At 43.4% G+C, this 567,320-nt stretch overlaps 16 protein-coding genes, 8 long non-coding RNA genes, 4 other non-coding genes and 7 pseudogenes across 121 annotated transcripts in view, besides 45 other annotated features; 15 read left to right on the top strand and 20 right to left on the bottom strand.

Annotated features, from left to right (window-relative positions):
• The first annotated feature begins 7,552 nt into the window (after nt 1-7,552).
• On the top strand, nt 7,553-38,010 carry SPACA6 (sperm acrosome associated 6). 6 transcript variants are annotated; one of them, XM_017026299.3, is made up of 10 exons: nt 18,197-18,607; nt 19,345-19,422; nt 26,525-26,593; nt 27,496-27,519; nt 27,888-27,965; nt 28,095-28,204; nt 28,897-29,053; nt 29,137-29,347; nt 29,957-29,995; nt 36,900-38,010. In XM_017026299.3, the coding sequence occupies exons 1-9, from the start codon at nt 18,394-18,396 to the stop codon at nt 29,988-29,990; spliced, it is 975 nt and encodes a 324-aa protein (XP_016881788.1). In that variant the 5' UTR covers nt 18,197-18,393; the 3' UTR covers nt 29,991-29,995; nt 36,900-38,010. The 6 variants fall into 6 exon arrangements, 4 of the variants coding, with proteins under 4 accessions (XP_016881789.1, NP_001303923.1, XP_016881788.1 ...); XM_017026300.3 differs by lacking the exons at nt 18,197-18,607; nt 36,900-38,010 and adding an exon at nt 7,553-13,357 and having other exon boundaries at nt 29,957-30,057; NM_001316994.2 differs by lacking the exons at nt 18,197-18,607; nt 36,900-38,010 and adding an exon at nt 14,249-14,449 and having other exon boundaries at nt 29,957-30,057.
• SPACA6-AS1 (SPACA6 antisense RNA 1) lies at nt 10,230-18,323 on the bottom strand. The gene is made up of 2 exons (NR_108100.1): nt 17,501-18,323; nt 10,230-13,368 (listed from the first exon to the last, which is right to left on the bottom strand). It is a non-coding gene; the product is annotated as an SPACA6 antisense RNA 1 (long non-coding RNA).
• Nucleotides 12,859-13,077: a silencer, noted in NCBI's record as "fragment chr19:52191245-52191463 (GRCh37/hg19 assembly coordinates)". NCBI's record gives its function as "represses an EF-1alpha promoter that drives an FKBP-Casp9 reporter gene in an ReSE screen in HepG2 liver carcinoma cells {active_cell/tissue: HepG2}" and the evidence as "EXISTENCE:reporter gene assay evidence [ECO:0000049][PMID:32094911]".
• Nucleotides 14,855-15,662: an enhancer, noted in NCBI's record as "H3K27ac-H3K4me1 hESC enhancer chr19:52193241-52194048 (GRCh37/hg19 assembly coordinates)". NCBI's record gives its function as "activates a minimal SCP1, AML or CMV promoter by ChIP-STARR-seq in naive H9 embryonic stem cells {active_cell/tissue: H9 hESC(naive)}" and the evidence as "EXISTENCE:reporter gene assay evidence [ECO:0000049][PMID:30033119]".
• Nucleotides 15,199-15,298: an enhancer, noted in NCBI's record as "active region_15028". NCBI's record gives its function as "activates an Ori minimal core promoter by ATAC-STARR-seq in GM12878 lymphoblastoid cells {active_cell/tissue: GM12878}" and the evidence as "EXISTENCE:reporter gene assay evidence [ECO:0000049][PMID:35858748]".
• Nucleotides 15,663-16,472: an enhancer, noted in NCBI's record as "H3K27ac-H3K4me1 hESC enhancer chr19:52194049-52194858 (GRCh37/hg19 assembly coordinates)". NCBI's record gives its function as "activates a minimal SCP1, AML or CMV promoter by ChIP-STARR-seq in naive H9 embryonic stem cells {active_cell/tissue: H9 hESC(naive)}" and the evidence as "EXISTENCE:reporter gene assay evidence [ECO:0000049][PMID:30033119]".
• Nucleotides 17,479-17,548, top strand: MIR99B (microRNA 99b). Its single transcript, NR_029843.1, has one exon. It is a non-coding gene; the product is annotated as a microRNA 99b (primary transcript).
• MIRLET7E (microRNA let-7e) lies at nt 17,653-17,731 on the top strand. The gene has a single exon (NR_029482.1). It is a non-coding gene; the product is annotated as a microRNA let-7e (primary transcript).
• MIR125A (microRNA 125a) lies at nt 18,121-18,206 on the top strand. The gene has a single exon (NR_029693.1). It is a non-coding gene; the product is annotated as a microRNA 125a (primary transcript).
• Nucleotides 29,034-29,233: a silencer, noted in NCBI's record as "silent region_10990". NCBI's record gives its function as "represses an Ori minimal core promoter by ATAC-STARR-seq in GM12878 lymphoblastoid cells {active_cell/tissue: GM12878}" and the evidence as "EXISTENCE:reporter gene assay evidence [ECO:0000049][PMID:35858748]".
• HAS1 (hyaluronan synthase 1) lies at nt 37,979-48,858 on the bottom strand. 4 transcript variants are annotated; one of them, NM_001297436.2, is made up of 5 exons: nt 48,792-48,858; nt 44,073-44,762; nt 41,835-42,060; nt 41,123-41,255; nt 37,979-38,969 (listed from the first exon to the last, which is right to left on the bottom strand). In NM_001297436.2, the coding sequence occupies exons 1-5, from the start codon at nt 48,798-48,800 to the stop codon at nt 38,294-38,296; spliced, it is 1,734 nt and encodes a 577-aa protein (NP_001284365.1). In that variant the 5' UTR covers nt 48,801-48,858; the 3' UTR covers nt 37,979-38,293. The 4 variants fall into 4 exon arrangements, with proteins under 4 accessions (NP_001284365.1, NP_001514.2, XP_047294675.1 ...); NM_001523.4 differs by having other exon boundaries at nt 44,073-44,765; XM_047438719.1 differs by lacking the exon at nt 41,123-41,255.
• Nucleotides 48,859-58,328: 9,470 nt separating this feature from the next.
• On the bottom strand, nt 58,329-61,036 carry LOC124904754 (uncharacterized). 7 transcript variants are annotated; one of them, XR_007067317.1, is made up of 4 exons: nt 60,930-61,036; nt 60,157-60,295; nt 59,356-59,396; nt 58,329-58,958 (listed from the first exon to the last, which is right to left on the bottom strand). It is a non-coding gene; the product is annotated as an uncharacterized LOC124904754 (long non-coding RNA). The 7 variants fall into 7 exon arrangements; XR_007067314.1 differs by lacking the exon at nt 59,356-59,396 and adding an exon at nt 60,442-60,544 and having other exon boundaries at nt 58,329-58,780; XR_007067315.1 differs by lacking the exon at nt 60,930-61,036 and having other exon boundaries at nt 60,157-60,900.
• Nucleotides 58,703-58,997: a silencer, noted in NCBI's record as "tiled region #4853; HepG2 Repressive non-DNase unmatched - State 22:ReprW". NCBI's record gives its function as "represses a minimal TATA promoter and a strong SV40 promoter by Sharpr-MPRA in HepG2 cells {active_cell/tissue: HepG2}" and the evidence as "EXISTENCE:reporter gene assay evidence [ECO:0000049][PMID:27701403]".
• FPR1 (formyl peptide receptor 1) lies at nt 70,039-76,745 on the bottom strand. Of its 2 annotated transcripts, NM_001193306.2 has the most exons (3): nt 76,681-76,745; nt 75,070-75,120; nt 70,039-71,872 (listed from the first exon to the last, which is right to left on the bottom strand). In NM_001193306.2, the coding sequence occupies exon 3, from the start codon at nt 71,859-71,861 to the stop codon at nt 70,809-70,811; it is 1,053 nt and encodes a 350-aa protein (NP_001180235.1). In that variant the 5' UTR covers nt 71,862-71,872; nt 75,070-75,120; nt 76,681-76,745; the 3' UTR covers nt 70,039-70,808. The 2 variants fall into 2 exon arrangements, with proteins under 2 accessions (NP_001180235.1, NP_002020.1); NM_002029.4 differs by lacking the exon at nt 75,070-75,120 and having other exon boundaries at nt 70,640-71,872.
• On the top strand, nt 86,047-95,398 carry FPR2 (formyl peptide receptor 2). Of its 3 annotated transcripts, XM_006723120.4 has the most exons (3): nt 86,047-86,097; nt 88,229-88,384; nt 93,512-95,398. In XM_006723120.4, the coding sequence occupies exon 3, from the start codon at nt 93,526-93,528 to the stop codon at nt 94,579-94,581; it is 1,056 nt and encodes a 351-aa protein (XP_006723183.1). In that variant the 5' UTR covers nt 86,047-86,097; nt 88,229-88,384; nt 93,512-93,525; the 3' UTR covers nt 94,582-95,398. The 3 variants fall into 3 exon arrangements, with proteins under 3 accessions (XP_006723183.1, NP_001005738.1, NP_001453.1); NM_001005738.2 differs by lacking the exon at nt 88,229-88,384; NM_001462.3 differs by lacking the exon at nt 86,047-86,097 and having other exon boundaries at nt 88,256-88,384; nt 93,512-95,393.
• Nucleotides 102,683-102,977: a silencer, noted in NCBI's record as "tiled region #3543; K562 Repressive DNase unmatched - State 5:Enh". NCBI's record gives its function as "represses a minimal TATA promoter and a strong SV40 promoter by Sharpr-MPRA in K562 cells {active_cell/tissue: K562}" and the evidence as "EXISTENCE:reporter gene assay evidence [ECO:0000049][PMID:27701403]".
• On the bottom strand, nt 104,566-108,476 carry LOC105372448 (uncharacterized). Its single transcript, XR_936049.2, has 3 exons — nt 108,287-108,476; nt 106,044-106,213; nt 104,566-104,848 (listed from the first exon to the last, which is right to left on the bottom strand). It is a non-coding gene; the product is annotated as an uncharacterized LOC105372448 (long non-coding RNA).
• An 11,547-nt stretch (nt 108,477-120,023) lies between these two features.
• On the top strand, nt 120,024-151,057 carry FPR3 (formyl peptide receptor 3). 2 transcript variants are annotated; one of them, NM_002030.5, is made up of 2 exons: nt 120,024-120,198; nt 148,606-151,057. In NM_002030.5, exon 2 carries the CDS (start codon nt 148,616-148,618, stop codon nt 149,675-149,677), a length of 1,062 nt encoding a protein of 353 aa, NP_002021.3. In that variant the 5' UTR covers nt 120,024-120,198; nt 148,606-148,615; the 3' UTR covers nt 149,678-151,057. The 2 variants fall into 2 exon arrangements, with proteins under 2 accessions (NP_002021.3, XP_011524989.1); XM_011526687.3 differs by lacking the exon at nt 120,024-120,198 and adding an exon at nt 142,534-142,702.
• ZNF577 (zinc finger protein 577) lies at nt 129,309-212,818 on the bottom strand. Of its 16 annotated transcripts, none has more exons than NR_163433.1 (12): nt 211,688-212,818; nt 205,546-205,744; nt 205,190-205,268; nt 203,256-203,382; nt 202,149-202,244; nt 185,771-185,845; nt 168,056-168,182; nt 167,688-167,780; nt 164,760-164,984; nt 138,650-138,844; nt 136,340-136,541; nt 129,309-130,121 (listed from the first exon to the last, which is right to left on the bottom strand). NR_163433.1 is itself a non-coding variant. In NM_001370452.1 (8 exons), the coding sequence occupies exons 4-7, from the start codon at nt 205,247-205,249 to the stop codon at nt 185,793-185,795; spliced, it is 336 nt and encodes a 111-aa protein (NP_001357381.1). In that variant the 5' UTR covers nt 205,250-205,268; nt 205,546-205,744; nt 211,688-211,779; nt 212,699-212,818; the 3' UTR covers nt 178,849-180,834; nt 185,771-185,792. The 16 variants fall into 16 exon arrangements, 12 of the variants coding, with proteins under 12 accessions (NP_001357381.1, NP_001357386.1, NP_001357384.1 ...); XR_007067021.1 differs by lacking the exon at nt 211,688-212,818 and adding an exon at nt 205,824-207,628; XR_007067020.1 differs by lacking the exon at nt 211,688-212,818 and adding an exon at nt 205,824-207,628 and having other exon boundaries at nt 136,324-136,541.
• Nucleotides 172,189-173,388: an enhancer, noted in NCBI's record as "BRD4-independent group 4 enhancer chr19:52350575-52351774 (GRCh37/hg19 assembly coordinates)". NCBI's record gives its function as "activates an origin of replication core promoter dependent on BRD2, P300/CBP, MED14 and CDK7 cofactors, and independent of BRD4, by STARR-seq in HCT116 cells {active_cell/tissue: HCT116}" and the evidence as "EXISTENCE:reporter gene assay evidence [ECO:0000049][PMID:35650434]".
• VN1R98P (vomeronasal 1 receptor 98 pseudogene) lies at nt 181,567-181,878 on the bottom strand (annotated as a pseudogene).
• Nucleotides 186,526-188,270, bottom strand: LOC100419706 (zinc finger protein 84 pseudogene; annotated as a pseudogene).
• Nucleotides 204,571-205,091: an enhancer, noted in NCBI's record as "NANOG hESC enhancer chr19:52382957-52383477 (GRCh37/hg19 assembly coordinates)". NCBI's record gives its function as "activates a minimal SCP1, AML or CMV promoter by ChIP-STARR-seq in naive H9 embryonic stem cells {active_cell/tissue: H9 hESC(naive)}" and the evidence as "EXISTENCE:reporter gene assay evidence [ECO:0000049][PMID:30033119]".
• Nucleotides 212,091-212,942: an enhancer, noted in NCBI's record as "NANOG-H3K27ac hESC enhancer chr19:52390477-52391328 (GRCh37/hg19 assembly coordinates)". NCBI's record gives its function as "activates a minimal SCP1, AML or CMV promoter by ChIP-STARR-seq in primed H9 embryonic stem cells {active_cell/tissue: H9 hESC(primed)}" and the evidence as "EXISTENCE:reporter gene assay evidence [ECO:0000049][PMID:30033119]".
• ZNF649-AS1 (ZNF649 antisense RNA 1) lies at nt 212,892-225,331 on the top strand. Its single transcript, NR_110733.1, has 3 exons — nt 212,892-212,993; nt 221,028-221,163; nt 224,990-225,331. It is a non-coding gene; the product is annotated as a ZNF649 antisense RNA 1 (long non-coding RNA).
• On the bottom strand, nt 214,102-229,884 carry ZNF649 (zinc finger protein 649). 3 transcript variants are annotated; one of them, NM_023074.4, is made up of 5 exons: nt 229,781-229,884; nt 224,960-225,161; nt 221,719-221,845; nt 221,339-221,434; nt 214,102-216,764 (listed from the first exon to the last, which is right to left on the bottom strand). In NM_023074.4, exons 2-5 carry the CDS (start codon nt 224,972-224,974, stop codon nt 215,485-215,487), a joined length of 1,518 nt encoding a protein of 505 aa, NP_075562.2. In that variant the 5' UTR covers nt 224,975-225,161; nt 229,781-229,884; the 3' UTR covers nt 214,102-215,484. The 3 variants fall into 3 exon arrangements, with proteins under 3 accessions (NP_075562.2, XP_047295194.1, XP_047295195.1); XM_047439238.1 differs by having other exon boundaries at nt 224,665-225,161; XM_047439239.1 differs by lacking the exons at nt 224,960-225,161; nt 229,781-229,884 and having other exon boundaries at nt 221,727-221,819.
• Nucleotides 226,420-226,666: a silencer, noted in NCBI's record as "fragment chr19:52404806-52405052 (GRCh37/hg19 assembly coordinates)". NCBI's record gives its function as "represses an EF-1alpha promoter that drives an FKBP-Casp9 reporter gene in an ReSE screen in K562 erythroleukemia cells {active_cell/tissue: K562}" and the evidence as "EXISTENCE:reporter gene assay evidence [ECO:0000049][PMID:32094911]".
• Nucleotides 228,017-228,562: an enhancer, noted in NCBI's record as "H3K4me1 hESC enhancer chr19:52406403-52406948 (GRCh37/hg19 assembly coordinates)". NCBI's record gives its function as "activates a minimal SCP1, AML or CMV promoter by ChIP-STARR-seq in primed H9 embryonic stem cells {active_cell/tissue: H9 hESC(primed)}" and the evidence as "EXISTENCE:reporter gene assay evidence [ECO:0000049][PMID:30033119]".
• Nucleotides 229,653-230,197: an enhancer, noted in NCBI's record as "NANOG-H3K27ac-H3K4me1 hESC enhancer chr19:52408039-52408583 (GRCh37/hg19 assembly coordinates)". NCBI's record gives its function as "activates a minimal SCP1, AML or CMV promoter by ChIP-STARR-seq in naive and primed H9 embryonic stem cells {active_cell/tissue: H9 hESC(naive and primed)}" and the evidence as "EXISTENCE:reporter gene assay evidence [ECO:0000049][PMID:30033119]".
• Nucleotides 229,916-230,035: an enhancer, noted in NCBI's record as "active region_15029". NCBI's record gives its function as "activates an Ori minimal core promoter by ATAC-STARR-seq in GM12878 lymphoblastoid cells {active_cell/tissue: GM12878}" and the evidence as "EXISTENCE:reporter gene assay evidence [ECO:0000049][PMID:35858748]".
• Nucleotides 230,526-231,150: an enhancer, noted in NCBI's record as "OCT4-NANOG-H3K27ac hESC enhancer chr19:52408912-52409536 (GRCh37/hg19 assembly coordinates)". NCBI's record gives its function as "activates a minimal SCP1, AML or CMV promoter by ChIP-STARR-seq in primed H9 embryonic stem cells {active_cell/tissue: H9 hESC(primed)}" and the evidence as "EXISTENCE:reporter gene assay evidence [ECO:0000049][PMID:30033119]".
• Nucleotides 232,034-232,709: an enhancer, noted in NCBI's record as "OCT4-NANOG-H3K27ac hESC enhancer chr19:52410420-52411095 (GRCh37/hg19 assembly coordinates)". NCBI's record gives its function as "activates a minimal SCP1, AML or CMV promoter by ChIP-STARR-seq in naive H9 embryonic stem cells {active_cell/tissue: H9 hESC(naive)}" and the evidence as "EXISTENCE:reporter gene assay evidence [ECO:0000049][PMID:30033119]".
• Nucleotides 232,710-233,384: an enhancer, noted in NCBI's record as "NANOG-H3K27ac hESC enhancer chr19:52411096-52411770 (GRCh37/hg19 assembly coordinates)". NCBI's record gives its function as "activates a minimal SCP1, AML or CMV promoter by ChIP-STARR-seq in primed H9 embryonic stem cells {active_cell/tissue: H9 hESC(primed)}" and the evidence as "EXISTENCE:reporter gene assay evidence [ECO:0000049][PMID:30033119]".
• On the bottom strand, nt 239,534-240,943 carry LOC100419707 (zinc finger protein 41 pseudogene; annotated as a pseudogene).
• Nucleotides 251,359-252,122: an enhancer, noted in NCBI's record as "NANOG-H3K27ac-H3K4me1 hESC enhancer chr19:52429745-52430508 (GRCh37/hg19 assembly coordinates)". NCBI's record gives its function as "activates a minimal SCP1, AML or CMV promoter by ChIP-STARR-seq in naive H9 embryonic stem cells {active_cell/tissue: H9 hESC(naive)}" and the evidence as "EXISTENCE:reporter gene assay evidence [ECO:0000049][PMID:30033119]".
• Nucleotides 251,359-252,277: a biological region, named in NCBI's record as "NANOG-H3K27ac-H3K4me1 hESC enhancer GRCh37_chr19:52429745-52430508".
• Nucleotides 251,978-252,277: an enhancer, noted in NCBI's record as "active region_15030". NCBI's record gives its function as "activates an Ori minimal core promoter by ATAC-STARR-seq in GM12878 lymphoblastoid cells {active_cell/tissue: GM12878}" and the evidence as "EXISTENCE:reporter gene assay evidence [ECO:0000049][PMID:35858748]".
• Nucleotides 252,339-271,488, top strand: ZNF613 (zinc finger protein 613). Of its 2 annotated transcripts, none has more exons than NM_024840.4 (6): nt 252,339-252,407; nt 252,762-252,861; nt 254,599-254,763; nt 265,076-265,202; nt 265,484-265,576; nt 268,986-271,488. In NM_024840.4, exons 4-6 carry the CDS (start codon nt 265,169-265,171, stop codon nt 270,602-270,604), a joined length of 1,746 nt encoding a protein of 581 aa, NP_079116.2. In that variant the 5' UTR covers nt 252,339-252,407; nt 252,762-252,861; nt 254,599-254,763; nt 265,076-265,168; the 3' UTR covers nt 270,605-271,488. The 2 variants fall into 2 exon arrangements, with proteins under 2 accessions (NP_079116.2, NP_001026891.2); NM_001031721.4 differs by lacking the exon at nt 252,762-252,861 and adding an exon at nt 260,895-261,102.
• A 2,512-nt stretch (nt 271,489-274,000) lies between these two features.
• ZNF350-AS1 (ZNF350 antisense RNA 1) lies at nt 274,001-306,234 on the top strand. The gene is made up of 3 exons (NR_103847.1): nt 274,001-274,102; nt 301,258-301,440; nt 305,794-306,234. It is a non-coding gene; the product is annotated as a ZNF350 antisense RNA 1 (long non-coding RNA).
• ZNF350 (zinc finger protein 350) lies at nt 289,207-311,707 on the bottom strand. 13 transcript variants are annotated; one of them, XM_047439183.1, is made up of 8 exons: nt 311,637-311,707; nt 309,573-309,615; nt 299,545-299,792; nt 299,213-299,398; nt 293,872-293,998; nt 293,445-293,540; nt 292,142-292,267; nt 289,207-291,081 (listed from the first exon to the last, which is right to left on the bottom strand). In XM_047439183.1, exons 4-8 carry the CDS (start codon nt 299,225-299,227, stop codon nt 289,721-289,723), a joined length of 1,725 nt encoding a protein of 574 aa, XP_047295139.1. In that variant the 5' UTR covers nt 299,228-299,398; nt 299,545-299,792; nt 309,573-309,615; nt 311,637-311,707; the 3' UTR covers nt 289,207-289,720. The 13 variants fall into 13 exon arrangements, with proteins under 13 accessions (XP_047295139.1, XP_047295141.1, XP_047295140.1 ...); XM_047439185.1 differs by lacking the exon at nt 292,142-292,267 and adding an exon at nt 306,741-306,898; XM_047439184.1 differs by lacking the exon at nt 292,142-292,267 and adding an exon at nt 306,602-306,898.
• Nucleotides 311,172-312,047: an enhancer, noted in NCBI's record as "H3K27ac-H3K4me1 hESC enhancer chr19:52489558-52490433 (GRCh37/hg19 assembly coordinates)". NCBI's record gives its function as "activates a minimal SCP1, AML or CMV promoter by ChIP-STARR-seq in naive H9 embryonic stem cells {active_cell/tissue: H9 hESC(naive)}" and the evidence as "EXISTENCE:reporter gene assay evidence [ECO:0000049][PMID:30033119]".
• Nucleotides 311,634-311,873: an enhancer, noted in NCBI's record as "active region_15031". NCBI's record gives its function as "activates an Ori minimal core promoter by ATAC-STARR-seq in GM12878 lymphoblastoid cells {active_cell/tissue: GM12878}" and the evidence as "EXISTENCE:reporter gene assay evidence [ECO:0000049][PMID:35858748]".
• On the bottom strand, nt 316,199-333,078 carry ZNF615 (zinc finger protein 615). 15 transcript variants are annotated; one of them, XM_047438644.1, is made up of 8 exons: nt 333,008-333,078; nt 332,160-332,197; nt 329,284-329,590; nt 328,564-328,767; nt 327,022-327,148; nt 326,680-326,775; nt 325,213-325,245; nt 316,199-319,704 (listed from the first exon to the last, which is right to left on the bottom strand). In XM_047438644.1, exons 4-8 carry the CDS (start codon nt 328,576-328,578, stop codon nt 317,747-317,749), a joined length of 2,229 nt encoding a protein of 742 aa, XP_047294600.1. In that variant the 5' UTR covers nt 328,579-328,767; nt 329,284-329,590; nt 332,160-332,197; nt 333,008-333,078; the 3' UTR covers nt 316,199-317,746. The 15 variants fall into 15 exon arrangements, with proteins under 15 accessions (XP_047294600.1, XP_047294601.1, XP_047294603.1 ...); XM_047438645.1 differs by having other exon boundaries at nt 329,284-329,716; XM_047438647.1 differs by lacking the exon at nt 332,160-332,197.
• Nucleotides 332,839-333,448: an enhancer, noted in NCBI's record as "active region_15032". NCBI's record gives its function as "activates an Ori minimal core promoter by ATAC-STARR-seq in GM12878 lymphoblastoid cells {active_cell/tissue: GM12878}" and the evidence as "EXISTENCE:reporter gene assay evidence [ECO:0000049][PMID:35858748]".
• On the top strand, nt 333,165-347,436 carry LOC124904755 (uncharacterized). 3 transcript variants are annotated; one of them, XR_007067322.1, is made up of 3 exons: nt 333,165-333,346; nt 346,118-346,192; nt 347,103-347,272. It is a non-coding gene; the product is annotated as an uncharacterized LOC124904755 (long non-coding RNA). The 3 variants fall into 3 exon arrangements; XR_007067321.1 differs by having other exon boundaries at nt 346,118-347,436; XR_007067323.1 differs by lacking the exon at nt 333,165-333,346 and adding an exon at nt 342,965-343,066 and having other exon boundaries at nt 346,118-347,436.
• Nucleotides 333,509-333,588: an enhancer, noted in NCBI's record as "active region_15033". NCBI's record gives its function as "activates an Ori minimal core promoter by ATAC-STARR-seq in GM12878 lymphoblastoid cells {active_cell/tissue: GM12878}" and the evidence as "EXISTENCE:reporter gene assay evidence [ECO:0000049][PMID:35858748]".
• ZNF614 (zinc finger protein 614) lies at nt 338,191-353,246 on the bottom strand. The gene is made up of 5 exons (NM_025040.4): nt 353,109-353,246; nt 350,598-350,828; nt 343,235-343,361; nt 342,875-342,970; nt 338,191-342,226 (listed from the first exon to the last, which is right to left on the bottom strand). Exons 2-5 carry the CDS (start codon nt 350,610-350,612, stop codon nt 340,707-340,709), a joined length of 1,758 nt encoding a protein of 585 aa, NP_079316.2. The 5' UTR covers nt 350,613-350,828; nt 353,109-353,246; the 3' UTR covers nt 338,191-340,706.
• LOC112268244 (uncharacterized) lies at nt 351,266-354,647 on the top strand. Its single transcript, XR_002958414.2, has 2 exons — nt 351,266-351,405; nt 351,979-354,647. It is a non-coding gene; the product is annotated as an uncharacterized LOC112268244 (long non-coding RNA).
• Nucleotides 351,733-352,503: an enhancer, noted in NCBI's record as "H3K27ac hESC enhancer chr19:52530119-52530889 (GRCh37/hg19 assembly coordinates)". NCBI's record gives its function as "activates a minimal SCP1, AML or CMV promoter by ChIP-STARR-seq in primed H9 embryonic stem cells {active_cell/tissue: H9 hESC(primed)}" and the evidence as "EXISTENCE:reporter gene assay evidence [ECO:0000049][PMID:30033119]".
• Nucleotides 352,974-353,733: an enhancer, noted in NCBI's record as "active region_15034". NCBI's record gives its function as "activates an Ori minimal core promoter by ATAC-STARR-seq in GM12878 lymphoblastoid cells {active_cell/tissue: GM12878}" and the evidence as "EXISTENCE:reporter gene assay evidence [ECO:0000049][PMID:35858748]".
• Nucleotides 354,648-356,244: 1,597 nt separating the features above from the next.
• ZNF432 (zinc finger protein 432) lies at nt 356,245-373,705 on the bottom strand. Of its 4 annotated transcripts, none has more exons than NM_014650.4 (5): nt 373,562-373,705; nt 371,721-371,927; nt 366,347-366,473; nt 365,355-365,450; nt 356,245-360,307 (listed from the first exon to the last, which is right to left on the bottom strand). In NM_014650.4, the coding sequence occupies exons 2-5, from the start codon at nt 371,733-371,735 to the stop codon at nt 358,587-358,589; spliced, it is 1,959 nt and encodes a 652-aa protein (NP_055465.1). In that variant the 5' UTR covers nt 371,736-371,927; nt 373,562-373,705; the 3' UTR covers nt 356,245-358,586. The 4 variants fall into 4 exon arrangements, with proteins under 4 accessions (NP_055465.1, NP_001309213.1, XP_024307574.1 ...); NM_001322284.2 differs by lacking the exon at nt 373,562-373,705 and adding an exon at nt 373,476-373,507; NM_001322285.1 differs by lacking the exon at nt 373,562-373,705 and adding an exon at nt 373,408-373,428 and having other exon boundaries at nt 356,246-360,307.
• Nucleotides 373,488-374,077: an enhancer, noted in NCBI's record as "active region_15035". NCBI's record gives its function as "activates an Ori minimal core promoter by ATAC-STARR-seq in GM12878 lymphoblastoid cells {active_cell/tissue: GM12878}" and the evidence as "EXISTENCE:reporter gene assay evidence [ECO:0000049][PMID:35858748]".
• ZNF841 (zinc finger protein 841) lies at nt 383,357-420,632 on the bottom strand. 19 transcript variants are annotated; one of them, NM_001436340.1, is made up of 9 exons: nt 420,442-420,632; nt 418,713-418,838; nt 413,804-413,869; nt 409,654-409,745; nt 401,825-401,951; nt 400,911-401,039; nt 390,340-392,477; nt 389,361-389,418; nt 383,357-384,213 (listed from the first exon to the last, which is right to left on the bottom strand). In NM_001436340.1, exons 4-8 carry the CDS (start codon nt 409,666-409,668, stop codon nt 389,374-389,376), a joined length of 2,454 nt encoding a protein of 817 aa, NP_001423269.1. In that variant the 5' UTR covers nt 409,669-409,745; nt 413,804-413,869; nt 418,713-418,838; nt 420,442-420,632; the 3' UTR covers nt 383,357-384,213; nt 389,361-389,373. The 19 variants fall into 19 exon arrangements, with proteins under 19 accessions (NP_001423269.1, NP_001356758.1, NP_001339228.1 ...); NM_001369829.3 differs by lacking the exon at nt 389,361-389,418; NM_001352299.3 differs by having other exon boundaries at nt 418,713-420,632.
• LOC100419835 (zinc finger protein 160 pseudogene) lies at nt 388,056-388,893 on the bottom strand (annotated as a pseudogene).
• Nucleotides 389,881-391,080: an enhancer, noted in NCBI's record as "CDK7 strongly-dependent group 2 enhancer chr19:52568267-52569466 (GRCh37/hg19 assembly coordinates)". NCBI's record gives its function as "activates an origin of replication core promoter dependent on BRD2, BRD4, P300/CBP, MED14 and CDK7 cofactors, with strong dependence on CDK7, by STARR-seq in HCT116 cells {active_cell/tissue: HCT116}" and the evidence as "EXISTENCE:reporter gene assay evidence [ECO:0000049][PMID:35650434]".
• Nucleotides 394,997-396,196: an enhancer, noted in NCBI's record as "CDK7 strongly-dependent group 2 enhancer chr19:52573383-52574582 (GRCh37/hg19 assembly coordinates)". NCBI's record gives its function as "activates an origin of replication core promoter dependent on BRD2, BRD4, P300/CBP, MED14 and CDK7 cofactors, with strong dependence on CDK7, by STARR-seq in HCT116 cells {active_cell/tissue: HCT116}" and the evidence as "EXISTENCE:reporter gene assay evidence [ECO:0000049][PMID:35650434]".
• Nucleotides 424,652-424,821: an enhancer, noted in NCBI's record as "experimental_51593 CRE fragment used in MPRA reporter constructs". NCBI's record gives its function as "activates a minimal promoter by MPRAs in K562 erythroleukemia cells, with activity observed for both the introgressed and non-introgressed 19:52603123 variant alleles {active_cell/tissue: K562}" and the evidence as "EXISTENCE:reporter gene assay evidence [ECO:0000049][PMID:34662402]".
• On the bottom strand, nt 437,958-464,805 carry ZNF616 (zinc finger protein 616). 3 transcript variants are annotated; one of them, NR_135823.1, is made up of 5 exons: nt 464,599-464,805; nt 455,368-455,455; nt 448,790-448,916; nt 447,227-447,324; nt 437,958-441,891 (listed from the first exon to the last, which is right to left on the bottom strand). NR_135823.1 is itself a non-coding variant. In XM_047439613.1 (5 exons), the coding sequence occupies exons 3-5, from the start codon at nt 455,377-455,379 to the stop codon at nt 439,685-439,687; spliced, it is 2,346 nt and encodes a 781-aa protein (XP_047295569.1). In that variant the 5' UTR covers nt 455,380-455,455; nt 464,322-464,493; nt 464,599-464,805; the 3' UTR covers nt 437,958-439,684. The 3 variants fall into 3 exon arrangements, 2 of the variants coding, with proteins under 2 accessions (XP_047295569.1, NP_848618.2); XM_047439613.1 differs by lacking the exon at nt 447,227-447,324 and adding an exon at nt 464,322-464,493; NM_178523.5 differs by lacking the exon at nt 447,227-447,324.
• LOC124904799 (uncharacterized) lies at nt 459,120-459,207 on the bottom strand (annotated as a pseudogene).
• Nucleotides 464,401-464,640: an enhancer, noted in NCBI's record as "active region_15036". NCBI's record gives its function as "activates an Ori minimal core promoter by ATAC-STARR-seq in GM12878 lymphoblastoid cells {active_cell/tissue: GM12878}" and the evidence as "EXISTENCE:reporter gene assay evidence [ECO:0000049][PMID:35858748]".
• Nucleotides 464,761-465,040: a silencer, noted in NCBI's record as "silent region_10991". NCBI's record gives its function as "represses an Ori minimal core promoter by ATAC-STARR-seq in GM12878 lymphoblastoid cells {active_cell/tissue: GM12878}" and the evidence as "EXISTENCE:reporter gene assay evidence [ECO:0000049][PMID:35858748]".
• Nucleotides 465,051-465,100: a silencer, noted in NCBI's record as "silent region_10992". NCBI's record gives its function as "represses an Ori minimal core promoter by ATAC-STARR-seq in GM12878 lymphoblastoid cells {active_cell/tissue: GM12878}" and the evidence as "EXISTENCE:reporter gene assay evidence [ECO:0000049][PMID:35858748]".
• RPL37P23 (ribosomal protein L37 pseudogene 23) lies at nt 467,873-468,253 on the top strand (annotated as a pseudogene).
• ZNF836 (zinc finger protein 836) lies at nt 478,974-496,488 on the bottom strand. 3 transcript variants are annotated; one of them, NM_001102657.3, is made up of 5 exons: nt 496,203-496,488; nt 494,515-494,648; nt 492,925-493,019; nt 485,332-485,458; nt 478,974-482,407 (listed from the first exon to the last, which is right to left on the bottom strand). In NM_001102657.3, exons 3-5 carry the CDS (start codon nt 492,937-492,939, stop codon nt 479,739-479,741), a joined length of 2,811 nt encoding a protein of 936 aa, NP_001096127.1. In that variant the 5' UTR covers nt 492,940-493,019; nt 494,515-494,648; nt 496,203-496,488; the 3' UTR covers nt 478,974-479,738. The 3 variants fall into 3 exon arrangements, with proteins under 3 accessions (NP_001096127.1, XP_011524860.1, XP_011524861.1); XM_011526558.4 differs by having other exon boundaries at nt 494,515-494,652; XM_011526559.4 differs by lacking the exon at nt 494,515-494,648.
• Nucleotides 495,887-496,026: an enhancer, noted in NCBI's record as "active region_15037". NCBI's record gives its function as "activates an Ori minimal core promoter by ATAC-STARR-seq in GM12878 lymphoblastoid cells {active_cell/tissue: GM12878}" and the evidence as "EXISTENCE:reporter gene assay evidence [ECO:0000049][PMID:35858748]".
• Nucleotides 496,607-496,656: a silencer, noted in NCBI's record as "silent region_10993". NCBI's record gives its function as "represses an Ori minimal core promoter by ATAC-STARR-seq in GM12878 lymphoblastoid cells {active_cell/tissue: GM12878}" and the evidence as "EXISTENCE:reporter gene assay evidence [ECO:0000049][PMID:35858748]".
• Nucleotides 513,509-514,476: an enhancer, noted in NCBI's record as "H3K27ac-H3K4me1 hESC enhancer chr19:52691895-52692862 (GRCh37/hg19 assembly coordinates)". NCBI's record gives its function as "activates a minimal SCP1, AML or CMV promoter by ChIP-STARR-seq in naive H9 embryonic stem cells {active_cell/tissue: H9 hESC(naive)}" and the evidence as "EXISTENCE:reporter gene assay evidence [ECO:0000049][PMID:30033119]".
• Nucleotides 513,509-514,564: a biological region, named in NCBI's record as "H3K27ac-H3K4me1 hESC enhancer GRCh37_chr19:52691895-52692862".
• Nucleotides 514,125-514,254: an enhancer, noted in NCBI's record as "active region_15038". NCBI's record gives its function as "activates an Ori minimal core promoter by ATAC-STARR-seq in GM12878 lymphoblastoid cells {active_cell/tissue: GM12878}" and the evidence as "EXISTENCE:reporter gene assay evidence [ECO:0000049][PMID:35858748]".
• Nucleotides 514,285-514,334: an enhancer, noted in NCBI's record as "active region_15039". NCBI's record gives its function as "activates an Ori minimal core promoter by ATAC-STARR-seq in GM12878 lymphoblastoid cells {active_cell/tissue: GM12878}" and the evidence as "EXISTENCE:reporter gene assay evidence [ECO:0000049][PMID:35858748]".
• Nucleotides 514,345-514,564: an enhancer, noted in NCBI's record as "active region_15040". NCBI's record gives its function as "activates an Ori minimal core promoter by ATAC-STARR-seq in GM12878 lymphoblastoid cells {active_cell/tissue: GM12878}" and the evidence as "EXISTENCE:reporter gene assay evidence [ECO:0000049][PMID:35858748]".
• Nucleotides 514,477-515,444: an enhancer, noted in NCBI's record as "NANOG-H3K27ac-H3K4me1 hESC enhancer chr19:52692863-52693830 (GRCh37/hg19 assembly coordinates)". NCBI's record gives its function as "activates a minimal SCP1, AML or CMV promoter by ChIP-STARR-seq in primed H9 embryonic stem cells {active_cell/tissue: H9 hESC(primed)}" and the evidence as "EXISTENCE:reporter gene assay evidence [ECO:0000049][PMID:30033119]".
• Nucleotides 514,895-515,134: an enhancer, noted in NCBI's record as "active region_15041". NCBI's record gives its function as "activates an Ori minimal core promoter by ATAC-STARR-seq in GM12878 lymphoblastoid cells {active_cell/tissue: GM12878}" and the evidence as "EXISTENCE:reporter gene assay evidence [ECO:0000049][PMID:35858748]".
• PPP2R1A (protein phosphatase 2 scaffold subunit Aalpha) lies at nt 514,919-554,385 on the top strand. Of its 3 annotated transcripts, none has more exons than NM_014225.6 (15): nt 514,919-515,041; nt 526,811-526,901; nt 530,830-530,930; nt 536,127-536,359; nt 537,553-537,700; nt 537,822-537,977; nt 540,646-540,760; nt 540,871-540,941; nt 541,396-541,530; nt 544,558-544,731; nt 545,056-545,116; nt 545,846-546,000; nt 546,966-547,108; nt 550,584-550,675; nt 550,832-554,385. In NM_014225.6, exons 1-15 carry the CDS (start codon nt 514,964-514,966, stop codon nt 550,846-550,848), a joined length of 1,770 nt encoding a protein of 589 aa, NP_055040.2. In that variant the 5' UTR covers nt 514,919-514,963; the 3' UTR covers nt 550,849-554,385. The 3 variants fall into 3 exon arrangements, 2 of the variants coding, with proteins under 2 accessions (NP_055040.2, NP_001350585.1); NM_001363656.2 differs by lacking the exon at nt 514,919-515,041 and adding an exon at nt 526,063-526,561; NR_033500.2 differs by lacking the exon at nt 530,830-530,930.
• Nucleotides 516,886-517,015: an enhancer, noted in NCBI's record as "active region_15042". NCBI's record gives its function as "activates an Ori minimal core promoter by ATAC-STARR-seq in GM12878 lymphoblastoid cells {active_cell/tissue: GM12878}" and the evidence as "EXISTENCE:reporter gene assay evidence [ECO:0000049][PMID:35858748]".
• Nucleotides 517,367-517,867: an enhancer, noted in NCBI's record as "H3K4me1 hESC enhancer chr19:52695753-52696253 (GRCh37/hg19 assembly coordinates)". NCBI's record gives its function as "activates a minimal SCP1, AML or CMV promoter by ChIP-STARR-seq in naive H9 embryonic stem cells {active_cell/tissue: H9 hESC(naive)}" and the evidence as "EXISTENCE:reporter gene assay evidence [ECO:0000049][PMID:30033119]".
• Nucleotides 546,427-547,626: an enhancer, noted in NCBI's record as "BRD4-independent group 4 enhancer chr19:52724813-52726012 (GRCh37/hg19 assembly coordinates)". NCBI's record gives its function as "activates an origin of replication core promoter dependent on BRD2, P300/CBP, MED14 and CDK7 cofactors, and independent of BRD4, by STARR-seq in HCT116 cells {active_cell/tissue: HCT116}" and the evidence as "EXISTENCE:reporter gene assay evidence [ECO:0000049][PMID:35650434]".
• Nucleotides 546,887-546,965, top strand: MIR6801 (microRNA 6801). The gene has a single exon (NR_106859.1). It is a non-coding gene; the product is annotated as a microRNA 6801 (primary transcript).
• Nucleotides 556,294-567,320, top strand: part of LOC105372449 (uncharacterized) — a 19,373-nt gene continuing 8,346 nt past the window's right edge. For all 3 annotated transcript variants that reach the window (XR_001753993.2, XR_007067326.1, XR_936052.3), the window contains exon 1: nt 556,294-556,381. This is a non-coding gene — a long non-coding RNA (uncharacterized LOC105372449). The remainder of the gene's footprint in view (nt 556,382-567,320) is intronic.
• The window catches only part of VN1R99P (vomeronasal 1 receptor 99 pseudogene), a 743-nt pseudogene continuing 18 nt past the window's right edge, over nt 566,596-567,320 (bottom strand).

Genomic DNA, 567,320 nt, shown 5'->3' on the forward strand with positions numbered 1-567,320 from the left:
TCTTAGTTCATTTCTTTCCCACAAGTTTAAAAGTTTTGCACTCTATTGCTAAGTTTATTAGTTATTCTTTAAAAAACATATAATACACAGTTAATAAAGTCTAAAGTTAGTGACCTTTTAAAGCTTCTCCAATATAAGATAGGACATTAGAACCCTTTACTCAGTTTGCACATTCCAATATATTACTATTTTCTTATTTTACATGTGTCTTATACTTAAGCCTCTTACTCATTTTTATTGTTATGATTACTCAAATTATTACTAATGGTGAAATAACAGAGAGTGAAGGTGGAGGGCAAAGCATTGGGAAATTAAGTGGCACTCAGTCACCTTGGTGATAAAGGTTATTATGAAGACTGTGTGGCAGACAGGCTGCCTCTGACCAACTTGAAGACCAAACAAAAAGGAAAAGATAGCTGGGCACGGTGGCTCACGCCTGCAATCACAGCACTTTGGGAGGCCGAGGCGGGTGGATCACGAGGTCAGGAGTTCAAGACCAGCCTGACCTACATGGTGAAACCCCGTCTCTACTAAAAATACAAAATTTAGCCAGGTGTGGTGGCACACACCTGTAATCCCAGCTACTCAGGAGGCTGAGGCAGGAGAATTGCTTGTGAACCAGGAGGCGGAGGTTGCAGTGAGCCAAGATCGCACCACTGCACTCCAGCCTGGGCAACAGAGTGAGACTCCTTCTCAAAAAAAAAAAAAAAAAAAAAAAAACAGATAAATGAGTCCTTGCATGCCCAACTTAAGAGATATGTTAGAAACATCAGAAAGCATCTATGGCTACCTTAAAAGAATCCCTTATCTTTTTTACCATGCCAGCTAAATGCACAACCCCTCCAGTTCCCACACACTAAACAAGAAAATAATTTTAAGGCCAATAAAATACAACTGTGGGCCTCATTACCCAGAAGCAGGTGACTTGATGTATTGATGAAATGACCTACTGAAGGCAAGTTATAGTGCCATCTGGCGGTGAATATTTGGTGAGGTTGGGTGAGGTGCTATCGAACAGTATTTGCCTTAAACCAGCACCAATATACAGTGCCATTTCTCCCAGAGCCAGAATACACAATGTGAAAACCAAGCAGTGGAGGTAGTGAGAGGTGAAGCCAGCTGGGCTTCTGGGTCGGGTGCGGACTTGGAGAACTTTTCTGTCTAGCTAGAGGATTGTAAACACACCAATCACCACTCTGTAAAAACGCACTAATCAGCATTCTGTGTCTAGCTAAAGGTTTGTAAATGCACCAATCAGCACTCTCTAAAAACGCACCAATCAGCATTCTGTGTCTAGCTAAAGGTTTGTAAATGCACCAGTCAGCACTCTGTAAAAAACACACCAATCAGCGCTCTGTGTCTAGCTAAAGGTTTGTAAATGTGCCAATCAGCACTCTGTAAAAATGCACCAATCAGCACTCTGTAAAATGGACCAATCAGTGCTCTGTAAAATGGACCAATCAGCAGGATGAGGGTGGAGCCAAAGAAGGGAATAAAAGCTGGCCACCCGTGGCAACCCGGCAACCAGCTCAGGTACCATTCCAGGCTGTGGTGGGTTTGTTCTTTTGCCTTTCACAGTAAATCTTGCTGCTGCTTTCTCTTTGGTCTGTACTACCTTTATGAGCTGTAACACTCTGTGAAGGTCTGTGGCTTCATTCCTTAAGTCGGTGAGACCACGAACCCACCGGGAGGAACAAAACAACTCCAGACTTGCCACTTTTAAGAGTTGTAACACTCACTGCGAAGGTCTGTGGCTTCACTCCTGAAGTCAAGTGAGACCACAAACCCACCGGAAGCGAGAAACTCTGGACACATCTGAACATCTGAAGGAAGAAACTCTAGACACGCCATTTTTAAGAACTGTAACACTCACTGCAAGAGTTTGCGGCTTCATTCTTGAAGTCAGCAAGCCCAAGAACCCACCGGAAGGAACCAATTCTGGACACAGTAGAACTGGTTCCTCTTCCTTATTCCACCTAATCACACACCTATGCAATTTTTTGCTTCCTAAATTTGCAACTTTGGAGTGGGTGGCTTTGCGAGTCCTAGTGTTTCAAGGAGAAACACTTCCACTAAAGGACCCAGTTATGGTTTCAAGTGGAAGGAGAGGCTGCCTCTTGGCCATTTTGGGCAAGTCATGATGCTAAACCATCAGGCAGAGAAGGAGGTACCTTTACTAAGCTAGTAAAGGTACCAATTGATCCAATTATTAGGAGAAAAATATGTTGTTGCTATACAGTGCAATCAAGGAGAATTAGGAGTGGAACCGAGACTATTCCGTCGGGAGGCTTTTTATACTCTGTCCAGAATAATGGTCAATGGATAACTGCAGCAGTGCAATAAAGACGAAGCATTAATGACTTGGATCCTTTGGGTCACTCTACCAGATAAAAAATTCCAAGGAAACGAAGTGCTAGAGGAAGGTAAGAGAGACACAAAATGGTTATCAATTTAGGCTTTATGACCAGCTATAGAAGCAGGAACTGCAGCTATTATGTTTTATGGTAACTAATTGTTTCTTTCCCACTTCAATTTCACTCTGATATCTTACATGAAGAGCACTTTTCATGGCTGTTGTTACAATTTCAGTTTCAGAAGTATAGCAGGAATGACTTCCCTCTGCAGTAATAGTAGAACTAATACTGGGCATCTCTGTGTTAAGGATGTGAGCTTGTTCATCCAAACAAAAGAACGTAATGGGTGCTCAGTGACAACAGGGATGACCTGTGCCTCTTCAGATCCATCATTCACTTGTCTCTGCTCATTTCTGTGCACTGACAGGCTGACCTCTCAGGACCGCATCATCAGCTTCCCCTTGCCAGTGGGAGGCACTGTCCGGAGATTGAAGGGTGGGAGGAAAGAAGTCAGGGTTTTTATTCCTCCTGTTCTCTCCCTACAGTTCTGGCCGTGGCTGCATTCCTCTGTGCTACAAGTCCTATAAGGCAGCCCATCCTCCAAGGCTACTGCCCTTGCCCCATCAGGTCTAGGCTGGTACCCGTTTCCCACTGCTGCTTGTCCTTGGATGCTGCACCATCTCTTTTTGGACCTCTTAATCCTGCCTACATCTCTATTTAGTCCCTTCATTGGCCTATGTTTATTATTTATTTATTCATTTATTTATTTATTTTGAGACGGAGTCTTGCTCTGTCACCCAGGCTGGAGTGCAGTGACGCGATCTCGACTCACTGCAACCTCCATCTCCCGGGTTCAAGCAATTCTCCTGCCTCAGCCTCCTGAGTAGCTGGGACTACAGGCGTAAGCCACCGCTCCTGGCCACTTTTTGTATTTTTAGTAGAGACAGAGTTTCACCATGTTGGCCAGGCTGGTCTGGAACTCCTGATCTCAAGTGATCCGCCTGCCTTGGCCTCCCAAAGTGCTAGGATTACAGACGTGAGCCACCGTGTCCGGCCAAGTCTATGTTTAATTAAGCTCTTGAATGAGCCATCAGCTTCCTATTCGAATCCTGATGGATACATCCATATATTTACCACCTGTTTCCTCCTCGTACCTCAGACCTTCTACCTGGGATCATTTTCATTCTATGATCAAAGTACATCCATGAAGGAGGGTTTCAGTTTGCTTTTACCATATGCCATAGTACCAGTTTGGTGCCACTTTTACTTTTGTTCCTTTCCTCTCAGGAGACTGTTGAAAACTACAGCTCATTTTTATAATCAGAATAAGCCTATGCTCATCAGTCAAAAGCAGGTTTGAATGCTCTGCTTAGTTCTTGGAGTTCTCACTTTCTAAATTTTAGCTAGGAAATTCCTCACTAGATTGTCTTTCCATTATTTTATAAAGATTGTTTTGAGTATTTTATCCGCCACTTTTAATGACTTTCAGCAGAGGAGTTGATCCATATAGCCTGGACTGCCATTCTCAAAAATGAGAAAGTTCTCCCCTCTCTTAGGTTTTTTTGTTTTCCCATAAGATTTTTGCATTTGCTTGCTATTTCACGTAGGCTGTTGGGAAGAATGTCTCCTGAAATCTTGGATGAGAAATATGACAATAGAGAAAGACAATTCACTTTCAAGATATCAAAATACTATTCATATAACAGAAAAACAAAAAAGTATTAATATTAGCCATCTATTGTTACCTAGGGAATTATTCCAAAACTGAGCATCTTGATACACACTTATCTTACAGTTTCTGTGGTCAGGAATCTGAGCACAGCTTAGCTTGGTCCTTGGCTTACGGTTTCTCACTAGGTTGAAATCAAGATGTTGACTCAGGGTCTTCATCCTCATCTGAAGGCTCTACTGGGGAATGACCCACTTCCAAGTTTATTCATTGGCTTTTGGCAACATGCAGTTCCTCACAGGGTATTGGAATGAGAGCCTCAGTTCCTTTCTAGCTGTTGGCAGGGGCTTCCCTCAGTTCCTTACCTCATGAGTCTTTCAAAAATGGCAGCTCAGAATATAGCCACTTACTTGATTAATACATGAAAATCAGAAAGGCAGTAGAGTTTGCTAGCAAGACAGAAGTCACACAGTTTTTTGTAATCTAATATTGGAAATGACATTCCATCACTTTTGCCATATACCATTAGTTATAAGTAAGTCACTAAGTTCATCCTTTGGGGAGGAGGTTACACAAACACATGAATATCAGGAAGTGGAGATCATTGGGAGATATTTTAGAAGGCTGACAACCCCGCAAAAATAATTTCTGAATTTCCATCTGTATCTCAGCATTCAATAGCTATGCACCTGTTTCAGCACATTGGCAGGAGCAAAACAATAGCAAAGTGTTTACAGCATGTATCGTGTGAAATACATCCACTCTCAAAGCACCTTCGTTTGGCTATTTCTTCAGTAGGTTCATCAAATAAACCACTTTTTTTCAAGCAACTCTCAGTTATCAGTACGTCCTGCTGGGTGGGTATTGTCATCTGCAGAGTACAGTATCGGCTTTTTGTTTAAGTATTGCTTTGAACATGGAAGAGCTGCTTTGTCATCCTGTTTAAAAACCTCATAGGCATGCAATTCCAAGGTCTCTTGTATGTCATGAGTTTGATTTTGACTGAAGAATGATGAAAGTGTGGCCCAACCATCTTTCTGCTTATGGACATTAATTCTATTACCTGATACTGAGCTCTGATTATTCCTGGACACACAATTAAAGGTGTGAAGAAATAATAATATACTTCTAATTTCTAATTCACTCATAGCCTTTGCCATTTTTGTTCCATTATCAACAATTGACTTTTTTCATATGACATACATTCCATAAAGTATATGCACTATGTTGTTAACTACGTGTAAGACCAAGAAATATCTCCACCACCAAGTAGAAATATAGTGAAATTCATCATAAATCAGGAAGAAAACACCTGATTGTTTCTCTATGTCCAAATGTTCAATCTATAAGATACAGAATTAGTACATAAAATAATTTTGTGCACAGCTTAATGTAATTTGGAATAACTTTTCAAAACATGTTTTCTAGAAAGAACTTTTAAGAATCATAATTTTAGCAAATTTTGAAAATCCTTTGTCTTCTACTTCAAAAAATGGTTGACAGTGTTGTGCAATCAATTTTACAGCTTTAAGATTTTAGCTTCACTAACTCAAAACTATAAAGAATTTTTTTAAAGTGTGCTTATAAAATCTGTTGTTTTGAAGTTTGATTAGTGAGAACAAAATGTATTTGGGGAATCTGATTTCCAACACTTTTCTGTTTTTTTTTTTTCATGCTCTTTGCACCCATTATGATGTCTGGATCAAAGACGATTTAGCACAGAAGTTGTTACACATGATTTTAGAGAGTTTCATTTCTACTTCAAGAAATTTAAGTAAGCAAAATTGCCAATCTTTTTGAAATTCATCCTCACAAATGTGAACAATTTTCAGATAACACTTTTTCTAAAAAGATACACAGCCTAAATGTAAATAACTAAAAAACATCAAATACGGTCATCAAAGATTATTTTCGTTAATAATATGAATGATAGAATACCAAAAAATTCTACAAGGGAGGCTGCCTATCACAAAAATGATCTCTGGATTTCCATGGAATCTAATCTTTGCTGTTCTGACTCATGTTATTATTGATATTTTTACAATCACTTTCCAGTTCCAAGAGGAGACAATATTCTTTCTAATGGCATTTAACTAAAGCACTCTTAATCTTCATACCAACACTCAGTCTATTTCCTGAGTTGTATAATTATGCGGAAGTTCTCAGTAATTGTTTTTGGACCTGAAAGGCATGGTGTAATGATAGAGTGCCCCCAGGACTGAAGCACTGGTTCATCCCAGCTGCTGTGAGTGTTGATTGCTGACAGCTGGCAGCACTCCCTTGTAAGGATTGCCTTCAGAGCAAGGAGCTGCCTCACCCAAAGTCACAACCCCTTCCTGGGTCAGCTCACATCCAATGACTGCTCTATTAAATCAGCATTGTTTATGCTGGAGGCCATGAGCCTGTTTATGCTGGAGGCCATGAGCCTGAGGTTTTCTCCATACTTTGAGTTCCTACCTAATAAATAGCAACCTAAGTCAGTAGGTAAACAAACCGAAATGTAACTTAGTAGTATACTTTTTGTAACAAATAGCAAGGTTCCAGCCAATCACAAACAGCCAAGCTTCAACCAATCACAGGCAGCTAACTGATCATATCCGTGCCCAAATAAGGCAAATGTCTTGCTGTAGCCAACCAGATGATTTCTCTACTTTGCTTCTGTGTTCAGCTTATACAAGCTCACTGCTCTTCTGATTCTGAGTGTTGCCCTACTCATGAATTGTTCTCTACTCAAATAAACTGTGTTCAATTTAATTTGTCTGAAGTTCTTCTTTTAATAGGTCAGTGAATGGTATAAAGGCCCAGTCCCCTTTCCCCGATTCAGGACATCTCTGTGGAGCCATCTAGCTGTAGAGTTTCCTGTAGGATTGGCTGGGGCTTCTGTTATGACTGCATAGTAGTTCACCTTCTCCCACTGCCTAATCCTACTTCCTTCGCTCCCCTACGAGTGTGAATCCTGAGAGCAGGAAATTAATAGGGGTGTTCTCAGGATTCACACTTGTAGGGGAGTTCTAACCTCTGCTTCAGAGTCAGTTTCCTGAAGAATCATCTGTAACTTATAGGTTTTCACAATCACCATTATTTATTTCAGCCTCTTACTCCTGTAATTGTATAATTACACACACATTTATACTTTGATAAAAATTTAACTTTGAACACACACACGATGTTCACTCCAAGCTACATTAGAATGCTTAAATTTGAAGGTGACTATTAAGATTTTAAAGTTAGGAACATGATTTGTTCATATTTCTAATGTTATTGTGCTAGTTAGATAGGCTGGTAACCCAATCTGTCATGTATTCATCGTGACCACACAAGTTCAGGGATGCCAGAAATGAACTTCAAATTGGCACTCAGTGGTTCCACCTCCAAAAGACTGAGGTGAGATCAAAGTCAAATAGAAAAAAATGAACAAATATTGAGGCTGAAGCTGAATTTTAATGCAACCCAACTATGTGCATGTTTGTGTGTGTATGTATGTTTACTTAAACATGAAGTAAAGAATGACAAGACACACAGATAAACATGGATACTATATTGGTTTTCTAGGGCTGTTGTAATAAAGTATTATAAACTGAGCAGCTTAAAACAACAGAAATTATCCGGGCACAGTGTATCATGCCTGTAATCCCAGTACTTTGGGAGACTGAGGGCGGGCAGATCACTTGAGGTCAGGCGTTTGAGACCAGCCTAGCCAACATGGTAAGATCCTGTCTCTACTAAAAATACGAAAATTAGCCAGGCATGGTGGCAGGTGACTGTAGTCCCAGCTACTTGGGAGGCTGAGGCAGGAGACTCACTTGAGCCCAGGAGGTGGAGACTGCAGTGAGCCAAGATCATGCCACTGCACTCCAGCCTGGGTGGCAGAGGGAGACTCCACCTCAAAACAAACAAGCAAAAACAGAAATGTATTCTCTCGCAGATGTGGAGGCTAGAAGTTAGAAATGAAGGTATCAGCAGGACCAGCTTCCTCTGTAGGCCCCTTGGTTTCTTGTTCTAGCTTCTGGTGGTTGCCAGTCATCCTTGGTGTTTCTTGGCTTGTAGATGCATCACTTGAATCTCTCTGCCTCCATCATCACATGGCCTTCTTCCCAAGTATTTTATCTGCATCTTCAAATATCTCTCTCCTTATCAGATTACCAGTCATTGGATTTAGGGCCCACTCTAATCCAGTATGCCTTCATTTTAACTTGATTACATCTGTAAAGGCTCTCAAAGAAGGTCACATTCACAGGTACAGGGGATTCAAACTTTAACATATATATTTGGTGGGGTGGGGACACAATTTAACTCACAACAGGTATGACAGATAACTTTGGGAGGAGAAGCACCTGGTGAATGGGTAGGAAGGGAGGGGTCAATCAAGGTAACCAAAGAAAAAAATAAATGAGGATGGGAAAGAATACAGTAAAAATACCTTCATAAGAATAAATTGCCCTGTTAATATAAAATTCTGTGCATGTGTATGAATAAATTAGAATAAAGAGCTAGCTCTGTATTAATTTGTAGGCATAACATTCGATAATTCTTTTATATGGTTTATTGTGTGCCAGGCACTGTTTTAAGCACTTTCCATACATTAACTCCTTTAATCCTTATGTCTCAACCCATGATATAGGTACTATTATTATTACACCCATTTTACTGATGATGAAACTGAGACATAGAGAGACATAGCTAGTAAAATGGCTGAGCCAGGATTCAAACCTGAGCCATCGGGCTTCAGAATCTGTGCTCTTAATCACCTTGGCATATGTAGTATGACTCTGTTCTTCAGAAACTAAAACAATATATATGTGTACAAATGCATATGTATACATTTATATTTTAGAAGACATAAAATTAAAGTATCAAGATCAAAAATAAAATCTTGGATTCTAACCAGCTCTGTCAGGGCTCACAGACAATGAATGATAAATATTCTGGTTGGCCTATTTTGTGTCATATACCCAGATGCCCAGACTAGGTTTTTTTGGGGGGAGAAGGAGGGGCATCAGTGCTTGGACATTCTTGTCAGAGTCATGTGGAGTGGGTTACTTAAAGGAAAGAGATGATCTATTATCAGAGGTAGGAGGAGATGGCAGCTGACGGACTTGCAAAAACTATAACTAGTCTGTCTCCTTGAACCTCAGTGTAACCTTCCCTACCTTTTTCTTAGATGTAAACAGCAGAGCAGCTGAAGGTCCTTCACTCATCAAACAAAAAGAAGGTATGGCCCAAGGTGAAGAGAAAGGCTATAGGGAAACCCTCCCCAAAACATCACACCCATTTTCCCATGCCCTTTGTTCAGAAAATAATTAATTGTGGAAATGAGATCTGTTGCCTCCCCACTTCCCCCAGCCCAGACCCGACAACAATGGGGACCCTGTCTCTACTTCCTACAAGTCCACCAGGGGCAAATTACCATTTGGGGTTATTTAATGGTGTAATAGGAGAATCTGCTGCTTTTAGTTCAGGGGTGTCCAATCTTTCAGCTTCCCTGGGCCAAACTGGAAGAATTGTCTTGGGCTGCACATAAAATACATTAACACTAATGATAGCTGATGAGCTTAAAAAAATTTGCAAAAAAAACCCAAAACCTCAATGTTTTAAGAAAGTTTATGAATGTGTGTTGGGCCACATTCAAAGCCATCCTGGGCCACATGAGGCCCATGGGCTGTGGGTTGGACAAGCTTGATTTAGATCATCTCGTGATTTTAGGCTCTGCCAGTGTGGGGATTATCCCACCTGCAGGGATTATGTGGTGCTCTAGGATTATCTTGGGTTTGGGGTTGATCCCCCCACATGGAAGGATTGTCTGGTGGTGCTATCGGATTATCTTGGTTTTAGGGTTGATCCCTCACATGGAAGGATTCTCTGCTACTTTGATGTTCCTCATGACCCGGTGCCGCCTGTTCTATAGTATCAACGTGTAAGTCCTTGACTCAGACCTAATTCAAGGTAGGTTAAGGTGTCCTCCTGTCTACCAGTTCCTGTTTCAGGAACTTGGGATGACCTTGTGAAGGGTAGGAAGTTTCTATTTTCCTTTGAAGTGCTGTTCCAAGAGGTAATAATAGTGGAACTTGAGTTTCAGCAGTTGATGAGAATGGTGGCCCCTGTGTCTAAGAAGTATGAGAATTACAATATTGGGTAGCAGAGACTGATAAAGATGGTGATATAGGTTGAGCATCCCTTATCCAAAATACTTGAGACAGAAAGTGTTTCAGGTTTGATTTTTTTATTTTGTATTTTGGACTATTTTCATATATATAAAATCAGATATTTGGGGATGAGACCCAAGTCCAAACACAAAATTCATTTGTTTTCATTTCATTTATATATGCCTTCTACACATAGCCTGAAGATAATTTTATACAATATTTTTGTGCATGAAACAAGGTTTTTTGTTTGTTTTAAGACAGGGTCTCACTCTATCAACCAGGCTGGAGTGCAGCCTCAACTTCCTGGGCTTAAGCAATCCTCCCACCTCAGCCTCCCTAGTAGCTGGGAGAAGAAGCATGCATCACCATGCCCTGCTAAGTTTTAAATTTTTTTATTGTAGAGATGGGAATCCCACTATGTTGCCCAGGCTGGTCTCAAATTCCTGGGCTCAAGTGATCCTCCTGCCTTAGCCTCCCAAACAGCTGGATTACAGGCATAAGCCACTGTGCCCAGCCCCATGAAACAAAGTTTTGACTGCAATCTATCACATGAGATCAAGTGATGGAATGAAATTTTTCACTTCTGACGTTACGTCGGTGCTCAAAAAGTTTTTGATTTTGGAGCATTTCAGATTCGAGATTTTTGCATTAAGGATGCTCAACCTGTACTTGTGTGCCAATGTCTGATGGGAATGGTGGCCCCCTGTTTCAGGGAGTGAAGGCAATGATGGATCCTGAGTTCTGGATATTTGTAGGAATTGCAGTAGATGAGTCTTATGTGCTGAGAGATTTGGAGCCCTGTATTTCAGAGAATGAAGGAACCAGTGGTCCCTGTGACTTGCTAACTGATGAGAACAGAACAGAGGCCTTATGTTTCAGAAACTAATGGGAATTATGGTCACTGTTCCTGGGGGGCTTAAGCAAGTCCCAGCCTAATCCACAAGTCATTTATTATTCACTCATCTCCTCATTCATTCACTTAGCAAACATTTTCCTGAGCCCCTGCTCTGAGCCATGCCTGGGTGGAGTGATATTGAGGACACAGAAATGACTCAGACCCAGACTGTGCCCTCAGTAAATTCCCAAAGACAGACCCAGACGTAGAAAATCACAACACAACAGGATCAGGGCCAGGACAAGGACTGTGATGTGGTGCCTGTCCTGATCTGTCTACAGGGCATCCAGGGTGAATGTAGAATGACAGTAACTCTAGATCGTAAGTGAAAGTGAGGGGTCTGACAAAGGGTCCTTCTTAATCATACATGAATTTGTGTGCATGACAAGTTTAAATGTACCCAGTGTCAATCCTTAGAAATAGCATATTTTCCCAGAGCAAGCCCACCCCAAAGAAGGAGCCAGAGAGGCCTGGGTTTGAATCTCTAGCTCCATCACATACTTTGTGAGCTTGGGCAACTCGCTATTCAGAACTGCATCCTATTCAGTATTCCATCCTTACAATTGGGATAATAATAGTTTCTAATAATAAGGTTTCTGTGTAATCAATGATATAATGTATAACAAATACTCATCCCAGGAACTGGCTCCAAGTAGTCATTCAATAAAGGGTATCTGTTGTCATTATTATTATCCCATTGTTAGTAATTATCAACAAATTTTAAAGGATCTAGAAGTAAGCATTTATCGAATATCTGGGTTTAGAGGCTTAAAAGCATTGGACAAAATCACTTTAAAAATCAGCAAATTTGGGCCAGGTGTGGTGGCTCAGCCAAGGTGGGAGGATCACTTGAGGTCAGAAGTTCAAGACCAGTCCAGCAAACGTGGCAAAACCCCATCTCTACAGAATACACAAAAATTAGCCGGGCCTGGTGGCGCAGGCCTGTAGTTCCAACCACGTGGGAGGCTGAGGTGGGAGAATGGCTTGAACCTGGAAGGCAGAGGTTGCAGTGATCTGAGATAATGCCACTGCACTCCAGCCTGGGCAATCCGTCTCAAAAATAAATACATACATACATACATACATACATACATACATACATACATACATAAGCAAATCTGTAAATATCAATATGCATAACCATTAGTTTCTTGACATAAAAAACCTCCCAATCTCCCAATTAACTGAATACACTAGGAATAAATAGATGAATACAATGGAATATTATATCACTATTAAAATGAATGAGGAGGTTCTATAAGCCTAGATATGGGAGGATCTTTGGATATCATGTAAAAAAAAAAAAAAAAACCAAGGTGCAGAATAATGTGATCCTATCAGGGGACAGAAAAGAGGAGGGTGGTATATATGTGCATAGATGTATAAAATTCCTCTGGAAAGATACATAAGAAATTAGTGAATATATGCTGTCCCCAGAGAGGAGAACTGGGTGGCTGGAGGATAGGGAGGGAGGGAGATGCACTGTTGAAAGCCCAGCACCATGCATCCTGAACGTTTTCCCTGGCTCTTAATGTCCACTAAGTTCTCAGATGCCCACAGCATCTCTCTCCTCTACCCTCTTCTTCCTCCTAGTTCCCCATTGAAAGCAACTCCTGCCCCATCCGTTCCTGGGCCAGACTCAGGGAGTTGTAGTTTTCCTACCTGTTTCCCGCCCACAGGTTCCTGTTCTCTGCCCCCAGTGCCCAGCAGTCTCCAGCCATCTCCAGCTCCTCACATTCCTGCCCCACCCCTTCCTCTCTCCCCAGGTCCTAGCCCGCAAACTGCAGGGAGGGGGCCTCCTCCCCAGCCTCCACCCGTCTCTCCCCCTCCACTCCACACAGCCTCAGCGGGGTCTGACATTCAGCTATAACCGTGTCCCCGCCCCTTGCTCACAACCTTCCAGGGCTCCCTGTCACCCTCAGAAGGCTAAGTTCCCAGCCTGGCCTGAAACTCCCTAAGAATCTGACCCCGCCCGCTCGCCCCACCAGCCTCATCTCCTGTGCTCCTTGGCTCCTGGCTTCGGAGGCTCTAGTCAGACTTAAGGGCTTTGTTGTCCTCCCAGCACCTCCTTGGTTTCCTGCCTTGGGCCTTCGCTTCAGCTGTGCCCTCTGCCTGGAAGGGCCTTAGTGGAGGTCATGCCACAACCACGCCTTCTCTGGAGGTCCTCTCTGCCGTCTCCAGCTGCCAGGATTCCTCCCGCCCTGGGCTCTCACAGCCTCTGGCCTCTCCCTGTGTCATACCCAGATCACCCGGGATTGGGACTGTCTGCGGCTGGCTCTGTCTCTTCCATCAGACTGTGAGCTCCATCTGCAAGGGCAGATTCGGGTCTGATTCACCTTTGAGCCCCCAGTGGGTGGGGGTGGGGGGTGGAGATACTAAAGCTGGTGGGGGCGAAGCTGGGAGAGCAGGAAGGGGGAGAGAGAGACGGGCAGACCCTGACTGGTTCGGGGAGAGAGGGGAGGAGAAAGCGAGAGAGAGGAAGAACAGAGACACAGAGACAGGAAGGGAGGGAGAGAAACAGAGAAAAGGGAAGAATAAATGGGAGACACAGATAATGCCCCACAGGCAGAGAAAGAGGATGGAGATAGGGAGAGGGCGAAAGGAAGGACAGATGTGCAGAGACAGAAGGGAGGACAGACGGAAAGAGACACAGAGAGGCAGCAAAAGCAACCAAGAATGACAGGAGCAGAGAGGAGGAGGGAAAGAGGGAGAGAGAGAGAGAGAGAACGAGAGAGAAGGGAGGGAGGGAGAGAGGGAGAGAGAGAGCGAGAGAGCACGCACAGAGCGAGGAGGAGGCGCAGGAGAGAAGAGGGAGGGAGGCCAGCGAGGGACAGGACGGGGCGGAGAGGCGGAGGGGAGCTAGGGAAAGCCGGGGAGGAGCGAGACTGGCCGAGGAGGAGGGCGGGCGAGCGGGAGCGCCGGCCCCGCCGCCTCCCGGCCTCTTTTGTCCCTTCCCTCCTCTGCGTCAGGCTTCTCTGGCCCGGCCTCCCCCTCCCGCTCCCTCCTCCTCCCCGGGGCTGGATGGAATTTTTTCCCCTGGACCTGGGCCAGCTCCGGGGCAGGGGGGAAGCCAGGCCGGACTGGGCTGGGCGGTGGGGAGGGGCCGGGGCGGGGGGCCCCCTGGGGAGGGGGCTGGTCCGACGGCCGCGCAGCCGGCGGGGTCCAGGGAGGGGGAGCCCCGGACCGCAGAGCCGGGGAGGAGGTGACGGCCGGAGGGAGTCGGGGAGAAGGGAAGGAGGATGGCGGGGACGGCGGGAGGAAGGGGAGAGGCCGCCGTGCGGCGAAGGCGGGGAGAGGATGGAGAGCGCTCGGCGGCGGTGGGGCCCGGCCTGCGGGCCCGGGGCGGCGGAGAAGACCCCTTCCCTGCGACGCGGGAGCCGCGGGAGCCGTGAGTCTGCGGAAAGGGAGGGTGGGGGGCTGGGGCCCGCACTCCTGGGTCCCTGAGGGAGGAGCACCCGGGGGCCTGGATTTCAGGGTTCTTGGAGGAGGAGTTGGGGGTGGGGAGGGTGGGGTGGCTGGGAGCCCAGACTCCTGAATCCTTGAAGGAGGGGGCTGGGACCTGGATCCCGGGGTCCAGAATCTGGAGAAGGCTGGGGACACTTCCTGGATTCAAGAGGGAGGACAGAGATGGGGGCTGGGGCTGGTAGGATCGTGGCTGGAAGAGACTAGGGGCGAGCTGCCCGAGCCCTCGGGGGAGGTGGAGGAAGACTGGCTTTGGAGTGCCTGCGGCAGCGGAAGGGTTAACGTCTGGCTGGAGGGGAGGGGGAGGCGCAGGGATGGGGCTGCGGGGCTTTGAGGGGTCAAGGGTGAGCCGTGCCAGTGGGAGGGGGCCGAGGAGGAGGGGGAGGTTGTCTGGGCTGCCAGACAGGCCAGGGTCAGCGGCGGGGGCAGGAGATGTCTGGAGGAGGAGAGGCCCAGCATCCATGCTCCCTCGGGGACCCGGGATTCCAGGTCCCAGACCCCTCCTCCCTCAGATCTGGGAGTACACCACCCAGTCCCCCACCCATTCCAGAATCCGAGCCCCCAGCCCCCTTTTTTCCAGGATCCAGGAGTCTGAGCCCCCAGTCTGTTCTCTCAGACCAGGGAATCCACACTCCAGCCCCTAACTCCTTCAAAACCCCAGAGTTCAGAACCTCAGCCCCTCTTCCCAAGGAGCGCGGCCCCCAACCCTCTGTTCCTCTAGAACCCAAGCGTTCAGGCTCCGGCATCTTTCTCCCTTTGAAGCCTGCAGTTCTGGGGATCCCCAGGCCCCTCCTCCTCCGGAACCCAGGAGTCCCCACCTCCTCTTTAGCCCCAGCTGGAGTCCAGCCCTCCAGGGGTTAAGGGGGCGGGACCAGCTAGTTGCCATGGTGCCAGACTGTTTGGGTCTGCTCTCTGACCCTTGGGGGCTCCCCAGGGTCCGCAGAGAGGGGGAGGGGGACCTAGGCCTGGGGGAAGTCCAGAGCCTACCCCTTCCCCAAAGCGGGGCTATGGGCCCAGGGAGTTCGCGTTTCCACCAACGCCTTGTCCAGTGACCTTGAACAAGTCCTGACCCTTCTCTCTCCGCCTCAGTTTCCCCAAGGAGACACTGGTTGGCGGGTGGGGGAGATGCTTAGGTCCGGGGAATCTCTGAGATTCTCGGCTTCCCCTCTCCCCTCACCCTCCTCCTCAGGCCCCAGGCAGCCCCGGGGCATGCTGGGAACCCAGGCCTGGGCTCCGGGCCAGGTTGGTGTGGGGGGGTGGGGGCGGGGGCAGCCTCCTCCCTTCCCCTTCCTCCCCACCTTGGCCTGACTCTCGCCCCCGCCTGAGGGTCTGGGAGGTTGGGAAGGAGGGAAGGGGGAAGAGAGCTGGCCGTAGACCCGTCTCCGGCCCCCGCCTCCCCCTTTCCTCCTCCGCCCCTTTCCCGCCTCTCCTCCCCCTCCTCAGGTCGCTACCCCAGCCCTGGGCCCCTTCTCAAACCACCCCCACCCCACCCCCAGCTCCAGACCTGGCTCGAGCTGCGAGGGGGAGGGAGAGAGGGAAGGAGAAAAGAGAGAGAGAGAAGGGAGGGAGACCCAAAGAGAGAAGGGGGAGGGGAGGAAAGAGAGAGACCTAAGAGGGAGGGAAGGAGAGAGAGAGGGAGAGAGACAGAGACTGAGAGAGAGCAGGAGACGGAGGTGAGGGATGGAGAGAGGGAAGGGGCGGAGGGAGAGGAAGTGAGGAAAGACATCCGAAAAAAGGGGGTGGAGAAGGGTGAGAAAGAGGAGAGAGACTGAGAGAGGGCCAGAGAGAGAATGAGAGAGACAAAGAGGGGGAAGGGGGAGAAGGGGAGGATGAAAGACAGAAGGTAGAGGAAAAGCAGGAGAAAGAGGGGGAGAGAAGGAAGAAAACAGAAGCGGGGAGAGGAGAGAGGCGATGGGCAGAGAGAGAAGCCAGCGCAGAGCCAGGGAGGGATGTCCTGATGCAGGAGGAGGCTGGGAACCAGGGAAGGTGGAAAGAAAGAGGGAGAGAGAAAAAGGCAGGGCCAGAGAGACCTGGACTGCGAGAAAGGAACCGGAAGGTGCGCCTGGAGCAGGGGCAGCGAGAACCAGACAGTCCAGGAGGAGGGGCTGGGCACGGGAGAGACCCCAGCTGGAGGGGCTCAGAGCCCAGGGGTGGGGAGGGTGGGTGCTGGGTCCCGGGGTCCAGAAGCTGGAGAAGGCTGGGGACACCTCCTGGATTCAAGAGGGAGGACAGAGATGGGGCTGGGCAGACTTTGGGAGCCTCTTCCCCTCTCTGAGGCTCAGCCCCCTCACCTGCCAAATGGGGATGCTGAGGGCACCTCGCTCTCTGGAGTGGGAGGTGTCAGGGAGAGGACTGGTGCTCAGGGCCTGGTATGGGGTCAGCGCTGGGAGATTGTGGCTGTCATAGTTGTAAATGACCCAAAGAAGGGAGGAGAGAGGAAAGAAAGCACCTAGGGAGGCTCTGATGGTTGGCTAGCCCCTGGCCTCCTTAGCCCTGGGCCTGGAGTCTCTGCAGACTGACAGGAGGGTAGGTAGGAAGCAGGTGTGCCCAAAGGGCCAAATTACGAGACAAATGAGGTTCCCTCCCAGCCGGCACCCAGGAAGCCAGGTTTTCTATCAGGCCATGCCTTCCCCAGGAGGCCTGCCTGGCCGGAGGGAGGAGGGGCTGGGGGCAGGGACTCCTGGGTCTCTGGGGAGAAGGAGGCTTTGGATCTGGACTCATGAGTCTGAGGGAGGAAGGGGCTGAGTCCTTGGATTCCAGGAACATTTGGGGAGAAAAGGGCCAGAGGCCTGGATTCCTGGGTCTGTGGTGAGGAAGGGCCTAGACTTCTGGGTTCTTTAGGGAGGAGGGGGATGAGAGCCTTGACTCCAGGGTCCCTGATGAGGAAGGGGCTGAGGGCCTGGACTCCTGGGTTCCTTGGGGAGGAGGGGCCGGGGGCCCGGACTCCTGGGTCCTGGCACCCACCCGTAGAACCGACCTTGCGGGGCCTTCGCCGCACACAAGCTCGTGTCTGTGGGTCCGTGTCGGGGGCTCACCATCGCGGCTGGGGCCTCCCCGGCCCTCCCCCTCATCCCTGGTCCTCCTGGTCCCTGTCTGTCTGTCTGTCGGGTCTGTCCACCTGCCGCGCCCCCCGGGCTGAGGTAGGAGGTTGTATAGTTGAGGAGGACACCCAAGGAGATCACTATACGGCCTCCTAGCTTTCCCCAGGCTGCGCCCTGCACGGGACGGGGCCCGGCGGGGACCCCCAGCCCCACTCAGGGACCCTTAGCCCCACTGGGCTGCCCCAGGGACCCTGGGAGGAAGAGCCGGGCTCTTTTCTGTCCTTGTCCCTGCATCCCCTCCTTCCCCTGAAATCTGTTTTCCTTCCCTGTCTGTCTCCATCTCTGCTGTGTCTCTGTGGCTTCTGTGTCTCTTTCACAGTGGATCCTCTGACTCCCTCTTATTCTGGCTTTCTAGGTCTCTGCCCCTCCCGATATCTCTCTGTGTCTCTATTTCTGTCGTTTTTGGTCTTTCTGTCTCTGGCTCTCAGAATGTCTCTGTGCCTATCTCCATCTCTGACCCCCACCCCAGGGTCTACCGGGCCACCGCACACCATGTTGCCAGTCTCTAGGTCCCTGAGACCCTTTAACCTGTGAGGACATCCAGGGTCACAGGTGAGGTTCTTGGGAGCCTGGCGTCTGGCCCAACCACACACCTGGGGAATTGCTGGCCTGACTTCTGACCCCTGACTCCTCATACCCTTCCTCCAGAGCATGACATTTGACCACCAACTGAAACCTGACCTCTGACCCCAGACCACTGGCCCTTCCCCCGCCCTGTGGTGACTTCATAAAGGTTACTAGCTTCTCCCCTGGCCTTGAGACCCACACGATGGCCCTGCTGGCTCTGGCCAGTGCCGTCCCGTCTGCCCTGCTGGCCCTGGCTGTCTTCAGGGTGCCCGCCTGGGCCTGTCTCCTCTGCTTCACAACCTACTCTGAGCGCCTCCGCATCTGCCAGATGTTTGTTGGGATGCGGAGCCCCAAGCTTGAAGAGTGTGAGGAGGCCTTCACGGCCGCCTTCCAGGGCCTCTCTGACACCGAAATCAGTGAGGAGACCATCCACACTTCATCAGTGTCCTGGGGAAGGTGCAGAGGGAGGGCAGGAGAGGCCCAGAGGGTCAGGCTGAGGGACAGACAGAGAGAAACAGTCAGAGGAGAAAGGCTCAAAGACCATGAGAACAACAGAGACTTAGGGACAGAGAGACACAGACAGGGGAAGACAGCAGGGCAAAGACTCAGAGAGGGGAGGATGGAGAGTCAGAGAGGGGAAGATGGAGACTCAGAGAGGGGGAGGATGGAGACTCAGAGAGAGAGGAAGATGGAGACTCGGAAAGATGGAGACTCAGGAGTATGGAGAGTCAGAGAGGGGAGGATGGACACTCGGGAGGATGGAGAGTCAGGAGGATGGAGACTCATAGAAAGGGGAGGATGGAGAGTCAGGAGAGGTTGGAGACTGGAGAGGGAATAGAGACCCAGAGAGGGGAGGATGGAGACTCAGAGGGTGGAAGATGGAGACTCAAAGAGGATGGAAACCCAGAGAGAGGAGGACAGAGATGAGGCAGAGACTAGGGGAAGCAGGATAGCGACTGGTCGGGGGCAGAGACTCAGGGAGGATAGAGACTTGGGAGGGACTCAGGAAGCATAGCGACTGTGGGGCAAAGAGTCAGAGAGGGGAGGATACAGACTTGGGAGGGCAGAGACTCAGAAACAGAATGTTCGCATTAGGGACATGGTGTTGCGGGGAGCTGCCTCCCCCAGCCCCTGCTCCCTCCCTCACCGCCAGACTATGATGAGAGAAGCCACCTGCATGACACCTTCACCCAGATGACCCATGCCCTGCAGGAGCTGGCTGCTGCCCAGGGTGAGTGTGTGGGGATGGGGAGATGGGAGATGTGGACTTGGAGCCCCTAAGAAATGGGTATGTGGGAGGGCCCAGGGCAGAGGAAGGAGGCCCCCAGAGTTGGGCAGTGATCCGGGAGGGGAAAGCTGGGAAGACATTGAGCTCAGCTACTTGTCCAAACGAAGGCTGAAGGCAGCTCTAAGAGCCAGGGGCTGAAGGTGGTGAGGGGGAAGGGACGCTGCAGAAATTGCCTAGAGCTGGAAGTCCAGATGGGGTCGGGTAGGCATAGGTTCTGCCATGGCTGCATGGCTCACACTCTTACTGGCTATGAAGTTCTGGGTGTGTCACTGCCCCTCTCCTGGCCTCAACTTACCCATCTGTAAAGTGGGACAATCTTCTTGCCTCCTAGGATGGCCATGGAGCTCAGTGCAGGGGTTGGGGCTGCCTGATGAGCCTGATCTTAGGGAAGGCATCTTCCTCTAGGATAGAACACACACACACTCGCACACAGACACGCTCAGAGACATACACTCACACTCACACACACACACAGATTTCTTATAAAGTGATTCCACATTTTTGAGGTGTGAGGCAATTAGAGGGCGGGAAAACAGGAACAGCAGAGTGGATCACTCAGGTGACAGCAGTGAAAAGAGACAAGGTGTGACTGTCCTGGTGAGACAGGCACATGTGACAGCCTTGAGGTGTGTGGCTGTGCGAAGAGACCTCAGGGCTGGGGGCCACGCAATGCCGATGGGCAGCATGGGCGGTAATCATGCCTGATCACCATGGCCATGATCCCCACGAGGTGCCAGACCCTGGAACTGTGGAGGCTCGGAGTTGCAGGAGTTACAGAGCCCTGCGCTATAGAATAAACTGGCTTCCTCTTAGGTCCAGGAGCTCAGGGCTTATTCCCACACCCACAGTCGCTCCTTTTGCTTCCTGCTTTGCCCTCCAAGCGTCCTGTCAACAATCCCGGAAGAGGGAAGGTTCCCATCCACCCAGGGGGCATCCAGGGCCAGCCTGGAGAAGGCCTCAGCTGTGGCTCTCCCCATCTCCACCCTAAAGGGAGACCTGAGGCCCTAAACCTCTCCATGTGGGGGTGTGCAGGATTCCAAGAAATGCCCTTTCTCCCCACATAGGCTGCCTTGTTACAGAAGCTTTTGAAAAGATGAGGAACCTTTGGATCTGGGAATGGAAGCCTTCTGTGGGGCCGCATGGGGGACAAACTTGGAGGGGAGAGAGAAGAGGCTGGGTGAGGGTCCAGGCCAGAGCGGAGGCCCGAGTGGGGGCTGGGGCCGTGAAGGTGGAGAAGGGCCAGGGCCAGAGAGTTAGGTCTGCTGGGCTGTTTTGGGAAGCATAGAGAACAGCATCTGAGACAGGTCCTGCTCTGTGCCTGTTGGGCGGTGGGTCATCACCGAAATAAGGAGCCTGAGAGAAAGAGCCGGGGGCAGATGATAAGCTGGGTTAGAAGGCAGTGACTTTGAGGGGTCCCAGGGACGTTTAGGAGGCAGCTAGATACCTAGGTGCAGAGTTCAGCAGAAAAGTCAGAGAGTGTTGAGTCTCTTTCCTCAGGGCGCTGGGGAGCTGCAGCAGGAGTGTGAGCAGTGAAGAAGTAGGGGCAGCTCTGGGTGTAGAAAGAACCCTCTGGGGTCGTGTCAAAGATGGACCAGAGGGAGAGTCTGGAGGCCGGGAGAAGCTGGTGCAATACGTTCAATTATACTTACTGAATGTGCCAGGAACAACCGCTGTGACCAAAACTGCAAACCACCTGTCCTCGGGTTGCTTATATTGGGGTGGAGTCTGGGGAGATAGACAATAAACATAATCGATAAAATATCTTAGTATCTTAGTATGTCAGTTGGTGATCCCTGCCATGGAGGAAAACAGAGAAGGGGAAGAGAAAGGGGTGATAGTTTTTTTGTTTTTTTGAGATAGGGTCTCACTTTGTCACCCAGGCTGGATTGCAGTGATGTGATTATACCTCACTACAGCTTCAAACTCCTGGGCTCAAGCGATCTTCCTGCCTCAGCCTCCCAAGTAGCTGGGACTATAGGTGTGCGCCACCATCTTTGGCTAATTTTTTAAATAGTTTGTAATGATGGTGTCTTGTTATGTTGCATGGGTTGGTCTTGAACTCCTGGGCTCAAGTGATCTTCCCACCTCAGCCTCCCAAAGTGCTGGGATTACAGGCATGAACTACCGTACCTGGCTGGGTGATAATTTTAAATAGGTTGGTCAGGGCAGGTGGAAATGACAGGGTCCAGTTGAGCAAAGACCTGAGCAAGGTGACAGTGACAGCGACAGCCATGCAGATAATCTGTGGAAAGAGATTTTCAGGCCACAGGGAATAGCCAGTGCAAGACCCTGGGGCCCGTGGGGCTGGAGTAAAGGTGAAATCAGAGAGATAGCAAGGGGCCACCTCCTGTAGATCCTCATAGACAGGGGGTTCTCAAGCCCCAGCATACATCAGAATCCCCTGGGAGCTTATTTAAAATGCAGATTTCTGGGCTTCACCACCTCTGACCAGGAGGTCCAAGGTAGGGCCCAGACATGGACGTTTCTGTCAAGATCCCAGGGAATGCTGATGCTGCTGCTCCGGGAACACTCTTTGAGAATCACTGTTGTAGGCCCTTGGAATGACTTTTGTTTTTTGCTCTTGAAATGGGGGAGCTGTTGGAGGACTTTACACAGAGAGACAGGATCTGACCTGGGATTTAACAAGATCTCTCTGGCAGCTGTATGGGGCCTGGACAAAGGCAGGAAGACTTCCAGTGAGAAGCCGGCCCATGGTGGCTTGGACCAGTCACAGTGGTCCGGGGGCCCAGATGAGGTCTGAGCAGAGTGGGGTGGGCATAAGGATTTGACCGTGTGCCAGGCTTGCCCATGCGTGCAAAAGGCTGTGTTTGCCATACACAGAGTCATTCATATTAAGTATCTTCCTAAAGGATATCCTCTACCGGCCCTGTGAGGCTGGGTTTTATAGCCCCGCTTATCAGAAGGGAACGCTGGGCTCTTCTGGACAAGAACAGTAGGCCCAGGATATATTTGGAGATAGACTGGACCAGATGTAGGTGGGTGAGGGCAATGGGAAGAATCAAGGATGACTTTTGCGTCTCCTCCAGAGGGAGCAGCAGGGAGATGGAGGAGCTGATGTAGGCTGACTGCCTCTTGGTGATCCCAGGTGATCTTATTTGTATATATGTATATATAAACCATGGAGTAGATGACGTGGTACAGACTGGATGCAGTATTAGGTGTGGAGATTATGTATGCAGCGATTAGGTGTGGAGGCTCTGGAGCCTGACCACCAGGGTCAAATGTAGCCATGTGATTTTGGACCACTTCTCTAATCTCCCCATGCCTCCGTTTCCCCACCTCAAACTTGGAGATGGCAATCCTAAGTTTGCCAGCCTTCTCTAACACTCACTACGTGCTAGGAGCCATTCTACACACTTAGTGACACCATCTCATACAATCATTAAACGATGCCATGGAAGAGTGGGGATGAGGATGCTTTCATGGTTGTATGGCGTCTCATCCTCCCGCTAATTCTGTGATACAGACACTGCTGTCATCCTCATTTGATGAATGAGGAAACTGAGGATCAGGAAGGTGAAGTCACTTGGCCAAGGTCGCATGGGGAGGAGGGCTTGTGATTGATACTCAGATCTGAGACAGGTGTGCTCAAGACGGAAGCACCAGGACTCAGACCCAGATGATCTGAACCAGGGTCAGAGCTCCTGACGATATGCAACTCCTCTGGGGGAGACTTTACAACACCCACCCATGCCGCCTTATGGCCCGCTTGCTATAACCCAGGCCACTTGGCCTGTTCGGAACATTTCACTCCACTTATACTCCCCTGGTGGAGTATAAGCCCACCCGGCCACCATGGCTTACTTGGTATATCCCACGCTCACCCTGCCCATGAGTCATTTGATTTGGCACATAGAAATTCTTTGGATGACTCCTCCAACATCCTGGCCTCTCATTTGTGCACCCCAGTCTGACCACATGCTCCTGATCATCCTGCCATCTTGAGACCACACTCCTGCTCTGTGGCCAAGGAGAGACCACTGGGTCCTCATTTGGAACCCACTTCTGGGCATCAGTGCTTCCTCTCTCCAAGTGTATATCCAGTGATCATTGTTTTAGGCACTTTCTTGCCAATATCCTCAGTTCCCTCCCTTTTTGTATGGCTTTAATCACAGAGGACGCTTTCCCCTGTCCCTGCAATGGCTTTAAGCCCGTAGGAAGTTTAGCTCTCCTATATAAAGTAAGTCTTGTGGTAGGCACTTAAGGCTAATATGGCACCTCCATTTCTTGGGGATCCAAGCTCCTTCAAGACTTAATATCCCAGGGAGTAGCCCTTGTCCTCATGGTCCCGTGTGGCTGCTAGAGCTCCAACCATCAAAACAAATTTTCAGGCAGCAGGATGGATGAGGGGAACAATAAGATGGCACCACCTTCTCTGTCTTTGTTTTTTAGAGACAGGGTCTTGCTCTATTGCCCAGGCTGGGTGGAGGGCAGTGGTGCAATCATAGCTCACTACAGCCTTGAACTCCTGGGCTCAACCATCCTCCCACTTCAGCTTCCTGAGTAGCTAAGACTACAAGCACACCATCACACCTGGCTAATTTATAAAAATTTGTTTAGAGATGGTGTCTGGATATGTTGCCCAGGCTTGTCTCGAACTCCTGGCCTCAAGTGATCCTGTCACCTCAGCCTCCCGAGTAGCTGTGATTCCAGGTGCGGTACCACCTCCCTTTTAAGGCCACCTCCTGTGACTCACATAACACATCCATTTGCATCCTATGGCTACAACTTGGTCACATGACCACAACTGCAAGGAAGGCTGGGAGATGAAGCTTTTTATCTGTGTTCTGTGGATATAGGTTATAGATATATAGGTATTTGGAGGCAGTGAACAATTCCTGTGTGTTGGTTTGCTAGGACCACTGTAACAAAGTACCGTAGACTGGGTGACTCGAACAACAGAAGTTTCTGCCTTCTAGAAGTCTGAGACCAAGGTTTTGGTGTCAGCAGGGTTAGTTTCTTCTCACGCCTCTCTCTTTGGCTTGTAGATGCCTTCCTTCATATGTCCCTGTGTGCATCTCTGTGTCCTAATTTCCTCTTCTCATAAGGACACCAATCATACTGCATTACAGCCCACCCTAATGACCTCATTTTAACTTAATCACCTCTTTAAGAACCAAGTACAGTCACATTCTGAGGTACTGGGAGTTAGGACTTCAACATACAAGTTTGGTTGCGGGGGATGGGGGGTGGGCGGCACGATTTAGCCGATAAAACCCTGCCACATTACTGATTTCCACAAATCACCACGAGATCAAGTCAGCTGTCTATTCTTATTCCACTGGAACAAGCCACAAACCCATACAATTTGGAGGCCATTGCAGTGGTCAAAACACAAGGCCAGGCATGGTGGCCCACACCTGTAATCCCAGCACTTTGGGAGGCCGAGGCAGGCGGATCACCTGAGGTTAGGAGTTTGAGACCAGCCTGGCCAACATGGTGAAACCCCATCTCTACTAAAAATATAAAAATTCGCCGAGCATGGTGGTGGGTGCCTGTAATCCTAGCTACTGGGGAGGCTGAGGCAGGAGAATCACTTGAACCTGGGAGGTGGAAGTTGCAGTGAGCCAAGATCACACCACTGTACGCCAGCCTGGGCAACAGAGCGAGACTCTATCTCAAAACAAAACAAACACCTACAAAGACAAGGAACATAAAAGAGTAAAAGATGGGTAAATATAGAAGTGAATAGAGGCTGGGGACTATGGAGAAGTGGCCGGTGTGTGCCCCATTTCAAGGGAGTGACTGCTACCCATCTCCAGCTAATTGCTGCCTTATGGAAATGCGATCTCTGTGTTACAGCTCTTCCAACTTTGTAAAAAAGAGATGCCAAACGTTTTATTTGACATTCCAAATTTTATATGTTGGCAACTGGTTCATTTTCTTTTAAACACTTTCCAGGCCAAATATAACACATCCCAGGGATGGATTTGGGTCATAGGCCACCAGCTGGGGTCTCCAGTTCAAGTTGGATCCTGGAATTCATTGTACAAATACTTACTGAGCACTTCTAAGACTGAGGGCCCTCTCCAGGATCCAGAGGACACAGTGCTACAGAAGAACATGTTTATTTACTTACGAGACAGACATAAGTGATCATCATCTATATATAAATATATGTAATTGCAGACAGATGAGAGCTAGGAATGAAATGATTGCGATGAGAGACAAAAACAGGGAACTTGGTTAGATTTGTGGTGATGGAAGGATGATTAGGAGAAGGAAAAATGTGCTAAAAACAAGCCAGCATGTGCAAAGGCCCTGAGGTGCTAGGGAATGTGGTGGTTTTCATATTAAAGGAAATGAGGCCAGGCACGGTGGCTCATGCCTGTAACCCCAGCACTTTGGGAGGCTGAGGTGGGTGGATCACTTGAGGTCAGGAGTTCGAGACCAGCCTGGCCAACATGGTGAAACCCCATCTCTACTAAAAACACAAAAATTAGCCAGGCGTGGTGGTGCACACCTGCAGTCCCTGCTACTCGGGAGGCTAGGGCAGGAGAATCACTTGAACCCAGGAGGCGGAGGTTGCGGTGAGCCGAGATCGCACCACTGCACTCCAGCCTGGGTGACAGTGAGACACTGTCTGAATAAAATAAAATAAAGGAAATGAAAGGTGGGCAGTAGGGATGGGACAGGGAGGGAGGGGGAACTAGGCCAAACCATGTAAGACCTAATAGGCCTTGGTGAGGAATTTGATCTTTATCCTCCCCTTCTCCCCCCAACAAGCTACATGCAGGTGATGTCCAGGAGGACTTCCATCCTGGAGAGATTCAGGAGGCAGAAGAAAGGAGACTTAGGGACTTGTTAGCCTTCAACTACAGAGGGCGGGTGATGAGAAGAGGAGCAGAGAATATGGTAATGAGAGGGGTGAAGAGGGGCCAGGGAAGGGCAGATACCATGACAGTACGTCCTGTGAGCTAGGGCCAGCCTAGCCCTAGCCAGGCTAGATCAGAATGCAGGACCAAGGACCAAGCCCTGGGGGAAGGGCTTTACTACACAGGCCGTCCTCCCCTCCACTCTCCAGGATCCTTTGAGGTTGCCTTCCCTGATGCTGCGGAGAAAATGAAGAAGGTCATTACACAGCTTAAAGAAGGTAAAATACACTCCATCTCTCCTTCCCCAGACACACACACACACAATTAGAAAACCCCACTTTTGGCCGGGGATGGTGGCTCACGCCTGTAATCCCAGCACTTTGGAAGGCTGAGGCGGGCAGATCACTTGAGATCAGGAGTTCAAAAGCAGTCTGACCAACATGGTGATACCCATATCTACTAAAGATACTAAAATTAGCTGGGCGTGGTAACGCATGCTTGTAATCTCATCTACTCAGGAGGCTGAGGCAGGAAAATTGCTTGAACCCTGGAGGCGGGGTTGCAGTGACCCGAGATCGGCACTCCAGCCTGGGTGACAGAGCAAGACTCCATCTCAAAACGAAACCCACTCCTGAGACCCCCCATCCACTCCCCGTACAATCCCCTGGCCCCATCTCTGAGCCTCAGACCTTGAGGGACGACTATTTCCCCGCGTGGACCATTTTTGATCTGGCCCCGCCCCTTCGATGAAAGGTTTCGTCTCCAACTGAGCCCCTTTCCGGGACTACTACTAACCTGGCCACGCCTCTTCTCTAACTGGGCCACCACCTTAGCCTTGGTCTCCTGCAAGGATCGCCCAGGATCTAGCCCCGCCTCCTCGGTGGAATACACCTGGATTGCCCATCCCCATCAGGGCCTACAGAAAACCAGTGTGTTTCCCTCTAAACCCCAAGTAGAAGGCTGGCAGCAGTCCTGGGCCTGACCTCCTAGTGGAATGCTCAGGCTTGGCCCCGGCCCCAGGTGGAACCCAGCCGGCTTGACCCCGCCCCCAGGTTATGACGAAAGCTTGGCCCCGCCCCCTCGGAGCAATGCTTCGGGCCTTGTAACATTAGCTAGGGGAGCATCGGGCAAGGGTTCTTCCCATGACTGTAAGGTAGTGATGTTTCCTCTTCCTCCACAGCCCAGGCTTGCATCCCTCCCTGCGGTAAGGACTTCATCTAAAACTTGGAAATTGCGGGGTAAGGGAGGCGGTCGGGGACGAAACGTACGACATCAAGTGTGGGAAAGCGGGTGGGCTTCACATCCTTAGGAAGCCAATAAGATCCCTGGAGAAAAGGAAGAAAACCAAGTATTGCTCTAAATCCTCAGAAGGTGTGTGTGAGAGCCGAAGCAAACCAATAGGAATCCTAGAGGGCGGAGAGGAGTGAGAGTCGGCCAAAGACAGCAGGGAGGGCGGGGTCAAGATGCCACCTGGCCGATGGACCCCGGGAAGCTGCATGGATCTCAAATGGGCCAAGGGCCCCGGGCTTGGAAGGGCAGGTGGCGCCTAGACCCAGCGTTCCCGCTCCACAGGTCTCCAGGAGTTCGCCCGGCGTTTCCTCTGCAGCGGGTGCTACTCTAGGGTCTGCGACCTCCCGCTGGACTGCCCAGGTGAGGGGGCGGGGCCTCGGGGTGCAGGAGGCCAACCTGAGAAAAGGGACCAGAGCACCGAGGGGCATAAGCTGGTGGCGAGGCCAGACGTGGTCGGGGCCCAGCGAGTGAACCCTGCTCCGTCTTCAGTTCAGGATGTGACAGTGACTCGGGGCGACCAGGCTATGTTTTCTTGCATCGTAAACTTCCAGCTGCCAAAGGAGGAGATCACCTATTCCTGGAAGTTCGCAGGAGGAGGTGTGAGTCGGGGCGGGGCCGGCGCGAAGAGTTTAGACGGGCGAGTTAGCCTTCACTAGAGGTTGGGGAGTCAGCTTGCGGGGACGGGACTCCGGGAATCTCCGTCTAGACACAAGCATCAGCAAGAGGAGGGTCGCGGGATTTAGGGGAGAGCTCGAAGATCAGAATGCAGGACCAAGGACCTGGGGCGATGGCTCACGCCTGTAATCCCAGCGCTTTTGGAGACCAAGGCGGGAGGATGGCTTGAGCCCAGGAGTTTGAGACCGGCCTCGGCAACAAATTAAGACCCCTCCTCTGCCAAAAAATTTTAAAAACAGCCGGGGCGTGGTGGTGCACGCCTATAGTCCCAGCCACTGGGGAGGCTGAGCGGGAAGACTGCTTAAGTCCAGGAGTTTGAGGCTGCAGTGAGCTATGATCGCGCCACTGCACTGCAGCCTGGGCGCCAGAACGAGACCCTGTCTGGAAGAAAAAAAAAATACATAAATAAAAGCAGTTTCTAGGGGTAGGTTATGCGTAAGGGTTTAAGGAGTGAGGGGAAGGGGTGCGTTTAGGGCAGGGGAGCGAGAAGGCTCGGGGGCGGGCTCAAGGCTCAGGGCCAGGACTCCAGGGGGCGTGGTCTGGCTCGGGGGGCGGGGCTTGTAGGTTACTCAGTGGCAAGCCGGAGTTGAGGCGTTTAAACCCGCGTGTCCCGCAGCTCCGGACTCAGGACTTGTCCTATTTCCGAGATATGCCGCGGGCCGAAGGATACCTGGCGCGGATCCGGCCGGCTCAGCTCACGCACCGCGGGACGTTCTCCTGCGTGATCAAGCAAGACCAGCGCCCCCTGGCCCGGCTCTACTTCTTTCTTAACGGTGGGGCGGGGCGCGGCCGCGTGAGTGAGCGGGGTCGGGAGAGGGGTGGGGCTCGTGCCTGGCTGACGTGCGCGCCCCCGCAGTGACGGGCCCGCCCCCGCGGGCGGAGACAGAGTTGCAGGCCTCGTTCCGGGAAGTGCTGCGCTGGGCGCCGCGGGATGCCGAGCTGATCGAGCCCTGGAGGCCCAGCCTGGGCGAGCTGCTGGCCAGGCCCGAGGCTCTGACGCCCAGCAATCTGTTCCTGCTTGCAGTCCTCGGGGCCCTCGCATCAGCGAGTGCGACAGTGTTGGCGTGGTGAGTTCTGGGGACTCCGGAGCCCCAGCATCTAGCTCCCCGCTGTCTCAGATCCCACCGAGAAGTCTGGGTTCCCAGCAACCTCCAACCCAGGAGGTCAGGCTTTCAGTTCCTCCTCTCTCAGACCCACGAGTCCAGGTCCCAGCCCCTCTTTACTAGCCCAGGAATCCAAGTCCCCAGCCCCCTCCTCCCTTAGATCTAAGAGTCCAGGCCCCCAGCCCCTCCTCCCTCAGACCCAGGAGTCCAGGTCCGCAGCCCCTCCTCCCTCAGACCCAGGATTCCAGGCCCCAAACCCCTACTCCTTCAGACCCAGGAGTCCAAGTCCCCAGTCCCCTCCTCCCGCAGATCCAAGAGTCCAAGCCCCCGGACCCCCTCCTCCCTCAGACCCAGGAGTCCAGGCCCCCAGCCCCTCCTCCCTCAGATCCAAGAGTCCAGACCCCCAAGTTTCTCTTCCTTCAGACCCAAAAGCCCAGGCCCCCTGCCCCCTCCTCCCTCAGAACCAGGAGTCCGGGCCCTGTACACCTTTTTGACCCTGGTGTCCAGGCTCCGGGACCTAAGTTTCTAGTCACCAACCCCTCCTGTAACACACATACCTCTTTGTTTCCCCAGGATGTTCTTTCGATGGTACTGCAGTGGCAACTAACAAAGGTATCTTTCCTCCTTCCCTATCCTATTTCCATCCTGAAAATAAAGAATATATTTCAACTCTAGATTGTTTCATCTCCGAAGGTGGTCACTACTAACTCAGGTAGGAGGAGGTGCAGCAAGCCCACACATGCCCAGATGAATATGGCCCGCATAATGACAGTGATAGGCATAGCTATCCCAGTGCAAGTTAGGTGGGAACCCAGATACCCCCTCAGGTTACTGGCTGTCTCCTTGACATTTCCATCTGCAGAAGGCACCCTCAAATAGAGTCCTCCATGTTGCCCTCAGAGGCTGTTCCTCCCCAAGGCTTTCCTCCTACCAGAAAGAGCAACACCATCCACCTAGCAGTTCAAACCAGAAACCTTGGAATCTAACTTCTCCTCCACTTCCAATTCATTTTCATTTCCAACCCTCAGACTTTTTAACTCCTAAATATCTCATGAAGCTGCCTTCTCTGTGGTCCCAGTCACCCCCACCTCATGTCTGGATCACTGGAGCAGCCCCCCACCACCTCCTTGGCCTCTCTCCACTGTAGCCCATTCTCTACATACCAGCAGGACTTGTTTTATTTTATTTTATTTTTTTGGAGGCACCATCTCACTCCAAGGCCCAGGCTGGAGTGCAGTGATGTGATGTCAGCTCACTGCAACCTCCACCTCCCGGGTTCAAGCGATTCTTCTGCCTCAGCCTCCCAAGTAGCTGGGATTACAGGTGCCCACCACCACACCCGGCTAATTTTTGTATTTTTAGTAGAGACAGGGTTTCACCATGTGGCCAGGCTGTTCTTGAACTCCTAACCTCAAGTGATCCACCTGCCTTGGCCTCCCAAAGTGCTGGGATTACAGGCGTGAGCCACCAAGCCCGGCCAAGGACTTAGGTTTTAAAGTGTGTCAGATTGGGTTACTCCTCTACCCAGAATCCTTTAGTGACTCCCTGTTGCCATTGAGACAAAATCCAATTCCTTGTCAAAGCCTCAGAGGTTCCACAGGTCTGGCCTTTGCTGACCTCACCAGCAGCCTTGTCCCATACCCCTTTCCTCCTTGATCTTGCCACCCTGCGGTTTTTCTCTGGCCTTTCCTCCTTCCTCGCATTCATCATGATACTTCTTGCCCTCTCTAGGGTCTTGGTTCACACTGTTTCCTGCCTAGAATAATATTTTCTCCTTTTTTTTGTCTAGTTAACTCTTATGATTTCCCCTGAGTAGCCATTACATCTATTAACCCCGCTAATCCCCTTGACAAGTCTGCGCGGCTGGCACTGTATTGACTTAACTGACTCTACCTCTCCCTCAGGCCCCTTGCTACTTTCCAGCCCCAGTGGCCTCCTTATTAGGTCCCTGGAACATGCAAGTCTCAGTCCCATTTCCAGGCCTTTGCTGTGCTTCATACTTGAAATGACTTTCCTCTGAGTATCACAAACCCACCTCTCTCATTGCACAGATCCCAGATCAAATGTCTCCTTCTCTAACTACCTCTCTCTCCCTGTTTGACATTGCCCAATTTCACCTTGTTCACTGAGCTCATCTGGACCTAATGTTAACTCTTTTTTTTTTTTGAGTTTCGCTCTTGTTGCCCAGGCTGGAGTGCAATGGTGCGATGTCGGCTCACTGCAACCTCCACCTCCCGGGTTCAAGCGATTCTGCTGCCTCAGCCTCCCGAGTAGCTGGGAACACAGGCATGCGCCACCACACCTGGCTAATTTTGTATTTTTGGAAGAGACAGGGTTTCGCCATTTTGGCCAGGCTGATCTCAAACTCCTCACCTCAGGTGATCCACCTGTCTCAGCCTCCCAAAGTGCTAGGGGATTACAGGCGTGAGCCACCGCTCCCAGCCGTTAACTCATTTTTTAATTTGGTTTTGCCTTTCCTACCTGAAAGGGAAGCTCCTTTTGAGCATGTACTCATTCTTGTTCACTGGTCTATTTCCCTTTATTGATTTGCTCATTCAGCAAATATTTATTGAGTGCTTACTATTTTGTCATGTATTTTCAAGGCACTGTAGAGATCCCAATGAAGAAATCAGAAGAGACAAAAAGTTTGTACAGTACTCACATGGAACTTACATTCTAGTGGACAGTAAAACAAAACTGTTTCTCTCTCTCCCTTTTTTTTTTTTTTTTGTTTTGTTTGAGATGGAGTCCTGGAGTGCAGTGGCACAATCTTGGCTCACTGCAGCCTTTGCCTCCTGGGTTCAAGCAATTCTCGTGCCTCAGTGTCCCGAGTAGCTGGGACTACAAAGGCGTGTGCCACCATGCCCAGCTAATTTTTGTATTTTTAGTAGAGACGGGGTTTCAATATGTTGGCCAGGCTGGTCTCAAACTCCTGACCTCAAGTGATTGCCTGCCTCAGCCTCCCAGAGTGCTGAGATTATAGGCGTGAGCCACCGCGCCTGGCCAGAAAACTGTTTCTCTACTCTCAACATTTCTGACACTACATGTATGGGATTCTACCTCCTGCCCCCATACCAACCAGTTCTCCAACTCTCCCGGACACCAGTTGAGTGTCCTATAATTCATTTAATTCTAAAATCAACAACCCAGGGTTAGCGTCGCACTACACAGGTTTTAAGAGCTCAGGCCCACAAGACTGCCCCCACTTCAGACACCAGTCGCAAGCCAGGGGCTCCTGCAACCTGCAGCCCCCCAGCTCAGTAATTTGCTAGAATAGCTTGAATAACTCAGGGAAACATATTTACTGGTTTATTATAAAGGAGAGTATGAAGGAAATAGCTTAATAGCCAGATGAAGAGGTAGATAGGGTGAGGTCCAGAAGGGTCCCAAGTGCAGAAGTTTCTGTCTCCATGGGAGCTGGGATGCAGCGGCCTGTCAGTGCGTGGATGCACTCACCAGCCTGGAAGCTCTGCAAACCCCATAGTTTAGGGATTGTTCTGGAGGCTGCACCATGTAGGCATGATTGCTTATGAACTTAGTCTCCACCCCTTTTTCCCTCCCCAAGGACTGGAGGGGGCAGCGGGTGAGGCCGAAAGCTCCAAGCTCCTAATCATAGCCTAGTCTTGCTGGTGACCAGCGCTCTTCCAGGAGACCACCAAGAGTCACTTGAATAGAACAAACGATGCTGTTATCACCCAGGAAATTCAAGAGATTAGGAGCTCTATGTAAGACGCTTCTGTTGCCCACATCACTCCAGAAAGTACAAGGGTATAAGACTGTCAGAAACCAGGGACAAACACCAAATATGTATTTCTTACTATGTCACAGACAATAAGAAAACAGTAAAATACGAAATATGGTAATATGTGTGATGGAGAAGATAAGCAGAGAAATGGAATATGGGGCCGAGGGAAGTAGCAGTAGGATCTGTGGAGAAGCCCTCACTGAGAAAGTGACGTTTGAATAAAAACTTGAAGGGGATGACGGTATGAGCCATTATGGATATTTGTGTGAAGAGTGTTCCAGGTGGCCAGGCGAGGTGACTCATGCCTGTAATCCCAACACTTTGGGAGGCCGAGACGGGTGGATTACCTGAGGTCAGGAGTTCAAGACCAGCCTGGCCAACATGGTGAAACCCTGTCTCTACTAAAAATACAAAAATTAGCCTGGCATGGTAGCACATGCCTGTAATCCCAGCTACTCAGGAGGCTGAAGCACGAGAATTGCTTGAACCTGGGAGGCAGAAGTTGCAGTGAGCTGAGATTGTGCCATTGCACTCCAGCCTGGGCAACAGAGTGAGACAATGGCACTCCGGCCTGGGCAACAGAGTGAGACTCTGTCTAAAAAAAAAAAAAACTGTTCCAGGCAAAAATTTAAAAAGGGAAAAGCCCTGAGGCAGGAGTGCCAGGCACATGGGAGGACAGCCGGGAGGACATCCAGGAGGCCAGTGTAGCTGGAACAGGGCCTTAGGAAGTGGATACACAGTGAAGTCAGAGACCATGGGGACCAGATGGTGCTGCTGGCTGCTATAAAGTCTAGACTTACCTCTGTAAGAGATGAGGGTCGGCTGGGTGTGGTGGCTCACACCTGTAATCCCAGCACTTTGGGGGACCGAGGCTTGAGCTTGAGAGGTCAAGGCTGCAGTGAGCCATGATTACATCACTGCAGTCCAACCTGGGCTACAGAGTGAGAACCTGAATCAGAAAAAAAAAAAAAAAGAGCAAGGTGCAGTGGCTCATGCCTGCAATCCCAGCACTTTGGGAAGCCGAGGCAGGCAGATCACCTGAGGTCAGGAGTTCAAGACCAGCCTGGCCAACATGGTGAAACCCCATCTCTCCTAAAAATAAAAAATTAGCCAGGTGTGGTAACAGGTGCCTATAATCCCAGCTACTTTGGAGGTTGAGGCAGGAGAACTGCTTGAACCCGTGAGGCGGAGGTTGCAGTGAGCTGAGATTGCGCCATTGCACTCCAGCCTGGGCAAAAAGAGCGAAACTGCATCTCAGGAAAAAAAAGGCAAAAAAAAAAAAAAAAAAAGATGACATGAGCCATGACTGCACCACTGCAGTCCAGCCTGGGCTACAGAGCAAGACTCTGTCACAAAAAAAAAAAAAAAAAGAAAAGAAATAAAAGATGAGCGTCACGGGTGGCTTTTGAGCCAAGCAAGGGCAGGCAGGTCATGACTTGATTTCCATGGCTACTGTGTGGCTAACAGACTGGGGCAAAGTGGAAGCAGGCATCGCTGTGAGGTGCTGCAGTAATCCAGGGACGAGATGCAGCCCTGGGGAACAAGGTCGTGAGGAGCAGTGGCTCTAGATATGTCTTGAAGGTAGAATCAGTGGGATTTGCTGATGGTTCAGAATGTTGGATGAGAGAAGGAGAGAGGCCAAGAGTAACCACAGTGGCACTGTGCAGTCAAACCCTCTGCCATGTTGGAAATATTCTAGATCTGCACCGTCCAGTAGCGCAGCACCAGCCACGTGTGGCCGTGAAGCATGTGAAAGGTGACCTGTGCGACTGAGGAACTGAATCCATAATCTTAGGTAGCTCTTCAGGCAAGAAAGGGTGTCAAAAAAAATAAAAATAAGAAAAAAATCAACTCAGGTAGCTGTAATAACTTTAACATTACATAGTTCCTGCTCTATGACAACAGCATCATAGAGGCCTATGTGAGTATTCTTACCTGTGGCTCACTCTTAACTCTTTGTTTACTTGACTAAGAGCTCCTTGAAGGCAAGCTTCTTAATTGTTTCTATACTTGCAGACTTGGCAGAGTGTGTGGCATTCAGTAGGTGCTTGGTGAATGTTTTGGTGACTGATGAATCAAAGAATGCATGAATGGGAAAAAAATGTTTTAGACTTCCATGTGGTAGTGGCTAGTGATGGACAGTTACAGCTCTAGCATTTTTTGGCCTGAGCAGCTGGGAGGATGAAGTTCTGTTTACTGAGATAGACTGATGGAGGAGCAGGTTTCACGGGGATTAGCAGGGAGGAAGGCGAGAAGATATTAGGAGTCTGGTTTGAGATGCCTATTAGGCATCCAAGTAGAAATGTCTTGGAGGCAGTTGGATATACAAGCCTGGAATTTAAGGGCGAAGTCTGGTCTGAAGATCTGTTTGGGAGTCCCGTCTCCATACATGGAGCATGAATGAAGTATTCAGAGCCATAACACTGGAGGCACAAGGGAAATGGGTATAGATGGGTAAGAGACGAGGATGAGAGGATCCAGGAAAGAAAACAAGGTGGAGGAAAGCAAGGTAGCTGTGGCTTCCTGAAAGCCAAGTAGCTATGCTTGGTGGCTCACACCTGTAATCCCAGCACTTTGGGAAGCCGAGGCTGGTGGATCACTTGAGGTCACGAGTTTGAGACCAGCCTGGCCAACATGGTGAAACCCTGTCTCTACTAAAAATACAAAAATCAGCTGGGTGTGGTGGCACATGCCTGTAATCCCAGCTACTTGGGAGGCTGAGGCAGGAGAATTGCTTGAACCTGGGACGCAGAGGTTGCAGTGAGCTGAGTTCACACCACTGAACTCCAGCCTGGGCGACAGAGCAAGACCCTATCTCAAAAAAGAAAAAAAGGAAGTCAAGTAAAGAAAGCGTTTCAAGGAAGAGTGATCAACTGTGTCAGACACAGCCAAATCATGAAATAGGGCTGAGAATTGGCTATTGGTTTTAGCAACGTGGATATCATTGATGAACTTGACAAGAGCAGTTTCTATGGAGAGCTAGGGGAAAGCATGACCATCTGATTGGCTTGGGTTTAAGAGTTAATGGAAGTCAACATCATTAGTCATTAGAGAAGGGCAAATCAAAACCACAATGAAAGCCACTTCACACCTGCCAGGAAGGCTGTAATCAAAAAGTCGGGTAATACAAAATGTAGCAAGGGTGTAGAGAAATTAGAACCCTCATACATTGCTGGTGGGAATGTAAAACGGTACAGTCCCTGTGCAAAACAGGCTAGCAGTTCCTCAAAAAAATTAAACATAGAATTAACATAAACCCAGCAATTCAATTTCTAAGTATATACCCAAGAAAATTAAAAAGCTGTGCCCACACCAAAACTTGCACACGAATGTTCATAGTAGCATCATTCATACAGCCAAGAGGTGGAGATATCCCAAATGTCCATCAACTGATAAATACATAAACACAATGCAATATAGCCATACTGTGGACTATTATTTGGCCATAAAAAGGAATGAATCAGTGATACATGCAACAACATGGATGAACCTTGATATGCTAAATGAAGGAAGTCACAAAAAAAAGCACATACTGCAGGATTGCATTGATATGAAATAGCCAGAATAGGTAAATCTATAAAGAGAAAGCAGATGAGCAGCTGCCCAGGTCTTAGGGGGATAAAGGGGTGAGAAAGGAGAAGTGAGCTGCCAATGGATATGGGGTTCCTTTTGTGGGGTGATGAAAATGTTCTAAAATTAGATTATGGTGGTGGCTGTGCAAACCTGTAAACTTAACTAAAAACCATTGACTTGTACACTTCTTTTTTTTAGATGGAGTCTCATTCTGTCACCCAGGCTGGAGTGCAGTGGCACGATCTCAGCTCACTGAAACCTCTGCCTCCCAGGTTCAAGCGATTGTCCTGCCTCAGCCTCCTGAGTAGCTGGGATTACAGGCACATGCCACCATGCCTGGCTAATTTTTTTTGTATTTTTAGTAGAGATGGGGTTTCACCATGTTGGCCACGCTGGTCTCGAACTCGTGACCTCAAGTGGTCTCCCTGCCTCGGCCTCCCAAAGTGCTGGGATTACAGGTGTGAGCCACCGCGCTCAGCCAAATTGTACACTTTGAGTGAGTGAACTCTGTGCGAGATAAATTGGAGACAAATATGGACAACTCTCCCAAGGAAATTTGCTATTAACCGAAATAGAAATGGAACAGTTGTTTACAGGGAAACTGAGGTCAAGAGTGGGGGTCTTAAAAGTGGGAGAGTAACAATATGTTCAGATGCTGATGGGAAAGGCTCCGAAGCGAAAGGAGAACTGACGGAGGATCAGGTGGGAAGAACTGCTGGAGTGAAGTCTTTGAGCAGACAAAGAGGACATAGGGTCTGGTGCCCTGATGGAAGAGGTTGGCACTGGCTTGGAGCACAGACAGGTCACCCTCAGCAACAGGAAGAAGGTGGAGTGTATGGACACAGGGGCAAGTGAGTGGGAAGACGTGGAGATGGGGACTCCAGCAGAAGTTTTCTTTTTTAACCCCTATTTTCTCAGTGAGATAGGAAGCCAGCTAAGAGGGAGGGGAGGAGGTGCTGGAGGTTTGAGGAGAAAAGGGATGTGTTACCCTTCTAAGTAGACGGACCAGAGACAAAAGCACCATCTGCAGTACCTGCCAGTGTGCGGCAGGTGGCAGGTGCTTGGTAAGTACCCGTGAATGAGTTGAGTAATTTAACCCTCACACCAACCCTGCCCCAGGGGATTAATAATCCCTGTTTTCAAAAGAGGGAACCCCAGGTTCCAAGGAAGGAGAGTGTCTTGTCCAGGTTCAAACGGCTAGCACCCAGCACTGAGCCCAGCGTCCCCAATTCTCAATCATCCATTCCCCTTAGTTCTCAAAAAGGTGGAGGCTGGGGGAAAATAAATAAAATTCTTTATTACATCCTGATCACACAGTAGAAATGGAGATTAAATAAGAACGAGGAGAAAGCAGGACCCTTTCCCTCCACTCCTCAGATCCCACACCCTGACCAATAAATACCCTCCCTGGAGACCCAGAAGTCCCAGTCCCAATATAGTCCAGACTGAAGAATCTTGGGCTGACCCCCTCGTTTTGCAGAGGAGGGAAACTGAGGCCCAGAGAACCACCCAGCAAGTTCGTGGCTCGGGGCCCAGCAGCTCTCCTCTGGCCTCCCCTGAAGACCCTTGAGGCGGCATCCGCGTGGCTGGACTCACACCTGGACGCGGTAGCCCCCGGTCCGCCGCCGGCAAAGCCTCCGCACGCCCACCCAGTACAGCGTCAACATGGCCACCCAGTAGCCCACGTAGGCGCCGGCCCCCGCGGCCAAGTGGTAGGCCTCGGCTGCGCGGGAAGGGCCGCTCCAGTCGGCCCTGGCCTCGTGTGCTACGCTGCGGACCAGGCCCCCAAGCAGCAGCAGCGCCCAGAGCGCCAGGGGCAGCAGAGGGACGTAGTTAGCGGCCAGCTTCCGCCGGCCCGAGGTGCCCCAGCCACTCTGGTTCATGGTGACTAGCGCCAGGAACTTGGCAGGCAGGAGGCCACACATGTAGAGGGGCGCGTAGAGCGACAGAAGCACCATGCGCAGGCAGCCCCGCAGCCAGGCCGCGAAGGCCGCCTTGGCCAGTGCCACGCCCTGCACGCACAGCAGCACCCACAGCAGCGCCCAAGGGCGGCCCGCGTAGAACAGACGCAGCACAGTGGCCGCCACGAAGAAGGGGAACAGGCCGGAGACCACCGCCTCGTAGGTCATCCACGCATGGTGCCGGTGCCACCAGAGCGCGTTGTACAGCCACTCACGGAAGTACGACTTGGACCAGCGTGTCTGCTGGCTCAGCCACCGCAGGAAGGACGAGGGCGTCTCTGAGTAGCAGCGGGACCTGGAGGTGTACCTGCACGGGGGCGAGGAATGAGGGCATCATCGCGTGCTCCCTGGGGCCTGGGCAGGATTCTGGAGGCAGAAATGACCACTGTGGACGGCCACTGGGGGCGAGTTTCTTAACCTCTCTAGGCCTCAGTGTTCTCATGTGTAGAATAGGGTGGATAATGGTTCCTAGGCCTGGACGCGGTGGCTCACTCCTGTAATCCCAGCACTTTGGGAGGCTGAGGGATAAGGAGTTCAAGACCAGCCTGGGCAACATAGCAAGACCCCATCTCTACTAAATAAATAAATAAATAAATAAATAAGCACCAATGGGTGGGATGCAATGGCTCATGCCTGTAATCCCAGCACTTTAGGAGGCTGAGGTAGGGGGATCACTTGAGGCTAAGAGTTTGAGATCAGCCTAGGCAACATAGTGAGACCCCATCTCTAAAAAAAAAAAAAAAAAAAAAAAATTAGCCGGGCGTGGTGGCCTGTAGTCCCAGCTATTTGGGAGGCTGAGATGGGGGAATCACTTGAGCTCAGGAGTTTGAGGCTGCAGTGAGCCATGATCGTGCCCCTGCACTCCAGCCTGAGCCTGAGCAACACAGCAAGACTCTATCTAAGAAAAAAAAAAAGGCTCTCATAAGACAAGGATACTGTAAGGATTGAATGAAATTAAACGCCAAGTGCTTAGGACCAGTAGATAGTATTTGCTCAATAAATGTTAGCTACTACCGTTTTTACTATGACTATTGCTGTTACCATTACTATTGCTGTTACTAATATCATGTTGGTTACTGACACTATTACTAATACTATCACTAACATATTACTAATACTACCATGCTTACTATTACTGGCAGGCCCTATAGGGAGGAGCAAGATGGGTGTGGTTGCTACCCAGGGTAGTCTATGTATTAGAACTTCTCAAGGGAACCATCAGGCCTCCTTCCTGTTTTGTGGCAGACATCATTAATCAATCCCTGCATGGTTTCCAGCCAAGCCCACACAAGAGGAGAATCCTGGGCATTACTTGACAGTGTCCAGACTCCTTCCCCTGTGTCACTTGGCATCCTCAGTGGCCTCCCTGCTTCCGACCTTGCCTTTTGTAGTCTGTACCCAAAACGGCTGCCAGAGGGATCCCATTACAACGTGTCACTTCTCTGCTTAAAACCCTCCCATGGCTCCCTCATCTTAGTCAGAGTCCTTAGACCTATAAGCCTTTCATGAGTGGACCACTCCTTAACTCTCCATCCTGCTCTCCTAATACTCCCCCAGTTCAGTGCTCCAGCCACACTATTCTCAGCCTTGAGCCCCATCCTACCTCAGGCACTCCACTTAACACTTCACCCCCAACCCCAAAACTTCCTATCCACCACCCTTGCCCGGCATTATTTATCTCCATAACACATATCATGAACATACTGTATGTTCTACTTATTTATTTCTTGTGTGTCTCCCCAACTGATGTAATCAATTGGTGTCCTGTCTGCCTATTGCTGTATCCCCGCAGCTTAAACATTCTAGGCACCTAGTGAATATTTGTTGAGTGAATTAATGCATGGATTCCCCTGGATTATCCCAAGTTTCCTCTGGGTATTTCAGTGGACCTGGCTTTGCAGAAATCACTCTCCCCTGAACTTCACTTGGTCTAGATCATCCTCCCCTGAGTCTCATGGAATTACTTGTCTTCTCTTGAAGAACTTACTAGAGTTCAGGTGCTCCTCTTCTCTCACTTGTTTCTTTCTCCGTGGCTCTCTCACTAGTTAGATCCCACTCTATCCATTTGTCTCTTGCCCTTCCTACTTCACTCCCCACTGTGCTACCTTGGTCTCCATGACAGAACCAACTCACCCTATCTCAATTCTAGGTGGAATTCTCTACCCTCACCTTGCCTCTCTTGGTAGAGTTCACCGCATTCCATGGTTCAATGCAAATGCCAGCCTTGTCCCTTATAGTATCTTCCCCTCTTCCCTAATATCTCACTTGGTAGAGTCCATTGGCTCAATGCAAATGGCCCCTCTGCCCATTATGGTATCCTCCTCTCTCCTCTAAAGTCTCACTTGATAGAGCCCATTGTCTGGTGAGTTACTTTGGATTTGGAGAACTCTCAGCATGCACACACGCTAGGATATTCATTGGCCTCCACACATACCCGACCACCTGGTCCCCTCAGCTTACTTGGTAGCATAACCCATGCTGAGCATGCGGTTGGTGAGGTGCCGGTCATCCCCAAAAGTACAGTGGGTACCCAGGAACTTCTGGTTGTACCAGGCCTCAAGAAACTGCTGCAAGAGGTTATTCCTATATAGGCCTGGGTGGAGGGGAGGTGTGAAAGAGTGTCAGCCTCTGCTGTCACCAACACCAACTCCAATGCTGTTTCCAGCCCCAACCCCATCTCCAGTTCCAACCCCATCCTCAGTCATCATAATCTCAATCTCAGCACTATCTCCAATCCCATCTCCAGCCCGAATCCTGTCCTCAACCTCATACGCACTCCAACTTGCCTGTCATTGAACTATACCCACTGTGACTGCAAACCTGCCCACCCCAGTCTCATCACCAATCCCATATCCATTCTCAGCCCCATCCAAAACCCACTGCAACCTCAAACCTGGCTCCAACTCTGTCTTTGACTCCAAGCCTATCCCATCTTCTTCCCCAGCCCCAGCCCCAATCGTCATCCATATCCTTTTTCCAACCTCACTCCCCACACCAAACTCAGCTTGAGCCCAAGCAGCATCCTCACCGCCAGCTTCCAGTTTTATCCCATCCCCAATTCCTGCCCTGCTGCATCTTTGTTCCCAACCCCAGTCACATCCTCAGCCCCATCCGGCTTCCCTTCTCCCTTTCCACCCCATCCACAGCCCTCCCAATCTCTGCCCCTGCTTACCTAGAGGACCGCTGATGCAGGATACACAGTGGAAGTAGCTCTGACAAGCCCGCTCCACATTGAAGGCTACCCAGTATCGCAGGCTGCTTAGGAAGCTGACCCAGGAGTCCAGAGGGTTAAGGATCCGCACGTCCCCACCAACAGCCCCTACCCGGGGGTCCTCGTCCAGTACCCGCACGAGCTCCAGCAGTGCCATGGGGTCCAACCTTGTGTCCGAGTCACAGACCTGTAAGGTGGAAGGGGCCAGGATCAGCACAGACCCCTGCATCAGGCTGATGCTTGAGAGGAAGGCATCAAGGGGTGCAATGCAGCTGGGGCACTCTGCAACCGATCTGAACATAATTTTGAGATTTTTTAAAGTCATTTTCAATGTGTAGTCACAGTTTAACATGTACTCCAAGATGCACATCCTTGTATGAACATGAACAATAAGACATATACCATCTCCTCTGGTGTGTGAGTGAGACCCCTAACTTGCTACTAAGCAATAGAATATGGCAGAAGTTATGGGATATAACTGCCATGATTATATTACCTAATATGGAAATGGTGAATAGGTTTTGCAATGTAATTAAGTCCCCAAATCTCTTGACTATAAGTTAATCAAAAGGAGATTATCCTGGGTGGGCCTGACCTAGTCAGGAGAACCTTTAAAAGCAGACCTAGAAGTCAGAGAGTCTCCTTGCTGGCCTTGAAGAGGCAAGCTACTGCTACCATGAGTTCTATGGCTGCAAGAAAGTGAATTCTGCCAACCAACAAATACATACGCTTGAAAGATAACCCCAAGCCTTAAAAAAGACCCAGCTCCAGCTGACACCTTGATTGCAACCTGGTGATATCCTGAAAAAAGGATCCAGTTGAGCTGTGCTGACTCTGGGCTCATAGAAACTATGAGATAATAAATGTGTTTCGTTCAAGCTGCCAAACATATGGTAACTTGTTATGCAGCAATGGAAAACTAATATAATGCATTAGAATTGCTACACCAGGCCAGGTGTGGTGGCTCACACCTGTAATCCCAGCACTTTGGGAGGCTGAAGTGGGCAGATCACCTGAGGTCAGGAGTTTGAGACCAGCCTAGCCAACATGGTGAAACCCTGTCCCTGCAAAAATACAAAAATTAGCCAGGCATGATGACAGGTGCCTGTAATACCAGCTACTGGGGAGGCTGAGGTGGGAGAATCACTTGAACCCAGGAGACAGAGGTTGCAGTGAGCCGAGATTCAACCATTGCACTCCAGCCTGGGCAACGGAGTGAGATTCCATCTCAAAAAAAAAAAAAGATTGCTACACCAAATGGGATGGATGAATGAGATAAATAAATGAAATTAATCTGTATATTGAATACATAGATAGATGGCTGAGTGGTTGAATGAAAGAATCTCAACACTGAAGGAGGGGAAAGGAAGGAGGGAAGAAGGAAAGAAGAAAGGGAACAAATCTCCACATTTAATAGATAAATGAATGAATAAATGAGTAAATGATCTCCATATTGGATGGATAGATGGTATATCCATGAGTGAGTAAAGAAAAAGAATTTCTACACTGAATGAAGTAAGGAAGAACTTTTATTTATTTATTTATTTGAGACGGAGTTTTGCTCTTGTTGCCCAGGCTGGAGTGCAATGGTGCAATCTCGGCTCACCGCACCCTCCGCCTCCCGGGTTCAAAAGATTCTCCTCCCTCAGCCTCCCGAGTAGCTGGGATTATAGGCATTCGCCACCATGCTCGGCTAATTTTTGTATTTTTAGTAGAGACAGGGTTTCACCATGTTGGCCAGGCTAGTCTAGAACTCCTGACCTCAGGTGATCCGCCCACCTCAGCCTCTCAAAGTGGCCGGCTGGAAGGGTTTAATTTTACATTGAATGGATGGATAACTGAATCAGTGGATGAATGAACAAATGAATCTCTATATTGAATGGATGGATAGATGAATGGATGAGTCAAGAATGAGTGAAATTGTCTCTTCCTGGAATGCGTAGGTGAATGAAAAAAGGAAAGAATGCCTCTACATTGAATGGGTAAATGAATGAATAAATGAACGAATGATCTCCATATTGGATAAAGGGATAGATGGATGGATGAAAGAATGAGTGAAGGAAAGAATCTCTCCACTGCATGGATGAAAGAATAAAGAAAGGGAGAGAGTCATTCAAATCTGTACATTGAAGGAAAGACCCCAGGAAAGTGGGATTTGGGTGTTCGGGTCACGAGTGGGCTGAAGGCGCCTCTACTCACCTGCACGTAGTCCACCGAATCTCCGAGCGCCTTGAAGGCTGTGTACATGACCTCGCGCTTGCCGCCCCAGCGCTGCGCCACGCACACGCACCTGCGAGTCCTCACCAGCGCCTCCACTGCCAGCCGCCCAGGATCCTCCGCCTCCACCTCCCGATAGGCTCCGGCGCCCACCGCGCCCGCCGCCGCGGGTTCCCAGGGCTGGTGGTAGTTGCCGTCCCACACGTACGTGGCGGGGTCCTCGTCAGCGAAGACCTCGCGGAACATGTCGACCATGTAGAGGTCCTCGGCGCGGTTGCCATCCACCACCATGAGGACGCGCAGCCGCGCGCGCGGGTACAGCAGGGCGCGGGCGGACGCCAGGCACTGGCGCAGGTACGCGGGGTCCTCCTGGTAGGCGGAGATGGTCAGCGCCACACTGCGCGCGGTGGCTGCATCCAGCGGCCCCCGCGCCGCCGCCGCCACCCGCCGGTGCTCCAGGTACGCGAAGAGGCTCTGCGCCACCAGGTGCGCTGAAAGGAAGGCCCCGTAGAGGCCGAAGGCCAGGAGGCCGTAGCGATCGGAGGCCAGCGGCACCCCGGCGGCGTAGGCCCAGGTCATGAGGCCCAGGATGAGCAGGGCGAAGGCGATGGTCAGCACCCTCCGGGCCAGGCCGGAGCAGCGGCAGGCTGCAGGAGTGGGCTTGGGCGCGTCCTGCTGGGAGCGAGAGGGGAAAGGAAGGGGCATGAGTCCCGGGCGCATGAGCCTCCTCCGAGAGAAGATTAAAAATCCTTTCCTTCCTTCCCTCCTTCCCTTTCCCTCCCCTCCCTCTCTCTCTCCCTCCCTCCGTCCTTCCTTCTCTTTATCTTTCTCTCTCTCTGTGTCTGTCTCGCTGTCTCTCTCTCTCTCTCGCTCTCGCTCTCCCTTTCTCTCTCCTTTCGTTTTTTGTTTTTTTTTTCTTTTGAGACAGGGTCTCACTCCAGCCTAGTGTCGCCATCTAGGCTCACTGCAGCCTCAGCTTCCCGAGCTCAGGCTCAGCCTCCCACCTCAGCCTCCCGAGTAGCTGGGACTACAAAGAGTGTGCCACAACTCCTGGCTAATTTTTAAATTTTTGGTAGAGCCGGGGGTCTCCCTACATTACCTAGGCTGGTCTGGAACCCCTGGGCTCAAGTGACTTGCCTGCCCCGGCCTTCCTAAGTGCTGGGATTACAGGCATGAGCTACCTCGCCGGGCCCCAAAATTATTTTCATTAACGAAAATAATTGGAGCAAATAGCTATCTAGGCTTCATGCTGATTAGATTCCTTCTTTTCATTATTATTTATTTTTATAGACAGGGTCTTGCTCTGTCGCCCAGGCTGGGGTGCAGTGGCACCATCATAGCTCACTGCAGCTTCTAACTCCTAGGCTCTGGCGATTCTCTCACCTCAGTCTCCCAAGAAGCTAGGACCACAAGGCTGGAGTCACTATGCCTTGCTAATTAAAAAAAAAACAATTAGAGGAGGGGTCTCACTATGTCTCCTAGGCTCCAGTCTCCCAAAGTGCTATGAATACAGGCATGAGCCACCAAGCCCAGCCTGATTTTGTTTCTTCCAATACAACTTTTTTCCACGTTTTGAAATCTCTTAAATCCGTGAGGATGATTGCATGCGATGGAGTGTCACAATTTAATTACTAGGGCGTTTCCCTCCTCTTTCTTAGTGGCACATACAATGAGGATTTATCTCCCAATCAAAGGTTTCTTAGGGTTGAGACAGTAATAATAATAACACATACTAAAAAACCAAAATGCTGTGTACCAGTCCCTGCTCTAAGCCTTTAAGATGAATGAATTTATTTTAATCTTTACAACAGCGCTGTAAGGTAGGTACTGTTATTATTATCCCCGTTGTACAGATGAGGCAACTGAGTCACACAGAGGTTCAGCAATTTGCCCAAGGTTGTCCCTGGAAAGCAGAGGAACCTGGATTTGAACCCTAGGAACTGAATCTCTAAACCTCTAGCCCTCGGGAGAGCCCTGGGGGACAGATAGTGCTCTGCCACCATACAGGTGGCCAAACTGAGGACTGATTGGCCAGAAGGAGTGGCTTGCACAAGATCAGCAGCCCATGGTAGAGGACTCTTCTCTCTGACTTTCCAGAGGCATAGCCTGGTTCTCCTTTTCCACTGCCCAACTCCCCAGCAGAGCCAGGTGCCCCAGTAAATGTTGCTGGAAGAGCCCAGAATCAGAGGAAAAAGTACTTTCTGTGTGCCAGACACTACTGTACAACAACCTTAATATATATATATAAATTTTTTTTTAAATTGAGACAGGGAGCCAGAAACTGTGGCTCACGCCTGTAATCCCAGCACTTTGGGAGGCGGAGGCGGGTGGATCACCTGAGGTCAGGAGTTCGAGATTAGCCTGGCTAACATGGCGAAAGCAAAATACAAAAATTAGCCAGGCTTGGTGGCGCACGACTGTAGTCTCAGCTCCTCAGAAGGCTAAGGCAGGAGAACTGCTTGAACCCCTGAGGTGGAGGTTGCAGTGAGCCAAGATGGCACCACTACACTTCAGCCTGGGTGACAGTGCGAGACTCCATCTCGAAATAATAATAATAATAATAGAGACAGGGTCTTGCTGTGTTTCTCAAGTTGGTCTCGAACTCCCAGGCTCTAGCGATCCTCCTGCCTTGGCCCCCTAAAGTGCTGGGATTATAGGCGTGAGCTACTGCACCCGGTCTCTACAACAATCTTATAAGGCAGGTACCTTCACTGTCTTCTGTTACAGATGAGGAAACTGAGACACTGAGAGGCAAATACTTTTACCCAAGGTCACTCAGGTAATAAGCAGAGTCAGAAGTAAAACTCAGGCAGTCTGGCTCTGGCGTCCCCTCTACGCTAAACTGCCTCCTATGCCACCAGTTCCTGCCTCAAGGCTTACTGTGGGTTATTTAAATGCGTCGTTAAGATGTAGATCTTTGTGTCCAACACAGGTGTCAGCAGCCACATGTGTCTACCGAGTACTTGAAATGCAGCCAGTATCACCGAGGAACTGAGTTTTAAATTTTATTTAATTTTAATTCATTTAAATTTAAAAACTCTTACTTGATTCGGTTATTGGAAAGATTTTAAATATGTCTGGAACAAGTTGCATCTACGATGCCCCTTTTATAATTGTAAATCTTATAAAATCTAAACACAGATTAGGTATTTCCAGTGAAAAGGTAGCATCTAAGTGAGAAGTGCTATGAACACACTGGATTTTGAAGGCCAAGTCTGGGGAAAAGAAAGTAAAATAGCTCATTAACATTTATGTATTGATTACATATTGAAATGATCATATCTTATATGTAGCAGGGGTCGGCATGCTAAGACCTGCTGCAGCCTGCAGGCTAAGAATTTGTGTGTGTGTTTTTAGATGGTTTTTGAAAGCCAAAAGAAGAATAATAGTTTGTGGAGCATGAAAAATATGAAATTCAAATTTCAGTGTCCTTAAAGGAAGTTTTATTTGCATACAACCACATTCATTTGTTTATACATCATCTGTGGCTGATTCTACATTTACCACATCGAAGTTGAGTACTTTCAAAAGAGACCAGATGGCCCCCAAAAGCCTCAAATATTTAATATTGGGCCCTTTATTTAAAAAAATGTGCTGGCCCCTGACACACTGGGTTAAATAAAAATATATTATTAAAATTAATTTCACCTGTTTGTTTTTACTTTTTCAAATGTGGCCACAAGAAAATTTTAAATTAGATATTGTGGTTTTCGTTACATTTCTAGAGGACAAAACTGAGGTACAGCTTTTAAACTCTCAACATTAAACATTATTCTTTCTTCTCGAATCCCCCTTCTCTCTTCCTTTGCTTCAAACCTGGCCTTGCCTGAGTTCCTAGGGATGGCTCAATTCATGCTGGGGATCCAGAGAGTTGATTCCAGAAACACAGATGAACACACGTGTAGACACACTCCCCCACACGTGAACTCACACATGATGAGTGACACACAGAATGAAATTACTCGTGTTCTACAGGATGACCCGAGACACCCACTCAGGCCAAACACAGCGATCCCGTGACCCCCACCGACGGCCACACAGGTGAACCTGCAGACACACACCCCTCAGCAGGAAAAAGCAACACCAGCAAAGGATGTCCACGTGGCCACAAACACACAGAGCCCCAACTGAGAGTCTGGGGCAATGGGATGCACAGGGAAGATTTCAAGAGAAATAGTAGGTGACTGTCAAGCTGATACTGAACCAGATGAAATTGCTATTCTTCCAAGTTTAGAGTGGCTCAGTATCGGCGATTTCATTTGGTTCAACTTAATAGCTATTGAACGCATGAAACAGAAATCCATTCCCATGTGCCACAGGCAAATCCAACTCTCTTTCTCACTCAGTCTCTTTCATTCGCTCACTGTCGCACTCCCTCTTTCTCTCTGCCTCCCAGGGAACATAGACATACACAAGTTTGTAGCAAGATACGCAGATACAGAAATACGGACATGGCACGTCTCACCTACATGTACTTGGGATGGCCGCTCACACAGGGCAATGTATACACAGACCTGCACACTCAGCCTCACATGCTCACTGTCCCCTACACACATATGGTCACTGTCAGGCACATGGATACACACATGAAATCATGCACACACAGTTCCCCAACACACGTGGTCACACATATGGCAGTAGTTTTCCCCACATGGCTGTATACACACACACACACACACACACACACACACACACACACACCTGTCTCATCGCAGTGGGTCTGGCCGGGCTCTCTCTTCTCTCCGGCTTGCTCTCCCAGCCTCTCTGTGGCCAGAGAGCTGGAGGGGGGTCATTTGAAGACCAGCGCAGGCGGGGGCGGGAGCGAGCGCTGACGTCAGTCAGGCTAAGCTGGGCCAGGGGCTCTGAGGTCACGGCCCAGCCGGGCAGCTCCACCCGCTTCCCGCTATTACTCCCACCCCCCTCAGCCAGACGGGCCTCCCTTCCCAGGCCCCCATGTCTACCCGCGCCCCTCCTCTAGTCCTCTCTGCCATCACTCCCCCTCCTCTCCCTCCCTCCTCTATGTCTTCTTCTCTCTTCCTCCCCCCTCTCGTCCCTTGTCTCCCCTGATTTTTCTCTTCCACCTCACTTGCATTTTGGGGGTTCCCCTCATCCCCCCATCCCCTATCCCTGTATTTCCCTCCATCCCTTTCTTTCTCCCTAACCCACTATTTCTCCTCATCTCTTTGTTGGTACCCTCATCTCTCTCCCCATTACCACATTTCTCCAAGTTTCTGTCTTTCTCTCCATCCCTTTCTTCCTCTCCACTTCTCTTGCCTCCTCTCACCCTCATTTCTTTCTCTTCTTGCTTTAAAGCTCTCCCCACCTCCCCCTTCTCACCTTCCCCAGTCACCCCCGCCCTGCTTCTCCCCACAGCCGCCTCTCCTGTCCCCAGAATCCATCTCTGGGTTGGGCCCCCCAGGGACATGTCTCAGCAACTGGCAGATGGAACGAAACTCACACACGTGCGTGCTGTGGGTGTGCCTGTGTGTACGCTGGCCCGAGGCACGGCTGCCTGGAACCGGAGCTGTGAGTGAACATCTGTCCATTCAGCGCCTAACTGACGTGGGTCTGCGTGTGTGCACCAGGGTCTGGGGTGGAGAGCTGGGGCGCTGGGATTTGTATCCCCAGGGACTCAGGGATGAACACAGAGAGTTGTCGGTCAGCTGACCCTGGGGAGCCAGCCGGGGTCTGTCAGTGCTGTCACCCATCAGGGAAACTGAGTCAGAGGAAGGGTGAAAAGAGATGCGGGACCTGGGGTGCCCGAACCCCAGCCCCTCAGGACCAGATCTGTGATAAATGTCTGTTTACATGCCCTTCTTTCCATGAATTTTTTAAAAAAACTATCTGTATCTAATTCTGTTCTTCTCTCTGCTCCTCTTACTGTGAACTATTGATGTCTCACTTTCGGCCTTGGTAGCTGCCTCGGTAGCTGCCTCGTTCTTTTCTCCCTGCCTGTGACTCCAACGACCTTTGGTGTCTGGCACGGGCCAGCTCCAGGACAGGCTGAAAGACATGGAGCAGCAGAGAGAAATTCCCCCGTGCTTCTCTCTCCTCGTCTGTCCCTCCCCAAATCTCTGTCATTTTGTATCTGTCACCCCATCTCTGTTTCTCGGTCCCTCTATTTGGGTCTCTGCCTCTGTGTATTCCTGTCTGTTTCTCCTCCTCATCCCCCCTCACAGCCATTCTCTCTCTGCTTTTACCTGGGAGTGTCTGTCCCTTTGCATTTCTGAAGTCTCCCTGACTTTCTTCTTGTGTGGCTCTCTTTCTTTCTGAGTGCCTCTCCCTGACTTTCTCACTGTGTGTCCATGTGTGTGTGTCTCTTTCTCTCTGTCTCTTTTTCCCTCTATCTCCCTCCCTCTCTAGCTCTGTCTCTATCCTCCTTCCGTCTCTCTGCATCCCCATCTCTCTCTTTTTTTTTTTTTTTTTTTGAGACGGAGTCTCACTCTCTCACCTAGGCTGGAGTGCAGTGGCGTGAGCTCGGCTCACTGCAACCTCCGCCTCCCGGGTTCAAGCGATTCTCCTGCCTTAGCCTCCCGAGTAGCTGGAACTACAAGCGCCCACCACCACACCTGGCTAATTTTTTGTATTTTTAGTAGAGATGGGGTTTCACTATGTAGGCCAGGCTGGTCTCCAACTCCTGACCTCAAGTGATCCATCTGCCTTGGCCTTCCAAAGTGTTGGGATTACAGGCGTGAGCCACCGCACCTATCTCTTTGTAAGGCTCTATCTCTGTATGTGTTTCTCTGTCTCTGTCTCTCTCATTCAGTTTCTCTCCATTTCTCTGTTTCTACATCTTCGTCTCTCCCTGCAGTTCCATCTCTTCCAGCCTGTCCCGGAGCTCTCCCCTGCCAGACACCAAGTCCTCACACCAAGTCCTCACACCCTGGGGTTTTCCCCGAGGAGGCTGCGCCAGGCCAAGCCTCTGCCTGGGCCTGTCAGGGAGAAGGTGCATTCCCAAGGAGCTCGAACGCCCTTCCCACCCACCAGGGCGGGCCGGGCTGTGTCTGACGCTGTTGCCGGGAGCCGGGCTGCCTGGTGTCTGGCTGTGTCAGGATGATGGGTCCTCAGATGATCTGAGGCCAGCCCAGAGCAGAAGGGGAGGGTGAGTCCTCCGCCCAGTGGGAGGGGGCAGCGCAGGCTCCTCCCCAGAAGTGGGGCATTTGGCTGCCCAGCCCCCACCCCGCCCTGCTCGGGTGGAGCAGCTGTATAAAACCAGATGTTTCTAAAACCAGAGTGCGGTTGAGGAAGGATAACCAGGGCTTTAATCCTCAACAGTTCCCTCCTCTAAGACCCAGGAGTCCAGGTTCCCAGCACCCTCCTCCTTCAGACCCGAGAGTCCAGACCCCAGCCCTTCCTCTCTCAGGCCCAGGAGTCCAGGTTCCCATGTCCCTCCTCCCTCAGACCCAGGATCCCAGACACCCAGCCCCTCCTCCTTCAGACCCAGGAGTACAGGTTCAGAGTTCCTCATCCCTCAGACCCAGGGTCCAGACCCCCAGTCCCTCCTCCCTGAGACCCAGGAGTCCAGGCCCCCAGCCCCACCTCCCTCAGACCCAGAAGTCCAGGTCCCCAGCACCCCTCCCTCAGACCCAGGAGTCCAGGCTGCCAGCCCCGCCTCCCTCAGACCCAGGAGTCCAGGCCCCATCCCCTCCTCCCTCAGACCCAGGAGTCCAGGCCCCATCCCCTCCTCCCTCAGACCCAGGAGTCCAGGCCCCATCCCCTCCTCCCTCAGACCCAGGAGTCCAGACTCCATCTCCTCCTCCCTCAGACCCAGGAGTCCAGGCCCCCATCCCCTCCTCCCTCAGACCCTGGAGCCCAGGCCCAGGCCCCCATCCCCTCCTCCCTCAGACCCAGGAGTCTCAACTCCCAGCTTCCTTCTCCCTTAGACCTACATGTCCAGCCCCCAGAATTTCTTGCAGGAAGAGATGACCAAGGCTGGAAGCAGCCCAGACAAGTGCTGAAAGACAGGGAGCAGTGAAGCTGAACACTCCCACAGCAGGCCGGGGCTGTTGTTGGAGGGACAGGTAGGGACACCGCACCCCTCGCTAACACCCATGGCTCCTAGAAACCCCCATTCCTCTGGTGGCTGCTCTCCAGTTCCTGCCCTGGGTCCACAGTGGCCTTCCCAGCATTTCAGCCATCATCAGGAAACCTCAGGGTACAGCTTACAGAATACCTGGACAGAAGGAGCACAGGGTGGGAGAGGTAAGGCAAAAATGGAGCAAAGGCAGAGGAGAGAACATTCATTCATTGTGGGGACATCTCCTGAGCCCTGGTGGACAGGGCTGGGCTGGGCGATGCCGGGCACACAGAGATGACTCAGCCCTGGGCCCTGCCCTTGGGGAGATGCCAATCTGGTGGAGAAGACAGCTGTGTAAACAGAGGGCCACAAAACAGTACAAGGATGCACCAACCCAGCCCAAGAGTCAGGGAGGGCTTCCTGGAGGAGGTGATGCTGGCTGATGAGGCGTTAGCCGTGGTCAGGGTGGTGGTGGACGGTGGGGCAAGAAAGGGGCATCCAAGGCAAGAAATGGTGTGGCCAGTCAAAAAAGTAAGGGCGGATTGATGCTGTGAAGCACAAAGGGTGAAACAAGGGGCTGGGGGATTGTAGGGTCCCTAGTGAGGTCCGCTCATTTAGGTTTAAAAAAATTTTTTTTGGCCAGGCACAGTGGCTTATGCCTGTAATCCCAGCACTTTGGGAGGCCAAGGCGGGCAGATCACTTGAGGTCAGGAGTTTGAGACCAGCCTGTCCAAAATGGTGAAACCCCGTCTATACTAAAAATGCAAAAGTTAGCCGGGTGTGGTGGCGTGCACCTGTAATCCCAGCTACTCAGGAGACTGAGGTGGGAGAGTCACTTGAATGGGAGGCGGAGGTTGCAGTGAACGAAGATTGCGCCACTGCACTCCAGCCTCCCGTCTCAAAAAAAAATTTTTTTTAAACTAAGTAACAATTATACATATTTATGGTATACAACATGACATTTGCTATATACATATATATATATTCGTTGTGAAATGGCTAAATCAAGCTATTTAACACATGCAACGTGTCGGGTTTTGAATGCAGGAATCAGAGGCTAGGACTTTGCTCTGGTGGCAATGGGGAGCCATGGAAGGGCTGTGAGCAAGGGAGGGGCAGGATCAGCTCTTTGTCTGAGTAAGGGACAAACTGGAGGGAGAGACAGGGGGCTCTGGGCCAGGATGAGTTGCTGGGGGGTGGGGTTGCATCAGAGATCCCTGGGGCTTTTCCAGGCTAGAGAGGAAGTGTGAGTGAGGTTGGGCAGAGGTGCAGGACCCCGAGGAGCCAGGACCAAGAAGACTGGGGGATGGACACAGACATGGCGGGCTAACTTGCCAAGCCCCTAACCTCAGCTAGTTCTGGCTACAGTTGCTCCTCGCTTTGCTCCATCTCAGGCAGGTACCTACTGGGGAACCAGTGAGGGCAAGGGGCCCCTGGGCAGTAACCTGAAGAGATCCTTGTTTTATTAAATGCTTGAATCCCGGTAGATGGTTTCTTTGCCAGGTGTCCTGGATTGGGAAGGGAAATGCACACTGCGGGGATCTAGATACCGAGAGACAGAGGAGAAAAGGAGGGAGGGAGAGGAATGAAAGACAGAAGCTGGCTTCCACGACCATCTATTCAACAGCGAAAAACTGCCCTACCCCTGGATTCCTGACCCCCTTTACTCTCTTCTGCTTTTTCTTTTTCCCCATAGCATTGGTCCCCTTCCTATATAACGTATAACCTGCATAAGGTACGTTTAGTATCTTTTTTGTGTAATGTGTGTCTTCCTGGTTCGAATGCAAGCTCTAGACAGGCAGCTGTCTTTATCTGGTTTGTTCATGGCTCATTCCTCAGAGCCTGGACCTGTGTCTAGGTAGGTGCTCAACAAATATGTGTTGAACAATGTGTGAGGTCAGGATAGAAAGTCAGATTGGTAGATGGAGAGGGGAAAGAAAAAGGAGAGCGACCGGGCACGGTGGCTCACGCCTGTAATCCCAGCACTTTGGGAGGCCAAGGCAGGTGGAGCACTTGAGGTCAGGAGTTCAAGACTAGCCTAGCTGACATGGTGAAACCCCGTCTCTACTAAAAACACAAAAATTAGGTGGGCGTGGTGGTGCATGCCTGTAGTCCCAGCTACTCAGGAGGCTGAGGCAGGAGAATCGCTTGAACCCGGGAGGTGGAGTTTGCAATGAGCCGAGATCACGCCACTGCACTCCAGCCTAGGCGACAAAGCGACTCTGTCTGGGGGAAAAAAAAATGGAGAGGAAGGAAGGAGGGGAAGGAAAGATAAGGGAAGAAGGAGGAAGGAGAGGAGGAGGGAGGGAAAGAGAGAAGGAGGGGGAGGAAGATCAGAAGAGGAGGAGGAGAATGGAGGAGGGAGAGAGAGAGGGAAGGATAGGCAAGAGGGGGAGGAGAGAAGTTGGGGAGAGAGGGCCTAGCAGCTGGGACCCCCAACCGACTCCTGCGTAATAGTTCTATGGACACCACTCAGAGTGGCCAGTCCTGGGAGGATGGGTTGAGGAGCTCCGGGGAGGTGGGACCTTAGAGGAAAAAGACTCCAGGATCAGCAAAGACCCCAAGTCTGTAAAGAGACTGCCTCTGGACTTCCAGGAACTCAGAACCTTGGATGGGCTGGAGTTAGACGGGACCTTTTCTCCCCCACATGCCTATTCTGGGAAACCCCTAGGCTTCCATGATTCTGCCGAAATCCAGGGAGGGAGGGAGGGAGCCTAGCCAGCAATGATGACTGTACATCCACCTTCTGCCTCCAGCTAGTGCCTCTGGGAGAAACTGTAGGACTTCCAGAGCTGGGAGGAGGGAGAGAAAGGCCTGGAGGGGGAGAGCCCTGCCTGTAACAAGTTGAAGGCACTTTCTACCCCAGCATGCACCATCTCTCCTGCCACTTTCCCTGGAGAGAAACAGAGACAGTAAGAGCCAGACAGAGGGAGAGGGAGGGAGGGGCTTCCTTTTGCAAAAGCTGTTTATCCTCTCCAGGGAAGCAAGAGAGGAGGAGACCCATTTTCCAGATAGGGAAACTGAGGCACAAGAAGAGTCATTTCCTGGGACAAGTGATACAGCACACAGGCAGCATGGCTGGGTAACAGAAATCAGGTGGTAGGCATTAGGTCACTAGGCTATGCCCTGCCAGTCACAGAGGAAGGAGGAGCTGGGGGCTTAGACTAAGATCTGAGAGCCTGGATTCCTGAGTCTGAGGGAGGAGCGGCTGGGATCTGAATTCCCTGGTCTGAGGAAGGAGGGGCTGGACCTGGACTCCCGGGACTAAGGGAGGAGGGGCTGGACCTGAACTCCTGGATCTGAGGGAGGAGGGCCTGGGACCTGGACTTCTGGGTCTGAGGGAGGAGGGGCTGGGGGCCTAGACTCTGGGGTCTGAGGGAGAAGGGGCTGGACCTGGACTCCTGGGTCTGAGGGAGGAGGGGGTGGGGGGGCTGGCATCCAGTGGGCTCAAGATGAGGCCTGGACCCCTAGATTCTCAGCTCTACTGCGTTCCGAGCTATCAGGGAATCTGCCCCGATATTCATGTAGGTTCTTTTCTATTTTCCTTAAGCGTTGGCCAGCTTGAGAAATAAAGGGACAGAGTACAAAAGAGGGAAATTTTAAAGCTGGGTGTCCGGGGGAGACATCACATGTCGGTAGGTTCCGTGATGCCCCACAAGCCACAAAAACCAGCAAGTTTTTATTAGGGATTTTCAAAAGGGGAGGGAGCGTGCGAATAGGTGTGGGTCACAGAGGTCACGTACTTTACAAGGTAATAGAATATCACAAGGCAAGTGGAGGCAGGGCGAGATCACAGGACCGCAGGACCGAGGCAAAATTAAAATTGCTAATGAAGTTTCAGGCACCATTGTCATTGATAACATCTTATCAGGAGACAGGGTTTTGAGATCAACTGGTCTGATCAAAATTTATTAGGAGGGAATTTGCTCTTCCAAATAAGCCTGGGAGCGAGCGCTATGGGAGACTGGAGTCTATTTCACCCCTGCAGTCTCGACCATAAGAGACAGGAGCACCTGGGGGGGATATTTATAAGCCTATACCTCCAGGCGCGTATTCTCTTTCCCAGGGATGTTCCATGCTGAGAAAAAGAATTCAGCGATATTTCTCCCATTTGCTTTTGAAAGAAGAGAAATATGGCTCTGTTCTGCCTGGCTCACCAGCGGTCAGAGTTTAAGATTATCTCTCTTATTCCCTGAACAACTGCTGTTATCCCGTTCTTTTTTCAAGGTGCCCACATTTCATATTGCTCAAACACACATGATCTACAATTTGTGCAGTTAATGCAATTATTACAGGGTCCTGAGGCGATATACATCCTCCTCAGTTGACAGGATTAAGAGATTAAAGTAAAGACAGGCATAGGAAATCACAAGGGTATTGATTGGGGAAGTGATAAGTGTCCATGAAATCTTTACAATTTATGTTTAGAGATTGCAGTAAAGGCAGGCATAAGAAATTACAAAAGTATTAATTTGGGGAACTAATAAATGTCTATGAAATCTTCGCAATCTACGTTCTTCTGCCATGGCTTCAGCCGGTCCCTCCATTTGGGGTCCCTGGCTTCCCGCAACACCGAGCCCTGACAGAAAACTTCCCAAGCCCAGGTTCCTCTTGCACATGTGGTTTAGCTCTGTGGGTTACCCCCTCCTCTCTGTAAGTTCCCATTGTCCACCTTGCCTCCTGCATCGGCCTCCACCACAGTCAGGGCAGAGGAGTCTCTGTAGGACAAACACAGCAATCAGATTCAGAAAATAGATCCAAAGGTGGGGATCCAGGGCCCAGGGCTGGTGGCCTGGACCTCTGGGGCTGCCAGGGAGGAGTAGGTTTGAAAGAAAACCCTGGGCCAGGCGTGGTGGCTCACGCCTGTAATCCCAGCACTTTGAGAAGCCGAAGCAGGCGGATCATGTGAGGTCAGGAGTTGGAGGCCAGCCTGGCCAACATGATGAAATCCCGCCTCTACCAAAAATACAAAAATTAGCTGGGTGTGGTGCTGGGCGCCTGTAATCCCAGCTACTCGGGAGGCTGAGGCAGGAGAATCGCTTGAACCCGGGAGGTGGAGGTTGGAGTGAGCCAAGATTGCACCACTGCACTCCAGCCTGGGGGACAGAGTGAAACTGTGTCTCGAAAAACATGAATAAATGCAAGAAGACCCTGTTTCTCCACTCCACACTTCTGACACCAAAGAGGCCGGGCTGCATTCCCACCAACAATCAATTCTCCAACTCTCTGGACAGCAACTGCATGTGTAACAACTCACTTCAGTTCTGACACTAACTCCCTGGAGTTAGCACAGCCCCCACAGGTTGAGGGCTCAGTCCCACGGGAGTGCCCCCGACTTCACATGCCAGTCACAGGCACTGGGACCACAGGGTACCCACACTTCTATCTGACTTGGCTACAAATCAGGGGTCCCACAACCCCTTCCTGACATTCCATAATTTGCTATCACAGCTCACAGAACTCAGGGGGGTGCTTTACTTCCATGTACCAGTTCATTATAAAGAGTATTATAAAGGTTACAGGTGAGTGGCCAGATGAGGGGGAACATAAGGTGAGGTCCAGAAGGGTTCCAAGTGTGAGAGCTTCTGTCTGCGATGGCGTCATGTGGACGTCTTCATCAACCTGGAACTTCTCGGAACCCTATTGTTTAGGGTTTTTGTGGATGTTCCTTTACCTGGGCATTGTTAACAGAAAAACCAAACTCTATAAAGTATTTTATTGTATTTATTTTTATTTATTTATTAATTTTTGGAGTCAAGATCTCACTCTGGAGTGCAGTGGCACAATCATGGCTCACTGCAGCCTCAACCTTCTGGGCTCAGGTGATCCTCCCACCTCAGTTTCTTGAGTAGTTGGGGCTATAGGCGTGTGCCACCACACCTAGCTACTTTTTTAATTTTTTGTAGAGATGGGGTCTCCCTAGGTTACCCAGGCTGGTCTCAAACTTCTGGGCTCAAGTGATCCTCCTGCCTCAGCTTCCCAAAGTGCTGGGATTTTTGGCGTGAGCCACCACACCTGGACTCTGTAAAATATTTTAAAGAAGTTTATTCTGGGACAATTTCAGTGACCGTGGTGTGCCCAAGGTTGGCCAGATTAAGTTTGGTTTGATGTTGCAGCCATAAAAAAGAATGAGTTCATGTCTTTTGCAGGGACATGGATGAAGCTGGAAGCTATCATTTTCAGCAAAGTAACACAGGAACAGAAAACGAAACACCGCATGTTCTCACTCATGCGATCATGAGTTGAACAATGAGAACACATGGACACAGGGAGGGGAACATCACACACCGGAGCCTGTCAAGGGAGGGGGTGTGGGAGATAAGGGAGGGAGAGTATTAGGACAAATACCTAATGCATGCAGGGCTTAAAACCTAGACGATGGTGCAGCAAACCACCATGGCACACATATACCTATGTAACAAACCTGCACATTCTGCCCATGTATCCCAGAACTTAAAGTAAAAATTGATTTGATGCATTTTAGGGAGGAAGGAGTTACAGGCAAAGTCATAAATCAGTACATGGAAGACATACATTGGTTTGGCCTGAAAAGGCAGAATATCTTGAAGAGGGGCGGGCTGACAGGTTACAGATGGATTCAGGGCTTCTTTAATTTGCAGTTGGTTAAAGGAGTAAGGTCTGCTTAAAACCTGGAGTCTGCAAAACCTGGAGTCTGCAAAAAAGAATGTTTTAAGATAAGGATGAGGGATGTAGCAAGATTGATGGCCCTTAGAAGTGACTTAACACTTGCCTTAGGTCTTGTATGTAATTTGGTATCTTATCATCACAAAGAGTCTGTTTTGTCAATCTTACGACGTCTATTTTAACTATAATGCTGGTCTTCTGTGTTCCTAAACTCCAAAAGAGAAGGGGCATAAGAAGGCGTGTCCCACCTCCCTTGAAGTCATGGCCAGGAACTCAGTTTTTAGGTTTCTCTGGGATCCCTTTGGCTAAGAAAGGGTCTTGCTGAGTCAGTGGTGGTGATGGTGAGTGGGGTGGAGGGAGGGCCTTAGGATTTTATTTTTATTTTATAGCATGATTGATTAAATCATTGGCCACTGGTGATTAGTCAATCTCCAGCCCCTCTCCCTTCTTGGAATTTAGAGCATGAGGCTAAAAATTCCACTGGGATCACAGGGTTCGTCTCTCTGGCAACCATCCCCGATCCGCCCAGATCCTCCTCATTAGCATAAACTCAGGTATGGCTGGTAGGGGCTAATTATGAATAACAAAATATGTTCTTCTCACCTCCTCACTCAGGAAGTTACAAGAATTTTAGGAGCTCTGTGCTAGAAATTAGGGGCAGAAAACAAATATATATTTATTTATTTTTAGACAAGTCTTCACTCTGTGGCCCAGGCTGGAATGCAGTGGTGCAGTCACTGTTCACTGCAGCCTCAACCTCCCAGGCTCAAGCGATCCTCCCGCCTTAGCCTCCTGAGTAGCTGGAAATAAAGGCTGTGCCACTGTGCCCAGCTAATTTTATTATTTTTTGTAGAGACAGGAGCTCACTATATTGCCCAGGCTCACTATATATTGCCTATATTGTCTCAAACTCCTAGTCTCAAGCAATTCTCCCACCTCGACCTCCCAAAGCACTGGAATTACAGTTGTAAACCACCTCACCTGGCCCAAATACATATTTCTTTCTTTTTATTTTTTATTTTTTGAGACAGAGTCTTGCTGTGTCATCCCGGCTGGAGTGCAGTGGCGCAATCTCGGCTCACTGCAACCTCCACCTCCCAGGTTCAAGCGATTCTCCTGCCTCAGCCTCCCGAGTAGCCGGGATTACAGGCGTGTGTCACCACACCCAGCTAATTTTTGTACTTTTAGTAGAGACGGGGTTTCACCGTGTTGGCCAGGCTGGTCTCGAACTCCTGGCCTCAAGTGATCCGCCTGCCTTAGCCTCCCAAAGTGCTGGGATTAAAGGCATGAGCTACTGCGCCCGGCCCCAGATATATGTTTCTTATTGTCTTAGTCCCTTCTGGCTGCTCTATCAAAATACCCTAAGCTGGGTGGCTTATAAACAACAAAAATTTTATTTCTCACAGTTCTGAGGCTGGCAAGTCCAGGACCTGGGTACTGACAGATTTGGTGTCCGGTGAGAGTGGATTTTCTGATTCATAAATGGGGTCTTCTTGCTGTGTCCTCACATGGTGGTGGGGGCAGGGTCCTCTCTCTCGGGCTTCTTTTGCAAAAGCACCAATTGCATGCATGAGGGCTCCACCCTCATAACCTCATCACCTCCTAAACATGCTCCCTTCTAATAACATCTCCTTAGGGATTAGGATTTCAACAATGAAGTTTAGGGGACCCGAACACTTATTCCCTCACCGTTAGTTGCCTGTTCTTGGCGTGGAGCCATTTCATTCCTCTGAGCCTCTCTTTTTTCATCTGTAAAATGGGACTGTCTCAATTTGTCCTTCATAGGATAGCCCTGAAGATTAAGAGAGAGAGTCTGTCTGGCACATTAGAATATGAGGTGAGTTTAGCCGTTCCTGAAACAGCAGAGTTTGAAGGTCTCCAAGACTAACTCAGGTGGCAACAGGGGGATGCTTCCCTGGATACCCCACCCCTTCACCCTCCCTGGATACCCCACCTCTCCTCTGAGGAGTAAGCCAGGTTGGAGCTGGGAGGAGCCCACACTCTGTCATCAGACACCCCTGGGTTCCAAGGCAGGCAGGCTTGCGCAAGCCAACTCCTGGCTCTGAGCCTCCTTAGCCACCTGCAGACAAGGAGGACCCTTCCCCATGTTGATGCAGGTGAGTGGAACTCTGTTTGGTTCCTAGTCTTTCAAGCATGGGGTGAATAGACCCTCTTACCCGGGACATAGCAGAAAGCTCCAAACAGTTTGGTGAACAGCCAGACTGTGCAGCACAGAGAGTGTGTCATCAAAGGGGCACGCCTGTGGGCTCCAGATAGAGGACACAGAGCTGCAGAAGTCCGGCGGCCCCTTTCTGTGACCTGGGCTGCAGGCACCCACAGTCCAGAGGCTCAAAACCACAATGCCGTCATTCCCAGTGAATGCTGTAAGATGAAGAGGAAATAACGCTGCCGTGGTTTCCCATGAGGGGATTACTTAAGAGGATGTCCTAACCCCCAGAAGCTCTGACTGCAACCTTATTTGGAAAGAGGGGTTTTGCAAATGTCATAAAACTAAGAATTTCAAGATGAGCATATCCTAGATTTAAGGTCGGCCCCAAACGCCACGGCAGGTGTCCTTATAAGAGTGAGGCAGAGGGAGGTAGACACTAAACACAGAGAAGAAGGTGATGTAAAGACGGCGGCAGAGATTGCAGTGATGCACCCACAAGCCAAGTGTATTAGTTTTCTAAGGGTTCTGTAGTAACAAAATACATCTGTCCCTCAGTGTCCTTGGTTCCACATGTAGTGGGGTTGACGGGTGGCCCCCAAAAGATACATCTAAGTCCTAACCTGCAGAACCTATGGATGTGACCTTATTTGGATAAAGGGTTTTAAGAGCTTTTGCAGGTGTCATGAAGTTAAGGATTTTGATATGAGATCTGGCTTTTCAACACTGATACCATCCTGGCCAACACCCTTCTGGTCCTTGTGATAATTTCCATTTTCCAAATGTTGAGAGATAACACAGAGATGAAGGAAGCTGCCCCAAAGCACATGAGACACGGCCTCCGCCATCAGCTCTTGTCATCGTATGTTCAAGTGTTCTGCAAAACTGGTCCGTGGAGCCCAAAGCATCCACATCATCTGTGTGCATTTGCTAAACATGACGACTACTGGTCTTCACTGTCATTTATTCAGATTTTGTGAGCTCAGGGCTATGGAAATGATTTAAACAAATGTCCCAGGTAATTCTTACGTACAGTTTGAGAACCATCTGATTAGGAAAAAAAAAATGCCTCCCAAAGTGAAATAAGAAGACTGAATGCCTGTAATCCCAGCACTTTGGGAGGCCGAGGTGGGAGCCCCAGGGGGTTCGAGAGCAGCCTGGCAACACAGTGAGAACTTGTCACTACAAAAAATTTAAAAATTAGCTGGATGTGGTGGCATACGCTTATAGTTCCAGTTACATGAGGGGCTGAAGTGGGAGGATCACTTGAGCCCAGGAGATCGAGGCTGCAGTGAGCTATGATTGTACCACTGCACTCCAGCCTGGGTGACAGAGGGAGACCCTGTATCAAAAAGAAAAAGAAAGTGATGCAGAGACATAGGTGGAGATTGGAGTGATGTATCACAAGCTAAGTGTACTAGTTTTCTAAGACTTCTGTAATAAAAAAGTACAGCTGTCCCTCAGTATTCTCTGAAGGTTGCTTCCAAGACCCTGCGGATACTAAAATGCACAGATGAGTTCAAGACACTTACATAAGATTGTGTGGTATTTGCGCATAACCTATGCACATCCTCCCATATACTTTATTTTTATTTATTTATTTATTATTATTTGTTTGAGTTGGAGTCTTGCTCTGTCACCCAGGCTGGAGTGCAGTGGTGCAATCTCAGCTCTGCCCCCTGGGTTCAAGCGATTCTCCTGCCTCAGTCTCCTGAGAGGCTGGGATTACAGGCACCCTCCACTATGCCTGGCTATTTTTTGTATTTTTAGTAGAGACGGGGTTTTGCCATGTTGGCCAGGCTGGTCTCGAACTCCTGACCTCAAGTGATCTGCCTGCCTCGGCCTCCCAAAGTGCTCCCATATACTTTAAACCATCTCTAGCTTACTGATGATACCTAATACAATATAAATGATAGACAGTTCTTCTACTGTATTTTTAAAATTTGTATTTTTTATTACTTTTTTCAAATATTTTCTATTCGTGATTGGTTGAATCCTTACATGTAGAAACCACAAATATGAAGGGCCGGCTGTGACACAAACTCAGGGGATTAAACAACAGAAATTTACTGTCTCAAAGTTTTGCCAGCTAGAAGTCCAGAATCAGGATGTTCCAGCAGACTTGGTTTCTTCTGAGGGCTGTGAGGCAGAATCTATTCTATGCCTCTTGCCTAGATTCTGGTGATTTTTTTTTTCTTTCTTTGAGACAGGCTCTTTCTCTGCTGCCCAAGATGGAGTACAGTCAGCTCACTGCCCACTAACCTCTGAGCCAGTGAGCTGACCCAGCCCCAATCAGCTCTTTGCAACTTCTGCCTCTCAGGCTTTAGCCAACCTCCCATCTCAGCCTCCCAAATAGCTGGGACTACAGGCACAGGCCACCATGCTCAGCTATTTAAAAAAATTTTTTTTGTAGAGATGAGGTCTCATTACATTGCCAGGCTAGCCTTGAACTTCTGGGCTCAAGCAATCCTCCCCCATCAGCCTCCCAAGTAGCTGGGACTATAGGTGGGAGACACCTCACCTGGTTAGCTTGTTTTTTATTTTTATTAATTTATTTATTTTTGAGAGGAAGTCTCCCTCTGTAGCCCAGGCTGGAGTACAGTGGCGCAATCTCAGCTCACTGCAACCTCCGCCTCCTGGATTCAAGCAGTTCTCCTGCCTCAGCCTCCTGAGTAGCTGAGATTACAGGCACGCGCGGCCACACCCGGCTAATTTTTGTATTTTTAGTAGAGACGGGATTTCTCCATGTTGACCAGGCTGTTCTCGAACTCCTGACCTCTGTTGATCTGCCTGTCTCAGTGTCCCAAAGTGCTAGGATTACAGGCATAAGCCGCAGCGCCCTGCCTATTTTTATTTTTTAGACAGGGTCTTGGTCTGTCACCTGGGCTGGAGTACAGTGGTGTGATTGTAGCTTACCACAACTCAGAACTCCTGGGCTCAAGTGATCCTCCCGCCTCAGCCTCCCAAGTAGCTAGGACCATAGGTGTGCACCACCACACCCTGCTCACTTTTTAATGTTTTGTAAGGACAGGGTCTTGCTATGTTGCCCAGGTTGGCCTCAAACTCCTGGGCTCAAGCAATCCTCCTACTTCAGCGTCCCAAAGTGCGGAGATTACAGGCATGAGCCACTGCACTTGGCTGCTTCTGGTGCCTGACACTGACAATCTTTGGTGATTTGCTGACAGTCTGTGGTGTTCCTTGGCTTGTGGAAGCATCACTGCAACCTCTGCCTTCCTCATCACATGGCGTTCTTCCCGTGTGCGCACCTGCATCCGAATTTCCCTTTTTTCATAAGGACACCAGTCATGTTGGATTATGGGTCCACCCTAGTCCAGTATGACCTCACCTTAACTTAAACAATTACATCTGCCATGATCCAGTATCCAAATAAGGACACGTTCTGAGGGGCTGGGGGTTAGGACTTCAACATAGGAATGGAGGGTGGGGAGAGGACAAAATTACATCCCTAACACCAAGGAATGCTAAGGATGGCAGCCGCCACTGGGAGCTAGGAGAGAGGCGTGGAAGGGATTTTCCTCCAGAGCCTCCAAAAGGAGCCAACCCTGCCGCCACTTTAATTTCAGACTTCTGGCCTCCAGTACTGTGAGATAATCCATTTCTGTGGTTTGAAGCCACTTGGTTTGTGGTAATGAGTTACAGCACCCTAGCAAACTAACATGCCAGCCCAGTGCGGGGTACATGTGGAGCGTAAGATGAACAAGCTCCTCTCTGTGCCCTGGGGAGGCTCACAGGGACCATGCATGCTCTTCTAAGGTGCACGTGATCAGAGCAGATCACTGAGGGAGCGTTTCCGCTCCCCTAACCCCAGGTGCAGGGACTTCAGAGTAATTCCTACTAAATGACCCCTACCACTGTTGCTTGACAAAGGGAGGTGCGAGGGGGAAAAAAGACTATGAGAATGGGAGAGGGCGGGTAATACAGGAAGTGTCACGTCACTCTGGTTGCAGAGGACAGAGAAAACAACCCTGTCTCCAGCAGGTGGAAATGGTCATAATGTTGATGGTGGCCATGATATGTATGTTTTTATCTTATTATATTTTGAGACAGGGTCTTGCTCTTACTCCCCAGAATAGAGTTCATTGGCATGATCATGACTCACTGCAGCCTCGACCTCCCAGGCCCAGCCTCGATTCTCCTGCCTCAGCCTCCTGAGTAGCTGGGACTACAGGTGTGCGCCACCAATCCTGGCTGATTTTTTTTATTTTGTATTTTTTTATTTTTGTAGAGACTCGGCTTTGCCATGTTGCCCAGGCTGGTCTGGAACTCCTGGGCTCAAGTGATCCGCCTGCTTTGGCCTCAAATGTTGGGGTTACAGGTGTGAGCCACTGTGCCTGGCCAGCCGTGATACAGATGCTCAGCTCTATGCTTCCCATCTCATGTTCATGAGCTCCAACCAAAAGATTCCCTCAGGCAGCTATTACTGCTCGCATGTTAAAGAAGAGAAAATTGACATTCGAAGAGGGAAGTGACTTGTCTGAGGTCACACAAGCAGTGACAGCCGGGATCTGAACATGACTGTTACAGGATCCAAAATACATGTGCTTTCTACACTGTGAGGTGCTGGTAGATGTTTAACAACTGGCTCTCCAAGGGGAAAAATGTATGTCTGTGTATAAACACATATGTTTATAATACATTTTGTAATTTTACTGATTATAAAGGATATGTACCACACACTTTACAAAGAATAATAATATAATCTAAAATTCTCTTTATTGTAAATGCCATACAATTATAACTTCAGGGTGACTTGCTATTTCTTGCAAAATCCAGTACTAGTTTTTATTTTATTTTTTGTTTTTATTTTTTTGAGCTGTAGTCTCGCTCTGTCACCCAGGCTGGAATGCAATGGTGCAATCTTGGCTCACTGCAACCTCTGCCTCCCAAGTTTAAGTGATTCTCCTGCCTCAGCCTCCTGAGTAGCTGGGATTACAGGCATGCGTCACCACGCCCAGCTAATTTTTGTATTTTTAGTAGAGATGGGGTTTCACCATGTTGGCCGGGCTGGTCTTAAACTCCTGACCTCAGGTAACCTACCTGCCTCAGCCTCCCAAAGTGCTGGGATTACAAGCATGAGCCACCATGCCCAGCCTGTTTGCAGATTTTTTAAATGTCTGGTTTAATAAAGGACAGATGAACTCTCTTTTCTTCTGTATCCAAACCATTGCAATAATTTTGTTTTTTGTTTTTTGTTTTTGTTTGTTTGTTTTGAGGCAGGGTCTCACTCTGTCACCCAGGCTGGGCAACATCGTGAGATCCCATCTCTGCAAATAAATAAATAAATAAATAAATAAATAAATTAGTTGGGCATGGTGGCATGCACCTGTAGTCCTAACTACCTGGGAGGCTGAGGTGGGAGTTTGAAGCTGCAGTGAGCTATGATCATACCACTGCACTCCAGCCTAGGTGACAGAGCAAGACCTTGTCTCAAAAAAAAAAAAAAAAAAGTGAGAATACAGCTTTGGGCTAAACTTAATAAGATTAACATTTATTTATTTATTTAATTTTATTATTATTATTATTTTTGAGACAAAGTCTCTGTGTCGCCCAATCTCAGCTCACTGCAACCTCCACCTCCCTGGTTCAAGTGATTCTCCTGCCTCAGCCTCCCAAGTAGCTGGGACTACAGGTGCCTACCACCACACCCGGCTACTTTTTGTATTTCCAGTAGAGACAGAGTTTTGCCATGTTCGCCAGGCTATTCTCGAACTCCTGACCTCAGGTTATCTGCTCACCTCAGCCTCCCAAAGTGCTGGGGTTACAGGTGTGAGCCACCACGCCAGACCCAAGATTAACATTTAAAAGGTAGACTTAGTAACACAGCTTACCCTCTCTATTGTGGGCGGGCCACGTCCAATCTTTTGAAGGCCTGAATAAAACAAAAAGGCTGGCCCTTCTACGAATAAAAGGAACTCCTTTCCTGTCAACCTTTAAGCTGAGACATGAGTTTTTTTCTTGCTTTTGGACATAAAATAAAAACATTAGCTCTTTCTGGGTCTCAAGCCTGCCAGCCTTTGGACTGGAACTACATCATTGTCTCTCCTTCTCAGCCCTTCAGACTAGGACTGGGACTGCACCACCAGCATTCCTGGGTCTCCAGCTCTCTTCAACGAAATCATTTTAGTGTACTGCCTTTTTCTTGAGGGGACCATTACTGATACAGAAAAAGTAATTGAGGCCAGGCACAGTGGCTCACGCCTATAATCCCAGCACTTTGGGAGGCCAAGGCAGGCAGATCACCAGAGGTCAGGAGTTCGAGACCAGCCTGATCAACATGGAGAAACCCTGTCTCTATTAAAAATACAAAAATTAGCCGGGCGTGTTGATGCGCACCTGTAATCCCAGCTACTCGGGAGGCTGAGGCAGGAGAATCATTTGAACCTGGGAGGTGGAGGTTACAGTGAGCCAAGATTATGCCATTGCACTCCAGCCTGGGCAACAAGAGTGAAACTCTATCTCAAAAAAAAAAAAAAAAAAAAAAAAAGAGAGAGAAAAAGTAATTGATTTTCCCCAGATCACAGAGCTTATAAGAGATGAGGTCCAGATTCCAATCCAGTCAACTTGTTAGGAGGGTCTGTATTCTTAACGTCTAAATTCTACAAGAGGGATTTTTTCCCCATAGAGGCACCATTCAGGGTGAGCTGGATATTGTTAGGATTTGGGAGCCGACAGGGGCTATCATTTATTCTCGTTCTTTGACCACATCATAGGCCATTGCCTCTTCTCTGTTTGCTGGTTCATGCAAGACCAGGAGCTCCCCCAGTAAGTGGCCGGAAGGGTAATACCCACCCCCCGCAAGCCAAGTCTCTCCCCATTCTCTTGCTCAGCCTCAGTCACGGGAACCACCCTGTGGTTGATTCATTCTGACAATTATTATAGGTAGCTTAGGAACGGATGGTTGAGTTGTGAGTTGCAGAAACTCGGTCAAGCTGGCTTAAGTTAAACCTGCTGGAAGAACACAAGGGAATTTAAAGGAAGCCAACTGCAGACAGTGCGTCTAGACCTTAGAGGAACTGGAACATTATCTGGTAGCTTCTCCCTACCCCTTGCAATCTGGGGCTTCATCATCTCTCACTTCTTCTCTGTTCAAATCCTCTGCTCAGTTCTCTCTCTGTGACTCTTTCTAGCAAATGATCCAGCCGGAGGGTGTTCTGGAGATTCTGCAAATTGGCAGAAGCGAGGGTGGTCTTGTATGAAGGGTCTGCCCTCTAACTTTGTAGCAGGGTCCTATTTTACTACACTCTCCTTCTGGGCCTCAATTTCTCCATGTGTCAGCATAGGAAGAACTCTCTGACTTAATGGAGTTGGTGACCAAAGGGGTTCCAGGATTTACAAGTATCCTGCGTAATTATAAAAGAGGTACAGAAGCAAAAGGTTTAGTTAAACCATCATTCATTGAAGCCTTTTGTATGCAGGGAAAAGGCAAGGATGACACGATGCCCTCCAGAAGCTCTGGGGTCAGTGGCATAGGTTAAATAAATGCATTGGATGCTGATGAGTAAGGCTTGCAGAGCTTCGTGGGGGGTGTACAGAAAAAATCATCATGGGAGTCTAGAGAAGAGCTAGATTCCCAAGGACCACATCATGTCATCAAAACTCAGGAATCTCCCCTTGCACTGAGATGAAATTAGCCCTCATCACCCAGCCCCTCACCCAAAGACAGGTTCTGCTGTAAGTTAATTCTGGATGCTCCAAGCTTCTCCTTCATCTCTCTTCTTTCTATTCATTCTCTCTCCATTTCTCTTCTGTTTCTTGTTTATAATAAAATGATGGCCAGGCGCAGTGGCTCACTCCTGTAATCCCAGCACTCTGGGAGGCTGAGGCGGGCAGATCTCCTGAGGTAAGGAGTTCGAGACCAGCCTGACCAACATGGAGAAACTCCATCTCTACTAAAAAATACAAAGTGAGCCAGGTGTGATGCATGCCTGTAATCCCAGCTACTCTGGAGGCTGAGGCAGGAGAATCGCTTGAACCCAGTAAGTGGAGGTTGCAGTGAGCCGAGATTGTGCCATTGCACTCTAGCCTGGGCAACAAGAGTGAAACTCTGTCTCAAAAATAAATAAATAAATAAAATAAAATACAATAAAATGATGATGTCTGTAATGGTAATTAAATGATTATTCAAGAGCCGACAACAGAAATCTTCTTGATGGGGTGTGGTGGCTCACACCTGTAATCCCAGCACTTTGGAAGGCTGAGGCGGGTGGATCACAAGATCAGGAGTTCAAAACCAGCCTGGCCAATATGGCAAAACCCCACCTCTACTAAAAATACAAAAAAATTTAGCCGGGCGCAGTGGCGGGCGCCTGTAGTCCCAGCTAACCTGGAGGCTGAGGCAGGAGAATCGCTTGAACCCGGGAGGCAGAGGTTGCAGTGAGCTGAGATCGCACCACTGCACTCCAGACTGGGCGACAGAGTAAGACTCTGTCTCAAAAAAAAAAAAAAAAAAAAGAGCTGGCACCAGAAATCTTCTTAAGGAGGATACTGTTATTGATAAATGACTTGAGTTAGGAAAGGAGACCTGAGGGATAAAGAGTCAGAGTCAAGGGTAGGATGGCTAAATTTCTCTGCGTTGTAAAAAAAAAAAAAAAAAAAAAAAAAAAAGCAGGAATCTGGAGGTGAGGAGATAAGAGGGAGGGTGGACTTTTAAAAGGATGTCTTAAGTTCAACTGGAAGCTTTCATGTTTGTCCGTTGCTGGCCAGTTGCATACTCTAACATTTCCAAGCTTCTTTCTGTAAAGTGTGTTTCATATTTAAATACCTTGTGCAGGTAGCTTTTCAGTAAATTGAAGGAAATGTCTGAGTTCCTCTCTGGGTTAATTTCATCAGGGCAGCAACCACCAGACATTGTGTGAACTGGACTAACTCAGTTGAAGCAAGACTTAGAGCCACAGGTAAAAACACGGGCCCTGGGGGCCCTCCCTTGTGGAGAGGATAATCTGTTTCCCAAAATTTATTATATAAAAGATTAGGCATCAGGTAGATCTCAAGGAAATGAGGGGTCTTCAGCTGACATCTCGATAACTTTATATTTTTACTGAGTTGTTGACCGATAAAGGCTGAGGACTTTATATAAAGTATCTTCTTTTTTTTTTTTTCTGAGCCGGAGTCTCTCTCTGTCACCCAGGCTGGAGTGTAGTGGCGTTTTCTTGGCTCACTACAACCTCCGCCTTCCAGGTTCAAGCGATTCTCCTGCCTCGGTCTCCTGAGTAGCTGGGATTACGGGAGCCTGCCACTACGCCCAGCTAATTTTTGTATTTTTAGTAGAGACAGGGTTTCACCATGTTGGCCAGGCTGTTCTCGAATTCCTGACCCCTGGTGATCCGCCTGCCTCGGCCTCCCAAAGTGCTGGGATTACAGGCATGAGCCACCGCTCCTGCCCTATATAAAGTATCTTCTTGTATATCTTGTCTGATTTAAGCCATACTCTTTCACACTTCTCCCTCCTCCTTCATTTACCTAGGATGACTATATAATTTATTTTTCACAGCAGGGCACTTTTCAGAATGGAAGTGGACACTACTCATCATGATGCCAGAATGATGGGTATCATTCACTACTCATAATTCAGGACTAATAATAATGGGTATTATTTGGGTTCATTTCAGGCAAACTAGGATGCAGATGACAGCTTCTTCCTATCATTTCCCACCCTGACCACCCAAGGCTGAGGTCCAAAATCAAAAAAGAAGTCAATAATAAACTCATATCTGTTTATTCTCCCCAAATCAGGGGACACAAAGGCTTTTTTTTTTTTTTCTGATGAGTGGGTAATCCTAAAATAAGCAGGAAATGCCTGTGGCTCAGCCTAACTCAAGGTGAGACGAAGCTGGAGCTGGGAGCTCGAAAGTGTCCCCCAGCTCCCTCCTCACTTTGCCTGTAACTCCACCTCTGCAGAAGGTAAAGTAGAATTGGTAGCTGTGTCACTGGTTTGGGTTGAGTCCTCGGTCAGGGCCCTCTCCAGACTGGCGGGAAGGGCGTGGATCAGCCTCTCCCGGAAGTCCTGGCCCATGAAGACATAGAGCATGGGGTTGAGGCAGCTGTTGAAGAAGGCCAGGGCACTTGTCACATCCACTGCAATACCAATTTCTTTGTACATGCCTTGCAATAACTCACGGATTCTGACTGTGGCTATAAGGGCCACCACCTGATATGGGGACCAGCAGAGAAAAAAGGCTGCTGCGACAAAGGAGAGGACCCGTAAGGGACGACTGGACTTAATCAAGCCTTGCTTGTGGATCTTGGTGGCAATAAGCCCATAACTGACAGCAACGATGGACATGGGTGCGCTGAAGCCAATGATGAACCGGATGATGCCTCTCACCGTCAACATGGCAACGGCCACATTTATCCTCTCTTTAGGGTCGTTGGTCCAGGGCGAAAAGTTAAAAGTGCAGGCTACTGTCCCCGTTTTACCAGGTACTGTAGTCACACGAATGATAACTGGCAATGTGAGGAGCAGAGCCATCACCCAGGGCCCAATGATCACCTTCTTGGCCAGGCTCACGGTGCGGTGGTTCTGGGTCCAGACTGGATGCAGGACGCAAACACAGCGGTCCAGAGCAATGAGGGCGATCAGGAAGACACTTCCGAACAAGTTGATGTCCACTATGGTAAAGACGAATTTGCACAGGAACCAGCCGAAAGGCCAATGTCCTCCCATGGCCTTCCTGACCATGAAGAATGGCAAAGTGGAGGTGAAACAGAAGTCAGCCACGGCCAGGTTCAGGTAACTGATGGTGGTGACTGTGTGTGTCATCCGGAATCCAGCCACCCAGATCACAAGCCCGTTGCCCAGGACCCCGAGGACAAAGGTGACTGCAAATACCAGATAAGTGATGATATCCAGGAAGAGATAGCCAGCAGATACAGCAGGTGTCCCTCCAGAGATGTTCGTGGGGAGAGAGGAATTTGTCTCCATCTTGTCTGCTCCTGAAATAGTGCAGTCGTGGTCATTCCTCAGTTATGAACCTCCGTACCATTTCCCCACCCCCTCATTTCTGCCCCTGCCAGTTTTCCCACTCCTAGCTTTCTCACCTTCCCCTAGAGCTCCCACAACAGCCGGAACATCCTCACCACTGTCCCTTACACATGCCCACATCTATACATTGGCAATCTTTTATTGTACCTGTTGGGCAAGATTACATCTTTTTTTTTTTTTTTGAGATGGAATATTGCTCTGTCACCCAGGCTGGAGTGCAGTGGCGTGATCTCTCACTGCAACCTCCACCTCCCGGGTTCAAGCAATTCCCCTGCCTCAGCGTCCTGAGTAGCTGAGACTACAGGTATGCACCACCCCACTCCTGGCTAATTTTCGTATATTTAGTAGAGGTGGGGTTTTGCCATGTTGGCCAGGCTGGTCTTGAACTGCTGACCCCAGGTGATCCACCCACCTCAGCCTCCCAAAGTGCTGGGATTACAGACGTGAGCTACCACGTGTGGCCAAGATTGCATCTTATGACACATCCTCATAATTGCTAACATGCAAGCCCCTACCAGGGAGATTAAATGGCTAAGGAAGATAGGGTCCTTGACCTCCAAGAGGAGAATATGGGGCCAAAGATGTATAGAGAAAACATGTATTCAAACAAAAATGTTCATAGAGACACTCCTCCCTATAGCCAAAAGGTAGAAACAACCCAGATGTCCATCAACAGATGAATGGATAAACAAAATGTGGTTTATCCACCCAATGGAATATTATTCTGCCATAAAAAACAATGAAGCACTGATATATGCTACAACGTGGCTGAACCTTGAAAACATTACTCTAAACAAAAGAGGGCTGGATGTGGTGGTTCACGCCTGTCATCTCAGAGCTTTGGGAAGCCGAGGTAGGAGGGTTGCTTGAGCTCAGGAGTTCATGATCAGCCTGAGCCACATAGCAAGATCCTCATCTCTAACAACAACAACAACAAAATTAAATTAAATTAGCTGGATGTGGTGGCACACACCTGTAGTCCTAGCTACTCAGAAGGGTGAGATGGGAGGCTCACTTGAGCCCAGGAATTCAAGGTTAATAGTGTACTATGATTGAGCCACTGCACTCCAGCCTGGGCAACAAAGCAAGACCCTGTCTCTAAAATGAAAGAAAAAAGAAAGGAAGGAAAGAAGGAGGAAGGAAGGAGAGAAGGAAGGAAGACACCACAAGTCACATTTTGTATGATTCCACTTGTATGAAATATCCAGAGTAGCCAAACTCACAGAGACCGAATGCAGATTAGTGATTGCCAGGGACTGGGGAAACTAGGAAGTGGGGAATTGTTGCTTAATGAATATGCAGTTTTTGCTTGGTGTGATTAAAAAGTTCTGGAACTAGATAATGGTTATGGTTGCAACACACTGTAGATGTACTTAATGCCATTGAATTGTACATTTAAATGGGTAACTTTTTTATTGTTGTTTGAGACGCAGTCTCGTTCTGTCACCCAGGCTGGAGTGCAGTGGTGCGATCTTGGCTCACTGCAACCTCCGCCTCCCGCGTTTAAGTGATTCTCCTGCCTCAGCCTCCTGAGTAGCTGGAATTACAGGCACTTGCCACCATGCCCAGCTAATTTTTATATTTTTGTAGAGATGGGGTTTCACCATGTTGGCCAGCCTGGTCTCAAACTCCTTGACCTCAGGTGATCTGCCCGCCTCGGCGTCCCAAAGTGCTGAGATTATAGGCGTGAGCCACTGTGCCCAGCCTAAAATGGTTAACTTTTTGTATTTTACCATCAATTTAATAAAGGAAAAATAAGAGCATAAGATATCAGAAAATCAGTGGGCGACAGCTTCAGTGACCTAGTGTCACACAAACGTGGACTAAGACTTTCTCTCACCCATAACACTGCATAAGAACTATAAGGTATGCAACTTCTCAGCCAGGCGCAGTGGCTCACGCCTGTAATCCCAGTACCTTGGGAGGCCGAGGCGGGTGGATCATGAGGTTAGCAGTTCGAGACCAGCCTGGCCAACATGGAGAAGCCCCATCTCTACTAAAAATACAAAAATTAGCCAGGCATGGCGGTGGGTGCTTTTAGTCCCAGCTACTCCAGAGGCTGAGGCAGGAGAATCACTTGAACGTGGGAGGCGGAGGTTGCAGTGAGCAGAGACTGCGCCATTGCACTCCAGCCTGGGCGACAGAGCGAGACTCCGTTTCAAAAAAAAAAAAAAGATATGCAACTTCTCCACTCCAAATTCTGCTCGCTCTCTCTCTTTAAGGTCATGAAATCTCCCTTTCCTCTCTCATCGTGGGAAGCAAGGCATAGTACTTGGTTAGTTTTCCAACATAGGTCAAATGGATCCGTGAGTGATACTAAACGACGTATAATCAAGTATTATATCCAATGGATTCTGTGCTAGAAGAAGTCAGAACAACAGACTCTGTTTCCACTCTCGTCTCTGCGGTTACCTTGGCCAGATGGATGGGAGGTGCTTCTCCATCCATTGGATGGGCTCAGCACTCTTGGGGATGTAGAAGACCGTGATAGAAATAATAGTCCAAATATGTATTGGATATGACATTTCATTAGATCAGGTATGCAAAGTGCATGTCAGGTTCTTGCTGAGAGCTGGCCTTCTCTCTTTTTTTTAATTTATTTTATTTTATTTATTTATTTATTTTGAGATGGAGTCTCTCTCTATCACCCAGGCTGGAGTGCAGTGGCGTGATCTGAGCTCACTGCAACCTCCGCCTCCCAGGTTCAAGCAATTCTCCTGTCTCAGCCTCCTGAGTAGCTGGGATTTCAGGTGCACGCCGCCGTGCCTGGCTAATTTTTCTTTTTAATTGTATTTTAGTAGACATGGGGTTTCACCATGTTGCCCAGGCTGGTCTCAAACTCTTGAGCTCAGGCAGTCCACCTGCCTCAGCCTCCCAAAGTGCTAGGATTACAGGTGTGAGCCACTGCGCCCGGCCTGGTCTTCTCTTCTAATGCTTGCAGCAGCCTTCCTCAAAATTGTTACTATGAGGGTCACTGTCTTTATGGTACCCATTTTGCAGACGAGGAAAGTGCGACTTAGAGCATTTCAGTTAATTCCTTAAAGTCACCCAACAGCCCAGGCTGTCGAATTCCAGCAAAAGTCTCTTTCTGCCTCTGCCCTGCCACGCTACTGGCACAGAAGAGCTGTCTAATGCACTAGTCACTCACCACATGTGGTTTTCAAGCACTTGAATTGTGGCTAGTCCAACTGGAGACAGGCTGTAGGAGTAAAATACCCATCAGATTTCAAAGACTTAGTATGAAAAAAATATTGTGACCATCTCATTAATAGTTTTTATATTGACTACATGTTAAAATGATAATAATTTGGCTATTTAAGTTTAGGTTAGATATTTTATTAAAATTAAGTTCGCATGTTTCTCTTCACCTTTTTAAAGTGCCTACTTGACACTTTGAAATTACATATGTGTCTCACATTTCTAATGAACTTTGATACTCTACAATCTCAGAAACAACTCAGAGATGTCTCCCTCCCCTACCACCCATCCAACCACCAAAATACCCTGAGGACTCTTTGTCCTCAAGAATCTCTAAGGCAACCAGTTCAGAAGATTGTTGCAATGAATGATGAGGATTCTGCAATAATGAGCTGGAACATACCAGAGAGGAAAACCTGTGCAATTTTGTCCAATTATGGTTCAAGGGAAAAATCCTGTGATTTGCAATGAACACAGGCCTTGGTGGCTGCCATCGATGAAGGACTTTATGCTTGATAATCATTGTACCACATCCTCAACTTTCTTGCCTCTGATCTCAACAAACTCAGCATTGATTATACATCATCATCCCTGTGTGACGGAAGAGGAAACTAGGAGCTTGATGAGAAATGACAGCCAATGTCTGCAGATTCATGAGAGGGCAGGGCTGTATTCCGCTACTGGGTCCTATGCACCATGCAGAACCAGTGTCTTCACGTGGAGACTCATCACTGATCCGAAAGGTGACTGCTTCTGTATTACACTCATTTCCCCATGACCCATCATAAAGTCGTTAGGGCTCTTTTGCTTTCTCCTGAAAGCTTCAAACCAAACATCCTTTCCCATCCCGACTCAAGCCCTCAAGCTGATGCCCTTGCCTCTTGCTCCACCAGATTCTCCTCCTGCTGGCTCCTGCATCACTGTTCTCTGCCCTCATCTCTGTAACCAGAAAACAAGTGTTTCCATCCAAGAATTACCCTCTACTGGTCCCATAAAACTCATTCCCCCATTTACTCAAGAACTTCCCTCCTTCACTTATCCCTTCTCTCTCCTGCAGCCTCATAGTGTCTCTATATTCCATCATTCCCATCAGGACCCCAATAAAGTCTAGAGCCTATTTGTTTATTTATTTATTTACTTATTTATTTGAGATGGAGTCTCACTCTGTCACCTAGGCTGGAGTACAGTGGTGCAATCTGAGCTCACTGCAACCTCCACCTCCCAGATTCAAGCAATTCTCCTGCCTCAGCCTCCCAAGTAGCTTGAATTACAGACGCCCACCACCACGCCTGGCTAATTTTTGTATTTTTAATAGAAGTGAGGTTTCAACATGTTGGCCAGGCTGGTCTCGAACTCCTGACCTCAAGTTATCCACCTGCCTTGGCCTCCCAAAGTGCTGGGATTACAAGCATGAGTCACCGTGCCCGGCCTGTTTAGAACCTCTTTAAAAAAATTATTCTTCAACTCCACATCCTTCTTCAAACAAAGAGTCTATTGTGTTCACCAGTGTATTAAGTGTGTCTATGTCAAGCTACCCAGTCCCCCAGAATATGTTTCTTACCTGGACTGTTCACCAGCTGTGGTCTTGCTCTGGGTAGTTCTAGGTCTGGGTCTCCTGGGGAGAGTGACTCAGGCTCTAATGATTGCAGCAAAACATACACCAAGGAACAGGAGGAGGGGTAAAGGAACTAAAACCAGCTGGGTAGCAGGAAATAGGAAGTCTGAGCTTCTTCTGATTTTTGATGGCCCCAAGAATACACCAATATACTGTCTGCTTTAATGGCATTAGGACAGTGGGCTGGGCCTGTTTAGAAACTCATGTACCTGACTGTATTTCTCAGCCTCAGTCTCTGTGGGATGCAGAGGTTCAGTGCTCTCAACAACAAGGGCCAAGAAATCCAAGTGTCCGGGCCCCTGCTCCCTCCAAGGGTCAAGGTAAAGAAAGCAGCAAGCACTGTGGTGAGAAGAATCAGAGGGAGGCAATGAAAGGAAGAGAAGAAGTCATGAGGGATGGAGACCAGAAACACAGAGAGAGGTAAGGGAGTGGGGGAAGTTGAGACAGTTGGCAGGACAGCGCGTCCACACCCATGCACACCACCAAGATTAACCCCATAATCCTCTGATCTTGTGGAAGCTCATTTGTAGTCTTCTAGCCCAAAGAAATAACCGTTTTTCTGAAATGTTAAGCATCCTTCCAAGGGTATCAGAGTGATATGGAGAAATATGGTAAGACAGTTACAGAATCAGAGATAACGACACTGATTCTAAAAGCATTATTACCAAGGCATTGTTGCATTAAGACTGTTTTTTCTTTTCTTTTAGAGACAGTATCCTGCTACGTTGCCCAGGCATGTCTCAGACCCCTGGGTTTAGTGATCCTCCTGCCTCAGCCTCCCCAAATGCTGGGATTACAGGCATGAGCCGGGCTGTTTTTAATTCTAAGTAATTTATAATTTACAATTACACCTAACAATGGCTTCAACAAGGGGTGTCCAATCTTTTGCCTTCCCTGGGCCACACTGGAAGAAGAAGAATTGTCTTGGGCCACACATAAAATACACTAACACTAACGATACCTGATGAGCTAAAAAAAAAAAAAAAAAAAAAAATCCCCCAAAAATCTGATAATGTTTTAAGAAAGTTTATGAATTTGTGTTGGGCTGCATTCAAAGCCATCTTAGGCCATGGGCTGGACAAGCTTAGCTTAGAACCAAGACGAAATTTATGGTTTACTTTACAAGAATTTTGCAAGAGGGTAATACTAGGTTAGGTTATATCTGGAAAATATCATCAAGAACTACATTCATTTTAATCTTTTCTCTTTTTTATCCCTAATATGGTGACTTTTTTTCCTGGGGATTGCCACTTCATGGCTCCAAGAAAGCTACCACAGCTCCTGACTTCACATTACAGCAGGGGTCCCCAACCTCCAGGCCATAGACCAATACACAGACCGATACCGGTCTGTGGCCTGTTAGGAAGTGGGCTGCACAGCAGGTGACTGGCAGGTGAGCAAGAGAAGCTTCATCTGTATTTATAGCCACTCCCCATTGCTGGCATTACTGCCTGAGCTCTGCCTCCTGTCAGATTAGTGGCGGCATTAGATTCTCATAACAGTGTGAACCCTACTGTGAACTGTGCATGCCAGGGATCTGGGTTGTGTGCTCCTTATGAGAATCTAATGCCTGATGATCTGTCACTGTCTCCCATCACTCCCAGATGGGACTGTCTAGTTGCGGGAAAGCAAGCTCAGGGCTCCCACGGATTCTACATCATTGTGAGTTGTATAATTATTTCATTGTGTATTACAATGTAATAATAATAATAGAAATAAAGTCTACAATAAATGCAATGTGCTTAAATCATCCTGAAACCATCTACCCCGCCACCCCATGGAGAAATTGTTTTTTATGAAACTGGTCCCTGGTGCCAAAAATGTTGGGGACTGCTACACTCCAGCATCCCACACCAGGAGGATGGGGATGAGATGGAGAATCACTGAAGATCTTTAATCAGAAGGGTGATATGTTCATTTGTACTTTATAAACATTTGTGTTTGTATTTTATAAACATTTTCTTGGGATCATAACAACAGATGCATTTTAGAAGATTCCCAAGGTATGAAGGGTAACAAATGAAGACGTGCCTAGGAGTCACATGGAAGCCAACACTTTGTAAGGGGATTAAAATAAAGGGAATGGCAGAGGACATCATTATGCACAGAGGAGAAGGGCCCAAATGTCAAGAGAAAACAAGAGACAAGGGACTCCACAGAGAGTAATTGCCAGAAAAATTTGTAGGTCTTTTGAAGTCTGACTGTTCTTCCTAAAACGGGGGTCCTGGGACACCCCTACCTGTTTCCCATGAGCCCTCTTTTCTAAAACATAAGTAGGTTTTCTTCCTGGCTACCAAATGGCCTGTGATTAGCACACTAGGTTGGGCAAAAATAGAGCCAAGTGTGTGTTCCAAAGTGACTATGGTGAAGAAAAAAGCGAAAGTCTTAAAATGGACTTCCACTTCTGTGTTTGCGTAAGGCTAAAAGGGAAGATGTCTTAGGGTTGACCGGAATGGGAGTATTCCTGCCTATGCTGCAAAAGTCCCTGACTCTTCTGGTAACTGAAACATGAGAAATGGCCTCGGCGAGCAGCACAGCCTCCCAGTAAAGCACTGGACTGAGGTGGTAAAGCCAGATTGCCTGGACTAGAATCCCAGGACTACTGTTCACTAGCTCCGGACAAGCCAGCTAATCCAGGGGTCTCAAACATTTCCCCCAACTTTTTTTTTTTGAGACAGAGTCTCACTGTGTCACCCAGGCTGGAGTACGGTGGTGTGATCTTGGCTCACTGCAGTTTTGCCTCCTAGGTTCAAGTGATTCCCCTGCCTCAGCCTCTCCAGTAGCTGGGATTACAGGTGCCCGCCACCACGCCTGGCTAATTTTTGTATTTTTTAAGTAGAGATATGGTTTTGCCACGTTGACCAGGCTGGTCTTGAACTCCTGACCTCAAACAATCACTTGCCTTGGCCTCCCAAAGTGCTGGGATTACAGGACGGAACCACTGCACTGGGCCACAAACATTTCCTATGAAGAGCCAGATGGTCAATATATTTCATTTGGCAGGCCATAGGGTCTCCATCACAACTCCTTGGCTCTGCTGTTGTAGCCTGAAAACAGCCACAAGCAAAGTTGTAAATGAGGAGCATGACTGTATGTCAATAAAACTTTATTTAAAACACGACAATTGGACTTCATATAAGTTTTGCATGGCACAAAATACCCTTCATTTGATTTTCTTTAGCCGGTAAGAAATATTAAAGCCATTCTTGGCTCTCAGGCCATACAAAAACAAGCGGTGGCTAGATTTGACCCCTGATTTAACTGCACTGGGTCCCAGACACTTCACCTGTGAATTGAGAGCAATGATACTTACAGAGGTGTTTTCTGGAGCAGAACAAATAAGATCAGTGATACAAAGCACTTGGCATGAATTCCAGTGCAATAAGTATTATCAATATCTTAGTAATTACATAAACCTCTCTATCTGCTGTTTCACGTTCTCTGCGGTGAACCCATCCATGCTTAAAACTTGAACCACACCTCAGCTAACATTCACCAGACCCCTGTCTCTAGCTCAGACCTGCCCTTGATGTTCAGACACATCATTTTGGGTTCCTGTTTCCTTTCAAACTCATCTGCAGCCTTTGCTCTCCTCACCTTCTCCCACAACTCTGTTAAGGACTAAATTGTGTCACATTCCCCTTCAAATTCTTAGGTTGAAGCCCTCACCCCATGATATGGTTTGGCTGTGTCCCAACCCTGATCTCATCTTGAATTGTAGCTCCCATAATTCCCACGTGTTGTGGGAGGAACCAGGTGGGAGATAGTTGTTTCATGGGGACGATTTCCCCCATAATGTTCTCATGGTAGTGAATATGTCTCACGAGATCTGACGATTTTATGAGGGGTTTCCCCTTTCACTTGGTTCTCATTCTCTTTTGCCTGCTGCCATGTAAGATGTCCCTTTGTTCTTCCTTCGCCTTCCGCAATGATTGCGAGGCCTCCCCAGCCACATGGAACTGTGAGTCCATTAAACCTCTTCCCTTTATAAATTACCCAGTCTTGGGTATGTCATTATTAGCAGCATGAGAATTGACCAATACACCCCAGCATGTCAGAATGTGACTGTATTTGGGGATACAACCTTTAAAGAGGTAATTAGCTGAAACTGAGGTCATTAGGGTGGGCCCCAACTCAATATGACTGATATCCTTATGAAAAGAGGAGATCCAGACACAGACAGGCATAGAGGGAAAACTGTGTGAAAACATGAGGAGGAGGCGGTATCTGCAAGCCAAGGAGAGAGGACTCAGGAGGAATCAACCCTGCTGACACCTTGATCTTAAACTTCCAGCTGATAAAACTGTGAGAAAATATATTTCTATTGTTGTAGCCACCCAGCCAATGGTATTTTGTTATGGCAGCTCTAACAAACTAAACACTCTGCTTCTTTTCATTGACTCTCGTCTCAATGACAGCCCCCAAATCCACGCAGTTACCTTGGTGCAACAGTTCTGAAGAAAATGGCCACAATATTCTTGGACACTCCTTCCACTGACAGGAAGGCAGGCATATTGTATCGCCTCTCCCCTGGAACCTGGGTAGGGTTGGGACTACTTTGACCAAAGAACGTGGTAGAAATGACTTCCACGTAGCTTTCAAGGCTAGGTCAAAAAAGGCTAGGAAGCATCTTCTGGTTCTCCTGGGACACGTGTTCTGGAGGAAGGCAGCCATTGTCCTGGGACTTTGATTCCTCTGAGACCACCATGCTGGAAAGGCTGCCTGTAGGCACTTGGTGCAATACCAGCCTAGTTCAGCATTTGAGTCATTCCAACCCAGGCATCTGACATGTGAATGAAGGAGCTCTAGATGACTCCAATTCACAGTCTTCTAGTCACCCCCCAGACCTTTGAGTTTTGGGTGGCAGAGACAAGCATCTCTGTGCCTTATCCTAATTCCCAACCCACATAATCCATGAACGTAATGAAATGGTTGTTTTACATGCTATGATTTGGGTGGTTATACAGCAATTATGAATTATGAATGTGGGCTTCATAAAGACCCTTCATGCTTCCTCATTCTCCAGAGCCATTTGGTCTCCAAGCTCAGTCTACCAAGCCTGGAAATCTCTCCCTAAACTACACCTCCTCTCTAGCACACTACTCCAGCACAGGCAATTATTCGACAAGTTCACCTTGATCTCTGGCAACTTCTTACCCTTTAAGATCTCTGCCTCCAACTGGGAGCATTCTCAGAGCCATCCCTTTGCAGGGGGACTCTAGAGCAATGTTTTCTGGAAGCACACACCTGACAAGTCACTCTCCTGCTTAAATAGCTTTTAAGCAGAAGAAATTGTAAGAAAGAAATTTTTTTTTAGACCAATATCCTTGATGAACATTGCTGCAAAAATCCTCAATAAAATACTGACAAACCAAATCCAGCAGCACATCAAAAAGCTTATCCACCACGACCAAGTGGGCTTCATCCCTGGGATGCAAGGCTGGTTCAATATACGCAAATCAATAAATGTAATCCAGCATATAAACAGAACCAAAGACAAAAACCACATGATTATCTCAATAGATGCAGAAAAGGCCTTTGACAAAATTCAACAACCCTTCATGCTAAAAACTCTCAATAAATTGGGTATTGATGGGACGTATCTCAAAATAATAAGAGCTATCTATGACAAACCCACAGCCAATATCATACTGAATGGGCAAAAACTAGAAGCATTCCCTTTGAAAACTGGCACAAGACAGGGATGTCCTCTCTCACCACTCCTATTCAACATAGTGTTAGAAGTTCTGGCCAGGGCAATTAGGCAGGAGAAGGAAATAAAGGGTATTCAATTAGGAAAAGAGGAAGTCAAATTGTCCCTGTCTGCAGATGACATGATGGTATATCTAGAAAACCCCATTGTCTCAGCCCAAAATCTCCTTAAGCTGATAAGCAACTTCAGCAAAGTCTCAGGATACAAAATCAATGTACAAAAATCACAAGCATTCTTATACACCAATAACAGACAAACAGAGAGCCAAATCATGAGTGAACTCTCATTCACAATTGCTTCAAAGAGAATAAAATACTTAGGAATCCAACTTACAAGGGACGTGAAGGACCTCTTCAAGGAGAACTACAAACCACTGCTCAATGAAATAAAAGAGGACACAAACAAATGGAAGAACATTCCATGCTCATGGGTAGGAAGAATCAATATCGTGAAAATGGCCATACTGCCCAAGGTAATTTACAGATTCACTGCCATCCCCATCAAGCTACCAATGACTTTCTTCACAGAATTGGAAAAAACTACTTTAAAGTTCATATGGAACCAAAAAAGAGCCCGCATTGCCAAGTCAATCCTAAGCCAAAAGAACAAAGCTGGAGGCATCACGCTACCTGACTTCAAACTATACTACAAGGCTACAGTAACCAAAACAGCATGGTACTGGTACCAAAACAGAGATATAGATCAATGGAACAGAACAGAGCCCTCAGAAATAACGCCGCATATCTACAACTATCTGATCTTTGACAAACCTGAGAAAAACAAGCAATGGGGAAAGGATTCCCTATTTAATAAATGGTGCTGGGAAAACTGGCTAGCCATATGTAGAAAGCTGAAACTGGATCCCTTCCTTACACCTTATACAAAAATTAATTCAAGATGGATTAAAGACTTAAATGTTAGACCTAAAACCATAAAAACCCTAGAAGAAAACCTAGGCATTACCATTCAGGACATAGGCATGGGCAAGGACTTCATGTCTAAAACACCAAAAGCAATGGCAACAAAAGCCAAAATTGACAAATGGGATCTAATTAAACTAAAGAGCTTCTGCACAGCAAAAGAAACTACCATCAGAGTGAACAGGCAACCTACAAAATGGGAAAAAGTTTTCACAACCTACTCATCTGACAAACGGCTAATATCCAGAATCTACAATGAACTCAAACAAATTTACAAGAAAAAAACAAAAAACTCTATCAAAAAGTGGGCAAAGGATATGAACAGACACTTCTCAAAAGAAGACATTTATGCAGCCAAAAGACACATGAAAAAATGCTCATCATCACTGGCCATCAGAGAAATGCAAATCAAAACCACAATGAGATACCATCTCACACCAGTTAGAATGGCAATCATTAAAAAGTCAGGAAAAAACAGGTGCTGGAAAGGGGAGAAATAGGAACACTTTTACACTGTTGGTGGGACTGTAAACTAGTTCAACCATTGTGGAAGTCAGTGTGGTGATTCCTCAGGGATCTAGAACTAGAAATACCATTTGACCCAGCCATCCCATTACTGGGTATATACCCAAAGGACTATAAATCATGCTGCTGTAAAGACACATGCACACGTATGTTTATTGCAGCACTATTCACAATAGCAAAGACTTGGAACCAACCCAAATGTCCAACAATGATAGACTGGATTAAGAAAATGTGGCACATATACACCATGGAATACTATGCAGCCATAAAAAATGATGAGTTCATGTCCTTTGTAGGGACATGGATGAAATTGGAAATCATCATTCTCAGTAAACTATCACAAGGACAAAAAACCAAACACCGCATGTTCTCACTCATAGATGGGAATTGAACAATGAGGAAACATGGACACAGGAAGGGGAACATCACACTCTGGGGACTGTTGTGGGGTGGGGGGAGGGGGGAGGGATAGCATTGGGAGATATACCTAATGCTAAATGACGAGTTAATGGGTGCAGCACACCAGCATGGCACATGTATACATATGTAACTAACCTGCACATTGTGCACATGTACCCTAAAACTTAAAGTATAATAATAAAAATATATATATATATAAGAAAGAAATTTTAAGAAGAAATTCTAAGTTCTTTTTACAGCATTCAAGACCAACCAAGAAATTGCCTCTGCCGCCCTCTACATACTTAATGCTTATTGCTGTCTGCCTTATCATCTATGCTCTGGTAAACAAAAGTAACCTGCTTTTTTGTGACCCCTTTCGTGGGTATTTTTACTCCCCTCTGACAAGAATGCATTATTTTTTCTCCTTTATCTGAGTCTTTAAGACTCAGCCTACATGTTCCCTCCTCCGGATATTGACTCTAGATCCGTGAATCTGAGTTAGTGGTTCCTTTTAGAGGACCTCACAAGGAGCCAGGCATCTGTCTATCACTACGTGCCCCCACCCTATTGTAACTAAGCACTGCATTCTCACCTCTCTATTCAGGTGGTCCGCAGAGCCCATGTCTGATTGATCTCTATGTCTCCAGCAGCCAGCAAGGAAGCACCTCTTTAGAGACCTGCACCTATACAATACCTACCACCTTTTATTTCTCGATATGTGAACTCCATTGAGAACAAACGAGTAAATGTAGGTAATGTGCCTTCTTCTTTTCTTTTCTTTTCTTTTTTTTTTTAGATGGAGTCTCGCTCTGTTGCCCAGGCTGGAGTTTAGTGGCACAATCTCGGCTCACTGTAACCTCCGCCTCCCAGGTTCAAGCGATTCTGCCGCCTCAGCCTACCAAGTAGTTGGGATTACAGGTGCCCACCACCACGCCCAGCTAATTTTTTTTGTATTTTTAGTAGAGGTGGGGTTTCATGATGTTGGCTAGGATGGTTTTCAACTCCTGACCTCAAGTGATCCACCCACCTCGGCCTCCCAAAGTGCTAGGATTACAGGTGTGAGCCACAGCGCCCAGCCAGTAATGTGCCTTCTTAAGTTCTGTGAGCCATTCTAACAAATTATCAGAACAGAGGAAGGGGTTATAAACATCCCCCCACCCCCGATTTATAGCCAGTCAGTCAGAAGTACAGGTGGCCACCTGGGACTTGGATTGGTGTCTGAAGTGAGGACAGTTTTGGGAGAGTGAGCCCTTTAACTTGTGGGATCTGACACTAACTCCAGGTAGACAGCGTCGGAGCTGAATTGAATTGTGAGATACCCAGTGGTGTCCCCAGAGAACTGGAGAATTGCTTGATATGGAAAAGACCCACACATTTGATGCCAGAAGTACTGCATAAGTCGAGAATTGAGTTTGACTTAATCATCATATTTGGGCTTGATTGCGTGGCTGAAACTCTTCCCACTTCAGTAATTGTTTCTTTCATTTTCATGAAACTCTGAAGAAGGAAGGGCTGGACATTCAGATTCCTTGACCCTTGACATTTGGAAGCATGAACTCCAGTCTCTCACAGAAGGCTAGAGGTGAAGGAACATTCAGACACATTGGTTTCTAAGAAGAGTCCGCTGACAACATACCCAAGGTGTCTTCTGAAAATTATAAGAAATCCTGAGTTTCTGTTAGGGGATTGGCTCCAGCTCCATTGTCCCTCCCCCATCATTCAGTAGTCTCCGCGAAAGCCCTTAGAGCCGGTGTTGCTCCACAGGAAGCCAAGAAGCACACAGGAAAAGGAGCTTAGCTGCTGGTAAGTTGGGGACTGACAATTTAAAATTTATCAATGGAACTCCTGCTCTCTGACAAACACCTCCTAAATTCTAGAGCAGTGCTGTAATGGAGCATCCACTTGCCACAGGTGGCTTTTGAGTGCCTATGTTTCTATCTTGATCTGAAATGTGCTTAAGTGTAAAATATACTTAGTGTAGTTTAATCATTAGTATGATCAAAATAATACAATTTATCTCGTTAATAACTTTCATTTTGGTAACGTGTTCCAATGATTTTTTTTATTTGCGGGGTTAAATGAAACATATTATTATAATTAATTTCTCCCAATGATTTTACTTTTTTAACATGGCTACTAGAAAGTTGTAAGTCACGTGTGTGGCTGGCATTTAGGGCTTGCATTACCCTGTCTCTACTAAAAATGCAAACAACAAACTAGCCAGGCGTAGTGGTGGGAGCCTGTAATCCCAGCTACTCAGGAGGCTGAGGCAGGAGAATCGCTTGAACCTAGGAGGCCGAGGTTGCAGTGAGCCGATATCGTGCCATTGCACTCCAGCCTGGGCAAGAAGAGTGAAACTCTAACTCAAAGATAAATAAACATGTGAAGGAGCCAAGTGTGAGGAGCTTAAGAGGAAGAGCATGGTAGGCAGAAGGAACAGAGAAGGCAGAAGCCCCGAGATGACAATGAGCTGCATGTTCAAGGAATCAGAGCCCGTTATGGGTGGAGCCCAGTGTGTCCCACGAGAGTGCAGAGATGAGGTCTGAGGAATGCACAGGGCAGGTCCAGGGGTACTTGAGGGAACTTAAGATAAGGATAAGTTAGAAGTTTGGAAGCCATTAGAAGGTGTTGAAAATAGCATCACCATTTTATTGGACCTTTTTTTTTTTTTTTTTTGAGACAGAATCTTGCTCTGTCGCCCAGGCTGAAGTGCAGTGGCGCAGTCTCGGCTCACTGCAAACTCTGCCTCTCAGGGTCAAGCGATTCTCCTGCCTCAGCCTCCCAAGTAGCTGGGATTACAGGCACCCGCCATCACGCCCAGCTAATTTTTGTGTTTTTTTAGTAGAGACGGGGTTTCATCATGTTGGGCAGGTTGGTCTTGAACTCCTGACCTCAGGTGATCCACCCACCTCAGCCTCCCAAAGTGCTGGGATTACAGGCATGAGCCACTCCCGGCCCTTATTGGACTTTTTTTTTTTTTTTGAGACAGAGTTTTGCTCTTGTTGCCCAGGCTGGAGTGCAATGGCACGATCTCAGCTCACTGCAACCTCCGCCTCCCTGGTTCAAGCGATTCTCCTGCGTCAGCCTCCCGAGCATCTGGAATTACAGGCACGTGCCACCACGCCCAGCTAATTTTGTATTTTTAGTAGAGATGGGGTTTCTTCATGTTGGCCAGGTTGGTCTCGAACTCCTGACCTCTGGTGACCCACCTGCCTCGGCCTCCCAAAGTGCTGGGATTACAGGTGTGAGCCACTGCACCTGGCCCTTATTGAACTTTTTAAAAGCTCATTTGGTTTCCTTCTGGAGATTGGATTGTAGGGCAGGGGAAAGTAGGACCAGGAACAACCTATTTGCAAAGTTGGCGCAAACATTCCTGCCTGACAGGACCATGGACACAGGTTGTAGAGATAGAGATGGCTCTGGCTGTGCATTCAGCAGATTCTGTAGATAGAATTAATAGGACTTGGATGGGATTGTGGTGAGAGAAAGTGAAATGAAAGATAAGTTCTAGTTTGGAAGTTTTAACAACTGAATGTTTAAACTCAAATAGACACAAAATATTGGAAGAGTGGCAGGTTTGGGAGGATGAGACAATCAACTGTTTGGTTGAGCCACGTTAGGTTTGAAATGTCTACGGGACTCCCGTGGGGAGAGGTTATATCAGACTGGAGCACCAGAGAGAGGCCAAGGCTGATAGTTTAGATGAAAAGAGAGCATGATATTTTAAGCCCTGAGACTGGATAATATCACCTATAGAAAGACTATATAGAGATAAGAGAGGTGGGGAACAAGTAAAAGCTGCGGGACACTCCTAAATTTAGAGTCAAATTTAGAGCAGAAAATACTAGCAAAGGGGACTGAAAAGCGGTGGCCAATTGAGCTTCAAATGCAAGTGAAAGTGTGTTGTGTGTACATTTATCATCTCATGGCACAGGAAAAACGTGATTTAAGGAGAAGGAAGCGATCCAATGGGAAGAAGAGATCCAATGGATCCTCTATCACGAAGATATTGAGATAAGAACCAATATGGATTTGCACCCACTGCATTTGCAGCCTTGAGGTCATAAGCATCCTCAGGAAAATGCACCAGGTCAGTGCTAAGGACTGGAGTCAATACAGACTGGATTCAGGAGAAAAAGTGAGGCAGGGAATCAAAGGGAGCAAACACAGAAAACTCCTTCCAAAATCTGGCTGCAAATTCTTTTCATAGAAAGAATTCTCTCAGGAGAAATAGGGTTAACACCAGAAAGGAATATAGTCCAAGATCTTTTTGGTTGTTTTTTGTTTTGTTTTTTGGGGTGGTTTTTATTTTGTTTTTGTTTAGTTTTGTTGTTGTTTGTTTGTTTGTTTTTGAGACGGAGTCACTGTTGCCCAGGCTGGAGTGCAGTGGTGCGATCTCAGCTCACTGCAACCTCCGCCTTCCGGTGTTCAAGAGGTCTTCCTGCCTCAGCTTCCCAAGTAGCTGGGATTGCAAGCGCGTGCCATCACGTCCAGCTAATTTTTGTATTTTTAGTAGAGATGAGGTTTCACCATGTTGGCCAGTCTGGTCTCAAACTCCTGGCCTCAAGTGATCCACTTGCCTCAGCTTCCCTAAATGTTGGGATTACAGGTGTGAGCCACGGCACCTGGCCAAGGATGGTTTCTTTTTAAAGGGAGGGGATATGATTTATGTAATGTTTATGTAATAGTGAGAATGATCTAGTAGAAATAAAATCTTGAGGGTTTGTTTTTGGCAGAAAATGGAAGGACAAATGCAGGGGGAAAGTTTGTGGGAAGATGAGAGGGCATCCTGGGCCAATGCAGGGAGGGAAATTATTGGAAAGAACAAGAAGTCTTTATTCACAGTGACAGAGGCAGGTAGACTGAGGGTCAGGGGAGGACCGGCTGAAAATTTCACATCTAGTTATTACCATTTTCTCATTATAATGTCAGTCAAGGGCATCTGCTGAGAGTGGGAAAAACAGAGTAAATGAGGTACTTTTTGGAGAAAGCAGGACTGAAATAATTAAGGTGTGGGATAGCGAGTGCGCTGGAGAAGTAGAGTAACCTAATGAGGAACTGCTGAGTTTTCATTTGAAATCTGTGGTCATAAATTCAATTGCAACCCTCGATAATTGTGAAAGTCACTTCCGCTCTCTGAGCCGTACTTTCCTACCTGTTACACAAGGACAGCACTTGTCCCAAAGCAAGGGTATTGTAATCAGAGATGATAAAATATATAGTGACTGGCACATATTAAGGACTCACCAAATAGCAGACCTCATAATCAGTACAGGTATCATCTGTGGTTCGCAGTTCTCCTCCTTACATTACAACTAGGGTGGACCCAAAACTTTGCAATTTTTGCCTTGTTAATTTGTCCTCACCTGTCATTGCACAATCATCCTTCCTTGTTGCATCAACATTTTTTTTTTTCTGAGACAGAGTCTCGCTCTTTCACCCAGGCTGGAGTGCTGTGGCACGATCTTGGCTCACTGCAACCTCTGCCTCCCAGACTCAAGTGATTCTCCTGCCTCAGCCTCCCAAGTAACTGGGATTACAGGCACCCACCACCATGCCCAGCTAATTTTTGTATTTTTAGTAGAGACAGGGTTTCACCATGTTGGCCAGGCTGGTTTCAAATTCCTGGCCTCAAGTGATCCACCTGTCTTGGCCTCCCAAAGTGCTAGGATTACAGGCGTGAGCCACTGCGCCCAGCCTGTATCAACATTTTAAAATGAATTTGAAATTATGGATAGATCATGTCTTCTAAGTGTCTTGTAGAATGTTTGGAGTGTGGATAGAGAAAATCTGAGTCTGTTGAGGAACTATGGGGTGGAAAAGGGTTAACAGCACAATTCTGTTGTAATCAATCTGGCTGAGCTCCAATTCTGTCTCTACTCTTTCTACCTGGTAACGTTGAACAATTAACGCAGCCCATCTAAGTCTTAACTTCCTCATCTGTACAATGGTTATACTAATTATCAGGCTGCTGCAAAAGTACTTGTGGTTTTTGATATTATTTTCAATGGCAAAAACAGCGTTACTTTTGCACCAACCTAATATCACTAAGATTAATCAATATTCACTGTGTCTCAGGAGTGCTCAGTGTTCACACATATTAACACAGCCCATCCACAGATCCTGTGAGAGGCGTTGATAGGGTTAAAGGAAAAGCTCTTGGTGTGTGGGTAATGTTCATAAGTAGAAACAACTATTGCTATGAGCATCGTTCTTGTCCTGACCTTGAACTTCATAATGGATTGAGCCCCACGACACAGCACACAGCCTGGTGAGGGCCAAGAGTTCCCATTTGTCATAGATATACTCAGTCTAGCCTAAAAGATTTCCACATCTATTCTCACTTAATCCTCACCTGAAAGTTAGACTTCACCATAAAATTGTCCTCGTTCTGCAGAGCAGAAAACTGAGGCTCAAAGAGATATCACTGACTAAAAACTCATAGTGAGGAGACATCACAGATGAGATTAGAAGAGAGATGTAGCTGACTTCAGAGCCCAGTATATATATATATTTTAGACAGAGTCTCGCTCTGTCCCCCAGGCTGGAGTGCAGTGGCACGGCTCACTGCAACCTCCGCCTCCCGGGTTCAAGCGATTCTCCTGCCTCAGCCTCCCGAGTAGCTGGGACTGCAAGTGCATGCCACCAGGCCCGGCTAATTTTTTGTATTTTCGGTAGAGACGGGGCTTCACCGTATTGCCCAGGGTGGTCTGGAACTCCTGACCTCAGGCAATCCACCCCCCTTGGCCTCCCAAAGTGTTGGGATTACAGGCGTGAGCCACCGTATCTGGCTGAGCCCAGTATTCTTTGTAACAGTGACTCTCAATTGGGGGTGACTTTGCCTCCGAGGGGACCTTTGACAATGTTTATGGAACCTGTTGATTGTCATTTCTGGAGAAGGAGTTGCTACTGGTGTCTGTGGATAGAGGCCAGGGGGGCTGCTCAACATCCTACTGTGTCCAGAACAGTCTGCCACAACGAAGAATTACCCAGACCCAGATGTCAAAGGTGCCAAGGTTGAGAAACCCTGAGCTACATTAAATAACGTCCCATGGAATACCTCAGTGAAACTCACTGGTAATAGCAGGAAGAAAAGGAGGAAATAAGGAAAAGGAAGAAGGCTAAAAATCACCAGACTGAGGCATAGCCCTATCCTAGTAATCTTGGGGGAATCCCTTTCAAAGGCAGGACTTCCGTATGCAAAGGCAGTGGCTCTGGAGTTGTTCATCTCGGTTTCCGTATCTTGCTGCCTCCACTGACTGGCTGGGCATGATGTTGAAAAAAACTACAGAAGTCCCCGGGCCATGAATTCCCCCAGATGTGATGGCTGTTTCCCAATGTTATTATGAGCATTAGATGTGAACAAGTGCTATGGAATTGCTATTTCTCTTAAAGATGCTGAATAGCCCAGTCTGAGATGATTCTCAAATTCTCATGGCCATAGCAAATCATCCTGGCTTTTACACATACAGATTCTAGAATGAGATTTATGGATATAATTGTTTTTCATTTTTATTATAAGTTCAGGGGTATATGTGCAGGTTTGTTATACAGGTAAACTTGTATCCTGGTGTTTTCTTGTACAGATTATTTCATCACTGAGATATTAAGCCTAATACCCACTACTTATTTTTCCTGATCCTGTCCCTCCCCTCACCCTCCACCTTCCGGTAGGCCCCAGTGTTCCCCTCTTTGTGTCCATGTGTTCTCATCATTTACCTCCCATTTGTAAATGAGAACATGTGGTATTTGGTTTTCTGTTCCTGCATTAGTTTGCTAAGGATAATGAATACAATTTTAACAGGCAGCCTGGATGTTTCTGATAAAGTCCACAGACCACGGCATAAGAAAATGTGCTCAGGTGACGTGGGACTTTGTGTTGAACTGGATACAAATATTACAGATGTGATCCGGACCAGAGGCAGGGACTACATGTTTTGGGTTTTTGTTCTTAAAAGAAAAAAACAAAAACAAAAAAACTTGATCTGAGAAGCTCTGAAGGGTCATATTCTTACAATGTTATTGTCCACAATTTAGTCACGTGTCCACTACCAAAGCAATCCCTTGCAAAGTAAAAGGGATTCTGGTTAGTGCTAATTAGACTAGTCAGGATTTACTCCCAACATGGAGAAAAGACACCTTCTCTGCAGGGTGAGTAACTAAACACAATTGTGGTTTTTCAAGCAGAGAAGAATGGGGAACCGTTGCTGGGTGGGCAACCAGCAATATCTGTCAAGCGTAAGGGTTTAGAAGTCAGACCATGCCAAACTGAAGTCCTGAATCTATTATCTACTACCTAAGTGACCTTCAACACATTTCACAATTGCCCTGAGCTTTCATTTATTCTAATGAAAACTAGAAGTAATGAATATTACATAGCTATTACATAGGCCAAACCGGATCCCATATGTAGTAATTAACACAATGCATAGTCTCTAATAAGAACTTCACAAGTATTAATACAACTTATTATTCTTATAGTCTTTATCCCACAGACACCAAAGCTATACAAATCGGCACTGATTATTTGCATTCCAAACAGAGAAGAGCTCCACATCAAGCAGGGACAGGGAAAAGCAGAGGGTAGAAAGCAGAGATGGAACTCTCTTTGCTGACTTCCTCTAGTGCAGAATCCTCAGGATATAACATACTACTACATGTTACCAGTGACTCCTCAAAATTCTCTTCAACAATAACCTCAAGCCAAACCCTCAAACTTTATCTTGAGTACTAGCCAAGCAATAGGTCAAGGGTTCTCACAGTTTGAGGGACAGGAGTTGGGAGACTGGAAGAACCTGGGGCTGAAAGAGATTGCAGAGCTTGCCAGCATGTTTGCATTGAATGGTGGGAGACACAGATGTGAGCCTTCTGATTCTGAGTCATGTGCCTTCCTCACAATGCTGAGGCTGCCTATGCTCAATTTTCCATTGTCCATACAACATAAGTTCAGTATGAGCCTTGTAATCCTCTTGGTGAAGTGATCAGCCCGATAAGCGAAATGCATATTGATAATGATGGGAATATGGAGGACTATCCCTTCCCAAAGGAGCATCCAAGAGAATGCCAATTCTATAGCACCGTTGTCAACAAGGCTTGGTAGATAGAGTGGGTCTCCTGGTAGGAGTGGGAGCTTTAGTGGAAGTTGATGTGAGCTATAAATACAGATGCTGTAAGATGGTTCCACAGCTGAGAAATGGCCATTGTTGGAATGTTTCAGGTGCTGCTGGCAAGATGGAAACCAACTTCTCCACTCCTCTGAATGAATATGAAGAAGTGTCCTATGAGTCTGCTGGCTACACTGTTCTGCGGATCCTCCCATTGGTGGTGCTTGGGGTCACCTTTGTCCTCGGGGTCCTGGGCAATGGGCTTGTGATCTGGGTGGCTGGATTCCGGATGACACGCACAGTCACCACCATCTGTTACCTGAACCTGGCCCTGGCTGACTTTTCTTTCACGGCCACATTACCATTCCTCATTGTCTCCATGGCCATGGGAGAAAAATGGCCTTTTGGCTGGTTCCTGTGTAAGTTAATTCACATCGTGGTGGACATCAACCTCTTTGGAAGTGTCTTCTTGATTGGTTTCATTGCACTGGACCGCTGCATTTGTGTCCTGCATCCAGTCTGGGCCCAGAACCACCGCACTGTGAGTCTGGCCATGAAGGTGATCGTCGGACCTTGGATTCTTGCTCTAGTCCTTACCTTGCCAGTTTTCCTCTTTTTGACTACAGTAACTATTCCAAATGGGGACACATACTGTACTTTCAACTTTGCATCCTGGGGTGGCACCCCTGAGGAGAGGCTGAAGGTGGCCATTACCATGCTGACAGCCAGAGGGATTATCCGGTTTGTCATTGGCTTTAGCTTGCCGATGTCCATTGTTGCCATCTGCTATGGGCTCATTGCAGCCAAGATCCACAAAAAGGGCATGATTAAATCCAGCCGTCCCTTACGGGTCCTCACTGCTGTGGTGGCTTCTTTCTTCATCTGTTGGTTTCCCTTTCAACTGGTTGCCCTTCTGGGCACCGTCTGGCTCAAAGAGATGTTGTTCTATGGCAAGTACAAAATCATTGACATCCTGGTTAACCCAACGAGCTCCCTGGCCTTCTTCAACAGCTGCCTCAACCCCATGCTTTACGTCTTTGTGGGCCAAGACTTCCGAGAGAGACTGATCCACTCCCTGCCCACCAGTCTGGAGAGGGCCCTGTCTGAGGACTCAGCCCCAACTAATGACACGGCTGCCAATTCTGCTTCACCTCCTGCAGAGACTGAGTTACAGGCAATGTGAGGATGGGGTCAGGGATATTTTGAGTTCTGTTCATCCTACCCTAATGCCAGTTCCAGCTTCATCTACCCTTGAGTCATATTGAGGCATTCAAGGATGCACAGCTCAAGTATTTATTCAGGAAAAATGCTTTTGTGTCCCTGATTTGGGGCTAAGAAATAGACAGTCAGGCTACTAAAATATTAGTGTTATTTTTTGTTTTTTGACTTCTGCCTATACCCTGGGGTAAGTGGAGTTGGGAAATACAAGAAGAGAAAGACCAGTGGGGATTTGTAAGACTTAGATGAGATAGCGCATAATAAGGGGAAGACTTTAAAGTATAAAGTAAAATGTTTGCTGTAGGTTTTTTATAGCTATTAAAAAAAATCAGATTATGGAAGTTTTCTTCTATTTTTAGTTTGCTAAGAGTTTTCTGTTTCTTTTTCTTACATCATGAGTGGACTTTGCATTTTATCAAATGCATTTTCTACATGTATTAAGATGGTCATATTATTCTTCTTCTTTTATGTAAATCATTATAAATAATGTTCATTAAGTTCTGAATGTTAAACTACTCTTGAATTCCTGGAATAAACCACACTTAGTCCTGATGTACTTTAAATATTTATATCTCACAGGAGTTGGTTAGAATTTCTGTGTTTATGTTTATATACTGTTATTTCACTTTTTCTACTATCCTTGCTAAGTTTTCATAGAAAATAAGGAACAAAGAGAAACTTGTAATGGTCTCTGAAAAGGAATTGAGAAGTAATTCCTCTGATTCTGTTTTCTGGTGTTATATCTTTATTAAATATTCAGAAAAATTCACCAGTGAAGCCAACTTGGTCTTGTGTTTTCTTTCTGGGAAGATTTTTAATAACAAGTTTGTTTTCTTTAACAGTGATTAGACTCTTCTGTTTTTTGGTTTTTTGTTTTTTCCTATCTGTCAGTTTTGGTAAACTGAATTTCAAGGAGTTTGGCCATTTCATTCAAACTGTCAAACTCATCGGCATAAAATAGTATAATAACTGTTTAAAAGTTATAAAACAGCATGAAACTTGGCTGGGTGCGGTGGCTCATGCCTGTAATCCAAGCACTTTGGGAGGCCAAGAAGGGTGGATCACCTGAGGTCAGGAGTTTGAGACCAGCCTGGCCAACATGGTAAAACCCCATCTCTACTTAAAATACAAAAATTAGCTGGGCATGGTGGTGCACACCTGTAATCCCAGCTACTTAGGAGGCTGAGGCAGGAGAATTGCTTGAACCCGGGAGGTGGAGGTTGCAGTGAGCCAAGACTGTGCCATTGCACTCCAGCCTAGGGGACAAGAGTGAGACTTTGTCTGAAAAAAAAAAAGTATGAAACTTGAAATGCTTTCTTTTATGTATTTATTAATTTCTGATTTTTGTTCTTCTTGTTGTTATTATCCTAGAGCACAGCCTTTGGAGATACAGTTTCTTTTAAACAACGAAAATGTAAGCTCTCTGAAGTCAGGGATTTTGGTCTGTATGGTTTGCTGATTGAACCCCATCCTCTATGTGTAAAATACTGTCTGATATGTAATAGACATTCATTAAATACTCATTGAATAAATGAATCAATAAACAATAGTATCACCTAGGTGTCAAGTGAGAAGTTTTAATGTCAAATCAAAATTATCTCCAACCCTTATTACATGAACCAGACCATGTCCAGTAAACACCCATCCTCAAGCACACAATATTTAGAAATACTCATGTGGCTTACTTTTTCATCAATTTCTGGTTTTGAGCTTCTGCTTTAAGGAAAGTACCATGGCTAACTGTTGCCTCACGCCTTTGTTTTGAAATAAATCAACCCACAAAGGTACTCAGCCCTTTACTTTGCTTACAGGAAATGACCACTCAGAAATGGTCCTTCGGTGCGGAACATACTTTCCGGATGCACTGGCAAAAGACAGAACTCTACACGAATATGAGGCAGTCCTGTTATCAGCGTCCTCACTCACTCCACCGCTTCTCCCTTTCCCTCCTGTTTCCCCTAAAGTTATTTACATTTCCAACATTTCCAAAACAGAGAAGTTTACTTAGTTCATTTGCATTCTTGACTCCTATAAATGCTTTCCAGTTCCTAAGAAAAGTATACCCTTTAATGCCCGACTAAGTTGTGGCCATAGAAAATAAGGAACAAAGAGAAAACGCAAGAAGGAGAAACCTGGAGCCAAGAACAGCATATGACCTTGAAACAGGAGAACCACGGCTTCTAGACTGGCTAGTTAACAGCCTTCCTCCACTGCCAGGACAGAGGAGTCTTACTTTCCTTCCCACTGGCCTTGGTTAATTGCACTGGAACAGTGCCTGCTGCATCCTCCCCATTTTTCTTTTCTTCATTGGAAGTTGCCATTGTGGATTCTCAGTTCCAATTGCACCCTTGTGTACTGGGGTCTTCAGAAGCTGAGGATTCTTGGTGTTTATGGGACATTCACCACCAATAAACATTTCTAGACTTGCTCGAATCTGGAAGTCCAAAATAAAACTCTGGGGATAGTGTCCATGGGAAGAACAGGACCACTTTTTCTGTTTGGGGAGAAGAGTGTAGAGACTGTTGAGTACCCAAAGGCGTAAGCTCCCCTGGAGACTGCCAGCTGCCTACCCAATATTCTTCCCCCTACTTTATTAACAAATGTGGGCAGCAATTCATTCAGCTAAAATAATCCTTTTCTCAGTCATCCTTCCAGCTAGGTGTGGGTAAATTCTAGGCAGTAAGATACAAAAATAGTATCACATTAGTACATAAGGGGCTGCCTCATTATTTTATTAACATAGTGTTTATTGATTGATTGATTGATTGATTGAGACAGGTTTTCACTCTGTCACCCAGGCTGGAGTGCAGTGGCACTAATCACGGCTCATTGCAGCCTTGACTTCCCAGGCTTAGGTGGTTCTCCCACCTCAGCCTCTTGAGTAGCTGAGACTGCAGGCTTGTGCCATCATGCCCAGCTAATTTTTGTATTTTTTGTAAAGACAGGGTTTCACCAAGTTGCCCAGGCTGGTCTTGAACTCCTGAGCTCAAGCAATGCTCCTGCCTTACCCTCCTAAAGTGCTGGGATTATAGGCATGAGCCACTGTACGTGGCCTAGAGTTTATTTTTTAGGGCAATTTTAGATTCATAGCAAATTGGGAAGAAAATACAGAGATTTCCCATAAACCCACTGCCCCTACACATGCACAACCCCTCTCATTATCAACATCCCCGACCACAGTAATATATTTCTTACAGTTGATAGACCTACGCAGATACATCATTAATCCAAAGCCCACAGTTTACATTAGGGTTCATTCTTGGTGTTTTACTTTCAGCGGGTGATATGGTTAGGCTTTGTGTCCCCACCCAGATCTCACCTTGAATTGTAATCCCCATAATCCCCACGTGTCAAGGGAGACACCAGGTGGCGGTAATTGAATCACGGGGGCAGTTCCATGATGGTCTTGTGGTAGTGAGTGAGTTCTCATGAGATCTTGATGGTTTCATAAGCGGCTCTTCCCCCTTCACTGGGCACTTCTCCTTCCTGCTGTCTTGTGAAGAAGGTGGCTTGTTTCCCCTTCCCCTTCTGCCATGATTGTAAAAGTTTCCCGTGGCTTCCCCAGCCATGCTGAACTCTGAGTCAATTAAACCTCTTTCCTTTATAAATTACCCAGTCTCAGGCAGTTCTTTACAGCAGTATGAAAACAGACTGTCCAGGTACGGTGGCTCATGCCTGTAATCCCAGCACTTTGGGGGGCCGAGATGGGCGGATCACAAAGTCAGGAGATCGAGACCATCCTGGCTAACACGGTGAAACCCCGTCTCTACTAAAAATACAAAAAATGAGCCGGGCGTGGTGGCGGGCACCTGTAGTCCCAGCTACTCGGGAGGCTGAGGCAGGAAAATGGCGCGAACCCGGGAGGCGGAGCTTGCAGTGAGCCGAGATCGCGCCACTGCACTCCAGCCTGGGCGACAGTGGGAGACTCCATCTCAAAAAAAAAAGAAAAAAGAAAACAGACTAATACAGTGGGTTTGGACAAAAGTATAATGACTTGTATTCACCATTACAGTATCATACAGACTCGTTTCATTGCCCTAAAAATTTTCTATGCCCTGCCTATTCACCCCTACCTCCTCCCTATCCCCTGGAAACCACTGATATTTTCATTGTCTTTATAGTTTTTTCCTGTTCCAGGATGTCATATAGTAGAAATCATGAAGTATGTAGCCTTTTACGATTGGCATCTGTCATTTAGTAGGATGCATTTAAAGTTTCCTCCATGTCTTTTCATAGACTGATAGCTCATTACTTTTTAGCATTGAATAATGTCCACTGTCTGGATGTACCATCATTTATTTATCCATTCACCTACTGAAAAACATCTTGGTTGCTTCCCAATTGGACAATTATAAATAAAGCTGCTATAAACATCCATGTGCAGGTTTTTGTGTGGACAGAAGTTTATAACTTGTTTGGATAAATACCAAAGAACATGATTGCTGGATTGTATGGTAAGCATATGTTTAGTTGCATGGGAAACTGCCAAACTCTCTTCCAAGGTGGCTGTATCATTTTGCATTCCCACCAATAATGAATGAGGATGTTCCATGTCTTTGCCAGCATTTGGTTGTGTCAGTGTTCTGGATTTTGGCCATTTCTAATAGGTGTAGGGTGGTATCTCACTGTTTTAACTTGCATTTCCCTGATGATATATGATGTGTATCACCCTCTCATATGTTAACCTGGCATCTGTATATCTTCTTTCTTGAGGTGCCTGTTAAGGGCTTGGCCCATTTTTAAAATGGGCTTTCTGTGTCCTTATTGTTGAGTTTTAGGAGTTCTTTGAATATTTTGGATAACAGTCCTTTATCTGATATGTCTCCTGCAACACTCTCCCATAGAGCAGATTTTTTTTTTTTTTAGATTTTTTTTTTTTTGAGACAGAGTCTCACTCTGTCACCCACACTGGAGTGCAGTGGCACCATCACAGCTCACAGCAGCCTCAACCTCACGGACTCAAGTGATCCCCCCACTTCATCCTCCCAAGTAGCTAGGACTGCAGGTATGCACCACTATGCCCAGCTAATCATTTATTTTCTGTAGAAATGGGGGTCTCACTTTGTTGCCTAGGCTGGTCTCAAATTCCTGGGCTCAAGTGATCCTCCCACCTCAGCCTCCCAAAGTGCTGGGATTACAGGTGTGAGCCACCATGCCCAGCCAGAAATTTTCAATTTTAATAAGAATTGCCTTCTTGATTCTTTCTTTCACGGATTATATCTTTTGTTTTGTAATTACAAAGTCATTGTCAAACCAAACGTCATCTAGATTTTCTCCTATGTTATCTTCTAGGTGTTTTATAGTTTTGTCTTTTACATTTAGGTCTGCGATCCATTTTAAGTTAATTTTAGCAAAGCATGTAAGGTCTGTTTCTAAAGTTACTTTTTTGCACATGGATGTCTAGTCATTCCAGAACCATTTGTTGAAAAGACTATCTTTTCTCCATTGAATTGCCTTTGCTCCTTTGATAAAGATCACTTGACAATATTAATGTGAGTCTATTTCTGGGCTCTCTTATTCAGTTCCATTGATCTATTTGTCTGTTCTTTTGCCTGTAGTACACTGTCTTGGTTACTGTAGCTTTACAGTATGTCTTGAAATCAGATGGTGTCAGTCCTCCAACTTTGCTCTTCTTGTTCAATATTATGTTGGCTATACTGGGTCTTTTCCCTGTCCATGTAAACTTTAGAATCAGTTTGTTATATCCACAGAATAAATTGCTGGAATTTTTATTGGGATTGTACTGAATCCAAAGATCAAATTGAGGAAAACTGACATCTTGACAATCTTGAATCTTCCTAGCCCTGTACATGGACTATCTCTCAATTTCTTCAGTTCTTCTATAATTTCTTTCATCAGAGTGTTGTAGTTTTTCTCATATAGATCTTGTACATATTTTGTTAGATTTTTACTCAGTGTTTCATTTCTGAGGGACATAATGTAAATAGTATTGTGTTTTTAATTTCAAATTCCATTTGCTCACTGTTGGTATCTAGGAAAGTGATTGATTTTTTTGTACTCTGCAACCCTGCTATAATCACTTATTACTTCCAGGAATGTTTGTTATCCAATCTTTTGGATTTTCTGCATAGATGATCATGTCAGTTGTGAACAAAATAGTTTTTTTTTCTTCCTTTCCAATATGCATACCTTTTTAGTTTGTTTTTAATTGAATTAGCTAAGACTTCAGCAATGCTGAAAACCAATATGAGAGAAGACGTCCTTGCCTTGTTCCTGGCCTTACTGGGAAAGCGTCAAGTTTCCCACTGTTAAGTATAATGTTAGCTGTAGGATTTTTTGTAGGCATTGTTTATCAGATTGAGGAAGTTCCTCTTTATTCCCAGGTTACTGAGCATTTTTAAAAATTATGAATGAGTGTTGAATTTTGTCAAATACTTTTTCTGCTTCTACTGATATAACTATGTGGTTTTTTCATTAGTCTGTTGATGTAATTGATTACATTAATTAATTTTTGAAATTTGAACTAGACTTGCATACCTGGCATGAATAATTTTTATACTTTGTTTTATACATTACATTATAGTAGTTTAGACATTTTTGGGTTTGATTTCCTAATATGTTTTTGAGAATTTTTGCATCTATGTTCATGAGAGTTATTGGTCTGTAGTTTTGTTTTCTTGTAATGTCTTTAAATGGATTTGGTTATTAGGGTGATCGTGGATTTATCATGAGTTAGAAAGTCCTCCTTCTGTGTCTGTATTCTCAAAGTTCCTCATTCTTTTTAATTTTTGCATTGTATTTTATTGGATGAATGTAACAAAATTTAATCTGACCAAATTGCTTTTGATCTTTTGCTCATTACAAAAAAAAAGCTACAATGAATACCTGTGCACACACACATTCCTTTGCATGACTGTGTGTTTGTCTATAGAAAAAAATTACAATAGTTTGTAACCTAAGTGTCTATCAACAGATGAATGAACAAAAAAAAATTGTTCATATACATAATGGAGTACTATTCTGCCATGAAAAATAATGAGACTCTGTCATTTGCAACAACATGGATGGAACTGGAGGTCATTATGTTAAGTGAAATGGATCAGGCACAGAAAGACAAACTTTGTATGTTCTCACTTATTTGTGGGAGCTAAAAATCAAAACAATTGAACTCATGGAGATAGAGAATAGAAGGATGGTTACCAGAAATTGGGAAGGGTGGCAGGAGTCGGGGGAGAAGTGGGGATGGTTAATGCGTACAAAAAGAACAGAAAGAATGAATGAAACCTAGTATTCAAAGGCACAATAGAGTGAATATAGTCAATGATAAGTTAATTATATATTTTTTAAAAACTAAAAGAGTATAACTGGATTCTTTATAATCCAAAGGACGAATATTTGAGGGAATGGATACTCTATTTTCTATGATGTGATTATTACACATTGCATGCCTGATATCAAAGTATCTCATGTACCCCATAAATATATACAACTACTATGTACTATGTACCGACAAAAATTAAAAATTAAAAAAAGTAATACTAAAAAAGATCGTTTGTAATTTAGTTGATTTCTCTGCTCTTATCTACTATCAGAGCTATAAAGCCCATTGCCACATCTTAGGAAGACAACTTTTCTGAAAAACAAATAGTGATCTATTTCTTGACATGAGTGGGAGTACATGAGCATTTTGTTTTACACAAATATATTAATCTTCACGTTTATCTTTTTCTCATTGTGTGTGTTTGTGTGTGGGGTGGTTGTTATAGTCCACATTTTAAAAGCTAAGAGAAATAAGTCAGCTGGATGTAGCGGCTCATGCCTGTAACCCCACCACTTTGGGAGGCCGAGGTGGGCGAATTGCTTGGGCCCAGGAGTTCGAGACCAGCCTGGGAAACATAGTGAGACCTCGTCTCTACTGAAAATACAAAAATTACCTGGGCTTGGTGGTGCGTGCCTGTAGATCCAGCTGAAGGACTGGGGCTGAGGTGGGAGGATAGCTTGAGCCCGGGAGGCGAAGGCGGCAGTGAGCTATGATTGTGGCACTGCACTCCAGCCTGGGTGACACAGCGAGACCTTGTTTCAAATAAAAGAGGAAAAAACGAAAAATAAGTCAATCGAATTCGGGTCCCCTTTTCTTTATACCAGTAAAGCTTCATAGCTCCTGAAATTAGGCTGCTTGAAGCAGGACACCTTTCATATAGGTGCTGCAATTCTCTAAATTCATACTTGCTAGGACAGGGAGGGTCAAAGGCAGCAGGAGGAAGCCATCCCCGGCATGACTGGCTCGGGTCTCCTGGGCTCGTGAAAACGAACTCATTAGACATCGAGCTCCCTCTTGTGGCAGCTAAAAGAAAACACAAGGAAATGCAACTCTTGCTTCACTCAGTTCTGTGACCGCATTGGGAGATAACCCTTGGAAAGCTTGATTATTTGTGGGCTAGCTCGCCCAGAATACATTTCTAAGCACATCTGTACAAGTAACTTTGTTCTTTCAATGCAGAAAGTCCCCTTCATTCCAAAATGTACATTCCAGAGACGGTGGAGGCTAGAGATCTCTCCTGTATCTCATCCCATTCTATGAGTTACCAGTGCCATTAGACGAAAGAAAGTCCATGTAAATGCTTAGGATGCTGGCGACTGTTCAACTGTGATTCCATTCTATCTTTCCATCTCATGCCTCCTGCGGCTCCAAACACCATCTAGTTAACTGCGTCCCGAATGTTGACCTACACTGATGCTGTTTCATCAGAGTCAATTGGGGAGGTGTTTGTTTGTTTGTTTGTTTGTTTTAATATGGGTTAGGTCACTGCAACATCAAAGCATCTTGATTTATAAAGTTTGGAGCAGAGCACAATAATCTGTGTTTAATCACAGATTAACTTTGTTCCCTTTAGGTATTCCCTGGTAAATTGTAATGTGCAATCAGATTCCCCTGTTTTCTTTTTTTGTTTTGTTTTGTTTTTGAGTCAGGGTCTTGCTCTATGGTCAAGGCTGGAGTGCAGTGGTGCAATCATAGCTCACTGAAGCCTCAACCTCACCAGCTCAAGCGATCATCCCACCTCTGTCTCCCGAGTAGGTGGGACCACAGGAACATGCCACCACACGGGGCTTATTTCTGTGTGAGCCACTGCGCCCAGCAATGATTCCCCTGCTTTCTAGCAGTTGAATAAATACTCTTTTAACTAGAGGACATAATAAGAACTAATATTAGACCATGAGAATTAGAACTAATATTACCTCTTGGAAACACGGATATATCTTTATGGTCCACACCATAGAACAAATGGTCTTTTTTATATGCGGTGGTAACACAGCCATTGGGAGGGAAACATGGGGAGAAGTCCTAGTTAGGAAAGCAAATTTGGAGAGTGAGGCTGTGATCGTGAAATCACAGGTGTGGACAAGCTAAGCTGTCAATACTTTGTTCTTCTGAAAGAAGAGGTTCTCAGCAACAGTGAACAGAATTAATAATTTATCAGAAAAAAGTCCCCCATGCCCTTTACACCTCAATTCTTACCACAAATAGCAAACCAACTAAATCTGGATCTGATTTTTGTATGTACACACAAAGCACATAACAGTTACTGAGAAACACAGTGAAAGAGGAAGGACAACCTCTGATACAAAAAGAGCCAATATCGCCTCCAAAAACTATGTCCCTTACTCTCCCTCCCTCAGGTCCTAACACTAACTTCCTGTCCCAATTTGTAGGGAAGTAGGTGCTCAATGGTTCCTCTTGCCCAGTGTGTTCTCTTCCAGTTGAAATGGCAATCTAGGCATAAAGTTTGGAAGATAGAGTCAAAGAATTAACTACTAATGATGGAGATTTTGTGAGACCCACACAGAGTTGGGAGGCTTGCTGGTTGATAAAACTCCTGGCAATTCATAATGTTTCACCTATTCTAAGTCACACTTGAGCTAATATTATACCAGGTTGTCCCTGTGTTAGTTATCTATTGCTGCAGGCAAATCACCCTCAAAACATGGCTTAAAACAATAGTAATCTAATTTACTATCTGTTACAATTTCTCTGGGTCAGGAATTTGGAAGTTTCTGGCTTGAGTGTTTCTGGATTGAAATCTCTCATGAGTTTGTAGTCAGATGTGAGCTGAGGCTGCAATTATCTGAAGGCTTGACTGAGGCTAGAAAATTCACTTCCAGGTGACATAATCCCATAGATAATGAGTTGTTGCTGGAAAGTTGCTTCCTCACCACAGAACTGCTGGAGTAGTCTCATAACGTGGCTGATGGTATCTCCCAGGATGAGTGATCTGAGGGGGAAAGCGTTAAATGGAAGTTTCATTCTTTTTATGAACTACACTTGGAAGGGATATAGCATTACTTCTGCCATACTCCATTGGTCAGGGCAGTCACAAGTCCTGGTCCAGATTGAAGAGGAGGGGGAAAAAATCCTCACTTCTCTGTGGAAGGAGTGGGAGGAGTGTGAATTACCTGTACAGACAACATGTGGGATGAGATAAATATGTAACATAGATATCAGTGGAAAATATAGTCTGCCACTGTCTCTAGAGATCATTCTAGATAGTCAAATCACGGTAAACATTTTACCAGTCACGATGGGTATCTAGACTATGGGAATAGGAATGTAATTTCAAGCCCAGTTTTAAGAAAGGGCAAGATTTTAAAAATTTATATAGGTTATGCTGTTGTACATCAAGTACAATTTCTTCCCAGTTGGCACCTCCTATCCCGTTCTTGTTACAGTCAAAAAACCATAAGAGGAAGTAGATACATTCAGAGAAATCTAGTTTCTATCCTTGATCATTCTAACATGTTTCCTGCTTCTACAGTTTCAGTGGCAGGAACAGAAGCTGTTCCTGGGATCAGCAACATGGACTTTGACTTGCCAAGGCCAATCTGGCTACACTCACTGCTGAGTGCCCAATCTGCCCACAGCAGAGATGGACACTGAGTCCCTGATATGGCACCATTCCCTGGGTAATCACCCAGCTCCCCAGTGGCAGGTTGAACACACTGGACCACTTCCCTTGTGGGAGAAGCAGAGCCTCGTTTTTATCGGGATAGATGTTAACTCTGAACATGAATGTGCTTTCTCTGTACATAATGCTTCTGCCAAAACTATCATCTGTGGACTTACAGAATGCCTTGTCCATCATCATGGCATTCCATACAGCATTGGTTTGATTGTGGGATTAAATTCACAGCAAATAAACTGTGGCAATGGGTCCACACTCTGGAATTCACTGGTCCTACCATATTGTCCATTTTGAGTAGCCGGCTTGAAGGAATGGTAGGATGACCTTTTGAAGACTTACCCAAGTACCAGCTAGCAGGCAATACCTTGCAGGGCTGGAGCAATATCCTTTAGGAAGCTATACATACTCTAAATCAGCACTCAGTGTATGGTGCTCTCTCTCCCATAACTAGAATCCAAGGATCCAGGAATGAAGGGGTAGAAATGGGAATTGTATCACTCATTATTACCTTTAGTGATCCACTAGAAAAATTTCTGCTTCCCATCCTCATGACCTTATGCTGTGTTGGCTCAGAGGTCTTGGTTCCAAAGGAAGAAATGTATCCACCCAGCGACACAACAATGTTTCTACTGAACTGGAAGGTACCACTGCCCATCACTACTTTGGGCTCCTCTTGCTCTGAATCAGCAGGCAAAGAAGGGAGTTACTGTATGGATGGGGTGACTGATCCTGGCTACTAAGAAGGAAATTGGTATGCTACTATATTATATAGAGATAATGAAGAACATGTCTGGAATATGACAGACCCATTAGGGCAGCTCTGAGTACCACCTTGTTTTGTTATTAAAGTCCATGTAAAACCACAGCTCTATCAAGCAGGACTGTAATGCCCCAGATCTTTCAGGAATGAAGGTTTGGGTTTCCCCACTAGGCACAGATGATGACCAACTGAGGTACTAGTTGAGGGAAAATGGAAAATGGATTGAGGAGTGAAAGATGGTAGTTATAAATACTACCATGATCGCAGAATCAGTTACAGAAGTGAAGACTATCATTTTAATGAATATTTCTTATTTTGTCATGAACAAATTTGTGTGTTTCAAAAATTTTTGTTTTCTTTCCTCTTTTGTCTCATTATCACATAACATAAAATGTATTAATAATAGGTAATTTTAAATCATGGTGTTTATATTAGAGGAGATCAAAAAGAAGAGAGAAGGCTGGGTGTGGTGGCTCACGCCTATAATCCCAGCACTTTGGGAGGCCAAGGCGGGTAGGTCACTTGAGGTCAGTAGTTTGAGAACAGCCTGGCCAATGTGATAAAACCCCGTCTCCACTAAAAACATAAAAAGTAGCCTGGTGTGGTGCTGTGCACCTATAATCCCAGCTACTTGGGATGCTGAGGCAGGAGAATCCCTTGAACTCAGGATGCGGAGGTTGCAGTGAGGTGACATTGCACCACTGCACTGCAGCCTGGACAAAGAAAAAGAAGAAGAGGAAGAGGAAGAGGAGGAGGAGGAGAAGTATAGGAGGAGGAGGAGGGGAAGGGGAAGAGGAAGACGAAGGAGAAGGAGGAGAAGAAGAAACATCACCCAAGGACTCTGCATCCTCTTCTGGAGAAAGAGTCAGTGCATTTTTGGCTATAAGGAAGATAGGTGTATCATGTTAGGAGGAAGGAGGACTTTGTTCTTACCTTTCTTTGGAAAATAAACATGATTTAAGGAAACGTGTATGGGTGACTGGATGACAAGAATGGACTGTGAGGGTTAGCTTTGTGTGTCAATGCGGCTAGGCTATAGTGTCCTCCTCATCAAAAATTATTATAGATGTTGCAGTGAATTTCTTTTCAGATATGATGAACATTTACTACCAACTGACTTTAAGTAAAGCAGACTAAACTTTATAATATGAATGAGCCTGAAACAAAAAATTGAGAAATTTTAAGAGCAGAACCAAGGTTTCCATGAAGAAGAAGAAACTCTCTGTGGACTGAAGCATCAACTACAGCCTGGGAGTTTCCAGCCTTCCCTTCCTGATGGTCTGCCCTATGGATTTCAGACTTACTGAGCCAGCTTCCAAAGTCTCATAAACCAATAAATCTCATATATATATATAAGTTCTATTTACCTGGTAGAACCCTGACTGATATATGTTTTCAGTGCTTTCCCCCCAGAGAGGTGGGAAAAAAGGTCTACTGCTCTGTAAAAAACCGAACATAATTATTATTGCTTTAAAATTCCTCATTTGATTCTTTATCATCTGACATCCCAGGTACTTACACTAATTATTTTTATTTATCTATGGAAACTCTGTAATTATGAACTGTGTTTTGAAACGCCAATAATATCTACTTAATTTCTCATTGAAATAAGGCTTTATATTTTGCTCTATTTAAAAACTGTCATATTACTTTTATCGCTTCTGTACTTTCTATTAAAAATCACATATTCTGAGAAAAAACAGAGGAATGATAAAACATTAACTAATATAAATGAGTAGGTATTGAGAGGAAGAGATGGAGGTGGTCTCTCTTTTTCTCTCTCTCTCTCTACTGTATCATTAAATTTTTTGTTATTGCCATCAGCATATATATATGTATATATATGTGTATATATGTATATATATGTGTATATATGTATATATGTGTATATATGTGTGTATATATGCATATATGTGTATATATATGTATATATATGTATATAAAATATGTTCTCTAATCTAACTGAAAAAAAAAAACTCTGTAGCACAAACCTCCTTCTGAACGTTACAACCAATCTCTGTTCTCCTTGACAGCAAATACAAGGGCCACTACCACTTCAGTTCTCTACTTCCTCATTTCACATTTTCACAACAACCCATTCTATATGGGTTCCTTTCCTGATTACTGCACCAGGACTACTCTTATTATGGATAACAGTGACATCTGTTGCCATGTTACCGCACTGCAGGTTCAGACATTTGGTGCTTGGCTAAGAATCCAATGGGGGGAAATCTACCATCTCTCAGGTAACAGTGGAATCTTATGCCCCTAAGCATATATGACTCAGTTGACCAGTCCTTTCATCTTTGAATAGATAATGTTCCTGGTGACATCACTCGTGTTTGGTTTCCCTCCCACCTCAGTGACTTCTCTTTCTCAATTTCCTTGATTGGCCCTTTTCTGACTTTTAAATATTGGTGTACCCAAGGGCCCAATTCTAGACCCCCTCACCTATTTGTGTCAATGTAGTCATCCTAGGTAATTTGTCCCTATAACTTGAAATCCCACCTGTCCATTGATGACCCCTCCCAAATCTCCATCATAATCCACAACCTCTTCTCAGAAGAAGTCCTGACTGGTATCTACCTCCCTCCTCTGCATTTCCACTTGAAAATCTAACTGAAGTATTTTATGTGGCATGACCAAAACAGAACTATCAATCTGATTCTTCCCAAGAAACTGATTGCCATGTTTTCCACATCATTTCCAATTTTAGAAAAAGTCACCACCCTCTACCTAATATCTTAAGTACCAAATATGAGTTATTCCTGATTCTTTTACTGTCATCCATCACCAAATCACATTGACTCTATGTCAGAAACATCGATCAAATCTGTGTGTTTCTTTTCTATGCACTGCTATCACGTGACTCCAATCCACCTCCATCTGGATGACTGTAATAGTCTCCTAATTCTTCTTTCTGCTTCCACTCTTGCTTTGTAGCAATCCATCTTTACAAACCTTTTTCATAGTGTAAGCATCATCATGCTCCTCCCCTGATTAACACCCTATAATAGCTGTCTATTGCACTAATAAAACAAACATTTAAAGCCTTTCTCTAGGAAAGCCTCATATTATCTGGTTCTTGCGTATTCTCTCACGTCATGTTTCTTCTCACTTATTATGATGTAACTACACTAGTAGTATTTTTATTTCTCAAACACACCAAGCTTACTCTTGTCTCACAGTCTTTGTACTAACCACTCCTCTGCCTGGAATATTTCTTCTCTTGAACTTCTGAAACCACCTTTGCAAAACTATGACCGAGACAGTGAAAGAGCTCTAATTTAATCAACTCCATCTTGCTTCTAACCTCCGAGCTGTCCTTGTTCATTTCTGGGTGTAGGCTGAACTGACTTTGGGAAAAACTTAGTTTGTAGTTTAAAACAAAGATGATAACAGCCCTTTCCCAAAGCAGACCTCCTTCTTCCCTGGGGACTAGATTGCCTTGTAGAACTAACATTAGCCACAAGATTAGAAATTATGGTTTAGGAGTCATGCAGCTGGAGGCTACAAGATTCTGACCCTCCCTAAACTGCTCCTAAGATCAGTGTTTGAGATATTTTGCAGACTCTACACTTGATGGATCAGCTGGCACCACCCAGATGGATAAACTGGCTCATCTGATCTTGTGGCCTCCACCCAGGAACTGACTCACTGCAAGAAGACAGTTTCAATTCCCTGTGATTTCATCTCTGACCCAACCAATCAACACTCTTGGCTCCCCGGCTTCCCCCCACCCACCAAGTTCTTCTTCAAAACTCTGCTCTCTGAATGGTTGGGGAGGCTGATTTGAGTAATAATGAAACTCCAGTCTCCTGCATAGCTGGCTCTGCGTGACTTACTCTTTCTCTGTTGCAATTTCCCCGCCTTGATAAATTGACTCTGTCTAGGCAGCCGGCAAGGTGAACCCATTGGGTGGTTACACTTCACATTAGCAGTTCATGTAATTCTGATTTCAGCTCACATGTCACCTCCTCAAGATATTGTTTTCTGAGCCTCTAAGATAAAGTAGCCTCTCAGTCACTCTCCATTCTAGTCCATGAAACTGTACTTATTCTCTTGATAACCTTCATTGCTGCCTTCTGTCAATCACAAAATTACCCTTTTCCCTCAATCTTTACAATCACTGATCTGAGTGCCTTTGCATTTCTCACTCTCTGTCTCTTCATCTATTGAAACAGCCTCTGCATTCACCTGCTATTCTGTGAAAGGGGAGTAGATTTCCACCGAATGATGTCTGCGCCAGTTCTGGTAGAGCTTGGTAAGCATGAGTTAGAAATTTGGAAACCACTGGAGAATGAAGAGCAGGGGAATGTCATGATTTGCTATGTTTTTAAAATTTTTATATTGACTCTGAAGCCGAATAGCAACTTTCAAAAGAGTAAATATTTTCCATTTTAATTAAGTCCAATTTATACTTTTTTCTTCTATGGATTGTGCTTTTGGTGTCGTGTCTATGAACTCCCTGCTTAGCCTTAAGTCTTCACTATTTCTTCTATGTTTTCTTCTAAAAAGTTAGTAGTTTTGCATTTAATATTTAAATCTGTAATCCATTTTGGATTAGTTTTTATAAAGGAGGTAAAACTTAGATTGAGGGTTTTTTGTTTGTTTTTATTTATTTATTTTTTTTCGAGACGGAGTTTCGCTCCTGTCGCCCAGGCTGGAGTGCTGTGGCACAACCTCGGCTCACTGCAAGCTCCGCCCTGCCGGGTTCACGCCATTCTCCTGCTTCAGCCTCCCGAGTAGCTGGGACTACAGGCGCCCACCACCACGCCCGGCTAATTTTTTGTATTTTTAGTAGAGACAGGTTTCACCGTGTTAGCCAGGATGGTCTCGATCTCCTGACCTCGTGATCCACCCGCCTCGGCCTCCTAAAGTGCTGGGACTACAGGTGTGAGCCACCGCGCCCTGCCTAGAATCTCTTACATGTTCTCACTCCTAAGTGGGAGTTGAACAATGAGAACACATGGACACAGGGATGGGGAATATCACACACTGGGGTCTGTCGGGGGCTGGGGGGCTAGGGGAGGGATAGCATTAGGAGAAATACCTAATGCAGATGACAGGTTGATGGGTGCAGCAAACCACCATGGCACATGTATACCTATGAAACAAACCTGCACATTCTGCACGTGTACCCCAGAACTTAAAGTAAAAAAGAAAAGAAAAGAAATTATTCTTCAACTTCACATTCTTCTACTCACTCCAAAGAGTCTATTGTACTCCAAAGCGTCTATTAAGTATGCCCTTAACAAGCTCCCCATCCCCAGAGATATGTTCTTCATCTGGATTTTATATTCCACCAGCTGGGTCCTTGCTCTGGGAAGTTCTAGGTCCTGATCTCCTGGAGAGAGTCACTGTCATGTAATTTTCACAGCAGAAGTTAGCCCAAGGGACAGGAGGAGGAGTAAGAGAACTGAAACCAGTTGGGGAACAGGAAACAGAAAGCAGAGCTCCTTCTGATTTTTAATGGCCCTAAGAACACACCAATATACTACTTGTTTTAATAGCAGTGGATTGTTGTGGGCCCATTTAGGAACTAAAGTACCTGACTGTGTTTCTCAACCTCAGTCTTTGTGGGATGCAGAGATTCAACCCTCTCAACCTAAAGGGCCAAGGAATCTGGGTGTCCAGGACCCTTCTCTCTCCAAGGGTCAAGGTAAAGAGAGGAGCAAGTACTGTAATGATGTCAGAGGCACTGGAACCAGAGCAACTCCATGTTGAATAGTAGCTGGGTAAAATTAGGCTGAGACCTACTGGGCTGCATTCCCAGACAGTGAAGGCATTCTAAGTCACAGGATGAGATAGGAGTTCAGCACAAAAAAACAGGTCATAAAGACCTTGCTGATAAAACAGGTTGCAGTAAAGAAGCCGGCCAAAAGCCACCAAAATCAAGATGGCCACGAGAGTGACCTCTGGTCGTCCTCACTGCTACACCCCCACCAGTGCCATGACAGGTTACAGATGCCATGGCAACGTCAGGAAGTTACCCTATATGGTCTAAAAAGGGGAGGAATGAATAATCCACCCCTTGTTTAGCGTATCATCAAGAAATAACCATAAAAATGGCCAACTAGCAGCCCTCAGGGCTACTTTGTCTATGGAATAGCCATGCTTTATTCCTTTACTTTCTTAATAAACTTGTTTTCACTTTATTCTATGGAGTCACGCTGAATTCTTCCTTGTGCGAGATCAAGAACCCTCCCTTGGGGTCTGGATCAGGACCCCTTCCAGTAACAGAAGAATTAGAGGGAAGCAATGAAAGGCAGAATGAAGACGAGAAGGATGGAGACCAAAACCACTGAGAGATTGAAGGGAGGCAGAGAAGTTGACAGGACAGAGCATCCACACCCAGGCACCCCAAGATTAACCCCATAATTTTTGGCTCCAGTGGAAGCTCATTTGTAGGTTTCTAGTGCAAAGAGGTGGTGGGCTTTCTGAAATATTAGGTTCTATCCAAGGGTATCAGAGTGGTATGGAGATAAATGGGAAGCAGAGACAGAAATAAGGTAGTCCACCTAAAAGCATTATTCCCAAGGCTTTGTGTCATTAAGGCTGTTTACAATTTTAAGTAGTTTATAATTTAAAATTACACCTAACAATGGCTTAAACCAAAGACAACATTTATGGTTTATTTGCTTTCCAAGAATTTTGCAAGTGAGTAGTACTAAATTACTTTCTGTCCAAATTATATCATTTAATAAGTTTATTTTGATCTTTTCACTTTTTCATCACTATTTTGGTGTGTTTTTTTTTTCCTGGAAATTGCCACCTCACGGCCCCAAGATAGCTGCCATAGCTCCTGGTCTCACAATACAGCATCTCATGCCAGGAAGATAGGGATGAAATGAAAAAATACTGAAAATTTTAGATCTGAGGCGAGATATGTTCAGATTTATTTTATAAAAATTTATCTTTGGGTCCTAATAACAAGAAGCATTTTAGAAGATTCCCAAGGAAGGAAGGGTAAGAAGTATAGATGTGTCTAAGAGGCACAAGGAAACCAAAATACTGTGTGTGTGTGATGGTTGGGAGGGGGGAATTAAAATAAGGGAAATGGCAGAGGACACCATTATGCATAAAGGAGAAGGACCCAGATGTCAAGAGAAAAAAAGAGGCAAAGGACCCCACAGAGACTAATTGCCAAACACATTTGCAAGTCTTTTGAAGTCCAATTATTCTTCCTAAAACTGGGTTCCTGGATGCCTCTGCATGTTTCCCATAAACTCTCGTTATTAAAACATAAGCAGTTGGGTATGGTGGCTCACACCTGTAATCCCAGCACTTTGGGAGGTCGAGGTGGACGGATCACCAGGCTGGTCAGGAGTTCGAGACCAGCCTGGCCAACACGGCGAGACCCCATCTGTGCTAAAAATACAGAAATAAGCCGAGCATGGTGGCGCATGCCTATAATCCCAGCTACTCAGGAGGCTGAGGCAGGAGAATCACTTGAACCTGGGAAGTGGAGGTTGCGGTGAGCTGAGATCATGCCACTGTATTCCAACCTGGTTGACAGATCAAGACTCCATCTAAAAAAAAAAAAAAAAAAAACAAAAAACCAAAACATAAGTAGGTTTTCTTTCTTGCTACGAAATGGCCCATGATTAACAAAAATGCCTAGAGGCAAGTAAACAGAATAAGAGTCTTAAAATGAACTTTCACTCCAATGGGGCAAAAATCATCTAAGGATCGTCTCAGTCAGACATGGGTGAGACTCAAAGTATGATTCATCCTGAGGCAAATTCCTCTTCAGCTGTAAGCCTGTTAAATCAGACAATTACGTGCTTTCGAAAATATAGTGGTGGGACAATCTAGGATTGACATTCCCATATCAAAAAGGAGAAATAGGAAGGAAGAAAGGGGAACCAGATCCTGAGGAAGTCCAAAACAATGTGGCAAATACATTTTAAGGCCTCAGTATAATGTTCTTTGACTCCATGTTCTGCTTTTTGGACACATTGGAGCTGGGGTTGGGCCACAACAGCTCTGGGCAGAACCACCATCATGGCTTTGCTGGGTGTAGCTGATGCAGCAGCTCTCAGGGGCTGAAGTCAGGTGCTGTAGCTCCCCAAGGGTGGTATTGCACACAGGTGGCTACACTGTTCTGAGGTCTCAGGGGCAGCCTCACCCCCAGGGTTCCACTGGACATTGCCCTAGTGGAGGCACTCTGTGGTGGCCCCATCCCCGCTGCTGTACTGGGCATTCTCTTAATGCCATCATATTGGGGGAGGGACTCTCTGTGGAGAGACAGAGAGTCTCTGGAGACAGCCCTCTCCCTGAGTTGCATGCCTGCGACTCCAGGTAGCACCTTCCTTCAAAATCTAAGGGGAGGCAGCCACAACCCCGCAGCTCATGCACTCTGTGCCCTGGTGGAGATGACACCACACAGATGTAGCCTTGGCTTACAGCCTGTGCCATCCAGAGAAGTGGCCTGAGCCGCAGTCTGGCGTGCTTGAGCCAAAGCTTGGAAGGCCAAGGAGTGCTATACTGGAATATGGGGAATACAATCTTGAAATTGTTTGCCGCCAAAACCTTGAAATTGTTTGCATTCTGTGCCTGTGATGGGCAGGGAAGATGTGAAGATCTGTGAGATGCCTTCAGAGTCATTCTTCCATTGTCTTGATGAATACTATCTGGCTTCTATCCATGCTAATCTCCGTATCAAATGTTCACTTACCCACACCATTGGTGTTCTCCCCTGAACATACTTTTGCACTTTTTACAGGCTGAGAATTTTCCAAATCTTTAGGTTCTACTTCCTTTTTGATTATAATTGCCTTTTTTTTTTTTTTTTTTTTGAGATGGAGTCTTACTCTATCACCCAGGCTGGGGTGCGCAGTGGCGCGATCTCGGCCCACTGCAAACTCTACCTCCCAGGTTCAAGCAATTCTCTTGCCTCAGCCTCTGAGTAGCTGGGATTACAGGTGTTCACCACCACACCCGGCTCATTTTTGTATTTTTAGTAGAGACAGAGTTTCACTATGTTGGCCAGGCTGGTCTCGATCTCCTGACCTCATGATCCACCTGCCTCGGTCTCCCAAAGTGCTGGGATTACAGGAGTGAGCCACCGTGCCTGGCCTATAATTGCCATTTTTTATGTAACTCTTTTCCTGCATTTTACTATAAGCAATCAAGAGAAGCCATGCCACACCCTCAATGCTTTGCTTAGATGTAACTTCCACCAAACATCTTATTCCATCACTCAGAAGTTCTACCTTCCACAAAGCACAAGGACACAGACACAATTCAGCCAAGTTCTTTGCCACTTTATAATGAGGCTGTCCTTTCCTACAGTTTCCAATAATATTTCTCATTTTCATCTGAGATCTCATCAGAATGACCTACTTCTACATTTCTACCAATACTCTGATCATTATTGCAATCTTCTTCTGAGCCTGTAGCAGAATCACCCTCAACGTTACATTCATGGAAATGTAGAGTTTTTTCTAGCACTCACAAACTCTTCCAGCCTCTCACATTACCCAGTTCCAAAGCCATTTCCACATTTTTAGGTATTTCTAATTATAATACCTCTACTTCTTGGTACAAATTAGTCTTTTAGCCCATTTGACCTGCTATAACAAAATCTATTAGAGTAAGTTATGATCCACATAAATTTATTACTCACAGTACTGGAGGATAGAAAAACCAACATTAAGGCTGGGCACAGTGGCTCATGCCACCATAATCTCAGCAGTTTGGGATCGCTTGAGGCCAGGAGTTTGAGAACAGCCTGGGCAACATGGCAAAATCCCATCTTTAACAGAAAAAAAAAAAAAAATTAGCCAGGCATGGTGGCACATTCCTGTAATCCCAGCTGCTTGAGAGGCTGAGGCACGAGAATCCCTTGAACTCAGGAGGTGGAGGTTGCAGTGAGACGAGATTGCACTGCTGCACTCCAGCCTGGGTGACAAAGCAAGACTTTCTCTCAAAAAAAAAAAGGAAAGAATAAAAAAAGAAAAACCAAGGTTAGGATGCCAACAGATTCCATGTCTGATGAGGGCCCATTACTCATAGACAGCGCCTTCCATATGTCCTCACATGGTGGAAGACAGACAAGCTCCCTCAAGGCTTTCTTACAAAGGCACTAATCCTATTTATGAGGGTGCAACCATCACGCTCTAATCTCCTCCCTATGGTCCCGCCTTTTAATACCATAACCTAGGGGGTTAGGATTTCCCATACAAATCTGGGGAGGGGAGAAACAAACATTCAGACTGTAGCAGATGCAGCAATAGTAACTTTAGGAATGTGGAATTTATAAAGAGCACTCATTCTTCCCCATTCCCCACAGCCATCCAGTCTCCAAGGCTGGTCTACTCAGCCTGGACAATCTGTCTCTAAGCTACGCCTCTTCTTGATCACACTATTCCTGCCCTGGGTAGCTCTTCAAGAACCTTACCTTGATTTCTGGCAACATTCTCCATTCTAATATCTCTGTCTCCAATTAGAAACATTCTCAAAGGCATCCCTTTGCAGGACTACAGAACAATATTTTTCAGAAGCACACACCTGACAAGTCACTGTCCTGCTTAAATGGTTATTCATGTTATTATGAAGAAATTCCAAGTCCTTCTTGTAGCATTCAGGACCCTCCAACAGATGGCTTCTGCCACTTGCTACACACTCAGTGTTTATTGCTGTCTGCCTCACCATCTATGCTCCAATAACCGCAGGTAACCTGCTATTTTTTGACCCTTTCCTGCGTGCTTTCACTCTCCTCTGCCTGGAATGTATTTTTTTTTGCTTCTTTATCTGAGTCTTTAAGATTCATCCCGGATGTTATCTGCATTGCACTTGGAAGTGACCCTGGACCCTGTCAGTCTCAGTTAGTTGTTCCTTTTGGGAAATCTCATAATGAACCAGGCATCTGTCTATCACTATATACCCCCACTCTACTGTGACTGCTTAGGGAAATGGCAGAGGACACCATTGTGCACAAAGGGTGCATAAGACTATGCTTAGTCACAGTAGAGTGACGCTGTCACCTCTTTACCTGGGTAGTCGGCATCTCCAGGGTAAGGCACATGTCTGTTTAAGCTCTATGTCTGCAGGAGCCAGCAAGGGAGCACCTCTTCAGAGGCCTCATGCAATACCCACCACCCTTTATTATACTGATAAGTAAATTCCATTTTAATCAGGTGGCAGGTAGCAATGTGCCACTGTCCTAGGAAAGCAATCATGATTGGCCTAAGCCAATATGAGCAACTTGTCTTTTTTTTTTTTTTTTTTTTTTTTGAGGTAAGGTATTGCTCATTGCCCAGGCTCGAGGGCAGTGGCATCATCATGGCTCACTGCAGCCTCAACTTCCCTGACAAAGCAGTCCTCCCACTTCACCTCCTGAGTAGCTGGAACTACAGGTCCACACCACCACACCCAGCTAATATTTTTTTGGTTTTAGAGATGGGGTCTCACTATGTTGCCCAGGCTGGTCTTGAACTCCTGAGCTCAAGCAATCTTCCTGTCTTGGCCTCCCCAAATTCTGGCATTACAGGCGTGAGCCACTGTCCCTGACCTTTATTTTTATGTATCGGTATTTTTGTTATTTCTTGGCCATTGATTGGTCTAGAGATGGCATGCTCTGGCAATGAAAGACAAGGAGAGGTCCTGAAGAGACTCTGGACAAGGTTTCCCTCTGTAATAAAATGGAAGAGGCATGTGAATGAGTCACATTTTCTGCCTGTCTCATGATTCTGGCTCGGGAGGGCCTGTTGATGCAATGTCCAGAACAGTGGCAGCCATTCTGTGGTCACTTTCAAGAAAGCCCTAGAAGAAAACCAATATGATGATGGAGTGGAAGGGTGACATTAAACTCAATTTTTGTTCAAACTCCAGATCTATCCCCTTCCAAAACTTTTTTTAATAATAAATTTCTCCATGGCTTATGTGCTTCATTGGTTTACTCTACCTTATCACTGAAAACATCCAGTGAATCAGAGAGAAAATAGAAAATAGTTGACTCTTGTTTTGTGGCTCTCCACTGTTTTTCATGGTTCTATTCCTTGGGCTTGAGAACAACATTCTGATGGTGTTTAAAAACTCAGAAAGAGCCCATCTCCTTAGATCAGTAGTCCATAGAGCATCTCCCTAGGGGCAGAAGGTTAGGGGGTTAATCTCGGCAATGGTGTGGAGTGTACAGTGTCTCTCATTTACCTTCCTTACCTCTCTACATGCTCCTAGTTACTGCTTCTCTTTGTAACTCTGAGGTATGAAATACCTCAAAGCATATTTGATTTTGTCACAGATTTCTGGCACAGGGCTCTTAAAACCCTTGGAATTCCCTGAGTGATAGGAGTATTATTTGTTATTCATAAACAGCCCCTTTTGATCATAGCTGAGTTTATGCTAAGGAGATCATGGCCTTAGGATGGGACTGGTCACCAGAAAGACCAAGGGATTAGAGGGTTGGAGCTGTCAGCCCCACCTACTGATCTCCAGGAAGGGGAGGCAGGGACTGGAGATTGAGTTCCATAAAAACTCTTGAACAATGAGATTTGATGAGCTTCCACATTGGTGAACACTCAGGAGTGCTGGGAGAGTGGCTGCCTGAAGAGAGCATGGAAGCTCCATGCACCACCCAACCCCTTCCCTGCCATATACCTGCCATATGCCTCTTTCCAATGGACTATTCCTGAGGTATATTCCTTATATAAAGCAACAGATGCAAACAAAGTGCTTTCCTGAGTTCTGTGTGCCATTCTAGCAATTTATTGGTGTCATTGGAACACCCAATTTATAGCCTGTCAGTCAGAAGTACAAGTAGCCACCTGGGACTTGCAACAGATGTCTGATCTGATCTGAGAACAGTTTGTGGGAGTGAGCCCTTTAGCTTTTCGGATCTGAGCTGAATCCAGGTAGACAGCATCATAACCGAATTTTTAATTGCAGGTGGCCCAGGTGGTGTCCCCAGAGAATTGGAGAATTTCTTGGTGTAGAGAAAAAGTATATTTGGTCAGAAGGATTGTGAAAGTAGAGAATCGAGTTTTTGTTTCACCGTGCATCTTTGTTTTTTTATTGTTTTTCCTCTCATTCTTCTCACCTTGGTAATTGTTTCTTTCATTTTCCTGAATCTCTGAAAAGAAAGGGCCTGGACTCTCAGATTTCTTGGCCTTTGATATTTGGAAGGATGAACTCCAGTCTCCCACAGAAGGCTAGAGGTGAAGGAACATTCAGACACATAAGTTTCCAAGATAAATCGTCTGAGAACATCTCCAAGGTGTCTTCTGGGAATGGTAAGAAACCCTGAGTTTGTGTCACTGGATTGATTCCAGCTCCATTGTCCCCGTGTCCTTCAACTAAGTCTCTGCTGAAGCCTGTTCTATAAAAACAGCAAGTAAGTGGTTTGGACTGACCTATTGTACTAGGTTCGACAAAGCAAACCAAATGGAGTCAGTCATACTAAAACTCCACATCACCAAACCAAAACTAATGTATCTGAACTTTTGAGAAATCAGGAGAGAGAGAAAATGGACAAATTCCTAAAACAGGCCAGTTTCAGTGGGCATGAACATGAAGTTCTGTCTGCTTTCATCTTTACAAAAAAAAAAAAAAAGCAATCTGTGGTAACTTGACTTCAATCAATCAGTTGTTCCTTATTGCTGTCTCTCTATTCCTGCTGCACAAAAAAAATGCAACATCCAGATGACCAATCAGGTTTTTGTTCTCTGTTTCTGCTTTCTTTAGCCCTCCTATCCCTGTAAAACCAACTTCCTTGGCTCTAACTATCAAAACACTCATTTTGTTTTATAGCATGACAGGCTGTCTGATTCCATCTTTATAACCAAAGCCAATTAAGATCTTAAAACCAAACATATAACTTCATCTTTTTACAAGTACTTAGAGCCTGAGTTGCTCCACAGGAATCCAGGAACTGGGCACAGGAAAAGGATCTAAGCTGGTGGTAAGTTGGGGTCTGAAAATTTTAAAGTTATTGTTGAAATGCCTGCTATATGACAGAGCCCTTCTAACTCTGGAGTAGCGTAGTCCAGTGAAGAATCCACTTCGTTAGTATGAAAACAATGTTAACTATTTCATTAACAGTGTTTAATTTGGTTACATGTTCCAGTAACATTCTTTTTTTTTTTTTTTTTTTTTTTTTTTTTGATGGAGTCTTGCGCTGTCACCCAGGCTGGAGTGCAGTGGCACAATCTCAGCCCACTGCAACCTCTGCCTCCCAGGTTCAAGCGATTCTCCTGCCTCAGCCTCCTGAGTAGCTGGGATTACAGGCACCTGCCACCACGCCTGGCTAATTTTTTGTATTTTTAGTAGAGACGGGGTTTCAATATGTTGGCCAGGCTGGTCTTCAACTCCTGACCTCGTGATCTGCCCACCTCGGCCTCCCAAAGTGCTGGGATTACAGGCGTGAGCCAATGTGACTGGCCAATTCTTTATCATATATGTAATTAAATAAAATTTATTACTAAAATAATTTCCCCAAAGGTGTTTTACTTTTTTAAAAACAGTGGCTACAAAAAAATTTTGAGTCCCATATGTAGCTAAAGTTAACACATTATATTTCTACTGGACATGTAGCATTGTAGAGATGTAGCATTGAAGGATCTTGATAGTCCTGTGGAGCTTACGTACTAGTGTGGAGGGTATTTAAGAGAGAAGATAAATGAACAAACAAATAAAGGAGAAAAGTATCTGGTGAGATAGGCTGTACCTGAGCATTCTGCTTTGCAGAGTGGGTGAGGTGGGATCTCTCTGAAATAATATTTGACCTGAAATATGAATATTCAGGATGAGCCAGGTGCAGGAAGCTCAAGACGAAGAGCACGGTAGGCAGAAGGAATAGAGAAAGCAGAAGCCCTGAGATGACAAAGAGCTGCAAGTTCAAGGAATTAGAGCCCAGTGGGTGGAGCCCAGTGTGTCTGATGAGAGTGCAGAGATGAGGTCTGAGGGATGCACAGGGCACATGTGGCAGTGGATAAGGGAACCTAGGATAAGGGAACCTAAGATAAGGGTAACTTAGAAGTCTGGAAGCCATCGGAAGGTATTGCGAATAACATCACCATCTTATTGGACCTTTTTAAAGCTCATTTGGTTTCTGTCTGGAGAATGGATCTTAGGGGAGGGGGCAGCAGGACCAGGAAAAAGCTATTTGCAAGGCTTGTGCAAATATCCAAGCCTGACAGGGCCATGGACACCGGTCGTGGAGATGGCAATGGCTCTGGCTGTGCATTCAGCATGTTCTGTAGATAGAATGAGTAAGACGTGGATGGCGTTGGGTGGTGAGGAAAAGAGAAATGAAAGGTGAGTTCTAGATCTGGAGCTTTAACAACTGAATATTTAATCTCCAAATAGATACAGAATATTGGAAGAGTGGCAGGTCTGGGAGGCAGAGAACATCAACAGTTTGGTAAAACCATGTGAGGTTTGGAGTCTATGGGACTCCCACGGGGAGAGGTTTTATCAGACTTGAGTGCCAGGGAGAGGCCACGGCTGATAATTTAGATGAAAAGACAGCATAATGGTTTAATCCCAGAGACTGGATGATATCATTTATAGAATGTGAGATACCCCAACATTTAGAGTCAAATTTAGAATAGAAAACACCGTAAATTGGACTAAAAAGAGGAAGAGAATCGAGCTGTAGAGACGACCAAGAGTGTATTGTGTGCACATATCTCTTGGATATATCTCATGGCATAGGAAAAATGTGTTTGAAAAGGGAGAAAGTGATCCAATGGGTCCTGTGTCATTGGGATATCAGGTCTTAAAAACTGAGAAGGACTCACTGGATTTGGCAGCCTGGGGGTCATAAGCATCCTTGGGAAAATGCATTAGGTGGAGTGCTAAGGACAGAAGTCAATGTGGAGTGGATTAAGGAGAACAGCTGAGGCGAAGAAGGAAAAGGAAGAATTAGAGACATTCTCTTTGGATGTTTGGCTGGAAATTCTGTCTTACAGACAGACCTTACAGAGAGGTCATTTGGCTAGATAGGGTTGAAGCTGGAAAGAAATATGCTTCAAAGGAGGTTTCTCTTGAAAGAGAGGGGGCGTGATTATGTGATAGAATGATCTAGTAGAAATACAATTTTCAATTTTTTTGGTATAAAAAATGATCTTTTATCCCTCACCACATCCCACCTCAATCTAAGTCTTAACTTTCTCGTCTGTACAATGGTTATACAAATTAAAACTAACATTAATCAATATTCACCGTGTCTCAGGGTGTGTTGAGTGCTTACACATATTAACACATCCCATCCACAGAGCCTATGAGAGGAGTTGTGAGGGTTAAGGGAGAAGCTCTTGGTGTGTGGATAATGTTCATAAGTAGAAGCTACTATTGCTATAAGCATCGTTCTTGTCCTGACCCTGAGCTTCATAGTGCAGGGTTCGGGATTGTACCCCACAACACAACACACAGCCTGGTGAGGGCTAAGAGTTCTAATTTGTTACAGATTTACCGACCTATCCTAGATGATTTCCATGTCTATTCTTTTTTTTTTTTTTTTTTTTTTTGAGACGGAGTCTCGCTCTGTTGCCAAGCTGGAGTGTAGTGGTGCAATCTCAGCTCACTGCAACCTCTGCCTCCTGGGTTCAAGCGATTCCCCCACCTCAGCCTCCAGTCCATGTCTATTCTATTTAATCCTCCCCTGAAAATCAGTCTTTATCAAAAAACCATTTCAGTTCTGCAGAGGGGAAAATGGGGGCTCAAAGAGATGTCACTGATCAAGAATTTACACCATCGAGGTGTCAGAGATAAGATCAGAGTAGAGATCTAACTGACTCCAAAGCCTGGTACTCTTTACACTGTTACAGTGACACCCAACTGGCAGGGGGAGGGGGTGGGAGGTATTTTGCCTCCCAGGGGATCTTTGACAATGTCTTTTGGTTGTCACTCCTGAATGGGGAGTTGCTACTGGCATCTCTGGATAGCGGCCAGGGGTGCCGCTAAACATCCTACTGTGTACAGAACAGTCCACCACAACAAAGAATTAACCAGCCCAAAATGCCATTGGTGTCAAAGCTGAGAAACCCTGAGCTACACTAAACAATGTCCCTGGGAAGACCTCAGTGAAAGTGACTGATAATGATAGGAAAAAAGAAGGAAATGAGTAAAAGAAATAGGAGAAAAAATTTATTATACGAGGGCAGGACCCTATCCTGGTAATTTTGGAAGAACGCCTTTCAATGGCAGCACTTGAGCGTGCAAAGGTAGTGGCTCTGTTCGGTCTGGTTTACAAATCTTCCTGTCTCCACTGACTGGCTAGGTATGATGCTGAAAAAACTACAGGAGTCCCTGGGCCATGGATTCTCCCTAGTAAAAAAGGGATGATGATGGCTGCCTCACAGTGTTATTATGAGTATTAGATGTAAACAAGTGCTACATAATTGCTATCATTCTTAAAGAGGCTAAATAGCCCAGGGTGGGAAGATTCTCAGATTTTCATGATCATAGAAAATTGCTGTAGCTTGGCTGGGCGTGGTGGCTCACACCTGTAATCCCAGCACTTTGGGAGGCCGAGGAGTTCGAGACAGCCTGGCCAACATGGTGAAACCCCATCTCTACTAAAAATACAAAAAATTAGCCGGGCGTGGTGGTGGTGCCCAGCTACTGGGGAGGCTGAGGCAGAAGAATTACTTGAACCCAGGAGGCGAAGGTTGCAGTGAGCCGAGATCACACCGCTGCAGTCCAGCTGGGTGACAGAGGAAAAAAGGGAACCATTCGGACATTTGCCCCTGAACTTGAAGTGCGCCACACCCCACTCCCACTGCCAGTTGCCACCCCCGTCAGCTCTCTTTCTGCCTGTCCTCTTGCTCCTCTGAGTGTGGCCTCCAGATGTCTCATGTACCTCCCGGGGTCTGTGAATACTAAAACCTCTCGAACTTTAACACTGTCGTCGCCTCATTGAAGCCGCACCCACAATCCAACCCACGATGTGAGGCTGCCCGAAAGCGACCTGGGCAGTTGGATCCCCTCTTGATGTTCTTTTGTCCTGACCTCTGGTGGCTGCTGAGGATGGTCACTAGCAGCTGAGTTGATAGAGAAACTTGAAGAGCTTCATTTAATACTACTGGCATAGCAGGCAGGCTTTTGGCTGTGTCTTGGACACAATCCCAATGTCTGTGTGTGTGGATGACTCACGCACTTCCTGCATCAGACAGCCCAGTCGGTCTGGCCCAGACGGCACTACTGCTTGCTGGTGCTCCATTTTGCTGCTTCGTGCAGCTTAGTACTGCTGTCCTCAGCAGTTAACTTGGAGATTCTCCAGAAATTCCAGTGACCGTGGACGGCTCTTTGAGGCTCCAGGCTCCCCAGCAGCTGCAGGAGGGCAGATCCTATTGTAATGAGGGTGTTTCCCTGTGGGACATCAGAAACCCTTTCTGGGATCAGGCCCCTGACAGGGGGCCACTACTGGAGGGCATGTTGCCCCTTGAGCCATACATGCTTCTCTGGTGACCTAGGGCCTCGGTAGTGGTCCGGCCTGTATTGGCTCTAAGTAGCAAAGTACTGGCCTCCAGCCAGAGAGAGCTGGCCAGGATGCTGAGCTGGCCACCCGGTAGCCCATGGCTCGATCCTCAGCTCTACCTCCATCTTGCTGATGATAGGGCCATGGGCCACCAGGCTCCTGGGGAGCAGCGATTCCACCATAGTGAAGTTGAAGAGGATGACAGAATGCTGGCTTCAGTGTGTCAGTGAAGGGGAGCTGGGTGAAAGGGTCCAGTCGCCTAACTCTAACCTGTGACACGGCAACTGCACCTGAGTCCCCAGGGCACCTTGCAAGAGCCGGTGCTGCTGAGGCCAGTGCCTCCTTGGTTGCTGCATTCCTTGGTGCTATCACTTCTCGTTCTCCCAGCCCCTCAGAGGTCGATCGGGTCACCCTGGAAAGAAAAGCGGCTGCCTACAAGGCCAGTGCAAGTGGAGCTCATTGTTCGGTTTTGAAGAGAAAGTGAGATTAAAGAAAGACACACAAAGACAGAGTGTCTCAACAGCAAATGCAGGCATTTATGTCCAGTATAAACCTGCAGAGGTGCCAGTGCCCACCACTGCTTACAGGCTGGGGCAATTACAGGCCTGGGTGGGAGAGGTCTGGAAGTGGAGCATGGCCCGTTGCCTGGGAAAATGTTGATAACATGTTCCCATGATGAGGCGGTTTGGCACTTGTTCCTGCAGAATGTGATAGTGATGTTCCTTGGGCCTTTGCCCGGCAGAGTGTGATAAGGATGTTCGTGTGCCTTGTGGTCAGGTGGTTGGGCAGGATGTTTCTCATGGCCCGAAACCCCATGGAATGTTTCACTTTGACCAAAGTCTGCAAAATGGTGGGGGGCTTACAAAGTGGTGCAGTTTGGACTAACTCTCAATACCATTTTTTTTTCTTTTTTGGTAACAATGTGTAAAGTGAAAACAGCAGAGTGCTACTCCATACCACTGGGATCTTGTCCAGTAAACATCCAGAGAGTGAGGTTAGGAAATAAAAAGTATATAAATATTAGATGCCTAGAAATGCAAGTCACTTTAAAGATTTTATGTGAAATAGAAAAAAAAGAGAGGAGAGGGACTCATTGTCTTGTAATGGGTCCTTCCCAGAGAGAGGTGACTGTCCAGTGGCACCGGGCCCTTTTCCTCCTTCCCCTTTTACTCTTATCAACTAGGACAGAAACTAAGAATTTTGGCTTCAAGTGGCTAAAAGACTGATGGGGGAAAAAAGAAAATAGAAAAAAATAACAGAGAGACTGACGCTCTAGGCAGTTACAAGTCCAAGAAAAAAGACAGAAACTTTTAACTTTAAGTATTGAGCCAAAACCAGGTCTAGCAAACATAATGCTGGCCCTAGATTATTTATTAATTTATGAAGAAACTTCTAGATATGGGGGTGACAAAAGGAAATTAAATCCATTATATATGCATATATTTTAATGTAAATATATAATAGATAAATTATGTATACATAATATAGAACCAAATTGAAACAGTTTTACAATTTGGTTTGACTGGAAATTCAAAATCCATATATTAATTTTTGTAGTAAAAGTTTATGTAAAAAAAGACAAAAAGGACACTGATTGGCTTTTGTTCCTCTACAATATAGGTTCTAACTTAACTTCTAACATTAGCGGCCGGACGCGGTGGCTCACGCCCGTAATCCCAGCACTTTAGGAGGCCGAAGTGGGCAGATCACCTGAGGTCAAGAGTTCGAGATCAGCCTGGCCAACATGGTGAAACCCCATCTCTACTAAAAGTACAGAAATTAACCGGGCGTGATGCTGGGTGCCTGTAATCCCAGCTACTCAGGAGGCTGAGGCAGGACAATTGCTTGAACCTGGGAGGTGGAGGTTGCAGTGAGCCGAGATTGTGCTACTGCACTCCAGCTGCACGAATTGACAAAATTTATGGACTTCATAGTGGGATTCAAATTATAGTTATACATAGGGATCTCATTAAATTTACTTACTCTACTCCCATAATCTTGAGAAGCTAACTAAAATTTTGAAAAATGAGTAGACCTCACTTTATCTGTAGCGTCGCCTAAATTTCCCAGTCATACAGTCATTGCTCTAAAATATTCTATGTTGGACATAGATTCTGTGACACAATTAATAACAAATTAAAATTAAAGTAAGCTTTTGGCACTTACAAATTGGCTTGATCAAATGAGGCCCCTTAGTCCCCCAGTTAAGATAATTTATTACGGCCCAATAGAAGTTGAAACAGCACCTTCAAGGATTAAAATTTATTATATAAAACCGAATTAATAAAAGCGTGATTATCGACACCACATCTCCATTTAGCAACCCAAAAGTTCTTCCTGTTCCCAAATCTGAAAAAAAAAAAATTCGTAAAAATGCCTTACGATGGATGACTACAGCAGACGGGCTGTTGAGGGCTGCCTCAGCTCTTCAGCCCAGACCAGTGACAGAGCTACCAACACTGCTTCACCTCCTGCAGAGGTAGAGGTACAGGCAATGAGAGGAGGGGGTCAGGGATATTTTTTAGCCCTTTCTCATCCTACCCTCATGCCAGTCCCAGCTTTATCTACCCTTGAGTCATATTAAGCCATTCAAGGATGAGTGGATGAAGTTTTTAATCAGGAAAAAATACTTCCATGCCCCCCAATTTGAGAGTAAGAAATAGAAAATGAGGCTATTGTGGGTGTCATTTCTAATTTCTGGACCTCAGCCTGTACCCTGGGGTAAGTGGAAGTGGAAAAAAACTACAAGAAAACAGAAAGAGTGGTGGGGATTTGTAAGGCTTGGATGAGATAGTATATATTAAAGGGAAAACTTAATTACTTTACCCTTAAGTGTAATGTTTGCTGTCACCTTTTTGTATCTTTCTCTTTTTAATCAGACTGTTGAAGGTGTCTTCTATTCTTACTTTTTAAGAGTTCTCTTCTTCTATTGCTTAAATTATGAATGGATGTTAAATGTTTTCAAATGTAATATCTGCCAATATTAACATGATTATTTTTATTCTTTCATTTACATCGTTACAGATTATTTTATTGTATACAACTGTATACAAACTTCATATGGTTCCTTTCATATAATAAGAATGTAAGCTGTCTGAGGGCAGGAATTGTGGTCTGTATTGCTTACAGATGAATCCTCACCCTCTATGTGTAAAATAGTGTCTGACATGTGGTAGGCACTCAATAAATACTGAATTAATGAATCAATAAATAGTGTCACCTAGATATTTAAGTGAGAAACATTTGATGTCTAATTAAAATTATCTCTGTTACAAATTATTTTATTAAATTAAATTAATTTAACTAAAATTAAAATAACGTGAACCAAGTCATGTCTAGTAAATTCTCATCCTCATGTGCGCAATATTTATAAATTCCCAGGTGGCTTCCATTTTCATGAACACCTTAAATTTTGAGTTTCCACTTCAATACAGTACTCTCACTAACAACTGCCTAATGACTTTGTATTTAAATAAATAAACTCATAACTCAGCCCTTTACCTTGCTTTCTCCACAAAAACACTCAGAAATTGTCAATTTTGTATTGTGTAACATACTTTCCTGATGCACTGGCAAAAGACACCACTCAACATGAATACCAAGGAATCCTGTTATCAATGTCCTCTCTCACTCCACTGCTTTACTCATTCTTCTCGTCTTCTCTAGAGTTCTGTGCATTTCCAAGGCAGAGCAGTTTGACCATTTCATTCACACTTTTGACTCCTATAAATGCTTTCAATTTCCAAAAAAAAAAAAAAAATGTATATTCTTTAATGCCCAACTAAGTTGTGGCCATAGAAAATGAGGAACAATGAAAAAAATGCAAGACAGAAAGTCAGGAGCCACGAAGGACAGCGTGAGACCTCTAGATAGGAGAGCCAGGGCTTCCAGATGGGCTAATTAATAGACTCCCTCTACTGCCAGGACAGGGGATTCTTACCTTTCCTTCCCACTGGCCTTGGTTAATTGCAGTAGAACAGTGTCCGCTACATCTCCCTTTTTTCTTTTCCTCATTAGGAGTTTCCATTGTGGATTCCCAATTCTCATTGCATCGTGGTATATTGGGGCTTTGAAGCTAAGTATTCTTTTAAGTTATGGGACACTTATCACAAAGAAACTTCAACATAAAACGTTGGGGATCTCATCCTTGGGAAGGATGGCTCTACTTCTTCTATTTGGAAGAAGAGTGTAAAGGGATCTTGAGTACCTGAAGGCATAATTCTGGCCAAGACTGACAGCTGCCTAACCAACATTAATCACCCTTCTTCACTGCAGTGAATGCTTATAAGGGTCTGTTGCCTCGGCATCCAGTCTAAATACAAGCTTAATTTTCTCATACGAGGCTCAGGGCTCAGTCACCCTTGACACAGTTTCCAGTTCTACACCACAGTCACGAGTACAAGAAAAAAAAAAGAGGAACTTTAAATTTAAGTACTGGGCAGAATCCAGATCTAGGAAACGTAATCCTAGCCCTGGAATACTTACTGATTTATGAACAAACTTCTAATGGGAGGGTGATAAAAAGGAAATTAAATACATCATATGTATATATGTATATAATATTTTAATGTAAACATAGGACAAATAGGTGAATTATGTACATTTAATATATAACCGCATCAAAACAAAGTTTTACAATTTGATTTGATTGGGAATTCAAAATTCATATATTAATTTTTATACCAAAAAAATTATGTAACAAAAGGATAAAAAGGCACTGATTTGGTTTTGTGCCTTTACAACATAGGTACTAACTTAACTTCAACAACAGCAAAAATGCTCAAATTGACAAAAATTTATGGACTTTACATTGGGGCTCAAATTATAGTTATATATGAGGATCTATCGAGCACCCGATTCTGTGGCTGTTCGGGGCGCCACTATGTAACCTGCCATGATCCCTGGTGGACTGAACAAAGGGGGGTGAATGCAGGAATAAAAGACAAGAGACAAAAGAGTATATTTGGAAGAAGGGGTCCGGGGGCACCTTGCCTCTAGTGGACAAGGCCCTGAGCTTTACACGGCCCTCTGTATTTATTAGAGAAAAGCGATAGTGAGAAGGGGGGTGGAAGAAGAGGTCAGTTGGTTGGTCCAGAGTAGGCTTGCAAGACTGCATTCTCTAGATGTTCCAGTAGATAACTTCAAAGAGCTTGGCGTCAGGAAGCGATTGCCCTCAGCAAACCTTCTGGCGGCAGGCACAGTCGTGAGTTTGCTCACATCCTGTATTCATGATAAACAGTTTGCTGTTTGATCATATAGCCTCCAGTGGAATGCTGAGTTGGTCACGTCCCATGGGCCTTCGGCTCCCTGCATATCCCCCTGTTTATGAATTAATTGAAAGAATGTAAGACCAGGCTGGGCAGCTCTCATTCTCCGATTGGCGGTCCATCCGATTTTACAGACTATAAACAGAAGACAGAGACAAAACAACATTACTCCAAGAACTACATATAAGATGTTACTGTGGTACTTTAGATAGGTCCAAGGGTTGAGGCTCTCCAGGCCTTCCTGGAATTCAGTCCAGTCTTCTAAAGAAGGCTGAAATTCTTGAGTGTGCCTATTTAAATCAAGAATTTTGTTTTGTAATTCACTAATATCAAAGGTGATGTTGGATGTGAAAGCTCCTTGCAAATGGGCTTTCACAAGGTCCCACGGATACTCACTTTTGTTATATTCTAAGTTGGTTACACAAATACGAGTGTGATTAAAATGACAGCGCAATTGCCGCTGCAACTGCAAGCTTTATACTTGTTCCCCTAACCACAGAACCATGGATTTCAACATTGCCACTTCAGTTTGTAACTCAGTGTTAATTTTATTCTGAAGTAGCCTCGCTTGGTTGGCTGTACGTGTCCAATTCTCTACGTACTGAGCCGTTTGAACAGAACTATGCAAAGTTACAGAGGACATCACAACAGAAGTTATTAGTGTGACCAAGGAAACGATAGCAAAAATTATCATGCCTAAGGCTCTACGGGCACAATAAGTAACCTGAAGTAGAAGAAGTTTCACAAAATGCAAAGCAGGTGTGGCAGCCCAAGCCTCGGACAGATTAACAGGAATCCCTAGCCCAGGGATGCAACCTAAAATCATCAAAGTCGAGATATTATGTGTTCGCAATGTGCTATGATTAATGCAGTGATATAACTGGCAAGATTTACAGGTCAACTGGGTATTGTTTACCTGGAGCTGGTCCTTCTGAGCTGCCAAAAAGACATAAGGATTAAAAACACAAACCACAAATTGAGTGGTGATATTCTTTACAAATGTAACATTAAGACTGTGTCGTGACTCCAGTCGGCCTTCTCTCCATCTTTGCACTCAGGCTCAGCTGACTCATGGCTCGTACCGGAGGGACTGGGCCCATGGTTGGCCACCCCATGTTTCTCCAGTCTCCCATTCCAGGGTTGCAAGCACCTTGAGGGCACCCACATGGCTTGTCAATCTCCTGTAAACACACAAGCATACCCTCTTCCCCATGTCAGTAAATCCACCGGGCCTTTCCATTGTCCTTCTTCTGGGGATTTCCATAACACTTTCAGATAAACTTTCCTCTTTTCCTCTAACACTTGCCAATGTCTTTCTGCTGGAGTCTTACCATCCGTACCAGGAGTCAAAAATTTTAAAGTAAATAAGGCTAAATGTAGTTTTGATTGAGGTGGTAGTTGGCCTCCTATACCCCCTTTTTGTCTTTTCAACATTCGTTGTAATGTTTGATGTGCCCATTCTATAATGCCTTGTCCTCTAGGATTATAAGGAATTCCTGTTTTATGGGTTATAGCCCAAAGCTGTAGGAAATTTTGAAAAGCATGACTAGTATAAGCAGGTCCATTGTCAATTTTTAATTGTTTAGGTATTCCCATATGAGCAAATGATGACAGACAATGTCGCTGTACATGACCAGCTGTCTCACCTGTTTGGCATGTACCATGCAGCATATGAGAATAAGTGAAACAAATTAAGCAGTTCTGGGTCTAGCGTACTTTTAACTGTAGCAGTTTCTATGCGAATGGCTAAATTTACAACATAAGCTGAACAAGAAGAATCTCCTTGCAGGGTTTGGTAAAGATGTGTAAGTTGATAGGTAGCAATACCTAACATCGGGCGTAGCCAATTAATATCTCCTAATAATTGCTGAAAATCATTTAAAGTCTGTAACCTGTCTTTATGGTTGACAATGTTGATTGTAGCCTGCCACGATCCCTGATGGACTGAACAAAGGGGACGAGCGTGGGAATAAAAGACAAGAGATAAAAGAGTATATTTGGAAGAAGCGGTCAGGGGGCAGCTTGCCTCTAGTGGACAATGGCCCTGAGCTTTACACAGCCCTCCGTATTTATCAGGCAAAAGAGATAGCAGGAAGTGGGGGGGGTGGTTGCTGGCTAGCAGCCTGATTCACAGCAGGCTTGCAAGACTGCATTCTTAAAACAGTAGGCGCTAGATTTCTCAATAGATAACTCTCAATAGATAACTTCAAGGAGCCAGGGAGTGAGGCCCTCCACAAACCTTTTGGTGGCAGCGCAGTGTGAGTTTGCCACATCCTGCATTCATGATAAACAGTTTGCTGTTTGATCATATAGCCTCCAGTGGAATGCTGAGTTGGTCACGTCCCATGGGCCTTCGGGTCCCTGCAGTTGATAGGATCTGAAGCTGTGAGCTGTAAAACCTCACAGCTGACTGCAACTAGCTCTGAGCATTGACCTGAAACCCCAGAGATCCTTATTGTTTGAGTATGTTTTAGTCCATAGATGGCAGCATGACCTTTGGAAGAGCCATCAGTAAAATAAGTCTGTCCACCTGGAATAGGTTTGTGATGAGTAATCACAGGAAGAATGAAAGAATGGATTTTATAAAACTGTAAAATTTTGTCTGAGAGTAGTGGTTATCTATCACGCCCATGAAGTCTGCGAAAGCAGTTTGCCAGGCAGTCGACATTTCCCAAGCTGCAGCTTGTTGCTGAGAGTCTAAAGGAACAATAATTTTGTCAGGATCATATCCTGTAAGCATTTGTGACCTATGCCTGCCCATAGTCACAATTTGTGTAATTAAAGAAAGATAAACTTGCAAGGTTTTGACTGTTTGATTAGATAGAAAGAACCATTCTATTACTGTTACAGACTAGTCTATAAACTGGCCCAAAAGTCCTGTTGGAGAGTAGGGGGTAGGAAGAATAAACAAAAGCAAAGGTTTTTGTGGTTGTAGCCATGAGGCATGTCTCTGCTGTAACATTTGCTCTACAAGCTGTAATTTGGCTTCTGCCTCTTTAGTTAGTTGCTGCAGGGAATTTAAAGAATCTCCGTGCAGGGTTTGGTAAATATGTGTAAGTTGATAGGTAGCAATACCTAACATCGGTCATGGCCAATTAATATCTCCTAATAACTGCTGAAAATCATTTAAAGTCTATAACCTGTCTTTATGGAGAACTACTTTCTGAGTCCATACACTTCTCTCTGTAACAATAGTTCCTAAGTATTGGTATGGGGAAGTTGTTTGTACCTTTTCTAGAGCTATTTTGAGATTCCATTTAGTCAAAGCCTGCTTTGTTTCTCTGAATAACTGATGTAGGTTTTGATCTGTAGGAGCAGCCAAAAGAATATCATCCATATAATGAATGATGTAAGCAGTAGGAAACATATTCCGAGGCTTCTTTAATGCCTGTCCTACAAAATGCTGACATAGCGTAAGACTGTTAAGCATGCCTTGGGGTAAAACTCTCCATTGATAATGAGAAACAGGTTCTCTTTGATTAATAGAAGGCACAGAGAATGCAAATCAAGGCTTATCCTTCTCGTGTAAGGGTGTAGTAAAGAAACAATCCTTAAGATCTATTACTACAAGAGGCCAGTCTCTTGGAATAGCCGCTGGAGATGGTGAAAGTTTTTGTAAGGCACCCATCAGTTTTATGTGTACATGAATAGCTCTTAAATCATGTAGTAGTCGCCATCTTCCGGACTTTTTTGGAAAAACAAACACTGGAGAATTCCAAGCTTATGTGTCCGGCATCCCATTGTTCTTTTACTAGCTGCTGAAGTTGCATCAGGTTCTCCTGAGATAGGGGCCATTGATCCACCCACACGGGTTTGTCACTGAGCCATTCTAATAGTGAGGCAGTGGGCAGAGGAGAAATATCAATGACCCTCGTCAGAAATCCTGACGTCCTAGCCCTTTTCTATCTGTTTTTCCAGTTACTGATATTGGGTTAGGATTTCCTTGAAGAAATTTTCCTAAACATTTTCCCCTCTGATATCTCATGTTCTTCAACATTTTAAATCCTGGGTTATCAAAGTTTTCATTTGTAAGTCTCATATTCCATGTTATAAGTAAGTCTCAACCCCATAAATTGATAGCTATATTTTCAACATAAGACTGAAAAGTACATGACTGTCCATCTGGACCAAGACAAGGTAAAATCTCAGTGCTCTGTTGAACACTTTGAGCTGTTCCTACTCCCACTAGGGATGTAGAAGTTAATTGCAAGGGCCAGGATGGGGGCCAACTGTCTTTAGATATGACTGACACATCAGCTCCCGTATCCATAAGCCCATAAAATTTCTTTCCTTTAATGTGTACTACACAGGTAGGTCTATTAGAGGCTATGGGTTGGGATAGATAGATTTCTCATGTAGTTGTGCTCCCAACCTCTTTATTTTCTCATTTCTCCTTTCATGGAGAAGGGTGTGATTTGCAGGGAATAAGCAATAATTGAGCAGTATATTGTCCCAGCTCAAAACCCAAAGATCTTGTGACATTAAAACTACTTGAATTTCTCCTTCATAATCAGAGTCAACAACTTCTGGGACTACAGTAATGCCCTGTAAGTTAAGGCAGATTTTGCCTAAAATTAGTTTCACATATCCTGCTGATAAAGGTCCCCAAATATCAGTGGGAACTTTGATGGGTTTGTCTGCCCCAACTAACATTACCCATTCTTTGACTGGGAGATCTAATCCTGCACTCCTTGTGTTCCTGGGGTGAGGGAATCAATGTGCCTCTGGGAACCCATGCCTGGAACGGGGTTGAGGTCTGGACTGGGAATGCCCTCATTGTTTGTGGGGCCTGGGTCCAGGCCCCCATCTCATTTCCCAGCAGGGGGGTGCCATTCTGATGAAATTTTGAGCGGCACTGATTAGCCCAGTTATTTCCTCTGTTACGCAAGGACAAAGTCCTGGCATTTTTTCCACTGGGTGGGGCACTGCATTGTAAGGTCCTTTCTGTACTGAGATCTGGCGGCATTCCTTTTTAAAATGTCCAGGTTTTTCACAATTATAACATTTTCCCACTTTAGGGTTTGACCCTTGGCTCCTTTTAGATTTGTCAACTGCTAAATTAGCCACTGCTTGCGCTAATATTGCAAAGTGATGAAGCTCAGTTCCTACATCTTGACAAGCTCTGAGAAAACTTCCCAAGTTTTTTATACACCTCACCAGTGCCAGTGCATGTTTACAATCCGCGTTTGCATCCTCAAAAGCTAGAGTTAAGGTTAGCATTTCTGCAGCCGTGGTATGAGGAATCTGACGCTTCACTGCCTCTTGTGATCTTGTAAGAAATTGCACATAGGGTTCCTGTGACCCTTGCATATGTAAAAAGGATTGTACTGGGACTCCCTCTTCAGGAATTGCGGCCCAGGTGCATTTAACAGCCTGTGCACACTGCTGATAAGCAGCGTCTGGGAGTGCCATTTGACTTTCCAGGTCTGAATAAGGGCCATTACCTAATAGCATATCCTCTGTAATGTCTCCGTGTCCAGCAACATGGTTCTGTTTAGCCTGGTCTGCACACATTTCTTGCCAATTTAAATTCCATGTCAGATATGCACTAGTGGACAAGCAAGTTCGCATCAAGTGTCTCACATCAAAGGGTAAAAAACGCATAGCACCAAACACAGATTCTAGCAATCCTAAGGTCAACCGGCTCTGTATGCCATTATTTACCACTCTCGCTTTTAATTCCTTCAACAACTTACTCTAGTGGGGTGTGTTCATGAATAACCTGCTGTGGATTGTTGGGATCAGGCCTTATGGAAATAGGAAAAGTGCAAGGTCCTAGGGGCTCTCCAGCTATGGCAGCAGAGCATAAAATTCTTTGTATTGGGGTCTCTAGTTCTGCTACCAAAGGAGGCAATACAGATGTTTCTGCAACTGGAGGAGGCTGTATAGGCCAATTTTTATCCTCCCTCTCCTGTTTTTTATTTTCATCTGGAGCTGTGAGTGGGACAACAGATTCTTTCAGATTTTTAGATTCAGCCTGTTGTCCCACAGAATAATAAGGAGATAATGGCAGAAGTACAGTATGAACTAAACTCCAAGTGGAGAAAACAGAAGGATCAATTTTAAGACCTTTTTGATGAGCCCATTTTAATCCTTCTGCTCTGTCCCAATTTTCCACATCAAGGGTGCTGCCTGTGGAAACCATGGGTTATGTGTAATAACCTCCTGCAGCAGCTAAGTTAATGTCTGAGAACTAACCTGAGCACCAGTTTGTTTCAACAGAACTCTAAGCAACTGCACATAATTATTTTTTTCAGTAGACGAATTCTGCCCCATGTTACCGTGATTCAGAAAACTTCCCATTCCCAGTACTTCTTTAAGGAACTGATCCCAGTACCTCTTTAGGCGCTGACCTCATGTGCGCTGCCAGCTGACTCATCCCAGGGTCCCCATTTGCGTTGTCAATTTCAGTTCCTCTATTCCAGGAGATCTTCTTCATTCACATCCTCATAGTCCCGTGTTCAGACTGTCGCCTGTTTGAGTGCCACTTGTAGAGCCCCTGATTCTGTCGCTGTTCGGGGCACCACTATGTAACGTGCCATGATCCCTGGTGGACTGAACAAAGGGGGATGAACACGGGAATAAAAGACAAGAGACAAAAGAGTATCTCTGGAAGAAGGAGTTAGGGGGCACCTTGCCTCTAGTGGACAAGGAGCTCGGCACCAGGAGGCGACTCGCCCTCAGCAAACCCTCTGGCAGTGGGAGTAGTCGTGAGTTTGCCCACATCCTGCATTCATGATAAACAGTTTGCTGTTTGATCATATAGCCTCCAGTGGAATGATGAGTTGGTCATATCCCATGGGGTCTTCGGCTCCCTGCAAGGATCCCACTAAATGTACTCACTTTGCCCATATTGTCTTGAGAAGGCAACTACATATAAAATTTTGAAAAATGAGTATACCTCGCTTTAACTACAGCCTTGCCTAAATTACCCATAGTCATACCTATTGTTCTAAAATAGCCTATGTTGGAGGTAGGTTGCTCTAAAACAGAATATGTTGGAGGTAGACATAATAAATAATACATTAAAATTAAAGTAAATTGTTTGCACTTAGAGATTGGCTTGATAAAATGGGATCACTTAGTCCCCCAGTTAAGATAGTTAATATGGCCCAACGTAGGGTGAAATAATGGCCTTCAATAATTAAAATTTGTTAAACAAAACGTGATTAATAAAAGGGTGACTATCCACATTGCATCTCCACTTAACAGCCCAAAGTGCTTCTTGTTCCCATATCTGAAAATAAAAAATATCACAAAGAATGTCTTATGATGGATGACTACAGCACTAAGGCTGTAGTCCCATCTATCAGGGCCCCCATATCTAACATCTAATATTATTAAAAATTGCTAATACTATTCAATCAAGAACTGGTAAACATTTTGCTCTCATTCATTTGGCTAGCATGTTCTGTTAAGTGCTTATTTCTACAGACCCTCAGCTACAGTTGCCTCCACCTCTGAAGAAACACAATACACCTTTCCAGGCTACCTAGGGGTACCCTCATAGCTTTGGCATCACACACAAGCTTTGCAGACAGGAGCTTAATGACATCCACAGTCTCCATAAGCACAGGTGCAGCATTACATTGAGGACAACCTCCTCTAAGAAGATTCACTTGATACACACATTACAGTCATTTAATTCGTCTCTTAGTCCATTCAAGGTACTATAACAAAATTTATTATGCTGGATAATTTGTAAACAACATAAATTTAGGCCAGACGTGGGGGCTCATGCCTGTAATCTCAGCATTTTGAGAGTCTGAGGTGGGTGAATCACCTGAGGTTACAAGTTTGAGACCAGCCTGGCCAACATGGTGAAACTCTGTCTCTACCCAAAAATACAAAAATTAGCAGGCATGGTGGTGAACCTGTAGTTCTAGCTACTGGGGAGGCTGAGGTAAGGGAATTGGTTGAACCCTGGAGATGGAGGTTGCAATGGGCCGAGATCACGCCACTGCACTCCAGCATGGGTGACAGAGTGATGCTCTGTCTCAACACACACACACACACACACACACACACACACACACACACACCCCATAAATTTATTGATCACAGTTCTGGGGGCTGTAAAGTCCAAGATCAAGGTGCTAGCAGATGCAGTATCTGGTGAGGGCCATTACTCACAGACAGTGCTTTCTATGAGTCCTCACATGGTAAAAGGGAAAGACAAGTGCCTATAGGACTCTTATAAGGCACTCATCCTACCTATGAGGGCAGAACAATCATAATTGAAAACCTCCACCTTTTAATACCATCACCTTGGTATGAGCAACCTCATTTATATTTTTATTTTTATTTTTATTTTTGGCCCAGGGAATGATCTAAGGATGTCATGTTTCAGTGGTGAAAGATAAGGACAGGTCCTGAAGAGACTCTGAAGGAGTCTTTATAAAGGAGGATGGGATGTTTTCCTTTTTTTTGAGACAGAGTCTCACTCTGTCACCTAGGCTGGAGTGCAGTGGCGTGATCTCGGCTCACTGCAAGCTCCACCTCCCGGGTTCACGCCATTTTCCCACCTCAGCCTCCCGAATATCTGGGACTAGAGGTGCCTGCCACCACGCCCAGCTAATTTTGCTTTTGTATTTTTAGTAGAGATGGGTTTTCACTGTGTTAGCCAGGATGGACTCGATCTCCTGACCTCGTGATCCACCCACCTCGGCCTCCCAAAGTGCTGGGATTACAGGCATAAGCCACCGCAGCTGGCCGATGTTTTCCTCCTTTATAAAATGAGACAGGCATGTGAATGAAGCCAGTTTTTTTGTTTATCTTCATCCTTCTGGCTCTGGAGGGCCCGTTGATGTGATGTCCAGAACAGTGGCAGCCATTCTGTGGTCACTTTCAAGAAGCCCCTGGAAGAAAGCCAATAGGATGGTGAAGCAAAGGGCTTAAATGAAAACCAATTTTTATTTAGACTCAGATTCTATCTCCTTGCAAAACTTTTTGTAATAGTAAATTCCTTCTTGGTTTATGTGCTTCATATGTTTACTATACTTTATCACTGAAAACATCCTTTGGTATAGTGATTCGGGGAGAAAAGAAAAAATAGTTGACTCCTGTTTTCTGCGTCTCCACTTGTCTTCATGGTTGTGTTGTTTCAGCCGGAGGACAATGTCCTGATGTTGCTTAAAATCTCAGAAAGGGCCCATCTCCTCCGATTTAGACCTTTAACTCTTCTCAGATTAAGATATTTGAACTAAATTTGTTGTAATTTTGTCTATTAACTAATCCTTAGAGCTGCGTTGCAGGTCCCACAAATTATCTCCCTCTGGAGCAGAAGGTTAAGGGGTTAATCTTGGTAATGATATTGGATAACGGGTACTCTCTCATGCATCTGCCTCACCTCTCAAGGTTTTTGTTTTTTGTTTGTTTTGTTTTTTTGTTTTGAGACAGAGTCCAGCTCTGTCACCCAGGATGAAGTGCAGTGGTGTGATCTCGGCTCACTGCAACCTCCATCTGCTGGGTTCAAGTGATTCTCCTGCCGCAGTCTCCTGAGCAGCTGGGACTACAGGCATGTGCCATTCTGCTGGGCTAATTTTTGTATTTTTAGTAAAGATGGGTTTTCGCCATGTTGGCCAGGCTGGTCTTGAACTCCTGACTCGGGTGATCTGCCCACCTCGGCCTCCCAAAGTGCAGGGATTACAGGCATGAGCCACTGCACTCGGCCTAAAAACCACTTTTTTTGTTTGTTTGGTTTGGTTTGAGACACAGTCTCACTCTGTCCCACAGGCTGGAGTGCAGTGGCGCCATCTCAGCTCACTGCAACCTCCACCTCCTGGGTTCAAGAGATTCTCCTGCCCCAGCCTCCAAAGTAGCTGGGACTACAGCCGCCTGCCACCACGTCTGGCTAATTTTCGTATTTTTAGTAGAGGCGGGGTTTCACCTTGTTGCCCAGGCTGGTCCTGAACTCCCGACCTCAAATGATCCGCCCACCTCGGCCTCCCAAATTGCTGGGATTGCAGGCGCGAGCCACCTTTTATCACATCTCATTTTATGTTAGTGAGGTTATTTAGGGCGAGGTCCCTTGATAGGCTCAGGTTAGGGCTGACCACCACAAAAATCAAGTGACTAGAGGGTTGGAGCTTTCAGCCCCACCCATTGACTTTCAGGAAGGGGAAGTGGGGACTGGAGATTGAGCTCTATAAAAAAATGTTGGCTGGGTGCAGTGGCTCATGCCTGTAATCCCAGCACTCTCGAAGGCCGAGGTGGGTGGATCTCAAAGTCAGGAATTCGAGACCAGCCTGGCCAACATGATGAAACTCTATCTCTACTGAAAATACAAAAATTAGCCAGGCATGGTGATGTGCGCCTGTAGCCCCAGCTACTCAGGAGACTGAGGCAGGAGAATTGCTTGAACTGCTTGAACCTGGGAGGTGGAGGTTGCAGTGAGCCAAGATCCCGCCACTGCACTCCAGCCTGAGGGACAGGGTGAGACTCTGTCTAAAAAAAAAAAAGGTAGACACCAGGCACGGTGGCTCACACTTGTCATCCCAGCACTTTGTGAGGCCAAGGTGGGCAGATCGCTTTAAGCCCAGGAGTTTGAAACCAGTCTAGGATACATGGCGAAACCCTGTTTGTACAAAAAATTAGTCAGGCGTGGTATCTCACGCCTGTAGTCCCCACTACTTAGGAGGCTGAGGCTGGAGAATCCCTTGAGCCCAGGGAAGTGGAGGTTACAGTGAGCAGCGATCATGCCACTAGACTCCAGCCTGGGTGATAGAATGAGACCCTGTCTCAAAAAAAAAAGAAAAAAGAAAAAAGAAAAAGAAGAAGAAAAAGAAAAGAAAAGAAATTAGCCAGGCATGGTTCCAGGTACCTACAGTCCCAGCAACTCAGGAGGCTGAGGTGGGAGGATCACTTGAGCCCAGGAGTTTGAGGCTGCAGTGAGCTGTGACTGCACCACTACACCCCAGACTGGGGAAGAGAGTGAGATCCTATTAAAAAAAAAAAAAAAACCCTTGAGAAATGAGATTAGATGAGCTTCTTGAGTTGGTGAACACAAAGAGGTGCCGGAAGGCTGAGTGCCTGAAGAGAGAGCATGGAAGCTCCATGTACCACCTCAACCTCTCCCTTGCTATATACTTGCCCTATGCATCTATTTTGACTGTTTTTGAGCTGTATTCTTTTCTCCTTTTTTTTGAGACAGAATCTCACTCTATTGCCCAGGCTTGGAGTACAGTGGCATGATCTCGGCTGACTACAACCTCTTCTTCCTGGGTTCAAATGATTCTCGTGCCTCAGCCTCCTCAGTAGCTGGAATTACTGGCATGTGCCACTACACCCGGTTAATTTTTGTGTTTTTAGTAGAGACAAGGTTTTGCCACATTGGCCAGACTGGTCTCCAAATCCTGGCCTCAAGTGATCCACCAGCCTCAGACTCTCAAAGTGCTGGGATTACTGGCGTGAACCACCATGCCTGGCCTAAGATGTACTCTTTAGAATAAACCAATAAATGAAAGCAAAGTGATTTATTGTGTTCTGCATGCCATTCTAGCAAATTACAAAGCTGATGAGGGGGTCACAGGAACCCCTGATTTATAGCCCATCAGTCAGAAGTACAGGTGGCCACATGGGACTTGCATTGGTATCTGAAGTGAAGACAGTCTTGTGGGAGTGAGACCTTTAACTTGTGCGATCTGATGCTATCTCCAGTTAGACAGCATCAGAACTGAATTTCATTGTAGGATAGACAGTGGTGTCTCCAGAGAATTGGAGACTTGCTCTGTTTGGAAAAAAGCCCACACATATGCTGTTAGAAGTATGTGTGTAAATAGAGAAGTGAGTTTTTGCTTAATCATACATCTTTGTTGTTTATTGTTTTCCTCTCATTTTTTCACCTTGGTAATTTTTTGTTTCATTTCCCTGAATCTCTGAAGAAGAAAGGGCCTGGACTCTCATATTCCTTGACCCTTGTTATTTGGAGGGATGAACTCCAGTCTCCCACAGAAGGTTAGAGGTGAAGGAACATTCAGACACATAGGTTTCTAAGATGAGTAGTTTGATGACATCTCCAAGGTGTCTTCTGGGAATGGTAAGAAACCCTGAGTTTCTGTCACTGGATTGATTCCAGCTCCATTGTTCCCTTGTCCTTCAGCAAAGTCTCTGCTGAAGCCTATTATGTAAAAATCACAGGACACCATTGGTTTAAACTGAGCTACTGTACTACACTCAACAAACAAAACCAAAATAGAGTCACTCATACTAAAGTTCTATGTCACCAAACCAAAAACTAAGTTGTTTATCTGGCTTTCCAAGAAATCATAAAGAGAGAGAGAGAGAGAGAAAATAGCCAAATTCCCAAACAGGTCACTTTCAGTAGCCATGAAAATGCCTCTGCTTTAATCCTTACAAAAGAAGTAACGTAAGTAACCATGTCAGTCAATCTGTTTTGTTTTTTTTTTTAAATTATTGTTTCCCTATTCCCACTGTATGGAAAAAGCAACTTTGAAATGACCATTCAGCTTTTTTTTCTTTGTTTCTGCTTTCTTTAGCCCTCCTCTCCCTATAAAATCAAACTTCTCTGTTCTACTCATCAATACAGGCATTCTGTTTTGAGGGATGAGGTGTTGTCTGATTCTAGAATTATGAATAAAGCCAATAAAAACTTTACACTAAATTAGTTGTAATTTTGTCTTTTGACAAATCCTTGGAGCTTGTGTTGCTCGACAGGAAGCCAGGGACTGGCCACAAGAAAAGGAACTCAGCTAGTGGTAAGTTGGGGTCTGGCAATCTAAAAATTATTGTTGGAATGCCTGCTGTATGACAGACATTTCCTAAACTCTGGAGCAGGGCTGTGCGATGAAGTATCTACTTGCCAAATACAGCTTTTTTGTTTTGTTTTGTTTTTTCAGTCTTTTTTTTTTCTTTTTTCTTTTCTTTACTTTTCTTTTATTATACTTTAAGTTTTAGGAAATGATGAGTTCACGTCCTTTTTAGGGACATGGACGAAGCTGGAAACCATCATTCTCAGCAAACTGTCGCAAGGACAAATACAGCTTTTGAGTGCTTGCTATTTTTCTCATTTAACCTTAAGTGTGCTATAAATATAAAATGCATCTCATGTCTTCTAAGACTTAGTATGAAAAAAGAACGCCATGTATCTCATTAATAATTTTTATTCTGATTAAATGTTCCAATGATACCCTTTTTGATATATAGGATTCAAGAAAATATATTATTGGTGTTAATTTCCCAAATGTTTCCTACTCTGTTTACACATGGTTACCTGAAAACTATAAGACACAAACACGGCCCGTGTTTACAGACCACATTGTGTTTCCATTGGACAGTGCTATGCTAGAGACACAGCACTGAAAGAAGGTGCTACTTGTGGAGTTTGTATATCAGTGCAGAAAGTATTTATGATAGAAAATAAATGAACAAACAAATAAGAAAAGCATCTGGTGACATAGGCTGGACCTGGGGCAGCTGTTTTGCAAATGGGTTAAGAGAATACCTCTGAGGACAAGATATTTAAGCTAAAATATAAATATTCAGAAAGAGCCAGGTGTGGAAAACTCCAGAGGAAGATCATAGTAGGCAGAAGGAAGAGAGAAAGCAAAAGCCCTGAAATGGCAAGAAGCTGGCATGGTCAGGGAATCAAGGAGTCCACCATGGGTCCAGCACAGTGTGTCAGGTGAGAGTGCAGAGATGAGGTCTGGGGATACACAAGACAAATCTCAGGGTGCTTGAGAAGTGTGAGTTAGAAATGTGGAAGCCATAGAAGAGTGCTGAGAAGAATAACATCATTGTCTTATTTTTCCTTTTGAAATATAATTTGTCTGTGTCTGGATTTTAGCAGAGGGAATAGCAGGACCAGGAACAAACTATCTGCAAAGTTTGTACAAATATCCAAGCCTGACAGGGCCATGGACATGGGTAGTGGAGATGGAGATGGCTCTGGCTGTGCATTCAGCATGTTCTGTAGATATAATCAATAGGACTTGGATTGTATTGGGTGGTAAGGAAAATGAAAGGTGAGTTCTACATTTAGAGCTTTAATAACTGAATATTTAAACTCCAAATAGATACAGAATATTGGAAGAATGGCAGGTTTGGGAGGAAGGGACAAGCAACAGTTTAGTTTGGGCAATGTTGGGTTTGGAGTGTCTATGGGACTGCAGGGGAGATATCAAGAAGTCAATTGGTTATATGAGACTAGAGCTCCTGGGGAGGCCAGTGCTAATAATTCAGATGAGAGGATAGCATGGTACTTTAAGCTGTGATACTGAATGATATCACCTATAGAATGTGGGACACCCTAAATTTAGAGACATTTAGAGCAGAAAACTGGACTGAAAAGAGGTGGCCAATTGAGCTGTAAAGACAACCAAGAGTGGATTGTGTGTACATCTTATCATCTTATGATATGGAAAAAAAATGTGTTTGAAGTAGGAGAAAGAGATCCAGTGGTTCCTATGTCACTGGAACATCAGGATAAAAACTGAGAAAGGTCCACTGGATTTGGCAGTCTGGAGGTCATGTGTATCCTTAGGAGAGTGCATTAGCTGGAGTGCTAAGGACTAAAGTCAATATAGAATGGATTCAGCAGAATAGGTGAGGTGAGAAAAAAAAAGCAAGCAATTAGAGACAACCATTTCTAAAGTTTGGCTAGGAATTCTCTTTACAGAAAACACTTCTCTTAAAGAAATAGGGTTGAAGCTTGGAAAGAAATATGGGCCAAGATTGGTTTCTTTTTAAAGGGAAGGGATAGGATAATGGTTACTTGGTAACAAGAAGGATCTAGTAGAAATCAAATCTTGAGGGTTTCTTTTTAGCAGAAAGCAGAAGGACAAATACCATTTCTTGGGAAGACGAGAGACAGTGGGATGGAAAGCAAATGTAAAGAGGGAAGTCACTGGGAAAAAGAAGTCTTTATTCACAATAGCAAGGGCACGTAAATTGAGGGTTAGGAAAGAAAAGGCTAAAAAATGCACATCTAATTGTTACAGTTTTCTCATTAAAATTCAGCCAAGGCCATCAGCTGAGAGTGGAATAGTAGAGGAAGTTGGTTAGTTTGAGGAGAAAGCAGAAGGGCTGAATGTTATTTTAATGCATCAGAAATCACACGTGCTGGAGAAGCACAGATGCTAACAAGGAAGTGCCGAGTTTCCATTATAGATTACATTCCAATCTGTAATCATACATCCAGTTGTACCTCTCAATAATTGTGACATTGAACAAGTCACTTCCCCTCTCTGAGCCATGGTTTCCTATGGATTATACAAGAACAATATTTGTCCCAGAGCAAGGATGTTGTAATTAGAAATAATAAAATACACATTGGTTGATACACATTGGGATTGCACCAAATAGCAGCCCTCATAATCAGTACAGGTATCATCTCTGGTCCACGGTTCTCTTCTCCACTTTGTAACTAGGGTGGATCCAAAATTTTACAACATTGTCTTGTTGGCCTGTCCCCACCTGTCACTGCACATTGTTGGAATGTGTCAACATTTCCAAATGACTTAGAGATTATTGATACATCATACTGTCTGAATGTCTTCTAGGATATTTGGAGAGTGGTAGAGAAAATCTGAGTCTGTTGAGGAACTAGGGAATGGGAGAGGGTTAACCATACAATTCTGTTGAAATCAGTCTGATTGAGCTCCAACTCTGGTTCTACCCCTTTCTGACTGGGGGCTTTAAATAATTAATGTAACCAATATAAGTCAACTTCCTCATGTGTACAATGGTTATACTAATTAAAACTAAGGTTAGTCAATATTCACCGTGTCTCAAGGTGTGCTCAGTGCTCACACAGATTAACACGTCTCATCTGCAGAGGCTGTGAGAGCAGTTGTTAGGGTTAAAGGAGAAGCTCTTGGCATGTGAGTAATGTTCATAAGTAGTAGCCACTATTGCTATGAGCATTGTTCTTGTCCTGACCTTGAGCTTCAAAAGGCACGACCCAGGATTGAGCCCCATGACACAGCACACAGCCTGGTGAGGACCAGAAGTTCCCATTTGTCACAGACACTCAGTCTAGCCTAGAAGATTTCCATGTCCAGTCTCACTTAATCCTCACCTGAAAGTTAGACTTCACCACAAAACTGTCCTTGTTCTGCAGAGGAGAAAACTGAGGCTCAAAGAGATATCACTGACCAAGAACCCATATTGGCAAGGTGCCAACGATAAGAGTAGCGATCTAACTGACCCCAAAGCCCAGTGTTCTTTACTCTGTAACAGTGATGCTCAACTGGGGGGAGTTTTGCCTCCCACGGGACCTTTGACAATGTCTATAGACACTTTCAGTTGTCACTCCTGAAGGGGGAGTTGCTACTAGCATCGGTGGATAGAGGCCAGGGGTGTTGCTAAATATCCTACTGTGCACAGAACAGTCCCCCACAACAAAGAATTACACAGCCCCAATTGTCTGTAGTGCCAACGTTGAGAAACCTTGAGCTACATTAAACAATGTCCCATGAAAGACCTCAGTGAAAGTGACTGGTAATGACAGGAAGAAAAGAAGGAAGAGAGAAAGGGAAAGGAGGAAAAAACCATGATACTAGGGTATGACCACATGCTGGAAATATCTGGGGAACTCCTTTCAAATGCAGCATTTTAGAGTTGCAACGGTAGTGGCTCTAAAGTTGCTCATCCTGAATTTCAAATCTTGCTGCCTCCACTGACCGGCTGGACATGATGCTGAAAAAAAAAAACCTACAAAAACCCCAAGGCCATGAATTCCCTCTGGTACAAAAAGGGGTAATGATGGCTGCCCACAATGTTATTATGAGTATTATTTGTGAACAAGTGCTGTATAATTGCTGTTACTTTTAGAGAGGCTGGATATCCCAAGGTAGGAAGAGTCTCTAATTTTCCTGGCCATAAAAATCACTGTAGCTTTTACACAGAGAGATTCTAGAGTTGGGTTCATGAATATGCATTTTAACAAATACCTTGGATGTTTCTGATACAGCCCACAGACCACAGTATAAGCAAATTTGGTCAAGTGGCAAAGACACAAGGGACACAGAGACCTTTGGGTTGAGTTGGATGCAACAGCTTCCCATGTGACCTGGTGCAGAGGCAGGGACTGTAATTTTGTGATTCTGTTTCTTAAAAGCAAGGAAATAGATCCCAGAAAGATGCCAGGATATCCTCCCATAGTGTTATTGCCCAGAATTTAGTCATGTTTCCACCAATAAAGCAATCCCTTGCAAAGCAAAAGGAATTCTAGTTAGAACAAATTAGAAAATCAAGATATGCCCGCAAAGATGGAGGAGGGATACCTTCCCCCAAAAGAGTGAGTAACTGAACAAAATTGCGATTTGATTTGCAGAGAAGAAATGAGGAACAGTTATTTGTGGGGGGAGGGGGCATCACCAGCAATATCTGTCAGAATTGTTGCATAGAGAAAGGGCTTAGAAGTCAGACTAAGCTAGATTAAAGATCTTTGTCTACTGTTTCCTACTTAAGTGACCAGCAGATTTCACAATTGCTCTCAACATTGAGTCATTCCTGTGGAAACTACAAACAATGAATATTACAGAGCTACTATGCAGACCAAACTACAACCCATATGTAGCAATTAACACAGTGAATAGTCTCTGATAAGAACCCTACAAATACTAGCTAAATATTCATGCTCATTCTGTTTATCCCACAGACCTTGAAGATATACAACGGATGCTAAGTAGGGACAATGAAAAGCAGACGGGAGAAAGTAAATATAGGGCCCTCTTTGTTGACTTCATCTAGCACAGAATCTATAGGATGTAATATATTTCTGCTCTTTTTTTTTGTGGGGGGAAATGGAATCTACTCTGACATCCAGACTGAAGTGCAGTGGCACGATCTTGGCTCACTGCAACCTCTGCCTCCCAGGTTCAAGCAATTCTCCTGCCTCAGCCTCCTAAGTAGCTGGAGTTACAGGCTCTTGCCACCACACCTGGCTAATTTTTGCATTTTTAGTAGAGATGGAGTTTCACCATGTTGGCCAGGCCAGTCTCCAACTCCTGATCTCAAGTGATCCACTCTCCTCAACCTCCTAAAGTGCTGGGGTTACAGGCATGAGTCACCACGCCCGGCCTATAGCATGTAATATATGTCTATATATTACAAGTAATGGTTCAAAATCCTCTTCAGCTAACTCAATCCAAACCCTAAAACTTCAAATTAAATATCAACTAAAAAATAGGTCAAGGGTCCTCACAGTGGGAGGGACAGGAGCTGGGAGACTGGGAGAGCATGGGGCCGAAAGAAGTTGCAGAGCTTGCCAGCATGTTTGCATTGAGTGATGGAGGCCACAGATGTGAACCTTCTGACTCTGAGTCTTGTGCCTTCCTCACGAAGCTGAAGCTGCCTATGCTCAATTTTCCATTGTCCATACACTCTCAGTTCAGTATTTCCGCTGGTGGACAGAGCCCTTTAATCCTCTTGGTAATCAGCTTGATAGGTGGCATGCATATTAATAATGATGGGAATATAGAGAACTATCGTTTCCCAAAGGAACTCCGAGAGAGTGCCAATTTTATGTTATAACCATTCACAAGGCTCACTGGGGAGGGTCTGCTGGTAGGAGGAGGAGCTACAGTGGAAGTTAATGAATAGTTGTATTGTAAGATGGTGTCACAGCTGAGAAATGGCCATTGCTGAAATGTTTCAGGTGTGGGAAGATGGAAACCAACTTCTCCATTCCTCTGAATGAAACTGAGGAGGTGCTCCCTGAGCCTGCTGGCCACACCGTTCTGTGGATCTTCTCATTGCTAGTCCACGGAGTCACCTTTGTCTTCGGGGTCCTGGGCAATGGGCTTGTGATCTGGGTGGCTGGATTCCGGATGACACGCACAGTCAACACCATCTGTTACCTGAACCTGGCCCTAGCTGACTTCTCTTTCAGTGCCATCCTACCATTCCGAATGGTCTCAGTCGCCATGAGAGAAAAATGGCCTTTTGGCTCATTCCTATGTAAGTTAGTTCATGTTATGATAGACATCAACCTGTTTGTCAGTGTCTACCTGATCACCATCATTGCTCTGGACCGCTGTATTTGTGTCCTGCATCCAGCCTGGGCCCAGAACCATCGCACCATGAGTCTGGCCAAGAGGGTGATGACGGGACTCTGGATTTTCACCATAGTCCTTACCTTACCAAATTTCATCTTCTGGACTACAATAAGTACTACGAATGGGGACACATACTGTATTTTCAACTTTGCATTCTGGGGTGACACTGCTGTAGAGAGGTTGAACGTGTTCATTACCATGGCCAAGGTCTTTCTGATCCTCCACTTCATTATTGGCTTCAGCGTGCCTATGTCCATCATCACAGTCTGCTATGGGATCATCGCTGCCAAAATTCACAGAAACCACATGATTAAATCCAGCCGTCCCTTACGTGTCTTCGCTGCTGTGGTGGCTTCTTTCTTCATCTGTTGGTTCCCTTATGAACTAATTGGCATTCTAATGGCAGTCTGGCTCAAAGAGATGTTGTTAAATGGCAAATACAAAATCATTCTTGTCCTGATTAACCCAACAAGCTCCTTGGCCTTTTTTAACAGCTGCCTCAACCCAATTCTCTACGTCTTTATGGGTCGTAACTTCCAAGAAAGACTGATTCGCTCTTTGCCCACTAGTTTGGAGAGGGCCCTGACTGAGGTCCCTGACTCAGCCCAGACCAGCAACACAGACACCACTTCTGCTTCACCTCCTGAGGAGACGGAGTTACAAGCAATGTGAGGTCGGGGATATTTTTGGGCTCTGTCTCTTTCTACCCTGCGTTAAGCGGAAAAAAAAAATTCTGACAGTGTTTTTCTTCCTCTTTCATACCACCACCACCACAATCATCAACATAAAGGAAGTCTGTACCAAATCTGTAGGGGGTTTTTCCCACAACCAAGCAATAGACACCAGCTGGGTGTCCTACAATTAAATTCCAACACTATCTACCTGGAGCTACTGTCAGATCCCACAGGTTTAAGGGCTCATTCCCCAAGTCTGCTCCTCCAGTTGAGACACAAGTCACAAATCCAGGCTTCTGAAACTTCGGACCAACCAGCTTCAATCAGGGTTCCCACTACCCCCTCTTTGGGGGTAGAGTGGCTCATGGAACTCAGAGAAACATTTATTTCGGCTTGCTGGTTTATTATAAAAGCAAGGTTTATTATAAAAGATACTACAAAGGATACAGATGAAGAGGCACATAGGGCAAGGTACGGGGTTCCACGCCCTCCCTGAGTGCATCACCCTCTGGGAACCTCCGTGTGTTCACGTCTCATGAAGCTCTCCAAATCCAGTCCTCTTGGGTTTTTATGGAAGCTTCATGATGTCAGCATTCTTTCCTCCAGTGTATAGGATGGGATCCTCTCTGGGGAGGGTCTTAAGACCCACAATTAGAAAGGCAAGGGAAGATTAGAGTCCTGCTTTGGGGTAGATGAAAGGAAAGGAGAGAGATTCTGTTTCCTGAGGCTTAATACACCCAACATTATAACAAAGGACTGTAGCAAGGGCTATGGGAGTTCTGAAGCAGAAACCATGGGCTAAAACCAACATACATCTTAATACCAGATACCCTAATCCCAGTCCTAACTTCATTTAACCTTGGTCACATTGAGTCATTCCAGGATGAGTGGCTCAAGTATTTCCTCAGGGAAAATACTTCTGTGCCCCCTGATTTGAGGGTAAGAAGTAGATAATGAGGCCACTGTGGGTGTTATTTTTTCATGTCTGGACCTCAGCCTATATCCTGAGACTAAGTGGAAGTGGGAAAAGAGTACAAGAGAAGAGACAAAGTGGGGATATTTGTAAGGCTTAGATGAGATAGTGTTTTTTTAGAAAAAAACTTTATCTTACCATTAAGTAAAATGTTTGCCATAGGCTTTCTGGGGCTTTCTCTTTTTAAAGTCAGACTGTTGAAGGTTTCTTCTATTCTTATTTGTTAAGAGTTTTCTTTTATTGTTTAAATCATGAATGAATGTTGAATTTTATTAAATGCAGTTTCTGTAAATATTAACGTGATCATATTATTTTTATTCTTTCATTTACATAATTATAAATTAGATTAAGTTTTCAATGTTAAGCTACCCTTGCATTTATGAAATAAACCACGCTTGCTCATGATGGTTTTTGAACATTTATAATCTGTCTCACAGATTTGTTTAGAATTTCTGTATTTATGTTTATGTAGAGATGGCTCTGTTATTTCACTTTTCTCTACTGTCCTTGTTAGCTTTTACATAAAACTTAGTTTTCCTGAAAGGAGTTTGGAAGTGATTTTCTGATTCTATCCTCGGGTATTATATCTTTGTTAAACATTTAGAAAAATTTGCTAGTGAAGCCAACTGGATCTTGGGTTTGCTTTTTGGGAAGGCTTTTAAATATAGGTTCGATTTCTTTAACAATTATTAGACCTGGCAGTTTTCTTTTTCACATTGTTCACTTTTGGTAAACTGTGATTTTCAAATTCAAGGAATTTGGCCATTTCATCCCAATTACCAAACTTTTGTAATCACCCAGTGGGTTCTCCCTGCCTGCTGCACAGACAAAACCAGTTTACTGAGACTGTAGTATTGCAGTAAAGAAAGATGCAGTATTGCAGTAAACATGATGCTGGCCACATGGATGAACTGGAGTTATCAGTCAAATCAGTTTCCCTCAAGGCTGAGAGATTATGGTTTTTCAAAGATAGTTTGGTGGGCAGGAGACTAGGGAATGGGTGCTGCTGACTGGTTGGGAAGGCAATCATAGGAGAGTGGAAAGTGGTCCTCAAGCACTGAGTCTGCCTTGGAGTGAGGGGGTCACAGGACCACTTGAGTCATAAGTCATGAGCCCTGGTAAGGTCAGTCAGTTGCTAGAATGCAAGTCTGAAAAACATCTCAAAAGACTAATCCTAGGTTCTACAATAGAGGTGTTACCTATAGAAGTGATTGGGGAAGTCACAAATCTTGGTCTTTACTGCCCAGGTGTCTCTGGCCACATGACGTCTGGCAATAAAGGATTATAGAAACTATAATCCTACATTTTAGCAGAATTCAGACTCCTTGAATAATCCTAATCTTAGGGCCTTTCATTACTTTTCAGTCTCAGAGCAAGAAGGGTGTTAGTTAGGGAAGGCCTACTATCATCCTTGCTTCCATGTTAAACTATAAACTAAATTCTTCCCCAGTTATCTTAGCCTACAACCAGGAGTGAACAAAGACAGATAACCTTTGAGGCTAGAGGCAGGAAGGAGTCAGCCACGTTAGATTTCTCTCACTGTCAAAATTTTTGCAAATGTGGTTTCACTTATTGGCATGAGACAGTATAATAACTGTATGGTACTTGATATGTTTCTTTCAAGTAATGAGAATGTAAGCTATCTGAGGGCAGGTATTTTGGTCTATATTGTTTGCTGATGGATCCCAATCCCCTGCAAATAAGATAGTGTCTGATATGTGATAGGCACTCAATAAATGTTTATGGCATTGATAAACAATAATATCACTTAATGTCCAGTCAAAATTATCTCCAGCCCTCATAATATGAATCAGGTCAGGTCTAGTAAATTCCCATCCTCATGTCCACAGTATTTGTAAATTCCCAGCTGGCTTACATTTTCATGAACATTTCTGATTTTGAGTTTCTGCTTAAGTAAACTACTCTGGTTAACCATTGCCTAAAGACTTCATATTTAAATAAATAACTCATAACTCAGCCCTTTACCTTGCTTTCTGCACATAAACACTCAGAAATTGTCAATTCTGTATTGTGAACATACTTTCCTGATGCACTGGCAAAAGACACCACTCAACATGAATATCAGGCAATCCTGTTATCAGTGTTCTCACTCACCCCACTGCTTTACTCATTTTCTTCTCCTTTTCCCTTCTGTCTCTCCTAAAGTTATTGCATTTCCAAGGCAGAGCACTTTGCGCATTTCATTTGCACGTTTGACTCCTATAAATGCTTTAGAGTTCCCAGGAGGTGTATATTCTTAAATGCCCAGCCAAGGTGTAGCCATAGAAAATAAGGAACAAGGCTGGGCATGATGGCTGACTCCAGTAATCCCAGCACTTTGGGAGGCCGAGGTGAGTGGATCATTTGAGGTCAAGAGTTCTAGACCAGCCTGGCCAACATGTTGAAACGCTGTCTGTACTAAAAATACAAAAATTATCTGGGCATGGTGGTGTGCACCTATAATCCCAGCTACTTGGAAGACTGAGGAAGGAGAATTGTTTGAACCTGGGAGGTGAAGGTTGCAATGAGCTGAGAATGTGCCACTGCACTCTAGCCTGGGAGACAGAGAAAGATTCCATCTCAAAAAAAAAAAAAGGAGAAGAAAAAGAAAAAGAAAATAAAAAGGCACAAGGACAAAACCTAGATAGGAGAGCCAGGGCTTCCAGATGGGCTAATTAAGAGACTTCCTCCACTGCCAGGACAGGGGATTCTTACTATTCCTTCCCACTGGCCTTGGTTAATTGCAGTAGAACAGTGCCTGCTACATCCTCTCCATTTTTCTTTTCCTCTTTAGGAGTTTTCATTGTGGAGTCTCAATTCCCATTGCATTATGATATATTGTGGGTTCAGGAAACTGAGATTTTTTTTTTAAAGTTATGGGACAGTTACCACAAAGAAATACTTCCCAATGTATGTCCATGTGGATGGCTCACTAACTTCCTGTATCAGGCCTGGTCGGTCTGGGACAGCACTACTGCTTGCTGGTTTTAGATTTTTTGTTGCTTTGTGCAACTTAGTACTGCTGTTGTCAGGTGTTGCCTTGGGGACTCTCCAGAAACTCTGGTGAATATAGACAGCTCTCTGAGCCTTCAGGCTCCCCTGCAGCTCCTGGAGGGCAGGTTTCATTGTAATGAGGATGTTTCGCTATGAACAGTAGTCACTCTTTCTCTAATCAGGCCCCTGGTGACAGGCCACTACTTGAGGGCACGTTGTCCCTTGAGCTATATATGCTGCTCTTGTTACATGGGGTCTTGGTAGTAGTCTGGCCTGTACTGGGTATAAGTTGCAAAGTCCTGGTCTCCAGCCAGAGTGAGCTGGCCAGTATGGTGAAACTCTATGTCCATCTCTGCCAGGGTCCAACCTGGCCGAATGACAGATGAAAAATGCACTCTGAGACTGATATCCAGTGAAAAAGCAGGCTAGGGGACTGGGCAGCTCACAGACACCGAGGAGGGAGCTGTAAAGAGTCAGTAGCCACAGCCCCGACAAGCTGGCACTGTGGGCATTTATTCAGTACAGATTTAATGACAAAGGCCTGGAGTCAACACGTCTTGTGGGTAATTAACATTGTCACCCCCCACCCCCCAAGACAGCAGTCCTGTGCACAGATGATTAAATACCAGGTTCCGAGGCCTAAGTAAACTAACTTATCTAGATCAATTCCTTTACACTTCCTTGTTATCCATTCTGAGAAAATTCAGCTGCCTTCAGCCAAATCCTCTTCTGAAGCTATGCAAATCCCAGGCCTTCCAAGAAGGTTTGCATCCTTTTCCTATAATTTATCTTACAACTTTTCCCACCATCCTGACCGATCTCCTACACATCTCACTGATGAGAGAGCCACAGGATACCAGGCTCCTGGGTAGCAGCAATTCCCTCATAGTGAAGTCAGAAAAGATGATAAAATGCTGGGCTTCAGTGTGTTGATAAAGGAGAGCCAGGATGAAAGGATCAAGTCACCTAAGCCTAACCTGTAATATGGCAACTGCACAAGTCCCCTTGGCAATTTTCAAGAGCAAGTGCTGCTGAGGCCAGTGCCTCCTTGGTTGCTGCATTCCTTCCTGCTATCACTCCTTGTCCCCACTAGCCACTCAGAGGTCAAGTGGGGCACCTTCAAAAGGGAAACAACTGCCCACAAGGCCAGTGCAAATGGAGCTCACCCCCAGATGTTTTTAGTAACAATTTGTAAAGTCAAAACAACAGGGTGCCAAACCCAAGGTCATCTAGATTTTCTCCTGTTATCTTCTAGGAGTTTTATAATTTTGTCTTTTACATTTAGGTCTGTGATCCATTTTGAGTCCTATTTATCTGGTGGAAACCTGACTGACATAGCATATGCTTCTAGTGTTTAAAAAAAAAAAAAAAAACAGAGGAAAGATGAAGCATTAACTAATATAAATTAGTAGAAATTGAGTGGAAGAAATGAAAATAGTCTCTCTGTCTACTTTATCATGCCATTTTCTTTTTGTGTTTTTGCCATCAGCATATACATCTGTTCTCTAATCTACTAACTGAAAACATAAAAACCTTTTGTACCACACGCGTCCTCCTGAACTTTACAACAAATTTCTCTGCTCTCCTTGACAGCAAACTCAAGGGTCACTTCCAGTTTCTTTCTCTACTTCCTCATTTCACATTTTCTCCAGAACTCATTCTAAATGGGTTCATGTCCTGATTACTGCAGTGGGACTACTCTTATCAAGGACAACAGTGACATCCATTGCCATGTTACTGCACTGCAGGTTCAGACATTTGGTGCTTGCCTATGAATCCAATGGAGTAAATCTAAGTCATATATGCTTATCTGATAATGATGGGAATCTTAGGCCCCTAAGCATATATGACTCAGTTGTCCACACCCTTTTATTTTAAAATATATAATTCTCTTGGTGACATCACACTTGTTTGGTTTTCTTCCTACCTCAGTGATTTATCTTTCTCAATCTCCTTGACTGGCTCTTTTCTGACTTTTAAATGTTGGTGTACCCGAGGGCTCAATTCTAGACCCCCCTCATCTATTTGCATCAATGCAGTCATCCTAGGTAATGTGTTCCTATAACTTGAAATCCCATCTGTACATAAATGACTCCCCCTAAACATCCATCATAATCCACAACTTCTCTTCAGGACTCCAGACTGGTATCTACCTCCCTCCTCTGCATTTCCACTTGAAAACCTATGGGGCATCATCAAAGTAAAACTATCAATTTGATTCCCCCTGAAACAGTTGCTTGACAAATCTTCTACATTTCTTCCAAATTTAGGAAAAGTCATCACACTCTACCAAATGTCTTAAGTCCCAAATATAAGTAATTATTGATTCTTTATTTTATTTATTTATTTTTTATGAGATGGAGTCTCACTCTGTTGTCCAGGCTGGAGTGCTGTGGTGCGATCTTCACTCACCGCAACCTCTGCCTCCAAGGTTCAAGCAATTATCCTGCTTCAGCCTCCTAAGTAGTTGGGGTTACAAGGTTCATGCCACCCCGCCTGGCTAATATTTGTATTTTTAGTAGAGATGGGGTTTCACCATGTTGGCCAGGCTGGTCTCAAACTCCTGATCTCAAGTGATCCACCTGCCTTGGCCTCCCAAAGTGCAAGGATTACAAGCATGAGCCACTGCACCCGGCCTATTGATTCTTTTAATCTAATCCATCACCATATCCCATTGACTCTATGTCAAAAACGTGGACCAAATCTGTGTGTTTCTTTCCTGTCCACTACCACCTGACTTCAAACCATCATCATCCGGACCACTACAATAGTTTCCTAATCTTTCTGCATTCACTCTTGCTCTACAGCAATCAGTTATTTACACAGCAGCCAAAGTTTTTTTTTTCTAATATAAACATGATCGTGCCCATCTCTTGATTAACACCCTCCAATAGCTTCCCATCATGCTAATAATAAAAACATCTGAATCCACTATCTGACTCCCAAAGCCTCATATTATCTGGCTTTTGCCTGTCCTTCTGATGGTCTTCCTCAACAGTTTTTCTTTCATCGATTATGTTAGTAATTACACTAGTAATATCTTTATTTCTCAAACATACCAAATCATTCTTGTCTCAGAATCTTTGTACTAACTGTTGTCCTGCTTGGAATATTCTTCCTCTTGAACTTTCATGTGACCAGTTCATGTAATTCTAATCTCAGTTTAAACATAACCTCCTCAGAACATTTTTTTCTGAGTCCCTAAGATAACGTAGCCTCTCAGGCTCTCTCCAGTCTAGTTCAGCAAATATTTTAGTTCTTTTCATAGCACTTGTTGTAGCTTTTTGTCAATCACAAAATCACCTCCCTTCTCTCATTCTTTGCTGGTCTGAGAGCCTTTGACGCCTCTGTTTTTCTTCATCTATTGTAGCAGCCTCCACATTCATCTGTCATTTTTCAGTGAGAAAGAGAGTGGGTATCCAGAAAATGAGGTCTGAACCATATACAGCAGAGTTTGTTAAGCCTGAGGTAGACACCTGGTAGCCATTAAAAGATACAGAGCAATGTGATGATCTGCTCTATTTTTTTTTAATTTGTATTGAGTCTAAAGCTTAACCATAATTTTCTTTTTTTATTTTTATTTTTTATTTTTTTGAGACAAGGTCTTACTCTGTTTCCCAGGCTAGAGTGCAGTGGTGCAATCTCAGCTCACTGCAGCCTCTGCCCCCTGGGCTCAAGTGATCCTCCTGCCTCAGCCTCCCAAGTAGCTGGGACTGGAGGTGCAAACCACCATGCCTGGCTAATCAACCATAAAAATTTTTCATTTTTATGAAGTCCAACTTATTCCTTTTTTACAGATTGTGCTTTTGGTGTCATGTCAAAGAATTCTTTGGTTAGCTCTTGGTCCTGGACATTTTTTAATGTTTTCTCCTAAAAATGTAGTAGTTCTACATTTAATATTTAAATCTATAATCCATCTTTAATTATCTTTTGCAAAGAATGTGAGGCTTAGGTTGAGTTTCTTTTTTGTTAATATTTTTAATGTCCAATTACGCCAGTATCATTTGTTGAAAATAATATTCTTTCTTCATTGAATTTTTTACGTATGTCAAAAGTCAATATTGTGTGTGGATCTATTTCCGGACTCTATTGTGTTCCATTGGTCTGTCTACCGTTTAGCCAATATCACACTGTCTTGATAATTGTAGCTTAATAGCAAGTCTTGACATACTCCAATGTTGTTCCTTTTCAAAAGTAATTTGGCTATTTTAGTTCCTTTGCCTTTCGATATAAATTTTTAGAATTAGGTTAATGTTTTTTTAACTTGAATCACATTGAATCTATGGATTTGCTTGAAGAAGAACTGATGTCTTAATCATATTCTGTCTGCAGTACTCTCTTATTCAGTACTAATCTTTCAACTCTATCTGCCTTGTTCTTCCCAACTCCCAACTTTATCTTCTTATTTCAAAGAGTCTACCGGGCTCTACCTGTGTTTCCCCTCCTACTCTGTGGCCTGGGAACTCTCTCAAGTCAGTAATCAAGGCAATCACGGGAATCATCTTATTTGTTTCCCCTTTTTTGGAGATTACAATGCTATACTACCTGTTGTCCAGTGTCAGAAAACCATTCTTTCCCATTTTCCCTAGATTTTTAGTTGTTTAAGGTAGGAGCATAAATCTGGTCTCTCTTATGCCATCACCGCTGGAAGTAGTTATGTTGATTGTGTTTTAAAAAGTCATTTTTTGCTTCTGTTCATGGAGAGAGAGAGCTGTTTGCAAAAGCTAGTTCAGGCATCCAGACAAGAGATGGCATGAGCCTGTAGGTGATTCTTGGGGTGCATAAAATCAGCAGCACTTGGATTTTGCTTACCAAATGAGAGAAAAATCAATAATAAATTTTAGACTTGGCACTTAATCTACTGAGAGGACAATGCCTCTGATTCCTAAAAGAAAGAAAACTGAGGAAGGGGCAGGTCAGGGAATAGGAGAACTGGGGATACTGTTTTCAGAATGTTTAGTTTGTCATGCCTACTGCTTGTGTTCACAGAAATTCCAAGAAGTTGACTGATTTTATGAGGCTGGAATTTTGGGAAGTGGTCAGGGCTGATGGTTTAGATTAACAGTTAGGGGTACAATATATTTTTTTCTTTTAGTTTTAGTTCACATCGTAATTGTACATGTTTAAGGGATACAGAGTGATATGTTGATACATGCATACAATGTGTATAATAGTCAAATCAGGGTAATTAGCACATCCATCACCTAAAACATTTATCATTTCTCTATGTGGTGAAGATTCAAAATCCTCTCCTCTAGCTTTTCAAAAACACACAATAGATTTTTTTTTTTCTAGCCACTTATGTAGCTACAAAAATAGTACTGGAGTAGGGGCAGGGTCTTGCTCTGTCACCCAGGCTGGAGTGCAGTGGCACAATCATAGCTCACTGCAGCCTTAAAACCCTGGGCTCAAGTGATCCTCCACCTCAGTCTCTGGAGTAGCTGAGGCATGTGCAGCCACACTCCTTTTATTTATTTATTTGTTTTGTGGAAACAAGGTCACACTATGTTGCCCAGGCAAACTCCTGGCCTCAAGATACAGAGAATTAAAAAGCACAATCAAGTAACCTAACTGACATTTATAAACCATTTCTTACACCTAAGAGTAGGATATTTCACATAATACCCAATATAATTCTTTTCAAGTGCTGGGTTATAAAATAAGTTTTAATAAAAATCTAAGGCTTTAAATTATACTAAGTATATTCCATGACCATAATCTATCAAATTAAAAACCAGCAATAACAACATAACTAGCAAATGCCCAAATCTTTGGAAACTAAACAACATATATGTAAATAACCCATGGGCCAAATAAATCTTAATGAAGATTAGAAAATATTTTTAACTGAAGGATAAGAGGAGTACATTTCAAATTTTGTGATTTAAAGCTAAAGACAGTGTGCACACGATTTTTTTTTTTAAGACAGGGTCTTGCTCTGTCACTCAAGCTGCAGTGAAGTGGCAGAATCACGGCTCACTGCAGCTTCAACCTCTTGGGCTCAAGCAATCCTCCTGCCTCAGCCTCCTGAATGGCTGAGGTTATAGGCACTCACCACCACATCTGGCTAATTTTTAAATTTTTTTGTAGAGGTGGGGTCTTGCTATGTTGTCCAGACTGCTCTTGAACTCCTGGCCTCAAGCAATCATCCAACCTGAGCCTCCCTTACAGGGGAATTTTTACCTTAAGTGTTTTTATTAGAGAATAAGTGTGTGAACTCAATGATCTAAGTTTACATTTCAAGAAGCTAGAAAAATATCAAATTAAATCTAAAGAAAATATAAGAAAATAACTTTTAAAAGTGGAAATAAATGAAATAGAGATCAATAGAAGAGGAAATATTAAAGTTATGTTAAGATATCAATAAAATGGATAAGTTTCTAGCAATACTAATCAAGAAAAAAGAGAAAATACAAATGACCAATCTTAGGAATGAAAAAAGGAACATTATTACAGAGACTAAACACACTAAAATGATATTACAAATCACTTTATAACATTATATTTGACAATTTAGATGAAATGGACAAATTCCTTGAAAAGCACACATATGAAACTGTCATAAAAAGAATTAGAAAATCTAAATAGTCCAATACCTAGTAAAGAAATTGAATTTCTAATCAATACCCATTAAAAAAAAAAAAAACTTCAGGCTTGCATTGTTTCACCTGTGAATTCTACTGAATATTTAAGAAAGAAGTAACATCAGTCTTACAAGAAACACTTCCAAAAGACAGGGAAAAAAGGAACACTTACTAGTTTACTTTTAAATACATCTGTTCAATACAAAAATTGTGCTTGAAGAATAAAGTGATTTTTATGAACTGAAGTTAAAATTAATATTAATAAATTTTTTATTTTAACCAATATTTCAGAAAAGTTATGTTTTCACTGACATGGCCAGACATAACTGAAATCAGTATCTTTTTTTTTGAGACAGTCTTGCTCTGTTCCCCAGGCTGGAGTGCAATGGCACGATCTCGGCTCACTGCAACCTCCGCCTCCCTGGTTCAAGCAATTCTCCTGTCTCAGCCTCCTGAGTAGCTCGAATCACAGATGCCTGCCACCACGCCCAGCTAATTTTTGTATTTTTAGTAGAGATGGGGTTTCACCATGTTGGTCAGGCTGGTCTTGAACTACTGACCTCAGGTGATCCACCTGCCTTGGCCTCCCAAAGTGCTGGGATTACAGGCGTGAGCCACCGCACCCGACCTTGAAATCAATATCTTAAGTAATGTTTGGATCATGCAATTTTAAAGTGACACATACTTTACACATTAGTGGTTTTAAAAAGTTTTTCTCACATTGATGTCATGGCAATAAATGGAAGAAAAAAATACCTAGTTCTTGAAAACAATAATAAAAACCTTTGTTTCTAATGATTACTCATCATGTGGAAATTTGCAGTGAAACCAAAATGAAGCCAAGTAATTTAATTTCTACTCTTCAAAAATCTCTGTATGTAGTATTTCTGGAGTATCTGACTAGTATAATAAGGTTTTTTTGCCTTTATTGTCAGACACTTCATTAAATCTTAAGGTGGTAAAAACAGTGTGAAATCATCATAAAATCTTACCATTCAAATAAATGTACTTATGTTTTACACTTTTTGAAATAGATATTCTGACGGGGGTAAGATAATATCTCATTGTGGTTTTGATTTGCATTTCTCTGACGATTTGTGATGTTTGGCTTTTTTAATGTACCTGTTGGCCATTTCTATGTCTTCTTCTGAAAAACGTCTATTCATGTCCTTTGCTTACGTTTTAATGGAATTACCAGTTCTGTTGTTGTTTCCACACGAACATTTTCAGATGAACATTCATTGAGATTTTATTCATAAAAGTCAAACCTGGAAGTAACTCAGATGTCTGTCAACTGGTGAGTGGATACACTATAGCATATCTGTATGATGGAATGTTAGAGTTAAAAAGGAATTGCTAATAAATGCAACAACATTGTGAACAAAAGTTCCTGAAAAGGGCTGGGTGCAGTAGCTCACGCCTGTAATACCAGCACTTTGGGAGGCTGCGGCGGGTGGATCACCTGAGGTCAGGAGTTCAAGACCAGCATAGGCAACATGGTGAAATCCAGTCTCTACTAAAAATACAAAAATTATACGGGCATGGTGGCACGCACCTGTAATCCCAGCTACTTGGGAGGCAGAGGCAGGAGAACTGCTTGAACCCAGGAGGCAGAGGTTGCAGTGAGCCCAGAGGGCGCCACTGCACCCCAGCCTGGGTGACAGAGTGAGACTCTGTCTCAAAAAAAAAAAAAAAAGAAAAGAAAAGAAAAAATTATCTGAAAAGGAATGTGAAGGAAACAGACTTTATTCCAGCAAAAGGCTGCAAACTACAGAAACACAATCTTTGTTGTAAAATGAAGGTGTGTTCCAGGGAACAGAGGGAAGGCTCCGGTTTTAAAGCAAAAGTTTCTGCCCAGGTTCCCTATCACCTATGTTGCTATCACCTATGTTGATGCCAAGAAAGAGTGAAACTTACTTAGTTCTTATTGGTTAACACAGCTCAGTCCTGATTGGTTGATACAGCTGAGCGCTGATTGGCCAGGGAAGGTGAACTCTGATTGGTTGCTTCAGGTGAGCTCTGATTGGTTGGTTTCCAAGCCCCAAAATTAAAAGGTGTGAGTTTTGAGGGGACTTAGAGTACCTGTATGACCTCTAGACAGCAAATGGCTGGTAGGTTCTATTTTAAATTTAAGCCCAAGTAACCATACAGGATCCATCCCAAAAGACTGGCTCTTTCAAATTCACATTTGTTCACAACATGAATGCATCTCAAAAGCATTATGCTAAGTGCACAAAGTCAGACACAAAAAACTATCTCTTATATAATTCCATATGTGTGACGTTCTAGATTACAAATAACTATAGTAACAGAAATGAGGTGAGTGGCTGTCAGGGAACAGGAGGTGGGGAAAGGGGATCAATAATTGCAAAGGGGCACAAAAAAACTTTGGAGTCAATATAAATATCTATTTTCAGATGATGGTTACATGATAATATTTATAGTCCATTTTCATTTATAAGTATAGCTACAAAAATCCTAAATAAAATATTAGCAAACCATATCCCAAAATATATAGAAAAATATTGTACTATGACTAAGTTGCATTTATTACAGAAGTGCAAAGGAACTGATTTATGCCAACCACCTGACTGAGCTTGGAGCCAGCTTCTTCCCCCATCTTCAGATAAAAACCCAGCCCAGATGACACCTTGGTTTGATTTTGACCTTGAGATCCTATGCAGAACATTCAGCCAAACGCATTCAGATGCCTGACCTACAGAGCTATGAGCTAAAACATGAGTGTTGTTTCACACTGCTAAATTTGTAGTCATTTCTACATAGCAACAGAGAACAAATACAAATATTATAATACTATTTATAAAACTTAAAAATCTAAATATTGAGTTCTTTAGGTATCCACATATAAGTGCATATTTCTAAAAATCAAGGAAATCACATACACAATTCTAGATGGAAATTTTTAGCGGGGTGGGAGTATTGGAATGATTAGGCAAATACACGATTGATGCAAAGATGGGACAGAAATGAAAGACTGTCATTAGCATATTATCAAACATTACCTTTATTAAGCAAAAAAAGCCAATGGTTAAATATGCATTTAAATGTTTAATTAGAAACTAAATTATTCGTTGTGCACATGTACCCTAGAACTTAAAGTATAATAAAAAATTTTTTTTTAAAATAGCCATTCTCCCTGGTATAAGAGGGTTAAAAAAAGAAACTAAATTTTTATATTTATTATATAATTATATAAATATTTATATATAAGTATAAACATAAATATATATAAATTTATATTAAATTAAATAGAATTTAATTTTAAATTTAATTTAAAAGTTTAAATATGCGTTTAACCTGATCTGCTTTATGTATTTAAGAAAATGAAATATCCATACTATGCAGTTCAATTTAATAACATAGTACAAAAGATAAGTTTGGTATAGATGGTAAATTGTAGATGCTTTTACTATTACTGCCTGGTTTTTTATTTACAAGCATGTAACAATTTTTGTAATAAATAATTGTTGTAAGGAGATCTTTATTTAAAATCCTCAGAAGTTTTCAAATATGTACTCAAAGATAAATTCATATAGGAAAACGAACTATATGAAAGCAGAAAAGGAAAAGTTAATTAGATAATTAAAATTGCCACAGAAAGGTATATATTTGAATAATAATAAAAGAACATTTCTCAATTATCTACTATAAACCAGGCACTTTGCTAGCATTTCAGGCACACCATTCCAATAATCTTCAAAAGAAATTTGCAAAGGAGATACCATCATTTTTTCCTAACAGTAAAACTTACAGCATTTCAATACCTTGCCCAAAGTCATGCAGACAGTAAATAGCAAAATCGGCATAAAGAATCAGGACTAAAATGTTATTTCAAAGGATTCATCAAGAAATAAATTATGTTAGCCAGGCGTGGTTGAGCATGCCTTTAGTCCTAGTTACTCAGCAGGCCGAGACAGGAGGATCACTTGAGCCCAGGAGGTTGAGGCTGCAGTAAGCTATGATCACCCCTCTGCACTCCAGCCTGGGTGACAGAGCAAGACTCTTTCTCTAATGATTAAACATAATAATAATAAGAAGAAATTACACACACATACCCATACACATATACCAAGTATTTATGACACAATTTTAATAATTGCTGAATCTAGGTGATGGGTACACAGGTGACCACCATGTTGCTATTCCTTCAGTGTACTTGAAAGGTTTCAGTATGAAATGTTGGGAAATATGGTTGGGTACTTAGTACAGCACCCAAATCCCTGGCATCTGAAGCAATGAAGTACCTCCTTCCCCAGCCCTTCCCATCACCGATAGCCATAATGGCCCCCAACTCCGCATCGCTTGCTCGCTTTTCCTGGTTCCCCAGACACCGACTTCCACTCGACGCTGAGGATGCTCCAATCCAGACCACAGAAGCCCTCAGTGGCTAACCCCCAGCTTCAGATTCCACTGACCATTCCCTGAAGCCTTCTTACACCGCAAACCTCCACAAGTACCCCATGCTGGTCGCATCCGGTCAAGGACCCCAACAGCGCTGGGAAACTCACCCTACAGCTGGAGTCGCACAAACATTCGCTTGAGGACTAGCAGGTTTCCGTAACCTCTTCACTCACTGCCGTAGTCACGCTCTTGTGCAGACTCAGTAGCACCTTCGCGGAACACAAGATGTCTACAGACTTTGAAACCAGGCGTGCACATGGAAGCAGCAGTCTTGGAAGATGCTTCTTACAGATAGCGAGATGGCCATTTTCTGGCGACTAAATTCCATCGTGCTAGAAAGGAAAGAGGCAATGCAGCTGATCTTCTACTGTCCTTTTCACCACTTCCCCAGCTGCTACCAGCAGCGTTGTGCATTCTCAGGAACAACATTCAGCGTTCTCACCTGTCTACTTCAAATCTAGCAACAGCCCTAAGCCAATCACAGACAAGACCTAAGCAGAAGATGGCTGCACCTATTTAGCCCCATAGGCCCTTAAAGCAGCAGGTAAGGCGCAGCCATATTTGAAAAAGTTTTGGGATCTGTTGATCAAAGACTAGGCAGTGGAGCAAGGAAGTGGGAGCAGGCAGAGGGTGGATTCTGGGAATGTGTTTGTCGAGAGAAGTCTTAGGAAACCAGAATTGGGTCTGGAGGAGCTCAGGTAGTAAGGGGGAAGCCACCTGGGTACATTTGGGTGTGGGATTGTGGAGAGAGACCTTGAGGGGTAAGAACTGGGCCAAACTGGTTGTGGAGCAGACACTGACAACCACAACCCATTCCAAGAGAATATTAGTTGTACTTCAGAAAGATCATGTGTATTCTGAACAGTCATGTGAAATAGATGTAAAAGTCATGAAGAAATTATTAGCAATCAAATCTAGCATTATATGAAAAGAATGAACTTCAAGATCAGGTTCCCAGGAATACAAGGATGTTTTATCCCTTAAAAATAAATACATGTAATGTATGGTGCCAGCCATGATTAAGTAAGCCCCCTAGTTTATCACTCCCACTGGTTAGAGTTAAAACTTTTGAAAAAAAACTAATAAAAACTACTTGAGAACTTTTAAAATGAATAATTGCAAAGAGATTGGAGAATAAAGTATAGAGTTGAAAACCAAGCAATGCACAGAGTAAGTTCCCTCATTTTTTTTCTGTCTATATCTCCTGCCTTTGACCTAAGGGTAAGACAAATTAGGAAATTGTTAGTCCAAACTGCACCATTTTGGAAGCCCCCCACCATTTCACAAAACCTGATCAAAGTGAAACATTCCACAGGGGGTTCGGGCTGTGAGAAACATCCTGCCTCTTATCATATTCTGCTGGGAGAAAGTGCAAGGAACACCACTTTCCGCGGGAATCGCCTCATCCTGGGAACATGTCCCCCCAGGCCCCTCTCACCCAGGCCTATAAATTGCCCCAGCCTATAAGCGGTGGGCACTGGCATTAGGCTGTTTCCTCACTTCTGCAGGTCTTATGCTGGACATAAAGCCTGCATTTGCTGTAGAGCCACCACTCCATGTCTTTCTTTAACCCTTGCCTTCCCTTCAAAACCTAACAGAAATTTCGCTGCTGAGGTGAAGAGCAAGGACACTAAGAAAAACCAGCCTTCATGGCCAGAAAACAGAGAAAATGAATCCACATGAGCCAAAAAGTGTGTTGTGGGGATCTCTATTTTATTTTATTTTTTCCGTTTTTCTAGTTTTTCTAGCATGGTCTTGCTAGTTCTACTGTTGAAACTGCACTGCCACAGTACTGGCAGTGACATGGACACCTAAAACTCAAGAAAAAAAATCTATAGATAGAAAATATTAGGCCCGATGCGGTGGCTCATGCCTGTAATCTCAGCACTTTGGGGGGCCAAGGCGGGTGGATCACCTGGGGTCAGGAGTTTGAGGCCAGGCTGGCCAACATGGTGAAACCTCATCTGTACTAAAAATACAAAAATTAGCCAGGCATGGTGGCAGGCACCTGTAATCCCACCTACTTGGGAGGCTGAGGCAGGAGAATCAGTTGAATCTTTCTGATGCCAATCATAAGCTTGCCACATTAGTTCTAGAGAATAACAAACAAAAAACAATGAATTCTACCATTATCATGAAATGGAGAGGGATGGAATCTCAAGTTCATATACAAGAAAAATTCAGAAAGTGATCTGCAGATACACAGTGTAAGTCTGAGACATTCAATAAAAGAAATATATAATAGGCTTGAAGGACACAGGTGTCATCAAACTTGGAAAAGATTCTAGGAATATTTGAAAGCATACTAGAAGAGGTCTATAAATATTGGTAGGAGGTGAAGGGTGGTTGTATCTAATAGGCTGCAAAAGAAAAGTGACTAAGCAAAAAGGCAAGGGCCAAATAGGCAAGAATCTCAACCAGAGGGAGAAAGAGAGGCACATCTCCTATGAGTCATACATAGAAATATAGTGCTATGGTCTGATGTGTCCCCCAAAACTCATCTGCTAGAAAGTTAATCCTCAGTGCAGCAGTGACAGGGAAGTGGGGCCTAATGGGAGGTGTCTAGGTCATGAGGGCTCCACCTCATGAGCAAGTTAATGCCATGATAAAAAGGCCTTGTGGGAGTGGGTTTGCTACTTTTTGCTCTCCTGCCATATGAGAACCCAACATTCATCCTTACTTGCCGTTCTATTATCTGCCATGTGAGGATGCTGCAAAAAGGCCCTCAGCAGATACCAGATACTGGTACCCTGATCTTGGACTTCCCAGCCTGCAGAACTGTGAGAAATAAATTTCAATTATTTATAAATTACCCTGTCTCAAGTATTTTGTTATAGCAGCACAAGTGGACTATGACAGATAGTAAGAGGAGGAGAAATTGTTCATATTGAAGACCTCTTTTCACTTATACTCTAAGTCACCCTTAAAGGTTCACAGACCATGAGAAAATGTATTAAAATAACAAGGGTGCCAACCCATCAATGGCCAACTAGTACTTTGGTTCCACTAACTCCCATCGCATTGGTTTCACTCACCTGGACTGCACCAACTTGGGAATTCTCTCTCTACTATTCCTTGTTCTTCTTTCCCCAACTGGAATATTGCTTCTGGCTTGGTAGCTTGACAACCTGTCAAGAGGTAATCACAGAGAATCTGAGCAGCATTAGAGCTTGTGAGAAAAAGTTCTGTTTCAGGAAATGCACAGTATACATCTCAGCAGAACAGAAACCTTTCATTTGGAAAGTGAAATTACATATGGTCACTGTACGATTATAAAGTAAAAAAAGTTCTAAAAGTCAAAGTCCAAAATCATTGAGGATATCAGAGTACCCACAAATTGTGGCAATAGAAAAAAAGGCAATTAATCGGCTTACAGTGAGATATTTAGGAAAGTTGTCTTTACCCAGTGACACTAGGTTGTTGTAATTTTCCAACATCACATCCTGGTAGAGGTTCTTCTGAACAGGGTCTAATAGATTCCACTCCTCCCAGGTGAAGTCAACAGCCACATCATTGAATGATGATAAACCCTATAATAACATAATCCTTTTAAATTCTGGAGTTAATATAATAAAATTCAGTCTATAAGACTCGTAGGACATTATTCTCTTTATCTTTACCACAAAGATTCACAAACGAAGATTTTCCTGTGCCTAGTTTTGGTTTGCACTTTGTGAGTGGAATACATTAAAAACTATCTTTTCTTTGTGCATTCTTCATTCACTTGTTTACTCTTTCATTCATTTGCCCGATGTAAAGTGTCTTTTAAACCTTTAAACTACCTAAAAACCATCTGTAACCCACCTTAGGAGCATTTAATGTAATTCATTATACATATTACAATAAAAACAATAAAGGTTAGTCCTTCCTTCAAGTGTTTCTGATCTTGCACAGAGTAGCAAATACAGTCCTATGCAGAAAGCCTATGTATTGCATGGTATTATGGATTAGCAAGGACTAAGACAGAAGTATGCTCAAGCTAATATGTGAGCACAATTAGGTAAGGCCATAATTGTTCTGAAGAGGTAGACAAGCTGGTAGCATGATTAGTAGTGCGTTCTAAAGGAAGAAGTGGAAGAAATGGGGGCTTCCTTGGAAGGGGGCAACATATGTATCTGTATTAAATACCATTCTGCGTTCAAAGAAATGCAAATAGTTCATTAAGACAGGAGAAGCTGAAGAGAAGAAATGCCCATTTGAAAAGCAGGAACATGTCTTGGAGCAAAGGGTACACATTTCCTTAAGATACTCGATAGCCACTACACTTTTTTTTTTTTTTTTTTTTTTACATAAGTAAGTTACGGTCAGAATTGCATTTTGGAAATTGTGCTACAAATTAAATGATGATACTCATAAAGAAAAACAGACTTCTTACTATGTGCTATGTATCATTCTACAAATTTTACATATATTAACATAATAATCTGCACAATAACCCTTGTTTAAGCACTATTATGTTCTTTTTATAAAGAAGAGATTTTAAGTTTCCTAGCTGTGCCTTTTATATCTCCCACATTTCCTTAAAGATTACTGTTCACTGGGTCCATATGCTGGCACACAAAAACTGAAGAGGAAGAGGAAGATCCATCAGAGACATTTCTTCACACTGGATGCCCAGGAAATATTTACTGATATCAACGATTTTATGTGCTTTCTCCTTCTGGACAAAGTAAATCTTGTAACTTTTAAAAATTCTCTTGTGATGGTTGTCAGTACTGCCACAAAAATGTTTGCAACTTAATTCTAGATCCTGCTACTTATATGGCAATTGTCTAATTATTAGCACCTTTCAGGACCCTACGACATGGAGATAGATCTCCCTTCCTAACTGGCTACTCTTGATCATTTATTCTGTCTCCTAGTCTAACCACATCCCTGCCAGCCAGAGTGTACTTATATTCATTTTTCTCTTTGATTACATATATGGTTATAAACTTCTAAAAATCTACTGGGAAGTAAATAAACACCTCACTTGGAACTTTGTCATGTTCAAGAGCTTTCAGAAGATGGCCAGTACTTTTAGTATCTGTTTGTCCTGCAATTCTGATAATGTCTCATCAAGGGTATCCTCAACAAAGATGAATTTCTGGACATGAGATATACTTTTTTCCTTTACAGGAGCTGCCTCATTCTAAGAAGTCAGCATCTATGAATTCAAACAAAAATGTGTTTTAAAGTAGAAATAATAAAGAGCAAGTCCGCGTAAATAAAAAGACTTTTCTTTTTAAAATTAATTCATTTCCTATACCTAACAAATAAAATTGTATGTATTTATCAGTACAATACGTTGTTTTGAAATAAGTATATACTGTGGAATGGCTAAATCAAACTAATTAACATATGTATTACTTCACATACTTGCCATATTTTTGTGGTGTGAACACTTGAAATCTATTCTCTTAAGCAATTTTCAAGAGTACAATACTTGGCCGGGCACGGTGGCTCACACCTGTAATCCCAGCACTTTGGGAGGCAGAGGCAGGCGGATCACCTGAGGTCGGAGTTTGAGACCAGCCTGATCAACATGGAGAAACCCGGTCACTACTAAAAATACCAAATTATCCGTGGTGGTGTATGCCTGTAATCCCAGCTACCCGGGAGGCTGAGGCAGGAGAATCGCTTGAACCCGGGAGGTGGAGGTTATGGTCAGCGAAGATTGCACCATTGCACTCCAACCTGGGCAACAAGAGCAAAACTCTGCCTCAAAAAAAAAAAGAAAAGAAATAATACAATACCTTGTTATTTACTACAGTCACCATGTTGTACAATAGATCTCTTAAACATAAAAGTTCATGTCTTATCTAACTGAAATTTTTTATTCTTTCACCAACATTTCCACAACCCTCTCCCTCCCCCAGCCTTGGTAACCACCATTCTACTCTCCATTTCTATGAATTCAATAATTTTAGATTTCACACATAAGTGAGATCATGCAATATTTGTCTTTCTCTGTGAGGCTTATTTCACTTAACATAATGTATTCCAAGTTCATCTATGTTGTCACCAAGTGACAGGATTTCCTTCTTTTTTGTGGCTCAAGAGTATTCCATTGTGTATATATGCCACGTTTTCTTCATTCATTGTTGTTGGACACCTAGGTTGATTACCTCTCTTGGCTATTGTGAATAACACTGCAATGAACATGGGAGTGCAGCTATATCTGCAAAGTGCTGATTTCATTTCCTTTCGATATGTGCCCAGTAGTAGGATTGCTGCATTATATGGTGGTTCTATTTTTTTTTTTTTGAGACAGAGTCTTGCTCTGTTGTCCAGGCTGGAGTGCAGTGGCACTGTCATGGCTGACTGCAGCCCCAACCTCCCAAGCTCAAGCAATCCTCCCACCTCAGCCTCCTGAGTAGTTGGGACTACATGTGTGTCCAGCTAATTAGTCCACCATGCCCAGCTAATTTTTTATTTCTAAAAACAAATAAATTTTTATTTGAGACCAGCCTGTATAACACAGTGAGTTCTTGTCTCTATAAGAAATAAAAGGTATACATTTGCATAATAATAGCTACCTTTTGTCAAGTATCTATTAATACGTATTTGCAGATGAGTCACTGGAAGGTAACTAGGGTTAGATGAGGTCATGAGGGTGGGCCTTCAATATGGAATTAGTGACCTTAAAAGAAGAGATATTGGCTGGGTGCCATGGCTAATACCTGTAATGCCAACTCTTTGGGAGGCCGAGGCCGGTGGATCACTTGAGGCCAGGAGTTTGAGACCAGCCTGGCCAATATAGCAAAACCGTGTCTCTACTAAAAATACAGAAAATTAGCCAGGTGTGGTGCAAACGCCTGTAATCACTGCTACTTGGGAGGCTAAGGAATGAGAATCACTTGAACCCGGGAGGCAGAGGTTGCAGTGAGCCGAGATCGCGCCACTGCACTCCAGCCTGGGCCACAGAGCGAGACTCCATCTCAAAAAAAAAACAAGAAGAGAATTTGCATTCTCCCCCTACTGCCATATGAAAACAGATGGCCATCTGCAAACCAGAAAAAGATCTCTCACCAAAACTCATCCCACACTGGCACTGTGATCACGGACTTCCAGCTTCCAGAACTATAAGAAAACAAGTTTCTCTTGTTTAAGCCACTCAGTCTATGGTATTTTGTTATGGCAGCCCAAGCTGACTAATACATTACATGCCAGCACTTTGTCAGGGACTTCAAATGCACTACCTCACTCAATCCTCAAAACCCATCTGCAAGGTAGATATTTTCAATTTGTCATAATGGAAAAACTGAGACTTACAGAAGTTGGGTATCTTGCCCAAAGTCACACAAAATAGGGTAGAATTGACATAAAAAGCTAGTACTAATTTCAAGTGTATACAAACACTCGTGTACGCACACACATGCACACACATAGCATTTATGACACGATTTTGACAACTCATGAATTTTGGTTGTACAGGTTATCATATTGCTATTCTTTCGAGTTTTCTATATACTTGAAATTCTTCGACATAAGATATTGGGAAATATAATACCTCAATGTAAAATACAGCACCCAAATGTCTGTACAGCTGAGGCCTCCTTATGTTCCAGCCCCACCAGCCTCTCCCGTCGATGTCCGTGTTGCTCTCCACCCAAGCATCTTGCTGTTGCCTCACTCACACCTCCCCAGACACCTACTTTCAAGTGGAGCATAAAACGGACCCTCCAAATACTCAAACTTGGACCCCTGAAACCTCAGATCACTAACCGCCAATCCCTGTCCTCGCCGACCACATCCTGACGGCCCCCTCCATCGGTGGCTCTCCCAGGCCTCTCTCTCTGTGGCAGGGAGCACGATGAGGAGAGGATATTTCACGAGAAACGAGAGAATGGTCTCTAGTTTCTTCCTCAATCCACAGCTCTAAACACTGATGCCGGCCCTAAAAGCCCTCAACAACCCCGAAGCGGCCTTAAACGGCAACCCCAGATGGTACTCATCAGAAACCAATCCCAAGTCACGGAATTCCCACAGCGCTGCGGGATTCCTAAGGGCTTTAGGCAGAGTCAAATGTAATCTCACACAGGAGTCCCGTGAATTTACTCCCTGGAAGGCAAAGCTTCCATACGTCATTTCCTCTTCTGCTCACTGGGCTGGATGGCCAGGCTTTCCAGCTATTATACAAACTCAGTAGCACTTTGGAAGGCCAGGATCCATCTACAGACGCGGATCCCGGTCCCACCAGGAATGATCGCTCAGCAATATGGTCGCGCCCAAGCCCTGACATGCTGTTGGAAGCCACCATCTTGGAAGACGCAGTACAGACTGCGAGACAGCCATTCTAGGCGACCGGATTCCGCTGACCAGGCCGAAAAGGAGTAAATCTAACTGATCCTTTCTAATCTTCTAAAGACCTCTCATCCTGTACTTCCACCTTCTTTCCTGTCAGCGTAGGGCATGCTTAGTAGGATTTCGGCACTTTCAACTAGTCTTCCGACCTGACCAATCAGAACACACCGAAACAGAAAATGGCTGCGCCCACGCTGCCTCGTTCTTCTAAACCACACGAAAGGTGAGGCCGTATTGAAAAGCCTGGGTCCCTAGGGGAAAGAAGGGAGGGAGAATTAGGAAGCTTGTACAGCTAAGACGCGGAAGACGCTGGGAATATACCCAAAGGAAATGAAATCACTATGTGGAAGAGGTATCTGTACTCCCACATTTACTGAAGCATTATTCACAATACCCAAGATATGGAATCTTTCTCCATACGACTGAGAAAGATGGAGATTAGGAGACCTAGAACTGGATCTGGACGAACAGAGGTGGTATGGGAAGAGCTCTCTGGATGTGTGGTTTGTGGGGAGAGATGGTGAGGGCTTAAGAACTAATGTAAAGATGCCTGTGGAGCAGACACGGGCAACCACAATCCAGGCCACAAGAAAAGCATTTGTAGCTCACAGGGATCCTGTGTATCTTGAAGAGCACAACCCACCCAGACATTTGTCAATACTGTGATGCAGGAGTCAACTTCCTTTTTTCCCTGGCTAGATAATTATCCCAACAACATTATTTAAAGTTGATCTCTTCCCCAATTTGCTAATATTTTGTAAGGAGTTGTACATCTAAGTTCATGGGATATTTGGTCTGTAATTATCTTTTATTTTAATAATGCCTCTGTCTAGTTTTGGTGTCAAGATTATATTGCCTTTAGATAATGAGCTGGAAAAAAATCATCTTTTTGATGTATGTAGTTCTAAACCATTTTTTTGTTTTAATATTCCATTGTATGAATCTGTTTTCTGCACTGACACATTCAACACAATTGCCAAGCTGTTACCCCCTTTTAAAATATGTGCACATTTTCTGTCTCTTTTATTATATAAAAACTTGAACTATTTCCACAGTTTGGGGAAGGAAACTATACACAGGTCTTTCTGTGTCATTACCTACTCTTCTCCAATGGAGAAAGGGTAAGTTTAACAAAATAGGTTGCGCATACAAAACAGGTTGTGCATGGATGGTTTATAACACTTCCTTTTTCTATGTTCTTTGTGTTTGGGTTAACCTGTCTGCAGGATGAAGATTTGCTCTTCAGAATACATTTGCTATGTTCTGAATGTGTCCCCTAAAATTCATGTGTTGAGACCTTAATTCCCAGTGCAATGGTGTTGGGAAGTGAGGCTTAATGGAAGGCGTTTCGTTCATGAGAATTCTACTTTCATACCACTTGTAAAAGGACTTACAGGAGTAGGTTCACCCCCTTCTGCCTTTTGCCATGTGAGGACACAGCAAGAAATCTTCACCAGATGTCAGCACCTTGATCTTAGACTCCCTGCCCACTACAGAACTGTGAGCAACTACATTTCTGTTCTTCATAAATTATCCAGTCTCAAGCATTTTGTTATAGCAGTACAAATAAAGACAACGCTGTTAAGGAAACGATACTGGAACCCTCATACACTGTTAGTAACATTCAAAAATGGTACCACTTCTTCGAAAAAGTTTGGCCACTTTTTATGTTAAACAAGCAATCTAACTATTAAGCATTTACCCAAAAGAAATGAGAAGTTATTCAAAATAGTGAAAAACCCAGATGCCTATCAACTGGTGCAGATAAACCTATTCCAGTTTACTTATACAATGGAATACTATTCGTCAACAAAAGAACAAACTACTGACATATACAGCAACATGAATGAAGTTCCATTTTATTATGCTAAGTGTAAAAAGGTAGACTCAAAATGTTATGTGCTGTATCATTCTTTTAATAACACTATGGAAAAGACAAAATTAGACAGAGAACTGATTTGTTCTCTGTTCTGGGGATGGGGAGAGAAGGGTTGACTAAAATGGACAGAAGGAGGGATTTTTGGGCGGTGGTGGAACTTATGAAGTAAAGCACTAATCTTCTCCAAAGAGAGGTTTGGCCCTTGCTCTCAACTCCTGGGAGATGACCTCTAAGCCTCTGAAATTTCCTGCTTGGGAAGAGTATCTTTGTTTACCTGGTTGCCTTGGGCCATGCCAGATATGCTAACAATATGTTTTATGATGGGGGCCCTTAGGCCATGCGGTATGAACTCCACCTGTGCAGACTATGGTCACCCATGTGGATAGTCAATCACGTCTATGTGATTGAACCCAAGTAAAATATCTGGACACCAAGGTTTGGGCAAACTTCCCTTATTGGCATTATTCTGCATATTGTCGCAAATTGTTTCTGAAAGAAATAGGTGCTGCCTGCATGATTTCTCTGAAAGAAGACAACTGGGAGCTCTGTGCTTGGTGTCCACTGGACCCTACCCTATGCAGTTCATCCCTCTACTGACTTTGTTCTGTAGCCTCCTGCTGTAATATACTGTACCTGTGGGTATAATGCCTTTTCTGAGTCTTGTGAGTAAATTATTAAACCTGAGGGTAGTGTTTAAACTTTGAAGTTGGTGTCAGAAATGAGAGTAATCATGGGTATCCCCAAATTTACAGTTGGTATTATTATAAAAAGTGATATTGGGGAACACTGAACTTGCAGCTGGTGTCAGAAGTGAAGATGGTCTTGGGGACTCCCAAATTACAAAACTGTTTTGCACCATAATCATGGTGGTAACATGATTCTATTTGTCAAAAGTCATAGAACTGTAGACCAAATCAGTGAGCATTACCATATGTAAACTAGTAAACAAATAAAAAATTTAAAGATACAAAACATTGTGTATAGTACGGTGTAGTTAGTAAGTTGAAGGTGATTTTTACTTTTGTTTAGGATAAGCATATAATTTTGTGATAAAAATAAGAGATCACCATTTAAAATTATGGAAAGTTCTCAAATCTATACTCAAATTCATATAAGATTTAGGATATACATTTAGAAGAAAGTTAAATCAGAAATGGCATAATTACAATCTTTATAAGGTATCAGAAATGAGGATAAATATTTGAAAAATAGCTACCATTGGTCAAATACCAATTATAAGCCAGTCATTTTGCCAGGCATTTCAGATACCCCATCTTATTACTTCTTCAAAACAAACTTGACAAGTAGATATCATTTTTCTTTTCCTAATGGAAAAGCTGAAACTTGTAAGAGTCTGTGTACCTTGCCAAAGTTCACACAGCCAATGAGTAGCAGAAATAGATTAAAAATTAATCTTACTTTCAAATAGCTCAGTAGGAAAAAAAGTACAGATACACACATACAAATATACATTAAGTATTTATAAAACAGTGTAAATAATTGTTGAATATGTAAGTGGTGGGTTACTATTCTTTCAACTTTCCCATACGTTGAAAATTCATATTGCACCCAAACTTCTCTCCTGAGTCCTAACTACTAAGCTCATCAGCCATCTCCTAGCACTGACACCCATAATGCCCCCATATCCCCACACCTCACATTTGCTCCTGTTCACAACTCCCCAGACACCTTATTTCACACAGACCCTAACACAGACTCTTCAACTCCTCAAACCCAAAATACAGACAGAAGCCCCAGATGACCAAGCCAGCAGCCTATGCTCTCAAAGACCATTCCCTGAAAGCTAGTGGGTCTCCCAATGCCAAGATCTGGAGCCGCCCTGTCACTGCCCCAGGAAACAACCCTTACGTCTGTCATTCCTTTTCCACCCACAAGGTATTCTTGTAAACACAATGATGTCTTTAGGACATTCGCCCCAGACACTTTAGAAGCTGCCTTTAACCAACCCCAATGAATACCCTCACGCATCACCTGCCACATCCCCAAGTCACGAATCCCTACAGTGGCGCATTCCAGCAGTTCACAGAAACTGAAACTTTGCCTTAACTTCTACAGTGACCTGCTGCCATGAAAGTATAAGGCTTCCTACACTGCACATCCGCTTCCACCCACTGGCCTGGCTGTCCTGCCTCTAGGGCTATTGCGCAGACTCAGTAGAAACTGGAACGACCAGGAGTCCCAGATTCTGATGTCTAAAGCCTTTAGCTTCCTGCTCTTTGGAAAGCTCATTTCAATCAAGTCTGCAGGAGGTAGCCATCTTGAAAGAAGTGCCACCAGACAGCGTGCTGGCCATTCTTTTGGGCTAATGGGCTGCCTCTGAGAGGAAAGAAACAATTGCAACCCACCTTTTCTGTCCTTTTCCAAGACACGTCAGCACGAGCATTTACACCTGTCCAAAAGTTGCAAGGAGTGTGGCTCATGCTCAATAGCATTTCCGTGATCCCACCTATCTGTCATGAACCTCCAGACAGCGAAAACCAATCACCAGGTCAAACCTAAACTGAAGATGTCTTTTTGCCCTGTTGAAATCTTGTCCATTTTGGAGGAATTTTGAGGTTTATAGAGCAAAGAATACATTCCCTCACCGAGGAAGAAGGGAACAGACAGGGCAGATTCTAGGTCTACCTCTAACAGAGGTAAGCTAGAGAAGTGAAACTGGCTGAGGGAAAGTGCTCCTGGCTTTCTCTGTGTAGAGATCTTGCCCATAGAAGGTGATAGGTGGGATGTTTATGAGGAATGGATAAATAGGACTTCTGGAATGCTCCATTGCTTGATCTGAGTGGTATTACACAGTTGTCCACATATAGGTGTTCCCATCACATGTTAAAATGTCATGTGTGTGTAATTGTGTTTAATATACTTTTGTAATGATATGAATGTTTTAATAATTGTATATGCCCTGTCTTTACATGGCTAGCTGTCAGGTAGGGTGAATGGCTCTTTAAAAGACAGTTTTCTTTTCTTTTTTTTTTTCTTTGAGACAGGGTTTCACTCCCATTGCCCAGGCTGGAGTGCAGTGGCACAATCTTGGCTCACTGCAACCTCCGCCTCTGCCTTCGGGCTCAAGCAATTCTCCCGCCTCAGCCTCCAGAGTAGCAGGGATGACAGGCACAGGCCGCCCCACCCAGCTAATTTTTGTATTTTCTGTAAAGACAAGGTTTCACCATGTTGCCCAGACTGGTCTCGAACTCCTGAGCTCAAATGATCTGCCTGTTTTGGCTTCCCAAAGTGCTGGGATTACAGGCATGAGCCAGGTGATGGGCCCTGACCCCAAAGACAGTTTTCTTACTTCCTACTCCTTACTCCCTTTCTCTAACTCAACACCACTGGGTCTTCAGTGGTCAGCTCAGCAATTACAGATACTTCTTAGAACCCACTATCTCAAACTTCCCAATAGGGACAACAAGTTTTGGCCAGCCTCAAGTAAAAAGTGAGCCAGGAGCCAGTAATCTCATGCAAAAAGGGCACTACCCTAAGATTTAACATTTTTTCTCTTTCTCTTTTACCTGCTGGATCTTGGGTGAACTGCGTTGTATTGGTCTTTTTACAGATGCATTAGAGGATTTTGGTCAATTGGACCAATCTAGAGGATAACGGCTGTTCAGCTTCAAGAACAGGTAACTGTACGGGAGTCTATGTAGTAGAGCCTGGTTCTGAACCTGGCCATATGATCTTTAAAGATAATGAAGGCTCTGTTGCTACCTTCTATAGTATCCCCAGATTTGTGAGCTTCTTGGCTTCCTTGAAACTTTCATTGAAAATAAGTTTCTCTTTTTCAGCTTGCTAGTCTTCAGTGTGTAAGCCCCCTTCTTTCTTAAATACCACACCCCTAAAGGATTGACATCGTGAAGGTGTTGTGCTTTGTAGGACAATACATTATTATAAGCTCCAAGTTGAGGTATTTGGGAGTGAAGGGTTATGATGTCTGCTATTTACCTTCAAATAGTTCAGTCGAAAGAAGCAAACTGGATAGAAGAGCGAGATAGATTATAGGTAGAAGATAAAGCAAATATGGCAAAAATTAACATTTATTGAATCTATGTGATGTATGTAAGGGTCTCTGCTATACTATTCTTTAAGTTTTTCTATATGTCTGAAAATTTTTATAATAAAAACCTTGAGAAAAACTACCAGTGACTGATTCTGGATTGTATGTAATTGATTCTTTGGTTGCTTGTTTTCTGTGTAGCAGAAAATCCACGAATAAAGTAGAGGTTCTGTCTATCATATATCATTGGCATAAATATCCTCAGTGCTCATCTGATAATAACCATTCTGCACCCATCTGGGAAGGACCAGGTTTCTGTTTAGTTTACCAGGATGAAAGCCTGTGGAGAAGGTAATGAATTGATGCTATTTGGATTTTTTTTTTTTGAGACAGGATCTCACTCTTGTCACTGCAGATGGGGTGCAGTGCCACGATCATGGCTCACTGCAGCCTTGACCTCCTGAGCTCAGGCAATCCTCCTGCCTCTGCCTCCTGAGTAGCTGGGACTACAGGAATGCACCACCATGCCCAGCTAAATTTTTTTTTTTTTTTTTTTTAGAGATGGGGTCTCGCTATGTTGCCCATGCTTCTCCTGAACTCCTGGACTCAAGCAATCCTCCAATCTCAGCTTCCCAAAGTACTGGGTTTACAAGTGAGAGCCACTGTGCCCAGCCTATTTGGAATTTATTGACCTTCTCAGATGGACGGAATAATTTTCATCAAATTTGGGAAGCTTTGGCCATTATTTCTTCAAATATTCTATCTGTTGCTTATCCCCTCTATTTACTTTCTGAGACTTTCATTACATATGTGTTGGTGTGCTGGAAAGTATACCATATGTTTCTAAGAGTCTGTTCACTTTATGTTTTTCACTTTTTTTCTGTTTCACTTCTTCATGTTCCTCAGACTGGATAATTTCCATTGACCTAGCTTCATATTTGCTTATTCTGTCTTCTGCCACCTCAAATCTGCTGCTGAGACCTGTTCTCTTTGTTGCTACTTCATAGTTCTTTATACATGGTTTACTTCAGTTCCTTGAACATAGTTAACATAGCTGACTTTTAATCTTTGCATATTAAGTCTGACATATGAGCCTCCTCAGGGGTAGTTTCAGTTGACAACCTCATTTCCTGAATATGGACTATACTTTTCTGATTGTGTGTCACAAATTTTTGTTGAATATAGAAATTTTAGATCATATAAAGTTGTTACTTTGGAAATCAGATTCCCTCTCTCCCCAGGGTTTATTGTTGCGATTGTTGTTGCAGTTTGTTCAGTGGCATTCCTGGAGTAATTTATGTATTCCCTGCAGTGTGCAGTCACTTGAAGTCTTTTCTTAGTTAGCTAATGATTAATCAAGATTTCCTTCATTTCTCTGAGCAAGTTTTCCACTCTTTGCTGAGGGTGCTGTGTGTGTGTGTGTGTGTGTGTGTGTGTGTGTGTGTGTGTCTACTTCAATGCTCAAGCAGTTTGTAAGTCTACTTTAGCCTTCTCTTCCTTCTTCTCAAGGGCTTCAAGATCAGCTAGAAGTGAACTACTGGTACCCTCAGGTATCTCATGGGCATGCACACATCCCTGTGTATGTGTTGGGCCTTCTAGATCCTCAGGAATATGTCAGAGTATTTAAGAGTTCCCTATTAACATCTTGTTCTTCAGATGTCCGTTTAACAATTTTTCAGAGCTCTTGTTTGCTCCCTAACGGTACTGCAGGCTTAGGCTACTACAAAGTTAAACAATTGAAGCTGATCGTTTTTGACCAGTGCCCTAGTATCGCACTTTTCCTTCAAAGTGAGCTTTGAGTCAGGTGAGAGAATGAGTTAGGACAAAGAATGGAACCACATCATGGAGCTGTAAGACAAGATATATAATGACATTGCTCTGAGGATGAGGCTTTTTGAGGATTTCCAAGCTTATTTGTCTCCTCTGATACAAGGGTGGTGGTTGAAGGCTGATGGTCTTCATGGCTACTGTGGTTCTGAGGCTGCTGTTTTCCAACGGTAATGCAGATCTGGGGAAAGGGATATAGAAGTAGGCCAAATTAAAATTCCACATACCCCACTATTTTTAATGAGGTTCAAAATTTTTTTCTTGAAAAGAAAATGCTGTTCAAAATATTGTAAGCCTTTGGTTATTTTCCAAAATTGACTGTGATGATGTTTATGTTGTTTTAATGAAAGGATGGATACGCAGAGGCCTTGTCTCTGCTATTCTGGACATCATGCCTTATCACATAATTTATTTTTTGCACAGTAATCTCTGGGATAAAAATTTATTAACTTTACAAGTAAATACCCTAAGTCTTCTAATGATTAAATGGTTTACCATGGGTTATACAGTTGATACACAAAGCCATTACTGTTTATCAATATATAATACTGCACCAATTTAATAATTGTGCTAATGAACTGTTAAAAATTCGAATATGTCCCCAGATTATTTCTACCCAACCTCACCTCCATGCTTCCATCAAGTATCTCAAAGAAAAAATACAGAGAACATCAGGATAATGCTAACAGACAGTTTTGTGTTTATTTGGTTGTATGCCTGCCTTCTGAGTAAAGAGTAAAGCCTCTACATCGCTAAGTCAATGTCATACAAATCCTTTAATTATCCGTATTTTGGGTGTATGTCTGTCATATTCTAGACATCCACATACCCTTGCTTTCTTAAGTGAATAACCAGATTCTCTGAAGAAGAGACACTGTTGTGAACAGGACCATCAGTAATTTTGGATTTTTTTTCACCATTTAAGACGAGAAACTTGGTGCTCGGGGACCTTGAACATCAAGATCGGGGGGCTGAGGGAGGGATAATATACTGCATGAAAGGTGGTAGTATATTGCAGCCAGAGGCTTGATTGGAAAAGAACAGCATTATGAATGAGCAGGATAGAACTGATAAAGTAAAACGAAATGAAAGTACTTCCTAGAAGCAGCATGATTTGAATGGCTTTTGCCTCAGGGGAGAATCTGTAGGAGCTGCTGAGGGTGTGAATGCGCCTCACTCTACCATGTAGACACCAGCTCCAACCATGAGTCCATGAAGACAACATCTGGGAAAGTCAAGAGAAATGTGTATTTTGTGTAATCTCAGCACTTTGGGAGGCCGAGGCAGGCGGAACATGAGGTCAAGAGATCGAGACTATCCTGGCCAACATGGTGAAACCCCATCTCTACTAAAAATACAAAAATTATCTGGGTGTGATGGCGCACGCCTGTAGTCCCAGCTGTTCAGGAGGCTGAGGCAGGAGAATCGCTTGAACCCGGGAGGCGGAGGCTGCAGTGAACCGATATCGTGCCACCGCATTTCAGCCTGGCGACAAAGCGAGACTCCATCAAAAAAGAAAAGAAAGGAAGGAAAAGAAAAGGAGAAAGGAGAGAAAGAAAGAGAGAAAGAAAGAAGGAAGGAAAGAAAGAAAGAAAGAAAGAAAGAAAGAAAGAAAGAAAGAAAGAAAGAAAGAAAGAAAGAAAAGAAAAAACAAAGAAAGGAAGGAGAAGAAATGTGTATTTTGCAGTAGATGTTTCAGGATTTTTAGAAGAGCATAGACCACAATTTCATATCTTGGTAGAATTGGGGATATGCCGAAGGGCCTCTACATGTTTAAGAACAAAGATTTTTATTGTAGGTTGAAGAACCAATACAGAAAGCAGGAGAAACCGATGTTCTTCAAAGCTCTGTCTTTGAACCTCATCCACCCACCAGCCTTCGGGTGGGTGATTGCCTGAGAACTGCTCAAGTGGCAAGTGACTGTAGCTTTCAGGCTGCTCACCAGAAATATACAGATACATATATATCTGTACACATACACACACACACACGCACACACACAAAACTCTAAGAACCTATTATCTCATGTGCTGCTTTCAAATCTAAGATTATTATTTTAAAATTTTTTGTAGAGATGGAGTCTCGTTACGTTGCCCAGGCTGGTCTCAAACTCCTGGGCTCAAGGGATCCTCCAAAGGATCCACCTGTAATCCCAAAGTGCTGGGATTACAGGTGCGGGCCATTGTGTCTGGCCTGCTTTTAGTCTTTGAGCTTTACAGGGCCCTGAAGGCCTATCTTTGAATTCCCTTACTCTCACCAGATATGCTCCCACTGCACAGGAAAGGCTCCCACCCAGCTAACTCCCCAATCAGCTGAACTAGCTGCACCCAACATGGTCCTCAATCTATATTCAGCCCATGGAATTATACAAAGCAATTGCATTCTTCCACAGAAACCATGGGCACGTTACCCTCTCATTATATAAAGCCTACTTCCCACAATCTCCGTGCTTGTTCACTCTATTCCTGAGTGCAATACCTATATGCAATGACCATTTCTCTCAGGCTGTATCTGTGACTAATAAACTGCTGTCAATTTCATCTAGCCAGTGTCAGGTGTTGTGTTCAGCCATTCCATACTACTTAGGGTAGGGAGTCCCTCCCTCATGCACCAGGGTGAATAGGAGGTTGTCAGAACATATGACACACACAAACACACACAGAAAAATGTTGCAATGGTCAAATCCAGATTAGTGTTTAGTACTCCTTAAACATCTTTATGTCTGAAGATTTTCATAATAAAATGGTGAAGAAAAGATTTCTTGACAACTGTCAAACAAAATGGGGAAGGGGCAAAAATCTAGAGAAAAAAATAAGCAAGATTTTGCTGGTACATTTTTACAGAATTCCTTGCAAAACAATAGGTTTCACTGATAACCAAAATAAGTCAGTTATTTCACATGGAGGTAAAAAAAAACCTTGCTTTTTAATAACTAGAATACCCACTAGAAGTTTTATAGAAGATTCAGTCAAGTAAGTCTCATTTTGTTAAAAAAAAGTCCATATTTGAAGTGCCAGAGTTCATGCAATATTTTTCTTTTTAAATATATTTTTCTTCATGTAAAAATTCAAATATTAACAATTTTAGAGTGTACAATTCAGTGAAGTTTAGCACATTCACAATATTATGCAACCACCATCTCTATCTAGTTCAAAAACATTTTCATCATTCTAAAAGAAAACCCCATACATACTACGCAGATAGATTGCATTCTCCCTTCCCCTCTAGTGCCCAATAACCACTAATTTGCTTTATTTCTCTATAGATTTACCTATTCAGAGTATTTGATATAAATGAAAGTATAAAATGTGGAATTTGCATTTGGCTTCTTTCACTCAGTATGTTTTTTGGGGCTCATTCATGCAACATGTCATCAGTACTTCATTCATTTGTATAACTGACCATTTATGTATTCATGTGTACATGCATGTAGCACATTTTATTTATTCATCCTTTGATAGGCATTTGAGTTTTTTCAACCAAATGCTATTTTGGCTATTGTGAACAGTGCTATAAACATTCATGGACAAATATTTGGTTGAGTACCTGTTTTCAATTCTCATGGGTATTTTACTTAGGAATGGAATTCCTGGGTCATATGGTAAGTCTGGATTTAACTTTTTGAGGAACCACCAAAGGAATGGCATATTATCATAACAAATCAAAAGTTTCGGTGTGACACAAACTTGAAATATATAGCCATAAACTCACCTCATATAACCTCACACTTTTTTCTTCCATTACTCTAATGTGTTGCTGGTTTTTAAATATTTTAGGTAAATCTTTTATAATCTTTGGATGTTTCAGAGTTATAAGGCTCTAGAAAAATGTAAACTTCTACTTGTGATGGATCATCACAGTGGGCAAAAATACTACAAATGACAGCAAAAATAAGGAATTCACACTTACGTGGTATAATCCTTTAGACTCCTTAATAATGAGTCAAATATGTATTACAAGACATTTTGATTCATAAGAAAAAAACATTTTATTTGCACTACATTGAATTATTCAACATTTTGTCTTATGTTGAGAATTTCTTTAACCCTGAAAATTGTTTCTTCGTGTAATTCCAAGTAAACAATGAAGTTTATAAATATATAAAGTACATGTCACATAGTACAGTCCACAACACAACCCCTAAGATCCTTTGTCACTATTCGACTAATCCTTATTATATTCTTATTTTTCATATATTCAAAAGGAATATTTGACAATGAAATGTCTAATATTTATAGAATATTCTCTGGAATCCTTTCTATAATAATTATGCAAAACCATTATAAAATTATATATACAGGCAAGGGTAATTACTCAAATCTAAAGTGCCATCACACATTTAAAAAGCCCTGACAATTACTATGACATTCCAGATCATAAGATGCTTCACAATTTAAGACATGGTAGGATGTGAAGAAGTGAATCCATGAAATAAAAAATAACTTATCACTGATGCTTTTACCACTTTCACTGCATTCATAAAATCTCTGTATGGAGCAAATTCTGCTCCTATATTTAAAAGCTTGTGATGTTTAATGCTATCTAATCCTCCACAGAAATTATTTCCTGTGACCAGAACCATTGCTTTTAGGTAAATGTATGACTCTGCTGAAGCAGAATAGATATGGCTCCATTAGGATTTTATACCTGCATTGAACCTAAATATTATTGCCTTCGAGAATAGGATCTTTCTGATAACTGAGTTAGGGGGCAATTCAGCTCTGAATTTTAAATAAAGAATTTTAGACAATCACTGCAATTCTTTCCTGCTATGCAATGGGTTTTGTGGCCAATGGCCAAGTTTAACTCTATCGTTTTCCCTTCTGATTTAAGTATCTGATGTATATGTCACTTTCAAAAGCTTTCCACATTCCGTTTCAGAAGGACCTATCTACCACATGAGTTTGCTGATATAATTAGTGACCTTTGGTATCTACATGAAGGCTTTACCACATTTACTATATTAATAGGGGTTTCCTCTTGTATGAGTTTGCTATAACAAGAAAGATAAACATTAACTGGGAAGACTTTATCACAATCACATTCACTGTATCTATGAGATTTCTCTCGTAAACAAGATATTCAAAGAGTTTTGACTTTCAGATTTTAATTTTTACCTGCAATGAGGTGTGATTCTTCTTAGCTTTCCTGCATTCCCTCCATCTGTAGGGTCCTTCTCCTGAATGAATACCCTAATGTGTAACAAATATAATTTGAGAATGATTTATCATTTTCATTACATCCACTGGTGCTGCCTACTAAATGGAAAGCTTCTAGTTTTCTAATAAACTTTTTTGACAATCACTGCACTCATAATTGACTCTCTCTTTTTTTTTTTTTTTTTTTTTTTGAGACAGAGTCTCACTCTGTCACCCAGGCTGGAGTACACTGGTGCAATCTCGGCTTACTGCAACCTCCACCTCCTAGGTTCAAGAGATTCTCCTGCCTCAGCCTCCTGAGTAGTTAGGATTACAGGTGTGCACACCACACCTGGCTATTTGTTTTTTTTTTTTTTTGTATTTTTAGTAGAGACAGGGTTTCATCATGTTGGCCAGGCTGGTCTCGAACTCCCAACCTCAAGTGATCTGCCTGCTTCAGCCTCCCAAAGTGCTGAGATAACAGGCATGGGCCAATGCGCCTGGCCAATGATTCTTCTTGTGAGATCTCTACGGTAAACGAGGGATATCTTCAAAAAAGAAGGCTTAAAATATTCATTGCATCTATAAGGTTTCTCTCCCACAAGAGTTCCAAAAGGGCCCATTACAATCATAGTATTCATGGAACTTCTATTGTGTCTGAGCTGATGTGACTAATCAAAAAAGCTCTCTCATATTCCAAGTCACTGCATGGACTTTCTTCCTTCCTGCTGGGGTTTCTGATGATTAGTAATAGCTGATTTCTGAGTAAAGCTTTTTGACATTCACTGCATCTATAGGGCCTCTTTCCTGTGTGAGTTCTCTGGTGACCAATGAGAGTTTACAAAGTAGCGAATGCTTTCTTACAATCACTGCATTTATATGGTTTCTCTCCTGTATGAATTCTCTAATGTACAGTGAGACAGGATTTAACTATGATGGCTTTATTACACATGCTACATTTGAGGAGTTTCTCACCTGTATAGGTTCTCTGTTATATAATGAGAGTTGACTTACAGGACAAAACCTTCCCACATCCACTGTATCCATAAGATTTCATTCTTGCATGGCAAGTTTTTCGATGCTTACTGAGACCTGTCTTTTGGGTGAAAGCTTGTTGACCTTCATTGCATCATAGGGTCTCTCTCCTGTGTGAATTGGCTGATGAGTCATGAGATATACCTTACTGGAGAAGGCCCTATCACAGTCTGAGCATTCATATGATTTATTTCCTATATGAGTTCTCTGATATACAATGAGATTTCCCTTTGATGTGAAGGCTTTATCACATACATTGCATTTGAAGGGTTTCTCACCTGTATGGGTTCTCTGATGTATAACAAAGTTTTTTTTGGAGGATAAAACCTTCCCACATTCACTGCATTCATGGGATTTCCTTACTGCATGATGAGTTTTCTTATGATTGTTGAGATCCAACTTCCAGATGAAAGCTTCTTGACATTCACTGCATCCATAGGGTCTTTCTTCTGTATGAATTCACTGATGCTTCATAAGCTGAGCCTTTTTCAAGAAGGCTTTCTCATAATCCAAGCAAGCATATGGTTTCTCTCCTGTGTGAGTTCTCTGATGTATAGTTAGCTGTGTTCTAACCATGAAGGCTTTATGATAGACTTTGCACCTGAAAGGTCTCTCTCCTGAATGAGTTCTGAGATGCAAAATGAGGTTCGACTTCCAAGGAAAAGCTTTCCCACATTTACTGCATCCATAGAATTTTCCTTTTCTATGAAGAACTTTCTGAGGATAACTGAGCTCAGATCTGGTCTTCAAAGCTGTTTGACATTGAATGCATTAATAGGGTATCTCTCCTGTGTGAATTCACTGATGAATCATGAATAAAGCCTTTTTTGAGAAGGCTTTTTCACAATCTGAGCAAGCATATGGTTTCTCTCCTGTGTGAGCTCTCTGATGTACAGTGAGATGTGTCCTAACCACAAAGCCTTTATCACATACTTTGCAAATGAACGGTCTCTCTCCTGAATGATTTCTTTGACATAAAATGAGTTCTGACTTCCAAGGGAAAACTTCTCCACATTTGCTGCATGTACAGACTTTCCCTTCTCTATGATGAGTTTTCTGATGATACACAAGCCCTGAATTTGTAATGAAGGCTTTTTGACATTGATTGCATCAGTAGGGTCTCACTCCTGTTTGAGTTTGCTGATGAGCAATGAGCTTTAACTCACTGGGAAGGGCTCTCCTAAAATCATGAGATTCCTGGGATTTGTTTCCTGCATGAGTTCTCTGAGGCATGGTCATGAGTAGTTTACAAGTATTCACTGCACATTCACTGCATCCATATGATTTCTTTCCAAAAAGAATTGGTTATAATTAGCAAGCTCTGACTTCTGGATGTTATGAAAGCTAGTGTACGCACAACAGAGTAAGTGAGATAACAAGAAGAGGTCCAGAAAAAGGCTTCTTTTCCCATTTACCATAAAAAGATATTAGTAAGATGGTTAAATTTGAGTAAGCTCTGTATTTTAAATAATAATACTATATCAATGTCAATATTCTGATTTTGATCACAGTATTCTGATTATGCAAAAGAATGCTCTTCTTCCTATGAAATACACACTTGGGTTTTAGGGTAGAGTTCAGAAAAACCATATGTACCTGTGTGTGGTGTGTGTGTATAGATAAAATAAAGCAAATTGGTAAAATCATATTTTGGGGAAATTTGCAAAAAGAATGTGCAAGAATTTTGTGTATCATTTTGGAACATCTCATTAAATCTAGACCATTTGGAGACAAGCATTTTCAAAAGGAGAAAATAAAAATAAAGATATTGATGAAAACATACATAGGGACACTAAGTATAATGGCCTGAATGTAAAAGAGATAAACAGTGTAATATTCACCCAATGCCATTCTGCACAGGACTCAGATTCTTGATCTAGGTGCTGGTTGCACAGTGTGCTGACTAGAAAGTTACCTAGCTGTATAATTACATTATATGTATGTTATACCAAAACATTTTTCATTAATAAGTAAACAAAAACGTTTAGGCCGAAATCAGGGAATGCTCCCTTGTAGGAGGATCCTGAAAAGAATTTGGATCTTGTGCTAACAGTAACAGGATGCCATTACCAATGATAGTGGGAGCAGGATGACATGTCCTGATTTCCAATTTAAAAGCAACATCCTGTGTGTATGTTTATCAGTAATTAACACTGACCATGTCTTAAATATTATGGCATGAATATTTTTAGGCTTGCACCCTGTGAATGAGTACAGATTTGCTACATCATATAGCATTTTTTAGACCATAATTTAGATCTTTCCATCCTCCAACTAAGATTTACCTTTTTATATGAAGCTTTAATTACTTTCCGCAACACTTTTGTCAAAATCTGAAGTCTTTTAAGAACCAAGATGTTTCTGATGTTTATTTTAATGTTCAGGGATTTTGGAGGTGAGGGGCTAGAAACACTGACTCCTGCCCCTGACTCCCGCCCCTGACTCCCGCATTTATTTTCATAAATGAAAATAGTAAAATAAATTCATTAAGGGTATTATGTGGAGAATAGAAACAAGAGTAAAGGACTGAGAGTATATTAGAGAAAACTATCATAATTTTGGCAAGAGATAATGGACATCGAAGCTTGAGTGAAAATAACTGTTAGAGAAAGGAGTAGAGGACCTCGAGATATAAGGAGAAAGTAAAGTCTAAACTTGCTAAATGGACTGGATTTGTGGGATGAGTGAAACGGTGAAGCAAGGATGACTTGAAGTTTGAGTTAGCTATTAGATCTCCAAGCAATTCCCAGGCAAATGTAGGAGGATAAGGAAATATCTAGCCTGTAGAGAGAAATCTGTGAGTCATCAACATATAAATAGCATTGTTAAGTCCATGAAATCGAAGAGGTCACACTGGGAACAAAGAAAAGAAATTACCAATGATGAAGCACCCTTACGCCCTCCAACTCTGAAGGCTTTGGGAGAAGGAGATGCCCAGAGAATGGAAAAAGTCCATCCATCACGCTCAAACAATAAGTACCCAGAAAAGAGGCCAACTTAAGTCTTAGGAACCAACATCTGTGGGAAGCAAGATAAAATGAAGTCTTCTCAGCTCTTCACATAAATGTAAGTGCTGTCACTCTGTTTCAGATTCATTCTTCTTTAATTCTGCATGCAACAGTCAATGAACTTTCCCAAAGATTTTTTTTTTCTTGAGACGGAGTTTCGCTCTTGTCACCCAGGCTGGAGTGCAATGGCGCAATCTCAGCTCACTGCAACCTTCGCCTCTAGGGTTCAAGTGATTCTCCAACCGCACCTCTGGAGTAGCTGGGATTACAGGGCACTCGCCACCATGCCCAGCTAATTTTTGTATTTTTAGTAGAGACAGGGTTTCGCCATGTTGGCCAGGCTGGTCTTGAACTTCTGACCTCAGGTGATCCACCCACCTCGGCCTCCCAAAGTGCTGGGATTACACACGTGAGCCACCATGCCCGCGCCTTCCCAAAGATTTCTAACACCATATATACAGGAACACCACTGTGGTGAGCACTCCCACCTTCTAGGTTGCTTTGATACATTCTCATATGATTCACTCAGGTCTGTAGGAAATACAAAAATCAGGCCAAATATCCTTACCCCAGGATAAAAGGCAGTGCTGTGATGATGTGTCGATTGTGAGAATCTAAGTCAATATAAAGAGAGAAAAAGGCACATTTTCTTTGAAACGCCAAACAAAAGAGAGCCTCATCAATGATCTAGGTATCTGTAGTCACCTTCCAAGTCTTTGCCCTGTTAAACACATTTGGAAGGGGTCCAACCCTCATGGTCAGCTCCTTTACTTTCCAGGTCTCCCATCTTGTTGGTTCTCACTCACCTGAAATGCACTGACCTCACATTTTATCCTCTATTCTCCATGTTTGAAATTAAATATCACTGGCTGGGTGCGGTGGCTCACACTTGTAATCCCAGCACTTTGGGAGGCTGAGGCGGGCAGATCATGAGGTCAGGAGATTGGGACCATCCTGACCAACATGGTAAAACCCCAGCTCTACTAAAAATACAAAACTTAGCTGGGTGTGGTGGCACACGCATGTAATCCCAGCTACTCAGAAGGCTGAGGCAGGAGAATTGCTTGAACTCGGGAGGCAGAGATTGCAGTGAGCTGAGATGGCGCCACTGCACTCCAGCCTGGCGACAGAGCAAGACTCCATCTAAAAAAAAAAAAAAATTAAAGATATCTGGTTTGGTAGCTTAAGAGCCTGTTTATGGGAAATGACAAAGACTTGAACACTTATAATTGGGCTTGATGGGAGGTGTCTATGAACAGCACAGAAATGTTTCTGGAACTGACACACTTTCAGCTCGGCAGATTCAACATCTACTATGACAGAGGCTGCAGTGAGCCAAGATTGCACCACTGCACTCCAACCTGGGTGACAGAGCAAGACCTGTCTCAAATAAAAATTAAAAATAAAAAAAAGTAAAATAAATACATAAGGAACCACCCCCAGCTGACAGCCAGCAAAGAAACAAATCTCAGAATTAGTCTGCCAATACCCTGGATAAGCTTGGAAGTGGATTCTTCCCAGATTCTTCCAATAAGAGCCCTGTTGGCCCACACCTTGACTTCAGTCTTTGAAACCCAGATCAAAGAAACCAGTCAAGCCAATCCAGACTTCTGACCTAAAGAACTGTGAGACAATAAATTTGTGTTGTTTCAAGCTGCTAAACGTTTGTGAGAATCTGTTTTGGCATCAACAGAAAATTAATACATTATTGACACCAGAAACATCAGAAACAGGCCAGTTGTGGTGGCTCATGCCTATAATTCCAGCACTTTGGGAGGCTGAGATGGGCAAATCACCTGAGGTCAGGAGTTTGAGACCAACCTGGCCAAAATGGTGAAATCCCATCTCTACTAAAAATACAAAAATTAGCCAGGCGTGGTGACACACACCTTAATCCCAGCTACTCAGGAGGCTGGGGCAAGAGAATCACTGGAACCCAAGAGGCAGAGGTTGCAGTGAGCCATGATCGTGCCACTGAACCTGTGTGACAGAGTGAGATAAGAAGAAAGAAAGAGAGAGAGAGAGAAAAGGAAGAAGGAAAGAAAGAAGAAAGAAAAGAAAGAATCAGAAACAACTTAAGTACATCATACATTCTTACATATTTATTCACCTGTATTCACACTTAAGGCACTCTGTATGAAGCTACATTTCCTCATTCCACCTTTACCTGAATCTTGATTTTATGGTTTCTGTTTAGTTTTCCTTAAATTTTTAAATTACAAATGTATGTATTTCCATTTAATAGTTATTTGTCTTAAGCCTTGCAAAGTCATTGGAAAGAAAGGCAAAAGAAAGAAGCAAAACCTCACCGGGGCTTTTATCGTTTTTTTCTTCGGTTCTTAGGAAAAGGATATCATTTCTAAGGTATGATCTAGATATTGTCTTTTCTGATTCTGAACATCGGACAAAAGATCTCTTTTCAAGAGAAAAGAAGACATGTCAGAGAGAGGCCCAGCTTTTAGAATTGTGACAATTACTCAATTTCCCTCCCTTAATGAAGGACAACTTTTTAAAAACACAAAGCTGGCCAGGCGCGGTGGCTCACACCTGTAATCCCAGCACTTTGGGAGGCTGAGGTGGGCGGATCACAAGGTCAGGAGTTCGAGACCAGACTGGCCAACATGATGAAACCCCGTCTCTACTAAAAATACAAAAAAAAAAAAAAAAATTAGCCGGGTGTGGTGGCAGGCACCTGTAATCCCAGCTACTCAGGAAGCTGAGGCAGGACAATCACTTGAAACCGGAAGGTGGAGGTTGCAGTGACCCACGATTACGCCACTGCACTCCAGCCTGGGCAAAAGAGCGAAACTCCATCTCAAATAAACAAAAAACAAAAACAAGCAAACAAACAAAAAGAACAAAGCTAGGGTTGGAAAAAGCCCTCAGAGGTCAGACTAATCAGCACCAATGAGGAATTTCTAGTCCTCTACCCCCACCCCTAAATACAGATACAGAAAAAGGCAATGAGAACCTGGAATGTCTTCTCCCTTGCATGGGATCAGAGCCAGGCAAGTTCTGGTGGGAGAGCTGACACTGGATTTCTACTCTGAGGTCTGGCAGGTTCTAGTATTTACAGACCCAAGTTCTAAACTGGGAATCAAGACAAAGTGGATGGAATCTGTAAATCTGTGCACCAGCAGTTGTAGGTTTTTAAGTGTGTCAAATTTCTTTATACATAAATCATCTTCCCACTTGTAATAGAAGTTCTTTTTAAAAGTTGCTGACTTAGTCCTCAAAGCACTGCATTGTAGACACTGTTCTAGAAGCTTTCTGTTAACAGTGATGCAGTTGTTAATAGGCCAGTTCCGGACACTCCATAGGACACAGACACCTACACACCTAAAAAAGTTTCATCTGGGGTGTAAAAGGAGAAAGTCAGCAGAGTAAGGTTAGGTAAGACCCATGCCCTGAGTCCCCTCCCCAGCCTCCAACATGGGATCCATCTGGCCCATGAGAGCAGGAAGAACAAGGGCAAACATGTCCCACACAACAATGGGATTCTGTAGGACTGCTTCCCACCTCAGCCACACAGCAGGGCAGACTCACCAAGAACCGACTGGGTCTGACCCACCAAAGACTGCCCCAGCCAAAGCAGAACTGCCAGATGAGCTCAGAATTAATATGCCCAAGGCCAATTCCCTCATAATGTTGCCTACAGAAGCCCCAGCAAGCACCGGCTAAGGTTCTGACTACTACCGTCTTCAACTGCCTTGAACACCCAGATAGAATTCACTCATGTGTGTGGGGGAAAGAAAGATAGATCAGACTGCTACTGTGTCTATGTAGAAAAAGGAAGACATAAGAAACTCTATTTTGATCTGTACTAAGAGAAATTATTCTGCCTTGAGATGCTGTTAATCTGTAACCCTAGCCTCAACCCTGTGCTCGCAGAAACATGTGCTGTGTTGACTCAAGGTTTACTAGATTTAGGGCTGTGCAGGATGTGCTTTGTTAAAATGTGTTTGCAGGCAGTATGCTTGGTAAAAGTCATCACCATTCTCCAGTCTCGAGTACCCAGGGACACAATGCACTGCGGAAGGCCGCAGGGACCTCTGCCCAAGAAAGCCTGGGTATCGTCCAAGGTTTCTCCCCACTGAGACAGCCTGAGATATGGCCTCGTGGGAAGGGAAAGACCTGACCGTCCCCAAGCCCGATACCCATAAAGGGTCTGTGCTGAGGAGGATTAGTGAAAGAGGAAGGCCTCTTTGCAGTTGAGATAAGAGGAAGGCATCTGTCTCTTGCTCGTCCCTGGGAATGGAATGTCTTGGTGTGAAACCCAATCGTACATTCTATTTGCTGAGATAGGAGAAAACCACCTTATGGCTGGATGTGAGACATGCTGGCAGCGATACTGTTCTTTACTGCACTGAGATATTTGTGTAAAGTCAAACATAAATCTGGCCTATGTGCACATCGAGGCACAGCACCTTTCCTTAAACTTATTTATGACACAGAGTCCTTCGCTCATGTTTCCTGCTGACCCTCTCCCCACCATTACCCTATAGTCCTGCCACATCCCCCTCTCCGAGATGGTAGAGATAGTGATCAACAAATGCTGAGGGAACTCAGAGACCAGTGCCGGTGCGGGTCCTCCATATGCTGAGCACCGGTCCCCTGGGGCCACTGTTCTTTCTCTACTTTGTCTCTGTGTCTTATTTCTTATTTCTTTTCTCAGTCTCTCGTCCCCCCTGACGAGAAACACCCACAGGTGTGGACGGGCTGGACCCCTTCAATGTGGAGAAAAATGGCCAAAGGCAGATGTGTGCCAGAAACCCCTACAGGGGCTAAACAGTCAAGACACACCAGCCGCTAACTAGAATAAGTTGTTAGGCCTCCTAACTGTACTTCCCATAAACCTCAACTGCCCAGCACAGGTGTCTCAAGCACTGCCCATGGCCAAACTACACTTCCTAGGAAGCTCAGCAGCCCTGTTCAAAAGCCTCAGTTCCCAGAGAAGGCAAAGAGGGGCTAAACACCGGGTAGACTACACTGCACAAATTCAGCTGAGCTTGCTTCTCCCTCTCAGGGAACCTGGTGCTGATTGCTGGTAATTGCCTCCTTCTGGTCCCTCCCTGGGAGGATTAACATCCTAGGGGCATTGGGTCCAGTGCGTAGACTGAGCTTCATCTGCCCCTTGTTCAGGTGGGGGGAACCCATCAGTAAATTATAGTTTTTATAATCCACTTGATTCATATGGGACATTTATAGCAGCTATTTCTAACATCCTTTTCTGCTATAAGTGTGCCACTTCTGGGTCTCTACTGAGTTTTCTTCATGTTATGGGGTTATATTTTCCTGCTTCTTTGCACACCTGGGTAAGTTTGTATTGGATGCCAGACATGGTCAATTACTGACTGGTAGATTGCTTTCTATTTCTTTATTAGTCTCTGTTTGGAAAATTGCTAACTTACTTGGAAAGTATGGCCTTTTCATGGCTTGCATGTATGCTTTGTGAGGAGAGTTCGAGGCAGCCTTTACTGTAGAGCAAATCTGAGCCACCCACAGAGGCAATACTCCTTACTTAAGGTCCACTGTGATTCTCCAAATGTTAGGAGGCGTTTCCACTCCAGCTGGTGGAAATGCTTGTGTGTAATCCAAGGATTTTTCTGCGTGTTCATTTCTTCCTGTTCTTCCTCCAGCCTAGGGGGGGTTTCTCACATACATATGCTGATTATGACTCAAAAGGCTTGTGGGGGAAACTCTACAGAACTCTCAATTCTTGAGTGCAGCTCTTCTCCAATAATCCAATTCATGAATTTGGGCCACCTTGAATTCCTCAAACCCTAAACTCTGTCTCAATTCAGAGAGATGGCTGGGATCTGCTTGGGTTTCTCCTCCCAATCCTGCAGACTGGAAACTTTCTCCAGGCACTAAGCTGGGGCAATCATAAGGCTCATCTCATTGTTTCCTTTCTGTCATGGAAAGCTGTCCTAAGCCCTTTACTTCTCAATGTCTGATGAAGTTCATTCATATATTTTGTGCATCTTTTTTAGATATTTAAGGCAGGAGATTATATACATTAGACATTTACTGTAAAAGAAAAAGGGACTGTTTGGGTTGGCTATGAAAAAGTTAGTCAATATCCAGGTGCATTATGTCATATGCATTCCGTACTCATAATGAAGTATGTTAGTTTCTTTTCCCCCCTTTTTTAGAGTCAGAGTCTTATTCTGTCACCCACGCTGTAGTGCAGTGGCATGATCATAGCTCACTGCAGTCACTGCAGCCTAGAACTCCTGGACTCAAGCAATCATCTTGCCTCAGCCTCCCAAGTAGCTGGGACTATAGGCACACACCACCATGTCCAGCTATTATTATTTTTTTTTTTTTTTGTAGAGGTAGTCTCGCTATGTTGCCCAGGGTGGTCTCAAACTTGCGGGCTCAAGTGATCTTCCTGCCTTGGCCTCCCAAAGTGCTGAGATTACAGGTGTGAGCCACTGTGCCTGGCCAGGTAGGTTAATTTATATAATTTCAGAATAGATACAAATTTACGTTTAGCAACATTTCAAGCACCATAAATCTCATGTTCTTTTTGGACATTTAGGAGTTATTTTCCAGTGCTGATGTGATTTTAACATTTCAAGAGCATCTATAATGCTCACATATAACAATCATAGCATAAGATTCTCTGATTATAGAATAAAATCTTAACATACTTGCCTCATAATAAGATAGGGAGATTATCCTGGCTTATCTGGGTTTTCACAGTGTAATCACAAGGGTCCTCAAACATGGAAGAGGGAGACAGAACACTCAAGTGTTTGAGTGATGTAAGACTGATTGGCCATTGCTGGTTTTGAAAGGAGGCCCCAAACCACAGAATTTGGGCAGCTTCTAGAAGCTGGAAGGGCAAAGAAAGACGCTCCCCTAGAGCCTCCAAAAAGAAAAGCAGCCCTGTCAACAGCTTGATGTAGCCCCGTGAGATGCATTTGGACTTCAGTCCTCCAGAACTGTAAGATAATGATTTTGTGTTGTTTTAAGCCATTAAATTTGTGTTAGTTTGGTGCAACACTCATAAAAAACTAACACAATTTTACTTCCATATTTGTTATATTCATAGGTTTTCATTACATAATACTATTCCTGGGGTTCAAGATTTCATTAAACACGTCCCTCCAAGACTCTCAAGACATAAAAGTATGATACATGAGTTAATTTGGTGAGTTGCCATCATTTCTTACTTTCAAGAGTTTTTCTTTTCTACAAATTCTCCCATATTTTACGAAAAATGTTTTCCATATCCATTGCCTCTACAGTTGTCTATGTTTCTTTGGCACACGAGGCACAATTTAGCGCTAAAAGCACCATCACAATCTTTCATAAATATTCCTGTAAGAATTCTTTTGATACCAATTGAGATATCATCTCCAGGTAAAGACTTCCTCATAACAGCTGCATTTCTACCCAACATGATTTCAATGGTGTTTAACAGGTTTGACTTCTCACAGAAATGTCCTCCACAACCACTGCCTCCACAGTGTTTCAGCCCTAAATGAGCTCTCTGGGATATAATGGCTGGAGGATTCCTACTAAAGATTTTCCCACCTTTCTGGTATCAGAAGATTTATTCTGATACAATATCTGTAAGATACAAGATATAATTTATTACTGATGGGGCCACATTCACTTCATTTGTGAGGCTTATTCTCTGTTCAAATTCCTGATTAACTACAAAGGCTTGATTTCTTGGAAAAGGTTGTTCCACAATCACTACATTTCTGCCCACTAGGCGCTCACTCTTGTTTAACAATGGCGGGGTTCCTGAGGAAGGCATTTCTATAGGTACTGTGTTCACAGTCTTTTGCTCTTGTATGAGTTCGCTCATGTATAAGGAGGTATGACTCCTTGAGGAAGGTTTCTCCACCGTCAGTGAATTTATGGCTGTCTCTCTTATGTGAGTTTTCTCATGTTTAATGAGGACTGACATGTGGGCAAAGGCTTTGCCACATTCTCTGCATGAATATGGTCTCTCTCCAGTGTGAGTACGCTGATGCTGAATGAGCTTCGACTTGCTTCTAAAGGCTTTTTCACACTCACTACATTCATAAGGTTTCTCTCCCGTATGAATCCTCTGATGTCTGGTCAGGTCTGACTTAAAATAGAAGGTTCTTCCACAATCACTGCATTTATAAGGCTTATCTCCTGTGTGAAGTCTCTGGTGTGCAGTGAGGTATGCCTTCTGAGAAAAGGCTTTCCCACACACACTGCACCCATAGAGTTTCTCTCCAGTATGTGATCGCTGATGTCTATTGAGCCGGCACTTCCGGCTGAAGGCTTTTCCGCATTTGCTGCATCTGTAGGGTTTCTCTCCTGTATGGGTTCTCTGATGGACCATGAGCTGTGACTTTCTGGAGAAGGCTTTTCCACATTCACTACATTCATGGGGCTTCTCTCCTGTGTGAGTTCTCTGATGCTCAGTGAGCTGAATCTTCCTCATGAATGTTTTCCCACATTCACCACATCCATGGGGTTTCTCTCCTCTTTCAGTTCTCTGATGTTGAATAAGCTGTGCTTTCCTGGAGAAGGCTCTCCCGCACACACTGCATTCATGTGGTTTCCCTCCTGCACAAATTTTTTGTAGGTCATTGAGCTGTGATTTAGGGCTGCTGGGTTTAACACATCTATGGTATTTAACTCCAGTAAGAGTTTTGTCACGCTTGATATGGAGGCATGATCTCCCATATCCACCAAATGCATCAGAATCTTTTCCTGCATATCTTCTACTCTGGATTACAAAACCTAAATGAGATTTCAAACTTTTACAATGCGAGCCAAACTTATTGTGTCTTTACATTAAAGGAACAATGCTCTTACATAAACCAAACTTATTTCCAAGGGCATAACTTTGTTGACATCTTTCAAAATGTTTAAGCTCATTTTGGTTTTCTGGGTACCACTGCATATGGTAAACCCCCCAAATTTCTCCTAGGAAAAAGCACAATATGAACATCCATGATAATTTTTTGTGGAGGTGGCAGAAGGTGCAAAAATGCCATGGTTTTGGCTGGCTTTTATAAGATCTCAGTCTCAGAGTAATGTACCTCACACTCTGTGAAAAAGGATGATACTATAAAACAGCAAAAGGAAAATACAGCAACTTCAGCAACAACAATGGATACTCTATAATGAATCAATACAACTTGGGCTGCCTCCCAAATCGGACCTTGCAAATGGAGACAGAATAGAAACAGAAACACATTGCAACTGGAATAAATCAAAAATAGATGGAGGGGATGGATGTATTCACCCAACAAACACTGAATAGACTGGTATTTGGGATACTACAGTGACTAATCATTATTCTCTCTCTCCATGAACCTGTCATTCAGGTAAAGACAGAGAATCAACAGGTATGCAAAGACGTAAGAAAATTACAGAATGTGAAGAACAGTACAAAGGAAGTGGCTCACATCATAGGGTAAGAAAAAGCAATGTTATGCAAAGAACAAAATAAAGAACATTCCAAGAAAAGGGAACAGCCAGTGTGAAAACCCAGAGGCAGAAAAAACTTAGGTGTGATAAAAAAAAAAAAATGTAAGAGAAGCTGGTTTACCCGGAATATCCTGAGCTTGAGTGAAGTAGAAATACAAAAGTTTGGCAAGGCTGGCAGGATTAAAAACATGAAGATTTTGGAGGAAGACTTTGTTAGAAACTGGAATTTATGCTAAGAACAATGGCAGTAAGCCACCAAACATTTTTTTGCCAAGAAAACATGTTCTGAATTGACAGTTCCAAAACATGACTGTCCTATGGAGAATGAATTGAAAAGATGAAATTATAGAAGGGAATATGCTGGAGGTTATGGCAGAATTCAGATGGCTTGATCAGGAATAATTACAATGGAGATGGAGAAATGTGAAAAAACAAGAACATAAGTATGGAGGAGGAAAAGATAGGATTCACTCTTAGAACACATGTTCCCAGCAGAAAAGCGAAGAATTGAGGATAACTGCTCAGTATGTGGCTTAAAACACCTATGTAGGTGCTGGTGCCATTTAATAAAATGAGGGTAAAAGAAGCCTCATACCAACCAGTAAAACACACACACAAAACAATATATGACCATTACTAAGTTAGTGCAGCATAGACACAAAGGAGATAAAAGTCAGAAAAGAGGGTGGCCAGGCGCAGTGCTTCACGTCTGTAGTCCCAGCACTTTGGGAGGTCGAGGTGGATGGGAGGAGTTCAAGACCAGTCTGGCCAACATGCTGAAACCCTGTCTCTACTAAAAATACAAAAAAAAGGATTAGCTAGGCGTGGTGGCAGGTGCCTGTAATCTCACCTACTCGGGAGGCTGAGGCAGGAGAATCCCTTGAACCTGGGTGGCAGAGGTTGCAGTGAGCCAAGATTGGGCCACTGCACTCCAACCTGGGCAACAAAAGCAAAACTCTGTCACAAAAAAAAAAAAAAAAAAAAAGAGAGAGCTCCAAATGTGCCCTGGCATAGTCAAAAACTAGTTCTTGGAAGTAAAACAAGAGCCGACAGCGAAAGAGGGCAGTATCTGGATGTAAAAATGCAACGTGATCAAATGCACAGATGTCAGTCCTCATGTTATTTGACATTATCTGTAGCATTCAATAAAATATATGTCTTCCTCCTCCTTGGAATAATTTTGTCACTTATTTCATGGACATCTTCTGACTCTCCCACCACAACCCTGATACTTTTTCTATGTGGCTGGGTTCTCCTCTTTTGAATCTCTGAATATATGTGGACCTCTTCTTTCTTCAAGCAACACTCACTCCTCATGTCTTCTCATCAAGTTCCAGTGCTTTGATGGCCCCTGCCCAGAGGGGAATGAAGCCATCACATCAAATGGAACTCACAGAAAAAGAGAAGTCAGTCAAACGTGCAGCAATGGAGGCGATAAGAACCTCTACTACCATGGCCTACTGTGAAGTGGGACTTCAAGAGTAGAGTGTTCAAAACAATAAAAATTAACAGGAGCAGCTGAGACATTCAGACGTAGAACAGAGTAAACCGAGAAGACTCAAGGCAACTCCAAGGTGACCAGGCACCGGAGTGATGAGCAATACAGCAGAACCTAAATATAATGCACAGGGAGGGAAAGGATTTTCCAGGAGGAAAGAGAATCACAGTTTCTAACCCTGAAGCTGAGGGAAGAAGAATTTCACAGAATACTCGTCCAGGGTGCTGGCAAAATATAGAATAAGAAGGCAGGTGAGATTACAGAAAAGGAGATATCTGCATGAAGCTATTTGTCAGAAGACACAGCTGAAATCTTTAGTATATGTGAGTATACTACATGATGGTAGAAACAACTGGGAGAAAGGAGGATTCTGGTTTCACATCCTGGAAGAAGGAAATATTCGGAGAGCTGTCCTGGTGGCTGGCGACACGCAGCGGGTTAGAGTGCAGATGAGACGTTAGTAGCAGACATGCTACTTTGCGAGTCTCCAGCAGGGGCCAGAGAGCTCAGGCCCTGAGAGTGAATTAAACTTCTACCAGGAGAATCAGCAGAAGATAAAAAAAAAAAACAGAAGCTGGAAAGGCGGGGAGCAGTGGGTGAGTAAGTCGACAGAGATGCCCCAAGAGACATGGTGTGGAGGCATTGACGTGAGCTAAGGTGAGGTGATTTTCAGTGAAGGAAATCAGGCCTTTCCAGAGGGGCCGGGATACACTTTTAAGCGACAGAAGTGCTAAAAGTAATGCAATCCAGCCAGGCGCAGTGGCTCATGCCTGAAATCCCAGCACTTTGGGAGGCCAAGGTGGGTGGTTCATGAGGTCAGGAGTTTGAGACCAGCCTGGCCAATGTAGTGAAAACTCGTCTCTACAAAAAATACAAAAAAATTAGCCGGGCCTGGTGGCCGGCACCTGTAATCCCAGCTACTCGGGAGGCTGAGGCAGGAGAATCACTTAAACCTGGGAGGTGGAGGTTGCAGTGAGCCAAGATCACATCACTGCACTCCAGCCCAGCCACAGTGCGAGACTCCGTCTCAAAAAAAAAAAAAAAAAGGCAACATAATCCAGATGGGTTACGAGGGGAATTTCAAAGCAAGTAAGGAAGGGGCAAAAGTCAGGAGCAGGCTGGGAAGAATGGAACCAGGTAAGAATTCAAGGTCTTCGATGACATGGACTGAAATCAGATCCAGAAAATAGAAGAAAGGAAGACATTATCCTTTGAGAGCCGGCTCTATTAGGGATGGACACAGATGCAGAAAGGCTGATTAGGTTTCTGGGCCACCAACTACTGTGAAGTCCTCTAAAGAACACTTTAAAAGCATCAACCCTTCTCCGACCAGCTGGGATTTGCATGCCATTTCTCCCCATTTTCTTAGTTTTCACTCACTTACCTGGACAGATTTGACTGTGGGCTGCTCCTTCTGCTATCCCTGGGGGTTCTCCTTGCTCCAACTTGAAGAGCGAATCTGGCTTGGTGCCTCGATACCCTGTAAATGGGAGATCACTGAACACTTGGCACGTGTGCTTGGGGAATGGATGAAGATGGAGAGGGTTATGTCTCAGGAACCACAGCATTTGCACTTTGATAAAGCAAAACTCTTTCACTCAGGAAAAGAGCACAACCACTTCGTGCCAGGGAGGAAAATAACAGTCTGCGTGACACACCCATACCCATTAGGATGGCTACTATCAAAAAAACAAACAGACAAACAAAAACAGAAAATAACAATTGTTGGCAAAGATGTGGAGAAACTGGGACCCTGTGTACTCTTGGTGGGAATGTAAAATGGTACTGACATTGTGGAAAACTGTTCCTCAAAAAATTAACAATGGAATGACCATATCACCCAGCAATTCCACTTCTGGGTATATACCCCAAAGAATGGAAAGCAGGGTCTCAAAGAGATTATTTGTACACCCATATTCATAGCAACATGATTCACAAGCGCTAAAACATGGAAGCAACCCAGTGTTCCTTAACAGATAAGTGGATAAGCAAAAGGTGGTATATATATATACAAAAGAATATTATTCAGCCTTAAAAAGGAAACTCTGGCACATGCTACAACATGGATAAACCTTGAGAACATCATAATAAGTGAAATAAGCCAGACACAAAAAGACAGACACTATATAATTCCACTTATACGAGGTACTTAGAGAAGTCAAAATCCTAAAGACAGAAAGTGAATGGTGGTCACCAGGAGCTGGGGAGAAGTGGGGGAATGAGTAGTTGTTGTTTTGTGGGTACAGAGTTTCAGTTTTAGAAGACAGAAGGTAGTGTTGGTGGCTGCATAACACTATGTGCGCGAATGCATTTAACCCACTGAACTGCACGCTTATGGTTAAGACGGTAAATTTTATGTTATATATTTTACCACCACAACAAAAAATCTATAACATATAATACTTTAGTCTAAACCATTAAATATTTATGGGACCGTACAGTGGTCACCAAATAAGAAAGAAAAGGTAAGTGACGGCAATGCTGTCCTTACCTATTGATACTAGGTTGATGTAGTTCTCCAACATTACTTCCTTGTACAAGACCTTCTGAGACTGGTCCAAAAACTGCCACTCCTCCCTGGTGAAGCCCACAGCCACATCTTCGAATGACAATGACCCCTATAATAACAATTCCAATGCAATCTGAGGTGGATAACAATAGATGATGCGGAGAAGAGGGACGGGGACATGTCTTGATCCTTTTCTCCATGACAACGTATGCACACCATGGCTATTTCACATACCAAAGGACCATGGAATTCCACCAATTCTGCCTACCCTAAAAGCACGAAGGCAGTACTAGCATAGATATGAAACAACATGTAATAAGACTGTTCATTATTCCTTTGTTTCTCATAATGAAAAACTTACCAATAATCTAAATGTCTATCAAAAGCAGACAGGGTTAAATTACAGCACCTCCATGCTATAATATACTGCAAAAATGTTAAAATCAATGAGGTAGATGTATACATACCCACATGATTATCAATGATCTCCAAGGCAGTCTCTTAAATGCAAAAAATTAAGCTCCCAAATAATATATGATCTAAGACATATTTTAAAAATGTAATAATACGGCTGGGCGTGGTGGCTCACACCTGTAATCTCAGTACTTTGGGAGGCCGAGGTGGGCAGATCACAAAGTCGGGAGATTAAGACTATCCTGGCTAACACAGTGAAACCCCATCTCCACTAAAAATACAAAAAATTAGCTGGGCATGGTGGTGGGCACCTGTAGTCCCAGCGACTTGGGAGGCTAAGGCAGGAGAATGGCATGAACCCGGGAGGCAGAGCTTGCAGGGAGCCAAGATTGCGCCACTGCACTGCAGCCTGGGCGACAGAGCAAGACTCCGTCTCAAGAGGAAAAAAAAAAAAAAAGTAATAATATGGCTGGGCATGGTGGCTCACGCCTGTAATCCCAGCACTTTGGGAGGCTGAGGCAGGGGGCTCATGAGGTCAGGAGTTCGAGACCAGCCTGGCCAACATGGTGAAACCCCCATCTCTACTAAAAATACAAAAATTAGCAGGGTGTGGTGGCACGCACCTGTAATCCCAGTTACTCAGGAGGCTGAGGCAGGAGAATTGCTTGAGCCCAGGAGGCAGAGGTTGCAGTGAGCCAAGATTGCGCCACTGCACTCCAGCTCTGGGCGACACAGCAAGACTCCAACTTGGGGGGAGAAAAAAAGTAATAATATTTATAATTACATATGTATAAGTATACACAAGTATGTATACATAAATGTACATAAATATGAATATATTCTACCAGATGTCAATCACAGGGAGGAACTAGATAGAGACCCAAACTATGAACACTTATTTAGTATCCTTTGGGTTGAAGTTTGGGCAGAAAAAGGGTGAAAGGAGATACTGTCTTTTGATACAAATGCTTCTGTTTGCTTGAATCTCTTGCGTGCAAATGTAGCCATGTATCATTTCAGTAATTAAACATAGAAAAAGCAAAACAAGCCGAACTGGTGCTTTGTTTTTTGAACCTGGAGTTAAGAAGGTAAGAAAGAAGCATTGTCAGTATCTGCATTCCAAGCTGTTACCAAAGAATGGAGCTGTTAATTGTCTCCTGCTGTCTCAATAACAAAAATCTGGATGAGAGAATTCTTCTTCAGGGAGGATCATTCAAAGGTCAAGCAGCCCATTCATTCTACTGGATACTCCAGGCTTTATCACTGGGCAAAGTCAGATGACCAGAAGCCTCTATTTTCAAGGCACGCTATTTTCGAAGAATTTTGTCCAATCCAGTTTTCCTTTGGCATTACTCCTTAGCTTACCCCACTAAACAACAGGAAAAAGCCATAGAAAACATCCCATGCCTTTATTACAAGGCTGACTTTGAGGATACCGTCAACCACAAAAGCTCTCTGAAGGAAAGAAGTTTCTCAAGCTCTCACAGCAATGACAAATTTACCTCCCCTGAAGAACTGCCTTGCTCTCTCCTCACAGACATTACAATCGTGGCATTTTTCATGTGTTTCCTGTTATTTCAGCTGCCAAAAAAAAGGAGACACAGTTTAAAGCAGAGAAAACCCACAGGGTCTTAACAGTCACTTAGCTATGTTCCGACATTAAGAACTTTCACAAACCCCCTGATCCATATATCTTGTTTCTTAATTTGCCAGGATTTTAAGATTCCAACTTAAACTTATTTTCCCACAGATCCTGATTTTTATCAGCATACACTATCTCATTTAACCAGACTGTCTTTTACAAGCTTCCACAGACCCATTGGGAAACAAACGACAAAATAGGTAAAACAAACCTCACCTGGGCCTTGCCCATTTCGTTCAACTCTTAGGGGCTAGCAACTCTAGTATGTTCTCTCTCTTCTGTCTATTCTGGGCCTTCCCAGAAGTGGTGGTCAGGTATCATCTCAGGTCAAGCTACCACTGGAAATGATGATCTTCCCCAGCCTGGAAGCTCCTTCTTCCATTACTGAAAATGTCTTGTTCCTATAGGCCAGAACCTGTGGATTCAAGACCAAATTCAATGATAAGAAGACATGCTCCTAGGATCACAAGTCTCCAATTGCCATCTGGACTCACATTAACATCAGGTTCCAATATTTCATCTGTCTCCTTAACACCCTGGAAGCCATTACATCATGGGGCAGTGATCCAGAGGAAGATATGGAATGTGCAAGAGGAATGCCTTTTTTTTTGGTTATGTCAGAAATAGAGTGGATGTGAAACAGGAGAAAGTAAACAAAAACCACCTATGGTCTTGTCCACTGCCAAGTTCTCACATATATCAGTTTTAGGTAAGACAATGAAGGAAGTGGTAAAGCCAGACATGGTGGCATGTGCCCTAGAGTTCCAGCTATTGTAGAGGCTGAGATGGGTGGATCTCACCTGAGCTCCAGAGTTCAAGACCAGCCTGGACACATGGCAAGACTCTGTCTCTAAGAATAAAAACATAAAAGAAGTGGTGGCTCAAGAAACTGACTTAAAATCACCACCGGCAGCCACATGCTCCTAAATTTTTGGTTTATTGCACTGTCTTACTAATCATACAAACCATAAGCACTGTCTTACTAAACCCTCGATACTACTTTATAAGGTACTCATTATTATTTCCATCCTAAACATGAGTAAGCTGAGGCTTGCTGAGACAACGTGTGTTGTGCAGGTTAACATTCTTCCTCATTAGTAGCATGGGAACTTGAATCTACATCTGGGGTCTCTCCCTTGTGATACTTCCCTCCTACAACAGCCTTACAGTGCAAATTTGTTCTCTTTCCTACCCACTTTTAGAACTTTACTTCCCAGCACTTTACACTGCGGGGTGGCCACATAGTCACAGCTACACAAACAAGGGCCTGTGATCTCCTAATGCAATATTCAGTGTGGATGCTCAGCCTGCTCCTTCCACACAGACAGGAAAGCAAAGGCGGTCCCATCTTTGCCCCAGAAGCAGCAGTTCAGAGATCAGTCTCCCCAAGAACCACTCTAGAAACTCACACTCTGAGAACACCCACACTGTGAGAACAACTTGAATTTTGCTGTCATCCCAGCAAGTCATTCTCAAGACTCTCTAGCAAGCCTGTATCCTTTACACCCAGAGAGCTGATCTCCAAGCCATTTTCTGACCCACTGGTAAACGCACTGGTCAAGATGCAAACCTCCTCTACCTTCAATCCTGAGACCGCTTCATCCCAGCCCCAGCCCTTCAGTCTAGCCTCCCTACAGGACCAGTCCAAAAACAGTGGTACCCAACCCAAATGCAGAAATCCATATGGATAGCTAAGAGGTAGAAAAGGCCATTACGCATGAATGGGTTGGAGCTGAGATCTCCAGGGTTGAAAAATCCAGGATCCAACCATTCCCAGAAGCTCATGGCAGGCTTTCCCTCATACATAATACATCAGAATTGCACCAAATACTCACGCGGAGAACATGGCAATGTAACCGAGAAGGGCAATGATACCACCCTGACTGGTAAGGATAATCTGGATTTCCTACTGAACTGAGGTTCAGGTCAAATGTCCAGAGGACACTACCTAAATTAAAGAGGAATTTTCTTAAGAAAGGGGGCTTGGTTGTCAGATTGGCAGCCAACAGTATCCAATAAAAAAAAAAAAAAAACTAGGGTCTGCTGTGTTGGCTCAGGCCTGTAATTGCAGCAATTCTGGAGGTGAAGGCAGGAGAATTCCTTGAGGCCAGGAGTTCAAAACCAGCCTGGGCAACATACCAAGACCTTGTCTCTACAAAAAAAAATTAAAAATTTGCCAGGCATGGTGGTGCATGCATGTAGTCCCAGGTACTTAGGACGGTGAGGCAGGAGGATCGCTTGAGCCCAGGAGTTCCAGGCTGAATTGAGTTTATGACCGCATCACTGCACCCCAACCTGGGCAACACAGCAAGATCCTGTCTCAAAAAAAACAAAAGGCAAAAAAAAGGCTTCCACTTCAAATAAAAGTTAGGATGCTTCCAAACCATTACAAGCCCTCAGCCTTATCTGCTTTTGGGAGGAATGAAGCAGGGAGGAAGGAAACAGGTGATTTCTCCCATATGATGTCCTACCTTTGGATATGGCTGACTGCTGTATCAGGGTATCATTTTGTGTGGGCTTTTTAAAAAAAATTTTTTTTTTTTTTTTTTTGAGAAGGAGTCTCAATCTGTCGCCAGGCTAGAGTGCAGTAGCGCGATCTCAGCTCACTGCAACCTCCACCTCCCGGGTTCAAGCAATTCTCTGCCTCAGCCTCCTGAGTAGTTGGGATTACAGGTGCCCACCACCACGCCCGGCTAATTTTTGTATTTGTAGTAAAGACGAGGCTTCACCATCTTTGCCAGGCTGGTCTTGAACTCCTGACCTTGTGATCCACCTGCCTCAGCCTCCCAAAGTGCTGGGATTACAGGTGTGAGCTACTGTGCCTGGCCAAATTTTTTTTTTTTATAGAGACAAGGTCTCGCTATGTTGGCCAGGTTGGTCTTGAACTCTTGGCCTCAAGCAATCCTCCCACCTCAGCCTCCCAAAGTGCTAGGATTACAGGCATGAGCGACTGCTCCCAGCCTCATGGTATAGTTTAACTTGTTGTTCTCTACCTACCCAACTCCCAGTTTTTCCTTTTAATTAAGTGAGTAGTTCAACTTAGAGGTTTGATTAGTCCCATGTTCAATTTTTTTAGGTAAGAATCCTTCATGGATGGTGCTGTGTACTTCCTACTGCAACATATGAAGAGGCATGAGGGCAAAAAAAACAAAGAAAAAAAAAGGGGGAGCTGTTATAGAATTAAAGAGATCTAAGAGATACAACAAGCAAATCGAATGCACCCACATCATTTGGATCATGATTCAAACAATCCAATGTTAAAAGACAATGATGAGATGATCAGAAAAAAACTGAATGTGGACTAACTATTCAATGAACTAAAGAAATAGGCTGGGCACAGTGGCTCACACCTGTAACCCCAGTACTTTGGGAGGCCGACATGGGCAGATCACTTGAGGTCAAGAGTTCAAGACCAGCCTGGCCAACAGGAAGAAACCCCATCTCTACAAAAAAATACAAAAATTAGCCTGGTGTGGTGGCAGATGCCTGTAAGCCCAGCTACTCGGGAGGCTGAGGCAGGAGAACTGCTTCAACCTGGGAAGTGGGAATTGCAGTGAGCCAAGATAACGCCACTGCAGTCCGGCCTCGGTGACAGAGTGAGAGTCCACTCACCCAAAAAGATAAGGAAAGAAATTATTATTAACTTGGATACACTGAAAATGGTCTAGGATGGGTGAAGTGGCTCACACCCGTAATCCTAGCACTTTGGGAAGCCGAGGCAGAAGGACTGCTTGAGCCCAGGAGTTCAAGACCAGCCTGGGCAACATAGCAAGATCCTGTCTGTAAAAGAAAAAACAAAAAGGAAATGGTCTAGTGGTTATAAATTTTTTTAATGACCTTACTGGTTAGAGATTCATACTGGGATACGTACAAGTTTCAAGGCATGAAGCCTTGGATTTGCTATGAAAGTCTCCAGACTAAAACAAAAGTGGAGGCACAGATAAATATGACTGATATGACAGATGAATATGAATTGATAACCATTGAAGCTAAGTTATGGGTAAATATTATACTCAATTTCCATGAAAAAAAGTTAGAGTCATCAGAGCCTGATGAGTTCTATCTAATCTTTACAGTACAGAGATGACTCCAATATTATGTAACATTCATCAATCACAGAAAAAGTGAAGCCTCTCTAACAATTATATAAAACCAGCATTTCCAAACACAAATCAATAGAATAAAAAAAAAAAGAATTATAGAGATAGGTGCTTTTCCATTGATTTTCATCCTTCCTTCTTTTCTAATACTTGCATTCAAGGTTATAAATTTCCTCCACTGACTGCTTAGGTTAAATTCAACAAGGGTTTACATGTAGAATTCTTATTAAAATGCAATTGAAAATATTTCCACTGTGATTTTTTGAACTCAGATTATTTAGAAGCGTATGGCATAATTAACAATCATTCTGACAAGAAAACAGCATGTTCTGAATTGATAGTTCCAAAAAGTCACATGACTATTCTATGGTGAATAAATCATTTTGATATTGATTTATAGCTTAATTCCACTATAGTTAGAGAAAATATTCTATATGGTTTTAATCATTTGAAATGTATTTAGACTTGCCTGATGGCCAACCATACGGTGACTTTTTATAAATGTCCTATGTGCATCTGAGGAAAATTATTGAGTGCAGTGTTTTATATTGGTCAAGTTTGTTAATTAGGTATGTCATTCTAACCTTTCAGGGGTTGGGACTATTGTGGGTTAGCTGAATGTTTTTGTAAATAATGTTTTATCAGAACACAGCCACACCCATTTGTTTACACATTCTGTACAGCTACTTTCATTCTATAATTGCAGAACCTAGTAGATGCAGACAAGACCATTTAGCCGGCAGAGACTAAAATATTTGTCATCTGTCTGCACCTTTACAGAAAGTTTGCCAGCAATGGTTAATCTATACCCTTTTAGCTTTTTGTCTGCCTGTTCTCTCAGTTACTGAGAGAAGTATGTTAAGAATTTCCCATTATGATTGGGCATTTGCGGTTTCTCCTTGTGTCTAGCATACTCCATTCCTCTATACTTAACACACTAAGTATATGCTCTATTGACTTTTTTTTGAGATGGAGTTTCATTCTTGTTGCCTAGGCTGGAGTGCAATGGCATGATCCCAGCTCACTGCAACTTCTGTCTCCTGGGTTCAAGTGATTCTCCTGTCTCATCCTCCTGAGTAGCTGGGATTACAGACACCCGCTACCACGCCCTGCTAATTTTTGTATTTAGTAGGGATGGGGTTTCATCATGTTGGCCAGATGTCTCGAACTCCTGATCTCAGGTGATCTATCCGCCTCAGCCTCCCAAAGTGCTGGGATTACAGGCGTGAGCTCTCATGCCCAGCCCTCAATAGAACTTTTATGCACCAAAAGACATGTAGAAAAACGTTCATATCAACAATACTCATAACTCCCATAAGCCATAACAATGTCTCTTGATAGTGGAATGGATAATATGGGGTATAATCATCAATGGAATACTACACAGTAATGAAAAAGAAACGAGCTACTGCTATATGCAGCAACTTAGATGATTTTCACAACAAAAATATTAAGCAAAAGAAGCCAGCCACAAAAGAATGTGTACCTTAGGATTTCATTTATATAAAGATGACAACCAAGCACATCTATGATGTTTTTAAGATAATAATTACCTTTGGAGAGGAGAGAGAAGATGAGGGCTTCTGGGATGCTACATTATTCTATTTTTTTAACCTGGTGATTTTCAAGTATAATCACTTGAAAAAAACTTAAGAGACCAATTTCTCTTATAAATGTATAGGCAAAAAAATTTTTTAACTTTCTACTATGAAAAATTTCAAGCAAAAGAACAGTATACTCAAATTCCACATATTCATCATGTGACTTCAAGAATGACGAACTCACATCTAATTTTGTTTTATCTATACCACCATTCAGTCCCTCTCCAGCAATGGATTATGGATTATTCCGAAGCTAATCCAAGATATCTTTTCATTTTTTGATGCAAAAATATTAAATAAAATTTTAGCAAATAAAATCCAGTCTCATATTAAAAGAACAAACCATTATTGACAAGTATGGTTTATTCCCTCAGGAATACATGAAATTGGGAAATAGAGCAACACAAATCAAAGAAAATTTTAAAGAGAAAAAAATAAATGAAAATAATTGTAATGGTCAAAAGCCCTTAGGAAAGAGAAATAAAAACTTGATAAATCACAGTAATTATTTATTCAGACCATACTACGTACCTAGTACTACACTTTGAACATACTTAAAGAACATTTGCTCACTTAATCTTCATAATGATTCCATGAAAAAGAAACTATGACAGCTTTTTTCCACAAATAAGGAAACTGACTCAGAGATTAACGTACCCAAGTCAGAGGCAGAGGCAGGTACTTCTTACTCCACAGTCCATACACTTGCCACCTGGCTAAAATTATTTGCAGATGACAAAAATGCTCAACTAGAAAAAAGACGTCAATTTATAAGTTATATGTAATGACATGAGTACAATGAAGTGACAGAATAAACATATATATTTTTAACTTCTGTTCTTGTCAACTAAGTAAAATTAGGAACAAAAAAGGAAAGGGGGAGGGGTCTTATGCAAAAAAAAAGTCACGATTTACAACAAAAAGTATTAACTATGTAGAAATAAGCATAACCAGAAATGTCCAAGATACGTATGGAAAAACACTACAGATAGTCAAACAAATAAAAATATTGGGTTAATAGAAATCCATCACATGTTCCTGAAAGTGTTGTATCTAGATCTACATCAATTCTACCCAAATTAAAGCAACCACTTGATGAAACTGCAGCAATTTAAAAAACTCTCAAAGAGCATGTAATATGGGAATACGAAGTTGACAAGATGTTATTAAAGACGAATAAAATTATACCAATACCTAGACACCTGATCCCAACATTAAACATGAAATACACTAAACCAGAGTTATTTTCTGGAGGAGTATTTAAAATGATGGGGATGTTATTACTTGGGTCGCAATGAACCTGAAAACCCATTTTCTACAGAATATACAGCAGCAGGGAAGCAAGGGGACCAGCAGACCCCTTTTTAAGTACGCATGTGATAAGCAATGAACACGAACTGCCCAGAGCAGTCTCCAACACTGACACGATTCGCTTCCCCACCACGACGCCCTAGCGCTACTGTGCAACGAAGACCTCCCAAGCACTGGTTCCAATGCGGAGACCATGGGCTCCCAGACTCTGGGAACTCCAACACGACTGCGAAACGAACTCCGAGCGAGGACTCCCCGAGAGCTCCCCGCAACACGGACCTCACGCGCTAGCGAACAACAGAAAAAAAAAAGCGCGCTCTCCCTGCCCCTGAAACATTCCCAGAAGCCCACGCAGACCAGACCGATGACCTGTCTCCACTGCTGGAGGCGAGTCAGGGACCCGAAGTCTCTAAACACTCGCCTCTACCCGCCGCCCCGCGAACCCCACACACTGCAGACGCGACACTCGCAAGTTTCGGGGATGGCGGCCGGCGAGGGCCATACTGCGTCTTTCCGGAGACACGGAATACGGCACCAGCCGTCCCTTTATGATGCAATATGTCTGCGCCCAGGGGACGCTTGCTGGGAGCAGCCATTTTCAACCCTACTGCCGTAGAGCAGGCGGAGTCCCTCTTTTCGCGCCTTAAGACAGGTAGGTTCTGACGATGAAAAGCAATTGAAAACGACCCATTTCACCCTTTTTCCAGTCCACGTGAACTGCTAGATCTTGGCTTTGCAACATTAGCCAGGGGCGCTACATAAACTGCTTAGTTTCTCAAAGGCTCAAGCCTGCCCTGATCTGTCTACAGGATGGGTAGAGATGGTCACAGACATTTAGGCACTTTGATCCTAAGAAGAATGGAAAGAAACCATGTGGCGCGGCAGTCTTACAGGAATTTCAAGAGGGAGGGACCTGAGCAACAATCGGAGGGGTTATTACTCCTGAGGATGCATCTGGCTGGAGAAAGCAGCCTTTGAGAACTGCCTAAGAAGTATCTTTACATCTACATCAGATGTAGCCTCAGAGGAAGGAGTCAGTCATAGAATGGATAAAACAACCGCGTGTTAAAGCTTTGGTTATAATTGGTGTGGAGAATGGAGAACACAGTTGATCAGCAGTTGACAAAGTGGGGAACCAACACGAAAACAGGGCTCTCTCACCCTGGAAAAGCCAAAGGCAGAACAAGCCTTTACATCCAGGAAGGTGGGAGCAACTTGAAATCAAAACTCTGAAGGGGAGATGATTCTGTTCAATACTGAAACTCAGCTGATCAATTAACTGATGAATTCTAGCACCAAACCTGCTCCCTATAATTTTATAACCAGCCTCAGAGAACCTTTAAAGGGATTGATCATTCACTCATTTATCCAGCGAATGTTTATAAAATGCCTAATGTGTCAAACACTGTTGTGCGTGCTGGGAATACAACAGTTGGAAATTCAGGCACAAAGACTCTCATTCATGGAGATTACATTCTACTGGCAATTTCAGTGTGTGAGCTAAATTGAGTGGTGCTAACTGTTGACTTGGCTGGTTGACTGAAACTTGGACTCAAAATTTGCCTACACTAAATGAAGTTTAAATGCCAGAAATTTCCTCATATATTATAAAGTACCCAAAGATAAATGGAGTTTGGAATGCTAGAATGAATTTATCATGTAAAATCAAGATTACCCATACCTCAAATATGTATTCCAGTAGCATCTAGAAGACAATCTCTTCACTGACACTGATCTGGTCACAGGAAATAGAGATATACTACTGTAAGATTATTTTATTATACAGTAAGTGATATAATGTCCTTGAAGTTAGAATGATAAGTTCATGATTTTCTTTCAGTCAGTTCAGGCTACTAGAAAAAATACACCATAGACTGACTGACTGCCTTAACAAACATTCATTTCTCACGTTCCAGAGGCTGAGGAGTCTCTAGAACTGGACTCTAAAACACAATCAAGGTGTTGGCAGGTCTAGTGTCCAGTGAGAGTCCATTTCCTGGTTTATGCATGGTCATCTCATTCTGTCTTCACATGGCAAAGAGCAGAGAAAGAGAAAACAAACTCTCTTCTGTGTTGTCTCATAAGACACATAATCTCATCATGAGGGTTCCACTTTCAAGATGTAATTACCTTCCAAAGGTCACACTTCCTAATGCCATCCCTTAGGGATTAGGACTTCAACATGTAAATTTGGAGAGGACATAAATATGCAATCCCTCACAATGATGTATGCTATAAAATCTCAAGGAATCAAATGACAAGGATTTACAGTTAATAAGCCAACAAAGGAGACAATATGTAATATAAACACACTCAGCTACTCTAAGGGAAAGCAGAAAAAGAAGAAAAGGAGAACAAAGAAGACATAGAATAAACAACAAATAGTAAGTTAGTAATTTAAACCTAAAAACATCAATACATTGAACGTAAATGATCTAAATACCCCAGTAAAAAGACAGAGATTGTTAACTGGATAAAAAAGGAAGGCCCAACTGTATGTTGCCCACTAAACACCCACTTTAAATATGAAAGCATAAATAGGTTAAAAGTAAAACCATGATAAATAAAGATATGAAAGATATAACAGGGAAAAACCCATGTCAAATTATTAGAGGTTAAAAATTACAATTTCTGAGAGAAAACATACTTTGGATGGGATTAATGACAGATTAAACACTGTGGAAAAAAGATTAGTGAACTGAAAGACATAGCTATGAGAACTATAAAAAATGAAATAATGAAGGGTAAAATAATAAAAAGCATGAACATCATTTTCATGTACATATGTGTATACACAAAAAGATTTGTGAACTTGAACAAGGCAAGAGATACAATCTAAACTACAAAGAGAACAAAAGCTAACCCCTACCTTGGCCCCCGGAGTAAGAGATATCATTCTGAGGAACACCAAGTGGAAGCCTCTAAAACTGCCCCCCTCCCCAGCCAAACTCTATGATCAAGATAGTAAATGAAAAACAATATTGTGGGAGGGGTAGTGAGGTTTATAAGATATAAAAAAGTAAAATATATTTCATATCTTGTAAACCCTACTATACATATTAGTGCAGGGAGCCAAAGGCCCATGGGACATGACAAACTCAGCATTCCGCTGGAGGCTATATGATCAAACAGCAAACTGTTTATCATGAATGCAGGATGTGGGCAAACTCACACTGCCCTGCCACCATTGCCACAGTTACCATATTAACAGGGCTTTTCCCCTGCACATGTTCACTAGGACTTAAGCTGTGACTTGCTGTGGAAGGATTTTCCACCTTCACTGAATCCCCCCGTTTCTCCCTTGAGTGTATTCTCTTATGTTTAACAAGGCAAGACATATAGAAGTAAGCTTTCTCACACTCATCACAGCCATAGGGTCTCTCTCCCGTGTGAGTTCTGTGATGTACAATGAGCATTGTCTTTGTAAGGAAGGCTTTCCCACAGTCACTGCATTTATAGGGTTTCTCTCCTGAGTGAATTTTCTGATGTCTAATGAGTCCTGACTTCTGTGAACAGGGTTGCCCACATTCAGGACATACAAAGGGAGTCTTTCCTGTATGATATCTCTGATGTGCTACAAGGCAAGACTTCTGGCTGAAGGCCTTGCCACAGTCAATGCATCCATAAGGTTTCTCTCCAGTGTGAGTTCGTTGATGTATGTTGAGATTGCCCTTCTGAATGAAGCCTTTTCCACATTCACTGCATGTATGAGGCTTCTCTCCTGTATGAGTTCGCTGATGTACAACGAGTAGTGATTTTCTGGAGAAAGCTCTCCCACATTCGCTGCATTGATGGGGCTTAATTCCCGTGTGAATCCTTTGATGTTCAGTAAGCTCAGATTTCCTGGGGAAGGCTTTCCCACATTCACTGCACCCGTATGGTTTCTCTCCTTTGTGAGCTCTCTCGTGTTCAGTGAGCCTGTACCTCTTGTAGAAGGCTTTCCCACACAAGCTACACCCGTGGGGTTTCTCTCCTCTGTGAGCTCTCTCGTGTTCAGTGAGCCTGTACTTCTTGTAGAAGGCTTTCCCACACAAGCTACACACGTGGGGTTTCTTTCCTGTATGAATTCTCTTATGCTCAGTGAGCTGAGACTTCTTGAGGAAAGCTTTCCCACAGTCAGTGCATTCATGGGCTTTCTCTATGTTGTGTGTTTGCTGATGTTTAAGGAATTGTGACTTGGTGCTGATGGGTTTTCTACTTTCAGGGAATTCAATTTCCGTAGGCATTTGTTCATGATTATCATGGAGAAAAGCTCCATCTCCATTAAACTCAGCAGGCTCCTTTCTGTTGTATCTTCTGCTCTGGTTGGTTAAACCTAAATATGATTTCAAAGTTCTTCCGTGTTCATAGCGTTGTCCCGTCCTCTTCAGTATTTTTTGGTTTTGCAAGGGCTGCTGCAGATGATCATCAGCTTTCTCAATTTCTAAGAGAGAGAACAATAAATCCTTCCATGATCATCACACGGAATAAAACTGCTTCAAAGATGCCTTGGGGTTGGCTGGCTTTTTACTGGAACCCCTATAATACCAACATGGAAGGAATTCCAAGTATAAGTGTTCCCTATCTGTTAAAAAAACTTTTAAGAATTGTAGTTAAATACATATAAGATAAAATTTGCCAGCTGGGTGCGGTGGCTTATGCCTGTAATCCCAGCACTTTGAGAGGCCAAGGCGGGTGGATCACAAGGTCAAGAGATCAAGACCATCCTGGCCAACATGGTGAAACCCCATCTCTACTAAAAATACAAAAAAATTGGCTGGGCGTGGTGGCACGTGCCTGTAGTCCCAGCTACTCAGGAGGTTGAGGCAGGAAAATCGCTTGAACCTGGGAGACAGAGGTTGTAGCAAGCCAAGATCGCTCCACTGCACTCCAGTCTGCCAACAGAGCAAGACTCCATCTCAAAAAAAAAAAAAAAATTTGCCAGCCAGGCACAGTGGCTCATGCCTGTAATCCCAGCACTTTGGGAGGGTGAGGTGGGAAGATCACTTGAGCCCAGGAGTTTGAGACCAGCCTGGGCTACAATAGGGAGACTGTCTCTACAAAAACTTTTTTTTTAATTTAAAAAAGAATAATCCTGAGTAGGGAAACAGCAGACATAGGTAGTAGAATAAATATCCCAGAAAGGCAAGTTAGAATGTTGGATACACAGCCTTTGACTTCATCCTAATCCTATTAGACTGTTGGGTGCTAAAATATGCCCTTCTCCATTCTGTAGACCATCATCACGCTAACTTTCCTAGAGCACCAATCTCATATTTCCAGGAAAACTGCAGTCAATACTCTAACCTTTGTTAAAACAGAGATCACAAGACTGATGGAACAGACTCTTTGTAGCAATAAGATACCAAACTATAAACTAGGTCTAAGGACATACAGGTAAGGGTTAAGTCACACACCCCCTACATTTAAAGAATAAACTATGTTCTAACTGCCACGAGTGTTTTTTGTTTTGTTTTGTTTTGTTTCTTTTTCTGTAGCAGCTAAACAAACACTGGCCTTGGGACAAGCAATATTGAAACAATTGCAGCTCCCGGACCACCAGATGCTGACTAACTGATGCCCCTCACCCCCAACAGCATTCCACAGGCCATAACTGCAGCTATGATTGGACAGGAGACTGATCTCAATATCCTTCTCCTGATAAACACCAGCTGTTTTGGTCAGCTGCCGGAGTCTGTGCAGACTTTTCTTATATCCTGTAAAAGACCTGCTAGCATACAGTCAAATTCCACCTCATTTTAATGTTAAAACTCCACTCCAAAATGAAAGTGGATTATATGTTACATATATGTTTGCTCACTATGCACATGTTTGCTGATTCTCATAAAGATATTCATAAGACTCCCCATCTCTCACTGAATAGGTATGCAAAGCAAATCCTAGAAGGCAAAAAGCCTCCTGCAAGGCAAAAAAAAAAAAGTTTCCCCTCTTCAGTGATGTGTGTTTTTTCCACTTCCTCAAAGTCACACCACTCAGATCTGCGAATCATCTTTTGTTAGAATATAAAGTTTCTCTTTGCCTCCTCAATTTTTTGGTTAACACCTTGTATCTACCTGGCTATGATATATTCTCATATGTTCCAACAGAAAGAGAAACAGGGTGATCCCTATGGACTTTCAGAACATGCAAGCAGAACACGTGGTCCTCTCCACACAGCTCTGCCACTGCACCAAATATGGAAACTGTCACCTTCTTCATCATGCCCTACTTGCACAGATGTCATATTGGATTTTTTTTCCACTTTGCTGTCCCTAATATACTAATTCCTCACCTTGCCACTAACAGCCTCTACTCTCTGAATTTTGTACTTATGTCTCTGTTGGCATCGGTGAATGGAGCCCTCAAGGACCACCTCCCTACTTCTGAATCAAGACTTGAGGCAGCTTTACTTTTAGTTTTTCTTAGAACATCAGCTATACAGTATGATTGCTATAGTACTGCCACCAGGTGAAAGGTAAGCTCTACCTAGAGCTAGAAAAATACAAAACTTTACCTCCACCACTACCCTGAATTACTGGCACAGAAAATTCACAGCAGGAGCTGAACAATAAAAGTTTTACCATTACCATGACGCATCCACTTTAAGTTCCCACTTCACCATTTCCCAGCAAATATCTTCTAACTGTGGCCTCCATGTGACCAGTTTCAAGCTAATCTTTTTTTTTTCTTTTTTTTTGAGATGGAGTCTTGCTCTGTCACCCAGGCTGGAGTACAGTGGCACGATCTTGGCTCACTTCAACCTCCGCCTCCCAGGTTCAAGCAATTCTCCTGCCTCAGTCTCCCGAGCAGCTGGGATGACAGGCACGTGCCACCACGCCTGGCTAATTTTTTGTATTTTATGTAGAGACAGGGTTTCACCACATTGGCCAGACTGGTCTCAAACTCCTGACCTCAGGTGATCTGCCCAACTCGGCCTCCCAAAGTGCTGGGATTACAGGCATGAGCCACCGCACCCGGCCTTCAGGCTAATCTTCTGACAGTCCCCACATGGCCTTGCATTTCCAGTTCTACAACTTCTTGTCATATGTCTTCATCTTAATTCAATACCTAGCTATGTCTCTTGCATAAGATATTTTATCAGTCTGTCTTTCTCCATCTTGTCTAGACCACTGTAGGTTACATTTCTTCTAAAGTCCTACAATTCTTTCTGTATTTACTATTCACTTTAACTTTGTATAGCCCTGAATTGTAACAAAAACATTTCACACGTTCAAAAGTTTAATTTGTAAATATTACATAAAAATTTGCCCTATTTTTGCTAACAAAATCTTTGCTCAAGAAAGACATTTCTGTTTCTCACTAAATTCAGTCTCTTCTACTGTGTATTATGGCTACAGTTCATCAACTCATAAAAACAGCCCCCGAGAGAGCTTCATGTAAAGACACGCCCAGGCCCCCAACTCAATTCTAACAAAACCAGACTCACAGAGCAAGAGGCCTTGGTATGGACAGTGTCATGAAAACTCCTTTAATAAAGATCTAGCCTTTAAGAAATGCTTAATAGATGGAAAAGTATGACCTCTCTTCAGCCTGGCTAATCTGTCCTTCGATGAAGAAATGCATGAATGACCAAGATGTATTTCAATCTTACATGAAGAAGAATGAAAACCAGGCCCTTGACTCCAGAGTAGCAAAGGAACCTCAAGCACCACCAAATCACACTGATGTGGTATCTATGGGAGTGGCTTGTGTGTGATTGGGATGCAAAGTAGAATGGGAATTTAGACATGGAAGATATTATTATATTGTAGTGTATTAAAAACCATTTCATGAAAAGAAAATTCAAGGTGAAAAATACATAGTGTCAGAATGTGAAAAACAAACCATAATCACATACCGATGCCTCAGTTTTTTTGTTTTTTTGTTTTTCGTTTCTTTTTGTTTTTTGAAACAGAGTCTCACTCTGTCACCCAGGCTGGAGTGAAATGGCGCGATCTCAGCTCACTGCAACCTCTGCCTCCTGGGTTCAAGTAATTCTCCTGCCTCAGCCTCCTGAGTAGCTGGGACTACAGGCACATGTCACCACGCCCGGCTAATTTTTGTATTTTTAGTAGAGATGGGGTTTCACCATGTTGGCAAAGCTGGTCTCAAACTCCTGACTTTGTGATCCGCCCGCCTCAGCCTCCCAAAGTGCTGGGATTACAGGTGTGAGCCACCATGCCCGGCCTCCTATGCCTCAGTTCTTATCTCACTTGATGAATCAGTAACTCTAGACAATGCTTATGGCACTCTTTCTCCCTCTCTCTCTTATATAAATGTATATATACATATAAATATATAAAGTATATATATAAATGTATATACACACATACACACACACATACACATATATACACACACGCATATACATATAAATGCTGTTCTAGCAAATTAATCAAACTTGAGGAGAGGGTCTTGGGAACCCCTACTTTACAGCTGGTTGGTCAGAAGCTGAGGTGACAACCTGGGACTTGCCACTGGCATCTGAAGTGGGACACAGTCTTGGACTGAGCCCTTAACCGGTGGGATCTGATGCCGTATCAGGTAGATAGGGTCAGAGCTGATTTGAAACAGACGATACCCAGCTGATGTCTGCTGGAGAATTGCCTGGGCTGTGAGAAAACAACCCCTATATATCCAGTGGCATAAATGCTGTGTTGAGTGACTATGTGACAGAGAAAAAAACAGTTTGTCGTTTTTGCCTCAGAAACACAAAATGATCCTCTGACAAGTGATGAAGAAGAATGGGAAGATGTGAAAATCCAAGCAAGAAGAACTTAGGGGAAGCAACTCAACATCTAAGAAGAAATGAATAGGGATCAGTTCCAAGAAGAGATAAAGGGGTATGTATGCTTCTCTGAATTCCTATAAGAAAAAGAGCTCTTGTATCCTAGGGGAGAAGAAGATGTGGCAGCTGTTTCTGTCTCCCTAGACACTTTCACAACTGTCATGCCTTCTCTAAATGACCAGAATGTGACTTCCGCTGCCTTCCCCTCTTGCTGGTTCTCTCTCACTTACCTGGGTGGGCTGGACTGTGGATTTCATCTTCTAGTGTCCATAGTGGTTCTCCTTGTTCCAACTTGGTGAGGGCATCAGGTTTGCCGGCTTGATACCCTGTTTGTGGGAAATGGGAGAAGACTTAGGCTCACTGAATTGCACCACGTGGCTCTGATGATAGGAGAAAGGTACATGTTAGGGACTGCATAATTTGCATGTTAGCAAATTAAAGGCTTTTTTTCTAAGACGAAGGAAGATTATGCCTCTTCCTGTGGGACCAGAGACGGGCCTGAGGATCTGCCATTTGGGAGCACAGCAGACATACCAAAGCTTCCAGAAGCTGAGAAAGCAAAGGCCACTGACTGGGTACCCTCTGAGTGACACAGGGCAGCTGTCCTCACCCACTGACACAAGGTTGCTGTAGTTCTCCAACATCACATCCCGGTACAGGTCCTTCTGAGCAGGGCTCAGGAACTGCCACTCCTCCCAGGTGAAGTCCACAGCCACATCCTCCAGGGTCAGTGATTCCTGTAATAACACAGTCCTGCTTAATATGTTTCTCTTTTATTGACATGGAAGAAATATGAAGTTGTTCGGCCCATTTTCACCACATAAGCTGCACCTGCACAGTTGTCCCTTGGTATACTCAATGGAATGGTTTCAGGATGCCCCACATATACCGAAATTGTGCATACTCATGACCTACAGTTGGCCTAGTGGAATCTGCTTATGTTACTCTGTATAAGCGAGTTTCACATCCTGAGAATACTATATTTTTGATTCAAGTTTGGATATAAGTGGACCCTTGCAGTACAAATTCATGTTCACAAATAAACTGTATTCCTAGTTTTTTAAATATACTGTGAAAGAAGCAAAGTCATAGTAAAATATTCTATATTTTATAATAACCATGCAGCCATCCATTAATCCAACAAATCATAAGTTTCTGTAATATGCAGCCATTAAATCCTCTTGCTAACATGAGAATGTCTGCAGTGTTTTTCAGCACCTACTTGCAACCCTAAACTATATGCTACAGTCATATAGTACGTGCAGAATAATCTAGCATGACCCCCTTCATGTAAACTATACCATGATATTTAGCAAAACAACAAATAAACTATGCAGTGGCCATAAAAAATAAGCCATCATACATGTAAGCATTGACATGCATAGATACATGTATATGTATACAACGCATGTATACACACACATACACACGCATGCAGACATAGATGTCCTCACAGGTAAATCCCTAGAACAGGAAGACAAGCATTTGTTAGTGACATACTAGGGAATTAGGAAAAAAAGTATACAGAGGGGGAACTTTGTTTTCACACTATGTGTACTATTTAACTTGAGTCTTTCACATTGAAAATCTATCCATGAGGCCGGGCATGATGTCTCACGCCTGTAAACCCAGCACTTTGGGAGGCAAAGGTGGGCGGATCACCCGAGGTCAGGAGTTTGAGACCAGCCTGGCTAACATGGCTAAACATGGTCTCTACTAAAAATACAAAAATTAGGTGGGCATGGTGGCACCTAGATGAAGCATGAGAATCGCTTGAACCCAGGATGCAGAGGTTGCAGTGAGCGAAGATCACGCCACTGCACTCCAGCCTGGGCAACAAAGTAAGACTGTCTCAAAAAAAAAAAAAAAAAAAACTATGAATCTGTGGTTCTTTCTGACACCAAATACACAGTGTCTTTTCCAGCAACACTTTCTCTGATGCCAACTGGGTATCCTAGAGTTCGATGCTATGCTAACACTAACCGCTGAGGGTTATCATCAGACTCTGCAGGTTTCAGGGCTCGGTCCCACAAGACTGCCCTCACATCATGTGCCACTCTGGGGTCCCCACGTTATCACACTTCTGTCCAACTTGACCACAACTGGAGGTTGCCACAACCTCCCTGCTCAGGTTCGATAATTTGCTAGAATGACTCACAGAACTCAGGAAAATGTCACACAATTACAGTTTATTATATAGGATACAAATGACAGCCAGGTAAAGAGGTACAGAAGTCAAGGTCCAAAGGGTGCCAAGCACAGGAGCCTCTGATCCCATGGAATTGCAGTGCCCCCTTCCCCCACCCCCCACTTCCACATGTGATCTCCAAACCCCATGGGGGTTTTTATGGAGCTTCTACGACGTGGGCATGATTAAATCATCAACCATGGCTGGGTGCGGTGGCTCACACCTGTAATCCCAACACTTTGGGAGGCCGAGGTGGGCAGATCATGAGGTCAAGAGATCGAGACCATCCTGGCCAAGATATTGAAACCCTGTCTCTACTAAAAAAAAAAAAAAATTAGCTGGGTGTGGTGGTTTGTACCTGTGGTTCCAGCTACTCAGGAGGCTGAGGCAGGAGAATTGCTTGAACCCAGAAGGTGGAGGATGCAGTGAGCCGAGGTTGCACCACTGCACTCCAGCCTGGCAACAGAGCAAGACTCCATCTCATTAAAAAATAAAAAATAAAAAAAAGAAATCATCAACCATTGGTCACAGAATCTGGAGGTCGGGGGTGGGACTGAAAGTCCCAACTCTGTAATCAAGGCTTGGTCTTTCTGGCAACCAGCCCCATCCTGAGGTTGTCTAGGAGCCCATTCTGAGCCACCTCATTACCATAAACTCAGGTGTGGTTGAAAGGCACTGGTTATGAAGAACAAAATACACTCCTATCACTCAGGAAATTCCAAAGGTTTTAGGAGCTCTGTGCCAAGAACCAGAGACAGAGACCAAATATATATACGTGTAAAACCATAATGAGTCATTTGCATAATTTTTTAAGTTAAGGCATTAAAAGAGGTGAGAGGTTAATAACTGGATTTGAACACAGGGAAGGGCTCTGTATTTTCTGAGACAACATGACATTCTAAAGCAAACCCTGTGGATCTCAACAACCCAAGCCATTGCCAAAGAGAACTTTCAACTCCCTTTGGTCAAATCTGTACTTAAACACCAGTTTAGTGACCTGTTCATGGAGCTCCTTTGAAAGCAAACCTTGCATTTTTTAGGCAATTAGGTTTACTCACAGATAAACACAGACTGCAACAAGGTTGGGTATATAGGCCGCAGTGCTGTGAGCTCTGGAAAAACTGTGTTCATTAAACCCTTCTTGGTATAGTCCCATAGAGGACTCAGAATAATCATGTAGAAACAGTCACACAAAACTTGCTTGTGTATCTTTTGGAAAAATGCTGTTAAGGACAAAAAGTCTATCTTGTCACCTCTAGCAAAAAGCATCAAACTAATTTCCCAAGATTTAAGTGCCATGAAATACTGACATCCCCTGAGGAACGGACCCGCTTTCTCCTCAGAATCAGTGCACATCATGTAACTTACCATGATTCTCTGGGTGTGATGGTGGCCAAAGATTTTGGACACAAGCTGACACTTAATGTAGCCAACAGGGTCTGGCAGAGTCGCACATTATATTCCAACACTGGTCACATGTGAACTATGTGAACAAAGTATTTGTGATCCCACTTTGTCCTGGATTAAAGGTACAGTCTAAGTCTGTTTCTCCCCAGAGCTCATTTTTTCCAATTTATACTTTTAATGTAAATGAACTGATTTCTTCAGACTTCCACAAATCCATCAGGGAATCGAGTTAAGAATAAAACAAACCAAAAGTTACCTGGGCCTTTGTCATTTTCTTCTGTTTCAGGAAATACCCAAGAACTGGGATGCTTCGTCTTTGGTTTCTTCTGGATCCTCCCTAAATTTTGGCTAAGAAATCTGAGTCTCCATTTAAGAGTGTTCCCAGAAATGATGACATCCACATCCAGGAACCTCCTCCTTCCTTCATTTGAACTCTCTTGCTTCTGGGGAGCCAGGACCTATGGAGTAAAAATCAAGTTCATTTGGTGACACATTCCCTCCGGGCCCAGATGCTGTCTCTGCTGCTGTAAACTCTCCTGCAGTCAAGGCCAAGCAATATATCTAAGCATCCCTTTGTCAGGTGTCCCCAAGTCTTTACATCCCAGGGCAATAAAACAACACTCTGAATGTGGGGAGTCATATGGCAGTGGGCTTAACCAGGAGCCGGCATATCTGGCCACTTTCCAATGCTTCAAAGGAGTGTCTTTCTCCTTAAGCACAGTGTTTATAAATAAGAGAGCAGGTCACGCTCTGGTCATGAGAACGTGATGGTAATAAGGAGGCTTTCCTCCTCAGAGGCCTCCTGTGATTTTCCAAAACTTATTGTCCCATATTTTTATGGCCAGTTTATGCCAGCACCCCATAAGCCTTTTTCCCAACAATCGTGAGACACACAGAGAAGAAACACACAGGTAAAAGAGAAGGCCATGTGAAGATGGAGGCAGAGACTGGAGTGATGCTGCCACAAGCCAAGGACACCTGAGAGTCTGTTAGAAAAGGGGAGACAGGTGAATGAATGTGGGCAGCTGTGCCGGAGCCCCTCAAGACCACTCCCAGATGCAGTGATTCACTAGGTGAACTCACAACACTCAGTCTATAATTATATTCATGGCAACCACTTATTACTGTGAAAACATACACAGCAAAACCAGCAAAGGTAAAAGGTACATGTGGCAAAGTCTGGAGGAAACCAGACATAAGTTTCAAGTTCAGTCTCTTTGGAGTCACACAGGATACACTTAATTCCCCGAGCCACAAGTCATGACAACACACGTGAAATGCTATAGACCAAGGAAGTTTATTAGAGAGAGATTGTGTGCCATGGTTTTTATTGGGGGCTGATCGTGAAGGTGCTCACTGCCTAACATTCACCAAAACTCCAGAATCCTAGAGGAAAGCATGTGTTCAGGATAAATCACATTGTTTGAAAAAAACAGCTTAGGCACAGTGAGCCACTCTTATTAGGAAATAGTGGGACTGCCTCCAAAAATCTAAGCTCCCAAATGCCAGCTGCTATGGTTTGAATGTTTGTGTCCTCCAAAATTCATGTTGAAACTTAATCTCCAATGCAATGGTATCAAGAGGTGGGCTTTTAGTAAGTGATTAGGTCATGAGGGCTCCTCCCTTGTGAGTGGCATTAAGGCCCTTATAAAAGAGGCTTTGGCCAGGCACAGTGGCTCATGCATGTAATCCCAGCACTTTGGGAGGCTGAGGTGGGAGGATCGCTTGAGGCCAGGAGTTTGAGGCTGCAGTGAGTTGTGATTGCACCACTGCACTCTAGCCTGGGCAACAGAGCAAGACCCTGTCTCTTAAAAATAAAAAAATAAAAAAAAATAAAGGCCGAGCGTGTTGGCTCACACCTGTAATCCCAGTACTTTGGGAGGCCAAGGTGGGCAGATCACTTGAGCTCAGGACTTGGCAACATGGTGAAACCCCATCTCTATAAAACATACAAAAATTATTCAAGCATGGTGGCACATGCCTGTATTCCCAGCTACTCAGATGGCTGCGGCAGGAGGACTGCTTGAGCCTGGGAGGTTGAGAGGTTGAGACTGCAGTGAGTTAGGATGGTGCCACTGCACTGCAGGCTGGGTGACAAAGTGAGACTCTGTATCAAAAAAAAAAAAAAAAAAAAACCTAAAGAAAGAAGAAATAATAATAAAAATAAAAGAGGCTTCACACACAGATCGGCCCTTTCTGCTCTTCTGCCTTCTGCCATGTGAGGGCACCGCATTCTTCACCTCCAAAGAAATAGCGACAAAACACCATATTGAAAGCAGAAATCAGGCCCTCACCAGACACCAAACCTGCTGGTGCTTCGATCTTAGACTTCTCAGTCTCCAGAACTATAACAAATAAATTTCTGTTGTTTATAAATTATCCAGTCTCAGCTATCTTGTTATAGCAGCACCAACAAGGCTAAGACAGCATCCTATAATTTAATTCAGTCTGAGACTGTGTATCTAGATATAGTGTCAGACACCACAGATTAAGGGCTCAGTTCAAGCCTGCCCCCAACTTCAGACGCAAGTTGCAAGCAGCAGGTTGTCACCTGTACCTCTGATGGACCAGCTATAAATCAGGATTCACACGGCCTCCTCCTCAGGTTCGATTAATTTGCTGGATGGCTCACAGAACTCAGGAAAGCACTTAACATTTACTGGTTTATTTCAACTCTTTTCCTGTCTAGAAAAACGAAGTGCAGCTCACTGCCAGCGCTTATTTCATTTTACATAAACATGCTCTTTGAGGCTGCAGTAAATCTGATTTTCAATGTGAAAATAAAATATAAAAGCTGTTCTAGGAGTTATTTCTAAACAGAACTAACATCAGAATCATCTGAATCATCAGAATTCTCGATTTGGAATCATCAGAATTCTCGATTTGGTAAAAATCGGATCCATCCAGTGAGTCTTCAGCCAAGAACTGTTTGAGAATGATGTTAACATCACATGTAGGAATGCTACGTTTTCTAGGATTTGACATTTTCAGTGATCGAGAACTACTACATTTTGTAAATGGAAATACCACTACTAAAAACAGAATGCTATAAGTAGAATGATGTCTTTTGTTTCCCAAGGCGACCTACTAGAGCGATGTGAAAATAATAAAAGTGAGATCGTTCATGGCAAAGTTATCTCGGGGTAAATGCTCCAGCTGCAAGCACCAAAGGTGAGTATTCTCAGGGCAAATGGGAAAAGGAATAAAGGATATTACGAAGGATACAGATGAAGAGGCAGATGGAAGGGATAGCACAGAGCAAGGTTTGTAGCAAGGGGCGTGGGACTTCCATGCCCTCCACGGAAGCTTATTAGAGACTCAGTTCACCACCCTCAGGCACCTCCACATGCTCAAGAATCTGTAAGTTCCCCAGAAGTTCACCAGTCCTTTTGAGTTTTTACGCTGGTTTCATTATGTGGGCATACTTGATTAAAACACTAACCACTGGTGATCAACTCAACCTTCAACTTCCCTGTTGCCAGGCAGAGCTAAAATTTCCAACCCTCAAATGACATGGTTAGTTGCCCTGGCAACCAGCCTCCCCCGTCCTAAGGCCAGCCAGAAGCCCCCAGTCACCAGCCATCTCAATGCCACACAAAAAGGCACTGTTTACTGAAGAGGTTCCAAGGCTTTTGGGAGACATGTGCCAGGAAACAGGACAAAGATCGATTATACATTTCTTATAAATCGTAACAATCATAGCTAGGCGCGATGGCTCATGCCTATAATCCCAGCACTTTGGAAGGCCGAGGCGGGCAGATCACCTGAGGTCAGGAGTTCAAGACCAGCCTGGCCAACGTGGTGAAAGCCTGTCTCTACTAAAAATACAAAAATTAGCCGGGCGTGGTGGCGGGCGCCTGTAATCCCAGCCACTCGGGAGGCTGAGGCAGGACAGTCGCTAGAACCCAGGAGGCGGAGGTTGCAGTGAGCTGAGATCGCACCACTGCACTCCAGACTGGACAACAGAGCTAGATTCCGTCTGGGGGATAGGAGGAAACTTTGATCCCCAAATGCTCAAGGAGACTGATGCTTAAGCAAACTAAATATTGCCTGAGAACGACTCCATACTTCTATATTTGAGTCCTTGTGGATAAACTGCAACCTAGCTTAACAGACAAAATTGAAAACCGAACTTAATCGTATGCACCTGTAACAATAGCTGAGTGGTGGCCAGTCCCAGCGGCCATACTCATAGACTGCTGAATGTTCCAACTGCGTTCAAATAAGGCAAACGCCGAATGGTAACCAATCTCACTGTTTCTGGACCTCGCTTCCGATTCCTGTATGTCACTTTACCTTTTTTGTCTATAAATTTGTTCTGACCACGAGGCACCCCTGGAGTCTCTGTTAATCTGCTGTGATTCTGGGGGCTGCCCAATTCGCGAATCGTTCATTGCTCAAGGAAACTCCTGTAAATTTAATTCGGCTTCAATTTTTCTTTTATCACTGATTTGAGTAATAATAAAACTCCGGTCTCCCCGCACAGCCGGCTCTGCATGAATTGCTCTTTCTCCATTGCAATTTCCCTGTCTTAACAAGTCGGCTCTGTCTAGGCAGCCGGCAAGGGTGGGCGGTTATAGTTTCACAACTCAACCCCAGCCAGGGGCCTGGGCTTGTAAAATACCAGATTTTACAAGCCTCTGAGCCCCACATGCCTGGGCCTCCCCGAAACACTTAACACACATCCCCGATTCACCCCAAAACCTACACCACACACCCTCGTACGCTGCCCAGCACCCCGGCTTCATCACCGACTTTAAACTGCAGCATTTGGAGTGATAATAATGGCGTCGGTGATAAAGCCGGCGTGCTGGGCAGCGTCCCCCTAGAGTTCTCCATCCAGTGATCCAGAGGCCTACTAACAGAGTGACCCTCAGAGACCCCAAACTCTGACGCCGAGTCTCAGTCGCTGAACTCGACAGACCTTTAACGCCCGACCACAAGAACTCTCCCACGCCGGACCGCAAAGGCACCCCAACCCAAAGGCTCCACCGCCCAGGCCGCCAGCTCTCCCCACAGGCTCCTCAGAAGCTCCCTACCCCTTTAACCTACTCCACGGAGAGACCCAAACACTCACCTGATTTTCTTCTGGCTACACCTAAATTCCCTGAATGCTTCCTTTCCTGGCCCTTAAACCCCGGCACTGGCCTATGGCGGCGGACGAGGGCGCGAGTCAATTCTGCCGCGCTAGGACGATGGGACATGGGCTTCTCTTCGAGGAGGTAACATGTCCGCGCCCTGAGCCACGGCTCTCTGGGCGCGGCCATCTTGGTAGATCTGCCGTACAGAAGGGAAACAGTTGTTCTTGTGTCATTAAACCGGGATGACTCTCCTGAAAGCAAAAATTTGAGGCGCAGGAGCATTTTCTAGAGTTTATCTGAACAAACAGCAATTCATGAATTAGGAAGCATCAAACCAAAAGAAGTCTCGCGCTTCTATGCTTAAAGCATTAGACACAAGTATTCACAGGGTGAGTGAAGGAGTAAAACAAAGAAATTATTTGATTAGTTACAATTATAAAAATGCATTTTTTTAAATTTGCCTTGGAAAGTCCCTAATGACATAATAGCATGTGAGTTGCCTACTTTTGATCGGTTGAGATTGAGTTTTGTCCTTCCCTAACACAAGCATTTACCAGAAATGACTCAAGTGAATTGTTGCTTATGTTTGCAGGTTAAGCAAGGTTAAGGCTGTTTTTAAGGCCTACTGGGTTTTGTTTGCTCAGGAGTTTTTGAATTCTGGTCTGCATTTTAATTTTGCTTTGACACAGGAGACAGTGAAATGGCACTGATGTGTTCCCTCTCCTGACACCTCAACCCCTGCACTGTGAGGTTGGAGCACTAACAACAGTGCACTGTGGGGAAAAGAAAGAGAGATCAGACTGTTACTGTGTCTATGTAGAAAGAAGTAGACATAAGAGACTCCATTTTGTTCCGTACTAAGAAAAATTCTTCTGCCTTGAGATGCTGTTAATCTGTAACCCTACCCCCAACCCTGTTCTCACAGAGACGTGTGCTGTGTTGACTCAAGGTTTAATGGATTTAGGGCTATGCAGGATGTGCTTTGTTAAACAAATGCTTGAAGGCAGTATGCTTGTTAAAAGTCATCACCACTCTCTAATCTCAAGTACCCAGGGACACAATACACTGCGGAAGGCCACAGGGACCTCTGCCCCAGAAAGCCAGGTATTATCCAAGGTTTCTCCCCATGTGATAGTCTGAAATATGGCCTCGTGGGAAGGGAAAGACCTGACCATCCCTCAGCCCGACACCCGTAAAGGGTCTGTGCTGAGGAGGATTAGTATAAGAGGAAGGAAGGCCTCTTGCAGTTGAGACAAGAGGAAGGCATCTGTCTCCTGCTCGTCCCTGGGCAATGGAATGTCTCGGTATAAAACCCGATTGTATGTTCCATCTACTGAGATAGGAGAAAATCGCCTTAGGGCTGGAGGTGAGACAAGCTGGCGGCAATACTGCTCTTTAATGCACCGAGACGTTTATGTATGTGCATATCAAAGCACAGCACCTTCTTCTTAAGCTTGTTTATGACACAGAGACATTTGTTCACATGTTTTCCTGCTGACACTCTCCCCACTATTATCCTATTGTCCTGCCACATCCCCCTCTCCGAGATGGTAGAGATAATGATCAATAAATACTGAGGGACTCAGAGACCGGTGCCGGCGCGGGTCCTCTGTATGCTGAGCACCGGTCCCCTGGACCCACTTTTCTTTCTCTATACTTTGTCTCTGTATCTCTTCTTTTCTCAGTCTCTCGTCCCACCTGACGAGAAACACCCACAGATGTGGAGAGGCAGGCCACCCCTTCACTGCACAAACCACACAGATATTCAGAGGCTCAAATGCAACCAAGGCTGTTGCGGGAAGTCAGGGACCCCAAACGGAGGGACCGGCTGAAGCCATGGCAGAAAAACATGGATTGTGAAGATTTTATGGACATTTATTAGTTCCCCAAATTAATACTTTTGTAATTTCTTATGCCTGTCTTTACTGCAATCTGTAAACATAAATCGTAAAGATTTCATGGACACTTATCACTTCCCCAATCAATATCCTTGTGATTTCCTATGCCTGTCTTTGCTTTAATCTCTTAATCCTGTCAGCCGAGAAGGATGTATATCGTCTCAGGACCCTGTAATAATTGTGTTAACTACACAAATTGTACAGCATGTGTGTTTGAGCAATATGAAATGTGGGCACCCTGAAAAAAGAACAGGATAACAGCAATTGTTCAGGGAATAAGAGAGAGAACCTTTAACTCTGACCGCCGGTGAGCCGGGCGGAACAGAGCCATATTTGTCTTCTTTCAAAAGCAAATGGGAGAAATATCACTGAATTCCTTTTCTCAGCATGGAACGTCCCTGAGAAACAGAATGCGCACCTAGGGGTAGGTCTCTGAACTGGCCTCCCCCGGGCGTACCTGTCTCTTATGGTCGAGATTGCAGAGGTGAAATAAACTCCAGTCTCCCATAGCGCTCCCAGGCTTGTTAGGAAGAGGAAATTCCCGCCTAATAAACTTTGGTCAGACCGGTTGATCTCAAAACCCTGTCTCCTGATAAGATGTTATCAATGACAATGGTGCCCAAAACTTCATTAGCAATTTTAATTTCACTTCGGTCCTGTGGTCCTGTGATCTCGCCCTGCCTCCACTTGCCTTGTGATATTCTATTACCCTGTTAAGTACTTGATGTCTGTCACCCACACCTATTCGTATCCTCCCTCCCCTTTTGAAACTCCCTAATAAAAACTTGCTGGTTTTTGTGGCTTGTGGGGCATCACAGATCCTACCAATGTGTGATGTCTCCCCCGGAGGCCCAGCTTTAAAATTTCTCTCTTTTGTACTCTGTCCTTTTATTTCTCAAGCCAGTCGACGCTTAGGCAAATAGAAAAGAACCTACGTGATTATTGGGGCAGGTCCCCCGATACAAGGCCAGCACAGTGCCAAGTATGTCCACCTCAGTGAGCTGCGGAGAGGTGACTGCACCCTTTATTGACTGACTACTAGGAAACTGTCAAGAGGCAGCCCACTGAGCATGGCCATCTTAAAGGAATTTCAGGTGTCCCTACAACAGAGAATATGCCTTGAGAAAGGGGGAAAAAATAGGCCACTTAGCTTGGGTAGACAAGGCTCATGACAAGTCCCTGCATCTCAGCTACTGACTTTAAAAGTTGTTTGGGGAAAAGAAAGAGAGATCAGACTGTTACTGTGTCTATGTAGAAAGAAGTAGACATAAGAAACTCCATTTTGTTCTGTACTAAGAGAAATTCTTCTGCCTTGAGATGCTGTTAATCTGTAACCTGAGCCCCAACCCTGTGCCCACAGAGACGTGCTGTGTTGATGAAGGGGTGGGTTGCCCCTCCTCACCTGTGGGTGTTTCTCGTAAGGTGGAACAAGAGTCTTGGAAAAGAAAAGACACAGAGACAAAGTATAGGGAAAGAAATTAGAGGACCCGGGGAACCAGCGTTCAGCATATGGAGGATCCCGCCAGCCTCTGAGTTCCCTTAGTATTTATTGATCATTCATGGGTGTTTCTCCGAGAGGGGGATGTGGCAGGGTCACAAGACAATAGTGGGGAGAGGGTCAGCAGACAAACACGTGAACAAAGGTCTTTGCATCATAGACAAAGTAAAGAATCAAGTGCTGTGCTTTAGATATGCATACACATAAACATCTCAATGCCTTACAGAGCAGTATTGCTGCCCGCATGTCCCACCTCCAGCCCTAAGGCGGTTTTTCCCTATCTCAGTAGATGGAACGTACAATCGGGTTTTATACCAAGACATTCCATTGCCCAGGGACAGGCAGGAGGCAGATGCCTTCCTCTTGTCTCAACTGCAAGAGGCATGCCTTCCTCTTATACTAATCCTCCTCAGCACAGACCCTTTACGGGTGTCGGGCTGGGGGACGGTCAGGTCTTTTCCTTCCCACGAGGCCATATTTCAGACTATCACATGGGGAGAAACCTTGGACAATACCTGGCTTTCCTAGGCAGAGGTCCCTGCGGCCTTCCGCAGTGTTTGTGTCCCTGGGTACTTGAGATTAGGGAGTGGTGATGACTCTTAAGGAGCATGCTGCCTTCAAGCATCTGTTTAACAAAGCACATCTTGCACCGCCCTTAATCCATTTAACCCTGAGTTGACACAGCACATGTTTCCGAGAGCATGGGGTTGGCGGTAAGGTCATAGATTAACAGAATCTCATGGCAGAAGAATTTTTCTTAGTACAGAACAAAATGGAGTCTCCTATGTCTACTTCTTTCTACACAGACACAGTAACAATCTGATCTCTCTTGCTTTTCCCCACAGTTGACTTAAGGTTTAATGGATTTAGGGCTGTGCAGGATGTGGTTTGTTAAAAAAGTGCTTGAAGGCAGTATGTTTGGTAAAAGTCATAGCCATTCTCTAATCTCGAGTACTCAGGGACTCAATGCACTGCAGAAGGCTGCAGGGACCTCTGCCCAGGAAAGCCAGGTATTGTCCAAGGTTTCTCCCCATGTGATAGCCTGAGATATGTCCTCATGGGAAGGGAAAGACCTGACTGTCCCCCAGCCCAACACCCGTAAAGGGTCTGTGCTGAGGAGGATTAGTGAAAGAGGGAGGCCTCTTTGCCGTTGAGATAAGAGGAAGGCACCTGTCTCCTGTTTGTCCCTGGGAATGGAATGTCTCGGTGTAAAACCCGAACGTTCGTTCTATTTACTGAGATAGGAGAAAACTGCCTTATGGCTGGAGGTGAGACATACTGGCGGCAATACTGCTCTTTACTGCACTAAAATTTTTGTGAAAAGTCAGACATAAATCTGGCCTATGTGCGCATCGAGGCACAGCACCTTTCCTTAAACTTATTTATCACAGAGATCTTTGCTCACTTGTTTTCCTGCTGACCCTCTCCCCACCATTACCCTATTGTCCTGCCACATCCCCCTCATCGAGATGGTAGAAATAGTGATCAATAAATACTGAGGGAACTCAGAGACCAGTGCCGGCGTGGGTCCTCCGTATGCTGAGCGCCGGTCCCCTGGGCCCACTGTTCTTTCTCTATACTTTGTCTCTGTGTCTTATTTCTTTTCTCAGTCTCTCATCCCACCTGACGAGAAACACCCACAGGTGTGGAGGGGCTGGCCCCCTTCAGTTGTGAGGATCAATATGTATACTCATATTAAAGATTGTTTTTTGCTTCAGGCTGTTTGGAAAACACCAAGCGTAGAAACTTGAAATTGTGTTCTATGAAAAAACTGGATACCAAAGCCACTATCAAGGTAGGAGGTGGGACTTGACTCAAGAGACCAGGCTCCAACACCAGACAAAATTAAGGACTAGCTAAAACAGCAACAGGGCAGAAGCAGCTTTTCATAAGACTTACCCACCAGTATGCCATGTCACGTTTACCATTTCCATGGTAACACCTGGGAGTTATTGCTGCTTTCCATGACAACAAGCTGATGACCTGAAAGTTACCACCTTTTTCTAGAAATTTATGCATAATCCACCCCTTACTTTGCATATAATTAAAAGTGGGTAGAAATATGACTGAAGGGCTGCCTCTGAGCTGCTACTCTGGGCATACTGCTCCACAAGGAGTAGTACCTCTGCTGCTGCTGTGCACTGCCACTTCAATAAAAGTTGCTATCAAAGGCTGGGTGCAGTGGTTCATGCCTGTAATCCCAACAATTTGGGAGGCTGAGGCAGGCGGATCACGAGGTCAGGAGTTTGAGACCAGCCTGGCCAATATGGTGAATCACCATCTCTACTAAAAATACAAAAATTAGACTGGAGACCATCATTCTCAGCAAAGTATCACAAGGATAGAAAACCAAACACCGCATGTTCTCACTCATAAGTGGGAGTTGAACAATGAGAACACACGGACACAGGGAGGGGAACATCACACATTGGGGCCTGTCGGGGGTGGGGGACTAGGGGAGGGATAGCATTGGGAGAAATACCTAATGTAAATGACGAGCTCATGGGTGCAGCAAACCAACATGGCACATGTATACCTATGTAACGAACCTGCACGTTATGAACGTGTGCCCTAGAACTTAAAGTATATTTTTAAAAAATACAAAAATTAGCTGGGCATGGTGGCGCGTGCCTGTAGTCCCAGCTACGCAGGAGGCTGAGGCAGGAGAATCACTTGAACCTGGGAGGCGGAGGTTGCAGTGAGCTGAGATCGCGCCACTGCACTCTAGCCTGGAAGACAGAGTAAGACTCCATCTCAAAAAAAAAAAAGTTGCTATCTAACATCACTGTGGGACCCCTGAATTCTTTTGAAATGTAAGATGAAGTCTTTTTGCAAAATGGAGTTAGTTATGTCAAGAGTGCTCTGTACATGTTGCGAACTCAAAACAGACAACTCCCCATTTTCTCTCTTTTTTTCCCCCCTGAGATGGGGAGTCTCACCTTGTTGCCTGGAGTGCAATGGGACGATCTTGGCTCACTGCAATCTCGTGACCCACTATGCTTGGCCTTAATATTTTCTACTATAGTTTATGCTAAATCTTTTTAGAGAAATCCTTCCCCACATCAAGATCATAAAAATATTATCTTATATTTCCTTCTAACACTTTTAGAGTTTTGCTGTTCAATTCAGGGTTCCAGGGGTTAGCAAACTGCTGCTCATGAGCCATATCCAGTCCACAGCCTGCTTTGCCCTTGAGCTAAGATTGGCTTTTAATACTTTTAAAGAGTAAAATAAATAGAATATACAACAGAGATCATATGTAGCCTGCAAAGCCTGAATACTTACTATCTGGTCTTGCACCAAAATAGTCTGCTGACTTTTATAGTCTAATACACGAAACATTGATTTGTGTAGGATATGAAGTGGCACCTGTAATCCCAGCTACTTGGGAGGCTGAGGCAGGAGAATTGCTTGAACCTGGGAGACAGAGGTTGCAGTGAGTGGAGACTGCACCACTGCACTCCAGCGTGGGCAACAAAGTGAGACTCCAACTCAAAGAAAAGAAAAAAAAATCCCAAAACTCCCCTTAAGATGCATATACCAGCTTACCTACAATATCTTTTTTTTTTTTTTTTTTTTTGAGACAGTCTTGCTGTCACCTAGGCTGGAGTGTAGTGGTGCGATGTCAGCTCACTGCAACCTCTGCCTCCTGGGTTCAAGTGATTTTCCTGCCTCAGCCTCCCAAGTAGCTGGGATTACAGGTGTGCATCACCACATCCTGCTAATTTTTGTATTTTTATTAAAGACAGGGTTTCACCATGTTGGCCAGGCTGGTCTCGAACTCCTGACCACAAGTGATCCACTCGCCTCGGCCTCCAAGAGTGCTGGGATTACAGGTGTGAGCCACTGCACCTGGCCTGTCTTTTGAAAATAGGTGGATGATCTAACTCTGTTTTAAAAGCCTGATTTTGGCTGCAACTTGTGTATATAAAAGACTTCTCAGCAATCTTGTGCCTTGGTTCCCCTGAAACAGGTACCTCACCTATATTTGGTAGTTGGTGATCTGGAGACAAATAGTATCCTGTGTGACTGAAAAAGATCCCTGGAATCTGTGCCTGTGTGTCTCAGAACATCATCATATTTACATGTATTTTATTTCATTGGATTTTATTTTTCATGCTGTACTGTAGCCTTTGTCTTTCTTGGAGTCTTAGGTAAGTATAACTTGTGGAGTCATGTGAGACTGTTCAACATCTTACCCTGAGTAACTGCTATAATTGCAGTCACCTATTTTAGGGAAAAACATTGTACTTGAAAAGGAAACATATTTTTGTAAAATTAATATCAAGTTCAGTGTATTTTATAATTTATTCTCAATTTAAGAAAACCGTTTAGGGGACTTTGCTGCTACATTCTAGAGAGGGATTAATAAAAACATGTCTCACATTTGGCTTATGTTGTTTCAAAGGGAAACACATCTTGCACACCTTGTGGCTATGAAGGAAAGAGAGGCTTATTTTATTTGACTATAGGATCAAGCCACATTATCTATTCATGCAATAAAACCAGGACTGCAAAAATTATTTAATTTCCATCTCTCTGATATCAGGGACTATCTCTCAAACTATTTAGAATTCAGAAGCGGCATAAAACCTGTGAAGACTCATCTTCCTCAATCCCCAAGTATTTCGTTGGTTTACAAGAAACAAAACCCTGTATAAAGATGACGGCTTCTACTATATTTCATCCAATCTGAGATACCTTTGGTTGTATGGCACACCACACTTTTACACACCAAGTTCTCCATTTAAATATGTTAAGCCACATATATAAATAAGTATGCCACACTTAAATTTTAGCAGTGGTAATATGTTGGAAAAATGTCTATCTTAGAATTGATGAGATAAAGTTTTACCCAAGAGTGGCACAACATCTTCCAGACCCATTTACAAATACTAGCAAACACTACAGAGATAAAGATAAACAGTATTGTATTGAGTTTTTTACTGAAACAATGAACCACAGCAGTTCTGTGGGGAGTCGAAAGCCTGAGGGTCGTGACCAATTCAGCATTCCACTGCAGGCTATATGATCAAACAGCAAACTGTTTATCATGAATGCAGAATGTGGGCAAACTCGTATCTGCACCTGCCACCAGAAAGTATGCTGAGGGCAATCACTGCCTGGCACCATGCTCCTTGAGGTTATCTACTGGGACATCTGGAGCCTACTGTTCAAAGAATGCAGTCATGCAGGCCTGCACTAAATCAAGCAGCTGACCGACAACCACCCCCGCTCCTTGTTTTCTTTACTCAATAAATATGAAGTGCTATAGAAGCTCAGGGGCCTTGTTCACTAGAAGCAAGAAGCCCCCGACCCCTTCTTCCAAACATATTCTTTTGTGTTTGTCTTTATTCCCACATTCATCCTCCTTTGTTCAGTCCAGTAGGGTCCGTGGCACAGATCAATTATAAGTTACGTAGCATTATACAAAGATTCAATGCAGATATTCTATGGGAAGTCTTTATGCACATTTAATCATACATACTACAAATTCACAATTGTGATGTTAACACATGCAGTTCCCAAATATGAGCAATCATTTTTACAATAAAAATAGGCAAAAACACTTAAATATTTGGTATTGTTCTTATATTTTTTGCTTTGTTTTCTGACAAGCATATTTATTTACATATTTAATACAATACTTTCTATAATGCTGATTATATAACAAGAGCAGAAAAAAAATACAGATGAAAGCATGATTTCCCAGATTCATTAACATACAAAATTACAAATTTCTTTTTTCTTTTCCTTATTTATTTATTTATTTTTTTTTTTTAGACAGGCTGTCACCCAGGCTGGCAAAATCTTGGCTCACTGAAACCTCCACCTCTTGGCTCAAGTAATTCTCTGCCTCAGCCTCCTGAGTAGCACTATCTCCAGCTAATTTTTGTATTTTTTTGTAGAGATGGAACCCTATGTTGAAAACACTGGTCTCGAACTCCTAAGCTCAAACGATCCTTCCAATTTGGCCTCCCAAAGTGCTGAGATTACAGGTGTGAGCCACTGCACCTCACCTAAAGTACAGAATTTCTTCCTTAGTGTCAATTATCTGAAACTGATGTAACTGCATATTATGCCAACAACATCCCCATAATCAGTAATACATAGATGTTCCTTCCTGTGTGTTCCCTCTGGCTTATATTCAATTGACATTTATTGAAACAGGTATTACCTCCTGACTGGCATCATGCCCAGCACTATTCTCTGATAAGAAAGGATGTGTAAGCTTGAAATTAAGGTTTGTTCACATTTGCTGCAGCCTTGAGGTTTCACTCTTACATTAACCTTGTGGTATAATGAGCTAGTCCTTCTCACTGCCAACTTTCAGATATTCACTTCATTTATGATTTCTCTCCTTTGTGTGTTTTCTGATGTAGAATGAGGCTGAATTTGCGGAAGAAGGTTTTCCAACACTCAGTGCATTCGTAAGGTTTCTCACCTATATGCGTTCTTTGATGTATAATAAGATGTGACTTCTGGGCAAAAGATTTCTGACATTTGCTGCATTCGTGGAGTTTCTCTCCTGTATGTGTTTTCTGATGTCAAACCAAGCTAAACTTGACGGGGAAAGTTTTCCCACATTCACTGCATCCATAGGATTTCTCTCCTGTATGGATTCTCTGATGAGTAGTGAGACTAAACTTACGAGAGAAAGTCTTCCCGCACTCAAGGCATTCGTAAGGCTTCTCTCCTGAGTGAATTCTCTGATGGATCAGGAGATAGGACTTCCGGCTGAAGGCTTTGTGACATTCTCCACATTCCTAAGGTTTCTCTCCAGTGTGAGACCGCTGATGAATATTCAGGTGTGACTTTTGGCTGAAAGTCTTCTGACACTGACTGCATTCATAGGGTTTTTCCCCTGTATGAGTTCTTTGGTGTAGGATGAGACTAAACTTGATGGAGAACATTTTCCCACATTCGTTGCATCCATAGGGTTTCTCTCCCATATGAGTTCTCCAGTGAGTATTGAGGAATGACTTTACACTAAAGCCTTTTCCACATTCACTGCAGTGATACGGTTTCTCTCCTGTGTGAGTTCTCTGATGTCTACTGAGCTCAGATCTCTGGATGAAGGCTTTCCCACATTCATTACACCCATGCGATTTTTCCCCGGTATGGATTTTTTGATGTAAAATGAGGTTAAACTTAAGGGGGAATGTTTTCCCACACTCATCACAACCATAGGGTTTCTCTTCTGTGTGAGCTCTCTGATGGATCATGAGCTGTGACTTATTGCTGAAGCTTTTCTGACATTTGCTGCATCCATAGGGTTTCTCTCCAGTATGAGTTCTTTGATGGAAAGTGAGTTTTGACTTATCACTAAAACCTTTTTGACATGTATGACACTCAAAGCATTTCTCTCCTGTGTGAGTTCGTTGATGTTTATTAAGGCATGACTTATCAGTAAAAGCTTTCCCACATTTATTGCACTCATAAGGTTTCTCTTCTGTATGGGTTCTCTCGTGTAAAATGAGACAGGACTTCCATCTGAAGGCTGTCTGACATCTACTGCATCCATAGGGCTTCTCTCCTCTTTGTGTTCTTTGATGCTTAAAGAGGTCCAACTTCTGGGAAAAGGCTTTCCCACAGTCACTGCAGTCATACTGTTTCTCTCGTTTTTGAGTTTTCCAGTGTTTTATGAGCTGTGACTTATGACTGAAAGCCTTTACACGTTCATTATATTCATTGTATTTCTCTTCAGCATGAATTTTCTCATGCTTAGGATAAAGAAAAACTTTGTCATATCCATTACATTCACCTTCATTTCTTGCATAGCTTCTGTTTTGAATAAAGTACTCTAGATTAGGATTCAGGTGTTTCCCAAGTACAAAAGGGGTATGAAGGTTTGAGCTCAGATGAGATGTTATGTTGCCAAATATATGATATTTGTGGTGTCTGTCCATAGTTTCAAGGCTGCTTTGGTTTTCTCGGTGCCATTCTGTGTGATCATTGACTTGCCAGGCATCTTCTAGAAAGGAGACCAATTAATCCACTGTGATCATGTAATAAAAGGAGTAGAAGCTCACAGCAAGAGCCAAGGAGAGAAGAGGAAGTGAAACTGTGGGTAGAGAATGAAAGTCTGAGATATTTATAAATGGAAGAAGAAAAAACAGAAGAAACTATGAGAGGTATGAAACACATACAAAATGAAGATAAGGGAGGAAAATTTAGGAATACTTGAAAATAGGGCTATGACTATGAATTAGGGGGATGAAGACAGGGAAAAGCAAGTAAACTAAAGATGCCAGGGAGAAAGATTAACCAGGAAAGCAAGTTCTGAGATGAGCCAGAGAGGGATTTGATCAGAGTACCTAAAAGAAGAACATGGATTCTTTTAAAAGCCAAGCAAAAGAGTTCTAATATGGAGCAACTAAAAAGTGGAGGCAGTATTAAGGTATGTGAGGAGCTTATGTCAGCTGTTCTTAGTCACATTCACAACTTTAAGAACTTCAAAAACATTTCTCCAAACAGCATTTCAGAGATGCCCCCCTACTTCTGTTCAACTGGGATATTACTTTAAGTTCTCCTATAGGACTGGTTTTTCACTTACCTGGACAAACCTGACTCTGGATTTCTTCCTCTAGTATCCATGGTTTTCCTTGCTCCAACCAGAATAATGTGTCTGCTTTGGTAACTTGATACCCTAGAAAAGTATCAAGGAAAATTATAAAGGACACATGAATGCAAATACTAGGGCTACAAGACTTCTGAAAAATGATGAAGATTACTTTTTTTTTTTTTTTTGAGATGGAGTCTCACTCTGTCACCAGGCTGGAGTGAAGTGGTGTGATCTTAGCTCACTGCAACCTCTACCTCCCGGGTTCAAGTGATTCTCCTGCCTCAGCCTCCCAAGTAGCTGGGACTACAGGTGTGCGCCACCACACCCAGCTAATATTTGTATTTTTAGTACAGACGGGGTTTCACCATGTTGGCCAGGATGGTCTCAATCTCTTAACCTCATGATCCACCCCTCTTGGCCTCCCAAAGTGCTGGGATTATAGGCATGAGCCACCATGCCTGGCCGAAGATTACATTTAAGGGGTTAAATAATTTGCATCTGGGCCAAGTAAAGGCCTTAACGTCCATTGGAAATGAGAGAAAAACACTCTGTTAGAGGCCAGAAAAGTACTAAAAATCTATGATGTATTAAACTGAAGTCTAAAAAAAGTAAAGTATTTGTGAGGCCCCACGCTTTTTAATTACTCAGAAAGGAAGGGCAATTGATTGCCTACACTACCCAGGAAAACTGTGCTTACCCAGTGATACCAGGTTGCTATAATTTTCCAACATCACGTCTTGGTACAGATTCTTCTGAACAGGGTCCAGTAGCTGCCATTCTTCCCAGGTGAAACCCACAGCTACATCCTTGAATGACAGTGAGCCCTGTAATAGAACATTCCTACTCAATTCTAAAGGATTACCATTGTGTAATGCTATGAACATAAATGATAATTTCTTATAATACATTTTCCCAGAGTAAGTTATTTGGCTGCCTTCCATGTAACTAGTTTTGCCTTATAATATATAGGAAAAATGTTTTAGTTAAAATATCCTATTTCGGTACTTCCATTCATTCACTGATTCACATATTTAATTATTCATTCACAAAAGAGAAACAGAACCTCCTTACATCCTTTAATAAAATATTTAATCTGCAACAGCAGTCCCCAACTTTTTCGGCACCAGGGACTCGTTTTGTGGAAGACAATTTTTCCACATACTGGGGCAAGGGGATGGTTTTGGAATGATTCAAGTGCATTACATTAATTGTGTACTTTATTTCTATTATTATTACATTGTAATATATAATGAAATAATTATACAACTCACCATAATGTAGAATCAGTGGTAGTCCTGAGCTTGTTTTCCTGAAACTAGATGGTTCCAGCTGGGGGTGATGGGAGACAGTGACAGATCATCAGACATCAGAGTCTCATAAGGAGTGTGCAACCTAGATCCCTCGCATGTGCAGTTCATAACAGGATTTTCACTCCTAGAAGAATCTAATGCTGCCTCTCATCTGACAGGAAGGGGAGCTCAGGCAGTTATGTGTATGATAGGGAGTGGCTGTAAATACAGATAAAGCTTGCTCACTGACCTGGTCCACTTCCTAACAGGCCACAGACCAGTGGCAGGGGTTGGGAAGCCCTGTTCTAGAGAATCATTGAGCCTGAGGGTGGGCAAGGGACACTCAACTAAAATTCACTCAAATTCACATTTAGATATGTCAATGCTGATACAGGAAACCATAAGAATACACAAAAATGTTTCAAGATTGATTATTTTAAAGATGGTGAAAAAGGATTAAGAGGGAACTTTCAGGTTTTGCACTATAAAATTCTATATTGTTTGAAAGTTTGACACTGCAAATTTTTTTTTAATTCATTCAAGTTGGAGAAGTATTATAATGATGATGATTTTGTTTAGAGACAGGGTATTGCTCTGTTACCCAGGCTGGAAGGCAGTGGCATGATCACAGCTCACTGCAGCCTTGACCTCCTAGGCTCAAGCAATCCTCCCACCTCAGCCTCCTGAGTAGCTGGAACTACAGGTGTGTGCCACCGTGCTCAGCTAACTTTTGTATTTTTTTGTAGAGACAGGGTCTTACTATGTTGCCCAGGCTGGTCTCAAATTCCTGGGCTCAAGTGATCTTCCCACCTCAGCCTCCTAAAGTGCTGGGATTACAAGTGTGAGCCACCATCGCCCAGCTCACATTGTGAATATTTTAAGCTTCATTTATATAACTGGAATTTTAAAAAAATAAGTAGATAAGTATTGGCTTTGAACAGAGAGCTAACACTGCATTCTTGGGTGTGAAGAGATTATGAAGGGAAACTCTAAGACTCTGTCAACATAACTTGGAACTGTTTACTAATCAATGTAAATAGGAGTTTCTCTACCTCAGCACTACAGGTTGAGCATCCCTGCTTCAAAATTCTGAAACCTATAATGCTCCAAAATCTGAAATTCTTTTTAGGGCTGAGGTGATGCACAAAGGTCATGCTTGAAGGAAATGCTTACCAGGACATTTCAAATGTTGGATTTTCAGATTAGGGATGCTCAACTAGTAAGTATAAGTAAGTAAGTAAGCAAGCATTCTGAAAAAAAAAAAAATCTAAAATCTGAAACACTTCCAGTCCCAAGCATTTCTGATAGGGGATGCTCAATCTGCATTTGTTGGAGGCCGAGAAAATGGGGGTTGTGACCAACCCAGTATACCACTGGAGGCTATATGAGCAAACAGAAAACTGTTCTCATGAAAGCAGGATGTTGGAAAACTGACAAATTGCATCTGCCACCAGAAGGAGTGCCAAGAGCAGTCACACCCCAGGCAGAGTGTTCCTTGTGGTTTGTAGGGAGCCAAAGGCCCATGGGACATGATCAGCTCAGCATTCCACTGGAAGCTACATGATCAAACAGCAAACTGTTTATCACAAATGCAGGATATGGGCAAACTCACGACTGTGCCTGCTGACAGAAAGTTTGCTGGCGGCTATCATTCCCTGGCGCTGAGGTTATCTGCTGGGACATCTAGAGCCTGTTGTTTGAGGAATGCAATCTTGCAAGCCTACTCTGGACCAACCAACTGACCCCTTCTTCCACACCCCTTCTCACTATCCCTTTTGCCTAATAAATACAAAGGGCTGTGTAAAGCTCAGAGCCTTTGTCCACTAGAGGCAAGGTGCTCCTTGACCCCTTCTTCCAAATATACTCTTTTGTCTCGTCTTTTATTCCCGCATTTGCCCCACTTTGTTCAGCCCACCAGGGATTGTGGCAGGTTACATAGTGGCCCCCCCCAAACAGTGACAGAATCGAGTGCTCCACAGTGGTTATCTATAGGAACATCTGAAGCCTGTTGTATAAAGAAAGTAATTATGTGTACCTCTAATGAATCAAAGCAGCTGACCAACCGTTACCTCTCTCTCCCTATTGATTCTACCTAATACATATGAAGGGCTGTAGAAGCTGAGGGCTGTCTTTGCTCACTAGAAGCAAGGAGTCCCCTGACCCCTTCTTTTAAAATGTATCTTTTTGTCTTTGTCTTCACTTCTGCATTTGTCCCATTTCGTTCAATCCCATAGGAACAGACTGTAACAGGCATTGACATTTTGGTTTGGAGAATTCTTTATTTTGGGGCACTGTAGTGTCATTGTAGGATGCTTAGCAGCATTCTTAGCCTCTATCCACTAGCTCCAATTAGCACACCCTCCTTTCCCAGGTGTGACAATCAAAAATTTCTCCAGACATTGCCAAATGTCACCTGGGGTCAAAAAATGAAAACCACTGATAAAAAAAAAAGCAGAATATTGAGGACTCTTTGTGGAAGACCATATGATGGTCATAGAATCCATCCATCTTAAAAATCTCTACATTTTATCCCTGAATAAAAACAGACCCCCAGGAGGCTGTGGACTTTGGCTACACTGTTCTGGGTCCCTGAAGCACTCTGATCACTGAGTTTGGTTTTGGTATTACACCACTGGCTTATCTGTGGGGGCACTAACTTCTATATGATCTATATCATGACCCATCAAAGAAATTTCTTCTTAAGTAACATGAAATATTCACTTTTCTAGAGGAGCTTTCTCCTCAGGGAAAAGGAAACGATTTGTTATTGTGTCCATGTGGTAGACTGCATTTCCCAAAGATGACCACAATAATATCTCACATTCCAAAGAAAACCTTCTGCTAAATCTTGCCACTCCCACACGAAGAGATGGAGCCTATTCCCTTCCCCCTTGAACCTAGCTAGTCTTGGTGATTTGCTTGTACCTGCAGAATACAACAGAGGTGACACAACATAACTTCCGAGGCTAAGGCAGAAAAGCATGGGGGAAAGAATGAGAGATCAGACTATTACTGCATCTATGTAGAAAAAGGAAGACAAAAGAAACTCCATTTTGATCTGTACTAAGAGAAATTATTCTGCCTTGAGATGCTGTTAATCTGTAACCCTAGCCCCAACCCTATGCTTGCAGAAACATGTATTGTATTGACTCAAGGTTTAATGGACTTAGGGCTGTGCAGGATGTGCCTTGGTAAAAATGTGTTTGCAGGCAGTATGCTTGGTAAAAGTCATGGCCATTCTCCAGTCTCGAGTACCCAGGGACACAATGCACTGCAGAAAGCCACAGGGATCTCTGCCCAAGAAAGCCTGTGTATTGTCCAAGGTTTCTCTCCACTGAGACAGCCTGAGATATGGCCTCATGGAAAGAGAAAGACCAGACTGTCCCCCAGCCTGACACCCATAAAGGGTCTGTGCTGAGGAGGATTAGTGAAAGAGGAAGACCTCTTTGCAGTTGAGATAAGAGGAAGGTATCTCTCTCCTGCTCATCCCTGGGAATGGAATGTGTCAGTGTAAAACCCGATCGTACATTCTATTTACTGAGATAGGAGAAAACTGCCTTATGGCTGGAGGTGAGACATGGTGGGGGCAATACTGTCTTTACTTCACTGAGATGTTTGTGTAAAGTCAAAGATAAATCTGGCCTATGTGCATATCAAGGCACAGCACCTTTCCTTAAACTTATTTATAACACAGAGTCCTTTGCTCACGTTTTCCTGCTGACCCTCTTCCCACCATTACCCTATAGTCCTCCCACATCCCCCTCACCGAGATAGTAGAGATAGTAATCAATAAATACTGAGGGAACTCAGAGACCAGTGTTGGTGCGGGTCCTCCGTATGTTGAGTGCCGGTTCCCTGGGCCCACTTTTCTTCCTCGATAGTTTGTCTCTGTGTCTTATTTCTTTTCTCAGTCTCTCGTCTCCACCTTGTGAGAAATACCCACAGGTGTGGAGGGGCAGGCCTCCTTCATCTGGCACCCAACATGGGGCACGAACCCATGACCCTGAGATTAAGAGTCTCATGCTCTACCGACTGAGCTAGCTGCAGAATGCAACAGAGGTGACACAACATAACTTCTGAGGCTAAGGCAGAAAAGGCCCTGTGGCCGCATCTTGGCTGTCTCAGAGCCAGCATCATGCTGTGAGAAGCCCATCCATGTCACATGTGGAGGTCACACACAGGTGCTCTGGCTGGCAGCCTCCTTGAGCCTAGTTTTCAAGTAATCCCAGCCTGGCACACAGATACAGAGAGGAAGAAGCCTTCAGATGATTCCAGTCCCCAACCTTCTGAGTCTTCCAGTTGAGATTCAAGACATCATGGTGTGAAGACAAGCTGTGCAGTAAAGGATAAACAGAGCGAGTCTGGGTTACCCAGAAACTGAACATTCCAAAGAAAGGCTCAGCCCTTCCCTATACCTGGCAGGTAACTTCTAAACCAAGCTTGTCCAACCTGCGGACCATGGGGTGCACATGGCCCAGGAGGGCTTTGTTTTGTTGTTGTTGGTGGTGGTGCACACAGCCCAGGAGGGCTTTGTTTTGTTGTTGTTGTTGTTGTTTTTGTTGTTTGAGATGGAGTTTCACTCTGTTGCCCAGGCTGGAGTGCAGGGGCACAATCTCAGCTCACTGCAACCTCCAACTCTCAAGTTCAAGCGATTCTCCCACATTCGAGCAATTCTCCTACTTCAGCCTCCCAAGTAGCTGAGATTACAGGCATGTGCCACCATGCCCAGATAGTTTTTTGTATTTTTAGTAGAGACGGGGTTTCACCATATTGGCAAGCCTGGTCTGGAACTACTGACCTCAAGTGATCTGCCCACTTCAGCCTCCCAAAGTGCTGGGATTACAGGCATAAGCCACTGTGCCTGGCCTCCAGGAGGGCTTTGAATGCAAAACAAATTTGTAAACTTTCTTAAAACATTATGAGATTTTTTGAGTTTTTTTTCTTTTTTCTTTAAGCTCATCAGCTATTGTTAGTGTTAGTATATTTTATGTGTGGCCCAAGACAATTCTTCTTCCAGTGTGGCCCAGGGAAGCCAAAAGACTGCACACTCCTACTCTAAGCCGTTGGAATATATTGTCCGATGAGGGTCTTTGTTTACTGGGAGCCTTGGGTCACACAAGATCGTCTATGCTAACAATGTATGATGGAAGCCTTGGGCCACACTGTAGTTATGGTGGCCTCTGAAAGGGCTGAAGAATAAGGTCAGCCACTCATGTGCTCAGCCTCACCCATATAACTAAAGCCAAATAAAAACCCTGGACACCCAGGCTCAAGTGGGCTTCCTGTACTGGCAATACATCATGCCTGTCGTCACACATCATGGCTAGGACAATCAAACATTGTCCATATGACTCCACAGAGAGAGGAAAACTCAAAGCTTCTGCACAGCATCTCCCAAACCCTGCCCTACACACCTTTCTCTGTTTCTGATTTTAACTGTATCCAGTCTATGTAATAAAATAAAATCATGAATATGACAGTTTTGCTGAGCTCTGTGTTATTCTAACAAATTATTGAACCTGAGGAACCCCAGATCTTGCGATCCCCAGAACATACAAGCCATCACCATGTCTCACTTCCTGACTCAGTGAATCCATGCAGATCATAAAAGTAAATTCACATCTCTAGGTCTTGGGCTGGCTTGCTATATAGCAACAGATTACTTGGAATAGGGAAACAGTCATAACAACATTTTAGTCCATGATGGGTTGCACACACAATGGTGGTCCCTTAAGATTATAATGGAGCTGCCAACAAACATATGAAAAAAAGCTTATCATCACTGGTCATTAGAGAAATGCAAATCAAAACCACAATGAGATACCATCTCATGCCAGTTAGAATGGCAATCATCAAAAAGTCAGGAAACAACAGATGCTGGAGAGGATGTGGAGAAATAGGAGCACTTTAACACTGTTGGTGGGAGTGTAAATTAGTTCAACCATGTGGAAGACAGTGTAGCAATTCCTCAAGGATCTAGAACTAGAAATACCATTTGACCCAGCAATCCCATTACTGGGTATATACCCAAAGGATTACGAATCATTCTACTATAAAGACTCATGCACACATATGTTTATTGCAGCACTGTTCACAATAGCAAAGACTTGGAACCAACCCAAATGCCCATCAATGATAGACTGGATAAAGAAAATGTGGCACATATACACCATGGAATACTATGCAGCCATAAAAAAGGATGAGTTCATGTCCTTTGCAGGGACATGGATGAAGCTGGAAACCATCACTCTCAGCAAACTAACACAGGAACAGAAAACCAAACAGCACATGTTCTTACTCATAAGTGGCAGTTGAACAGTGAGAACATATGGACAAAGGGAGGGGAACATCACACACCGGGGCCTGTTGGGGGTTGTGGGGCTAGGGAAGGGATAGCATTAGGAGAAATACCTAATGTTGGTGATGGGTTGATGGGTGCAGCAAAACACCATGGCACATGTATACCTATGTAACAAAACTGCACGTTCTGCACATGTACCCCAGAACTTAAAGTATATATTAAAAAAAAAGATTATAATGGAGCTGAAAAATTCCTGCCATCTAGAGACGTGGTAGCCATCTCAAGGTAGTAGCATGTGTTACTCAGTTGTCAGTGATGATGCTGGTGTAGACAAACCTACTGCTCTTCCAGTCATATAAAATACAACACATAAAATATGGATAGTATGTAATTCTTGTTAATGATATACATGACTATGTTACCAGTGTAGGGGAAAGAAAGATAGATCAGACTGCTACTGTGTCTATGTAGAAAGAAGTAGACATAAGAAACTCCATTTTGTTCTGTACTAAGAAAAATTCTTCTGCCTTGAGATGCTGTTAATCTGTAACCCTAGCCCCAACCCTGTGCTCACAGAAACATGTGCTGTGTCGACTCATGTCCAAGGTCTAATGGATTTAGGGCTGTGCAGGCTGTGCTTTGTTAAAAAGTGTTTGCAGGCAGTATGCTTGGTAAAAGTCATCACCATTCTCCAGTCTCGAGTACCCAGGGACACAATGCATTGCAGAAGGCCACAAGGACCTCTGCCCAAGAAAGCCTGGGTATTGTCCAAAGTTTCTCCCTGCTGAGACAGCCTGAGATATGGACTCATGGGAAGGGAAAGACCTGACTATCCCCCAACACAACACCCATAAAGAGTCTGTGCCTAGGAAGATTAGTAAAAGAGGAAGGCCTCTTTGCAGTTAAGATAAGAAGAGGGCATCTGTCTCCTGCTCATCCCTGGGAATGGAATGTCTCAGTTTAAAACCCAATTGTACATTCTATTTACTGAGATAGGAGAAAACTGCCTTATGGCTGGAGGTGAGACATGCTGGCAGCAATACTGCTCTATACTACACTGAGATGCTTGTGTAAAGTCAAACATAAATCTGGCCTACGTGCACATCAAGGCACAGCACCTTTCCTTATTTATGACACAGAGAACTTTGTTCACATATTTTCCTGCTGACCCTCTCCCCACCATTACCCTATAGTCCTGCCACATCCCCCTCACCGAGATGGTAGAGATAGTGATCAATGAATACTGAGGAAACTCAGAGACCAGTGCTGGCAGGAGTCCTTCGTATGCTGAGTGCTGGTCCCCTGGGCCCACTGTTCTTTCTCTATACTTTGTCAGTGTGTCTTATTTCTTTTCTCAGTCTCTCATCCCACCAGATGAGAAATACCCACAGGTGTGGAGAGGCTGGCCCCCTTCATAAGGTTGTTGAGATTTATCTATGTTGGTGCATGCATCTATGATTTGTTTTTTATTATTGTTCAGTAGTATTCCAGGGTATGATTACACTGCAATTTGCTTATACATTCATGTACTGATGGACACTTGGACTGTTTCCTGTTCAGGGTATTATGCATAAAGGTGCTAAGAACATTCTTGTGAGTCTTTGTGAGGACATATCATTTCATTACTGTTGTATAAGTATCTAGGAGTGGAATTCCTGAGTCATAAGATTCTTGCTTTTATTTTGCAATTCTCCTAAGGAGTCATATAGTTCTGTAAAGCTTTTCACTCTTCACAGATTTGATATTTTAAGTAACACGGTATGTTTCTGAAATGGAGTTTGCATTTTGGGGCATTTTCTATAGATGTATCATGAAGGACACGTGAAAACTCTGTTATAAATATAAACACTCCACTGCATGCAGGAATTTCCTTCTCATTCTTCCAATGGAATTGTCTTAATTTAGGTTGGATCAGAATTAGAATTTACGTTATGATGACTATGTAAATAATATTTATAGGTCAGTCAGGTAGTATCCTATGATTACTTTTCTTGCACAACTTTTTTTTTTCTTTTTTCTTTTTTTCCTCATGAAGGGGTTGCCAAGGCTGTGTAGTGCAGTGGCTATTGATAGGTGCGATCATAGCTCACTGCAGCCTGGAACTCCTGGGCTCAAGCGATCTTCCTGCCTTGGTCTCCCCAGTAGCTGGGACTACACGTGTGCGCCATCGCGCCCGGGCTTGCACAACTTTTCATTCTCCCAGAGTCGCCTTATTTATTCCTTCCAGAATTTTAGGCACTTGGTTCTCCGAAAGCCCCGACGTTAAGATTGACTCCACCTACAGCAGAGGGAAGGCCCTTCTTCTCTCTTAAGGAAAATTCCCGCCTCCCGCATTGGATTCCTTTTCCGGTTGGCTGGTGGCTGCTCTCTTTACCTGCACTGGGCGGTGACCGTGTCCCTCAAATGTAAATGAGGTTCCAGGGGTCGCTGTTTTTTCACTTTCCGTTGACGGGGTGAACAATATCCTCGTACCTCGATTGCCTCTCCACACCCTTTTGGTCCTCAAAAATCTTCCTCTTGTCCTCCACATGTAGCTAGATGCGTTTTCGCGGTATATGACTCAGGGTGCGATTGCTCTTTTTCCTCTGTGGAGAAAGCGTTTTCACTTGTACGGACACCTAAGTGTTAAGATGGCCGCGCCCATTGTGTCATTCCCGTCATTCTTTGTGCAAAGCGGATGACTTTTCTCCCCAGCCCGCTAAGGTGCACGTAGCCATACCATGTTTGTCTTGGCTAAGCTCGACCCTCTGAAAATAAATGAAACTTGGGCGCAGGATTTAGGTGCCAAAATATGGAGTTCTTCACCGTCCCGCGCTATCCCTGAATACTTGGGCAGAAAAGGTCCACTTTACCTTCCGTACGTGCAGGATTCAAAGATGGCTGCCTCCAGTATCCGTGACGAGAGGACGCGAACTTACTACCTCCCAGTCGTCCGTGCTCCGTACACCTGCAACTTCAGACCTTCCTCGGCCGCCGTAGGCCGGCTTGGAGGCTGGGGGAGGGCCCAGAAGTGGAATAATTCAGGAAAGTGCAGGTTCTGGGAAGTCTCGGTGGGTTCCCCGCAAAATCAGGTCTGTGTGTGGGTCTGTCTGTCAGGATGAGGGGAGGAGGGTGTCTGTGGGCGTCCGTTTAGTGCGGAGCCGTGGAGTTTGTGGGGGAAGCGGGAGCAAGTGGGAGTCGGGGTATTGGGGTTGGGGCGTCTCCGGAGTCAGCCCTGAGGGATCCCAGTGGTCGGTGGTCAGAGTCTGTCCAGAGCAACACTTGGAAGTCCGTGATCAGGGTTTGGTGCCTTTGCGGGTCACTCTGTAGGGCTCGGTGATTGAGGACTGGAGTGAGGAGTGGTTTTTGTCAAGGAAAACTGTGTCTGCTTCGGATTCGGGGTTTTATTTTTTATTTTTGAGACAGGGTCTCGCTCTGTCACACAGGCTTGAGTGCAGTGGCGCAATCGTGGCTCACTGCAGCCTCCATCTCCCGGGGCTCAGGTGATTTTCCCACCTCAGCTTTCCCGAGTAGCTGGGACTACAGGTGAGCGCCACCACGCTATCTATCTATCTATCTATCTATCTAATCTGTCTAATCTAATCTATCTATCTATCTATCTATCTATCTAATTTATCTATCTAATCTATCTGTTTATTGCAGAGACGGGGGTCTCACTATGTTGCCCAGGCTGGTCTCCAACTCCTGGCCTCAAACGATCCTCTCACCTTGGCCTCCCAAAGTGCTGGGATTACGGGCGTGAGCCTTCGCTCCAGGCTGTAATCAGGATTTAATATGCGACTCAGTGAGGAGGAGCCCGGGTTCATGTGAACCTAGGTGTGTGGTCCAGGTTTTTGGATTAATCTAAGGGGGTGTGACCATGTTAGGGAGGTCTAGATGTGACAGTCGTGGAGAAGCTTGTGAAGGCTGAAGCCTTGGCAGCCAGGGCATCCTGATTGGTGTGTGTGTTCAGGTCCAACGGTACATTCCCTCTCAGTCCCTTTTAAGTTTCTCTGCAAGGACTGGTTTACAAATCTCATTTGACTTCTCACATCTCTCCTTTCTCTCATCCTGGTAAATAGGAAAGCTTTGGGGAAGATCAAAGATTAATCAAATCTAAAATGGTAAGGTGGCCTGGCGCGGTGGCTCACGCCTATATTCCCAGCATTTGGGAGGCCAAAGTGGGCGAATTGCTCGAGCCTAGAAGTTGGAGATCAGCCTGAACAACATAGCCTGTCTCTCCAAAAAATACAAATATTAACTGGGTGTGGTAACACACGCCTGTAGTCTCAGCTACTCGGGAGGCTGAGGTGGGACGATCACGTGACCCCGGGAGTTCTAGGCTGCAGTGAACTATGATTGAGCACTGCACTCCAGCCTGGGCAACAGAGTGAGACCCTGCCTCAAAAAAAAAAAAAAAAGAAAAGAAAAGGAGAAAAGAAAAAGGAAAAAACAAAACGAAGAAAATGATAAGGTTTCTATTAAAGATTTTCGTTCTTCTTCCTCAGGTTTACTGTGTGAATGTGTGTATACACACACGTAAATATTTTCTTTCAGGTTCTGACACAAGTAAAACATCTCTCTTATCCCAAAATGTGTTCCCCAGTAATGACTTTTGATAAGATTTTTGTATATTTCAATTTCAGTTTTCTATGCTTGATTTTCACAATGCAGATAAGCTGCTGAAACATTGGTATAATTTGCCGTATTTAATTTTACATTATGAACGTTCTTATAGTAAACATATCATCCATGTTTTTGTTTAAAAATTTTTTTTTAAGATTTCTGTAATAGTATACCATCAAGAGGCAAAACTGCACCACTGTGACTTGAATCACTAAGTGTATGGATATATTTAGATAGAATTTTAAGACTTAAAAAGTTCACTTATCACTTTTAAGAATGGGTTACAATTCTATGTTTACCCAAACATGTTTCTCCCTGACCCTCATCAGCACCTTAGTTTTTAATTTTTTTGCAATTGTAAATGGTGTGTTTTTAATTTTGACCTTTCTGTTCTCTTCTAATTTACTCTTACATAGAAGAGCAATTAGTTTAGAAAATATTTACATTGTTTTTGGTCACCTTACTGAACAAACTTCCCTGTTCTCCAGGTTACAAAAACTTTCAAACATATAACATGATTTAAAGAACTTTACAATTGAATACCTGTTTGCCTACCATCTGGATTTTATCATCATTTTATTGTGTTTCTTTTATTACATATCTATCTATATATCATCCTTCTACTCATCATTAATCCACCTTTTTTTCTTTTTATAGAGATGGCATCTCACTATGTTGCCCAGGCTGATCTTGAACTCCTGACCTCAAGTGATCCTCTCTCCTTGGCCTCCTAAAGTGCTGGGATTCCAGGTGTGAGCCACTTCACCCAGCCACATTTATCCATCTTGTAAAATATTGCTTTGTTTTTTGGTGCATTTCAAAGTAAGTTGCAGACATTCATACATTTGCCCCTGAATATTTCAGTAGGTTTATCATAATTAAGTTCTACTGACAGCTTTTCCTAATTACAGGTCTATTAGTCCCATACTGTATAATTCAGTGGCTTTTACTATGTGCGGCCATCACCAAAGTCAACTTTAGAACATTTTCATCACTTAAAAAGAAACCCTGTACCCTTTTGTTACCACTCCCTATGCCCTACCACTAAGTAATCTCTAATCTACTTTCTGTCTCTATAGATTTGCTTATTTTGACCTTTCTGTTTTCTTCTAATTTACTCTTATTTCATTTCATGTAAACGCTACAATATAATATGTGATCTTTTGTGACTGGTTTCTTTCACATAGCATAATTTTTTTTTTTTTGAGACAGAGTCTTACTCTGTCACCCAGGCTAGAATGCAGTGGCGTGATCTCAGCTCACTGCAACCACCACCTCCCAAGTTCAAGTGATTCTCCTGCCTCAGCCTCCCAAGTAGCTGAGATTACAGGTGCCTGCTACCATGCATGGCTAATTTTTGTATTTTTGGTAGAGACGGGGTTTTGCCACGTTGGCCAGGCTGGTCTCAAACTCCTGACCTCAGCTGATCCGCCCACCTCAGCCTCCCAAAGTGCTGAGATTACAGGCGTGAGCCACTGCGCCCAGCCAACATAGTATAATGTTTTCAAGGTTTGTCTGTGTCGTAGCATGTATCTGTACTTCATTCTTTTTTATGCCAGAATAGTATTTCATGGTATGGATATGGCATCTTGTATTTATCCTTTCATCAGTTGATGGACTTTTGGGTTATTTCCCCTTTTTGGCTATTATAAATAATATGCTATAAACATTTGTGTGTAAGTTTTTATTGTTTTTATTTCTCTTATATATAAGCCTAGAAATGGAGTTGTTGGGTTATATGGTATGTTTAGCCATTTGAGGGACTACCAGACTTTTCCAAAGTGGCTGCACCATTTAACATTTCCGCCAGCGATATTTGAGGGTGTCCATTGCCACCATGTACCTACCAACACTTGTTATTTTTAGTTTTTTATTACAGGCATTCTAGTGGGTGTTAGGTGGTTTCTCATGGTTTTGATTTGCATTTCTCTGGAGACTTATGTTGAGCCATTTTTCATGTACTTATGATATACATAACTGAGGTACATGTATTTTTACTAAATATGGAATTGTTAGTATTTTTAATAGCTAGATAGCTCCATTTCTGGATGTGTGTACTTCTAATCAGCCAGTTAATCCTGTTAATAGACCTAAATCCTTTACGTCAACTTTGCATGCATGTGTCGCTATTTCCTTTACAAAAATTTCCAAGGTGGATTTTTGGGTTCTAGTAATATCTCAAATGGAAGTATTCAATGCAAAGTGTTATTTCCAAAATTGTTTAGTCACTTAATACTGATAAAAAAGTATGTCTATTTTGGAATGCTTGCAACTTTTAGATATAAAATCATCAATCTGACTAAAAACTTATTTTTTGTATATGTTCAATTGAATCTATAAAACTGTCACTCTTCCTTAGTCATATAATTTATTTCCTCTTCTCTAATATTGATTATTTATACTTGATTCTTTATCAAACTAACTGGGTAGCCTTTCCAGAATAGTTAAAATAGTGATAATCATCCTGTTCATCTTCGATATTGCTCTTGACTTTAGAGAATGTACTTTTATAGTTTCATAGAACTTTTTTTTCTTCATTCCTAGAACTTCTGTAGGATGTATTTAATTTTTTAAAATGAGGTAAAATTCACAAGACATAAAATTAATCATTTTAAAGTCAACAGTGCAATCGTTCTTAGTACAGTCACAGTGTTGTACAACCACCACTTGCAGCCACTTCACATTCTCCCCTCCAGTAGACCCTGGCAACCAACTATGTGCTTTCCGTCTCTTTTTGTAGAGTGCCCGATTCTGTCGCTGTTTGGGGCGCCAGTTGTAACTGACCATGATTCCTGGTAGACTGAACAAAGCGGGGCAAACGAGGGAATAAAAGACAAAAACAAAAGAGTATATTTGGAAGAAGGGGTCAGGGGGCACCTTGCCTCTAGTGGATAAGGGCTCTGAGCTTTACACAGCTCTCCGTATTTATTAGGCAAAAGAGATAGAGAGAAGGGGGGGTGATTGTCGAGTAATTGTCAGTCGGCCTTTTGGTTCACAGCAGGCTTGTGAGATTGCATTCCTTGAGCAATAGCCTCTAGATGTCCCCATAGATAGCCTCCAGGAGCCCAGCGCCAGGGAATGGTGGCCCTCAGCAAAGCTGGGGCAGGTACAGAAGCGAGTTTGCCCACATTCTGTACTCGTGATAAACAGTTTGCTGTTTGATCATGTACTCTCCAGTGGAATGCTGAGTTGGTCACGATCCCTTTGGCCTTTTCGGCTCCCAACATCTTTTTTTTTTTTTTTTTTTTTTTTGAGACAGAGTTTCACTCTTGTTGCCCTGGCTAGAGTGCAATGGCTTGATCTCAGCTCACTGCAGCCTCTGCCTCCCGGGTTCAAGCAATTCTCCTGCCTCTGCTAGGATTACGGGCATGCGCCACCATGCCTGGCTAATTTTGTATTTTTTGTAGAGACCGGGTTTCTCCATGTTGGTCGGGCTAGTCTCGAACTCCCGATCTCAGGTGATCTGCCCGCCTCGGCCTCCCAAAGTCCTGGGATTACAGGCGTGAGCCACCGCACCAGGCCAGTGTGCTGTCTGTATGCATTTACCTAATCTGGGTATTTTATATAAATGAAATCATATAACGTGACATTTAGTGTCTGACATTTTCTTTTTTTTTTTGAGACAGGGTCTCACTCTATTGCCCAGGCTGGAGCGCATTGGCACACTCTTGGCTCACTGCAAACTCTGCCTCCTGGGCTCAAGCAATTCTCATACCTCAGCCACCCTAACAGCTGGGATTATAGGCATGCACCACCATGCCTGGCTAATTTTTGAACTTTTTGTAGAGATGGGGTTTCCTCATGTTGCCCTGGCTGGTCAAGAGTTTATCTTGAGCTCAAAGCAATCCTCCTGCCTTGGCCTCCCAAAGTGCTAGGATTACAGGTGTGAGCCACCACGCCTGAGTGTCTGACATTTTCACTTAGCATAATGTTTTTGTGGTTGTGGATTGTGTGCTGGGCTACTCCTTTAATGATTAGCCAGGGAATCTATAAACCTGCCTTACCGTTCACTTCCTGCTTGCACTGAACCTGTAGACATCAGCCAGAAGGAACGTTTTAGAGTCTTCTTAGGTCTTTTCTCAGCCAACATCCTCCCCTGTGCATGCGTGTGGCTTTTATATATTCCTCAGTCTATACGAGTGCTTTTGAATGGTATAATTTCCTCAAGACACTTTCCTCCTACCTTTTTCTCACAACCTTTCCTCTGTGACTCAAGTGTAATCTTTTGCCCCAGGCAGCTGAAGGTTGTTGTTCTGCTTCACAAAGTGTTTGAGAAATGCCCATTACTTTTCCTCCCTGAGTGAATTCCAAAACAGGAAGGGGCCTGTTGCATAGGTCCTTCAGGTAGTTAGAATAGACAACAAACAATTTTTTTATTTTTATTTTTGAGACAGGGTCTCACTCTGTCACCTAGGCTGGAGTACAGTGACGAGATCATGGCTCACCACAGACTCAAACTCCTGGGCTCAAGTGATCCTCCCACCTCAGCCTCCCAAAGTGCTGGTATTACAGGCATGAGCCACTGCACTCAGCTAAACAAAATTATTTGTGAATAAAGTCTATTCTGTTCCCTCCAGGGCCTGAATCCAGGTTCCCACGTTGGGAATGTTGGCCACAATCTTTAAGACCATCACTGAGCTGGGGAGGGGGTGGAGCAAAGACAGATAAAAATGGCACAGAACTTTCCTACTATTTTTAAGTCACCATTTTGTTGTTGTTGTTCTTGTTTGTTTTGTTTCTTTGAGATGGAGTCTAGCTCTGTCACCCAGACTGGAGTGCAGTGGTGTGATCTCAGCTCACTGCAACCTCCACCTGCCAGGTTCAAATGATTCTCCTGCCTCAGCCTCTTGAGTAGCTGGGACTACAGACATGTGCCACCACACCTGGCTACTTTTTGTAGTTTTAGTAGAGATGGGGTTTCACCATGTTGGCCTGGCTGGTCTTGAACTTCTGGCCTCAAGTGATCCTCTGGCCTCAGCCTCCCAAAGTGCTGGGATTATAGGCAAGCATGAGCCACCATGCCCGGCCAGTCACCTTTTTTTTGACTCAATATTTGTTCTGTTGTTGTAAACCTTTGACTATTTTTCAGAGTTCTGACCAAGTTTTTGTTTTTTGATTGTTTTTACTTGATTTTTTGATAGTTTTTTTACTTGAGTTTTTGATTTTTCGATAGAGGGACGGACCCTTGGACCTACCTACTCTGCCATTTTTACTCAATGAGATTTTCCTCCACAGTATATATGCTTTTGTTTTTTTTGTTGTTGGTACTTTTAAAAAAGAAATAAACTGATGCAAGTGCACCTTCAGTGATATCCTCTAATCCACCCCCTTTCCTCTCCTCCATCCCTAGGGATAACTATTCCCTTGAACTAATTTCATATAATGCATGTTTTATTAAATGTGTACATATTGAAAAATAATACATAGTCTTATTTTATGTTTTTTAATTTTTTAAATATACTTTTCTTTGTTGTTTCTTTCATATGATGATGATTTGTGAACACGTCCTGTTTGGTAGTGATGCTTTAGAATTTATGGAAATTTTCTTTATGGCTTCCTATACATACATGAGTTTTCAGGAAATATACTCCTCCAGGGAAAGGACTTAGCCACTGGAGCAAACAGGCGTGATTACATTCTCCAGAAAGCTCATAAGGGTCAAAAATGAAGTAGAAGCTCTTCAGCTATTCCTGGGAAAGGGGCTGTGGAAGCTCATGGGAAAGGAAGCCTTGCTGTTTGAAATACACACCCTGGATGTCACTGAAATGTTGCATCCACCACCTCCTGCCCAGGAATGTTAGATCATTTGGGTTCTGCACCTTTCCACTAGTGGCGTTCTAAGAAGAAAAGTGTGAAACATCTCTTGCCACAATTACGTGCTTCTGAGATTGCAGAGGGAAGGGGAGCATTTGCAGCTGTGGGTTAAAGGATGAGTCAGTGCAGACCCTGTGGGTTTGGAGCATGCAGGAGGGCCACCGGGAGCTTGTCACAATGATTCCACCCAGGTGGAAGGAAAGCTTAGGGTGACTCCATCCAGTTGATGCTCTCACCATGTGAGCCTCTTACTTGAGTTTTAGAATTGGGCATAAAAAAAGCCTCTGGGGCCGCCACTCTCTGACCTGCTGCTTTCAGGCCAAGGGTGTAGCGTGCAGTTTTTCCATTTGTCTTTGTGCCTGTGTCACTGTTGGCAGTGCTGATTTCAGAAGGTCAGATTATATGTCTATGACAGTGGCCATCTTCCATGATGAATGAAACTCCCTCAAGGTAGTAGCAAAGAGAGCTAAGATGTATGATGATGGTATGCAGTCCAAAGGTATTCAGCAGAGGCTAAGGTCATGTTCTTGGAGACAGGCTGTGTGGGTTCAGATTCTACTTCTGCTTTTGGACAATATAGTCAAATCTGTAAGCCTTAGGTCAATGTTGGAATGGGAAATAATGATTGATACTTTATAAGGATGTAACGCAGAAGGTAGTAATGAGAATTCAAATACAACAACCCCTCTGCTTGGCTTAATACATTTGTCTTCAAACTGAGGCATGCCTACATGTGAGGTGTATGATGACTTTTGACCAGGCATGTGGACACACGTGGTTTTAAAGAAATAAATATCCAATTCCTCACCTTCTCTGTCCTTTTTCTAAAACCTGATCTAAGAAGTTTCTTGGTGTTGCAGCATCATGTTGGTGCTGGTTCTCCTTTCCCATCTCCCCTCTCACAGTCACCTCACTTACATTTCACAGAAGAAAGACAGTTTGTAAATGTATTGGCCATACCTGTAGAATCTTATGTTTTGTTGCTCCAGGATTTGTTGTTGCCCCAGGGTGGGTTAAAACTTCTGGGGCCCCAAATAAAGGGACAGTTAGAGATGGCCTTGCATTAAGGTGAGAACACAGCAGCAGTGACAGCACCTGGGCCTGCAGGGAATGTACACTCAAATCAATTTACTCTTCAGCCCACAGGTCCTGACTTCAGGAGCAAGACACTTCAAGTGAGGTGAGGAGGAGGTTCCAGGACCTGGATACCATCCTTTGCAGGGATGTAATTCACCAGAGACCAAGATTTCTAGCCAGAAATTGAGGGCAGCTCAAGGAGAGACTACAGACACAGCATCCTACTTACTGGCTATTTCCCAGTAACAAAAGAAAATGATCAAGTCCCAGGTGACTTTTTGTTTGTTTTAGTCTTTCCTTCATCACATGATTGATTTCTGGAAGACTTTAAAAGTCAGTTGAATTAAGTCAAAAAGTATAATTTGGTAAACTAGGATTTGTGCATCAGTAAATTTAGATTGTAATTTCAACATCTAGGCAAAGTAGGATCAGGACTATATTGTTTACATGTGGTATCATAGAAAGATACTTGGTCTTTGTCTGGCATAGAGCTCCTAAAACCCTTGGAATTTCCTGAATGATAAGGGTCTTTTTTTTGTTTGAGACAGGGTCTCACTTTGTCACCCAGGCTGGAGTGCAGTGGTGCAATCTTGGCTCACTGCAACCTCGGCCTCCTGGGCTCAAGCGATCATCCCATCTCAGCCTCCTAACTAGCTGGGAGTGTGTGCCACCAGGCCCAGCTAACTTTTTGTATTTTTTTGTAGAGATGGGGTTTCACCATGTTGCACAGGCTGGTCTCTAACTCCTGAGCTGAAGCAATCTGTCTCCCTTGGCCTCCCAAAGTTCTGGGACTACAGTTGTGAGCCACTATGCCTGGTCCTCTTTTTTTGTAGTGAAACTACTCTCAGTGGACCCCTAGGTAGCTTCAGTATGGAGGCTGGTTGCCAGAAATAACAAGCCTTGATTAGAAGCTTGGAACTTTCAGTACTACCTCTAATCTCCAGGGAGCAGAGAGAGGCTGGAGATTGAGTTCAGTCACCAGTGGCCAATGATTTATTCAACCATGCCTGTGTAACATAAAAACCCCTAAACAGCAGGGTTTGGAGAGCTGGGTTGGTAAACACATTGAGGTGCTGGGAGGTTGGTGTGTGCAGAGAGAGCATGGAAATTTATGCCCATACACCACCATACTGTGCCCTGTGCAGCTTTTCCATTGGGTTATTCCTGGGTTGTAAATAAACCAGTAATAGTAAAGTGCTTTCCTGAGCTCTGTGAGTTGTTCTAGTAGATTATTGAACCTCAAGGTGGGTTGCAGAAATCCCCACATTTGTAGCCAAGGGACAAAAGTCTTTGTAACCTGGGGACCTCACACTTGTGACTGGTGTCTGAAGTGAGGTTGGTCTTGTGGGATTGAAACCTTAACCTATGGGTCTTCCAGGAGTTGGTGTCAGAATTGAATCTAATCGTTGGACACCTATTGGGTGTTAGAGAATTGGAGAATTGGTTGATGTGAGCAAAAACCCACACATTTGGTGTCAGAAATGTGAGTAAAAACAGCACAATGGAATTCACACAAAATGACTAATGTTGGAACCTAATGTGTGACCGGAGCATCCTGTGGGTTATAGTAGCTGTCACCTTCTGTCTAATGTCTCTGACTGTCATCACATCCAGAGAGTCCTTGGTCACAGGATATGCACTGACTCTCAGGAGAAAGCAGACCAGTTCCCGAGAGGTGTCACTATTAAATGCACTTAGGTCCCAGGACAGTTTTTAGATGGTTCTTCCTAGAGGTGGTGTGACAGATGATGTCTTTTTTCTTTTTTTTTTTTTTTTTTTTTTGAGATAGAGTCTCACTCTGTCATCCAGATTGGAGTGCAGTAGTGCCATCTTGGCCTACCACAACCTCTGCCTCCCAGGCTGAAGTGATTCTCCTGCCTCAGCCTCCCGAGTAGCTGAGATTACAGGCATGCACTACGACTGCCCGGCTAATTTTTGTATTTTTAGTAGAGACAGGGTTTCACCATGTTGGCCAGGCTGGTCTTGAACTCCTGACCTCAAATGATCCTCCCACCTCGGCCTCCCAAAGTGTTGAGATTACAGGCATGAGCCACCACGCCTGGCCCCGAATATAAATGCCATAAGCCCAGCCTTCTCATACATGCCAAAGCACAGGTCCTCAGAGACCTTTTTGGGAAGAGGCCAAAGGAACTCAGAGGACACAGTTCAGGGGTCCAAGGCAAGGTTACCCAAGGACCCAGTCTTATGGCTGGTAGGGTCATCCAGGAATAAAACCTGAAAGGCTGAGGAAAATGGAAAGATTGCACAACTTTCTTTTTTTATTCTTTTTCTAAATTTTTTTTTCATTTTTCTTCTTTTTCTTTTCTTTTGAGTTTCACATTGTCACCCAGGCTGGAGTGCAGTGGTGTGAACATGGCTCACTGCAACCTCGATTTCCTGGGCTCAAGAGATCCTTCTGCTTCAGCCCCTCAAGTAGCTAGGCATGTGCCACCACATCCAGCTGATGGTTGTATTTTTTGTAGAGATGGGGTTTTGCCATGTTGCCCAGGCTGGGATTGCATGACTTTCTAAGGTTCTCTGTATGAACAGGTGGCTGACTTACTGTTTGAGACAGGATTGGCAGTAGGGAGTTGAAAGTACTGTTGTCTGGTAAGGGAATGGGTTGTTGGGATCCAGAGGGTTTGCTTTACAACATCCCCCTGTGTAAGATTGTGCACATTCTTTTTCCATGTTCAAAGCCAGTTCTTACACCCTCATCCTTTAATACGTTAAAAAAAGTAAGTATATAAATGTACATGGATATATATATATATATATATATATATGTGCAATATGCTGTATAGGTTTATAGTCTGGGAGCAATAGGCTATACCGTAGAGCCTGGGCATGTAGTAGGCTGTATCATCTAGGTTTAAGTAAGTGCACTCTGTGATGGATGAACAACAGAATTGCCTAATGATGCATTTCTCAGAATGTATCCTTGTTATTAAATGACACATGAATAAATAAATATACATGTATACATGTTTGCATATATTTGTATGTATGTATATATATGTATATATATTTACAGACGTATCTGCCTTAGCCCTTAGATCTTTGGATAGTACCTTTCCATTATTGTATTTTCTCTTTCACAAACTAAATTGGTACATGCTAGACCTTACCTATCCTCTGTATTTATTAATCTGGTCTTTTATATATTGCATCATTCTGTCCTTTTGTTGCATTTTTGGTAGTTTTTTCAGATCTACTTACCAGTTCATTGACTATCTCTTCAGTTATGCTGCTTACACGCCTGATAACATAAATATAAATACTTCAAAACCCATATGTGTGTGTATGGTTTTTGAATAATATTTTGTATTTTCTTTTTTATTATTTATTTATTTATTTTATTTTTATTTATGTATTTATTTTGAGATGAAGTCTCGCTCTGTCACTCAGGCTGGAGTACAGTAGCATGATCTTGGCTCACTGCAACCTTTGCCTCCTGGGTTCAAGTGATTCTCCTGCCTCAGTCTCCCGAGTAGCTGGGATTACAGGCATGCACCACCATGCCTGGCTAATTTTTGTATTTTTAGTAAAGATAGGGATTTCACCATGTTGGGCAAGCTGGTCTCAAACTCCTGACCTCAGGTGATCCGCCCGCCTAGGCCTCCCAAAGTGCTGGGATTACAGGTGTGAGCCACCATGCCTGGCCTATTTATTTATTTTGTAAGCCAGTCACATTTAGCAGTAGGGGGTAATAATACTTAATTGTCTCTTGTTCTTTGGACATGTTTTGGAAAGAGTCTTTTACTCCTCCTAACATATAAAATATACTTATTTATTATGTAGTATCTTGTAGTGTTTGGGGTTTCTTCCTGGTTGATTCTGGTAGCGCACATGAAGATTCATTGAAGATTCATGATGAATAAAGAAGTATGCTTTATTCATCCTGATATTGCTAAAATATATTTAGTGCCTGGCAAATAGGTGCTCAAAAAAAAAAAGAGGATTAGCAAGAGGATTAAATGATTGGTTCTTATAGAAACTTCTGATTTGTTAAATGATAGATAATTACACAATTACAGAATATTTTGCTAGAGATAGATTTTGAATATAGATAGATTTTGGAGATGGATTTTTGCCTCTATGACAATGTATTTTTTTAAAAATCACAGCACCTAGATATATAGATGCAGACTATTTGGTAAAAATGAGCAGAACAATGTTCTTCACATTTCTTCCATATAAATGAGAGAAATACTTCATATTAAGCAGGACTCTCTTATTACAGGAATCACTGACCCTGGAGGATGTGGCTGTGGAGTTCACTTGGGAGGAGTGGCAGCTCCTCGGCCCTGCTCAGAAGGACCTGTACCGAGACGTGATGTTGGAGAACTATAGCAACCTCGTGTCAGTGGGTGAGGACAGCTGCCCTGTGTCACTCAGAGAGTACCCAGTCAAAGGCCTTTGCTTTCTCAGCTTTCAAAAGCTCTGGAGGGCCTGTGGTGCTCTGAAGTGGTAGATTCTGTACCCTCTCTGGCCCCAGATAAAAGAGTGTAATGTGCCCCCTTTAGAGGGAAAATCCCTTTGCTTTGCAGACACATAAATTACATAGTTCCTAAAACAGAACATGGTCCCATGTTGATAGACCACAGCTCAATTCAATGAGCCTAAGTTGTGTATCATTTCCTATGAACAGGGTATCAAGCCAGCAAACCAGATGCACTCTTCAAGTTGGAACAAGGAGAGCCATGGACAGTAGAAAATGAAATCCACAGCCAAATCTGTCCAGGTGAGTTCAGGGTGAGAGCCAGCAAGGAGGGTGGCTGAGCAAGTCACATGATAGTTGTTCAGCAGTGTCTGAGCTGTCAGGGCATCTGAGGCTGTGTGGACAGAGCCTCCATGTATCCCTCTCCCCACACAAAAGCTCTTTCTCCTTCGGGTATTTAGAGGAACATCTGCTTCGTTATCGCGTCTTGGATTTCATCACTGTTTATTTTTTATTTATTTTATTTTATTTATTTATTTTTTGAGATGGAGTCTCACTCTGTCACCCAGGCTAGAGCCCAGTGGTGCAATCTTGGCTCACTGCATCCTCTACCTCCCAGTTCAAGCGATTCTCCTGCCTCTGTCTTCCCAGTAGCTGGGATCACAGGCACCCGCCACTACGCCCAGCTAATTTTTTTGTATTTTCAGTGGAGACGGGGTTTCACCAAGTTGACCAAGATGGTCTCAAACTCCTGACCTCTGGTGATCCACCTGCTTTGGCCTCCCAAAGTGCTGGGATTACAGGTGTGAGCCACCACACCCGGCCTCATCACTCTTTATTTAATCTAGGTTTGATTTGTTTTTCTCAAGGTTTCTTCCTTTTTAGGATTCTCAAATCTCATCATTTCTTGTTCCCCCATCAGAGCATCACTACCTGTTCCTTCTACTTCTCTTGCTATGAAATTCCTCCTTCCATGTCTGTCTCCAAAGAGTGGTCTTGGATATCAGCACTCTCTCCTGACCACTATACCTTTCTGCCCCTTTAGATAATGTTGATTTTTTTTTTCCAAAGGTCTTCCCACCCTATCTTGGACTCTGTGCCCCCTTAGTAACCTGGTCTGTTGCTTTGCATATATTTGCTTCCTTAGCTTCTCTTTTTTCTCCCACTCTGAGGTCCTCCAGAGGTTCTGTTTCCCATTTATTTTGCTCTGTTCTCATATCCTTTAAAAGTTTCCTTCATTCTAATGACTTAAGTTCTTGTTCTCTATGGAGATTCTCAGATTGACATCTCCCTTAATATTTCCTAACTTACATGTTTGTACCTATTTTTTACCCACTTGCATGTCAACTCCTTGAGTCGATCCTGGCCACCACAGGGTTACCTTGAAACTTCCCTGCCTCCTCAGCTACCGTATTTAAAGTCTTTGCTCTTTCAATTGATTTTTGAAGTAGTCTCATTCTCTTTCCAACCCAAACCAGATTACTACACCTCATGCCTGCTTTGCTTCAATTTCCTTTTGGAATCATTAATTCTGCCTATTATTTAGTTTCTCTTAAATTATATTGCTGGACTTATTCCCTTAAAGCTTTTCTGTTCTTACCATAGTCTGATGGCACTGAGTCCCAGTGAATCATAGCAGTCATATAAGATGGAAATTTCTCATCTGTCAGGTGATATTCTAGTTGAATCACCATGATATGGTATCATCTTGCCTACACAGAGTTTGTTTTCCTTTTCCTTTTCATAAATTCAAAGCCAACTATATATAAAGCACTACATTTGAAGTAGTTTCCGCAGTGTGTCCCTTACTTTCCTTGTTTCATTGCCTTAAATATTTTTTGATAGACTATTACATATGGGCCCTGACAGCTGTGAACATCAATAACAACAACAAAATTCTTCTTGGAGATTACCTGCTAAAAGGAAGAGGCACAAAATTAATCAAAATGGATAAATGTCTTGTGGTGAAAAATGCTGGGAAGACCAATAACAAAGTATAATGAGGGATGCCGGGAGTGGGAATGGCTGTTTGGTCAGATGCCTTTGAGCAGCTGTATGACAGACATGAATACGTCCCCCTGGTGAATTACCTTCCAAGTAGACAAAATAGCAGGTCCAAAGGCCCAAGGCAGGTGTGTGTTTGAGGAACTTCAAGGAAGCCTGTGTGAATACAGAGGAGTGAACAAGAGGGGCAGTGGTCGGAGATAATACGGAAGTAAGGACAGTGTGGTGGGATCTGGAGTTTGGGGTAGACAGGTCATGTATGACCTTTCAAGGACATTTTAATGACTTGATTTTTTTTTTTTTTTTTGGCACAGAGTCTCTCTCTGTCTCCAGGCTGGAGTGCAGTGCTGTGATCTCAGCTCACTGCAACCTCTGCCTCCCTGGTTCAAGCGATTCTCCTGCTTCAGCCTCCCAAGTCGCTGGGACTACAGGCGTAAGCCACCGCTCCTGGCTACTTTTTGTATTTTTAGTAGAGACAGAGTTTCACCATGTTGGCCAGGATGGTCTTGATCTCCTGACCTCATGATCCACGTGCCTCGGCCTCCCAAAGTGCTGGGATTACAGGCGTGAGCCACTGCATCCGGCCATGACTTGATTTTTTAAAAAATTATGAGATGAGGAAACATGAGGGAGTTTTGAGTAGAAGAGTGACATGATGTCATTTATATTTAAAAGGATCACTTTGACTACTTTGTAGAAAGTATACAGGAGAAGGCAGAGGTTGAAGCCTGAAGTCCACTTGGGAGGCTATTGCTATAGTACCAGAAAGAGTGATTCTCTTCCATCTAGGTAGAAGGGGTGAGTGTTAGTGAGTTTCAGAATACAGGAGTCCCCTGTTATCCACAGTTTCTCTTTCTACAGTTTCAGCTACCTGTGGTCAACTATGGTCTGAAAATGTTAAATGGGAAATTCTAGAAATAAACAATTCTTAATTACATTGCTCACCATTCCAAGGAGCATGAAATCTTGCACCATCTTGCTCCATCCTGGAACAGGAATCATTTTTTGTCCAGCATATGCATGCTGTGTACCCTACCCACCTGTGTCACTTAGTAGCCATCTTGGTTATCAGATCAACTGTCAAGGTATCACAGTGCTTGTGTTCAAGTAACCTTTGTTTTACTTAATAATGCTTCCAAAGCTCAAGAGTGTGATGCTGGCCTATTGTTATAATTCTTCTATTTTATTATTTGTTATTGTTAATCTCTTGCTGTGCCTAGTTTGTAAACTTTATTATAGGTATGTATGCACTGTACAGGAAAAAACATAATGGATATAGGGTTAAGTATGATTCAGAGTTTCAGGCATCCATGGTGTGGGGGGTGTCTTGGAACATATCGCCCATAGATGAGGGATTACTGTATATTTATAAAAGACATAAGGAATTTACTACTGAAGTAGACAAAGGGTGTGAGACAAACATACAAATGAAAGATGATAGTAAGGTTTCTGGCATGAGTCCGAGCAGGAATTAACTTGCCATTTCCTGAGAAATTTACCTTGTTTATACACTGACTGCTTTTATTTTTTGTTTTCTTTGTTTAAATTATAATGGTTTATTCTTGTCCAAGTGACAATAGGCATATCTACTTGGAGTTTTTTAAACAGTGGAAATAGTGTGGTCAGTAGAGCCAGCCTGTACAAGACTGTTTGTGAAATAGTTCTATTCCATGCTCATGGAAAGATTTATTGTTCTCTTCTTTCCTAGAAATCAAGAAAGTTGACAATCATCTACAGATGCACTCACAAAAGCAAAGATGTCTGAAGAGAGTGGAACAATGCCATAAACATAATGCATTTGGAAACATCATTCATCAGAGGAAAAGTGATTTTCCTTTAAGGCAAAATCATGATACATTTGACTTACATGGGAAAATACTGAAATCAAATTTAAGTTTAGTCAACCAGAACAAAAGGTATGAAATCAAGAATTCTGTGGGGGTTAATGGAGATGGGAAATCCTTCCTTCATGCCAAGCATGAACAATTTCATAATGAAATGAACTTCCCCGAAGGTGGAAATTCTGTGAATACAAATTCACAATTCATTAAGCATCAGCGAACTCAAAACATAGATAAACCCCATGTATGCACTGAGTGTGGGAAGGCTTTCCTCAAGAAGTCTCGCCTCATCTATCATCAGAGAGTTCACACTGGGGAGAAACCTCATGGATGCAGTATATGTGGGAAAGCCTTCTCCAGAAAGTCCGGGCTCACTGAACACCAGAGAAACCACACAGGAGAGAAACCCTATGAATGCACTGAATGTGACAAAGCATTCCGCTGGAAATCACAGCTCAATGCACACCAGAAAATTCATACAGGAGAGAAGTCATATATATGCAGTGATTGTGGAAAAGGCTTCATCAAGAAGTCTCGGCTCATTAATCATCAGAGAGTTCATACAGGAGAGAAACCACATGGATGCAGCCTGTGTGGGAAGGCCTTCTCCAAAAGGTCCAGGCTCACTGAACACCAGAGAACTCATACAGGAGAGAAACCCTATGAATGCACTGAATGTGACAAAGCATTCCGCTGGAAATCACAGCTCAATGCACATCAGAAAGCTCACACAGGAGAGAAGTCATATATATGCCGTGATTGTGGAAAAGGCTTCATTCAGAAGGGAAATCTCATTGTACATCAGCGAATTCATACTGGAGAAAAACCCTATATATGCAATGAATGTGGAAAAGGCTTCATCCAAAAGGGCAACCTCCTTATTCATCGACGTACTCACACTGGAGAGAAACCCTATGTATGCAATGAATGTGGGAAAGGCTTCAGCCAGAAGACATGTTTAATATCCCATCAGAGATTTCACACAGGAAAGACACCCTTTGTATGTACTGAGTGTGGAAAATCCTGCTCACACAAGTCAGGTCTCATTAACCACCAGAGAATTCACACAGGAGAGAAACCCTATACATGCAGTGACTGTGGGAAAGCTTTCAGAGATAAATCATGTCTCAACAGACATCGGAGAACTCATACAGGGGAGAGACCGTATGGATGCTCTGATTGTGGGAAAGCTTTCTCCCACTTGTCATGCCTTGTTTATCATAAGGGAATGCTGCATGCAAGAGAGAAATGTGTAGGTTCAGTCAAATTGGAAAATCCTTGCTCAGAGAGTCATAGCTTATCACATACACGTGATCTCATACAGGATAAAGACTCTGTTAACATGGTGACTCTGCAGATGCCTTCTGTGGCAGCTCAGACCTCATTAACTAACAGTGCGTTCCAAGCAGAGAGCAAAGTAGCCATTGTGAGCCAGCCTGTTGCCAGAAGTTCAGTCTCAGCAGATAGTAGAATTTGCACAGAATAAAAACCATATGAATGCAGTGAATGTGGTAGTGCTTTCAGTGATCAATTACATCATATGTCACAAAAAACACAGAGGAACAAACTGATATATTCAAGGTGGAAAGCCCTTGAATAAAACCTTATGGCTAATAAGCATATACTCAGAGAAAAATAGTATGAAGTGGAGACTGGGAAATTCTTTTATGGGAAGATAGATCTTCTCATCAGTGACCATAGATCACATCTTCAGTGAGCTTATAGTTGGTAGAAATATAATGATCATGGAAAAGTCCTTGTTCAGAAACAGTACGCCAGTAGGTATCAGGGGGTTTACACAGGAGAGAAACTTTTGGAAGACCTTTGAAGGCTATGAATGTGGCAGGGTTGCTAGTGGTACATTCTGCCTTATCCTCAGAGGGAATCATATAGAAATAAAACTATGAAAATGTAACTAGAACATCTTCATCAAAATATGAAAGAACACACGAAGCAAATAAGCCCTGTGAAAAGGAGTATTTTAGAGATTTCGATCAGAAATCTAACATCATTATATGGCAGATAATATACAGGATGTGTATTTTAGGACAATATACCTTGAATCACTAGTTGATATGTCAATGACTAATTAAAAGGGGTTGTCAGTGTTACACATCATTGGTTAAATTTATAGCACAATGTACCTCTTCCCCCTTTTTTGATAAGAGTCTTCTATTCCCAACCAAGATCATTATATGATTAGCTCTTGTGTTTCTTTGATTCCAAATTTCTTCACTTGTTATTTCAGACTACTGAAGCTCTTCAAAAGGAAAAATGTATTTAATTTAATAATGTAACACAACAAGTTTGGATGTGTTTAACTTTATAAATAATCACCCCAGAGGAATGAAGTTCAAAACTTGTGAATAACCAATTGGCCATGCTCTTAATTTAGAAGGTAGTCCTCATCCTAACCCTGTGGTTTGTCTTATTGTTGGCATAAGCACCATTCAGAATAGTTTGAATGATCTATTTTCTTTACCTGAAACTATTTCCTTTATCTAGGAACCGTGGATGATGGCAGTGGGAAACAAAGCAAAATTGCAAGCCAGCATTTTTAAAAAGCTGGATTATATGCATGTAGCTATTTTACCCTCCAGCAGCTGTAGTTAAAAAATGCATATGCCTATATCAGTTGAAAGAGACATACAATATAAGATCAAATTGTCCTGATAATTTCTTATTCAAGGGACATATTTGGAGTGGGAAGGGGAAAGGACTCAATTTTCCTTACATAAAACAGGATATGAATACTTTTCTAAAAAGTGTTCATGTCTTCTCTCTACCTAAATTATAAATTCCTTGATAGTTTGTAGGCAATTGTATATACCCTAGCAGATACCAAAATAGAAATTAATTATATGTAGATTTGGAAGATGAATGAAGGTGCATGAATAACCCAGTGGACAATTATCAAAATTACTTTTGCCATTGAAGGAAAGGAACTACTGGCAAGAACTTCTAAGGATTAGTATTATTCTAAAAAAAACTTTAAAAAAATCTGAATAGAGACTCATTTCTGTCATAAGAGGGGCAGAAGAGAGAAGGAATAGGATTCACAGAATAAGCCCAATAAAAGAACAAAATAACTTCATTCTCTAAAAATAAAGGACAGCATGTAAGATGGGTAAAGGTGAGATCCTTTTGGATATCTTGGATAAGAACCCTTAAATTTATCTACAGACCTGTCACCTTGGAGAGCTGCTACTGTTTTAAAGATCCTGGCTCCTCTGTGGTATGCTGAATTGGAACATAAGATTTCTCTTCATCATTCCTTCTCACTTGGGGTTAAGACCCTTGTCCTCTCCTATACTCAGAGTTCCTTCCCTTGATCTAATAAAGATACATCCATGTTAGAAACAGTCCTGCTCACAAGGAAAAATAAAGTGGAAATTTGCCATAAAGTGGCTGCCTCACAGTGGAAACCCGAAGTCTGGGTTATCGGGTGATTACAACAAATAGTTTTTGAGCATCTGCACTGTGGTAGACACTTGTACACACAGGATACACTGAAGAACAAACATAAAGTAGTGGCCTGTAACAGGATGGATTCAGTACAGATGCTCTACAGTTAAGAGTATAAGAAATGAACTCTTCTTCAACCTGGACTTCAGATTCTCTCTACTTCTTGCCTTGTGAATCTGCACATCCTATCATAGCAGTCGTAGCATCTTACTCCCTGAACACATAAATCAGGGTGCGCTACTGGGCTTCCCAGGCCTGTCCTTGGGACCAGGTGTTGAAATCACCTTTCAGAAGTTGGCATCCCAGCTAAATAAATTTAACTGGATACTCAGTTCCAGGTTGCCTCTTTCAAAAGGCACATCACCCCATGCCTTCATAAAAATGGTAGCCGACATTTATTAAGCATGCGGTTTGCCAAATGGTAACTGCATTATTTAGTAATTTAAAAAAATTAAAGTTTGTTTTTGTTTTTGTTGTGTTTGAGACAGGGTCGTGCTCTGTCGCCCAGGCTGGAGTGCAGTGGCCTGATCATGGCTTACTGAAGTCTGGACCTCCTGGGCTAAAGCCATCCTCCCACCTCAGCCTCCAGAGTGGCCGGGACTACAGGTGCATGCCACCACACTCTGCTAATTTTTGTATTTTTGTATTTTTTCTGTAAAGGCAGTGTTTCACTATATTTCCCAGGCTGGTCTCCAACTCCTGGGCATAAGTGATCCTCCTGACTTAGCCTCCCAAATTGCTGAGATTACATGTTTGAGCCATGGCACCCGGCCTCTTTAGTTATTTAACACTCTTATATGCTCCATTTCCATCTTCAAGTGTTTCAGGGAAATATTTGATTAAATTTGAGGCCTCATTCCTTTTTCCTTATTACAGGTAACCACACACTGTATGCAGTTGCACGTGGGCATTGGTCCTCATAGAGATCGCTCCCGTATTTGGCCTCAAGACAATTCTCGGCTAGACTAGCCTTGCCCATTCTTTTCTGCATCCGTTGAAGGAGATTCAGAACATCCACAAATTTGGTCCACTCTGTGACCGCTGTCCCCCTATTCCCCTTCAGCCACTTCGCCTTTGGCACACCTTGTTGGTCCTGAAGAGGCCCTCAGAAATACTCCACATTCCGCCCTAAACTCCCAACAGATTGTATTTTCTACTGAATGGAAACTGACACCTCCTAAGATGAACTGCAGCCACGATGCTTCTTCCTAACGGCTCAATATGGGGTACAGCGCGCGGCCATCTTATTTTTTTGCTCAGGCTGTTAAAAGTTTTTATAATTTTCTGACAATTTATCCAGTTTGCGCAGTGACTGAGGTGCCCTGAAATTAATTCACTGTCTTCCAACGCCGTGGTAACAGCCCTTCCGGGTTCTCTGGTGGGAGTCGCCGAGATGGGCGTGGCCATGATACGTCACAATACGAGGCCGAGGGAGGAATTCTGTCGTCTGGGAACGGCTGGTTTCGCGGTCAGACGCCGAGGGCCCTCGAAGTCCCTAGCAACGGCTGCGGAGGGAGATGTAAGTCGTTTTGGACGCAGGCTCAGTGTTTGGTCCCAGCGTTCGGTGGAGTCCGGAGAGACTCAGGATCAGATGAGTCGGGGTCTGGATGTGGCTCCAAGTGAAAGGCCTGTGGGGGTCAGTGAAGGGGAGCCCCCTGTTCTGAGACCGTGTGGGACCCCGCGTCCTGGGGTTCTTTCTGGGTTTACTCAATGGAGAAGCCTGGCTTTGGTGATAGGGCGCCTGGCGGTCAGTAATTAAGAGACTGGAAGATATTAACGACCGACTGTCAAGGTTTATGGTCGTTGAGGGAATGCCGTGGGAATCAGTGGTTGAGAAACGGGGTAGGAAAGTGTGTATCAGTGAATGAACTTGGTGTCCATTCCGGGTTTGCAATTTAATGTGATAGAGAAGCTTGGGGCTGGAGAATGTTTTAGTGAAAGAGGTTTTAGTTTGCGGTTTCAGATTTAATTTGGAGTCAATGTTTGAGGAGGCCTGTACATGTCTGTGGTTTAGGGGCCTGAAGAGGCTGGAGCTTTGGAGGCCCAAGGGCCCTGGAGAGTGGATGGGTTGAGGCTTAATAATTGACTGCTGGTTACAGTTGTGATTAAACTACATTTACCTAGTGGATCTACATGCAGTTCAGTTCTTCAAGTCCAAGTCCGTCTTAAAAATAACAATGAAAAACATTTCCCTTCCTATATTCATATCATTGTCTACAAATTTCTGGACGAGGAAATTACGAGTTTGCTACTAAAGTCGAGCTTTTTTCCTCTCTAGTTCCCAACTTTACCATGTCGTTTTCATAAATATTTTCTTTCAGATTTATTCCAACACAAGAAAATAATCTCTGTTACCCACACTTCTGATTTTTATTTAGGAGCATTTTTTTTTTCGTTTCATCCTCACAGTTTTCACAATTGCAATACTTTGGGTAAATATTTGATTTCATCACTTAAATTCTCATCACAAACATACATACATGTATGTATATATAGTATATATATCTATATTTCTGTCTCTATATACATCTGTCTATGTATGTATGTATGTATCTATCTATCTATCTATCTATCTATCTATCTATCTATCTATCTATCTATCTTTCTATACAGAGAGAGTCAGTCTTGCCCTGTCTCCCAGGCTGGAGTACAATGGTGCCATCAGCTCACTCTAACCTTGAACTCCTGGGTTTAAGGGATCCTCCTGCCTCAGCCTCCCAAGTAGCTGGACTACATATAAAATTTTTCAATGGCAGTATCACATCAGAAGGTTGTACCAGTGGCTTAGTAAATGGAGTCACATTAAATGTTTGCCTTAATTAGGATGGAATTGACATGTATAAAATATTCAATTCTATTTCTATATTTTCTATCTATATATAACATTCTGATACTCCAATTACTCAAGTTCTTCTGTTCCCACCCCAAGATTTGTGATTCACTTTTTTATGTCCTAGATCTTATGGTTACATTTATTCTTAAGTGGCTTATACTGTTTTTTTTGATAATTCCTCTAGAAGAGGAAGTCATTTTTTAAAAATTGAGACAGAGTCTCACACCGTTGCCCAGGCTAGAGTGCAGTAGTATGATCTTGGCTCACTGCAACCTCCGCCTCCCAGACTCAAGGGATTCTCCCACTTCAGTAGCTGGGACTACAGGCACTCGCCACCATGCCCAGCTAATTTTTGTATTTTTTGTAGAAATGAGGTTTCACCATGTTGCCCAGGCTGGTCTTGAACTCCTGAGCCCAAGTGATCCACCTGATGCATTACCTGCCTCGGACTCCAAAGTGCTAGGATTACAGGCGTGAGCGACTGCTCCTAGCCAAGCGTTTCTTAAATCCAAATATTTGCTGGAGTATGCGTACCTAATGCATGTATGAAGGCCTATCCCTCTGAGAGTCTGGGTTGATAGATTTGGAGTACAATCCCTGCAGAGTGTTGATAAAATTCTCTATGGAATGCTGTTGTGACATACTTGGTAACTCACAGCCCTAATATATGCTAAAATGGATGGAATTTTGTGAGAAACAAGAAAATATCTTCTAGTAGTGATGATTTTTTGTAACAAATATATGAAATATCTGTATGTAATACAGGATTTAAACACAAGGTATTGTTAGAATTCTAGGTTGTGTGAAGTTACATGTCAAGATGTTACTGAAATGCCAAGGGTTCAGTCTAGGTCCCGTTGCTTGCCACACAGAAAGACAATCACTGAGACAATGAGTATTGCGAGAGAAGAAAGGCTTTTTTGGGTAACATCAGGTGGGAGAGGAAAATAAATATCAAATCTGTCTCCCCACAACCGACTAAAATTGGTGGCTTATATAACAGGCAAGGAATATAAAACAGGAATTAGGGAAGGGTAAGGAAGAGGAGTTGGCCAACAGGAATCAGGTGGTCGGTTAGGCAATCATGATGGATGAGGGGTCCACCATCGCATTGTCTAGATGCAGTGATCTGGTAAGTTTCAGTTCCTTGAACTATCTGGGAGGCCTGAATGGTTTCATGAGAAACGAACTCAGATAAAATGAATATAAGTTTCAAGCTTTAAGACTAGGAGAGTCAATTTCTATATTTATTCAAAAAGACTGTTAACATCATTTCTGTGGGGAAATCCAGCCAGTTTAAAAAATGATCAGCAAAGATAGGGAATATGGTAGAAATGTAAAGGAAATAGAGGTTAAAGTGATATATAGAGCATAGGGAATGATGGCATGATATGTAAAAGGCATGTCTAAATTTTGAATAAACATAATGAAGGGCAGAGAATGAAGGGATTAAATGGAAAATTTGTCAGGCCATGAGGGAGAATGCCAAAAGATTTGGTCCGAAGCCAACCATATGAAAGCCAATGTTAGAAGGTGTCTGTAGGGGAAGTAGTAGAATAGAAATGTGGATAAGTGGGGTAATCATAGCAACATTAACTTTTATTGCCAGGCCGAGTGGATTTTGTGTTAGTAATTGAGGTAGCATGGTAGAGGGTAGGTTTCTTTTGTATTTTTCTAGCCTATGGGTAGTCTTATCTTTCACCCAGTGACAGCAATGATGCAATAATAAGGAACAGCCAGAGTTTCATATATAAATAAATATATAAATTATATATATATATCTTTTGAGATGGAATCTTGCTCTTTCACCCAGGCTAGAGTGCAATGGTGTGATCTCAGCTCACTGCAACCTCCACCTCCTGGGTTCAAGCAATTCTCCCACCCCAGCCTCCCTAGTAGCTGGGATTACAGGCGCCCACCACCATGCCCAGCTAATTTTTTGTATTTTTAGTAGAGATGGGGCTTCACCATGTTGGCCAGGTTGGTCTCGAACTCCAGACCTCAGGTGATCCACCCGCCTCAGCCTCCTAAAGTGCTGGGATTACAGGCGTGAACCACCACCTTACATTCTGGCTGGGGAAAACAAAATAAAAACACAAGGAAACTAAAAAATGAGGTAGCTGCAAATTATGAGAGAAAACACACACTGCCTATATCCAATCAGGGAAATAAGCAGACACACTTGTTTTAAACAAATATCTTGGGAGAGGCAAGTCAGAATGTCAGATTTCGACTTCAACGTATCTGTGACACTCTTAGATGGTCATCCTGTTTTTAAAATGCATCCCTTAGGGAGGTGGGGGGGTCAGCCCCCCGCCCGGCCAGCCGCCCCGTCCGGGAGATGAGGGGCGCCTCTGCCCAGCCGCCCCTACTGGGAAGTGAGGAGCCCCTCTGCCCGGCCAGCCGCCCCATCCGGGAGGGAGGTGGGGGGGTCAGCCCCCCGCCCGGCCAGCCGCCCCGTCCGGGAGGGAGGTGGGGGGGTCAGCCCCCCGCCCGGCCAGCCGCCCCGTCCGGGAGGTGAGGGGCGCCTCTGCCTGGCCGCCCCTACTGGGAAGTGAGGAGCCCCTCTGCCCGGCCACCACCCCGTCTGGGAGGTGTACCTAACAGCTCATTGAGAACGGGCCATGATGACAATGGCGGTTTTGTGGAATAGAAAGGGGGGAAAGGTGGGGAAAAGATTGAGAAATCGGATGGTTGCGGTGTCTGTGTAGAAAGAGGTAGACATGGGAGACTTTTCATTTTGCTCTGTACTAAGAAAAATTCTTATCCTGTTGATCTGTGACCTTACCCCCAACCCTGTGCTCTCTGAAACATGTGCTGTGTCCACTCAGGGTTAAATGGATTAAGGGCGGTGCAAGATGTGCTTTGTTGAACAGATGCTTGAAGGCAGCATGCTCGTTAAGAGTCATCACCACTCCCTAATCTCAAGTACCCAGGGACACAAACACTGCAGAAGGCCGCAGGGTCCTCTGCCTAGGAAAACCAGAGACCTTTGTTCACTTGTTTATCTGCTGACCTTCCCTCCACTATTGTCCTATGACCCTGCCAAATCCCCCTCTGCGAGAAACACCCAAGAATGAACAATAAAAAAAAATAAAAATAAAAATAAAATGCATCCCTTTTCTTCATTCTGTATCATCAAACTAATTTTCCCAAAGCACCAATCTCACATTTAGAGAGAAACTTATTCTCAGTGTCCAACCTTTAGCCTCACTGTGGGCACATTCTCCTGTGCTTCTAAAGAAAGAGGGAAAGATGAGAAACAATGATCATTTGGAAAGTTTGCAACAGGCCAATGAACCATGTAGACCTCTCCAGAAGCAGATGTGCTTCTGAATAGGATAAGATGTGTTACTGAATGGGTGCTACTGCTGGTGCCCACATGTGTTGTCTGTCACCTTCAGTCACATTTGGCATGTAGTACCTACACAGATGTCAGATCTGAATTTTTCCCATTTCATTGTCCCTAATACACTGATCCCTTGTCATGTAACTAATAGCATCTTCTATAATTCTACAATTATGTCTTGGTTGGCATCACAAAAGGGGCCTAAGGGACCACCTTATTCCTTTTAAACCAAGACTCATGCCACCTTTACATATTTCTTAGAAAGGAGGATATATAATGGAGGAAGACAAGGCTCACCGATGAGTTCAAAACAAGGGGACGAAGAAAGTGAGGAATTAAGGTTTGCTCCTAAGTATTTTGCTTGAGTCAAGAGACTTTTTTTTTGAAAGATATATTTAACATTTTACATTATGTATATAATAGTCAAAAAGTCTTTTATCTCAGTCAATGAATATTTTATTTCAGTGAAAGGGTCTTATATATCGGGGACATCTGGCCTGGGATCTAGGAAACATGGAAGGAAATTAATCTGTAATAAAGTGTTAGTAATTAAGAGGTCAAGCTCTATGACTCAGTCTCCAAAGTCAACTTTCCTCAAGTCCTAATAACTTTTAGACGCCCCCAATATACAGACTATTTTCTTTTAGGCTCAACTTTCTTTACATAAGACATGTGAATCCACACGTCTATGCCTTCTACATTTTAGTGCAAGGATTAGTAAAAAGTAACTAATAGAGCGCTTTCCAGTTTGGTTAAAGGGAGTCCTTTAACCAAATATCATTTTAGATATCATTTCCAGTAGAAAAAAATCTCCTGGCTGAAGTTCATGGGTTTTAAGTTCTTTGTTTCCTGGGAGTTCACTATAAAAAGAGTCTTTTTTCAAATTATGATTTTTAGGTAGTTGTTTTATAAAGATGTCAGAAAAATTTAATATGTCTTCTTTTAGCATTATGGATTTATACTTTCCTGGGGATAGTTTCATGCATCTACCTGTTATTATCTCAATTAGGGAAAACTGATGTCTACCAAAAGGGGTGGATTTTAGGTTAAGGAAAACCAGTGGAAGGGCCCTTGGCCAAGACATGTGAAAAGCCTGGGTTAATTTTGCCAATTGAATTTTAATTATTTTGTTTATGCATTCTACTAATGCAGATGACTGAGGGGGATATGCAGAATGGAAGTGTTAAAGAATTGGCCATATTTTACGTAGTGACTGAATTACATGGGCAGTGAAATGAGTACCTCTGCCCCTATGAAGTTCTAGAGAGACTCCTCAAGTCTAAATAATTTTTCAAGGAGAATTTTACTTAATGTTAGGGCTGTTGCTCTTCTGCATGGAAATGCTTCTACCCAATGAAACTATACAGACTTTCATTACTAGAACATACTTGTATCCTTGTGATGGGGTAGTCGAATAAAATCTGCCACACCTCAAAGGGGGCCTCAGGTAAAGAAAAATGTTCTTAGGAACTATGTAAAGGTTTCCCTGGATTATATTTTGGGCAAATATGGCAGCAACTAAATGCTTTATGAGCTATAGTTGAAGAAACTTTTCAAAATACTATTTTTCTCAATAACCACTTTATCAGGGCTCCGGTGAATTAAATCAGTCCGTAGGGTTGAAAATGATGATTGTAATTCAGTAGGAAGTATAGGCAAGTTGTTTAGTCCACACCATATTTCACCTTTTTGTTTTATATTTTCTAATTCTGTTTTTAGAGCTCTGGATTGGGTTAATTTATGTCAAATTTGGGGGCTTCTTTCAAAGTTAATATGAATTGTTTTTATTGCCTAGATGTATTTAGGCAGTCCTCATTGTAACCTTATGAGCTAGCTGACTTCCTTCACTTTCTGGAGTATCTGATTTGGAATTTTTTGGAGTATCTGATTTGGATTTTAATAATAGGTAGTGAGTTTTATAATAATGTTTTTTTAATAATAAAGAGATAAGGTATCCATTTTTTATGGACTGGCCGGAAGAGGTTCAAGACCCTCTTTATTTATTTTCACAGTATTACAAAGTCACGAATGACTTCAAAGGTATATCTGTTGCCTGTATATAAATTAGCAGTTGTTCATTTTGCCAACTGACAAGCTCTAATTAGTGCTGTCAATTTGGCTTGTTCAGCAGAGATTGCTTCTAGAAGATAAGCACTTTCTATTTTTTCCCTTGGGATATTATAACATAACCTGCTTGTAAATTTGAGATTAATCTTTAAGTAAGATCTGTCTGTAAATCAAACCACACCAGTGTTACTAAGATGAGTTTCTTGCAGGTTTGTCCTAGGAGAGAAAAGCTGACCAGTTAAGGTTATGCAATCATGAGGCATTTCATCCAAATTTAGGGGGAGAAGAGTAGCAGAATTTAGGTTATTACATGTAGACATTGTCATATGAGGTCCAGAAAGAAGTAAGACTTCTAAAGGGACTAGCTTGCTAACTAAGTAATTCTGAGCATGAAGTGAATTTAGAAGTGCTTCCAGGCTGGCATGCTGGCTCATGCCTGTAATTCTAGCACTTTGGGAGGCCAAGGTGGGTAGATTCCTTGAACTCAGAAGTTCAAGACCAGCCTGGGCAACATGGTGAAACCCCATCTCTACTTAAAATACAAAAATTAGTCAGGGGTGGTGGCAGGCACCTATAGTCCCTGCTACTCAGAGGCTGAGGTGGGAGGATGGCTTGAGCCCAGGAGGCGGAGGTTGCAGTGAGCCAAAATCACACCACTGCAGTCCAGCCTGGGCAATAGAGCCAGACCCTGTCTCAAAAAAAAAAAAAAAAAAAAAAAAGATTATGCAATCACGAGGCATTTCATTCAAATTTAGGGGCAGTTTCATATGAGGTGAAGAAAGAAGTAGGACTTCTAAAGGGACCAGCCTGCTAACTAAATATTTCTGAGTATGGAGTGAATTTAGAAGTGCTTCCAGGCTGGGTGTGGTTGCTTATGCCTATAATCCTAGCACATTGCGAGGCTGAGGCAAGAGGCTCTCTTGAGCTCGGGAATTTGAGACCAGCCTGGGAAACATAAGGAGACACCCCTGCCTCCAGAAAAAAAATTTAAAACTTAGCCAGGCATGTTGGCATGCACCTGAAGTCCCACCTAGGTAGGAGGCTGAGGTGGGAAGATTGCTTGAGCCCAGGAGGTTTACCAGTAGGGTGATTGCTGTATTAACCCCATGCAGGCTGGTAGTCCTCTAGCCACTGAATCCAACTGCTGACTGTTGTATTATATAGGTCTCTTTTGAGCCCCATGTTTTTGGGTCATAATGCCTAGGGTATTTTCTTGATCTTCCTGTACAAACAACGTAAACAAAATAATTTGGATTTCCTAGTACTGGGGCATCTATAAGATCCTTTAAATTGTTCCTAACATTAATTGATTTTTCTCTGTCCAATCCAGAGAGTCTGCTTGTCTCATTTTAAAAGGGTATAGAAAGGTAAGCTTTTAATGAAAAATTCAGAATCTAATTTCTGCAATAATTTTCCAGTTCCAGAAATCCTCTTAGGTGTTTTCTTAGTTTTTAGGGTAAGCAAGGAAAATATTTGTTTTATTCTATTTGCATCAATAAAAAGGCTTTTCTTGGACAATAGATAACTCTAAATATTTTACTCATTGTAGACAGAACTCAAGATTTTTTATTGGAGACCCCATGTCTCTTTGAAAGCAATTTTTGTAACAAGTGAATCCCATCTTTTTGTAGCAGCTTTCTCATCTTCTGAACAAAGAAGGAAATCATCCACATATTGTATTAAAGTATAGTTTTCAAAAATGCAGCATATAAGACATTTGGTTTCAATATTTCTGAGAAATAAGTTGGACTCTGAGTATATTCCTGAGGCACAATCATCCATGTCCATTGTTTGTCTTTCCATGTGAAGCCAGTAGTGTGGGGGAAAGCAAGAGAGATCAGACTATTACTATATCTATGTAGAAAGAAAAAGACGTAACAAACTCCATTTTATTCCGTACTAAGAAAAATTCTTCTGCCTTGAGATGCTGTTAATCTGTAACCCTAGCCCCAACCTTGTGCTTGCAGAGACATGTGCTGTGTTGACTCAAGGTTTAATGGATTTAGGGCTGTGCAGGACGTGCTTTGTTAAAAATGTGTTTGAAGGTAGTATGCTTGGTAAAAGTCATCGCCATTCTCCAGTCTCAAGTACCCAGGGACACAATGCATTGCAGAAGGCCACAGGGACCTCTGCCCTAGAAAGCCTGGGTATTGTCCAAGGTTTCTCTCCACTGAGACAGCCTGAGATATGGCCTCATGGGAAGGGAAAGACCTGGCCATCCCCCAGCCTGACACCCATAAAGGGTCTGGGCTGAGGAGGATTCGTGAAAGAGGAAGATCTCTTTGCAGTTGAGATAAGAGGAAGGCATCTGTCTCCTGCTCATCCCTGGGAATGGAATATCTCAGTGTAAAACTTGATCATACATTCTATTTACTGAGATAGGAGAAAACTGCCTTATGGCTGGAGGTGAGATATGCTGGGGGCAATACTGCTCTTTACTGCACTGAGATGCTTGTGTAAAGTCAAACATAAATCTGGCCTACGTGCACATCAAGGCACACACAGCACCTTTCCTTAAACTTATTTATGACACAGAGTCCTTTGCTCACGTGTTTTCCTGCTGACCCTCTCCCCACCATTACCCTATAGTCCTGCCACATCCCCCTCACCGAGATTGTAAAGATAGTGATCAATAAATACTGAAGAAACTCAGAGACCAGTGCTGGCGTGGGTCCTCCATACGCTGAGTGCTGGTCCTCTGGGCCCACTGTTCTTTCTCTATACTTTGTCTCTGTGTCTTATTTCTTTTCTCAGTCTCTCATCCTACCTGACGAGAAACACCCACAGGTGTGGAGGGGCTGGCCCCCTTCAGCTGTACACAAGCAAACACCAGATTCTCCATTCTCAGGTTCCATTACTCTATGCTGTACATTTGATTCTTATTCCGCCCCTTCTGAGGTATCTTGTGGTCTTATACGCTACCAGGAATTTGCAAGTACTTTCCCTTCTTGTGAAGTGTTTGGCACACAGGAAAACATGAGGGAATATTAGTTACTATACTTGTCCTTTCATGAATCATTTGAAATGTCACTTCTTCAGACAGCATTCTGGGATGCCTCTCAGTTTTGTCTTATTTATAATAATGCAATCATTAAATATAAAATTGCAACTCTTAAGTGGGGCTAAGGAAGGGAACTATAGAAGGCATTCAATAGGGAAATAGAGGAAGCATCTCTCTTCCGGGAATAATTGAAGATCATTTTTCCTGATCATCATCATCTGCTCACTTAACTGCTGTTCAGAATGGACTGTGAGTTCCACAAAGGCAGAAGTCTATAATTTATTTTTAGCCCCAGTGCTCAGAACAAAAACTGGAACACAGCACTTCAATAATAAGACTATTGAACAAATAACCATATTTGGCTGACAGGCTACAGTCTTTCCTTCTTCACTTACCCTCAAGGTGCTGTGCTGCTGCTCAGTGATAATTAAACATAGAAAAGATGCAGCTGGGCGCGGTGCCTCACACCTGTAGTCCCAGCACTTTGGGAGGCCGAGGCGGTGTATCACGAGGTCAGGAGATAGAGACCATCCTGGCCAACATGGTGAAACCCCATCTCTATGAAAAATACAAAATAGTTGGCTGTGGTGGCACGTGCCTGTAGTCCCAGCTACTCAGGAGTCTGAGGCAGGAGAATCACTTGAACCTGGGAGGCGGAGGTTGCAGTGAGCTGAGATCGCACCACTGCACTCCAGCCTGGCAACAGAGCAAGACTCCGTCACAAACAAAACATAGAAAAGATGCAAAAGAGTGTATGCTGTATGCCACCTTTTGAAAAAAGGACAAATAAATAATATATACTTGTATTATAAAAAGAAACACTGGACGGATTCACAGTAAACATGTTTACCTGTAAAAGCTAGAAGGTCAGGGGAAAACTAGGATTGAGAACAGGATAAGATATTCACAAATGTGCTTTTTTGTACAGCTTTAAGTTTTGAATCGCATGACTATGTGACCTAGTCAAACTATTTCAGAGTAAAAATAAACAGCCAGTAGAGTCTCTATCGCCCTAGGAGTGGAGGCTGATCACAGGGTAATCTAAGGATGAGATCATAAAATAAAACAAACCCTCCAAGCAAAAAAAAAAAAAAAAAGTTTTAGATGCCAGAAAACATTTGAATCTACAGCCTGCCACTTGGCAGCTAAGTAGCTTGAAAGCTGTTGGAGCAACACTCCTTAATTCAACCAAATACTGTCTCAGCATCTGCGAGGTGCCTGATCTAGTGCCCAATGTTGGAGGTGAAATGATGAGGAAAAAACAGACCTGCTCTCTTGAAGGGGGCCAGCCCTTCCACCCCTGTGGATATTTCTCATCAGGTGGGATGAGAGACTGAGAAAAGAAAGAAGACACAGAGACAAAGTATAGAGAAAGAACAGTGGGCCCAGGGGACCGGCGCTCAGCATACAGAGGACCCACACCAGCACTGGTCTCTGAGTTCCCTCAGTATTTATTGATCACTATCTCTACCATCTCGGTGAGGGGGATATGGCAGGACTATAGGGTGATGGTGGGGAGAGGGTCAGCAGGAAAACATGTGAGCAAAGGACTCTGTGTCATAAATAAGTTTAAGGAAAGGTGCTGTGTGTGCCTTGTTGTGCACATAGGCCAGATTTATGTTTGACTTTACACAAACATCTCAGTGCAGTAAAGATCAGTATTGCCCCCAGCATGTCTCACCTCCGGCCATAAGGCGGTTTTCTCCTATCTCAGTAAACAAAATTTACGATTGGGTTTTACACTGAGACATTCCATTCCCAAGGACGAGCAGGAGACAGATGGCTTCCTCTTATCTCAACTGCAAAGAGGCCTTCCTGTTTTACTAATCCTCCAGGGCCCAAACCCTTTATGGGTGTCGGGCTGGGGGAGGGTCAAGTCTTTCCCTTCCCAAGAGGCCATATCTCAGGCTGTCTCAGTGGGGAGAAACCTTGGACAATACCCAGGCTTTCTAGGGCAGAGGTCCCTGTGGCCTTCCGCAGTGCATTGTGTCCCTGGGTACTCGAGACTGGGGAATGGTGATGACTTTTACCAAGCATACTGCCTGCAAACACATTTTAACAAAGCACATCCTGCACAGCCCTAAATCCATTAAACCTTGAGTCAACACAGCACATGTTTCTGTGAGCACAAGGTTGGGGCTAGGGTTACAGATTAACAGCATCTCAAGGCAGAAGAATTTCTTAGTACAGAACAAAATGGAGTTCCTTATGTCTACTTTCTTCATAGACACAGTAACAGTCTGATCTCTCTTTCTTTTCCCCACACTCTCTGCCTTCAGGAAGTTTAGAATCCAGATGGGGAATGCACATGGAAATCTACAAAATGTTAAACTGCAGTTCCCCTAAGTGCTAGGAAGAAGAGGAACACGATCCTATGGAAGGCCAGACTGGTGAGGGAAAGTTGCTCTGAATTAGTGATGTTTGAAGATCCTGAAGGAGGAAAAATGCAGAAAATGGGGGGAAAGAAAAGTTCAGGCAGAAGAAAGAGCATGCACAGAGGCCTGAAGGTGATGAAAGGATGTCAGCAGCATATGAGGGGCCAAAAGAGGGCCAGTGTGTCAGAACAGGGAGAGCAAGGTGGAGTATGGGAGAGGGAAGAAAGAACCGGAACATGCAGACTTGATGGCCATTTTAAGGATGTTTGCCATTGTCCAGACCCCAAGCAGAACAGTCATTGCAAGTTTCAAAGTTTAAAGCTAGAGAGTTTCATAATCACAGCTCTATTAAGCTTAAAAAGTATGCTATATGAGGAATCCTTGGCTCAGTGCGTGGCAACCTTTTTGTCATCAAGTCACAGTTTTGATTAAGTTCAGGCACACCTATACTCTTGATTCCTCCTCTTCCCCTCACTGGGACTAATAACATTACTTGTATTAATTGTGTTTCTTGCTAGACACTGTTTTAAGGACTTTACATTTACTTCTCACAACAAACCTGAGGCAGATATTTTAAAGCTAAAGTCAAGACCTTGGTAAATTAGTTGCTCTATGGCACATGGCTTGGGCATGGCAGGGCAGGATTCAAACTAAGCAGTGTGACTTCAGGATACATTCCAAATCACTATGCAGGACTGCCTCTTGGCCCAGGAGGGACTGAGGTCATGGGAGCAGATGAAGGGTGATCTTCAGTGAAACTATAAGGATCTTGGGTTTGGGAGCAGACATGATGTGTACCAAGCTTAGGTATGCACTGAGCCTCCTTCATCTGGGAGGTCAAGCTCTGAAAGGTACGTTAAGCAATTGCTCAGGGTAGGCCTGGCCAACTCATCCTTAGACCCTGATAGAGCATAAGCAACCTGACCTTACCATGGAAGGATGTGCAGATTCACAAAGGCCAGATGTGGATAGGGCCTGGTTGGTGGAGCGCCCATTTCTGATTCTTTGCTGGAGAGTATCTGCTCTGAATCTATCCCATTATAATGTGGGGGTAATGATGGGGCACTAATCCAGGATTTAGGGCAAAGATGCACAAAATTAGGTGTGCACCAGAAAGCCCTCATTACAAATGCAGAGTGCCAGGTTCCAGCCCCAGAGGATCTGGTTTAGGAAGTCTAGGGGTGACTCAGGGATTTGCATCTTTTTAAATTTCTGAGAGACTTGCGGCAAGAAGCTCACAGACAATTACAAATACTCCTGGAGTATTCTGTGCTTACAAATGCTGTAACAGGCTCTCCTCAGTACACTTAGGTCTTGGCTCAAATTACATCCAGAAAAGCCTTCCCTTGGAGAAAAAAAATAACATATTTTTAAAAGCCCCCATCACTACGTATGCATTAGTATCCACTACTAGTCTTTTTCTCCTTCCTAACATCGTACAATCTGTTTCTCTGCCTCACTCAATGGTAAAGTTTATAAAGGTTATTCCTTTGCCTGTATTGTTCACCGATCCATCCTACTGTATCTAAAACAGTGCCTTGCACAGTGATGATATATAAAAGTTACTTAGTGGCCAGGCGCAGTGGCTCATGCCTGTAATCCCAGCATTTGGGAGGCCGAAGTGGGTGAATCACGAGGTCAGGAGTTTGAGACCAGCCTGGCAAACATGGTGAAAGTCCATCTCTACTACAAATACAAAAAATTAGCTGGGCGTGGTGGCAGGCACCTGTAATCCCAGCTACTCGGGAGGCTAAGGCAGGAGAATCGCTTGATCCCGGGAGGCAAAGTTTGCAGTGAGCTGAGTTCGTGCCACTGCATTCCATCCTGGGCGACAGAGCAAGGCTCCATCTCAAAAAAAAGGTTACCTAGTAACCCAGGATTTCTGTTGAATTCTGACCTAGCCACAAGGCAAATTTCCATTTATTTTCCTATGAGCAGCACTTACTGTAACTTGGACAGTGTATCCATATGGGATGAAGGTTAAAAAACCAGATAAAGAAGGCCAAGAGACCTACTCCCAGAAAAGTGAGAATGATGAAGATAAATCATGTCTCAAAAAAAAAAAAAAGAAAAGAAAAATCACATCTCAGTTCAGCAGGTCACAGAGAAGCTGGGATCTCTGAAATGGTAACCCTAGCGGGTGATAGGTCTTATGGACAAATAAAAGCGTCATCTCTAAGACGTCCCAAAAGAAACCCACCTCCTCCCATCTGTTACAGTCTCATCCATTCTCAGAGACTAAGATTTTCCTCCTCCTTTGTGTTCTACTTATTCTAAGAGTCCTTTTCCTTTTCTGCTCTGCCCCTTTTATATTTGGCTAAGTCTTTCTAATCACACAAAAGTTGTGAGTGACAATTCTATTCTTTACAACTGTCATTCCCTTCAATGACAAAATACGCTTCTCTTTCCAAATCATTCTCTCTCCAAATCAATACATAATTAGTTTTTGTTTTTCTATGTGTTGGGAAATATTAGATCATGCAAAGCAGCCTCTCCAGCATAACTTTCTGGGATGTTGGAAATAATGACAAAGAGTCCTCATTGTCTGAAAGTTCTGTTCACTCTGCTGTCCAGTTTAGTAGCCTCTACTCACATATACAGCTCTTGAGCAGTGAGGGAACTGAATTTTTAAATTTTGTGTTCAGTTTCTTTAATTCTAAAATTTAAGTAGCTACAAAACTTAGCAGGGAATTTGTAATCTCTTGGAGAGATAAGACACGGGCAAAAACAAACAAACAAAAAGCCCTCCTTTTTGTACTAAGGTGCTTAAGTACCATTAACAGCAGTCCTTCTGCTACTCCTTGAACAATAAATTATCGCGTCCCCTGGACACAGTTACTCCATGTCCATTTCACCTAATGTAGATATTTGCACCGCCTGACTAGATTGCCTGAGTGTAATGATACCACTTAAAATTAACCCCACAAACTCTCCAGGAGACCACAAACTTTTTCTTCTTTGACCTCAGCTCCTGGAACAGGACAAGGTACAAAGGAAATAATTTTAAAATATTTGTTTAATGAAACAAATTGACTAGTTTCACAGATCCCTCTGCATAATACAAAGTTCTGAAAGTTTATGGTCCTGGTTTTCAATTAATCCTCCACACTGGCACTGGTCTAAGGAAACTGAATTGACACATATGTGTCCCACATTCCACCATTACAGTATTAGCCCTTTCCCACCAACTGCCCCTTATGAAGCTTTTCAGTCACTGCAACACTCCCGACACCAATTATCTCATCTGTTTTAAAAATTCACAGTACTTCATTTCCTCCACTTAAAAGTACTTGGGCTTCCTTTACTCATTTAATTGACACAGTCGAGCAATTGCTGTGTATGTGCTTAGGTTAACATCAAATTTGCCTGTGTATCACAGCATACATTTTAATAGGATGAGTTTATCAGGCTATCTCAGCCTTATACATGTTCTCTCAGTGTATGCTTTTCGGCCACATAATGAACTACAAATTTTTGCTCAACCCTTTTCCACATAGATCTGAGTTTTCTTCCTATGGGTTTTCTGTAACATAAAATAAGACATAATTGATCACGGAAGGCACAACCACATTCACTGCATTCACAAGGTTTCTGTCCTGTGCAAATCCTCTGTTATCTCCTGAGGCTGCACATCTGACCACTGGCTGTCCCACAAGGACTACGTTCCTGTTTGCGAGGAGGCCGCTGATGTTTAATGATGTCTGAGGGGCCACAGAAGGCACTTGTGTAGTCGCCCCGTTAGCAGAGTTTTTCTCCTGCATGACATCACTGGTGTGTAATGAGCTGTGCCTCTCTGCAGGAGGATTTTCCACCTTGGCTGCCTCTTGTTTCTCCCTTGTGTGTATTCTCTTATGCTTAACCAGACACGACATATACGCAAACGCTTTCCCACACTCGTTACAGCCATAGGGTCTCTCTCCTGTATGAGTCCTTTGATGGACAATGAGCTTTTGCTTTGTGCTAAAGGCTTTCCCACATTCACTACATTCAAAGGGTTTCTCTCCTGTGTGAATTCTTTGATGTTTAATGAGACCTGATTTCTGAGAACAGGATTTTCCACATTCACTGCACACAAAGGGCGTCTTTCCTGTGTGAAATCTCTGATGTGCTATGAGACACGTCTTCTGAATGAAGCCTTTTCCACATTCATTGCATATATAAGGTTTCTCACCTGTATGAATTCGCTGGTGTACAATGAGATTTCCTTTCTGGATGAAGCCTTTTCCACATTCACTGCATATATAGGGTTTCTCTCCGGTATGTGTTTTCTGATGTATGTTGAGCCGTGATTTCTTGAGAAAGGCTTTGCCACATTCAGGGCATTCATAAGGTTTTTCTCCTGTATGAGTTCGCTGATGTTCAGTAAGCATGAACTTTCTGGAGAAGGCTTTCTCACATAGACTACATCTGTGGGGTTTCTCTCCTGTATGCATTACCTGGTGATCAGTTAGCCAAGACTTCTTGATGAAGGCTTTCCCACATTCACTGCACACATGATGCTTCTCTAATTTTCGTGTTTTCTGATGCTTGGGACTGATGAATTGGGACTTAGTGCTGATGAGTTTTTGACTTGCAGGGAATTTAATTGCAGTATGAAGTCGTTCATGGTTAGCATGAAGAAAGGAGTCCCCATTTCCAGTAAACTCAACAGAGTTCTTTATTTCATAGCCTTTGCTCTGGTTAACTAAAGTTAAATTGGATTTCAAACTTTTTCCACGTAAGTCAAATATATCATGATTTTGCCCTAACAGAAACTGACTTTTGCTGCAATGAACAATATTTTCAAATGCATCATGTTCATGACATGGTTTCCTTCTGTTCACCAGGCTTTCACTCTGCAAGCGCTCCAGCACATGATCAACTTTCCATATGTCTAGAAAGAAAAGAACAAAGATTTCTATCATTTAGATTTGGGGTAAAAGTTTGTTGTGGTTTTTTTGTTTTTTTTGTTTTTTTTTTTAAGATGGAGTTTTACTCCGTTGTCCAGGCTGGAGTGCAATGCTGCGATCTCAGCTCACTGCAACCTCTGCTTCCCGGGTTCAAGGGATTCTCCTGCCTCAGCCTCCCAAGTTGCTGGGATTACAGGTGCCTGCTACCATGCCCGGCTAATTTTTGTAGTTTTACTACAGACGGGGTCTCACCATGTTGGCCAGGCTGGTCTCGAACTCCTGACCTCAGGTGAGCCATTGTGCTCAGCCAAAGTATTTTTTGTTTTGTTTTGTTTTTGGGAGACGGAGTCTCACTCTGTCGCCCAGGCTGGAGTGCAGTGGTACAATCCCGGCTCACAGCCAAAGTATTTTTTGTTGTTTTTTTTTTGTTTTTTGGGGACGGAGTCTCACTCTGTAGCCCAGGCTGGAGTGCAGTGACATGATCCCGGCTCACTGCAACCTCCACCTCCTGAGTTCAAGCGATTCTCCTGCCTCAGCCTCCCGAGTAGCTGGGATTACAGGCATGCACCACCGCACCCAGCTAATTCTGTATATTTAGTAGAGACGGCGTTTCACCATGTTAGCCAGGCTGATCTCGAACTCCCGACCTCAGGTGATCTGCCCGCTTCAGTCTCCCAAAGTTCTGGGATTACAGGTGTGAGCCGCTGCACCCGGCCCCAAAGTATTCTTTTTTTTAATGCCTTGATGTGAGGTGTCTCTTAGTAATAACCCTATGACCTGAGTGTAAATAAAACTCCATGTTTAATGTTCCTTGCACATTGGCAAAAAGTAATAGTATAAACAAACTAAAAGGTGAAAGCAGTTAGCATAAAACAAGGTTAGATCACTAATAATAAAGACAGATTTGGCTGCTTTCTAAATGTGCCTTGCAAAACAGACCTTAAAATACAAGCAATTCACTGTGACCAGCAGACCAGAGGCTGGAGGCCCATTTCGTCCAAAGAACAGATTCATTCATTCCACATACTCTTACTGAATGATCACCGTGTGCCAGGTATGGTGCTGGTGTTGGGGATAGGCACAAGAATCGCTTGAATCCAGGAGGTGGAGGTTGCGGTGAGCCAAGTTCACACCATTGCGCTCCAGCCTGGGCACAGAGCAAGACTCTGTCTTAAAAAAAAAATAAATTAATAAAAATAAATAATAATAATGAATAATTTTTAAGGGAATGAGTCAGGGAAGTAATCATATGTGTGGAACACACCAGGCAGGGTTTAGGAAAGAGGATGGAAATCTCTTTGTGAGCAAGATGGTATTATATCACAGAGATCACTGAAATGAGAAATTTGACAGGTAACATGGTTTACTGGGACTTGGTGTCATCAGAATACGATGGGGAAAAAAACGAAAGCAAATTATTAAATACAGAAAGGAACCAAATGGAAGTAGGCGGGAGTTGAGAATGTAGGATGTTAAAAAAATGACTTTTTTACTTAGAGATGCATCATGACTAGCAGAGACCTTTAAAGAAGAGAGCTCTTCAGGCAGGTAATACCCAGATGGCCAAGATTCAGGATGTACAGGAACAAACGAAAATCCAAACTTAATGGTTTTCTTGGAGGAAAGATGATTCTAGTTCCTTGCAGTTACTAGGAACTCAGGGGAGAGTTGCCATGAAGTAAATTACACAGAACTAAAATCTGTGTTAGATAACAACAGGGAGATGTCAGTTTGGGACTCTCCTCCAGGGAGCGGAAGGAGTTTAAACTTACTAGAATGAAGGCAATTTTGAAGAGTGAAGGGCACAGATGAGAAAATGGAGAACGGGACCTTTGGAGAACCTAAGAATAAGGAAAAAGAGAAGCGAAGGAAGCCAAGGCACAGCGAAAGTCCAGTTTACCCTGAGGAAGCCACATCCATCACAGGGGAGGTGTTAGGAGGGGAGGTCAGCATTAGCCAAGGGGCACAAAGGGGTGGGAGTCCGAAAACAGTGAGGACTTCAAAGTTTCCTCTTTGGAAAGAGGCCTGGAAGGTGGAATTTCGTAACAAGAGAGGTGGAACAACATGAAGAAGGGAAATACTTGAAACCCGAGGAAGAAGAAAATTATGCAGGCAAACAAACAATATGTAGATAAAATAATCAGATCTCTGAGGAGATAAAGAGTTTTTGTTTTGTTTTGTTTTTTTTTAACTCTAAATTCCTACAAAGAAAAACTGGTCTCACACTGGGAGACAGATGAGTAGAGGAACTGTTTACATATCCTCAAACCCCCTTCACAGCTGTGCTGCCTTCTCTGACTGTCTAGAATGTGACTTCCATAGCCTTCTGTCTTGTGGGTTCTCTCACCTGAACAGGCTCCACTGTGGATTCCATCTTCAATTGTCCACAGTTGTTCTCCTTGTTCCAACTTGAAGAGTGCATCCGGTTTGCTGGCTTGATACCCTGTTCATGGAAAATGATAGAGGACTTAGACATATCAAATTGGGCTGGCAATGTCAAGAAGGAAGAATGTTACATTTCAAGAAACTTGAGTTTCTTAAAATACCCAAAATTTAGTTTCTTATCTGAAACTATGAAAGTTTCGTTTCATATCTGTAACATCAAGGTTTTTCTCTTACAAGAGGGTAGATTACACCGTCTTGTGTGGGAGCAAGAGAAGGATCTGAGAATCTACCACTTCAGAGTACTGCAGGCATTCCAAAGAGGTAGGCATCTGAGAAAGGAAGGCCACTGACTAGGCACCCTCTGAGTGACACAGGGCAGCTGTCCTCACCCACTGCCACCAGGTTGCTGTAGTTCTCCAACATCACATCCCGGTACAGGTCCTTCTGAGCAGCGCCCAGGAGTTGCCACTCCTCCCAAGTGAAGTCCACAGCCACATCCTCCAGTGTTATGGATTCCTGTAATAACAGTCCTGTTTAATAAAGTGATGTCTTTTTGATGATGTGGAAGAAATGCTAAAGTTTTTCTGCTCATTTCCACTCTACAGGCTGTGTGCATATACCAAATAGTTTTTTTTTTAATACAATGTGGAAGAAGTAAAGTCCTAATATAATATTCTGTAACTGTATATTCAGTCATCCTCCATTCACCCAATTGGAAGTTTCTATAAAGTGTAGAAGTTAAATCTTGCTAACCTAAAAACAATATATTTATACATTTTATATATGTAAATATATATGAATATATGTACATATATTTATTTTAGATACATGCAAATGAAAGACATATATACAGCCATCCTTTAGTATCTGTAGGGTATTGGTTCCAGGACCTCCTGAGGATACTGAGGTGTCTGATATAAAATGGCACAGTATTGGTCAGGCACAGTAGATCACACCTGTAATCCCAGCACTTTCGGAGGCCAAGGCAGGAGGGTCACTCGAGCCCAGGAGTTCAAGACCAGCCTGGGCAACATGAGACCCCATCTGTACAAAAAATTAAAAAATTAGCTAGGCACAGTGGTGAGTGCCTGTGGTCCCAGCTACTTGGGAGGCTGAGGCAGGAGGCTCATTTGAGCCTAGGAGTTAGAGACTACACTGAGTTATGACCATGCTACTGCACTGCAGCCTAAGCAACAGAGCAAGACTGTCTCTAATAAAATAAAATAAAATGGAATAGTACTTGCAGATTTGCATGTAACCCATGCACATCCTCCCATATACATTTCTGTTTTTTTGAAATGGAGACTCACTCTCTTTCCCAGGCTGGGGTGCAGTGGCATAATCTCAGCTCACTGCAACCTCCGCCTCCCAGGAGCAGGCAATTCTTCTGCCCCAGCCTCCCAAGTAGCTAGGACTACAGGCATGTGACACTACGCCTGGCTAATTTTTTTTTTTTTTTTTTTGAGACGGAGTTTTGCTCCTCTTTCCCAGGCTGGAGTGCAATGGTACAATCTTGGCTCACTGCAACCTCCGCCTCCCAGGTTCAAGCGATTCTCCTGCCTCAGCCTCCCGAGTAGCTAGGATTACAGGTGCCCGCCACCACAACCAGCTAATTTTTTGTATTTTTAGTAGAGATGGGGTTTCACTATGTTGGCCAGGCTGTTCTCAAACTCCTGACCTTAGACGATCCACCCACCTCAGCCTCCCAAAGTGCTGGAGTTACAGGAGTGAGCCACCGTGCCCAGCCCCATATACTTTAAATTATCTTTAGATTACTTATAATATCTAATACAATGTAAATGGTATGTTAACAGTTGTTATACTATATTGTTTAGGGAATCATGACAATAAAAAAGTCTGTATGTGCTCAGTTCAGATGCTTAAAAAATATATATTTTCAATCCTCAGTTGGTTGAATCCATGGATGTGGAAGCCATGGATATGGAGGGCCAACCATATATCACAAATCCAGGCCTCCTATTTTTCTGATGGACTAATTATAAACTGAGGGTTCCTATGACCTCCTTGAGTTTGATAATTTCTCAAGAAGAAGGAGAAAATCAAGTAATGGAGAAACAATATCCAAAGATCTAACACTGAAAATTTTTCAGAACTGATTAAACACTCCAAAATTCAAACTCAAGAAATCCAACAACTTTTCAAGCAAGAAGTCTACACGTAGGCACAACAGATTGAAACTAAATTACACCAGATACAAAGGGAGACTATAAAAAAATCCAAAGACCAATGACAGGTTACCTACAAAGGAGACAAAATTTTCTGACAGCTGACTGCTCCACAGAAATCATTATAGCCAATAAATATTGGAACAATAAATGTAAGGTCCTCAGCTCTTGGACAACACAGCCCAACCTTGAAGACCATTTAGGACTGAAAGGCATGGCTGGCAAAGGACCTACAGCCCTGTAATAGTGACAATTAAGACTACTTATCAATGAATTGTCAATCTCTTGTCTCAGGATGCAGGATGGCTTTAAAGGATACTGCTGGTGGGAAATTGAGTCATTGAAGACCCAGGGAACAGCAGAAGGTACACTCTATACTCATTTTATTACAGAGGCCAGTGAACACACTTGGTAGATGATACAAGTACTTAATCCTGGTTGGTTTACCCATTCTAAATTATTTATGTGAGATAGCTATCTATTTGGAAAAAAGTAAAGTGAAAGTCTTACCTCAATCCACACTCAAAAATAGTTTACTATATGACAGATCTATGGCAGGCAGATTTGATGGCTCAATGAACTCCACCCTCCCAGTGTTCACACCTTTATGTAGTTCCCACTTACAGGGAGCCAAAGGTCCGTGGGACGTGACCAACTCAGCATTCCACTGGAGGCTATATGATCAAACAGCAAACTGTTTATCATGAATGCAGGATGTGAGCAAACTCACCATTGCTCCTGCCGACAGAAGGTTTTCTGGAGGCAATCACTCCCTGGTGCTGAGGTTATCTACTGCAACATTTAGAGAATGTAGTCTTGCAAGCCTCCTCTGGACTGAGCAGCTGACCCCTACTTCCACTGCACCCCCCCAACTATCTCTTTTGCCTAATAAATGCAGAGGGCTGTGTAAAGCTCAGGGCCCTTGTCCACTAGAGGCAAGGTACCCCCTGACCCCTTCCTCCGAATATACTTTTGTCTCTTGTCTTTTATTCCTGTGTTCACCCCACTGTGTTCAGTCCCCCTAGGTCTGTGCGGGTTACAAGTGGCGCCCAAACAGGGACAGAATTGGGTGCTCTACACCCTCTCCTTGAGCAGGGACTGGCCTAGTGACTTACCTCTATTCAGAATATGGCAAAGGCGTTGGAATCTCACCTCCTTAATTAAGCTATACATGTTTAAAAAAATTATTCAATGAGAATTGTTAAAGCACAGTAAGGAAGACTTTATTCAGGGCCATTATGACAGGTATATAGACAAATGTAATGGGATTTTGCAGTGGTAGAGGGTGAATGGACTTAACTCCAAATATCAGCATAAGCAAGTGGGAATTTATAGCCAAGGAGCAGAGTATGGGTCAGTAATACAAAATTACCAAGAGGGCCAGGCACAATGGCTTATGCCTGTAATCCCAGCACTTTGGGAGGCAGGAGGATTGCTTGAGCCCAGGAGTTCAAGAGCAGCCTGGGCAACATGACAAGACCCCATCTCAATTAAAAAAAAAAAAAAAAGGAAAAAAGAAAAAAAGCAGAAAAGTAAAAGTAAAAAATAAACTCATAGTCAACCCACCCCCGCCACACACACACACACAAAACCTTTATGATCTTTTATCATTTTTCAGATTAAATACTTGATTCTCTCCTAACCCCCAATGGTGACAAATGCATTTTTTTCAAGTATAGCTATAAACTGATGGAATTTTATATAATTAATGTTCTTCAATCATTTGCAATCATTGGTCTTTGGATGTTCAAAGTGTAGCATCTTCGGCCAATGAAGAGTCCCTTCAAGTTGGCTGCTATGTTCTTTGAAATATGATTCTATCATGTAAAATATATATATGTGTATATCATAATGAATATATATATCTACAGATAGATTCATATATACTCACACTTTTATTAATACATATATAGACATAGATCCACAAACAGATACAGTGACAGGAAGTAAATATTACCAACCATTTACAGAAGTGGATTAGGAAGAAAATATGTGAAAAGAAAACTTTTTCTCTTTTCTTCAATTTTACTAAATATAGACAAGGTCTCACTAGATTGCCCAGGCTAGTCTCAAACTCCTGGGCTCAAGGAATCCTCCTGCCTAAGCCTCCCAAAGTAGGCATAAGCCACTGCACTCAGCCAGAAACTTTTTTTTTTTTTTTTTTTGAGATGGAGTCTCTCTGTCACCCAGGCTGGAGTGCAGTGGCACCATTTCGGCTCACTGCAATTTCCGTCTCCTGGGTTCACGCCATTCTCCTGCCTCAGCCTCCCGAGTAGCTGGGACTACAGGCACCTGCCACCACACCCGACCAATTTTTTGTATTTTTAGTAGAGACAGGGTTTCACGGTGTGAGCCAGGATGGTCTCGATCTCCAGACCTCGTGATCCACCCACCTCGGTCTCCCAAAGTGCTGGATTACAGCCATGAGCCACCGCGCCCAGCCGAAATTTATTTTTTGATATGTGTACTTTCTTACTTTACTGGGACACAATCACAGATGACCTATGTGGCTGATCTTAGGTCCACACCCTCCCAGAAGTCAGGTTTTAACTTTAGCCTCTAGTTCTGGAAGTTTCTGGCCTATCATAGATCACAGATCTATCATAGTTCGTATTTTTAGGCTGTCCAGTGGCCAAAGGACCCAAGCAAACAAAGACACTACCATTAGCAAGATATTCCAGAAGCCCAGAGCTCACCCTCCATTAGCTTGAACACAAAGGCCAAAACTCCCTTTGTTCAATTATTTACTATACAATAAGGACTTGGCATTTTCTACAAGGTGAAAGTCTAAAGGAAATCTGTAAACTCCAATCCAAGTCCTGTTCAGACAATATCACTTTCAACTCCCTGTCTCCAAATCTATATTCAAACACCAGTTCAGCTATCTGTTCATTGAGAACCATTTGAAAGTCCTGGAATCCTGCCATATTCCCAGGATGTCTAGGTTTTATTCCAAGTTAAATCCAGACTGCCACAAGGCTGAAATTAACTTGTGTTGGTCCCTGTGTTTACTGTTTGCTTAGTCTATTCCGTAACAGTATATAAGGAGTCCTTCAAGAAACAGCCACAGGAAACCTGCATCTGAATTTATGAGAAGGCTGCTATTCTGGACACCATCCACCACATCAACTCTAGGAAGAACCACTGAAGAAATTTCCTGAGACCAAAGTGCCATGAAATAATGGCAACCCCCAGGAAGTAATCTGTTTTATCTTCAAAAACAGGACATACCATGTAAATTATGATTTTCTTGTGACATTGGCTGTCAGAGATATTAGATGCAAGCTGACAGCTAATATAATCCACAGGATCCTCCAGCCATGCATGGTGTCACAAAATTCATAATTTAGTGTTAATGCTATGAACATTATATTCCTTATCCTACTATTTTGCATGATATTGAGTTTAAAAACTAAGCTTACTTCTCTCCAGATCCTGCTTTTTGAAATTTATACTTTTTATATTAGTGAAATTGATGTTTATAGGCTTCTACAAATCTATTATGGAACAAAGGAAAGAATAAAACAAACCAAAAGTCAGTTACCTGGGCCTGGATCATTTTCTTCTGTTCTTGGAAGACAGCATTCAACTGGGATGGTCTGTCTTTGTATCTTCTGGCCTTCTCTTCAGAAGTCTCAGTTTTCAATCAAGTGTGCCCCAAGAAATGGTGAACCCCAAATCCACTTCCTCCCTCTTCAGGTTATGTTTTTTGCTCCTGAGGAGTCAGAACCTGTGGGTTGAAGAGCAAATTCAATGTAAGTGGTACATTTTTTCCAGGCCCAGATACTGTCACTGCTGCTAGGCACTCATCTTAAAGCAATGCCCCCAATATAGTTAACTATATACCTTTGTTTGGAGCCCCAGCGGATTTTATACCTGTGGCCAATAATGTCTAGGATTCTTAATGTGGTGGAGGTATGCCTTTCCTCTGTGACGTTTCCGTGGAAGGACTGTGAAGGCAGGTAGGAAATGAGACCCACCATAGCACCAGCCTCAGGAGATGGTGAACTCTTAGGCAGATTAGTTTTAGAAAAGAGACAATCAGCAAGGAGAGGACCTGGTCTTTGTTTTCCTTTAAATCATGTGTGCTCCCACACCTCTTCAAAAGTCTTTGTACATACACCCTGTGAAGACATGTACTTCAGTTTGAAAGCCAATGTACTGGGCAAATCATAAGCATTGTCATAAAAACAGTACTGACAATATTTTAGGAGGTTTTAAATACATAAAAAGCTAAAATACACAATAATTTACTGGATAATTAGGTGGTGAATAAAGTTGACGTGCTCTAAGGTTTCTGTAGAATGGAAAAGTGCCAATTAGCAGAAGAATATGACAAAGGTTGCACACTACATGTAATCTCTAGTTACAATTAACACTAGTAAGTCCAGGCACAGTGGCTCACGCCTGTAATCCCAGCACTTTGGGATGCCGAGGCGGGTGGATCACCTGACATCAGGAGTCCGAGACCGGCCTAGCCAACATGGTGAAACCCCATCTCTATAAAAATACAGTTATTCCAGAAGCTGAGGCAGAAGAATTGCTTGAATCCGGGAGATGGAGGTTGCAGTGAGACAAGCCTGTGCCATTGTACTCCAGTCTGGTCAAAAAGAGCGAAACCTCGTCTTAAAAAAAAAAAAAAAAAAAAAAACTAGTAATTGTTTTAAAGTACGTAAGTTCCATGCCAACAAAAGGGGGAAATGTAATAACAAGAAATTCATCCAAAAGAAGAGAATCAAAAACAGAGCAAAAAGAGCAAATACAATGCATTTAGATAGCTGTTTTAAAATAAAATGTACTAAGAAAATTACATTACATTAAGTATTTTATGCTAAGTAAAAACAGAGCATGGATCCCAGTTAATTACATTAAATATAAATGCCTCAAAACTGTCAGAATGGATTAAAAATTAAAATCCAATAACATCTGGGGTTTATTTTATTTTATTTTAATTTTTGAGATGGAGTCTCACTCTGTCGCCCAGGCTGGAGTGCAATGGTGTGATCTCGGCCTCCCGGGTTCAAGCAATTCTCTGCCTTAGCCTCCCGAGTAGCTGAGTTTACAGGCACCTGCTGCAGGGAGCCGAAGGCTCGTGGCCCGTGGGACGTGACCAACTCAGCATTCCACTGGAGGCTACAGATCAAACAGCAAACTGTTTATCATGAATGCAGGATGTCAGCAAACTCATGACTGCTCCGGCTGATGAAGGTTTGCTGGAGGCAATCACTCCCTGGCGCCGTTATCTACTGCGACATCTAGAGAATGCAGTCTTGCAAGACTACTCTGGACCCCTGGCGCCGTTATCTACTGCGACATCTAGAGAATGCAGTCTTGCAAGACTACTCTGGACCCCTGGCGCCGTTATCTACTGCGACATCTAGAGAATGCAGTCTTGCAAGACTACTCTGGACCGAGCAGCTGACCCCTTCTTCCACCTCCCCTTCTCACTGTCTCTTTTGCCTAATAAATATGAAGGGCTGTGTAAAGCTCAGGGCCCTTGTCCCCTAGAGGCAAAGCGCCCCCGATCCCTTCTTCCAAATACACTCTTTTGTCTCATCTTTATTCCCGTGTTCACCCCACTTTGTTTAGTCCACCTAGGTCCGTGCAGGTTACAAATGGCAACCAGAACAGGGACTCCAAGCACGCCCAACTAGCAGCATCCAAACATGGGACTTCAAGGACGTGAATGAAGAAGGTCTGCTGGAGCAGAGGAACTGAAATTGACAAGGCGAAAGGGGACCCTGGGAAGAGTCTGCCGGCAGCAGATATAAGGTCAGTGCCCTAAAGAGGTACTGGGAGCAGTGCTTTAAAGAAGTACTGGGAAGTTTTCTGACTCAGGGTAACAAGGGAAAGAATTTGTCTATTGAAGAAAAACATTATGTGCAGTTGCTTAAAGTTCTGTTGAGACAGTCTGCAGCTCAGGTTAATTCGCAGACACTAACCTCCTGCAGAAGCCACAAAAGGTTATTACACATAACCCATCGTTTCCACAGGCAGGCACTCTTGATGTGGAAAATTGGGATACAGCAGGAGAAGGATTAAAACAGGCTCATCAAAAAGGTCTTAAAGTCGATTCTTCTGTTTTCTCCACTTGGAGTTTAGTTCGTACTGTACTTCTGCCATTATCTCATTATTATTCTGCAGGACAGCAAGCTGAATCTAAAAATCTGAAAGAATTTGTTGACCCACCCACAGCTCCAATTAAAAATAAAAAACAGGAGAGGGAGGATAAAAATTGGCCTATACTGCCTCCTTCAGTTGCAGAAACATCTGTACTGCCTCCTTCGGTGGCAGAAATAGAAACCCTAATACAAAGAATTTAATGCTCTGCTGCCATAGCTGGAGAGCCCTTAGGACATTGTGCTTTTCCTATTTCCATCAGGCCTGATCCAAAAAATCCACAGCAGGTTATTCATGAACACACCCCACTAGAGTTTAAGTTGTTGAAGGAATTAAAAGCAAGAGTGGTAAATGATGGCATACAGAGCCCATTCACCTTAGGATTGCTAGAATCTGTGTTTGGTGCTATGCGTTTTTTACCCTTTGATGTGAGACACTTGGCGCGAACTTGCTTGTCTGCTAGTGCATATCTGACATGGAATTTAAATTGGCAAGAAATGTGTGCAGACCAGGCTAAACAGAACCATGCTGCTGGACACGGAGACATTACAGAGGATATGCTGTTAGGTCATGGCCCTTATTCAGATGTAGAACGTCAAATGGCACTCCCAGATGCTGCTTATCAGCAGTGTACACAGGCCGCTAAATGCGCCTGGGCCACAATCCTGAAGAGGGAGTCCCTGTACAATCCTTTTTACATATCATGCAAGGGTTGCAGGAACCCTATGCACAATTTCTTGCAAGATTACATGAGGCACTGAAGCGTCAGATTCCTCATACTGTGGCTGCAGAAATGCTAACCTTAACTTTAGCTTTTGAGAATGCAAACGTGTACTGTAAACGTGCACTGGCACCAGTGAGGTGTACAAAAAACTTGGGAAATTTTCTCAGAGCTTGTCAGGATGTAGGAACTGAGATTCATCGATCTGCAAAGTTAGCATAAGCAATGGCTAATTTAGCAGTTGACAAATCTAAAAGGAGCCAAGGGTCAAACCCTAAAGTGGGAAAATGTTGTAATTGTGGAAAAACTGGACATCTAAAAAAGGAATGCCGCCAGATCTCAGGACAGAAAGGATATTACAATGCAGTTCACTCCCTAGCAGAAAAAACAGCAGGACTCTGTACTCGCCATAACAAAGGAAATCACTGGGCTACCCAGTGCTGCTCAAAATTTCATCAGAATGGCACCCCATTGGTAAATGAGATGGGGGCCTGCACCCGGGCCCCTCAAACAATGAGGGCATTCCCAATGCAGACCACAACCCCACTTCAGGGATGGGTTCCTGGAGGCACATTGATTCCCTCAACCCAGGAACACCAGGAAGTGCAGGATTAGATCTACCCACCAGAGAAAGAATCACATTAGTTAGGGGAGACAAACCTATTTGGGTATTTGGGGACCTTTACCGACAGGATACACAGGACTAATTTTAGGTAAAAGCTGCCTTAACTTGCAAGGCATCACTGTAGTCCTAGGAATGACTGACTCCGATTATGAAGGAGAAATTCAAGTAGTTTTAATGTCACAAAATCTTTGGGTTTTTGAACTGGGAGAATATATTGCTCAATTATTGCTTATTCCCTGTGAATTACACCCTTCCCCATGAAAAGAGAAATGAGGAAATAAAGGGTTTGGGAGCACAACTACATGGGAAATCTATCTTTCCCAACCCATAGCCTCTAATAGACCTACCTGTGTAGTACACATTAAAGGAAAGAAATTTTATGGGCTTATGGACATGGGAGCTGATGTGTCAGTCATATCTATAGGATGGGCACATCAAACATTACAACGCATGTTGAAAAAACAAAAAGGGGGTATAGGAGGCCAACTACCACCTCAATCAAAACTACATTTAGCCTTATTTACTTTAAATTTTCTGACTCCCGGTATGGATGGTAAGACTCCAGCAGAAAGACATTGGCAAGTGTTAGAGGAAAAAAGCAAAGTTTATCTGAAAGTGTTATGGAAATCCCCAGAAGGACAACAATGGAAAGGCCCGGTAGATTTACTGACCTGGGGAAGAGGGTATGCTTGTGTGTTTACAGGAGATGGGACAAGCCATGTGGGTGCCCTCAAGGTGCATGCGACCATGGAATGGGAGACTGGAGGAACCCAGGGTGGCCAACCATGGGCCCAGTCCCTCCTGTACGAGCTATGAGTCAGCTGAGCCTGAGTGCAAAGATGGAGAGAAGGCCAACCAGAGTCATGATGACATCAACCCCCATAACCTGGGGACAACTCAAGAAAACCACACAGGAAGCTGAGAAACTACTGGAGTGTCAGGGACAGGCAAAACCCCTGATTCCATGCTCTTGGCCATGTTAGCCATAATGTCCTGTGCACTACGTTTTCCCTGTGCACAGGCAAAAACATATTGGGCATATGTTCCCAATCCCCCAGCAGTATGGCCTATACTTTGGAGCTCACTCCTCCTGAGATTTATCACGATCAGGGAGAGTGGGCTCCAGGACCCCTAACTCCCCGTGACATAGAAAAGTTAGACTCTCAGAACAATGTCATTAATTATACCACTCCACTGGAAGGACTCCCTTTGTTTATCACCACAAAGACGTCGCTCAGCCATAGCTGTCTTGCAATTCAAGCTCAAACATGGTTGAGTCACTATGGAAAAATTATGTACTTATTAGGTCTTGGTTCTATTAATGTAACTGGTGTGCTAACCAATCATTCCCAGTCCAGTCACCCTAATTGTGCTGATTATACAGAATGGATTCCATTCAATAGTTCCTACCCCACTCTGTGGACCCAGTGTCTTGATCCACTGGCTAGTAAACAATATATGTCAACTGAAGACACTGTGGATTGGGAACCTAAAGGTCAATTAGATGGAAAAGGTGAAAGTCAGAAATCATGGCACAAACTTCACTGGCATTGGCGGCAAGCTTTTAATGCTTCTTCTTTATACAACAGCAGAATCCAATCCCAGTCTGCTGCTCAGATTGCTTGGCATGGAGCAGGCTTTAGCCCACCTCTTCCTCAGTTGCATTATCTGGGGAGGAAAGGACCAATTCAAGAAACTATATGGAAGGCAGCACTCCCATTTATGAATGGCAACATCTGGATTGGAACACTGTCTAATAATAGCAATAGTAAGCAACACAGTCTTAATGTTGCATTTGTAAAGAATATCACCACTCAGTTTACAGTTTGTGTTTTTAATCCTTATGCCTTTTTGGCAGCTAAGAAGAACCAGCTTCAGGTAAACAATACCCAATTGACCTGTAAATCTTGCCAGTTATATCACACTGCATTAATCATAGCACATTACGAACACATAATATCTCTACTTTGATAATGTTGGGTTGCATCCCTGGGCTATGGATTCTTGTTAATCTGTCTGAGCCTTGGGCTGCCACACCTGCTTTGCATTTTTGTAACACTTCTTCTAACTCAGCTTACTCACTGTGTCCATAGAGCCTTAGGCATAATTTTTGCTATTGTTTCCTTGGTCAAACTAATAACTTCTGTTGTGATATCTTCTGTAACTCTGCATAATTCTATTCAAACATCTCAGTAGGTGGAGAACTGGACACGCACAGCTGACCAAGCGAGGCTACTTCAGAATAAAATTAACACTGAGTTACAAACTGAAGTGGCAATGTTGAAATCCATGGTTCTGTGGTTAGGAGAACAGGTACAAAGCTTGCAGTTGCAGCAGCAATTGCGTCATCATTTTAATCACATTCATATTTGCGTAACTAACTCAGAATATAACCAAAGTGAGTATCCGTGGGACCTTGTGAAAGCCCATTTGCAAGGAGCTTTCACATCCAACATCACCTTTGATATTGGTGAATTACAAAACAAAATTATTGATTTAAATAGGCAAACTCAAGAATTTCAGCCTTCTTTAGAAGACTGGACCGAATTCCAGGAAGGCCTGGAGAGCCTCAACCCTTGGACCTATCTAAGGCACCACATTAACATCTTATATGTAGTTCTTGGAATAATGTTGTTTTGTCTCTGTCTTCGGTTTATAGTCTGTAAAATCGGATGGACCACCAATTGGAGAATGAGAGCCTCCCAGCCCAGCCTTACATTCTTTCAATTAATACATAAACAGAAAGGGGGATATGCAGGGAGCCAAAGGCCTGTGGGACGTGACCAACTCAGCATTCTGCTGGAGGCTATATGATCAAACAGCAAACTGTTTATCATGAATACAGGATGTGAGCAAACTCAGGACTGCTCCTGCCAACATAAGGTTTGCTGGAGGCAATCACTCCCTGGCACCGAGGTTATCTACTGCGACATCTAGAGAATGCAGTCTTGCAAGCCTACTCTGAACTGAGCAGCCGACCCCTTCTTCCACCCCCCCACCCTCCTATCTCTTTTGCCTAATAAATACGGAGGGCTGTGTAAAGCTCAGGGCCCTTGTCCACTAGAGGTAAGGTGCTCCCTGACCCCTTCTCCCAAATATACTCTTTTGTCTCCTGTCTTTATTCCCACGTTCACCCCCATTTGTGCAGTCCCATGGGTCCATGTGGGTTACGGCCCGCCACCGCGCCTGGCTGATTTTTGTATTTTTAGTAGAGATCGGATTTCAGCATCTTGGTCAGGCTGGCCTTCAACTCCGGATCTCATCACACACCCGCCTCAGCCTCCCCACATGCGGTTATTATAGTTGATATGTCTGAACCAAAATGATATGGGAAGCTTGAGAATAAAAGGTTGGAGACAATATGCCACAGAGAGAGTAACCAAAGATAATCTGTTATAACTATATCTCAGACAAAACTGACCAGAAATCCTAAAGAATTAACAGAGAGAAAGAGAAACAATGCTCACTGAAAAGAGGTGAAATTTGGCTCTTCATTCATAGAAATACACCATATGTATACCCCTAACAACAGTCTTGAAATGTATACAGCAAAAAATAGAACCAAAAACAAGAAATAGAAAATTCAGACTAAAGACTTTAACAGACCTTTCCTAGTAACTGACAGAACAGACCATCAACAAACAAAATAAAATTTATAAATGAGAAAGAAATGAATCTTTTATCTGAGGAATGTGACTCCCTTTAAATTATCAGGTCTAGAGAGGCATTAAAATGTGACAGCAGTCTTTCTGATAGGGGTTCCCCTGAAAAAAAGAAAAAAGAAAAAATTAAAAACTAAAAAAAAAATTTAATGTGACAATAGTCACATCTCATTTCCCCCTCAAGCTAAATAATTATCTCTTAAAGCCACTTGCTATGTAGGCTCTAGACTAACTCACACTGAGTAGCCATAAAATGCCATTCACTGGACATCCTAACTCATAAAACCCCATAGTTAACAATGTACAGCCAATTGTTAATTGATATTATTTCTGTAAACCAATGAGAATTCTTGCCAAACAACTTTATGTCAGCTCACGGTTTGTTCCCTTTTGACTTTAAAACCTGTTTCTAACAAAATCCTAACAGAGCACTTAACCAAGGCAACCTGAAAGTATTTTCCCAGGCAGCTGTCCTCATTTTGGCTCAAGTAAACTCTTTAAAATTGTATTTTGTGCAGTTTCCTCTTTTAGGCTGACATAAACGATATCATTTAGAAGAACTCGAATATATTTTTAAAATTAGATTTACTGAGATAAATTTTAACAGTTTTAAATAAATGCAAAGATGTACTATAAAGATGGGCTGGAAAACAAAGCATTTTAAAAATGTCAAGTCTCCCAAATCTACAGATTCAATGAAATCACAGTCACAATCCCAAACTGATACTGAAAAGTTTAAATAGCTATAAACTTTTTTTTAAAGTTTGAAAAAAAAGTTAGAAGACTTGCCATATCAGTTATGAGGACTTATAAAGCTACTTTAATTAGGACAGCACAATATTAGTACAATAACAGGCAAATAGGACAAAGGAACAGAATAAAATCCTTATAAGCAGAATTAAGCACATATAGAGACTCAATGGCAATGATAGCACTACAGGGAAGTAGATAAAAGCTGTCTTTTCAATAAATGGAACTAAGGGCGCCGTGGCTCACGCCTGTAATCCTAGCACTTTGGGAAGCTGAGGAAGGTGTGGGGGAAAGAGAGATCAGACTGTTACTGTGTCTATATAGAAAGAGGAAGACATAAGAAACTCCATTTTAATCTGTACAAAGAAAAGTTCCTCTGTCTTGAGATACTGTTAATCTGTAACCCTAGCCCCAACCCTGTGCTCAGAAACGTGTGCTGTGTTGGCTCAAGGTTTAATGGATTTAGGGCTGTGCAGGACGTGCTTTGTTAAAATGTGTTTGCAGGCAGTATGCTTGGTAAAAGTCATCACCATTCTCCAGTCTCAAGTACCCAGGGACACAATGCACTGCGGAAGGCCGCAGGGACCTCTGCCCAAGAAAGCCTGGGTATTGTCCAAGGTTTCCTCCCACTGATACAGCCTGAGATATGGTCTCGTGGGAAGGGAAAAACCTGACCATCTCCCAGCCCAACACTCGTAAAGGGTCTGTGCTGAGGAGGATTAGTGAAAGAGGAAGACCTCTTTACAGTTAAAATAAGAGAAAGCCATCTGTCTCCTGCTCCTCCCTGGGAATGGAATGTCCCGGTATAAAACCCAATCATACATTCTATTTACTAAGATAGGAGAAAACCACCTTATAACTAAAGGTGAGACATACTGGCGGCAATACTACTCTTTACTACACTAAGATGTCTGTGTAAAGTCAAACATAAATCTGGCCTACGTACACATCAAGGCACAGGACCTTTCCTTAAACTTATTTATAACACAGAGTCCTTTACTCACATGTTTTCCTACTGACCCTCTCCCCACCATTACCCTATAGTCCTGCCACACCCCCCTCACCAAGATGGTAAAAATAGTAATCAATAAATACTAACAAAACTCAGAGACCAGTGCCGGTGTGGGTCCCCCATATGCTGAACACCAGTCCCCTGGGCCCACTTTTCTTCCTCTGTACTTTCTCTCTGTGTCTGATTTCTTTTCTCAGTCTCTCATTTCCACCTTGCAAAAAATACCCACAGGTGTGGAGGGGCAGGCCCCCTTCAGGCAGGTGGACCACTTGAGCCAGAGTTGGAGACCAGCCTGGCCATCATGGTGAAACCCCATCTCTACTAAAAATACAAAAATTAGCCAGGCAAGGTGGCACCTGCTGGTAATTCCAGCTACTCGGGAGGCCGTGGCACAAGAATCACTTGAGCCCAGAAGGCAGAGGTTGCAGTTGAGCCAAGCACGCCACTACACTCCAGCCTGGGCGACGAGAGCAAGACTCTATCTAAAAAAATTAAAAAAAAAAAAAAAAATCAATAAATGGTACTGGGGATGGGGACAGAAAGTTAAAACCCCCCTCACAACATACACAAAAACCATTTTAGAATCAACTGTCAATTTCAATGGTAGAAACATATCAATAAAGCTTTAAAGAACATTAATATAGGAGAATCTCTCAATGTTATTAGGGTATGGCCAGATATTTTAAAGAGGCCACATAAAGCACCCTATAAAGCAAACTATATCCTGCTAGGGGAACTGTAAGTGGTACAACCACTTTAGAAAACAGTTTGACATCTATTTAGACGGAGTTTATACACACTCTATGAAGCAGCAATTTTCCTCCGAGGTGCACATCTAGATATACATCTCTGCCTCCCCCATATGAGAGCACATATGAACCAAAAGACATTTACACAAATTTTCACACATGCATTATTCTTAATAATACAAGCTTTAGGTAATACAAATGTAATTAATAATAGAAAAAACTGCTATATTTTACATAATGGAATGTGATAGAAAACCTATTATACCTTTGGTCCAGCCTGCAAGAATGCTTTTTACATTTTTGAAAGACTGTAAAACAAAAAGCAAATTAGCATATGCAAGAGACCATATGTAGCCTGCAAGCCCTAAAATATTTACTGTAAATTCGCCTGATCCTTGTCATTGAGCAAAGAAAATATACTCAGATGCAACAGGAAAGACCCTCACCAATAATGAGCAAAAGAAGGCTGACACAAAAAAAGAGTGATGTACAATTCCACTGATATACAGAGTTTAAAATAGGCAAAACTGTATTAACTACAATGATAAATAATGATTAATTATATAAAGAAAAGCCTAAAATACTTTTCGGTGTGAGAATGGAAAAAGACTCACAGAACACCACTGGTGTGCTGACCATATTCTATTTCTTGACCTGGGCAATGACTGCTTATACATATATTGCCTCCATGATAATTAAATTGTACATTTAAAATATATAAATGTAGAAAAATTAACAAAGTAAAGGAAGAGATCAACCATACCAAACAGTTTACCTCCAGGAAAGGTGTTAACTCCAGACAACACAACGGGTGAATTTTACAGGTGGGTAATAAAACAAGAACGTCCACTAACACCCTATTTTCCTACTTTATACTGGAAAGTTGAGCCAATGCATTAAGATAAGAATGAATTATAAGCATTACAAAGTAAGACAGAAAATTAATGTTATTTTCAGGCGATATCATCACGAACATGGAAAAAGAGATTCAAGAAATTACATATTTAAAAAAGAAAATGCTCCCTCAGAAACTCCCAGGCAGATTTTCACATACATAGTTGGCTAGAATTGCACCATACGCCTAAGCTCATTTCCATGTCAAACCTATCACTAGCAATGGCAATTGGAACCAGCAAGATTGGCTAAGACCAACAAGGCCTTACTAAGAAACTGGGATTTGGGTCGCCTTGCCACAGGGATGAATACTTCACGAAATGGAGATTCTGTTAAGAAAGTGTGAATATAAGGCGGGCAAGCAACACTCACTATATATTAAGAAGTGAAGGCCGGGCGCGGTGGCTCACGCCTGTAATCCCAGCACTTTGGAAAGCCAAGGTGGGCGGATCACCTGAGGTCAGGAGTTCGAGACCAACCTGCCCAACGTGGTAAAACCCTGTCTCTACTAAAAATACAAAAACTAGCCGGGCGTGGTGGCGTGGGCCTGTAGTCCCAGCTACTCAGGAGGCTGAGGCAGGAGAATCGCTTGAACCCGGGAGGCGGAGATTGCAGTGAGCCGAGATCGCGCCATTGCACTCCAGTCTGGGAGACAAAAGTGAAACTCCGTCTCAAAAAATAAAAAAAATAAATAAAAAATAAAAGAAGTGAATGCAGAGGTTGGCAACATTTTCGATTTTGCCGGCCACGAGGTCTCTGTCACAACAACTCAACCGCTGCCTTTGCAGCCATAGACAATATATAATCGGAGGGTATGACTGAACTTGACCCCCCGATCTGTAAATAGCCACCCCAAGGATCAGAAGAGTAGATATATGGTTTCGAACTAATGCTGGGGGCTGTGTCGCCTTTTGCCCCAGTAACCGAGGTTCGAACCTCAACCCAGGACCCAGGGCTCCAAAGTCTCGAAAGCTTCAGCCCTCACAAGCCTTTGTACCACAGACACTGGCCCCATGCCTCTTACTCATCCGAACCACGGACCAGACACTCTACAGCGATGGACATCCTCCCAGACTCCAACATCACTGAGTTCCAAATTAAATCCTGAACCCGAAGCAGACGCCGCATCGATCCTAATCGCCACCTCCATCCTTTACAAGCAGAGTGATCCATACCTTGACAGTTAGGACACGGCCGTTGATCACTACAGACCCTTAGTCACTGTACTCACACCAAAGGCACGCGGACCACAGACAGGGGGATCACAGACTCCCACCAGGTACCTCCCAAATGCCTATACCCCGGCGCTCCCCAGTCTTCCTGCCAAAAACTATGTGGTCCAGGGTACACCACGTCCTCAGATCTCCCAAACCTTCCACTGAGACAAAACCTGAACTAGGACAAAAAACTTTCAGGGACAAAACCACACACTGACCTCTATTTTCTCCAGATACACAAGAAGGGCCTCAACGTTACACTTCCGTAAACTGCTCCTACTTCTGGAGTCCTCGCACGGGTTTATGGTCCACCTACGGCGGCCGAGGAGAACCTAAAATGTTTAAAAGAGCAAGGACAAGCGCATTTACGGCATTTCCTACTCTGTAAAATGGCCGCGCCCATAGCCGTGGCTCCTGACGGCAGCCATGTTTGAAAATTGGACGCACAGAAGGCAGTGGCAGGTTTTTGAGCCAGGAGCCAGGGAAGAAGAGAAGTCACTGAAATCGCCTCGTTTCCTGGCACTTAAAGTCTTGCGAAAGGGGGCAGATTTTCAGAGACTCAGGCTTTATCAGGCAAATATGGGGCAAGCTAAATTGCCTTTAGCGCTTTTCCATCCACTTTGTTAAATTTAAAAAAAAAGGTTTTGAAAAAGACAAGTAACAGTGCAGCCAGGTGTAGGTATCCCAGAGAATGAATTGGAAATGGAAAAGGTAACAGATCAGGTAGAAAGGGAAAAGGCAACACATCAGGTAGGCAGACACCCACGGGAAAGCGTCTGGCGAAAATTAGCTTGCAGGAAGCGGTTTTTAAGAACAGAAAAATAGCAGGTATTCGGGGGGGCGGGTGGTGAAGAAAGAAAAAAATTATAATTTTTTTTGAGACGGAGTCTTGCTCTGTCGCCAGGCTGGAGTGCAGTGGCGAGATCTGGGCTCACTGCAACCTCTGCCTCCCTGGTTCAAGCGATTCTCCTGCCTTAGCCTCCCAAGTAGCTGGGACTACAGGCACGCGCCACCACGCCCAGCTAATTTTTGTATTTTTAGTAGAGACTGGCTTTCACCATGTTGGCCAAGATGATCTCGACCTCCTGACCTCGTGATCTGCCTGTCTCGGCCTCCCAAAGTGCTGGGATTACAGGTGTGAGCCACCGCGCCTGGCCTCGAAAAAATGATTATTATTTACAAAAAAGAAGAAGAAGAAGGAGGAAGAGGAGGAGGAGAAGGAAGAGAAAAGAGGAGAAAAGAAGAGAAAAGAGGAGAGGAGAGGAGAGAAAAGAGATTTTGAGAATGAATTACGATGTGAGCCTGGCCACGACAGACTAAAGGAATTGGGCCTCCTAGAAAGGCCACTTTTAGTAAAGGTGCCAATGGGAAGAGCAGAGCCAGAATTGAGAGTATAAAAATATTGTTAAGAGTTTTTGACAAAAGTGCCAAGACAATTCAATAAGAATAGTCTTTTCAACAAGCGGCACTGGGATAATTGGATATCCACATCCAGAAAAATGAGTTAGGACCCTCAAACCATACACAAAAGTTAACTCAAAATAGATCATAGATCTAAGTTTAAGAGAAAGTATAAAACTTAGAGAAGGAAAAGGGAGATAATCCTCATGGACGTGAGTTAATTCTGAGAGGAGAGTAAAGGATGACCCACAAAACAAAATAAAATTAATAAAGTGGACTTGATTTTTTTTTAAGTTTGTGCTTCTAAACACAACATTTAAGAAAGTGAAGTGGGGCACGGTGGCTCACACCTGTAATCCCAGCACTTTGGGAGGCCGAGGCAGGCGGATCATCTGAGGTCAGGAGTTCCAGACCAGCCTGGCCAACAAAGCGAAACCAGTCTCTACTAAAAATACAAAAATTACCCGGACGCGGTGGCGCGCGCCTGTAATCCCAGCTACTCGGGAGCCTGAGGCAGGAGAATCGCTTGAATCCGGGAGGCGGAGGTTGCAGTAAGCCGAGATCGCGCCACTGCACCCCAGCCTGGGCGACAGAGCAAGACTCCTCGGTAAAGACACCACTTCGTCACCCTGAATTACTCTGATTTTTATGGGTACAATGAGAATAGTGGACCTAGGAAGAAAAAGTTTTTAAATAGAAACCTTCAGGACAGATTTGGACTTGAAAGACTGACAGGAAGTGTTTCCAGCATCCAGTTAGTCTCAAAGCAACCACTAACCTTCAACTGCACACCTGAAAGCCTCCAGCCTCATTACATTCTCAAACACAGACAAGCCCCGTCTTCCTCTAAATAAAATTGCCTTCAAATTCAATTTAAAACTTACCACAGAGGCACTCCTTTGACACTCCTCCCCCTAGACCTTTCATTCACGCCACTCCTCTTCCTAGCTCGGGCTTCTCTGTATCTGAGCCCCATATTAAATTGCAAATCTGAGCAAAAAACAGCATTCACTGAGACACACTTTCCCCAGTTTTCTATTACTGAGACTCATGAAAAGTGAACATATAGACCTCAAGCTCTGTCCGTGGGACCCTCAGTCATTAAACTCTTAAAACTAAGCCTTAACCTTTGACATCCCAAGGGTCTCTTTCTCACACCCATATTCCTCGGTGACTAAACTGAAATAAAACCCCTGAACACGGACATTCACATGCGTTTCCACTTCATGGTCGTCCCCACAAGCTCCCCATCCGGATTCACACGCAGCATCAGGCTTTCAAGGCTACAGTAGCAGCTGCCAAAGGCTGAACACGTATCAGAACCTACTTCCGATTCTGGAATTCTGGTGCTGCAACCCCATCCTTCGCCATCTCTAAGAACACCGAGAGACTGGGAGGCGGGCTTCCGGAGAGGGATATGGGACATTTCCCAAAGTCCAGGTTCTGGCTTTGAACATTTTATATGAGGTAACATAGCTGTTTTACCTCATAGAGCATATTATGTCATTTCTGATGGGAGTGACCGTAGATTATTAGTGGAGTGATAGACACGCACATCAACAGAATAGAGTCAAGAAATGGACACAAGAACAGGCAACTGATTTTTACAAATGTTCAAAATCAATTTAATGGAAAGAGGACAGTGTTTTCAATACTGTTGAATCAACTGGGCAACCATAGGCTGAACTTTAAATTAACCCTTACCCTATATACAAAGATGAATTTAAATGGATATTGCTAAATATTAAAAAGCAAAACTGGCTGGGCGTGGTGTCTCACGCCTGCAATCCCAGCACTTTGGGAGGCTGAGGTGGCCAGATCACGAGGTCAGGAGATCAAGACCATCTTGGCCAACATGGTGAAACCCCGTCTCTACTAAAAATACAAAAATTAGCTGAGCATGCCGGTGCGTGCCTGTAATCCTAGCTACTTGGGAGGCTGAGGCAGGAGAATCACCTAAACCCAGGAGGCGGAGGTTGCAGTGAGCCAAGATCATGCCATTGAACTCCAGCCTGGGTGAGAGAGTGAGACTCTGTCTCAAAAAAAAAAAAAAAAAAAAAAAAAAAAAGAAGCAAAACTACATTATTTTGTCAAAGGAAGTGGAAAAAGAATTATCAATTACAGTAAGGAAGGAATACTTAGATGTAATGCCAAAACCCCACAATCCATTAAAAAAAAAAAGGCTGGGTGCAATGGCTCACACCTGTAATCCCAGCACTTTGGGAGGCCATGGTGGACAGATCACCTGAGGTCAGGAGTTTGAGCCCAGTTTGGCCAACACGGTGAAACCCCAATCTCTACAAAAGTACAAAAATTAGTGGGACATGATGGCAGGTGCCTGTAATCCCAGCTACTCGGGAGGCTGAGGCAGAAGAATCACTTGAACCTGGGAGGCAGAGGTTGCAGTGAGCCGAGATCATGCCATTGCACTCCAGCCTGGGCAAGACAGCAAGATTCCATCTCAAAAAAAAAAGTTGGACTTCATCATAATTAAAATCTTTTTCTCTGAGAGAAAAAAAGAAAGAACCACATCTATGGAAAAATATTTGCAAGTGATATAAAACCTTTATCCAGCTGGATAAAATCTTTATCCAGCATTAATAAACAATGCTCTAAGCAGCGCACAGTGGCAAATGCCTGCAGTCCCAGCTACTCTGGAGGCTGGGACAGAAAACTTCTCAAGACCAGGAGTTTGAGACTGTAGTGTGCTATAATGGTGCCTGTGAATAGCCACTGCACTCCAGCCTGAGCAACATAGTGAGACCTTGTCTCTTAAAAAAAAAAAAAAAAAAGCCTTTAGGGAGGTGCAAATGGAAGGCCACATACAATTGGTATGTTTGTATTCATACCAATACACACACAATAGAATAGGTAAAATAAAACATTCCAGTCCTGCGTGGTGGCTCACGCCTGTAATCCCAGCACTTCAGGAGGCTGAGGCGGGTGGATCACAAGGTCAGGAGTTCGAGACCAGCCTGGCCAAGATGATGAAACCCCGTCACTACTAAAAATACAAAAATTAGCCAGGCGCAGTGGCAGGCACCTGTAATCCCAGCTACTCAGGAGGCTGAAGCAGGAGAATCACTTGAACCCCGGAGGCAGAGGGTGCAGCAAGCCAAGATCGTGCCACTGCACTCTAGCCTGGTCAACAGAGCAAGACTACATCTCAAAACAAAACAATACAAAACAAAAAAAATACTGACAGCATCAAGTGGAAGAATGTGGAGCAACTGAACCTTTCTATATATTGTTGGTGAGCAATGAAACACCACTCTGGTTAGTATCTTACAAAGGTAAACATACACTTACCTTATGACCCATGAATCATACTCTGCAGTAATTATCCTAGAGAAGTAAAAAATTGTGCTCACACAAAGCCTGTGTGTACAAATGTTCATAGGATTTTTATTTGTAACAGTAAGAAAAACCGGGAACAAAACTAATGTCCTTCAGTGGGTGAATAAACAAATAGTGGTATATTCGTATCATAGATTATTAGTGGCCAATAAAAACAGAACAATGATATGCAGAACAACTTGGATGGATTTCAGGTTAATCTGCTTTAGTTGAAATAGCCAATACCAAAAGGGTACATGCTGTATGATTCCATTTTTATAACATGCTACTAATGACAAAACTAAAGATGAAAAGATTTCTGATTGCCAAGGGTTAGGGCTGAGGAGAGGTTGTGACTATAAACAAGGAGCATGAGGGAGTTTGCATTGATGCAACATTCTGAATCTCGATTACGGTGGTGGTGACATGAATCAATATATGTGTTAAGATTTCTTAAAGCTACATATAAAAAACAAACAAAAATGCATGCATGTTAAAACTGGTGATTTCCAAATAAATTCTGTAGTTAACAGTATTGTAACAATTTCACTTTCCTGTATTTGGTAATGAACTATGCTTATGTAAGTTGTTATCTTTGGAAGAAGCTGGGTTAAGGGCAAGAACTCTGGAATATTTTGGTAAGATTTTGTGAATCTAAACTTATTTCAAAATAAAAACTTACAAAAACATCTTATTTATATTAATTTCATAACACCTGATGTTACTTATAAACTTAAACATATTCAAGTATGGTCAATTACACTTATGAACTGAATATACTGTATCCAGTTTCATTCTGAAGTACTTTAGTTATTCTGAAATAACACAAACTTAGAACCAAAGAAATGCAGGAGCTAATCATATAATAAAATGAGGCAGGCATAAAATACTCCGGTATTATATACAATATTAAATTTTAGTTCGTGATTAGAGGAAGTCACAATTTAAAATGTATAAAATCAGTGACAAGGCAACTAGGAATATGGCTCAAGCTATCCTGTTCCCAAATGCACATGAGGCATATTATCTGTTAAGGTTAGAATTGTGACAGAAAGCTCTCATCCATCATTTTGCCAAGGCTTCTTTCCTTCATTAAATTCTCTGATATTTTCCTAAAAGTCTTCTACATTGAATGTTTTCATAAGTTTTTTCTGCATTATTTCCTAGCACACGATGAGGCAAAACATTTTACTGAAAACCCTGCCACAGGGGTTTGCCAGAGGAAAGTATTTCTCCAGTGTGAACTCTCTCAATCTGTTGAAGTTTTATTTTTGGGCAAAGACGTTCCTATAATTATTACATTTCCACGAATTAGTAGTTTATTCATGATCTATGATCACTTCTGAGGGGGTTTATCTTCCCACCAAAGGCTTTTATAGTCTGCCACATTCATAGGATTTTTCTCAGTATACAATTTTTAGACATAATGTCCTAAAATATTTTCTCAAATGTTTTGTACATGTTTTCTCTGACACAAAACATGAAGTAACTGATCACTAAATAAACAACCATGTAGTCTGCATTCATGAAATTACTCTTCTTTGCAGATATCTTAAGGGCCTACATCTGGCAAGAGGCTTTCCCAAAATGACTACCTGTGAATTCTCCTGTGTTTAACAAGGATAGACAAGTGCGCAAAAGCTTTCCCACAATCACTACATCCATAGGGCCTCTCTCCTGTATGTTTTCTTTGATGAACATTGAGCCCTGATTTTGTAGTGAAGGCTTTCCCGCAGTCACTGCATTTGTACGGTTTCTCTCCTGTGTGAATTCTCTGATGTGTAATAAGATCATTTTTGCGCAAAGAGAATTTTCCACATTCAGTACATGCAAAGGAAGTCTTTCCTGTGTGAAATCGCTGATGTTGTATGAGGCATGTCTTCTTCCTGAAGGTTTTATCACATTCATTGCATTTGTATGGCTTCTCTCCAGTATGAGTTTGCTGATGTATACTGAGAGTACTCTTCATGGTGAAGCCCTTTCCACATTCATTGCATATATAAGGTTTCTCCCCAGTATGAGTTCGCTGATGTGCAATGAGCATGCTTTTCCCAGTTAAGCCTTTGCCACATTCACTGCATACATAGGGTTTCTCTCCTGTATGAGTGCGCCGATGTACATTGAGATGACTCTTCTCAGTGAAGCCTTTTCCACACTCATTGCAAATATAAGGTTTCTCTCCTGTATGAGTTCGTTGATGTCCCATTAGCCGGATCTTTGCTGGAAAGCCTTTTCCACACTCACCACATACATAGGGTTTTTCTCCAGTATGAGTTCGCTGATGCACAATAAGGCGGCTCTTCACAGTGAAGCCTTTTCCACAATCATTGCATATATATGGCTTCTCTGCAGTATGAGTTCGCTGATGTACAATGAGGTCACTCTTCATGGTGAAACCTTTTCGACATTCGGTGCATACATAGGGTTTCTCTCCAGTATGTGTTCGCTGATGTCTGATGAGTGGGCTCTTCAAAGCGAAGCCCTTTCCACACTCATTGCATTTATAAGGTTTCTCTCCAGTATGAGTTCGTTGATGTACCATGAGACAGTGCTTCATTGAAAAGCCTTTTCCACATTCACTACATGTATATAATTTCTCTCCTGTATGAGTTTGCTGATGTGTGATAAGACTGTTCTTCAAGGTGAAGCCTTTCCCACATTTATTGCATATAAAGGGTTTCTCACCAGTATGAGTTCGATGATGTGCAGTAAGACGCCTCTTCTCAATGAAGCCTTTTCCACATTCACTACATATATAAGGTTTTTCTCCTGTATGAGTTTTCTGATGTGTAGTGAGACTGAACTTTGTAGAGAAGGCCTTCCCACATACACTGCATCCATGGGGTTTCTCTCCTGTATGAGTTCGTTGATGATAAATGAGCCGACACTTCTTGATGAAGGCTTTCCCACATTGGCTACATGTGTAAGGTTTCCCTCCCATATGAGTTTTCTGATGTATATTGAGCTGTGATTTCTTGAGGAAGGTTTTGTCACATTCAGTGCATTCATAATGTTTCAGTTCTGTATGAGTTCTCTGATGGTCCATTAGTCTGGATTTTCTGGAGAAAGCTTTCCCACACATACTGCATACATGAGGTTTTTCTCCAGTGTGAACTCTCTGATGATCAATAAACTGAGACAACTTGAGGAAGGCTTTCCCACATTCACTGCATACATGGGCATTCTCTATGTTGTGAGTTCTCTGTTGCTTAATGAACTGGGACTTATTAATAGGTTTTGCAATTGCAGGAAACTTCATTTCAGTATAAAATTGTTTATGGTTAGCATGAAAAAGGGATTTCCCATCTCTATTAAACTCAGCAGAGTTCTTTAGGCCAGAGCTCCTTTTCTGGTTTTCAAAACTTAAATTTGATTTTAAAGGTTTTTCATGTAAGTCAAACGTATCACAATCTTGCTTCAGCAGGAAATGACCTTTGTTCTGATTAACAATATTTCCAAACATATTCTGTTCATGGCACTGTTTCACACTCTTCTGAATACTTTGATTTTGCAAGTGATGCTGCAGAGGATCATCAATTTTCCTGATTTCTAGGAAAGAAGAGAACAGTCAATCACTCCATCATCTTGTTTTGAAATAAACTATTTAAACTATTTTTTAAAACTGCCTTGGTGTGAGGTGACTCTTTAGTGAAAACCCTATTTTATTTATTTATTTTTTTGTGAGCAATAAAGCTTTTTAATCACCTGGGTGCAGGCGGACTGAGTCCGAAAAAGGAGTCAGAAAAGGGTGATAAGGGGAGGGCAGTTTTATAGCATTTGGGTAGGTAGTGGAAAATTACAGCTAAAGGGGGTTGAAAACCCTATTTTAGTATAAAGGAAACTCCATGTATAAATATCCCTCATCTCTTACACATTGGGAGAGATGTGTAAGATTCCTTTTATCTCTTACACATAAAGGAAATTCCATGTATAAATATCCTTCATTTCTTACAAATAAAACACAATAATATAAACACACCGAAAAGTAAAAGCAACTGTACAAACAAGGCTAGATAATTCACAATGTATATAGATTTGGCTGCTTTCTAAATAGGTCTTTATACAATACACACATAGTCAAATATAAACAGGTCACTTTTTGCAGGGAACCCCAAAATTTGGCAGGATACCAGACCACAGAAATAAAGAGAAATATCAGACCACACAGGTTGATCCCAAATGACAAAGGCTGTATTAATTTATTCTACAAATGTTTGCTGAATGACATCTATGTGTAAGTCACTATGCTCATGTTTGGGATATACAAACACCTTCCTTTTTTTTTTTTTTTTTTTTTGAGACAGGGTCTCTGTCACCAAGGCTGGAGTGCAGTGGCACAATCTCAGCTTACTTGCAACTATAACCTCTCCCTCCCAGGCTCAAGTGATCCTCCCACCTCAGCCTCTTGATTAGCTGGGACCACAGGCATGTGCCACCACACCCAGCTAATTTTTTGTATTTTTGGTAGAGATGGGTTTTTGCTGTGTTATCTAGGCTGGTCTCACAAGCTCAAGAAGATCCACCTCCCTCCGCCTCCCAAAGTGCTGGGATTACAGACATGAGCCACTGCACTCAGCCAATTTTCACGAAGGTTTAATTTTAGTTAGGAAAAAATGAAATCACAAGGAAGCAAAAAAATAAAGAAGGTAATTGCATTTTGTGAAATGTGGTTAATGGAACAATGGAGATATAAGAGGTGGAGAAAATCAAGATATAGTTAAAGAAATGACAAGGTTCACTAATAGGTTCAATGGGACGAGTGAAAGAGGGTTAATGGAAGTGAGGACTCAAAGATTATTCCAAAAATTATATGGTTTCAGGCTGGATACAGTGGCTCACACCTGTAGTCCCAGCACTTTGGGAGGACAAAGCGGGTAGATCACATGAGGCCAGGAGTTCAAGACCAGCCTGGCCAACATAGTGAAACTGTGTCTCTACTAAAAATACAAAAATTAGGCATGGTGGCACATGCCCGTAGTCCCGGCTACTTGGGAGGCTGAGGCACAAGAATCGCTTGAACCCAGGAGGTGGAGGTTGCAGTGGGCTGAAATCACACCACTGCACTCCAGCTGGGGTGACACAGCAAGACTCTGTCTCAAAAAAAAAAAAAAAAAAAAAAACGCAAAACTATATGGCTTCAGCCATTGGATAGGAAGAAAAAACCTCATGATGAAAATAGGAATATTACTATCTGGAATGAAGGGAAAAATTTAGCATGCCTTGTGAAACACATAAAGTTTAAGACCATTACCACATATCCAAGTACAAACATGAAGAAATTGGTTGAATATATAAATCTCGAAAAGGCCTTATCTGGAAACAGCAATGTAGATGACATCCAACATTTACAAATTATTCAAAGAAAGAGTACTGGATGAGACTTTAGTTGGAAACATGTAGAAAAAAAGAATGAAGGCACAGGGCCAGGGATCTTGTCAATCCAACATGTAGAGTTTGGGAATTCGTTAAGTCCACTGAAATGAACCATACGCTGACTATTATGATCAGGTGCACAAGTGGAGACCCAGGTGTACAAAACAAACATCTAGGAGTGGTAAGAATGTAATAGCCTCTTGAAAATTGCTAAAATAGATTTTAAGTGTTCTCACAAAAAAAGTAAGTACGTGAGGTAGTATATACATTAATTTGTTCAATTTAGCCATTCCACAATGTACACATATTTCAAAACAACATGTTTTACATGATAAATATATGTATTTTTTATTTAGGAATTAAAAAGTAATCATGTCCTGGTGTGGTGGTTCATGTCTGTAATCCCAGCACTTTGGTAGGGTGAGGCAAAGAGGATCACTTGAGCCCAGAAATTTGAGACCAGCCTGGGCAACATAGTGAGACCTTTCTCTATAAAAAATACAGAAATTAGCTGGGTGTGGTGGCATGTAGTCCCAGCTAGGCTAAAGTGGGAGGATCACTTGAGCCCAGGAGATTGAGGCTGCAGTGAGCCATGATTGTGCCACTGCACTCCAGCCTGGGTAACAGAGTAGAAAAATAAAGAAAAGAAATCATAAATTTAAAAAACAGAAGAATGTGAGATCCTCAGCATTTGATTTAAAGTGTCACATGCTGAGTGATTATCACATTCCCCAAACTTGCTATTCTTCTTCATTCTATGTACCACCATTAAACTAATTTTCCCAAAGCACAATCTCAAGTTTAGATGAAAGGTTCTATACTTAAGACTCCAACTAATGACCTAACTGGATCATACTATCCCGTGTTGCTACAGAAAGAGGGAACAATGATTTGCAGCAAAGTGTTAACTCAGCAGGCCTGGGCTATTCCATCCCTACACATTCCAAAGAAAGAACTCGTCTTAACTGCCTTCTAAAAGATAACCTCTGAGCCCCTGGAATATTCTGCCTGCTAAGGGTATCTTTTAATGCCTGAGGCCTTGGGTCATATCAGATAGTTTATGCTAGCAATGTGATTTATGGTGGACACCTGGTTTTGCATGTCTCAGGCTTTGGGCCACATTTGTATTGTTTTGACTCTGGGTGGCTACAGACACTGGGCTTAGATGAGCTTCCCTAGTTGGCAATAACTTCACATGTGTTGACAAACACTGTTGCAGGGAAAATTCAGCACTTTGTGCAACTCCACTAGAACAGGAGAACTGAAAGCTTGCACCCAGTTTCTCCTGGATTCTTCTTTCTATACTTTTTATCTTTGATGATTTTAATTTGTATTATTTCACTGTCACAAACTGTAATCATGAGTGTAGCAGTTCCCTCTCCTCCCCATTAACGTCTACCTTCTACGTAGCAGGCAAAGTAATCTATCAAATAAATTAGTTATATCATGTCACTTCTCTACTCAAAACTCCCTACTGTGTTCTCAACTCATTTGGAATAAAATCAAGGTCATGAATGCCCTTGACAGGCAGTATGTGACCTCTGTACCAAAACTTCCAACTATGCCCCCACTGTTCTTATTTCCAGACAGTTTTGCTTTTGCTCACTCTACTCTATCCATTCAAGCTTCCTAGAAGTTCCTCAAACACACTCCAGGGTCATTTTTCAACTTCTCATTGTCTCACACCTGGAACACTCTTCATCCAGGGAGCCTACACGTGTTCATCATCTATCTGCTCAAAGGCACCTTAACAAAGAGCTGTTCCCACCCTACAAGCACAGTGCCAACTCCTAACACTTACTGTTCCACCAGCTGCTTTAACTTTCCTTATAGCAATTTTTACTCCAAGATATGTTATTTATATATCTGCTTATTACTGGTTATATGGTTACTTCTAAGAGAACAAAAGCATTGTGAAGAATAAGGACATGGTATGTTTTTTCTTTCTTATTTGTACTGCTGATAGCGTTGGAATATAGTAGGCTATCAAAACACAAGTTTTGGGTGTGTGGTGGAGGCAGGGGGGTTTGTCATCCAGCCTGGAGTGCAGTGGCATGAACTTGGCTCATTGCAATGTCTGCCTCCAGGGTTCAGGCGATTCTCCCACCTCAGCCTCCTGAGTAGCTGGGATTATAGGCACATACCACCACACCCGGCTAATTTTTGTATTTTTAGTAGAAACGGGGTTTCACCATGTTGGCCAGGCTGGTCTCGAACTCCTGAACTCAAGTGATCCATCTGCCTTGGCCTCCCAAAATGCTGGGATTACAGGCATGAGCCACCGCGCCCAGCCCAAAACACAAGTTTTAAAGGAAGGAATCATATGACAAGAAACATGATTAACTGGGACTAGGTGTCATCAAAATATGATAGAAAAGTAATTAATGTTATTTCTATATTCTAGCAATGAATAATCTGAAAATGTAATCAAGAAAACAATTCCATTAACTGCAGAAACAAAAAGAAAACTATACTTAGGAATATACTTAGCAAAGGAAGTACCAAATTTATATTCTGAAAGTGATAATGCATTGTCGAAAGAAGTCAAAGACCTAACAGGATATAAAACTGTCCAGTGTTCATGGATCAGAATACTTAATATGATGAAAATGGGAATACTCCCCAAAATTGTTACACAGACTCAGTGCAGTACCTACCAAAATCCTAGCCACTCTTTTTGTAGAAATTTACAACTGATTCTAAACTTCAAATGGAAATTCAAAGGACTCAGAATAGTCAAAACAACCTTCAAAGCAAAGAACAAAGATGGAGGACTCACACTTCCCAATTTCAAAACTTACTATAGAACCATAATCATCAAGACTATTTGATAATATATATTTATACATAGTATATGTTCCAAAATTGATTGTGGTATGGTTACACAACTAGGTGAATAGATTAAAAACCACTGGCTTATACACCTTAAATGGGTGAAATCATGTGATATGTGCATTGTATCTCAATAATAGTTTACAAATATGATGAAAAAAGCAAAAGCTATACAGAAATGAATGCAGTCAAAACATCTAACATGAATTAAAGAAAGTTCAGAATTAGCAAAACTATGAAGGAAGTAATTTGCAGCAGGCATAAATGTCTGATGGTTTGGGCTAGAAATAATATACGATATTAAAAGATCTTTTCTAATTAATCAAAACATTATCTTAAAGTAGAGAACTTTAAGAGAGTTCAGCATGTAGAAAACACTTAAGGTAATGCCAGAATTTAAGATGTGCAGTAATGAAAGAGACCCTGGATTTAAACAGGACAGCCTGCAGCACGATTCACAACAGCAAAGACATGGAATCAACCTAGGTTCCCATCAATGGTGAACAGGATAACTGTGGTATATATACACCATGGAATACTACAAAGCCATAAAAAAGAACTAAAGCATGTCATTTGCAGCAACATGGATGCAGCTGGAAGCCATTACCCTAAGTGAAATAACTCAGAAACAGAAAACCAAATACTGTGTATTCTCACTTGTAGGCAAGAGCTAAACATTGGGAACACAGGGACATCAAGACAGGAACAATAGACACTGGGGACTCCAAGAGGAAGAAGGGAGGAAGGCAAGGGTTGAAGAACCACCTATTTGGTACTATGTTCACTACTTGGGTGACAGGATTGAGCTTCTAGTGAATCCTCGGCATCAGGCAATATATCCATGAGACAAACCTGCATATGCACCTCCTGATGCACCTCCTGAATCTAAAATAAAAACATAAAAGATAAAATAAAATTAAAAAAATAAAATTATATAAGGATAGCCAAAAGCATTATTCTTAGAGGGAAGATGATTCTTGTTCCTCATACACAAAATGGGAAGTTACAGGCTAGTTGTCATGAAGACAAGTAAAATACATGGAAATAAAGTATACATTAGATAATATTAAGGCAGAAGTTAATTTGGTAGTCTCTTCCAGAGAATGAAGAGTTAATTCACGGGAATGAAAAAAACTTTTAAAAGTTATGAGAACAGTAAAGAAAATGGAAGAAGGATGGGCTGGGCACGGAGGCTCACGCTGTAATCCCAGCACTTTGGGAGGCCAAGGCTGACAGATTACTTGAGCCAAGGAGTTCAAGACCAGCCTAGGCAACATGACAAAACCCCACCTCTATAAGAAATACAAAAATCAGCTGAGCATGGTGATGTGTGCCTGTAGTCCCAGCCACTTAAGAGGCTGAGGTGGGAGGATCGCTTGAGCCGAGGAGGTCAAGGCTACAGTGAGCCTGGGTGACAGATGAGACCTTCTTTCCAAAAAAAAAAAGTATGGAGAAACTCAGGATTCAGTATAAGAGGAATAAGAGAACTTAAGAAACACATAAATGCCAATCAGAGACCAGGTTATCATGGGCACAGCATCCAGAGTGGAGAAAATGAGGGAAAATAATGATTCCCAGAGTGGGAATAATGAAGGAAAATTATTATTTTCCTACTAGGGCAGGAAGATGCAGTAGTCAGAAAAAAGTAATGAGTTCAAAGGTCTCTCTTTCCGGAGAGGCCTGGAAAATGGAATTTCATAGCAAGAGAGGTAATACACAAGCAGAGACACTGTGACAGTGGACAAGAAAAGGCAGATTTGAAAATCCTAAGAAGATAATTATGTAGACAAAAACAAGATGTGCATAAAATAAACAAAGATGAAATCTCAAGGAAAAAAAGTGGGGGCCGGGCGCAGTGGCTCAAGCCTGTAATCTCAGCACTTTGGGAGGCCAAGGTGGGCAGATCACAAGGTCAAGAGATCAAGACCATCCTGGCCAATATGGTGAAACCCCGTTTCTACTAAAAATACAAAAATTAGCTGGGCGTGGTGGTACGCACCTGTAGTCCCAGCTACTCAGGAGGCTGAGGCAGGAGAATCCCTTGAACCCGGGAGGCGGAGGTTGCAGTGAGCCAAGATTGCGCTACTGCTCTCCAGCCTGGTGACAGAGCAAGACTCCATCTCAAAAAAAAAAAAAAAAAAAGAAAAGAAAGTGGGGCATATTTTCCATACTATAACAAAAAAGAGCTCTTCCTTGGGAAGAAGGAGTGATGGAGGGGCTGTTGCTGTGTCCTCAGATGCCCTCACTGCTTTGACGCCTGCTCTGTGTGGGCAGAACATGGTGTCTGTGGCTGTCCACCTGGCTGCTCCTCTCACTCACCAGAACAGATTCGAGAGTAGATTTCATCTTCTGTTGTGCAAGTTTCTTCTCCTCGTTCCAATTTGGAGAGTGCATCTGGTTTGCTGGCTTGATACCCTGTTCATGGGAAATGACAGAAGATTTAGACAAATCAAACGGGGCTGGCAATATTGAAAAAGGAGAGTTACATTTTAAGGACTACATAGGTATCAGATCTGTAACAAGAAGGTAGATTATACTCTCTTGTGTGGGGCAAGAGAATGATGTGAGAATCTACCACTTCAGAGTACTGCAGGTAAGCAGCTGAGAAAGGAAGGCCACTGACTGGGCACCCTCTGAGTGACACAGGGCAGCTGTCCTCACCCACTGCCACCAGGTTGCTGTAGTTCTCCAACATCACGTCCCGGTACAGGTCCTTCTGAGCAGGGCTCAGGAACTGCCACTCCTCCCAGGTGAAGTCCACAGCCACATCCTCCAGTGTTAGGGATTCCTGTAATAACACACTTCTGTTTAATGAAGTCATATTCTTTTGGTGATAGGAAAAGAATGTCAAGGAAGTCATTCCGCTCATTTTCACCACATAGGAAGCTGGTGGGGTTTTTTTCTTAGTACATTTTGACAGAATAAGAATTCCAGTAAAATATTCTGTAACTGTGCGGTCATCCATTCATTCAACAATGTTGAAAAGTCAAAGAAATGTCTGTAATACACAGCTATCCAATCCTCTTGCTAATGAAAGAACATCTATAACATGTAGCATCTATTTCCCAATACCAAACTAGTCATAAGTATATGCCAGTTACAAGTAGACGAATAATTCAGATTCTTAAATTCACTATGAGCTTTCAGGCCAATATCAAACTCTGTAATGAAGACATGGCAGATGCTAGTATCACAAGACAATGCATTCTAAATAACTATGGTTAACATAGTTAACCATATTATTATTTTATTCTGAATGAAATAAAAGAGACTATATAAAACATGTATAAAGCACAAAGATTATTAGATGATTAAACAAATCTGTTTTTTTGCTTGCTTGTTTTTTTTTTTGAGATGGAGTCTTGCTCTGTTGCCCAGGCTGGAGTGCAGTGGCACAATCTCGGCTCACTGCAACTTCTGCCTCCCGGGTTCAAGCAATTCTCCTGCCTCAGCCTCCCTAGTAGCTGGGATTACAGGCGCACGCCACCACACCTGGCTAATTTTTGTATTTTTAGTAGAGATGAGGTTTCACCACGTTGGCCAGGCTGGTCTCACACTCCTGACCTCAGGTGATCCACCCGCCTTGGCCTTCCAAAGTGCTGGGATTACAGGTGTGAGCCACAGCGCCTGGCCATGATTAAGCAAATTTGGAAAAAAAAATCCTTAGAATATATATGCAGACACATGTATGCACACAGACAAATTCATATATATGTGTATGTTATTAGACAGCGTTAATAACATTAAATACAATGAAGAAACAGCTAAAAGAAATCTACTTTTGCATTTATGAGAAGGCTACAGTTAAGAACACCACCTACCATAACACCTCCGTGAAGAACTATCAAAGATGTATTTGAGCCTCAGAATTATAAGCCATGAAACATTAACATCCCTCAAGAAACTGGTCTGCTTTCTCACAGTTGATATAACTTATCATGTTTCTCTTGTATAGCTTGTCAGAGATACTAGAGGCAAGTTTACAGCAAATGTAACCTACGGGGTCCCACACAGTCACAAATTCCAACATGAATCATGTAGTATGAATCCTATGAATAATATATCCCTGATCCTTCTTTGCCCAGATTTCTCCAGGTCCTGATATTTCCAATTTATACTTTTCTGATTAATTACCCTGATTTTTACAGGACTTTAAAAATACATTGGAGAATAAAGGAAAGAATAAAACAAACCAAAAGTCACCTGGGCCTGCATCATTGTCTCCTAAATTTGGGAAATGACTGCTAACTTGGACGTTCTGTATTTGTCTCTTCTGAATCAGCTCTAAATTTCGGTTCAAAAACTTCAATCTCCAATCAAGGATGTCCCCAGAAATGATGACACCCAAGTCTTGGAAACTCCGCCTCCTTCCTTCACTTGATTTCTCTTGTTCTCAGCACCTGTGGGCTGAAGAGCAAATTACTCTGAGTGGTACATTCTTTTTAGGCCCAGATGTTGTCACTGTTCCTATATGCTCACCTTAAATCAAGGCCCCCAAATATCTCTCTGTTCTTTTATTTAGTGCTCCAGAAGCTTTTATATCTGGGCTAGTAAAATATAACATTCTGAATATATGGGAGGTACAGCACCCTTCTATATAAAGTTGACGTGGTATGACTACTGCTAGTAAGTGAAAGAGAATGTGGGGAAAAGAATCGTCACAACGTGATGCCCAGCAGCTGGGCAATCCTCAGGCAGACCAGTTTTAGGAAAGAGGTCACATAGACAGTTAAGATGCACACATTTTTTCTTTAAAACCATGTGTACCCATCTACCTTTTCAGAGGTCTTTTTACATTCTAGGATACTGCAATCTGAGAACACTGTCCTAAGCAAATAATAAGCACTATCTTATTTAAATTATTCATTACCATCCACATCTTTGACTTTTTTTCTTTTTTTTTTGAGACTGAGTTTCACTCACTCTGTTGCCCAGGCTGGAGTGAGTAAGACTCCAGTGGCGTGATCTCTGTTCACTGCAACCTCCATCTCCTGGGTTCAAGCGATTCTCCTGCTTCAGCCGCCTGAGAAGCTGGGATTACAGGTGAACGCCACATGCGCTGCTAATTTTTGTACTTTTAGTAGAAACGGGGTTTCACCATGTTGGCCAGGCTGGTCTTGAACTCCTGAGCTCAACTGATCCACCCATCTCAGCCTCCCAAAGTGCTGGGACTACAGGCATGAGCCACTGCACCCGGCCGCCATCCACATCTTGATACTTGCAAAGTATTCTAAGTATAAATGTATAAAGGATACTCAGCAAAAATATCCTTGAGGAATTACATATTACAGCAAATCCTAACGGATATTCTTCAAGCAAAAGAAAGATGACTCCAGTGTAAGCAGAGGAGCAAGGTCTGAAGAGGAACAAAACGGTAAGTAATTAATAAAGCCTAAATCAGTATTGACTGGAAAAATAATACTGATAATAATATATCAGGAAGTTTTAATATATATAGTGTTAAAATATTCCATAAGAACATATAGGCCGGGTGCGGTGGCTCACGCCTGTAATCCCAACACTTTGGGAGGCCGAGGTGGGCAGATCACGAGGTCAGGAGTTCGAGATCAGCCTGACCAACATGGTGAAACCCCGTCTCTACTAAAAATACAAAAATTAGCTGGGCATGGTAGCGCGTGCCTATAATCCCAGCTACTCAGGAGGCTGAGGCAGGAGAATTGCTTGAACCCAGGAAGCGGAGGGTGCAGTGAGCCAAGATTGTGCCATTGCACTCCAGCCTGGGTGACAGAGTGAGATTCTATCTCAAAACAACAACAACAAAAAAGAACATATAAAGTAGGAGGATGGCAAATGAAAACGTATTTTAAGATATCTGCATAGCAGAAGAGTATAAAATACTAATTACCATAACATTAACAAATAAGTTTATATGTTGTTTGTAATCAATAGTGTCAGCAATAAAACTAATTTTTAAAAAATTATTTCCATGTTAAAAGAGAGGTCTATGGTTTCCGTGGCAGCTACTCAACTCTACTGTTGTAGCTCAAAAATGCCCACATACAAAAAAATAGACAAATGATTGTGGCCAGGTCCCAACAAAACTTTATTAACAGAAACAGGTGCTGGGAGATTTAGTCCATGGGCTCTAGTTGCCCAACTGTGAATTTGTGCAGAAAAGCCATATGGTCACCTAAATCAAGAGTCAGTAATATAGTATCCAGGACCTGGACCACCTGTTTTGTAAATAAAGTCTTATAAGAACACAGCTACATGCATTCCATGACATTTCATCTCAGGCTATTATCACATTACAATGGCAGAGTTGAGAATTTGGGTCTAGAATGTCACTCAGTAGAATGCAGTATAAAAAAATAATCAAAGATGACTTTTGAATATAAGGGGCAAATTATCAGTATTTGCCTAATACGTCTGTATTCCTTTAGTCAGGTGGCTGGATACAAAATTTAAATAGAAAAATCCTATATCCTCCTAAAGCATATACAGATCGAGTCAGTATTAAGAGCAGAACCTTTCTTGGGAACAATTTAACATTCTATTGAAAATTGCCAATAAAGGTATACCTGGTAACCCAAAACCCCATTCCTAAAACTTTCTTAAAAGGTAATATTGGCAAAAGTGTGCTATCTGACAGGTCATTTTTACTTTCTTCACTTGATTTTTCATAGGGAAAACACAGGTTTACATCAGAAAAATATTAGCATTCTACATTTAAAATAAAATTGCTGATGGTAGTTCAGTAATATAAGTTTACGGCTTTAAATGTTTTCATTAATAGAAAAAAGAGAGAAACCAGGCGGGAGGAAGGGAGAGAAAAAAATGAATATAAATACAAATTTTACAAAAGACAAAACCAAAAATAATCCTCAGAGATAATCGTGAGGAAAAGATGTTTAACTCCTCTTTTGGCCAACAAGTAAAGCGACACAAGTTATGCCAATCACACAATGAGCAAGAAGCAGAATCAGGGCTGAAAATCCACTTTTGTTTCACTTCAAAATCCACTTTTACTCTACTTTATACCGAACCAAAATTATCTGTAAATCAGATGCCTCCCTATTAAGTAAATAAATAAAGCAATTAAAGGGCTATTAGTAGAATTCTAGTTAATCATATACAGAATTATTTAGAGGAATGGTACTTATGTCTGTAACTTACTTTGAAATATACCAAAATCGACAACAAATAAGGAATGATTCACAAACAGAGGAATGGATGAATACTTAGAAAACCAGTAGAGCTGATCTAATACAATGTTAATGGTAAAAGCTAGGTGGTAGGCATATTGGTATTAACATTAAACTTCTTTCAATATTTCCATAGGTTCAAAAATTTTCACAAAATAATATGTTAGGCAGAGAGAAAAATATTGTAATACTAAGAATTAAGATGACCAAATATAAAATAAATATTTAAAATTAATTTATCTTTTGTTATAGATTATAAGGAAAGGGGAGTCAGAAAGCAATACACTGCAATAAAAGTAATAGTCTAGATTGAAGATTAAAGGCAGGAAAAACAAAATTCATGGATAAATGGATAATCATAAAATGTTCCTAAAAATAATACCTAAACATTTTAAAACATTTCACTTCTATCCAAATGTACGCATAAACTTAATGTGAATGCACTTATAGTACCACCGGCTCAAACAGTAAAAACAACTTCTAAATGTTTATTACATAATATAAAGCGAAAAAGATAATAGTACCATTTACATAATTTATCTGAATTATGAATATTAAGCACATAACATACACGTCTAAAATTGAAATATTCTGAAAATTTGACAAAGGTTATCTTTGAGTAACCGAGCTTACCATGGCAGAGATGTTATCTTACTTGTGTCAGAAAGAACCTGAAAAGAAATATCCAAGAGGATACGCTGGAAACTTGCAGGACAAAGGGTAGAAGCCGCATCTTAAATATAAAACATACTACTTTTAGGTATGCTAGATGACTGATCTCGCCAAAAACTTCCATTTCTGAGGATTCAAGACCAAGGGGTGATGGAAGGTGCCAAAGGGGATTTAAAAACCAGTCGTGGAGAAGGGTCTTGGGCAGAAGGGGAATGCTAATGAGCATCAATTCTGTTCCAGCAGCCAGGGCTGGGGCTAACCCATCACCTGCCATGGTTCCCAGGCCTCCAGAGCTGCAGCCCACATCGGAATCTGTGGCGCTACCACCACCGCCACCGGGATTAATTCCAAAACCTGGATCAGAAACCTCCGTACCTTAACCCCCAAGACAGTTCCTCAATCATTTAGTCCCAAACAAAACCTGAACCATAAACCGATTCGCTGACAAAACAAACCCTCCAGTTCGCAATCACTGAGCCCCGCCAAAGGACAACACCAAAGACACCAGAATGTGACTTGGGCACTCAGTAGCGGATCTCTAGAGATCTTTAACCACAAACTACACGAGGACCCTGTGACTGGTCCCAGAGGTACCCCGATCACACACACACACACCCTATCACGGACCTCTTGTAGTTCCCCTGCGATAGGAATCGGACCCACGCTAAGCTCCTGAAAGAATTCCACTGGCGTCGCCAAACGCTGGCGCCGACAGATACCAGTCCATCACCACTGTCCACGAACACGCCCAGCCACGGACAGAATTTCCTCCCCCGTCACCACAGCGACCACCCAGTGACTGAACTTACTTCCCAGAACTTGGTGGGCTCCGGCCTCATCTCTCGGCCTCCTCAGTGCCTGACGGCGACTATCCAGGGTCGGAGGCGTTCCCAGCGTTTGCGCAGATGCAAGATGGCCGCGCCCTCGTCGCCTTGGCTCCATGGGGGCCGCCATCTTTGAGTATCTGACGTACACAAGGCAAAGGGCGCGTTTTGGCGCTGGTGACCGGGGGTGACCGGGGGTGACCGGGGATGGCCGGGAAGATGAAAGAGCACTGAAACTGTCCCATTTCCTGGCACCTCAACCCTTCATAAATACGGGTCCATATACAGAGGCTCCAGTTTACACAAGACAAAAATGGCGTGGAGGTAAATCCCTTTCAGCAGCTGAATAGAAGGCTAAGATGGCCGCGACGTTTACACTTTGTACAAAGGTTAGGAAACAGTTCCTTGTGAGGGAAAAGGAGAACCGGCCGAGAGGGGACACTTCGGCCAAAGCCAGATTTCTAACAAAGTAGCTTGAAGCGCCTTTTGAACGCAGAAGAGGGCTGTTAGCTACGCTGACGGAACAGGGGTAGCAGTCACAGACTAGGTAATGAAAACGGTTGGAACGTGCCAAAATTATGTTGGGTGAAAGGCATGGGGAAAAGCCAGTAAAAGCCAGAAAGTATAGTTCCCAAGGCGGAGGGGAGAGCCTGGGACCCAGGTGGAGCCAAATATGAGGGCTGGACTCAGGAGAAGTGGCCAGAAATTAAGGGAACAGGACCACTTCAGTGAGAAAAAAAAGGTTGGGAAAGAGGCCGGGCGCGGTGGCTCACGCCTGTAATCCCAGCACTTTGGGAGGCCGAGGTGGGCGGATCACCTGAGAGCGGGAGTTCGAGACCAGCCTGACCAACATGGAGAAACCCTGTCTCTACTAAAAATACAAAATTAGCCAGGCATGGTGGCGCATGCCTGTAATCCCAGCTACTCGGGAGGCTGAGGCAGGAGAATCGCTTGAACCCGGGAGGCGGAGGTTGCTGTGGGCCAAGATGGCGTCATTGCACTCCAGCCTGGGCAACAGGAGCAAAACTCCATCTCAAAAAAAAAACAAAAGAAAGAAAGGTTAAGAAGGAGATCACGTTATACTACGTGTGCCAACCGCGAATAGTATGTGCAAAGTCATGGCAATGCTGAACTGTAAATATAAATCCAACCAAACTTCCTATATTAGAAGAATGAGAGAAAGGAAATGCCTGTGTGAATCTATGTGTGTGATATAGGTATCAGTATATAAATATACAGAGAAATTGTCAAACTATTTTTCAGAGTCAAGTTCGTGTTCCATTTGCTCTTCTCACCCTTGGTATATGAGAGTTTTTCTTTTTTTTTGTTTTTTTTTTGTCTCTTTTTGAGGCAAGGTCCACTCTGTTGCCCAGTCTGGAGTGCCTGGGGAGATCACAGCTCACTGTAACTTGGAACTCCTGGGCTCCTGAATAGCTGGGACTACAGGTGGGCACCACCACACCTGGCTAATTTTTTAATTTTCTGTAGAGACAAGGGTCTCACTATGATGCCCAGCTGGTCTTGAACTGGCCTCAAGCAGTCCTCCCACTTCATCCTCCAAAAGTGCTGGGATTACAGGTGTGAGCCACTTCACCCTTCACCCGGCCTATAAAGAGATCTGAAAAGAAATAAGAAAAAAGATGGGCGCGGTGGCTCATGCCTGTAATCCTAACACTTTGGGAGGCCAAAGCGGGAGGATTGCCTGAGTTCAGGAGTTTGAGATCAGCCTGGCCAACATGGCGAAACCCCATAGCTACTAAAATACAAAAAAAATTAGCTGGGCATGGTGTCTCAGGCCTGTAGTCCCATTTACTTGGAAGGCTGAGGCACGAGAATCGCTTGAACCCAGGAGGCAGAGGTTGCAGTGAGCCAAGATCATGCCACTGCACCCCAGCCTGAGAGACAGAGTGAGACTCTTGTCTCAAAAAAAAAAATAAATAAAAATAAGGAAAAGATGATCAACTTAAAAGCTCCCTAAAATTTTCTATAAATACATGAAGGAAATAAACAGGACACTTTTTTTAATGTAAATGATCCTAAACAATTTAAAAAATACCAGTTTTACTAATATTCAAACAAATGCAAAGTAAACGTGAAATATAAATGTTTTAACCCTTATTAAGATTTGTAAAGATTGAATGACAAATCATATTTAGATTATAAGGCCATGGAACAAAGGCATTCTGTTATGCTAAGCCTCTTTAAGTCTTCTTTTTCTGCATGGTAGGTAATAATGTTGTCAATTACATACTGCTTTAAATGAATTGAGATATTATCATACTGGTCATAATTCGAAGTTCTTAAGCATTACATTATTTCTAGGTATAGGATTGTGTTTCTATATAAATTCGTAAAATGTTTTTGTAGTACAGTCTGTTATTACCCAGTTTAAACTTTTCCTTCTCCTTGAGCCATGAATTTTAAGAATTGATTCAATAGAACTTTTCTTTGTGAGAACAAATATGTGCAAGGATATTTATGGTATTGATCTGACAATTATAAGGAAACAAATACTTTTGTGGTTATTGCATAAATTTATTCTTGCATCTCTATATTCACATCTTTGGATAGTATTCTCCATAGTGACTGACTAATGTGTCCAATAGGACAGTAGCAAGTGTAACACAAATGGAGGTGAGAAATAAGCTTGCTCATCAAGGCTTGCTTGTCTCTTAGAGATCTTCCAACACATTGTAAGAAAGCCCAGACTAGCCTCTTGTTGACTGTGTAAATAAAGGCCTCATCCATTCCAGCAGAAGCCCAAATATGTGAAAAAAGCTATTTAGACCATGCAGCCCCAGTCAAAATCCAACCACTAGAGCCTCCGGCCCAGCAGTCCCAATTGTTACTAAACTCTGTGGACAAACATAATGCCATGAGTGGGTGGGGGTCACCTAATCTGCCATCCAAGTGCTTATCCCTGCTCCTAGCCAAGCAGGACTTGCCAGCTTGGGTGGTGTCCAAGTAGGGAGGGGCCCTCACTCTTGGATCACCATAAGAGTTGAGACAGCTGGGTCTGCAGGACATTGGAAAAGTCGGGTGTGCCTTCCTCTGTAGGGCCACCTGGGAAGGATACAGCTGTCTGCAAACCATGATGTCTGCCTGAGGGAGCCCCATGAGCAGAGGATGCCCAAGGCCTTGGGAACCCACGCCTTGCACTAGATTTAATGACTACCCTGCTGGGTTTTGAACTTGCATGGAACCTATAGCCCTTTCTTGTGGCTTTCTCCCTTTTGGAATGGGAATGTTTACCCAACGTCTATGCCCCCATTGTATCTTGGAAGCAAATAACTTTTTATTTTACAGGCTCATAGGTAGAAGAGACTTGCCTTGTCTCAGATAAGACTTTGGACTTTTGAGTTAATGCTGGAATGAGTTAAGACTTTGGGGACTCTTAGGAAGGCATGATGGTATTTTACAATGTGAGGACATGAGATTTGTTGGGGAGGGAGACCAGGGGCTGAATGATATAGTTTGGATATTTGTCCCTGTCCAAATCTCATGTTGAAATGTAATTCCCAATGTCAGCCGGGCGTGGTGGCTCACACCTGTAATCTCAGCACTTTGGGAGGCCGAGGCAGGTGGATCACAAGACCAGGAGATAGAGACCATCCTGGCTAACATGGTGAAACCCTGTCTCTACTAAAAATACAAAAAAAAAATTAGCTGGGCATGGTGGCGGGCGCCTGTAGTCCCAGCCACTCGGGAGGCTGAGGCAGGAGAATGGTGTGAACCCAGGAGGCAGAGCTTGCAGTGAGCCGAGATCGTCCCACTGCACTCCAGCCTGGGAGACAGAGCGAGACTCCATCTCAAAAAAAAAAAAAAAAAAAGGAAATGTAATCCCCAATGTTGAAGGTGGGGCCTGGTGGGAGGTGTCTCAGTCATGGGGGCAGATCCCTCATGGCTTGATGCTGCCCTTGCAATAGTGAGTGAGTACTAGCAAGATCTAGCTATTTGAGTGTGCAGCACCTACCCCCTCCACTCTGTCTTACTCCTGCTCCCTCTTCACCTTCCACCATGATTGTAAGCTTCCTGAGGCCTCCCCAGGACCAGATGCCAGTGCTATGCTTCCTGTACAGCCTGTAGAATCATAAGCCAATTAAACCTCTTTTCTTATAAATTATCCAGCCTCAAGTATTTATTTATAGCAATGCAAGAATGGCCTAAAACATGCTGTCTCTACAAAAAAAAAAAAAAAAAAAAAAAAAGCCAGGCATGAGGGTGCACACACATAGTCCCACCTACATGGGAGGCTGACGCAGGAGGAACACTTGAACCCAGGAGTTTGAGGCTGCAGTGAGCTATAATCGCACCACTGCACTCCAGCCTAGGCAACAGAGACTCTTTTTTTTGTTGTTTTTGTTTGTTTTTCAGACAGAGCCTATTCCGTTGCCCAGGCCTGGAGTGCAGTGGCAGGATCTCAGCTCACTGCAACCTCTGCCTCCCAGGTTCAAGTGATTCCTGCCTCAGCCTCACAAGTAATTGGGATTACAGGCGCCAACTGTAGAGCGCCCGATCCTGTCACTGTTTGGGGCGCCACTACGTAACCCACAAGGACCTAGGGGGACTGAAAAAAGTGGGGGAAACGGGAATAAAAGAGACAAAAGAGTATATTTGGAAGAAGGGATCAGGGGACACCTTGCCTCTAGTGGACAAGGGCCCTGAGCTTTACACAGCCCTCCATATTTATTAGGCAAAAGAGATAGTGAGAAGGCGGGTGGAAGAAGGGGTCAGCTACTCAGTCCAGAGTAGGGTTTGCAAGATGGCATTCTCTAGATGTCCCAGTAGATAACCTCAAGGAGCTCAGCACCAGGAAGCGATTGCCCTCAGCAAACCTTCTGGCAGCGGAAGCAGTCATGAGTTTGCCCACATCGTGCATTCATGATAAAGTTTGCTGTTTGATCATATAGCCTCCAGTGGAATGCTGAGTTGGTCACATCCCATGGGCCTTCGGCTCCCAACAGCCCAGCACCATACCCAGCTAATTTTTTGTGTGTATTTTTAGTAGACACAGGGTTTCGCCACGTTGGCCAGGCTGGTCTTGAACTTCTGACCTCAAGTGATCCGCCTGCCTCGGCCTCTCAAGAGACCCTGTCTCTTAAAAAAGAAAAAAAAGAGGTTAAGATTGTAAATCCTAAAAAAAAAAAAGCAAAAGCAAAAGCTGTATGTAGATTTCACAGCATCTTTATTTATAGCACTTAAAACCAGGAAAACAGTGCAAATATATCTCATAGGTGAATGGATAAACTACTACATCAAATATGTATACTACTCTCAAATATAAACAACTTTCATCTGGTTAGATACATGGTGGTAAAAAAAAATAATAAAACAACTATTCATCAACTCATATAAACCTTAGGAGTAATTTGCTGAGTGACAAAAATGCCAAAAGCTTACATACTCTCTATCAATAAAAATTCATATAACTTATTTATATAAAATTTATAAAAACCATTTACAAAAACAATTTTATTTTTATCATATTCATGAAATGATGAAATTATACTGATAGGAGAAAAGTGGTTGGCAGAGTTAGGTTTGGATGGAGTGTAAGCATAAAAAGGTAGCATGAGGGACTTTGTGTTCATTAGTTTTATGTGGTTGCAGTGGTTACACGAATCTGTACATGTAATACAACTTCTTAGAGTACAAACTAAAAAAGAAAAAAACATGTAAAAATTCGTCAAATCCAAAATAAGATTAGTACTTTATAGTATCCTACCAATGTTGTTTTTCTGGTTTTGATAATTATGGTTATATAGGATATTTTTACTAGAAATTGGTTGAAGGATACTAGCAAAGCCTCTAGACTGCTTTTGCAATTTCGAGTTCAAATTTATTTAAGTTGAAGGTGGTTTTATAAACTGATCATCTCTATAATCTTAGTTAAGCAAGTCCAAATATGTTGTTAATATATTTAACATATTCAGTTTCTTTTCTACTTAAGTTTGCTTAATGTACAATTAAGCTCAGAGCCAAAGAAAGGAAAAGAGCTAATCATAATATGGGGTGGTTGTTCTGGAGTATTTTCTGACACAAATAAATTCTCTAATTCTCCCACACCAATTGGGTGTTCTACAATTCAATTCTGAACAACTGGGTGTTCTATAATTCAATTCTGACACTAACTTCTCCAAGTTAGTGCAGACTCCACAAGTTAGTGCAGTCCAAGTTAGTGCAGTGCAAGTTAGTTAGTGCAGTCTAAATTAGTGCAGACTCCACAAGTTAAGGGGCTCAGTCCAAGACTTCCCCCACATCAGATGCCACTCACAAGGACAACCTGCAGTTCTGAATGGTGATAAATTCCGAGTTCCCACTGCCCTACTCAGGTTTGATAATTTGCTACAGGGCTCACAAAACTCAAGAAAACAGCGTACTTTGTTTTACTGGTTATAAAGGACGCAAATGAACACTCAAATGAAGAGGTACATAGAGTAAAGCCTAAAAAGGGTTCTCCTAATCTCAGGAGCCTCTACCCCTATGAAGTTGGGGGTGCACCACCCTCTTGGGCTATTTGGAGTTCTCTTAATCTCATTGTCTAATCTAATCTCCAGCACCCCTCCCCTTCCAGGAGGTGGGAGAAATGGGGCACAAAGTCTCCATCCTCTAGTTACTTGATCTTCCTAGAGAACAGCCCCATTCTGAGGCTGTCTAGGGGAGCAACCATAAGTCACTTCAGTAGTATAATCAGGTGTAATTAAAAGGGCAGTGCTATGAATAACAACAACAGCAAAAACAAAACAAAACCAAAAAACTCTTATCACTCATGAAATTCTAAGCGTTTTAGGAGCTCTATGCCAGGAACCAGGAACAAAGACCAAATGTATTTCTCATTATACCACAATTTTACACAACAGTAAAAATAAACAGTAATGAGACAGTATATTATGGAATCATTGGCAAGGCAACTAGAAATGAGGATTAAGGTATCCTGACTGAAAATGCACACCAGGTGTATTAGCTGATGTTTAAGGTTATACTTATTAAGAAAAAGCACTCAAATATTCATCATTTTCACCACATTTCATGCCTTCATGAGCTGTTGATAGTTTGCTAAAGGTGTTCCACATTTATTTGATAGCATGTTCGGAACAATTTTACTTTCTATGTGATCTCCTGACAAATGATGAAGCAGAGTGCGTCGCTGAAATCCTGCCATCAATACTGTCACCTTAAAGTTATTTTCCAGTGTAAACTTTGACACTCACTGAGGTCATATTTCTGAGTAAAGACTTTGTCATGGTCATCATGTTTCTATCAACAATAAGCTCACTTACGTTGAAATCTATGATGAAACCTGATAATAAAGTCTATCTTTCCACAGAAGACTTTTCTTAGTCTTTGTATTCACAGAATTTATCTCTGTATACTTTTCAGACATATGAGCAGAAATTATTGCTCAAAACATCTCCACATTAATATAGTTTATTCAACGTATTTTCATTGACAGAAAATATGAGGTAAAAGACCACTAAAGGCACTACCTTATTTACTGTATTCATCAAATTGATCTCTAGGGCAAATTATTTCACCTCCTGAGGACAGACACACATCTGTCAACAGGCAGCACCATGTTTATGTTCCAATTGGCTAGAAACACACTGATGTTTAATGAAGTCTGAGTTGCCACAAAAGGCATTTCCATAGTCACGGCACTAGTAGGGTTTTCTTCTGCATGAGTTCACTTATAAGGAAGGAGCTGTGACTCTCCATTACAGGAGTTTTCAACTTGACTGATTCTACCCATTTCTCTTGTGTGCATTTTCTTATGTTTGACAAGGTTTGATAAGTGGGAGAAGGCTTTCTCACAATCACTGCATCCATACGGCCTCTCTCCTGTATGCGTTCTTTGATGTACATTGAGTACTGACTTTGTGGTGAAGGCTTTTCCACATTCATTGCACTCATAAGGTTTCTCTCCTGTGTGAATTCTCTGATGGGTAATGAGGCCATATTTGTGTGAATAGGATTTTCCGCACTCGGTACATACAAAGGGAGTCTTTCCTGTATGACATCTCTCATGTTGTATGAGGCATATTTTCTGGCTGAAGGCTTTACCACATTCATTGCATTCATAGGGTTTTTCTCCTGTATGAGTTCGCTGATGTATAATAAGAGTGCGCTTTGTGGTGAAGCCTTTACCACATTCATTGCATATGTAAGATTTCTCTCCTGTATGAGTTCGCTGATGTATAACGAGAGTGCGTTTGACAGTGAAGCCTTTTCCACATTCGCTGCATATGTAAGATTTTTCTCCTGTGTGGGAGCGCTGATGTACAATGAGATTGCTCTTCACGGTAAAGCCTTTTCCACATTCACTGCACATATAGGGTTTCTCTCCAGTATGAGTTCGCTGATGTACAACAAGATAGCGCTTCATGGTGAAGCCTTTTCCACATTCACTGCATATATAGGGTTTCTCCCCTGTATGAGTTCGCTGATGTACAATGAGATTGCTCTTCACAGTGAAACCTTTTCCACATTCTTTGCACACATAAGGTTTCTCTCCACTATGAGTTCGCTGATGAGCAATTAGATAGCGCTTCATTGTAAAGCCCTTTCCACACTCACTGCACATATAGGATTTCTCTTCTGTATGGGTTTGTTGATGTGTAATGAGACTACTCTTCACAGTAGAGCCTTTTCTATATTCATTGGGTATACAGATTTTGTCTGTTGTATTAGTTTTCAGATGCTTAGTGAACAGGACACTTCTGGATAATTTCTCACATTGACCACTTCCAGGATTCTCTTGTATACAAATGTTCTCATGGTAAATGAGCTGAGACTTCCTAAGGAAGGTTTGCTCACATTCAATGCATGCATGGGGTTTCTCAATTTTCTGAGTCCTCTGATGCTTGAAGACTTGGAATTTAGTATGGATACATTTTGCATTTTCAGAAAATCTAGTTTTAGTATGCGTACGTTCATGCTTACCATGTAGAAGTGTTTTCTCACCTCCAATAAACTCAACAGGGTTATTTATTCCATGTCTTCTCTTCTGGTTGATTAAACTTAAACTTGATTTCAAATTTTTTCTGTACAAGTCAAATGTATCATGATTTTGCACTATAGGAAAATGTGTCTTGCTGAGATGTACAATATTTCTAAGTGTATTCTGTCCATTGCATTGCTGCACGCTCTTCAGAAGTCTTTGGTTTGGAGAGTGCTCTTGCAGATGACTGTCAACTTTCCCGATTCCTAAGAAAGAACAGAGTAACAAATTCTTCCATGAGAATTGTATGAGATAAAAATGCTTATGAGGCCGGGCACGGTGGCTCATGCCTGCAATCCCAGCACTTGGGGAGGCTGAGGCGGGCAGATCACGAGGTCAGGAGTTCAAGACCAGCCTGACCAATGTGGTGAAACCCCGTCTCTACTAAAATTACAAAATTAGCCGGGCGTGGTGGCACATGCCTGTAATCCCAGCTATTCAGGAGGCTGAGGCAGGAGAATCACTTGATCCCAGGAGGACGAGGTTGCAGCAAGCCGAGATTGGGCCATTGCACTCCAGCCTGGGTGATAGAGCGAGACTCAGTCTAAAAAAAAAAAAAAAAAATCTTAGCTTATGAGATGATTTGCTGGGGGCTGGCTCTTTATTGTCAACTCTACGATCCCAGTATAAAAGGAAATTATGAAGATATAAGCTGAAATATATCCAAGAAATCAGATCCAAGAAAAGACAAAAAGTCTTTAAAGCTATAACAGCATTAAAAAAGTTATCAGATGGGGAGATGAATATATAGTGGAGCTGCTTAGGTACCCTCAGATACTTCATATATGTGACACCTTTCCTTAATGACTACAATAAGACTCCTATAGCCACTGTCCTTGCTGGTTCTCACTTACCTGGACAATTTTTATTCTGAATTTTAGCATCTGTTGTCCATGGTTCTTGTCCATGTGCCAACTTGGAGAGTACATCTGGTTTGCTAGTTTGATACCCTGTTCATGAGGAAAGACAAACACAAACATCCTGAATTGGAGTCCAGTATGTCAAGATGGAAAAATAATACATTCGATGAAGAAAACAATTTCAAAGTAAGCATTCTGTCTTAGAAGAGATTATACCACTTTGGGGTCAGAGAGGGGACTGAAAATGTAACTCTTCCAAACACCACAGTGACTGTAAAGCTTTGATTAGGTGAGCATAGGACGGTGTCTGGGCATTGTAGGCACCTCTAGGTGACACAGGGAAACTATTCTTACCCAGTGATACTAGGTGGTTATAGTTCTCCACCATCACATCCCGGTACAGGTTCTTCTGAGCAGTGTCCAGGAGCTGCCACTCCTCCCAGCTGAATTCCACAGCCACATCCTCCAGGGTCAGTGATTCCTGTAATTACAAAGTCCTATTCAATATGATATAAACTCCTATTGTTAATATAGAAGTATAAGATAATTTTTTAAAAATTTTCACAATACAGCCTGCATCTATATTCCTTTCTCAAATATACTTTGGTAGGAGCAAAATCCTCTATCTATACATTTTAGCGCCTATTTCTAAATATTAAACGTAGGCAAATGACATCAGGACAAATAAAACATCCCTACATTACCAATGACTTCACAACCAATATAAGGATCTGTCATGAATAGACTTCACATCTTGAATTCATAAAATAGTGCTTTTAAATAAATGTAAGAGAAAAGATGAAACTATATCTGTATAAAGCACAAAAGGCCCCTAAAGTTGATTAGATTTTTATTTATTTTTTAATTTTTAAAGAGAGATGGTCTTGCTCTGTAGCCCCAAATGGAGTGCAGTGTCACAGTAATAGCTCAATGCAACCTTGAACTCCTAAGCTCAAGCGACCTTCCCACCTCAGCCTCTCAAGTAACTAGGACTACAGGTGGATGCTACTACCAATTTTTGTAGTGACAGGGTCTTGTTATGTTGACCAGGCTGGTCTTGAAGTCCTGGCCTCAAGAGATCCTCCTGCCTCGGCCTTCCAAAGTGCTGGGATTACAGGTGTGTGCCACTGCGCCCAGCAAAAAAAAACTTCTAACAGAAAAACATATATACATATGTGTATTAATGGACAGATTAACAGCATATTAGATACATTGAAGATTATTGGTGAATTGGAATATATAAGTGGAAATGGCAGAAAATGCAGTACAGAGAAAAAAGATAAATCATAACAAAGAAGTTAATAAATATGAAATACAGAGTTGCAAGACCTAGTGTATGCCCACTTATGGTTTCTAAAAGGGAAAATAGTGTAATAGAGAAGCAATATCTATTAATAAATATCCAAAACCTAAAATATTTCAGAACTAAATACCTCAAATCTCAAATTCAGAAATCCCAACAAGTTCAGAGCAGGAAGTCACAACTGGTGTGACACATCAGACTGAAACTACCATACATCAAATGCAAAGGGAAAACTATAGAATCATCAAGAGACAAAAGACAGATTACCTACAAAGAAATAACAAAATATACTGATGGCTGACATTTCAATAATAGAATCCAGAAACGTATGGAATACAATCTTCAAAGTCCTAATTCTTGCAACAAAAAAGGCCAATTTTGGAAGGCCATTTGGGATTAAAACACATGGCTAGCAGATGACTTGCTGTCTTACAACCATGATATCAAGGACCTGTTTGTCAACTAAACTGTCATTCTCCTGCTTCACAATAACTTTTCAGAGAACTGCAGAGTGTGAAGTAGAGGTAACTAAGATCCAAGGAAATACTGATAAGAGAATCTATGCTATATTACTGTGTGGGATGCTGCATAGTCAAGAAAGTAGACTCATGAGAGTGCGCAAGTGCTCAAGCCTGGTCAGTTTATCTCATTCCAAAATCTTTATGTGAGATGTCTATCGACTGGGTAAGTGTAAAGTTAAATTTCTACCTCACTCCACAGTCCAAAAGAATTTATTACTGGATGGAAATCTTGCAGGCCAACTCTAAGGTGTCCTCTGATAATCTCATTCTCTAGCTGCAGTGACTTCTGACATCAACTACCTGGGTTAGGCCAAACTTCCCAGGTTAAAAGCACAATCCTCCACAAGACTGCCCTCACTTCAGACACAAGCTGCAAGCTTAAGGCTACACAGACCACCCTCAACTCCAGCGAGCTGGCTACAAATGTGTGGAGCTACCATGACTCCCTCAGGTTTAATAACTTGATAGAACAACTCAGAGAACCCAAGAAAGTGCTGTGTTTACAATTAGCACTTTACTATTGCAAAATGACACAAATCAGAATCAGCTAAAGGAAAATATGCACAGGGTGAGGTCTGGGAAGGTTCCAAACACAAAGCTGCTGACTGTCCTCTCCTCATGGAATCCTTGGTGGCATTACATCTTCCTGACTACATTGTGTAACAATATTCAAGAGTACTTGCCAGCCAGCGAGGCGCACCTAAACTTTGATGTCCAGAGATTTTATTGAGACTTCATGATGTAGGCACAGTTTATTGAAGCATTGCCCATGTAGCTGAGTTCAGTCTCCAGTTCCCTCCCCTTCCTGACTGGTATTACATGGCTCAAAGCCACAACTCTCTAATCACTTAGTGCGCTTTTTGGCATGGGCAGCCCCTATCCAGAGTCATGTCATTGCCATAAATTATCTAGGGATCTACTATGAGTCACCACTATACATATAGATATAAACTATCAAATATGAGTGGCCCACCATGAATGACAGAGACACTCATAACTTGGGTAATTACAAGGGTTTAGAGGTTACCTCCCAGGAACGAAAACAAAGGCTAGCCAAATTCTTTATTACACTCTAGGTGTTCCTGCCCCTGTGCAGTACCATCCTCCTGAGTATGAAGTGGCCTAAAAGCTTGTTTCTAAAGAAAAGAATACAGCAAAAGTGACAAGATGCCACTTTAAGATTACACTCTATATGACTTCCATCTTGCTAGCAGAATCTGTCATTTTCTAGCTTTGATTAAACAATTTGGCACATAGGGGAGGTGCATGTGACAAAAAACTAAAAGTGGGCTTTGACAAACAGACAGGTAGAAACTGAGGACCTCAACTAAACTACCTCATTTCTCATTCTGGAAATGAATCCTCCCAACAACCACATAAGTGAGCTTAGAACTGCATCTTTCCCCATTTCAGCCTTCAGATCAGATTCCAACCCAGCTAACACCTTGACGACAACCCCCATGAGAGACTGTGAATCAAAGTAGCCAGGTAAGCCATGCCCTTATTCCTGAGCCACAGAAAGTGTGAGATTTTTTTTTTTAAGTGTTGTTTCAAGTCACTACCTTTTGGAGTAATTTCTTAGGTATTAATAGACAATGAATATAAGATGTAAACTTAAGAAGAACTTATGAGGCCAGGAGTGGGGCACACATCTGTAATTACAGTACTTCCAGAGGAGAGTTTGAGCCCAGGAGTTTGAGACCAACCTGAGCAACATAGTGAGACTCTGTCTCTATTCTCTACAAAGAACAAAAAATTAGCTGGGTGTGGTAGTGGATGCCTGTGGTCTCAGCTATTCAGGAGGCTAAGGCAGGCAGATGGTGGTTGAGGCTGCAGTGAGCCATAATTGTGCTACTGCACTCCATCCTGGGGAAGAGGGCGAGTCCCTGTCTCAAATAAAGAAAAAAAAAAAAGGAATAAATGAAAACATGTTCATGATATAAGTAAAAAGCTTTAAAAAAAATGACTTCTGCATGGGAAAAAATATTTTGAACAAGCTAAAAGAGAAGTAAGACTCTAGAAAAATATTTGCAACATATAAAAGAATCAATATCCAGTCAAGATAAACAATTATAAATCAGTAAGACCACAAAAAAATTAAATGAACAAAGACTAAAGACACTTTATGACAGAATAAATAATCCAAAGAAACAACAAAGAGATGAGAAGGATCTGAACCTCACTGGTGAATGGGAAAATGCAAAATAAGGCAAAATAATACTGGATCATCTAGATCATGGAAAATACACAATTTGATAACATAGTAAGTGTTGGCAAGATTTGCAGCACTGAATGTTTTTGTGCAGTGTTTTCCAACACTAACAACCAATTCTCCAATTATCTAAACATAAACTAGATGTCCAACAATTCAATTCAATTCTGACACTATCTTTGTCAGAATCCACAGATTTAAGGGTTCAATCCTACAAGACTGCCTCCTCTTGAGTTCCTCTGCCCGGCCGCCCCACTGTCTGGGAAGTGAGAAGCGCCTCTGCCTAGCCGCCCACCATCTGGGAAGTGAGGAGCACCTCTGCCCGGCCGCCCCACACCACCGCCGCCATCTGGGAAGTGAGGAGTGCCTCTGCCTGGCCCCCGCAACGTCTGGGAAGTGAGGAGCGCCTTTGCGCGGCTGCTGTGCGACCCTCCAAGTGTGAAGTGACAGCCTTGTGTGTGATCTTTCTGCCCTCCCCAAGTTTGCATTTTCGACATTAAAGTTTACTTTTCAATTAAAATTTTTAAATTGGAGAATATATAATTTAAAAAAAAAAAAAAAAGACTGCCTCCTCTTAAGATGCCAGTCACAAGTCCTGGGCTACCAGTATTTCTGACTAACTGGCTATAAATTAGAGGCTCCCACAAACCCCTCCTCAGGTTTGATAATTTACTAGAACAGCTCATAGAACTCAGGAAACACTTTACCTATGGTACCTAGTTAATAATAGAGGATATAACTGAGGAACAGCCAGACTGAAGAAATGCATAGGGCAAGATATGGAAGAGGGTGTGCCAAGCTTCCATTCCTCTCTGCGTGTGGCATCCTCCCAGCACCCTGGTATGTTCACAAACCTGAAGCTTGTTCAAGAGTACAAAAAATTAGCCGGGTGTGGTGGTGGGTGCCTGTAGTCCCAGCTACTCAGGAGGCTGAGGCAGGAGAATGGCATGAATCCGGAGGCGGAGCTTGCAGTGAGCCAAGATCATGCCAGTGCCCGCCAGCCTGGGCATCAGAGTGAGACGCCATCTCAAAAAAAAAAAAAGAAAAAAAAAAAAAGAAAAAAACTCACAGCCTGGGCGACAGAGCGAGACTCTGTCTCAAAACAATAATAATAATAAATAAAATTTTTTTTTTTTTGAGATGGAGTATCGCTCTGTCACCCAGGCTGGAGTGCAGTGGCACGATCTCAGTTCACTGCAACCTCCACCTCCCGGGTTCAAGGGATTCTCCTGCCTCAGCCTCCTGAGTAGCTGGGACTATAGGCACGTGCCACCACGCCCAGCTAATTTTTGTATTTTTAGTAGAGACGGGCTTTCACCATGTAGGCCAGGATGGTCTCGATCTCTTGACCTCATGATCCGCTCGGGATTACAGGCGCGAGCCCCCATGCCCAGCCTGTTCAAGAGTTTTTATAGAACTTACTCTCCAGTCCATTCCTCCTTTCAGTTCCAATCCTCTAATTGCTTGGTCTTTCTGGGGACCAGTCTCATCCTGACACTATCTAGAGGTCTCATGAGTAGTCACCTCATGAGCAGAAATTCAGGTGTATCACAGGGTTTCCTTATGAATAACAAAAGACACACCTATTTCTCAGGAAGAAATTCCAAGGGTTTTAAGCATACTGTGCCATGAACTGGGAACAATGACCAAATATACTTATCCGTGTCACTTTCTATATACCAGACTGTGAAAAATAAATATACATTTGGTCTCTGCCCTCCAAATCTTTGGAATTGCTGAAGTGTCTTTTATATGCTATTGAGATGACTGGTGCCTGGGGCTCTTCCATGGCCTCAGGAAGGGAGCTGGTTGCCAGGGGAACCAACCTTGTGACAGACAGTTGGAACTTTCAGTCTCACCTCTCCAACCAACCCCTGACCTCTGTGGAAGGGAGAGGTGATGGAAATTGAGCTTACCACCAATAGTTAATGAATTAATAAATTATGCCTATGTAATGAACCCACCAAAACAATAAAAGGATGAGGTTGAGAGCTTCCAGGCTGCTGAACATAGGGTAGTCCTGGGAGGGTAGAATACCCAGAAAGGGCATGGAAGCCCTGAGGCCCTTCCCCATTACCTGACCTATGCATCTTTTCCAACTGGCCATTCCTGAGTTGTACCCTTTCATAATAAGCCAGTAATCTAGTAAGTAAACTGTCTTCCTGCATTTTTTGAGCCTTCTAGCAGATGAATAGATCTGAGAAGGGGGTTGTGGGGACATCCAATTGGTAGCCAAGTCCAAAAGAACTTGTGAGTAACCTGGGGACCCAGCACTTTTCAGGGGGGCAGTATTGTGGGACTGAGCCCTCAACCTGTGGAGTCTGTCCTAAGTCTAGACAATTAGTGTCAGAATTGAGTAAATTTTAGAATACCTAATAGGTATGGAGAATTGAATTGATGTGTGGGAAAAACCCCACATATCTGGTGTCAGATGTGGGGAAAAGAAAGAGAGATCAGACTGTTACTGTGTCTATGTAGAAAGAAGTAGACGTAAGAGACTTCATTTTGTTCTGTACTAAGAGAAATTCTTCTGCCTTGAGATGCTGTTAATCTGTAACCGTAGCCCTAACCCTGTGCTCGCAGAAATATGTGCTGTGTTGACTCAAGGTTTAATGGATTTAGGGCTATGCAGAATGTCCTTTGTTAAAAAAGCACTTGAAGGCAGTATGCTTGTTAAAAGTCATCACCATTCTCTAATCTCAAGTACCCAGGGACACAACACACTGCAGAAGGCCACAGGGGCCTCTGCCTAGGAAAGCCAGGTATTGTCCAAGGTTTCTTCCCAAGTGATAGCCTGAGATATGGCCTCGTGGGAAGGGAAAGACCTGACCGTCCCCCAGCATGACACCGGGGGATACCCGTAAAGGGTCTGTGCTGAGGAGGATTAGAAAAAGAGGAAGGCCTTTTTGCAGTTGAGATAAGAGGAAGGCATCTGTCTCCTGCCAACTACTTGGGAGGCTGAGGCAAGAGAATGGCGTGAACCTGGGAGGCAGAGCTTGCAGTGAGCCAAGACTGCGCCACTGCACTCCAGCCTGGGCAACAGAGCAAGACTCTGTCTCAAAATAAATAAATAAATAAATTAGTAATTTTAAAAAAGTTGGTTGGCAGGCACCAGCATGCAAAGAATGCCAATATTCCAAAAATGGTCTGGAGTATGTACATTAAAATGACAACCATAGTTCCTTCTTGAGTGGTGGGTGATTCATGTATCATTGTAATGGTCAAAAGTTGAACTACCAACAAAGCATGGATTCTTTCATATTGAGTCTACTTTTTTTTCCTTCTTTTTGAGACAGGGTCTTACTTTGTCACCCAGGTTGGAGTGCGGTGGTGCAAACATGGCTCACTGTAGCCTCGTCCTCCTGAGCTCTAGCAATTCTTCTCCCACCTTAGCCTCCCGAGTAGCTGGGATTACAGGTGTGCACCACCACACCCAGCTAATTTTTGTATTTTTTGTAGAGACGGGGTTTCACCATGTTGCCCAGGCTGGTCTTGAACTCCTGAGCTCAAGCGATCCAGAATCTACTTCTTAAGGCAGAATGAACCCCCACCTCTACTCCCAAAAGCAATGTAAGTTAATTTCTCCCTAGAACACAATTATCCCAGTATATACTTCCTTAAGTTCAACTGACTTCTTCAGGCCACCATAAATCTATCAAAAAATCAAAGGGAAAATATCACCTGGGTCTTGATCATTTTCTTCTGTGCTCAGAAAATAGTGGATAACATGGACTATACGTCTTTGTCTCTTCTGCATTTGCCATGAAGTTTTTGAAGTTTTCCTAGTCAGAAATATTAGTGTCCACTTAAAGTTGTCCCCAGAAATTATGATATCCAAGGCCAGCAACCTCCTTCTTCTTCCTTCATTGCTTCACTTGAGTTATTTTGCTTCTGGGAGCCAGGACCTGAGGACTGATAAACAAAATGGCTTTCAGTGTACATTAACCCTGGGTCCAGACATTGTCACTGCTGCTCTGCACTTACCTTAAATAAAAGACCCTAATATTTCTAACAGTTCCTTTATTTGCTGCCTCAGAGGTTTTCATGGTTCTAAATGTGTGAAATCTATGCCTTTCTTTTGTGAAGTAGAAGTGGCATGACTATTATAGAGAAGGTGGGAAAGCAGAACCAGCACAGCACAATGCCTCAGAGGCAGGTGTCTGGGGAAAAGAAAGAGAGATCAGACTGTTACTGTGTCTATGCAGAAAGAAGTAGACATAAGAGGCTCCATTTTGTTCTGTACTAAGAGAAATTCTTCTGCCTTGAGATGCTGTTAATCTGTAACCCTAGCTCCAACCCTATGCTAGCAGAGACATGTGCTGTGTTGACTCAAGGTTTAATGGATTTAGGGCTGTGCAGGATGTGCTTTGTTAAAAACGTGCTTGAAGGCAGTATGCTTGGTAAAAGTCATCACCATTCTCTAATCTCAACTACCCAGAGACACAATACACTGCGGAAGGCCGCGGGGACCTCTGCCTAGGAAAACCAGGTATTGTCCAAGGTTTCTCCCCATATGATAGCCTGAGATATGGCCTCGTGGGAAGGGAAAGACCTGACCGTCCCCTACCCCGACACCTGTAAAGGGTCTCTGCTGAGGAGGATCAGTAAAAGAGGAAGGCCTCTTTGCGGTTGAGATAAGAGAAAGGCATCTGTCTCCTCCTCGTCCCTGGGAATGGAATGTCTCCGTGTAAAACCCCATTGTCTGTTCTATTTACTGAGATAGGAGAAAACCGCCTTAGGGCTGGAGGTGAGACATGCTGGTGGCAATACTGCTCTTTATTGTACCGAAATGTTTGTGTGCGTGCACATCAAGGCACAGCACGTTTCCTTAAACTTATTTATGACACAGAGACCTTTGTTCACATGTTTTCCTGCTGACCCTCTCCCCACTATTACCTTATTGTCCTGCCACATCCCCCTCTCCGAGGTGGTAGAGATAGTGATCAATAAATACTGAGGGAACTCAGAGACCAGTGCCAGCGTGGGTCCTCCGTATGCTGAGTGCTGGTCTCCTGGGCCCACTTTTCTTTCTCTATACTTTGTCTCTTATTTCTTTTCTCAGTCTCTCATCCCACCTGACAAGAAACACCCACAGGTTGTGGAGGGGTGGCCCCCTTCAAGGTGAATTCTCAGACAGATCAATTTTAGGAAAGAGAACACATGGAAGGCTCCAAGAATGTCTTTAAAAACCACGTGTGCCCATGTACTGGTTCGAAAGTCTCTGTAAGCTCTTTGGGTATACATACCTCGTGTCAAGACCAATGTACTAAGCAAATCACAAGAACTGTCTCATTTCACATTATGCGCTAAAGGAGTAACTTTACCCAAGAGAGCTTTGTCCTTTGCCCACAGTTCCTATGAGGCAAACTCTAAGCCTTTGGAATACGCTGCTTGATAAAACTGTCTTTGGTTATCAGGGCAATTTAAGCCATGCCAAATTGTCTATCCTAATAATGTGATTTACTGTGGGAGACCTTGGACCACGTGGTATTAGTTTGATATCTGGAGGAGCTGGAGATTGAAGTCAGCCTCATAGGCAGTCAATTGTGTGTGTGTGTGTTAACTGATATCCAATAAAACTCTGGACACCAAGGCCTAGGTGAGTGGCAACAATGGTTACAATGGCTGGCAATAATAATATAAGGGTGTATATATAAGAATATGATAATTTAAAAACGTATGAAGCAAAACAGAATGAGAGAGGATTAGACAATTCAACAATAATAATTGAAGACTACATTACCCTACTTGCAATAATAAAGAAAACAAATAGAAACTCAGCAAGGATACCGAAAACTTGAACAACATTATCAACCAACTAGACTTAACGAACATTTAACACTGCACTCAACAGCAGTAAAATAAACATTTTTTTCAAGAGCACATGTTATATTCTTCAGGAAAGATAATATCCCATGTGATAGCCTGAGATAGGGCCTCATGGGAAGGGAAAGACCTGACCGTCCCCCAGCCCAACACCCGTAAAGGGTGACTCACAAGGGCCCCAGACCCAGACAGAGTCGGACTCGTCGCTGATTTCCTCAGACTCTTCATCCCTACAGCCAAAGGACCCGTCATTAACGCCCCGCTTCCTCAGCGACTGCGTTCAAATACAGCCCCAATCAGGACGCTCCACGCACCATCGGTACACAGACCCACAGGCCGCGAGTCCATGCCCAGAACTCGACTCACCCGAGCCCGAACCTCTCCAGACACCACTGGCAGCGACAAAACGCCGCATCCACGTCCGAAAACGCTTCCTATTCAGACGCGCTCCTGCGCGGACTCCGGGAAGCTGAGCGGTAAAGACCGTGAAGCGAGGCGAGGACCACGGAGCCTGCCCGGGATCGCGAGTTCAGACTGCGGGCGCCGCTCTATGAGGTCACAGGGCTGCGCCCATCGCAGCGTTTCTGACAGGAGCGGCCATAATGGCTGTGGGAATCACTCTTAGTCACCTCAGTGCCTTTCTCTCTTCGTTGCAAGGGACACTCAAGAGTCGGGTGCCCAGCCAAGGCCAACACGGCGCAGTGGCATTCTATTCAGCCTGCTGTGGAAAAAAGATGGCGGCGCCCTTTGTGCCCATTATAGCTGAGAGTGGAGCCTTAGCTGGAGCACCATGGGCACGGCCATCTTAGAGGAAGGCAGCAGCCGTACGGCAGAGAAGATGCTCATATCCAGGACAATTTGGAAAAATAAACAAGGTTTGAAGAAGTCACGGTGCTGGCCAGGAAGCGGTCACAGAGTTGCCAAAACCAGTGGTCACTGAAAGTGTTAGATTTGGGGATAGGGCGGGGGTTCTGGGCTGGGTAAGGCTTTTGTGGGTTAGATTAGACTCTGACTGAATGGACGAAGCCGAGAACAGGAGTGATGCTCCATTAAATGCTAATACCCACATGGGGCTTGCTATTAAAACCACTGCCAGTGGGGAAGGGGATGAGGAGGTGAAGGTGCAACTGTGTTAATATCTACATGTTTCCTTCCAGAAGTAAAGGAAGATGACAGTGGGGCACTTAAGAATATGAAATTATTAGAATGCGATCATCCTACTTTGCAATGTTTCCAGATTTTTTAAAAAGTCACACTTAAAAAATATTAGTTCTATTTTTGCAGATGTTGGCGTTGTAACTGTAGAAGATTTAAGTAAATATTGTATTTTTGGAAGGCAACCTAGAGCCAATTTAATTTTTTCGTTTTCTTTGACACAGCAATTCTAAAAGCTATCTAGGCAAATCTGTCTTAATATTAACCACAACTTTTGTAATTTACAAAAAAAGGGAATTACAATGAGAGATGAATACTTTGGTAAATTATGGAACATCTGCTGAACTGTAAGAGTATATATCAATTTAAAAGAATATGCTACAATTGTTTTATAAAAAAGAAAACTTTGTCAGAGGACAAAAAAATGATCTGCAGGATAGTATATATTTTATGGTCTTGTTATTGGAAGAAATCATAAACATCTTTTGGAAAATTGTGATTGGTTAAACAAGACATTTAGTTTGAATTAATATTGTTTGTGTTCATAGGTAGAGAATGCCATGTTTTTACTTGAAAAATATTCCCAATTTATACTTAATTTTACTATCTTTGTACCATAATCATGAATATATTATAAAACATGTTGATCTTAGAAAATAGGTATGATGATGTATAATAAGTTCATGGCATGATAAATGCAAAATAGGCTGTTTTCTTTCAGAAAATAAATATGCTCATGCATTTGAAAAATTCTGGAGAATATACTAACAATATTTGACTGTTCCGTACAATTATGGTGACTTAAAATTTCTTCATTTTACTTACGTTTTGTAATTTCTAGAGAATAAGAATTTCATGTTCGTATTTCTTGAGTGTTATAACATATTCCATCCAGGATTAAATTTCAGCCCCGTTCATCTGGAATGTTAATCTCTGGTAGGTAAGTTTAGCACCTGGTCCACAGGACTATGAGCAGCCCATGATGGGACCTTCACTGATCATTTCCAGGAGTGGGCTGATAAAACTTTGCCGTGGCAGGCTGTGCTGATTCACGGGACAAGGAAGGTGATTCAAGGGCCTGGTTGGTGGAGCACTTTTGTCTGATTCATTGCTGGAGACAATCTGCCCTGAATCCATCCTGTTACAGTGTGGGAATGGTGATGGGAGCACCAATCCACAATTTAGGGCAGAGATGTTCAAATTTAAGAAGGCTCTTTTTATAAATGCAGAGTCCGAACCCCATCCCCAGAAATTCTAGCTTGGAATGTCTGGGGAGTGACTCAAGAATTTGCCTTCTTTTACAAGCTTCTCAGAGAATGCTGAGGCAGGAACCCCAAAGAAAACACTTAGAAAGTTCTATAGTGTTCTGGACTTAAAAATATGATGGCTGTGTCCCCACAGTATATTTAGGCTTTGGTTCAAATTATATCTGCACAGAAAAGCCTATCCTGAAAACTCTTCCTAAAATAACTCAGGTTACAATCTATGAACTTACCAGGCTTTATATTTCTTCCTAGCACTTAACTGAATTCGATTTTGTATTTATCTTACTCAGTCTCCTTCACCAGACTGTATGTCATATCAAAGCCAGCACTTTGCCTGTTTTGTTCATTGATGTGTCTCCATTGCCTACAACATGCCTGCCATGGTGTAGAAGCTCAAAAAATATTTTCAAAGAAGTAAATTACTCAATATGGAGTCAGGGATTGAATTCTGCCACAATACTATATGGCAAATGTCTATTACTTTTATAAAGAGAACTCACCATTTATAAACTGGATTAAATCTCATTAGATCAAGGGAAATAACTCTGGATAGAGAAAACAGGAACCCTGTTTCTAGGGAAACTAATAATTTTTTGCCACCAGGCCTGCTCAAAGAGAAATGATTAAGGAAGTTCGCACAAAAAGGAAATAACTAAAGGAAATATTACATCAGGAATGAAGAAAAAGGAACAGAAAGGGTAAATATATTATAAAATATAATATTCTTTTGAGTTTTAAACATTGGGTTTGCTGGTTGGAAGCAAAAGTTACAATTTTACTTGATATGGTTCTCAGTGGATGTAGAGATGCTTAATATCATTTTGTGTTAGGGGTGTGTAAGTTGAGGCCATGATCATATACCACCACACACCTAATAGGAAAGCTAAAGCACACTGGCAATGCCAAGAGCTAGAAAGGGCATGGAATGCTTACACATTGGTGGTGGGAATGTAAACTAGTACAGCCACTCTGGGAAAGAGTTTGGCCATTTCTTATAAAGTTAAACACATTTACCATATTCGCCAGCAGTCATGCCCCCAGTGTCTATCCCAAATATATAAAAACTTAACGTTCGCACAATATCGGGTACACAAATAGTCACAGCATCTTTATTTATAACAGCAAAACACTGGAAACAACCCAAATGTCCATCAACAGTGAATGGATACACAAACCCTGGTGCATCCATTTAAAAGAATACTAACTCAGTAACAAAAATTAAAACTATTTAGACACCTAACAACTTGGATAGATCTTAAGGGTAATTTGCTGAGTGAACAAAGCCCTATCTCAAAGCTTGCGTACCTTACGATTCCATTTTAATAGCATTCTTGAAATAACAAAATTAGGGTAATGGGATCAGTGGCTACCATGGGTCATATTGGGAGGACAGTGTGAGTATAAAGAGGTAGCAAGAGGAGGCCAGGCGTGGTGGCTCATGCCTGTAATCCCAGCACTTTGGGAGGCTGAGGCGGGTGGACCGCCCGGGGTCGAGAGTTCAAGGCCAGCCTGGCCAACACAGTGAAACCCCGTCTCTACTAAAAATACAAAAATTAGTCGAGCGTGGTCGTGGGTGCCTGTAATCCCAGCTACTTAGGAGGCTGAGGCAGGAAAATCTCTTGAACCTGGGAGGCGGGGTTGCAGTGAGCCAAGATCGTGCTATTACACTCCAACCTGGGCAACAAGAGCAGAACTCCGTGGTTTTTATTATTATGGTTATGTAAGATAACATTGATGATGCTAAGCAAAGAATACTCAGGAAACTTTTGTATATTTTGTAATCTCTTGTGAATCTAGAATTATTTCAAAACAAATTTTAGAAAAATAACATTTAAGGCATTTTTGTAAACTACATAATGGTACCTAGTAACTTGGATAAACACATCCAAATATACTGAATTACATTTATCAGTAAATTGAAAAAAATAAATTTGGGGCCTATAATATGTAAGAACTAATAAATAACACCAGATTGGCACAGAAAACACCTGTGTTATATATAGGATTAAAATTTAATCAGTGATAAGAACAGCCCGCTTTACAATTATGGAATCATTGATAATATGATGCAAGGTATGCTGTCACAGAATAGATATCAAGTGTATCATGAGTTTAGATTTGTGACAGTCCTCAAATATGGTTTTTTTTTTTTTTTTTTGAGGCAGAGTTTCGCTCTTGTTGCCCAGGCTGGAATGCAATGGCGCAATCTTGGCTCACTGAAACCTCTGCCTCCCAGGTTCAAGTGATTCTCCAGCTTAGCCTCCAGAGTAGCTGGGATTACAAGCGTGAGCCACCATGCTCGGCTAATTTTGTATTTTTAGTAGAGAGGGGGGCTTCACCATGTTGGTCAGGCTGGTCTCGAACTCCCGACCTCAAGTGATCCACCCACCTTGGCCTCCCAAAGTGCTGGGATTACAGGTGCAAGCCACCATGCCCGGCATTATGTATCATTTTCATGAGACTTTTTTACTTCATGAATTTCCTGATCCTTTTTAAAGTTACTCTTCATATAAGTTTTATTTCTGTATGAAGTAATGATGATGAGGCAGCATGTATCACTGAAATCCTCGTGTATTCACTGCCATCTGAAACTTGTTCTCCAGTATGAAATATATCTGCCAACTGTTAAGGTTTTATTTCTGGGCAAAGGCTTTCCCATGATAATGCTGCTAGTATGTGTAAGTTCATTGATGATCTATTATGATCACTGAAGAGATAGGGTCTTTCTTCCCATAGAAGGCTTTCCTAGCCTACTCCTTTGTAAGATTTATCTCAGTAAATACTTTTCAAGACATAGTTACTTAGAAAATTTTCAAGACTTTTCTGCATTGGATGTATCAAGTTTATTTCCTACATGTTTATTGTGACATAAAATATGAGGTAATTAATCACCGAAGGCACTAGTGCATTCTCTGCATTCATTAAAATTCGCTCCTGGAAATTGCATTGTCTTCCAAGGGTGAAAATCTAGCAACAGGCTGCTCTACACTGCCTATATGCATGTATGCTAGGAGCACACTGCTGTTTAATCAGTTCACATTACTAACGTGGTTTTCTCTCTGCATGAATTTGTTTGTATGTAATCAGTTCAGATTCTCTGCAAAAGGACTATGTACCTTACACATTTGTCATGTGGACGTTGTCATAGTTTTAATGAAGGTTGACAAATGAAAGGTTACCCCCAATCCACAGACTCTCTCTCAGATGAGTAATTTTCTATACATTGGTACATCAAAGAATTCAGAGCCTGAATTCATGTTGAAGCCTTTCTGACATTGATAGCATTCATCCTAGTGAATAACACTGGATTTTGAAATATGATTTTTCATACTCAGTACACATGTAGAAAATCTATACTGTGAAATCTCTGATGTTGTACAAGGCAGATTTTCTTCCCAAAGGCATGAACATGTCCACTGCATTGTCAGGGTTTGTTTCCATTATGAGTTCGCTGATGTACAATGAGATTTCTCTTTGAGGAGAAGGCTTTTCTACATTCACTGCATACAAAGGGTTTCTCTCCTGTATGAGTTCGTTGATGAACAATTAGACGGCTCTTCATAGTGAAGCCTTTACCACATTCATTACATCCATAAGGTTTTTCTCCAGTATGAACTTGCTTATGTAAAGCAAGCTCTGTTTCCTTGGCAAAGCCTCTTCCACATTCACTACATATACAAGATTTCTCTTCTGTATGAATTTGCTGATGTACAATGAGATAGCGTTTCATGGTGAAGCCTTTTCCACATTCACTGCACATAAAGGGTTTCTCTCCAGTATGAGTTCGCTGGTGTACAACAAGATTGCTCTTAAAGGCAAAACCTTTTCCACATTCATTGCATATGTACGGTTTCTCTCCAGTATGAGTTCGCTGATGTAACATCAGTCCGCTATTCACAATGAAACCTTTCCCACATTCACTGCACCTGTAAGGTTTCTCTCCAGTATGAGTTCGCTGATGTACAATCAGCCGACTCTTCAAGGGGAAGCCTTTCCCACATTCACTGCATGTGTAGGGCTTCTCTCCTGTATGAGTTCGCTGATGTATGATGAGCATGCTTTTCACAGTAAAACCTTTTCCACATTCACTACATAGATATGACTTCTCTACTGTATGATTTCTCTGATGTACAATAAGATTACTCTTCCTGGGAAAGCCTTTTCCACATTCACTGCATATGTAGGGTTTCTCTCCTGTATGAGTTCGTTGATGTTCGATCATACGGCTCTTCATGGTGAAGCCTTTCCCACATTCATTGCATATATATGGTTTCTCTCCTGTATGATTTCGTTGATGTATGATGACATAGTGTTTTGTGGTGAAGCCTTTCCCACATTCACTACAGATGTAGGGCTTCTCTCCTGTATGAGTTCGCTGATGTATAATAAGCATGCTCTTCCCAGTGAAGCCTTTTCCACATTCACTACATATATAGGATTTCTCTCCAGTATGATTTCGCTGATGTACAATGAGATTACGCTTGCCTGGGAAGCCTTTTCCACATTCATTGCATATGTAGGGTTTCTCTCCAGTATGAGTTCGCTGATGTTCAATCAGACGGCTCTTCATAGTGAAGACTTTTCCACATTCACTGCATATAAAAGATTTCTCTCTTTTATGAATTCTTTGATGTTCATTTAGCCTGGACTTTCTGGAGAACACTTTTGCACACAAAGTACATCCATAAGGTTTTTCTCCTGTATGAACTCTCTCATGATCAGTGAGCTGAGACTTCTTGACAAACGCTTTCCCACATTCACTGCATACGTGGTTTTTTTCTATTTCATGAGTTCTCTGATGCTTACTGACTTGGGATTTAGTGCTATTGGCTTTTGTACTTACAGAGAATTTAGCTGCAGAATAAAGTTCTTCATAGTTACCATGAAGAAATGATTTCCCATCTCCACTAAATTTAGTAGAGTTGTTAATTTCACAGCTTTTGTTCTGGTTGACTAAACTTAAATTTGATTTCAAAGTTTTTATATATAACTCAAATGTATCATGATTTTCCCTGAAAAGACAAAGGCTTTTGGTTTGAGAGGCAGTATTTCCAAATGCATTATGTTCATGGTATTGTTCCACACTCTTCAGCATCCTTTGATTTTCCAAGTGATCCTGCAGATGATCATCAACTTCGTTGTTTTCTAGGAAAGAAGAGAACAATGAATCCTTTTATAATCTTGTTGGGGATAAAACTGTCTTCTTAGAAAAAAAAATCCTTGGTGTTTTATTTTGTTTATTATTATTATTTTTTGAGACAGAGTCTCGCTCTGTTACCCAGGCTGGAGTGCAGTGGTATGATCTCAGCTCACTGCAACCTCCGCCTCCTGGGTTCAACCAATTCTCCTGCCTCAGCCTCCCAAGTAGCTGGGATTACAGGCATGTGCCATCATGCCTAGCTAATTTTTGTATTTTTAGTAGAGACAGGGTTTCAATATGTTGGCCAGGCTGGTCTTGAACTCCTGACCTCCAGTGATACCCCTACGTCGGCCTCTCAAAATGCTGGGATTACAGGCATGAGCTACCACACCTGGCCAGGTGTTTTTAAATATCGCTATTTAATGACAATACTACAATAATAGTATAAAAGCAACTTCATGTATACACTTTGGTAAAAACATAATAATATAAACAAACCAAAAAGTAAAAGCAGTCTGTGTGCAAATAAGGTGAGGCAGTTGACAATCTATATCGATTTGACAGCTTTCTAAACAGGACCTTGCAAAACATGCGGACACAGTAAAATACAAGCAAGTCATTATTACAAGCAAACAACAGGGCTTGGAGGAACACCATTCCACAAAATTTTGGGAGACACCAGACCACAAAGGTGGAAAAGGCAACTGATTCACAATTCTGAGGGTTGTATTTATTCACTCCACTAGTTATTTGTCAAATGACTCCTATGGACAAGGCACTCTGCTGGCATTTGGGATACACAAAATATGCCTTCTTTTCACTCATGCTGAATTCTAATTAGGAAAAACAATACGAAGGAACAAAAAAAGAAGGGAGTTGGTGATGTTAAGTGTGGTTTGATGGAGCAGTGTAGATGATGAGAGTTGGAGAAAAGCAGGATATTTTTGTATAAAGAAAAGACAAGGTTAAATGATGAATTCAATGGGGAGAGTGAGGAAAGTGAGGGCTCAAAGATTACTAACTATATGGCTTGAGCCACTGGGTAGATGACAGCATCTGATAATGAGATGGCAAATATTACTGCAGTCCAGCACATGTAAAGTATATACTGTGAAACACACTTTGAAATGGTTATCAAATATGTAACACAGACATCAAGAATCTGGTTGGAGGTATAAATGGAGAAGGCAGCATGGAAATAATCAGTACATACATATTATTTGAGAAAAAAGGACTGAATGACTTTTTTTTTTTTGAGACAGGGTCTCACTGTCACCCAGGCTGGCATGCAGTGGCACAATCTTGCATCACTGCAACCTCCACCTCCCAGGCTCAAGCAATTCTCCCACCTCAGCCTCCTGAGTAGCCGGGACTACAGGCACATGCAACCATGCCTGATTGATTTTTGTATTGTTTGTAGAGATGGAGTCTTGCCATATTGCCCAAGCTGGTCTTGAACTCTTGGGCTCAAGTGATCTGCCCACCTCTGCTTCCCAAAGTGCTGGGACTATAGGTGTGAGCCAAGGCACTGAGCCAGGATACCATGTTGAGAAGACATGTAGAATGAAAGATGAAGGTACAGAACCAAGGTTGTAGACATTCCAACATGTGGTTTTGGGATTATTTAAGCCCTGTTAGAGGAACCAAACTGTGAATACAAAGATCAGGGTAATATGCTTACTGAGATATATAGAATAAATACATTCACGTACATGTTGCCTGGCAAGTAAGAATTGGAAATCTCCATCTGTTGAAATTAAGTCAACTGAGATAGACTCTTGTGTGGTAATTGTTACTAAATTTGCCCCTCTTCAATCTGTAGACTACCATCTAACTTTCCAAAAACATCCATCACGTTTAATGAACAACTCCTATAGTCAACACTCCACCCTTTGGTTTAGCTGTGTTGCGTTATCATATGTTTCATTAATTATGAAACAGGAAAACAATGATAGGGAATTTTGCAACTGGCCAGTGTACCATGTAGTTGCCTTCAGAAGAAAATGTGCTGCTGCATGGGATATGAAAACTGTCATTTTCTTCAATCACATTCTGCATGCAGTAGAAAAGTCGTATCAAGGCCAGGCACGGTGGCTCACACCTGTAATCCCAGCACTTTAGGAGGTCAAGGTGGGCAGATCACTTGAGCTCTGGAGTTCCAGACCAGCCTGGGCAACATGGTGAAACACAAAATACAAAAATTAGCCAGGCATGCATGGTGATATGCGCCTGTAGTTTCAGCTACTTGGGATGTTGAGGTGGGAGGATCGCTTGAGCCCAGGAGGTTGAGGCTGCAGTGAGCCAAAATCGTGCCACTGCACTCCAGCCTGAGCAACAAAGTGAGACTCTACCTTAAAAAAAAAAAAAAAAAAAGGTCATATCCAATTTTTCCCATTTCAATGTCCCTGATACACTGTTTCCTCATCTGCCACCAATAACATCTACTTCAGTAAGCTACATTTATGTCTCAGCATCAGTTAAGTTGTACTAAAGGATAAACTTCTTCTAGACAAAGGTTGTGGCATCTTCACCTTCAGTTTTTCTTAAGATATTTAGCTGTTTCTTATTATTGCTACACTGCTGTCATCCAAGTGAAAGGTCAAGACTAGCAACATATTTTATGAAAAGACAAAAATATAAAATTAACCAACCCTCAACCATGCTACCTCAATTACTCATATATACAATCAAAAGTCATCTTGATAAAAAAAAGTTTACATTACCATGAATATTACCATGTTTCTGCTCCACGATTTCTCCAACAAGCAGCTTCTATCACTGACCTGTATTTGGCCAACTTGAAGCCAATCTTTTGATAGTCAGGCCCATGGCCTTGCACAATTCCTATTTCATGCCTTCATTCTTTTTTTTGAGATGGAGTTGTGCTCTTGTTGCCCAGGCTGGAGTGCAATGGCACAATCTTGGCTCACCACAACCTCTGCCTCCTGGGTTCAAGCAATTCTCCTGCCTCAGCCTTCCTGAGTAGCTGGGATTACAGGCATGTGCCACCATGCCCGGCTAATTTTGTATTTTTAGTAGAGAAGGGGATTCTCCATGTTGGTGAGGCTGGTCTCAAACTCCCGACCTCAGGTGTTCCCCCCACCTAGGCCTCCCAAAGTGCTGGGATTACAGGCATGAGCCACCGCACCTGACCCATGCCTTCATTCTTAATTCATGTCACCATCTTCCTAATTCAAAATCTAGATATGCCTTGTGCACATCATACTCTTGCTGCAATTCTGACTATCCTGCCATATGCTCTATGTTCTCTGTATTCCTTAATTAACCCCTTTATTGTTAATTTTTATGGTAATCTTCTGTGTAGTGAGGATCTAGCTCTAACCTCATCCAAACAGAGATCTAGCATTTGTTCTTAGCTATTAGGAAATGATCTCTAGGCCCCTGGAATGTCCTGGCCCATAGGAGTGTCTTTGTTTGCCTGGTGGCTTTAGCCACTGGACAGTTTAACAATATGATTTGTGATAGGGGCTTTGGCCCATGCCATATCACTTCCAGCCTTTGGAAAAACTGGACACTCTAGGTATTAGCCTGACTTCCAGGAGAGGCTGAAGACTAAAAGTCAGCCATGTGGGCTGTATGTGACTGAAACCTAATCAAAACTCTGGCCACCAAAGGCTCAAGTGAACTTCCCTAGTTGTCAATACTCTGTACTGTCACACACTGTGTGGCTGGGAAGAGATGTAACATCCACAGTGAGAGGAGGACCAGAGAAGTACTGTACTTGGACCCCCTCCTGGACTACAAATGACCTGGCAATTCTACTCCTAGGTGAAGGCTCAAGAAAAATGAAAACATACGTTCCTAAAAAAGTTGTACATGAACGTTCATAGCAGCATGATTCATAAAAGCCAAAAAGTAGAAATAACCCAAATGTCAATGCAATAGATGAATTGATAAATAAAATGTGGTATATCCATACAATGGAATATTATTCAACAATAAAAAGAAATTAAGCACTGATACATGCTAAAGAATGGAAGAATTTCAAAAACATTATGCTAAATGAAAGAAGCCGGACACAAAAGACCATATATTTCATGATTCTATTTATATAAAATGTCCAGAACAGGCAAATCTATAGGGATAAAAAGTAGAGGCCAGGCACGGTGGCTCACACCTGTAATCCCAGCACTTTGGGAGGCCGAGGCAGGTGGGTCACGAGGTCAGGAGTACGAGACCAAACTGGCCAACATGGTGAAACCCTGTCTCTACAAAAACACAAATTAGCTGGGCATGATGGTGCGCGCCTGTAATCCCAGCTACTTGGGAGCCTGAGGCAGGAGAATCGCTTGAACCCGGGAGGTGGAGGTTGCAGTGAGCCGAGATCACACCATTGCACTCCAGCCTGGGTGACAGAGTGAGACTCCATCTCAAAAAAAAAAAAAAAAAAGAAAAGAAAAGAAAAAGAAAGTAGATTAGTGATTGCCTAGGGCTGGGGGCTTGGAAACAATTTTTTTTTTTAAGTGATACTTTGAAAATCTTCCAAAATTGACTATGGTGATGGTTACATAACTGTTCATACACTACAAAGCACTGAAAAATAAACTTTAAATTGGAAAATTGTATGGTATGTAAATTATCTAAGCTGTTGAAAAAACAAATCTATAATGGGAAAAACACATTAGGGAAATGAATACAATGCTACCGTCTAAGATGAACTAAAGGAAAAGTAGAAATCAAATGTACAAAGGAAGTACTCTGAGACAGACATAAGTTATGACCTGGTTTGGTCTAGAACTGATGTAGGACATAAAACAGTCCTTTCTAGGTAAACAGTAAACAAAAATAGTAGAGACTTTTAAGAAGAGAACTCCATAGGTAGAGGACATTCAATACAACACCAGCACAGACAGGACAGATGTATGGTACTAAAGGAGAATGCAACCTTAAAATAAGATGGGAAGGGTTTCTTGTGGAGGGAAAACGATTCCCATTCCTAATGTAGGCACTGCTTCTGTGTCCTCAGACACCCACAGAGCCTTCTTTCACTGACTATAATATTACTTACGCATCTTGCTGCTTCTCACATACCTGGACAGATTCGACTGTGCCTTTCATCTTCCATTGTCCATGGTTCTTCTCCTCGTTCCAACTTGGAGAGTGCATCTGGTTTGCTGACTTGATAACCTGTTTACGGGAAATAATAGAAGACAGACACACTGGATTGGGCTGGGGTATGTAATGTGAGAGAATGTTACATTTAAGTAACTAGACAGTTTTCACATCTGAAAGTAGAGGCTTCTCTCTCAGGAAAGGGCAGATTACAGTCAGACCTTAATATCTGAAAATTTCACATCCAGGGATTCAACCAACCATGGATTGAAAATATTTTTTAAAAAACAATAAAAAATACAATAATAAAAAAAAATACAAAGTGCAGTGGCTCTTGCCTATAATCCGAGCACTATGGGAGGCTGACATGAAACCAACATTTGAAGCCAGGAGTGGGAGACCAGCCTGGGCAACATAGACTCCATCTCTACAAAAAAAAAAAAAAATTAGCCAAGCATGGTGGTTTGCACCTGTAGGCATAGTTCCTCAGGAGGCTGAGGCAGGAGGAACACTTGAACCCAGTTCAAGGCTGCAGCGAGCCATGAAGGCACCACTACATTCCAGCCTGAGTGAAAGACCGAGACACTGTCTCTAAAGAAAAAATAAATAAATAAATTAATTAAAACATATAGTATAACAACTATGTACATAGCATTTACATTGTATTAAGTATCAGGCATAATTTGGAGATGATTTAAAGTATTCAGGAGGAGGTGTGTGTAGGTTATATGCAAATACAATGCCATTTTATATGAGACTTGAGCATCTGTGGATTTCATATCCATGGAAAGTTGTGAAACCAATCCCTCTTGGACACTGAGGGGTGACGGTATATCCTTTTATCAGAAGCCAGAGGATGTGCCAAAAATCTAATATTCAGAGCACTGCAGTAACTTCCAAGGGTAAGCAACTGAGAAAGCAAAGGCCACAGACTGGGCACCCTCCAGGTGACACAGAGCAGCTGTCCTCACCCATTGATAGCAGGTTGCTGTAGATCTCCAACATCACATCCCGGTACAAATCCTTCTGAAAAGGGCCCAGGAGCTGCCACTCCTCCCAGGTGAACTCCACAGTAACATCCTCCAGTGTCAGCAATTCCTGTAAGAAAACAGAGCCTTGCTTAATAGGAAGTGTTTCTCTTTTACTGACATGAAAAGAAAGTGAAGGGAAGTTGTCCCGCTCACATTAAACATATAGACTGCATCCATCTATAAGTCTATTGTATTTTTTAATATTGCCAGAGAATCTCCAAGTATTCTATAATTGCACAGTGCCCCATTTGCTCAACAAAAATTAAGGTTTTATATCAAATCCTCTCAGTAAAAGCGGGTTTTATGTATAAATTTTAATTTTGGTATCTATTGACCAGTCAAGAAAGTATATGCTACTGACATCTAGATATCTGATATAAATTGTTTCATTCACTGTTAAGCCTTCCCAGCTAATACTAGCATAAGACATAGAGAGACTTCAGATGCTAGAACCACAGGATACTACATTCATGTTTAATTGTTAAATGGATTAAAAAATAGAAATGTACAGAAAACATGAGAAACTATTAAAGAGTAACCAAATTGGGAAAACTTATTCTTGGAAACATACATTAAATATATATGTATGCACACATACATATAAATATATGTTTATGTATATATACGTATACAGTCACAGGTATATGTGTCTATTAACAGAAAGGTTATATTAAATACACTGAAGAGATAATTAGTGAGTTGGAATTCACAGTAAAAAAAATAACAGGGCCAGGTGTGGTGGCTCACACCTGTAATCCCAGCACTTTGGGAGGCTGAGGCAGGCGGATAGCTTGAGCTCAGGAGTTCAAGACCAGCCTGGGAAACATGGTGAAATCCTATCTCTACCAAAAAGACAAAAATTAACCAGGTGCGGTGGCACACACCTGTGATCCCAGCTACTTGGGAGGGTGAGGTGGGAGGATTGCTGGAGCCCAGGAAGTTGAGGCTGCAGTGAGCTGTGATCATGCCACTGTACTCCAGCCTGGGTGACAGAGTGAGACCCTATCTCAAAAAATTAAAATAACTGAAAAATGAAGCAGAGACACAAAGTGACAGAAAGTATGAAGGAGACTTTACTAAATATGGAAGACAGAGTGAGGCCTAACATATGCCTATACATAGTTTTTGAAATATTATATTCAAATAAGAGAAGCAATTTCCAAATATCTGACTGAGAAATTTTCAGAACTGATTAAATATCCTATAACTCAAATTTAATAAATCAACAAAGCCAAGCAGAAAATCTGCATCTAGACACATCAGACTGAAACTATTGAACATCAGATGCACATATAACATTATGCAAACAACTGTTAATAGAAGGAAAAGATGCATTACCATCAAAAGAAAAATAAAATGTCCTAACAACTGACTTCCACAGAAACAAAAGAAGCAAGAAAAGTGCAGAATAATGTCTTCAATGTCCTGATTCTGTGGCAATTGGCAAATTGTATGGTATGGCCTAGCCCTGAATGCCACTGGAAAATAAATTGAGACCCTCTTGTCAACTAAACTGCCACTCTCCTGTCTCAACATGACTTATAATCACATGGTAGTAGGAACTTGAGGCAGGAAAGAGCTAGGTGCAAATTTGTGGGGAAAAGCAAGAGAGATCAGATTGTTACTGTGTCTGTACAGAAAGAAGTAGACATAGGAGACTCCATTTTGTTCTGTACTAAGAAAAATTCTTCTGCCTTGAGATTCTGTTAATCTATGACCTTACCCCCAACCCCGTGCTCTCGGAAACATGTGCTGTGTCAAACTCAGGGTTAAATGGATTAAGGGCGGTGCAAGATGTGCTTTGTTAAACAGATGCTTAAAGGCAGCATGCTCCTTAAGAGTCATCACCACTCCCTAATCTCAAGTACCCAGGGACACAAACACTGCGGAAGGCCGCAGGGACCTCTGCCTAGGAAAGCCAGGTATTGTCCAAGGTTTCTCCCCATGTGATAGTCTGAAATATGGCCTCGTGGGAAGGGAAAGACCTGACCGTCCCCCAGCCCGACACCCGTAAAGGGTCTGTGCTGAGGAGGATTAGTATAAGAGGAAGGCATGCCTCTTGCAGTTGAGACAAGAGGAAGGCATCTGTCTCCTGCCCGTCCCTGGGCAATGGAATGTCTCGGTATAAAACCCGATTGTATGCTCCATCTACTGAGATAGGGGAAAACCGCCTTAGGGCTGGAGGTGGGACATTCGGGCAGCAATACTGCTTTGTAAAGCACTGAGATGTTTATGTGTATGCGTATCTAAAAGCACAGCACTTAATCCTTTACCTTGTCTATGATGCAAAGACCTTTGTTCACGTGTTTGTCTGCTGACCCTCTCCCCACTATTGTCTTGTGACCCTGCCACATCCCCCTCTCGGAGAAACACCCATGAATGATCAATAAATACTAAGGGAACTCAGAGGCTGGCGGGATCCTCCATATGCTGAACGCTGGTTCCCCGGGTCCCCTTATTTCTTTCTCTATACTTTGTCTCTGTGTCTTTTTCTTTTCCAAGTCTCTCGTTCCACCTTACGAGAAACACCCACAAGTGTGGAGGGGCAACCCACCCCTTCACAAATTGATGGGATAATCTATCCCCATATAATCACAGAGATTAATACACAGAGAAAAGAACAGACTTGCTGAAGTCTGCAAATTCTTAATGCTGCTGATCTCATCACATTCGGGAATTATTTCACACGAGAAATAAATCTGTTTGAAAAAAAATGTAGGTTTCTACCTAATTTCATACTCAAAAATAAGTTTTTCCTGTTTAAAGTCCTTACCAGAAAGCAAAAGAACCTGTGGAAGCAGAAGCAAATACGAAATATATTCATGTTAAAAGCCATAAAGGAAAAAAAAGGGACAAATTTTATGAGAAAAAAAATTTAATTTCTACATTGAAAAACAGATCATAAACAAAGCTGAAAGAAAAATGACAGGCTAAAAAAAACTTTGCAATAAACAAAAGATCAATATATAGTAGATATAAGCAACTCATTAGCCAGTAAGAAAAAAGTTTTTTTAATGTAAAAATCATAAAGTCAGGCATTTCACAAGAGAAAAAAATCCAGTTGGCCAAGAAATACACAAGAAGGCTTTCAACCTCACCTGTGATGAGGAAAATGCAAAATAAGACAAAAGAATATTGGATCATTGAAAATTGTATAATTTGATAATGTCATATTTTTAAGTATTGGCAAAGATTTAAGGCACAAAGGACTCCATGTATCAGTTTCTATGTGGCAGGCACTCATCTAAATACTTTACATAGTTTAACAATGTTTTCATGTATGACTTTAGACAAATGGAATTTTATACAGTCAATATTCTTCAATTAATTGCAGTGATTATTCCTTTATATTCTAAAACTACACCACCTAAGGTAGGGGTGTCCAATCTTTTGGCTTCCCTGGGCCACACTGGAAGAAGAAATGCGTTGGGCCATGCATAAAATACACTAACACTAACGATAGCTGGAAAAAAATGCAAAAAATTCTCATTATAAGAAAATTTACAAATTTGTGTTGGGCCACATTCAAAGCCATCCTGAGCTGCATGCAGCCCACAGGCCACAGGTTGTACAAGCTTGATCTAAGGTGACCAACAGGTGGAATGTGATTCCACTGAAGCAAAAGAAGTCATAATAAATGTGTTTATATATGCAGACACATACATAAAACACATGGATTTATAAATACACATATATACAGAGATGCACACATTTCAGTGACAGCAAGTATGTGCTACCAAACATTTGTTGAAGCAGTATAAGAGGATTAGGAAGAAAGTTATGAAGAGGGAATCTACTTTTACTTTTTTTACCTTTTTTTTTTTTTTTTTTTTCGAGACGGAGTTTCGCTCTTGTTGCCCAGGCTGGAGTGCAATGGCATGATCTCGGCTCACCACAACCTCCACCTCCCGGATTCAAGCGATTCTCCTGTCTCAGTCTCCTGAGTAGCTGGGATTACAGGCATGCGCCACCACACCCAGTTAATTTTGTGTTTTTAGTAGAGATACGGTTTCTCCATGTTGGTCAGGCTGGTCTTGAACTCCCGACCTCAGGTGACCCGCCTGGTTGGCCTCCAAAAGTGCTGGGATTACAGGCGTGAGCCACTGTGCCCGGCCCGGAAATTTACTTTTTTAACCAGTGTGTACTTCATCATCAGAATTTATTTCCCTGTGAGGCCAGGTGCAGTGGCTCACGCCTGTAATCCCAGCACTTTGGGAGGCCGAGGCGGGTGGATCACCTGAGGTCAGGAGTTCGAGACCAGCCTGGCCAAGATGGCAAAACCCCATCTCTACTAAAAATACAAAAACTAGCCAGGCATGCAAGTGCACACCTGTAATCCCAGCTACTCAGGAAGCTGAGGCAGAAGAATCCCTTGAACCCAGGACGTGGAGGTTGCAGTAAGCCAAGATCACGCACTGCACTCCGGCTTGGGCAACAGAGTGAGATTCCATCTCAAAAAACAAAAACCAAAAAAAAAAAAAAAAAAAGAATTTTTTCCCTTTGGATTCCATGAGTAATTTATGTAATTACAAAAAATAAAAGCAATATAAGTATGCAAGAATTGGAGGTGAAAATGCAGAAGGATATTGTATATTCTGAGATGAGGTGAAGTTATCAAACATGGCACCCAACGACTCAAGACCTTATCAGACAACTCCCTAATGCCAAATCTGCAGTTAATGCCAGTTCAGCCACATGTTCAGGAAAATGGAAGCTATGCACACCTTCCATTTTCCTAGGTCACTTAGATTTTATTCCTAAATAAGCTCACACAGACACGCAAGACTTGAGTGTGTGGCCTTGCTTTCGTCCCCTAAAAAAACTGTTTCCACTGAGTTTGCCTGGTCTATTTCCATAGGAGTCTCTGAGGAACCGTGTAATAAACAGCAGTAAGAAATCTTCTGCCTTTATTAGAAAGCTAGTTCAAAACACTGTTCACCATATCACCTCTGGGAAGAATAGCAAATTTTTCTTGAGATCTAAGTGCCATGAAATAATAATCTCCTGAGGAACCTGTCTGCTTTCTCCCCACAGTCACTGTATAACTTAGTGTGACTTTCTTGTACTGGCTGTCAGAGACATCAGATGCAAACTGAGAGCTAAGGTAATGGAAAGGATCTTCTAGTCAGGCATTATTTTCCAACATCAGTCATTTTGTAGGAATCACATAAACACTATATTCCTGATCTTACTTTGCCATGATGTTGGAGTTAGATTTAAAGTTTATTTCTCTCTAGATTCTGAAATGATTTCTTACGGGTCTCTACAAATCCACTATGGAATAAAGGAGAGAATAAAATAGAGAAAAAGTCACCTGGGCATTGATCATTTTCTTCTGTTGTGGGAAATGGCCAGCACCTGGGATACTCTGTCTTTGTCTCCTCTGGATCTGCCTTAAATTTCTATTTAGAAACTTCAGTCACCAGTGAAGGGTGTCCACAGAAATCATATCTAGGTCCTGGAATCTTCCTCTTTCTTCATTTACTTCTTGTCTCTTCCCAGGGTAGCCAGGACCTGTGGACTGAAGAGCAAAACAACTTTCAGGGGTACATTCACCTTAACACGTGGCCCTGAATATTTGTCTCTTTATTTGGTTCTCTCAAACCAAGGAAACACAAGACCCTCAATGTAGGCCAAATGCCTTTCTTCGGTGAAGTGTGGAAGTAACATGAAGATGAAAGGGGAGGTCACAAAGGAGAATCCACATAGCATCATGCCTAAGCAGTAGGTAATTCTCATATCAGTTTTTTAAATCAGGCCATATGGATGGTGAGAAACTACATTTTTTCCTTTATACAATGTTACTCTCACACCTCTTTAAAAGTCTTTATATATATTTAAAAGTGTTTATATACGGCCAGGCATGATGGCTTACACCTGTAATCCCAGCACTTTGGGAGGCCGAGATGGGCAGATCACCTGAGGTCAGGAGTTCGAGACCAGCCTTGTCAACATGGTGAAACACTGTCTCTACTAAAAATAGAAAAAATTAGCCAGGCATGGTGGCAGGCACCTGTAATCCCAGCTACTCGGAGACTGAGGCAGGAGAATGGCTTGAACGCAGGAGGCGAAGTTTGCAGTGAGCCCAGCCATTGCACTCAAGCCTGGGCGACAAAAGCAAGACTCCATCTCAAAAAAAAAAAAAAAATGTTTATATACACACTTCAATATGAAGAACAAGAAACACATAGAAAAAAAGAGGGAGACAGAGAAAAGGAATACGAGTTATAAATACAAATTTAGAAAACAATTCAAAAATATAAATACTGGGAAAATAGCCGCCTTTATATACTAACATACAAAACCTGAAACACCCATAAAAATATGCAGTACATTTGCAAGAGGAAGGATAAAAATAGGCTCTTGTTAATTTGTGCGCAGTAATTTAAAAACATAATGTTAAATAGAAAGCCTATTCATCCGCCCCCCTTCACCCCCAAAAAACTTTCATTTTCTGCAGGTTCAAGAGCATGGGTTGTTGTGGAAAGCCAGAGGATTAGAAAACTCATTGTGGAGGAGGTACTCGGACCTGAAACTTTTAGGAAATGTTAACGTTCATCAAGTCTGTTCCAGCCAAAGTTTGAGCTCAACACACACACACACACACACACACACACACACACACACACACACACACACACACAAAACCAGCCAGGGCTCTTGTGAAAAGACTTCGGCTTTCACTTGTCTCTAGACAAAAGACCACCACCCCGCCAGATAAAATAGGAAAACCTGGAATAGACACACACGTACACTGGATTCCCTTAATGATTCATCAATCACTAAGCCTCAGATTAATCCAGAATGTGAAACAGAAGTCACATTCGTTGACAAAAGCCACCCCATCGATTCTCAATCACTGAGCCCCACTGGGGAGTGACCCGCGAGGACCACAATCCCTGACCTCAGTACTCTTGGTCGTTGATCTATTCAGGCCTTTAATCACTGACCACCAGAGCCTCCATGAGGGACCCCAAAGATATCCTATCACAGACACCCACCAGGGACTCCTACCAGCTCCCCTCCAAAAGGAAACACCCGCCCCCGCCTCCCCCAACCCCCGCGCTACCTCCACCATATAGCGCCACCAACAACGCAGACGCCCTCAGAAAGCTCCCTCCCACCACGTTTCCACGCCCTGACCCACACACTGACCTGACTCTCCTTGGAATCGCCGCGACCTCTTAAAAGCTGAACTTACTTCCCTAAACTTCTTCCACTTCTGGGCCCCTCGCCCAACTCCCTCCCCCTCTAAACCTCCAGAGACGGTCAGCCGCGTTTCCATGGAGAGCGGAATGCGGCCTTCCGGCTTTTCCTCAGGAGGAGACGCGTCCGCGCCGGCGTCGCCTCGCCGCTCTGGGGGCGGCCATCTTTGAGTACGTGACGTACAGAAGGCACAGCGGCCGGGAGACGCGGTGGACGGAGGCCTCTTAAACTGTCCGATTTCCAGACACCTCAGCCCTGGCAGAAAATGGAGAGCTTATCAGAGGCTTGAGTTCACACAGGCAGACACGGCGTGGGGGTAAAGTCCTCTGAACAGACACGGAACAGAAATAAGTTAGTCTTCTCCTCGCAGGGGACAGTGAACGGCGCAAACTTCTCAAAGGCCAGAACCCATTATTACCACAAAGGCGCGGCATCCCTTCTTAGCGGTTATGATGGCTGTGACGTCTCAGCTCAATGGAAAATTAAAGTCACCTCTGGGCACCTCAGTCACTATTGTAAATGCGAAGCGTTTTAGAAGCCGTATAAAAACTGAAGCAAGAGAGACTAGAACAAAAAATAAGCGAGCGGTGCGTTGCAGGTAACGGAGCCAGAGCCCTTAGGGGAGAGCATCATGGGGGCGGCCATCTTAGGGGACGTTCGGTGTCCGTACGGCAGAACATATTCTCTCTGAGAAGCTTGCGGTGGAACTGGCCCATGGAAATGTCTTTAGAAGAGAAGAACCACCTGGCTCTGTTCTTGACTCTGGAAAAGAATCCTTTTCTAGAATTATTTAGGTTGTTGCCAGATTAATTTCCTTTAGAGAGTTTCCTTGCCCCCACGACTTCCTATCTTTAAAGCCAACAATAGTATGTGAAATCCCTTTCATATTTGAAACCACTGACTATTGCTGCTGCATCTCTCCGGTTTCTCCTATTCTTAAGTGCTTGGGCAATCCAGAATAATCTCCCAATGCTAAAGTCAGCTGATTAATAAACTTAATTACAATGCAGAGTCCTTTTTGCCATGTAACATAACCATGGGAATTACTCTGGGGTTGTAGATCTGGCTATGATATGATGACACTAATGAATATTTTGCAATAAAAACATACTATTTTAAAATATATATATACATATATCTTTATATATGTATATTTCTACAGAATTATTACAAGTTATGTCTTATGATGGTTTCTTATAAGAAGCAAGGAGGAAAAGGTCCTTAACATTTTCAATTGTGTTTTTTTTAATAATAAAGCATGCATTCTAATTTACAAAAACCACAATAAAGGTACTTTCATCATGTCAGTCTTGAGGCTGAACAACACTTAACATTCTTTTTCCTTTTACCTGTCTGCCTTCTCCCTTCCCCTACACTCTCTATACCCCACCCTCCAGGCTCTCTGTTCCATCATCTTATGCGTATGGCCCCTTTCCCCTGTGCCCTCTTATTACTTCCATCTATCACGCAGACACACACTGTCACTCCCCTAAACACTCTAGTGTTAAACAATTGCTGCTGATTGTTTTTTGACAAGTGCCCTATGGGTAGGAGTGTTCACATAAATAAAGTCAAGCCAAATAGAGAAATACTATGAGAATAGACCTATTCAGCAGGCTGCAAAGCAGGCTTAGTAGTGAACATTCTGTGGGGATGGAGGCTTTTGGGTGTTTCAGAGCCATTTCTGCCATTTTCAGAGCCATTTCTACCTCCTCAAGTGCAGATATTCTGCTAGGGTGCAGATATTCACTGTTACTGTTGTTAAAAGGTGGTTGCTTTTCAAGGCTACCTTGAAGCTGAGGATATGGGGATAGGATTAGGGCAAGCTAAATACCACAAGCTCACTGTGGCCGGCATTGTAGACTTAATTGGCCATTCTAGAAGAGGAACTAACTGGCTTCTAGCCAGGGCCTAAAAACTAGATCTAGATAGCCAAAAAGATTACATTAAACTTCCTCTAGTGTCCCATCTATCAGATTCCAATCCTGAAGGACCAAGTCAATCTCTCTTCTATTTCATCTCCTTTCTCCCATCTTATAAAAGATCTTTGGAAAACTCTGTTTATTTCATATATAACAGAGCTGATATTTGTATGTTTTGTGGAGATGATGTTTCATCATGTTGCCCAGGCTGGTCTTGAACTTTTGGGCTCAAGCAATCCTCCCACCTCGACCTTCCAAAGTGCCAGGATTACAGGCATAAGCCACCATGCCTGTCTTAACATTTAATCTTTTCAAATTACTTCACTATGTATTCTTTTTTGTTGTTGTTCTTTTTTTCTGTTTACTTCACTGTGTATTCTAAGCACAAATAAGAAATTCTTATTTCCTAATTATTGTTTATTTCCATATATATAATATATTTTTTTAATAAGTTTTTTTTTAGACTGCATCTCACTCTGTCACCCAGGTTGGTGCGCAGTGGTGCAATCTCAGCTCACTGCAAACTCTGTCTCCCGGGTTCAAGCAATTCTTCTGCCTCAGCCTCCCAAATAGCTGGGATTACAGGTGTACCACCACACCCAGCTAATTTTTGTATTTTTAGTACAGACATGGTTTCACCATGTTGTTCATGCTGGTCTCAAACTTCTGAACTCATGTGATCCACCTGCCTTGGCCTCCGAAAGTGCTGGGATTACAGGAATGAGCTCCAACACCTGGCCCATTTCCTAATATTTGTATACACTTGCTATATTTTTATTTTTACCACACATAAAAATCAAGGCAAATGCAAGCCATGGATCTTATACATACAAAGGCATGTAGAACTATAATCATATAGTGAATATTCATGCATACTGAGGCAGGTTTTTAGATGCTCAGAGTCTGAAATTGCACTGCATGGTATTTCCATAAAATGTCCTGGGGCATACTCGGACAGAATAGCTCAAGTGCAAATTATAAGCATATATTCCCCAAATTGTATCCTGTTTGAATTCATCAAAGTTGAAATGAAGGAAAAAATAATAAGGGCAGCTGTGGGGAAAAGAAAGAGAGATCAGACTGTTAACTTGTCTATGTAGAAAGAAGTAGACAAAAGAGACTCCATTTTGTTCTATACTAAGAGAAATTCTTCTGCCTTGAGATGCTGTTAATCTGTAACCCTAGCTCCAACCCAGTGCTTGCAGAGACATGTGTTGTGTTGACAGAAGGTTTAATGGTTTTAGGGCTGCGCAGGATGTGCTTTGTTTAAAAAGTGCTTGAAGGCAGTATGCTTGGTAAAAGTCATCACCATTCTCCAATCTCAAGTACCCAGAGACACAATACACTGCACAAGCCCACAGGGACCTCTGCCTAGGAAAGCCAGGTATTGCCCCAGGTTTCTCCCCATGTGATAGCCTGAGATATGGCCTCATGGGAAGGGAAAGACCTGACTGTCCCCCAGCCCAACACCCATAAAGGGTCTGTGCTGAGGAGGATCAGTAAAAGAGGAAAGCCTCTTTGCAGTTGAGATAAGAGGAAGGCATCTGTCTCCTGCTCATCCCTGGGAATAGAATGTCTCGGTGTAAAACCTGACTGTATGTTCTGTTTACTGAGATAGGAGAAAACCACCTTAGGGCTGCAGGTGAGACATGCTGGCAGCAATACTGCTCTTTATTGCACCGAAATGTTTGTGCTCGTGCACATCAAGGCACAGCAGCTTTCCTTAAACTTATTTATGACACAGAGACCTTTGTTCACATGTTCTCCTGCTGACCCTCTCCCCACTATTACCCTATTGTCCTGCCACATCCCCCTCTCCGAGATGGTAGAGATAATGATCAATAAATACTGAGGGAACTCAGAGACCAGGGCCAGCTGCGCAGGTCCTCCATATGCAGAGCGCCAGTCCCTGGGGCCCCCTTTTCTTTCTCTATACTTTGTCTCTGTCTCTTATTTCTTTTCCTGGTCTCTCGTCCCACCTGACGAGAAACACCCACAGGCTGTGGAGGGGGTGGCCCCCTTCAGGCAGCCAGAGAGAAAGGTCGGCTTACCCACAAAGGGAAGCCCATGTGACTAACAGCAGATCTCTCAGCAGAAACCCTACAAGCCAGAAGAGAGTGGGGGCCAATATTCAACATTCTTAAAGAAAAGAACTTTCATCCTAGAATTTCATATCCAGCCAAACTAAGCTTCCTATATGAAGGAAAAATAAAATTCTTTACAGACAAGCAAATGCTGAGAGATTTTGTCACCACCAGGCCTGCCTTACAAGAGCTCCTGAAGGAAGCACTAAACATGGAAAGGAACGACCGGTACCAGCCACCACAAAAACATGCCAAATTATAAAGACCATAGATGCTAGGAAGAAACCACATCAACTAACGAGCAAAATAACCAGCTAACATCATAATGACAGGATCAAATTCACACATAACAATATTAACCTTAAATGTAAATGGGCTAAATGCTCCAATTAAAAGACACAGACTGGCAAATTGGATAGAGTCAGGACCCATCAGTGTGCTGTATTCAGGAGACCCATCTCACGTGCAGACACACACATATGCTCAAAAAAAAAAAAAGGGATGGAGGAAGATCTACCAAGCAAATGGAAAACAAAAAAAAGCAGGGGTTGCAATCCTAGTCTCTGAGAAAACAGACTTTAAACCAACAAAGATCAAAAGAGACAAAGAAGGCCATTACATAATGGTAAAGGGATCAATTCAACAAGAAGAGCTAACTATCCTAAATATATATGCACCCAATACTGGAGCACCCAGATTCATAAAGCAAGTCCTTAGAGACCTATAAAGAGACTTAGACTCCCACACAATAATAATGGGAGACTTTAACTTGCCACTGTAAACATTAGACAGATCAACGAGACAGAAAGATAACAAGGATATCCAGGAATTGAACTCAGCTCTGCACCAAGTGGACCTAATAGACATCTACCGAACTCTCCACCTCAAATCAACAGAATATACATTTTTCCTAGCACCACATTGCACTTATTCCAAAATTGACCACATAGTTGGAAGTTAAGCACTCCTCAGCAAATGTAAAAGAACAGAACTTATAACAAACTGTCTCTCAGACCACAGTGCAATCAAACTAGAGCTCAGGATTAAGAAACTCACTCAAAACCGCTCAACTACATGGAAACTGAACAACCTGCTCCTGAATGACTACTGGGTACATAACGAAATGAAGGCAGAAATAAAGATGTTCTTTGAAACCAATGAGAACAAAGACACAACATACCAGAATCTCTTGACACAGTTAAAGCAGTGTATAGAGGGAAATTTATAGCACTAAATGCCCACAAGAGAAAGCAGAAAAGATCTAAAATTGACACCCTAACATCACAATTAAAAGAACTGGAGAAGCAAGAGCAAACACATTCAAAAGCTAGCAGAAGGCAAGAAATAACTAAGATCAGAGCAGAACTGACGGAGATACAGACATAAAAAACACTTCAAAAAATCAATGAATCCAGGAGCTGGTTTTTGAAAAGATCAACAAAATTGATAGACTGCTAGCAAAACTAATAAAGAAGAAAAGAGAGAAGAATCAAATAGACACAATAAAAAATGATAAAGGGGATATCACCACCGATCTCCAGAAATACAAACTACCATCAGAGAATACTATAAACACCTCTACGCAAATAAACTAGAAAACCTAGAAGAAATGGATAAATTCCTGGACACATACACCCTCCCAAGACTAAACCAGGAAGAAGTTGAATCCCTGAATAGACCAATAACAGGCTCTGAAATTGAGGCAATAATTAATAGCCTACCAACCAAAAAAAGTCCAGGACCAGACAGATTTACAGCTGAATTCTACCAGAGGTACAAAGAAGAGCTGGTACCATTCCTTCTGAAACTATTCCAATAAATAGAAAAAGAGGGAATCCTCCCTAACTCATTTTATGAGGCCAGCATCATCCTGATACCAAAGGCTGGCAGAGACACAACATAAAAATAGAATTTTAAACCAATATCCCTGATGAACATCGATGCAAAAATCCTCAATAAAATACTGGCAAATCAAATCCAGCAATACATCAAAAAGCTTATCCACCAAGATCAAGTTGGTGTCATCCCTGGGATGCAAGGCTGGTTCAACATACACAAATCAATAAACATAATCCATCACATAAACAGAACAAAAGGCAAAAACCACATGATTATCTCAATAGATGCAAAAAAGGCATTCGACAAAATTCAACAGCACTTCATGCTAAAAACTCTCAATAAACTAGGTATTGATGGGATGTATCTCAAAATAATAAGAGCTACTTATGACAAACCCACAGCCAATATCATACTGAATGGGCAAAAACTGGAAGCATTCCCTTTGAAAACTGGCACAAGACAGGGATGCCCTCTCTCACCACTCCTATTCAACATAGTGTTGGAAGTTCTGGCCAGGACAATCAAGCAGGAGAAAGAAATAAAGGGTATTCAATTAGGAAAAGAGGAAGTCAAATTGTCCCTGTTTGCAGATGACAAGATTGTATATTTAGAAATCCCATCGTCTCAGCCCAAAATCTCCTTAAGCTGATAAGCAACTTCAGCAATGTCTCAGGATACAAAATCAATGTGAAAAATCACAAGCATTCCTATACACCAACAACAGACAAACAGCCAAATCATGAGTGAACTCTCATTCATAATTGTTACAAAGAGAATAAAATACCTAGGAATCCAACTTATAAGGGATGTGAAGGACCTCTTCAAGGAGAACTACAAACCACTGCTCAACGAAATAAAAGAGGACACAAACAAATGGAAGAACATTCCATGCTCATGGATAGGAAGAATCAAGATCGTGAAAATGGCCATACTGCCCAAAGTAATTTATAGATTCAATACCATCCCCATCAAGCTACCAATGACTTTCTTCACAGAATTGGAAAAAACTACTTTAAAGTTCATATGGAACCAAAAAAGAGCCCATATTGCCAAGACAATCCTAAGCCAAAAGAACAAAGCTGGAGGCATCACGCTACCTGACTTCAAACTATACTACAAGGCTACAGTAACCAAAAGAGCACGATACTGGTACCAAAACAGAGATATAGACCAATGGAACAGAACAGAGCCCCCAGAAATAGTACCACACATGTACAACCATCTGATCTTTGACAAACATGACAAAAACAAGAAATGGGGAAAGGATTTCCTATTTAATAAATGGTGCTGGGAAAACTGGCTAGCCATATATAGAAAGCTGAAACTGGATCCCTTCCTTACACCTTATACAAAAATTAATTCAAGATGGATTAAAGACTTAAATGTTAGACCTAAAACCATAAAAACCCTAGAAAAAAACCTAGGCAATACCATTCAGGCCACAGGCATGGGCATGGACTTCATGACTAAAACACCAAAAGCAATGGCAACAAAAGCCAAAATTGACAAATGGGATCTAATTAAACTAAAGAGCTTCTGCACAGTAAAAGAGACTACCATCAGAGTGAACAGGCAACCTACAGAATGGGAGAAAATTTTTACAACCTACCCATCTGACAAAGGGCTAATATCTAGAATCTACAAAGAACTTAAACAAATTTACAAGAAAAAATCAAACAACCCTATCAAAAAGTGGGTGAAGGATATGAACAGACCCTTCTCAAAAGAAGACATTTATGCAGCCAACAGACACATGAAAAAATGCTCATCATCACTGGCCATCAGAGAAATGCAAATCAAAACCACAATGTGTTACAGGAAGGCAGGGACCCCAAACAGAGAGACCAGATGGAGCTGCGGCAAAGGAACATAAATTGTGAAGATTTCACTTTAATATGGACATTTATCAGTTCTCAAATAATACTTTTATAATTTCTTATGCCTGTCTTTACTGTAATATCTTAATCCTGTTATCTTCATAAGCTGAGGATGTACGTCACCTCAGGACCACTGTGATAATTGTGTTAACAGTGGTTCTGCTTTTGCCCTTTGCCCTGTGATCTTTGTTGGACCCATATCAGTGGTTCTACTTTTGCCCTTTGCCCTTTTCCCTCAGAAAGATGTAATCTTTGTTAGACCCTTATCAGTGGTTCTGCTTTTTGCTCTTTGAAGCATGTGATCTTTGTACCTACTCTCTGTTCTTACACCCCCTCCCCTTTTGAAACCCTTAAAAAAAAAACTTACTGGTCTGAGACTCAGGCGGGCATCACAGTCCTACCGATATGTGATGTCACCCCTGGAGGCCCAGCTGTAAAATTCCTCTCTTTGTATTGTCTTTATTTCTCAGCCGGCTGACACTTATGGAAAATAGAAAGAAACTACATTGAAATATTGGGGGCAGGTTCCCCCAATAACAACGAGATACCATCTCACACCAGTTAAAATGGTGATCATTAAAAAGTCAGGAAACAACAGGTGCTGGAGAGGATGTGGAGAAATATGAACACTTTTACACTGTTTGTGGGACTGTAAACTAGTTCAACCATTGTGGAAGACAGTGTGGCGATTCCTCAAGGATCTAGAACTAGAAATACCACTTGACCCAGCCATCCCATTACTGGGTATATACCCAAAGGATTATAAATCATGCTGCTATAAAGACACATGTCCATGTATGTTTATCGCGGCACTATTCACAATAGCAAAGACTTGGAACCAACCCAAATGTCCATCAATGATAGACTGGATTAAGAAAATGTGGCACATATACACCATGGAATACTATGCAGCCATAAGAAAGGATGAGTTCATATCCTTTGTAGGGACATGGATGAAGCTGGAAACCATCATTCTGAACAAACTATCACAAGGACAGAAAGCCAAACACCACAGGTTCTCACTCGTAAGTGAGAACTGAACAATGAGAACACTTGGACACAGGGTGGAGAACATCACATACCAGGGCCTGTCGTGGGGTGAGGGGAGTGGGGAGGGATAGCATTAGGAAAGATACCTAATGTAAATGACGAGTTAGTGGGTGCAGCACACCAACATGGCAAATGTATACATATGTAACAAACCTGTACATTGTGCACATGTACCCTAGAACTTAAAGTATAATAAAAAAAATTAAAAAATAAAAGATTAATGGGCCAGGGTTGTGGCTCATGTCTGTAATCCCAGCACTTTGGGAGGCTGAGGCAGGTGGATCAACTGGGGTCAGTAGTTCAAGACCATCATGGCCAACATGGCAAAACGTGGTCTCTACTAAAAATACAAAATTTAGCCAGATGTGGTGGTGCACACCTGTACACACTTGTAATCTCAACTACTCAAGAGGCTGAGGCATAAGAATCGCTTGAACCCGGTAGGCAGAGGTTACAGTGAACCGAGATCATGCCACTGCACTCCAGCCCTGGGCCACACAGCAAGACTTCGTCTCAAAAAAAAAAAAAAGAAAACAAGATTAATGTTCCCTCTGAAGAATAAACATACATAGTGGGGTATTCTGCAGGGTGAGTAAAGTAGAAACTTTATATATTCAACCCAAAGCATATTTTGTTAATTAGCACTGTGGCCACTCCACTAGAACAGAGTGGAACCCCACCCACACTTTGATTTGGATGCTGGGACTGATGACGTCACATAGTGAAGTATCATGAGAATATTTGTTACATAATGAGACTCTGGAAAGAGCAGGAGACTTCCCAAGCTGGTTCAAAAGTGGCTTGTGAGAGCAGGAAAATGTGTTGTGACTATGGTTAAGGAGTAGGGCAAGGGTAAAGGTACCCAGGCATGTCTTGAACTTCCAGCATATACCAAAGAAGGGAGCACTCAGGCTTTATTATCAACTTGCCCAAATAGTGTGGCTTAAAAGATGTCAGTAATCAATCAAAAAATAGATTCAGATTCTTTAATTCAACACTGAATGTTTACTCTTGAAACTCCTGACTTCTAGGTTGAGAAAGACTTAATTTCCTCATGCTAAAAACCTTATACATGTCCTTTCTTCAAGCATAAATAGGACCCTTTACATAACTGTTGAAAGTGCTTCCGAAATACTGCTTAGACAAATTGTCTACAATATTTTTACACTAGTCTTGTGAAAATTAATGTTTATAAGACTATAAAAATTGAATAACAAAAAAGCCATTTTTCAAAAAGCTGTAAAAATTTCTGTATGAGGTTATCATAATAAGCATGGCATTCTATAATTTCTCAACTATAGCAAAACTTCATTTCTATTATTTATTTATTTATTATTTATTTATTTATTTTGAGACACAGTTTCACTCCAGCCTGGGTGACAGAGACTCTGTCTCAAAAAAATAATTGTTATTATTATTATACACTTTCCTAGAAATCATTTAACCCAATTTATAGATTTACATTTGTTCCCTTGTACTTCAGTGAAAAACTTGGAGGATCCATAAATCAAGGTGGTATTTTCAGATTTGTGTGGCAAAAAATTTGTACAGAGAGGCTGGGAGCGGTGGCTCACACCTGTAATCCCAGCACTTTGGGAGGCCGAGGTGGGCAGAGCACGAAGAGATCGAGACCATCCTGGCTAACATGGTGAAACCCTGTCTCTACTAAAAATACAAAAAAAATTAGCCAGGCGTGGTGGTGGGCGCCTATAGTCCCAGCGACTTGGGAGGCTGAGGCAGGAGAATGGCAAGAACCCGAGAGGTGGAGCTTGAAGTGAGCTGAGATCGCGCCGCTGCACTCCAGCCTGGGCGACAGAGCGAGACTCTGTCTAAAAAAAAAAAAAAAAAAAAAAATATATATATATATATATATACACACACACACACACACACAGAGAAATGACAGATGCAAAGCATGTGTTCTATCAATATGTAGAAGGTCCCTTACATTTTAAGTTCAGTGAAATAATTAGAATGATACAAGATACTGAACTGAAATTGTACAATGTGGAAGCAAAAGCTCTGTTACTAATGTGCAAGTATATCAACAGGATTTTTAAAACACAACATGCTAATTATACCTTAAAATATATTTCTCCCAGTCTGGGCAACATGACGAAACCTCATCTCTACAAAAAATACAAAAATTAGCCAGGCATGGTGGCGTGAGCCTGTGATCCTGAGGCAGGAGAACATGGTCTGGAGGCAGGAAACCTAAGGCTGTTTCACGCTAACGTCCTTAAGCTAAATTGATGGGAAAACCCTAACTTTCCACACCTAAGTAACAAAAGGACCAGAGACTACTCCCTTTGCAAACCTCTACCTTTTCTGCCTGGCAGATGGGAAATTAAAAGTACCTCTGATTGGTTGCTTTTTGCAACCAATCAGATATTTGCGTAGGAGTGTGACTTTTGTAACTTTACTTCAGCCTCTGATTGGTTGACTGACTGCAGGCCACCATTTCATTTACATTAGGTCAGCACCAAGCAGCCAACGGGAAACCTCTAGTAGTCATTTGGACCCAAGAAGATTCTGTATCTGGGCCACTGCTTGGGCCTGTTCCCACACTGTGGAGTGTACTTTCATTTTCAATAAATTCCTGTTTTCATTCTTTTGATGCTGCATTCTTTCATTGCTTTGCTGGGTGTTTCTTCCAAGTCTTTGTTCAAAATGCCAAGAACCTAAACAACTTGCAGTCAAGACCCTCTACTGGTAACATATTCTGGTGAGCTAGCCAGGAGAGAAGGTAGGCCCAAAGTTTGGGATTTCTTTTTCTCCTTTCCCCTTTTACATACAGGGAAATCTTCCTCTCTCCATCTTTTCCTTTCCAACTGAGGACCCTCAGTGGACAGCACCTAAGCACAAAGACACTTGCAAGTTTCTGGCCAGGGCCATTCTCTGGTGAAACTGGAAGGTTTCCGTGTGGAAGTGCCTAACTGCCACCGCTTGGTTAAGGTGAGGAACCTGAGTCCTTTTCCTCGTTTTTGTTTTTCTGAGTCCTATTCCTTTTTTTTTTTTTCTGAGTTATTTTCCTTTTCTCCTTTTTCAGTCTTTCAGCGGCCGTTTCCTAGTAGCTCGTTGGTAATTGAGGGGAACTGACTGGGGCCACTCTCTGGTATCCTCTGAAGGCCAAGGAGTGAACAGGGATGGCTGCCCTGCCCAGAAAGGGAAAAGACTCATTTCTGTCCTTTTCAGTTATAATCCCTGATCCCTATGTGTGATGCAGTTAGCAGCAGCAGCTCGTCCAGGGCAAACTCACAGGTTTCAGGTGACTTATGCTGCTTTTATTTATGCTAAATTCTTCCCTTCTCCCACCCAACTGGCAAAGGACAGAAAACCCACCTAGCTATGCACAAAAGGTTACACAAGTCAGAGGGTCCGGGCATGTGGTCTGTGTGGTGCATGGTGGTGGAGGGAATTCATGAAAAGGAATTTATTATTGCCTAAGTTGAGAGCGTTAAAGGGTTGTTTTAAGTGAGATAGAAAAACTTTAAGTCAGGTCCTCAGTGATGGAGGGAACCATTCCAAAGTGGTGCCAGCACCCATCTAAGGTCAGAGATGTCTGACAGACTAAGTTGGGGCCCTAAAGGGGGGATGCCCCAGGTAAAATTTGGGTCACCTAATGAGCCCTCCACTTTTCAAAGTCCTCTTCTCTTTTCCAAACCACTATGGGCAACTCTCCACCTATTCCACCTGATTCCACACTTGGCTACATCCTCAACCATGGAAATCAATTTGACCCTGACACTCTAAAGATAAAATGTAAAATTTTTTTTGCACTATTGTCTGCCCCCATTATGAACTGCCCAGCCTGGAACAATGGGCAGTCTTGGTAGCCTTAATTATGACACCATCCTGCCATTAGACCTATTTTGCAAGAGGCAGGGCAAATGGTCAGAAATCCCATATGCACAGGATTTTATGACCTTATACCAAAACCTAGCAATCTGTCAAACTCCCAGAACCCACCCCCACCACCAAAGGAAAGTTCTAAGGTAGAATTAGATATTATAGATGATCCCCCCCACTCTTACTTTTTCTTTTTTGAGACAGAGTTTTGCTCTCATCGCCCAGGCTGGAGTGCAATGGCTTGATCTCCGCTCACTGCAACCTCCACCTCCCAGGTTCAAGCAATTCTCCTGCCTCAGCCTCCCAGGTGGCTGGGATTACAGGCACACACCACCATGCCCATCTAATTTTGTATTTTTAGTAGAGACGGGGTTTCTCCATGTTGGTCAGGCTGGTCTCGAACTCCCGACCTCAGGTGATCTGCCCAGCTCGGCCTCCCAAAGTGCTGGGATTACAGGCGTGAGCCACCGTGCCAAACCAGATGACCCCCTTTTACAAGAGCCACTTGTCTCTAAGGGTGAAGAGCGACCATCCCTATAGCCCCCTTACCAAGTGCTCCTGAGGCTAAAACCAGGAGCAAACACTGGGGACCCTACTAAGTCCCCCAAACACTCAGTGGGGAACACCATATTCTACTCTCCCTCCAGCCTTGCTACCCCGTAGGGAAGCAGCAGGAGCCGAATGGCCAGTCCTATTGCAGGTCCCCTTCTCTATAACTGATATACAGCAATGTAAGGAAAAGCTAGGAAGCTACTCTAAAAATCCTAGGAAATTTGCAGAAGGGTTCCAAAAGTTGACCTTATTACTATTGCACTCCAGCCTGGGCAACAGGGTGGTGACATGATAATAATGTCAATTTACAAAGATGATTTGAGAATCTTGTCTGTATGCACTTAAAACCAGCTGCAAAACATGTGAAGCAACAAGTGACAGAAGTGAAAAGAATGTACAAATCTAGGTGGAGCACAGATTTTTAGGTTAGTGAAACATACTCCGTATGTTTCCCATATCCCAAAGCAACACTGTATTTGTCAAAGGACACTCTGAACACAACAAGCTCAGTGACTTACATTGTAAATTTACATCATTCTCCACCATATTCCATGCTGCTTAACTCACACAGTACAGTGACCTTAATCTTCCAGAAAACATGGATATGAAGGAACCACACCTAATGAAGCAGGCCCTCTCACCTTACTGATTTATTCCCAGAGACCACAATGAAAGATGTGTAGGAAAGGCAAGACTTCATACTTTAGGATGAAGGTCACAAATAGTCAACTAGCCTTTTTAAGAAATGTCAAAGTGAATACAATTATTTTATATACTGAATTGGCCATTTCCACACACGCTCTTGATCCTTTGATGTACATATTACCTGGGGTTTTAACAAATTTTGTCTTGTGGTTATTTTACCGTATGTATCATTCCAGGTCAATCCTGGATGGAGAAGCAGACTTAGTTATCCATAGTATGATTTACCTAACATGGAATCTGTTGAGAAATTTTTTTTTTTTTTTTTTTTTTGAGACGGAGTCTTGCTCTGTCGCCCAGGCTGGAGTGCAGTGGTGCAATCTCGGCTCACTGCAAGCTCAGCCTCCCGGGTTCAAACAATTCTCATGCCTCAGCCTCCTAAGTAGCTGGGACTGCAGGCACGTGCCACCACGCCTGGCTAATTATTTGTATTTTTAGTAGAGACGGGGTTTCACCGTGTTAGCCAGGATGGTCTCGATTTCCTGACCTCGTGATCTGCCTGCCTCGGCCTCCCAAAGTGCTGGGATTACAGGCGTGAGCCACCGCATCTGGCTGAGAAATGGTTTAAAATTTTACCACGTTAATTACATTTGCAAGGTTTCTATCCAGTATGAATAATTTGGTAAAGCCTGAAGACACACTACTGATTAAAGGTCCTTCCATGTTAAGCACACTGATATGACTTTTTTCCTGTATAAATTCTCTCAAACTCCAAAAACATGAACATTTGATTTTTTTATTTTTTTGAGACAGAGTCTCACTCTTGTCACCCAGGCTGGAGTACAATGGCGCAATCTCGGCTTACAGCAACCTCCACATCCTGGATTCAAGTGATTCTTCTGCCTCAGCCTCCCAAGTAGCGGGATTACAGGTGCCCACCACTGCCCAGCTAATTTTTGTATTTTTTAGTAGAGATGGGGTTTCACCATGCTGGCCAGGCCGGTCTCAAACTCCTGACATCAGATGATCCACCCACCTCGGCCTCCCAAAGTGCTGGGATTACAGGTGTGAGCCACCATACCCAGCCCATTTGATTTTTAAAAAGGCTTACCACATTCGTTACATTTGTAAGACTGTTCTCCAGTATGAATACTCTGATGTTTCCATTTGGATGTTCGGGTAAAAAGTCTTAGCACACACATTACATTTGTCAAAGATGTATATTCTGAGGTCTAGTGAGTTCAGACACCTCGGGGAAGCCTCTAGCACATACATTTATACGATTTCTTTCCAATATAAACTCTCAAGTAGTGACTGAACTCTGGTGAAGCTTCTGCCACCCTCATTTCATTTGTAAAGCATATCTGCACTTTGAGTTATAGATCCACAAGTTTTGACCTTTAAGTAGTATTCTTGCCACATATACTACACTTCTGTGATTTCTCTCCAGGATGTATATTCTTATGCCTAGTGAACACTTGCTTAAAACTTAGCTATATTCTGGCCGGGCGCAGTGGCTCACGCCTGTAATCCCAGCACTTTGGGAGGCCGAGGCGGGTGGATCATGAGGTCAGGAGATCGAGACCATCCTGGCTAACAAGGTGAAACCCCGTCTCTACTAAAAATACAAAAAAAATTAGCCGGGCGCGGTGGCGAGCGCCTGTAGTCCCAGCTACTCGGGAGGCTGAGGCAGGAGAATGGCGTGAACCCAGGAAGCAGAGCTTGCAGTGAGCCGAGATTGCGCCACTGCAGTCCGCAGTCCCGCCTGGGCGACAGAGCGAGACTCCGTCTCCAAAAAAAAAAAAAAAAAAAAAAAAAAAAAAAAAAAACTTAGCTATATTCACTCCATGTGTAAATATATTAGGCCATAATTGCATGGCTAGACAGAAATACCTGAGGCTAGGTAATGTATAAAGAGGTTTAATTGACTCACAATTTTGCAGGCTTTATAGGAAACATGGCGCTGACGTCTGTTCACCCTCTCGGGAAACCTGAGGAAGGTTAAAATGATGGTGGGAGGTGAAGGGCATGTCACATGGCCAGAAGAACAAACAAGAGGGAGGTGCCATTCACTTTCGTGCGTGCGTGTGCGTGATGGAGTCTCACTCTGTCACCCAGGCTAGAGTGCAGTGGCGCGATCTCGGCTCACTGCAACCTCCGCCTCCAGGGTTCAAGCAATTCTCCTGACTCAGCCTCTCGAGTAGCTGGTACTACCAGTACCCGCCACGAAGCCCAGCTAATTTTTGTATTTTTGGCAGAAACAGGGTTTCACCATGTTGGCCAGGCTGCTCTTGAACTCCTGACCTCAAGTGATCCGCCCACCTCAGCCTCCCAAAGTGCTGGGATTACAGGCATGAGCCAGACCTCATGAGAACTATCACAAGGACAGCAACAAGGGGATGGTACTAAAACTTTCTTGAGAAAGCCACCCCCATCATCCAATCACCTCCCACTAGGCTCCACCTCCAATACTGGAGATTACTACAATTCCACATGAGACTTCAAAGGGAAAGGACAAATATACAAGCTATATGAGTAAGTATAAATTATTTGGGGATCCCAGAGGTTAGGACAACATCTAACGGCCTTTCCACATTGAGTTTAGTTGTAAGGTTCTCTCCAGCATGTTTTATCTGATGTTTAGTGAGGCCTGAGCGACTAATGTAAGATTTGCCACACTCATTACATTTATAAGGTTTTTCACTAGAATGAATTCGTTGGTGTTTAGTGAGGCAAGACCGCCGCCCAAACGCCTTGCCACATTCCATACATTTGTATGGCTTCTCTCCAGTATGGTTTCTCTGATGGTAAACCAAGTTTGACCTTTCGATAAAAGCTTTACCACATTCATTACATTTATAAGGTTTCTCTCCAGTATGCATCATCTGATGATTAAGCAGAATTGAACGTACTCTAAAGGCTTTGCCACACTCATTACATTTGTAAGGTTTCTCTCCAGTATGAATACTCCAATGACGTGCGAGGCCTGAGCGATAACGGAAGACCTTGCCACATTCATTACATTTGTAAGGTTTCTCTCCAGTATGAATTCTCCGATGCCTTGCCAGGGTTGTAGTGGAGTTAAAGACTTTCCCACATTCAATACATTTGTATGGCATCTCTCCAGTATGTCTTCTCTGATGGTACACCAGACTTGTTTTATGACTAAAAGTTCTACCACATTCACTACATTTGTGTGGTTTCTCCCCAGTAGGATTTCTGTGATATCTTGCAAGTTTTGAACTTTGGATAAAAGCCTCACCAAATTCATTACAGTGGTAAGGGTTCTCTCCAGTATGAATTACCAGATGTTTAGTGAGGCTTGAACGCTGAGTATAGGCTTTGCCACAATCATTACATTTATAAGGTTTCTCTCCGGTATGAATTTTCCGATGACGTGCTAGGCATGAGTAGTAACTGAAGACCTTGCCGCATTCGTTACACTGGAAAGGTTTCTCTCCGGTATGACTTCGCCTATGAATTGAAAGGTTTCCACTGTCAATGAAGACCTTGCCACACACATTACATTTGTAAGGTTTCTCTCCGGTATGCATTCTTTGATGACGTGCTAGGCATGAATAGTAAGTGAAGACCATGCCACATTTATTACAATGGAGAGGTTTCTCTCCAGTATGACATCTCATATGAACCGAAAGGTATCCACCGTAATTAAAGACCTTGCCACACACATTACATTTGTAAGGTTTCTCTCCGGTATGAATTCTCTGATGTACAGTTAGTAATGAGCCCCAATTAAAGGCTTTGCCACATTCATTACATTTGTAAGGTTTCTCTCCAGTATGAACTCTCTGATGCACTGCAAGATGTGAATGTTGACTGAAGACCTTGCCACATTCATTACATTTGTAGGGTTTCTCTCCAGTATGAATTCTCCGGTGCCCTGCAAGACGTGAACGTTGAAAGAAGACCTTGCCACATTCATTACATTTGTAAGGTGTCTCTCCAGTATGAATTATCTGGTGCCTTACAAGTTGTGAATTCTGATAAAAGACCTTGCCACATACATCACATGTATATGGTTTCTTTCCTGCATGGATTATATGATGTGCAGTGAGGCTTGAGTTCCGTTTAAAGGTTTTGCCACATTCATTACATTTGTAGGGTTTGTCTCCAGTATGAACTGTCTGATGAGTTGCAAGAGAGGAACTTTGACTAAAGCACTTCCCACATCGATTACATTTGTAAGGTTTCTCTCCAGTATGAATTCTCTGATGAACTGCAAGGTGGGAACTTTTACTAAAGGACTTGCCACATTCATTACATATGTAGGGTTTGTCTCCAGTGTGACTTCTCCGGTGATTTACAAGATCTGAATTTTGTCTGAAGATCCTGCCACATACATCACATTGGTATGGTTTCCCTCTTGTATGGACTATCTGATGTACTGTTAGTAGTGAGCCCCGATGAAAGGCTTTACCAGACTCATTGCATCTGTAAGGTTTCTCTGTAGTATGTATCATCTGATGATTAATAAGACTTGAAGACACTCTGAAGGCTTTGCCACACTCATTACCTATGTAAGGTTTTTCCCTAATATGTGTTTTCTCGTCTTGTGTAGGTAACGAAAGTTGCAAAAAATCATTCCCATATTTCCTAGAAATGTTGGTTTGGACACCAGGAAAAATTCTTTGAAGTGGTGAAGCTAAAAAACAATTATTAACTGTCCTCTCAATTTGATTACATCCATAAATTTTCTCTGCAGTTTGAAATTTCTGCAATTCACCCAGACCGGACTGAAACCTTAATATAAGCTGATTTTCCATATGCTTGTTTTCTACGTCCCCTTGACTATGTCGAACTCTTTGACCAGTAAGATTGTTTTTATGGGTCATCGGCCCTTCTTTATAATTTATTTCACCATCTTTCCATTGAAAGTCAACTTCCTGTAGATTTTTCCGGATTTCCCTGAAGTAAAAATTTTCAGTGTCATAGCTTTCATGTCCTTCCAACATCACTGCTTGGAATTTTTCTCCTGTGTTACTGTTCTGTATTGGTGGTAATTCCTTGATCACACATTTAGGAGAGATACCTGCAAAATATAATGAACATGGGGTTTTAAAATAACTATTATTGGTAAATATTATTTTATACTGAAAACACACTACGCTAAACATAATGTTTATACTAGCAAGTTGTGAAACTTTTCTACCATGATCTTCTATTTGTAGAAATGCAAAATGAATAGAATTCTATAGTAAAGAAAAAGTGATTACATGTAATTTAAATCAATTTTAGGAAAGCCTAGTTTCAAACATCCTTCGACCAAAAGACTCATGTTATGCAAACATATATGAGCACCAAAACAAGTATTTTGCAATCGCTGACCCCAAATGACACACCAATTGGCAGTAAACATATGGCTCCCTCATAATAGGAGAGAAAAAAAGTTACATATATTTATTTCATACAAATGAATGCCAAGCAACAGCAAGATATACTGTAATGGTAAATATTAACTAATAAATAATCATAATATAAATTAATTAATAAAACATTCTAATAGCCTGTGATAAAACCAGCAGGTAAATAATGAACAACCACAAAATACAAATCTATAGTATGAAATTCTAAACAATTCTCCATCAATAATAAGCAAGAATTTATATTCTAGAGGCAGTATATAACTAGAAAATATGTTGAGATCACTGGCTTTTAAAGATAAAAGAAAGGTAAATATGTCTATGGCCATACCACCGTGAATGCATCTGATCTTGTCTGATCTCAGAAACTAAGCAGTGTCAGAACTGGTTAGTACTTGGATGAGAGAAAGGTAAATATATAAAATAATAAAGAATAAAAATTGGGGACAGGTCAGCCGGGCACGGTGGCTCAAGCCTGTAATCCCAGCACTTTGGGAGGCCGAGGTGGGTGGATCACGAGGTCAGGAGTTCAAGACTAGCTTGGCCAACATGGTGAAATCTCGTCTGTACTAAAAGTAAAAAAAATCAGCCGGGTGTGGTGGCACGTGCCTGTAATCCCAGCTACTCCGGAGCCTGAGACAGGAGAATCATTGGAACCCAGGAGGCGGAGGTTGCAGTGAGCCAAGATTTCGCCACTGCACTCCAGCCTGGGCGACAGAGCAGTCTCAAAAAAAAAAAAAAAAATGGAGACAGGTATGGTGGCTCAGACCTATAATCCCAGCATTTTGAGAGGCCAAGGTGGGCAGATCACTTGAGGCCAAGAGTTTGAGACTAGCCAGGCCAACATGGTGAAACCTCATCTCTACTAAAAATATAAAACATTAGCCAAGCGTGGTGATGCATGCCTGTAATCCCAACTACTCAGGAGGCTGAAGCACGAGAATCACATAAACCTGTAAGGGGGAGGTTGCAGTCAGCCAAGATCACGACACTGCACTTCAGCCTGGGCAACAGAGCGAGACTGCCTCAAAAAAAGAATAAAACTTGGGAAAGGAAATCAGAAATCTCAGTTATGATTTCATGCCTACAACTATGTAACAAACAACAGAGCAAGTCCCTATGTATTCATTGTCTTTTTTTGCTTTTGGCTGAGATGGAGTCTCACTCTGTCACCCAGGCTGGAGTACAGTGGCATGATCCCACCTCACTGCAACCTCCAACTCACAGGCTCAAGCGATCCTCCCACCTCAGCCTCCTGAGAGCTGGGACCACAGATGCATGCCATCATGCCCGGTTAATTTTTTTGTAGTTTTGGTAGAGATGAGGTTTTGCCATGTTGCCCAGGCTGGTCTGGAACTCCTAAGCTCAAACAATCTGCCCACCTCTGCCTCCCAAAGTGCTGGGATTATAGGCATGAGCCACCGTGCCCAGTCCTATTCACTGTCTTTATTATCCAGTTCCTTGGCCACAAAATATATATGATACAGAGATTGTACTTGGAAAATGCATGAACTGAGATAAAAGACAACACCGTTTGGACCAAACTGCAAAATGAAAACTTACAGATACAATGTAGACTGCTCTGATATAAAGACTTATGTCTGCCAAAATTCCTATGTTAAGGCCCCATCCTCAATGTGATAGTATTTGGAAGTGTGGTCTTTGGAAGGCAATTAGGTCAGGATGGTGCATAGAACTTCAGGAATGCAATTAGCAGAAACGTGAAAAAGCCTCTGCTTTTTGCATGACAATCTCTCTGCCACATGAGAACACAGAGTCAGCCATGGCACACCAGAAAAAAGTCCACACCAAGAACCAAAGTGGCTGGCTCTGACATGTTGAACTTTGCACCACCCAGATCTGTGAAAAGTCCATTTCTGCTGTTTAAACCACCCTATCTATGGTATCTGATATAGCTAGTCATGCTGACTAAGGTAAAGCCAATATGCTATCTCATTATAAACATGAAACAATGTTGATACACGTTATTAAACAAATTTGTGAGTCTGTACTATAAAACATGCAATATTCTAAGCTAGCTAACAGCATTAACTTGTTTAAAAAGTCTTTAGGTAAATTATCACTATTTAACAAACAAGCACACTAAATATGCCCACAGGATTTATGTATCTATACCCAATTTACAAAGAAAGTAAGACACAAGAACCTGGGTTTGCAAGATCAAACATGTTTTTTAAAAACAACTTCCCAAACAAGCAGTGCAGATAACAGGTCAACCCAAATATCAAGAGTGTAGAAATACTTCAAGAGCCATTTTGTGTAGAGCACCTGATTCTGTCGCTGTTCAGGGTGCCACTATGTAACCCACATGGACCTAGGAGGACTGAACAAAGGGGGCGAATGCGGGAATAAAAGACAAGAGACAAAAGAGTATATTTGGAAGAAGGGGTCAGGGGCACCTTGCCTGTAGTGGACAAGGGCCCTGAGCTTTACACAGCCGTCCGTATTTATTAGGCAAGAGAGATAGTGAGAAGGATGGTGGAAGAAGGGGTCAGCTGCGCAGTCCAGAGTAGGCTTGCAAGACTGCATTCCTCAAACAACAGGCTCTAGATATGGCAGTAGATAACCCTGGCACCAGGAAGTGATTGCCTCCAGCAAACCTTCTGTCAGCAGGAGCAGTCATGAGTTTGCCCACATCCTGCATTCATGATAAACAGTTTGCTGTTTGATCATATAGCCTCCAGTGGAATGCTGAGTTGGTCACGTCCCACAGGCTTTGGCTCCCTGCAATGCTGTGTTGCCAAAAGCATTATTCAGCCATCCGTCATGAATAACGAACGGTATCTGAGTCATCATCCCCTGCACATATTGATTTACGCAGTGTTATCAGACAGTGGTCAAGTGAATGAGTAGGGGTCACCCCTTACAGAGTGAGAGTAGCATGGGAGGTGAGGGAGTTCTGCAATAATGGGAGTATAAAATTAATATGCTAGTCAGTAACTGGGTAGTCCATCTGGACAAAGTAATATGTTAGGAAAGGCCCAGGAGGACAAAGGGCAAGAGGGGAGATCAAGGAGTAATGAGCATGGAGCAGCAGGGTTTGTGCTTGAAGAGCTGTGGGAATAGAATTGCACAAGAAACAGCTAAAATCCTGGCTTTGGAAGAAAAGAGAAACTAATGTAGAGGTAGTATTGTACTGACTAATACTTAAACATGAGAATTATACTATGGGTGCAGGACAACAAGGGAAGACAATTAAAAAGGAGGCGGTGTGATGATATGGGAAGAAAACAGATTTATGTCTCTATAATATTTGCTATGAAATTTATCAAACTGAATGTCCCATAAGTTCTATTTCCAGGTATATGCTCAACAACCCTACATATCAAGAGATATGTGAAAGACTGTTCTTACAATTCAATCCTTAAGAAAAAACCTGAAAATGGCCACGAAGAGGAGATGGATGAATTCATTTTGTACACACACAAAGACACCACAAAACTTTACTGATAGTACAAGAACGTTAAGGAGACGGGGTGCAGAATGAGGACCCGTAGCACAACAGGCAAAGATTTGAGAAAACAAAGAAAGCAGGAGACTCTTGTCAAGGTTTAAATATATGTTAATGGAGACACAGTATATACGATGAAAGTATCCTGGGATATCAAAAACACAACATGGAAGCAGATCTGTAAAAAGTCATTTCTGTATGTAATTGAAGTTAAGCTGTTATTAGTTTAAAATAGGATGTTATAAATCTAAAGTGTTTTCTGTAATTGCAACGGTAACCACAGAGAATGTATAGAAGACACACACAATGGAAATAAAACTATTTCAGGAAAAAAAAATCAACTATATAAAAACGAAGGCAGTAAGACAAACAGAACAAAAAAATCTAAAAGAGATATAGAAAGCACTTAACACAATGGCAATATAAGTCCTTTTCTATCAGTAATTACATTAAATGTAAGTGTTTATACTCCACAGTCAAAAGACAGAGACTGGCTGAATAAATTTTTAAAACTGGCTTCAGCTGCACACTATCCAGAAAATACTCATTTTAATTCAAAGGACACACATAGGCTGAACTGAAGGGATGAAAAAAGATATGCCCTCAAAATGTTAACCGAAAGACATCAGAGGTGGCTAAACTGATGTCAGCCAAAATAGACTTTATGTCAAAACTGGTACAAGAGACAAAGAAGGGCATTATATAATGATTAAAAGGTTAATTCACTAGGAGGATATAACAATATGTGCCTATATAGAGATCCTCAATATGTGAAGCAAAATTAACGTAACTAAAGGGAGAAGTAGTTCCACAGTAATAATAAGAGACTTCAATGGCCTATTTTTACTTATAAATAGGACAATCAGACAGAAGAAAAACAAGGAACTAGAGAACCTAAACTATATATCAAGTTGAACCTAACCTATATATGCATAACACATCACCCAAAAACAGTGCAATACAAATTTTTCAGAACTGCACATGAAACATTTTTCAAAAGAAATATCGGAAAAGAAAAAAAATTTTAAACTTTTTAAAGACTAAAATCGTAAAGCATAACTTATCCCATCATAATAAAATAAAACTAGAGATCAACAGCAGAAGAAAATTAGATTATCAACAAATATGTGGAAACAACATACTCTTAGGCCGGTGTGGTGGCTCACGCCTGTAATCCCAGCAATTTGGGTGGCTGAGGCAGGTGGATCACCTGAGGTCAGGAGTTCGAGACCAGCCTGGCCAACATAGTGAAACCCTCAGCCAAGCATGGTGGCAGATGCCTGTAATCCCAGCTACTCGGGAGGCTGAGGCAGGAGAATCGCTTGAACCCAGGAAGTGGAGGTTGCAGTGAGCCGAGATTGCACCACTGCACTCCAGCCTGGACAACAAGAGCGTAACTCCGTCTCAAAAAACAAAAACAAACAAACAAGGACCATACTCTTAAACAGCCAATATGTCAAATTAGAAATCACAAGGGAAATTTTAAAAATCTCAAAACAAAGGAAAATGAAAATAGAACATACCAAAACTTGTGAATGCAGGAAAAACAGTGCTAAGATAGAAAATCTGCAGATATAAATGCTAACATTAAAACAGAAGATATCCAATGGAACAGAATAGGAAACCCAGAAATACAGCCACACACCTACAACCAACTGATCCTTGATAGTCAAAAAAAAATTGGGAAAAGACATTCTATTCAATAAAGGGTGCTAGAAAAACTGGCTAGCCATATATAGAAGAATGAAACTGGACTCCTATCTCTTGTCATATACAAAAATTAATTCAAGATGAATAACGACTTACATTAAGTCTTCAAGCTACAAAAATTCTAGAAGAAAATCTAGGAAAAACTTTTCTGGACAAAATACAAGTTGTTGTTTTTTTTTCTTTTTTTTTTTTAGAGACAGGGTCTTGCTCTGTCGCCCAGGCTGAAGTACAGCAGTGTGATCTCAGCTCAATGCAACCTCTGCCTACTGGCTTCAAGCAATTCTCTTGTCTCAGCCTCCCAAGTAGCTGAGATTACATGCATGTGCCACCACACCCGGCTAATTTTTTTGTATTTTTAGTAGAAACAGGGATTCACCATGTTGGTCAGGCTGGTCTCGAACTCCTGACCTCAGACCTCAAAATGATCCGCCTGCCTCAGCCTCCCAAAGTGCTGGGATTACAGGCATGAGCCATTGCTCCTGGCCCAATACCAGTTTTTTAAGAGAATTTATTCTTCATTGCTTGAGCATCACGAAAAAAATATATAGGTTTTATAAATAGTAGAGAAGTCCCTGAAGTGTAAGAAATGGGCTAAGTTTAAAATAAAGTTAGATTTTTAAATAATGATTCAGTATAACATGATGGACATGAATGTAGATAGGAGAATAGTTATTATAATACAGCATTTGTTCCAAGAAAGAAAAAAACAGTGCAATTTGAACAAAACCCAGCAAGCTATATTTAGGAAACTGAAACTTACTACAGAAAAGCAATGTATGTTATATAACAAAGAACGATCAATCTATTAAATGGTATTTCCACAATTAAGATAGTAACTTAAAAAATTATGCTCAAGATATTAAAAATTTCCAACTTAAAAACTGTAATCAATTTAACCGACAAATATATACTTTCATAGTAGGAATTAAGTCAGGTGAAACAGAAGTAAAAGGAATAACTGATACTATCAATACAACATTATGGAGTTTCTGTAAGTTTTAGGGAAACTGCTGCTGAGCTATACCATCTGTACTAAAGAAGGAAATCTTGTAAAATACATAAAACAATATGCATTCCCCAACACAACACTACCACAATAGAAACATAAAACAAAGAAAACTGAGTATCCTCAAAAATATGGAACTGATTAAATAAATAAAAACAAAGTTCATTTATAATACATGAAAATGCATCAGATGAAAGCAATGGTTGCTTAAAACGAATTTTGTGGACTTAAAAAAGATAAGCCTCATTCAACTTCATTAGCTTCCTCAAGATCAAAGTCGTACTCACTATAAACAAAAATACTGGGGAAGAAAAGTGTGGCATGAGCAGTGGTTCAGGCAACAGCCCTGCAGAGATGAAGCTGTGAACCTGGACAATGTTCTTCCCGGGAGAAATTTTTTTTTTTGAGACAAAGTCTCGCTCTTGTTCCCCAGGCTAGAGTGCATGGCGCAATCTCAGCTCACTACAACCTCCGCCTCCCAGATTTGAGAGATTCTCCTGCCTCAGCCCCCCGAGTAGCTGGGATTACAGGTGCCTGCCACCACGCCCGGCTAACTTTTGTATTTTTAGTAGAGACGGGGTTTCACCAAGTTGGCCAGGCTGGTCTAGAACTCCTAACCTCAGGTGATCCACCCGCCTCAGCCTCCCAAAGTGCTGGGATTACAGGCGTTGAGCCACCGTGCCCGGCATGGGAGAAATTCCTACACCATTCACTGCTAGCTCAAAAAAGAGGACCATTAGTATATGAGATCAACATTGCCACAGTACCCTTGAAAGATACTTTTGTGACATTTCTCAGAAACCAGGCTCTTGTGATGGTCTCTATCTGAATATCATGACAAATGCTGATCATTCTACTCTGGCTTTAATAGTTACCTCTGTATGTAGCAAGATGATGTTAAAACTCATTACTCAAAGTGCTCTCCTTCAAAAATTTTCTCTTACCCAGTAAACTCACTCCATACAATAGTCCACAAGATATTCATAACCCCAAGATGGGTTATCACAGCAGGAAAAAAGCATAAAATGTCCGACCCTAGAAATGCATTTATCCAAAGCAAGTCTCAGAGGCAAAAAATCACACAAACATAAAAGAGAATGCAAGATCAGAAAGAGCCAAGGCATAAACAAGACAGAGAAAAACACAGGAATTGGATTGTGAGGGATCTTGAAATGAGACAGTGCTCTGTCCACAGATCCCAAACTAAGAGTGTGAAGACAGAGATACGCTCCCTGTGTAGGACTAAGAATAAAGAGAGGACCTTTGTGTCAACTGTCTTTACAATTCTTATATGTAACAATCTCAGGAGACCCAACTCATTCCCGTGTCACAAACCCAAGAAGAGTGTCCAAAGAAGAACTAAGAAAATGGCTGAGGGACCTGAACAGGCAGAGAGGGCTGAAGATAGTCCAGTTCTAGGACCCCAGCTTCAAAGGAAGGGCAACCAATGTTTCCTCATCTCCTGACCAGCACTTTCAAGTATAGGAAATGGGGTGGAACCAGAAAAGTTCCAGGCACCAGGACTATGGAGCCCTCAGCTCCAATCTATATGGATCAGAGAACTGAGGATCAGATGGAATCAAGAACAGGAGGAGAGACCACACGGGAAAGAGACTTCTTTGAAAAGGCCCTTCCCATGCCACAGAGTCAAAGCATCAGAGTTCACACAATACAGATGACACTGTGGTCCATCATAACAGTCTTGTACTTTGCTCTGTTTGAGCTGCAGCAACCCCTGGAGAGTGAAAGGTAAAGTTATACGTGTCTGGAAAGCAAAGTGATAAGCAGGAAAGAAGAAAACTTCTGGAGCTCACAGAAAATCAAATTTGTTTCCCCACAGAACTCTCCCACTTGCAGAGTCTTACGCACACAATTTCATGGTACCGCTTCCATTGTGCCCATCTGAGCTCTTACCGGTGATCACGCCTTTCATGCATTCCCCACAGTTTGGGTTCCTCGCTATTTTCACTTGGCTCACCACAGTCCAGGGCTCTTTCCCTTGCTCCAACATGGAGATAATATTCAGGTCAGGAAGACAGAGTCCTGCTTATAAAAAAAGAAAGAAGATGTCCCACGGTTTTTCCAGAACCCAGCCTAATGTCTAGGTAGAAGAGAAAACACTGCAGTTGAATCTACAAAATATTTCACAAACTCATCCATTGATTGCCTCCTTCTGAATGCTTAGTGAACACTGTAAGATGAAGATATCTAGCTCTCTCCCAAGAAATACTGAATCAAAAACACAGGGATAGGCCAAGCATACTGGCTCAAGCCTGTAATCTCAGCACTTTGGGAGGCCAAGACGGGAAGATGACTTGAGCACAGGAGTTCAAGATCAGCCTAGGCAACAGAGTGAAACCCTGTCTCTACCTGGGCATGGTGTTGCACACCCACAGTCCCAGCTACTTGGAAGGCTAAGGTGGGAGGATGGCTTTATCCCAAGAAGCTAAGGTTGCAGTGTGCCAAGATCACAAGATCACACCACTGCACTCCAGCCTGGGTGACAGACTGAGACTGTGTCAAAAAAAAAAAAAAAAAGCACAAGGATAGAAAACAGGAAGAACAGGGAATTGGATATATTAACTCCGCCATAAGGTTTTACACGTACCTCAGCTCTGGAGTCACCACTAATGTACAAAGAAGGAAGCAGAATATCCATAGAAATGGGACAGTTAAAGGCCAGATGCAGCATTATGAAGCTTTTTATTTGTGAATCAACAAGGCTTCAGTCTCTGTCAAATAATGTAGGGCCTCACAAGAAACACAATAAGGAAAGTACAAAAATGCACAAGGGAAGATCCTAACTTCTGGAGGAAAACTATCCTCACCCAGGAAGCCGAGGTTCCTGTAGTTCTCCAACATCACGTCCCTGTACAAAGCTTTCTGAACAGGGTCCAGGCATTTCCACTCCTCCTGAGAGAATTCTACAGCCACATCCCTGAATGTCAAAGATCCCTGAAATGAAAAACACATTTCAATATGAGCAGTGGGTGAGCTCTTATCTTTACATAAAATGAGAAGAGGAGAGAACTGTCACATCAATTTGATTGAAGTGTGTTTTGACATATCCATTAAAAGTATCTGTGAGATAATTACGTCTCCCTGATTTTGGGTTTTATAAAATTCAATAGGAGATTAGGATATTATCTAAATCGGTGCACATTTCTCACTTTTGTGGACAAAATAAGAAATAAACACATGGTTATCCCTATGAAAGTTTTAGATATTACATTTGTTACACCAAGTGAGGTGTCCAGATGAGCTAGAATACAAGTGGTGTCTTCAGAGATGACAATGTTCTTAGTGGCTTTAAAGAAAGGTCAGAAACTAAAAACAGCGATGACAAGAGCAACAGCAAGAACTAAAGTTTTGGAACACTCCCCATGTACCGGGCATTACTTCAAAGGATTTACGTGTTCTAACTCAAATGATGACATAATCACCTATGACAGAAATATTTCTTCCCATCTTACTAGAAGACAACTGTGTCACAGACAGGCTAAGAAAGTCACCTAGGTCAACAACCTGCAAACAGCAGAGCAAGCACCTGAACCCAGATGTCTAAAAATTAGAGTTGAATCAACAGAATCCGACAGTTATATTACAGAGTATGTCCTAGTCTTTCTGTGTGGCTATAACGAAATAAGAGAGACTAACTAACTTATGAACAACAGAAATGTATTTCTCATGATTCTGCTGGCTGGGGAATCCAAGATCAAGGTGTCAGCAGGACTGATGTCGCTGAGGGCTAATCCCTGCTTCGAAGATGGTCTTGTTGCTGCATAGGGGACGAATGCTACAGTATACTGACAGAGGGTTGCCTGAGAAAACTTGAAGCAAGTTCAAGATTAACTTGGAACCGCATAAAGGATCATTATATAGGCTAGGCGTGGTGGCTCACACCTCCATCTTAGCACCTTGGGAGGCCAAGATGGGTGGATCATGAGGTCAAGAGATCGAGATCATCCTGGCCAATATGGTGAAACCCCATCTCTACTAAAAATACAAAAATTAGCTGGGCGTGGTGGTGTGCACCTGTAGTCCCAGCTACTGGGGAGGCTGACACAGAATTACTTGAACCTGGGAGGTGGAGGTTGCAGTGGGCCGAGATCATGCCACTGCACTCCAGCCTGGAGACAGAGTGAGACCCCATCTCAAAAACAAAGAAAAAAAAGATCATCATATAAGCACACAGAAGCACACACATAATACATTACTATTCATAAAACTAATCCATTCACATGATAATATAGAAGGCAATTTTAAAAATTAAGCAAATCACTGGGACAAAGAAATATGTAAAAAAGTTTTTATAATCCCAGCACTTTGGGAGGCCGAGGTGGGCGGATCACAAGGTCAGGAGATCGAGACCATCCTGGCTAACACGGTGAAACCCTGTCTCTACTAAAAATACAAAAAATTAGCCGGGTGTGGTGGCCGGCGCCTGTAATCCCAGCTACTCGGGAGGCTGAGGCAGGAGAATGGCATGAACCCGGGAAGCAGGGCTTGCAGTGAGCCGAGATCGCACCACTGCACTCCAGCCTGGGTGACAGAGCAAGACTCCATCTCGGAAAAAAAAAAAAAAAAAGTTTTTAAAGAAAAAACATTTTAAGGCCATAGAAACATTTAAGATATAATTTTCAATAGTGTTCCCAAGCCTGTATCTTATGTAGAGAAAAGAAAAAAATTAAAATAAAACCAAGTAAATAATTTCAACTGTGAAAAGATAATAGGCTGATTTATGAAATGATGATGTTGTAAATAAAAACCAAAGCATACAAACATTTAAATTAACTGAAATAAGACGCTATCTCTCAATGACATATTTTTTGGATGACTTTTTAAATCATTATTCTTAGACATGTATGTTTTAGCATGCTTGGGACAATGAAAATGTATAAATTGTATTTCATTTACTTTGTACTTAGTACTTCATTTACTTATTTACTTAGTACTTCATTTACTTATTTATTTTGTACTTATTCAATACTAGGCTGGAGAAAATGGTACAAAATTTTAAAAGTATATAAACTTTTATTACAATTACTATTAAATGCCTATATTTAAATATCTAAGTGCAATTTTATCCAGTTAAATTTAGCTACTTATGCATTAACAAAAGCCAAATGGAGTTTATTCGTTTATTCCACCAATAAATAAAACAGTGATTCAAGATTAGGTGGTTTATAAGTGTAATACATTAAAATTTAACAGATTAAGATAGAAACAATATGTATTGCAGCAGTATATGCTTGCATAAATTATTAGAAAATTTAAAAATCATGTTGCAAAGGAAATCTGTAAAAAAAAAAAAAAAAAAAAAACCCAAAAACTGTTAAGGAAAAATATTTCACCCAACAAGTGAAACACTGGATTCATTTCCTCTAAATTAAGTAAGAGAAAAGGGGGTTTTTCATTTCCTCTAAATTAAGAGAAAAGGGGGTTGGCCAGACCTCCTGTCATTCACCACTGCACTGGATGTCTGAGCAGCAGCAAAGAGAAAAGGTGGGAGGGAAAAAGGCAAGGAGGGGGTAGAGCCAAAGAGTTAGATCTACTAAAATTAAGAGATAACATGATTGTGGCCGGGCACGGTGGCTCATACCTGTAATTCCAGCACTTTGGGAGGCCAAGGCGGGAGGATCACCTGAGGTTGGGAGTTCAAGACCAGCCTGACCAACATGGAGAAATCCCGTCTCTACTAAAAATACAAAATTAGCCGAGCATGGTGGCACATGCCTGTAATCCCAGCTACTAGGGAGGCTGAGCCAGGAGGATCGCTTGAACCTGGGAGGCGGAGGTTGCGGTGAGCTGAGATCGCACTATTGTACTCCAGCCTGGGCAACAAGAGCGAAACTCCATCTCAGGGAAAAAAAAAAAAAAAAAAAGAGATAACATGATTGCAACCCAGAAAAAGAATGTTTAAGTATACAAGCTAACAATGCTAACAATGTACTGAAATAATCTTCCTACTTTAGTAACACTAATTTAAAAACAACACACACACTTCTAAATTTTCATTAGCATATATACCATGGCACTTAAGTACAATACATTTTCAGAATTATGTGAACAAATTATAAAACTACACTGAGTGATGTCGGCAAGATAAAGGAACAGGAATCCCCAAACTCTCCAGTCACCACAGTGAAATGATTTTAACAACAATTCATGGACTAATTGCCTCGGGGATAAATCCAGAAAACAGTTAGGAGGTTTCTACACCTCAGGCTGACATAAAGCAAACAGTATAGAAGCTCTGAAGGAAAATTTGAAGCATCCACTTGACAGAGATCCAGCCCCTGCCATGCACTGGGGTAACAGAAAAGAAACCCACAACTCCCAAGATCATCTAGGGGATGGAAAGGAGCAGAATATCTGTCCAACTTCCTGACTTTTCAGATGACCAACTGATGGGCTGGTTTCTCTCTTCCTGAATATAAGCACTGACAAGAACAAGGTGAAAGGTTAGGGGCCACTGAGAAAAAGGATGATTTACATAAACCAGTGTGTGCAGTAACACAGACAAACGCTAAGTGCATATCTAGTACTACAGCTTACTGTAGCACCAAAGTCTGCAATATCAAAGACAGACAACAGGGGAGCTTCTGGGTAGAAACTAGCAAACATTTTCAATGAAGAGATGACAAGCAAAGGCCCAGAGAGGACAAAATCCCCAGCCAGAAAAGGTGTGGAAGGTCTCCACAATCTAGCTGAGTTGACTCCAGAGTGTCCTCCCTGAACAAAGCAACCACCCAAAACTGGGGAGGTAGATGATTTTTAAAATAGGGAAGTGCCAAAAGAAGATAATAAAACTTACAAAGAAATAGGAAAATACAGTCCATAAAAAGAAACCAATTAAGTCTCTACAAACCTACACTAAAGAAATGGTGATTTAAATCTTGGCTTTGAAGAACTAAAAGGAAATGGGGATCACCCTCAGTATATGCAGAGGATTGGTTCCAAGATTCCCTAAGGGGACCAAAATCTATGGATACTGAAGTCCCTTATATAAAAAGGCATAGTATTTGCATATAACCTACCTATATCTTCCCATATGATTTAAATCATCTCTACATTACTTATAATAGCTAATACAATGTAAATGCTACATAAGTAGTTGTTATACTGCATTGTTTAGGAAATAATGACAAGAAAAAAAGGACCATACGTGTTCAACACAGATGAAACCATCCATTTTTTTCTGGCTATTTGTAGTTCATAGTTGGCTCCATCTATGGCTGCACGAGCCATGAATACAGAGGGCTGACTATATGTGAATTACCAAAGAATTTGAAATAGCAGCCACAAGAATGCTCAATGAGTTAAAAGATAGCACACACAGACAAGCTCACGAAATCAGGAAAACTATATGAACTATGCATGCAAAGAAGAATATCAACAGAAATAGAAGCTATAAAGAAAAATCAAAAAGAAATTCTAAGGCTGGGCACCGTGGCTCACGCCTGTAATTCCAACACTCTGGGAGCCCAAGATGGGGTAATTGCTTAAGCCCAGGAGTTCTGAGACCAGCCAGGGCAACATGGCAAAATCCCATCTCTACAAAGAGTACAAAAATTAGGCAGGTGTGATGGTGCATGCCTGTAGTCCCAGCTACTCAGGAGGCTGAAGTGGGAGGTTCATTTGAACCCGGGAGGCAGAGGATACAGTGATCCAAGATCGTGCCACTGCACTCCAGCCTGGGAAAGAGTGAAACCCTGCCTGAAAACAAAACAAAAGAAAGAAAAAAAGTCGAGTTAAAAATACAATAACTGAGTTGAAAAATTCGCTAGATGAATTCAACAGCTGACTTAATGAGGCAGAAGAAGGAATCAGTGAACTCAAAGGGGATTTTGACACGGAGGAAAACAAAAACTATAAAAAATAAAGAAAAATAAAGAGAGTCTAAAGGGCTCATGGGGAAACCATCAAGCATCAAGAACGTATGTATCCTGAAAGCCCAATAAATAATGTGAATATACCTAACATTACTAAACTGTAAGCAAACAAACAAGCTTTACTGAAAGACATAATAAAGATATGATCACTGACTGACAAACTCAATTCTTATAGGAAGATGTGATGGTGACAAGACCTGCGACTGTAAAAATTCATGGCCATTCAAACACAAACAAAATATGTGGGAATTTAATAAAATGTGACTGTTGTATAAAAAAAGAACCAACAAAATTTTGGAAAGAAAATGGAGAGGTTTGCCAATCTTCATATGAACCTATTATGACATTTATAATCTGAAACTTTAAAAGCAATCAAATATAATCTACAAAAAGATATACACAAAAATTCAAATTAAAGATTCAATCAAAAAAATTCATGCAAAGAAAATGTAAGCAAGAAACATGAGATTTTAAAGAAACTTCATATTTTATAATCACACCGTGAGCCAGGCCTTCCAGAAGATAAAACAAACATTTACTTATTTTTGCTTTTGTGGTATACCATCCTAAAAGAAGCAATCATTCTTTGAACTGCCATTGAAGTAACCCTCAGACACTTGTGGTGAAGACAGCATGCACAGAGGAAGCCACAGTGACATTCTTTGCAAAAATGAAAAATTGTAAAAGATCCATATGTCTTCATTTAGAAATTGCTCCAAAGAGGATGCAAAATACGCTATTAGTGTTTATTAACATAAAAACATGTACATTTCAGGCTGGGCACGGTGGCTGACACCTGTAATCCCAGCACTTTGGGAGGCTGAGGCAGGCGGATCACTAGGTCAGGAGATCGAGACCATCCTGGTTAACACGGTGAAACCCCATCTCAACTAAAAATACAAAAAATTAACTGGGCACAGTGGTAGGTGCCTGTAGTCCCAGCTACTCAGGAGGCTGAGGCAGGAGAATGGTGTGAACCCGGGAGGCGGAGTTTGCAGTGAGCTGAGATTGCGTCACTGCACTCCAGCCTGGGCGACAGAGCAAGACTCCGTCTCAAAAAAAAAAAAAAAATGTACATTTCAAAAACTTGCAAAATACAGCAGAACATTCACTTAAGAATTGTTTTCTAAAATCTCATAATGACGTGTAAATGCATCTTGACACCTCTCACTGACTCTTGCCACAGAACTTACAATAGTAGCTCCTCAATGAAACATGAGGCATGGTGGAGAATGTGACAGGGAAAAGGAACCTGGGTTCCTCTGGGTGGGTAATTGAAAGAGTGATTGCCTCTTCTAGGATGGTGCATTTCCTATTTTGGTGAATCTGGCAAGATTCCCCACTACCCCAAGTTCAAGGGTGCCCCCTCCCACCAATGACACATGACATGTCCCACTCTTTAAAAAAAAAAAAAAAAATACTACTATGTTCTTTTTTCTCTTTGAGGATCTAAAAAAAATAAAAATTCTTTGTATTTCCATTTTCCAATTCCTTGGACTGTGAGGACATTTCATTATTTTGTGGAAATCAAAATAAAATAATTTTCATTTTATGCTCAATTTTCTTTTACTGCATTCTAGGAGCTATTTCATGTTCTGTAGTTAAAAGTTTTTAAATATATATGCCTTGATGTTCTTTTTTTAGGTTATGAAGGGTGTTCTTGATGCCCTGTTTTTTACTTGTTTGCTTACAAATTTTATTGTGTATATTTAAGGTACACAATATAGCAAGGTATAGATAGTAAAAAACTCACGACAGTTTAACAAATTAGTATATCCGTATCTCATAGTTACCTTTTTTTTTTTTTTGCTTTTGTGGCAAAAACAGCTAAAATCTCATTTAGCATAAATTTCACATATAATAACACGTTATTCCCTACCATCCTTATGTTGCATCACCTTCTTAATGTCTAAATTCCATCTCTGCTTGGACTTTTACCACAAAACAAATATATATATCATGTGATGTTTAAAATAAATGTAATATTTAATAATAATTGGTGGAATGACAGAATTTGGCTCCATCTTCTCTGACATCAAAAAAGTTTGGCTCTTACATCTGAGCAAAATTATAACCGTTTTACAAAAAACAACTGCCGGTAAGAGTCCCAGCAGGAACACCACATTCTCTGTGGGATGGATATGCTGAGAATGGCTAAATTAATCTGACATTCAGGTTGATTTCATATTTTAAAATCAATGATGGAATAAAACAACCTCTATCACTGATGTCTGTACCTAGTTTTCCATTCCATTCCCGGTCATTAAGATTGTGGAGTTAGAAAGAGTGACTGATTCATTATAGCTTCAAATGTGGTATAAAATCAGGCAGAAAAGATCTCCCCTTAGAGGCATCTTTTCAAGAATTTATGAGGTATTTTTGCATATTAACATGTGACTTCCACATACAGCTTCTCTACTCCTGGTCTACTGAGAGCTGACAGTGCATTCAGATGTTGCCCCTAAACAATCTCTGCTGCCCAAAAGCTGACACCACAGAACTCACACCCTGTCTCCATCCATGTCTGGGTGTGAGCCCTTCCCAGGACCATGCCCAGTGGAGCCTCTTCCCAAGCTCATGTCACTGAGTCACTGTGAGATCTGGAATCTAAGTGCAGAAGAGAGGGACTGAAGGAAGGCATGGGTGAGTGCGAGCAAATGTGTCAGGCAGGATACTTCAGACTCAGAGAAGATTTGCAGCTCCAATGCCCTGCATTTCAAAAAGGGAGGAGACAGAACAATCCACCAAGATTATCACTTTACCTGAGGAAGAGCCATCCCTGGCTCCTTTTCTTTCTTCTTTCTCTCCTGGGCCTCTCTCTCAGTCAATATAATTAATTCTTTAAAAGTCAAATCTGAAAGTCAAAAATATGTTGTTTAATCCTTGGAAACAACACATTCCTTTCTGTGCCACAACCATGCCCACAGGGAAGGCCTCAGCATGTGGAGAGACAGCCCAGTGCACCAGGGGGATGCAAGCATAATAAACTCCTACACAAAGACCAAGTAAGTTTTTCACCCTTTTCTTCAGAACTTGTTCCCCTCCCAGAGAAGCCCCCACACACCCTGCAACAGTGGGGAGCTGGGCTGGACTATGCTTCCCTTCAGGACACAGACCCATCCCTGATCAAACCCCATACAGAGCACAGCCCCCTCACCTCCCTGTGGATCACAGGCTGAGCTCAGCTCTCAGAAACAGAAGACACAAAGGCTGGACGCTCAATGCTGGATACAAATTAGAATCAATTTGGGTACTTTAAACAATATGGAGGTTGAGTCCATCCTACCTACTGGAAGTGGAATCTATGGTAAAAGGGCACAAAACGTGTATTTGCAAACTGCCTCAGCACGCTAATGTGAAGCCAGGGTTGAACACATCTTAAAGGGGGCAAGACTAGCACAGCCCCATCCTCCCAGCTCTGCTGTCCCCTTGGGGCTTCACTGTTACCAGTTTGTAGACAGTAGAACACAATGGACCAGAAACACAGAGACACATAATATGCACCAGGGGTGGGGTGAGGGTGTGGCTGGAGTGTTAAATGGTGAGAGGAGGGTGAGGCACAGAAGTCCCAATGGAGAAGGTGATATCAGAACAAAGACCTCAAGAAGGAAGGATGTTTGCACCTGCAGCTGAGGGGCCAGACAGCCCAGGTAGAGGCCCTGAGGCAGGAGCAACCTCAGCCCAGGGAACAGGAAAGAGGCCTGTGTGGCTGGAGCAGAGGGAGCAGGAAGGACACAGGGAGGAGATGAGGTCAGAGAGGTTCTGGGGAGCAGATTAGGTAGAGATGAGGTATTCAAACATCTTTCTCCCACAGCTCACAGTAATTTCAGAAACTATGCATTTCCTCACCCTTTTTAAGTAAACATAACTTTTCTTTATCACATGAATTAAAGCACTTCTTTTTAATGTCATGTTTTCTCTGTTTCAAATATATGCTGACATGTAAAGCTAAAGCCAGGAAGTACAGGGTCACCATCATCTGAGATGTGCAGGAGTGCAGGGGAATGTACTTGGTGAGTTCAGGCAATCACTTTTGGTGGAGATACCTGTTAGATGGCTAAGCAGAGAGAGGAGAGGACAAAAGGACACAGAATTCTAGAGTTCAGGGGACAGGTCTGCAGGGGACATGGAGACGTGTAGGTGGGTAGGTGGGTGATATGGATCAGCTCTGTGTCCCTGGCCCAAATCTCACACTGAATTGTAATCCCCACTGTTACTGGTGGGGCCTGGTGGGAGGTGGATGGATCATGGGGGTGGATTTGTGATGAATGGTTTCACACCACCCCTTGGTGCTGTTCTTATCATAGTGAGTTCTCACGACATCTGGTTGTTTAGAAGTGTGTAGCGCCTCCCCCCTCACTCTCTCTTGCTCCTGCTCCCGCCATGTGAGACGCCTGTTCCTCCTTCACCTGCCATGACTGGAATCTTCTTGCAGCCTCCCCAGAAGCAGATGTCGCCATGCTTCCTGTGCAGCCTGCAGAACTGTGAGCCAATTAAACCTGTTTTCTTTATAAATTACCCAGTCTCCAGTATTTCATTATAGCAATTCAAGAATGGACTAATACAGTGGGGTTTAAATTCATAAGATGAGATGATGAGGAAAGACAGTGGGTGTGGACAGAAACAAGAAGAGGTTCAAGGACTAAGCCATGAGTCATTCCCACATTGGGAAACATTCAGAGTCAGGACACAGCAGCAGAGGAAAGTGTGAAATGGTCAGGGAGGTGACAAGAAAATCAAATAGCTCCTGACAGGCAAAGAAAGAGTAAAGCAGGAAATGAAATACATTGGATTTAGAAATGGGGAGGTCACTGGTGACTCTGAAAAATAAAGTTATCAGTGGAATGGTGGATATGAAAGTTTCATCCAATGCATTCAAGACACAATTGGAGGCAACAAGTGAAGACAGAGACTCTGAACAAGATTGTATTGTATTATGGTCTTAAATGAAGCACAGAAGAGGGGTACTCACTACAGGCAGAAACACAGTTAATGGTATGTTTTGTTTTAATTAGGGCACAGTGGAAGGAAACTAGAGGCTTTAGGGTCTGTGTGTGTGCATGCATTTAATGGGCAATACACCACCATCAGTAAACACTGTTTAAAGTAATTCTGTAGAAGTAAAAATGAATGACACAGTTAAACAAATTTTATGGAAGCCCAAAGTATTTTCGTTGTTTTCTTTTTAACTTATATTTTAAGTTCAGGGGTACATGTGCAGGACGTGCAGGCTGGTTACATAGGTAAATGGGTCATGGGGATGTGTTGTACACATTATTTCATCATCCGGGTATTAAGCCTAGTATTCATAAGTTATTTTTCCTGATCATCTCCCTCCTCCCACCTTCCACTCTCAGGTAGATCCCAGTGTGTGTTGTTTCCCTCTATGTGTCCAAGTATTCTCATCATTTACCTCCCACTTGTAAGTGAGAACATGCAGTATTTGGTTTTCTGTTCCCGTGTTAGTTTGCTAAGGATAATGGCCTCCAGCTCCATCCATGTCCTGGGAAAGGACATGATCTCATTGTTTTTTATGGGAAGGCTGTTGTTTTGGACTAGCCTCCCGAACTACCAGACCAAGCCAGAATGAAGTCTCTTGTGCTGAGTGCCACATTATCAAACTGAACCTTGAAATGGGCCAGGTTTAGGGGAAAAAAAACTCCAAAAAATAAACAGAGAGGCCCGGCGCGGTGGCTCACACTTGTAATCCCAGCACTTTGGGAGGCTGAGGTGGGCAAATCACCTGAGGTCAGGAGATTGAGACCAGCCTGGCCAACGTGGTGAAACCCCGTCTCTACTAAAAATACAAAAATTAGCTGGGCACGGTGGTCCATGCCTGTAATGACCCCACCCCCGAATACTGGCACCACTATCTACTAAAACAGATATCTTCAATGATGCACACATGCCCCAATGAGACCCCAACATCTTCCAAGGAAACTCTCCATATTGACATTTAGATAATGCATCCAAAATGCATCTATAACCATCTTAACGTGCAGCCCAAAATACTCCAAAAAAAAAAAAAAAAACAAAGGTAGCCCCCCTAAATGATCTCTGTGATTTTCCAGATAATACTTCGGTAAGTTGCATGATTCCTGCACTCCCAAAAGACCCCGCAGAAGTCACCATGAAAAGTGCTTATGGCAGTACAGTTCTGGGTTCCACGCTCTCAAGACCAACGAACCAACCCTCCAGCTGCCCAACCTCCCTGTGGACTCCACTTAGGCCTTGCTTCTCACTTCAGTTGACGATAGAACAATATGAGTTTGGATTGTATGGGTCCATTTATAAAAGAATTTACTTCAATAAACATCTGAAAAATATTTTGAAGACTTGCAACAATTTGAAAAAACTCACAGATGAACCATGTACCCTAATTAAGAAAAAGGTATGCCAGAAATGCATAAAATATATGTAACTATTAGTCTATTTTATCACTTAGTACCATAAAACACACACAAATCTATTCTAAGTTAAAATGTACCAAATTTATATAAACACCTCTAGACTGTATATGGTTCCATCTACAGTCAAAATAAATGTAAAAAAATGTAAAGACGCAGTATTCAATCATAACTGCATTAATGAACTGTACTACATACTGAACTTCTATAATAATTTCATAGCCACCTCCCATTGCTATTGTGGTGAGCTCAGGTACCTGCTTAATGTGCCCCGTGATGTTAATCATCTCCATGTGAACTGTTAATCTCTCTAGTAAATTGCAGACCGCAGTAAAAATTGATCTCTGTGGTTCTGGCACATTTTTCATTGTTTGGTGCAATACGATAAACTCTGAATAACAACACAGGACCCATCTGAAGTGCCACTAGTGATGCTGGAAGTGCTCCCAAGAAGTAGAGAAAAGCCATGACATTATAAGAACATGTTGACTTGCTTAATACGTACCATAGATTGAGGTGTGCGATTCAGTTGCCCGCCATTTCAAGATAAATTAATCTGGTGTAAGGACCACTGTTAAAAGAGAAAATTCATGAAGCCGTCACTGCAGCTACACCAGTAGGCACGAAAACAATGTACTTTTTGCTAAATACCTTTTTTATCTCATATTGAAAATGCAGCTTTATACAGGGGCAAAATCACTATAATGAAGGCATACCTGTAGACTCTAATATGATTTGAGAAAAAGGGAAGTTATTTTATGACAACTTTAGGAAGGTAAAGGATCTAAAGCTGGAGAGTTTGATGCCAGCAAAATATGGACTGATAATTTAAGAAGTTTGGCTTAAAAAATGTCAAGATAACAGAAGCAGCCACTCCAACCAAGAGGCAGTAGATGGGGTCCCAAATGCTATGAAGAAAATCATTAATGAGCCAGGCATGATTGCTCACCCCTGTAATCCCAGCACTGTGGAAGGCCAAGGTGGGCAGGTCACTAGAGCCCAGAAGTTCCAGACCAGACTGGGCAACATGGCAAAACCCCGAGTCTACTAAAAAATACAAAAAAAAACAGCCGGACATGGTGACACACGCTTGTAGTTTCAGCTACTCGGGAGGCTGAGGTGAGAGGATGCCTTCAGCCCGGGAGGCGGACATTACAGTGAGCCGAGGTCACATCACTGCACTCCAGCCTGAGCAACCGAGCAAAAAATAAAGAAACTGTGGCATTCCAAAATGATCCATGCACAACCACTCATAATCCCACTTCCAAGTGCTTCTGCCAGACCTAAGAAATTCCTTTCCAAGAGTTCCACATACCCCTTGCTCTTATAACCACACTTGGGACAGGTGCACACACCATACCATGGCTCATCTGAAGGCCCACCCTTGCTTTCTGGAGCCTTCTATGGACTCCCCTCCATTTTCCCCCATTTTTCTACCTCTCCTCCATGCATGCATGAACAAACTAGGCTAAAAGGTACAGGATCTCTGGGCACATGCAACACAGCAGGAGTGTACACAAACTGCAAACTGAAGGACCCTGGGCCTTCAGTATGAAGACCACAAAGTTGGGCCTGCTGAGAAAACTTGCCAGCAAGTGCTGACAATATTAAGTCTAGTTTAAAGGCAGCTGGGCATTGGCTAGATTAAGTTCAGTGAGGATGTCTCAGAAGAGGGGCCCTAAATCTTTCTATACACTAAAGACAAAATATCTGAAAAAAGAAATAAAGAAAACAGTCCTATTTGTAATAGCATCAAAAGGAATAAAATACTTAGGAACAGATTTAACCAGTGAAGTAAAAGATCTGTACACTGAAAGCTCTTAAGACACTGATAAAAGATATTGAAGAGGCCAGGAAAGTGGCTCATGCCTGTAATCCCAGTGCTTTGGGAGGCTGAGGTGGGAGGATTGCTTGAGGTCAGGAGTTTGAGACCAGCCTGGGCAACATAGTGAGACTCTTTCTCTACAAAGAAAAGAAATTAGCCAGGTATGGTGGTGCATACCTGTAGTCTTAGCCCTTCACCCAGGTATGGTCGTGCATACCTATAGTCTTAGCTACCTGGGAGCCTGAGGCAGGAGGGTTGCCTGAGCCCAGGAGTTCAAACCTGCAGTGAGGTATGATCGCCCCACTGCATGCCAGCACTCCAGCTTGAGTAACAATGTGAGGCTGGTCTCTTAAAAAAAGAAAGAAAGAAAGAAAGAAGGAAGGAAGGAAGGAAGGAAGGAAAGAAAGAAAGAAAGAAAGAAAGAAAGAAAGAAAGAAAGAAAGAAAGAAAGAGAAAGAAAGAAAGAAAAAAGAAAGGACTGTAGAGAGCCAAAAGCCAAAGGGTCATGACCAACTCTGCATTCCACTGAAGGCTATATGATTAAACAGCAAACTGTTTATCATGAATGCAGGATGTGGGCAAACTCACATCTGCCCTGCCGCCAGAAGGTATGCTGAGTGCAATTACTCCCTGGCACCATGCTCCTTGAGGTTATCTACTGAAACATCTGGAGGCTACTGTTCAGAGAATGCAGTCGTGCAAGCCTGCACCAAGTCAAGCAGCTGACTGACAACCACCCGCTTCTCCCTATCTCCTTTACTCAATAAATATGAAGGGCTCTAAAAGCTCAGGACTCTTGCTCACTAGAAGCAAGGAGCCCCTGACCCCTTCTTCCAAATATACTCTTTTGTCTTTGTCTTTATTCCTGTGTCCGTCCCCCTTTGTTCAGTCCACAGGCATTGGGGCTGCAACAAAGGATAAAAAAAACATTGAAGAACACACAAAGAAATGGAAAGCTATCCCATGTTCATAGATTGTAAGAATATTTTAAAATGATTAAAATGTCCATACTACCAAAAGTGATCTGCAAATTCAGCACAATCCCTATCAACACTCCAATGCTATTTTTCACAGATAAAAAAAGAAAAAACCCTAAAACTTTTATACAACCACAAAAAACTCCAAAGAGCCAAAGCAGTGTTGAAAAAGAACATGCTAGAGGCATCATACTTTCTGATTTCAAACTATATTATAAAGGTACAGCAATCCTAACAGTATAATACTGGCATAAAAACACACAGAGAACAATCAAACACAAGAGAGCCCAGAAATAAACATGCACATATACAACTAGCCTTTGACAAGGGCACCAAGAATATACAATGAGGAAAGGACAGTCTCATCAATAAATCCTGTCGGGAAAACTGTATATTCACATTCAAAAGAATATGAAACTGGACCCTTATCTCACACTATATGCAAAGATAAACTCAAAATAGATTAAAGATTTAAATATATGATCTAAAACCGTAAAACCCCAGAAAATAGAAAAAAAGCTCCTTGACATTGATCTTGGCAATGATTTTTTTGGATATGACACCAAAAGCCCAGGCAACAAATGGTGGGACTACATCAAACTAAAAAGTGGGACTATGTCCAACTAAAAAGTTTGGCCAGGCGCAGTGGCTCATGCCTGTAATCCCAGCACTTTGGGACGCCAAGACAGGCAGAGCACTTGAGGTCAGGAGTTCGAGACCAGCCTGGCCAACATGGTGAGACCCTGTCTCTACTAAAAAATTAGCTGGGAGTGGTGGTGCAACCTGTAATACCAGCTACTACGGGGGCTGAGGCAGGAGAATCATTTGAACTCGGAAGGCACACATTGCAGTGAACTGAGATTGAGCCACCACACTCTAGCCTGGGCAACAGAGTGAGACTCCATTTTGGGGGTGGGGTGGGGGAGGGGCAAAGCTCCTGCACACCAAAGGAAACAATGAACTAAATGAAAAAGCAATTTGTAAGATGGAAGTATGTATCTGCAAACCATATATTTAATAAGTGGTTAATATCCAAAATATATAAAAACTCCTACAATTCTACAGCAAAATACCCCAAATAATCTCAATAAAAATGGGCAAAGGACCTGAACATTTTCCAAATAAGACATACAAATGACCAACAGGTATATAATAAGATGCTCAAGATCACTAATCATCAGAGGAATGCTAATCAAAACCACCATAAGCTATCACCTCATACCTCTTACGAAGGCTATTTTAAATAGGCAAGAGATAACAGGTGTTAGCATGATATGGAGAAAAATGAGCCCTTGTACACTGTTGCTGGGAGTGTACATCAGTACAGCCATTATGAAAAACACTATGGACATTCTTCAAAATATTAAAAATAGAACAACAATGCAATCCAGCAATCCCATTTCTGGGTATATATCCAAAGGAAATAAATGAAACCAGTATCTTTAAGAGACATCTAGGCCAGGCATAGCAGTTCATGGCTGTAATCCCAGCACTCTGAGAAGCTGAGGCGACAAGATCACTTGACACCAGTAGTTAGAGATCATGCTGGACAACATAGCAGAGACCATGTATCTGCTGAAAAAACACAGACAAAAACAAAAAAATGGCTGGGTGTGGCGGCTCACGCCTGTAATCCTAACACTTTGGGAGGCCAAGGCGGGCAGATCACGAGGTCAGGAGTTCGAGACCAGCCTGGCCAACATGGTGAAACCCTGTCTCTACTAAAAACACAAAAAGCTGGGCGTGGTGGCGGGTGCCTGTAATATCAGCTACTCGGGAGGCTGAGGCAGGAGAATCATTTGAACCTAGGAAGTGGAGGTTGTAGTGAGCTGAGATTGCACCATTGCACTCCAGCCTGGACAACAGGGTGAGGCTCTGTCTCAAAAAAAAAGAAAACCTTACAAAATATCTGTCCCCCATGATCACTACAGTATTATTCATAACAGCCAAGATATGGAAACAACCCAAGTGCCCATCCATGAATAAATATGTGTGTATATAGACATATACAGAGTGTTCATGTGTACATATATATAATGGAATATTATCCAACCCTAAAAAGAAGAAAATCCTGCTATTTGCAACAACATGGATGAACCTGGAAGACATTATGCTAGGTGAAATAAGACAGACACTAAAAGACAATTACTGTATGACCTCACAAGTGGAATCTAAAAAAGTCCAATTGATAGTAACAGGGTAGAACAGTTGTTGCCACAGGCTGCTGGGGGGTGAAAATGGAAAATGTTGGTTAAAGGGTACAAATTTTCTGTTATAAAATGAAGAAGTTCTGAGGAAGCTAATGTACACCATGGTGACTATACTATATTGGACACTTTAACAGTTTGGAAAGTTTTTGAAAAATCTAATAAATTATGGGGTAAAAGTTCAAAAAATGATGGCACTTAATATTCAGAAATGAATGAGATCAGCTGATTATTGGATGCCACCAAATCTTATTTCTGGAGTTAGCAACTATAGGAAAGAAGCAATTGAATAAAATGTATCTCAAGCTTCCAAAATAACAATTAATTAACTGTAAAGCAACTACAAAGAAAAAAGTAAATTCATTACAAAAAAACAAGACTTTCAATGCTTCTGCGAAGACATACCTTGTAGGCCTAGTGTGGTGGCTCACATCTGTAATTCCAGTGCGTTGAGAGGCTGAGGTGGAAAGACTGCTTGAGGCCAGGAAGTAGAAGCTGCAGTGAGCCGAGATCATGCCACTGCTCTCCAGCCTAGGCGGCAGAGAGAGACCATGTCCCCCCCCAAAACAAAACAGAACAAAGCCAAAAAAAACACCAAAGACATATCTTGTAGTGACAGTCAGTCATTTCTTGCCCCATTTCTCCCCTCCTTTATGCTCTACTCCATCATTGGGAAGAAGAGAGTTACCACAAATAACTGGATCAAGTCACTGCCCTCTGGCTAAATAGGAATTCCAAATATCTTTTGATACAAATACATACAAAATGCACAAGGCTTATAGAAAAAACTTTGGTGATTTTCATCCTCATGAGTACAACTTAAACATATTTCAAATCAGAGTATAAAGCCACAAATCAATATATTACAACCACCATCCATATCCAATCAACTGTCACGCATCTGGATGGGGTCCTCTCCCGCTTTCTTCACGGCTATGTGTTTCCCTCTCTCATTCTGAGCGTCTTTTTTTTCTCCTTTTCTGTTTTGCACCCCTTTCTTTATTCCCTCTTTTATGTCTGTTCTGCCCAATGCTCTGCAACTTACTTCACCTCTCGTAGCTCTTTCTCCCCAATCTTTCCGATTGTCCCCAATCTCCACGTATTTCTGCCTCTTTTCCCCCATCTAAGCTCCCTCTCTGCTCTCCTTGTTAAATTCCCTCTTCCCTGTTACATCTCCTTTGTTCCCACTCTCTAGCACCCCCAATTTCCTAGGCTTACTCCCTGCTGTGGTTCTCCCTCTACTCTGCTTGTCACCCACTGCCCTCTCTCCCTCTCTTTCAGTCCCAGCACCACGTAGCTCTGTCAGCCGCGGCTCCAACTCTTTCACCTTCTCCCCACTGTCTGTCTGTCTGCAGTGCCTCCTCCTTTGCCGCCCCACTCTATTTTGCTGCCCTTCATCTCTCTGAAGGTCCCCTTTTTTTCTAAATTTCTCTGTGTGCTTTTCTCCCCCTGCTACTTTTTCCATCCGTTCTCTTTCACTCTTGCTCTCTTTGCAAGTCCCTAAAGTATCATCCATTTTGCCGTGTATTTATGGGTCTCCCTCATTCTTTTCTCCTCAGTTTTTCCTTTTGCTCCGTCGTTCCCCGTCTTTTCCTCTCCTGATCCCTCTCACCCACACATTCGGGAGGAAAGGGGAGGAATAGGATGCCCACCTCCCGGAAGAGCACATTTTCCAGTGGAGTAAAATTTGGGAAGGAAGAACACTGGGTGTCACAAGACAGACTCAGGTAACCTGTCCCAACGGGGAGTCAAGAAAAGCAGTGGCTGTGAAGGGGAAGCCTGGGGAGCGGAAGGACCCGGCGTGAGGACGACACGAGGTGGCGCGGAGAACGATGTCTCACGACAGGGAGGGTCTGCAGAATCCCAGGACGTGGGAGGAGAAGCGGCTCCTTCAGGAGCCGGACAGTGGGCGCTCCCCTCCAGGGGCAGACGACGGAGGAGCTCGGGGATCGCGAAGGGCGCTAGTCCACATCCCGAATGAGGACTCGACTTGGCGCGGGGCCCAAGCAGAGGGTTTTAAGCGGGAACACTACCTGAATGGGGTTGTCTACATGGTCCTAAGGAAGAAAGGCAGAGAGCAAGGAACGGCCTCAGAGAGATTTTAAACCGAAAGGGAAGCAATTCTCCTACTTACTTGGGACGAAGGGGCTGTTGCGGGTATTTTAAGGTCCGTAGCGATCCCCAGGTCACGGGTATGGAGAACCGAGGACTGCGAAGTGCACGTTTAATCAAGGTAGACGAAGAGAAGCAAACGTTTAATCCAGGTAGACTGAAACACACTCATAGCGACGTGGCCTTTCCCCAGCGCGATCTGCTTCCGGGTGTGCAGGAAACTGGGCGCGGAAAGAAAAACTGGGCGGCCTGGGGGCGGGGCCTAGGCGGGGCGCGACTAGGAAAGGGCTGGGCGGAAAGACTGGCCTGACTTGGGAGTGGCCCGAAAGGGTGGTGGGAGGCCCAGGGCGGTAGGGGGCGTGACTAGGTGGGGCTTGGCTGGACCGAAAACTGGGATGAAGCGGGGCCTCCAGGGGTGGGCGGGGCCGAGGCGGGGCCTGTTCTCCACTCCGCCTCTCACCCAGCAGGATTTTGTTTTCCAGGTTTGGGAGTATTTGTGACTATTTCTTGTCCTGTGAAGCAGCGTTGCTCCTTGCCCATTTTAAATTAATGTTTCAGAATTTAAGGTTGAATCTTAAAGTTGTGGTCCACTTATACTGGAAACTAAGATGATTTATTCTTAACAAGTTGAACTGATTTAAGTCAAAACCGATTTTTCCGAGCCTGGTGGACTCCATCCAGTCTTACCAGAAAAGCTGAAGCTACTCAGTAGTCAGGGAACTGGGATCTCGGTGGGGATTGGATGTGGAGCAGTGACTGGATCCAGGAACCCAGAAGACATTATGCCAAGCGAAATGTGCTAGACACAGTGTAGAAAATGAAATAAGTAGAGGTTCCTCTTCAAAGGGACTTTCCTCCCAGTCTAATTGAGAATAGATAGTAACCTCTCTTAGAAGCAAAATTTACTCAAAGACCTGTGCTAATATTCTTAAATATCTGCTAGCCATAATAGATAAATCAATATACTCTGTGTTCTTAGCTCCCACATTTTAGCCTAGATATTTGCCCTGGCATGCCTGAATTGTTCCAAGCAAGCATTAGGTCACAGCCTATTCCTCTTCCTTATTTGGAAGTGTTTTTGCCTCTCTCAGCCTTCCACAAGTTACTTCCTCTCTTCCTTTGTTCTCCTCTGCCTTTGCCTCTTTTGGGAAGTTCTAAGGTGCTAGCCAATCAGGTCAAGCACAGAATTGGGTCCGATTCCAGCCAATGGAAACCAGACACAGCAGTAGGGTGGACGCGTCAGGTTATTATTATTATTATTTTTTTTGAGACGGAGTCTCGTTCTTTCGCCCAGGCCGGAGTGCAGTGGCGCTATCTCGGCTCACTGCAAGCTCTGCCTCCTGGGTTCACGCCATTCTCCTGCCTCAGCCTCCCGAGTAGCTGGGACTAGAGGCACCTGCCACTGCGCCCAGCTAATTTTTTGTATTTTTAGTAGAGACGGGGTTTCACTGCGTTAGCCAGGATGGTCTCGATCTCCTGACCTCGTGATCCGCCCACCTCGGCCTCCCAAAGTGCTGGGATTACAGGCATGAGCCACCGCGCCCGGCCAGATGCGTCAGGTTATAAATGACCCTTCTCTTTTGTTCATGTGTACTCTCGTGGCAAGACTGCTAGTGAGCAGCACCCTTTCTGCAGAAAGTAAACTAGCCTTGCTGAGAGATCCTTTGTCTCAGTGTTGATTTTTGCGACACTGAGCACCCGTTCCCAACACACACAAAGAAACATACTTCATGCACTTACTTACACGTGCTAAGTACAAACATCAAATTCAGAGTAACAAAGTAGAAGGGTGGTTTCCAGGGCTGAGGGTGTTTCCTATGCCTGTCCCACCATTGTATTTTGGAAGCAGATAACTTCTCTGGCTTCACAGATTCACAGCTGGGCAGAAACTTTGCCTCAGGATGAACCACACCTTGTGTCTCACCCATATGTGATTCAGATAATATTTAGGTGATATTTGGGCCTTAGAGTTGATACTGAAATGGATTAAGACTTTTCAGATGGGCCAGGCAAGGTAGCTTAGGCCTGTAACCCCAACAATTCAGGAGGCCGAGTCTGGCAGATTACTTGAGCTCAGGAGTTCAAGACCAGCCTGGGCACATAGCAAGAACCCCGTCTCTACAGAAGATATAAAAATTAGCCATGCTTAGTGGCACACTCCTGTAGTCCCAGCTACTTGGGCGGCTGAAGTGGCAGGATCACTTAAGGCCAAGGATTTGAGACCAGCCTGGGCAACATAGTCAGACCCCATCTCTACAAAAAATTAAATTAGCCAGGCATGGTGGCCTGCATGTGTGGTCCCAGCTATTGGGAGGCTGAGGCAGGAGGATCACTTGAGCCCAGGAGGTCGAGACTGTGACAAGTCATGATTACGCCACTGCACTCCAGCCTGGGTGACAGAGAGAGACCCCATCTCAAATAAATAAATAAAAGATTTTTGTTCTGATGGGAGTGAAGGGATCTTGCATGTAAGAAGGACATAAAGTTTAGGAGTCCAGAACACAGTGTGTTATGAGCAGAAAAATTTCCACACACAAAAAAAACCCTATCTTGAAGTCCTAATACCCAGTACCTCAGAATATAACTGTATTTGGATATATGGCATCTACAGGAGTGATCAAGTAAAAATAAGCTTGTTAAAGTGGGTTCTGATCCAATCTGGCTGATTTCTTTATAAGAAGAGGAGATTCAGCTGGGCAAACTGGCTTGCCCCTGTAATCTCCACATTTTAGGAGGCCGAGGTGGGCAGTTCCAGCCCAGCCTGGGCAACATGGTGAGACCCTGTTTCTACTAAAAATACAAAAATTACCTGGCAATGGTGACCCACACCTGTACTCCCAGCTACTGAGGAGGCTGAGGTGGGAGATTTGCTTGAGCCTGGGAGGCAGAGGTTGCAGTGAGCCAAGATCACACCACTGCACTCCAGCCTGGAAGTCAGAGTGAGACTCTTGTCTCAATAAATAAACAAATACATAAATGAAAGATAACGCCAAGGAAGCAGGGAGCTAACTTGCCTTCTTCTGTTAGGTGTTTGATGAAAAATTGAAGCAGAAAGTTTATGAGCTATGTATGTTATCTGCGCAGAAGGGCTATATGGCCTAAGCCAGAAAGAAAAACAGACCTACAGCTTATCTGCTTCCTGTATTTTGTTTATATGTCCTGGACCATGAAGAAAGGCAGTTTTTTAAAATTTTGTTTTGTTTTGTTTTTTTGAGGCAGAGTCTCCCTCTGTCACCCAGGCTGGAATGCAGTGGCATGATCTCAGCTCACTGCAACCTTCGCCTCCTGGGTTCAAGCAATTCTCGAGCCTCAGGCTCCAGAGTAGCAGGGACTACAAGCACCCACGACCACGCCCAACTAATTTTTTTCTTTTTTTTGTATTTTCGTAGAGACAGGGTTTCACCATGTTGCCCAGGGTGGTCTGGAGCTCCTGAGCTCAGGCAATTTGACCGCCTTGGCATCCCAGAGTGCTAGGATTACAGGCGTGAGCCACCGCACCTGGCCTAGAAAGGCAGATTTATAGCTTATTTGCTTTATCTCTTTGCTTTCCCCTGGTCCTGCCAGGCTGACTCCTTTTCTCTAATTAGGTCTCCACAGACTATACCATAAAAGTGCATTTTTCTCACCCTCCTATAAAATCCCTGGACTCCTAGTTTTACTACAAATAAACCAGGATTCTATTTCCCAGTATGAAAAGTTTGTCAGAAAAAAAGAGGTAGCACGGGACCTTCTTTCTTTTCTTCAAAACTAATTCACCTCCTCTTCTTCTCTTTCCTGTCTCTCTCTTCCTAGACTGGCCTGCGCAGTTCTAGATCCCCAGTGAATCCTTGGGTTGACATACAAGGGACGAAGAACCTATAGGAAAGGGAAATCTCTAGCTCTCAGAGGTGGCTTTTTGGATGTCTGGATGCATTCATAACCATCCTCGTGTTGCCAGAAAGGGGTCCTGATCCAGATCCTGAAACCGCCATTGCAAATTATAACTGAGAATTATTACAGTGAAAGGGATCCGACCTAACCAACTCCATCTTGCTTTTAACCTCCAAGCTGCCTTTGTCCACTCCTGGGTGTAGGCCAAACTAGCTTTGGGAGGAACTTAGTTTATCTTTTAAAATAAGGGCATTAATAGCCCTTTCCCAAAACAAATGCCCTTTCTGCTTGGGACTAGACTGCCTTTATAGGATTAACAAGTTAGTCACAAGATTAGAAACTATAGTTTAGGAGTCATGCAGCTAGAGGCTACAAGATTGTCACCTTTCCCAAATTGTTCCTGGGAATAACATCAGTATTTTAAAACCTAAGATCAGTGTTTGAGAAATTTTGCAGTCCCTGCACTTGATGGATCACCTGACACCCAGATCAATAAACTGACTCATCTGGTCTTGTGACACCACCCAGGAACTGACTCAGTGCAAAAGGACAGTGTCAACTCTCTGATTTCATCTCTGAACAACCAGTCATCACTCTGGACTCACTGGCCCCTACCCATCAAATTATCCTTAAAAACCCTGATCCCCAAGATTTCAGGGAGACTCATTTGAGTAATAATAAAACTTCAGTCTCCTGTACAGCCAGCTCCACATGAATTAAACTCTTTCTCTATTACAATTTCCCTGTCTTGAGGAATTGGCTCTGTCTAGGCAGCAGAAAAAGAGAACCTATTAGGCAGTTAAACCCAGAAGAAGGGGTTCTTGGATCTTGTGCAAGAAAGAATTAGGGGGGAGTCCAGAGAGTAAAGTGACAGCAAGTTTTTTAAGAAAGTAAAGGAATAAGGCAGGGTGCACTGGCTCACACCTGTAATCCCAGCACTTTGGGAGGCTGAGGTGTGAAAATTGCTTGAACCCAGGAGTTTGAGACAAGCCTGGGCAACATGGCAAAACCCCATCTCTACAAAAAAAAAAAAAAATTAGCCAAGGGTGGTGGCATGCACCTGTAGTCTCTGCTACTCGGGAGGCTGAGGTGGGAAGATTGCTCAAGCCTGGGAGGTGGAGGTTGCAGTGACCTGAGATCACACCACTGCACTATTGCTTGGGCAACACAACCACTCTCTCTCAAAAAAAAAAAAAAAAAAAAAACATATATATTAGATAGATAGATTCAGACAGTTTTTATTTCAACACTGAATGTTTACTTTTGAAACTCCTGACGTTTAAGTTGATAAAAACTCAATTTTCCCCATGCTAAAAACTTTATACATGTCCTTTCTTCATGCATACATAGAACCCTTCACACAATATAATTGTTGGAAGTGTTTCTGAAATACTGTTTAGACAAATTACCTATATTTTTACACCTGTACTATAAAATTAATATCTAACAGACAATAAATATTAAATTATTTAATAGAAGAATTATTTTTCAAAGGCTAATGATTTCACAGCTGTAGCAAAACTTTTTTCTTTTTTTTTTTGAGATGAGGTCTCACTCTGTTGCCCAGGCTGCAGTGCAGCGATGTAATCACACCCCACAGCAGCCTCCACCTCCCCAGGCTCAGGCAATACCCCAACCTCAGTTTTTGTATTTTTAGTAGAGATGGGGTTTCACCATGTTGCCCAAACTAGTCTAAAACTCCTAGGTTCAAGCGATCTCCCCACCCCCACATTCTAAAGTGCTGGCATTGCAGGCGTGAACCACTGTGCCTGGCCAAAATGTAATTTTAAAAATAATTTTTAAAATCATTATACAATTTCCTAGAAACGATTTAATCCAATTTAAAGATTTACATTTCTTTCCTTGTACTTCAGTGAAAAACTTATAGGATTAGTAAATCAAGGTGGTATTTTCAGATTTGTATGGCAAAAAAATATGCGGAGACCTGACAGATGTAAAGGATGTATTCTATCAATATATGGAGGGTCCCTTACATTTTAAGTTCAGTGAAAGAACTGGAATGATACAAGATAATGAACTAAAATTGTATAATGTAAAAGCAAGAGCTCTGTTGCTAATGTACAGCTGTATCAGTTGGATTTTTAAAAACCCAACATACTAATTTGGCAGGGTGCGGTGGCTCATACCTGTAATCCCAACACTTTGCGAGGCCAAGGTGGATGGATCACTTGAAGTCAGGATTTCGAGACCAGCCTGATCAACATGGTGAAACCCCATCTCTACAAAAAAATACAAAAATTAGCTGGATTTGGTGGCATGCACCTGTAGTCCCAGCTACTTGGGAAGCTGAGGTAGGAGAATTACCTGAGCCCAGGAGGTGGAGGTTGCAGTGTGCTGAGACTGTGCCACTGCACTCCAACCTGGGTGACAAAGCAAGATCCTGTCTCAAAATATTATAACATGTGACAGTGCAGCTTCCAGCAGAAATAATCTGTTCCTCTTTTGCTCACACCAAATATTCACCCCCACTTCTAAAAAATATAAAAGAATAAGCCAAAATGTAACTTCAAGTCACAAGCAAGGATCTCATGACAGTCTCATGAGACTTCTTTTCATTGAGAGCCCAGTAGAGTTCTCCTCACTCACAACACTTCATTGTGGAACAGAAAAATGAAACCTGAATAAACCCTCCCATCCAGAAAAGGAAAATAAAGAAGGTACCCCGTAGTTTCTGTTTCACAGCAAATGTGCAATGTTGCTGAGAAGATGAGTCAGGGACTGATTCCACAAGGTCAAGAATGAACAACAGTCCTTTTCATGGCTACAGTTCTCCTGAGAATGTTTCCAGTCCATTGTGATTTGTTGTTCTTGACTTCACCTGATGACATCCCTAATACAGTATCAGAAAGTATGCCTTCCTTGTGCAGTAAGCACCTTTCTCCAGCTACTTCTATTTATTTATTTATTTATTTATTTATTTATTTATTTATTTATTTATTTTTAAGACAGGCTCTGTTGCCCAGGCTGGAGTGCAGTGGCACTATCTCGGCTCACTGCAACCTTCACCTCCCAGATTCAAGTGATCCTCCTGCCTCAGCCTCCAGAGTACCCAGCTACTTCATTCCCACAAAAATTTACCATCCAAAGGATTATTATAAATCTATATTTAGTTTTGTTTTTAGAAAATACTATGGACTGGTAGAAGTCTCAAAATACAACACGACTAAAAATACAGAAATTAGCCAGGCATGACAGTGTGCATCTGTAATCCCAGCTACTCTGAAGGCTGAGGCAGGAGAATCACTTGAGCCCAGGAGATGGAGGTTGCAGTGAGCTAAGATTCAGCTATTGCACTCCAGCCTGAGCCACAGAGAGAGACTCTGTCTCAAAAATAAATAAATAAATATTTTTGGTAGGAAAGCTTAAAGAAAAATAATTCTATATGAGAAAGAATCTTGTATCAGAAATTTTGTCCTGGAATAAAATGACTGATTGTATAAGAAAGATGAATGTTCAGGAAAAACAAGAAATCCCACACATGTCATGAATGGTCTGTGTAAGTCATAATAAGATTGATGAAAAAAAGTTTTATGTGATCAAATTCACTATAATTAAAGGGAAATTATAATGGTCTTTCTAGAGATTGGGTTTTGATTTTAAAAAACACCACTTATACACTAAAGAATTGGTTCAAACTACAAAATTTTGTTAAGCGGTGCTTTAAATAAATTATGAAACATAATTTATTCAATGTAAAGTTCAAGTTTTATGGAATCTCACTGTTTTCAGCTTTCTCTCCCCTCTTAAAAGGCCTGAAATCATAACTTTTTCACCTAATTTTCAGCTCCTGTAGCCTTTTTTTCTTTGGGTTCTAACTGTTGTGGCCTGACACTATAAAATGTTTTATTTTTGAGGTCTAAAGGAAATGTTTCTTTCCAAACATAATATCTCCCATAGGGAACAGCAGTCACACTGTAGAAGGGCTTTTCTTTTGCCTTTGGAAAACTGGCCTACTAAACAGATCTCACACTTTATCAAAGTAATTCCTGTGTCAGTATTACTAAGTTTGGTTTGGTTACAAGGAAATTTAAATTAAATTTTTTTAAATTAAGTTTATTATGTCCATATAACTTTCCGTATATGCTTTTAGGTCCCTGTTCCATTCAGTTAAAGGGCTTTGACTCCTGGGTCTAAAAAGGACACCAAGTCTTGCTAAATCTTAAACACTGACAGCAGTTCAAGCCTCATCTTCAGACCCAGTAGAAGTTCCTAATCAAAATAAACTGTGTTTGTGAAACACAGGGCAAGAAATTAAAACTATTCAACTCCTCAAGTACCAGTGGTTATACTGAAAGAAGTGGACATGTGAGATTGTCAGGGTCAATTTTTAGAGCTGAAATAAGTTTGGTTTCTCTAGAAATTAACTATCAATTTCAAAGGCAAATTGTTGCAAGACCAGCATATGAGCCCCTGCGTCAGATTAACAAGGTTGTCTTGGAGCATTAGCCCACCTTTTTTTTATTCTGGAGATGGAGTCTCACTCTGTTGCCGAGGCTGGAGTGCAATAGTGCGATCTGGGCTCACTGCAACCTCCACCTCATGGGTTCAAGTGATTCTCCTGCCTCAGCCTCCCAAGTAGCTGGGGTAACAGACATGTGCCATGATGCCCAGCTAATTTTGTATTTTTAGCAGAGATGGGGATTTACCACGTTGGTTAGGCTGGTCTCAAACTCCTGACCTCAGGTGATTCACCCACCTCGGCATCCCAAAGTGCTGGGATTACAGGCATGAGCCACCGTGCCCAGCCTAGCCCACTATTTAATAAAGATTATATAGTGTATAAAAAGGCTCATGGAAATTATACTTACAGGCAAGATGATTAAAATTTTATAGTTTGTTTATAAAATATTGAAAAACCAATTTAATTGGCCTTGTGCCATTTTTACTAGGGAATATTGTTTGGGAAATTAAGTCTTTTCTCTCAAAAAATAAAGGTTGCCACCTTTTTTTGAAATCTTTGCGATACCACTTTGGTTAAATGAATCACTTATTTTATAATGGCCTGTGATCCTATTTTATGATATCAAGTGTTTTAAACTTTTTATATTTGACAAGCTTTCCAAAGTCACATTTTAACTTGCGTCGTCATTAAACTTTTGTTAATCCCCTGAAATCCAGAAGAGACATATTTGGCTTATTTGGTATAAAAATCATACAGGAAGCATTGTCAAATACAAAATGGTGTTTGGCTTTCTGTGGGCTGTACTTGTATAAATATGAAATTGGCATGTATTCCAAAATTATGGAAAACTCTTATAATTCTGATATGACTTACTATATGTTATTATTTTATTTTTTGAGATGGAATCTCACTCTGTCACCCAGGCTGGAGTGCAGTGGCACCATCTTGGCTCACTGCAACCTCTGCATCCTGGGTTCAAGCAATTCCCCTGCATTAGCCTCGCAAGTACCTGAGACTATAGGTGTGCACCATCACACCTGGTTAATGTTTGTATTTTTAGTAGAGATGCGGTTTCACCATGTTGGTCAGGCTGGTCTTGAACTCCTGACCTCAACCCACCTCAGCCTCACAAAGTGCTGCAATTACAGATGTGAGTGACTGTGCCCAGCCACATGTTATTAATAATTATAATTGTTGGCTGGGCATGGTGGCTCAAACCTATAATCCCAAAACTTTGGGAGGCCAAGGCAGGCGGATCACCTGAGGTCAGGAGTTCAAGACCAGCCTGACCAACATGGAGAAACCCCATCTCTACTAAAAATACAAAATTAGTCGGGTGTAGTGGCGCATGCCTGTAGTCCCAGCTACTCAGAAGGCTGAGGCAGGAGAATCGCTTGAACCCCAGAGGAGAGGTTGTGGTGAGCCCAGATTGTGCCACTGCACTCCAGCCTGGGCAACAAGAGCAAAACTCTGTCTCAAAAAATAATAATAATTATTATTATTATTGACTATTATGTAAAATGGTGGTATGTCACAGAAGTAACCAAAATTTCCATTATAGTCAATTGTGGTTTTAATAACAGCTGTCCTGAGACATTTTGTTGCCACAGGCAATTGTTGTCTTGTTTGGATCCTCTTCAAAAGTTGGTTTATAATCAGCTACAGGAATTTGATAGGTGCTCTGGAATGCAAGTTTCTGATAACTTTGGAAAATGTGACATTAGAATAGAGGAATAGAGGAAAGAACTTTCAAAACTTTCATGGATAACTAAAATGTTCATGAATATCAAACACAACACACATTAACTGCATGGACTGAACTAATAGGAGTCTAAAGTAATCTTTCTGATTTTTTCTTTTGATCCTTTGTTTTGTTTTGCAGAGTCAAGGAAACTTTTCTTTTGAGCTATTGACAGCAATTTTTTTTTTTTTTGAGACAGTTGCCCAGGCTGGAGTGCAATGGCATGATCTGGGTTCACTGCAGCCCCTGCCTCCCAGCCTCCCAGGTTCAAGCGATTCTCCTGCCTCAGCCTCCCAAGTAGCTGGGATTACAGGCACCCACCATCATGCCCAGGTAATTTTTGTAGAGACGGGGTTTCACCATGTTGGCCAGGCTGATCTCGAACTCCTGACCTAAGGTGATCCGCCCACCTTGCCTCCCAAAGTGCTGGGATTATAGGCATGAGCCACCGTGCCCAGCCGACAGCATTTAACAATTGAGGAAAGTATACTGCTGTGAAGAAAATTTGGAACATATTTGTTTCTCTCTACCTGCTTTCTCCAGAATTTGGAAACTATTTCTGAGTATTCTTTTTTTTTTTTTTTTTTTTTTTTGAGATGGAGTCTCACTCTGTTGCCAGGCTGGAATGCAGTGGCACGATCTTGGCTCACTGCAACCTCTGCCTCCCGAGGTCAAGCGATTCTCCTGCCTCAGCCTCCTGAGTAGCTGGGACTACAGGCATGTGCCAACACACCCAGCTAATTTTTGTATTTTTAGTAGAGACGGGGTTTCACCATGTTGGCCAGGATGGTCTTGATCTCTTGACCTCGTGATCTGCCTGCCTCAGCCTCCCAAAGTGCTGGGATTACAGGCGTGAGCCATGGCGCCCAGCTTACGTTTTTCAATTTTTATGATTTTCCACAGTTTGGACTGAATTCTAATTTTTTCCAGCTACATGTCTCTGAAATAATGTTTTCAATTTTTTCTTCTTTCTTTTCTTTTTTCCCCCATATTTTCTAATTTGAAATCACTGAAAACTAAACTGTATTTTCTTGAAGCCCTGATAACTGAAGCTAGACAACTTAAACTTCAGAAGAAAATAACAGCAACCTATTCACATACATAAGCCACTTTCATACCTATCTACTGATGTATGGACTTCAGAGTAATATGGCCTGTATCTATTTTCCAGGATTATTCTTTGTTTTTCTTCCTTCCTCCTGCTATTTTCTCTTCATAGGACACGACACTTTACAAACTGCTAAAAATGAGCTTTCCAAATAACATGGGACTTGCCCACCTGAAAATAAACTGTCCTAGCCATGAAGGATCAGATGAAACCTGATTTTTTTTTTTTTGAGACGGAGTCTCGTTCTGTCCCCAGGCTGGAGTGCAGTAACGTAATCTGGGCTCACTGCAACCTCTGCCTTGCAGGTTCAAGTGATTCTCCTGCCTCAGCCTCCTGAGTAGCTGGGACTACAGGCATGTGCCACTACGCCTGGCTAATTTTTGTATTTTTAGTAGAGATGGGGTTTCACCACGTTGGCCAGGATGGTCTCCATCTCTTGACCTCGTGATCCGCCCGCCTTGGCCTCCCAAAATGCTGAGATTACAGGCGTGAGCCACCGCACCCAGCCTCTCCCAAAGATTTTTAAAGGAGAAAAGGGGAAATGTGAAAGGAAAATAAATCTTGGCACCCAACACTCACTAAGCCAAAGGGAAAAGTCAAGCTGGGAACTGCTTAGGGCAAACATGCTTCCCATTCTATTCAAATCATCCCTCTGCTCACTGAGATAAATGTGTGTGATTGCTTCCTTTGAAAATGCTTACCAGAAACCCAAAAGAATGCAACCTTTGTCTTTTATCTACCCGATGACCTGGAAGCACCCTCCCTGCTTGGACTTACCCTGCCTTTCCAAACCAAACCAATGTGCATCTTACACATTAACTGATATCTCCTAAAAGTGTATAAAACCAAGCTGCGCCCCAACCACCTTGGGTATATGTGGCCAGGACCTCTTGAGGCTGTGTCACAGGCAAGCATCCTTAACTTTGGCAAATAAACTTGCAAAATTGACTGGAACAAAAGAAGTAATCTTCAGAGAAAATAAAAATAACAGGGAAAAACAGGGAGATTACATGATAAAAATGTCAACTTACAAAGATGATTTCAGAACCATCAGTGTGTATGCACTAAAAAACAGCTGCAAAACGTGAAGCAATAAGTGACAGAAGTGAAAGAAATACACAAATTTAGACTGAGCAAAGAGGATTATTAGGGTAGTCAAAGTACTCTGTATGTTACCATAATATGTGAATATGTGCCATTTTACAGTTGTCCAAACCCACACAATGTACAAGTGTGAGCCAACTATAAACTAGGGATGTTGGATGATAATCTACCACTTTGGTGGAGGATGTTGACAATGGGGAAGGCTATGCATATGTGGGGGAAGGAGCTATATGAGAAATCTCTGTACCTTCCACTGAATTTTGCTGGGAACCAAAAATTGCTCTACAAAGTAAAGTATATCATAGAAAAAAAATTGAATTAGAAAATAGGTTAAAAATATGAGAAATTTCACCGATGCAGATGCACAAATAGGCAAACGAAAAGATTTTCCATATTACTGTCCATCAAGTCTCAGAAATTAACAATGTTCTATTTCTTTATTGTAATTGAAAACTGAACAGCAAATGAATTTTTATGGTTTGTTTTCTCCAACAAACTTAATAATATTAAAATATGTGAGAAATAATATTTATTGCAACAGGTTATGAGGGTGGAAACAAACAGTCTCACAATTTGCTAGAAGCATAACAGAGCTTACTGACATTTTCAAGGAAAAACAACAAAGAAAGAAGTCATCAAACAAGATGGTATCTTGACAAAGGCACAGAGCTCCACAACTGCTTCATACTCTGCACACAATAAATCCTCTCAGAGAGATGAAAGGAGTGATGACAAATGGGCTTGCATTTGAGCTGTGGACACTATCACTGGTATTATTCATATAACCAGGGCTCTATATCACCCCTCTGGAGAAGAAAGTGCAACACAAAGTCTGTGTAACAAAGGAAAGCAAAAGTAGCAATAAAGGTCCAGAGAAATACACACATGCAAATACAGTACTGCAAACTCAGTAAAAGGAGTTTTTGACTGGAGTGTGAACTTTCAACTTGAAGATACATTTCGCAGGGACATTCACCCAAAGCTTGAGAGCTAGAGCAGAGAGACTTGCTTGCAGTCAGTAACTGAGTAGATGAAATGCGTAATTTTTCACTAGGTGATAATTCCCTTTGGGAAGAAGTGCCTTATCTTTAATTATTCCACTTTTTGTTATATGGTTCATGCTTTTGAACTGCAGTTGTCTGAAACTTGCTTGCTATTGAATTGTGTAACACCAGATAATAGCAGGTTGTCAAAAGATAACCCCAGTGGATAATTTAAGCTGCTTTTATGAGAAGCCTGGTGCTAAGCTGCCTTACACAGTCTTTTTACAGTAACCATAAAAAAAACTGAGTTTATTTGATCATGTATTATCCCTTTTCATATAAGGTCATATTAGAGGAATTCTTGGAAGAGGTTTTCAAACTAGTCCTTTGGGCATTTAAAAAATCATTATATAAACGTACACTTCTTCAATACATAAGAACAAACATTTTTCCTTTACAAAAAAACCTCATTTTTAGGCCAAAATAAATTACAACTTGCTGAAATACCTTTTATGGCTCAGTGCTCATTCCAGCTATATAAAATTATATTTTTTGCACATCTTCAGAAATTAGAGATACTGAGAGAGAGTGGTTACTTTTTTTAGGGGGGCGGTGATGGAATTTCACTCTGTCTCCCAGGTTAGAGTGCAGTGGCGCAATATCGGCTCACTACAACCTCCACCCACAGCGTTCAAATGATTCTCCTGCCTCAGCCTCCCAAGTAGCTGGGATTACAGGCACCTGACACCATGCCCGGCTAATTTTTGTATTTTTAGTAAAGATGTGGTCTCACCATATTGGTCAGGCTGGTCTCAAACTTGACCTCAGGTGATCCACCTACCTCGGCCTCCCAAAGTGCTGGGATTACAGGCGTGAGCCACTGCACCCGGCCAGAGAGAGAGTGGTTACTTCTAAAATGACATGATGATATAACCCTGGCTTAGGGAACAGATCAAGTTCTAAATCTCAGGAATAAAAGATACTCATTATCCAAGCCATATAGTCTTGTACTATATACATATTAACAGTCTATGCAATGAAAAATGAAGAACAGAAATTTCATAAAACTTTAAAAACACACAACATAGGCAGGGTGTGGTAGCTCATGCCTGTAATCCCAGCACTTTGGGAGGTCGAGGCGAGCAGATCATCTGAGGTTGGGAGTTTGAGACCAGCCTGACCAACAGGGAGAAACCCCATCTCTACTAAAAATACAAAATTAGCTGGGTGTGGTGGTGCATGCCTGTAATCCCAGCCACTTGGGAGGCTGAGGCAGAAGAATCGCTTGAACCCAGGAGGCAGAGGTTGTGGTGAGCCGAGATCGCGCCATTGCACTCCAGTCTGGGCAACAAGAACAAAACTCTGTCTCAAAAACAACAGCAACAACAACAACAAAAAAGACAAAATAACACAACATAAAAATGTAAAGAAAACATTTCATGTACAAGCTACTCCATTTGGCAACGTGTACTAAGATAAAAACTTATCTACAAACAGAATATAACACAAAGAAAATGTGATTTAAGGAGTGATCTCAGGTCCACAGCTCTTCAGTTCTTCCAAATTTGTAGATCAGAGTGGTTGGGTAACATATGCACCAAAAAGAATCCACATGGAAGCAATAAGTACCCCAAACATCAACATGAAACCAACGAAAAGCCAAACTCAAGGACCTGTTCTTCCTAAACAGCCACTTTCATAGCTATCACCTCTCACCTGAGCATTGGATACAGCATTTATCATGAAGAAAGCCAATGTGGGAAATACACCACATGTGTGAAAGGCATGGTTCAACTGTTCTGGCCTACAATACACCACTGCTGCGTCATTATCCACCAGCCTGTAAAAAACAATATACCTGTCACAACAGACGCCACAACATTTCTTCTCTCACTCGTCAATACATTCACATTCTGGCCATTGAAAATTATCTAGGAAGACTGCCATTTTCTACTTCTTAAGCATAAATTTTTCATTAAATGCTGTATCCCCACTTCCTCAAACACCCACGCGGACTTCAGGCATGTGCACAAGGAAGACTGCTGCTCCGCAGTCTGGCCGGCATCCTCCAGCTCCACCTCAGCCTTGGGAGCCCACAATGTTCTATTTTTATTTGATCCCATCTGCTTCCAGCAATCACTGAAAAGAAACAGCCTTTACCAAACACTCCAAAATGTCTTTGTGGTGACGTCATTAGGAACTCATAACTGTCCCCAGGAATTCGCAGTGGGAACAAAGGTTTTCAGGAATATTCTCAGCTCACCAAGCTTGCACATTATCAATATTGGTGAATTGACAAATTGCAGTTTTTTGCAAAGCTGCTATCTCAGAATCACAAACTTACATCTCACAATCAGCTGGCTCCCTCCCCCCAAGACATTGGTACAGTCATCCCACATTAGCTGCTGTTTTGCTTTCCATGATTTCAATTACCAGTGGCAACTGTGGCCCAAAAACATTAAATGGAATATTCCCAAAATAAATAACTCGGAAATTTTAAACTGTACACTGTTCTCACTAATGTGATGAAATTTCACATTGTTCCACCCAGGACATAAATCATCCCTTTATACGGTGTAGCCACACAGAATAACCTACCCCTCTCTCAGTCACTTAGTAGTCATCTCAGTTAGCGTTGTTAGAGTATCATCGTGTTTGTGTTCAAGTATCTCCTATTTTACTTAATTATGGCCCCAAAGCACAAAAGTAGTGAGGCTTGCAACTTGGATATCTCAGAGAAGCTGTAAGCTAGACACAATAGCATGTACCTGTAGTCTCAGGTAGTCTGGAGGCTGAGGTGGGAGGACCACTTTTTGACGCTGCAGTGTGCTAAGATCTTACCTGTGAATAACCACTGCACTCAGCCTGGGTGACATAGCAAAACCCCCTAACAAAAAAAAAAAAAAAAAAAAAAAAAAAAGAGAAAGCAAGAAAGCTGTAAAGCGCCTCCTTTAAGTTAAAAAGTGAAAGGTTATTGATTTAATAAGAAAAAAATACAGATGAAGATGCTAAGATTTATCATAAATCTTCTGTACAAGTGTGAATAAAAATAATCAGTACTAGCTTTGCTGTCACACCTCAAAACTTGACTGAAACTATATATTTATGGTTGGGTACTATCCACTTTCAGGTATCCACTAGAGGACACTTGGAAGGCATCTTGTGGGTTAAAGGGGGACTATGGTATGGGCAAAAATCTATGTTGTTTGATTTCGCCATAGAAAACAATTGTCGCACATTATTTTAACCAGCAGAGTGTAATGCAGTGTCTGTTAGAAGTTCTTTACTAAGGTGGGATAAATCTGTGTTGGTGAAAGGAACGTCACTGAGTTACGAAAACGAATAACATTTTATTAATTGAACCATGAGACTTCTGATACATTTTGAATGTAACAGCAGTAAAATATAGAGTAAATACTTCAATGTGAATCTGGCCTGTGACCATGCTATTCTGATTCTTTTGATTAAATTCTCCTCTCTGATAACTGCTGTCTTCCACTTCCAAGAATAAGACTAATTTTACATTTATCTTTGCTATATAACAGCTGTCATTCAATGGAGATGATCATCATTTCCTCTGCATTATTTCTCCCACACAATCCATCCCTAGTAACCTATCACTTGCCTCTCATGAATACCCTTAATATTCCATCAATGTCCTCACTGGTATTTCAGTCAGTTGGTTGTGCAATTATTTTCTACAACCCAAAGTGGCACTCTACGTGTTCATGGACACCTGGAACACAAGCACAACTTACATCATAAACTTACATTATTCTCCCAGTTACTCCATGGTGTGTAACTCACAGAATATTGAATTTTAAAATTCAGTGACCTTAATCTTCAGGAAGCATGGAAATGAAGGAGCCACACTGAATGAAGGAGGCTCTCTCATCTTGTTGATTCATTCCCAGATACCACAATGAAGGATATGTAAGGAAGATGATAGACTTCAAACCTTAGGATAAACGTCATAGTCTAGTAGCTATTTTAAGAAACGCCCCATTGGCCAGGTGTGGTGGCTCATGCCTGTAATCTCAGCAACGTGTGAGGCCAAGGTGGCAAATCACTTGAGGCCAGGAGCTTGAGATCAGCCTGGCAAACATGGTAAAACACCATCTCTACAAAAAAATATAAAAATTATCTGGACATGGTGGCATGACTGTAATCCCAGCTACTTGGGAGGCTGAGGCACAAATTGCTTGAAACCAGGATGTGGAAGTTACAGTGAGGTGAACTGGTGCCACTGCACTACAGCATGGGGAACAGAGCAAGACTGTCACAAAAGAAAAAAAACAGAAACCTCAAATTTAATGTAATATTTTATAAACTGAATGAGCCATTTTCACACATGCACTTGCTCCTTTAAAATACATACTGTCCTGAGTTTTAACAAATGTTGTCTGGTAGTTATTCTGTAATAATATTCCAGGCCAATCTTGGAGAAGCAGATTTGGTTATCCCTAGTATGATTTCAAAGATGTGTAGTCTGTTTAAAAAACTGGTTGAAATTTGTGCCACATTGATTACATTTCCAAGTTTTCTCTCAAGTAGGGATAATTTGGTAAAGGCTGAAGACACACTACTGCTTCCAGGTCCTTTCATGTTCAGCATACTTACAGGATTTTTCTCCTTTATACGTTCAATCAAACTGCAAAGGCGTGGACATTGGTTTTGTCTCACTTTAAGTTCTGGGTACATGTGCACAATTTGCAAATTTGTTACATAGGAAAATGTGTGCCATGGTGGTTTGCTGCATCTACCAACCCATCACCTGGTATTAAGGCAAAAATGCATTAGCTATTTGTCCTGATGCTCCACTTCCCTGCCCTTCCCACCCCCATCAGCAGGCCCCAGTGTGTGTTGCTCCCCTCCCTGGGTATATGTGTTCTCATTGTTCAGCTTCCACTTTTAAGTGAGAACATGTGCTGTTTGATTTTCTGTTCCTGTGTTAGTTTCCTGAGGATAATGGCTTCCAGCTCCATCCACATCGCTGCAATGGACATGATCTCATTCCTTTCTATGGCTGCATAGTATCCCATGGTGTATATGTACCACATTTTCTTTATTCAGTCTATCACTGATAAGCATTTGGGTTGATTCCAGGTCTTTGAACATTTCATTTTTTAAAACCATTTATTTGGAAGGTTGTCTCTAGTATGAATACTCTTTCCATTTTGATGTTCGGGTAAAAACCTTAGCATGCACATTACATTTCTGTGGTTCCTCTCAAAGATGTATATTCTGATGCCTAGTGAGTTCCAATGCCTGGGGAAAGCCTCTGACACATACATTTATATGATTTCCTTTCAGTATAAACTCTCTTATGACAAGTAGTGATTGAACTCTAGTAAAGGTTTTGCCACCCTCATTTCATTTCATACATCTATGCCCTTTTAATTACCTAGATTTACAAGTTCTGGCTTTTGAGTAGAATTCTTGCCACACGTATTACACTTCTGTGATTTTTCTCCAGGATGTATACATCCTGGAATATATATACAAATTCTTACACCTAGTGAGTAGTGAATACTAGCTTAAAACTTAGGTATATTTACTGCATGTGTAAATGTATTAGGTCATAACTGCATTGCTACAAAAAAAAACCTGAGGCTGGCTAATGTATAAAGAAAAGAGTTTAATTGGCTCATATTTCTGAAGGCTTAAATGAAAACATGGTGCTGGCATCTGATCACCCTCTAGGGAAGCCTCAGGAAGGTTAAAATCATGGTGGAAGGCAAAGCGGGTGTCGGTATTTCACATGGTGAGAATGAGGGCAAGCGACAGGGAAGTGCTATGCACTTCTAAACAGCCAGACCTCAAGAGAAGTCACTATTGCCAGGACAGCACCAAGGGGATGACGCTACATCTTTCTCAGTTTGAGAAATCCACTTCCATGATTCAATCACCTCCCAATGGGCCCCACCTCCAATACTGGAGATTACAATTCCACAGGGATTTCAAGAGAAGGGGTAAATATACAAGGTATATCAGTAAGTAGGAATTATTCGGTGATTCCAGAAACTAGGACAACGTCTAAGGCCTTGTCACATTGAGTTTAGTTGTAAGGCTCTCTCCAGTATGTCTTATTCGATGTTTAGTGAGGCCTGAGCGACAAATAAAAGATTTCCCACACTCATTACATTTATAAGGTTTTTTGCCAGAATGAATTCTTTGGTGTTTGCTGAGGGAAAACAACCGCCCAAAGGCTTTGCCACATTCAATACATTTGTATCTTTTCTCTCCAGTGTGGATTCTCTGGTGACTTACAAGATGTGAACTATGCCTGAATACCTTGCCACATTCATCACATTTATATGGTTTCTTTCCTGCATGAATTATCTGATGTGCAGTGAGGTTTGAGCTCCGTTTAAAGGTTTTGCCACACTCATTACATTTGTAAGGTCTGTCTCCAGTATGAACAGTCTGATGAAGTCTAAGATGGACACGCTGACTAAAGGAATTCCCACACTGATTGCATTTGTAAGGTTTCTCTCCGGTATGAATTCTCTGATGTCTATTGAGTGTGGAGCCCTGATTAAAGGCTTTGCCACATTCATGACATTTGTATGGTTTCTCTCCAGTATGAACTCTTCGATGCCCTACAAGATGTGAATACTGACTGTAGACCTTGCCGCATTCATTGCATTTGTAAGGTTTCTCTCCACTATGAATTCTCCGATGCACTGTAAGACGTGAACATTGACTGAAGACCTTGCCACATTCTTTGCATTTGTAAGGCTTCTCTCCAGTATGAATTCTCCGATGCCTTGCAAAAGCTGAACGGTCACTGAAGACCTTGCCACATTCTTTGCATTTGTAAGGTTTCTCTCCAGTATGAATTCTCCGATGCACTGCAAGACGTGAATGTTGACTGAAGACCTTGCCACATTCATTGCATTTGTAAGGTTTCTCTCCAGTATGAATTCTCTGATGAGCTGCAAGTCGTGAATGTATGCTGAAAACTTTGCCACATTCATTGCATTTATAAGCTTTCTCGCCGGTATGAATTCTCCAATGCACTGCAAGATGTGAATGCTTACTGTACACCTTGCCACATTTATTGCATTTGTAAGTTTTCTGTCCAGTATGAATTCTCTGATGCACTGCAAGACTTGAACGTTTACTGAAGACCTTGCCACATTCATTGCATTTGCAAGGTTTCTCTACAGTGTGAATTCGTCGATGCACTGCAAGACTTGAACGTTTACTGAAGACCTTGCCACATTCATTGCATTTGTATTGTTTCTCTCCACTGTGGATTCTCCGGTGACATACAAGATTTGATCTATGTCTGAATGCCTTGCCACATACATCACATTTATATGGTTTCTTTCCTGCATGGATTACCTGATGTACAGTGAGGTTTGAGCTCCGTTTAAAGGTTTTGCCACACTCATTACATTTGAAGGGTCTCTCTCCAGTATGAACTGTCTGATGAAGTCTAAGATGGACACGCTGACTAAAGGATTTCCCACACAGATTACATTTGTAAGGTTTTTCACCGGTATGAATTCTCTGATGAACTGCAAGGTGGGAACTTTTACTAAAGGACTTGCCACATTCATTACATATGTAGGGTTTCTGTCCAGTGTGACTCCTTTGGTGTCTTACAAAATATGAATTTTTTCTGAAGATCTTGCCACATACATCACATTGATATGATTTCCCTCTTGTATGGACTACCTTGTGTACAGTTAGTAGTGAGGCCCGATGAAAGGCTTTGCCACACTCATTGCATTTGTAAGGTTTCTCTGTAGTATGTATCCTCTGATGATTAATAAGGCTGGAAGACGCTTTAAAGGCTTTGCCACATTCATTACATACATACGTTTTTTCCCTAATGTGTGGAGAAACTAAACAACCATTATTACCTGTCTTCTCCGTTTCATTACATTCATAAAGTCTCCCTTCAGTTTGAACTTTCTGCAGTTCAGCCAGACGTGACTCAAAGTTTGATGTAAGCTGGTTTTCAATATGATTGTTTTCTACATCCCCTTGACTATGTTGATCTCTTTTACCAGTAAGATTGTTTTCATGGGGCACTGGCACTTCTTTATCATTTGTTTCACCATCTTTCCATTGAAATTCAAGGTCATGTAGATGTTTCTGTATTTCCCTGAAGTATAAATTTTCAATATCATAGCTTTGATGTCTTTCCAGTGCCACTGTTTGGAACCTTTCTCCTGTATTACTGTTCTCTGTTGGTGGTAATTCCTTGATCACACATTTAGGAGAGATACCTGCAAAATATAATGAACATGAGTTTTTTTTTAAACTACTACTATTGATAAACAAACATTTTATATTGGAAACATACCTACACTAAACATAATCTTTATACTAGACAGGTGTGAGAGTTCTCCACCATGATCTTTTATTTTTAGAAATACAAAATGAATAGAAGTCTATAGTAAAGAAAGGGTGACTACATGTAATTCAAATTAAGTTTAGGAAAGCCTAGTTTCAAACATCCTATGACCAAAAGACTTATGTTGTGCAAACATATATTGGCACTAAAACAAGTATTTTGCAACCAATGACACCAAATTACGAACCGATTGGCAGAAAATGTGGCTCTCTCATAAGAGAATAAAAGTTATATATATTTACTTCATATTTACTGTGTACAAACAAATGCCAAACCACAGCAAGATATAGTGTAATGGTAAATATTCACAAGATAAACTAATTAATAATCATCATATAAATTAATAAATAAAACACTCTATTAACCCATGATAAAACCAGCAGGTAAGTAAAATACAATATACAATATACTTAGAATTCCATACTATAAATTTGTATATTGCATATACAAGTTTGCATCATATGCAAATACACAAATTTATAGTATGGAATTCTAAACAAATCTCCCTTTATAATAAGCAAGAACATATATTCTAGAGACAGCATATGATAACTAGAAAATATGTTGAGATCACTGACTTTTAAAGATAAAAGAAAGATAAATATGTCTATGGCCATACCACCTGGAACACAGCTGATCTCAGAAGCTAAACAGTGTCAGATCTGGTTACTACTTGGATGGGAGAAAGGTAAATACACAACATAATACAGAATAAAAAGTGGGGAAGGAAAAATACTGACTATGATTTCATGCCTACACCTATGTAACAATCAATAGAGCAACTCCCTATCTATTGTCATTTTTTCTTGAGACAGAGTCTCACTCTGTCACCTAGGCTGGAGTAAAGTGGCATAATCTTGCCTCACTGCAACCTCCACTCCTAAGACTCAAGCGATCCTCCCACCTCAGCCTCTCAAATGGCTGAGACCAAAGATGTTCACCACCACGCCCACCTAATTTTTTTGTAGTTTTGGTAGAGACAGAGTTTTCCTATGTTGCTCAGGCTGATCTCGAACTCCTGAGGTCAAGCAACCTGCCTGCTGCAGCCTCCCAAAGTGCCGGGATTATATACAGGCATGAGTCACCACACCTGGTCCTATTCATTGCCTCTAATTACCTAGTTAACTGGCCACAAAATATATATCATCAAGAGATTTCTACTTGAAAAGCATATGAACTAAGATAAAAGACAACAAACACTGTTTGGAAGAAACTACAAAATGAAAACTTACAGATACAATGAAGGCTGCTTTGATATAAAGACTTAATGTCTGCCAAAATTCCTATGTTGAGGACCCAATCCTCAATGTGATAGTATTTGGAGGTGTGGTCTTTGGGAGGCAATTCGGTCCTCTGCCATGTCAGGACACAGAAAGAGAAAGCCATGGTAAACCGGAAAAAGGGCCCATGCCATGCCAAGAACCAAAATGGCTGGTTCTGACATGTTAGACTTCTCACCACCCAGATCTGTGAAAAGGGAATTTCTGTTGTTTCAACCACCCAATCTACAATATCTACTATAGGTAGCCATGCTGACTAGGGTAAAGCCAATATGCTATCTCATTATAAACATAAAACAATGTTGATATGCTTTATTTAACAAAGAAATCTGTGAGTCTTTACTAAAAAACAATATTCTAGACTAGCTAACAGCACTAACTTGTTTAAAAAGTCTTGAGGTAAATTACCACTATTTAACACACAAGCAGTTAGTATGCCCACGGGATTCATGTATCTACATCCAATTTACAAAGAAAGTAAGATATGCACCTACGTTTGCAGGATCAAACATTATGTTTTTTTCAAAAACTGCCCAAGCAGGTACTGCAGGTAACAGGTCACCCCAAATACTAAGAGTGTATAAAGAAATACTTCAAGAGCCATGCTGTGTTGCCAAAAGCATTATTCAGCCATCCCCATGAATAACAGTATCTGAGTCATCATTCCCTGCACATAATGATTTAGACAGTGTTCTCAGAAAGTGATCAGGCCAAGGCAGGTGGATCACAAGGTCAGGAGTTCAAGACCAGCCCGGCCAAGATGATGAAACCCCACCTCTACTAAAAATACAAAAATTAGCTGGGTGTGGGGGCAGGTGTCTGTAATCCCAGCTACGTGGGAGGCTGAGGCAGGGAATTGCTTGAACCCGGGAGGTGGAGGTTACAGTGAGCCGAGATCACACCACTGCACTCCAGCCTGAGCGACAAAGCAAGACTCCATATGAAAAAAAAAAAGAAAAAAGAAAAAAAGGAAGTGATCAAGTGAATGAGTACGGTCATCCCTTACAGAGTGAGAGTAGTGTGGGAGATGAAGGAGTTATGCAATAATGGGAGTGTAAAACTTATATGCTAGTAAGTAGCCAGGTATTCCGTCTGGAACAAAGTACTATTTTAGGAAAGGCCAGGGAAGAGAAAAGGCAAGAGGAAAGGGCAAGGAGTAATGTGCATGGGGCAGCAGGGTTTGTGCTTGCAGAGCTGTAGGTATATAATTTCACCAGGAACAGTTAAAATCCTGACTTTGGACAAAAAAAGAAACTAATTTAGAAGTAGCATTATACTGGCCAATATTTAAATACGTGAATTATACTATGGGCACAGGACAAGGGAAAACAGTTAAAAAGGAGGCAGTGTGAGGATATGGGAAGAAAGCAGACTTATGTCTTTATAATATATGCTATGAATTTTATCAAATTGAATGTCCCATGAGTTATATTTCCAGGCATATGCTCAACAACCCTACATATCAAGAGATATGCGAAAAAATGTTCCTACAATATAATCCTGAAGAAAAAATTTGATAACAGCCATGAAGAGGAGATGGATGAATTTATTTTGTACACACACAAAAAGACAACATAAAACCTTATTGATAGTACAACAATGTTAAGGAGACTTGGGATGCAGAAGAAGACACGCTGGCAAAATGGGCAAATATTAATCTGAAAAAACTAAGAAAGCAGGAAATTGTTGTCAAGGTTTAAATACACGTTCATGGAGACACAGTATATATGGAAGTAATCTGGGATATCAAAAACATAACATGGGAGCAGACCTGTAAAGGAGTCATTTTTCTATGTGACTGAAGTCAAACTGTTACCAGTTTAAAACAGGATGTTATAAATCTAAAGTGTTTTCTGTAATTGCAATGGTAACCACAAAGAATGTATAGAAGACACACACAATGGAAATAAAAGTATGTCAAGACAAAAGAATCAACTAAATAAACACAAAGGCAGTAACGGATATGAAGAACAAAAAAATCTAAGAGATATAGGAAACATTCAGCAAAACAGCAAGAGTGAGTCCTTCTCTATCAGTAATTACATTAAGTGTAAGTGGCTTAAACTCCACAATCAGAAGATAGAGACTGGCTGAATGAATTTTAAAAACAGGCTCCAACTACATACTATCCACAAAAGATTCATTTTTATTTGAAGGACACACGCAGGCTGAATTGAAAGGGTGAAAAAAGATATCCCTTATAAATGGTAATAGAAAGACATCGGAGGTGGCTAAACTGGTATCAGTCAAAACAGACTTTATGTCAAAACTGGTACAAGAGACAAAGAAGAGCATTATCTAATAATTAAAGGGTTAATTCACTAGAAGATATACCAATTATAGTTATATATGCACCTAATATTAGAGATCCTTAATATATGAAGCAAGAGAAACATAACTAAAGGGAGAAAAGTTCCACAGTAATAATAAAAGACTTCAACGGACCACTTTTATAAATAGGACAGACAGAAAAAAAGTAAGTAAATAGGCAACCTAAACTATACGTTAAATTGGACCTAACCTACATATGCACAACGCATCTCCCAAAAACAGCACGAAAGAATTTTTTCAGAACTTCACACAGAACATTCTTCAAAAGAAATATTTAAAAGTAAAACTTTTTAACACTTCTTTTTTGTTGAGGCTGAGTCTCGCTCTGTTACCCAAGCTGGAAGGCAGTGGCGTGATCTTGGTTCACTGCAACCTCCGCCTCCCAGGTTCAAGCGATTCTCCTGACTCAGCCTCCCGAGTAGCTGGGACTACAGGCGCACGCCACCACGCCCAGCTAATTTTTGTATTTTTAGTAGCGACGCGGTTTCGCCATGTTGGCCAGGCTGGTCTCAAACTCCTGACCTCGTTTAACACATTTTAAAGACTGAAATCATAAAGTGTAACTTATCCCTTCATAATAAAATAAAACTAGAGATCAACAGCAGAAAAAAAATTAGAATATCAAAAAATATGTGGAAACAACATATTCCTAAACAGCCAATATGTCAAATTGGAAATCTCAAGGGAAATGATAAAATATCTCAAAACAAAGGAAAATGAAAATAGAACATGCCAAAACTTATGTATGCACAGAAAACAGTGCTAAGATAGAAAACTGTTAGATATAAATGCTTCTGTTAAAATAGAAGATCTCCAATAGAACAGAATAGGGAACCCAGAAATACAGCCACAGATCTCCAATGGAATGGAATAGGAAACCCAGAAACACAGCCACATACCTACAACCAACTGATCTTTGACAAAGTCAACAAAAACAATTGAGATAAGACATTCTATTCAATAAAGGGTGCTGGAAAAACTGGCTAGCCATATATAGAAGAATGAAACTGGACCCCTATCTCTCATCATATACAAAAATTAATTCAAGATGGATATAGACTTAAATGTAAGACCTCAGGCTACAAAAATCCTAGAAGAAAACTTAGGAAAAACACTTCTGGATAAAATATAATTTTTTAAAAAAAATTTATTCCTCATTCCCTAAGCATGACGGGAAAAAATATATAGGTTTTATAAACATCAGTTGAGAAGTCCTTGAAGTGCAAGAAATGGGCTACATGTATAATAAAGTAAGATTTGAAAATAATAATTCAGTATAACATGATGGACTTGAAAGCAGACAGGAGAATAATTATTATAATATAGCACTTGTTCCAAAAAAAAAAAAAAGTGTGATTTAAAGAAAATCCAGCAAGTTATATTTAGGAAACTGAAACTTACTACAGAAAAGCAATGTGTCTGATATAACAAGTATGACCAGGCCGGGCGCAGTGGCTCACGTCTGTAATCCCAGCACTTTGGGAGGCCGAGACTGGCAGATCACCTGAGGTCGGGAGTTCAAGATCAGCCTGACCAATATGGAGAAACCCCATCTCTACTAAAAATACAAAATTAGCCAGGTGTGGTGGCACATGCCTGTAATCCCAGCTACTCAGGAGGCTGAGGCAGGAGAATCGCTTGAACCTGGGAGACGGAGGTTGCAGTGAGGTGAGATCGCGCCATTATTCTCCAGCCTGGGCAACAAGAATGAAAATCCGTCTCAAAAAACAGAACAAAACAAACAAACAAAAACAAAGTATGACCAATCTCTTTCATGGTATTTCTACAATGAAGATAGTAACTATATTAAAAAAATATATTCAAGGTATTAAAAAATTTCCAATGAGAAGAACTGTAATCAATTCCATTAACAATTTTTTTTTTTTTTTTGAGATGGAGTCTCGCTCTGTCACCAGGCTGGAGTGCAGTGGCGCAATCTCTGCTCACTGCAAGCTCCGCCTCCCGGGTTCATGCCATTCTCCTGCCTCTGCCTCCTGAGTAGCTGGGACTACAGGCGCCCACCGCCACACCCTGCTAATTTTTTGTATTTTTAGTAGAGACGGGTTTTCACCGTGTTAGCCAGGATGGTCTCGATCTCCTGACCTCGTGATCCACCCGCCTCGGCCTCCCAAAGTGCTGGGATTATAGGCGTGAGCCACCGTGCCCGGTCTCATTAACAAATTTAATAGTAGGAATTAAGTCAGGAGAAATGGGAGTAAAAGAAATAACTGAAACTGTCTTATTACAACACTATTGAGTTTGTGTAAGTTTTAGAGAAACTGCTCCTGAGCTATACCATCTGTACTAAAGAAAGAAATCTTGTAAAATATATAAAATGATATACATTCCCCAATACAACACTACCTCAAAAAGAAACATAAAACAAAGAAAACTGAGTATCCTCAAAAATATGGAACTGATTATTAAATAAATAAAAACAAAGTTCATTTACAATACATGAAAATGCACCAGATTAAAGTAGCGGTCACTTAAAACAAATTATGTGGACTTAAAAAATATAAGCTTTGGCCGGGCGTGGTGGCTCACACCTGTAATCCCAGCACTTTGGGAGGCTGAGGCGGGTGGATCACAGGGTCAGGGATAGGCCAAGCGTACTGGCTCAAGCCTATAATATCAGCACTCTGGGGTGCCAAGACCAGAGAATTCCTTGAGCCCATGAGTTCAAGAGCAGCCTGAGTGACATAGTAAAACCCTGTCTCTACACGGGCATGGTGGCACGCACGCATAATTCCAGCTACTTGGGAGGCTGAGGGTGGAGGATTGCTTGAGCCCAGGAGACAGAGATTGCAGTGAGCTGTGATCACACCACTGCACTCCAGCCTGGGCAACAGAGCAAGAACCTGTTTTAAACAAACAAAAAAGCACATGGACAGAAAACAGGGAATTGGATATTTTAACTCTGCCATAAAGTTCTCTGCGAACTTCAGCTCTGGAACCACCACTGATGTACAAAGAAGGCAGCAGAATATATATACAAAGGTGACAGTGAAAGGCCAGATGCAGCATTGTGAAGCTTTTTATTTTTGAACCAATAAGGCTTCAGTCTCAAATAACGGAGGGGTTCCCAAGAAAGACAACAGAGGAAATACAAAAATGCACAAGGGCGAATCTGAACTTCTAGAAGGAAATTATACTCACCTAGGAAGACCAGGTTCCTATAGTTCTCCAACATCACATCCTTGTACAAAGCTTTCTGCACAGGCTCCAGGCATTTCCACTCCTCCTGAGAGAATTCTATGGCTACATCCTTGAATGTCAAATGCCCCTGAAATGAAAAACACATTTCAAAAAGAAGCAATATGAGAGCTCTTCTGTTTACACAAAATGAGGAGAGAACTATCACATCACTTTGAAGTGTGTGTTTTGACATATCTATATGGCATCTGTGAGAAAGTTATTGGTCCCTAATTTTAGTTTGTTATAAAATACAATAGGAGACTATTATATTCTCTACATCAGTGTATAGTTCTATTTTTGTGGACAATACAAGAAATACACAAATAAGAAAAACACATGGTTATCCCTTAAAAAGTGTTAGATATTATGCTCCATACATCAACTGTGTCTAGGTGAGCTAGTATATGAGTGGTGTTTTCAGAGATGACAATGTCTACAGCGGCTTTAAAGGTCAGAAACTAAAAACTGTGATGACCAGAGCAACAGCAATGACTGAAGTTTTGGAACACTCCCCACGTGCTGGGCATTATTCCAAATGCTTTACATGTTCTAATTCAAATAACAACATGATAGCCTATGAGAGAGAGACTTGTTCCATGTTACTGTGTCACAGACACGCTAACAAACTTGCCTAGGTCAACAACCTGAAAATGGCAGAGCAAGCATCTGAACCCAGATGTCTGAGAATTAGAGTTGAATCAAAACAATCAAACAGTTACATTATGGTTACAGAATATCCTAGTCTGTCTGTGCTGCTATAACCAAATAAGACAGACTGGGTAATTTATGAACAATAAAAATATATTTCTCATAATTCTGCAGGCTGGGAAATCCAAGATCAAGGTGCCAGAAGGACTGATGTCTGCTGAGGGATGATCCCTGCTTCCAAGATGGTGTCTTGTTGCATTTTCTGGAGGGGAGGAATGCTGTGTCCCCACGTGGCAGAAGGAACAGAAGGGCCAAAAAGCAGTGAACTCCGTAGGATAAGCGTTTTGATATCTCACTGACCAGAACACCATATCCCATTGATAAGGGCAGACCCCTCAGGATCCAATCACCTACTAAAACCCAAACCTCATAATACTTGGAGATTGGGCATTGGAGATTAAGTTTCAAATGAATTGTGGAGGAGAGAAAAACACTCAGACCACAGCATTCCATCTTGCCCCACCAAAATTCATGTACTCCTCACATATAAAATGCATTCCATCCCAATGGCCCCCCAAAGTCTTAACTTTTTCTACTACCAATTCAAAAGTCTATAGTCTACAGCTGCATCTAACTATAATCTAAATCAGATATGGGTGAGACTCAAAAATGTGTTTCATCCTGAGGCAAACTGCTCTCCAGCTGTGAACGTGTGAAATCAAACGACTTAAGTGCTTCCAACATCCAACGGTGGCGTAGACACAGGCTAAATATTTCAACTCCAAAATGCAGAAACAGGAAAGAAGAGGTAGCCACTCCCATGTTAAGTCTGAAACTCAAATAGGGCACACATATTAAATCTTAAGGCTTGACAATAATCTTCTTTGACTCTATGTCCCACCTTCTAGACATCCTGGAGTAGGAGTTAGGTCCCCAGTGTCCTGGGGATCCCTGCCCCATTAGTTTTGTTGGGATCACCCACATGGAACTTCTCACAGGCTGTGGTTTCCCGAGCTGGGATCACATACTGGTGACTCTACAGTTCTGGGGTCTCAGGCGTGGTCCTGCTTCCAGGGCTCCCCTTGACCTTGCCCTAATAAGCACTCTCTAAGGTGTCCCTGCCTCCATGGCTAGGCTGAGAATTGCCTTAGTGGTGACCTCCTGTGGTAGCACTGAAAGGAACAGGATGAAAGGTTAGGGGCCACTGAGCAAAAAGATAACTGACGTAAACCGGTGTCTGCAATAACACAGAAAGACATGAGGGTGAAGATCTAGTACCACAGATATCTGCAGTACCAGAGTCTATCCACAATAGTACAGAAAATAGGGGAGCTTCTGAGTAGAAAGCAGCAAACCTCTTCAATAGGGAGATGACAAGCAAAGGCCCAGAGAAAAAGCATGGGAAGTCTCCAGAATCTAGGGTAGTTGATTGGAATGTCCTCCCTGAACAAAGCAGCCACCAAATCTGGGCAGGCAGCTGATTTTTTCAAATGCTGAAGTCACAAAAGAAGACAATAAAACATACAAAGAAACAGGGAAATACGGTCTACAAAAAGAAACCAACTGAATCTGTACAAACCTACATGAAAGAAATGGCAATTTACATCTTGGCTTTGAAGAATTAAAAAGAAATGTGGGCCGGGCATGATTGCTCACAACTGTAATCCCAGGACTTTCAGAACGCCAGGCAGGAAGATCACTTCAGAGCAGGAATTCGAGACCAGCCTGGCCAACATTATGAAACCCCATCTCTACTAAAAATACAAAAATTAGCCAGGCATGGTGGCACATGCCTGTAATCTGAGGCTGAGGCATGAGAATTGCTTGAACAGGAGGCAGAGGTTGCAGTGAGCTGAGATCCCACCCCTGCACTCCAGCCTCGGCAATAGAGTGTGACTCTGTCTCCAAAAATAAAGAAAATGCGAAGGTAGGCAGATCACCTGAGGTCAGGAGTTTAAGACCAGCCTGGCCAACACGGTGAAACCCCGTCTCTACTAAAAATACAAAAATTAGCCAGGTGTGGTGGCACGTGCCTGTAGTCCCAGCTACTCAGGGAGACTGAGGCAGGACAATTGCCCGAACCCAGGAGGCAGAGGTTGCAGTGAGTCGAGATCATGCCACTGCACTCCAGCCTGGGCGACAGAGCGAGACTCCATCTCAAAAAATAAATAATAAATAATTAAATAAAATAAAGAAAATGAAGAGAGTCTAATGGGCCCATGAAAAACCATCAAGCACCAAGAACATATGCATTCTGGGAGTCCAACAAATAATGTGAATATATCTAACATTACTGAACTTTACATAAGCAAACAAGCTTTAATGAAAGACATAATAAAGATATTATCAAAGACTGACAAACTCGATTCTTTTTGGAAGACATGGTGACATAAAGGCCTGCAACTGAAAAAATTCAGAGCCATGAAAACACAAACAAAATATGTGGGAATTTTTTTTTTTTTTAGAAGACAGAGTCTCACTGTCACCCAGGCAGGAGTGCAGTGGCACGATCTCAGCTCACTGCAACCTCCACCTCCCAAGTTCAAGGGATTCTCCTGCCTCGGCCTCCCAGGTAGCTAAGATTAAAGACGTGCACCATCATGTCCGGCTAATATTTGTATTTTCAGTAGAGACAGGGTTTCACCATGTTGGCCAGGCTGGTCTTGAACTCCTGACCTCAGGTGATCCACCCACCTTGGCCTCCCAAAGTGCCTGGATTACAGGTGTGAGCCACCACACCCGGCCAATATGTGGAATTTAAATAATATGTGGCTGTGTTGTGTAAAAGGAGAACCATAATAATTTTGGAAAGAAAATGGAGGGGTTTGCCAATCTACTTGTGAACCTATTATGTTATTTATAATCTAAAACTTTATAATCAAATATAATCTACAACAAGATATACAGAAAAATTCAAATTAAAGATTCAAGCAAATAAAATGTAAGCAACAAAATATTAGATCTTAAAAAAACACAGTATTTTATAATCACACAGCGAGCCAGGCCTTCCAAAGAAAGATCAGTTATTTATTTTTGCTTTTGTGGTATAGCGTCCTAACAGAAGCAACCACTCTTTAAACTGTCCAACCTGAAGGAACCCTCAAACACCTGTGGTGAAGAGAGCATTGTGGCAGCCATGGTGAAAAATTATAAAAGATCCATATGTCTTCATTTAGAGATTGTTCCAAAGAGGATGCAAAACAAGCTATTACTGCTTATTAACAAAAAAAGATGTATCTTTGAAAAACTGGCACAATGAAATTTCACAACAGAACATGTACTGAAGAATTGTTTTCTAAAATCTCATAATGACACGTAAATGCATCTTGACACCTCTCACTGACTCTTGCCACAGAACTTACAACTGTAGCTCCCCACGGAAACATGAGGGATGATGGAGAAAGTGACAGGGAAAAGAAACCCGGGTTCCTCCAGGTTGGGTAACTGAAAGAGTGATTGCCTCTTTAGGATGGTGCATTTCCTATTTTCCTGGATCTGGCAAGATTTCCCACTACCCTAAGGTGCAATGGTGTCCTCATACACCAACGACACATATTGGGTGGATTTCCCACCCAATAAAAAAAAAAAAAAAAAACTTACTACTATGTTCTGTTTACATTTTGAGGCTATGGGGAAAATGAAAACCCTTCGTATTTCCATTTTCCAATTCCTTGGACTGTGAGGAGGTTTCATTATTTTGTGGAAATCAAACCAAAATAATTTTCATTCTTTGCTCAGTTTTCCTTTACTGCATTCTAGGAGCCATTTCATATTCTGTAGTTAAATTTTTAAAATATATATGCCTTGATGTCCTTTTCTTAGGTTATAAATTTCTTTCTGTGTAAAACTAAAGCTGGGCACGGTGGCTCATGCCTGTAATCCCAGCATTTTGGGAGGCCAAAGCGGGTGGATCACCTGAGGCCGGAAGTTTGAGACCAGCCTGACCAACATAGAGAAACTCTGTCTCTACTAAAAATACAAAATTAGCCAGGCACGGTGGTGCATGCCTGTGGTCCCAGCTACTCAAGAGGCTTAGGCAGAAGAATCGCTTGAACCTGGGAGGCGGAGGCTGCAGTGAGCCAAGATTGCGCCATTGCACTCCAGCCTGGGCAACAAGACGAAACTCCGTCTCAAAAAAAAAAAAAAAAGCTAAAATGTTTCCTTGATGCCCATTTTTGTTTGCTGATAAATTACATTGTGTATATTTAAGGTATACAACATGGTATTATGGTATGGATAGTAAAAAAAAAAGTCATTAGAGTTTAACAAATTAACACACCCATCATCTCACAGTTACTTTTTTTTTTTTTCCCTCTGTTTTGGCCAGAACAGCTAAAATCTCATTTAGCATGAATTTCATATATAATAAAACATTATTTACAGGCTGGGTGTGGTGGTTCACACTGTAATCCCAGCACTTTGGGAGGCTGAGGCAGGCGGATCATCTGAGATCAGGAGTTCGAGACCAGCCTGGCCAACATGATGAAACCCCCCACCATCTCCACTAAAAATACAAAAATGAGCCAGGCGTGGTGGTGCACGCCTGTAATCCCAGCTATTGGGAGGCTGAGGCAAGAGAAAATCGGTTGAACCCGGGAGACAGAGGTTGCAGTGAGTCGAGATCACGCCATTGTAGTCCGGCCTGGGTGACAAGAGCGAGACTCCGTACAAAACAAAAAGCAAAAAACAAAACAAAATTATTTCCTATCATCCTCGTGTTGTATTAACTTCTTAATGCCTAAACTGCATCTCTGCTTGAAATTTTACCAAAAAAACAAATATATACATCATGTGATGTTTAAAATAAATATAATATTTAATAATAATTGGTGCAGTGAGAGAATTTGGCTCCATCTTCTCTGATAACAAATGTTCAGCTCTTACATCTGAGCAAAATTATAACCTTAAAACTTAAAACAACTGCTGGTAAGAGTCCCCGCAGGAACACCGCAGTCTCTGTGAGATGGATATTCTGACCATGGCTAGAATCTGACATTCAGGTTGATTTCATATTTTTAAATCAATGATGGAATAAAACACGCTCTAATGTCTGTATCTAGTTTTCCATTCAATTCCCTGTCATTAAGGCAGTTAGAAATAGTGACTCATTCATACAGCTTCAAATGTAGTATAAAATCAGGCAGAAAGATCTCCCCTTACACGCCTCCTTTTCCATATTTTTTTTTTTTTTGAGGATGAAGTCTTGCTCTGTCACCCAGGCTGGGGTGCAGTGGCACCATCTTGGCTCACTGCAACCTCCACCTCCGGGTTCAAGCTATTCTCCCGCCTCAGCCTCCTGAGTAGCTGGGATTACAGGCCCCTGCCACCATGACTGGCTAATTTTTGTATTTTCAGTAAAGACGAGGTTTCACCATGTTGGCTCAAACTCCTGAGCTCAAGTGATCCGCCCACCTCAGCCTCCTAAAGTGCTGAGATTACAGGCATGAGACACGGCGCCTGGCCCCTTTCGATAATTTACTAGGTATTTATGCACATTAATATGTGACTTCCACATGCAGCTTCTCTATTCCTGGTCTACAGAAAGCTGACAGTGCATCCAGATGTGGCCCCTAAACAATCCCTGCTGCCCAACAGCTCTGATACCACGGGACCCTCACCCCATCTCCATCCATGTCTGGGTGTGAGCCCTTCCCAGGACCATGCCCAGTGCAGCCTCTTCCCAAGTTCATGTCACTGGATCATGGTGAGATGGAATCTAAATAAGATGAGAGGAACTGAGGAAAAGCATGGATGAGCATGAGCAAATGTGTCAGGAAGGACACTTCAGACTCAGAGAAGATTTGCAACTCCGACGCCCTGTACTTCACAAAGGAAGGAGACAGAATGACCCACCAAGAATATCACTTCACTTGAGTAAAGTATCACTCTACCTGAGTAGCCATCACTGACTCCTTTTCCTTCCTCTTCTTCCTCTTCTGGGTTTCTTTCTCAGTCAATGTAATTATTCACACATCAAACCTGAAAGTTAAAAAATCTGTTGTTTAATGCTTGGAAACAACACATTCCTTTCTGTGTCACAACCATGCACACAGGGAAGAACTCAGCCTGTGGAGAGACAGCCCACTGCACCAGGGGGGATGCAAGAATAATAAATTCCTACACAAAGACCAAGTGAATCTTTCACCGTTTTCTTCAGCATTAGCTCCCCTCTGGGAGAAGCCCACACACAGGCTGCAGCAGTGTGTAGCTAGGCTGGACTGAGCTCCCATTCAGGGCACGGACCTATCCCTGATCAAACCCCATGCAGCGCACAGCCCCCCGTCACCTCTGTGGGTCACAGGCTGAGCTCTGCCCTCGGAAATGGGGGACACAGAGGCTGGAAGCTCAATGCTGGATACAAATGAGAATCAACTTGGGGCTGGGAGCGGTGGCTCATGCCTGTAATCCCAGCACTTTGGGAGGTCGAGGCGGGTGGATACCTGAGGTCAGGAATTCGAGACCAGCCTGGCCAACATGGTGAAACACCCTCTCTACCAAAAACACAAAAATTAGCCAGGCATGGTGGCACACCCCTTAAATCCCAGTTACTTGGGAGGCTGAGGCAGGAGAATCACTTGAACCTGGGAGGCGGAGGTTGCAGTGAGCCAAGATCAAGCCACTGCACTCCAGCCTGGGCGACAGAGACTCTGTCACCAAAAAAAAAAAAAAAAAAAAAAAAAATCAACTTGGGTACCTAAAACATTACGGAGGCTGGGCCCCACCCTAACTACTGGAAGGAGAATCTCTATAAGGGGGAATGAACCATGTGTTACAAATGCCTTGGCACTCTAGTGTGAAGCGAGGGTTGAGTAGTCTCAAAGGGGGCAAGACTACCACAGCCCCAGTCTCCCAGCTCTGACCTCCCCTTGGGGCCTTGCTGTCACCAGTCTGTAGAAAGTGGAAGGCAAAGGGCCAGAAAGAAACACACAGAGCAGAAAATATGGACCTGCCTTTATTGGCTTTTATTTGCAATCCTAGAATCAGACAACACCTCATTCTTAAAATGAAAGGAGTGTTCTGTGAGCTAAGGGGAGGAGGTTGGCTTCATAAGCTGAAAGGGGCTGAATGGAGCAAAATCAGGAAACTAAAAGCATGTTGGTTGTTTCAAAGTTACTTTTCTTTGGGTTGCCATTTTCCCCAGATCCTCAAAATGTAAAAACAACATAGTAGTAAGTTTTGTTTAAATGAGTGGGAAGTCTCATGTGATGCTGGTGGGAGAGGGCACCTTTGCAGCTCGGGATGGGGGAAATCTTGCCAGATTACCTGCAACTGAGGGGCCAGAGAGTTCTAGGCACAGGGACAGCCCAGGTAGACACCCTCGGCTCCAGGAATAGGAAAGAGGCCTGTGTGGCTGGAGCAGAGGGAGTGAGGAGGACACAGGTAGGAAATGAGGTCAGAGAGGTCCCGAGGCAGCAGATCAGGTAGGGACGAGGTCTTCAAACATTTTTCTCCCACAGCTCACAGCACTTTTAGAAACTATGCATTTCCCTACCATTTTAGGTAAATGTAACTTTTCTTTATCATTTGAATTAAAACCCTTCTATATAATGTCATATCTTCTCTATTTCAAATATATCCTGACATGTAAAGCTAGAGCCAGGAAGTATAGGGCCACCGTCATCTGAGATGTGCAGGAGCGCAGGGGAATGTACTTAGGGAGTTTAGGAAGTCACTTTAGACACATAAAGGTGGAGACGTCTCTTAGACGGCTGAACAGACAACAGAGGAGACAACAGGACACAGAATTCTAGAGTTCAGGGGACAGGCCTGCAGGGGACATGGAGACGTGTAGGTGAGTAGGTGGGTGATATGGATCAGCTCTGTGTCCCTGGCCCAAATCTCACACTGAATTGTAATCCCCACCGTTACTGGTGGGGCCTGGTGGGAGGTGGATGGATCATGGGGGTGGATTTGTGATGAATGGTTTCGCACCACCCCTTGGTGCTGTTCTTTATCACAGTGAGTTCTCACGACATCTGGTTGTTTAGAAGTGTGTAGCGCCTCCCCCCTCACTCTCTCTTGCTCCTGCTCCCGCCACGTGAGACGCCTGTTCCTACTTCGCCTGCTACCATGTTTGGAATCTTCCTACAGGCTCCCCAGAAGCAGATGTTGCCATGCTTCCTGTGCAGCCTGCAGAACTGTGAGCCAATTAAACCTGTTTTCTTTATAAATTACTCGGTCTCTGGAATTTTGTTGTAGCAATTCCAGAATGGACTAATACAGTGGGGTTTAAAGCCATGAGATGAGATGATGAGGAAAGACAGTAGGTGTGGACAGAGATAAGAAGAGGTTCAAGGACTAAGCCATGAGTCTTTCCCACATTGAGAAACATTCGAAGTCCGGACACAGCAGCAGAGGAAAATGGTCAGGGAGGTGACAAGAAAATTAAACAGAAAGCTCCTGACAGGAAAAGAAAGACTAAAGCAGGAAAAGAAATACATTGGATTTAGAAATGGGGAGGTCACTGGTGACTCTGAAAAATAAAGTTATCAGTGGAATGGTGGATATGCAAGTTTGACTGGATGCATTCAAGAGGGAATGGGAGGCAAGAAGTGAAGACGGAGAGTATAAATAAGATTTCAGCACAGAAGAGGGGTACTCATACGGGCAGAAATGTAGTTAGTAGTATGTTTTGTTTCAATTAGGGCAGAGTGGAAGGAAACGATAAGCTTTAGGGTCTGTGTGTGTGCATGCATTTAATGGGCAATACCACCATCAGTAAACAATGTTTAAAATAATTCCCTAGAGGTAAAAATAGACGTTGCAGTTGTTACACTTTATAATAGGCCAATTTTTTTTCTCTTTTTAACTTATATTTTAAGTTCAGGGGTACACGTGCAGGAGGTGCAGCCTGGTTCACAGGTAAACGGGTCATGGGGGTTTGTTGTATACATTATTTCATCACCTGGGTTTTTGTGTGTGTGTGTGAGACAGAGTCTCGCTCTGTCGCCTAGGCTGGAGTGCAATGGCACGATCTCGGCTCACTGCAACCTCCGCCTCCCGGGTTCAAGCAATTCTCCTGCCTCAGCCTCCTGCTGGGACTACAGGCATGTGCCACCACACCTGGCTCATTTTGTATTTTTAGAAGAGCCGGGGTTTCACTGTATTGGTCAGGCTGGTTGCGAACTCCAGACCTCAGGTGATCCGCCCGCCTCGGCCTCTCAAAGTGCTAGGATTACAGGTGTGAGCCACCACGTCTGGCCCCATCACCCGGGTATTAAGCCTAATGTCTATTAGTTATTTTTCCTGATCCTCTCCCTCCTCCCACCCTCCACCCTGAGGTAGGCCCCAGTGTGTGTTGTTGCCCTCTACGTATCCATGTTTTCTCATCATTTACCTCCCACTTATGAGTGAGAATACGCAGTATTTGGTTTTCTGTCCCTGTGTTAGTTTGCCAAGGATAATCGCCTCCAGCTCCACCCATGTCCTGGCCAAGCGCATTATTTTGTTCATTTTTATGGAAAGGCCGTTGTTTTGTACGAGCCTCCCGCACTACCAGACCAAGCCAGAATGAAGTCTCTCATGCTAAACGCCACATTAGCAAACTGACCCTTGAAATAAGTCACGTTTAGGAAAAAAGAAAATTCCAAAAAAGAAAACAAGAACAGGAGTTAAAAAATGAATTTGTAATAATTTCCCTCCTTATCACGACATCGTAACAAGGTTTGAGGGAAGCACATCTCACATGAGTGTGAAAACCCAATCATCACATTTATTAACTACAAAAGGATCGAATTTGTTGTGATTTTGTCCTTCAACAATAAGAAACTGGTAAATGTGTTTCTCTAAGTTCGGTGAGCCATCCTAGCAAATTAATCAAACCTTTGGCTGGGGTAGTAGGAATGCCAATTTGGAGTCAGTAGGTCAGAAGTATAGGTGACAACCTACTACTTTCGAAATGGTAGCTGAAGTGAGCCGGGGAGGTCTTGTGAGACTGAGCCCTTTACCTGTGGGCAACCTGTGGGAGATGACTCTAACTCCAGGTAGACAGTGCCAGAATTAAATTGAATTCTAAGGCAATCTAGCTGTTGTCTGCTGGAGAATTTTTTAGTGTGTAGGAGAAAACTCCCCAACACTGGCCACAGAAGAGTTCTGTGTTAAGTGTGAGAGTAGAAAGGAAAAAATTTGTTTTTTCCTTTACACCCTGCAATTACTAGGCCTGTCATTCTCCAAAGAGCATTACCCATCCTCTCCCCAAACTGCCTCCCCAGCACCTAGTGGACCCTCTTGCCTGGAGAAAATATCCCTGTTCCACACTGAGTTTAAAGCATTTTGCCTCGTAGCTCCCTGTGATTGTTGCAGCAGACAGAGGTGGGGGGAAAGTAATCACCACTGTCCTGGCAGCGAGAAAGTAACAGCTGTATCTTCCGAGGACAGTCCCAGTTGAAATCTTTGTGCTGCAGGTCGTTGTGATATCATATTCTCTGATTCTTTGAAAAATCTTCCCTAAGCCACCATCCTGCCATAGACCCACCACAGAAAACCCTCCCTAACGAAAGCCTTTTGTCACTAGAGTTTGAGGCCCTAACGTTCCCCTCCTAAACTGAGACAGGTTTACAAACTTCCTTGGGGTCCACACCCTTCCCAGATACTCCATAGTGCTCCCCATATCGTGCTACGAAATCCCACATGCCCCAACAACTCATAAACTCCTGCTGACCTAATACACACAAAGATACCTGAGGACTCAATGACCCAAGACACTCGATTCCATTCATAATGACCCCACCCTTGAACACTGGCACCACCATCTACTAAAACAGATGTCTCCAATGATGCACATACCCCAGTGAGACCCAACATCTTCCAAGGAAACTCTCCATATTGACATTTAGATAGTCCAAAATGCATCTATAACCATCTTAACTTGCCGCCCAAAATACTCCAAAATAACAAATGTAGCCCCCAAAGTGATGGACCCCACAGAAGTCACTATGGAGAGTGCCTGCTGTGCTGCAGCTCTGGGTTCCATGCCCTCAGGACCAATGCACCACCACTCCAGCTGCCCACTCTCCCCGTGGGCTCAGCTTAGGACTTGCTCCTCAATTCAGCTGACCCTTGAACAATACAGCTTTGGATTGTGTGGCTCCTTTCAATAAAATTTTCCTCAATAAACATCCTGAAGAATATTTTGGAGATTTGCAGTATTTTGTTGGCTGTACAACAAGAAGGCCTGGACAATGAGAAGTTGTTCCTTAAGTCAGGAAGGGAATGCCTTTTAAAGTTCTTTGATGTTGGGCCGGGCACAGTGGCTCATGCCTGTAATCCTAGCATGTTGAGAGGCCGAGGCAGGCAGATCTCTTGAGGCCAGGAGTTCAAGATCAGCCTGGCCAACACAGTGAAACCCCATCTCTACTAAAAACACAAAAAATTAGCTGGGCATGGTGGGACATGCCTGTAATCTCAGCTACTTGTGAGGCTGAGGCATGAGACTCGCTAGAACCCAGGAGGCAGATGTTGTAGTGAGCCGAGATGGCGCCCCTGCACTCCAGTCTAGGCAGCAGAGTAAGACTTTGTCTCAAAAAAAAAAAAAGCGGGGGGGGGACAGGGGGCAAAGGACCTGAACATTTTGCAAATAAGACATACAAATGCCAGGCACGGTGGCTCACGCTTGTAATCCTAGCACTTTGGGAAGCCGAGGCGGGCAGATCACCTGTGGTCAGGAGTTCAAGACCAGCCTGACCAACATGGTGAAACCCCCGTCTCTACTAAAATACAAAAATTAGCCAGGCATAGTGGCAGGTGCCTGTAATCTCAGGTGCTTCGGAGGATGAGGTCGCAGTGAGCTGAGATCACGCCATTGCACTCCAGCCTGGGCAACAAGAGTGAGACTCTGTCTCAAAAAAAAACATACAAATGACCAACAGGTATATGAAAAGGTACTCAAGATCGCTAATCATCAGGGATATACAAATCAAAACCACCATAAGCTGTCACCTCATACCTCTTAGGAAGGCTATTATCAAATAGGCAAGAGAGGTGTTAGCAATGATATGGAGAAAAATGAGCCCTTGTACACTGCTGCTGGGAGTGCACATCAGTACAGCCATTATGAAAAACACTATGGATGTTCTTCAAAATATTCAAAATAGAACAACAATGCAATCCAGCAATCTCATTTCTGGGTATAAATCCAAAGGCAATCCAATCAGTATGTTTAAGAGACATCTAGGCCAGGTGTGGTAGTTCATGCCTATAATCCCAGCACTCTGAGAAGCTGAGATGGGAAGATCGCTTGAGACCAGGAGTTAGAGACCAGCTTGGACAAAACAGCGGGACCATGTCTCTACTTAAAAAAACAAAAAACAAAAAACTTAGGAACTTCTGCCCCCTCATGATCACTGCAGTATTATTCACAACGGCCAAGATATAGAAACAACCAAAGTGCCCATCCAGGAATGAATATGTAAAGAAAATGTGTGTGTATATATATTTATGTATGTGTATATATATATATATATATATACAGAGTGTGTGTGTGTATATTTATATAATGGAATATTATTCAACCATAAAAAAGAAAATCCTGCCGGGCACAGTGGCTCACGCCTGTAATCCCAGCACTTTGGGAGGCCGAGGCGGGTGGATCATGAGGTCAGGAGATTGAGACCATCCTGGCTAACACAGTGAAACCCCGTCTGTACTAAAAAAAAAATACAAAAAATTAGCCGGGCGTGGTGGCGGGTGCCTATAGTCCCAGCTACTCAAGAGGCTGAGGCAGGAGAATGGTGTGAACCCGGGAGGCGGAGCTTGCAGTGAGCCGAGATCACACCACTGCACTCTAGCCTGGGCGACAGAGCGAGCGAGACTCTGTCTCAAAAATAAAAAATAAAAATAAAAATAAATAAAATCCTGCTATTTCCAACAACATGGATGAATCTGGAGGACATTATGCTGGGCGATATAAGACTGACACACAAAGACAACTACTGTATGTTCTCACAAGTAGAATCTAAAAAAGTCCAATTCATAGTAATAAGGCGGAACAGTTGTTACCACAGGATGCTGGGTGGGGAAAGTGGAGAAATGTTGGTCAAAGGGTACAAATTCTCAGTTATAAAATGAAGAAGTTCTGAGGAATCTAATGTACTTCGTGGTGAGTTTACCGCACTGGACGCTTTAACAGTTTGGAAAGTTTTTGAAAAATCTAATAAATTATGGGGTAAAAGTTAAAAAAAGGCAATATTGAGAAATTAATGACATCAGCTGATTACAGGATGACATCAAATCTTATTTCAGAAGTTAGTAATTATAGAAGAAACTGAATAAACTAAAATTTAAATCAAGCTTCCAAAATAACAATGAATTAACTGTAAAGCAACTACAAGGAAAAAAGTAAATCCATTAACAAAACAAAAAACCAACACTCTCAACTCTCCTTCAAAGACATACATTGTAGGCCTGTAGAGGTGGTTCACACATGTAATCCCAGCACCTTCAGGGGCTGAGGAGGATGGAGTGCAGCTGAGAGGCTGCAGTGAGCCGATATAATTTTACCGCACTCCAGCCTGGGCGACAGAGACCCTGTCTCAAAAAGAGAAAAAACAAACAAAAAACCAAAGATACATCTTGTAGTGACAGTCAGTCATTTCTTGCCTATTTCTCTCCTCCTCCATCCTCTACTCCCTCCCTGGAAAGAAGAGTTACAAAATGACTGAATCAAGTCACTGCCCTGTGGCTAAATAGGGATTCCAAATATCTTTTGATATAAACAAATACAAAATGCACAAGCCTTGTAGAAAAGAGTGGTAATTTTCATCCTCATGAGTACAATTTAAAGAAACAAATTTTAAATTAGAGTATAAAGTCACAAATCAATACATTAAAACCACCATCCATATCCAATCAACTCACAGCTCATCTGGGTGGGGTCCTCGCCCACTCTCTTCACTACTATGTGTTTCCCGCTCTCATTCTGCACGTCTTTTTTCCCTTTGCTGTTTTTCTCCCCTTTCTTTATTCCCTCTTTTATGTCTATTCTGCCCAATGCTTCGAAATTTATTTCACCTCTTGTTGCTCTTTCTCCCCAAACTTTCCCATTGTCCCCAGCCGCCACGTATTCCTGCCTCTTTTCCCCCATCTGAGCTCCCTGTCTGCTCTCCCTGTTAAAATCCCTCTTCCCTGTTAAATTCCCTTTTCCCTGTTACATCTCCTTTGTTCCCACTCTCTAGCACCCCCAACTTCCTAGGCTTCCTCCTTGCTGTGGTTCTCCCTCTACTCTCCTTTGTTACCCACTCCCCTCTCCTTCAGTCCCAGCACCACGTGGCTCTGTCAGCCGCGGCTCCGACTCTTACCTTTTCCGCCCCCCGCGTCTGACTGCAGTGCCTCCTCCTTTGCCGCCCCTCTCTATTTTGCTGCCCTTCAGCTCCCTGAAGCTCTCCCTTTTCCCTAATTTCTTTATGTGCTTTTCTCCCCGTGCTACTTTCTCCATGCGTCCTCTTGCACTCTTGCTCTCTTTGCCAGTACCTAAATTATCATCCATTTTGCCGTGTACTCATTCTTTTCTCCCCAGTTTTTCTTTCTGTCCCGTCGCTCCCCCTCTTTTCCTCTCCTGATCCCTCTCACCCACACATTCAGGAGGAAAGGGGAGGAATACGATGCCCACCTCCCGGAAGAGCACATTTTCCAGTGGAGTAAAAATTTGGGAAGGAACGACAGTGGGTGTCACAAGACAGACTCGGGTGACCTCCTGCAACGCGGAGTCAGGAAAAGCAGTGGCTGTGAAGGGGCAGCCTGGGGAGGGGAAGGACCCGGCGTGAGGAGGACACTAGGTGGCGCGCGGAGGACACTAGGTGGCGCGGGGGACGGTGTCTCAGGACAGGGAGGGTCTGCAGAATCCCAGGACCTGGGAGAAGAAGCGGCTCCTTCAGGAGCTGGGCAGCGGGCGCTCCCCTCCAGGCGTCGACAAGGGCGAAGCTCGGGGGTCTCGACTGGTGGGAATCCACCTCGCGAGGGAGGACTTGACTTCGCCCGGGGCCGAAGCAGGGGTCAATGAGAGTTTTAAGCAGGAACACGACCTGAATGGGGTTATCGACATGGTTATCTACATGGCAGAAAGGCAGGGGGCAAGGAACAGCCTGAGAGAGATTTTAAACCGACAGGGAAGCAATTCTCGGACTTACGTGGGGAGAAGTGCCTGTTGCAGGGGCGAAGGGGCTATGGGTATTTTAAGGTCCGTAGCGATCCCCAGATCACTGGTACGGAGAAGTGAGGACTGCAAAGTGCACGTTTAATCCAGGCAGACGGAGCGAAGTAATGTTTAATCCACGTAGACTGAAACACACACACAGCGATAAGGCCTTTCCCTGGCGCAATCTGCTTCCGGGAGTGACGGAAACTGCTAGCGGAGAGAAAAAACTGGGAGGCCAGGGGGCGGGGCCTGGGCGAGCCGCGACCAGCAAGGGGCGGGTCGGAAAGAGGGGCCTGACTCGGGGAGGGACCCTGAGAGGGTGGAGCCGGGCCGGAGCGGCAGTGGGCGTGGCTAGGTGGGGCGGGACGGAGCCGCGGCGGAGGATGGGGCGGGGTTTCATGGGGTAAGCGGGGCCGAAATAGAGCCTGTTATTTACTCTGGTTCACAGGCAGCATGTCTTTGGTTTTCTGACTACTTCTTGTCCTGTGAAGCAGCGTTGCTGCCTGCCTATTTTAAGTTAATGTTTCAAAATTTAAGGTTAAAGCTTAAAGTTGTGGTCCACTTATATTAGAAACTAAGATGATTTCTTAACAAGTTGAACTAAGTCAAAACCGATTTTTACAAGCTTGGTGGACTCCATCCACTCTTGCCGATGATGCTGAAGCTACTCAATAGTCAGGGAACTAGGATCTCGCTGGGGATTTGATGTGGAGCCGTGGCTGGATCCAGGAACCCGGAAGACATTATGCCAAGCGAAATATGCTAGACACAGAAAGACAAATACTGCCTGTGCTTTTACACGTGCAAAGTACAAACGTCAAATTTACAGTAACAGATTAGAAGGGTGGTTACCAGGGCTGGGGGATGTATCCTATGCCTTTATCACCATTATATTTTGGAAGCAGATAACTTCTCTGGCCTCACAGATTCACAGCTGGGCAGAAATTTTGCCTCAGGATGAATCACACCTTGATTCTCACCCATGTGTGGTTCAGATAATATTTAGGGGGTATTCTGCCCTAAGAGCTGATACAGGAATGGATTAAGACTTTTGAGAGTTGATACTGAAATGGATTAAGTCTTTTGAGATGGGCCAGCAGTTTTGGAGGCCCAGGTGGGCAGGTCACTTGAGCTCAAGAGTTCAAAACCAGCCTGGACAGCATCGTGAGACCCCCATCTCTACAAGAAATACAAAAAGTAGCCAGGCTTGGTAATGCACTCTTGTAGTCCCAGCTACTTGGGAAGCTGAGGTGTCAGAATTGCTTGAGGCCAGGGATTTGAGATCATCCTGGGCAACATAGCCAGACCTCTCTACAAAAAATTAAATTATCTGGACATGGTGGCCTGCACGTGTGGGCCCAGCAACTCGGAAGGGTAAGGAAGGAGGATCATTTGAGCCCAGGAGGTGAAGGCTGCAGTGAGCCATGAGAAGAGGAGATTTGGTTGGGTGCAGTGGCTAACGCCTATAATCCCCACACTTTGGGAGGCCAAGGTAGCAGGGAGCTAACTTGCATTCTTCTGTTAGCTGAGGCGTTTGATGATAAATGAAAGCAGAAAGTTTGTGACTTATTTACGTTCTTTCCACAGAAAGGCCATATGTCCTTGGCCATAAAGAAAAAGAGACCTACAGCTTATCTGCTTCCTCTATTTTTTTTTATATGTTCTGGACCATGAAGAAAGATTTATAGCTTATTTGCTTTATCTCTTTGCTTTCTCCTGGTCCTTTCAGGCTGACTCCTTTTCCCCAATTAGGGCTCCACAGACTCTACCCTCAAAGGGCATTTTTTTCTCACCCTCCTATAAAATCCCTCCCACAAATAAACCAGGATCCTATTTCCCAGCATGAAAAGTTTGTTGGAAAAAAAACTGAGGCTGCATGGGACCTTCTTTCTCTTCTTCAAAACTACTTCACCTCTTCTCTCTTTTGTCTCTCTCTTCCTAACTGCCCTGCACAATTCTAGGTCCCCAGTGAATCCTTGGGTTGACATGCAAGGGAAGAACCCATAGGGAAAGGAAATCTCTGGCTTTCAGAGATAACTTTTTGGATATCTGGATGCATTCATAACCATCCTTGTGTTACCAGAAAGGGGTCCTGATCCAGAACCTGAAACTTCCATTGCACAATTATAACTGAGAAAATTATTACAGTGAAAGAGATCTGACCTAATCAACTCCATCTTGCTTTTAACCTCCAAGCTGCTCTTGTTCATTCCTGGGCATAGGCTGAACTAACTTTGGAAGGAACTTAGTTTATAGTTTGAAACAAAGACATTAACAGCCCTTTCCCAAAACAAACCCCCTTCCTGCTTGGGGACTAGACTGCCTTTGTAAGACTAACAAATTAGGCACAAGGTGAGAGATGATGGTTTAGGAGTCATGTAGCTGGAGGCTACAAGATTCTCACCCTTCCCAGATTGTTCCTGGGGATAACATTACTATTATAAAACCTAAGATCAGTGCTTGAGATATTTTGCATTCCCTGCACTTGATGGATCACCTGACACCAACCCAGATCCATAAACTGGCTCATCTGGTCTTGTGACCCCACCCAGGAACTGACTCAGTGCAAAATGACAGCTTCAGATCTCTATGATTTCGTCTCCTACCCAACCAATCAGCACTCCCGACTCACTGACACCTACCTATCAAATTATCCTTAAAAACCCTGATCCCCGAGTTTTCAGGGAGACTCATGTGAGTAATAAAAAAATTTCAGGTTCCTGTACAGCCAGCTCCACATGAATTAAACTCTCTCTTGCAATTCCCCTGTCTTGATGAATCAGCTCTGTCTAGGCAGCAGGGAAGGAGAACCTGTTGGGCAGTTACAACCAAAAGGGAGGGTTCTTGGATCTCATGCAAGAAAGAATTAGGGGTGAGTTCACACTGTAAAGTGAAAGCAAGTTTACTAAGCAAGTAAAGGAACAAGGCAGGGTGCAGTGGCTCACGCCTGTAATCCCAGCACATTGAGAGAGGCTGAGGTGGGCAGATTGCTTGAACCCAGGAGTTCAAGAGCAACCTGGGCAACATTACAAAACTCTATCTCTACAAAAAATACAAAAATTAGCCAAGGGTAATGGTGTGCACCAGTAGTCCAAGCTAGTTGGAAGGCTGAGGTTGGAAATTGCTTGAGCCTGGGAGAATTTTTTTTTTTGAGGCAGTGTCTGGCTCCGGTCACCCAAGCAGTAGTGCAGTAATGCCATCTCGGCTCAGACTCTAATTCAACACGGAATGTTGAGCTTCTGAGCGTGATATAGCGGAAGTGCCTTCTCTTCCGGTCTCTCTGGTCTTGGCCGCAGAAGCCAGATGACGAAGGGAACGTCATTGTTTGGAAAGCGTCGCAATAAGACGCACACGTTGTGTTGCCGCCGTGGCTCTAAGGCCTACCACCTTCAGAAGTCGACCTGTGGCAAATGTGGCTACGCTGCCAAGCGCAAGAGAAAGTATAACTGGAGTGCCAAGGCTAAAAGACAAAATACCACCGGAACTGGTGGAATGAGGCACCTAAAAATTGTATACCACAGATTCAGGCATGGATTCTATGAAGGAACAATACTTAAACCCAAGAGGGCAGCTGTTGCAGCATCCAGTTCATCTTAAGAATGTCTATGATTAGTCATGCAATAAATGTTCTGGTTTTAAAAAATACAAAAAAAAATACTGAATGTTTACTCCTGAAACTTATGATGCCTAGGTTGAGAAAGACTCAATTTTCCTCATGCTAAATACTTTATACATGTCCTTTATTCATGCATACATAGGACACTTTACACAATATAATTGTTGAAAGTGCTTCTGAAATACTGTTCAAATTGTCTATAATATTTTTACACATGCACTATAAAAATTAAATTTATCAGACAATAAATATTAAATAATTTAATAAAATTGCATTTTTCAAAGGCTCTAACAATGCATATTTGAGTTATCATATTAAACATTGTATTCTATGATTTTTCAACTGTAATATAATTTTTTTTGAGATGGGATCTTGCTCTCTTGCCCAGGCTGCAGTGTGGTGGTGCAATCACGGCTCATGCAGCCTCCACCTCCCCAGGCTCAAGTGATCCTCTCACCTCAGTTTTTGTGTTTTTAGTAGAGATGGGGTTTTATAATGTTGCCTAGGCCGGTCTCAAACTTCTGGGCTCAATCTGTCCACCTCAGCCTCCCAAAGTGCTAGGAATACAGGCATGAGCCACAGAGCCCAGCCAAAACTACATTTTAAAAATAATTTTTTATCATTACACACTCCACTAGAAACCATTTAACCCAATTTATGGACTTACATTTCTTCCATTGAAGAACTTGAAGGATCCAAAAATCGAGGTGACATTCTCAGATTTGTGTGGCAAAAAAAGAATAGAAAAATAACAGATGCAAAGAATGTGTTCCACCAATATGTGGAGGATCCCTTTTATTTTAAGTTCAGGGAAAGCATTGGAATGATACAAGAAAATAAACTGAAATTGTATAATGTGGAAACAAGAGCTCTGTTGCTAATATGCAAGTTTATCACTGAGATTTTAACAACACAACATGCTAATTATACCTTAAAATATGTTTCTCCCAGTCTGGGCAACATGGCGAAACCCCATCTCTACAAAAAAATCCAAAAATTAGCTAGGTATGCTGGTGTGCACCTGTAGTCCCAGCTACTTGGGAGGCTGAGAGAAGAGGATCACCTGAGTCCAGGAGGTGGAGGTTGCAGTGAGCTGAGATCGCACCACTGCACTCCAGCCTGGGTGACTGAGCGAGACCCTGTCTCGAAATATTACAATATGTGACAGCGCAGCTTCCATCAGAAATAATTTGTTCCTCTTTTGCCCACACAAAATATTCACCTCCACTTCCTCTAACATTTTTTTTTAAAAAAAAAAGCCCAAACATAACTTTCAGTTGCAAGCAAGGATCTCATGACAGTCTCATGACACTTCTGTTCACTGAGAGCCCAATAGAGTCCTCGTCACTCACGACATTTCATGGTGGAACAGAAAAATAAAACCTGAATTAACCCTCACATTCAGAAAAGGGAAACAAAGAAGGTACTACCCAGTAGGTCCATAGCAAATGTGCAATTTTGCTGAGAAGATGAGTTAGGGCCTGGTTCCAGGAGGTCAGGAATGAATAACAGTACTTTTCATGGCTACAGTTCTCCTGAGAATAGGTTTCCAGTCCACTATATTTTGTCGTTCTTAACTTCACCCGATGACATCCCTCATGCAGTATCAGAAAGTATGCCCTCCTTCTGCAGTAAGCATCTTTCCCCAGCTACTTCTTTTCCACTTCAATGTACCATCCCAAAGACTATTATAAGTCTAAATTTAATTTTGTTTTTATAAAATACTATGGACTGATAGAAGTCTCAAAAGTATAACATTATGAAAAGTATAACAAAAGATAGCATTTTATCTGATGCCATTTCAAAATAGAGACATTTTCAAAGCTAAACCCATGACTTTAGCTATACCCACGAGTTTTAGGAACCCTTCCTTAGTTTCAGAATTTTATTCCAGTGCTTTTGAACTTCTTGGGCCACAGTCTAGTTTCTATTTACTACACTTGCCATTTCATCCACTCTCAAAAAACAATTTCACAAGAGTTACCTTAATCAACTGGCAGGTTATTTCAAAGAACGTTAGGGCTATGGCCTTGACTTGGACTTTGTTATAATTTTAACTTGCTGTTGCCCCTCAAACCACTTCTCAAATGTGAGTTTTATCAGTTGCAGATGAGCTACTGCTGCAGACTTAAACATTGCTTGAAAATCAGCTAACTCATTTTTGAAGAATTTACAAAATATTGTGTCAAGTGCAGTTGAAAGCCATATGGCACATTAGCACCTTCTGCTTTCTTTTTGTTTGTTTTGTTTTGTTTTGAGATGAAGTCTCACTCTGTCACCCAGGCTGGAGTGCAGTGGCATGATCTCAGCTCACTGCAACCTCCACCTCTTGGTTTCAAGCAATTCTCTGCCTCAGCTTCCTGAATAGCTGGGATTGCAGGTGCCTGCCACCACGCCTGGCTAATTTTTTTGTATTTTTAGTAGAGACAGGGTTTCACCATCTTGGCCAGGTTGGTATTGAACTCCTGACCTCGTGATTCACCCACCTCAGACTCCCAAAGTGCTGGGATTACAGGCGTGAGCCACCACACCCGGCCCAAGCACCTTCTGCTTTCTTGATCTCTATACTGGCAGGTGGTATTTCCAAGAATGATGCCCCCTCTCCAGGAAACGTTTGCACATGTCTGGAGACATTTTTGATTGTCACAATTGGTGGTGTTGCTGGTATCTGGTGGTAAGGAACAGTGATATGTGTTTCCTCCAAATCTCATGTTGAAATATGACCCAAATTGTTGAAGGTGGGCCGAGTGAAAGGTGCTTGGGTAATGGGGTTGGGTCTCTTCTGAATGGCTTGGTGCTTTCTCCATGATAATGAGTGAGTTCTTAGTCTTAGTACACTCAAGACCTACCTGTTTAAAAAAGACTAGTGGCCTGGCTGGTGGCTGAAGCCCGTAATCCCAGCACACTGGGAGGCTGAGGCAGGTGGATCACAAGATCAGGAGTTCAAGACCAGCCTGGCCAAGATGGTGAACTCTGTCTCTATTAAAAATACAAAAAGTAGCCGGGCATGGTGGCGGGCACCTGTAATCCCAGCTACTCAGGAGGCTGAGACAGAGAATTGCTTGAACCTAGGAGGCCGAGGTTGCAGTGAACTGACATTGTGCCACTGCACTCCAGCCTGGGCAACAGAGAGAGACTCTGTCTCAAAAAAAAAAAAAAGAATCCTTCTTCTAGTACACAGATGCATTTTAAAGGGGTCTTCTCTACTGCTTTTTCTCTCAAAATCAATTTCAGTTTGGCCTGTCTGTTCACATTTACATGAGGATCCAAATTGTTGTTTTCATAGGTAAATGAGTGACTGAGTATCCTCAGCTTCGAACAGAAAGAGCATTTTGCTCCTTGCAGCTGATAGGCACCCCTAGGTGACCGGGGGCCTCATGGGAGTATCTGGGAAGTTGACCCACCGTGATGTGTAGTGGCTCTACAGAGAACCCCCACAAAATTAGTTTTAAAAAGACTAATCCAGGAGGTGCATATGGGTGCTAGTAACTTGTGCTTTGAGCCCTCCTGGAGGTGCTTAGACCTCCGGAGGAGAAACTGAGACACATAGGAGGGCGGCAGTGACTCAGTGGTAACACACTGCGGAGTCTCTTTTGCAAGCAGCACATACTTTGACCTACTCCACAAAACCCTAGGCCACATCTCCTTTTCTCCTTTTAAGGAAACAAACAAACAAAAAAAGTGGGAACCAAATAATCTAAGAACGAGGAGAAAACCAGAAGAATGACGCCCCTTTCAGGCACTCCTTTGGTTTTATGGCACCTCTTCTTGCAAGTGTTTGTGTGACATGAACTTATATGGTCTTTTTGTGCAGAAGTACATGAAGGAAAATTCAGAGCCCAAAGGTCAGCCTGCAACTGTAAAGTTCCCAAGTTCTCTCTCTGCTTTCTTTTCTGCCTGCTTGAAGTCCACTGCTACTTTTCTAATGAGATAAAATCCACTGTTTGCAATTTCTTTTTGAAAACCAATGAGTTTCTACTAATACCTCATGATTAAAGTTCTGAAGTAAAAGCTACATGATCTTTGGTTATATGAGAATGTATGTGTGTGCTAATGTGTTTGTATACGTATTTTGTTGTGTTTTGGACACAAGGCGCTAAATTGGCTTAAAGAGTCCTCGTAAATTAAATAATAAGCCAAAATGTTTCTCAAGTTCACATGACTTAAGTAAAATCTTTAATAAGTTAGCTTTAAAAGTATTGGTAAAATAGGCCAGGCATGGTGGCTCATGCCTGTAATCCCAGCACTTTGGGAGGCTGAGGCAGGTGGATCACCTGAGGTCAGGAGTTCAAGACCAGCCTGGTCAACATGGTGAAACCCCATCTCTACTAAAACTACAAAAATTAGCCAGGCATGGTGTTGGGCACCTGTAACCCCAGCTACTCGGGAGGCTGAGGTGGGAGAATCTCTTGAACCCAGGGGGCAGAGGTTGTGGTGAGCCAAGATCACACTACTGCACTCCAGCCTGGGCAAAAGGGCAAGACTCTGTTTCAAAAAAAAAAAAAAAAAAGTATTGGTAAAATAATATTAGAAATGTCTTAAGAATTGCCAGCATACATTTTTGTTTGCATTTATTGATCAAGCAATTTCATAGTTATCCCTGCCAAATACTATTGAGGCAGGAAAATAGCAGAGGGAATTGGAGTTTGGATAAAGGGTGGAATGAGTAGGAGCAGAAGAAAGGTGAAGAGGTGGGTGCCCAAGCCTGTCATGAATGGTCTGTGTAAGTCATTAATAAGAGGATTTATGAAAAAAAAAAAACCTTTTATATTTCAAGTTGTATATAAATTAAACAGAAATTATAATGGTCTTTCTAGTGACTGGGTTTTGATCCTTAAAAAAACCACTTATAGACTAAATAATTGGATCAAAATACAAAATTTTCCTAAGGTATTGCTTTACTCTTAATATATTATTACAAGACACTATAATTTTTTTACACAAAGTTCAACTTTTATTGTGTCTTGCTGTTTTCAGCTTTCTCTCCTCTTTTAAAAGGCCTGAAATAATAACTCTATCCTTCAACTAATTTTCAGCTCCTGTAAGTTTTTCTCTTTTAGTTTCTAACTGTTGTGGCCTCATGCCAACATCAACAAAATGTTTTATCCTAGAGGTCTAAAGGAAATGTTTCCTTTCAATGTAATATTCCCCATAGGAAACAGCAGTTGCACTGGAGGAGGTCTTTTCTTTTGCCTTTAGATAACTGGCCTAATAAACAGATCTTACACTTTATCAAAATAATTCCTATGTCATTATTACTAAGTTTGGTTTGGTTAGAAAAAAACTGAAATTAAAAAATTTTTTTTTAATTAAGGTTATCACATCCATGTATTTTCTGTATGTGCTTTTTTTTTTTTTTAAAGAGAGTCTCACTTTGTCACTCAGGCTGGAGTGCAGTGGCATCATCTTGGCTCACTGCAACCTTGTCTCCAGGTTCAAGGGATTCTTGTGCCTCAGCCTCCCGAGTAGCTGGGATTACAGGCACACACCACCATGCCCGGATAATTTTTTTGTATTTTTAGTAAAGATGAGGTTTCGCCATGTTAGCCAGCCTGGTGTCAAACTCCTCACCTCAAGTGATCTGCCACCTTGGCCTGCCAAAGTGCTGGGATTACAGGTGTGAGCCACCATGCCTGGCCTGTATGTGCTTTTAAAGTCCTTGTGTCACTAAGTTACAGAGCTTTGACGTCTGGGTCTAAAAAGGACACCAAGTCCTGCTAAATCTTAAACACTGACAGCAGTTAAAGCCTCATTTTCAGACCTAATAGAAGATGCCAATCAAAATAAACTGTGTTCTTGAGACGCAGGACAAGAAAGTAAAACTATTCAACTCCTCAAGGCCCAGGGGCTATTACAGAAGAGGTGGGCACATGAAATTGCAAGAGCTTACCTGGAGAGATAAAATAAGTTCAGTTTCTCTATAAATTAACCATTGATGTCAAAGGCACACTGATGCAAGACCAGCATATGAGCCTCTTTGTCAGATTAACAAGGTTTTCTTGGAGCATTGACCCACTCCATAATAAAGATTACAATGGTAGTAAAAAGGCTTCTGGAAATCATATCTTATGGGCAAGATGATTAAAATTTTAGATTGTTTACAAAATTTTGAATAACAAATTTAATTAGCCTCATGCTCTCTTTATTAGGGATTATTGTTTGAGAAATTAAGTGTCCTCTCTCAAAAAATAATGGTTTGCACCTTTTTATGAAATCTTTGTGGTATCACTTTGGTTAAATGAAGGACTTATTTTACAATGGCCTCTGATCCTATTTTGTGATGTCAAGCACTTTAAAGTTTGTCAAATATTTTTTGTCAAACTTTAAATTGGGTCCTCATTAATCTTTTCATATTAGTTCCCTGAAGTCCGAAAGAGGCACATTAAGTTTATTTGGTATAAAAATCAAACAGAAAGCATTGTCAAATAGGAAATGGTGTTTGGCTTTCTTTGGGCTGTATTTGTATAAATATGTTATTGGCATGTGTTCCAAAATTATGAGAAACTCTTGTAACTGTGATATGACTTCATGTATGTTATTAATAATTGTAATTATTATGTAAAATTATTGTATGCCACAGAAGTAACCAAAAGTTCTAGTCAATTGTGCTTTAATAGTGGCTGTCCTAAGACTTTTTTGTCATTTATGGACAATTGTTGTCTTATTTTGATCCTCTTCACAAGGTGATTTGGCCGGGTGCAGTGGCTCATGCCTGTAATCCTAGCACTCTGAGAGGCTTAGGTGAGCAGATCACTTGAGGTAAGGAGTTCAAGACCAGCCTGGCCAACATGGTGACACCCCCTCCCTACTACTAGAAATACAAAAATTAGCTGGGCTTGGTGGCATGTGTCTGTAACCCAGCTATTCAGGAGGCTGAGGCAGGAGAATTGCTTGAACCCAAGAGGCAGAGGTTGCAGTGAGCCAAAATCATGCCACTGCACTCCAGCCGGGGCCACAAGAGCAAAACTCCATCTCAAAAAAAAAAAAAAAAAGGCTGGGCGTGGTGGCTCACACTTGTAATCCCAGCACTTTGGGAGGCCGAGGTGGGTGGATCACGAGGTCAGCAGTTCAAGACCAGCCTGACCAACAGGGTGAAACCTCGTCTCTACTAAAAATACAAAAATTAGCTGGGCATGGAGGTGGCACACGCCTGTAATCCCAGCTACTCAGGAGGCTGAGGCAAAAGAATCACTTGAACCCAGGAGGGAGAGGTTGCAGTGAGCCGAGATAATGCCACTGCACTCCAGTCTGAGCGACAGAGCGAGACTCCATCCCAAAAAAAAAAAAAAAAAAAAAAAAATTGTTGCTGATCCTTTGTTTTGTTTTCAGAGACAAGAAAACTTTTCTTATGAGCTGTTGGCAGCTGTTAACAACTGAGGAAAGTATACTCCTGTAAACAAATTTTGGTGCATATTTGTCTCTCTGCTTTTGAATTATCTGGAATTTGGAAACTATTTGTGAGTATTCATAACTTATGGCAATACAGTTATTTGCATAAGTGCAATAAGATTTTTTTTTAGCTGGTCATGGTGGCTCAAGCCTGTAATCCCAGCACGTTGGGAGGCTGACATAGGCGGATCATTTGAGCCCAGGAGTTCAAGTCCAGCCTGGCCAACATGGAAAATCCCCATCTCTACAAAAAATATGAAAATCAGCCAGGTGTGGTGGTGCATGCATATAATCCCAGCTATTTGGGAGGCTGAGGCACAAGAATTGCTTGAACCTGGGAAGTGGATGTTGCAGTGAGCCAAGATCACACCATTACACTCCAGCCTGGTTAATAGAGTGAAACCCTGTCTTGGAAAAAAAAAAAAAGTTTTCTTTTGCAACAGAATACCATCAGAGAAAATGGCTATTTTACCAAGGCTTTGACTGAAATGGTGTGCTTTCCTTTAAGGAATCAAACTTGATTCATAGAGCCCATTAAAGCCCCTTGGAAAACTAGTCTCATACCCTGCCTACAGCATCCCTATACAGGGTTTCTGACCTGTGTTAAGTAAAGAATGTCCCTTTCTGATAGGCCCAGGAACTCCAAGTTATCTTGGGACCTCAAGAGGAGAGGAATTTACCCAACTCATAGGTATTTGGTGATACATGGCAATGGCTGGGCTTGGCTTTTAAAAAGTCTTACCTGATATTCCTTTTGTGGAACAAACTTCCATCAAAGCCAATATAAAGAGTCTGTGTGAAAAATAATGATTCTTGCTGCACTTATACGTATAAACAGGCCAAGAATAATAAAGCAAATCAGTCATACCATGATTGGTCTTTAGTAAAAACAGGAAACTGGAGTGAGAAAAATTATGTTTCAAAAACTACAGTACATCTGTTGTTAGACTCTAGTCTCGCCTATTGTTTTTCAATTTTTATTATTTTCTAAAGTTTGGACTGAATTCTAACTTTTCTGGGCTACACATCTCCAAAATAATGTTTTTAATTTTTTCCCTCCTTCTTCCCCGATTTTTCTAATTTCAAATCACTAAAAACTAAGCTGTGCTTTCTTAAAGCCCTGAGAACCGAAGCTAGACAACTTAAATGTCAGAAGAAGATAGTAACAGCCTATTTACATATATAAGGCACTTTCATACCTGGCTACTGATGTATGAACTTCAGAGTAATATGGCCCATGTCAATTTTCCGAAATTGTTATTTTTCTGTTTGTTGTTTCTCTCCCTTTCTCCCCCCATTTTCTCTCCGCAGGACATGAGACTTCACAACGTGCAAAATGTGAGCTTTCCTAATAATATGGGACCTCCCTCTCTAGGAATAAACTGTCCTAGCCATGAGGGATCAGAGGAAAACTAAGAACAGAGACTCATGTTCTTCTAAAATGATTTCTCTGAAAAATTTTTAAAAAGAAAAAGGCATTAGATGGGAGAGTTAAAATCATCATTAAAAAAAACCAGGGGTGGGGGAATGTGAGAAGTCCTGGGAGGTGGAGGTTGCAGTGAGCTGAGATAACGCCACTGCACACTAGCCTGGAGGAAAGACCAAAGACTCTCTCAAAACAAAACAAAAACCTCAAATTGAATACAATATTTTATAAACTGAATTGGCCTTTTCCACATATGTTCTGGCTCCTTTGACATACATAACGTCCTGAGTTTTAACAAATTTTGTCTTGTAGTTATTGTGTAGTATGTAATATTCCAGGCCAATCTTGGAGAAGCAGGCTTGGTTATCCCTAGTATGATTTCAAGGATGTGTAGTCTGTTGTGAGAACTGGTTTTAAATTTTACCACACTGATTACATTTGTAAGGTTTCTCTCCAGTATGAATTTGGTAAAGACTGAAAACACACTACTGCTTAAAGTCCCTTTCATGTTCAGCACATTCATAGGATTTTTCTCCTATATAAATTCTCTCACTCCAAAAGCATGAACATTTGATTTTTTTTTTCTTTTTTTTGAGACAGAGTCTCGCTCTGTCGCCCAGTCTGGAGGCACGATCTTGGCTCACTGCAAGCTCCACCTCCTGGATTCATGCCATTCTCCTGCCTCAGCCTCCCAAGTAGCTGGGACTACAAGCGCCCACCACCTCGCCCAGCTAATTTTTCGTATTTTTAGTAGAGACGGGGTTTCACCATGTTAGCCAGGATGGTCTCGATCTCCTGACCTCATGATCCACCTGCCTCGGCCTCCCAAAGTGCTGGGATTACAGGCGTGAGACACCGCACCTGGCCGAACATTTGATTTTTTAAAAAGTCTTACTACATTTGTTACATTTGTAAGGTAGCTCTTCAGTATGAATACTCTGGTTTCCATTTTGATGTTCAGGTAAAAGCCTTACCACACATATTACGTTTGTGTGGTTCCTCTCAAAGTTGTATATTTTGATGTCTCGTGAGTTCCGATGCCTGGGGAAAGTCTCTGGCACATACGTGTAGATTTCCTATCAGTATAAACTCCCTTCTGTCCAGTAGGGATTGAACTCTGGTAAAGGTTTTGCCACACTCTTTTCATTTGTAAAGCATCTCTGCACTATGAATTATCTATAGATCCACAAGTTTTGATCTTTGAATAGAATTCTTGCCACACATACTGCATTTCAGTAATTTCTCTCCAATATGTATATTCTTTTTTTTTTTTTTTTTTTTTTTGGAGACAAAGTCTTGCTCTGTCGCTCAGGCTGGAGTGCAGTGGTGTGATTTTGGCTCACTGCAACCTCCACCTCCCGGGTTTAGGCAATTCTCCTCCCTCAGCCTCCAAAGTAGCTGGGACTATGGGCACATGCCACCATACCTGGCTAATTTTTTGTATTTTAGTAGAGACGGGGTTTCATTCTGTTGCCCAGGCTGGTGTCAAACTCCTGAGCTCAGGCAATCTGCCCACCTCAGCCTCCCAAAGTGCTAGGATTACAAGTGTGAGCCACCACACCCGGCCTTCTAGTATGTACATTCTTATGCCAAGTGAGTAGTGAACAATACCTTAAAACTTAGCTACATTTACTGCATGTGTAAATGTATTGGGCCATATTTGAATTGCTATAAAGAACTATCCGAGGCTGGGTAATTTATAAAGAAGTTTAATTGACTCACAGTTCTGCAGGCTTTACAGGAAACATGGTGCTGGCATCTGCTCACCTTCCGAGGAAGCCTCAGGAATGTTAAAATCATGGTGGAAGGAAAAAGGGGAGTGGGCATGTCACATGGCAAGAATAGGAGCAAGAGAGAGGAAAGTTCCATACACTTTTTTTTTTTTTTTTTTTTTTTTCTGGAGACAGGGTCTCGCTGTCACCCAGGCTGGAGTGCACTGGCACGATCTTGGCTCACTGCAACCTCTGTCTCCTGGGTTCAAGTGATCCTCATGCTTCAGCCTCCTGAGTAGCTGGGATTACAGGCATGCATCACCATGCCTGGCTAATGTTTATATTTTAGTAGAGACAACTGTTCACCACGTTGACCAGCCTGGTTTTGAACACCTGGCCACAAGTGATCTGCCTGCTCCAACCTCCCTAAATGCTGGGATTACAGGCATGACCCACCATGCCTAACGTGCCATACACTTTTAACCAACAAGATCTCAGCCAGGCGCAGTGGCTCACACCTATAATCCCAGCACTTTGGGAGGCCGAGGCAGGCAGATCACTAGGTCAAGAAATTGAGACCATCCTGGCCAACATGGTGAAACTCCATGTCTACTAAAAATACAAAAATTAGCCAGGCATGGTGGTGTGCACCTGTAGTCCCAGCTACTCAGGGAGACTGAGGCAGGAGAATCACTTGAACCTGGGAGGCAGAGGTTGCAGTGAGCCTAGATCACGCCACTGCATTCCAGCCTGGCGACAGAGAGAGACTCCGTCTCAAAAAAGCAAAACAAACAAAAAAACAAGATCTCACCAGAACTCACTATCCCAAGAAGAGCAAAAAGCGGGTGGTGCTAAACCATTCTTGAGAAATCCACCCCTGTGATCCAATCATCTCCCACCAGGCCCCACCTCCAATAAAGGGGATTAAAATTCCACATGAGATTTCAGACGGAAGTGACAAATATACAAGCTATATCAATAAGTATGAATTATTTGAACCCAGAAGTTAGGAGAACATCTAAAGGCTTTTCCACATTGAATTTTGTTTTAAGACTCTCTGCAGTATGTTTTGTCTGATGTTTAGTGAGGCCTGAGCGACTAATGAAAGATTTGCCACACTCATTACATTTATAAGGTTTTTCTCCAGAATGAATCATTTGGTGTTTGTTGAGGCAAGAAAACCGCCCAAAGGCCTTGCCACATTCAATACATTTGTATGGCTTCTCTCCAGTGTGATTTCTTTGATGGTACACCAGCTTTGACCTTTCAATAAAAGCTTTACCACATTCATTACATTTGTAAGGTTTGTCCCCAGTATGCATTTTCTGATGATTAACCAGAATTGAACGCACTCTAAAGGCTTTGCCACACTCATTACACACGTAAGGTTTCTCTCCAGTATGAATACTCCGATGACGTGCTAGTGTTGATTGATGACGAAAGACCTTGCCACATTCATTACATTTGTAAGGTTTCTCTCCAGTGTGAATTCTCCGATGCCTTGCAAGGTTCGAAGTGGAATTAAAGACCTGGCCACATTCAATACATTTGTATGGCATCTCTCCAGTATGCCTTCTCTGATGGTACGTCAGGCCTGTTATATGACTAAAAGTTCTACCACAATGGCTACATTTGTGTGGTTTCTCCCCAGTAGGATTTCTGTGATATCTTGCAAGTTTTGAACTTTGGATAAATGCCCCTCCAAACTCATTACAATTGTAAGGTTTCTCTCCAGTATGAATTATCAGATGTTTAGTGAGGCTTGAACGCTGAGTATAGGCTTTGCCACAATCATTACATTTGTAAGGTTTCTCTCCGGTATGAATTTTCCGATGACGTGCTAGGCATGAGTAGTAACTGAAAACCTTGCCGCATTCGTTACATTGAAACGGCTTCTCTCCAGTATGAATTCTCTTATGATTTGAAAGGTTTCCACTGTCATTGAAGACCTTGCCACACACATTACATTTGTAAGGTTTCTGCCCAGTATGAATTCTTAGATGACGTGCTAGGCATGAGTAGTTCCTGAAGACTGTGCCACATTCATTACATTGGAAAGGTTTCTCTCCCGTATGTATTCTCTTATGAATTGAAAGGTTTCCACTGTAATTGAAGACCTTGCCACACACATTACATTTGTAAGGTTGCTCCCCAGTATGAATTCTTAAATGTCTTACAAGGCATGAATTTTCACTAAAGACCTTTCCACATTCACCGCATTGGTAACGTTTCTCTCTGGTATGAATTATCTTATGTCGAGTGAGTAATGAGCCCTGTTTAAAGGCTTTACCACATTTATCACATTTGTAAGGTTTCTCTCCAGTATGAATTCTCCGATGCCCCACAAGATGTGAAGTCTGACTGAAGACCTTGCCACATTCATTGCATTTGTAAGGTTTCTCTCCAGTATGACTTCTCTGGTGCCTTGCAAGTTGTGAACGTTGACTGAAGACCTTGTCGCATACATCACATGTATATGGTTTCTCTCCTGTATGGATTATCTGATGTGTAGTGAGGCTGGAGCTCCGTTTAAAGGTTTTGCCACACTCATCACATTTGTAAGGTTTGTTTCCACTATGAACTGTCTGATGAGTTGCCAGGTTGGAACTTTGACTAAAGGACTTTCCACATATGTTGCATTTGTATGGTTTCTCTCCAGTGTGGATTCTCTGGTGATTTACAAGATTAGAATTCTGCCTGAAGACCTTGCCACATATATCACATTGATATGGTTTCTCTCCTGTATGGATTATCTGATGTGTAGTGAGGCATGAGCCTTGTTTGAAGGTTTTCCCACACTCATTACATTTGTAAGGTTTCTCTCCAGTGTGAATTCTCTGATGTATTGCAAGGTTATAACTTTGACTAAAGGACTTGCCACATTCATTACATTTGTACGGTTTCTCTCCAGTGTGACTTCTCCGGTGATTTACAAGATCTGAATTTTGTCTGAAGATCTTGCCACATACACCACATTGATATGGCTTCCCCCTTGTATGGACTATCTGATGTATAGTTAGTAGTGAGCCCCGATGAAAGGCTTTGCCACATTCATTGCATTTGTAAGGTTTCTCTGTAGTATGTACCATCTGATGGTTAATAAGACTTGAAGACACTCTAAAGGCTTTGCCACACCCTTTACACATATAAGGTTTTTCCCTAATGTGTGTTTTCTCAAGTTGGGTGGGTAATGACAGCTGCAAAAACTCATTCTCATATTTTTTAGAAATGTTGGTTTGGACACTAGGAAGAATTCTTTGAAGTGGTGAAACTAGGGAACTGTTATTAACTGTCTTCTCAGATTGGTTACACTCATAAATTTTCCCTTCAGTTTGAAATTTCTGCAGTTCAGTCAGACGTGACTGAAAGCTTAATGTAAGCTGATTTTCAATACATTTGTTTTCTACATCCTCTTGACTATGTTGACCTCTTTTACCATTAAGATTGTTTTTATAGGTCATTGGCACTTCTTTATAATTTATTTCACCATCTTTCCATTGAAACTCAAGGTCCTGTAGATTTTTCTGGATTTCCCTTAAGTAAAAATTTTCAACATCATAACATTCATGTCTTTCCAGCGTCACTGTTTGGCATTTTTCTCCTGTATTACTGTTCCCTATTGGTGGTAATTCCTTGGTCATACATTTAGGAAGGATACCTACAAAATATAATGAACATGGGAGTTTTTTCGTTGGTTTTTTTTTTTGAGACAGAGTCTTGCTCTGTTGCCCAGGCTGGAGTGGAGTGGCACAATCTCAGCTCACTGTGACCTCCACCTCCTGGGTTCGAGCTATTCTTCTGCCTCAGCCTCCTGAGTAGCTGGGACTACAGGCACACATCACCACACCTGGCTAATTTTTATATTTTTAGTAGAGACAGGGTTTCCCCATATTGGCCAGGCTGGTCTCGAACTCCTGACCTCGTGATCCGCCCACCTCGGCCCCACAAAGTGCTGGGATTACAGGTGTGAGCCACTGCGCCTGGCCGAACATAGATTTTAAAAATAACTAGTATTATTTGTTTTTTTTTAAATAACTACTATTCATAAATATTTTATATTGAAAACATACTACACTAAAAGTAACGTTTATACTAGACAGTTACCAAACTTTACCACAATGATCTTCTATTTTTACAAATAAAAAAGGAGTAGAATTCTTCAGTAAAGAAAGAGTAATCACATGTAATTCAAATTAATTTTAAGGAAACCTAGTTTCAAACATTCAATGACTGAAAGACTCATGTTGTGCAAACATATATTAGCACTAAAACAAGTATTTTTCCACCATGCCCCCAAATCATACATCAACTGGCAGCAAACATATGGCTCTCTCAGAAGAGAAAATAGTTATATACATATATATTTACTTCATATTTATTGTGCATGAATAAATGTCAAATTACAGCTAAATATCAACAAGTTCAACTAATTAATGTTCTATATAAATGGCAAGCTAGAATTATAAATCAAAAATAGTACTGGGAAAATGAGAAAGAATTTTTTGAAGTTATAACACTAAGTTATTTTTCTGAATACTTATTATATAAGTATTAAACCTGTTCTAAAACTACCTATTTCTGGCCGGGCGCAGTGGCTCACACCTGTAATCCCAGCACTTTGGGAGGCTGAGGTGGGTGGATCATGAGGTCAGGAGTTCGAGACTAGCCTGGCCAACATGATGAAACCCCGTCTCTACTAAAAATACAAAAATTAGCCAGGCATGGTGGTGTGCACCTGTAATCCCAGCTACTTGGGATGCTGAGGTAGGAGAATTGCTTGAACCCAGGAGGCAGAGGTTGTAGTGAGCTGAGATCGCGCCACAGCACTCCAGTCTGGGTGACAGAGCAAGACTCTGTCTCGGAAAAACAAACAAACAAACAAAAAACTATCTATTTCCATAAAAAATAGACATTTGCAACACTAACAAGCAGTGCAAGTCAGCTATATTGACTTATGTCTGCCAAAACTCGTATGTTGGGGTCCTAATCCTCAATGTAATATTACTTGGAGGTGTGAACTTTGGGAGGCAATTAGGTCACCATGGTAGATAGAATTTCAGGAACGGAATAGGAATTTGAGTAGATGTGAAAAAGCTTTTGCTTTTTGCACGGCAATCCTTCTGCCATGTGAGGACACAGAAAGAGTTAGTCATGATACACCAGGAAAATGGCCCACACCAAGAACCAAGGTGACTGGCTCTGACATGTGGACTGCTCATCACCCAGATCTGTGAAAAGTGACTTCCTGTTGTTTAAACGACCCTATCTATGGTATCTGCTATACCTAACCACATTAAGTTAAAGCTAATATGCCATCTCATTATAAACATGAAATAATGTTGATATACCTTATTAAACAAAGAAATTTGTGAGTCTTTACTATAAAACATGCAATATTCTAAGCTAGCAAACAGCACTAACTTGTTTTAAAAAATCTTAAGATAAATTATCACTATTTTACAAATAAGGACAGTAAGACTGCCCACAGGATTTATGTATCTACACCCAAATTACGAAGAAAGTAAGACATGAACCTGGGTTTCCGGGATCAAACATGTTTTTAAATAAAACTGGCCAAACAGTCAGTGCAGATAACTGGTCACTCCAAATACCAAGAGTGTGGAAAGAAATACTTCAAGAGCCAATGTGTGTTGCCAAAACATTATTCAGTCACCCTTCATGAATAACAGTATCTGAGCCATCATCCCCTGCACATATTGACATAGACAGTGTTCTCAGAAAGTTGTCAAGTGAATGAGTTACACTGAGTGTAACATGGAAGGTGAGGGAGTACTGCAATAATGGGAGTGTAAAATTAATATGCTAGTAAGTAACTGGGTAGTCCATCTGGACCAAAGTAATATGTTTGGAAGAGGCAGGGAGGAGGAAGGGCAAGAGGGGAGGGCAAAGAGTTATAAGCATGGGGCAGCAGCGTTTGTGCTTGCAGAGCTGTGGGTATATAATTGCCCAAAGAATAGTTAAAATCCTGACTTTGGAAGAAAAGAGAGATACTAATTTAGAAGTAGCGTGGTGACTCACGCCTGTAATCCTAGCACTTCGGGAGGCCAAGGCGGGCAGACTGCCGAGCTCAGGAGTTTGAGACCAGCCTGGGCAACATGGTGAAACTCCGTCACTACTAAAATACAAAAAATTAGCCGGGAGTGGTGGTGTGAGCCTGTAGTCCCAGCTACTCAGGAGGCTGAGGTAGGAGAATTGCTTGAACTCAGAAGGCGGAGGTTGCAGTGAGTTGGGTTCACGCCACTGCACTCCAGCCTGGGAGACAAAGCTAGACTCTGTCTCCATTAAAAAAAAAAAAAAAAAAAAGTACCATTATACTGACTAATACTTAAATATGGGAATTCTACTAAGGGCACAGGACAACAAGGGAAGACATTCAAAAAGGGGATAGTGTGATGATATGGGAAATGAAAGGCCAGATGCAGCATTATGAAGCTTTTTATTTGTGAGTCAACAAGGCTTCAGTCTCAGTCAAATAATGGAAGGGCTCCCAAGAAAGACAACAGAGAAAATACAAAAATACACGAGGGCAGATCTTAACTTCTAGAGCAAAATTATCCTTACCCAGGAAGACCAGGTTCCTGTAGTTCTCCAACATCACATCCCAGTACAAAGCTTTCTGCACAGGGTCCAGGGATTTCCACTCCTCCTGAGAGAATTCTATGGCTACATCCCTGAATGTCAAAGGTCCCTGAAATGAAAAACACATTTCAACATGAGCAATGGGAGAGCTCTTATCTATACATAAAATGAGAAGAGGAGAGAACTGTCACATCAATTTGATTGTGTGTTTTCACATATCCATGCAAGGCATCTGTGAGAAGGTTATGTGTCCCTAATTTAAGTTTGTTTTAAAATTCAATAGAAGATTATGATATCCCGTAAATCAGTGTAGGCTTCTCATTTTTGTGTACAATGCAAGAAATATACAAAGAAATGAACACGTGGTTATCTGTATAAGTATTAGATATTATGTTCAATATATCAACTGAGTGTCCAGATGAGCTAGTATACAAGTGGTGTCTTGGAGATGACAATGTCCATAGAAGCTTTAAAGAAAGGTCAGAAACTAAAAACTGTGATGACCACAGCAACAGCAATGACTGAAGTTTTGGAACACTCCCCATGTGCTGGGCATTACTCCAAATGCTTTACATGTTCTAATTCAAATAATAACATAATAGATAGAGAGATAGAGAGATTTGTTCCCATGTTACTAGGAGACAACTATGTCACAGAAAACGCTAAAAAGTCACCTAGGTCAACAACCTGAAAATGGCAGAGCAGGCATCTAAATCCAGATGTCTGAGAATCAGTCTTGAATCAAAAGAAACAAATGGTTAAATTATGGTTACGGTATGTCTTAGTCTCTCTGTGCTGCTGTACCAAGTAAAACAGACTGGGTAATTTATGAACAATAGAAATGTATTTCTCATGATTCTGCTGGCTGGGGAAATCCAAGATCAAGGTGCCAGCAGGACTGATGTCTGGTGAGAGATGATCCTCGCTTCCAAGATGGTCTTGTTGCTGCACAGGGGACGAATGCTGTTGTCCCCACATGGCAGAAGGGACAGAAAGGGCAAAAAGCAGTGAACTCCGTAGAATAAGCCTTTTGATATCTCATTGACGAGAACACCATACCCACTGATAAAGGCAGACTTCTCATGATCCAATCTCCTCCTAAAGGCCACGACTCATAACATTTAAAGATTAGGCACTGGGGATTAAGTTTCAACATGAATTGTGGAGGAGAAAAAAAAAAAAAACTCAGACTGTAACATTCCACCCCTGGCCCCCAAAATTGATATACTTCTCACAAACAAAATACATTCTATCCTAATGGCTCCCAAAGCTTTATTTCTACAACCAATTCAAAAGCCTATAGTCTAGAGTTGTATCTAACTATAATCTAAATCAGATATGGGTGAGACTCAAACATGCATTTCATCCAAAGGCAAACTGCTTTCTAGTTGTGAACCTATGAAAGCAAACGAGTTATGTGCTTCCAAAATACAATGGTGGGGCAGACACAGGTTAAATATTTCAATTCCAAAAGGGAGAAACAGGAAAGAAGGGGTAGCTGTTCCCATGTAAGGCTGAAACCCAACAGGGCATACACATTAAACACTAAGGCTTGACAATAATCTTTGACTCCGTGTCCCACCTTCTAGACATCCTGGAGTAGAGGTTGGGTCCCAACATCCTGGGGATCCCTGCCCTAGTGGTTTTGTTGGGATCACCCCACATGGAAGTTCTCACAGTGCCTGCAGCTCTCCCGAGCTGGAATCACATACCGGTGACTCTACAGTTTTGGGGTCTCAAAGGTGGCCCTGCTCCCAGGGCTTTACTGGACCTTATCCTAACAGGGACTCTCTGAAGTTGGCCCCACCTCCACAGCTAGACTGAGCATTGCCTTAGTGGGGACTTCCAGGGACAGCCTCACTCCTATGGCATTTTTATGCCTAGGCTCCAAGGATCTCTGAGGCATTCTTTGAAATCTAGATGGAAGTAACCGTGAGTCCACATCTCATGCCCTCTGCACACTTTTAGTTAGCACTGTGTTGATGTTGCCAAGGTTTACAGTTTGTGTGTTGTAACCGACCTCAATCCCTGGTGGACTGAACAAAGCGGGTGAACGCGGGAATAAAAGAAAAAGACAAGAGAGTATATTTGGAAGAAGGGGCCAGGGGGCATCTTGCCTCTAGTGGACAAGGGCCCTGAGCTTTTTCAGCCCTCCAAATTTATTAGGTAAAAGAGATAACCAGAAGTGGGGGTGATTGTTGGTAACTCAGTCGGCCGTTTGGATCACAGCAGGCTTGCAAGACTGCATCCTTCCAACAATAAGCTCTAGATTTCCCAGTAGATAACTTCAAGGAGCCCGGCGCCAGGGAGTGACGGCCCTCAGCAAACCTTCTGGCGGCAGGCGCAGTCGTGAGTTTGCCCACATCCTGCATTCATGGTAAACAGTTTGCTGTTTGATCATATAGCCTCCAGTGGAATGCTAAGTTGATCACGATCCCTTTGGCCTTTTTAGCTCCCAACAGTGTGTGCCCTCTGGAGTGGTGGCTGGTCCGCACCTGGCCCCACTTCAGTCATAGGTGGGGTAGCCAAGGACCTCTGCTCTGAAATACAGAGATCACAGACCTGAGGTATCAGAGTTCCGAGGTCCGAAGGGCACCCTGGGCCACTCCCTTGAAACTATTCTGCCCTCAAGGCCCTGGCACTCTGGACCTACAATGGGCACAGCAGTCTCAAAGATCTCTAAAATGCCTTTGGGATGATTCTCTGATTGTCTCAATAATCAGGTCCTGGCTTACTTCTATCCATACTAATCTCCTTGTCAGAGGCCACTTGGCTACACCCCTCTTGGTTTTCTCTCCTAAATACACTTTTAATTCTTTACATGGCCAGGCTGAGAATTTTCCAAATCTTTACACTGGGCTTTGAAAACAAACTGTTTTTAACTCATTTCTCTCTTCTCCTGTTTTACTATAAACAGGTCAGAGAAGCCATGCAGCAACCTGAACAATTTGCTTTGAGAGTGTTTCTAACAAACATCTTAGTTCATCACTCTTAAATTCTGCTTTCCACAGCCCGGGTGCGGTGGCTCACGCCTGTAATCCCAGCACTTTGGGAGGCCGAGGTGGGCGGATCACAAGGTCAAGAGATCGAAACCATCCTGGCCAACATGGTGAAACCCCGTCTCTACTGAAAATTCAAGATGAGATTTGGGTGGAGACACAACCAAAGCCTATCAACTGGTTTCTGTCTTGCCTGAATATAATCACTGAAAGGAACAGGATGAAAGGTTAGGGGCCACTGAGAAAAAAGAAGATTGACATAAACCAGTGTGTGCAGTAACACGGAAAGACACTAGGTAAGATCTAGTACCATAGGTGACTGCAGCACCAGAGTCTTCAATAGCGCAGACAGGTAACAGGGGAGCTTCTGAGTAGAAACCAGCAAACCTCTTCAATTAGGAGATGACAAGCAAAGGCTCAGAGAGGACACAATCCCCAGTCAGAAAATTATAATTGTGTGTGTGTTGTTGTTGTTTTAGATGGATCGTTCTACTGAACTCCAGCCTGGGCAATAGAGTGAAACCCTGCCACAAAAGAAGGAAAAGAAAAAGAAGGAAGGAAGGAAGGGAGGGAGGGAGGGAAGAACAAGAAAGAAGGAAAGAAAAAGTGAGAAAGAAAGAGAGTAATGGCCGGGTGCAGTGGCTCACGACCTGTAATCCCAGCACTTTGGGGAGCCAAGGAGGGCAAATCACCTGAGGTCAGGAGTTTGAGACCAGCATGGCTAACATGGTGAAATCCCGTTTCTACTAAAAATATAAAAAATTAGCCAGGCTTGGTGGTGCGTGCTTGTAATCCCAGCTACTCAGGAGGTTAAGGTAGGAGAATTGCTTGAACCCAGGAGGCAGAGGTTGCAGTGAGCTGAGATCGCACCATCGCACTCCAGCCCGGGCAACAGGAGTGAAACTCTGTCTCAAAAAAAAAAAAGAGAAAGAAAGAGAAAGGAGGGAGGGAGAGAGAGAGAGAGAGAAAAGGAAGGAAGGAAGGAAGGAAGGAAGGAAAGAAAGAGAAAGAAAAAGAGAGAAAGAAAGAAAGACTAGAGCTAAAAATAAAATAACTGAGTTGAAATAGTCACTAGATGAGTTCAACAGCTGACTTAATCAGACAGAAGAAGGAATCAGTGAACTCAAAGGGGATTTTGACAGGGAGAGAAACAAAAACTATAAAAAACAGAGAAAAATGAAGAGAGCATGAGGGGCTCATGGCAAACAATCAAGCACCAAGAACATATGTATTCTGGAAGTCCAATAAATAATGTGAATATATATAACATTACTTAACTGTAAGTAAACAAACAAGCTTTACTGAAAGGCATAATATAATCAAAGGCTGGGTTCAATGGCTCATGCCTGTAATCCCAGCACTTCTGGAGGCTAAGGCAAGCGGATGACTTGAGTTCAGGAGTTTGAGACCAGCTTGGTCAACATGGTGAAACCCCCTCTCTCTGAAAAATACAAAAAAATTAGCTGGGTATGGTGGTGAGTGCCAATAGTCCCAGCTGCTCAGGAAGCTGTGGCAGGAGGATCCCTTAAACCTGGGAGGCGGAGGTTGCAGTTGGCCCAGATCATGCCACTGCACTCCAGCCTGGGCAACAGAGCCAGATTCCATCACCAAAAGAAAGATGCATGCAAAGAAAACGTAAGCAAGAAAACCTTAGATCTAAAAGAAACATAGTATTTTATGATCACTCTGTGAGCCAGGCCTTCCAGAAAAAGATAAAGGAAAACATTTATTTATTTTTGCTTTTGTGGTATGCCATCCTAAAAGAGGCACTCACTCTTTAAACTGCCCAACCTGGAGGAAACTTCAGACATCTGTGGTAAAGATAGCATGCATACAGGCAGCCACGGTGACATTCTTTGTAACAGCAAAAAACAGTAAAAGACCCATACGTCTTCATTTAGGCACTGCTCCAAAGAGGATGCAAAACAAACTATTAGTGTTTATTAACATAAAAATATGTACACTTCAAAAACTTGCAAAACAAAACTTCACAGCAGAACATTCACTGAAGAATTGTTTTCTGAAATCTCATAATGACGTGTAAATGCAACTTGACACCTCTCACTGACTCTTGCCACAGAACTTGCAACAGTAGCTCCCCACAGAAACATGAGGGATGGTGGATGATGTGATAGGGAAAGGAACCTGGGTTCCCCCAGGTTGGGCACTTGAAAGAGTGATCGCTTCCTCTAGGATGGTGCATTTCCTGCTTTGCTAGATCTGGCAAGATTCTCCACTACCCTGAGCTGCAAAGCAGCCCTCTCCCACCAACATCACACGAGATTTCTCACTCATTTGAACAAAACCTACTACTATGTTTCTTTTAGATGTTGAAGATCTGGGGAAAATGATAACTCTTTGCATTTCCATTTTCCATTTCATTAATTTGTAGAAATCAAAATAAAATAATCTTCATTCTTTGCTCAATTTTTTTTTACTGCATTCTAGCAGCCATTTCATATTCTGTAGTTAAATTTTCAGAATATATATGCCTTAATGTCCTTTTTTTATTTTTATTTTTATTTTTGGAGACAGAGTCTAGCTCTGTCACCCAGGCTGGAGTGCAATGGTGCAATCTCAGCTCACTGCAACCTCTGCCTCCTGGGTTCAAGGGATTCTCCTACCTCAGCCTCCCGAGTAGCTGGAACTACAGGCATGCGCCACCACGCCAGGCTAATTTTTGTATTTTTAGTAGAGGTGGGGTTTCACTATGTTGGCCAGGCTGGTCTCTAACTCCTGACCTGGTGATCCGCCTGCCTCAGCCTTCAAAAGTGCTGGGATTGCAGGCATGAGCCACTGCGCCTGGCCAATGTCCTTTTTTAAGATTATAAATTTTTTTTTAGCATAAAACTGAAATGTTTCCTTGATGCCCCATGTTTTATGTTTGCTTATAAATTTTATGGTATATATAAGGTATACAACATGATATTACAGTATAGATAGTAAAAAAAGTCACTATGGTTTAACAAATTAACATATCCATCATCTCAGAGGTACCTTTTTTTTTGACAGGAACAGCTAAAATCTAACATAGCATGAATTTCATATATAATAAAATATTATTTTCCTATCATCTTCATGTTGTACCAACTTCTTTTTTTTTTTTTTTTGAGACGGAGTCTCGCTCTGTCGCCCAGGCTGGAGTGCAGTGGCACGATCTCGGCTCACTGCAAGCTCCACCTCCTGGGTTCATGCCATTCTCCTGCTTCAGCCTCCCAAGTAGCTGGGACTACAGGCCCCCGCCACCACGCCCAGCTAATTTTTTTTTTTTTATTTTTTAGTAGAGACGGGGTTTCACCTTGTTAGCCAGGATGGTCTCGATCTCCTGACCTCGTGATCCGCCCGCCTCGGCCTCCCAAAGTGCTGGGATTACAGGCGTGAGCCACCGCGCCCGGCCTGTACCAACTTCTTAATGCCTCAACTGCATCTCTGCTTGGACTTTTACTGCAAACAAATATATTATGTGATGTTTAAAATAAAAGAAATATGATGTTCAGTAATAACTGGTGGAATGAGAGAATTTGGCTCCATCTTCTCTAATAACAAAGGAGTTCTGCTCCTACATCTGAGCAAAATTATAACCTTTTTACATAAAACAACTGCGAAGAGTCCCAGCATGAACACCGCAGTCTCTGTGGGACGGATACAGTGACAATGGCTAAAAGAATCTGACATTCAGGTTGATTTTATATTTTAAAATCAATGATGGGCCAGGCACGGTGGGTCACACCTGTAATCCCTGCATTTTGGGAGGCCGAGGCGGGAGGATCACCTGAGGTTGGGAGTTCTAGACCAGCCTGACCAACATGGTGAAACCCCATCTCTACTAAAAATACAAAAATCAGCCGGGCGTGGTGGCGCATGCCTGTAATCCCAGCTACTCAGGAGGCTGAGACATGAGAATCACTTGAACCAGGGAGGTGGAGGTTGCAGTGAGCCGAGATCACACCATTGCCCTCCAGCCTGGGCAACAAGAACGAAACTCCGTCTCAAAAAAAAAAAAAAAAAAAAAAAAATCAATGATAAAATAAACACCCTCTATCACTGACGTGTGTATCTAATTGTCCATTCCATTCCCAGTCATTAAGATTTTGAAGTTAGAAACAGTGATTAATTCATACACCTTCAAATGTAGTATAAAATTAGGCAGAAAAGATCTCCCCTCATAGGTCTCTTTTCCAGAATTTATGAGGTATCGTGCACATTAATATGTGACTTCCGTGTGCAGCTTCTCTACTTCTGGTCTACAGAGAGCTGACTGCATCCTGATTTTGCCTCTAAACAATCTCTGCTGCCAACAGCTCTGACATTGTGGGGCCCATACCCCGTCTCCATCCGTGTCTGGGTGTGAGTCTCTCCCAGGACCATGCCCAGTGGAGCCTCTTCCCAAGTTAATGTCACTGGGTCGCAGTGAGATAGAAGCTAAATGAGATGAGAGAAACTGAGGGAAGGCATGGGTGAATGGCAGCAAACGTGTCAGGCAGGATGCTTCAGACTCAGAGGAGATTCGCAACTCCAATGTGTCGCATTTCAAAAAGGAAGGAGACAGAATGATCCACTAAGAATATCATTTTACCTGTGTAAGAGCCATCCCTGACTCCTTTTCTTTCCTCTTCTTCCTCTTCTGGGCTTCTCTCTCAGTCAATATAATTAATTCTTTACAAGTCAAATCTGAAAGTGAAAAATCTGTTGTTTAATGCTTGGAAACAACACATTCCTTTCTGCGCTACAACCATGCCCACAGGGAAGACCTCAGCATGTGGAGAGACAGCCCACTGCACCAGGGGGATGCAAGGATAATAAATTCCTAAACAAAGACCAAGTGTCCTGGCATGGTGGCTCACGCCTGTAATCCCAGCACCTTAGGAGGCAGAGGCGGGCAGATCAACTGAAGTCAGGAGTTTGAGAGCATCCTGGCCAACACAGTGAAACCCTGTCTCTACTAAAAATACAAAAATTAGCCGGGTGTGGTGGCATGCACCTGTAGTCCCAGCTACTCAGGAGGCTGAGGCAGGAGAATTGCTTGAACCTGGGAGGCAGAGGTTGCAGTGAGCCGAGATCATGCCACTGTGCTCCAGCCTGGGTGACACAGCAAGACTCCATCTCAAATAAATAAATCAATCAATAAAAATAAAAAAGAAAATGTATGATGTGTCTGTATACATATCTTTATGTGTACGTGTATTTATATAGATATATATAGTATGCGTACATATGTATAATGGACTTATTCAACCATCAAAAAGAAGAAAATCCTGCTATTTGCAACAACATGGATGAACCATGCAATCTCCGCCTCCCAGGTTCAAGCGATTCTCCTGCTATTTGCAACAACATGGATGAACCTGGAAGACATTACGCTAGGTGAAATAAGACAGACACTAAAAGACAATTACTGTATGACCTCACAAGCAGAATTTTAAAGTATCCAATTCATAGGAACAGGGTAGAACAGTTGTTGCCAGGGGCTGGTGGTGGGGAGAATGGAAAAATGTTGGCCAAAGCGTATAAACTTTCAGTTATAAAATGAAGAAGTTCAGGGGAATCTAACGTACACCGTGGTGTCTATACTGTATTGGACACTTTAACAGTTTGGAAAGTTTTTGAAAAATTTAATGAGTTATAGGGTGAAAGTTTAAAAAAATGACAATACTTAACATTTAGAAATGAATGACGTCAGCTGATTATAGGATGCCACCAAATCTTATTTCAGAAGTCAGTAATTATTTATAGAAAGGCAGATATTGAATAAACTAACACTTATCTCAAGCTTCCAAAATAACGATGAATTAAGTGGAACTACAAAGAAAAAAGTAGGCCAGGCGCAGTAGCTCACACCTGTAATCCCAGTACTTTAGGAGGCCGAGGCCGGCAGATCACCTGAGGTTGGGAGTTCAAGACCAGCCTGACCAACATGGAGAAACTCTGTCTCTACTAAAAATACAAAATCAGCCAGGCGTGGTGGCACATGCCTGTAATCCCAGGTACTCGTGAGGCTGAGGCAAGAGAATCACTTGAACCTGGGAGGCGGAGATTGCAGTGAGCCGAGATGGCACCATTGCACTCCAGCCTGGGCAACATGAGCGAAACTCCGTCCCAAAAAAAGAAAAAAGCAAATCCATTACCAAAAAAAAATAAGACTCTGAATACTCATACAAAGATATACCTCGTAGGCCTGGCGTGGTGGCTCCCGTCTGTAATCCCAGCACTCTGAGGCAGAAAGACTGCTTGAGCCCAGGAGGTTGAGGCTGCAGTGAGCGGAGATCATGGCACTGTACTCTAGTCTGACAGAGCAAGACCCTGTCTCAAAAAAGAAAAAAAAAAAAAAAAGACATACCTTGTAGTGACAGTGACAGTCATTTATCGCCCCATTTCTCAGTTACTCTATCCTCTACCCCATCCCAGGGAAGAAAAGAGTTACCACGAATGACTTAATTTAAATGCTCTCTGGCTAAACAGAAATTCCAAATATCTTTTGATACAAATAAATACAAAATGCACAAGCCTTACAGAAAAGAGTGGTAATTTTCATCCTCACGAGTACAATTTAAAGAAATGAATTTTAAATTAGAGTATAAAGTCACAAATTAGAATATTACAACCACCATCCATATCCAATCAACTCATCGCTCATCTGGATGGGGTCCTCTCCCACTTTCTTCACTATTGTGTGTGTCCCTCTCTCATTCTGCACCTTTCCTCCCCTTTTCTGTTTTTCTCCTCTTTATGTCTGTTCTGCCCGATGCTCTGCAACTTACTTCACCTCTCGTAGCTCTTTCTCCCCAATCTTTCTGATTGTCCCCAATCTCCACGTATTTCCGCCTCTTTTTCCCCATCTGAGCTCCCTCTCTGCTCTCCTTGTTAAAATTCCCTCTTACCTGTTACACCTCCTTTGTTCCCACTCTCTAGCACCCCCAACTCCCTAGGCTTCCTCCCTGCTGTGGTTCTCCCTCTACTCTGCTTGTCACCCACTGCCCTCTCTCCCTCTCTTTCAGTCCCAGCACCACGTAGCTCTGTCGGCTGCGGCTCCAACTCTTTCACCTTCTCCCCACTGTCTGTCTGCAGTGCCTCCTCCTTTGCCGCCCCACTCTATTTTGCTGCCTTTCATCTCTCTGAAGGTCCCCCTTTTTTTCTAAATTTCTCTGTGTGCTTTCCTCCCCCTGCTTCTTTCTCCATTCGTTCTCTTTCACTCTTGCTGTCTCTTTGCAAATCCCTAAATTATCATCCATTTTGCCGTGTATTTATGGGTCTCCCTCATTCTCTTCTATTCGGTCTTTCCTTTTGCTCCGTCGCTCCCCTTCTTTTCCTCTCCTGATCCCTCTCACCCACACATTCAGTAAGAAAGGGGAGGAATAGGATGCCCACCTCCCGGAAAAGCATATTTTCCAGTGGAGTAAAATTTGGGAAGGAAGAACACTGGGTGTCACAAGACTCAGGTGACCTCCCCCAAGGGGGGGATCGAGAAAAGCAGTGGCTGTGAAGGGGAAGCCTGGGGAGCGAAAGGACCCGGCGTGAGGAGGACACAAGGTGGCAGGGGGTACGGTGTCTCAGGACAGGGAGGGTCTGCAGAATCCCAGGACCTGGGAGGAGAAGCGACTCCTTCAGGAGCCGGACGGCGGGCGCTCCCCTCCAGGGGCTGACGACGGAGAAGCTCCGGGGTCGCAACGGGCGGGAATCCACCTCCCGAGTGAGGACTCGACTTGGCGCAGGGCCGAAGCAGAGGTCAGTAAGGGTTTTAAGCAGGAACACGACCTGAGTGGGGTTGTCTACATGGTCCTAAGGCAGAAAGGCAGGGAGCAAGGAACAGCCTCAGAGAGATTTTTAAACCGAAAGGGAAGCAATTATCAGACTTACTTGGGGCGAAGGGGCTGTTGCTGGTATTTTAAGGTCCGTAGCGATCCCCAGGAAACGGGTATGGACAAGGGAAGACTGCCAAGTGCACGTTCGATTCAGGCAGACGGGGCGAAGCAAATGTTTAGTCCAGGTAGACGGAAACTGACGCGCAGCGCTGTGATCTTTTCCCCGCGCGATCTGCTTCCGGGTGTGCAGGAAGCTACACGCCCTGAGAAAAAAGACTGAGAGACCTGGGGCGGGAGAGGGGCCTGGGCGGGGTGCGACCCGCAAGGGAAAGGGCAGAAAGACTGGCCAGATTTGGGAACCCTGAAAGGGTGGGGCAAGGCTGATGCGGTAGTGGGCGGGGCCAGGTGGGCTAAGCGGGACGGGCGGTGTGGGCGGGACCTGTTTGGTGGGCGGGGCCTGTTATTCGCTCTGCCTTCCACCCAGCAAGTCTTTGTTCTCCCGATTTAGGAGTATTTGTGACTATTTCTTGTCCTGTGAAGCAGCGTTGCTTCCTGCCTATTTTAAGTTAATGTTTTAGACTTTAAGGTCAAAGCTTAAAGTTGTGGTCCACTTCTGTTGGAAACTAAGATGTTTTCTTCTTGTCAAGTTGAACTGATTTAAGTCAAAATCGATTTTTGCGAGCCTGGTGGACTCCATCGGGTCTTGCCAGTGAGGCTGAAGCCAGTTAAGGCTGAAGTTACTCAGTAGTCAGGGAACTAGGATCTCCGTGAAGATCTGATGTGCAGCCGTGGCTGGATCCAGGAACCCTGAAGACATTATGCTAAGCGAAATGTGCTAGACACAGAAAGACAAATCCTGCATGTGCTTACTTACATGTGCAATCTACAAACATCAAAATTACAGTAACAGAGTAGAAGGGTGGTTTCCAGGGCTGACGGTCTATCCTGTGCCTGTCCCACCATTGTATTTTGGAAGCAAATAGCTTCTTTGGCTTCACAGTTTCACAGCTGGACAGAAATTTTGCCTCAGGATGAACCACACTTTGAGTCTCACCCATATGTGATTCAGATAATATTTGGGTAATATTTGGGCCTTAGAGTTTGATACTGAAATGGATTAAGACTTTTGAAATGGGCCAGGAGCAGTGGCTCTGGCCTGTAATCCCAGCTCTTTGGGAGGCCAAGGTGGAAGGATTGCTTGAGCTCAAGAATTCAAGACCAACCTGGGGCAACATAGTAAGACCCTTGTCTCTACAAAAAATACAAAAATTAGCCAGGCATGGTGGCTCACGCCTATAGTCACAGCTATTTGGGAGGCTGAGGTGGGAGGATCTCTTGAGCCCAGGGGATCAAGGCTGCAATGAGTTGTCTTTGCACCACTGAACTGCTGCCAGGGCAACAGAGTGAGACTCTGTCTCAAAAAATAATAATAATAAGACTTTTGAGATGTTAGGATGGGGGTGAAGGGATCTTGCATGTGAGAAGGACATGAATTTTGGGAGTCCAGAGTACAGAATGTTATGAGCTGAATCACGTCCCTAAAAAATCATTGTTGGCCAAGCGCGGTGGCTCATGCCTATAATCCCAGCACTTTGGGAGGCCGCGGCGGGCGGATCACAAGGTCATGAGATCGAGACCATCCTGGTTAACACGGTGAAACCCTGTCTCTACTAAAAATGCAAAAAATTAGCCGGGCGTGGTGGCGGGTGCGTGTGGTCCCAGCTGCTCCGGAGGCAGAGGCAGGAGAATGGCGTGAACCCAGGAGGCGGAGCTTGCAGTGAGCCGAGATCCAGCCACTGCACTCCAGCCTGGGCGGCAAAGCGAGACTCTGTCTCAAAAAATAAATAAATAAATAAAATAAAATAAATCATTGTCTTTAAGTTCTAACACCCAGTACCTCAGAATATGACTGTATTTTGAAATAGGGCATTTAGAGGCTATTAAGTTAAACTAAGCTTGTTAGAATGGGCTCTGATGCAATCTGACTGATGTTTTGATAAGAGGAAATTTGGCTGGAAGCAGTGCTTCATGCCTGTAATCCCAGCACTTTGGGAGGTCAAGGTGGATGGATCACTTGAGCTCAGAAGTTTGAGACCAGCCTGGCCAACATGGTGAAACCCCATCTCTACTGAAAATACAAAAATTAGCCAGGTGTGGTGGCGCATGCCTTTAGTGCCAGCTACTCGGGAGGCTGAGGCAGGAGAATTGCTTGAATCTGGGAGGCAGAGCTTGCAGTGAGCCGAGATCGCGCCACTGCACTCCAGCCTGGGTGACAGGGTGAGACTCTGTCTCTTAAAAAAAAAAAAAGAAAAATTAGCCGGGTGTGGTGTCACGCACCTGTAATCTCAGCTACTTGGGAGGCTGAGGCAGGAGAATCGCTTGAACCCGGGAGGCGGAGGTTGCAGTGAGCCAAGATCGTGCCACTGCCCTCCAACCTAGGCTCAAAAAAAACAGTGTGTGGCACCTCCCCATTCTCTGTCTTCCTCCTGTCTGGGCATGTGAAGTACTTGCCTCCCCTTCACCTTCTGCCATAATTGTAAGTTTTCTGAGGCCTCTCCAGAAGCCAAGCAGATGCCAGCATCATGCTTCCTGTACAGCCTGCAGAGCCATGAGCCAATTAAACCTCTTTTCTTTATAAATTACCCAATCTCAGGTATTTCTTTATAGCAATGTGAGAACAAACTAATACACTGGCACTACAGGCATGTGCCACCACACCTGACTAATTTTCAAATTTTTTGTAGAGATAGGGTTTCACGTTGTTGTCCATGCTGGTCTTGAACTCCTGGGCTCAAGTGAGCCTCCTGCCTTGGCCGCCCAAACTGTAAAGTAGATAAAATTTAAAAAATGTATATTTTTCCAAGGCCGGGGGCTGTGGCTCACACCTGTAATCCCAGCACTTTGGGAGACTGACGGGGGCTGATCACGAGGTCAGGAGATCGAGACCATCCTGGCTAACATGGTGAAACCCCGTCTCTACTAAAAATACAAAAAATTAGCCAGGCGTGGTGGCACGCACCTGTAGACCCAGCTACTTGGGAGGCTGAGGCAGGGGAATCGCTTGAACCTGGGAGGTGGAGGTTGCAGTGAGCCGAGATCGCGCCACTGCACTCCAGCCTGGGGACAGAGTGATACTCCGTCTTAAAAAAAAAAATTTCCTTCAGATGAGTAGGTAATTAAGTAAGAAAGAAATATAAATCTTAAAAAAGGGCTGGGCATGGTGGCTCACGCCTGTAATCCCAGCACTCTGGGAGGCTGAGGTGGGTAGATCACCTGAGGTCAGGAGTTCAAGACCAGACTGTCCAACATGGTGAAACCCAGTGTCTACCAAAAATACAAAAATCAGCCCGGCATGGTGGTGGGCGCCTGTAATCCCATCTACTCAGACTGAGGCAGGAGAATCTCTTGAACCCAGGACAGGAAGGTTGCAGTGAGCTGAGATGGCACCATTGCACTCCAGCCTGGGCGACAGAGCAATACTTCGTCTCAATAAATAAATACTATTTTTCCTTCCTCGAGAAACTCAAAGAAGGCTGATCTGTATGTGATCCGCAATTGACTTTTCAGTCAGTGGTCCTTTGCTGTGACCCACAGGAGTGTGACATTCTATGGATGGATTCTTCTCCCTGAGACCAGAACTTCATCTTTTGCATATGATCAGAGGCTTTTAGAGGCTCTGCATTACTTTTCGGATCAACACCATTACACAAGTTTAGCCTAGAGACAGCTGACGTGGGAAGGTATCTTATGAACAAATACTGTTGCACTCGGCTCTCTTGCAGGGATCTTGCTGCCCCTTAATAATTTCCTCCAGGGCCACTGAAAGACGCTAGAATTTTTCCTAGATCTGTCTCCCACACATACATAGATTGGAATTTTTGGATAAAAGCTCTGTTTAGGCCGAGCTCGATGGCTCATGCCTGTAATCCCAGCAGTTTGGGAGGCCGAGGCAGGCGGATCCCTTGAGGTCAGGAGTTCAAGACCAGCCTGGCCAACATGGTGAAACTCCGTCTCTACTAAATAAAAAAATACAAAAATTAGCCAGGCGTGGTGGTGCATACCTGTAATCCCAGCTACTCGGGAGGCTGAGGCAGGAGATTCTCCTGAACCCAGGAGGCAGAGGTGGCAGTGAGCCAAGATTGTGCCACTGCACTCCAGCTTGGGTGACAGAGTGAGACTCTGTATCAGAAAAAAAAACAACAACAACAAAAAACCTCTGTGTATCACTCTGAGCCCCGCCCAACCTGTATCTCTAGAAGGATGATATTCTCTGAGGAGACAGATCTTAGGTGTCTCTTTGCACTGATGTTATTGATTTAGCAAGGAAAACAAATAGGCAAATATCAGTTTATGCTGGTGATGGGATCTAGTGATCTCTTACTTGACTTGGGTCTCTGATTTACTCAAATAATGATAAAAATTGATTCTCCTCTAGATGGCAGAAAAACAAGAGGAGCTCCAGCCCACACAGGAGGTAGAAAGTAGAATCTATGCCACGTGGAGTCCAGTTTGAGTTCAGCCATAGGCACTGAGTGTCCTCCCACAAAGAAATGGCTCTCTATTATTTGAAGGGCACTCTTGTTGGCACTGCTGCCTGGAGCTACTGGACACTGAGAGCGTGCATCTCAGACCAGAGTTCTAGGCCTGCATCACAGAGCGACGGAACAGCACAAAGGTTCTTTAGTGCGGAGAAGAGATAAAAAGGAGAAGGTGAGCCCTGACCCTCCTCCCACCATCCAGTCTAGCCAACCCCAGCAAATGTCTGAAACCAACCCAATCCCTTCACTGTTCTTTTTCCTTTTTCTTTTGAGACAGGGGTTTACTCTGTTGCCCAGGCTAGAATGCTGTGGCACGCCCAGGCTAGAGTGCTGTGGCACGATCACGGCTCACTGCAGCCTCAACACCTCCAGGCTCAAGTGATCCTCCCACCTTAGCCTGCCAAGTAGCTGGGACTCTGGGACTACAGGTGCACAACACCACGCCCAGCTAATTTTTGATTTTTTATAGAGACGGTCTTACTATGTTTCCCAGGCTGGTTTCAAACTCCAGGGCTCAAGCTATCTAGCCACCTCAGCCTCGAAAAGTGCTGGGATTTATAGGTGTGAACCACCATGCCCAGCCCACTGTTCTTTTTTTAAACTCTAAAAAATATTATATCTTTTAGCTTTTTCTCTTTCCTTTCTTTTTTAGACAGGGTCTTGCTCTGTCACCCAGGCTGGAGTGCAGTGGTATGATCACCACAGCATTGACATCCCGGCCTCAGGCGATCCTCCCACTTCAGCCTCCCAGTAGTTGGGACTACAGGCATGCGCCGCCACACCTGTTGGGAGCCGAAAAGGCCAAAGGGATCATGACCAACTCAGCGTTCCGCTGGAGACTATATTATCAAACTGCAAACTGTTTATCATGAATGCAGGATGTGGGCACACTCACACTGCCCTGCCACCAAAAGGTTTGCTGAGGGCCTCACTCCCTGGCACCGGGCTCCTTGAAGTTATCTATTGAGAAATCTAGCACCTATTGTTCGAAGAATGCAGTCTTGCAAGCCTGCTGTCAATCAAACTGCTGACCGACAACCCCCCACCGCTCTTGCTATCTCTTTTGCCTAATAAATACGGAGGGCTGTGTAGGAGGACTGTGTAAAGCTCAGGGTCCTTGTCCACTAGAGGCAAGTGCCCCCTGACCCCTTCTTCCAAATATACTCTCTTGTCTTTGTCTTTTATTCCCTCGTTCACCCTCCTTTGTTCAGTCCCCCTAGGTCCGTGCCGGCTACACACACCTAGTTAATTTTTTTTTTTTCCTGTGGAGATGAGGTTCCACTATGTTGCCTAGGCTGGTCTCAAACACCTGGGTTCAAGGGATCCTTCCGCCTCTGTTTCCTAAACTGCTGGGATTATAGGCGTGAGCCACTTGCATGTGGTCCCTTCACTCTTCTCTAAGCCTCCATCTATTCCATTTCCATCCCCTCATCATATCAAACATACCCTTTGGGCCGGGCACGGTGGCTCACACCTGTAATCCCAGTACTTTGGGAGGCTGAAGATGGGCAGATCACTTGAGGTCAGGAGTTCGAGACCATCCTGGGCAACATGGTGAAACCCCATCTCTACTAAAAATACAAAAATTAGCTGGGTGTGGTGGTGCACACCTGTAGTCCCAGCTACTCAGGAGACTGAGGCAGGAGAATCACTTGAACCTGGGAGACAGAGGTTGCAGTGAGCTGAGATTGCCCCACTGCACTCCACTTGGGCAACAGAGCAAGACTCTGTCTTAAATAAATAAATAAATAAATATAAAAAACATATACCTTGGTAAAACTTTATTTATTCCACATGTAACTGAGATCTCATATGAGTCTAGCATCACTCTTAGAGAGCTAGACTTTAACCTCATTAATCTATCATCCTGAAAGTCCATCGTTTTCCCACAAATGTTTGCTAATTCCCAGGGATTTATACTCTCAGGATCTACTATGTCCTCTATTCAAGCTTTCTTGTAAAACTTGTCTTTGCTTTAAATTAACACAGCTTTTCTTTCTAGTAGCCCCCAAAAAACCACATTCACAGAAAAGCCTCACTTAGCCATTTGGCCTTTTTTTATTCATTTTTATTTTGAGACAGAGTCTCACTCTGTCACCCAGGCTGTGGTGCAGGGGTGGATCATAGCTCACTATAGCCTCAAACTCCTGGGCTCAAGGGATCCTCCTACCTTAGCCTTCTGAGTAGGTAGGATTACAGATGTATGCCACCAGGCCCAGTGTCAGGCCTCTGAGCCCAAGCCTGCATGTATACATCCAGATGGCCTGAAGCAACTGAAGAATCACAAAAGAAGTAAAAATGGCTAGCTCCTGCCTTAACTGATGACATTACCTTGCGAAACTCCTTCTCCTGGCTCAGAAGCTCCCCGACTGAGCGTCTTGTGACCCCCGCCCCTGCCCACAAGAGAACAACCCCCTTTGACTGTAATTTTCCACTACCTACCCAAATCCTATAAGACTGCCCCACCCCATCTCCCTTCTCTGACTCTCTTTTCGGACTCAGCCCACCTGTACCCATGTGATTAAACATCTTTACTTATTATTATTTTTTTTTCCCCGAGATGGAGTCTTGCTCTGTCACCTAGGCTGGAGAGCAGTGGCGTGATCTCGGCTCACTGCAACCTCCGCCTCCCGGGTTCAAGCCATTCTCCTGCTTCAGCCTCCCGAGTAGCTGGGATTACAGGTACCCGCCATCACGTCCGGCTAATTTTTTGTATTTTGTATTTAGGGGTTTCACCATGTTAGCCAGGATGGTCTCGATCTTCTGACCTTGTGATCCACCCGCTTTGGCCTCCCAAAGTGCTGGGATTACAGGCGTGAGCCACTACGCCCAGCAAAAAGCTTTATTGCTCACACAAAGCCTGTTGGTGGTCTCTTCACACGGACGCCCTTGACACCCAGCTAGTTTTTTTGTTTTTTGTTTTGTTTTGTTTTTGGAGACAGGGTCTCGCTCTGTCACCCAGGCTGGATTACAATGGTGGGATCATAGCTCAACCTCCTGGGCTCAAGTGACACTCCTGTCTCAGCCTCCTGAGTAGCTGGGAACACAGGCACACACCACCATGCCTGGCTAATTTTTGAATTTTTTTGTGGAGACGAAGTCTCACCATGTTGCCCAGGCTGTTCTCAAACCCCAGGGTCAAGTGATCCTCCTGCCTTGGCCTCTCAAAATGTTGGGATTACAGGCATGAGCCACCATATTGGGCCTTTTTTTTAAGAGAGAGATGGGGTCTTACTATGTTGTCCAGGTTGGCCTCAAACTTCTGGCCACAAGTGATCCTCCTGCCTTGGACTCTCAAACAGTTGGGATTACAGGTGTGAGCCACCGTGCCCAACCCTGGCCTTTATTAAAGACACTGCATGGCTGACACACAAGGAAAGAGATGCCATCCAGCTCCATGGGAAACAGTTTCGTAACCTTATTGTAATTATTTTTCTTCCAGTCCCTTCTGGGCTGCTCTTGCATTGGGGGCTTGAAGCTCTTCCCTTCTACCTGTGCAGCCCCTTACCCTGCTGTCCTGCTCTTCTCTGTCCTGGTTCCTCTCTCCCTCAACATTTTATGTTCTCCATCTATATAGGTCAATTTTCTCCCAAATCTATTCTCCAATTTGTACACTTAAACTCATTTTGATTTGGAGAATGTGAGTCTTCCCTTTAACATAATTGTGTCCCTTATGAGAGCAGTTAGTTTTAAATGGCAACATTATTTTGTTGCTTTAAGTTTTTTTTTTTTTTTTCCTAGGAATCTTAGCTCTGCAGGGTTCTTTGAGCTTTTAAAAACTACTTTATGGCCGGGCACGGTGGCTCATGCCTGTAATCCCAGCACTTCGGGAGGCCGAGGCGGGTGGATCACGAGGTCAGGAGATCGAGACCATCCTAGCTAACATGGTGAAACCCCGTCTCTACTAAAAATACAAAAAATTAGCCAGGTGTGGTGGTGGGCGCCTGTAGTCCCAGCTACTCCAGAGGCTGAGGTAGGAGAATGGTGTGAACCCGGGAGGCAGAGCTTGCAGTGAGCTGAGATCATGCCACTGCACTCCAGCCTGAGCGACAGAGCGAGACTCCGTCTCAAAAAAAAAAAAAAAATGCTTTATTAGGCTAGGTCTGGTGGCTCATGCCTGTAATACCAGCATTTTGGGAGGCCTAGGTGGCTGGATCACCTGACGTTGGGAGTTCGAGACCAGCCTGACCAACACAGTGAAACCCCATCTCTACTAAAAATACAAAATCAGCCAGACGTGGTGGCACATGCCTGTAATCCCAGCTACTTGGCAGGAGAATTGCTTGAACCCATGAGGTGGAGGTTGTAGTGAGCTGAGATCATGCATTGCTCTCCAGCCTGGGCAACAAGAGCAAAACTCCACCTCAAAAGAGAAAGACAGAAAGAAAGAAAAACTACTTTATTGAGGTATGATTGACATATAAAAAACTGTAGATATTTAATGTATACAACTTCACGTGTTTGGAAATAAGTATACATCCTTGAAACTATTATCACAACTAATGCCATAAACTTATCAATTGCCTCCAAAAATTCCCTTCCAGTTCATTTCTTCACTCCGCTTTGGTTTTGTTTGTCCTTTTGTGATAACATAAGATCTTATATAAGACCTACCCTTTCAGCAAAGTTTTAAATGTACAACGCCGTATTTGTTAATCATGTGCCCTATGTTGTACGGTAGGCCTCCAGAACTTGTTTATCTTGCAGGACTGAAACTTTGTACACTTTCCTTTTTGTTTTTGTTTTTTTGCTTTTTGCTTTTTTAATTTCCCCATGAAATTAAAAAAAAAAAGTTTCTCTTCATGAGAAACTTTGCACACTTTGACCAACACCTTTTCATTTCCTCCCACCTCTCAGCCTCTTGCAACCACTATTCTGCTTTCTGCTTCTGTGTGTTTGACTATTTTGGATTCCACATATAAATGAGGTCATACGGCCGGGCGCGGTGGCTCACGCTCCTAATCCAAGCACTTTGGGAGGCCGAGGCAGGCAGATCACAAGCTCAGGGGTTCAAAACCAGCCTGGCCAACATAGTGAAACCCAGTCTCTACTAAAAATAAAAAAACAAAATTAGCCGGGCATGGGGGTGGGCGCCTGTAGTCCCAGCTACTCAGGAGGGCAGGAGAATGGCGTGAACCCAGAAAGCAGAGCTTGCAGTGAGCTGAGATCGTGCCACTGCACTCCAGCCTGGGTGACAGAGCGACACTCTGTCTCAAAAAAAAAAAACATACGAGATCATATGTTATTTGTCTTTCTGTGTCTGTCTTATTTTACTTTGCATAATGTCCCTTAGGTTCGTCCAAGTCATCACAAATGACAAGATTTCCGTTTTTTTCCTTTTTATTTGAGACGCAGTTTCACTCTGTCGCCCAGGCTGGAGCGTAGTGGTGCGATCTTGGTCCACTGCAACTTCGACCTCCTGGGTTCAAGCAACTCTTCTGCCTCAGCCTCCCGAGTAGCTGGGATTACAGGTGTGCACCACCATGCCCAGCTAATTTTTTTGTATTTTTTTAGTAGAGATGCGGTTTCACCATGCTGGCCAGGCTGCTCTCGAACTCCTGACCTCATGTTCTGCCCGCCTTGGCCTCCCAATGTGCTTGGATTACAGGCGTGAGCCACTGTGCCTGGCCTGTTTTTTTTGAGACGGAGTTTCACTATTGTCACCCAGGCTGGAGTGCAATGTCCCTATCTCGGCTCACTGCAACCTCCAACTCCTGGGTTCAAGCGATTCTCCTCCCTCAGTCTGCCGAGTAGCTGGGATTAGAGGCACCCACCAACATGCCCGGCTAGTTTTTTGTATTTTTAGTAGAGACGGGGGTTTCACTATGTTGGCCAGGCTGGTTTTGAACTCCTGACCTCAGGTGATCCACCAGCCTCGGCCTCCCAAAGTGCTGGGATTACGGGCGTGAGCCACCACGCCTGGCCTAGATTTCCATTTTTTTAAAGGCTGAATAGTGTGTGTGTGTGTGTGTGTGTGTGTTTATCCATTTATCAGTGAACATTTAGGTTTTTTCCACATCTTGGTTATTGTGGCAATAAACATAGGAGTGCAGATCTCTCTCCAAGATATTGATTTCATTCCTTTGGATATATACCATGAAGGGGGATTGCTGAATCACCTGGTAGTTCTATTTTTAATTTTTTGAGGAACCTCCATAATGTTTTCTACCAATTTACATTCCCACCAATGGTGTACAAGGGTTCCCTTTCTCCACATCCTTGCCAATACTATTTCCCGTTAATATTATTTTGTTTTTGAGACAGTCTCGCTCTGTCGCCCAGGCTGGAGTGTAGTGGCACAATCTCGACTCACTGCAACCTCCACCTCCAGGGTTTAAGCGATTCTCCTGCCTCAGCCTCCTGAGTAGCTGGGACTACAGGCATGAGCCACCATGCCCGGCTGTTTTCTTTTGTTTTTTTGAGGCAGAGTCTTGCTCTGTCATACAGGCTGGAGTGCAGCGGCACATTCATGGCTCACTGTAGCCTCACCTCAATCTCCTGGACCGAACCAATCCTCCCACCTCAGCCTCCCAAGTACAGTAGCTGGGACCGCAGGCAGATGCCACTATACCCAGCTTATTTATTTATTTATGTTTGAGATGGAGTTCTGCTCTTGTTGCCCAGGCTGGAGTGCAGTGGCGTGATCTCGGCTCACTGCAACCTCCGCCTCCCGGGTTCAAGCGATTCTTCTGCCTCAGCCTTCCTGAGTAGCTGGGATTACAGGCATGTGCCCCCACACCTGGCTAATTTTGTATTTTTAGTATAGACGGGGTTTTTCCATGTTGGTCAGGCTCGTCTCGAACGCCCAACCTCAGATGATCCGCCACCTCGGCCTCCCAAAGTGCTGGGATTACAGGAGTGAGCCACCGCGCCCGGCTATTTCTATATTTTGAGACGGAGTCCCGCTCTATTGCCCAGGCTGGTGTGCAGTGATGTGTGATCTCAGCTCACTGCGACCTCCACCTCCTGGGTTCAAGCGATTCTCCTGCCTCAGCTTCCTGAGTAGCTGGGATTACAGGAGCCCACCACCATGCCTGGCTAATTTTTGTATTTTTAGTGGTGCACATGCCTGTAATCCCAGCTACTCGGGAGGCTGAGGCACAAGAATCCCTTAATCCCAGGAGATGGAGGCTGCAGTGAGTCGAGATTGTGCCACTGCACTCCAGCCTGGGCAACAGAGAGACTCTGTCTCAAAAATAAAAATAAAAAAAAAAAAAAATAAAAAATTCAAGGTTGCTTGAAGAAGATATAAGACTCCGGTGTCAGGTCCAACAGACTTTATTACTGACAACACAGCAAAGAAGCAAAAACTTGATACTCACGTCAATCCCCTTGCACTTCAAGTCCAACAGGACTGATGAGAAAGGGTCTGGACAGATGCTTTGCATACAGTGAGTGTGTAATGCAGTGAGTGTGTGCCAGAATGAAGAATCCTGAGCTTATAAAGCAATCTTTTAAGAGGGCCACAGGAAGACCTCCCCAACCTTTGCTTCTGACATATGCATCATTATATATATTTTTTACAGTGGTTAGGCAACAAATCTGCCTCTGGCCATGGGGACTCGCTGTTGCTATCTTCCTAAACCGTTTGCTATACAAACATTCTTGGCCGGGCGCTGTGGCTCATGCCTGTAATCCCAGCACTTTGGGAGGCTGAGGCTGGTGGATCACCTGAGATCAGGAGTTCGAAACCAGCCTGGCCAACATGGTAAAACCCCCGTCTCTACTAAAAATACAAAAATTAGCTGGGCATGGTGGCGGACGCCTGTAATCCTAGCTCCTTGGGAGGCTGAGGCAGGAGAATTGCTTGAACCCAGGAGGTGGAGGTTGCAGTGAGCCGAGATTGTGCCATTGCACTCCAGCCTGGGCGACAAGAGCGAAACTCCGTCTCAAACAAACAAACAAACGAAAAAACACAAACAGGCCGGGCGCGGTGGCTCATGCCTGTAATCCCAGCACATTGGGAGGCCGAGATGGGCAGATCATGAGGTCAGGAGTTTGAGACCAGCCTGGCCAGCATGGTGAAACTCCGTCTCTACTAAAAAAATACAAAAAATTAGCCAGGCATGGTGGCACGTGCCTGTAATCCCAGCTATTCGGGAAGCTCGGGCAGGAGAATTGCTTGAACTCGGGAGGGGGAGGTTGCAGTGGGCCAAGATTGAGCCACTGCACTCCAGCCTGGATGACAGAGCAAGACTCCATCTCAAAAAACAAACAAACAAAAAAAACCCAAAAACATTCTTGATAAGATAGTCTGGAACAAAAGCTTTAAAAAATGTGAAGATATGTGAGATGCCCTGGGAGAATTATCTACCAACATAGTGTACATTTCCCTTTAATACACGGGAATAGTCAATCTTCTGAACAAAAAGATCCCCTGGCTGGGCACGGTGGCTCATGCCTGTCATCTCAGCACTTTGGGAGGCTGAGACAGGCAGATTGCTTGAGTCCGGGAGTTTGAGACCATCCTGGGTAGGGTAGAGAGAACTACTCAGGCTGAGTGAGCTTCTAGACAGGACAAATAAAAAGAGCATTGCAAGTAGGGTTTTACAGGGGGGTCACTTGACAAGGCAAATAATGACAATTTCCTGGGACTGGGACTTTGAAGGGACTCCAGCCCTGTTCTCCTCCTGCCAATGGTTGCCAGGTTGCTGTTCCTCTCTGACGGAGACTGCTGGCTTTCAAGTCTACCGTGGATCAGTGGAGGGACAATGAAATAGGGCAAGTTAAAAAAAAACCCACAAAGCTTGCTATTCTTCCCAAGATTCAGCTGTTTTCCTTGAAAGCGATGAATATCATCCCTAGATTGCTGCAAACTCTTAGTTAATTTCCAAAGATTAAAAAAAAAAAACTGTAACCCCAGCATTTTGGAAGGCCGAGGCAAGCGGATCACGAAGTCAAGAGATCGAAACCATCCTGGCCAACATGGTGAAACCCCGTCTCTACTAAAAATACAAAAATTAGCTGGGCATGGTGGCACGTGCCTGTAGTCACAGCTACTCGGGAGGCTGAGGCAGGAGAATCACTTGAACCCAGGAGGTGGAGACTGCAGTGAGCTGAGATTGCACCACTGCACTCCAGCCTGGACGACAGAGTGAGACTCCATCTCAAAAAAAAAAAAAAAAAAATGATGCTGAAATTGCTTTTTTTTTTGAGATGGAGTTTTGCTCTTGTCACCGAGGCTGGAGTGCAATGGTGCCATCTTGGCTCACTGCAACCTCCGCCTCCCAGATTGAACTGATTTTCCTGTCTCAACCTCTCCAACAGCTGTATTTTCAGTAGTAAGGCCTTGGGAAGGTCATTAGGTCATGATGGTGGAGCCCTCATGAATGGGATTAGTGTCCTTATAAGAATTCTGTCAGACACAGTGGCTCACACCTGTAAGCCCATGACTTTGGGAGATCAAGGAGGGAGGATCAGTTGGGGCCAGGAGTTTGAGACCCTGTCTCCACAAAAAAGTAAAAGTAAATAATTAGCTAGGCATGGCGGCGAATGCCTGTAGTCCCAGCTACTCAGGAGGCTGAGGTGGGAGGATTGCTTGAGCCCAGGAGTTTGAGGCCGCAGTGAGCTGTGGTCATGCCACTGCACTCCAGCCTGGGTGACATAGTGAGACCCTATGGCAGGATCTCACCATTTTTTCCTCCAAAAAAAAAAAATTGTTAAAAAAAATTCCAGTATTGTGCAGTAGCTGGATGTTTCAAATTTTAAAAAGAAGAAAATAAAAAATAAAATAAGAGTCTTGATAGAACTTGCTTCTCCCTTCCACCATGTGAGAAGGACACAGCTAGATGGCACCATCTACGAATCAGAAAGTGGACCCTCACCAGACGCTAAATTGCTGGTGCCTTGATCTCAGACTTCCTGGCCTCCCAAACTGTGAGAAATAAGTTTCTGTTGTTTATAAGCTACCCAGTTTATGGTATTTTGTTACAGCAGCCTGAACTAAGACACGTTGCAACTTCCACTTTCCATTCAACATATATCGTCCCCATTTCTCTTACTCCATACATACAGATCTAAGTGGTTTTTATGAAAGTTCTTTAATAATCCATAGTTGGTATGTCCGATATTTTATGCAATAATCTATCAAATAGTGGACTTTCCTATTTTACATATGTAGAAACTGAGGATCAGGGCCGGGCACAGTGGCTCACACCTGTAATCCCAGCACTTTGGGAGGCCAAGGCGGATCACTTGAGCCCAGGAGTTCGAGACCAGCCTAGGCAACATAGTGAGACCCCCGTCTGTACATTTTTAAAATTAAAAAAAAAAAAGGCCAGGTGTGATGGCTCACGCCTGTAATCCCAGCACTTTGGGAGGCCAAGGCGCACGGATCACCTGAGGTCAGGAGTTTGAGACCAGCCTGACCAACATGGAGAAACCCCATGTCTACTGATAATACAAAAATTAGCTGGGCATGGTGGCGCATGCCTGTAATCACAGCTACTGGGGAAGTTGAGGCACGAGAATCGCTTGAACCTGGGAGGCAGAGGTTGCGGTGAGCTGAGATCGCGCCATTGCACTCCAGCCTGGGCAACAAGAGTGAAGCTCCATCTCAAAAAAAAAAAAGGAAACTGAGGATTAGGAAAGCCCAAGACCCAACATCAGGAATGTCTCCTAGTCCCAGAATCTCTTGCATTTGTACACCCCACCCCACTATGAACTCAGGCATAGTAAAATAATCCAAAATCCCCCATCAAATATTTTATATATATACATATATATGTGTGTGTATATATATATATATACACATATATATGTGTGTGTGTGTGTATGTATATATATATATATATATATATATATATATATATATATATATACATACACATATATATGTATTTCTATTTTATTTTAATTTTTTTTGAGACAGGGTCTTGGCTGTTGCCCAGGCTAGAGTGTAGTGGTGTGATCATGGCTCACTGCAGCCTCGATCTCTTGGGCTCAAGTGATCCTCTTGCCTCTGCCTCCTGAGTACTACAGGGATATACCTGATGTACTACAGGCATGTGCCACCACTCCCGGCTAAACTTTCTTTCTTTTTTGCAGTGACAGGGGTCTTGCTATGTTACCCAGGCTGGTCTTTACCTCCTGGCTTCAAGCAATCCTTCCTCCTTGGACTCTCAAAGTGTTCAGATTACAAGCATGAGCCACCACCACACCTGGATTGTATCATTATATTAAAGCTGAGTTTTAGTCAAGCAAGCCTTTGGAGTCAGACTGCCCAGGTTCAAATTCCAGCACCCGATGAGTGGGGTGGCTCCTGTTTGTAACCCCAGCACTTTGGGAAGCCAAGGCAGGTGGATCATTTGAACCCAGGAGTTTGAGACGAGCCTGGGCAACACAGTGAGACCCCAGGGGTCTCTACAAAAATTAAAAAATTACCCGGGCATGGTCACACATGCCTTTAGTCTTAGCTACCGGGCATTGGGGGGGCCGAGGTGAGAGGACCACTTGAGCCTGGGAGATCAAGACTGCACTGAGCACAGAACAGATTGCGTCCCTACACTCCCAGCCTAGGCAACAAGGCAAGACCCTGTCTCAAACAAACAAACAAATTCCAGCACCACTATTACCATCTATGAGAACTTGGACAAATTCCTAAAGTTCTCTATGCCTCGGTTTCCTCATCCATTAAATTAGGATGATGCTGCTACTTTACATATATCATAGAGTTATTGTCAGGGTTAAATGAATTAATTTACTGAATACACTTTACTGTAGCTATTATCACTGGCATTGATCTGTATAGGTATTGATTTGTATAGGTATTGATCTGTATAGGTATTGATCTGTATAGGTATTGATCTGTATAGGTATTGATTTGTATAGGTATTTGTTAAATACTTATTAAAGTTTGCAGTTTTGTTTTGCATTTTGGAATCCATAATTTGTTTTTATTTTGTTTCTGAGATTTATAATGCCTCATTTAAGCCTCTGAAAATTCCTAGGCCCTAAGCACTTCAAAGGCCACCAGCCCAACATCCCAAGCAGCCTGACACCAAGACAGGCACGCATAGCTAAAAAGATCCCTAGCCTCAGAGACCTTGGGGCTGAGAGGAGTCCTGGGAATAGGGAGGGCTGGGACTGAAATATTCAACCCCATCCCCACTTTTATGAGCAGCAGTTTCCTAACTGCAGTGGGTAAGGGTATTTGAAATAGATGCTGGGCCGGGCACGGTGGCTCACACCTGTAATCCCAGCGCTCTGGGAAGTCCAAGTGGGCGGATCACCTGAGGTCAGGAGTTCGAGACCAAAGACAGCCAACACGGTGAAACCCCGTCTCTACTAAAAATACAAAATTAGCCGGGCGTGGTGGCTCATGCCTGTAAATTCCAGCTACTCCGGAGGCTGAGGCAGAAGAATCGCTTGAACCCGAGAGGTGGAGGTTGCAGTGAGCAGAGATTGAGCCACTGCACTTCAGCCGGGGCAACAAGAGCGAAACTCCGCCTCAAAAAAAAGGCCGGGTGCGGTGGCTCACACCTGTAATCCCAGCACTTTGGGAAGCCAAGGCAGGCAGATCACCCTGAGGTCAGGAGTTTGAGACCAGCCTGGCCCAAAGTGGTGAAACCCCGTCTCTACTAAAAATACAAAAATTAACCGGGCGTTGTGGTAGGCGCCTGTAATCCCAGGTACTCTGGAGGCTGAGACAGGATAATTGTTTGAACCCAGGAGACAGAGGCTGTAGTATGCCGAGATCGGGCCCCTGCATTCTAGCCTGGGCAACAGAGCGAGACTCCGTCTCAAAAAAAAAAAAAGAAAAAGAAAAAGAAGAAAAAAGAAATAGATGCTGTGGGTATTCAGATCTGTCAGAGTGCTAGCTCAGCCTAGCCCTTCAAGTAGCAGAATAAAGGAGGAAAGAGCATCCCAGGCCTTCCCATCCCCATTCAACTCCCTCAGTTAGAGTGGTCCTAAGATTGCGGTGGGGGGGTAGGGCTGTGTTGAAGAGGTTAAAAACAGAGATTAGTCAGATCCAATCCTGCTCCCACTCTATGGAGGAAACAAATTCGAATACATAGTCACAGCCCAGGCTCTGGGATTGAGAGACAGAGAGAGAGATTGGATTGGAGAGAGAGAGAGAGAGAGATGGGATTGGAGAGACAGAGAGATAGATGGGACTGGAGAGACAGAGAGAGGGGTTCTGTGGCTCTGGAAGCCTAGAGAACAGAGCCTGAAGACAGAGAGGAAAGGGAGTAAAGGGGAGGCATTTATGCAGAGATCTCAGAAGTGAATATGAAAGGCACCCCTAGCAGAACGCACAGCTTGGGCAAGGAGGCTTGCTGGCATGAAAACGCAAGAAGTGCTCAGGCAGCTGTAATTCTCCAGGACATCAGATAAAAGGTAAAAAACAGATGGGAGACGCGCCTAGACAGGGTATTGAATACCAGCCCGAGGGGCTTGGGTTTCATCCAAACAGCAAGGCAACTGAGCTCAACACAGTGAGACTCGGTCTCCACAAACATTTTTTTAAAAATTGGCCGGGCCTAGCGGCGCGCGCCGATAGTCCCAGCTATTTCTGCAGGCTGAGGCGAGAGGATCATTTGAGCTCGGGGAGGTCCAGGCGGCAGTGAGCCAAGATCCTGCCACTGCACTACAGTCTGGGCAACAGAGCGAGACCCTGTCTTTAAAAAAGTAAAAAAAAAAAAAAAAAAAAAAGAAAGAAAAAGAAAAAAGAGAGAAGGGCAAGTCGCTCCCTTCTCTGGGCCTTGGCATAAATCAAGCACAAATCAAAGTCTCACTCCCTCCTCCTGCCGCGCAACGGCGCGGAGAGCCAGCCAGCCAGCCAGCGGAACCACGGCCTGGTAACCCAAAACCTGCACACCCTCCAGCTCCCCACAGGACGTCACGTATTACCACCGACGCACGCGCAGAAGCCTTCCCGGGGACTCAAGAAAGGGCAGGCTTAGCCTCCTCCCCATGTCGCCCCTCATTGGCTAGAAACTACTGCTCGTCTCGGTCGTTGTTAGCAGCGACCAGGGCGGGTACAATCTTGGTCGCTAGGACACGGCTAACTTCCGCTTTCTTCCCCCTCTCCTAGGCTCAAACTAGTCAAATCTTGTTCACTCGACCAATGGCAAATCGGAAGTGGGCGGGACTTCACAAGTCCGGACCAAAGAAACGCGAGCTTAGCCCTGGGTAGCGCGGCCAATGGCCGTGGAGCAGCCCCTGTAAACTGGCTCGGGCGCCCCCACGCCCGCCCTTCCTTCTTCTCCCAGCATTGCCCCCCCCACGTTTCAGCACAGCGCTGGCCGCAGTCTGACAGGAAAGGGACGGAGCCAAGATGGCGGCGGCCGACGGCGACGACTCGCTGTACCCCATCGCGGTGCTCATAGACGAACTCCGCAATGAGGACGTTCAGGTCCGGAGGCTACGGGGGACTTGGGGAAGACGCGGAGGGGTACCTGGGGGCACGGGCGGCCCTCGCGGAGAAGACTCAGCGTTCGCTGGGAGTGGCGGAAGGGGGCGACGGCCAATCAGCGTGCGTCTCTTATCTCCCCGGTTGCCCGGACTCCTTGAGACGGCGCTCCCGATTGGGTGTCGGCCCAGTGGAGGGCGGGGGCCAGCGCTAGCCTCGAGGGTCCCGGGCCTGCCCTGTGCGCGCGGCGGTCCGCGGTCCTGGGAGGTTGTGGCCAGGGCTGGGGTCTGCGGACTGGGTCTGGGAGAGAGGAGGACTCCGTGATTGGCGGCGGCCTCTGAATGGCCTCTTGGGGATGTGGGGCGCGCATGACTTGCTCCAAGTAGGGGAGGGCCGCCGGGTGGGTCGGGACCTGGGAAGGTTTTTTTGTTTTCTGGGTTTCGACTGCTGGGCCAAGTGGGGACCGAGAGGCGAAGGCCTGCCATCCTAATTCCTGCTCTTCCTCCGCCTCTCATTTTGGTTTAGGTGTCCTAAGAGGACGGGGACGCAAAAACACCCCCCCACCAAAGGTGGGGACTAGCCAAGTTTAGGAGCGAATTAGGTTGTAGAAACCCGCCTCCCCATCTCCCCGGATCCTCCCATTGACCAGGATAGGGGTTGAGGGATTTGCTAAGCAGATGAACATTTATTTATTTCTTTTTTTTGAGACAGTCTCTGTGTCGCCCAGGCTGGGGCTGGGGAGCAGTGGCGCGATCTCGGCTCAGTGCAACCTCTGCATACCGGGTTCAAACCATCCTCGCCCCTCAGCTCCCTAATTAGCTGCGATTACCGGCGCGAGCCACCACGCCCGACTAATTTTTGTATTTTTAGCAGAGACGGGGTTTCACCATGTTGGCCAGGCTTGGTCGGGAACTCTTGACCTCAAGCGATCCACCCGCCTCGGCCTCCCAAAGTGTTGGAATTACAGGCGTGAGCCACCGCGCCCAGCCCGGATGAACATTCCTGGTTATGGGATGAGGTGACCCAAGGCTCTGAGCCGGGCTGGTGTGGGATTGAGAACAGTTAGAACTGCAAGTCCACCTCCCACCTGCTGTGTGACCTTGTGCAAATTACTTCACCGCTTTGGGTCTCTGTGTTCCATAAAATATGGGCTAATTGTAGTCCTGGTCTTGCTGGAGGGACTTGTGAGGGACTGAACGAATTATGACACAAATAAAAAGTAGAATGGTGTCAGGCCTGTTGTAAGGGCTCGATAAATATTAGCTGTAATTATTGGGAGTGGTGATTAAAGAGGTCCCATCCTCCCTTTAGGTCTGTTTTCCCATTTATAAAATTGGACAAGGTGCACTGGGTAACCTGCCAAACGTGGGTCTCGCCTCCTAGGTTCCTGGTATATCACTGTTTCTGGTGGCATACAGGTTGTGGTTGTATTCCCGGCCCTTCCACTTGTTACTGATTGACAAGGGCAAGTTAGTTAATCTCTCTAGGCCTGTTTCCTCTTCTCTTTAATGGGGTTAATTACCTAGTTCATAGGGCGGTTGTATGAATTCTTTTGTTCAGTAAATATATGCCATGTATGAGATATGATGCTGGGGATATAGTGGAGACACCAGTTGCTATACAGGATCCAGATGTGAAACAGGTCAGCAGAGCTGAATAGATGAGTGTTTGAAAAGTGATGGGAAGGAAACAAATAGGATGTAGTGGTAGCGAATCCATATTGAATTGGGCCTCTATTCTGTGCAGGGCGCTGTTCTAAGCACTGGTATATAGCAGGAACAAGACAGAAAAAACTCTAGGCCTTGGGGAGTTTATTTTGTAGTGAGGAGAGACAGACAATAAACAGAGTATACTGGGGATAAGCATTAGGGAGACAAATAAAAATAAGAGAGATGGGGTATATATAGGGCATGCAGTTTTAAAGTGTGGTCAGGGGAGGCCTTGTTGAGATCCTGTTTGAGAACACGCCTGAAAGCAGAGGGCACAGCAAGTACAAAGTGGGGTGGGGCAGATCCATTTTAAGAAGGCCAATCAGGCAAGGCCCCTCTGAGGATGCAGAGTTTGAGAAGAGATTGAAAGAAGGTGGGGGAGAGCCTCCCAGGAAGAGGGAACAGATATGTAATGGCCTTTTTTTTTTTTTCTTCTTTTTTTGAGACGGAGTCTTGTTGCTCTGTTTCCCAGGCTGGAGTGCACTGACGCGATCTTTGCTCACTGCAACCTCCACCTCCCGGGTTCAAGCAATTCTCCTGCCTCAGCCTCTTGAGTAGCTGGGACTACAGACGCAGGCCACCACGCCTGGCTGATTTTTGTGTGTGTGTTTTTAGAAGAGACTGGGTTTCCCGGTGTTGGCCAGGCTGGTCTCAGACTCCTGATCTCAGGTGATCCTCCTGCCTCGGCCTCCGAAAGTGCTGGAATTACAGGCGTGAGCCACTATGCCCGGCCAGTTTTTTGTTTTTTTTAACTCCAGGATCACTTCCTTCAGCTATCTATCCTCCCATCTTTTCATTCATCCATCCATCCACTAACCAGCAGACATTTGTAGGGAGATGTCTTTGTGCCAGGATCAGAGCTAGGCAGCTTACCGGTTTATTCTAAAGAATATTGCAAAGGATACAGATGAAGACACATGCAGGGTGAGGTGTGGGGGAAGTTGTGTGGAGCTTCCATGCCCTCCCTAGGCATTCCACCCCCCAGGAACCGCGAGGTGTTCATCTGTCTGGAAGCTCCTATGGCTGCTTTTGTGCTACAGCCCAGAGTTGCATGGTTGTAACAGAGATGGCCGCAAAGCTTCAAATATTTGCTGTCTAACCCTTTGCAGGGAAAAAATTGCTGACCTCTGACTTAAACCATCTGCGTAACAAATTATTGGGTGCTTGCTCTATGTTAGGTACAGTACAGAGGAATATCACTGACGATCTTACTGAATTCTCACAATCACTCTTTGAAGTAGGTCCTGTCCTTGTCCACATTTTCCAGATGAGGAAACTGAAGCACCATAAATAACATGGCCAAAGCTGTGCAGCTGAGAAATGAAGGAGCCAGGAAAGGAAGTAGGACCTAAGGGTGGAATAGAATCTGGGGTGGGACACACGGTTGCTGATTATATTCATATGCCAGACATTTTAATTGTGTCTGAGACAGTTCAGGATACTAGAAGGAACATGGGACATGAAATCCTGTAGTCTTGATTTATTTGTTCAGCAAATATTTATCAGCACCTCCTGTGTGCCAGACTCTGTTTTAGATACTAGACATACAGTAGGGAACAAAACAGCAAAGCTGCCCTTGTGGGGTTTACATTCTGGTTTGGGAGACAGATAGTAGATCTGTAGTGGGATGTCAGTGGCAGTAATTGCTAAGAAGAAAAATTGCTGGACGTGGTGGCTCAAGCCTAATTGTAACACTTTGGTTTTATTTTATTTTATTTTTTTTGAGACAGAGTCTCACTCTGTCGTCCAGGCCGTCTCTGCTCATTGCAACCTCCGCCTCCCGGGTTCAAGTGATTCTCCTGCCTCAGCCTCCTGAGTGGCTAGGATTAGAGGCGCCCACCACCACATCCAGCTAATTTTTGTATTTTTAGTAGAGAGTGGGTTTCACCATGTTGGCCAGGCTGGTCTCAAACTCCCTGCCCGCCTCTGCCTCCCAAAGTGCTGGGATTACAGGCATGAGCCACCACCCCTGGCCAATTCTAGCACTTTGGAAGGCCAAGGTGAAAGGATCGCTTGAGCCCAGGAGTTTAAGACCAGCCTGGGCAACAAAGTGAGACCCTGTCTCTACCAAAAAAAAAAAAAAAATTAGCTGGTGTGATGACACAGGCCTTGGTCCCAGCTGCTCAGGAGACTGAGGTCGGAGGATTGCTTGAACCAGGGAGATCGAGGCTGCGGTGAGAGCCTGGGCGACAGCAAGACCCTGTCTCCAAAAAAAAAAAAAAAAAAAAAAAAGAACAAAATAAGACAGGTACAGGGAATAGAGCAAGCACCTGGGGCTGCTTTGTTAGATAGGGAGGTTAGAGAAAGCTGCTCTGAGGAAGTGATGTTGAACAAGGATTTGAATGAAATGAACAGGTCGTGGAAGAGCAGTCTGGGCAGAGGGAATAGTTGGTACAAAGGCCAGGAGTGGGAGGATGCTTGATGCGTTCAAAGCACAGCAAAAAGGCCAGTGTGACTGAGGCAGAGAGAATGGCAAAGTGGTGGGAGGTGAGGACTAGACCAGGACTAGATCAAGTGAGGCCTGTGGGCCAAGGTGAAGGCCTTGAAGATGGGAGGGAGGAGGAGGAATTGCAAGGCTTTCAGTAGTAATTATGGGTTCTGGTATAATTTTAAAGGATCCTTCCTCTGGCTGTCATAGGGGTTGGGCCCTGTTGAGGTGCCATTACAAAGCACCCAGGACCAGTGTTAGCATGCAGGGGGGAAGTATGGTTACAGTCAGGACATGTTGAGGGGGGCTGATGGGATTTGCTGGTGGGTAATGTAGAGGGAAGAGTTGAGGGTGACTGAAGTTTGAACCCCCGCTCTGCCAGTTGTGCTCTCTGTGTGCCCCTGGAGCAGTACTTTCCCCTCTTTGGACCCAGATTCCTCATCTGCAAAATGGGGATAATGATGAAGAATCAGCGTGTGCCTGGTTGTGAAGATGCAGTGAAATTGGCTTGCTCATTGTTCTGCGGTAGTCATATGGTGGGGATTGAGCAGACCTGAGGAAATGGGGCATCTGGGGAACCGTGTGGGACCAAGTCAGCAAGTGCTAAAGCCTGGGTTGGGAATACACTGGGCTGTTTGTTTTTTTGGTTACTATCAAGGAAGCAGTTGTGACAAGCCAGGCCCAGTGAGAATGGATCAGTAGACTAGGGTCAGATTGTGTTGGGCCTTGTAGGCCAGAGTAAGGCCTTAGCTTTTATTCTGAATGTGCAGGGAAAACATACTACATGTGGGATTATACCATATACATTCATATTATGGAAGGCTCCATGGGTTGAATGCAGGGTGGATCTTCAAAAGTGGGTCCCCTTTCCACAGGTGCATATAGTGGGAAGGCGGATTTTATTTATTAACTCACCACAGAGCAGGCTCTGTGCCGAGGCCTGCTGGGACACAGAGAGTCCCAGTCTAGGGTGGTAAGTGCTGTCATGGAACCATATGGGTGGACTCTTTGGAAAATCCCAATTCCTATTCTCTCACTTAACACAACAATCAACAACACAGAAGAAGACTTCCGTGACTAAATGTGTGTTGGGGTGGGGAGGGATTCTTCACCACCACTAAGCAAGCATTCAGTTCTGCAGCACACGCCAACTGGATGTCCTCCAATTCAGTTCAGACACGACCTGGAGACAGTGTTGGATCCAACAGGTTGAGGGCTCAGGCCTCAAAACTGCCCCTTGGCCCTCGCCTTCAGTTGCCATTCTGGGTCGTCAGAACTTCTGATCTACCTGCTTCAAGTTGGAGTTCCCATGACCACCCTGCCTTTGGGTTTGATTAATATGCTAGAGCAGCTCTCAGAACTCAGGGAAACATGTAAGTTTATCAGTTCATTATAAAGGATAGTATAAAGAATACAGATGAAGAGAGGCATAGGGTGAGCTATGGGGGAAGGGGTGTGGAGCTTCCATGCCCTTCTTGGGTGCACCACCCTCCAGGAACCTCTGTGTGTTCGGCTATGTTGAAGTTCCCAGGCCCTGTCCTTTTGGGTTTTTATAAAGGCATTGTTAGGTAGGCAGGATTGATTAAACCTGGTGATCACCTTGACCTTCAGCCCCTCTCCGATCCCTGGAGGTTGTGGGGTGGGACTGAAAATCCCAACCCTCTAATCATGCCTCTCTGTTTTCCATGACTATCTTTCCAGTGACCATGGACCCCATCCTGAAGGTATCAGTCAACATTAGCATACAAAAAGCGCCTTGGAGATTCCAAAGATTTGAGGAGTTGTATGCAAGGAAATGGGGATGAAGCCCAAATCTGTATCTCACAGTATCACAACTGTAGCAGGTGCTTGGTGGGGACACACTTGGGAGATAGTCAGTGCACAGGGAATTCTCAGGATATGACATGATCAATGGCCAGTCAAGGTTTCTGAAATGATATTAATAGATTTTCTATCAGGAATGTGACGGAGACCCCAACCTAGAGTTGTTTAAACAAGTAAGAGTTCTCTTTATTTCTCATATAGCAAGTTCAGCAGCTCAAAGCTATCACAGAATTGGGTCAGCTCAAAGATATCACAGAAATGCGGTTTTTTTGACTGGCCTGTTTTGGTTATAAGATTCCAGCAGCATCTGCTGTCCTAGTGGAACTGCACTTTTTAGTGCAGTTTAGCAGAGGCCAGCTTAGGACACAGAGGTTCTTTCCCTCCTCCCTTTTATGAAGGAGGAAAATCTCTCCTGAATCTCCTCAGCAGACTTGCTTGTATATCTCTTTGCCAAGAACTAGGTCATATGCAGAGTTAGTTGAAGTTAAGTTTGGCTGTAAGTAGTAGAAAAACTCTAAATAACAGGGGCTTAAATGAGCTTGAAGTTTCTATCTGACTGATGACCAAAATGTCTGGTGGCAATCCAGGCTGCTGTGGCACTTCATGGTGTCAGGGTCCCAGGCTCTTACCATTATGCGCTGGTTGTATCCTCCATTCTACCCTCCGTGTCCCCCAGGTTACCTCAGGTCCCCAAGTTGGCTGCCGAAGCCCCAACCATTATAGCTCCATTCCAGACAGGAAGGAGGGAAGATAAGTGTGACCCCCATCCCTATAAGTTGCACAAAACATTTCCACTTGGATTTTATTGGCCAGATGTTAGTTTTATAGTCACATTCAGATGCAAAGGCAATTCAGAAATGTCTTTTCCAGGGGTCATGTGTACAGCTGAAAACCAAGGATTATGAACAGCAGTATAGCCCCATGCAGGAGCTCCTAACTTGGGGATCATCTGCAATTCCCAGGCAGGTCCATGAATTTGGATGGCAAAAATAACATCTTTATTTTCATTAACCTTTAACTTACATTTAACTTCCCTTCTGTTATAGATTATAATATCACTATAGTATATCATAGGTAGCGTTAGCAAAACCTGTGACTTACCAGTGGAAATCAGGAGTTGTGTTCACATGTCATTTCTGCTATTATACATATCTTCTAGTGTTGTTTATGTTCACCTCTTTCAAAATTGCGTTCATTATTAGACCTGCTAAGGGGATTCATGGCACCACCCCACCCCTCTACAAGAGAAAAACCAAAAAAAGCCGGGTGCAGTGGCTCATGCCTATAATCCTAGCATTTTGGGAGGTCGAGGTGGGAGGATTGCTTGAGCTCAGGAGTTTGAGGGCAGCTTGGGCAACATAGTGAGGCCTCATCCCTACAAAAAGTTAAAAAACTAGCTGGGCTTGGTGACACCTGCCTGTAGACCCGTCTACTTGGGTAGCTGAGGCGGGAGAATCACTTGAGCCCGGGAGGTCAAGGCTACAGTGAGCTACGATTGTGCCACTGCACTCCAGCCTGGGTAACAGAGTGAGACCCTGCCTCAAAACAACAACAAGCACAACAAAAAAGAAAAAACAGAGCAAATATGAATCCATAGTACTGGTTAAGAACCTGGTGGCTGGGATTCAAATCCTGGCTTTACTACCAGTAAGCTGTATGCAGTTAAGCTCCCTGTGCCTTTGTGTTCTCTGCCTCAAGACGGGGGATTCTGTATTTCCCTCATGGGATTGTGAGGGTCAAATGAATTAAAACATTAAAGCCTGGGGCATAGTAGAGACTAAGGAAATATTTACTGTTATTATTCTGTCATGGTGAAAAAAGGGAAAAGAAACATCAGTGGACCAGCTGCCACGATGTCCTTCTTAATAATCTGAACAAAATCAGGATGCTGTCAGTGAGGCGTGGTTGCCACGGCTGCCATTATTAATCTTCCCCTGGTGCTAGGGTGTCCCTGTAGAATGTCATTTTGTACTCAAGACAACCCTCTGAGGGTAGGTATTCTCATCATCCCCACTTCACAGATGAGAAAATTGAGGCTCAGAAAGGTACAAGGATTGCCCAAGATTCCACAGCTAATATGTAAGCAGTTTAGCCTTGAACCTGGACAGTGCAGCTCTGTAGTACCACCCTAGGCCATCTTTCTCAAGCATTGATGATGCTGTCTGCCTGAAGAAACACTTTTAATGAAACCAAAAGCAGAATCCCAAAGAACAGCAGTGGAAGGAAGGGAGCTCTCTGGATGGGAAAGCAGCCTGATTGTCATGGGCCCACCTCTTGGGCATCCCCAGCTTCAAGTTGGGGTTCCCACGACCCCCTCTTTGGGTTTGATTAATTTGCTGGAGCGGCTCACAGAACTCCAGGAAACACTTAGGTTTACCGGTTTATTATAAAGGATATTCCAAAGGATACAGATGAAGAGGTGCATAGGGTGAGCTATGGAGGAAGGGGCGGGGAGCTTTCGTGCCATCCCTGGGGATGCCACCCTCCAAGAATGTGCATGTTCTGCTATCAGGAAGCTCTCTGAATCCTTTCCTCTTTGGTTTTTATGGAAGCTTCATGATACAAACATTTTTGCCTAAATGACAGTATGATATTGAAATTGAGTCAGGCTGCCTGGCTTCATTGCTTTCCAGTAAGTGACAGCCTCACCTCTGTGCATCAGTGTCCTCACTCGCCTCTGTGCATCAGTGAAGTGGGGACGCTGCTAACAATACATACCTCAGAGCAGTTATGAGGATTCAGTGTGTTAATCATCCATGTCAATCACTTGGATTGCTGCCAAGCACGTAGCAAACAATAAATGTTTGTTGCTATTGTTCTGGCATTTATGATTATGATTATTAATTGTAATTATTCCCTGTACCATCTCATTGTCCTCAGGGCTGTTGCTCACCTAGTATGGCCCTAGCCCATGTGTATATTTCCCCATAGCTCAGGCTGAGAGAAGAACACACAGATCAACTTGGAGAAAACAAAGAGGAAAGAAATAGGCAACTAGGTCAATACTCCCCACAGTATTTTATGTTATTTTATTTTATTTATTTATTTATTTGAGACAGAGTCTCACTCTGTCACCCAGGCTGGAGTGCAGTGGCACCATCTCGGCTCACTGCAAGCTCCACCTCCCAGGTTCACGCCATTCTCCTGCCTCAGCCTCCCGAGTAGCTGGGACTATAGGCGCCCGCCACCACGCCCGGCTAATTTCTTTTTGTATTTATGGTAGAGACGGGGTTTCACCGTGTTAGCCAGGATGGTCTCGATCTCCTAACCTCATGATCCGCCTGCCTCGGCCTCCCAAGGTGCTGGGATTACAGGCATGAGCCACTGCGCCTGGCCTCCCCACAGTATTTTATTATGAAAGTTTTCAGACATGCATAACTTTGGAAGACTAACACAAGGGTCAGCAGACTACAGTCCATGGGTCCAATTCAGCCCACTGTCTGCTTTTGCAAGTAAAGTTATTGGAACACAGCTATGCCTGTTTGCTTCTCTAGTTCTGGTTCTATGGTTGTTTTCAGTGCCACGCAAGCAGAGTTCAGTAGTTAGGTTTGCAAAGCTGAAAATAATTACTGTCTGGCAATGTATAGAATAAGTTTTGCTGACTTCTAGCATAGTGCAGTGAGCACCTCTATACTTACACCCCAGGTCAGTGATTGTTAGTGTTTGCTATATTAGTTTTTTATCTTTCTATAGGTCTGTCTCTATATACGTTTTATTTTTTAGCTGAAAATCAGTTGCAGGTTTTGTAGTACTTTATCCTGAGGTCCGTTTAATGCCAGAATGGTGAGTTTTTGGACTACCTGTATGAAAGATTTACTGTGTGCATTTTTCTGAGGAGAGACCATCACAACACTTCATCAGATGCTCATCGTCTGTGATCGCAGAGATATTCTTCAACTCCTGGACCGGAGAACCCAACTCACGCAAGATCTTAGTCACTTGTAGACCTCGTCTCAGTTATGTAGGGCCTCAGAACAGAACAGGCTAAGGGAGCTCCTGCTCCTCAACCTCGCCCTGTCCCTACCTGTTCTGCCTCTATCCAGGAAGAAAGGTCCCCCGTGGGACCATTAGTCACTCTCCCCCTCATGAAAGCATTTCCTCCCACTCTCACACTCATGAGCTCATTCCATTCTTGTGACAGTGCTGGGAGCTATTAATAATAGGAGAGGCCTCGTGGTGATGAAGAAATGAGGGGAGAGTTTCACAGTCTGTCCTGCCATCAGAGCAGCTGGCTTTGGATCCCACACTCCCTCGGTGCTTGCTTTGGTAGGTGTCTTTACCTCTCTGATCGTCACTTTCCAAAGTGGTGAAAAGAGGATATTAGCCATGCTTTTCTTTTAGGATCTGGAGGATCAAATGAGGTCCCAACATGTAAATGCTTGTTGTGAGATCTATTATGTGTGTTAGCCAAATATAATAGTTCTCTAGGACTGCCACAGCAAATCACCATGAACTGGGTAGCTTAACACAACGAATTTATTCTCTCACAGTTCTGGAGGCCGGAAGTCTGAAATCAAGGTCTCGGCAGGGTTGGTTCCTTTTGGAGGCTCTGAGGGAGACCCATTCCATGCCTCTCTGGAAGTTAGGACTTCTGGTGGCTCCAGCAATTCCTTGTGTTCCTGGGCTTGTGGATGCATCTCCTGGTCTCTCCACCCATCTTCACATGCGTGCCTTCCCCTCTGTATCTGTCTTCCTTTCTGTCTCTTAGAAGGACACTGTCACTGGATTCAAGGCTAACCCTCCGTTTAGGATGATATTATCTGGACACACTTAACTACGTCTGCAAAGACTGTTTTGACGTGCACGTCACTGGATTCAAGGCTAACCCTCCGTTTAGGGTGATATTATCTGGACACACTTAACTACGTCTGCAAAGACTGTTTTGATGTGCACGTCACTGGATTCAAGGCTAACCCTCCGTTTAGGATGATATTATCTGGACACACTTAACTACGTCTGCAAAGACCGTTTTGACGTGCACGTCACTGGATTCAAGGCTAACCCTCCGTTTAGGATGATATTATCTGGACACACTTAACTACGCCTGCAAAGACTGTTTTGACGTGCACGTCACTGGGACATAACTTTTTGAGGCTGCTATTCAGCCTCCTGTACTGGTGGTATTATTACTACTGCTAATGCTACTCTTGTTTTTGTAGTCATTTTATTACAATAATTTTTTTTTCTCTTTGAGACAAAGAGTCTCACTCTGTTGCCCAGGCTGGAGTGTTGTTTGTTCTTTTACAATCACTTAGCCAGCAATCCTGGCTTTAAATCCTGCTCCATGTGATCTTAGCTGTCTGACCCTGAGAGGGGCTTTTGTTCCCCGAGCCTGTTTCCCTGTCTGTAAAATGGGACTCCAGCTAGTGACATGGGTGCAGGTGTGTGGATGTGTTTAGCCGAGGACCGGGCACAGAGGAAGCGTGTTATAAACGTGGCTGCTGCTGTTAAAGTACAGTGCATTGGCATGTTACATGATACTGTGTATAGGAGAAAGTGATGAAGAGAGAGGAGGAGAGGGAGTACAGTTTTCAACAGAGTGGTCCTGGAAAGTGCAACTGAGTAGGTGTCACCTTCATAAGACCCAAGGGATGCTTTTGCATTTGTTGCTGCTGCCACTACTATTGTTGTTATTTAATGATTCCCTCGAGGTCACAGGGTCTCTTGGTGGGTGTTTGCCAAATTACTCTTGAGCATCTTCACATGTAACCAAGCAAGGCTTCCAGGGGCTGACTGGGTTGAGAGCTGTCAGAACTCACGCGTGTCTGGGATTTCTAACATTCTCCCCTCCTCTTCTTGTTCTCTCATTAGCTTCGCCTCAACAGCATCAAGAAGCTGTCCACCATCGCCTTGGCCCTTGGGGTTGAAAGGACCCGAAGTGAGCTTCTGCCTTTCCTTACAGGTAACAAAGGGGACCCCTGGGGCCCAGATGTGGGGACTCTTGGGAGGTGGTTTTCACTATATAAGAGAAGACTTGTGGATTTAACATATTGTTTGTGAATATCTGCCCTGTGTTAGACACTATGGAGTGGGAAAAGGGATTCAGAGAAGTGCAGTCTTGCTCTAAAAGAATGGTCTGGAATGATGGAGACAGATGGTGAAAGGGATCTAGAAGCAGGTAGAACGAGGTTTGAGTTGCAGCTCCAACAGTTGGAAGCTGGTGACTTTAGACAAGTTAGTTTACCTGTTTCTTATATTTTTCATCTGTAGATTGGGATAATCATCCATGTGCCAAAGTGTTGATCTGAGCATTCAATGTTAATAACAATTGCTAATACTTATGATATGCTTACTGTATGCCAGGTGGTGTTCTACACCGTATCTTGTGAGGATTGAGTTCATATAAAGTGTTTAGAAAGCTGCCTGTACTCAGTAAACATACATCACTATCATTTCACCCAGTTGATCTCACAGCAGTGCTTTAAGCAGGTAATACTGCTGTCCCCATGTTATAGATGAAGAAACCAAGGTGTAGAGAGGTGAAGTGATTCATTTGCCCAAGGTCATGCAGTGAGGAGGTAACTGAGAAGGGATATTTATCTAGTCATTCTGGCCTTTAACTTGACAGCATTGGTTAATGACTGATTTCAAATCTGAGCTCTACCACTTTCTAGGTGTGTGACTTTGGGCAAGATATTTTACATCTGCCTGCTTCAGATTCTTCACAGGTGAAATGGGCATAATTATGTAACCTAACATGAAGACTAAATAAGATACTGTAAAGTGCTTATAACACTGTATAGTACGTGCCGCCTAAGCGATAGCTGCCAGGCTGTTACTAAGCACTGCTGTTTGTGAGGATGTAGGTAAAGCATTTAATACACTGTCTGACACAGACTGGACCACAATTAATAGTAAATTCTCTGTTATCATTATTCCCATTACTACTTCATATTTTATACTTATTACCAGCTGAAATCACAGCTGAAGGTTCAGAGTGCTTTGTCACTAAACTCTTGTGTATGGGAACATCTTACTTGGACCTAGTGATGATCCTGGGGAGGAAGGAGCTTGAGATTGTTACCCCTCCCCACACTGGACAGATGGGGTATTGGAGCCTAAAGAGGTGCAGTGACTCGCCTACAGTGGCACAGCTAGTGACTGAGGGGTGCAGGTGTGTCTGACTGGATGGTGCATGAAGAGTAGGTGTCTGCTCGTATGACACTGAACAAATGGCCCCAAACCAGGTGGCTTCTATTGGTGAACTGTTGGGGAGACTTGAAAGCTTTAGAATGCTGAAGCATGGCAGGATAATAAAGTGGTGAAGAAGTTGTAGAGGAAAAATGTTGGACCTGGGTTTGCAATAAGCAGCTCTGCCACTGACTTGCTAGGAAAACCTGAGTAGGTCACTCCACCTCTCTTAGCCTCATTTCCCTTGTCTGTAAAGGAGTCTAATAAGAGGAGTACCTAACACTCGGGGTGTGTAGGGAAAACTCTGTGACTTTCCTCTACTTTCACACCACAGCAATCATAACACAGAACATGACTTCTGTGACCATATGTCTGGGTTTTTTTCCCCAAACTAAGCAGTGGACAGCAGCTGGTTGTCCTCTAATTCAGTTCTGACACGTCTGCCCAGAGACAGGTTCAGATCCCACAGATTGATAGCTCAGTCCCCAGGACTGTCCCCAGCCCTGACCACCAGTCGCTGGTCCTGTGGAACTTCTGATTGATCAGCTTCAAGTTGGGATTCCCACGACCCCCTCTTTGGGTTTGATTAGGCTCATAGAACTCAGGGAAACACTTATGTTTACTGGTTTATTATAAAGGATTTTGCAAAGGATACAGATGAAGAGATACAGAGAATGAGGTGTGGGGGAAAGGGCCTGGAGCTTCCGTGCCCTCCCTGAGCCCACCACCCTCAAGAACCTCTATGTGTTTCACCATCTGGAAGCTCTCTGAACCCTCTGGGTTTTTATGGAAGCTTAATGGCAGAGGGTCCTGAGTGGAACGGAGGCACCAGCCATGTGGAACTCTGTGGGAAGAGCATTTCAGGCTGTGGGGAGAGGCAGATGTAAGCTCAGTGTGTTGGAAGAATAGCAGTGAGGTAGCCATGGGTTGAGCAAGATTGTTAAGGGAGAGTGAGACTAGGACATGAGGTTGGAGAAGAACAGTGACCACAGTATGTGAGATCAGGTTTCTTTGAAACTATTGGCAGATTGAAATGAAAGAGTGTCGGGATTTCTTTTACACCTGAAAGAGTCACTCTGGGGTCTGGGAGATCAGATGGTGTAGGGGCAAAGGTGGAAGCAGGAAAACCAGGTAAGAAGCTGTTGCAGTCTCCCAGGCGACAGCTAGTGATGATCAGAGTGACCTTAGTTTGGGAGGGTTGACAGGCTTGGCTCAGAAGGAGCTGCCAACCCTTCCAAGAAGGATAGTTCTCTGTGGATTGGTGGAAAGACAAGGTGCTGGCAGTTCCCAGGTGTTTGGCCTTCAGCAGCATTGCTTGGCTATAAGGTCTAGACTGGAGATAAAGATGAATAAGAATTGAGTCCGTGGATACGCATAAGGTCTTCAGGAGACAAAGAAAACAGGGAGGGTGGTTTTAACTGTGTGCAGAGGGAGCCAGGGAAACTGAGGCTGGGAACGAGCCTAAGAACAGTGTAGCTGGAGTCACATTGGCGAGAATTTATTTATTGAAGGAAGAGGCAGAGATACTAACCCTCCTACTGGGCCCTGTGCTGAGCTCTTCAATGAAAGCATTTATTTCCCTTTAGTCTCCGAACAACCCTATGAAGTGAGAACAGCCCTGTGGTGATTTAGGGGATGACAAAGGCTCAGAGAGATGAAGTGAGCTGCTGTATAAGCAGCCAACAGTAAAGCAAGATTTGAACCTACCATAAAATGGAGATGATGATAATGACTCCTTAAATGAGAGGGTTGTGGTAAGGAGGTGATGCAGAAGTTGAACCCACCACTTACACTCACACCCCTTTGGCCAGAGCAAGGTTACGTGGCCTTGCCAACTGCAAGGGCGTCTGGGAAATGCAGTCGGCTGCTGGATTGCCATACACCCAACTTAAATGCAGGAGGTTTAAGTGCCAATAGATGCCAGGGATATTAGCAGCTTGTGCTGTGCAGAGATCAGCAGTTCCCACTGCCTCAGGGATGAGAGGATGGAGCTTAAGAGAGAGGCCTTTGGATGTGGGCATTAGGGACAGAACGGATTTTCCCTTCACATATTCATTCTTTCAGCAAACCTGAATTGCTGTCTGTCTGTGCTCAGCTCTGGCAGGAACTGGGGCACAGAGAGGAGCCAGTCCTGGGCTCGCTGATTATAGCCTATGTTAAGGATGTGGTAAAGGTGGCATGGAAGGAGAGAGAGACTGAGCCCAGAGAAGGTGTAGCGGACATCCTAGAAATCTTCCAAGAAGGGGCGGCTAAACTGAATCTCCAAGGATAAAAATAAATTTCTGGCAGAGGGAACAGTGCTGAGGGGAGAAGCTGGACCCCAAAAAAGCTCTCGTTGACCATGCTCTGCGCTTTATACACCTAGTCATATTTGCTCCTCACTGTAACCGTTGCTACGAGGGAGGGATGGTGAACACCATTTTACAGACGCAGAAGCTGGGACTCAGAGAGGTGGAATCACTCAGTCAGTATTTCACACCCGCTAGAGGGCAGAAGCAGGACTTAGGGCTCTCTTATCCCAGCCAAGCCTGTACCTTAATATCTGTGGCAGCCCAGGTGGAGAGTGGGGGAGCAAGTGGGCGGATGGAAGAACTGAGTGCTGACAGCCTGAGGAAGCAGAATGGAGTCCATGTGTTCTGAGCTTGGGCTGGGGTCAGAGTTGAGATGGGATAGTCACGAAGTCTGTCTTGGTTCCACAGATACCATCTATGATGAAGATGAGGTCCTCCTGGCCCTGGCAGAACAGCTGGGAACCTTCACTACCCTGGTGGGAGGCCCAGAGTACGTGCACTGCCTGCTGGTGAGTGGAAGGCAGGAAGTCCTCTTGCCCACCCCTTAGGGTCGGCCCATGGTCCTGCCGGCCTAGGGCAGGGAGGGGAGCGTGTCAGAGAGCGTGGGGATCACGTCAGAACAGCCGGGCCATGGACATCCGCTTTAATCCAACAAGTCAGGAGTGGCTTTTAATATCGTGAACTCAGGGTGCAGTTATCATCCTTTCTGTTTAGTGGTCAGGTAGGTGCCCAGTGCCAGGCCTTACCTGGGATTCTACATAGGGCTGTGGGTTTAGAGTCAGGTTGGGTTCTACTGCTTATTTGCTGTGTGACTTGTAAGAGAATTACTTACCCTCTCTGTGCTGTACCTTTCTCATCTGCACAATGGGGTTATGAAAACCTTTTTAAATTACCTTGAAGAGCCCTAGCACAGTACTTGGCACTTAGTAGGTACTAACCGATGTTAACTGCAATTGTCATTATTGTTGCTGTGACATCATATCCAGCCTTTGGGGTAGGAGGGATTCCCTGTTTATGGGTGAGCCACCTGGAGCACTGAGAGGTTAAGCGTCTCTTCAGATTGTATGACTAGTAGATGGCAGAGCTGGGATTCTTGGTCTGTCCATTTGACTGTCTGCCAGGTCCCCACCCCACTGCCTGCCTGTGTGTCCCGTGCTAGGTGATGGCCAAGGACACAAAGATGGGCCAGATCCCAACAAGCAGCGTTGTTTGAGAGAAGATGATCTGGGAAGGCAGACCGTACAGGTTACCTAGTCCCCTGGTTTTCACTGTTCTCAGAGTGCTGGGCCACTGCTGCTGCCTCTGCCTCTGCCCCACTCCCCCAGTGATTGTGTATTTCACTGTCGCTAGAGATACAATGTGGCACCGGCAGTTGATGGTGTATTAGTTAGCAGCAGCCTTTCTCCTAGCTCTAGTGGTGTATAAAGAATGGTGCTTATCATTGTTGGGATCTTGGGATTTGAGTAAATATAACAATTTGTTTCTTCCCAAATAGCATTATGTAAAGAAACTTGATAGTTACCATTAAATTCGGATATCTCAGCCTTCATCTGGGCATATGTGTATAATTTGTGCGTATGGACACACAGAAAATTGTATACAAATAGATCGTTTCATACATTTTACACAAAACAGGGCTTAACATGAGCATGATGAGGTTTGGGGGCCAGCCTAGAAGGGGTTCCTTGAATTTCACAAAATTATCTGTAGCCCCTGCCTGGTATTTGTCAGGTGGAACTTCTGAGCAGTGAATTCATAGCTTTCAGTAGCTTCTCAGAGGACTTAGGAGCAGAAGACATTATTTTTATGAAACCGCAAGGCTTCAACAAGGGCCCCCAGGGTCTGCAACTGAGGTTGGGACTCAGGCTTGCTGTGGAGCTGGGCTGGGACCCAGGGATCCTTCTCCTACCTGGCCAGGGTCTCCCAACAGAACATTCTCAGTGAGGAAAGTCCCAGTCAAGCCACGCTTCCTTTTGGGAAGCAGTTCCCTGTGACCGATGTGCCTGACGTTCATGTCAGCCAGCAGACACATCCTGGGGCTGTCTGGGCCAGGCAGTGCTGGAAACCAGAGAAGAGTTAGATCAGAATAGCTTGTGCTTGCTCGTTGCCTGCAGTGCACATCCCAAGAGCCTTACACAGTTGTATACTGATGTTAGCTGTATTGCCCAGATGAGGAAACTGAGGCACAGGCAGATTTAAGTGAATTGTCCGAGCTGGGAAGAGGCAGAGTCCAGATTCGATCCCAGGCCCCTAATTCTTAGCCACTCCTATGTGCTATCCTCAGAGGGCTCCTGGTTGCTTTCAGAGCTGTAAACAAGGGAGGCAGGGGGGTCCTTAAACCCAGGGAAGGCGCCTAACCTGCTTAGGTGGGATGGGAAGTTGTCAGGGAAGGCTTCCTGGAGGAGGTGGCTGTTAACCTGGATTTTGACAGGTTATAAGAAATAGAAAATGGCTTTGTGTAGTTTCTTCATTCCACAAACATTGAGCAAGGTCTCTAGGCTATGGAAACCCAGAGATGTGTCAGACCCACTCCCGGCCCTTGCTCTCAGCAGTGGTGAAATGGAATTAATTACAGAGACTCCTGTAGCTGCAGTGTAAGGATTGTTTTTTTGTTTGTTTTGTTTTTTTCCCGAGATGGAGTTTCACTCTTGCTGCACAGGCTGGAGTGCAGTGGCGGGATCTCGGCTCACTGCAACCTCTGCCTCCCAGGTTCAGGTGATTCTCCTGCCTCAGCCTCACGAGTAGCTGAGATTACAGGCGTGTGCCACCGCACCCAGCTAATTTTTGCATTTTTAGTAGAGACGGGGTTTCACTTTGTTGGTCAGATTAGTCTCGGAATCCTGACCTCAGGTGATCCACCCACCCCGGCCTCCCAAAGTGCTAGGATTACAGGTGTGAGCCACCGTGCCTGGGTGTGAGGGTTGTTTCTGTGTCAGCAGCTCTTTTTATTTTTATTTTTCTTTGAGACAGAGTCTCGCTCTGTCACCCAGGCTGGAGTGCAGTGTTGTAATCTCAGCTCACTGCAGCCTCTGCCTCCCGGGTTCAAGTGATTCTCAAGCCTCAGCCTCCCAAGTAGCTGGGATTACAGGCACCCATCACCATGCCTGGCTAATTTTTGTATTTTTTGTAGAGACAGGGTTTCACCATGTTGGCCAGGCTGGTCTAGAACTCCTGGCCTCAAATGATCACCTGCCTTGGCCTCCCAAAGTTCTGGGATTACAGGCGTGAGCCACCGCATCCGGCCAGCAGTTCCTAACTCTTTTGGAATTATGGATCCCTTTGAGAATCTGTTAAATTCTGGACCCTCTTCTTATAAAAGTACACAGGATTTTAGGCGGTTCACACTCTTCCCTACCCTGTGTGGTCTCCAGGTTTGAGAACCCTTGCCCCCAGACTTCACAGAGAGGCTTCACAGTAGTGAGTCTTCACTGTGCAAAGGCATCAATTGCAGTTTCTTAAATGTGTACCTTCCTGGGCCCTGCCTCCAGATATTCTGATTGTTTTGGTCCATGCTGGGATAGGCCTCCGGGTGATTCTGCTGCAGGGTGGTCAGGGATCATCCTTTGAGAACTACTTCCTGCAGTAACCTACAGGAGAAGAGAACCTTGGCTTACATAATTACTGCTCAGCCTCTGTCCCAGGCCTCCTTATAACAGATTGCCGTAAGTTCCACCGGTAGTCACTTGGCAAGTGTTGATTGAGTACCTTCTCTGTGCCAGCCCAGGTGGTGGGAGAACTGAGGTGAACAAGAGGAACTCTGTCCCTGCAGTATCCCAGTCACACCGCACCTATGGTCACACTCCCATGATACTGTCCTGAACTTGAGACGTCACGATAGCATGAGGACCTGTGACAGTGACATTATGCTGGCTTGCTTAGTATTACATTTTTCCTTTGAATCATTCATTGCAACTATTTTTAAATGCTATTTTTAAACATTTGTTTTTATTCTTAGTTTTACTGTAAAAATATACATAGAATGTGCTATTTTAATTATTTTAAAGTGTGTAGCTCTGTGGCGGTAGGTTTATTCACATTGTGCAGCCATTATCACCCTCCATCTCCAGAATTTTTCACCTCCTCAAACTGAAATTCCAAACCCATTGGACATGAGCTCCCCCTTCCCTCTCCCCCAGCCCCTGGCAGCCACCGTAGGAGTTTGACTGTTCTAGATTCCTCATATAAGTGGAATCAGAAAATATTTGTCTTTATGACTATTAGCTAATTTCCCTTGGCATAACATCTTCAAGGTTCATCCATGTTGTAGCATGTGTTACATGAGACTTCTCACATACAAGATTCTTGAGTTTTTTTGAGGGCTGCATTTGGAAAACCAGATTTGCTTATTGCCAGCTGCATTCTCCCATAGTGACAGTCCTTGGAGCTGGGGAGCACCTGCCCTCCCTGGGCTACATGCCCTCCAGGGTGCCACAGTGCCTGCCTCTTCCTATTCATGCCTCCTGCCACCCCTGCCTGTCACCTTGGCTGATGGCATCATTCTGTTACTTGACTGAGCCCTGGAGGCATTTCCATTTATGATTTTTTTTTTCCTGCTTTAAATACCTGTCAGCCCAAGTTGAATTTCAGATCAGAGACCTCCACACCTTTATTTGAACATATTGGGATAAGTTGAGTCTCCCTTCAGTAGGTCACTAATTAAGAGTTCCTGTCTTGTGCTAAGAGTGCTGCTGGGCTCTGGGGATACAGTGGAGAGCCAGTCGTATGTATCTGAAGGAGCACAGTCATTCTAGGCCCACAGTAACAACCAGCGAGCAGTCCCGAGCCCCATAGTCCCCCAGAAACATGAGATCCCAATTCAGTCACCAGAGCTGTGTGTAACTGTTCATGGGAAGCTTAGGTCAGGTTTTCGATCCTGACCTGTAGCTATTACTAGCTTGGGCAAGCCAGGCTGTACCTCAGTTTTCTCTTCTTTTTTTTTTTTTTTTTTTTCTTTTTGAGACGGAGTCTCGCTGTGTTGCCCAGGCTGGAGTGCAGTGGTGCGATCTCGGCTTACTGCAGCCTCTGCCTCCCGGGTTCAAGGATTCTTCTGCCTCAGCCTCCCGAGTAGCTGGGATTACAGGTGCGCACCACCACACCCAGCTAATTTTTTTGTATTTTTAGTAGAAACGGGGTTTCACCATATTGGCCAGGCTGGTCTTGAACTCCTGACCTCGTGATCCACCCGCTTCAGCCTCCCATAGTGCTGGGATTACAGGCGTGAGCCACTGCGCCCGGCCCGTTTTCTCTTCTTTAAAATCAGGACTTGCTTTATAGAATTCAGTGAGGAAGAACAAGCACCCCTGGTACAACACGGAGGTCCTGCCTAGTACACACAGTGAGTAGATGTTCTACACAGTGTCAGTGATGATCATTGCACTTTGAGAGGCTAAGAACTTTCTCCTCAGAAAGCAACGTGTGTAATTTTAAGGTTTATGGACCCCAGTGAAACTCCTTCAAGGACCCCTAAATAAGAACCTTTGTGGAAGGCACGCTGACAGAGACCTTCTGCTGGCTGGCATAATATTACGTTTTTCCTTTGAGTCATTCATTGCAACCATTTTTAAAGGCTATTTTAATGAAGGTCGGGATGGGTAATAGGGAAGTTTTCTCTGAGGAGATGAGCCCATGATGGGGTGCAGGATGGGGCTCCAGGGCTGCGGATGGTGGAGAGGGAGCTGTCCAGTGACTTTGTGTTCTCACCACAGCCACCGCTGGAGTCGCTGGCCACAGTGGAGGAGACAGTGGTGCGGGACAAGGCAGTGGAGTCCTTACGGGCCATCTCACACGAGCACTCGCCCTCTGACCTGGAGGCGCACTTTGTGCCGCTAGTGAAGCGGCTGGCGGGCGGCGACTGGTTCACCTCCCGCACCTCGGCCTGCGGCCTCTTCTCCGTCTGCTACCCCCGAGTGTCCAGTGCTGTGAAGGCGGAACTTCGACAGTGAGTCTCTGCCTCCTTGGAAGCTCCAAGCTCCCATCTCAGCTCCAACCTTCTCTAAAGCCTCAGACTCCTTTTGGTCTAGCTGGGGCCCAAATGCCCCTGAACTCTCTCCACTCCCACTCCTGCTTACCACCTGATAGGCCACATCCTCGAGAGTTGGTCTCTGGACACGGCCACGTGTCAGTTTACCCACCTCTGCCCCCTTGCTCACTTAGGAATTGAGATGATGACAGGTCCTCCTTCCCACTGGTTAATGTGAGGATTTAAAAGAATTATCACACATAAAGTGCTTAGAGCAAAATCTGGAACATAAAAACTTTCAGCAACTTACATCTGATGGTATCTCCAGCCTGTCCCAGGTCCAGTGCCTTTGGCAGATAAACCACCTCAGTTTTCAGCCTCCTGCTCGTCTACTTTGCAAACGATTGACCGTCAAGCCCGGGTTTGAGCCTGACTCACTCCAGAACTCTGGTTTATGGCTGTACACTTGCTTAGATACTTACACTGGCCCCCACCGCCTTTGATCGAAGCAATTGCTGCTGAAAAATAAAGCCTTTCTGTGGCTCTAGACCTGCCTCTTAGTTAAGCAGTTTTTTGTTTGTTTGTTTTTTGAGATAGGATCTCGCTCTGTCATCCAGGCTGAAGTGCACTGGTGCAGTCATAGCCCACTGCAGCCTCAACCTCCTGGGCTCAAGCATTCCTCCTGCCTTAGCCTCTCAAATAGCTGGGACCACAGGTGTGCAACACCACGCTGGGCTCATTTTTTATTTTTGGCAGAGATGGGGTCTCACTATGTTGCTCAGGCTGGTCTTGAACTCCTGGGCTCAAGCAATCCTCCTGCCTTGGTCTTCCAAAGTGTTCAGATTACAGGTATGAGCCACTGTGCCTGGCTCGTTGGTTAAGCAATTTTTATGGGAATGATGTAATCGTCAGCACTTAGCATTGACTAGATTTATTATGCGCAATCTGCGAAGTGTCTCACACACACTATTTTCATTTAAACCTCATGCGGACCTGTGGGGTAGGTACTGTTACTATCAGCTCCGTTTCATAGGGCTGGGAAGACAGAGAGGGGGTCATCACTTGCCCAAGGTCATTCAGCTAAAACCTGGACCCACACAACTGCAGAGTCTGTGCTTGCTCCTCTCTGCCATACTGCCTGCTGCCTCAGGATCCCCGTCCCCGACTCCCAGGTACTTCCGGAACCTGTGCTCAGATGACACCCCCATGGTGCGGCGGGCCGCAGCCTCCAAGCTGGGGGAGTTTGCCAAGGTGCTGGAGCTGGACAACGTCAAGAGTGAGATCATCCCCATGTTCTCCAACCTGGCCTCTGACGAGCAGGTGAGTTTTGCTTCCTGGCCCTCTGCTCTCCCGTCCTTCTGGTGGTTCCTGCCCATGAAAGAGAATCCCAGAGCTCAGCAAGGCCTCTGCTGCCCTCCCACTGTTCCTCTCCTCTCCCTAGGACTCGGTGCGGCTGCTGGCGGTGGAGGCGTGCGTGAACATCGCCCAGCTTCTGCCCCAGGAGGATCTGGAGGCCCTGGTGATGCCCACTCTGCGCCAGGCCGCTGAAGACAAGTCCTGGCGCGTCCGCTACATGGTGGCTGACAAGTTCACAGAGGTAGATGAGCGACCGTTGACATTGTCCCACTGGTGGGGACACTGACACTCTCAGAAGGGAAGCATATAGGAGCTGAGGTTTCCATTAGGCCGATGGAACCATTGGGCGTTTGAGCAATAAGATCTCTATGATCATCTAACTGCGTCTCGCTTCGTGTGCCAATCCTGGTTGATTGACATGGCATCTTAAAGTGCTGCCTTGAGAAAGATTCTGAGGCAAAGTTAAGGCTACGTGGAGGAAAGTGCCACAGGAGCAGAGAAGGGTAGCACATGTGGGGTGTTCCTGACATAATCAAGCTGTCCTTTCACAAAGGGGAAGACAGCCCAAAAAGGTGGGGTTTTTTGGTGTTTTTTTTTTTTTTTTTTTTTTTTTTTTTTAAGATGGAGTCTGTCGCCCAGGCTAGAGTCTTGTTACCCAGCTGGAGTGTGGTGGCGCAATCTTGGCTCACTGCAGCCTGTCCCTCCCGGGTGCAGGCATTTCTCCTGCCTCAGCCTCCTGAGGGACTGGGATTACAGATGCCCACCACGACACCCGGCTAGTTTTTGTATTTTTATTAGAGACGGGGTTTCACCATGTTGTTAGCCAGGCTAGTCTCGAACTCCTGACCTCAAGCGATCCGCCTGCCTTCATCTCCCAAAGTGCTGGGATTACAGGTGTTAGCCACCGCGCCCAGCCCCGGAAAGTTTAATTAACTGATCAGAGTGACACTACCAGCCAGGCAGAAAGGGGACAAGACTCCAGGTCTGTGACTCTCAGGACAGTGCTCCTTCCACAGGGATCCAGATTGCCTCATCCCACAAACATGTTTGCTGAGCACCAGCTATTTGCTGGGCCAGTGAATTCGGATCATTCCTGGCCTTCATGGAGCTAGGCAGTCTGAAGGGGAAGACTGACTTAGGGGAAATTTGATTATAAAGTGTCACAGGTGTGGGACAGACAGACAGATGTGGGGCCTTGGAAGCATTGAGGAGGGGAGGTGGTGTTACAGCTGGTTCTAGAAGATGAGTGGGTAAGAGCTAAGATAGGAACTTTGTTCCAGCCAGAGGACAAAGAACCCTGGGAGGTGAGAGCAAGTGCAAGCAGGAACATTCAGGCCTGATCTTGATGGCCCAGCCTGAGAGAAAGCAGGAGAGAGGGCAGGGTGGGATCGGAGAGAGGGCAGGGTGGGATCAGAGAGGCCTTGAGTGCCACTCCACCCTGAGGCGCCCTTTGCCTTTAATTATGCTGGTTCCCACTGGCATTTGCGGGAAGGACTCAGAGCTTCAGAATAGCGTACCATCACCACAGTTAGGGAAGGTTCTTCCCATCCTTGTCTCCTGAGCTGCATAAACTGTGTCACACTGGGTCTTAGAATAAAAATTCCATGAGGGCAGGAATTTTAGGCTGTTAAACCAGTTCTTGGCACATAGTAGACATTCAGTAAATATTTGCAAGATGAATAAAAGGCAGTATTTTCCCAAGATATCATGAGGTCCTTCAAGATTTTTACTTGTTCATTCCCGTCTTCATAATGAACTGTCCTGCTTCCTACCAGGTCTTCAGGAACCAGCTTTGCAGCAGGAGCCGTGCGTCTTTCCATGCCTGGTGCCATGAAACAGGCAGGGCCAAGCGTGCCTCCCTTTTTTTTTTTTTTTAAGACAGAGTCTCAGTCTTTTGCCCAGGCTGGAGTACGGTGGCACAAGCTCAGCTGACTGCAACCTCCACCTCCCAGACTCAAGTGATTCTCGTGCCTTAGCCTCCTGAGTAGCTGGAATTACAGGTGTGCACCACCACACCCAGCTAATTTTGTATTTTTAGTAGAGATGGGGTTTCACCATGTTGGCCAGGCTGGTCTCGAATTCCTGGCCTCAAGTGATCCACCCACCTCTGTCTCCCAAAGCGCTGGGATTACAGGTGTAAGCCACTACGCCCAGCCCTAGAGTGCCTTCCTTTCTGTCAATCTTTATTGTTTTATTTTTATTTTGAGACAGGGTCTCACACCATCACCCAGGCTGGAGTGCAGTGGCACAGTCACGGCTCACTGCAGCCTTGACCTCCTGGGCTCAGGTGATCCTCCCACTTCAGCCTTCTGAGTAGCTAGGACGATAGGTGCCTGCCCCCACACCCGGCTAATTGTTTTGTTTTTTTTGTAGAGTCAGGGTTTCACTGTGTTGCCCGGGCTGGTCTTGTTCTCTGGGACTCAAGCGATCTGTCCACCTCAGCTTCCCAAAGTGCTGGGATTATAGGCATGAGCCATCGCACTTGGCCTATTGTTTTATTTTCATTACAAAAGTAATTCGTGCTTCTGGTAACAGATCTTTAAGAAATACAGCCATATATAAATCAAAAAGTTGCAGTCACTATATCATTTGAATGTTTTTGAATCAGGTAACAGAAAACTTAACCTCAGTAGCCTGAATAATATGGAAATGTGTTATTTTTAATGCTGACAACACCGTGAGGTAGGTGCCCTCGCAGTCCTCATTTTTCTTTGGAAGCAAAAGAGGCTCAGCGAGGTGAAGAGCCTTGCCCCGGGGCCAGTCTTGGCACTCGAATTAGATTTTAGCACTGCTTCCAAGGCCCACGCTCTGTCCCCTAATTCTGGTGCCTTCACTTTGATTTTGGCTTCCTTAGCCCAGAGTAAACTGCCAGCCCCTCTCACTCTCCCCCTCCTCCTTCCTGTCTGCAGCTCCAGAAAGCAGTGGGGCCTGAGATCACCAAGACAGACCTGGTCCCTGCCTTCCAGAACCTGATGAAAGACTGTGAGGCCGAGGTGAGGGCCGCAGCCTCCCACAAGGTCAAAGGTTGGTGCTGGCAGCCGGAACACAGCAAGTGGGGTGGGTATCCAAGGGGCTGGAGGTGGAACTAGCACATCAGGTCTCACTTCCCTTTGCCTCCCTCTCCCTGCCCACAGAGTTCTGTGAAAACCTCTCAGCTGACTGTCGGGAGAATGTGATCATGTCCCAGATCTTGCCCTGCATCAAGGTAACAGAGAGTTTGATGGGAGGAACCAAGTGGATCCGAGCCTGCCAAAAAGAGGGGCTGGAGACAAGGCTTTGGGGATAGTCAGCTGCAAACTAGGTTCCCAGCCCTCTGGGACCAGGCAGCTCTTGGGTTTCAAGCAGTTAGGGGTCCTGACTGCAGCTTGAGGCTGACCTTAAAGGTGGAAGTACTTTCTAGAACCTCAGATGTCACTGAGTCCTGTCATTCACAGGGTTTTGGGGTTGGAGTGGGGGCTGCTGAGAGCAGGGGTCATTGAACTCTTAAGTAGGTGGTACTCATAAGGAATAGTGATTTCCCCTGTACCCTAAGCCATCCCCTGCTCTATGAATGAGAGGGGCAGAAGCAGGTTATTGTCTCTTAGGAGTTGGCATCTGCTTAGCCACTTGCTGCTGCAGGGGTTGCACTGACCCCTGTGCCTGCCTCTTCTCTCTCCCAGGAGCTGGTGTCCGATGCCAACCAACATGTCAAGTCTGCCCTGGCCTCAGTCATCATGGGTCTCTCTCCCATCTTGGGCAAAGACAACACCATCGAGCACCTCTTGCCCCTCTTCCTGGCTCAGCTGAAGGATGAGGTAAGGGCACCAGGATCTCAGCTCTGGGTTTGTGGAGGGGACAGGCGGGTCTTCCTAGATTGCTAGGGTTTACCTAGATTGACCAGGAATCTGCTGATATCTCAACAGACATCCAGATCTTTGCTGAGTTGCATGTTTGTGGGCATAGCTGTGTGTTCATGCGTTCATTCCTCCAGGCACTCTTCATGAGGCCTTTCCTGGACATGGAGGATATGAAAAATAGAAATTTAAAGTTTTTATTTATGGCCAGGCGCGGTGGCTCACGCCTGTAATCCCAGCACTTTGGGAGGCTGAGGCGGGTGGATCACCTGAGGTCAGGAGTTCGAGACCAGCCTGGCCAACATGATGAAACCTCGTGTCTGCTAAAAATGCAAAAATTAGCCAGGCATGGTGGCGAGTGCCTGTAATCTCAGCTACTCGGGCAGCTAAGGCAGGAGTATCACTTGAACTCAGGAGGCAGAGGTTGCAATGAGCCAAGATTGCACCACTGCACTCCAGCCTGGACAACAGAGCAAGACTCTGTCTCAAAAAAAAAATTATTTATTTATGTTTTGAGATAGGGTCTTGCTCTATTGCCCACACTGCAGTGCAGTGATGTGATCATGGTCTACTGCAGCCTCCACCTTCCAGGCTCAAGTGATCCTCCCACCTTAGCCTCCCAAGTAGCTGGGACTACAGGCAAGAGCCACCACATCTAGATAATTTTAAAAAACATTTTCCATAGAGACAAGATATTATGTTGCCCAGGTTGGTCTTGAACTCCTGATCTCAAGCAGTCCTTTTGCCTTGGCCTCCAAAGGCCTGGGATTATAGGCGTGAGCCGCTGCCCCCAGCCTAGAATAAGAGTTTTGATCCCCAAAAGCCTTCAGAGACTGGCAGTGGAGAGAGACAGGCAGTCCCATGATGCCATTAAGGTGTTACAGGTGCTGTTAAGGATGAGTTCATGTTTTTTAGGGTTTAGGCTAAGGTGCTCTAATATAGACCCCAGAATACATTCTGGCTTAAATTCGGTGGTGGATTTTTTTTCTCTCTCTCATAACAGTCTAGGACGAGATTCCTCACATGTGCTTGCACCCCATACACCCATTGGCCAGGAGGGTCACGTGACCACACCCAGCAGTTCAGGTTGCCTGTATTACAAAGGATGAGAGGCGGTGCTGGGTGATGACTGGAGAGATCATCAGGGTGACCACTGGGGAAGGAGTTTGGACTTGACTGTGGGCAAGCGGAAGAGCCAGAATAGAGTTGGTGTTAGAAGGCACCCTGAGGCTTATGTGAAGGAAGGATTGAAGTGAGGTGGCCAGCAGCAGTGTAGGCAGACCAAACCGGAGGCTGTGGGAGTCTGGAAGGCTGAGGCTAGACTAAGTGGTATGTAGAGATGAGGCTGCATTGATACGGAAGGATTCAAGATTGTTCAGGAGGCAGAAGGGACCACGTGGTGGTTTTTGCCTTGGTGGTGAAAAACTGGGCAGATGGTGCAATTGTGTGCTGGTGTGTGACATCTTTCCCAAAAGATGGGAAGTGTGTGAGGCTTCCCAAAAGCCTCAGTCTTTCTTCCCCATCCCCTTCTTTCTTTTTTATACACAGGCGCCCACACAGTCTGCTAGAAAGTTGGAGGAAATACTGTAACAGAAAGTACTGCATCACATTTCAGTCCTCCATGCCCCTAAAAGTTACGTTATTCAATTCTGTTACAGTGGAGTAATCTCTTAGCCCCAGAATTACAGTGAATTTTTTAATACATTGAAAAGAGTGCGCTATTTTTAATATTTTTTTGTTCTTTTTGTTTTTCCCTATTAGTGGGTGATTAACTGTACTGGTTTTAATCAGTTAATTACGTCAGTTGCTAAAAGTCTGAATCTTCATTAGTGTTCATGACAAATTTTATGACTTAAGTAATTTATCTGAGTTATGCTTCACATGCACATAGTTTTTATAATTTTATAGATATTAATACAATTTATATTTGTTTTTGATGCTTTAATGGGCATAATTTGGCAGGTGAGAGCCCCTCAAGTTGTCTGCTATGTCATTTCACACCTCTCCAGCGTTTTGGGGATCATTTTGCCTCTGGCATGAGGGAAGGATCCAGGCTCAGCCCAGTTTGAAGGCAAGCCCATACGTGCTGCAAGTGCGCTAGGACTGGAGCATTTTTTGCTCCAGTTTCACCTTCAGCAAGCGCTATATGGTAATCGTGTGCTGGCAGCCAGCCTGTCTCAGGGCAGCTTCTCTTAGAAGAAAAGAACCAGCATGGTTTTCTTGGTGTGAGGAATTCATCTGACTTATATTTGAGATTTCCATTTTAGATTTATAAACTTTATATTTTACATTTTGACTCTCACCAGAATTTATAAACTTGTCTAAATGAAAAAGGCTACCTTTTTACTGGTGCACCAAAAATAAGTCTTTTTAAATGGGTGAGGTATAGTCTCTGAGCCTTCTCTTCTCATGCACATGTTCAGCAGCTTGAGGCTCACACAGCAAGGGCTGGAGCTGGGCAAGGGCCAGTCCTATCCTCGGAATGTGCAGGGTTTCAACAGCCCAAGCCTGCCAGGCTTGTTCACTTGGTTATTGATTCATTTCAGTGCTCCTTTATTTATTTATTTTTTTAGACTAAAATAGTTTTAATAAGGAAATAGTTTTCTTCCTTCCCTTCTCCCATGTTGTGGATTGATACCCAGAAAGGAACCCTTGTTAGCAAGCAGCGGAGCTAGGATTAGAAGAATCATGTCTGCCTGTTTTTTCCAGGGTGCTGTATTTTCCTACTGTGATTCTTAAAGTCTTTTCAAAATGGATAAACATTTCTTGTGATACTATTGTAAGGTTTAAAAATCTGCTTAAGTTAGTGATCCATGCTGCTTGCTTTTTGTGTGCCGTTAATGTGTTCCCAGAACGGGGAGCTGGGCTTGGACAGGAGTAGTCCCTCGGGAGATGTCCATAAAAGTTGATGCAGCTGAGCTCTTTCCATCCTGTCCTGGGTTGCTGTGTGCATTGCATTCTCTCAGAATCCTTCTTTCCTCTCCTCAGTGCCCTGAGGTACGGCTGAACATCATCTCTAACCTGGACTGTGTGAACGAGGTGATTGGCATCCGGCAGCTGTCCCAGTCCCTGCTCCCTGCCATTGTGGAGCTGGCTGAGGACGCCAAGTGGCGGGTGCGGCTGGCCATCATTGAGTACATGCCCCTCCTGGCTGGACAGCTGGTGAGTGAGGAGGCCTGGGGGCCAGGCAGTGCTGCCTCAGGGGAGGTGCAGTATGTCCAGGGCTGTGATGGGGAAACGGGGCTTTGAAGGCTTAGTGGAGGCTGTGACAACTGCCTGGGGAGTCGAAGGAAGGGACCCAGGAAATAGGGCCTTAAAAGATGCATTGGATTCAATAAGAGAGAGGAGGGAAAGGAGCACCTCAGACAAAGTTGAGAAGTGTCCGGTCTTTCTAGGGTGGGTGTAGGTTCCATGGGATGTGGCTAGCAGCTCCCCCTGTTTGCTCTCCTGGAACGCTTACCTTGGAACCCTTGGTTTCTCCTGTAGGGAGTGGAGTTCTTTGATGAGAAACTTAACTCCTTGTGCATGGCCTGGCTTGTGGATCATGGTGAGTACCTTCACAGGAGCAGCAAGAGGAGATGGGAGCTCCAGAAAGGCAGGATGGATTGGCTGGGGCTGTGGCGGGCAGTGGAGGAGGCTAGAGTCACTCCCCACGCCGCTGGATGCTCGTATGGACCAGCTCGCATGCTTGTTAGAGTCCTAGAGAAGTGTTGAGTGGGAGGAGGACGAAACAGATCACCCAGGGGTTGCCTGGTATAGTGGAGAGCCAGAGGGCCACTGAGCAGCCAGACCAGGGTTTTGAATCCTGCCCTTGGGGCTGTCAGATCTAAAACAAGTCACCTGCTGTCTTTGAATGAGCCCCACACTCATTCTTTGAAACTTCTTATTCTGGTGCCTTGGGGCCATTATGAGAATGGCTCATTGTTTACACTAAGAGAGGTAAAAAATAAAAGGTAATATTTATCTCTGTGAAGCCCTGTTTGAAGTAATAAGTGCCACATAATTTAGGCAAATCACTTCTTAGAGCCTTAGTTTGCCCATCTGTAAAATGAAGCCAGTAGTGGAACCTACCTCTTGGAGTGGTTGAAAAGATACTGTATAAAAAAAAACAGTTACTAGATATAGCACATAGTAAGTCCTTTTTTCTCTCTTTGGCTCACATGCAGCCTGGCACCTAGGGGCTGCTTTGTAAGCCATGGTGAGTGTGACCTACATTTTGCCCACATCAGTTCTTCACCTCCAAATCCCTGTCTCTCTCACCCTCACCCTTCTGCAGTATATGCCATCCGCGAGGCAGCCACCAGCAACCTGAAGAAGCTAGTGGAAAAGTTTGGGAAGGAGTGGGCCCATGCCACAATCATCCCCAAGGTCTTGGCCATGTCCGGAGACCCCAACTACCTGCACCGCATGACTACGCTCTTCTGCATCAATGTGAGCCTTCCACCTGCCTGCTGGCCCATCCCTAGGGAACTGGAGCGCGTGGGAGAGGAGGGATGCTAGAGGGTTCCCCAAGGGAGACACCTGGCTTGGGAATGGAGACATGGAGTGCATCTTCTATCCAGAGATGAGTCCTTGGGGAACTGCAGGCAAGGGGGTGGGGCTCCCAGGGTCAGGGTCATAGGGCCTCTGGGACTGGGGACTTGGATGGTGAGGGACCCAGGGCCTGGGAGACTTGACCTGTTGGAGCAGCGATCTCAAGCTTTATGAGCACCCCTCTCCTTCCCTGAGAAATGTGTGTCTCTATCTGTGGTGCGTTGGGTGAGTGTATGGGCTCTAGGTCAGACCTAGTTTTAAATTCTGGTACTGCCATATATTAGCTATGGACCTTGGATAGTTACCTAACCGATGCTTTGGTCTTCTCATTTGTAAATAATTCATACTGTAAAGAATTCATACTGGTAATCACAGCCTGGTGAGCGTGAAGATTAATCAGGTTATACACGCACAGGGCTTAGAACAGTTATGCTACAGGTAGGAAGTGCTCCTGTCTATTTGCTTTTCCTACGATTATAATTATCTCATGTACTACTTATTTATGTGTAAACCATACACAGGGCTAGAAAGGAAGGGATTTAAAAATAAATATAACTAAGTGTTCTGATCATTTCTTCCCACGCCACTCTCTGGAGAGCATTGCTTTAAGGAGGGATCCTAGGGCTTGGTAATTAAGGTCGATCTCCAGAATAATTAAGGGAAGCCTGAGGACAGAGAAACTGGGACATGGTGTTAGGATGGTGTTAGTGGAGTTGGGAGATTCACTCCACTAACTGAGTCACCCGTATTGCTCAGCCTCTGTGGGGCCTGATGATCACCAGAGTGGCCTGGTCAGAGGCAGCAGGAAATGAGAGTTAGCCAGGAGCTTTGCATACTCACCCCTGCCACTCACTGGCCCCCAGGTGCTGTCTGAGGTCTGTGGGCAGGACATCACCACCAAGCACATGCTACCCACGGTTCTGCGCATGGCTGGGGACCCGGTTGCCAATGTCCGCTTCAATGTGGCCAAGTCTCTGCAGAAGATAGGGCCCATCCTGGACAACAGGTGAGGTCTGGATACTCCCCCACACACTGGCAGGGGCTTCTTGTGGGCACCTTAATCTTTGACCTTTGAAGGTAGAGCCCAGGGTCAGAGGCCTGGCAGCGCTCCTTGCTTGCTGTGTGACCTTGGCTCCCTTCCCTTCTCAAGGTGTGTTTTCTCAACTGTAAAATGAACATCACAGCATGAAATAGAAAGAGGGGGTGATGGGTTGGCAGTCCTGTATACTAGCAACAAGTCATTAGAAAATGAAATCACCTTATGTTTTATATGTAAGTATGTGTATAATTTATAATTGCACCAAAAATATCAAATAGCCAGGAATAAATTCAATGAAAGATGTGTATGTAACACCTCTAATGTAAACTGTAAAACACTAATGTGAGAAATTAAAGCAGACCTGACCAAGGTGGGCGGATCAGTTGAGGTCAGGAGTTCACGACCAGCCTGGCCAACATGGCGAAACCCCGTCTCTAGTAAAAATACAAAAAATTAGCCGGTGCGGTAGCACTCACCTGTAATCCTAGCTATTTGGGAGGCTGAAGGCAAGAGAATTGCTTGAATCCAGGAGGTGGAGGTTGCAGTGAGCTGAGATCATGCCACTGCACTCCAGCCTGGGCGATAGAGCGAGACTGTCTCAAAAAAAATTAAAGCAGACCTACATAATATTCACGGATGGGACAGTTCCCTGAACTCATCTTTAGATTCAGTATAAGCCCAATAATCTTAACAGGTTCTTTAGTGGAAAATTGACACTTCTAATGAACAAAGTTGTCTGATTTACACTACCAGAGACGAAGACTTATGACACCACAATAATTAAAATAGATGTGAACACAAGCATATTTAAATCGCCCAATAGAATGGAATCAAGGGTACAGAAACAGTCCCACATGTGTTTAACAGTAGGCATCTCTGCAGTTCAGTGGAGAAATGTATGTTTTTTAAAAAACATAGCTGAGTCAATTTGATATCCATTTAGGAATAAAAGAAGGCTCGCCTCAATGCATAAACAAATTAATTTGAGATGACAGACCAGAACCAGAAAGATTTTAAAAATAAAGGACCTAGAAGAAAATGTAGGAAAATATCTTCTTGAGTTAGCGTAGGCACAGATTTGTTAAACAGCAAACCAGAGGAAGTGATGGGTAAGTTGACCTTCTGTAAAATGTAACGCTGTTTCTCAAAAGACAGCATTTTGAGAGTAAAATGCAAGCCACTGACTGGAGGAAGATGTTTTAATATATGTTTCTGAGAAAGGACTCATCCACAATACCTGTCTACAAATCAGGCAAGACAAGAAAGAGATGGGGAAAAAGACTTGAATAGGCACTTGAAAAAGGATCTCCAAATAGCCAGTAAGCATATGACAAGGGTGTTCAGCATCATTAGCCTTCAGGAAAATGCAAATTAAATCTCAGTGACATATGACTACACGCCTCCCAGAACAGCCAACATTAAAAAAGACTCAGTGGTGCAAATGGTGAAGACATAGAAGAGCTGGAACTCTCATCCATTGCACGTGGGGCTGTACATTTAGGGTTTGATCACTCTGAAAACGGGAGTGGATCTGGAGTGGAATTTGGTGAAGCTTGTTATACAAACAGCCTGTGAAACAGCCCTTCCACTCCTGGGTCTCTATCCAGGAGAAATGAGTGCTGTTTCTGTCAGAAGAATGTTCATGGTAGCTTTATTCATAGTAGCCGTAAAAATGGAAACAACCTCCATGTCTGTCCACAGTAGAGTAGATAAATTTTAGTTCATTCAAACAGTGGAAAACTATTCAGCAGTGACGAAACAAATGCCTGCTATAAGCAGCAACAGGTGACTCTCACAGATACCATGTTGAGTGAGGAGCCAAAATCAAGAAAACACACCATTTATGTCAAGTTCAGAAACAGGCAGAATGAAGGAATCGAGATGATGGAAGTAAGAATAGTGGTTATTTGGGGAGAACAGGGAACTGTCAACTGAAAGTGTGGGACCCACAACTGCAGATTTCTCTTTCTGTCTGTTCCAGGACACAACCTCAGCTTTAGTTTCTCTCCGAAGTCCCCCTCCGTTTTCCAAAACAATTGACTCTTGGTGCAGGCGGATTTCCCTGGGCCCCATAGATGAGAGTGGATGCCTCCTCTGGGCTCCTGGAGGACCAGGAACTTCCCCTTGGGGCCACTTACCACTCCCCTCTTACGTACCAGTTTGGTCTCTTCCTCCTGGCCCGGGTGCCTCATGGCAGAAATCAAGAGTGATTTAGCTCTGTATTCACTCCTAATACATTGTAGGCCTCAGTGAATATGTGTGAAATCAATGAAAGATACCCATTTGCTGGGCCTCAGAGACTTGGGGGTTCTGAGATTCTGTTCCACTTTCCCAGCCTGCTCTGATCTCCCTGTTTGGGGCCCCAGTCCTTGTTTATCATACTTCTGACCTTTAAGTAATTGGTTGGTTGGTTGGTTTTTTGCAGTTTGTTTGGTTTTCCTTTGAGGCAGAATCTCGCTCTGTCGCCCAGACTGGAGTACAGTGGTGCGATCTCGGCTCACTGCAACCTCTGCCTCCTGGGTTCAGGCAGTTCTTGTGCCTCAGCCTTTCAAGTAGCTGGGATTACAAGTGTGCACCACCATGCTTGGCTAATTTTTGTACTTTGAGTAGAGATGGGGGTTTTCCCATGTTGTCCAGGCTGGTCTTGAACTCCTGGCCTCAAGTGGTCTGCCCACCTTGGCGTCCCAAAGTGCTAGGATTACAGGCTTGAGCCCCCGTGCTCGGCCTTGAGTTTACCTTTTTTTTTTTTTTTTTTTTTTTGAGACGGAGTTTCGCTCTTGTTGCCCAGGCTGGAGTGCAATGATGCAATCTTGGCTCACCACAACCTCCGCCTCCCAGGTTCCAGCAATTCTCCTGCCTCAGCCTCCCAAGTAGCTGGGATCACAGGCGTGCACCACCACGCCCTGCTAATTTTGTGTTTTTAGTAGGGACAGGGTTTCTCCATGTTGGTTTGGCCAGGCTGGTCTCAAACTCCCAACCTCAGATGATCCACCCACCTTGGCCTCCCAAAATGCTGGGATTACAGATGTGAGCCACCACGTCCGGCCTGATTTTACTTTTAATTGACTCATAATTTTATATATTTATGGGGGTATAGTAGTGTTTCAATAATGTGTGCAAATGTGTAATGATCAAATTAGGATAATTAGCATATCTATCACCTTAAATGTTTACTGTTTCTTTGTGATGAGAACATTCAAAATCTTCTCTTATAGCTGTTTTGAAATATGCAAAATGTTATTATTAACTATGGTCACCCGCCTGTGCAGTGATCAGAGATTTCTAATTCCTGTGTGTGCCCTGGATTCTTGAGACTCCTCCCACCTTGGGTTTGGTGTATCCGTGTCTGTGTACACTCTCTTGCCCAAGAGCCCTGTGCCCACCTGTTGCCCCAGTCCATCCTGGCTCACCCTCTCTCTCCCTGTCTCCTTTCGCTTTCCAGCACCTTGCAGAGTGAAGTCAAGCCCATCCTAGAGAAGCTGACCCAGGACCAGGATGTGGACGTCAAATACTTTGCCCAGGAGGCTCTGACTGGTAAGACCTAGAAAGCACGGAGCCCTAGCAGGAGGGTGGACTTTGAGGACAGGCACTGGGCCTGTGGGCAGCAGCTTCTGGGAGGGGGAGGTACCTTGGCATTGTGGGCAGAGAGAGGGCTCTGGTTCTGATTCTTGCCTGTTCCTGTTTTCCTAGTTCTGTCTCTCGCCTGATGCTGGAAGAGGAGCAAACACTGGCCTCTGGTGTCCACCCTCCAACCCCCACAAGTCCCTCTTTGGGGAGACACTGGGGGGCCTTTGGCTGTCACTCCCTGTGCATGGTCTGACCCCAGGCCCCTTCCCCCAGCACGGTTCCTCCTCTCCCCAGCCTGGGAAGATGTCTCACTGTCCACCTCCCAACGGGCTAGGGGAGCACGGGGTTGGACAGGACAGTGACCTTGGGAGGAAGGGGCTACTCCGCCCACGTCAGGGAGAGATGTGAGCATCCCGGGTCACTGGATCCTGCTGCTGTAATGGGAACCCCTCCCCCATTTACTTCTCCACCTCCCGTCCTCCCCATCATTGGTTTTTTTTTGTGTGTCAACTGTGCCGTTTTTATTTTATTCCTTTTATTTTCCCCCTTTTCACAGAGAAATAAAGGTCTAGAAGTAGTTGGTCCTCTGGCCTTAGTCATCAGCTTGGAGGAGGGGGCACCACCCCAGAGCCACAACATCTGCGCTTTTCTCTGGAGAAGATCTTGTTACAGGACCCATTATACCCCTATGTCCCGAAAGAATACTCTGGGGATCCCCCCAGGAGTGCTGCTGGCCTTTGGGGTAGAGGGTCCATGAGGTGCTCTGGGTGGTGTCCTGTAGTGCAGTTCAGATTCATAGATGTCGGCCGAGTATTTGGGGGGTTAAGAGCAGGTGCCTTGGAACCAGACTGCCTGGGTCCAAATTGTGGCTCCTTCAGTTAATAGACGTGTGACTAGGAGTAGCTTGTTAAGTCTTTATGAGCTCAGTTTTGTATTGTGTAAAATGAGAGTTACAGTAATACCTAGATTGCAGGGTGGGTGGCGAGGACCAAGTGAATTAGTACCTGGAAAGTGTGTAACAGTTTCAACATGAGAAGTACACAACATGAGAAGCAGAGTTAGCTGTACATTGCCAGAGAACCCCCTGTGGGCCATTTCCTGTGTTCTTGAAGAAGACTTGGGCTTGGACCCTGTCCCCAGGAGGTCTCAGAGTAATCAGGACGGTACTAGGGAGAGAACTGTGGCAAGATAGATCAGTTATCTCGGTATCTATTCTCCCCTTCCTAATGTAGAAGCTCTGATTTTTAACTGGGCAGATGACTACATGGATTCAAGGTATTTTCCTAGTGTCTCTTGAAATTAGGTGTGGTATTGTGACCAAATTCTAGCCAAAAAGATGTTGAACAGAAGTGGTATATGCAGCTTCTAGGAAGTGTTCTTAAGGGGGAAGGCGTCATCCCCCACCTTTCCTCCTTCCTGCACTCTGGAATGTGGACCAGATGGCTGGAGTAGGAGCTGCCACCTGGGGCCAGAAAATGATCTTAGGCGTGAAGGTCAAGTAAGGCAGGACAAGAGAGAAGGAGCCTGCCTCCCCGAGGCTGTGAAGAGCCATGCCAGTACTGTCACCTGGGAGAATTAAACTGGTCAAGTGCCTGTTCGTTTAGGGTTTCATCACTTGAAGGTGACCGGAATTCTAACTGATGGAGGGAGGGGCCCAGAGCACCCTGGAGAAAGGAGCAAGGGACGTATGGCTGGTGGTGTCTGCATGGAAGGGTTTCACAGAGGAAATGATGCTTGAGCACATTTTGACCCAGGTGGTGGAAGGGAAATGTGGCTTTGAGTGACAAGGTGATTTCACCAGCTCAGCCTTCATATTACCACATCCCTACCCTTTGTTAGACTTTATTGTGCCCTAGGGGATGAGGCTGAAGGAGACCAAAAAGCATCTTTAGAAATTTCCATTTATGCCCTGGGCGATAAACTCTCTCCCAGTTGAGAACTACTGCTCTAGAAATGTGAACACACGTGTAACCAAACGTCAAAGTCTGACATTAAACTTTGACTTTCCCCATGGTTAACGCTGCTGGTCCATTGTAACAAGAGTGCAGTGGACCAGCAGCCTTTGCATTCTCAGGAGCTTGTTAGAAATGCAGAGCCTCTCGTCCCTGCCCCGACCTGCTCAGGCAGAGCCTTCATTTTAACAAGATGCCCAGGTTCATCTGCACACTGAAGTTAGAGAAGTCCTGCCTTAAATACTAACCCAGTTTTTCTCTCTTGAGAGTGAGGTTAATGCTACGTGGGTCTAGGGCTGAGGATGTGCTATGGCTCAGAGGTGGGGTCTACAATTGGACATGTGTATGTAGACAAGGCTCAGGGATATGTTGAGGCTGCTAGATTGGGCAAGTGATGGAATGGGATTATTACAGGAGGTGGAGGTGCGATGGATACCCAGGATGTGCTGGGTAATGAGGTGATACTCAGCGACCACAGGAGTGAGTATGAGAGACGAGGGTGAAGGATAGCTTGAGTTATTGAACGCTGGCAGAGTCCTGAGTTAACCAGGAGTTGCCTGGTGTCTTGGGTCATGTGCTCTAGAAGCAGAGCCCGAGTGGAGACTCGTTCAAGTGTGTTACTGAGGGAGTGCTCTCAGGAGAACGGACTGAGGTAACTCACCTTCTGTGAGCTTCATGTTGGAAGAATCCAATCAGGTGATGAATGTGATGTTATTAAGTCCATTGTTAGGAGTGGTTCCTAATCTCCCAGGCTGCAGGCTTTGTTTGCTCCATACACCTGGCCTTCTCTGTAGCAGCTGAAGTTTGATGCTGGAGCTGGGTCAGGGTGGAGAGACTGTGTGGAGCCAGGACTCATGACCCTGGCCTGTTTCTCCCGCTCTCTAGGCCTAAATCCCAGCAGTCACACTGGCCATCTCTAATGGTTCCTTCCACAGCACTGTTCTTCAGAGCCCACACACAAATTTTGTCTCCTTTTGTGATGACTGCACTTCTTTGGCTGTTTTTGCCAACAGCCTCTTCACTGACCCCTTCCTTCCACTGCATTGACCCAGACATCTGGATGTGGATGAGGTCGAGTCACTTGTTGCCTTTGGCTAATGCATAGGGGCACGAGTAGAGCTCTAGAATCACCATGCCCTTGACTCAGGGTGCAGAATCTGCCTATGGTGCTTGAGCTGTGGTTGTCGCTAGAGGAGAATTACCATGGCTCCCCCGGGCAGATGAAGATGACGAGGTGGTGCCTCAGCCCCGAGGAGTGAACTGCAGGGCACCGACAAGATTCTGCCTGTGGCCATCAGGGCTGGAGGGAAGGAGGCCAGGTTCATCTACCCAAGCTGGTGGCATGAGGCATAAATTTAAAAAAATTGGTGTGGGCACAGTGGCTCGCACCTGTAATCCCAGCGCTTTGGGAGGCCGAGGTGGGCGGATCACCTGAGGCCGGGAGTTCGAGACCATCCTGACCAATTCAGTGAAACCCTGTCTTTACTAAAAATATGAAAAAATTAGCTGGGCGTGGTGGAGGGCGCCTGTAATCCCAGCTACTCAGGAGGCTGAGGCGGGAGGATTGCTTGAACCTGGGAGGCAGAGGTTGCAGTGAGCCTAGATTGGGCCATTGCACTCCAGCCAGGGTGACAGAGCAAGACCCCATATGAAAAAAAATAATAATTCAGGAACTTGTCAAAAAGAGAAAATCCAATAAAGATTTAGTGCCAGGCCTTGACTCCAGCAGGCCTTCCCCGCTCTCTCGATGTCTTGCCATACAGAGCTGCAAGGTGGTGGGGGGTTACAGGCTTTGTAGGGCTGGATTTTTCCCAGTCGGCCTCCAGGAAGGGTAAGAGACTAGTAGCTCGAAGTTTGGGTTGGCTGATTGGGTCCTTCCCAGACTTCGGAGGAGGGAAGGGAAACCTGAGGCCCCAACTCTTCATGGGGAATCACTGCTCTCTGTCCCCAAGAGCACATGCCTTTCCTGACAGAAGCTGAGTAGCGGGAATCTGCTTCCACCCACCCCTTAGCTTGGGCTTAGGCTCAGTCCCCACCCTGCTGTTCCTGTACCCTGTGCATATTCTAGAGCAGTAGGGAGAATGGGCCTTCCCTGATGCTGAAAATAAGAATGAGGGGCTAGAACTCCAATCTCACTCTCTAGGCAAATGGCAGATGTTTATTATTCATGAATACTGTTGAGTTAATTCAGGTCTGTGTTCCTTTGCTGTTACTCCTCTTTTTTCGTATATTTTGTACAGATACTAAGCTTTTATTTTATTTTATTTTTTGAGACGGAGTTTTGCTCTTGTTGCCCAGGCTGGAGTGCACTGGCACTCCACCTCCCAGGTTCAAGCGATTCTCCTGCCTCAGCCTCACAAGTAGCTGGGATTACAGGCATGCGCCACCACGCCCGCCTAATTTTCTATTTTTAGTAGAGACGGGGTTTCTCCGTGTTGGTCATGCTGGTCTCAAACTCCCGACCTCAGATCATCCGCCCGCCTCAGCCTCCCAAAATGCTGGGATTACAGGGGTGAGCCACCGCACCCAGCCATTTTTGTTTACTTTTTGAGATGGAGTCTCGCTCTGTTGCCCAGGCTGGAGGGCAGTGGTGCAATCTCCACTCACTGTAACCTCCACCTCCTGGGTTGAAGCGATTCTCCTGCCTCAGCCTCCTGAGTAGCTGTTACTCTTAACATGGATAAAAATACTTTAAAAATTTTTCTTTTTTGGGAAACTAAAAGATATGCGATTCTCAATTGATTATTCAGTCTGTGGCCTTCTACTGAAGGAGCATACAGAATCTCACCTCCAGGAGCATGGAGCTCTCTTGGATAGGATCCTGCTTTCTGAGGCCAGAGCTTACTCTCCTATGTGATCAGAGGCTTTCACAGCATCCGCAGTGGTCTCCAGATCAGCCCTATCATGGAGGCTTGGTCCAGAGATCTTCATATGAAAAGGGAAATAATAAGTGTCTGGGAGACACTTCTGCAGGGATCCTGCCCTGTCTCAATAATCTCCCCCATGGCCACAGAAATACCCTGGGATTTTCCCAGGAGCTAGCCGACACACACAGATAGATTATGAACTTCAGATAGAAGCCCCAGCCTAGCCCTCACTCTGATACCTGTCATCCCCAAACTGCTCTGAAGTGCTTATGTGCTGGTATCTCCCAAGAGTCTGCATGTCAGTGTGTCTGTGCTAGTGTAATTTATTTAGAAAAGTGCAAAGGCAAAGGGCAGGATCAACAGGCAAAGGGCAGGATCCTGGAGGCTGGATCTAGGGTCCTCTTACCTGATTTATGTCACTGATTTTCCCAAATATTGATAAAAATGAATTGATCTCTAGGTGGCAGAGAAACAGGAGGAACCCTAGACTACATAGTAAGTAGAAAATAATGCTGCATGTCATTTAGATTGAGCTCAGCCCTGAGTCATGAAGTCTTCAGAACAAAGGAATAGTTCTCCCTTATCTGATGCTCACTGTGGCCTTGGGCAGCCTGGCATCGAGAATTCTCAGCATGTTCACTCTTGAGTTCTGTGCCTGCATCACACAGCAATGGAACAGTCCCAAAAGATTCTTAAGGGTGGGGAAAGGCACTAAGAAAAGATGAACCTGCAGTCCCTGTTATACCATCTGGTCTAATTGATACTACTGTTGTCAAGCAAAAGGAGCTCTCTCCCTGAGGCACTGGAAGCCAATATTTTGACACCAGGTTTTTGAGAAAGAAAAGTTTTTTATTGTAAGTTGACTCACAAGATGAGTCAAGCTCAAATCTGTCTCCCTGTGCTGGTTTTAAGGCAGTAATTTAATTATAAAACGTTTAGGAGGTGGATTCTGGGGTTCTCAGGTGATAGGTAGAAGGAAAGGAGAGGTCTGGAAAGTCTTCAGGCATGCACAGTTCTCTTCATGTCTCCTCATGCATCATGCGCACATTTAGTGGGAGTTTGAAACATGGTGAGGAAATTCAGGCTGTGACATCAGCATGCTTGGTCTGTGCAAACTCCATTTGGCCATATTGGTTTCAACCAATTTTGGCCAGTTTTGTAGAGGGAGTTTGAGCATTTCAGAAAGTTATTTCTTATCTGCTGTTCTGTAAATTCATAATCTTTGTTAGTTACTGGTTTATTTAACTCTTTGGGCATGGGTTCACTACCACCTGTGCTGACCCCACTTGATCTTTTGGGCCTCCTTACTTCCCACCTTCATTCTCTCATCATACTTTATATACACTAATAACTCCCCTGCTATTCTGTATGTAACCCAAATATCAGCTGTACTGCCTCATCTCTTAGATATCTATGTATACTCTGACCTAATCAAAACCAGAAATTGTGGAGTGTGAAATGAGAAAAGCAATAGAGAGGTAACAACAGTATTGAACAAGAAGAAGGAAGAATTTGTGAACTTGAAGATAAGTTATTTGAAAATACATGCTCAGAGGAGAAGAAAGAAAAAAGAATATAAAAAAATAAAGTCATCAGGATGTACAGGACAGCATCAAAAGAGCCAAGTTCACATTACAGGATTTCAAGAAAGAAAGGAGAAAGAAGGCTATAGAAAGCTTATTTAAAGAAATAGTAGCCAAAAATGTCTATACCTGGGAAAAGAGATAAATGTCTAGGTGTAGGAAGCTTAAAGGTCTCCAATTAGTTTTAATTCAAATAAAACTTCAGCAAGACGTGTTGTAATAAACTGTCAAAAATCAAAGACAAAAGCACAGGGGTTTTTGTTTTTTGTTGTTTTGAGCCAGAGTCTTGCTCTGTTACCCAGACTGGAGTGCAGTGGCACCATCTTGGCTCATTGCAACCTTTGCCTCCTGGGTTCAAGCGAGTCTCGTGCCTCAGGCTCCCAAGTAGCTGGGACTACAGGTGTGCACCACCGCACCTGGCCAATTTTTATATTTTTTAGTAGAGACAGGGTTTCACCATGTTGGCCAGGCTGGTCTTGAACTCCTAGCCTCAAGTGATCTGCCTGCCTTGGCCTCCCAAAGTGCTGGGATTACAGGCATGAGCCACCGCACTCGGCCCAAAGACAGAGTTTTAAAGGCACAAAAGAAGAGAGACTCATCATTTACAATGGAACTCTATAAAGCTATCAGCAGACTTCTCAGTAAAAACTCTTAGAGGCCAGGAGGACAGTAGGTTGATATTATTACATTACAGCAGAAAAAAACCCTGGAAGCTAAGAATAATTTACTTAGCAATCTGTCCTTTACAAATGAAGGACGTTGTATAAGGACTTTCCCATACAAACAAAAGCTAAGCAAGTATATCACTTCTAGGCCTGTCTTACGAAAACGATAAAGGGAGTTTTTTTTTAATATGAAAAAAAGGACATTAAGTAGTAACGTGGAAACGTGAAAGGATAGAACTCTCTGATAAAAGTAAATGCAGAATCAAATTTCAGGATACTCTAACACTGTAATGGAAGTATGATAATCACTTATATATTGAGTATAAAGTCTAAAAGGCAAAACTGTTAAACATAATAGGCATATTAACTTGTTTAGGGATATACAATATAAAAGAAGTCTAACATCAAAAATATAAAATGTGGGTGGAAGAATAAAAGTGTAGTGTTTTCTATGTGATAGAAGTTAACTTTATCAGGTTAAAATAGCCATTTATAAGTAAAATATGTTATATGCAAGACTCATGCTAATCATGAAGCAAAAAACCTATAGTAAGTATTCAAAAGATAAAAAGCAAGAAACCTAAACATACCAGTTCATAAATGCATCTAATAACAAAGACAGCAAGTGAGTAGGAAGAAACAAAGAATCTAGAAAACAATGAGGAAATAATAAAATGAAGAGTAAGGTTTTTTTTGTTTTTTTTTTTTGATACAGAGTTTCACTCTGTCACCCAGGCTGGAGTGCAGTGGTGCAATCTCAGCTCACTGTAACCTCCACTTCCCCAGTTCAAGCAATTCTGCCTCAGCCTCCTGAGTAGCTGGGACTACAGGTGCCTGCCACCACACCCAGCTAATTTTTTTGTATTTTTAGTAGAGACGGTGTTTCACCATATTGGCCAGGCTGGTCTCGAACTCCTGACCTTGTGATCTGCCTGCCTTGGCCTCCCAAAGTGATGAGATTACAGGCATGAGCCACTGCGCCCCGCCAGGAGTAAGTTCTTAACTATCAATAATTACCTTGAATGAGGCCAGGCGCTGTGGCTCAAGCCTGTAATCTGAGCACTTTGGGAGGCCAAGGCGGGTGGATCACCTGAGGTCAGGAGTTCGAGATGAGCCTGGCCAACATGGTGAGACCCTGTCTCTACTAAAAATAAAAAAAATTAGCTGGGCATGGTGGCGGGCACTTGTAATCCCAGCTACTTGGGAGGGTGAGGCAGCATAATCGCTTGAACCCAGGAGGCGGAGGTTGCAAGAGCAAAACTCCATCAAATAAATAAATACCTTGAATGTAAATGGATTAAGTTATTTAAAGACACAGAATATCATAATAATTTTTTAAAAGACCCAAGTATATGCTGTGAGAAGAGACTAACTTAACCATTAAGAACACAGAAAGTGAAGAACTAGAAAAAGATATTCTATGCAAATAGAAACCAAAACAGAGTAGAGGTTGAATAAACATTAAGGAAAAACTATAATAGTACAAAAATTGTCATTATACAATGATAAAGAGGTGAATTCATCCAGAGGATATAAGAATTGTAAATGTAGATATGTGCACCATCAGAGAACCTTAATATATAAAGCAAATATTAATCTGAAGGGAGAGACAGATTGCAATACAATACTAGTAGGGAGCTTAAATATCTTACTTTCCATAGTGGACAGATCATTCAGACAGAAAATCAATAAGGAATCGTTGGATGCAAACTGCACTTTAGACCAAATGTACCCTAACAGACATACACAGAACATTCCATGAAACAGTAGTAGAGTATCATTCTTCTCAGGCATATGGAACATTCTCCGGACAGATCATATAGATAAGACAAAGCAAATCTTATCAAATTTAATTGAAATTATATCAAGTATTAGTTCCTACTACAATGGGACAAAATTAGAAATCAATAACGGGGAATTTCAAGATGGAGGGATATGGGAAAATTAAACCACATGCTCCCAAACAATGGGTCAAAAAAGAAATCACAAGAGAGATTTTAAAGTATCTTGAGACAAACAGAAATAGAAACACAACATACTAAATCTTGTGGAAAGCAGCAAGAGCAGTTCTAAGGGGGAAGATCAGAGCAATAAATGCCTACAACAACAACAAAGGTCTCTGAAACCTAACATTACACCCTAAGGAACTAGAAAAAGACAAGCAAACTAAACTCAAAGTCAGTAAAAAGAAGGAAGTAATAAAGATCCAGTGTAATCAGAAAAAAATGAGAGAGCAGAAAAACACAATTGAGAAGATCCTTGAAACTAAGTTTGCTTTTCTGAAAAGATAAATCACAAACCTTTAGCCAAACAAACCAAGAAAAAAGAAGAGTCAATCAGACATGGAAGATGAGACATTACACTTAATACCACAGAAATACAAAAGGTCATAAGACAACATTATCCACAACTATATGCCCACAAGTTAGACAATCTAAAAGAAGTAGAGAAATTCCTAGAAAGATAAAACCTGCTAAGACTGAATCATGAGGAAATAGAAAGTATCTTTCATTAATGCAGAATTGAGGAAAACAAATTAGGCCAGGTGCCAGTGGCTCACCCCTGTAATCCCACCACCTTGGGAGGCTGAGGCAGGCAGATCACTTGAGGTGAGGAGTTTTGAGACCAACCTGGCCAACATGGCGAAACCGTGTCTTTACTAAAAATACAAAAATTAGCTGGGTGTGGTGGTGCATGCTTGTAATCCCAGCTACTTGAGAGGCTGAGGCACAAGAATCACTTTAACCGGGGAGGTGGAGGTTGCAGTGAGCCTAGATCGCACCACTGTACTTCAGCTTGGGCAACAGAGGGAGACTTTTATCTCAAATAAATAAAATTAAGAAAAACGAAAACGAATTAAAAATCTGAACTGACCAAGAATGAGAAACGAGATTCAATCAGTAATAAAACACTTGCATCAAAGTAAAGCCCAGGACATGATGTGTTCTTTGCAGCATTCTACCAAACATTAAGAAAAGAGTAATGCCAATCATTCTCAAATTCCTTCAAAATATTTAAGAGTAGAAAACATTTCCATTCTCTTTTTTGAGGCCAGCATTACCCTGATGCCAAAGCTACACACAAGGATAATACAAGAAAAAGCTACAGGTCAACATTCCCTATGAACTTAGATACAAAAATCCTCAACAGAATACTAGCAAAAAAAAAAAAAAAAAATTGGCCTGCACGGTGGCTTCATGCCTGTAATCCCAGCATTTTGGGAGGCTGAAGTGGGTGGATTACCTGAAGTCAGGAGTTCGAGACCAGCCTGGCCAACATGGTGAAACCGTGTCTCTACTAAAAATACAAAAATTAGCTGGGCATGGTGGCAGGTGCCTGTATTCCCAGCTACTCAGGAGGCTGAGGCAGGAGAATCACTTGAACCCAGGAGGTGAAGCCTGGGTGGCAGAGTGAGACTCCATCTCAAAAAAAAAAAAAAAAGCAACACATTAAAGGATTATTTACCATAATGAAGTGGTAGGTTATCCCTGGATGAAGGATGGGTCAACCTATGCAAATCGGTGAATGTGATGCACCACATACAAAGAATGAAAACATAATCCATATGAGCATCTCAACAGATTCACTGAATGCATTGGACAAAATTCAACATTCTTCCATGATAAAAACTCTCATCAAATTAGGTATAGAAGGAATGTACCTCAGCACAACAAACGCCACATATGACCAACCCACAGCTAATACTATGCCCAAAGATGAACAGTTGAAAGCCTTGCCTCTATGATCAGGAACAAGACAAGGAAGCACACTCTCACCACTTATATTTAACATAGTGGTGAACGTTCTTGCCAGAGCAATCAGGCAAGAAAAAGTAATATAAAGCATTCAAATAAAAAAGAAAAGTGAAATTATGCTTGTTTAGTAATGATCTTATACACAGAAAACTCAAGACTAAACAAAAATACTGTTAGAAATAATGTGATAATAAATGAACTTTAAAAAGTTTGAAGATAAGAAATTGGTGAGCAAAATTAGTTGCATTTTTATATACTAACAATTAACTCTCTGCAAAAGAAATCAAAACAATCTTTTTTCAATAACCAGCAAAACAATAAAATACATAGAAGTGATTTTGTCTGAAGAGGTGAATAACCTGTAAACAGAAAATTATAAAATGTTGATAAAACACTGAAGAATATACAAAAAAAATGAAAAGATATGTCGTGGTTGGGAATTGGAAGCATTAATAGTGTTAAAATGTCCGTACTAACCAAAGCAATCTGCAGATTCAGTGCAACCCCTATCAAAATTCTAATGGCATTATTCACAGTAATAGAAAAAACAATCTTGAAATTCATATGAAACCCAAAACCCCCCAAATTTTCCAAAGTAATCTTGGGTAAAGGAAACAAAGCTGGAGGTATAACACTACCTGATTTCAACATCTACTATGAAGCTATACTAATCAAAACATATGACACTGGCATGAAAACAGACAGATGGACCAATGGGATGGAATAGAGAGCTCAGCAATAAGCCCATGCATTCATGGTCAGCTGACTTCAACAATAGTGCCAAGAACACATGATGTGGAAGGATGCATTTGGATATCTACATAGAAAAACAATAAAATTGGGGTTTTCTAATCCGATTTTTATTCAAATATTGCCTCAAAATGCGTTAACAACTTAAACATAAGGTCTGAAACTATAAAACTACTAGAATAATTCATAGGAGAAGAGCTACATCATATTTGTCCAAGCAATGATTTTTGGATATGACCCCAAAAGCACAGTCAATGAAAGCAAAAATAGACAATTGGGATTATATCCAAAACTTCTGTACAGCAAAAAGTTGGGGTGCTGGTGGTGAAGAAATTTTGATTAATTAGTACAACGATATGGTTAGAATGAATAAGCTCTACTGTTAGCACAGTAGAGATTATTGTTAACAATAATTTATTGTACATTTCAAAATAGCTAAGAGACGATCTAAAATGTTCTCAACGCAAAGAAATGATAAGCATTTAATGTGATGGGTATCCTAAATTCCCTGATTAGTTCATTTTTTGCTTCAGTAAATGGGATCTTGCTCTGCCACCCAGTGGCGATCATGGCTCACTGCAGCCTTGAACTCGGCTCAAGGGATTTTTTCCACCTCAGCCTCCTGAAGTGCTCAGATTACAGGCATAAGCCACTTTGCTCAGCCAAAAGGGGCCAAAGGGTGGATCACTGAAAGGTGTTATGTGAAAAATTTTGTGCTGCTACCCAAATCTAAATGTTGAAGTGCCCCGAATCTCCAGTACCTTAGAATGTGTTTTGAGATAGAACCCTTTAAGGGCGATTAAATTAAAATGAGGGTGTTAGAGTGGGGTCCAATCAATCTGACTGATGTTCTTATAGAAAGGGAAAATATGGACACAGAGAGAGACACCAGAGTGTCGTGCACATAAAGACTTTGAGGACACTTCATAATGGCGACCATCTGCATGCCAAGGAGAAAACAGCAAGCCTGCCTTCACCTCAATCTTGAACTTCCAGTCTCCACAACACTAAGAAAATTAATATCTGTTGTTTGTGCTACCTAGTCAATGGCATTTTGTTATGGCAGCCTGAGCAGATTAACACACAAGGCAAGAATCTGCCTTTTCTTTCTTTCTTTCTTTCTTTTTTTTTTTTTTTGAGACAGACTCTCGCTGTGTCACCCAGGCTGGAGTACAGTGGCACAATCTCGGCTCACTGCAACCTCTGCCTCCTGGGTTCAAGTGATTGTCCTGCGTCAGCCTCCCGAGTAGCTGGGATTACAGGCACCCGCCACCACACCTGGCTATTTGTATTTTTAATAGAGACAGGGCTTTGCCATGTTGCTGAGGCTGGTCTCGAACCCCTGACCTCAAGTGATCCACCTGCCTCAGCCTCCTGAAGTCCTGGGATTACAGGTGTGAGCCAATGCACCCAGCAGAATCTCCCATTTCAATGCTGACACCTCTATGAGTTTCTAATAATCTCTCCTCATGAGTTCCAGGTTGCCAGTCTCTGAGGATGTCAGTTCTTACAGCTTGAGCCTCTCAGAAAGGAGAGGTTTCACAGGGAGGTATAAAGAAAGCAGAATCTGGGCGTACATCTCCCATTATTATTGTTTGCCCATTTTCAGGAATTAAAGGATAACAAAGTCACCAAGGGGTCTTCTCCATTAGAGGGAAACTGCTGAGATGTAGTGTGAAGAGTACTGATTGGTTTTAGACGCAGAACTTCCTGTTGCTGTCTTTGGACAAATCGTTAACTTTTCTAAGTCTGAATCCTCCAGTGATATAGCAGTTGCCAGCATTCCTCGCAGGGATATTGTGAGTCTCACAGGGCATTCTGCACGTGAAAGGAGGTGGTAAATATAAATCACTGCACATGTGTGAGGCTTCATATTATAGTCATAGATGTTTTGGATCTTGCTTCCTGATTTCTGATGCTCACAGAATCTAAAATTACAGGATTTAACCAAAGAGGGCATTTTTCTCAACCTTCTGTAAAATCCCTTTGTTCTTAATTTTCACCACATCAGAAGCAGACTTCTATCTTCTAGCTCTGACATTATTCAGTGCATGGGTCTTAATTTAGAAAAGTAACTGAGTGATGACACAGAGAGGCCAATGGGATTTTTAAAGGAAAGGCAGGGCAGAGCAGGGTGCACAGTTCAGGATTGGCCAGATTGAGGCATTCCTGAGGGCCTTGGGGAAAGGGGCTGTTCCTAGTTGTCTGGTACCTGGCTTTGTGTTGACTTAGGAGAGCAGAATATTGGCTTGGTGTGTGAGAGTTTGACATGGAGAGGGTTGGGGCATGGGCTCTGGGTGGGTAAATTTTAATAGGAAAGGCTGGCTCCAGGAAACCCACTTCTACATCTAAGAATGTGCTAGCCCCAAGATGGGCAGTCTCTACCCAGTCAGGGAAGACACAGTCACAGCACCAAAGAACACAGAAAATAAGGAAATATAATAAATATAATTGGCCCTGTGATGGACAGGTGCCAAACAGACAAATACAGAATCTAAAGAAATGGAATTAAAACAGAGTTTGTCACAAAAAGAAAGAGAAATCCTGGGGATTTTTTTTCAAAACAACTTCACTTCTAGTCTTTTTTTTTTTTTTTTTTTAGATGAAGTCTTGCTCTTGTTCCCCAGGCTGGAGTGCAATGGTGTGATCTCGGTTCACTGCAACCTCCGCCTCCCGGGTTCAAGCGATTCTCCTGCCTCAGCCTCCCGATTACAGGTGCCTGCCACCATGCCCAGCTAATTTTTGTATTTTTAGGAGAGACGGGGTTTCACCACTTTGGCCAGGCTGGTCTTGAACTCCTGACCTCAGGTGATCTGCCCGCCTCGGCCTCCCAAAGTGCTGGGATTACAGGCGTGAGCCACCACACCCAGCCCACTTCTATTTTTTAAATTTCTATTTCTAAACTAGTCTTTGCAATTTCAGTCTCCAGTGAAGTCTCGGGTTGACATTACAGGAAGAGGGGGAGAACCTATAGGGAAGAGAAGGGTCTCAGAGGTGGCTATTTGGATGTAGGACTCATAACTGCCTCTGTTCAAGGTAGGAGAAAATGCTGTAGTGGGTTTCTTCCTCTATTGACTCTCCTCTATCTTAGCAGTGCTTGTGGAAACCCTAGTTTCTTCCTTGGGATTCAGCCAATGAATGTCTTACTAGCTTGAGTTTCAGCGACTCTAGAGTTCATGTAGAAAGCTCTAATACTACATGAATTTAGATATTGTCTGAGGATAAAACTGATTTGCCTTTTTTGCAGGGCAATTTTCAGTTATTCTTTTGTTCCTGGGTTGAAGAAACTGATGCATATGTGTCTTGGAGTTTAACTTTTTTTTTTTTTTGAGACAGAGTCTCACTCTGTTGCCGGGCACAGTGGCTCACCCTGTAATCCCAGCACTTTGGGAGGCTGAGGCAGGCGGATCACGAGGTCAGGAGTTCAAGACCAGCTTGGCCAACATAGTGAAAACCCGTCTCTACTAAAAATACAAAAATTAGCCAGGCATGGTGGCGCATGCCTGTAGTCCCAGCTACTGGGGAGGCTGAGGCAGGAGAATTGCTTGAACCCGGGAGGTGGAGGTTGTGGTGAGATGAGATCGTGCCACTGCACTCCAGCCTGGGCAACAGAGCGAGACTCCATATCAAAACAAACAAACAAACAACAAAAACCATAATCATAAAGATATATTCACAAAAAATTCTTATGGAATATAGGAGCCAAATATGAAATAATTTATGCTGATTTCATTTATATCAAGTAGCAAACAGACAAATGTGATTTAATCTCTTAAATACTGGAATAAATGTAAACCAGTATCTTGACAGCAACACTTCTACAAATAGTTCCAACAGAACGACAGCCTTGAGGATAGTGACTTAGCACAGAGGAACTTCTGGTGAACTGGCAGTATTGTTTCCTCATCCATGTGCTGCATAAAGAGTTATGTTCTTTTGTGAAATTCCAGGGAACTGTGATTTATAACCTATAATAAGTCTTTGACTTAATCAAAATACATATCACTGGAAGCCATTATCCTCAGCAAACTAACACAGGAACAGAAAACCAAACACCACATGTTCTCAGTTATAAATGGGAGCTGAACAATGAGAACACATGGACACAGGGAGAGGAACAACACACACTGGAACCTGTCGAAGAGGTGGAGGGGAGGTAGAGCATCAGGATAAATAGCTAATGCATGCAGGGCTTAATACCTAGGTGATGGGTTGATAGGTGCAACGAACAACCACGGCACACATTTGCCTATGTAACAAACCTGCACATCCAGCACATTTATCCTGGAACTTAAAATTTAATTTTAAAAAAACTATTAAAAAAATAAAAAATAATAATACATATCACCGAAAAGAGTTAAAAGAAGTTCAGGGTGGGGATATTGGTGCTAAGAATGTGTGTGAGCTTCCACTTGTGTCTGTACCAGATAAAATTTATGAAGACGCAGGCACAGGTTAACAGCCACAGCAAGAAACATAAGAGAATAATACCAATGCTATATATGCTGATTCTTTGATTTTTGTCCTGAATACAGAAGAAAACTATCCTATCTTGTTTTGTTTGTAATGTTTCTGCTGCTGTTTGGCAATCACACGCATAGGGTAAAACCATATTTATCAGCATATTCAAGGTCCAGTAGAGGAAAATAGAAAGCTCCATATACTTAGGATAGTTTATGTTAAATTCTATACATCTGGAGTTCCTGGGGCTCATCATGATGGCTTGAAACACTGCAGGCACAGGTGGTGCCAACGGTCACACCCTACCAACTCTGTGAGGATAGCAAATCAGAATCCAAAATCATGAAGGAAATTATTCAATATAAAATCTGACATTGATTTGGTGCTGCATACAGAGGTGTGTCTTGGGGATACCCTTAAACAGAATGCGTAAGAAGTGGCTATAATCAGGTGCTTCCAATTCAAATCTGTGGTCCTCAACCTGCATCCTGTTAAGTAAAAGAAGACATAATAGTAAAGAAGACAGAAACTCTTCAGGATTCCAACAAAATTCTACGACAAGTAGATCATTCCTATTGC

Source organism: Homo sapiens, chromosome 19, assembly GCF_000001405.40.
Source record: "Homo sapiens chromosome 19, GRCh38.p14 Primary Assembly".
Taxonomy (NCBI): Eukaryota; Metazoa; Chordata; class Mammalia; order Primates; family Hominidae; genus Homo; species Homo sapiens.

Excerpts from the sequence above, each read along its gene's own strand:
- SPACA6 (XM_017026299.3), top strand. The coding sequence starts at position 18,394 with ATGGCCCTGCTGGCTCTGGCCAGTGCCGTCCCGTCTGCCCTGCTGGCC. Across the intron at positions 27,520-27,887 it reads GGCTTGCATCCCTCCCTGCG|GTCTCCAGGAGTTCGCCCGG; the intron begins GTAAGGACTTCA and ends CCCGCTCCACAG. Across the intron at positions 29,054-29,136 it reads GCTCTACTTCTTTCTTAACG|TGACGGGCCCGCCCCCGCGG; the intron begins GTGGGGCGGGGC and ends GCGCCCCCGCAG.
- HAS1 (NM_001523.4), bottom strand. Across the intron at positions 41,256-41,834 it reads CTGCATCAGCGGTCCTCTAG|GCCTATATAGGAATAACCTC; the intron begins GTAAGCAGGGGC and ends CCCTCCACCCAG. Across the intron at positions 38,970-41,122 it reads AGCATGGGTTATGCTACCAA|GTACACCTCCAGGTCCCGCT; the intron begins GTAAGCTGAGGG and ends GCCCCCGTGCAG.
- FPR1 (NM_001193306.2), bottom strand. The coding sequence starts at position 71,861 with ATGGAGACAAATTCCTCTCTCCCCACGAACATCTCTGGAGGGACACCT.
- FPR2 (XM_006723120.4), top strand. The coding sequence starts at position 93,526 with ATGGAAACCAACTTCTCCACTCCTCTGAATGAATATGAAGAAGTGTCC.
- FPR3 (NM_002030.5), top strand. The coding sequence starts at position 148,616 with ATGGAAACCAACTTCTCCATTCCTCTGAATGAAACTGAGGAGGTGCTC.
- ZNF577 (NM_032679.3), bottom strand. The coding sequence starts at position 205,249 with ATGAAAAATGCCACGATTGTAATGTCTGTGAGGAGAGAGCAAGGCAGT. Across the intron at positions 203,383-205,189 it reads AAGGCAGTTCTTCAGGGGAG|GGGTCATTGTCATTCGAAGA; the intron begins GTAAATTTGTCA and ends TTGTTATTATAG. Across the intron at positions 198,574-202,148 it reads CCACAGTCAAATCTGTCCAG|GTTTTGTAATCCAGAGTAGA; the intron begins GTAAGTGAGTGA and ends AATCTCATTTAG.
- ZNF649 (NM_023074.4), bottom strand. Across the intron at positions 221,435-221,718 it reads CAGCAACCTTGTGTCAGTGG|GGTATCAAGCCGGCAAACCT; the intron begins GTGAGGACAGCT and ends TCCCACAAACAG. Across the intron at positions 216,765-221,338 it reads CCACAGTCCAGCCCACCCAG|AAATTGAGAAAGCTGATGAT; the intron begins GTAAGTGAGAGA and ends TCTCTCTCTTAG.
- ZNF613 (NM_001031721.4), top strand. Across the intron at positions 265,203-265,483 it reads TAGCAACCTCGTGTCAGTGG|GGTATCAAGCCAGCAAACCA; the intron begins GTGAGGACAGCT and ends TCCTATGAACAG. Across the intron at positions 265,577-268,985 it reads CCACAGCCAAATCTGTCCAG|AAATCAAGAAAGTTGACAAT; the intron begins GTGAGTTCAGGG and ends CTTCTTTCCTAG.
- ZNF350 (XM_017027094.2), bottom strand. Across the intron at positions 292,268-293,444 it reads CCACAGTGGAGCCTGTTCAG|ACAGAGTCTTGCTCTGTGCC; the intron begins GTGAGAGAACCC and ends TTTTTTTTTAAG. Across the intron at positions 291,082-292,141 it reads AGCACCATACCTGGCACACG|ACATATGGAAAGTTGATCAT; the intron begins GTGATCATTCAG and ends TTTTCTTTCTAG.
- ZNF615 (NM_001321323.2), bottom strand. The coding sequence starts at position 333,037 with ATGAGGCCGGAGCCCACCAAGTTCTGGGAA. Across the intron at positions 326,776-327,021 it reads CAGCAACCTGGTGGCAGTGG|GGTATCAAGCCAGCAAACCA; the intron begins GTGAGGACAGCT and ends TCCCATGAACAG. Across the intron at positions 325,246-326,679 it reads CTACTCTCGAATCTGTTCTG|ATTCAGGAGGTGCATCAGGA; the intron begins GTGAGTGAGAGG and ends TTTTTATTTTAG.
- ZNF614 (NM_025040.4), bottom strand. Across the intron at positions 342,971-343,234 it reads TAACCACCTAGTATCACTGG|GGTATCAAACTAGCAAACCA; the intron begins GTAAGAATAGTT and ends CCTCATGAACAG. Across the intron at positions 342,227-342,874 it reads TCAGAATAAAAATTGTCCAG|GAATCGGGAAAGTTGACAGT; the intron begins GTAAGTGAGAAC and ends GTTCTTTCTTAG.
- ZNF432 (NM_014650.4), bottom strand. Across the intron at positions 365,451-366,346 it reads CAGCAACCTGCTATCAATGG|GTTATCAAGTCAGCAAACCA; the intron begins GTGAGGACAGCT and ends TCCCGTAAACAG. Across the intron at positions 360,308-365,354 it reads GCACAGTCGAATCTGTCCAG|AAAACAACGAAGTTGATGAT; the intron begins GTATGTGAGAAG and ends CTTCTTTCCTAG.
- ZNF841 (XM_047438652.1), bottom strand. Across the intron at positions 401,043-401,824 it reads CAGGAACCTCGGCTTCCTGG|CAGGACTCTGTCTTCCTGAC; the intron begins GTGAGGATAGTT and ends TTTTTTTATAAG. Across the intron at positions 392,478-400,910 it reads CATGAAAGGCGTGATCACCG|GTATCTCTCCTAAATGTGTG; the intron begins GTAAGAGCTCAG and ends TATATTTTGCAG.
- ZNF616 (NM_178523.5), bottom strand. Across the intron at positions 441,892-448,789 it reads TAGGAACCTGGTCTTCCTAG|GTATCTCTCCTAAATGTGTG; the intron begins GTGAGTATAATT and ends TATATTTTGCAG.
- ZNF836 (XM_011526559.4), bottom strand. Across the intron at positions 482,408-485,331 it reads CAGGAACCTGGTCTTCCTGG|GTATCCTTCCTAAATGTATG; the intron begins GTAAGGATAATT and ends TATATTTTGTAG.
- PPP2R1A (NM_014225.6), top strand. The coding sequence starts at position 514,964 with ATGGCGGCGGCCGACGGCGACGACTCGCTGTACCCCATCGCGGTGCTC. Across the intron at positions 515,042-526,810 it reads TCCGCAATGAGGACGTTCAG|CTTCGCCTCAACAGCATCAA; the intron begins GTCCGGAGGCTA and ends TTCTCTCATTAG. Across the intron at positions 536,360-537,552 it reads GTGAAGGCGGAACTTCGACA|GTACTTCCGGAACCTGTGCT; the intron begins GTGAGTCTCTGC and ends CCCGACTCCCAG.